The sequence below is a fragment of the Sinohyriopsis cumingii genome, unplaced genomic scaffold (assembly GCF_028554795.1).
Source record: "Sinohyriopsis cumingii isolate HCF-2022 unplaced genomic scaffold, ASM2855479v2 utg000624l, whole genome shotgun sequence".
NCBI lineage: Eukaryota > Metazoa > Mollusca > Bivalvia > Unionida > Unionidae > Sinohyriopsis > Sinohyriopsis cumingii.
This window is the reverse complement of record NW_028315919.1, coordinates 2,180,664-2,699,923: the sequence shown is the minus strand read 5'-3', so window position 1 is coordinate 2,699,923 and position 519,260 is coordinate 2,180,664. Positions and strand designations below refer to the sequence as shown.

The window sequence follows — 519,260 nt, the reverse complement described above, 5'->3', positions numbered from 1 at the left end:
CTAATCAATCAGTATAATTTTAAATTGGCTAATTATTCTATTGTTATTTTAAGATTTTAATTAAGTCACAATATTGATTAGAAATATCTTGTTGGGGTATATATTTAATGAAAATCCTCTTACAGACCCCACCCCACCACTTTTTTGTATAGCTCTGCTGGTGATAGAGCAGAATAGTTTATTTAATGATGAGATGACCTTTTGTCCATTTGTCTGTTAGCACAAGATGTTAGCACTTCTAAACTAGGAGAATTGCAATGAAACATTACATCCATAGTCACCACTCCGGTGGCCTAGTGGTTAGAGCATCCACCTTGGATGTGGGAGGTCTTGGGTTCAATCCCCGGTCGAGTTACACCACTGACAGCTGCCTAGCTTGGTGCTCAGCATTAAGAGGTTAGTGTTAGGACTGGTCGGCCTGGTGTCAGGATAATGTGACTGGGTGGGACAGCATGCTACATGTCTGCGGCATGATGCCACAGCGCTAGACATCACTATAAAACTGTCACACTGTAGATATCATAGCAATATGACTGAAAAATTGTTAAAGCTACATTAAAAATCCAAATCACACACACACATACTTCCATAGTCATCCAAAGTCTAGATGGCCTTAAATGAAAATGGTGCTCAGGCATCCGACAAAACTGTCACAATAGCCATCTGGAAATGTATTGCTAATTTTCCTGAATGGGTGTTCAGCAATATATTGCTTGTAATGTCTAGTTTGCCCTGAATGAAGATGACCATGTTCTGATAAACAGTATGGCAGCCATCTTGAAAATCATGTTATGGCTACTCCTTCAGAATAGAAACTCGTCTCAATATAGGGTTTTCAACAGAAGATTTGTCTAGTTTGTCCTAAATGAAAATGGCATTTATCTAACATCCAATATCTTGAAGATGTTATATTTCTAACTTAAATTTTTGTTGTTGTTGAGTTTAATTATAGTGGCATGTGCCAATTTTTTCTGACTGCACCCCAGCCTGCTAGTTGTTCCTGGGGAAGGGAATGGTGGCACCTCCCCCAGGCTTTTATGGGTTCAAGGAACCCTGATAGTTTGGCCTCAATCTGTGGGTTCATAAAGGTCCCTTACAGTAGAATAGTTGGCTGTCATTAGTGGGAAGGAGAGCTCGGGAACAGTCCTGGTTGCTTCACATCGCTGGTTTCTTGTTGCATTTGCCTGGTGTTTCTTGCGGGGTTTTTTCTTTCAAAATGTTCTAAAAAGGGTGTGTGTTCTATGCTGTTTATAGAGGTTGTTAGTAGAAATCATGTATGAAGAGAGATTTTCAAGGTTATTATGGTATTACTAGTTGAGGTGTTTAGGGTGTGCTTCCTATGTTATGTTATTTATAAGTTTTTAGATATTGCCTCTTTTAGTCATTTATTTATTAATATTTTTAGAGATTGAATGTTATTTATACTTTATTTAGCAAGAGACCGGAGTCCTAGCCAATTACACGGTTCATTAAGGACATCTAGGACTGGAGTCCTAGCTGATTACTGGGTTTGTTAAAGACATCTAGGACATCCGATTTTGCGGTTTCCTTATTTTTTGACAGGTGCTTCATAAGTGAATTATTTATTAATATTTTTATAAAATTGAATGATATGTTATGGGTTTTTATGTGGGGGCTTCTAAATTTATTTAGCTAGTTACTGGGTCTTTTGGTTTTGTGGGGATAGTAATTATATTTTGTTCCTAAGTCCTGCTGAGTCTATGAATTTATTTATATTTTTATATGCTGATTGTTTATTATCCATAAGTAACTCTGGGTATGTGTGTGTGGTGATCCAATCTCTTTTGGTTTTTGATAAATATTTTCCTAGCGGGTTGATATTTTGGGCATATACTGAATATGTGGTGTAGATCTTCGGTGGTGTTAAATGGTAAGTTATATCATCATGGGGTTTAACACAAGTTCTTTTGATGTCTTGTTTGTCCTAACTGAAAATGGCCAGTATTGCAACAATGGCAGCCATTGTGAAAATCTTGTTACTGCTACTCCATCTGAAAGTCGTGTCAAGATGAGGTTTTCAACATAATTGAAAATGGCACTAATCTGACCTCCATTATTTTTAAAATCCCGTAATAAAAATCCTATCGATATGGAGTTTTTACCAGAAGACTTCTTGTGATATCTAGTTGGCTCTAAATGAAAATGGTGACCAGTCTTACAGCTTGAATTGCTGCCATGATGGCTATTGTGAAAGTCATGTTATCACGACTACTATATGGCATCTTAAGAATGTACTCCTACGTCATGGAAACTAAATATTTTTGTAGGTGATAAAGGTACAATATTTCCCATAAACATTGTCATCAAGAGCTGGATATTGCTGATAAGGATGAATGTGATGATATTATTTTCTTGGGATCCGTTAGTAGAACATTAAACGGTTGCTGGTTTCATACCCATCTAGACCAGCCTAGGATGGCTGCATTGGTGTGTGCTTGCAAAGACAAGTAGCTCACATTTCCTCAGCATGATATGGCCAATGTGTTGAAACAAACATTGTCATCCAACATGACATCATAATGTTGTACATCAGTTAAATGTTGTTGTTGTGGGGTTTAACACCATTTTTCAGCACACGATAGGTTATGCATGGCGGCCAATATTCATGGTGGAGGAAGAACCACCGACCCACGAAAAGCTACTGGCAAGCTTTCTCACGTACCCACATTGGCCGAATCCTAGACTCGAACCCACGCAGAGGTGAGATGGCAGTGATCCGTAACAGAGAGCGCTTTAGACCACTCTGCCACTCAGGGCCCCATCAGTTAAATTAATGTCAGTTAAATGAATGAAATGATAAAAGACGGCATATTCAGATTTGTTTGTGTGGGTCTAAAATTTTATCGGGGATTTGCCATGAGCCAGGAGTAGAGATTCCCCTGCCCCTTTTTGGTCAACCTTTCTTAGCAGTGTTAGTGATGTAACGAGTAATTATATTGCAAAAGCTTAAATTTGACAAATCAAAAATATCCCAAATTTTACAAAAGCAAGATCTGCTCATAAAAAGTAGAAAAAAGAGGACACATATGCCAGTTTTGACACCTTCTCATTTCAAGCATACACTTTGTAACCCCTTCCCTTGCATATGTACACTAACTTTGAAAGATGACATTTAATACATTTATTAAAAATGAGAAGTTCTAAGTTTTAAAGCTATCTAATGAAACTTAACGAAAATGATTTTTAATGCTTGAAAAGAAGCAAGGAACTGATGAATATTGACCCCCTGATGATGCAGAACGTTCATACTTATTAACGGTCACTCCTTCCCCATAGGTGTACAGTTTTGTCAAGCCATTCCCATCCCCTCCATGTGTACATAATTGATGGACATCCCTAAAATATTCTGTACTCTTGGCTGTCCAGTCACAATGGTATTAAGGATGATGAAAGTGTTGACAAAGCAGCCTTAAAGTCACCCATATCAAAATGGAAGATTACTTCAAATATTATCTAAATTTTCATGTTCTGTATATTTTGCAGTAGAAATGACAACACCACCAATAGGATTCAAATCAGGCCCTTCATTTGAGAGTGGCAACCCACTTTTCAAGACAACCACATAGATGAGATGACATTGTACCAATCTTGTGTAGGATAACCATATCCAAATATACACACAAACCAATGACCACTTCCAAAGGGTCCATTTTGAAAATCATCCTTCTGAATTGGTCATTTTGACATGGAGTTTTCACAACAAAACTTGTGAGGTCTGTTTAGTGAAAACTGACAACTGAACTCCAACACAGCTGCCAAATCTTGTTATTACCACTCATCCTTAATGGATGGCCATATCAACATAGGATTTCCACTTATTATTGTCTAGCTGATTATAATGCTGATCTTGCATACAATATGGCCAACAAGGCAGCCATTTTCAAAACTAGTTCTCCAAACTGAAACGTGGATTTTCACCAAAAGACTTCTCATTTCTGGTTTGTTCTAAATGAAAATGGTGTCAATCTGTCATCCAGTGTAGCCACTATCTAAAAAATCTTCCTGTTACTACTTCTCCAAACTGGCTGTCATATGGACGTGGGGTTTTCGCTTTAAGACTTCTTATGACATGAAGTTGATATATAAAAAAATGGCATGTCAGACATTCAAATGGCTTCATCTACTATCCATCTATTCCATTCAAATAAGAGAGCAGAGGTCAAATAATTTGTACAGCAAGAATGTGAAGGAATGCAGGGTCCACTTGGTGAATTTGACAAGGAAGTTTATTAGTGGTCACATTTAGCCTCTTCTGGCAACCTTGATTATGGTAAGTGCTTATTGAGAGAAACTATTTAATGTTCACCTCTTTAGAGGGGAACATAGGAATCCTTGTTTTTAATCTTCTGTCTGGCACACAAGTTTTATTCATAGTGATAGTCCTGTAGTTTTTGATGGACTGAGAGGAAACTTTGTAAATATGATCTGAAGGCAGCATATGGCAAACTCGCATGAAAGCAACTATTATTACATTTTGTAATGGATTGCCATAAAACGGTAAGTGTTATTGTTACGGTCTTAAGATACATCTATGACTTTTTATTCAAGTGCCATTTCTGTCTTCAGGCTTAATTAACAATCTCATTAGTACAGTTTGTCATGCATTGCCTTGAAAGTTTGTATTATTAAGAGAGATTATTGTAATTGAAAACTCGGTCAAGCTTCAAATTTAACTAATTCCCATTTTGGTATGCAAATAAGGTTGCCAGTGGTCTGCTTTACCTTAGATCAAAGGAACATAAAAGGTTACCATCCCCTTGCACTGTAAGCTCCAGATAAACTTAACAAGGTTAAAGGTTATAGTTAGCTGTACCAGCTCAAATCAAAGAAACCCCTTACCATCCCCTTGCACTGTAACTTCCAGATAAACTTAAGGTTAAAGGTTATAGTTAGCTGTACCAGCTCAAATCAAAGAAACCCATACCATGTGCAACTAAATTAAAATCTTAAATATGAATTAAATTCATACCAAAAGAAAAACATTTCTCTTCTCCATTCTAATGTATTTTTCATTATGTATAAAGTCAGTACTGATCTAATGCAAATTTTGTAAGATTTACAACTTATTACTGATCTCATCAAAATGCTTCTCAAAATGTTCAAATAAATTCTACAACCTCATTCCTGCATCTTTTGCAAATGTGGTACTTTTATCTTCTGTCACTGATGAAACAGTGAAGCGTATGGTTTACAAAACACAGCAAATCGCATTTTGAATGAATCACCATGAAACTTGGTAAATATTGTGAACACAGCTATTCACATTTTGAATGGATCACCATAAAACTTGGTAATTATTGTGAACACAGCTGTGGCATGTGTAGTACGGCTGGGGTGGGGTGCTTCCAATAGCCCCCACAGTGGCATGTCTAGGGTCGTTACGCCGACACTGGTAGGTGCGGGGTGGGGTGCTTCCAATATTTATTTAAATTGTTATAGTTGTTCCACACAGGCTCAAATTTGGTTGGAAGTTAAATTAGTGAAAGATAGATGTAAAGCTCCGAGCCCCCAGTCAGCAATGCCGACGGTTAAATGATTGAATATAAAAAAGTGAAATTCAACTAATAACAATTTAACGACAATTCAATATTCAAATGATTAAAATTTCTCAAGTACTCTCCTTCCGCTCTACCCTGTGATGTCCAATTGCATCATTTGATTTGTAGTGTGAGATAGCTTTCTGCCTGTCCTTGTATTCTACTCATCTGTGTATTCTTCTCTCCATTCTGCCACACCATCTGTCTGAATTCCAATTGGATGTCTCTTTGATCTGATCAGATCAAACTTGGTGGACAAATCCTTCTCACTTTGTCCACATGAGGACGGATTTAGAACACGCCCTGGTCTTTGCAGGTTCCTCTGGTCTTTGTAACACATAGGTGGGAAGTCACTCGATCTAACGCTTGTGCCGATTCAAGATGCCGGGTCATCTCTCTGGTCACAGTAACCTTGCTTAAGAGATTAAATCTAGCCTGCAGCATGTTTGGACAGCAACCATGGCTTGTACTAATACTTTAGTTTATACACGACTTAGAAACTGGCATTGACCAAATGTGACAACAGCTAATTACATTTAGCATGGATCACCGTGAAACTTGGTAAATATTGTGATCACAGCTAATCTCATTTTGAATGGGTCACCAGGAAACTTGGTAAATACTGTGATCACAGCTAATCTCATTTTGAATGGGTCACCAGGAAACTTGGTAAATACTGTGATCACAGCTAATCTCATTTTGAATGATCACCAGGAAACTTGGTAAACACTGTGATCAACTTGAGATGGGTATATTCATGCACCATTGTGCTCTTGAAAGTTGTACAAGAGTTTTTGGCCTATTTTCACTTCTAGCTGAATTCAGTGACAGAATTTTGTGAACTCTTAGATTTCAGTGTAATGCCATGAAATGAGGTAAATGTTACATATCTGAAGATATGTTCATGAAAAATTGTCTTTGCAACAGCTGTTGTTAGTCATTATCCTTCTTGAAGGTGAATTAAATGTTTGACAGAATCTTGTGAACACAGCTAGTACTGCGGTTTTTCAGAGGTCAGTGTGCATCATGGTATATTATGGTTCTAGTATACAAAAAATATGAATCTCTGTGCTCTTGTGATTTTTGCAAAAGTTATTTGCTTTTTTCCAACCTGGCTGGCTGTATGATGGACTTCCTGGAAAGAAACTATTTTTTCCAAGTTTTCATTGGCTTGCCGTTTTATTCTGTACTTGCTATGGCCATTTTGATGATGCGCATGGCAACAAATCAGTTCACTCACAATTTTTGTTTGCTGCTGCCCTTTTTGAGATTCACCTAAATTCAATGTAACACACCTTGTAAATGAAGCCTGTCTTGCAGACTGATGAACAAAGGTCATCATTAAACATGCACATATTAACCAATCTTTGTGCTCATAAGATTTATTTTAGGTGCAAATTGCTCACCATTCCTCTAGTCTTAATATAACAGACAATTTGTATCATTTGAAAAAATGTTGCAGCCTTGATGCCAGGACATTTCCTGTAAAATTGGGTACAAACTGATCCAGTCGTTTTTAAGAAACTAACAATAGGAAAGTGAAGAGGGGCAGAAAAACACAGGATGCATGGCCACACCATTATCTCACCATTACAGCCTTGTGTACTAAATTGAACTATTTGCTGTACACATTTTTTTTATTCAGAGTAACTGATAATGCACTTACATTCAAGCATACACATCATGCAAAGAATGGATCAGTTTACTGCCATAAAAACAATGCACATGCTAAAATAACATTTTGTACTGAAATTTGTTCAAAACCATTTATACAAAAATTTCATTCCTTTCATTTATAACAAAAAAGCAGCAATTATTCTTCTGCTTTTCCATGTAAAACAAGACATATGGTAAAACCACATGGATTAATACTAAAGATTTTTTCCTCATACAGAGATTATTTGTCTACCTATCTATGGGATACAAATGTAAAGCATTGTATTTAAAAAAGTTAGCTTCATGACAAAAACAAATTGTAAATTCTACATAGAAATAAAATGGATCTCAACTTGTTTTGATCCGATATACACAAAATTCAGATGTAATTTCCTCAGTAATGGTTACAAGCAAATGGGAAATGAATTCAAAAGTAGAATGTCAAATACAAGTATCATAACTGAACGCAAGTCAAATATTGTGCAAGACAACTATTGAACAAGTAAATAAGTATGAACTTGTCTCTTAGGCAGACAAGAGTCAGAGTGACTAATTTTTAAAAATATGAATCACATGGGCTATTTGATCATAGCTGTCACTGTTTTCTAAATATTATGGAAGGAACATGCCAGCCGCAATATTTTTTGTAAAACTGCTCAAACTGACTGGTTGATTAATTGACTTGTGTTTAAGAGCACATCAACATAAATGCTATACTTTGGCAAGGCAATCATCTTACCTGGGAAAACACCATTGCAGTAGACTTTGCCTCGTCTGGGCAGGAGCTGAACTTACACTTTTTATCATGAAACAAACACACAAACCACAATGCCACTGCTACTCCTGCAACTCTACTAAGACACTGTCCCATCCTGTAACTCTACTTAGACATTGTCCTCTTCAGTTAGGGAACACTATAAAATCCTCAAATAATGAACTTAGCATGGATTGTATTTATTAAATAATCTGGTACCATTTTTATTAGACCCTCTCACAAGAAGGCACCCCTGCATAAGTAACAGCACCCTGCATCGATGCTGCTTTACCATTTTTTTTTCTCCCTCTTATAAAGCCATTGTATCAGAGAAACTAGTGTATGTGAGCAGTACATCTGTATCATGCCTGCAAAAAAGACTACACAGTAACTCTGTATACAGTCCAATCATTTTGTAATGTAACAAAGCTGTCATCATACAGATAATGCCTTTAACCTGTGAGAGTTAATTCCCTTGTTTTATCATTGTCAAACAATCATTATAAGCCTACAAGTGTAAGAAAAATATAAATCTATTCTTTGCATCATTATTTGTAAAATTTCAAGCACATTTTCCTGCATGAAGAACTAATTTTTCTAGAAATACAATTTTTATATACTATCTGGTGACATTCTATGTAAAGGCAAAATACTAAAAGGTGAAAATGTCATCGTGAGGAAAAATACATAGCAGATCTGCCAACCCTGACGAGTCAGTCTCAGTAAGGTAATTGATTTTTTCCATAAAATTTACCAGTTTTCAGTAAGGTGTAACAAAATATCAATAACTGCTATGATAATGCTGGAAAACGTAATTAAAAGTTTGATGCATCAATGATAAACATTATGCTCAAATGAAAAGTTTGTAAAGTATGCATAGACTTTATTTACCACTAGTAAAATTGCACAAAACTCTAGTTTCAAACCCTATGCAGCATATTGGCTCATTGCTATGTCTCAGCTTGACATAATTCTTGGAAATGACGACAGCAATCATATCTCCTGCCACGAGACATACACAAATTGACATGTGATGTCCAATAAATTAATTGTATCTTTTTAAGCTTTTATTCACAAGAATCTGAATACTTCTTTTATTCTTCTGAGTTGATTATTAACACTTTTCTAGAAGATTATTTACCGTTTCGTCTTAAACATTCATCACCTTCTGAATGCCATTTTTAAAAATTTTATATCAACAGTTTGATCATGCAGATGCTTCGCATGAACAAATAGGTGCAGTTTAAAGCATCCGAGGTGCTGCAGTAAAGTTAGTCTGGTTCCCTGACTAATTTCACTAATTCTAAGATAAAACTTGGATTCAGAAGATTATTTACCGTTTCGTCTTAAACATTCATCACCTTCTGAATGCCATTTTTAAAAATTTTATATCAACAGTTTGATCATGAAGATGCTTCGCATGAATAAATAGGTGCAGTTTAAAGCATCCGAGGTGCTGCAGTAAAGTTAGTCTGGTTCCCTGACTAATTTCACTAATTCTAAGATAAAACTTGGATTCAAATAAAACATGGATGAACCAATTATCTGAATTTTTCAGCAATGATCATTTTCCCGTAAGTTTTGCTAGCAAGCCATAAGTCTGTATTTTATAGGTAATTTTCATAAGACTTACGGCAAAATCGTAGGAGTTGGCAGGCTCTGACATAGTGCAAATATGCATGTTTCTTACTAGAAAAGTTGCTGTTTAAACTAGAAGTAAAATATTCCTTTAAGAAAATAAATTTTACCACTGAACATATTTGTCGAAACCAAATTATTCCATTATAATGAGAGTTGACAACAAGATCAAACTTTTGAATATTCTGTACAATGCAAGATCAGGGCAATCAAAGATTGGCTGAACAATGAGAAGGTTTTATGATGCTGTGCATTTGTTTTTTTGCATACAATTTTACAAATCTCTGGACAGACACGTATATGTAACAACCTTTTTATGTAACTAATGGTGATGTTTCAAAAGCTGAAAATCATTTTTTTTAAATCATGATGTTATGTAAATAATAAAGTACAAGACAAAAATTAAACCTGAAGTCAGTAAATGTTTAATATTAAATAATTCCAGTACAAAAAAAGCTTTGGTTATTTAGAAACAATTTAAAAGAGATCATGATACTGTGTTACTAAATTATATCTTCATTTGGAATTGGATGATACTCAAAAGCTACCCCGAAAAAGTTTTCAATTCGAGGTGATAGATATATAAAACTTTAAGCAATAGGTATTTAGTTTGCAGAAAGCTGTACAGTAAAGGGTACCAGTGAATATTATTGTCGACTTAAAGGCAAAGAATGAGCAGGAGTAAGAAATCCATGATATTTACTCTTTTATCTCCTAATGTCAGATGCTGTGTGGGCCATTGATACAAATGTGCCTAAACCACTCAGTGTAGTTTGCTATAAATAGAACTGTTACCTAGATGATCCCATACCAATGAACCAGTCTGAGAAATTTTACCAGTGTCTTATATGCTCAGCTCAACTTAAGTCTGGACCATTTTACTCTTCATATTTGTTACCTGTATAAAGGTTTTAGAGCTAAATCTGTTCTTTATAGCAGCATAATTATTTTTCAAAGAATAAATTTTGATCTGCTTTCAAAACCCGAGAGAAAGCCTTCTAAGATGGACTGTGTGCAACATTTTGCTCAACCTTACCATGATTTGATTTTTTAAGGCTTTTTATTCTGCATGTTTCTGTTTTATTATTATAATAAGTTACAGCAAAATATATAACAATATGATATGCATATTAATATCCGAGTTTATCATGTTTCTGGACCTGCAGTATAGAAAATTTATGATGATAGCAAGACACAACTAAAAGTATAAAATAGAAGAGACGATCAGCAGAGAAAATGAAGAGGTAAGATAATTTAAAGTCAAAGTTTTAACTGGTTAGTTAGCTTTTCATAATTATTGCATTTGATTCATTCAGTGTCATGTCACCCAACAGTGATCTCGAATGACCTCTAAATGTACTTGCTCATTGTCCACATCAATATCACCCACATCATCTAAATGTGATAATCTATCAAATCAATGCTGCCTTGATCAATATCAGAACCATTATCAGACTCAGTGACTCCTTCTAAGTTGTAATTCTCATCATATGAACTCTCTAGAAACTGCTAACAAATTCTGCTACCTCCACATCTGGCTAGGATACAGTTGATCCCATCACTATTTGTGTTGTTGTCATTGTTATTGTTGTAGGGTTTAATGCCATTTTTCATCACAAGATAGGCTATACATGGAGACCAGTACAAATGGTGGAGGAAGAACTCCATTTTTAATTAGCATATTAGAACTTCATCTTAAATAGCACCCAGGTGATGAGACATCATAATTAAATTCCTTGCCGGCTATAGTTTCAATAGGGGTATTTCCGAAAGCTGGTGATACAAAGAACACCGGCTGTAGTTTCAATAGGGATATTTCCCAAAGCTGGTGCTACAAAGAGCAGCTTAAAAGTTGTCATGGGCACTGAAATGCACTTTTTGCAGGTGGTACACATCATGACATGCATCCAGTTATGCATATATAGAATATCAGAATGTGGTAGAGACATCCAAAAGTGCCTATGTGAGGTGAAGGGTTAACTTTATTTTTCTGGTGAGTTTGGAGTGAAAAATGGTGACTTTGATGTCAATGGTGAATATAAAGTTACATATTAATATTAAAATCAATCAAAAACACTTTTAAAAAAGAAAAAGAAAAACTATAGTTTTTTTAACAACCCTATAAGCAGATCTAAAATTACCACAAAGTTTTTCAACACTATAAACAGATCTAAAATTACCGCATATTTTTTTTGTACAAGAGAGTAATTGACATATCCATGAGTTTTAACATCTTTGTATCATCATATGGCTAAATAAGATTATGAAAATACAAACAATTTGTGCTGGATATAAATTTGCAATTATACAAAGTCTGTACATTTGGTTCTATACAAATAAATAGCAATATTTTGATAAAATTGTGTTACATCATACAAATAAAGCATACACAAAGCACATTATTCTACAATATGAAAATATATTACATAACTTTTATGGTATTGCACATTAGCTAGTATGTATCAATAATATGAATATAATGGTAAGCATATCATGCTATTTAACACACAAACACATAATGCTCAGTATATAATAGTTAAATAAGGAATAAAAATTATCCAACACAACATAAATCAAGTTTCACATCAGTAAAAAAGGGGAAAAAAATCAACATTCAAAAAAGCATAATAAGAATCAATGTGTATGTGATCCCTGACATCTTGTACAAGTTATTTATCTTTTTAAGATTTTGAATGAAGACTACAAAAGATTGAACACAGGCCTAACATTAATAATATATCAGATGCCACAATAATTTAATTTTTGTTAATCATTATATTCTAGTATAATGAATAACAAAAAAAAATTTACAGGAAGCAACTGCAAATAAAAAAAGCATAGAAACATATTTTTTCTGTAAATGAACTTTTTAAATACAAAACAATCAATAATGCAAGAATGAACAAAGCATAATGTCGAATATAATCTGGAACAACATATTTTAAAATCAACCTTCAAGGTTCAGTTTTTAGAACTAATACAGAATCTTTAGGCTCCTTAAGAATTAAAAAGAAAAGAAGAAAAATCAGCCATATTAGCAATGGGCTAATGTTAGGAAGCCAATGTAGAAATGGACACTTTCATGTAAAAACTTAATGCCTGTGTATCTATCATGTAGTAATAAAAAATTTGTGTAAATCAAAACAAACGATCTAAATCCTTCTAATCAATGTCTCAAAAAAAGATTTTCTATATAGGCAATTATCATGACTGCAGAAAAGGTCAGATCTGAACTCAAAATGTCTCAAAGTAAACAAAAAGCAATACATAACATTTTGAATACAACAATTTTTTAAAATAATGAGTAAAATACATGTTTACACTACACAGTGTAATGTCAAAATTCTATTACTGACATAGACATTTGCATAGCTGTTCTCAGTCTGAATCTCATAACTTATTTTGTGATAAAATAAACTTATTTTTTCATAAATAATTTGACAAGAGACTCAATATGATCTGAAATCACTCACCTGCCTAACAGATTTATACATATAGCCAAATGTAACAGCAGTTGGCCAAGAAATCTCCACTGATAAAATGCTTTCAGAAAGAATATGTCTTTATTTTGATTGGTCTTGAGAAAAGGTTTATTGAATTTTTTTTCCTCTTCAGTCTCTTCAGCTATATCTTAGGTAGATCAGTATCTTTCTATAAAATTCAAAGGCCTTTCGATGAAAATGCACTCTGTAAAATTTGGTTAAATTCTGTTTAGCAGATTTATGAGAAAAGGATTTAACTGGAAAAGGGTTGTTTAAATTTTTTATATAACAGTAGTCGGCTGAAAGCTTTCATTTAAGTGAGGATGCTTTATCAAATTTGGTTAAATTCTGTATTGGTGATCTACATCAATGTATAAATAAATACATGAAAGACATTGATACCAGCATTATGTCAAATTTGGTCAAATTCTGTCCCACTCCATTTGAGAGATGTGTTTTAAAGGTAATTTGTTAGTAACTATGGTCATTTTGGAAGGTGGATTGGTATGACATATATGCATCTGAAGGCCTTAAAGACCATTACCAAATATGGTTATGAAGAACCTGAAAACAGTAAATTCTAATGGACCCAGGACCTTACCTTATGCTCACATACTTTAAGGCCAAGTGAATTAACTCAATTATTAGAGACCAAGACAATGAAATGGTCACTTCACCAAGATCTAAGCAAAAAATCTTTTTCTTCTTTAGTACAGTCAGTGAAATGGATATGGTTACCAAATCTGCATTTCATTTTTGTTTCACTTGCATTTTATACACAGCTGCATTTCATTTACCTTCTCATCAATTTGTTTATAGTCTTAGAAGTGCATTCTAATTTTGTGTTTATGCATCACATAGTTCTATTTTCTGTTTAATTGGAATGCATTACCAAAAGTCTAGATTTCTGTTTTAGGATTTATCTGAAAGAATTATTACTTTCAAACACTGTCTTATTAAAAGTGTGTTCAAAACAAAAAGAGAATGCATAAAATAGATAAAGATGTATTTTAATAAGTGTTTACTATCTATACCTGCTTATAAGTCAATGTTTTCTTTTATACTAAATATTTTATTCATGCAGAGTAGGGATCATTTTATGAGCACAAAAATATTTGGTAACTCTTGAGGCAATGTTAAAAACTCTAGATGTCTGCCATGCACAAAAATACTGTCCAAACATTTTTATGTTTTCATGACACTGTTCCCATTTCAGAAATATGTATGTGTTAAGAATTGTATTTATCCATTTCATGATGGTATTCACTGCACAATACAGTTATTAGTATTTTAATAATTTGAAAAATATTACAGGTAAATTCAATTTACTACACACCAAAAAGTGAAGTACCTGTCAATGTTGTTTTCAATTGGTGCTTAGTAGCAAGCATACTGCTTCCATCTTAGTACAAGTCCAACAACCTGTATTTACATCACGTGTTTTGCTGTTTAAACACCATGTTTCATTAAATTCAAGTTTTGATTTAGTTAGCATTTTTCTTTACCATAAGTTATATTTAATTCCTCTTTACCATAAGTTATATTTAATTCCCAAGTGATATTTCTCAAGTTTAAGTTTTCTGCCATTGCATATGACCCAACAAGTCCCTTGCTTGTAAAGCTTGTCATGCTGACCACTTTTTTAATCAAGCCATGAATTTAATACATGTACTTGCTCAGTGCCAAGTAGAGTTTCACAACTGCCTGTGAATGTCTCCATAAACTTGTAAAGGCAGGACACTCTGTTTTTCCATGAGAAAACCCTTTGATTCAGCCACGAACTTAATATATGTACTCTGAGTTCCACAATTACCTGTGAATGTCTGACCTTAATCATTTAGCTTGTAAAGACAGCACCCTCTGATTTCCCATGTGAAAACCCTTTGATCAAGCTACAAGTCTGATATTGCTCAGAGCCAAATAACAGAAGGTGGTTGTTTGAACTCCATGATCTTGCCACACAATTCACGTGTTCAGTTGCAGCCTTTAATAGATTCTACAGACTGCATAATCAAAGTCACTTACAGAGCTCAGTCTCTACATAAGTACCCACATACACCACTGCCAACCCTCACAATTTTGGCGTGAATTTCACATCTTTTTCAGCGATTCAAGCTGCATGCATAAAAATCACGAATTCCCCAATTTTCAATCTTTAATAAAAATAACCTATTTCCCATTAAGTGCTAGTCGTGATATCGGCAGGTGCCAAAACAGTCCTGTACTGCTAGTCACGATATAAGTGGAACTATACTGGTTTAGTTGGCCTGGTGGCAGGCATTTTAGCGTATTTTAAGCAATATTTATAAGAGTAGTTTTACAAATGCTTTTGAGAGAAACTGAGGCCTAACCAGAATTTTGCTCTGCGCATGTGCCACAAACACTGATTTGAATTACTATTTGGCACCGCATCCTGAAAATGTCTTCACCAACAAGGAAAAAGAAATGTATTGCACAAAAAGTGAAGCTGAGTTTGGAATATACCAAAAATTGACCGTGCATTCTGCCAACAAACACTGACATATATCATGCTTTTTGTACGCAGTGTGCCACAGATGTTAGCATTAGGCATGGTGGCAGAGACTTTGTGAGGAAGCACATAGGTAGTAAAAAGCACATAGAGGATGGGAAAATTAAGAACTCGCAGCAGATTTCAGCTCTTGACGGAAGACCTGCAAGCTACCAACGCTGAAGCATTGTTTGTGAGTTTTCCTGTTGAACACTATCTACTACCTTTATCAGCTGGAAACCATGCTAAACATTTGTTCCAACAAATATTCCCGGACTCAAAGACTGCTTCACGAATTCATGTCAAAATCACTAATTTGTATCCCTATTTTCACTAATTGCGAGACTGGAGGGTTGGCAGCTATGCACATACAACAGTGAAGCGAAGTAAATAGAATTGGATGATATTTACGATGACTAGATGATAATGGAGGATTTCAAAACTTTATCAATTATGAATTCATGGATTCTGTAAAAGATGACATTAGAAATTGATATTTCATACAAATGTGGATTTAACTTATTTATTTGTAAGACGCATGGAATTAACACATGGGATATAGTGAACACGATCATTCTCAACTATTTTTATACAACTATGTGTCTTATAATTGAATTAATGGATATAAAATGTCAAGCATTATGAGTTAACTAGGATTTAATTAGAACAAACTGTAAGTTGCCAATTTCGTTGTGACATGTTCACTCAATAATATAAACGTACATTACACTGGTGTTGTCATTATTTTTCCTATCCATCTATCCAGTTTGGCCCATTTATTTTTCCAAAGAGAAACTATGACTTATAATGACAAGTCAACCCTTCAGATGAAGGACGGTCAATGAGAAATTGGCTCTTTTTTAACCTTAAAAAAAAAGGGGGGGGGCGGATTGACTTATAAGTAAATATATACAGTAACAATAACTGCAATAAATGTAAATTTCAGTTTTAGAAATATTTGTCAGCAAATTTTATTTCTTATTTAATTTCACTGAAATAAAAATTGTAAAGACACAACTACATCACATCAATGGTAATTTTTAGACCATGACTTGTAAGTAGTGAAAATTGTCAGGGTAAAGAAGACCGAAAATGATCCTGGGCTTTCAATGGTGGCTATTAAGCAACAGTTTGAAATACAGTTACAAATAATTTCGTACCGCTCTGGTGGCCTTGCAGTTAGAGCATCCGCCTCAGATGCAGGAGGTCATGGGGTCAATCCCCAGCCAAGTCTTACCAAAAACTTACAAAAATTGTACTAACAGCTGCCTCGCTTGGCACTCAGCATTATGAGGTTAGTGTTAGGACTTGTCGGCCTGGTGTCAAGATAGTGTAACTGGGGGGAACAACACACTACATGTCTGTGGCATGAGCCCCCAGTGCTAGACATCACTATAAACGGCCACAATGCAGACATCGTAGCGATATGACTGAAAAATTGTTAAAGCTACATTAAAAATCCAAATCCCATACACACAAATATTTTCATGTTTCCTTTATCATCTATCATTTACATGTCCACTCCTTCATATCACACTCATTTTATTTGTACACTTTCTGCATTTAATTTTCATCATTAATTCTGCATTCCAATTTTGTTTCCTTGGTATCGTGACCCATTTCAAAGTCTGTAAAAATATGTCATAAATGGCTTCTTAAGTTGATAAATTACAGGAATATGTAATACTTGCTGAAATATAGCATTTAAGCAATATAAAACTGCATAACACATGAATCTGTTGTAACTGCAAGTCGAGTTTTCTAAAAATATTTAACAACTGTCCATAAATACAACTATAAATGAGGATTAAAAAGGTATCAGCTTCGATAAAGAAGGCACTTTAAGTAGATAATCTAATATTTCTAAATTCTATGAACTATCAAAAGAACAGGGCAATCTCAAAACACTTTTCAAAAATATTTCTAAACTACCAGTAGTAATAAGTTGCCTACAAAAATAAACTCCACACAGTGACACACACTCTTGCCATGCATTTCATCACTGCATCGTAACCAATTACTTGAGCCCTTTGTTATCATATTTAAGTCATTTGACTGTGGCAATGGAAGACAACTTTTTACAATATTCCCTATATTATGTAGCTGTAGATGTAAATAAGCCCCTCCCCTATATCCAGTTATGGAGATGACACCTTTAGGATTCAAGTAAGTTAATGCTTACACAAGTTCTCTTTTAGCATCCATGGCCTTCTTTGACCTTTGATGCTCATAATCACCCAGAAGCATTATGAAACACACATGATGGTTCAGAATTTACCTTTTTATTAATAAAGACACCCTGAAAGTTGTACAAATAAATACACTATGATAAAAAGATATAAATTAACTCACATGCAGGTAAATTTGTCTCAGTTCAGTGAGTGTTTTAAGTCTAATTTAAGCAGTATCATACAAATACATTTAGAAATATTTCAGTAGAAGTGCAAATGGTGTTGACAGTGGTGTTAAGCATGGCAAAAGTGTTCATATGAGTGTGGAAGTAAAACCTGGTTTGCAACAGAAAAACATGTTCAATTGAGATTAAATAATATCAACCCACTGTGCCACTAATAGCAGTAATACCTACAGCTCACTTCCTTGAGCAGGCAAGACACAAATTGACTCTCATCAGTAACAAAGTAATTTCCATCCATGAATGACATGATGTTAACAACCACCATCTGATTATACAATTCAACACTTGTACAATGGTACTTCTGGCACAGAAAGTTTTTGAGTCAATATGAAAAATAAACTCATACTTTTTAATTTAGCAGAAACTGGAAGACTCTGTAAAGGGCTATAAGAGTGAGCGGCAAAACAATAACATGTTGGACTGATGCTGCACCATTAGCATCTACTGTCCAGGTTGGGATGAAGTACTCATCTCTCAGCACTGCACTGAAATATAAAAAAATACACTTATCATTAACTAATGCAATTAAATGTGGACCAACTGAACTCAAAGAATAGACTGGTTTATATTCTGTTACAAAAATAAATAATACTACTAATACATACATGCCAACCCCTGATGAGGAAAAAGTGTAATCCAAGTGGACAAAAAGAGGAATCCAAATAATAACATGCTAAAAATTCAATAAACAATGATTTATTTGCCCCTCTCGTCTTTTAACATCCTTTACTGCTTCAAGTTTTCATATGTAGCACTTTTAGCTTTAGAAAGCAACATATTTTCATGTTGTATTTTAAAACACTTTGTGCCAGCTGAGACCATGAATGTTTTGCACACCAACAGAGCACAAAGTACTGGGTTACTGAGCCTGGATCTGAATTCACTTTTATTTTTGTTAACAATACTGAACAATCTCTCAGTCAGCATTAGAATGGTAAAGAACCAATATTCCTTCCATAACCTGACAAAGAAGAGGAAATTTATATCTGATTGTGTCTTTTAGCTGGGAAATAAGGTGCCACTGCACATCAACTCTATCTGCATTAAGTATATTGTCAGGTAAAAAATCCCAACTTTATACTTCAAGAATTCTCCTTCAGATGATCCAAGGTAGACAAGGACGGTAATAGAAAGGGATTTCTCTTTACAAAGAATCTAACACTTTTGAAGCTTTTTGACTGTCTCTCATTTAAATCAGCAACGGAATTTAAAAGCACTTCATCTCCATGGGGGAATTTCCGGAGCATGTAATCACAGGCTGTAGCCTAATAATCTCTAACATTATCATAAGACACCTTCACAGCTAGAGTTGTTTCTATGAATTCTCCTGCTTCTATACCAATAGCAAGAATTCATTATCTTTCCATTACGAACTCAGAAAATAACACCTCTGCATTTATAACATTCATGTCCGCACTTTAGTTCTGCTGTAGATAAGAAGTTACCTTAGTATTGGAGTTTGTAACACGAGCTAATTCGATGTTTCTTTGTTTTCAAGTGTTTCTCCACATAAAATGTACCACCATGCCCAATATTAAAGTCATTTCCGCACAGACTGCAATGAGCATGATGCTGCCCTAGAATACAGGGACTTGTATCATTGCTTAAAACTGACCTGTCATACATGTACTATATAGTACATGTATGACAGGTCAATTTTAAGCAACGATACGAGCCCCTGTGCCTGAGAATGGAACGCTATATTATGCCATTCATGTAATCATCTTTGAAGGATTCGTAAGGTGTAATTTAATGAAAAAAAGCGTAATGGTTGGTATGTATGCTAATATTATAAATAATACATAATTTTTAATTGACTTTTTTTCTCCAGTTTATCTCATAAGCATTTCTTATGTATTGAACAAAACATTATGCAAACATCTAGAAAAAGGGATTTTCCTTTAACAGACTGATGGATGAAGGAAAACAGGCCACACAGAAAATTCTTCTGGTCTATGACTAGTAGAACTAAATATAAAAAATATAAAGCTGTTCTATAACATATATGATTAGGAAGGACATATTTGTCCATTTCAAATTAAAGTGTAAACACAAAAGGGAGCTGCTGTTTTGGTGTTTTACACCAGTTTTCAGCACATGATAGGCTATACATGGTGGCCAGTATAACTGTGCAGGAAGAATATGTGAAAACCCTGGGAAGAACCACCAACCCATGGAAAGCTACTTGCAAGCTTTCTCACATATTCACATTGACTCAAACCCACTCAGAGGTGATAAAAGACCCCAAGTTTGAGGTGTTAAAATTACAGTTTCATGAACAATTACCATCAACAGAATTTTCAGTATACAATATTTGGCTGCAACTCCAAGTATTGACATAACAAGAAATGTTTCCATATGATAAAGATTCCCCCAGCCAATATGATCCAAATTAACAGCACAGCTCTTAGTCAAGTATGGATTATACACTCATTGCATTTTGCCAGAAATGGTAAAATGACATCTAGCCCAGATCTTTTTAATTTAAAGTGGGAGCTATTAAGTGTGCAAAAACAGGCTCTCAAAGGAACTGATGCCCTTATGGCCAAAAATAATTTACAGAAATCCATGATAGGCCTGTTACAGAAATCCATGACAGGTCTGTTACAGAAATCCATGACAGGTCTGTTACAGAAATCCACAATAGGCCTGTTACAGAAATCCATGATAGGTCTGTTACAGAAATCCATGACTTCTATGATAGGCCTGTTACACAAATCCATGATAGGCCTGTTACAGAAATCCATGACAGGTCTGTTACAGAAATCCATGACAGGTCTGTTACAGAAATCCATGACAGGTCTGTTACAGAAATCCACAATAGGCCTGTTACAGAAATCCATGATAGGCCTGTTACAGAAATCCAGAATAGGCCTGTTACAGAAATCCATGATAGACCTGTTACAGAAATTGATGATAGGTCTGTTACAAAAATCCATGATAGGTCTGTTTCTTCTGGTTTTATTTTATTGACTGTTACTGCTGAGTATTAAAACCATCTCAGATGTACTTGAGAAACTCCATTATACTAAATTTGGCAACAAAAATATTTCCATACATGTTTGAGTTCAAACATTCACAAGATGCATGAGAATACAGTACAAAATCCTCAGACATGTCCTTTGACCTTTAACCTGAATAATAGGGACAGAAAGGCAATAAACTTTACTGTCTCAGGCAACATCTGTATACCCACAATCTAAGTCTGATTAAATCTAAAATTAATTTTTTTTTGGGGGGGGGGGGTAATTAAGTTATTAAAATGGCATCATTCAAGGCATTCTTGATATCTTTCTAACAACTATTTTTGACTAAAAAACAAAAACAAATCCATTCATACTTGTTTGTGTTATCATGCTCACAAGCCAGTACAGCTATAAGCCGGAGTCTTGAGCTTTCACCTTCAAATCAAAATACACCTAAATACAAAAATGAAGATCAATGACATTTGATTTGACCACAAGGTTAATTAGGTTTGCTTTTCAAATTCCTTCACAAATGTTTAGATATGGTGTTGGTCAGATCAGTGCCATTTTTTTTATTCTGATCAAATTATTTATTGCAAGAAGAAATTTATTCAAAACACCATGGCAATAACACCAATTGTTTAGGAGCAGTGTTATCAAGAGCCTCAAAAAGGCCAATATGTTGCCAAAAATCAGATGAGCACTATTTTCATTTAGAACCAGCTACATATTGCTTTAGCATTTTAGTATAAAAAAATGCACTGACAGAAAGTGATATTAAAAAAATTCAAGTGGTAATCAAGACAAACATTTTTGAGGCTGGATCATAAACCCTTTAATTTCATTGCTTTTGTTTTTTGTTAAACTGTCAGTGTGACCATTCATTCAATGGAAGTAGATGTAAAAATGACCTCTGTGGCTGCCATGCCATTTTGGGAAGTTGGCTCAGCATCAGTTTCATTTAGGACCAACTATAATACATGGTGATGAATGTTTAAGTGAAAACCTCATGTGATAGAACATTCCTCCAAGAGGAATAAAAATAAAATTTTCAAGTGGGACATCAGCAACATGTGCAATTAAGACCAAACTAGATATCTTAATAAGTCTTTCTGTGATAACCCCATGTCAATACAACCATCTGTTTAAGAGAAGTCGTGATAAGATTTTCAAGACAACAAGGTGGCCAAATTGAAAGTCCGATGTGCACCCTTTCATTATGATAACCTAGACATAAAAATAAGTATTTCAGTGACAAGACCATGTCACTACAACCCTACATTCATTATGATAACCTAGACATAAAAATAAGTATTTCAGTGACATGTCACTACAACCCTACATTCATTATGATAACCTAGACATAAAAATAAGTATTTCAGTGACATGTCACTACAACCCTACATTCATTATGATAACCTAGACATAAAAATAAGTATTTCAGTGACAAGACCATGTCACTACAACCCTACATTCAGGAGAAGTAGTGTTAGGCACATTTCAAAAATGGATGATATGGTTGCCATATTAGAGATCTGATCGGCACAATTTTCCTGCAATACCAGTATAATATCATATAAACATAATATAGCCATTTCATGAAAATCCCTTTTTGATACGACCATCTGTTCAAGATGAACACCAAGACAGATGCTGGATTTCAGATGGACACAATTTCAATTTAGGACTAATCTGCATCATAAGCAATCATTTTTCAAAGCCCAATGTAATAATATGATCCATTTTGGAGGAAGAATGATATAAATTTTTTGAAGATGCCCAACACAGTGGCATATTAAATGTTCAAAGGACGCCATTTTCCTTTAGGACCAACTAGACTCTGGAATAAATATGTATGAAAGGTTTCATGATCACCTTCTCAGTACTTTAAGAGTAGTGATACCAATTTTATGCTAATAAATATACATGCCTACTGTGTAACATATCCAATAATGTTTTCTTTAAATAAAATTGATATTAACACACAAAATAATGTTCCATTACCTACTGCTTTGTCTATGGGACAAAAATACAATATATAATAAAATCAATCATTGTTAACCTGATGAAAAATCTAATCCTTAAAAATAGCAGATTAATGAGTGAACAATATCATCATTTTGTAAAGGTAGGCAAGACAGGAACTTGTAACATATCAAGGTACAAACTAGTGAAATAAATTAATACTCCACTAAAGCTGCAGTTGAATACAGCCACTAATGACTAAAAAGGAAAACCTATGTCTTCCCACTTCATAGCTGGACAATAAATGAATCAAAGTGTGAAAGAATTTCAAGAAATTATTTATGACATCATATTGCAACCAGAAGTGGATACTAGTTTTTGATGACCATGATCATCTGCCTTTAAAAGCAAGTCCTCACTGAGCCAACTACCGTAATTTTCTATAAAAAGCCTTTCCGTTATTATCATAGCAATTTTATACTTAAAAAGATTTTTCCATTAAGAAGCCTAACTCCTCACTTTTAAGGAAGTTTTTTTGGTAGATTAATATAGAACAGCATAGCTCAAAATGACAGGACCTTTGTATTACGACGTCATATATATGGTGCCATCTGTCACCAAAGTGTATGCTAGTATAATCAACTCTGATGGATGTAAAATGATATGCTGACTGTTCTTCAAAAAATAATAAAAAGAAAAGTCATTTCCAGAACAGATCTTTGATTATTACAGTTGCTACAACAAAGACTGTGGGGTTTCTGTTGCAGAAAACTGATGCAATCATAAAAATTGTGTTATACTAAAAAATTCACCAATCAATATATGCCTTAAGATGAGTTAATAATCTTAAACCTTTGCAAAGTGGATGAATTTTCTAATATTCACAAAGCTATTATTTTATGGACAGTTAGTGACAGGATATTTCTGAGATTTTTCTATTTAATGACTGTTAATGAGTGCTAAATATTCAAATTAGAGTAGCATAACAAAAATGAACAACAACCTAAAATTACGAAGTGCTTTAGGATTGCTTTGCTTGGACTTTACTTCTGTAAAACCGACATCTTCTCAAGATGTTGAATATTTCAGCATTTTACAATTGATCATTCATAAGCAGATTTATAAGGCAGGAAACCCTGGAAGAAATATTGTTTACATAAGAAACTTACATGTAGTTCAAGACCATGGATGCTAACCCATGACCAACATTTCCACCAGGCTGGAAGAAGTGCAGTAGTGCCCCCTGGATTTCACCAGCCTTGGCCAATGACAGCTTTTCTCTAGCTGTGCTGCCTGCCAGTGTGTAAATCTGAAATATCAAATTCATTCCAGCAAAACCGTCAATCATGTTTATATCCAACTATTACTACTGTATAAAAAGATGGCATTTTCACAGATCACACATATCAGTATAATTCAGGATTTTGACAAAATCAACAAAGTATATTCTGTACATTTCTGTTTTAGCAAGAAGCTAGCTAGGGACTGCATGTTGAGCCCACCCTTGAGCTCTGAAATGAAATATTGGTCACATTTTTGTTGGAAAGGTGATTTATCCACAAAAATACATCAACATAAAAATTGTACAGACAAAACTGACCAAAATGCAAAATTAAACTGCCACAGAAGCGTAAAATTGAGGTAAAACTAACCTACTTTGGCGATCTGGTAATTTACCCAACAAAATGGTTCCATCAATTTACATGACTCTCTAACTAACAGTACACAAGAATGTGAGGTAAATGGAAACGTTATCGCTAACTAACAGTACACAAGAATGTAAGGTAAATGGAAACATTATCACTAACAGTACATAAGAATGTGAGATAAATGGAAACATTATTGCAAGTCAGGGAAACATGGAAGTCACACTTACTTTTGGTGAAATTATGACGTATACACCAATGTGTATCTACATAACAAGAAATATAACTCTGTGGCCAACTGTATCTTAGAAAATGGCTATATTGTTGAAGTATAGGCAAAGTTAAAAACCAAAACTTTAAAAAACGCCACCCCCAAGTGAATACGATAAATCAAGATAATACAAGATAAGATAAAGATAAGTGCATATTAATATAATAATGGGCCAACCAAAAAATAAAATGAGCTATCTATTTTACATGTTATCTGCATGAAAAACCAAGTAATCTTTTCTGTAGGATACCCCTCCTTGATGCCTCTGACCATCCTGACAGTGTAAAAAAGTGAACTTGAACATTTTATGCCCCTCCAACAATTTAGTCTTCCATCTTTGAGCATTTTCAGTTTTCAAGTAATTTCTGGAGGATGCAATAAAGTTCTTCTTCTTTTCTTCCACCACTGTGGAACCCAGTTTTTCATTAGAAGTTTCACTGTCATCATGGATTTTGTGGGTTTTACCAGCTTCTTCAATAGTCATTAAATCTAGTAATTTGTATCACTTTCATTATCTGAGTGTGCTATTGGTGGAAAAAAATCTATTATCCATCATTCAGAGGCTACAACCTTTTCTTATAGTTGTTGTTGTTGTTGTAGGGTTTAACGCCATTTTTCAGCACAAGATAGGCTATAGATGGCGGCCAGTATTAATGGTGGAGGAAGAACCCGGAAAACCCCAGAAAGAACCACCGACCCACGAGAGCTACTGGCATGCTTTCTCACATACCCACATTGGCTGAATCTGAGACTTGAACCCACGCAGACAGAGGTGAGATGGCAGTGATCCGTAATGGACAGCGCTTTAGACCACTCGGGGCCCCTTTTCTTATAGTTAAAAACATTTTAAAAAATGTCTGAGTAGAAGTTACCTTGATACATTACTTGAATTTATTCCATGCTTCTTCATTGAGACTACTGCAATTCAGTCACATACTAATCTTATTCTTAACTTCTGAACCAAGAAATATTATGGGAAATACTGTTTAATCACTTTTCCAATATGCTTCAAAGTTATCCAAAAATGACAACGTTGTAAAGTGTTTAGAAACAATTATCTGCAAATAAATTCACAAACTTGGTCATGGTCTAATAAGAAATATGATCTTATTAAAACAGATTTTTTTTCTTCCACATATATAAACATGTAATAAAATTCTGATACTTAGACACATTTATTGGTGTGCATTAGAAATGAATTTAGTTACCAGTCTAAAAGTTACAGTCTGCATTATTAGTAAATTCCCAAAGCTTACAGAAGAGATGCAGAACAACATTTTTCTGGTTTGGTTTGAATAAGCCTGTATTAAGATACTCATATAGTGACTTTAGTACATTTTTCTTGGACAGTGAGAGTAAAGTGTCTTGCCTATGGACAAGACATAGAAGCCAACTTAGCATGGTCTGGGAATCAAACCTACTAGATATGAGTCTAGAGTAACTATTGGTGTTTTACAAACAAGTCTTATAAACATATAAATATATTATCAACTTAGAGGTTTTCTTGTTATTTAGTTATTTCATATTTTTCATCAGTTTAAATTATACATTATTGACTTTAATCTCTAATGTGTTAAAACTTGTTCTATCAAAATGTATTTTTCTTGTATAAATTATTTTTGTTTTAATTATTTTTCTGCAAGGGGAAGAACTCTGCATAATTGCAAACCTGTGTTTGTAAAGTCTTTATCTCAAGATATTTCCCTTGCTTTACTCAACAAGAAAGCTGGGTTGTCAATTGCACAGTATGAAATCAGATGTTTCAAGGTTTCTGAGTCTTTGGTATCTTCATCCATCTTTGTTTGACTGCACATGGACATTGTTTTGTTCAATACTGAAAGGCACTGATGTCAGGACATGGTGTGTCAAAGTTGGTCAAATTCTGTTCAGCAATTGGGGGGAGGGGCAGATAAAATTGTGAAAATGCTTTCTACTGTTAATAAACTCATGTTGGAGTGCAGAAGAATAGCATCATTTCTCTAAATCTGCAAGATATTTAAAACAGACAACTTTCTGTCAAATGCTGTCTAATTCTGCTAAATGGTGTCTTCGAATTTGTTAAAAGTTTTGTTTTTCACCCCAAAAAATCATATCTCACAAGAGAATGGCATCTTTTGTATAAACTTAAAAGCCCTTCATGCACAGTACTTTCTGTAAAATTTGACCAGATTCTGTTAAGTAGTTTTCAAGAAGAAGCTGTTTTCAAAATCTTGCGATTTTAGTAATTTTGGCTGTCTGAGGGCAAATTGGCATCAACAGTATATATTTTCGATAGTCTTAATACCAGAATGTTTCTATCAAGTTTTGGTCAAATCAGCTTGCAGTCATTTAAATGTCTTTCTATTCTCTTAGTAATGAAAGACTTTTTTAATTTTTAATAAAGTCATTTAAAAGAATTTTTCTAGTTTTAGTAATGACAGTCATATCTGAAGGTATATTAGCATCAGTTAAACAAATCTGAGAGACCTTCATCATGCCAGTTCACTCTCAGTCAAACTTGGTCAGATTCTGTTCAAGTGGTTTTGAAAAGAAGTTTAAAAGATTTTCCATTAGTAATAGTGGCCATATCTGAAGGCAGATGATTGGAACAAACTTTAAAAAGCTACATGCCAGGATTCTTCTGTTCAATGAGTGGTTTTGAAGAAGTTGTAAATAGTAGGGCATAACCGATTAGCATTTTTCTACTGATTTCCGATTCCGGATTTTGGGCATGAAATTTTTCCGATTCCGGATACGATTCAATTAATCGGAAATGCTAAATTAAAAGGTTTTTCAAATTAACTTTTTAAACCGTGTTACACACGTTTTGCATATCACACCGATGTCACAAGGGGAAGGATATGGCAGGACTATAGCAAAATGCAACGAAGTTCAAAGCCACAAAGAATCCATGAAATTTTTTATTTTTGTAAAATGCACTGAAACATTATAAACGTTTTTTCTACGATCACATTATTATACATAATAATTATAAAAACTTACGATTTTACGAATAAAACTCGCAAACTGAAATCCACGTGTTATGGCGCCCTAAGTATTTATTTTCCTGTGATATTGTTCTTGTTTTTTGGCAAAGATATTATAATATAATAAATTTAGAAATGCGAGTTAAAGAGTCTTGAATATTGATATATTTATGTAGCGCATAATATAATATAATATAATATAATATAATATAATATAACATAACATTAAAGTTAAGCAGTTTATTTCTGCCATGTTTCATCTACCTAAGTAAAAACACGCAGTTTAATAGATAATAAAGAAATTTAATAATCAAAATTTATAACTTCCAAGTTCTTTGCAAGAAATAGTAGCATCTCCGTTTTTTCAGCGGACATGCTCGATCATTTGTCGCTGCAAATAGCACCTGTGGTGCTAAAACTTCTTTCACTATCGACGCTAGAGGGCGGTATTGAACAAAAACGTTTAGCGACAGCTGCCAGAAGCTGGAACGTTTTTTCCCGGGATTTCCAGTATATAACTGGGTCCGTTGGTGGTGAAGTCCTCGGCTGATTTTTCTCAGCTAGATACGAATCCAATTCGCGCTGGCACGTGAATTCAGATGACAGGGATGCAGAGGCGAGATTTTGGTCGGATGTGCTAGAGGCAAATAACTCCTGGTAGTATGAATCTAGGCCAGTCGAAGTTGAAGGTCCTGGATCCACTTCTGTTGAGGCTGGAATGTTGACAGCGGTGATTGTTTTTTCATACTTGATCTGTAGTTCGTCCATTAACATGCACTTTACAGCGTCATGCCCATGCGCATTAAAAACCAACAATTTGTAAGTGGGATCCAAAACCGTTGCAAGTGCACACAACTTGTTTGTCTCCACTTCCTCATAACGTGTACGCAAATCTTTCAGCGTGTCCGCCCGCATGGTCTGTATTCCGATGTCATCTCCGACTCTTGCAGGTTTTGTTAAAGTTGCCATGAGAACGCGAACACTGGGGATGATCATGCTTGCTGTTGCAGTAGACATACTGGCATTCCTGGTTTCCTGTTCGAATGGTCGAAGCGTAATCAAAACCCGTTCCATCAAATTCCACTCATGTGCCGTTAGATTTGTAACCCCATCATTTTCCTGACAGTAGAGGGCAATAGCTTTCTTTTGTTCTATGAGGCACTCGAGCATGTAGAACGTAGAATTCCAGCGGGTTGTAACATCCTGGATAAGACGGTGTGTCGGGTATGGCGTGCCGTCCTCGCATGTCAAAGACTTCTGGATTCTGAGCAATTGTTCTGTGGCTTGAGTTGAATGCCGAAAACGCCCAACGATTGCATGAGCAGTGACAATAGCATCCATAACGGATCTTTGACTTAAAAGTCCAACCTTGACAACTAGCTGGATCGTGTGGGTGAAACATCCCAAGTGATCCAATCCAGATAACTCCGCCGCTTTTTTCATGCTCGCACCATTATCCCGCACGAGAACTCCACGTTTTTCATCTGGAATAGACCATGCTGCCAACATTGCAAGGATGTTATCCGAAATAACTTGGCCTGTGTGTCGGTCTTCAAGATTTCGTAGTGACAGAACAATGGACATCCTGTTCCACTTGCTGTCAATCCAATGAGCGGTAAGCGAAATGAAAGCATTCAAATTATTTGTGCTCGTCCACACGTCACTTGTAAAACTTATGTAGGCTGCTTGTTCTAGTAAAATAACAATTTTACTCTTCACGGCAGAATATAAGTCCGGAATAAGCGTTCTTGACAAATGGACTTCGGCTGGAATAACGTAACGAGGTTCAAGTTCATTCAGAAAGCGAGTGAAGCCTACGTTGTTAATCATGCTGAAAGGCATAGCATCAGCCGCAATCATTTCAATGATCTTCTTAGTTATGATTAACTGGCGTGGGTTGTTAGCCTCAAACGGTTTTTTCTTTTCTAGCAGGAACTCTGTTGTCTGTACTCTGTGTTTCTTTCCAGGCTGCATTACTTCTTCGGCTTTTCGTTTCTTTTCGATGTCACAGATTCCGGTATACTTTTTATATTCATCCGGATGTTTTGCACGCAGGTGATTGATAAGTCCACTGGTTCCATATGAACGTGGATCATTACCTCCTCGTTTTAATTTATCCTTGCACTGTGGAACCAAACAATCTGCCTTTGACTCATCTATGGCATTTATCTCAAAATAATCCCATATTTTGCTTCGTTGTTTTTGCGACATTTTAAAATAAAATTATTTTTTTTACTTTTATCAGATTTTCATTTAATTTTATTGTCTGTAAAGGCTTAGAAATATTTTGTTATTGTGGCCAATACAACAGATTCTGTATCTAAATAGTGCATGAGAGGGATGTATGTCTAGAAACAAAGTGACAGTTTATGGAAAGTCGTATATCAAAACTCAAGATTATCTACAACATAGCATTGCAGTATCTGTCAGAACTGTAATGTGAGATTAATGATGGATGCAGCCACAGAGTCTCAACAGTTCAGCACAATTTTTTCACACTGTATGCTAATATAAATTTCATTTACATTATCATACAGTTCCAATGCATCCACGCAGCATATACGCTTTAATTTTCCCGCCTAATCATTTATGTCGACCAGCTGCCAGTTCCGACCCATTCTTTGTTCAACAGTTAGTTGATCTTGCCGCCAGGCTTTAATTTTCCCGCCTTAATCATTTATGTCGGCAAGTGGCCAGTTCCATCCTGTACTTTATTCAACAATTAGTTGATCTTGCCGCCATGCTTTAATGTCGCGGTCAAAAAAAAATAAAACAGGCTTTTGTTTGGTCCTATAAAGTTGGCCTCTTGCGGCGACTTAAATAAAAGCAATGAAATCTGATCGATTCTTGCATTTTCCAAAGTGATCGGTGATTGAAACAAGTTTATTGTGCTGTGAAAGTTTCCTTATTAACTTTATTTATATTTACGATTGTAAGAATCATTTTCTTTTAATACCTCATTAGCATGTGTCAATGTATTCAATATTATGCCTTCATTATTGAGGATGTTGACATAAACGGGTAGGACTGTATTATATATTTTAATAAATTTAAATCTTTCGGTCTAACTCAAGTATTATCGTTTCACCCCGTTGTGTTGACCATATTGGACTTTTCTGACTTCTTATTTAACTTTATTAACGCACTATCGAATGACACGCAGTGTTAGACACGGTGCTGTAGAAATTCAACTTTATTATTTTTATTATCCGAATCGGTCGTTCCTGCCTTATCCGACTCCGATTAATCGGAAGTTCATACTATCCGGTGGAATCCGATTTCCGGATCAAAAGTCGGTTATGCCCTAGTAAATAGTAATTGTGATGACAGACAAAGGACCACACCTTAAGCTGACTTGGTTATATAGCCAGGTGAGATAAAAACAGAGTTAATAGTACTGTAAATCACAAAATCTTTACAGGCATAACATTTTTGAAGTATTTAGCATAAAGGCTAAATATTATCTTTATTAAGTTAATGATTTACAAAATTTTATGTTGCAAATAAAATGCATATACTGAATTTATGATTGTTATTATGAAGATTTTAATCAAGCCCCAATCATGCTCCATGACATGTGTCCTTGTTGCACTATTGGTCTATTGTCCTTGTTGTACTATTGGTCTATTGTCCTTGTTGTGCTATTGGTATATTGTCCTTGTTGCACTATTGGTCTATTGTCCTTGTTGCACTATTGGTCTATTGTCCTTGTTGTACTATTAGTATATTGTCCATGTTGTACTATAGGCCTATTGTCCTTGTTGTACTACTTGTCTATTGTCCTTGTTGTACTATTGGTCTATTGTCCTTGTTGTACTATTGGTCTGTATTATTTTTTCTATGATATAAACTTTGCTATAAAAAAATGGTTTAATAATTGTGATAAGCATGTCCTACCTTGGAAATTCTTCTACATTTTGAAATGTCTGTGATGTTCATTCTTTTGTGTTCCATTGTCCAGAAAATAAAAGTAGACAGTCTTGACAGATTTAAATTTAAACACACTAGGAGTATAGGAGATACCTATTTCAAATTTGACCAGTACAGAACGAAGTAGATATCTTCCATAAAGCGATCATTTTGTCATCTTCAACATTGCCAGTGATATGTATGAAATTAAAAATGCTGTAAAACTCCCCTAAACTGCCAAACATTTTGAGCCATTATACAGATGTTATCCAGAATTTTAAGATTTTTGGGGTAGCAGAAAAGTCCTTTTCTGGGACCATTATATATAAAATTACAAATTACTGATTGGGCAGTTTAGGGAAATTTCAATATAAATCATTTCTTGACATTTCTTTTTTCAAATTTTGCTCACCATGCCATCAAGTTCTGAGTAGAGAATAATTATGTCATTCTCACAGCTGCCGAAATCCCACCTCCGACTCTCCAGACCATAAGCAAAGTTGAAGGCCAAATCCTTTTTGTCATCAAAGCTGTTGGAACAAAATTAAAATTGAAGAATATTTATCCTTGTGTACTGTTAAAAAGGTATAGATCTTGATCTGCCAACATATCAGGGCTTGTACTAGTGGAGCAAAACAGCGCTGACTTGACCTTCTGATGCATTATGATATATTATACAAATAATGTTATTTTGACCAAAGACTCCACCCCAGAGTAACATGACAGGAGTGGAAATTTAATCATTTAATCATTGTTTTATTGCACTTAAGAAAAATGAAACTGCCAGACTTAAGAAAGGAATGGCAGAATATATCAGTTTTTTATAGTAGCAAACACCTTTTTGAATTACATGATGAGTGAGTTTTGAAAATATGTAGTTTATAGGTATTTTCTATTTTTGCCAATGGTGGCCATATGTGAATGTTGATTGGTACCATTTGTAGGCATTTGAAAGCTATCTTTCAGTCAAATTTGGTCAAATTCTATTGATGCTTTTTAAGAAGTCACTTCAAGGTTTTTGTTTATCTGAAGGTGGTTCAGCATCAATTCAACAAATCGGAAAGACATTCTGCTGATCCATTCTTGAGAAGTTGTTTATAGGTTGTTCTAGTTTTAGTAATGGTGACCATATTTGATGGAAAACCATCACCATTTCAAGAAATTTCAAAGAGCTTCATGCCAGAATGCCTTTGGTCAAATCTGGTTAATTTTGCTGAGTCCTTCATAAGAAGCTATTTCAAGATTTATCTATCATAGTAATGGTGACAGGTCATTATTTAAGATCTTAATGACAGGATGCTTTCTGTCAAATTCTGCTGAGGTCTTAAATAAAATTAGCAACCATGAACAGACAAATAATGATGGACCATGCAATAGCTTCCTGTGTCTTATCACCAGAATGAACAAAAAACTAGATTAGTGTTTTCAGAAAACGTAAGCCCAGAATACAGACAAAAATGTGCAAGTCCTAGCAGACTAAAAAACCAAAAATGCTCAAAAAAGCACCACAATGGTACAGAAATGAATCAAGTCATCAACAAATGCATATAAATAAACATATCTCATTTACCTAGGTCAAGCAGTTTCTAATGCTGGTACAGTGGAACCCCCGCTATAACATGATAATTGGGGTAAAAAATGATCGCATTAATAGATAGGGTTGCATTAATGCAAGGTTTAACAGTATTTTACTTTCTTCATAGAACAACACATTGGCACATATATGTGAATTCATGTCTAATATATATCATGAATAGGATATCAACACCATTTACTACTGTGCCACTGTGGCATGCAATTCATCCATAATACATGTAATTCCATTGAAAAATTGCACACAGATTTACAATACTCAATAATTTTGTCACTGATCATTGTGTCTGAATTCAATGTCTAATAGAACAGAACATGAATGGAGTATTAACACTATACTTACCGTCTGATATCTTACCGTCGTGGAATGCAGTTAATCCATAATAATGTAATTCCATTGCAAAAATTGCATAAATATTTAAACTATTCAGTAATTTTGTCACAGATCATTATGTGTCTGAATTCAATAGGAAAAATTAACAGAAAAATTAGATTAAGAAGATGAAGCACATGTATGGTTCATTATGTTCCAGGGTCTATGAACAGCAACTGTACAAATTTCATGCTACTAAAATTTTCTCATATGCGTTTCTATGTACCCTTATCCACTGTAAATTCCCGATAAATAACGCTTGTACGCCTATTCATTTGAATGACTACAGCAAGAATAATTAACAAACAATTGCTTTCAAAGTGCATATAACTTTTACTTCAGATTCTGTGAATATCGAAAGAAACATGTGAATAATACTGGTATAAAGATTTTTAACGCATGTACAATTTTATACCCTTTCAATTTCCAGCTAATAAAGCAGACATTATTTACTGGTCAACTGATTGCATCTAATAACATTGCCAAGCCCAGCAAACATGTTGGCAGCTTACTTTTTTTAATTTATGTTTATTAAATTGTGAGAATCTTTCATCAACCACTGCACTGTCTGCTGCCTGCTTGTGTATGCAGTTAATGAAGAAACACATATTGGCTATTGTTTAAGCAACAATTGCATAGAGAATTAACTGAAGAGAATAACAAAGACGACTTACTGGCTTTACTCATGCATCAGTAATAAGTAAGATTTCCAATGTTTATTTTGGCATAACACTTCAAGAACCTGGTGAAATTGTTAAATTTCTGAAGCCACACCATGATCATATTATACTCAAATGCAAACTCTCCCCCCAAACGAAAACAATCATTTTACACACTATTTCTTGTACTTTAAAAAATATTTTTCTGGGTATGAGAAAAATACAAGTAGATGTTTTTAAAATTTCAGGAACCATGCCACAATCGTATTATATATGAATTTATACATGAACTCTTTCCATAAAATGATAATACATTTTTTATACATTATTTCATGTACTTTGAATTTTTTTTAAAACTTTCATCTGAAAATGAATATATGAAACTTTGGGAGCCATGCCACAACCGTGTTATATATGAATTCGCATTATAGTGGGGTCGCACTGTGCTAACATGGTCTCACACAAACCAGTGTCAGTCCCAATTTAAAAAAATCCAAAATACCACTCAAAGGGTGTACAAACCAAATCTGTGAGTAAAATAAGTTTCTTCAATAATGCTTATCTTACCATGTTACACTATTTTGCAAATTCAGCCTTCCCTACCTTGTTTATCAGTAAATTTGTCTGCTTTGCAACATACAAGTCAGACAAGAGTGGTCTCCCTCTACATAGCAGGATTGGTGTAAAATCAAATCAAATCAATTGTCATTTACTACTGAAGCACAAGTGTCTGTTCTTCCAAGAATGTATCTAAATAGAGGGTTTAATTGAGAGTACCCACATTATGAATAGGTAAGTATAATCAAAGAAACATACTTTACCTGAATAATATAATAGTTAAGAGGTGGAGAAAGATACATCCCTTTTCCATAGAGATGGTCCTTGTTCTGATCTCCCAATGTATGTGAAGCAGCTACAAGTTGAATGTGAGATATAGGCTACAGGAATGTGAGATATGGGCTATAAGTCTAATGTGAGATATGGACTGTTATTAACGTACAGCAGTGAATGGATGCAATCTTGATAAATGAATATCACATTGGCAAATCATGTATGTATGTTGCGCACAGATGCATCATGTCAGACATATAGCATGATGTCCCACCCATTATCCTTACACCAGGCTGACCAGTCCTCACACTAACCTCCTAATGCTGAGAGCCGAGCGAGGCAGCTGTTAGTACCATTTTTTTAAGACTTTGGTAACACTTGGCCAAGGTTGAAACATGCAACCTCCTGCATCCAAGGAAGACACTCTAACCACAAGGCCACTGGAGAGTGGTCCAACGTTTGTGCCTATCAGTGGATATCTCAACAGTTTGATCTACACTATGCTCAGCATGCTGAAAATTTGTCATGATCATGCATGAAGCTATAAAAAAAAAACTAGATAATTTGTATTGAGCAAAGGTTTCCAGTCCATACATAAAGCTTCAACATTCTAAGGCCTACAATATCTGTCAACAGCTGGGACTTTGGTATGGAAGACCAGAGTACATTTTGTAGAAGGTATGTTTCAAAATTAACCAGAAGTGTTAATAAGAGAAGTTAACACTTGGGTCATGAAGTTTCCATTCAAAGCAGTGTAGCAGGTCAGTGACTTGACTAGAACGTGATTAAAAGATTGATGGATGTGGGAACCATTAATGGTGCAAGAGCAAAAGAGAAAAACTGTAGAGGCAGATGATAGATGACTTATTCAATGCATGAACAGATGGCCAAGTATTTCATGAACACTGTTGGATTAAGATGAGAAAAAAGGGTGCCAGTTTGTGAGGTGTATTTGTCACAGAGCTGAAGCTGGAGATAGTGTTGACCAGGTGCTGGATTCTGTCTGCATCTCATATCTGGGACTATATGCCAGGAACAAATCATTTGATACTGCTTACTAGTTTTCAAGGGACTGATCAACTATATACAAATAATAAAATACATTAACTTGTCATTTTCTCCAATGGATACAACCTGTTGATATGCTAGTCAAGCTCTTTTGGCAGCTTTGGCAAAGATATTGTTAGCCTTCCTTTTTGTCACTACTGACTTTTCTTGGCTCAATGTGCAATCGTTTCTTTTCCTTCTCAATGAGTCTTTATCCTTTCAAGCTGGAGCTTGTATTGGCGACATGCAGTGTACATATTCTGACAGAGAGCTACATTTGTTCTCTCATGCAAGAAATCTTTCTTACAGTAATTAAATGTACTTTTTACAGATACCTTCTGAGGTTCAATTTTTGCATATGCAGCTTCTTTTGTAGGTGCTGTTCCAAACTCTTCCAACCACGATTACCACAATTCAGATCTTTCTTGCAAAGGTCACAAAAGGCCAGTCCTCTAGCATTCAGTTTTCTTATAACTGAACAACTAAATTTCCATAAACTTTTCGCTCCAGCCATTCCCATTTCCATATGATTTTTAAACCTTTATGTAAACTTTTTGTGTCATGGTGTCTCTCAACAACTCAGGGCTTCGTGTTTTGCAAGCATGCTTCTTCTTTCCATTGCCCTCAGTTTGCATTAAACAAAGATTCATTGGATGAATTTAAACCTTTGAACAATCAGAATACTCTTTCAAGAGTCATGTGCTAATATATGGAATGAATAATTTACAAGGGTTGTTGCAGAATGGGACTGGACACCCCGTTTTTAAAAAACTGGATTAGAGATGATATGAAAAATGGACTATATCAAGAAAAATCTGATTCAAGACAGGAGAAAAGCGGAATTCCACTTTAAAACAGAGAAAAATCATGTCTGATCAAGCAAGGATATCTCTTCTCTAAAATGCATGTCATGTGGGAACTTGGTATATCATTTCAAGAGTTAACATTCAAACATCAATTTCTGACATTAAAGGTTTTGCTTACCTTTCTCCACAACATATTTCCCATTTTGGTGTTGTGCTGTAACCATATGTGCTAAAGCATCCAAGATTTCTGAAACTTTGCATTAAAATCTGGTTTCTTCGTACACCTAATCCTATAGTTTATTCATTCTACCATTTGCTTTGCACTCAATTGAAGTTGAAAAGAATCAGTGGATAATTTTCTGTCCAGCCATGCTTGACTACCATCAAACCTTCCAGAAATGGACCAAAGGTCACGCAGGTGCAAATGTGAGGAAACAGCATTAACTGCAGAACCTACAGTACACACATTTTTATATTATGAATAATTAGCAGGATTTCAAAGAATCCTTTTATATTAACCTACATCTGCATACTTTTGAATGGACAGAGGTATCTTGATCAAATAAGTTTCCTTACTTTTTCATTTTTTTTAGATTCATCTTTATTCAGTTTATTCTTGCAGAGTGCCTTTTTTATATGCATAACTTTGAACTGAACTAATTTTTGGGAGTTCCCATGCATCATTAAATTCCAATGCAAAAATTCTTATCATTTCTGTGTTATTTGTACAAACCCTAGCAGCACCTCTGAATTACTGAGAATAAATGATCATTTACAATTAAAGAAAATTCAAAGACTAAAGAGATATATAGTGAGTTCTACTCTGACCTTTGTAAATAATTAAGATGATTCTGATAAGTTTACAGTTGATGAAACTAAAGTGCAAAATATTCACTTACGATGAAGAAAGAGCAAAACTCAGTCAGAAAATAGGTTATACACTTCTGTGATGAAACACTCCTAAGGATTGCTCAAACACGTGAAATGGTGCAAAATGGAAGGTTTTTATGAGGCCGGGTAAGCAGAGGTAGTATCTAGACAGAATCTGACACAATTACACTATTCAATGGGAGACCACTCTCATCTAATTTTAATCTAGACAAGCAGACATTTTAGCACTTTTATTGTGAAAATGAACTAAATGTGGTTTACATCTTTATTTTCCATTTGGGAGGGCTGGATTTAGAGGGTAATAAATGTATGTATTATGATTGGGTAATGTATCTGAAGAAGAAATATAAAAAGGTCATCTATATATGGATGGTAACATTCCTATCAAACTTTTTTCTTTAAGTCAAAAAGTTAATTCATTACCATACTAAAATGTTTTGCTAATGAAATGCTAAAAACGTTTGCAATGAAAAACATTTAGCTAAAAAAGTAAAAAACAAAATAAAAAATTTAATTATTCAAAAAGTAAGAAAATCTAAAATAGTCATCTACATTTGCTAACAATGTTTTCACTTTTTTAAAAACTCAAATTTAAAAAATAACAAAAAGTGTTTCAAATTGCAAAAATCATTCAAATGCTGTGAAAATCTAATCAGGCAATCAACAAATCAATAGAAATAAAAACCTGTCTAATTTCACTGGTCTGTATCAGTCGATTTTAGTATCACCATGCTTAACAAGCTTCCTGCAACAGACAGACATACAGATGGATGTACATACATCATGATCCCCATCAAGATGACCCCAATGCAAGCAATAAAGGTATTAAAAATACAAAAGCTCCAGCAGTAATTTAACACAGATGAAAGATGCCAAATTTTACTGACTCATAATCATTCTTCATCTTGGTCATGACAGCTATGGCTATCTTGTAGCCCTCAGGCTTTATGGTGTGTTCACAGTGCCATGTGCTGCAGGGGCAACTAGTTACATTTGGGACCCGATTCAGATGGTACTCAATGAAGTCCGCTGAAATTAAATAAGGATACGTTAGTGTGCATTTTTAGTAGACATAAAATGTCATAGTGAATTTAACTTCAACTTGACCTCTACAAAATAAATTTAACATAAATAACAAAAAATAAAACTTGTCATTTATGGTAATGCTATTATTTTTGGGGGAAATTATCATTATTATCTAAATTTAATTCATGCATAAGAAATAATTTATTTTTTACTTTATTACTAAAATGTATGTTATCTTTGAAACCGATAGAAACCAAGCTTTCTACCAGTTTACAAGCTTGTAGTGCTTTGACACAATTTAATAAACATGTAAATGACTTAACTTGAAAATTCCCAGTCATCAACAAACTTCATTTGGTTTAATATAAATTTGGGGGGAGGGGGATGAAACTGGAGTAACATATAACAACTCCGGGGGGAGGGTAGAATGAAATTGGACTAACAGAGAAAAAATAAATAGGGAGGAGTAAAACAGGAGTAAGATGTAACTAATACATGCGGGGGAGGGGAGGTTGAAATTGGAGTAACTTATAACCAATATAAATCAAATATATAGTGTACAATTGGTTTCATGTTGCAAATTGTGTCAGTAACAAAAGAAAAACTTTCTCCTTTCAAAATGTGCTGCTTTAAATAAATGTATAAATGCATTTTCAATAAAAAATCAAATAATTTGGTGGTTACAAATGATCTTTCATGTTAAACAGGTGCTTAAAAATAGCAATTTCCTGGAAAACATACACAGCATTTTAATAACAGTGTTGAGACTGTCTCTTTTAATTAATTTATCTTGTACAGTTATCTGCAGTATACCTAACTTGACATATATGGGATTTTTTTTTACTATAAACTTTTGTTGCTCACTATCTCTTGATTAGCTTTTCTTATAGTGTCATTGCTTTTAAGTATTACATATATATATTTCAAAATTACTTTACAAAGATAAAACCTTCCAAACATATAGATAAGGGGTCTAGCAAGATAAATGAAAAAAGTATCAAGAAGAAACTGAAATACCTACTAAACAGAACATGATCAACACATCATACTGGTGTCCATCTGATCAACACAACAAACTGGTGTCCATCTGATCAACACAACATATTGGTGTCCATCTGATCAACACAACATACTGGTGTCCGTCTAATCAACACAACATATTGGTGTCCATCTGATCAACACAACATATTGGTGTCCTTCTGATCAACACAACATATTGGTGTCCATCTGATCAATACAACATATTGGTGTCCATCTGATCAAAACAACATACTGGTGTCCATTTGATCTACTTATTGATAAGTGAAATACCTATTAAACAGAACATGACAACATATTGGTGTCCATCAGATTTACACACAACATATTGGTGTTCATTAGATTTACACACAACATATTTGTGTCCATCAGACCTACACAACATATTGGTGTCCATCAGACCTACACAACATATTGGTGTCCATCAGATCTACACAACATATTGGTGTCCATCAGATTTACACACCATATTGGTGTCCATCATATTTACACACAACACATTGGTGTCCATTAGATTTACCATATTGGTGTCCATCAGATATACACAACATATTGGTGTCCATTAGATCTACGTAATGACAACTAAATCTTGAGTTTAATCAAAATGATTGCTACCTATGCCTGGACAAGACATTTGGCAATTGTTTAAAAAAATCACCCCAATTGTAGAAAAGCATCCATCTTACTGTCTCTCTCTAAACAATTTCAAGCAGAAACAATTTACAAAGCCTGCAATATTTGCATGATTTTTGATTACTGTACCAGGGCAAAGACATCTGAACATGCTTTTTTAAAAATTCTTTTATCTAACTTCTAAGTGTTATAAAATTACAAGTGAACGATTTTATCATGAATGCTGAATGATCATATACAACGATTTCTTTACTCATGGTTATAATGTTTATCTTTAACACATGTTTCAATAATGCTCAATGCATCAGTGATTCTCAATTTTTGAATTAATGTTAATACTTGTCAAAAAAACAATTGGTAAAAGCACAAATGGATCACAAAAAATATATGCATCCATACATTTCACATCCTCATTTAAAATCCATATTTTTAAGAACAATTTTTAAAACAAACATGGAGACATTGAGGAATGTTTGCATTTGTAATGCTACATAAACAAGCATGTGTCTAAAATATGTAGGCATACATGTATTTGTCCCTGACCTACATTTAATGAGGTCAGATTACATTTTCTCAACTAGAAATGTGTTTCCTTACAAATGTCCTTTAACTGCAAAATGGAGTTGTGGAATATTACTTAAAACTGCACCAAAATCAAGATATTTCCCTCACATTTTGTAAAAGGTTCTGTGCAAATGACTAAAATGTTTACTTGCAAAGCAAAATATTCAACCTGTCCCAAGCTCCACCAAACTAGATTTTTCCTGTCCATTCCCTCTGCAAATGCATTCCTGAGCTATGAGAATGGTCAACATTTGATTATTTTGGTCATAAAACTGCAAAATGTCATGATCATACCATTATCAAAGTAATGGCAACACTGACATGTACTCAATAACCAAAACCGGAGTTAACAGGACATGTGTGTGTGTGTGTGTGTGTGTGTGTGTGTGTGTCTTTGAGTGAGAGAGTTAATTACAGTATTTCCGGGACACAATATTATTGGGATCACAGAGGTATGAGGGTCTGGGCTGACCACACTTGGTGAACTCTGTCCAGGGATTAGGGAACTCTTCAGGTCTCCATTCTGCCTGAGCTCCAAAAGTGATCCCTAACACCATTAGTCCCACCACCAGCTGAATTTCCAGTGCTGTATTCATCTTCTATGTTGCTGAAAATAATCATAATGATACCAGTCAACATCAGACAGAATAGAAAAGAAAGAGAAAAAAAAAAACACATCATAAGTGACACACAAGTCAACAGACAGAATAGAAGAAAAAAAAACAATCATAAGTGACATAAGTCGGCATCAGACAGAACCGAAATAAAATCATAGTAATACCAGTCAGCATTAGACAATTTTCTCTCCCTTTATACCATTTTTACCCCTCAAAATAAAGTTGAAAATTATATATAATATGTAATGTTTCAACGATTTAGCACATGGTTAAACCGTGTGCAGTCTTTACTAAAACCTAATGTGTAATGTTCCTGTGATTTAATTCTAGGTTTAACTGTGTGACAGAGGTCTTGGAGATGCTTAATCACGAGTATTTGGAAGCAATTATTTTTTATCTGAGACACAGAAAATCACGTACATACAGGAGCCCTCTGTATGCATGTATTTGCTGGACGGCAAATTCAAGGGCTTGTCAGACCTGCTTCAACCATCTGCTGAGTGGGAAAATGTGTTGTTCAGTTATCTATGGAACGCCAGAGCTGTCTTAAGATGAGAATATTTATTATATGCTGTGCTTTTGTACTTATATGATGTGCAAACTTCATTATATGCTGTGCATTTGTGCTTATATGATGTGCAAACTTCTTTATATGCTGTGCATTTGTACTTATATGATGTGCAAACTTCATTATATGCTGTGCATTTGTACTTATATGATGTGCAAACTTCTTTATATGCTGTGCATTTGTACTTATATAATGTGCAAACGTCTTTATATGCTGTGCTTTTGTACTTATATGATGTGCAAACTTCATTATATGATGTGGAAACTTCATTATATGATGTGCTTTCTTCCTTCTATGATGTGCAAACTTCTTTATATGAAACTTCATTATAATGAGATGGCCGATAGCTGCCGCCAGAATACAACATCAAAGTAACACGAATCTGTCATCAACTTGTTATTAGCAAGTGTGAATTTCATTCATGTCAAAATTAACTGCTTTTAGACTGCCAGCTAACTGTCCAGTTAGGATGCCCCTATTTCAGTTCCCTGTGTTTGAAAGCTAGCTTTAAATATGGGATTTCAATACTGTATTGTGCATAATAGATTGTAGGTGATATTTTGTACCAAAATAATAGCCGACTGTTATTGTGATGTGTTTAATTGACAGGCACTCCAAATACATTGTCTGAATAGTGTTGTTATTTTTTTTAAATACAAGAATACTTAGCTTTATCTTGACGACACGGAGTTCTGTCTGTGGCGGTTCGAGTCTAAGATTCAGCCAATGTGGGCATATGAGAAAGCTTGCCAGTAGCTTCTCGTGGGTCAGTGGTTCTTTCTGGGTTTTCCGGGTTCTTCCTCCGCCATTAATACTGGCCACCATGTATAGCCTATCGTGCTGAAAAATGGCATTAAACCCCACAACAACAACAACAACAACGACACAGAGTATGTAATATAATCAAGAATTCCAAGAGGAAGAAATGATAAGAATTCTATATTATTTGTATTCAGTATTTTGTAATATCACATATTTAGTGTATCAAATACCTACACATACTATTGTGAGCCTCAGTTTGATATATATATATATATATATATATATATATATATATATATATATATATATATATAGTTCAATAGCAATAAGTTCAATAACAATGCTCTCTTCAAAATCAATTTTGACAATTTGTTTAATTTACATATCATCAATAGGAAAACAAAAATCAAGTTCGTTAATTGGATGGGGAGGTAACATTTAATATCACCATGGTATATTATGTTACACATTTGTATTAGGGACTATATATAGTTCATGAATCAGGCAGTCAGTCACATCATGGTTATTGGTTTGGATGTTTTTTGTGGATTTAACACAAGTTGTCAACACACGATAGGTTATACATGGCGGCTAGTATGGCAATCGTTTTAGACCACTAGGTCTCTCATGTTCCCTGGTTTCGATGTCCCAGCCTTAAGTACTGGATGTTTGTAAATTTTTAGTGTTGTAGTCATTTAAAGTTTCTTTATTGTCAACATATAAGTACAATGTTTCTTGGTATTTGTGATATCCAGGGAGTGATATGAATAGGTAAGAATTTTGGAGTTTAGAATATAATTGATTTGAGTTATTGAGTGAAGAGAGATGTGTTAAGATATAGGCAAGTCCACAAATGTAATAGTTGTATAATCATAAATGGGGTAAGAGTGAGAGGGAATTCTATACAACCGGAAATACTACTAATGTACAGCATATTTATTTTTATTTGCATTACAGAAGGAAATAATGTTTCAAACAAAATTTATTTCAACATCATACTTTTTTTTTACTTGTCATGCGTACACACAAATATATATATTTGCAAAATGAAGAAGTTGACAGGGTTCTTTAATCCACCCTATGTCAGAGTTGGAACTTTAATAGAGGCTCTGGATAACATTATATAATTAAGGTGTTTTTTGGAAGGCATGGTGAAATGGTCAGATTGGCCATTAATCAAAAGAGGCCTGGACAAGCTGAAGAAAACTGAAGAACTTATGAGAAAAGTGATGGAGGAAGAAGTAAAGAAGATCAAAGACAAATGGAGTAAAGAAAGAAAGGATAAGGAAAACTTAAAGAAAAAAGAGGCCTTTGAAAAACTGAATAACAATTCCATCATGATACAGGAGAAGGTTAGGTCCATGGGTAATCCTGACTGGTTACCAGAAAATGAAAAGAGGAAGAAGAAAGGAATTTTGGGAAAGATAAGGGGTGGATGAAGAAGTGGAGGAAGAAGAAGAAGAAGAAACCCAAAGGCCCTTTTTAGGGCCATTCATTGGCCTCGAAAAGAAATAATTGACTTTCATGCATAATTTCTTCTTTTTTTAAAATGTCTGTTGTCTATTGTCTGTGTTATATCCATTTCCCATGTTCAATTTCCATTGTCCCTAGACAGTCCCACCATTACAAATTTCCATTGTCCCTAAACAGTCCCAATCCACTGTCCCCATGTTATATTCCCATTATCTCCAGGTTACAAAGTAAAATTGCCCCATGTTAAACTCCCATTGTCCCCAGGTTACAAACTCCCTAGTTTAACATGAAAGTCCCATTGTCCCTAGATCATCCCACATTACTACTCTTGCCCGATATTGTGTGCAAGCTATCACTGTATCAACCGACTGAAATAACTATGCAAAAGTAAACCCGATTGCAGTTGAAAATTTTGGTTCGTACTCTTACTTGGTGGTATCAGTTTTGTAAAACCAAATTTGATTGGTAGTTTAATCTTTTGGTTGGTTTTCTAACTTGGTGGTATCAGATATGTAAACTCGAATTTGATTGGAAATTGAAACCTGTGGCTAGTTTTATCCTTGAGCTAACTCAAACATACTATATAAGGCTGCATCTGATTGGAGGGTGAATTCTTTGCCTGGTTTTGCAACTTGTAAGGTTTGATATATTAACTCACATTTGATTGGTAGTTTAATACTCTTGTAGAAATTTAACTTGTAATTTGCAACCAAGATTGAATAAATGTAAGTGAGGGCTGAATTCACAATAACTTAATTCTTTTAGCTGGGAATATTTGGTGTTAACTATTATTGGAAATGCTAATTGAATTTAATAAAACGCTCTTATTAGTTGGCAGATTGGAAATTGTTTGTTTGGTGTTGAGGGCCTATGGGGTCGTCCATTAATTGTGTCAACAAAATGGGGTGGGGGCTGAAGAAGTTTGACAATTGCTGACATGGGGGAGAGGGGACTTCAAGATAAATTGACGTCAACAATGTTATTTTTTCTACAATAAATTTAATAAATCAAAAAATAGGAAATTAGTCGGTGCGTTGGTATGGCACACACTCGCTCGCCCGTCAACAGCCCACCAGATTAATCCTAAACCGGTTGAGCTCTTGCCAAGGAAGTCATAGTCTTGCATCATCATATTTTGTTTTTATTCAGTGTAGATTGTAGATTGTAGACAGATTAACCACATATGGTATTAATCTGAAGAAATTAATGAATCAGCCACTATGCCCATTATAACAATTGAGGAACATTTGGTTTCCCCATTGGAAAATGATAGAAGCTAGAATGTAAAGTCTTGATTTTTTCATGAATTCAAAGTGTTGTAGTCAATTTGAAATCTGTTAAACAAGTAAAAAAAAAATGTACTAAAATTTATTTGTAGACCTTTTAATTTCCATAATTCTATTTTTGGCATAAAAGCCAGCCATATAAAATATTGTTAGTTTGGGGTGGGGGGGTTTTTAAAAAAATTTGACATAATTTTATTAGGAAGGTCACTGAAAGTTTGACAGTTGTTGACAAGGGGGGAGAGGGTGGTAAACAATTGCCTAAAAATTGTTGACATAATTAATGGATGTCCCCTATCTTAAATTTCTTTCCACTTTTGCCTTGTCCAGACAGACCAAGAAGTGTGACACTCACACATAAACACGGAACTGTAGTGGTACCATTCATACAGTTCAGAATCTCGACATTTGAAACTTAACCAATCGCAAAAGCATCTGATGCATAGGCGACTTTAATTTTTTTTATCATTTATTCAATTCCGTTAACTGGCAGTAGTAACAAGATTTCAAGATGCCTGCTGTGGTAGCCATATTAAGTGTCGTAGTAACACCATTTTCGTTTACAACCGAGTAGAGCATAGCATGAACGTGTGTGCATAATGTGTCATGATAATCCTCCAAATTAGATTACAATAAGTGGTGATAAGAAATATACTAATGGACAGACAACATGCCATCCCAAAAGCTCATCTTTTCTTTAATAACTTGAAGATAAGAAAGGAAATTATGCACATATAATAAACCTTTTGAAGAAAAACAAATCATTGCTCTCAAGTAAAGGTTTTGAAAATATGCATAAGTAGTATTCATTTACTAGTTTGATTGCAATTCAGCAACAATATGACATTGCACATGATATATATATATATATATATTCACAGGCGTCGAAATTACTGGTAGTCGTCTAGTTCAAGACTAGAACATTTTCTGTCCGACTAGTAATTTACATAATGACAATAGTTCAATGACTAGTTCTCTTGATACCTGTCTGACAGTATGTTGTGTGAAGGACTAGTGAAATACTGAAAGATAAGCAGGACAAGTAAATTTTTTAATCTACTAGTCCTTATGGCTACAAAGAAATTTGTTTCCAATTCTAAGCATGTATGTTGTTCATTTCAAATGAATGTCATGAATCAAATAATTTGAAATGATGAGACTTTTTAAAATGTATTTTCTGATTTTTATTTCCAAGTCTGTTTCAGATGTGTAAAGAATCATTGCTTTATTTCAAATACAAGCTAAAATAATGATGGTCAGTAGCTGAATAGAAGAGAAAGGAGACCCCTGACAGTGTTCTCAGCCAAGTTCTCATAAATGCCTAAGAAATGAGAACAGGTCGAAATGTAAAGTATAGCACTCTACGAACCATGTAATAACTATTTTATGCTACTGCAATATACATGGGTGCATAATCAGTATCTGTTATTTTGTATTGTAATTTATATATACCGGCCCGGATTAAGGCCTTTGGGAGCCCTGGGCACAGCCAACATAGGGGCCCATAGCTATCCTGCCTTGTCCATATATATGGTCATAGTACTATTAACTATACTGCCTGTGAAATCAGACGATACTATACAGGGCCCCTTGAGCGTCAGGAGCTCTACTGTAAAATCAGATGATAATATACAAGGCCCTCTGAGCCTCAGGGGCCCTGCCTGTGAAATTAGATAATATACGGGGCCCCTTGAGCCTCGGGGGCCCTGGCCATGTTGCCCATTTTGCAATATGGATAATCCGGTCCTGTGTGTGTGTGTGTGATATAATGATTTGTGTGTACACATGACAAGTAAAAAAAATGTATGCTGTTGAAATAAATTTTGTTTTGAAACATTATTTCCTTCTGTAATGCAAATAAAAATAAATATGCTGTACATTAGTAGTATTTCCGGTTTGATATACTTCCTTCTCGCGCTCTTACCCCATTTATGATTATACAAATATTACATTTGTGGACTCGCCTATATCTTAACACATCTCTCTTCACTCAATAAGGCAAAACAATTATATTCTAAACTCTAAAATTCTTACCTATTCATATCACTCCCTGGATATCACAAATACCAAGAAACATTGTACTTATATGTTGACAATAAAGAAACTTTAAATGATTATAACACTAAAAATTTACAAACATCCAGTACTTAAGGCTGGGACATCGAAACCAGGGAACACGAGAGACCTAGTGGTCTAAAACGATTGCCATACTAGCCGCCATGTATAGCCTATCGTGTGCTGACAACTTGTGTTAAATCCACAAAAACGTCCAAACCAATAACCATGATGTGACTGACTGCCTGATTCATGAACTATTGTCCCTAATACAAATGTGTAACATAATATACCATGGTGATATTAAATGTTACCTCCCCATCCAATTAACGAACTTGATATTTATTTTCCTATTGATGATATGTAAATAAAACAAATTGTCAAAATTGATTTTGAAGAGAGCATTGTTATTGAACTTACTGCTATTGAACTGTTATTGAACTTTATATATATATATATATATATATATATATATATATATATATATATATATCAAACTGAGGCTCACAATAGTATGTGTAGGTATGTGATACACTGAATATGTGATATTACAAAATACTGAATACAAATAATATAGAATTCTTATCATTTCTTCCTCTTTGAATTCTTGATTATATTACATACTCCATGTCTTCAAGATAAAGCTAAGCATTCTTGTATTACAAAAAATAACAACACTATTCAGACAATGTATTTGGAGTGCCTGTCAATCAAACACATCACAATAACAGTCAGTTAATCTTTTTTTGGTACAAAATATCACCTACAATCTATTATGCACAATACAATATAGAAATCCCATATTTAAAGCTAGCTTTCAAACACAAGAAACTGAAATAGGGGCATGCTAGCTGGACAGTTAGCTGGGAGTCTAAATGCAATTAATTTTGACATGAATGAAATTCACACTTGCTAATAACAAGCTAATGACAGATTCATGTTACTCTGATGTTGTATTCTGGCAGCAACTATGGGACATCTCATTATAATGAAGTTTCATATAAAGAAGTTTGCATATCATATAAGGAAGAAAGCACAGCATATAATGAAGTTTGCACATCATATAAGTACAAAAGCACAGCATATAATGAAGTGTGCACATCATATAAGTACAAAAGCACAGCATATAATGAAGTTTGCACAGCATATAAAGAAGTTTGCACATCATATAGGTACAAAAGCACAGCATATAAAGAAGTGTGCACATCATATAAGTACGAAAGCACAGCATATAATGAAGTTTGCACATCATATAAGTACAAAAGCACAGCATATAATGAAGTTTGCACAGCACATAAGTACAAAAGCACAGCACATAATGAAGTTTGCACAGCATATAATGAAGTTTGCACATCATATAAGTACAAAAGCACAGCATATAAAGAAGTTTGCACAGCATATAAGTACAAAAGCACAGCATATAAAGAAGTTTGCACATCATATAAGTACAAATGCACAGCTTATAATGAAGTTTGCACATCATATAAGTACAAAAGCACAGCATATAATGAAGTTTGCACACCATATAAGCACAAAAGCACAGCATATAATGAAGTTTGCACATCATATAAGTACAAAAGCACATCATATAAAGAAGTTTGCACATCATATAAGTACAAAAGCACAGCATATAATAAATATTCTCATCTTAAGACAGCTCTGGCGTTCCATAGTTATTCATCAATTAAGCTATGCTGATATTTACGAGAAATTCAGTGGCTGAAAGACCAACAGATGTACATGTTGGCACTGTAAGAGTGCATCTGAAGTACATGACCCAATAGCTTGGCGGCAAGTTCAAAGCCTTGACTAGCTGCAGAGTGGTGAGAAAATGTGCTGATATTTACAGTGACTGAATTCAGAGGCAGGAAGGTCCAGTGTTGTACTTGTGTATAAGAGTACCTCAAATGATGAGCTTTAGCTTTCATTATTGTGCTCGTTTCCTAATGTAGCCCAATAAGTAGTGAATGTAACCTTGAAATCGAGACATGTTGAGCATTAGATAAAATGCTGTTTGCAAATCTGGATAGGTATTTTGGGGTTAAAAAGCAAATTGACAAAGATTGGAATGAGATTCAGCAGAGTGCTAGAAGTTGTTATAACTGATATTTCACATGGAACACTATGTCCGATGCATAGCTTAGTGCTTGGAATAAGACTGTTCCTAATCCAATAAATCAATCCCACAAATCTGTGTTGATACTGATGTACAATGTTGTGGGTCTGATGTCACCTGTTTATTAAAATGTGCAATTTTGCTGCATGCAAATCATTCCGGAACAAACCTGTGTACACTTTAGACACATACCGGTAATTGGTAACATCCATATCAAGCGCGAAATTCAATAATGGTCTTATGACAGATGGTTATGCTATTCTAGGTGGATTTAAAAGTCACCAAAAGAACCCTTCAGCCAACGGTAGCTGCACAGCCTTGAGAAATACCAGTAAGTGTATTAACATATACATCAATGTGCGCAGCCAAATTTGGATGCAGATAATTGCAGCTTTTAATGAATAGGTGATATCAGTCCCTCACCCGAAAATCAATATCATCACAGATGAAGGGCTGATTTATCAGCCTAGACCTTTCCTTGGCCTGACATAATTCACTCTTACTCTAGTGGACAAAAAGAGCTATATGTCAATGGTGTGAAGAAGTTAGAAAATTAATCTAATTGGCAACCACTGGTTGTACTAATCTGGCATTTTACCCACTTAAGGTATGCACAATATGCTTTTGCTAAGGGACTGCAACTTTTGCTGATGGGACTCCTGTTTTTCCCAAAATACAAGTCCTGAACTCCTGGTTTCAAAGGTAGTCCATCATGGCTTTTGAGTCATTGATTAAAAATCAGCCATCCTTTGGAGGAGGTGAGATAAATAGGAAAGACCTAACAAAAATTATTTCAGTAGAAACACTCGATTAAGTAATGCAACACTGGTTAAGCAAAAAAAAATCAGCACAGCATCAATGCTGCTTATTCACTGAGCAACAAGGATCAACCGGACAATGACTGACACCAGGACCAAGATTAAAATACTGCAAGACATGAAATATTTTGAGATCTGAATAAACACAATAGTGATAAACTAGGGTCCTTTTGAGCACATGGAATTGGAATCAGGGCTTGCGGAATTTATGTCAGGACTTTAATTTCTTTTTTTAAGTTACAAGCCCTGAACCTGTGTCTGAAAAACTTTCTTTGTGCCAGATTTGGGTTCAATTACAATATAATTGGTGTAACTGAGAAAATTAATTACAATTACACTGTATTTGTAAATATAATTGTAACTGAACATTACCAACATGATTTAATTGTAATTGAAGGTTTAGATTTGTGTAATTGTTCAATTCAATGTCAATTACACAAGCAAATATAAATGTGTATTTTAATTCCAAACAAATTATAAAAAATGAGAAAACATAGATATTTATCATAACTGCCAGGTGTTGTTAGGCTAACAATATAGGAATTTATTTTTAGATAAGAAACTGTATATGAATGATTTTACTTAGTCTACTGTGAAAATCACCAATATGGTGTAACTGAACAGTCATCACTATGAATAAATTAAGTTGTAATTGACATCTGCAACCACACTGTAACTGTACTTGTAACTGATGAAGGTATTTAAACCCATGTCTGCTTTGAGCACTGTTTTTCTCTCTTAAAACATCAGATGCAAGCAAGTTTGGCTGATGCAACTGGTATACAAAACAAGTAACTGTGTGGACATAATTCTTACATACCCTGTGAATTTTATACTGATCACCTGAAATTGAGGGATTTCTTCCTTGCTGAAAATGCTAAATTAAAAGGCCATGAACTGTACTTACGTGCATAAATGAAATAGGGAAACAAATGGACAGAAGTGAAGACATATAAAGGTATATTCAACTGACATTTTGATGTTGGCATATTTATTAGAAGCTTTACAGCCATTAAATTCAACCTGCTCTTCACGTGATGTACGCTGGGTGGACCACAATACAACCAACATTGAATAAGTGGAAAAGTCTCCCTTGCTAGATATAAATTGTTGCCCTCAGGTGATTGTATACATCAAGGAAGTCTTAAGTTGAAATAAGGTTCCTCGGGCAATGACATATGCGTAGGCAGTATTGTGTTGGTGTTGCAGATTACTATGTGATGATAAGGTACAGCTATACTTGTCCATACCTACTAGATTTCACAGGTAGAGGATAAAATCTCATATAATTTTACACCATCTCAGAGTCCAATTTTTCACAATATAATCAATTCGACATGCAAAGAATTTATCTGTGTAATTTGTTTAACATTTCTGTTAAAATGACTTGAAATGGAAAATCTGATTTAGAACCCACACACCATACTTTGCAAGTTGTGGGTTTTAAAAAAAATAAAACAATGCAGTTTTAGTTATTTCAAAATGAAGCACAGTCGGGAATTCATGCAAACTACAACTTAACAGTGCATCTGACTGACCAAAAATGATATGGATGATATCAGACACAATTAGATCTCACAGAACTTTCTCCAATTGCTGAGAACTTTTCTTCAGATCAGTTCCCATATTGATACTCTCAAACCTGAAAGTACTTTGATCTTCTCAAAGCTCACAGACTAGTACTGTGAAATTATCAACCTGTCCCAAGTGATGAAAACTGCAACCAGACACAAGGCTAAAAAGTTCATTATTTATTGCTGACCCTAGCAATCTCACCTCCCACAGAAAACAAATATTCTCAAATTCCAGAAATTGATTTGTGCATCTAACTGAACTGGTTTAGCCCATTACTTGAAGTGCTAAGTACATTGTATATGCATATAATTATAATATATATAATGATTAAAAAACAACAAAAAATGTGACCTATCTATCTAGCATAATTTTAAAACCAGTGCAATAGGAAACACATGCAAAAGAAATTGCCTGATAACATAAAGGAAACTTTTTTCACACAGGATTGAAGCATCATGGTAAAATAAGTACAAATCTTGAAATATTGTGTTTTGAGTGAAGACTCTCAGTTTAAACACTTCTAATATATTCCCCTACTGATAAATACATAATACATGGCAAAGTTAGTACACTAACTTGAAAAACTGCAGTTTAACACCTTCATGTAGCCCTCAATTTCATGACTATATACACTTACAGTTGCACTTTTCAGTAATCTAGGCATCGTCAAATGTGGATGTACAGACTTTTATAAAAACCTGTTGGCAGAAGATGTCTAGATATAGATGCATACAAGTCTGTATCCAGTGCCATGTTTAGAAGGAGAAATCCAGGTTATTTCAGGTGCCAATCAAACTCTGACAATCTATTATCAGCCAGACATGCAACTGTCACTAATTTCTTTTATGTATTACCTATGGCCAAAGCCAATTTTTATTCTAAATCCTCTGTCATGTTTGCAGATAAACAGAAAGGAAAATGCTGAAAGTCTTTTAATATTCTGTGGAAAATAGAACATTCTGGGGCTAACCGTTTGCAGAGGGTATGAGATCCAGAGAATTTCATGTATAATATGCATTGTGAAAGACTGTTGCACCTGAGCATATGCATCCTTTCTTCGTACTCGGCCAGGGTATGAACCCACAACCTCCCACATCAAAGACGGATGCTCTAACGACTTTGGCCACCAAAGTGGTAATGCAATTATGAAAGAAAGGACTATGTATACAAATGCAATCTCTAGAGATACAAACCTTGCCTCTTATTTATCTAAGGGGCAATGTATCAGATGAGTTTTTAACCCACTTTCATCATTTTTAACATATAGTAATCATTCCGTGTTTTCCCCATAATGCTTGCATTAGGTATTTCTAAAGCGCATAAGAGGTGTTGAGGAACAGTGTATTGTGTTGAATAAAACCTGGACATGTAACTGTTCTAACTCACTTATCTATGTTGGTGAAAGATAGCAGTTACCCCTTCAAATGCTCTCTTCTTCCCGATCACGTTCCCAGTGTCCCACTGCATTATCAAATTCAAAATGCTATAAAAGTAGACAGGTAAGTATATACGTAAACACGGTTTTCCTACCTACCCCTAGTCCTACAACGTAAGACACATCACCCGATAGTTTTATTGGGAGGGGGGGAACAACATGTGCTATGTCTTGCATTGTAGGACCATACCTAACCCCTATAACTCGTCACTGGGACTGGTGTTTGGGATACATATTAAATATTAAGCCCTACTGCTAATAGTAATAATGATCAATTATGCAACACCTCTGAAATTAAATTGTTTTGTTTAAAATAACACGCAAGCTAAACAAATAAAAGAAAGAGCGATTTGTTTCTATCAACAATATATGTATTAATCTCGATAAATAAAATGGTAGCAGGTGCTCTTTAAAAAGCTCTCTCTCCCTCTCTCAAGCTCTCTCTTCTTTCTCGGTCACGTTCCGAGTTGCCTACTAGTCTGTAAAAATCTAAGTGCCATATAAGTTAAAACCAAAGTATATAAGTACACATGGTATTCCTACCTAACCCCCATAGATCGACCCCCAAATAACTTACCGATTCGATTTATGTCCCTAGTTTTTCCACAGCAAAGCTTGAAACTTTTTGATGAATTTTCAGTTAGTAAAATTCAAAAACAATAAAGAAAAAAGCATCAAAACAAAAAGGAAAAGTTAATGAACTACTTCCGGCGGTCGCCTACAAGTTCATACCACTTTGCATTCCAAACATGGATTGAGTCTGAATCAACCACCATACCCCAAAAACAACATGAACCACGCCATCTAGTGGAATGTTATAAAGGGAGATAAACCCTATTAGACTCAACAACTTAAACTTAGGAGTTACTTCCATACATACATACAGACATACATGGTTTTGATGTGTTAAAACGTCATTTCATGGAACAGACCCAGCAAGAAATTAATGTCAATACTTCTACCGTGACAATGGAAATTATGTGTGTATGTGTGTGTGGTTTGGATTCTTAACGTAGCTTTAAAAGAATTTCAGTCATATCGCTACGATGTCTGCAGTGTGGCAATTTATAGTAATGTCTATCACTGGGGCATCATGCCACAGACATGTAGCATGATGTCCCACCCAGTCACATTATCCTGACACCAGGCCAACCAGTCGTAACACTAACCTCTTAATGCTGAGCGCCAAGCGAGGCAGCTGTTAGTACCATGTTTGTAAGTCTTTGGTATGACTCGGCCGGGGATCAAACCCACAACCTCCCGCTTCCAAGGCGGACGCTCTAACCACTAGGCCACCGGAGCGGTAGAAATTATATAGTATAGTAAAAGTAATAGATCCATGCACACATACATACATACATACATACATACATAGTTTTGATATGTTAAAACATAATTTCATGGAACAGACCCAGCAGGAAATTAATGTCATTACTTCTACCGTGTCAGTGGAAATTATATAGTATATCCTTCATTACATATCATAAATGGATGGACCATCATATGTTATCTACGGTGAGTGATTGTGTAGTGTTACGTAACACAGGTAAAGTTGTGAAAGCATTTGATGACAAAGTTCCACACTGAAATATAAATGAATACATAGTAACTCTAAATTTCCTTGACGCAGAAATGATTGATTAGAATTTGGTTTAATTCGGGAGCTTTCAAGCACATTTATACTTTAAAACATAAGTTGATACAGTTTTTGTAGTTTTTGCACAATAGGAGAAGATTTTCCTATGCAAATAACTGGGCTTGGCTTAGGGCAAAGAGTGAAAATAAGTAGTGATTAATCGTCCGAACAGCGATAACCACGCTCTCTTATTATCATAAATGTTTCATGTCAATCGTATGCATTTTCCGTAAAGAATTTTACCACCTTATTAGATACATATTTTCGCTTCATAGTGAAATTTTTTTTTTTTTTTAATCGGATAATAAAACACAACAGAAAACAAAGAAAGCATTACAAAATGAAGGTATGTTGGAAATTGTCTAGGTGGCTGAGGTTCCACATATCACTTAAGCAACGCTAGACGGTGGTTCTTCCCGGGGTCCGTCCTGGGTCTGCATCCACCAAAATATATTCGCCGCTACGTATAGTCAGTCTATCATGCGCTGACAAATGGCGTAACTAAACCAAAGAAAACCAAGCCAGCAGGTGTCATCTGTAATGTTCAACACGTTGCCCGGGACATGATTTACTAACGGCCCTCTAGAATTCAAATAAACTACAGCAGTCACAATGTTTTCGGCCTTTTCCGTCCAGTCGATAAAGAAATATTTCTCGACTTGACGGAAATGGCCGAATGATGATCAGATTAAAACTACAACTGAGTGACAGCTGGTTATATGATGGGTGGAGTTTGGGGATTCGACAAATGTAACTTTAATTATTTGACATTTTACGAGTGCTGTTATCATAACATGAAAAACATATTTTAAAAAATATATTTTTTCCGGCCATTCTTTCAGGTAGATTTACATTTAATTTAGTCACCTCTTTCGGAAAGCAGCTAACCAAGTCCCTGAATATATCGGCAAGATTCCATCTATTTCGGATATTAATTAATCAAGACTGTAACATTACCCGATTCCTACACTGTTAAAGCCTTCAAGGCTAACTTTGTTAACGCTGTTAAGGTTATCAGGCTAACGCCTGACAGCCTTAACAATGTTAACAAATTTAGCCTTGAAGGCTTTAGCAAGGTAGGGATCGGGTGGTAATATCTTGTTCAGGATACCAAAATAGCAAGTCGGCTAAGAAGGTTGGGATGTTTCCCTGTAGATGTTGGCCTCAGTGTACTTTTGAAATTATCACACCTATATACGTTACAAATAAGAATTAATGCAAATCTGGGGAATTTCGAACATACCTACTGTTATCAAGCTGATAGCCAGAATCAGATAGGGACAACAGGGTATAATAGTTCTGAATACTAGTGTGAATCACACTCGTTTTGACAACAGTATTTTCATTGGGTTTTGCCATGTCTCTCTTTTGACGGGGTGGGGGAGGAGATTCATGACAGGGTTAAAAAAAAAATCGGTTTTGAATTCACCCCTCTGCCCTGGTGGCATTTGTTGACCGCTAGCTAAATTGTGACCGGAATGGATCTTGCCCAACGTCCAGTTAATGAGGGTGAATAGAAAGAATTTACTAACTATACAAATTCAGCCGTTTATAACTTGGACAAATGTTTGCAATATATTGCCATGTTAGTAGTGAATAGGGTCACTATAGCCTCAATGGGAATTAGCATTACAGACCCCCCTTGGGTCGTTTTAGCCTCAAGGGAAATTTAACATGGAGAAAAATCGTGGGTCACTTTAGCCTCAAGGGGAATTTAACATGGGAAATAGTCTTGGGTCACTTTAGCCTTAAGGGGAATTGAACATGGAGAAAAAGTCTTTGGTCACTTTAGCCTCAAGGGGAATTGAACATGGGGAATAAAGTGTGGGTCTATTTAGGGACAAGGGGGGAATTAAACATGGGATTTTTTTTTTTTTTTTTAAATTTTTTTTAAAAAAAGGGGTAGGCAATTGAAAGTCATTCTCTTTTCGAGAAATATGGGTGGCCCTGAAAAGGGCCTTTGGTTTTTCTTCTTCTTCTTCTTCTTCTTCTTCTTCTAATTTCTTCTTTTTTCCGAGGCCTACTTCTGATGATGATGATTTGGTTGAAATCACTAAGGGTGGTACGGTAGGCTTAGTCACAGGGTTGGCGTGTTTAGCTCGGGAAGGTCGTATTCACTTCGGTCGTGATAAAGAAGTCTGATACATTTGTTTCAGACTTCTTAACTCCGCTAAAATGTCTAACAGTACCGTGACCGTTTGATTTTCACCCTCTTGTTTCTTTGCTGCTGATTCTTGTTGTTGTTGTTGTTTTTTTCTTACCTCTTCTTGCTGTTGTTGCTGTAAAAGAAAAGCTTGTTCCGCTTCCTTTTGTCGTTGTATACATTTCTCCAATTCTTCTTTCTGTCTCTGTCTAAAATTCTCCACGTGTGGTAATGAAGGTGACGAAGGTTCCGGAACAAATTCTTGCGAGGTAAGAAAATCCACAAAATCCCAGTTCACCTCTTCTGAAAGTAAGTCCGGGTTCCCTTGTGTAGTCTCCACTGCTGGTGCACCCCAATGGATCGTTTTCTGAGTTTCCGTCATGTTGAATCACTGTTTCGCATCGATTGACTGCACACAGGCGGTAGCGAATCTATATAGACCACGTGACGTCACAGACTGTTCTCTTCGGATTGGATGCGAGCTGACTGAATTTTGTAACGCGTGTTTGGATTGGTCAATGAACTCAATCCGTTTCAATCCTTCCTCTAACTATAAATAAGCGCAGTTCACTGCATTGATTTACCTGTTCTCGTCGCCTCAGCATGTGGACTGACGTTGAATTTTCCACCCTTGTGTCAACAATGATGTTCAGGACGGACATACCGATGTATGTCCGATCCGAATGGACAGTTGTCCATAGGACCGTCAGCAACCTATGGATACGTAGGATTTACGTGGAGAGGCAAGGATGCCTCAAAAGAGTCCTGATTTACGGTCCTACAGTGAGACGAAGCCTAAGGACAAGAAGAAGTCACAGATGCCCTTCATGTTAAGGGCATATATAAACCCAAAGGCCCTTTTCAGGGCCACCCACATCTCTCGAAAAGAGATCGACTTTCAATTGCCTACCCCATTTTATATTTTTTTATTTTTTAAAAAAACAAAAAAAAAAATCCCATGTTAAATTCCCCTTGTCCCTAGAATTGCTTTTTTTCTCCCCATGTTAAATTTCCCTTGTCGCTCAACAGACCCACGATTTATTCCCCATGTTAATTTCCCTTGTCGCTCAACAGACCCAAAATATATTCCCATGTTAATTTCCCATTGTCGCTAAAGTGACCCAGGGGTTTTCGTAATGTTAAATTTCCCATTGTCGCTAAAGTGATACAGGGTGGTTTTTAATGCTAATTCCCATTGTCGCTAAAGTGCCCCCATTCACTGCTCACTTACTCTCAGTATGACCTTGATAAAAACCTATTATTTTACTCCGAGAATAAAATAAAATCAGAAATTGTTTACTTGTCTCAGTGATTTCTGAATCAAGGTCGGGAACTAAGTCAAAAATTGAAACAGCATTTCTATTATTACTTGTTTATGAAAAGAATCAGGTCCAACTGAATTGTCTGAAAAAATTCCAAATCAAGTAAACAAGATTACATTACTTTGACATGTAATGAAACTTTAAAAAAAAATTAAATCAAATATACATAACATGTACAGCATGATATAAAACGTGCATTTGAATTATTACACTATATTTTCTTAGCTTCCAGTTGAAAAATGACTCCCACTGTTCTCATATCAACATAATGTTTCCGTTCCTTTCAGATTCGATTGCAGTATATTTTTCTACCCTCTAATCCAGGCACACCTTTTATCATTTTACAAATATAGCTGTTTTTTATAATCAGGTTTTCTTTCTTCCACTGGCAGCTTTTCTGCAACCGCGTCGATGTTGGTATCAATACCACCTGATAGATAATATCCTATGCGAGATTCCAAGTTATCTTTGTTAACTGTGATATACTTTCCAAGTCCCATCGATCTCGCACAAATAATCTTGTAATGATCATAATTATCGTAGATGAAGCAATTATCACAAGTTCCTTCAATGTAGCCACCAGCGTAATTGTATCCGTGTCGTCGTTTACAGATGTTACAATAGTGTCCTGGTGCTTTTTCAAAGGTCATTTTGTGTCCAGAAACATTAATTTGTCCGAGAATCTTATTAGGTTCCCCAGTCAGCGCTGTTGATATCACTGCTAGATCCTTGTCAGAAATACTTTGTATTTCAGTGCTTTGCCAAGATGTTTTCACGCTTATTGGTGCTACTCCAGAAACGTTTTCACGACAGCAAATCAACGAATCCAGCACAGAAAGTCCACGTAATGATTGTTTGCAGACACTACCAGGTTTCCATGATTTTGTTCCTTGCAACTTTAGATTGTAAAGACCAGCTTGTTTATCAACCTCGAGAGTTGGATTATCCAATCTAGCCTTAAGTAGTATTTTCTTGTGTTCTTCAAGATCCACATATTTATCAACCGCGGCAGCATGATTTCCCTTGGTTGTTTTCCACAGAACTGTTTCACAATTCCATGTTGCTTTGTAATATTTTCTAATTTCCAAGACATCATTGTGCTTGTCAAAGTCTATCGCGATTCTTCTCTTGCAAAACCAAGGAATAATCTCATTTACACAGGATTTTCCTGCATAATGATTCCCGTCAAATTCTTCATAACTGTTCCAGACATCAAATCCTTCTACGTGTTGAATAATCACCGTTGCATAGAAAACTCTGTTCACGATCCTGGAATTAATTGCCTCATCCTTGGCTGGGTAAACCTTGAAAGGTTTTTTGCACATCATCGTCTCTGACTGATGCATCATTCTTATATTATATTTAGTGGCGTCATATCTCTAACATCTTATATGGTAATATCATTGTAGCTTTTCTGAAATACCCATACTCATCCCCGACAGTCAAAGAAACCCTTCTATGACCCTAAAAAATATGGTCCCTTGTCAAGTAAAAAAATGTGGAAACTTCCATAAATCAATATTTTATAATGTTTACGGAAGTTTCCACATCACTCATGCGGGTCTCATCAGTTCGTTTCAAGTCCAGGACGATCAGTCATTCTCATTCTTGTCTTCATTGCACGATTCCCTCACATTTCCAGAATCATTCCCATTCCAAACCCCGATTCTTGCACTCCGGTTCAGGATCTCACTCACAACGAATCTCACAGAATCACAATCTAAAGTTTCTATAGTTGCTTTTCAGCCCGGTTTTTCTCTCACTTTCCCTGGTATACTGAGCCAGGGTAGAACTACCATATTTCTAATCCTTTCTTACAATTTTTTTATTTCCTGGAAAACACTTGGAAAATGCAAAGCATTTTCAATTCCGAGTTCATTTCCGATCCCAGTTTGTCATCCCAGTCCTGGAATCCCAATTCCGGATCAAGTTATTTTTCTCAATTAAATTTGCCAAATTGGCAGATTCACAGATCATTGATTTTCACTCCCATTTGGTTTTCATTAGTGAGCCAGAACCGCTATTTCACTATACTACTTGATGAATCGTTCAGTTTCGATTTGTTCTTTTTCTCTAATCAAAAAGGTTTGTAGGAAAAACTGGCACTTGCTTCCCCCATAGAAAATATAATGCTATTATAATCTGGCTGAGAGTTATGGCCATAATTATATAAATTAACATTTTAAATACTGATCTTGACTGACTAAAAAACAAAGATGTTACGTAGTTTTGTACAAAAACAAAAACAAACAAACAAAAAACACTTCGTGCAGTCAAATCCAGGACGATGCAAATTAAATAAAAATCAGAACGAGAATTCTAGCATATTGGTCATGGGGAATTCTGGCATATAGATCATGGGGAATTCTGGCATATAGATCATGGGGAATTCTGGCATATAGATCATGGAAAAATCAGGCATATAGGTCCAGGTGAATTCTATCAGGTCTGGGTGAATTTTAGCATATATAGGTCTTGTGGAATTGTAGCATATAGGTCTGTTATGTATATTTGATTTAATTTATATCTGACACTTAATAGTTTGCAAGTTTTAAAATCTTTCTATTTTTTTAATTTCATTATATGTCAAAATATTGTAATTCTGTTTGATCATGACTGATAATTTATGTAAACACATAAGGCTAACCTGGTTCCAGATCTTAATTCAAATTTAGTAACGGTCACGTCAATAAGTTCTTTTTTAAAATTTATTTTCATTGTGTGAATGATAAGTGTGAGATCGAGGCTATATTGAATACGTAACCCAAGGCTTGTAAATAGTTTTAGTGAAGTAAGAAACTTTTTTTTTCTCGGAATAAAATGATTGATTTTTATCAAGGTCATACTGGGGCCGCGTGATTTTTTTTATATATATGCAAACATGATCACGTGATACTAATTCGCAATTCAGGCATTTCCGAAATAGCGCATCAGTTTTAATAAGTGATGACTAGAGAGAATTTAGACAGTATGGGCTTAAAAACGCTTAATGTCAAAGTTGTTTCCTTCTGTTGTAGCCAGTTTTCGAGTCATATGTTAATTTTTCTTCAGATTATTTGGTTTCTAAAAGATAAATCGTTCCTCTAGAAGTATGTTTGTGCTCATACAGAATTTTTGAACAAAGACATTTCTTAAAAAATTTATTTGGATTTCCAAAACCGGAGGATTATTTATTGAACTTCTACAAGGAACTGTAGACAACATTGAACAGGATACAGCATACGTCATCGCCTTCCATCTTTGATTTTTCGCCGGGACTCGAACTTTAATTCATTAGAACATTTTATTATTAGGACATCTAAAATTTTCTTCGTGGATTATTCTAGGATTACTTTTGGATTTGATTCCTAAAACCGTAAGTTCTTATTTTTTTCCATTTTTACAATTTTTTTTCTCTCCAGGGAAATAAATAATTTGTTATTTTTTCAAAGCTTGTTGTTTTCACTCTTTCTTGGGTTGCTGTTTATTCGAGCCTAAACACGTAACATAAGAGGTCCAAGAGAATCCTGTCATACAAGTCCAGGGAATCTTCGCTAGCCAAGGTTTCGATATGAAAACCCTATCAACACCTTGGCGGATTGAACAGATATATTGGTGCTTTGTCCTAGCGACATCGACTGGATTTCATGAATTGCCTGCCTTAACATGTAATCCCAACTAACCAATGGTGTTGTGCTTGTAATTCACCTAAAAGGGATACTTTGTAAGTTTAACATCGAAAGTAAGACTATATAAGAGAGGGAAGCTATTACAGGTCTATTTGAGTGAAATTTATTTGATGAATTTTGGTATATAAGCTTAGGGTAATTCTCGCATATATGTCCAGTGGAACTCTGGCACAGTAGGTTCAGGGGAACTGATTGAAAATACTTGAAGAAAATATACACTAACTCAACTGTATGCACAAAAATGTTTGCATACCTTTGACATTTTGAGGTAATAACGTTATGTCTTATTGAACACACACTGATTATTTAAATTAGTTTGCAACAATCACTTTTTTTACACTGTGGTGTTTTTTTCAAAAAATAAAGAAATAGAGCTGATTATTTTCAGCAAAAATGAAGACTCTAATCCAAAAGAAATCATAAAATTCACACGAGTACCTAAATTGAAATGAAACCTATTTTTTTTTTAGACGCAATCATTTTAAGGCAGTTTCATCGTGATTTTAAATTTAGACACTATACATCGAAAAATTCTTTATGCAAGGAAAAAATTCTTTAAAAACGATTTGTGATTATTTTGATAGAGAAAGACAAGGAGCAACTGACGTCTACAGAATGAAGAATGCTCCTCCTTTTAATGTGCATCTCTATTTCTTTAAATGGGCTTCTTTTTCTCGCTTAAACAAAAACAACCACAAAGATCGAAACATGAGTAGTGAATAGGGTCACTATAGCCTCAATGGGAATTAGCATTACAGACCCCCCTTGGGTCGTTTTAGCCTCAAGGGAAATTTAACATGGAGAAAAATCGTGGGTCACTTTAGCCTCAAGGGGAATTCAAGGGGATCCCCGCATCGACACTCAAACCAAAAAACAAATCATTTTGGACCCTCCTCTTACCAGACACCACCCCGGAAAAAGAAAAGAAGCCCCCAGAAAAAGAAACAGAGAAAAAGTCCCCAGAAAAAGAAAAGTCCACAGAAGAAAACTAGTCGCAAGAGAGGCACTTCTTCTTCGGCCAGGACGCAACCTTACACTCTCAAACCACGACCTGCCACGGCAGTGACTGTGTCTCCGGCAGCCTCACGTTCATCCACTTCTCCATTAATGACACCAAGAACTGAAGAGTACTTGGAGACGTTGATTACACCAAGAACTTCTCCGTTGATGACCCCAAAAAGAACTTCCCCAGTGGCAGGACCCTCCAATTTAGCGGCAGTGGCTGCTGCTCACAAAGTACCTTCTCCCAAAATCAAAGTCCAAGAAAGATCGGGCATGTTACAAAGTTTACTGGATTTGTCCAAGCAAGAACTGGCTCGATTTAGTCCGTTACGTACCCCTGCACGACGTGTCATGCCTGTCCTCAAGTTGATACGACGTAAAGACAATCGGTGGCGACGCGTTCCAGTATAAAAAAGGTGTGTGTATCAGTGTTTTGGTGCTCCTGAAGATGTCACCCTCCAGAAAACATCCCTCTTCTAAACAACCCCAAGGAAAGAAAAGGAAAGGACTGCCTCCACGTTTAGTCAAACATGGGGACATGTTATCTGTCCTGTCCAAAGCTTCTCCACCCCTACGAAAAAAACTCATTTAATCAGCTTCCAAGGAGGTCATCGATACCGTGTGCGAATGTTGTTTGAACGTCTTGAAAGGTACGATCCCCTTGTCCAAACACCAGAAACAATGCTTAGGCAAACATCGTCACGTTCTTCGCCAAATGGTTCAAAAGAAAATCCCCCTTCGTCAAAAGAAGAAGATGATGGTCCAACGTGGAGGCATTTTACCCCTCTTGTTAGGTCCCTTACTGAAAGGAGTCTTGGGAACCATGTTAGGAGGACTGATGGGAGCAAGATAAAAAGGCCCTCTGAAGTCCCAAGATCTCAGAATCGACCCTTGACAACCCCATGGAAGGACGAAAACTAGCTTTAGTGCCTTACAAACGATGGATGGAATACCATCGTTGGCAAGAACAACGCACCCCGCATTTACCTCCTAATCCCCATTTGAGCGAAATGTCCCAGTTACAACACGAATTGCAGTCCTTGATGGATCGCCAAGATTTGTCCGAAACAGAAAAGTTGCAAAAGTACGGTCAACTCTTGCAACGACTACAACTCTTTCACCAGAAAGCTTTAGACGAAACAGCTGTACCCACTCTGAAAGATTTTAAGACCTTGATGAAAAGTTCAGCACCATCACCAGTACCACCACCACCAGTGACCAAGACAGAAAAAGAAGAAGAAGAAGGGTTTCAAACTCCACCAGAAAAAGTACGCAAGTTAACAACACCACCTACCTCCAGAATTGAATGGATTAAAAAGATGATGACCACCCCTTCTTCATCACAAGAGAAAAAGAAAGTGAAGACAGAAGTGAAGACAGAAGTGAAACAAGAACCGATATCCCCTGTTCCGACATCCTCCTCTGCGACACCTATTGCTGGTCGCACACGCAAAGCATTGCAATCCAAGAAAGTACCCCAAGAGAAAAAGAGTAGCATCTTCCAAGAGTGGGTGCCTTATTAACACACAAACACAAAATGGAAAAAGTGTTAGCCAGCATTTACTACGATCCCACCCATCCTGCAGGTTACGCAGGAGTTCAAAAATTGTATCGTGCTGCCAAAACTCGACTGAAAAGTCTCCGTTTACTTCAAGTGCAACGATGGTTACAAGAACAAGCTACCTACACTTTACACAAACCCATTCGACGCAAGTTTTCCAGAAGTCGCACCCGAGTGGAAGGCATCGATCATCAATGGCAAGCCGATTTAGCCGATGTCTCTCATTTGGCCAGCTACAATCGTGGCTACAAATATTTGTTTTGTGTCATCGACGTCTTTTCCAAATTTGCTTGGGTCGTACCCTTGACTTCCAAATCGAGCAGCGAGTTAGTGCGAGCCCTTCAACGGGTGTTGAAACAAAGCGGTCGTCACCCTCTTCGATGGCAAACGGACAAAGGCACCGAATTTCTGAACCAAGCTTTCCAAAAAGAATTAAAGAAACGTGACATTATTTTTTTTACCACCGAGAATCCCGAAACCAAAGCCAGCATCGTGGAACGTTTTCAACGCACTTTGAAAGAACGTATGTGGAAATATTTTACGCATCACCACACTCTAAAATACATCGACATCTTACCGCACCTGGTGCAAGCGTACAACCAATCTTACCATCGAAGCATCGGACGTGCCCCGCAAGAAGTGACTCCCGACAACGAAGTGCTGGTGTTTGAGCGTCTGTTTGGTACGTCCCCGACGAGGGCTGCCCCCAAAGAAAAGTGGAGTGTTGACCGTAGGAGATTGGGTAAACCAAACGCACTTTCGACAAAGGTTATTTACCTAACTGGACGACCGAATTGTTTCGTGTCACTGGACGAGTGCATGGCCGTCATCCTGCCGTCTATAAATTGGAAGACATGAACGGAGAAGTGCTCAAAGGAACGTTTTATTTGCCCGAGTTACAACGTGTCACCAAAAAAGAAGACGACGTGTACGACATCGAAAGCATTCTCGAACGCAGAACCCGTAAAGTGGGTAAACGACGTGTCAAAGAAGTCAAAGTACGTTGGAAAGGATATCCACCCAGTTTTGATTCTTGGATCGACGCTTCGCAAGTCATCGACTATAAAAAGAAGTGACCATCATGCCCTTTCACACAGACACAGCTACGTCGACCACTCCTTCACCTAGTTCTTCTCTGCAAGATTTACAAAAACAACCTTTGTGGGTGTGGCGTGGAGAACGTGTGCCTAAAACGCAGATCGTCTTTTTCTGCCAAATCTTCGTGGTGTATTGTGTCATCGGGGCAGCCGTTGCCAATTTGAGTTTGCAACAAGGAGACAAACAATTGTGGACCATTTTATTGAGCAGTTGCATCGGTTACCTGCTTCCTAATCCCTCCCTGAAATTCTCCTCGAACGGGAACAACGGGAACCTTGTGTCCAGTGCCAGTGTCAGTCACCACTCCAATAACAACAACAACCCTATTTTGGGCGGAGACACGCCTCTGACGTCCAGTAACCCCTCGGACAGCCACAGAACTCTGGAATTATGAGTCACCAAAACCAATTTTACTTAACCTTACCCAGTGACAGTTCCTTGCAGGTGTTTCCCAAGAACACGTTGTGCTGTTACACGGCCAAATTACCTCAGACCATCCAATTAGATCACGAAGCCCATTGGGAAGTGGCTTTAGTAGAAATCATTCACCCGACTCAAGTCCTCAATGTTCTTCCCAATCAAAATTTTTTTGATCTGGAAGTTCATGACGAACAATTGCAACAGTACTTGGATACATATGGCAAATATGACAAGAAAACCCCTGGCACAAAAAATCAAAAGTACACCACCTATCACTTGTTCGTTTCCTCAGGCTATTATTTTAGTGGTCAACATTTGGTGAGCACCATAACCTCCAGGTTTAATGTCGTGTTTCTGAAAGCTTTGGAAAGTGTCAAAACAAGTGTCACCATGGAATACCACAAAGCAGCTCGTCGCTTCTTGATGAAATTTGACGGGAGTAAAATCCTGTCCATTTTATTTTGTCCTGAATTGTTTGACATGTTGGGTGGAGACATGGACATGAGAAAGGCCATGCTCAAGAAAAACGAATTACCAATCATTTACGACAACGAGTCTTTTAGCAAGTTATTTCGTGCCCCGGTAGAACTGAACCAAGGACTGAATTTGATGTTTGTGTACTCCGATGTGGTGGAGTACAACGTGGTGAGACACACCTCTGTGCCGTTACTGCGTGTCATTCCTTTCAAAGTGGATTCTGCCACGACCGCTGACGAGGAAGGTGGAAACACTTACCACGTTCACCGCGATTTTGTACATCCTCACTATTTGCCTGTCAGTAAGTCTTATTTGGACACGGTCAACATTGCTATAAAAGGAGATCTGGGACAAAATATTTCATTCACCAAAGGAAAAGTCACGGTTAAACTCCATTTTCGAAAACGGTTCTCTCACGACTCGTAAGTCATGTATCCAGTGTACCGAGGGGTTGCTCGACAGCGAGGACACGGTTTAGGACATATGCTGAAATCGGCCTTTCGATCGGTGGCCCCGGTGTTCAAACCGATGGTGACACACGGATTGCACGCCTTGAAAGATGCGGCACTGACGCAAGGCAAAGAATTTCTCCAAAATGTCATCATCGACAAACAAAATCCTAAAGAAGCCTTCATGAGGGCAGGTAAAAATGTCTTGCTGCAAACGGGCAAAGACCTTTTAGGCCGACGAGACACACCTATAAATGCCCTACACGCTACCGAGTCAGGCATTTAGCAAGGACAAGGCAGAAAGAGACGACGAAGAAAACACCCTTTCACCAGACTTCGCACTTCTAAAACTAGAAAGGCAAAGAAAAGAAGAACCGTTCGAGACTTAGACGTTTTCGATTATTGAGAAAGAGAAAAAAAAAATGATGCACCGAGAGTCTTGCGCCTGTTCCAAGTCGGAAGTGGATCTGTTTGCCATGCCCCCCACCATGATGACCATGCAAGAATCCCAGTAGGTGGAATTTCATCCCGTCTCCTCTTTGACGGATTCCGCTTCCATCGAGTTTGAAATCAAAGGACAACCCGTAGATTACATCGATCTGAATAGCAGCTACCTGTATTTGAAAGTGAAAATGATCAAAACAGACAACACCAATCCAGGAGGCGATGCTAGAGTAGCTCCTGTCAACAATTTCATGCATTCCTTGTTCAGAGAAGTGGACTTGTACTTGAATAACAAACTGGTCAGCAGCAGCATGGATACTTACCCATATCGTGCCTACCTGGAAAATCTCTTGACGTACGGAAGAGAAGCCAAGAATACTCATCTGGATGCTTGCGTGGTATGGAAACCTGACACGGCAGGTGTAGGCACGTTTAGCGACACAGTCCTGACAGAAGATGACAATCCTCACAATGTGGGGTTTAACGACCGTCGTAAGAAAATTCTGCAAGGGCGAAGTTTAGAACTGATGGATCGTTTGCATTTAAATGTGGTTACAAGAAAAGTATTTGCTGAATGGGGTGGATATCCGTCTGAGACTGAATCGTAGCAGTGCCGCTTTCCATTTGATGGCCCATGCCAATGAATACAAAACTATCATTCAAGAAGCCCGACTTTACGTGCGTCGTGTGGAAGTGTGACCTAAAGTGGGAAACGACGTCAGTCAGACGTTGAGCAGAACGACCGCCAAGTATCCGATACGACGCGTAGAAGTGAAAACCTTCACCATTCCCGCTGGACAGCGATCTATGATCGAAGATCATCTGTTCCAAGGACAGTTACCCAAGCGTTTGATTGTTGGTATCGTCAGGAATTCAGCCTTCAACGGCACCCACGATCAAAATCCTTTTGAGTTTCAACATTACAATGTGTCCAAGATCGAAGTCAGTCGCGACGGCAAGACCTTGTGTAACCGACCCTTTGAGCCCAACTTTGGTGTCGCGAAGAATTATTTGAGATCGTACTTGTCCCTGTACGAAGCCACCGGACAGTTAGGAACCAACACCAGTCACGGTATTTCGTACGAAGATTATGCAGGAGGCTACGCTTTGTGGGGTTTCGATTTCACTCCAGACCAAGGCAGCGACGAGGGACATTTCCACCCTATAAAATCGGGTCAGATTCGTGTGGAACTTCAGTTTGCAAATCCACCTCCAGATCACACAGTGAACGTCCTCCTGTATGCAGAATTTGACAATACCATAGAAATCAACAATTTGAGAGAAGTCATTCTAGACTATTAGAAGCCATGGAAGACTGTTATCCCTCTTTACCTAGTGGAGAAACTTTGAAGATGGAATGTGAGGAGACCGGGCAAGAAGAATCTCAAGACAAAGACGAAGAAGTTATCATGATGAAGTCACGATGGCCAGAACAAGAAGCCCATTTAGTCTCCTGTTTTGCCAAACTCTTGGTCGAAAAAATGACGGAATTGATCAAGAAAGATTGCTATGGATGTCAAAACGATCATCCCAGTCAAATTCAACACGATAAATGCCTAATGCTGAGTCAAGAAGAAAAATTGAACGAGTATTGGACGAAGCTTGGAGTCTCATCTCGGACGAAGTCGTGTTGCATCAGTGGTATAAAGACTTGCGTGAACATTCTTGTCCACTATTAACCACTCAAGAGATCCATCGTATTGAAGCTCTCCTGAATCAGAGTGGGGAGACGAAGCGAAGAAACGGTTATTTGTCAGACATTTTCAAGCAAAATGTCAGGATCGAATTGATGACGTATTATTACCTGTGAAGAAGAAAAAAAACACACAAAACATGGATACCTGGGAACTTTATTACCTTTTGAACCACAGTTCGTACACTGCTTCTTGGAATCCTGTCGTCTGTGCTAAAGATGAACTCCCTCATCGCAAACCTCAAGACCATCTAGCTTATGTCATCAACACGGACGACAGTCATCTCCCAGGAACCCACTGGGTAGCCGTCTACTTTCCTCAAGAAGGATGTGTGGAATATTTTGATTCGTATGGATTGCCCCCTTTGGAAGACGATATCATTGACTTTATGAGAAGAAATGCTCAGACCACCCGATTCAATAATGTGAAATTACAAGGCACAGGTTCCTTGGTGTGTGGACAGTACTGTGTGTATTTTCTGCATCATCGCAGTCTGGGTTATTCCTTAGAACATTTAGTGACTCATTTTGATCCTCGTTCTTCTTCTAGAAACGATGTGAAAGTAGATCGACGGTTTTGTGACCATTATGCTTATCTTTTGTCCCAAGCTAGGAAACGTAATGTCCATGAATGGCTTAATGACTTCCAACAGTTGAAATTACAATTCATTCACAACGTTGTCAGCCCTGTCCAAAATAATGCGTTAGTTGGAAAAAAATGTGTGTCATTTGAAACAAAATGTTTGATGTTATATTGTTGGATTATTGTTAAAAATGTTAGAGTTGTTTGTTAGTGTTAAGTGATTTTGAATAAAAAATGTTGTGTTTTGAAAAAAATGCCTTTGTGGTTTGTTTGATTATAGAAATCTTGATTCATGCTCTTTGACTTCTTACTATCCCTCTCATGGCACTCATTGAACGTTCCGGCTCGAAAACCGTGGAGGGATGTTTTCCTTCACGTCCGCGCTTTGACTTTAAAGCCGGGGTAGCCTCCAGTCTAACCATCCATTGTCGACTCATCCTCCTACGAAGATGTGCTCCAAACTAGCTAAGCTAACCGAAGCCTATGCGAATTTGCACAGGGTCAGACACAGTCTGATACCGAAGCCAGAAGAGATAGAGAATGTGAGAATGCTAAAAGTCACTGAAGACCTGATAGAAGAGCTCTTCAGAGAAGAAGTGAACAGGGAGAAAGAAGAATGGACAGAGAAGTACAGACTTCAGAAACAGCAGAGAGAGCAGCAACAGCAGCAACAGCAGCAGCGGCAACCTGAACCTGACAGAGGCTTTGTCGATTGTCGTATCGACACCAAAGAGTTCTTCTTCTCTTTCCGAAGAAGCAGACCTATCGTCAGAAAGTCTATCGTCAGAGGACATCGCATTCTTCGAAACTAAAAGATTGCAATAGCAAACAAAAAAAACACAGCCCTTTTCAGGGCTACCCAATACTCTAGAAAAGAAATAGTAATCCATTTGCCAATGTGTGTAGGTAGAGTAGTGTGAATATAAACACTGACTCTTTTTTTATAGTGTGAGTGTATGTGTTTGTGTATATGAATGTGTGTTTGTAAATGCTCACGTACGTTTGTGTGGATAGTAGATTATGATGATGTTTTTTTTTTTTTGCTGTTTGACGTGTGGGGAGAGTAGGTTTGGGGTTTGATTGGATTGCTTTGCGTATGTGGATAGTATATTATTTGTTTAATAAAATTTTTTAGAATAGTGATCTGTAGTATAAAGAGTGAGTGAGTGTTTCTTTTAGGTCCGCGCGTTTGTTTGGTTATGATCTAGGTAAGATCAATTTTGTTTTAGGGGATGTTTTCCATCACGTCTGCTCTTTCAGTATAAATTAAAACTCTTTCGGCAGTCTAGCTACCCTTGTTGATTGATCAACACTTGAGAATGAGCAGAAGGCTAGCAAAACTGTTGGAACTTCATGTGCACCTGGAATATGCCAGGCACATACTAAATGAACTGGCGGCGGAAGCCACTGTAGAAGAGGGAAGGATGAAAGAGGAGGAGAGAAGAAACAAAGAAGAGGAGGAGAGAAGAAAAAAAGAAGAGGAGGAAAAGGAGAGAGGAATGGCTGTACCACAAGCACAAGAAGAAAATTTCAGAATCCCAGAGACAGAAAATTGGGATTCTGAAGCCACTTATCCCGCCTCTGCTCTCCCCCAAAAAAGAGTGAAAAGAGACTGGGGAAGAAGATGTGTGTGTGGTGCCAGGCCTGGAAGGTGCCATCATTAACCAGGTGCCATGGAGTTAAAAAAAAACAGCCCTTTTCAGGGCTACCAAAACCTTTAGAAAAGAAATAGTAATCGATTTGCCAATGTGTGTAGGTAGAGTAGTGTAAATATAAACACTGACTCTTTTTTTCCTTGTGTGTTTGTGTGTGTGTGTGTGTGTGTGTGTGTGTGTAAACGCTCACGTACGTTTGTATGGATAGTATATTTGGGGTTTGTTTATTGCTGCTACACGTATGTGAATAGTAGATCATATGAAATGAGAAAAGTAGGAGATGTTTTCCTTCACGTCCGCGCGTTTTAAGTGATAATCGAGGTAATATCAATTTTATGTTTTAGGGGGATGTTTTCCATCACGTCCGCGCTTTCACTATAAGAACCCACAGTATTCGTCGTTCAAACCATTCTACAAAGAATAAAAAAGAAGATGGCTTCAAACCAACTTGATAAAATGAAAACATTCCAAGACGTCCTGGACAATTTGGGTATGATGGAGCAAATGTTAGTTAGGTTAAACGAAGATCACTATTCTTATAGTCCACATCGAGTGAAGATGGAGATCAGCAATTTAAGAAAAGTAAAGGAAATGATCAGTGATCTGATGAAAAAAATAAAGGAGGAGAAGGAGGATGAAGAGGAAAGGATAAAGATGAGAGTATGGAACGAAAAAATTGAAAAGGAAGAAGAAAATGAGAAGAGGAAGAAAGAAGAGGAGGAGAAGAAGAAAGAAGAGAAAAAGAAGGAAGAAAAGAAAGAAAAGAAGAAAAAGAGTGTAGGACAGAAAATAAGAAGCTGGTGGAGAAATAGAAGAAATTAAAAGAAGAAGAAACCCAAAGGCCCTTTTCAGGGCCACCCACATCTCTCGAAAAAAGATCGACTTTCAATTGCCTACCCCATTTTATATTTTTTTATTTTTTTATAAAACAAAAAAAAATCCCATGTTAAATTCCCCTTTTACCTAGAATTGCTTTTTTTCTCCCATGTTAAATTTCCCTTGTCGCTCAACAGACCCACGATTTATTCCCCATGTTAATTTCCCTTGTCGCTCAACAGACCCAAAATATATTCCCATGTTAATTTCCCATTGTCGCTAAAGTGACCCAGGGGTTTTCGTAATGTTAAATTTCCCATTGTCGCTAAAGTGACCCAGGATGGTTTTTAACGCTAATTCCCATTGTCGCTAAAATGCCCCCATTCACTACTTACGTGATTTCAGATATGAAAACAGCATCTATTTCGCACTTATGTGCTTTCCGAAATTGCGCAGTAGTTATATTTAATAGTGATGTTTAGAGAGATATTTCTTAGTTTGGGCTTTTACCTCGGACATTGGAAAGTGTTTCGTTGTGACCAGTTTGGAGTTACATTTTAATTCTTATTCAAATTATTTGGATTCTAAAAGGTTAATTATTTTTCCTGGAAATTTTTGAGTGCTCATACAGAATTCTTGGACAAAGACATTTATTTAAATTTTATTCGGAAACTCAAACACCTGAATATTGTTTGTGGATCAACAAAAAACTGTAGACACATATGTAATATAAAGGTTACATTATACGTTATCGCCTTCCATTTGGAATTTTCGTCGGGACTCGAACTCGGATTTCATCATAACATTTCATGACTAGGACTCCTAACATTTATTTCGTGGATTATTCTTGGAGTATTTTCATTTTTTCATTTTTACATTGTTTTTCCAGGAAAATAAATTATTTGTTAAATTTTTCAAAGCTTGATGTTTTCACTCTTTCTTTTGTTACTGTTTATTAGAGCCTAAACACGTAATATAAGAGTACATTATAATGTATAAGGCGTTTGTAATACAAAATGTCCCTTCATGCCTGTTCAAATGATATGATCGGATAATTCTCTGGGTTTTTTCTTTCTTTCATCTTACAGTGAGGAAAAATCTTTGTTTAGAACTATTGTATAAATATGTACTACTTTACAGCTTTGTTATCTTATATAATTAAATAAAATTTTAAAAAAATAAAATAAATTTTAAACATCGTGTACCCATAGATACTCTGGTATACTAAGCTTCGTGAATATCAGAACATTTTTTTATTTGTTGCGCCACAGAGCGACGAGTTAAGTTGGGTACAATGCATGATATAGCAATGCTGTGCTGGGACTATTCCCAGTGCACCACCACGATATCATGTTTCGCTCTATTGCGTGAGGAGCAAGAGAACAAGAAAGCTGTCGTTCCAGCTGTTTCAATCATCCTATTATTCCAGTCCTTTCCAACGTTCCATTCGTTCCAGCTGACTAAACACGGTTTATTGATCGAAAGTTTAAACGACATGTCCCACCCAGTCACGTTATCCTGAAACCAGGCTGACCAGTCCTTAAACTAACTCTTTTTGTTGATCACCACGCGAAACAACTGATAGTACCAGTGTCTTTGGCATAATTTGACCGCATTCGAGGCGGACACGCTAATCACCTACACCCAGGGCCGGCGCTACCATATAGGCAAACTAGGCAGCCGTCTTAGGCGCTGATTTCAGGGGGCGCATTTCTCCAAATCAACAACAGTTTTGAAGAAGAAAAAAAAGTCAGTTTTATTGAGGGTCGTTTATTTATCCTGGTTTATTTCATACAGGGACAAATAATCGGGTAGATTCAGTCTGACCGAAACACCAGGCTGACCGGAACAAGCAAAATTTTGAAATTAATATTTTCGGGGTGGGGGGACGCCAGAATCTAACCTTGCCTAGGGCGCCAGATAGTCTGGCGCTGGCCCTGCTTACACCACCGGAGCGGTCCGCAAGCTAATGAACTTACCAGCTATGGAAATCAGAGAGCAATCAAAAGCTGTGATCTCAAAGGCAACTGCAATAGGGATGGTAATGATTGTTGACAAGATGCTAATCCCCGACTCACTTGTGCTCACAGACAAAGCCGTAAATGTTGTGTCAGCACCTTCACATGCCTTTATTGACTTACTTTTTGTGCAGAATGCGCTGCCATTCAGCCTCAGCCTGTAAAAGCGTTCGAGCCTCGCAGTAGTTTTAACACAAACCGCGTGGTTCTTGGATCTTTGGAGTTCCATTATAAGGAGAGTGACTTGCAAATTTAATTGATCTGAGATGATTGTGGGTTAACTATCCAGCTTGCATGCATCTCAAAGGTGGCTTTTGTATGTACTGGCAAGAGAACAATGTAGTGAAAGAAGATGTAAGCTTCATTAACAGCTTTTAGAACCAGAAATGGCACATTCTTCTATACGCCCAACGGCGCGCTCACAAAGAGGCACAACCAGCGTGTCTTCTATTTGCAAAGTTTGGGATAGTGTGCGTGTGCGTGTGTGTGTGTTTTACCGATCACCATATTGCGACAAAACATATCTTTTACGAAGATCACACATTTTTATTGTTTAGCGAGTCGTGTAATAGAGGCTTTTGTTCAAGGAACTTCACAAAGTACCATGTTGCCATTGTAATAGCAATTGTGACCCCACCCCTATCCCAAGCTTGCGCTCAGTATTTTGGGGTTTTGTTTCTGCTGAAGCAAAGGGCAAGTATCCCAAGCTGATTATGGGTTGGGATGGTCTCAGTGCTCAATGTCTCTAAGCTTTGATTCGTTGCATTATGTGCCACTAAAATTTGTACTTATTCCAATCGATGCCCATGATGCCTTGGAGATTAATAAACGGGATGATGATTGTGTAAATGTCATGTGCTGAGGGTAAAATCGCCAAATTTTTACAGTCTTGCGTCGAATTCCATCGATACAAACTAGATGCATTTATTGCAGTAATCTCACACTAGCTCGTCCAGCATTACATGCTTGGCGATGTCGGCCTTTGTTATGTTAAGAGGGCGTTTTACCTGCAGAGCTGTCACCTCCAAGAAAATACAAGACTGACAGTTGACTCAGGAATATGAACTTGCCCTCCATTTTAAATCTGAAATTAAAAAAAACTTGGAAACATCACTTTTAATTTTTGGACAATAAAAATGATTTAAGATTTTGTGATAAGTGTTATTGACCCCTAAATGACCAGACAAGGAAGTGTGATGGGCTAAAATAAGAAATTCCTGTAAATATCACTTAGGAACGACAACTCGATAGCTCACTGACCACTCGTAAATAGTGGATACCTCAGGTGGAGCAGCAGAGAGGGTGAACAAACCACTTAAGGGAATGGTCACCCTTGTGTTTAGACAAAAAAAATAGTGACCATTCATAGAGGTCAATACCACGTCTACGATTATTGTTTGTCCCAAACAGAATTGTAGACAGGACCCTCTCTGCTGCTATGTTATTCTGAATAATCCTGGGAATCTTCATCTGAATCCTGGGAATTTGTTCTATGTTTCAAGTAATATTCAAGTTCTGATGGTGGTTTTTCTATTTTTGGATTTATGTTCTTTCTTTTTCTGTAATAGTTCATTAAACTTCTGTATCGATCTCCACCGCAATTTTTGCAAATCTGATATAATCCTATAACGCCGTTGTTACATCCAACACAACTTCGTGGACCAGCATGAGGGTTTTTCTTTATAAGATAATTATGTTTTTTGCAATATTCTCCACGACATTTTTTATCACATTTGTTAGTGGTTCCTTGACGCAGCCACGCACAGTTGTTCATTATATTAATGATATCTTTTTAATTCAATTTAATTTTATCATCACCCCTACTATCCAAATATTTTATCAAGACCTACACGATATCTTGTTGTAGGATCGTGCAAATTTATTGTTATAAATCCATGCGGAGTAGCTTGCGCTCGTGAGAAGAAATTTCTGAATTTAATTATATCCATGTCACCGCTGCACCAGGTTTGATGAATATTTCTAAGTGTGTGTGTGTGTCTACGCCATTAAACACAACCAAAATATTACAATTGTCCCTGATCACTTTTGGTATTTGTGTATACCGCTGAGTAACATAGATCACATCGGTATTTTTATGTCAGCCGCGAGAAAATATTCTGGCTGGATTTGATTGTTTATCTAGCATCACATCATCATACACAACTAAATTATTAATAAATCCGTCTAAAACATCAACGGACGGTGCTTCATCAATATCTGTTATAAACTCTATAACATCATTATCTTTGTCCAGTAATCTTGCATTTTCGTTAAAATCTTTTAATACTTCATAACATCGTTGATCTTCAGCGGATGGTGCTACCAAATACAACTTATCCCATTTCAACGATCTCATTATCAGATTAAGTAATAACTGCGTCTTACCCGATCCAGATGGTCCTATGATAATCATTCTGATGGAATTCGGTAGCGCAGGATGATGCGTAACAGGTTCTCGCTGCCGAGTTGCTGAGAAATCAATTATATCCATATATATTATAACATGAATTTATATTGTCTACGCTGTAAAGTTAAAACTCCAACTACTGATTTAGCTACAGTTATAACAAAAAATAAAAAAATAGCGTATGGTGGAAAATGTTCTGTGTGCGGTAAAAAGAAATTTTCGTTTTTACCTAATAAGCGCGGTGGTGATATTGCTAATTTGATGTCAAAGTTTCCAGGTACTCCATGGGCTAAATACTCAGGAGAAAAACATCTACCAGGATATAATTATTGCGGTCCTGGTACTCGACTCGATATTAGACTTGATAATCAATATCAACCAAAGCCAGGCGAGGAACCAATAAACGCTATTGATCGAGCTTGTCATTTCATGATGTAGCTTATAAGAGTAAAAATCTACAAGACAGGCATATTGCAGATGTGAAATTAATTCATGCATTAAATTCTATAAAAAATAAAAATATTAGAGAATCAGTAGCTAATTGGTTAGTAAGATCTGCGATGAAAGGTAAATTAGCGTTTGGGTCTGGTAATATATAATGGAATCAATTTATTATTCACCAAGAGGATACTGGAAAGGCAAAGCAGCAATTGGTAAACTTGCTGATGCAGCAGCGGTTAAACATTCTACTGCTAAAGCGTGGTTATCCAAACAGGCAATATGGCAAATTTATCTACCACCACCGAAACGAATTCAGTACGCGTATTTCGATGTTAGTGTTCCTAATGAAGTTCATCAAGCTGATATTTTATTTTTACCACATGATACTGTGCGTGGAAAAACATACAAATACGCGTTAACTGTAGCTGATGTTGTAAGTAGATATAAAGAGGCAGAGCCGCTATCAACGAAAACAGCATCTGAAGTAGCCGATGCGTTTGAACGAATTTATCAACAAGGTGGTCTGCGATGGCCACAGCTACTACAGGTTGATCCTGGTAAGGAATTTCTTGGTCCAGTATCATCGTTGATGGAGCAACATAATACCAAAATACGACGAGGTCATGCTGCAATTCACCGTGATCAGGCAATTGTTGAGCAATTTAATCGAACACTTGCTGAGCGGTTATTTGGATATCAATACGCGAGGAAATTTATTCAAGATAAAAGATCTCGCGAATGGGTTGCAAGATTACCAAGCGTGATAGCTGCATTAAATAATGAGATTACACGAACAACCAACATGAAACCCATTAGCGCAGTCACAAAAAAAATATACCAACACAACGAAAAGATATTGAAAAACAAAAAATATTGGGTGATGTTACAGTTAGATATTCATATGAACCGGGTGAACTTGAAGGTGGTAGCGCGAGAGCGACTGATCCTATTTGGAGTGTTACCACGCATAAAATATCCACCGTGACAAGATCCTCAGGTAGACCTGCAATCTACAGACTAGATTCGGCTGCTCCTCAACGTGGATTTACACGTGAACAGCTATAAATAATCCCCACGGATACACAACTACCACCGCGATCACTTAACTAGCTCCGTTACGTCGATTACACTCAAGACAGGTCAACATGGTATTTTCTCGTGTATGACCGCGACTAGTATCTTTTCTGTCTACGGTAAATTGTCTTGAATCATTACTCGAATACCTCCACAGCATGTAACTAACGATCGTACCCAATTTTGTTCCGTCGGATAAATAAACACTTTCTCGATTTACAAATATATCTTTCGCTGTTGTATCAGCGATTATAAAATCGTACTCGGCATCATCTAGAATTAATCGTGCGTGATGTCTTTTATGATCATATGCACCACCTTGAGTAAATTTACCTATAATTTTTCTACCTAGATCTTTTGCGGTTTTGAGTTTAATCTCGAGAATTTTAGGAGCTTCTTTGATAATATCATCTTCGGAAACACCAGGACATTTTTCCTTAAACTCGCTAATAACTTCATCAGCACTGACAGAATCTGACATGGGCAACCAAACTTCGGTCTGCGCGTGATATGATATAATCGCCTCACTGACAACCAACAATGTCAGTACCGCACAATCTAGCATATATCGTGATAAAACTATAGGCGCCCAACGTTTTTCACAAAAATGTCTGCCAAACCAAACATAACAAATCTTGTGGAGATTTTCGTTGAGCTCGAATGATTCAACACAAGCGAATCCAGTCAGATCAAAATCAGGTAATGGTCCATTAATTGCCACTCGCGTCATCTCGTTTGTAGGGTGACCAAATCTTTTAAAGTACACAGAACAATCTCCGTATCCTAGAAAACTTCCCGGATAACATGCAACCATATCAACCGAAATAACATCATTGTAATTATATTTGGTATTCCATAATCCACCGTGTCCGTATTCGACGCAACTTGCGCGTACATCTTCAAGTAAATCAAATCGTGTTCGTTTCCATGAATTTCTTTCTCTAGCGAAATGAGCCGCAACAGATGGAACAGTAAAGCAATTAGTTAGTAATTTGTCAGTATTTTCCGCGTGCTTGTACTTGGAAAACTTCTCCGCAAGATTTTTCATCTCGTCGTGGAGATATTCTGTTCGATATATTTCACCGTTTGGTCTAACAAACTGATCAAATCCACCTTCCTCATTACTTTTAAATAACCATACTGATACAGGATCGTTTTTACTTATTTTGTTGATAAAATCAAGCATATTCATATCTGAGGGGTAAAATCTAACAGTTCGATCACGTGGAAATATTGTTACTGCGCTGGTCCATGCGTGCACGTTATGATCAATAATATTTATTGTAGCTCCTTTCGATTTATATTTCGATTCATACAGTATTTCTCCCGTTATTGTCGCTACGGTTATTGGAAATTTTAATATTGTTCCTAACTCAGCAACATTTTTTATTGTAGCACCGGTATCCTTAACTGAATCAGCCCACGAGTTTATTTTTTCACGTCTTAAATCAGTTAATCCGTTTCCACGCATCGCGTTTGTAAAGTGTTCTATTACTCGTTCGGCTACACAATTTAACCTTGAAAATTTCATGGGTGTCAGTTTATCAACGTTGGGTTTTTTATTTATCTCATAGATTCCATAAATAACCGCTGTTACAGGATACGCTCGCTCATAATACGGTTTGTCAATACCTGTCAACAGACTCGGTCTGGAATTTTTACTTAATATGGCGATTTTATTATTACCAAGGACAGGATCATATTTGTCACGGATAATCCAACTACCTGTTTCTGTTAATACAATAAATTTTACTCTGAAGAAATATTTTTGATTACCCTCATACTCAGCGATGTAGTTAATGATAGTTGCCGCTCGCTTGTCATTCATTGTAGCGTCGTTGACAGTATTGCGTATAATCTTGAACGTTGACCATGTATGAGATGCACCATCAGTGTAAAATTCTTTCTTGGCGTCGTGAATTTTATTGATCAAACTTTTATTTTTCGGATCAACCAGATCTTGTACTGGTAAGTCTGGAGATAATCTGTCGAGGTTGAATTGATATTTAACAGGCCTAGTTTTGGATAATCTCTCAAACTCGTTCATATAATTAAAACAAATATTTAAATAAAGAATATTACATATACAATGTCTCAATGCAGATGGCTCATGATCGGTTCAGTAAATCGATGCAACAAATCCTGTAGAGGTGAATTTTGTTGGATGCACTTACAAGGCATACGGCGGGGGGGGGGGGGGTCTAGGACCAATACCGTGTATGCGATGTGGTATTGGAGTGCGAGGAAAAACAGAATTATGTGGAAAGTGCGGTGGAAAACGGTTCAGAGAACTTGAAAGATATTATGACAAAAAAGATAATAATGGTGAAAACGCTATAAAATCCGTGGAGGATTATATATCAAGATTTCAGACAAACAATGATTTAAACAAATAATAGTATTGTATATATGGAGCAAAATATATTTGTCCCACATCCTGTCATAACAAACTATGAATCAGATCGTAATGGTGTCATTAGACACTGCAGGTTAAAAAAAACCGGTTGGTCATATTAATAATCATGGTTATCTAGCATTCACATTCACATACGAGGGGGGAGAGAAGGGTTATCTCTGTCATAGATTTGTGCATGAGTGTCATAATGGGATGATCAAAGATTATCTTGTTATTGATCATGTTGACGGGGATCCTCAAAATAATAGTTTATCCAATTTACAAGCTATCTCACAGAGTGAGAATAATACACGTGGTAATACTGGAAGATGTAAGACAGTTGCTGGAAGGGTGATCAAGGCTACAAATACAGAGACCAGAGAAGAAATAATATTTAAATCAATGAACGCTGCTGCAAAATATTTTGATATTAACTCGCGTGTGGTAAAATACGTCGCAGAAAATATAACCAGATCAACTTTCTCAAAAAAAATATAAGCAGAAAATCACCTTTCAGTATTGTTAACTATCATCACCACCTCGAATTAATTTTTTTAATTTATGTCACATTATTTCCCCCATACATTACTTATTTTTTTGACTCACGAAAGGGAGGTAACTTTATGATTCTCGGTATATGGTCATAATTATCTACGGTTTCTATCTTACAAAAATATGCAGTTCGTGTATTTTCTGTTCTATTCGTGAAATATTTAGAACAGCGCAACACATAGACAGCATATACATTACATCTAAACTACAGAAAACCGACATGTATATTCCAGCTTACTGAGTGCAGAATCCAGCGTCTAGTCTGTATCGATCGTGGCGGGTTAATTTTAGATCTACAGTACAGCACAGGGATCCTGCATGTATTTGCTCGATTACAGAAATACATGTATACAGTGTTTGGAATTAAAAATCAGTTGCATTTTCCTTGTTCAGTGCAGAAATATAATGCGAGATTGTGTACGTATGTGTGATCATGTATTTATGTACGTATGTGTGGTTATTTATTTATCGAGTAATATTAACAACTAAATACTCCCTTGACCCATGGAATACAGATTTACGAGTGTGAAATCTCGTAATAGTTATAGGAAGGATGAAAAAATCTCGTAATAGTCATAGGAAGGATGAAAAAATCTCGTAATAGTCATAGGAAGGATGAAAAAATCTAGCAATAGTCATAGGAAGGATGAAAAAATCTAGCAGTTAGATGATCTGGACCGGATGTTCTATCATAGATGGCGTGGTATAGTAAATAGGAAATTCCTTAATTCAGCTTTGTTTGGTGAGAATATATTGTATAAACGTATTTCTTGAATTCAGAATTGTATTTTGAGTAAATATATTTGAAATTAGTTCCTTTTCAATGATTATTAGCTATATATTAACTTCCGAAGCATATGTTTGTAACAAGCTTCGATGGTTCAATCGGTATCGTATTGGACTGTGACACTCGCGGTTCAGGATCGAATCCCCATGGCTGACAACATGTTGGTGGTTTGCGCATAATTGCGATTTTTATAATAATTGGGGGATTTATTATTGTGGGTGGGGTTTTGCTGAGCGTATATGTTTGTACTGTCCTTCATTCATTCATTTCATTGAATTATTTCATTCATTCATTGTATATATTTCATTTCATACTTAATGAACTTGCTAAAAAACTCGAATAGAAGTTCATTTCATAATATGAGCTCGCTAAGGTGGCGCTCACCAGATAATATGTACTTTTGAGAGAGTGACGTATGTAAGATGAAGTAGTTCGCATTTAAAACATGCACAGTGGAGAGAATGTTTGCATACCTCTATGCTACATTAATGTAATGTGGATGATATTTCTTTTGGATATTGTACTTTTCGAAATTTTACATGATTTAAGCACACTGCTAACTAAAATGACTGCTCCCTTGTGTTAAAAAATCAGTCTGAATTAGTCTAAAGTACACTATACATAGCAGCTATTAAAATAGGGAAAATGAATTTTGCCAGACTAGACAATACCAGCTTCTGAAAGTGCAATGAATGAATTACCAAATATATAAAATGTAAAAAAAGTTATCGGCTCTTTTTTATACAATTGACCTCTGAAGTTCAGGAAGTGAAAATGACCAAGTAGAGCTAGCACTTTTTTGAAAGGTGCACATTTGAAGTAAGGCCAAGCTGTATACTCTATAACCCATAGTACACCCATCAATCATACACCAAAATAAAGGGAATTAAAGGTTCTTTGCATTATACCTAAGATATACAAGGTCTTTTTTAAATAGCCAGTATAACCAGTGAGGAAAGCCGGGGACATTCTTTTTCTTTAAATTCCTAACCCTATGCAAAATGCGAAACTGTATAGCGCCACCTAAGACACTCGAATAAGGGCTCGTCATCCATAATCATTCATAATCTGAGCTCGCTAAGACACTCGAATAGGAGCTCTTCATTGTATATGTTGTGCTGTCCTTGAAACATCCCGACGGACTCGATAGGGGTTCTATAGGGATAAATTTTTTTTATTTTAAAGATTTATATATTATATAATGAACCATGAAAATATCAAAGACATTATTTCTGCTATTAAATGAACTAAATCCTGAAAAATAATATCTGATTTTGAAACGTTAGAAGAAATTAAAAATGAAAATAAGTATGTTCTATCATCTCAATATAAGTTCATAAAGCGGATTCAGGCAGCTATGTTTCAGTCACTGGCTATGGTGAACGATGATCAAGTAAATGAATTTATTCCTCTTTCTGTTGCAATAGAAAAGGTCAGATCGGAATTATCCAGCGAGTACGAAACGAAAAAAACAATCAGTAGCCGCATAAGATACTTAAGAAAAATTATGGCAGCTGGTAACGACCAATGCAACCCTGAGTAGTAATATAATTTTCCTCATCATGTATATCACATCAGAATTCATTTACATAAAAAATAAAATATTTCAGAATAATAATAAAATATTTCAGAATAATAATAAAATATTTTTTTGTAGTATTTTTGGGAAAACTGATTAATTTGCATAATTTTTAGTACCAATTACCCCATCAGAATTAGCAAACTGACTGATTTGCATAATTTTCAGTACCAATTACCCCATTAGAATTAGCAAACTGATTGATTTGTATAATTTTCAGTATCAATTACCCCATCAGAATTAACAGACTGACTGATTTGTATAATTTTCAGTACCAATTACCCCCATCAGATTGATTCATTTCAGAATAATAATAAATTATTTCAGATTATACAAAATTGATTAATTTGTGTAATTTATCCCATCAGTGATTATATTTATTTACTTAAAAATATGTTTTTAAGTTGATCGACTTTAATACAGGAGTGTGCATAATTTAGAATCTGATCTCTGCTACAAATGATCTCAATAATATGTTTTTGACGGAGTTCATCTAACTGTTTTTGTGTTAATAAGAAATCCTCGCTTCCGTGTTCATCAATAACTAAATTAACGTTAAATTGCTCTGTTTCGTGAAAACACTGTTCTGATGGCATTTTCAAGTGCTTCTTTGTCATGTATAAAAACACTCACGTGCTGGTACATTATATAATATTTACTGAATTAATTAAGATTTCACATACAGATTTATCACAAGCTCTTCTCCACGTATGTCAATTAAGCGATTAAGATGATCTGTGAACTTAAAATTTATTCGTGTTAACATATTATTGTGACATCGCAGATACACAGGATTAGTTGGTTCTTGCACGATTAAACTTCCGGGGGAAACTTGTGGTGTAAATGTATATAAAATATATCCTTGTTGAGCCTGATTTGATTTTCCGAGATCTATTTGATAGCTACCATCGACTACGTCACAAACCAGATTGACCACGATCGTGCTGGTTATATTAACGATTCCAGGAGATAAGTGTCTGCCGCCGCCATGTGGATCATTATTATATGTTAGAACAGTTGGAGGTGGTGCTAGTTTTCTCCATGCATCAAGTATTTTAGGAAAGTTTTCGTTGATAATATCGTTGAGATTTTTCTTTATTTGATCGGTTGCAAGTGCTGGTATCACGAATGTCAGTAATTGTTGCTCGGTTATTTTAAAATAATCAAGAAATATATAATACGACGATTCTCTTCTTCCATGGGATTTATAAAACCTTTCATTAATTACCGAGTCACGAATTTCTCGATTAATATGTTCGATATCGTCCACAATTTGATTCATATGCTGAATTGTTTCGATAATTTGTTGTTTTAGGTCATCAGAATAATACTGTGTACTACCTGCAAATAAATTTCTTAATTTATCAAATGCGCGTGTAAGTTCAGGAGTAATTATACCTGAAAGAAAATTAAAATATTCTTCCTGGACAACCAGATCAGTTGGTGGTGTTGTGAACTTAAATAGTTTATAAAAAAAATCTTAATGATGTGCCATATTCAGTCAAAAAATAATCATTGGAAAGGTTTTCTCGATATTTTGGAGTTGTTATAAACTTAGCTTCGTCAGTGAGAAATTCAATTAATTTTGGTTCTTGTGGTCCTTCATACACCGGGTAAACATCGGGCCAACCTAGTACGGATCTTATCGTGGATTGATAAATATCAACGACGTAATCAGGAGAATGTATCTCAACCGCCGAGGACAGCGTCGGTTCATGAACGTTAATTGATATTTTTGTTTCTTTTCCGGTTATTGATTTTATTCTACGTTGAAATTCCTCATTGATTTGTTCGATCTCATAACTACCAGTGGGTATTCCAACATTTATCCAGTCAGGAGTACCTTCTATTTTGTTCTTGTTAGCAAATACAAGCAAATTATTTGCTGGTGTACCATTAAATGATTTTGATCTGATATTTGACCAGCTGTAATATACCCGTAATTGAGCTAATGCTATTTCTTTTACTGGAATTGCAGTAGGAAAGTTAATACTAAATTCAGGATTAGTTGAACTTACCGAGATCATCGTTATCTTTGACGGAGTTGTGTTAGTCACGATCTGCTGGAGTAATTCCGTCATTATTAGTACTTGTATCTTTAATACCGATACTTTCGTGATATATTTTAGTCATCATTGAAAACTCGAAATCAGATATAATTCCATCACTGAGACTCGCTAATAACAACGAGGAGAATTTCGAGTATGCTACCGTCGTTGTGTGTAATCTTATCATGTAATCGGATAAATTTTCATTCATGCAAGTACATATTTTTTTTTGTGATGATATTGAGCACACCTGCAATCGTTGTTGCTGCTGAAATACAAATAGTTACGGCTACTGGTGCCATCATTGTCACCGCTGATAATATAACACCGGTTCCAGCAACAACAACGGATACTGAATAAACAACCACATCAACGATAACTAATCGTCGTCGATATTTATTTACTTTTACTGTATATTGTTCGACTTGATCTTTTAGCGCCGCCTGACATTCACGCGCTTGATTGTATCTGTATTGTGCACCGTCCATATATTTTTATGCAGTAACCAATTGAGGTGTTTCAGCTACAAATTCCAAACACCACCAGTAAGATGTTGCGGTTAATTTCTTATCATCCGCTTCCAGGATAAAAATTTCTTCGGTTCCGCTATTTAATATAACAGATACAACCCCGGAAACCCTATCTGTTGAATGACGCCATAGATACGTTTTATATATTTCAAATTTTGCAGCACTAAACACAGACATCCTGTACACGCCAGTGACTGTTGCGGTATATTTGATAGTTTTATTTTGCTGCGACCATGTTGCGAATCCAGATGATACTGTGTATACGATGTTTGTGATATGCCCAGGAGTTATTCCGGCTGGAATTTTAATCAAATTGGTTTTATTAACGATCTCAGGAATCCCCGCTACGATGTCTTGCTGTGTTCGTTTGATCGTGTCTAGGTTAGTTTTGATATCAGAAAGTTTTATGTCAACGGAGTGCGGAGTGCCGAAGAATTTATCCATAGATTCATCGGTTTTTTGATGATTTCTTCGAAATCTTGTAAACGCGCCTACGTGAACGTCATACTCAGCCCTCAACGTGGATAGTTTACTATCTACGGTGTCGACGTATAGTTTGTTTGCGACGTCGTTGTCAGATTTTGGAGTTGTTACAGCTACTATTTTGTTCCCGTTCATGCTAAGTTCACCTGTCATTGTGTCACCGGTATTTTTCACGCGATTAGCAACACTTGCTGTAATTTGATCTCTGATGGTTGTAAATGATACACTTGAATCTCTGATTTTGCCGCTGTCAGTAAACACAGGAATATTATCTGTAGCTGCGCCGAGTACTCGTCGAACTATGTAATTCCATCTGATATTGCTCGTTTTTAGTTTACCATATCGATCTTGAAAAATAACAACCTCATCTGGATCAACTCCAGCCAGGTTCATAATATCATCAAGTTCATCTTTAGTCGCATACTTCAACAGATCAACGTCGCCGGATTTTCTCTTAACGCGGGAAGATCTTCTTCCGTAAATATCAACCATTATATTTTAAGATCCAAGATCTGTTTAAAACGCTTTATGCGCAACGAATCGGTTGCTTGTATAATCATGCACGACTTTATGTGTGGTTTGGATGATTTTGATATAGCGTCGAGTACATTAATTACCTCACGCCGCATATTGGCGGATCTGTCATTGTTTGTGTGGGTAGCGTTGAATACCAAACTTTGGAACCAGAGGTTCTTGCGTGAAGTGGTGCGACATACTTGATAAATTCAACAGGTGGAGCTAACCCGTACGAATCAAAATAAACGATTCCACGTGGATCAACCGCGTATGATACCCAATGAGAACCAGGTCCTCAATTCGAGTCGAGATTAATAATACCTGTTTCAAGTTTATTCGGTTGTTTTGGTAATTGATCTCGCATAAAAACACCTCTAAATGCTTTTATTTTTAATTGTTTAGCAGCATCAAGTAAATCAAAATTTGATGCTGGAACATCTAACGTGGAAGCCTTAGACCTTTTCCCCAGCGAGATCCCGGCAATCTTAGGCCGCGTCCCTTTTTTGTACCCCTTTCCTACTGCTTTCTTTACAGCCATTCCAGCAGCTGTTCCAACAGCACCTAACGCGGCTGCTTTTGCTACGGCTGGAGCAGCAGCAGCTATTAATGCTGGAATAGCCGCGAGAAGTGGAAATATACCACCTGTTTTTACCATGTCCTTGATGGCACTCGGAGAAAGATGGAACTGAACTCCAGTTTTTGATTCTAGGGCTTTATTGAAATGTTTAATCTGATTATTTGTCAACGATAATTTGTTTGGACCACCACCAATCTGATCTCGTTTTAGTGATATTTTAGTTCCGCATTTGCTGGTGGTTTTTGATTGAAGTTTTTTGACCTGACCAGGAGTCAGAGTAACATTAACATGACCATACGACATTTTTATATAAAATATATTTTTCTGAATAATTAGAGATTTTCCACTGGTGCATCAACGACTCTCATTCGACCACTACCACCTTCAAGTAACATGGCTTTATCGTTGAGTATAACCGCGATTGCTCTATAATTAACACCACCTGTATTTAATTTTGCTTTAAGATGTATATCAACGACAGATTGCTTGGATAAATCAAGATGTTCCAATGAAAAATAATAAATCGGATACAGTTTGTAAAAATCATATTGTGATTTCTGCAACCCAGTATCAACATTTTGGTCACGTCCCATAAATGACATTAAACGATGATATACACGCGATAAGTGATTTTGTTCATAATCTAGTTGTATATTCTCTGTTGGTTCTTGTTGTCCGTTTTTTCGTAAAGAAATATCTGTGATACTTAGTTTGTCAAATATCATATGAGTACGTTTCTTGATTACCTAATCGATTGATGGCCTGAAACGCAATAAAAATATGTCGCAGTGCAGAAACACCCTGTTGTGATGCTATATGCCATGTAAACTGACCGTTAACGTTAGTTTGCATACTATCTGTGTTTGTTGTTAACCATGACAATAAGGATTTACCACCAGTGTCCATGAAAAAAATTAATTTCTGTTCTTCTGCGATCGTTGGAGTCATTACCGGCATCCACAGTGAAAGTTTCGATAATATTACTTTACCAGCATCACCAGCAGGTCTCCACAGAGCATCGTTATCATCACCTTTTCGCACAAGAACAACCGTGTGTCTAGCTCCAAAAATGACCTTTCTAACATTTCTACAAAATCCAAAAATATGCGATAGTGGAATTGCACATGAGAATTTTCTATTGTCAGGATACAACATATTTTTGCGTGCTGTAAATCCTAAGTTGAAATTTTCAGTAATATTCATTATCACCGGACCCATATCAGCATCTTGAGCAGCATTACTAGTTTTCTTTGGTGTTCCTATTATATATTGATCGCTTTCAGGGGTATTAGAATTATCTTTCACAAACATCATTGTAGGACCTGCTGATCTTGTATAATCATCAGAATATCTTGCTAATCCTATTATTGTTGTAGCAACGTCGACATCTTTCTGAATTGATTCAATATTTTTTCCATCGATCATATAAGTGGCGCTATCAAACAGTGCCATGATCCCGTTGTTGACAAAACCAACTTTTACTGCATTTCCGTAATTAGTGTTATCCGTTTTTACAATTGTACCTTCTACCTCAATAAACGTCTCAGCGGGTAAAAAGTATCTACTTGTGTCATGAACTTGTAGTTCAATTCTTCCACGTTGATCTGGTATTCGTGCTTCATAAGAGTAAAACTGATAATCACGTACCGATTCATCTTTAAGGACAGGTGCCTCCATATCAAATGCTTCATCGGATACGCGTTTGAACATTTTATTATAATTATTTTCGTTTAACATGTTGATTATCGCGTTCCGGAAGTTCCACTTCGGGAAGTTCCACTTCCTGATATCAAACTTGAAATATTATTCCTTGGTTCACCAAGTCCTTGATCTGCTATCAAATTTGATGTTATATTTCTTTCTGCCTCTTCAGATAATTCCGCTGGTTTTTTATTTGCAGCCTGATTTATTATTTTACTTACGTCTGCTGGCATAATTTCAGTACTTGCCAGTTTCACTGGTGGTTGTTGTTTTCGTCGCAATAATCGTGCTAGTCTTTCTTTGATCGCCGAGAACGCCTTACCAGCAACATTGACAATTGCTCCAGGAACTTTATCACGAACAATATCAATAGCTTTCATCGATAATTGTTTTGCAACAGGTGCTACTTTTGGAGCCATCCTTGTGAATAATCCCTGAATAGCATCACCAAGTCCATCTCCGTAGGTAGCTTTATAGATTGGTAATCGTGAGTTCACCGCTCTGACCTGTATGGGTTTACGATGATTATTATGTATGATCATCTTTTTTAATTTACCATTTATTTAACAACTAGTCATCAACAAGTTCATCGATAAGGTCTCGGTAAACTCCGATATCCATGATACCACCTTGAAATAATCGCCGACAAATATCAGCTGCTTCATTAATTATTTCTGGTGAATTATTTCCGGCACGTTTTCCTCCTACGAGAACTTCTAACCGTGACACATCATTAATGATATTATCAGGACATAAACCAGATCCTGTTTTAGGTTCATCTTGAGGTGTTTTAAATACTATCACCGGATAAAGTACTTCAGTGATGACCGGGGATATGTCAGGTGAGTCACTTCTTCGAAATCCATGTGGTGAATCTACCGATGAATATGTCATTGCCGGCGCAGAAATTTTTTTACGTTGTAAAGGTGGAGGAAGTTGATACTGGGAGAGTTGTTCTTGTTGTTTCAGTCTCTCTCTATAAAGTCTTTTTACTTCTCCTTTAATAATTTTGTATTCTTGACCTCTAGCTTGTTTTTTGTTGTAATATACGCGATATATATATTTAATAAGATTATCATCATTTACTTTTTCATGATGGGGTTTTAAAATACTAGATTTATTAAATATAATGTTTAATATTGCTTCGGGTAATTGTTCTCTTTTAGTATTTCTAATTTCTTCAACAACCCCTTTCCTAAATTTTGCAATCAATTCTAACTTTTTTTCTACTAGTTCGGGTTCAGGTGTATGTTCTTTTCTCACGTCAGCGACTTCAGCACGAAGTCTTCCAATATCTTCAAGTATTTCCTCACCAACAGGTGAAGGTTGAGCCGCAGCTATTTCCCTGGCTATGCCAGGTGGAAGATCTCGTAAAATCTTTGTTTGTTTAGTTCTTCTTGCTATTTTTTCGGTTTGTTCTGCTGTTTGTTTTGATACCGGAAGAAGATCTTCTTTGATGACAGCTGTAACTTGTTCAGTAGCTGCAGTGACGGGTTTAAACAGTTTTTTAGTTTCTTCTTCGTACTCAACTTGTGCTTCTTGCTGCGCTTGTAGATTTTTTCTAAATGAATCTCGCACGGGAAGAAAGTTTTTGATTCCTTCTAATCGTTCTCGTGCTATTCTTGCAGTATGAGATTCTGGATGTACCATTATTTTTAATATAACAATTTTTTAATTAACAGCAACAGAAGGGGTGATGATAAAATTAAATTGAATTAAACAGATATCATTAATATAATGAACAACTGTGCGTGGCTGCGTCAAGGAACCACTAACAAATGTGATAAAAAATGTCGTGGAGAATATTGTAAAAAACATAATTATCTTATAAAGAAAAACCCTCATGCTGGTCCACGAAGTTGTTTTGGATGTAACAACGGCGTTAGAGGATTATATCAGATTTGCAAAAATTGCGGTGGAGATCGATACAGAAGTTTAATGAACTATTACAGAAAAAGAAAGAACATAAATCCAAAAATAGAAAAACCACCACCAGAACTTGAATATTGCTTGAAACATAGAACAAATTCCCAGGATTCAGATGAAGATTCCCAGGATTATTCAGAATAACATAGCAGCAGAGAGGGTCTTGTCTACAATTCTGTTTGGGACAAACAATAATCGTAGACGTGGTATTGACCTCTATGAAGGGTCACTATTTTTTTTGTCTAAACACAAGGGTGACCATTCCCCTAAGTGGTCTGTCAACCCTCTCTGCTGCTGCTGGTCTCTTTTTTCTCATAAACACCTCATTTTGTAAACAATAACAACTAGGTACTTCTGGATGGTTTCTTTTACACACCACACCCCCACAAAAAAAGCTGAGAGAAAGACTTACTGAAAAATTAAAATTTGTGACTCGAAAAATATTCATCAGCTGTACAAGCAGCAGTTTCTAAATTTTCGAGCTTTTGCTTATCAAGGGAGGTTACTACGGATGGAATTCTTTAACTCGTCAAATGATATGATTTGTCTGAGGTTTCATAATCTGTTTCAAACTTCTCGGCTGATCACTACCTATCAAATAGTCGTTATTTGCCGATGCGAATTTGACATGGGTTTTTGTCCACTTTCTTTTACTTACAATTCCTGACATGTCTAGTGTACCAACTCATAAACGTTTAAGATACATACCTAAAGCACCGCATTATTAGTACTTTGCTGTATCGGCAGTGAAATGCCAATACGTACAACTTGTTATAACAACGTCAAATGATCTCGTGGACATTTCTACCTTAGCATTTTTCTCAGAATGAGGGAAATTTGGATCTGGTTCTTTTTCTCTAAAAGGGGGTACTCACCTAATATTTCTGGTAACTTCAAAACCTGAACGTTTGTATAAAGGGGTGGGGGGTGCTTTCATTTTTCATGAGCTGCATTTTACTTTCTTCATTTTTCTATTTACATTTGTTTCTCTCTCTCTCTCTCCAATTGTATTTCTTTTTCCTCGTTCTGATTTAGAATCTCCATCATATCTTTTTGAAACTGAAGCTTTCTTAACTCTCTTTCCATCTAGCTTCTTAATTTAAATTCTTTTAATTTCATTTCAGAACCAGATTGAGATGTACTAATCAAACACAAAGTACTTTTATCCTAAAGAGTCTTTTCCACCAAGTATTGGACCAAAAATGTTTTTATTTCTTGATTTGCTAAAGAAGCGTTTGCTTCGAAAAGATCATATTTCTGGCAAGTTGAGGCGATTCGTACATTTTCAAGGACTCTTACCTTCCTGGGTAGGATTTAAAACAAAGTGCTCCACTTAAGGTGACATTGTGAAGGCTTGTTGCTCTCATTAACGAATTTTCAAATATGTGAAAGTAAAATACCAGAGACAAGACATATTTATAAACAAAGTGAATTCCGATTTAAAAAATAAATTGAGTTTGTTTTGATAGTTTAAAGAAACTCGTTTTCCAGACGAGCCTCCACATTTCCGTTACGACTCTATAGTCTTAAGGTAAGTAACAGAAAAGAGTCAAAACCAAGTTTTGTAAAATTCAACAAACATTTTATTTACAAATGAAATTTTAATCACATGTCCAAAAGTATAGAGTATTCCGACTGAATTCAAGTGGTGTTCATAATGAATTCCAATCTCGAATGTGCTGATGTACCAATAACCTGGAATAGTATTGATGTTATGAGGGACAAAAGTTCATTTCTAGATCATTCCATGTTGCCAACAAGGTCAAGTATTTAACTTAACTTTTAATAAAGAACATGACCAACAACAGGTAGACCAGGAATTCCCTAGGAGAAAACCAATGTTCTGCGCACAAATCCAAGTAAATCTGTTTACTTGAAAATAGCAACAATCTTAATATATAGTCTACAGTCATAGAAAATGATAGCTGTGTAATATGTTGTTTACGTATAAAAAACATTAGTCAGGTAGGCTCAAACTCCCACCCTCAATTATGGGCAAAGGTCAATCACACAACACAAACTAATATACATAATAATAAAGCAATTAGATGTCAACGATTTAAGACTATTTTGCAAGGCTGATCAAATCCGGACGAGAAATGTATTTTCTAGATATGGTAAAAACTCAGCCAGCCACATGCAAGATAATCTTATTAGCATGTTTATGTCACGCTCATAATCGAACACGTGCAAAAATTTGCTCATACAAGCCTGTTGTTGAAGCTTTGATATCAAACTGGTTCCAGATTGGTAGCAAGTTCTGTCATTCAGATACGAGAACACCCGATTAGTATGCATTACTGAAATTATCCCAATCTTTATGATACAAACTAATATTTCAAGTTCGATCGGATTCCAGAGTTGCAAAATGCTTTCCATTTGTCAGTTCTAATTCATTTAATTTGGATTGCATTTTTCTTTCTTCACTTTTCTGTTTACATTTGGTTCTCTCTCTCCAATTGTATCCGCCAAAATAATGCAAGAATAACTGATCAGCAAGCATGGATCTCGTTCTTCATCGAACACATCCAAAATTGTGATGACACAAGCTCAAATTTCAAGTGTGATCAAAGTCAAATCAGAATCATAGGTATGTATGCATGGATATCGCTCATTATTGAACTTGTCCAATATCTGAATTGTATGAAACCAAGTTTGATGAAATCTGATAAAAACGTATACCTTCCAAAGCACAAGCAAGGTTTACCAATCAGAAGTATTATCACTTCATTAGTATTCATTGATTTCGCTCATTATCGAGCTCTTCTATGATTTAAATTATATAAACCCATATTCTAAGCTTGATTAAAACCAGGTCTGAAATATGGACTCCAAAGTTTTAACTAGCAATTATAATTGGCGGACAGACGACTTAAGATAAACGTGGGGCCATACCAGAATTCACTTGACCTCACTGCCAGGTGGATTAACAGAAATTTAAAAAATTATGCATAACTCCAGCAATGACTTATTTAGACATTCAGATTGAATATATGGCCAATCTGGGGACAGCAAACAAACAAATTAACGATTTCGGTCATTAAACTCTATTGAAATTGAAGACTGCATGAAATGTAGAGAGCAGAATTGTGTTTGGAATTATAGATTTACTGAATGCTCCTACTGTACTCCCGAATCAACGATGAATCGAGCATACACGACGACCTGGAATTCAAGATGTGTTATAATAGCTGGTTAAGTAGTTTTACAATATTAAGGTTGCTCCCAAGATTAGTATTACCCCATTTATATATATCACCATGTGACATATTTACCTTTAACGCTTTGAATGCCATTTTAAATTAAAACTAACATAGAACAAATTTGTTATTTTAGATTCAGGATAAAGATGTGGCTATTTTTCACCAATGGTTTCTCTTTCTGTATGTTTTTTTGAACAACATGAAGACCATACCATGCCGGGGCAAGTAAAATGCGTTATCCAGAGACGCACAATGACAACAGACGTTTAAATCCGCATCCTTCTATTTGCGAGTCTAAGGTGCTCCCTTTTACAGATCATTGACCTCTCACATCTGTCTGCGTACGTTCGAGTCTAGACTCGGCCAACGTGGGTATGTGAGAAGGGTTGCTAGTAGCATCCCGGGCATACATTGATCTTCTGTCGCCTTAGGTCTCACTGGACAGTTTATCTGGTGAATTTTCATCCGACAATGACCAATTACAGAAAAATGAGAATAATTTTGCACTGAAGATACAAATAAAAACAAACTAATGATTTTTGTAGAAAGCTATACATGTGAGATTTTGACTGCAGTAATCAGGTTAATTCCTGATGCAACTGGTGGTTTTTATACTGAACCAACACTGCCACCGACCCCTAAATTTTACATTCATTTTTGACAAGAAATAGCTATTTTGAATATTTTTCTGTGACAAGGCAGCTAAAAGATCCAGTATGTGCCTTATGCATGAATAACGTTCACTAGTACTATAACAAATTAGCATACTTTTCATCACCCCTCAACCATCTAGATTTTTAGATATTTACCTTTGTAGCAGACACACATAAATACGTAAGCCAAGTCGGCAGCTCATTTGCAGCCCAAGTTACGCATTTGATCTCCAATGCTCATCTAACTGTGACAGGCAGTCACCAACAAGCCAACCTATTTCCAAGCCTAACTCAAAGTAAATCTAAACCACATTATAGATTTAGCTTATGTGTGAATTTATAAATGCTAGACTTGTGATAATTAGGCTCATGCCTTCTACCTTAAAAATGGGGGGGGGGTCAAAATACGAAACTATCCAGTTAGACCTTATCCGAGTTTTTCATCCGCTAGATATACTGGCCGCCATGCATAGCCTATCGTGTGCTCACAAATAGCCTATCATGTGATGACAAATGGCGTTTAACACAAAACTACTGACATGCCAACCAATGAACTACGGCAGATCTTTGTGCCAAAAACAGAATCAACAGAGATTTAAAGATAAATCTTTACCACTGTACTATTTCGTGACTAGAGTAATCAGCCCTGCTCTGTATCTCGTCTTGATGCCTCTTAGGTTCCCAAAATGCCATGCACGTGTCTCTAATGCACGAGTCTTGGTATCTTATATGTAATTTGTCAGTTCCTAACATTCATGAGCCTTAGCATGTGATATGCATTTAAATGTTTACATGCATTGTTTGCACTTAAATTTCCAGGGTGTTTGTATACGAAATCTATAAATAATGTCAGTATAAAAGCGAAATAGAGTTTACGTTTATGGTGTGAATTTCGATTAGAGATAAATTTGACTTTACTTGACCTAGGCATAGAATAAATAAGGAAATTGAAAAGAAGAATGGGTAACATGTTAAACCTTCACTGTGTTCAGTTAATTGCCGTGAGGTACTCACTTTACGGATTAAGCAACTAAAGACTTATTGTATTCAATTGTATTACTCTTTTAATCACTGCCTGAATGGATTTACAGCATCATCCCCTGGAATAATGTCAAAAGTTTTGATGATACAGATTATATTTTAAGAACTTGGTCGTATCTCTTTCTGCAATTTGTTAATAAGCATGCACATTTGAAGACATGTAGAGTGAAGTATGATGATCAATCTGACTGCGTCACTGCACATATTTTAGATAACATAAAAAGAAAAGACCGTTTGAAAATTCTGGGTAATGAACGTTAATACAAATTCTAGAGAAACAAAGTAAGGAAAAGTATTAAACAAACACAGGGAAACCATTATACAAATTATTGATTGACATAAGCACAATTCCAAACTAATTTGATTTTAAAGGAAATATATAAATCGTTGACCATCCAGATGACATTGCAAATATGCTAAATGAATTCTTTGTAAACATTGCCTCTGAAATTACAGAACATAAGTTAGACTTTGATCATTCGGAGCTAAAATGTTTTCATTTTACAAAACTTTAAAATGATAATAAAATATACAGGTATTGACATAATATATCCAACCCTTGTTAAGGCAACCACATCTGCTATTGTTGATGGTACAATAATATGTAATCAAAATTAGAGAGCAAGTATATTTTCCCAATCTTGGAAAGCTGCAAGGAAACATCACTACATAATGCTGAATCAAACGAGGGTGTAAACGACTATAGAACAATAACAATGCATCTTTTTCTTTCAAATTACTAGAAAAGCATATGTACAGTTCTTTTATGAACTACCTCAACAATCTCAACAATCACAATCAAGTTCATAGAAACCAGTATGGCCATCGAGAATATCATTCTTGTGAAACTGCATTATTTATATTACTGACAAGTGGAGGAAAGGCTTAGATGAAGAAAAGTTAATTTGTACTGTGATGATTGATTTTTAGAAGGCCTAGCAAGACATGAAATTCTTCTTGAAAAGTTAAAAATCTATCAATGTGAAGATACTCTTGAGCGATGGGTCTCAGCAGGTAATTTTAAATGGACACCTTTCTGAAAATAAAGCGATAAGTTCTGCCCTTGGGCCATTGTTACTGGCACTGTTCATGAATGAAACTCCTTGGATGCAGCCTCACTGACTGACTGTATGCCGATGACACTACCATGTCTGATGCTAAAGCAATCAAGATGAAGTTTTAAAAAAAACTGCAATTAAGAAACTTTAAATATGCTACATGGAAAATGTATGATCCTTAATACAGACAAAATAAAACTCTTGCTGATAAATACAAGACAGTGAAGAGCAAGACTGCAAACTGATTTGATGCATGTTTCTCTATGATAACATTGATCTTAAAATGACCTATTTTGATAAAATTCTTAGAATATTTGTAGACAATAATTTGCAATAGTCTTACTCATAGAAATTATGTTTCAAAGAAAAAAGTATTTTTATCTCTGGTTCCTAAAGAAAACCAAGGCCTTCATTCAATTACAGTATTTAGTTATATTTACAAAAGTTTCGTTCAGCCACATCTTTACTACCGCAATATGATTTGTGGAAATACGTCTTAAACAAAAATGAGAAAAATTTCCAGTTTCCAGGAAAGGGCAGGTAAATGTTAATGAGCGAATGAATAATGTTCAAAATGCAGTGCTTACAAGCAAAGTATTACCAACGCATGAAAAAAATATTTTTGAGAAAGACCAAAACTCGTGTAAAGGTGTCCACGAAATCTGCCCATGATTTACACGAATACGATTGTCCAGCAAAGAGTGTCTACTGGTACCCCTTATCTAAGATAAGTAAAAGGTGACAATTTCAAAGTACCCAGATCAAAAAGGAGCATTTAAAAAAAAAACATCTTTTAATTTTCAGGTGTACTTGATTGAAATAACATTCCACATGCTATTCAATCAGCTCCAAGTATCACTTCCTTCCACAATAGATGAATTAGAAATCATGAAAAATGAAAAATGCGGTGTACTTATTTAAGCACAACACACCCCTCCGTTTTCTTTCGTTTCATTTGATTTCTGCAGCAATATCATTTATGTAAATAGTTGTTTATTTAATCTGTATGTATGTATGCACGTATGTATGTATGCATGCATGCATGTATGTATGTATGTATGTATGTATGTATGTATTACTTTCGAATACCTATCAGTACAAACAATCATACATACACATAAATGGAGTGGGGAGAGAGGAAGCGTCAGTGACATATTATAATAACTTGTCTCATACATGTTAGCCAATAATCTCTTAGTGTTTTGGCTCTGGAAAACTGGTTATAATGGTGTTTAATCGTATTGTCTTCATACTCCTGATCTCTCAAACTGATTTACTGTTTCATGAAACGACTGAAGGATGGGCATATCGAGTTTGTACAGTTTTCTCTGCTACAATATAGTACCATTAATATTTATAATGTATTGTTTTGGTTGATATTTGATTGGTTCGGGATAAATTAAATTGTAATGGCATACAATAAAGGCACATTTTATTCACGCGTAGCTTCATTCAGATTTAGTTGGTTTTCATATCTATTTGCAACTTGTTCATCCGGTGTTTCATTTCAGTTTATTACCTTATCGGCTTGAGGGTTGGGGGTTGGTGCTCTTTTACACGCTGACCATTTGTTGGGGGTCAGGGTGCAGAATGAGGCTGGACTTTTCCTTCGAAACAGATCATTGGTTTTTATATCTATTAGAAACAGACATTTGTTGTAAGAAAAATACTATACCGAATGTTTTCGTATATTTTTTCTTCTATAAAAACAAAACAAACAACAATAGCGTTGTAAAATTATTTTAAAAGAATATGAAATAATAAAATAAAATAGAATCACCCCAACCGAATATCGGATAGAATGGATGGCGTCTAATTTCATCACACACCACTTGCTCTAGGATAAATAAGGTTTCTTTGTAACTTATATATGATAAAGACATTTGTTCCACTGTACATCGCTATGTCTTGACATCGCGTGCTCAGTATTACTCCACTGAGTATAACTTCCTGGTGTTTTGTCATATAGTGGGAGACAAGATCCGTATTTCAGAGGCATTCAATGTGGGTTTTTTTTTTTTCATGTTGTGGTTTAGATGCAGAAAGGAAGGGGGAAATACCAATAGCCAAACAGCAGTTATGACATAAAGATTTTGATGAATTTGTCGAGAATTTATTGTCTTATAAATTAGCATTGGATTTAGCATAGACCACAGCGATGGACAAGAGAAGACGAAAAGGAAATTTGCTTTTTATAGGTGAGTATATCTTGTGAATTAACCAATATACACACAAGAAAGCTATCGGGATATTTTAGGAGGTTATAAAGTAAGAAAATTACTTCAAAATTTAGTTTAATAAACAAAATGACACATGCGTTAATGACTATTGCTTAGCATATGATCTCTGATTTCCGATCTCTCTCACTATGCGGGAGGTCGTGGGATCGATCCACGGCCGAGTCATGCCAAAGACTTACAAAAATGGTACTAACAGCTGCCTCGCTTGGCGCTCAGTTTTAAGAGGTTAGTGTTAGGACTGGTCGGCCTGGTGTCAGGATAATGTGTCTGGGTGGGACATCATGATATATGTCTGCGGCATGATGCCCCAGTGCTAGTAATCACTATAAACTATCACACTGCAGACATCGTAGCGATATGACTGAAACATTGTTAAAGCTACGTTAAAAATCCATCTCTCTCTCTCTCTCCTTAGCTAAAGTAGACAGTGAATGCTATTAGTGCCATATGCCCTGCAAGCTTTATAGCTAGCTAAACCAATAAACACTAGCAAAATTGTCAGAGGAAAGAATACACTATACAAGTTAACTTGTATGTATGTATGTATGTATGTATGTATGTAATCTATCTATCCAGTAGTCTGATGTACTCGAAAGAAAAACTGCAAATGTATCTCAATTTAACCATTTAGTTTTATCATTTTAATTCTGTAAATTGATACGGAAGAAAACAATTCGTATTTACTGAGACTTTACAAGTATGAAAGCCTCTGGAAATTGATACGGAAGAAATCAATTCGTATTTACTGAGACGTTACAGGTATGAAAGCCATGTAAATTCCAGCTCTCTTTTTATACTCTCTGTCCTGGGAAACATTAACTTTAATATACTGATGGTCTTTATATAGAAGGTCATCTGCACATGCAATCCGAGAAGCAAAGTATGGGACTGGGCAACATAGGAAACTAAAGATGTAACGTCAACAAGAATTTGAATAAACCGGAGAAAACAGGCTACAAGTGACGCTTGATGTTGCTACCCAAGCAAATAAAAACTAATCTTTCAATACATGATGATGTTCCGCCCATTTGCGAACACACACATGTATGAAAATTATGCCAACCTGACCATTACCATCTGCACAAAAAAGTACCAAATCAGCCCTTGGCATATTTACCTAGACGAAACCGTATCTGCTACTCCGCTGTATGATTGGATGAAGCTGAAATACTCTGATCCAATTATATCACTTGTTACATTTAAACTGGAAGATTGTTATGAATAATCATGCGGTCTCAAGTTCACAAAGACACATGTCGCAAGTACGTTTCTTCAAAATTAAAATTTTAACAAGTTTTAAATCCGAGTCAATGCTGTGGAAATCGCCTTTTTAAACATCTAACAGGTTACATAACGAACTCTCACTGGTTAGTTGATTTCGCTTGCGATGGGCAGGGATTTTTCTACACACTAGAGAGTTCTTGTTCAAAACATCGTTTCAGCAAGCTAATTATGCCAAGGACTGATGTGGAACGAAATGGCACACTAAGGGTAAATGGACCCCGAACTACGATGATGGCCCCGCCAACGATTTTCCTGTAATTTAATTTTTATCATTTGTTTTGGCGCCCCAAAACCTCTGGGGCCCGGATCAACCGTCCCGTCAGCCCCCTTCCCCGTAAATGGAACGAAGTGGATCAGCCCGAAGGACCATTGCATACAGAATCTATATTTGTGAGGGACCATTTTCGGTAATCAGTGACAGCACTGAGTAGATAACCTTATGCAGAAAAAATGGGATGGGACTGAAAAGAACTAATCGTTATGAACAGTTGGTCAATTTATGGAGGTGACCGCTTGTACATATTTAACTGTTCATAATAATACAAAACTATCGTTATGTCGCGTGTTAAAATCTGTCTCTGTCGTCTTTCCTCTTTTTCTATTTCTCAGCGTCTGTTTTAATTTATATGACTCTTTGTTAATCGAAATGATATACTTTAACTAATCACTATTCATGCTGTAATTTTAGAACAATGTACTATTTATAGGTTACTGCATTTGTATGGGAAAATATGAACGAATTTTGGGATGGAATACTGCACGACCTTGGGAGTGAAGTATTTCCTTCTGACAAAACGAGTTCATATTCTCCCATACAATTCAACAACCTTTTTATTATATGCTCATTTTTTTTATATTCTACCTAAGGTTTAATTATATAAACACAATACACTACAAGAAACAACGTAAATGAATGTATGCCGCATTCCAAACTAAATACACAAGCGCATAATCATCATTACACAAATGAACATTATTACTGCGCACATAACTCCGCCCAGATAAATTTGAAATTAGTCGCGCGCTCGACATAAATTTCGAAAGAAAATGGCGTGTCTAGTTAAAATTGAAATTTGGAGTCATATTGTGAATGAATGTGCATTGGAACAACTTTTCCAATTAATCTGGAATGAATAGATTTTGGTATTTTTTTCGATTCTAGGAAATTTCGTGATTATTGACTGGATTTGTATGTGACGATTCCACATGAAATACATGAGATTTAATAAGCTAGGGAGAAGCGTGTTGACATCTGCAAATGTATTTCCGTTTCTGTCATTGAATGTTTGAAATCATAATGTGGGAAAAATATGAAGTCTTTCAACTGCAGTTATCAAAAATACGCTATTTAATTTAATGCTTATTTCATTTTGAGTGATGTAAGGAGGATGCAGTTGCACTTATCATCGAAATACAGCACAGTTTCGAAATGTGTAATCCAGATTGAAAACCTATGACATGGCTCATGTAATTTGGATTTGCAGAATTAAGAAAATACATTTTGAGGAAATTCAGGATGTAAAACTGTATTTTATTTGCCATTCTTATCACCAGCTAAAGAAGAGAGTATATGACTTGTCACTTGTATGTTATTTGTAAGGACCTTATCTTGCGTCTGTTATATAATGTAGTTAGCCTAAATCCGTAACATTGTATCAACGCGGAATGTGCCAAAGCAGCTGGTATGTGGCAGTCCACGAAACATCTGTTTTAGTTCGTTCAGAAACAAACTTAAACAACCACAACGTAAAGAGTCTCTTACGCGAGTGTACATGATTTTTGTATAAAATCAAAAGTGCTGGCGTCTGTGTCCATTGTTTGTGTACAATAGAAAGTAGTTCTTTTACGCACATGAATGCTATATGTACATTGTCGCGCGAGTTCTGTATCGGGTAATACTGAACGTTTCTGACAATGTAAAGTTAACGGGGGAAAAAATAAGCATATAATAATTTCCTATATTGAATGTAGACGAGGTCATATTAAAGCCGATCTTTTATACATATCTTTTACGTAATCTACAAAAAATGCTTTATTAGTAAATAATGCATCCCCTCATGCACTTCTACATACTTTCTCAGTTTGATAAGCCAAGTTATTAAAAGCCGGTTTTGTATTCACGTTTTGGTATATTGTGCATACATCGCAAAACTGCACTTCAAAGTACAGGACAGATTTCAAATTGGATTGAACCAAAACTTACTTGGACATAAATCAGGTTGTATGGAGGATGTGGCAAAGTTTGGATACAGTGCTGTTTCTGTCACGATGTCAGATTTATGCGCCAGTGCGTTGTACTAAAGTAGATGGATACATGGTACCAGATCAGACGGGAGGACATGGCGGTGTTCCACGGCTTTTGGCAACACCCTTGAGGCATACAAATCTCAAGTGATACTAGGTGAGTTAGGCACGGGTACCTGGACAATCGGACCTTTTGCATCGAAAAATAATAAATATAAAACTATTCTTGACAATCCAACGACATCGAGCGATTTTGTGGTTTCAGTTCGTTTTCTTCTAAGCAAACTTGATTGGTAATTCTGAGTCGGGTTCCAAACGTTAATGAATGTTTGATAACCTGTGACAATCTCACCCAAACGTATCTAGTCACTCTTTTAATATCTGGAGTGTAGCTGTTCGGCGATTTAAACCCGGGTTTACTTTTGTGCAGCACACTTAAAGTGATTCTTCAATATATTAAAAACAGCTAATGACTGTGATAACATAAATAGCTTCCACTGTACGTGGGATTGCCGGTATACCGGTTTACTGCGTTTTTTCTTCTTCATTCTACCGGTATTTTGGTAGTTTCCATCAGTAAGGAATGTACGGAAATTGCTGAGTAATTAAGTTACGAATTTAATAATGTTAACATCACGTTTTCATTGTCATGTCAAAATATTTCAGACAACTATTATTATGATTTTACAAAACAGTTGTATTTGTAACAAATTAATTTGAACAAATTCTATTATAATTATGATCGTTAAACGAAATATTTGACAGGTATGAAAATATGGTGGACAAATTGGATAATATGAAAGATATTCAGGCTAAATCCATCTTTTGGAAACATGTCGAAATTTAAAAATAAAATTTTTTTATTAGCGCATTTTAATGTGCTAAGAAGGTGTATTTATTTTTTAAGACTGCGAATCATATTAAAGGTCACCGGCCATACTCCAACATTTTCCTATTTATATCAGATTTGCATTATATGATTAAAAATAGTTATACTCGCACACAAAAACAAAAAAAAAAATTTCAAGTGTAAAGAAGAAATAATTTAAATACTCGAAATAGAAGTATACAACGCTGTTACTTCCCCTTAGTTACTATTTCCCACCTATAGAGGACGCAACCGAAAATGACGTACATTTATCCCTACAAGACGAAGTACATGCTTCTACTTGTCGAAAAATAAAACACTATAAATTATGGATAGGGAATATTTTAGATGAAACTAACGAAAATTTATTGTTCAGCCTTATATCGGTATGCGTGCACGACGCACTAGATTGTGTCGCTTTCAAAGATATTCCATTGTTTCAAATTTTTTGAAAATTCCCGTTAATACGGGTAAAAAGAATCAATGCTGGCTTCCCTGTGTCGGCTGACTTTATAAAAATAAAAAAAAGATTAAAGAAATCGGCACACTTAAAGAATCCAAAGGAACCAAAACTTGACATCTTTTTGTCGGCCGACTTCAGAAGAAAAAATCGGCACACTAAAACGATTCCAAAGTCAAGTTTCCGGGGTTGGTTTGCATTGTAATAAAATAACCTATATATTTGATATCCTGTCGGTAAGTTTAAACAATGAGTTTATTGCTCCATGCCAGTTGTGTTTATCACCCGGGCTTCTATTTGTTTGCCATATGTAATCATAATTGATGTTTGCAGGGCAAATAGTACACACAGTAATAACTTGATTTAATAATACTTTTGTAACCCATGCTAGCAAATGATTATCATTTGCACTCACATTGAATATATTTTAAAATAATGATTTTTTTTTTATTTGCGAGAAACCGGCTTATAGTTAACCTGGATACAATACAATCTGGGTCAGTTTGCAATAAGTAACTTATCATGCGTAAATGGCAGGTGCCTTCAAACAATCGGGTGATACTTTCGTCTCATTAGCGATTTTGTTATTTGACATAAGCGATACACACTACACTAAGGATGCATACGCAAGCCGGCATCAGCTACATATACGGAGTTCGTGGATATATATTTTTTAAAAATAATTTTCGCATGATGAAAAAAGAAGGAATCTATGATAACAATGCAAGGTTAATTTCTTACATTTGATTTTCAAACAAGTGTATATTTATCAATTTATTTTGTACCGTGTGTGTGTGTGTGTGTGTGTGTGTGTGGGCACAAATTAAACACAAAATTATTTATTTTCTAATTTGTACGGAATAATGGAGCAAATGATTGACGATATTGACCAGTAATGACAAGCTTTCAATTTACGCGCGCAAACACTAAGACAATTTGAAAAATAGAAACAAACAATAAAATTAACTGGTAAGAGCTTCATATTGCAACAACTAAATACTGACAAAATGCTCAACATTATTCTCTCTCTCTCTCTCTCTCTCTCTCTCTCTCTCTCATGTGTAATCTGGTATGTATTGTATGCAGCTGTGTTATAACGTGAAGCCTAAAATTAAGTATATTTGTTATAATATCTCATGTACACTACCCTTAGCAAAATGTATACGTATTATGTACAAAAGTATCTGTCACGTATTTTTGTTTTATAAATGATTGTTGATAATTTGACAGGAAGACTTAAATTCCGAATGTCGTTGTGCAGATGCATATATTTGTTAGCATAAAAAATGTATATAAATATTTTAATTAGAGCAAGCAAGATATGTCAGTTTGTGTTTTCTCATAAATATGTACGTTACGAAGTATGATTATTTTCTTTCAAAGAATATCAAAATAGTTTGTTTAAATTGAGTTTTTTTCCCCAAAACCTATCTTACATAGTATATACTTTTTTGTTGAAGAAAAAGAACGTACGAACTATTGTTAAGTTTGACAGAATTGTATTTCGAGTTCGGCCGAATTGTCTTCGGGCCAATTCACTATAATCCGGCATAGCTGATACAATTTTCCCATCCCTCCCCTATTCAATCCAACAGATTAAATACACTTTTTTTCTGGTAAACATGGTTTTTCGGAAGAAAAAAAAGAACGCTTTTTCCCATCATCACTCTTTTGGTTACATCCGTATGCAACACAGTGCACCATATTTGCTGTACAAAAGCACGATCGTAAGCTATATCGCATAGACATTTACGTGGGGAAATTAAGCACTTGAATGGCTAGGTTGAACAGAAGGGATAAATGTACGTCATATCCGATTTTGGCACGCGGAAACTACCGATTGTTTACAAGATTGCCGAATAACTTTTTCATTAATTATATAAAGCAGAGTTTTAAATCTAATTAAACATTTTTATGGTGTGCATACATAACCAATGCGTTTTGATTACAACTATAATAATATCACATGTTTGTACAATATAGGTGACAGGTGACCTACTTTGCAGGAGATTAGCTGTTGTCTTTTTTTATTTCATTTCTCAAGTCCGCTAAATGTTTGTTCAAGTTTGTGGATGAAGTGTATATTATGTTTACCGACCCTCTTTTATGAATATCTTGCCTGGGTGTTGGCATCTCACTTAATGTTTTCCTGCCTATTATGTCAATAGTGTAGCTAGCAGACTGTAGGTTTAAGCTTCGACACTTCTATCAACAAGCTCTCTAATGTCACCATAATGACCTTCACAGGGCGTGAGCTATAGAGCAAGCTTAATCATCCCACTTTAGTTACAATTTCAGATAACAACGTATACAATAATTAAGGCACACGTATCAAATTTATCTCCTATAATGCACTGACCATTTAATTACAGAAGGGCTAAGATTATCTTTTATTTTTATTGCAAGAAAATCAAATTGATTTCAGATATTATAATGGATATGTTATGGTTTTATTTTGCTATAAATCAGAGCTAGATATTTTTTCCATCGATTGACAGACGTAAATTCAAAACGTGTCAAGCGCCTGTCCCATAACATCAAATTGTTGGTCCCTGATATAACTCCGGTAAGAATCTAGATATGCTCGGAAATAACGCAGGGCAAAATGTTTTGTTGTTTCCAGCTCTATCCAATGTATATAGAGCATCAACTGTCCATTCATAGCAACAACTTCCTGCAAAACAATGGCAGAAAATGTTTTTCCAAAACGTGGATAATCTTTCATGGATATACGATAATCTTTAAACAGATGAAACCACCTCAGAATTGTAGAACAGGACATATAATTGCATCCGCATAGTTCTTCGAATGGCCTTGATATCAGTCAGAGAGTAACCTGAGAGCACCCGGATTTTTTGTTATTGTCATTCACCTATGTTACGTCACATGCAGAAGACTGCAAGAGCCTTGTGTGATGTACCTGTTACTGCTCACCGTTTTATAGAACGTTATTGTGCCTACCTATCGGCATTATATTTATTAACAGGTTCAAAGAAACATAAAGTTCCAAAAAGATATTCAGAACTATTCACCTACTCGTAGCTCTTCGTATATAGATAGATAGATACATACATACATACATACATACGTACGTACGTACATACGTGCATGCACGCGCATATAAACACTTTGATGTACACGATCACATTTTCCCTGTACCACTAGCGCATACAAAAGAGGATAATGTCTGAACCTTTGTAATATGTAATTTGGATCGTTATATTTAAAAACTAATATTTGATCGACTAGAAATTTTTGACATTATACGTTAGGCTATAAACCTATCCATACGTTTTTATATCTAGTTCTCAATCCATACTTCATATATTGTTTTCACAAATATGCATATGTCTTCCCGTAATTTGATCTTTATATTCTTTTCCCCATGCAATACTTCCGTCTAATATCTTTGACTTTTCTAAGTCAAGCTTGATTTGTCACTTTTTCTTGAGTACTAATCCCAAAAATTACTTATCTCTTTGCATACTGTTCTATGTCTAATAGTTTCTGCTTTCGGCAATGCAGAATTATATATATATATACATACATACATACATATATATATACATATATATATATATATATATATATATATATATATATATATATATATATATATATATATATATATATATATTAAAATATTCTGTTATTTCATACTGAAAAGACTACTGGTGTATTAGTAATTAATTTCCTTTAAAGGTTTTTGCAGAAATACACAGAAATAATTTCCGCATACAACTTTAGTTTTCATATGGTAAAATATAATCTCAAAAGATATTTTTGATTTATTAACACGTCACGGGTTCGTCAGCATTTGAGGAATTTTTTTTGTTGGTATGAAATGGTGAAATATATGCCCATTCTTATTCATCATGTCATATAAAAGAATGGTCTTCTCTCTCTCTCTCTCTCTCTCTCTCATATCAAATAAACAAACAAATAAATAAATATATTCAGTACAATCAAAGGTCCCTATCTAAATTCTGCAAAATGGAACTAAAATAACAATTTTGAAAAAATACAAAAAAAATAATATATTCGTATTCAGATTGAGCGGAAAGTCTGGCTAAAGTTGTTCTATGTTCAAATCCTTTTGCAGCCTGCTTCTTCTATTTTTTTATGTATCAAAAATTTTGATGGAAGGTTTTTAAACTGTGTAAAAGAAGGATTGACATCGAAAAACATTTTCCAGCCGATTTATTTTTTTAAAGTTTGTAAAACTTTATTAAGATAATCGTGGAGACCCATGTAAAAATCTTTGCTTTGGAAAATAATTAGAACTTGATTGATTAATCGATTATTTGATTGATTAATCGATTATTTGATTGACTAATCCATTATTTGATTCTTTAGTTGACATGCTAGCACATGCCTATTCAGTGTGTCCTGCCAAGAGACACGCAACGACAGCCGAACAGGACTTGTTTTGAGGAAATTCGAACCCTTGACCCACTGATTATGATTCCTGTACGCTAACCGCTTAACCGCTGGGATGGACAACCTCTGACCTTTCAGAAATGGCACTTGGGATCGCAGGGTTGTAAAATGACTGTTAAACTACTATTCTATGCATTCTCTTTAACAACCCTTCGCCCCCACCCCTTATTGTCTTAAAAGAAAATAAACCCAAAACAAATAAGATTAGGATTACAGAACATTAATATAATTCATCTTCGTGCAAATTATAGAATTGTCTATGGACGAAGAGAATGATTTTCTAGTCTTTATTATATAATTTGATTTTGTTTGTGTGCTCAGTTTGCTATTTGTGTCTAACGAGCGGTAAAGGAAACAATGATACAAGCACGTCAACCTCATCGCAGATGACTACGTCTGTTGATGAGGGTACAAGCGAGTTCACAACGACTACAACAGCGTCCAACACAACAAACGACACTACCACGCAGACTGCAACGATTACTACAGGTGCTGATTTGAATGAATCATCAATGAGAAACATGGGTTATTTATTATTTCAAATCATCTTTATTCACACACACACACACACACACACACACACACACACACACACATAGGCACGCAACAATTGTTTGGTACGCTCAATAATTGTTTTTTTTTGTATATATATATATATATATATATATATATATATATATATATATATATATATATATATATATATACTTTTAGCGTTTAGACACCGATGCTGCACTACACTTTTAGCAGTATACGTAATAGCAATGTATAGATTCTGATGTAATGTTTTAAAGTCATATGGCCCTAATAAACAGTGAATGCCAAACGTGTTACGATAACACTGAAATGTTTATGGTCCCATTTTGGTCATTATATAATATATTTGGGTCAAACGACATAAAAAAAAAACATCATAACCTATGCATTGACCTTAATTGCAAATGATAGGTGAACCTAGATTATATTATGGTAATTGCTAATTGGTACAAATATTTCATAAATTGCAACAGAGAACAGAGAAGTTTAGTTTTGTTAGTTTCTCAAACTTCACCAATAAATAACCAAGTCCACAACATTTTAAGTCTAGTTTGAAAATATGACTATAAATGTAAACATATTTCCGTTACAAGTAGACTCACACAGTTGTGAGAGACATGCTAAAAGATCATTGAATAAAATATATGATTTCTGCTTTCCATAAGGGAATGGATGCATATACGTATGTATGTATGCATGTATGTATGTATGTATGTATGTATGTATGTATGTATGTATGTTTGCATGTATGTCTCTTGTTTACTTGTTTGACCATACCGATAAATGTACAGGAGCATACATGCACAGATTCCTTCACAAAACTCTAAATTTTCAACTTATTAAGCGTATGAGCTAATACAAGTTTATGAGACAAATTCTTCTCCAACGTGATTGGTCTTTAAAGTTTACTTTATATTTTCAATTTTCCATGCTAAAAGATCAAACAGGTGACACTACAGCAACAACAGCAATAACTGGCGTCAACACAGAACGTACCACAATGTCTAGCAGCGTGATCTCGGCACCCAATAGCAACACAGATACACCCAGTACAGGTATGCTTATAGAAAGCGAATGGAATTAAACGTCCATTCCGATTTTTCATATCACACACACACACAAACACACTCATTTTTGAATTAATTGTAATATGACCCATATAGTGGGGTCAATGATCAAAGTGTTATGTTAATGCCGAAAGGTTTATGTTCCCATTTTGGCCGTTGCATCATTATTTGGGTAATACAACCTGAAATGAGCACAGCAGGAATTAATTACACATTGTAATTAATTCGAATTAATCAGAGTATATAGATTGTATTACGGTAAATTCTATTAGGTAAGACAATTTCCTCAAAGGCCGGTAGAATAACAAATGCATGTTTTGTAAGTTTCGTAAACTTCGCTAAAATCCAGAATATTTGAAATCCTTTTGCACAATCCTATAAATGTACACGACCACACATGCACATAATTCTTCAAAAATATCAAACTTAGCAACGTAATACACGTTTTGGGTTAATGCAAGTTTATTAGACAATCTTTTTGGAAAACAAATTTTCTCAAACGTGATTGCTCATATGAGTTTACATCATATTTTAAATTGTCCATGCTAACAGATAACCATGATAATATTACAGTAACCACTGCAACAACTAACGCCACAATGACTAGCAGCGCGATCTTTCCATCCGGTACCAGCACAACCTCTACAAGCGGCACAGGTAGGGTTATATAAAGGGTGTTGTATTATTATACGTCCTTTCTGATTTCCTTAGGGTCATGTTTTTATGCATTGCTCTCTCTCTCTCTCATCAAGTCTAGTCGGTTGGATCATTACTGCCGTATGCTGCACGTGTCTCAACTGGACCAATAAACATTAGTACCAAAACAAACAAAATACTCTCAACTTTAAAAATGTTATGATGTGGGACACACACACACACACACACACACACACACACACACTCTTAACTGTAGAATTAATTACTGGGCATTATTTCTGATATGATCAATTAAAGCCATACGCCCAAAATGCATAGTGTAATGACCAAAGTGTTACGATAACCATGAAATGTTTATGTTCCCATTTTGTTCATAACAACGATGTATATGGCTCAAAGAAAGAGTACAGCGTAATGTATGATTTCTGCTTTCCGTAGCGTCATCTCTCTCTCTCTCTCTCTCTCTGCTTTTATCAAACTGAGACAGTCGGGTAATTACAGATAAGTGGAATGAATTTCATCTATCCATCTATCTATCCAGTATTCAGATGTGCTCGAAGGAAAACGTGTCATGCAAACGTCTTTCAATAAAACAAATTCTCTTAACCCTTAAATTATCGAAATTAATACAGAAGAAAATAATTGTTAATTACTGCCATGCTACACCTGTCAAAGTTTCATTAATAGTGTTAACCGTAGGGGACATTGACTTTAATAAATAGTTTGTCTTTAAACAGAGTTATGTGGGCCGGCAAGTCACTAAGTAAACTATGCAACCGGATAGCCCCTCAAAATTAACGAGGATACAAGAACAAGAACATTAAACAAATACAGAAAATAGGCAGTAAATTGGCATGTTATATTGCTACAAACACATACACACCCATCTCAACTTTAAACATGTGACAGTATGGTACTCGCACACTCACGCACGCACACACACAAGGACAATTGAATGCAAAATTAATTACATAGTTTCTGCTGTGACGAATTTAATTCATGTGTCCAAGGTTTGTGTTCCCATTTTGGTCATTACAACATGTATTTTGAGTCATATGACCTCACATAAACAAGTAGAAACTACTCATTCTATTCATTTCTAACTGATAGGAGTACATATATTACATTACGGTAATTGGTATAAATATTCCATATGTTGCCACTAGGATAGCGAAGTTTTTTTTGTTACCCACATACTTTATTAATAAATAACAAATTGCAACACTTTTCAAAGCTATTTTGAAACAATCACTATAAATGTATAGGTGAGCACATGCTACTAATCGGTGTGGATTTAGGTTCATGCAAATTATAGTACTTGCGTAGAGATTTCAAGTTTCTTACAAAGGACATTTTAGGTCACCAAAAACAACCCTTCACTGGAAAGTACTTGTAGACAAAAAGTAGACCTGTACAGCACATTTCTGATTACACATTTTTCTTAACTATTTTATTGAAGATGTATACCGTATGCTTTGCAAGTGTAAGGAGTAGACCAATGGCTATTTGTAGGCACTTCGGAACTTTGTTTTCCTATAAGGTCATTGGCACAAGTACAACATTATACAATGAAAAAAAATATGTTTGGGTGGACACACGTTTGGTATTTTCTAGATCTACAGTATGGTGGTAAGTCATAAAATCACATAAATATGACAAAATATACGTTACACAATCTGTCAAGCATTTTTCCTTAGCTTCAACGAAAAAATATATTAACTAAACTGATTTAATGATCATATCTTTAGATTTATTAGCAAGTTAATTGCCAAAAGTTCATAAGATGGGTATTCGCAATAAACTTTGGAAGAAACTTAAAGTAGTGTGTCTCTCTTTGCAATTCTAAAACAGTATGATCAAAACTACACAAGTCATTAGTATAAAAAAGCATATTCGCATTTTAGAATTCATAGTGGGAATGCATCAGAAATCACGTTATTTTTTCTTCTAATATCAATGTTGTATTCTTGCAACACCAAACTATATCTTAACAATATCTGATTTTTGCTTTTAATTTTGTTAATGAAAGTAAGGGGAAGTAGTCACTGAATATAATAGTCGGAGAAGGACCTGAACTAATATACACTTTCAATTGTTGCAAAATGGATACTAAAGCCAAACATTCCTTCTCGATTATGGAATAATTTCCCTGGTGATTGTGTAGTTATTCATATAAAAAAATCGGTGGATGATCCACATCATTTTTATCTTTATGAATCAATACTCCACAGACCGCTACATCACATGCATCAACAGAATTTAAATATCGGACAAAACGTTTGTGTTGAATGAACTGGTGATATTTAAGAATGGTCTTCATTTTGTCAAAAGATTCCTGATATTTGACAGTAACTGGATCTATTACTCAAATGACTCAGCTTTTATGGAGACATTTAAAAAAATTTCCGGTAATATCCAGTCATACCCAAAAATCACATTAGTTACTTTTTAGTAATAGGAACTGGGAATTGAGAAATAGCCTTGACATTTTCTAGAGGTTTCTCTTGACATTTTTACCACAATATATCCTAAAAATGTGACACAAGCATGGCAAAACTTAAATTAATCGTCAGATTTGATCAATGAGTCTATCAAAGAAATTCGGGATTGTTTCCAAATGATCTTTCCAGATCACGTTGTCGTCTATTTGCGCATCAAAAATAAAAAGGCCAAATGTTATGCATTGTCACTAAACTCTTGAATGTTGCAGAAGGATTTTTCATTCCAAACTGCATTCTGTACTTATCAAGTCCATTGGGAGTTGCAAATGCCGAATTTTTGTTTGTTTTTCCGGTGAGTGGAATTTGTCAAAATCTTTTTAAAATGTCAAACTTGGTGACATAATTTGCATTCCAATTCGTCTTTGCAATCATGTATTATTGGCATCGGAATTGAATCCATTTTGGTGATACGGTTTAATTTCTAAAGTCAGTACTGTACAAGCTGGGAATATATCAGGACTTCCGTTTCAATAGGATCAACCTTTTCATCCAAACAAGACTTGTCAGTTACAACTGAATTAACCACAACCTTATCTCCAGTAAGGTCATTACCTAGTAATAAAACAATACCCTCAATGAGCAAAGGAGTTGCCGTTCCAATACACACTGGTCCTGAGACCTTATGACAAATTAACACAATAGAGAGGAACATTAACAAAGCCGCAGTCAACTTTCTTAGTAAGAACAATTTCACTAGAAGAAAACTTCTCAGAAAATTATTATTGAGACTGTGTTGCAAGTGAGTCGGGGACCGTCAAAGTAGTAAAGCTGTTGTCTGTTGATATAAATACTACCACATTTAACTATAGAAGAATGGACAATGAGCTCTATTCGTTTTGTCACGAACAAAAATATACCACTTAACGTGTTTTTTTAATGTTAATTTTTTATATAAAAAAAAAACAATTCGTGTGTAGAAGTTTTGATAAGTAAGTAGGTCCTCTATTTTATTTTAGCCATGGTGAATTTTATCGATTTTTTCTTCTTCAGTATCGATACCACAATGGATTCTAACCATCGTAATACCAGTCATTTGCGGCCTTTTGCTCCTAATGATCATGACTGTGATTGTCTGCCACAGGTAAACCGCTATATTCACATTCATATTTTTGGGGGTGGGGAGGGTGGTTGTGTTGGAGTGGTTTATAACAAACTTATTAAGGGTAATGTTTTCTGTAGTCATATTATAGGGCTAAATTAAGTTATTTCAGGTGCTATGGTATTTATATAAGTTTTCGAAGAGAAGATATATTTGTGTATAAATTTTCTAAATTCTCTCTATAAATTTAATAATAATATGTCTAGGGTAGAGGGGTAACTCTACAGTCACTGTTCATGTAGAGGCTGAGATTTGGGGGAATACAGTATTTATCAGCAGCTATTCAAATGCTATGGTGTCAGGTTACAGTCCTGAAAAATTGAAACAAAAGAGTCAGTAGGACAGTTGGAAGATGTGTTTGTAAAGCTAATTAAAATCAATTATAGCAAGTTTGCCTTAATACTTAAACATTAAAATTAGGGACAGTTGAAGGGAAATTTGAATCTCTTTTAGTAGGTATAAAGTGCTTAAAATAGAGTTGGGTAGTTATAGTATAATTTTGAATTAATTTGCTCAAAAAGATAAAGCTGCAAGTAATTTCCTACTCAAAATAATATTTTGGAAATTCTAGCACACAGTATCGGTGGGAAAAGAGTGTGTATGGAGAGTACATATATGGCTTTATTTTTGATTACATAATTTAGATTCTTTTTATTTTGATATGTAGATTAGAGTTAGATAAAGGGTCTGCACCTAACACAATCAGACCAGAAGTTTAACTTTAGAATAGGTTTTCAGGGAATGTTCTCTCTAAACAGACCTCAGACAGGTGCTAGGCAAAATGTTCTTGCAAAACCTGGGTGAAATCCTTATAAACAAAAACAACAAGCCAGTGTTGTTATAAGATTTTTCACCAAAACTCTATACATAACAAAAGACAGCAACATAACAAAATTAAAACAAATTTTTTCACAATATTATAAGAAACATTTTACAACATAGACTAATAACTAATCCGTCTGACAATTATAACAACTAATACTTTCTATTAACATTAATTATAATTATTTGACAAAATTTAACTCAACATTTATTACTATAACACAAGCAATAAAACAGGTAAATATGTCACAAGGTACCAGCAATAAAATTTCTTTCCTAAACAAAAACAGGAAAGACGTGACAAAACATAACAAACTGAAACAAAAATTGTAAATAACCAACCAAGCACAAAGCAACCAGAAAACGGATGTAATTACAACAACACAGAAAGAATCCCCCACGGAAACACTAGTGGGAACTTATCTCACCTCTCCAGCAACCAAAGAAATAACAAAACGAAAACTAACAATCCAACAACCATATGTCAACTGTAAAGGAAAACACACTCCTTACTCTAAAGAGTGTCAATACACCATAATGGAGACAAAAACTACAGAAATGGAAGTCCAACAAATCTCGTACAACCAGGCCAAAAAACTCAGCAAAAACACCAATACATCACAAACAGCATATCCAAAAAAAACTACAATTACTTATATAATGAACAACAACCCTTCGAAAGGAAACCAAGCCAAAAGCAACATACCCCGAACAACCAACAGAAACTACACGACACCAAAAAACACTCCTAAGGAATACCAAAACCAACAAACAGTAAATCAGGTAAATAGTAAACAAAATAAAGATAACACACTACAACAAAAACCCTAAACAAACAGGGACTAACCAGACCATAAACAGGAATAATAACGCACAAAGTAGTACTAAAGGGGACAAACATACAAATGAGGAATTCCTCAGCCCTACCCAAATAACACAATACTTTAATGAATTAAGAGAAGGAATCAAATAAAAAATTAAAAAAAAACAAAACAAAATCAGATTAAAAAGCAGGATTTCTTCCTACTACTATTTAAGCTATTATAATTTTTTTTTCCAAAGGATAACTAGCACCTACCTTACACTACACCACTCTAACACAAAAACAACAACTAATACCAATGGATAACGAAAGAACTTATACAAATCAAATCACCATATGGCAATGGAATTGCAGAGGCCTAATACCAAATCATGGTGAGTTGATAGCGGCCATAAACACTGCCACCACCAAGCCACAAATCCTGTGTTTACAAGAAACGCACTTATCTGACGTAAGTAAAACCATACCAAAAATAACAAATTATGACACAAAATTTCTCAAACACAGAAATGATGGGAAAAAGGGAGAAGACTCGCTATCTTCATCCACAACACCATCTCAGAGGTGATGGAAGTAAACCCAAACATTGATTTAAAAGGAAGCCATATAGAATATCAAATAATCACTGTCAATATAGGGCACAAAAAAACTAAACATCTACAACATTTATGACCCAGGGGTTAATAAGGCTAATCCTTCTCAAAGTTATATTGATATATTCAAAGAAAATGGCATAAATAGCATTATATGCGGGGACTTCAATGCACACAACACAGAATGGGGTGGGGACTATGTAGATACAAGAGGGAAAAACATTAAAAAATATGCTAGGGAGCATCAGCTCATAATATTAAATACAGGCACACCCACCAGAATTGACCCCAACAGTGGAAAACTATCTACAATAGACCTCACACTTGCAACATCAAACATTGCATTGGTTACGGACCGGGAAGTCCTACAACAAAGCACATTGGGCAGTGACCACTTCCCAATATGTATAACAATACACTAACAAAATCTCAAAGAACAACAACAAAATATACCAAGATGGAAAACAGAAAAAGCTGACTTGGAAACGTTCCAACAACACTTGAGGAAAATACATCTAGAAGACATGTATAATGACGGCACCGACCAATATTACAGCAATAAATGAAGCAGCACAAAATAGCATACCCAAAAAATGGGAAACCAAGCAAAACCAGTATACCACGGTAGACCGAAAACCGCAGGCCAAAAAGTACATACCCTCTGCAAAGAAATGGAACTCACAGCCATTCAAGCAGAACAATACAAAATATGCGATCCCACCCCATGGAAAAACAACACCCCCAAAATCAACCTTATTGCCCAAACATTTGGATCCAAACTATAAAACCCGACAGGAATATTATCATAAGTATACAAGACCATCGAGGAAACATACTCTAAACATCTTAAAATCTATACAGATGGATCCAAATCCCAAGAACTGAAAAGAACAACAGCTGCAATAATACTACCCGAAAGCAGGATAACGCTCGGAGACAGACTCCCGGATGCTTGTTCCATCTGTACAGCATAATTCTGGGCAATAAATGAGGCACTTAAATGGATAAAAACCGAAACACACAAGCAGTACGTTATCATAACAGACCCTCTAAGCGTGCTAAAATCCCTAGAGACTGGTACAACAAAAGACAGAGGTAACATGCTAGAAGAAACACGGATGTCCATTAAAGAGATTGAAAAAAAAAACAACAACATAGTGTTGAATTTTTATGGGTGCTTTCGCATATTCATCTAACAGAAAACGACAAATAGGATCAACAAGAAATACTAAACCTCATGAACATCTCACTAACACATCTTGATTACAGTGTACAAGAGGTATACAGTCAAATAAGAATTAAAATAAACAAGAAATGGCAACAACTCTAGGAAAATACCAACAAGGGCAGACAACTATTCCAACTGCAAAAGGAAGTCAACAGAACCATCATGACACCTAAAGACATAAAAACCACTGACCTTCGTGTTATAAATAGGCTAACAACTTGGGAAAACTTTATTACAAAGCAATTTTGGAAAACACCTCACCAAAGAAACAAACCAAAACATAAACTGTCCTTATTGTCCAACAATAGAAACATTGGACCATGTTTTCAACACCTGCCCCAAATATCATAAGCAATGAACTAACTTCCACACAAAAAACAACAGAAATTAGGATCACGTACAACGTTCCCAAGAATATTAAACAAGGTACATAACAAAAATATCGAAACCACATACAAAAATATAATATGGTGTCTTAAGCAAATTGATAAATATGACAAAATTTAATAAATATACGAAAACAAAACATAAAATACTGGACATATAAATGCACAAAGCAAATAAATTCAGACCTATCATAACTAGGAAACAGGCTAACAAACTTAAATTTAGAGAATAAAAAAGGCTAGATGTCCTTGAAAAGTCCTAACAACCCGAGCATTCGACAAAGACATCTGTCTTATCAAAATAGATTTAGCCTGGAAAGCTAACATCATATAAATAACTCAAACAAAAATTAGAAACAACTGAAGCAGGCTAACAAACTTAAATTTAGGGAATAAAAAAGACTAGATGTCCTTGAAAAATCCTTGCGACCCGAGTATTCGGCAAAGACATCTGTCTAATCAAAATAGGTTTAGCATGGAAAACTAACATCATATAAATAACTCAATCAAACGTTACAAATAACCTAAATAACTTAATCTAAATTAGAAATAAACAGATTAAAACAAAAATAGATCTAATCTGAAAATAACACCACAACATTAACTACATCCACACACCAGACTGGACTAAAGAGGTAGGGTAAGATCTCCAGCCAAAACGTAAGTCCATATCACTCGAATTTTACTTTTAAAAAAATAAAATAAATAAAATAAAACAAATAGTACAAAAAATATATAACAATTCTTAATTATAACTACAGGTGTATGTACGTATGTACGGATGTGTGTGTGTGTGTGTGTGTGTGTGTGTGTGTAATAATAATTCTCTTTTACTGCATGTCTGTATGTGTATTGGAAACTAACACAATAATAACCACACAGGTCTGAAAGAACCTCACAAATAACTCTACAACTCCACTCTACAAGAAATAATAATATATATATATATATATAAGGTGGCTAACCCCGCCATCAGGCCCGGTTGCACAAGGTGACAAGGATTGGCAATATGTAAACAAAAACACCATTTAGCCATAGGTCCCAATAAGAAATCAGAATATAAGGTGACATGAGCCCAGTCATCAGGCGCATCGCACAAAGCGGAAATAAAGTACATAGTAACAGATATACAGACCTCAAACTATTGAAAACACAACATTTTAAACCCAACATTACCCACAAGACCAACATATTTACAAATAACAACATTTAGAGGCACAATGTAATTCCAAAATACCATCAAGTAAATACGAACAATTGCCTGCGAACCAGATGGACCAGTCGCAAACATCATAAAGGACTACACCATTGAAAGTCGAGTCGGAACCAAAACACCCCACCTCAACACCAGAATAACAGAAAGAAGTCAGAGAAGAAAGAAAATGAAGACTGACATCGACTTTTCAATTGCCTTCTTCAATGAGGTTCTGCCTTTGGTTTATGAAGTCCTCTTTTGACAAAAGCTCTATCCACAAAAACCTAATCTGATCCTTTGATTACCACCATCAAAATTCAAAACCAAAGAAATCAAACAGGACACAAAAGTACATAGGATACCTGATACCCAGCTGATTGGCACCATTTAGAAATTTAAACTTACACTATGTAAACAAAATTCCAGTCTTTCGTTAAAATAGTAAAGGAAATTATACAACTTGAGAAACTGAAAAATTGCACAGGTGGCTCACACATTATTGGGAAAGTAAGTGTCCAATAGCAAAACTGGACTAAAATTTGATCATACGAGTCTCAGCGTTCCAGGGCGTACCGACATCCAATGGCACCATACCCACAACCCCGACTAATTAAGAATCCTGACCTTCAGGACTTACCGTATCGTATCGTAGTGCAGGGAGTCAGCATGAAGAACTAGAGGTAACAGAATTCCATTAAATGTAGAAAAAAAGAAACCCTCTTGCTTGTGACTAATTCCCCATAGCGCGGTTACATCAAAAAGGCACTACAACAGTACAACAAATCTGACTTTATTTATTTTGCAGTGCATATGACCCCACTCTTGCTAACTTTCTCATTAGAATTAATTTACTTCCAGATCATTGTATTCCAACTGTATTGAATCTTGTTCAACAAGTTTGTCTTTCATGCTTTCACTTTTTCTTGCCTTAAAAGCAACCGTGTGAATAGAGAAACCCCTGATATTTTGTATCTGACCAGTAATATGCATACCCTTTATTTTAGAAATAAAATAGAGTCAATGAAACTATTGACGTGTTCAATTTTGTGTGTATGCGTGTAAGAGAGAGAGAGAGAGAGAGAGAGAGAGAGAGAGAGAGAGAGATTATTTGGTTCAGTTTCATATTGCAATTATTTCGCCTGGAAATCACATATTATTTTTTATTTTTATCTTCTTTCTGAAGGTGCCACAGGAAGCATGGTGATCAGCCTATGATCACGAAACAAGAAATGAATGGAAGGATGGACAGAAGTGATGTAGAATTAGTCAGGTTTGAAAATGAATGCGTTGACAAGAACGATTTACATCAGCCACGTGAAGATGAAAACAAAGTGCTGAACAAAGAATGTAGCAAACGAGGAGATTATGATGAAGTTTCATTGGATGGTCCCCCTAGAAGTGAATGTGAATCAGCAAGTAAAAATGATAGAATAAGTAATGGAATAAATCGGAATCTCGACGAATACAAAATTTCGGCCAAATCCAAAGATGCACTTAAAGAGGATGCAGATTATTCTGACATAGAAGTTAACGAAGGTTCAGCGAAAGAAATAACGCGTCTGCAAATTTCAAGAAGTAGTGATAATGATAATCACCATTCTGAGGTAACTGTACACAGTGGGAAGGACTCATCTGAACAAACAGAAAATCCCGTGTATATGCAACCGATAAAGCATGTATATTCAAGTCTGTCTGCCAACTGGAACCTGAAAAGAAACGCCGAAAATTCGGATAAGTCTGAAAAAAATCAAGCTACTGATGAAAATAACCACACAGACAGTAGTTATTATGACTATGCTGATGTCAACGTGAGCAAAAACACAAATATGGACAATGAGACTTTTGATGCGACTTATGACCATTTAGACTTAGATAGAGTACCTCAGCGTAATTTTACAAACCGGCCGGTCTTATATGAAAATATGCTACTTGAAGACGAGTACGAAAACCACATTATCTCATGCAGAGAAGACAAAAATACAGTGGGTGCAAAGGATCTTTATTCAACAGTCTCTTCCAGACCCAAACATGATCAACAGGTTGACACAGACATATCTGGTGGTGCGCATGAAAGAGATGACTCAAATCGTAAAATGGCTGAACAAGAGAAAGTATTGGTCGAAGCAGACACAAATGTGTATGATAACATTGACAAATCAACTGATAGTTTAAAGTCACAGGATAGCGAACGCACTGCAGAAACCGAAAATAAAACAACAGAGCTGCAGATGTTGACGGGTTTTACTATTTCGCCACAAAAGCAAGCTACTGATGCACGAAGTAAATGTAAGGAACCAAACCCGGAACCAGCAAAGTCCAACTTTGACAACATAAACAATGAGAATAAGCAAAATGAAGGTAGCACCTCTCCAAACGGTTCTAGGAAGAATTATGGTATACAACCAAAGGGTGGTGAAATACTAAAGGCAGGGCTAAAGTTTAAACCAAAGGGCGGTGAAATACTAAAGGCAGGGCCAAAGTTAAGAATAAAGGAGACAAACTACAAAGAAGCAAACCCAACCGACTATCAAGAGCCAACAAAGCCTCAGAAAAGTATCAGATCAGACTATGAAGAAGTTGAAACTGTTCTAGGATGACTCAGCAATACGTATCATATGATGCTGTACAAAACACCGTCGGAACGAAATTTCATTGTATTAATTACTTTATCGGTGAAATCTTATTGTGCCAGTCTAGATTAAAAAATACAGCACTACGAGTGCACATGTAGAGTCTATAAATATATAATAATATGGACTGACACAATTTAATTTCTTGCTGTTTTAGTTTGTGCAAATTATGTAAACTGCTAATGGATACATGCTGATAATATATTCGCATGGTCACATTTTCTTGCTATATAGGCTGGACATTTGTATTTTATAGATTTGCTTGTATCTGTTTTCTATTATAATCTTAGGATAACAATGACAGTGACATACATGGAAAACAAATTCTTCGTTATGAATAAGGTTAATGTACCCACTTATTTTAGTCATCGACTACAAACAATTGTAATGTAATTGCGATGATATAAACAAAAATCTGTGCCTGGAACAAAATTAAATAGTTACTTATTGTCAGCACTGCAATCACAGAGCGGTCATATGATCAGGATTAGATATTCCCAAAAATATTGGCCAAATATCGAAACTCTGTGGTTTTGGGACACTGCTAGCACACACAGACACACACACACACACACACACACACATTAATATATATATATATATATATATATATATATATATATATATATATATATATATATATATATATATATATATATATATATATATATATATATATATATATATATATATATTGGACCGTGGAATCCACTTGATTCACAACTTGATGAAAATGGCAATCCGTTACCGGGACAAGAATCTTACAGTGCAGTTGATGCAATTGCGATGGGTCATGATATTTGTTATCGCGATGACGTTGACGATAAACTTGGTTGTGATCGGCTAATGCTTTACGAATTATGAGAGATGAAACCTAGCGGGATGCGAGCATGAGTTGTTTGAAAACTATTACAAGGTATTATTGGAACAAAATATAAACTTGGAACCGGTGTGTAAGCACAACCAGTGCCTGGTAAGCTTGCAATGGATACGCTAGAACTTGAGCTTCACAAACCTATAAAAAGGTTTGTTCGACGAAAGGTCGTCGCAAACGCTGTCGATGATATATGGGCGATAGATCTCGCAGATATGCAAAACATTGCACAGTACAACGATAACAATCGGTACCTGTTTTACGTCATTGATATCTTTAGCAAATATGCGTTTAGTGTTCCTGTTCCTGATAAAACTGGATTTACTGTAACCAATGCGTTACTAGATATTATAGCTGTTTCAACGCGAAAACCAAATAAAATCTTGACTAACTATGGATTACAGTTTCTTAATAAGCGATTTGAGTAGTTTTTAAGACAAAGCAACATAAAAAAAATATGTTACTGGCAACGGAGGAAAAAGTGTTTTCGTCGAAAGTGTTAATCGTACTCTTAAAAAAACGATTTACAAATATCTTACAGCAAAAAACACTATCAAATATATTGTTGATCTGCCGGCGATAATAATAGATTACAATAGTACCAAGCATAAAATCAACTGGAATCTCACCAGACGAAGCTATACAAAATCCGCTTCTTGCAAACTCGAACATGTATCGCAGACACAAGTTTAACGTTCGTGATCACGTCAGAATTTAATTTACGAAGAAAACAATTGAAAATGGTAGTACCCCGAACTGGTCTGAAGAAATGTTTGTCATAGACAAGAGCTTAACAACAATACCGGTAACGCATAAGCTAAAAGATCTTGCAAAGAATGATAATACAGGAAGTTTCTATGTGCAAGAACTTCAAATAACAACACAAGATATATTTGTTATCGAACGAGTGATAAAAAATACTGTAATAAACGTTTGGTTAAATAGAGCGGTTCCGGTGACTGTTTTAACAGTTGGATACCAACTTGTGAAATCAAAGATCTTGGACTGCTAGGAGCTTGATTAGATCACGTGATGCATAGCATCTTAGCGATCCGATTAAATCGCTGAAGATCTTCTCGTATTTTAGCATATCAGACTTGCATTGGATAGGTCTACACAATGATATCAAATGCTGTTTTAATACTACTTTTAAATCGGACATTAAATTCAAAATTTTTATCAACATGAAATCATATTTTATATTTTTTGGACCACCATAAACTTCAATTTGTCCAATACGCATAAACGGCTTAAGCATCTCCCAAAATATCTGATGTTCTTTGACAGTAAACTCAAATTTTTAAAATCTTTTTGGCAAGATGATATTTGACATTATATCTTGATTACGCTGCGGTATAAACTTTCTCCTGATGATGTATAATATCGGGTGCATTGGCAAGTTGATCATCATTTACAGGAAACAAATATGGTTTAAGACCGAACTTGTGAATCTTCGAATCCTGACTGCAAGCAGTTCTGTGATGTTCTGCAATATAGTGTAAACAGTGTTATTAATCACTGAACCACTAGCGGTCTTAGTGATATTTTGTTTCACATTTAACTCACGATCGAAATTATCTCGAAGATCAGCAAGTCGTTGAAACATATTATGTTTTATCAGCGGCATTATATATAAACATTTTATCTAATTGGAGTAATAAAAGTCAAGACGAAATAAAGAGTGTTGTCAGAGCTAAAATCTTAAATATGAATTTGCTATTTGATGCGATTAAAGTTTTTATAAGCAACAAAAAATATTTTTAAAAAACAGAACAAAATATATTAATCTTATCATTGGATATGATCCTTATTCAGTATTTGAAGTGTTGTTGACAGATTCTGGGGTATCAGAACTAGAGAAAGATAAAGAAATATTTGTCAGATATGACAGGTACACTGTCAGGAAATGGGTCCACTGTTGCCTAACGCGATAAAATCTTAGAGATATCTTAAAGATCGATCTTTGAAAAAAGTTGAATATTGTTTTAAATAGTTAAAAACATGTAACGGTTTGCTACTCGAGCTAATGTTGTAAACATATATCAGTTTGAAGAGGCTATAAGAAATATGTTTCATGGAGTTGCTAATGGGATGGCCCACTTCGAAGTAGAACGAGAAACAAATAATCTTTTTTCGCTTACCAATATTGAAGTCGATCACATGCTAAAATACGGTAAGATTTGGATCGAATATGATAGAGAAGCGTTAAACAAATATGTTAACTGCTGCTTGATCAACAGCGATGTTGCTGCTATACTAAACAACAAGATTCTTACATCAAATTGATTTGAGAAAGCTGATTATGTTGTACCATCAGCCGTATATTTTATTGATGCCGAATGAATATTAAAATATTTTGAAGCTGCTATTACTGAAGAAAATAATATATCTTCACCTGTGATATAGTTTGTGATATAACAGATTTTTTTTTTAGGATTTTCGAAATTAATACCACCTTTCTTCTGCGTCACGTATTTTCCTCTTGTGTAACAATGTCAAGATTTTCGAGGCTATTATTAACTTTATTTCCATTAATATGATCTATTACAAGACCTTCGGGAATAGGTCCATTAAATACCTTATAGATAAAACGATGCGAGAGGCAGCTAACATTAATTGTATTAGTACCTCGTACTTTCACACATAAATATCCCGTATTGATGATATTACCAACAACTTTATTGTTCTGATTGTACATCTTCTGTAACCTCGTATAAATCATAGATCGGATATTGTTTATATTCTTCTCTCAAAGACAAATTTGCAATGTTATAATCAGTTACCTGATCATTGATATGATAAACTTTCATTCCCGCTTGAGTATCATCATTAAACAGCGTATAAATAAAGTGTAAAAACATATCGGTGTACTTCGCATCATCTTTAGACTTTTCTTTAATCTTATAACCAGCTGGCGATATAATCCAGAACGAAGTTCTGGTTTTAAGGTGAACAAGTTATAGCTTGGATGAGACGAGAAAATCTCCTGGCACCTTCCAAGACTATTGACTATGATACGTCGTTGGTATAAATTTTACATGATATACTATAGTGTTTTTCGAATCTCTAATTAACAATTTCATATCGTACTATTAGAGAAATATAATACATAATATTATAATGTTGGAACTTGCTGATATCGCAAAGCGAAGTTTGTTCGCGACAAAATATCAGCCAAAAAATAAAAAAATTGCGACATCATTTGCCGGATTTGACAATAGCTGGTGATTTGATCATCAACTTTAACTAAACAAATTTCTCATCTCCAAATCTGTTTTATTTACTTCAACCAACAGTAAAATGTGAACTTGCCAAGCATAGCGAGTTGAAGACTACAAAAAAGAAAATAAATAGTTCTGCGTCAGATGTTTGCACGCCTGCAAGTCCCAGCTGGCATTAGATCGTCAGCTCAGATATCGTTCTAACGTACAGCGAATGTCAATACCAGGTGAAGATGAAAAAATATTACAGTTTACGAATTACAGACATGAGATGAAAGTTCTTTTTACAATCTACTACGATGTGCTGTTGTTAAAAGTTTATCCAAACCTGTTAGACTTCTCATGGAGAGAATTCCGCTTTGTGGTTGCTAAGAAATCTGATCAACGAGGTTGATGCTATTATGATGTTGCTAGGTAGGACAACGAAAATTAAACCACTTACAAGAAAAGAGGAAACAGAATTTGCTACAGCAAAGATATATCAAATCTGTAAGCAGGCGCTTGCGCCTCAAGATTGAGTAAAAGATCACTGTCATATTACAGCTATGTATCGTAGTCCAGCTCATGATAACGCAATTTAAAGTATACCACACCAGATTTCATTCCTGTTGTAGCACATAACTTCCGGGGATATAATTCTCATATCATCGTAGAAGCATTAGGTAACTTAGGATATTATTAACCGTCTGAAAATTAATAACAACGATAATATAAAATGCATTTCGAATGACGCAGAAAAGTATATATCAATGATGCTAGGCAAGTTGAGATTCATCGACAGCTTACAGTTTATGGCAGAATCGTTAGACGTGCTTGTAAAAGGATGTGAAAAGTTTGATAATTTGACTGATCATTTCAGTTCCCGGGAAAAGTTGCTGACAAGAAAAAGTTTAGATTTAATGAAACAAGTTTACCTGACCGTGATAAGTTTTATTCTCGGTTAAATCTCGAAAGTGTCGACGATGACGACTACGCTGGCGCTAAACAAATTTGGAATGAATTTGACTGTAAATTCATGGGTGATTATCATGACCTGTATCTGATCATATATTTATTGTTGCTTGTAGATATATTTAAAAATTTCAGAAACGTCAGCGCTGATAACTACGGACTTGACCCTGCTTGGTATTATTCAGTACCAGGACTATCGTGGGACGCATTACTCAAGCACAGCAAAATAAAATTGGAACTGTTAATAGACCCTGATATGTTCTGTTTCATTGAGCGTGGAATCCAAGGTGGAATAAGTGCAATAACAAAAAAAATATGCTGAAGCTAATACTATCTATATGAGTGACTCTAATAAGACATTGACATACATTTTTATAGTCTATCTTAACGCAAATAATCTTTGCGGTTATGCAATGTCTGAGCCGATTGCCGTTGGCGGTTTCAGATGGATAAGTGAAAAACATTTTTTTTCTTCAAAGAAACGGATTAAATTGTACCTGATGATATTGATTACTTTGTTGAAGTTGATCTTGACTATACCGTAAAGTTTTGTGCTGTTCATAATGACTATCCACCATTTTGTCCAGAATCGATGTTAACCGACTACAGCTTATTATCAGAGCAGCAACGTGATTATTTGCAAAGTTGATCTATTACGAACAAATCCGTTGTGAACTAGTTGCTAATCTGCTTGCCTAAAGGAGGTAAATTTTACACTATACAAATCTTAAGCAGTCGACGCTAGTGTGATATTAAGAAAAGTTCATCGTGTGTTAAAATTCAATCAATCACAGTGGATGAAAGATTATACTGACTCTAATAATATCCGAAGAGCAGCTGCCAAAATAAAATTCGAACAAACCTTTTACAAGCTCATAAAGAACAGTGTCTTTGGCAAAGCTACGGAATATATACGAAAGCGATTAAATATTGAGATTGTTAATAGCGTTGAACGTTGTAATAAGCTTGCTGCATCTGATGATTTTGCTAGTATAATTTTTTTAATTGAAAATCTTGTCCCGATAGAACGAAGAAAGACAAACCTGAAGTTAAATAAACCAGTTTGTGTTGGTATGGCAGTACTTGTGATATCAAAGACTCTGATGTACAAATTTCATTATGATTTTGTTAAGGTCAAGTGACCCGATGCGGAATTGCTGTTCACGACACCGATTCGCTAATGTACAAGATAAAAAATCTGATATATTTATAAAGAATGTTACGAACACCGGGAGTTGTTTGATCTTTCAGATTATCATCGAGACAGACTTCTGGTGTGAAGTGATAATAAAAAGTAATAGGAAAGTTTACGGGTGAATTGGCCATAAATTTTTTAAAGAGTTTGTTGGACTGCGCAGCAAAATGTATGCTTATCAGCTAGACGATACCAAGAAAAATAAAATTCAAAAAGTATATATAAAAAATATAGTTGGCAAAGTAATCGGAATTGATACTTACAAGTCGGCGTTCGATGGGTTTAGTGGCCATGTTGAAATGATGGCAATAAGATCAAATTGTCATAAGATTGAGACGGATGTTATGAAAAAATCTGGTCTGTGTAATTTTGATGATAAAATATACTGCTCTGATGGAATCAATACATTTGCGTTGGGATATTTAAAAAAAATTGATCTTATTGAATTTAGCAAAGTAGATTGTTTAGATTGGTTATTACAGTGAACCTCTAGCAATATCATATAAATTTTATGTAAAATATAATTTTAAAAAATTGCTAGTAATTTCAAGTAAAATTTTGTGTGAAATGCATAGTAGTAGCGTATAAAGGGGCGTTTCTGGGTCAAAACCTATTTTGTTTGACGACGATGACGATCAATAACATGTCCTCGACGGGTAATCAGCAATATAAATATACGCAGTTGCCTCAACAAAGTTGTTTTCATAGTTGTTCAGACTACTTGAGGATGTATTTCGGAGTAAGAATCATATTGTCGTCAGATTCAAAAAGGGATTTGGGCCAGAAACCCTTTATAAACTACTATTATGGTTTCCCCACTTGTTTCTCATTTTTGTGTGAAATCTTTTAAGATATTTCTGAACCCAATGTATCTGTTTTCCTGTGACTAAAGTCTTTCTAGGTTACATTTATCATTAGCTATTTCTGATCGTCTGTCAAGTTCCTACAAAGAGGCACAATGTTCTATTTACACCAACAGAGAGGTCTACAAACAGCAATTGCTACAATTAGACACTTTCGGACAGTCATCAATATGTTCATCGGTGAACAAAAGATAAAAAGAAAGAATTACAGATTAATTCTTAACCATCTGAAATTATACTTTGCTAAATGAATTATTTTTTTCTTCTAACTCATGTGCAGGGGCGCCCGCATAATTATTATTATTATTATTATTATTATTATTATTTATTTTTTTATTTTTTATTTTATTTTATTTTTTTTTTTTTGGTGGGGGGACGGACAAGTAGTTGTTAGCAATTCAGTTTTACTTATGTAGGCCAAGACATGCTTATATGTGAAATGGCGGGGGGGGGGGGTCACACACAGTTTAACTGATACAGTAGGTATTTAATAGCAGAGCCTGTAAACGGGATATTTGCATCCTAAAATCCACAAATGCAAGTCTAGTATCCTCATTGTAGAAAGCATTGGAATATTATGTAAATGAATATCTTACACTATAGGGCTCTCTAGCACAGTGTCACCGAGTCAGTAGATCACAATGGCATTAGAGTTTTGTTGGAATATAGGAGTTTCAACTGCTGGAGAATTGATTGCTGACAAAAATGAGCAAGACCCCACATTTGGGCCTCAGATCACTCACGTGACCGACTTTTGCCTAATAGTCAAATGCAACAGCACTTGGCCAAAACAGATTAAGGTAAAGTTGTATAAATATTTTTCTATATTTAGTATAGATAGCAAATTTGATTGTGGATTGGCTCACTTTTTAAACATATTAAAGACATTCAGGCTAGAACAGTTCCTGTCAAATATAGTCAAACTAAACAAAATAATTTCATTTGTTAAATATAAATATTGATTGAAACAGATAGTAAACATATCCTCGGCTCTTTTCGCAGAAGGTAAGTCATCTTCGCGAAAAGGAGTCCTGGTCGCACTTTACACCCATCCCTTATCAAGAGCGGTCGCTCGGCATTGTATTCATTACTTTCGGTTTCAGTGTTTTGATGTGATTTCCATGAAAACTGCCAGATGTATACTTGGCACTTTCCGCCCTTGACAGCGTTCCAGTTTTAACTTTAATGTAAGTTGAACAATTGGAATATAATATATCATATTCCATTCGTAGAACATCTTATTTCGTCGGTATAAGTTTTGGTGGCATTTCCCATCAACTCGGAATTTGTGGTTCACAAAATGGCGACTGGTTTGTAACCTTTTAGTTTTGCGGATATGGATAATCGTTTTTATCTGTAAAAGCTATACAGTTGTAGGTATATAGGCTAAGTTTCCTGATACTTGTACCACCTCATTTTAGATATTTTGACATTTGTATGGTGGTGTGAGGTTGGAGCGCTTTGCCTATCGAAAAATTGGAAATTCGTCTAGACCTGTCATGTACAACATCCACCCACGTTTTCAAGAATATCTCACACGCTTGGCAACCCAGGTTGACACTTGCTTCGATTAAAGTCAAATTGCTTTAGTCGGGCTATACTTGTCTTTTTCGAGAGGAATCAAATCCTGCCGCAGGCTGGTGGATGCGTTTCATTGACATGTATTCAGTTGGTTGAAATGCACTGGTAGCAGACGAATTCTGAAGTTGAAGTAGGGATATTGTTGTTGTTGTTGTGGGGCTTAACGCCATTCTTCAGCACACGATAGGCTATACATGGCAGACAGTATTAATGGTGAAGGAAGAACCCGGGTAAACCTTGGAAAGAACCACCGACCCACGAGAAGCTACTGGCAAGCTTTCTCACATACCCACATTGGCTGAATCCAAGACTCGAACCGGCGCAGACAGAGGTGATCCGTAACGGAGAGCACTTTAGACAACTCAGGGCCCCGAAGTAGGGATAAGTTAGGCCGATAAATCGTCCCCTCAACTGTTTTCATATTGAACGGCGGTTTAGAGGCTGATATTGTCAATTCATTGAAACCTGCACAAAGTGGGCAGATAATTTTGTCTGCATACATTGGTGTGCATTTTTTACGCTTTCTTGTATTTCTCTGGCTGTGGCGCTACCATCGACTGAAGGGTTATTTTGGTGACATATTCATTATATCTCTGGAGTAATTTCCATGCCATGTTTGGTGACTTGTAAATCCACATAGAATAGCACAGCTCATTGTCATTTGGCCATTTTGAATTTTGTGCTAATTTATGTTACCAAATACGGATAAGTGTCTAAAGTGTATGCAAATGTGTTCCAGACAGATTTTCATGCAACATAATTGCACATTTTAATGAACAGGTAACATTAGACCCACATATCATCCTTCAGTATCAACACATATTGTTTTATTGCGCTAGGGGTAAGTTTGTTTAAGAAAATGAAATGGATCACTATAAGCAGCATTAGTGTACATTGCTTCATTTCTGTCATAAACTTACCCCTACTTGAGCGATTTGATCTGAAAATCGAAGGAGATGACATTGTTAGAAACCCCATGGTGGTAAATAGGTTATAAATTATAAATGAAAGAATCAATGACATGATTTTGTGCATTCTTTTTGTATCATTGAGATTTTAGTTTTATAAATTCGAAAGTCATGTTTACACTACTGGATGTGGAGGGTCCATAAACAAAATAAAATAAAAATTTGGTAGGCCCAAGTACACAGACTTTTGATTTATCCACCACTGAACTTTGGCAATAATAGCACTTGCTCACTGTGCCTTTGTCGTCATGCCACCCAGGGGCCAGGTCAAAGTATGGGTAAGCTATTGACCATGTTGTGTGAAAGGGTTAATATGAAATGAAGTAAGTAAGGCTGCAAAGTTTACTGGAATTTCGAAATGTGTTCATGATATACTGAAACTATGTCATTCAGTTAAAATAATTTGAAACTTTCCCCCAGATCAGTTCATTTGGCTTACAGTTGATGGCAATTCATATGTAAATGACGATCAGCAGGCATGCTGGACCTTACTCAACTTGTGAGCATTTAATTTGCTATATGCCTTTTTTCTTTTTCTTATGAGAGGATTAAAATTTTAAGATATTAATAAGAAATTTGTCTTTGTTGAATATATTTGAAAGTTTAGGTAAACATCCTCAGGATTATGATGCTGTTTTGTTCTGCTACAGATTTGTTGAAAAATTCACTAAGAAACAAAATGAGGCAAAAAATCTTTGTAGACATTCATCATAGGTAGGGATGAGGAAATTTAGCTGAAATTTTTATTTCCTGATAGTCCATGTTAAATTACATTGTCACCAGTTTGGTAAACTTTTACAGGCAGTAAATTGAAGTAAGTTTTTTTTACAGTGGGAAATAATTTTAAAACTGATCCTGTTGCATTAGTCATCATGATGAGTATTGACTTTGAAACTTGCTGTCCTTACACTGTACGGAGCTCTCTGTAAGCACTTCCATTACATCCTAGACCCACAGTTGTTTGTTCTGGACCATTGGTCTTCTAAAGTTGTGCTTATTGTGGATGTTTAGTAACTAGCCCTGGACATAACAGTTTGAAGACGATGAATCCTCTTGATGTATATTGCCCTCAGCAGGTTATAATAAAAAGTCCTAGTTTGGAGGAAAGGTTAACTGAATAAAAATGAAGCACTTTCATATTAAAATTTAAGCTAAGACGTAAAATGAACTCGGAAGATAGTGAATATTTTCTTTAGAGTAAATCTGTTTTGAGTAAATCTTTAAATTGGGTAATGTTAATAACTTTGAATGTAATGATTTTAGATCCACTATTGGACTCTCTCCTTGCTCAGTTGGATCTCAAGTTTGTCCTTTGGGAAAAGACTAATGGTCAAGAACTTCCAGTATGGAAGAGCTACAGAAGGCTATAAAGTCTGCATTTGTCCCAAGGTCTATTCTAAAACTGAAAAAGATTGGGAAATTCCACCCTCCGTTTTAAAATATAAGTCTGATTTGATAAGTATGGGAGATATTTAATGAAAACATTAGTTGGTTGGTTTTTAACTCTTTTTTTCAACACATATTGTGCTGAGGAAATGAGTTGTGTGTGCCTTTTTCAAGGACACACAAATTACTGACCCAGGGTGATATTGTATGCATAATCAATGGATTACAAATTGGACGCCATTCTAACTGGTAATCCCTTGACTCCCTGGATTTGACCAAACAAATAAAGATAGTACTTGCAAATGTGGGACATTATTTTCACAGTATGGTTGATCAGTGTGAATAATAGACAAACTTGCTCTTTATTCCACAAATTCCTGCTACATTTGGCTCTTTAGGGTTGGGTTTCACTTTAAAATTTATTTTGTCCATTATATTTCAACAGGTTGTGCACTATGAAACTCTACATATTTTTCAATCTTTTTTTCCCTAGGCATGATGTACTCATATGACTTGACAGAAATTTAACCTGATGATGCTTGACAATAATCAGTCATGAAGTGTAGGACTTGTAAGGCAGATCTAAGTGAAGATGACAAGTTTTGTTTTGAATGTGGAACCACTGTCTCAGACAGTGCTATTGTTGTTCTTTGTGGGGGGAGACAGAAAGATGGGACACCATGTGGTGCAGAGTTGAAGGAGAGCTACAAATTTTGTAGACAGTGTGGAAAGAAGGTGGACAAGTCATTGTTCCAAAAGAAACAGACACCTTGTCAGGGTACAAAGGAGGATGGTTCAGTCTGTGACAATCTTCTGGAAGAAGACGACAAATTTTGTATGGAATGTGGAACCTATCGATTAACAGCACCAGTATCACCTGAAGGTTACATACAACATAAATTTATTTAATTGTCTTAGTGATAGTACATTGTATTTTGTCCATTGTCCAAAATTAATACATACATAAATTTATGATATCTTTGAGTACAGGTAATCCCATTTTTCCAGGATTGTGCCAAAGGGTAATTACAGTGAAATATTTGACTTATGATGATTCTTTCTTCCCATCACTTTCTATAACTGAATTGAAATTATGTCCGAAATTGTTGTGGGTTTTATTTTTAAAAACTTTTGTTTATATGTGTTTCTGAATCTGATCGTTACTGTTGCCTTCAGAGATTTGCTTAGGATATTTTTATTGCTAATTATACAGTGCAAAGCTCTAGCAGGCTTCCCACCAGCCTCTAAAATCTTAGAGCCAGTATATCTGTCAACGGTATATCCAATTAATTTTGTTATTGCCATAGCCAGGGTTCTTAGTAACCAGAGATCCTACTTGAAATAAGCATGAGATTTTCAGTGCATGCTAAATTTTTTTGTTTGTAGCTTGACCATGACACATCCTTTATGATCATTGTATTTGCAAATACAGTCTAGTGTAGTAAATGAATGTGCAGATAATGTAACTTGATCCTCACTGTCTATCTTGAATGGTCAGTTAAATTTGCAGTTTTAATGTTTGAGATCTTTTGGGGACACATGCTTGGTTTGGCATCACTTCCATTACATCATTTACATGGAGACTCATGTTCATATTTTTCCTTTATACATGTTCCCCAAATCACAATAACTTTAGTGATAATGGTCTGTTACATTCCAAATTCAGCCCTACTTAAAACAACATAAAGTTGTCCTTTCTGTCAATCATATAGACAAAGGGCAATAACTATTGTCCATTACTTCCCCTTGTCAGCACTACCAGAGTTGTTGTTGTTCTTGTTATTTAATAATCATCATAATAATGATAATTATTATTGTATATTAAGGGCTGATCCTCTAGAGGCAGAGAAACTCATTGGAGGTCTCATTCCTTTTCTGGCTTCTCAGGATCTTGGGGATGACATGGTCATTCATATACACTTTAGGCCCAGCCCATTGACTCTGGCCAGGAAGCATGGTAACCCTGATTGCCCCCAGAGGCCATCAGCTAAGTTCTTCAAGGCCATAACAATTGGCCCAAGCAGATACCATCTTACAGTAGTGGACACTTCTACCATAGATGTAAGAATTTCCTTGTTTTCTTTTCCTCTTTTGGGTGTGTGGCACCAGCATCCACTGAACTGGCAAATTCAGCTATACAATAACAACAGGTAGTTTTTTGGGTGGTGGGATGGTTAAAACTAATTTAAATAGTGCAATACTTACCTGTTGCTATTGCCAGATTCCCTTTTCCCACCCCACAATGAAGTTCCACTGATGGTCTTCCTTGGAAAGATGGTTACTAATGGGCATGCACAGGATAATAGGGCAAGCTGCTGAAATCTTCCCATAAAATCACACTATGGGAGGATGAATTCTCATCTTATGGACAAGAGTAATTTACACCATTTAAAGGTTAGATATTCAATAGTAACAGGTAGTATTGCACCATTAAAATTAGTTTTACTTCCCACCCCACTACATTGTTTGCTGCAATGTATAAAATACTAAATAGGTTGCTTCCTCTGCCTGAGTGCCAGAGGTAACAGTTTATTTTTCTTTCTGTGCTTTGGAGTTTTATGACATGGCAACACTTTGAAGGTTATAGTATGTGGAGGCAAATAAAATACCTTGGCTAAGGAGACACTGGTTGCTTGTATGTGCTGATTCAGTGGTTGGAATTGAATCAATACCTTTATGGTCACAAGTCCAATTCCTTAATCACTGAGTCATACATCTTCATTTCGACTCCAAAAGGAGAGTACCCTGACTCCCAGAAATGTGTAAAAGCCATGTTGTGACTGTCGTTTTTGTTTTAGAGTTGGTATATGATTAGAACTTGGACTCTTAGGACAAAAAGCTTGAGGAAAACTTCTTGTTAGTCAGAAATTGATAAAAATGCTTAAAACTCCATAAATGTTTCAGATTATAAATGTATATCTGATTTAGGAAGAAAAAGAATGGACCATTGATAAAACCCTGTTGCTTCAGGTGAGATGCTCATACTCTGTGATAATTATTCTGTTACATATAGACTTTTGCCACCATGGTTTCCTGATTTCATTCTGGTATGTATTGATGCTAGTGTCAACCTCTTTCAAGCACATTTGTGCCCATTTTATTTATCCAGTGTTATAGCTTCAGTTAAGAAGAAAAACTCATAGCAGAAAGCATCATTTTCACATGTAAGGACATGTGATATATTTTCAAATGTTATTAAATGGATTTTGAAAACCGCTTCCACTTTTGTTCCAGTTTAAAAGAAATGGTTATGTTTAAAAATGAATTGCCTCAATTTACAATCATTATTTGTCTTTTATGTGACTAAATATGATGATACTTTGTAGTTAAAAATAATCAGCATAGTAAGTCATTGTCTGTTTTTCACAGAGGCTGGTGATTCCAGCAGCCATAAAGATGTTGCCAGTAACCTATTATCTACTGTTACCACTGATCTGGCACCAGGAAGTACTCAGGTGTTTGGCTCAAGTGCGAAGCTTGATGGAGAAATTGTTCAAGCAGTTAACACAGAAAAGGCCTCTGCACCAGGATTTCCATCTTCGTCAACAACAATACCTTCAGGAAACGTATCAGTGCCTAACCTTAATGAATCACAGGAAGGAGATGCGAGCAAGGAAGAAAATGCAGGGCAGTCTCACTTGCCAGGTTATTCTTTTCCACAAAGTAGCTCTGTTGCAGGAGGATTTAGTGTTTTTAATATGGAATCCCAGCTGGATGAGGAAAGTACTGGACAATCACCATCGTCTGGTTCATCTGATTCTGTCACCATTCATGAGAATGACCTTGATAATGACCACGAGGAAGAGAAAGTAAATTTGTCTCCTAATGATGATTCTGCATCCAGGAGTAGTGCAGAACTGGAGAACCAACTAAGTAATGTGAATTTGACAGAAGAAAAAGATGATGACCCTGACATTTTATCAGGAGATAACATTGATGATGAAAATGAAAGTTATGAAGGAGATAACAAGTGTAGTGATGACTCAAGTCCTGACAGGTCTGACACAGAATTTGCAGAAGACGAAGTTACAAAGATGAAACTACCACATGAACAGAGAACAGAAAGATCAAAACGTAAGAAGAAACCAATGAAATATAAGAAGAAGTGGGAGAAGAAGAAAAAGATGATGGAGATTAAAAAGAATGTATCATCTTCAGAATCTTCTGAGCAGCTTCAAGAACCACAAAAGACATCTGTGATGGAGAGTGATAGAAATAGAAATGTTAAGCATCCTGCTGAAGGCCAAGAGTCAGTTTTACAACATATTGAGGTTGATGATCCTTTTATAGTAGATGTAGGCTCATCAATGGATTCAACAAATCAGATGGAGACAAATGAGAGCAAAACACCATGTCAGAGTGAACAGAATGTTGAGAGTGACAGTGCCATTGCTGTGGAAGAAAGGTACAAAGAAAATACAAACATGGACCAAATTCAAGATAAAAATGCTAATCATGACAGGGTACCAATTCAGGAGAGTGGAAATAAACAAGACTCACAGATGGAAAAGGTCACAAAGGATGTTAAAGAATCAAAATCATGGGCAAAGGTTGTACAGGAAGGAAACAATCAGCACAATGCTAAAAAAAATGCTGAGCAGTTGAACAAAACGGAAGATGTGGAGTCAATGGAAACTGATGCAAATGTTTCTGCTGATATGAACAACAAGACATCTACAGGGAAACCATACAGTGAGCATAATAATTCAGATGAAAGTAAAACTAGGAGTGATACGGAAAGCACTGAGCCAAAGCTAGCAGAAAATGACAAAAAGATGGGAAAAGTCACTGGAGACTCTGAAGGGGCTAAAGTGTCCAAGGATGAAAAAAACCAAAAAACTTCAAAGGATGCCAAAAATGATTCTTCACAGAATGCCAGTTCCAAGGTAACTTGTTTTTTTTATTTAGTCAGCCTCATTTTATTAAAGATAAGATATTTAAATAAATACATTGTTTTATTTAATTTTTTTGATACTAGAAGATGATCATGTGTAAGAAGAGGAGATATATAGTTTGACAAAACCTTGATGGTATTCGTAACGGAACCATAAATAACATAAGATTTCTTGTGCAATTTTTATGTCAGTGCTCATGAAATAGGAGTTGGGATTATCTCTAAATAGATATTCCCAAACCTTTACAGACTTGTACATTTTTTTTTAATCTCTTGAATATGCGTAAACATGCAAACTCTAGAAATGTTCGTAAATGTAATTTGATTAAATTTTTTAAAATAAATTTGGTATTTTGGCTTCAGGTTTTTGGAAGCAGACTTGAAAATAGCTTGTATCCATATTAAGATTCAAAGCCTTAAATTTCATGTAGATTTGTTCAGAAGTTTTCAGTATATATTTATATTTGTATGGTAGTTTATGCCATAGTTAGACACTTTGTCAAATATAACTGTATGGCAACAACAACACCTCCCCCCCAAAATATCATGGCATGCAGATGATTTCATGCCAGGGTTTCAGCCAATCATTAACACCCAAAGTGAAGCGATCCAATGAAGTACTTGGCCCATTTTACCTTTTTGGTATGACCATCTCATAGTGTCATAAACCTAATCCTCAGTTGTTTGTGACCTTTGACCTCTTTTCATGGGCCTGTGTGAACTAGAGATAAAGGCCTCAAGGTAACGAGGTTCAGAAGGATCTGACATTCTTTCATATTAGAAGAGAGATGGAGAGCGTGAAATGTGCTGAATGCAACCAAAATGTAACTAGGTAGTTAAAAGAAATCGAAAAAAACATTGCATTAGAAAATAAATGATGGTAATGTCATAATGCCATAAAAATGATGTAGTACACAACAACAATAATAATACTAACACTTTTAATGATAGGTTTAAATGGCAGATCATTATTTGCAAGACTATGATGATAATTTTCAGTGAAGAAATCCTTTCTCTGTGGTATTGTTGAACAAAATGTTCTCTCTTTATATTGCATTACTACCAAGAAACTAAAATACCATTTAATGTCTCCTAATGTAAATCAAATGTATATTTTCAACTCATTAAATTCATTATTAAATTTGTATGGCGAGCAGTCATGGATGAAACCAGGGATTCCATTGGTCAAATCAGTAAAGACTGATTTTGTATCACAGGTGGGGGTCTGTATAGTTCTTTTTTACCTGTGGCTGATACGAGGTATGAGAATTAAGCTGATGCTGGTACAATAATGTATCAGCACTGGCAAAATTTAATCTTTGATCCTAATTAGTTACCCTATTTTCCATATAATAAATTTCCAGAATTTGAATTTTGCATATGTGAGAGAGAAAGAGCAAAGAGTTGCATGGAAGCTAAAGTGAAAAGTACTTTTTTCAGGGTTCTGCATCTGGTGAAAAGAATGCTGGAAAGAACACAAATCTAAGGTAATATTTTATCACCATCAGCATTAATTTTCTAAACTTACAAATTATAACAAGTAATTACAGTCAACTAATTTTCATAATATCATTAAAACTATACATCTGCTTCACATGTTTATAATGCGATTCATATCCCATGACCAAAATTTGACCATTGTTCTAAAATTGGTCTATCAACTATAAAACAGTATAGGTTGAAAAAATACTATTTGATGCTTACTATTGCCATTTACTGTACTATGACAGCTTTATTTCATTTTTAAAACTTTGTTTCCCCTCTCCCCCCAAACTCTTACACACAGGCATCAAAGTTTTCATTATTCTGGTTCTCGCTATGCCGTAGGTCAATACCTACCATGGATGGGTACATAGTGCATTTGGCAGCTATGGACTCCAGTTACCTTATTAAAACAAGGAGGGTCTGTGTCAGGAATCAGTTGACATTTGCATTTAGAAGAAAAGGTTGAGCTTTTGTTACCTTGCCGTCCCAATTTGTGTGTGTGTAGTGTCACACAATAACTCCAGGGGTCATTGCACCAGGCAAAGTTGGCGACTAAGTCGCCAAAAATATGTAAACTTGTCCATCTTTGGTTATGTCAGAGAAAATGACTTTGTCTTATGACATTTAGATGTACATTGTAGTTTATGGCTTTTGAGATGCTCCCTCACCTTAGACTGATAGTTCTGACAGTGTTGTGTTGTTGCCCAAGGCAAAATCTGATGTGTGCGGTGTTGATAATATTTGTGCTATCTCTTGGGTATTCATGTGTTTTAATAGTTGATTCACCATTAACCCTTTCCCAGCAAGTTATGACTACCTTATTTCCACAACTTTGGCCCACCATTTGATGATGAAAACAATACTAACTTCACTTTTGAAACTTAACCATCAATATGTAAATAGTAATTTGTGTTTTAAGAATAGAACCAGTGAAGAGCAATTTTTAATTTTAACCCCAAAAAATCAAGATTTTAACTGCCATGTTTGTGTTATTTTTTTATATAAAATCCGTATAAATCTTTAAGTGAAGCTGTGGTGGTGGATATCACTCTCTCTTGGAAATATCATTTCATTAGATGTCTGTTTTAATAAATCATTGGGCAGATAGAATTAGGAAAATCATAGAAAGCAAAGTTTATATATTATGTGGTAGAAGATTAAACGTAATCATGTATGTAGGTCAGAAACATAAGGGACATTGCTGTGTTGTATCTTCGCTAGCCATAGTTCTGATGTGTTAACTCTATCTACACCTTGGCGTATTTGAGTGCTTTGATGACATCTATTGGATTTAATCAGTTGTCTCCCTTAGAATGTAATGCCAGCTAACCAGTATCATGTAACAGTGGTGCATTGTTACTTTGTATATCTGCGGAAAATGGTGTAGGAAATTGACTTCAGTAGGCTACTTTGTAAGTTTAACATGGAAATTATGACTGCGCACAGGAGGGAAGCCATTTGTATTTGAGGGAAATGATATATTTGTACAAATACAGATTGGTTGTAGAAAATTGCTTATTTAACAAATCCATTCTAGTTGTGTGCTTTCCATGTATTGATCATGTAGGAACAGTGTTCAAATTTGAAAACTTGATTTTGATTGGATGCAGTGATCTCCCAGGCTGTATATAGGGTTCACAAATCAAAACCTTGGCTAGTGAATATGGCTATGTTGTGGAATTCAAAATGCACAGTAAGGTCAAGGTTGTTTTCAGGCTTTCATTTTTGTGAAAATATGAACAAAGCATTGGAGCAAATACTATTGTACCACTGCATGATGTCACTACAATTATGTAGGCAAATAAGAAAACCATAAATGTGCAATTATATCAATGGATTATTGTAACAAAGTTAGAAAGTGACTAGTTATATTAAGAAAATCCCACTTCCTAAAAACAGATACTCACATGTTATGCAGGGCACCATACTTGTTTGTGGCTGAGTTGATTTGGCTCATGAAAGAAATGTCTAGTTCATTCATGTATCAGTTTTATTGCTTCATTGTGTTGTATATGAATTATTACAATAATGTTTATCATCAATAATTCATTTAAGATGGACATGGTAAGAAGACACCTGTGCATTTGCTTTCATGCATATGTTACATGGGCTGATTCAAAGTAGTCTCTTTACTATTTACTGTGATCTTTAAGAAAGTGAAAAAATATTGTTTAAGACTGGTAGTTGATTTAGCATTTTTAATAACTTGCAATTACAAAACTGTAATCTTGTTACTCTGATCAGTTAAAATTAGTTACAATGTGTAGTTTCTGCTGTACTCTTTCAAAGTCATATGGCCAGAATACTCTGCATGTATCTTTCCGTCCAAACACACACTTTCAAGTATAAAAGCAATGGGTATGAATATGATAATTTTCATATGCATACTAAATTTGTAATAAACATATAACACAGAATTTTCAACTTGAAAATAAAGTATTGCTTAAAACCAATGTTAAATGCATACTTTGAAATAGGGAACATAATTATAATGAAAACACACACATACATTTTGCCCTGTTCAGTGCTCACTTCTCCCCACTCTGTCAAAAAAGGAGAAGTCATTTCTTCCAAAAATTAAAGTCTTGCTTGACTCCTTCTATATCATTCCAGACTTGTAACCTGGGAACATGATTGGGATAATAATAATAATAATAATAATAATAATAATAATAATAATAATAATGTCAGTTGTAGCTACATGTTTAATGTTCTTTATAATGATTCATAAATAGAATATTTATGTCTGTTTGTACGATACAAAACTATACAAGCCTCCAATGTTACATTTTTAATTAGTTTTAGAAGGCTGAAAAAATAGGTACTGCCTTAGAACAAGTGCTGTGAAAACGATAGTCAAAACAGCAAAGTTAAAATTGGATTATGTGATCAGAAAAGTGAAGGTTAAACCACATGAAACTCTGGTGTCTATAGATTATTTAATAACACTTGTTTTGTCTCACCATGCCATAACTTATAGTATGGCCATATATATGTCATAAATTGTTTGTCAACAATGCTTGTTACCACTCTGGATTCCATTTTTTGTAAAAATCTGATGGTGATAAGACTTGAAATACAGGCTTATATCATGAATATCTTAAATGTGTTTAAAGGTGAACCTGGAAAATGATTTGATAGATGATCATGCATCTGAGTGACTGAGGTTGTTACCTCCAGGATGCCATATTTCTCATCTGATTTGATTAAACTTGGAATGTGTGCTTGTACATGTATCATTATTATCATGGAGAAGTTCAGTAATGAGCAAGATTCATAAGTGTTAATTAGGTTATCTTGGATCTCATTGGCTGAGCTTGCTACCACTCTGGATGCTACATTTCTATAAAATAAAAAATTTGATTCAACTTGCATATTTTTATGATTATAGTCTTAAAGTAAGTAACAAAAAAAAGAGTGAAAACCAACAAGTTTTGTAAAATTGAAAATTTAATTATTTCTCTAATAAACAAAAGTAAAAATTAAAAATACCTTACAGTATGATGAATGAAATCCTAAATACTCCTAAATGTTTTATTAATTCCAGAAGTCACAAGTAATCCAAATGAGTTCCAGTATTATTCTGAATAATGTTCACTATCATACTGATGTACGAATAGTGCTAATAAATAATGACATTATAATCAAAACACACCTTTAAATGAATTTTCAGTAATTCCAAACATTTTTGATATAAAGTAATCCAAGGACTTTATAATTCCAATGATTGATTTGATTAAATAAATGACTCCCCTCAAGCAAACACAACTAAATGTCTTCCAAGGCTGATATTACAATAATACCATAAATACCTAATTCTTAAAATAAACATCTCTTATTTAGATAACTAAGTCATATTACAATTGAGAACTGCATATTCATTCTAGAATGATTCAAACTCATAAGCAAGGTTAGGTGCTTTATACAAACCAATCAGGAATTAGGTCAGCTTGGCCTTTCAAGAACTCGTGTGCTGAAGTCAGATCACATATTTGTTTGGATAATGGTACAACTCAACCTTGAATCAGTGAATGAATCTATGCAATATGATTACAAGAATGATGACTTCTTTAATATGCAAATTTACAATCACAAAGAACATTAGTATTAAACAAAATTCATCAACTTAAATAATCCTTACAAACTTTTATGATAAAAATAAAACACATAAGGTAAATATACCAACAATATATATTTATAACATCAATATTTCGTACAAGTTGAATAATGAGTGTGATTTACACACATTAATGACATTATGACATTTCATTATATCCATTACCATTAATAGCAAATTATTCTTAAATGTATATATTTTTCTTTTAAGGTTTTTAAAAAACATAAACCTACACTGATGATTTTCTTCTGAAACACTTCCAGATTTAAATACTATTAGTAAGAAAACCCGTGGTCTTAAAAACAAAGATCTGAATAATAATTTTATTTTCCGTAAAAGACATAACTTTGTAGACCTCATATTAAAACTTCATCTGTGAACTCTAAACTTTCAAGGCTCTTGGATGACTTTGATTTTGGGCAAGAGGCTATGCATTATACTTTTATCTTTAGAAAATTTTGTTTTCAGGCTATAATAAAATATATAAAATTAAGATCATTGAATCCCATACTTGAAATTCAGAAATGAGCACAATTAGATATATTTTTGTTGTAATTTTATTTGCCTTTTATTTTAACAGGAAGAGTGCAGATGTTGTCAGAGTTCATTTCCATTCACTTGTGTCTGCCGAGTTTGGCCTGACATCTACAGATGTAGTCATAATTCGATTTGGAGATGATGAGCTCGGAGGATGGAAGTCAAGTACAAATAGACCTGAATTAGTTAGGTACTGGAATCACCTTTTTTGTTTCAGCTTACGTGTTTTTAACAAATTTGCTCTTTGAGGCAGCCAGATGATTTCGGAAAACAATACAGAAAGAGTGTGTTATTGCTTCGTTGTGTGTATGTTTGTGTGGTGACCCAACAATTAAGTGCAATAAAGTGTAGTTTCTTTTCAAAGTTTTGAGTAGAAGTTAATTATTGAGCTAAGAATCAATGATGTCATTTTGCATATATAGTGAAAAGTGTAATACAAACTTTATTTGTAAAAAGTTTATTAATAAAGAAACATGGATAAGATCAAATCACAGAAAGGAAAGATTATGTTATTGGTCGATGGCTACAGATGTCGTAAAGACAAAGAAAATGCTGATGGAAGTATGTCATGGAGATGCTGCAGGAAAGATGGTTGCCGTGGAAGGATGAAAGTGTTAAACGATAGCGTTCTTTCATCATTGGGACACAATCACGCTCAGGATCCAGCTAGAAACGAAGCAGCGAAGGTTGTGTCTGTTTTATGTAGACGAACAGTGGAAGGGGTGGAAAAACCGAGGCAGATTTTATGCAACAAACTAGAGTAGGAATTTCGACGGAAGTTGCATCTCATTTACCATCATATACCACATCGCAACATACAATAGAAAGGCAAAGGAAATGCAAACAGCTGCCATACCCTAATCCACAGACTGTTTTAATATTATATTATTTGTATAACCTTTGCTATTGTGTCTGGCGCTATTTTGTTGGGTAATTTGGCGCTCTTTTGTTGGCAATTAAAGGCACTCTTTTGTCGTCGCCCTTATGTCGGAGCTTTATTGTCTGTGCTCTTTTGTCTTGCTCTCTTTTGTCGGGTGCTGTTTGTGTATGTTTCTCTAATCTAATAAATCAGTATATCAATACATTAGAAAACAGTTCTTTGAGCTGGTGTCTGACTAGTGAACAGCATTTTGATGACATATCTTTCTGTTGCACTTGACAATGATTGCATTAAATATATAGTCCTTAGTTACATTACATTTAAAGTAGATGTGTGGTTTATTGCTCATTGGTTTGGTCTCAGTGAGATGTTATGACTGAGTCTCAGAATAGAAAGAGCTTTCAGTTTTTTAATGGACATTTTTGATGCCAGAGTGCTGTTGATTCCATTTAGAAAGGGTCTTAAAAAAGACTTGTAAATTTTTGTTTCACAAATTGTGGGAGCCCTGTATAAAATTCATATTGATAATTCAGTTTGAGTTGATTTTTTTTTGCTGAATATTTTATGTGTTCCATCCAATTGAAAAGGGGAAAAAATGTCATAGTTCTTTGAATGAAATAAATATATATTCTTCGAATTACTTATCTGACTTAAAATTATTTAAAAAGTGTTAACCCTTTACCTCATATAGCATAGTGACAAAGTGCAGCATGCTATAAATAAAACACCTGTTACCTAGCCGACCGCATATGCATAGGCCTGCCTGTGAATTGTTAAGCAATGTAGTGATGTTAGGTTTAACAGCAGTGTTAACCATTTTACGTTTTTGGTACACATCTATTATATGTGGAAAAATTTAAGAGTAAAGTCCAATTGTTATAGCTGTGTAATTCTTTTTCATGGAAGAATATTTTATGTGCTTTAAAATCGAGAGAGAACACGTTCCCGTCATGTCAGTGAGGCCGTGTGACCAACTGTAGTTGCCATTTCCCATACTTGAAATTTACATGTTTTTCGTCTGCGTCTACATCACTAAGTCATCTGAATTTGATAATCAATAAAAACTAATTGCTGCCTACATAAATATCAGAGCCTTTACCTAAGTTACTGAATCTTTCGTGGTTGTGATTCTAATTGTGAAAACTTTGTAAGTACTGAATGAAATATTGCCTGTGAACTGTTAAGCAATGTAGTGTATGTTACATTTAACAGCAATTTTAACCATTTTACATTTTTGGTACACATATATTGTATGTGGAAAAATTTAAGGGTAAAGTCCGTTTGTTATAGCTGTGTAATTATTTTTCATGGAAGAATTTTTTATGTGCTTTAAAATCGAGAGAGAACACGTTCCCGTCATGTCAGTGAGGCCGTGTGACCAACTGTAGTTGCCATTTCCCATACTTGAAATTTACATGTTTTTCGTCTGCGTCTACATCACTAAGTCATCTGAATTTGATAATCAATAAAAACTAATTGCTGCCTACATAAATATCAGGGCCTTTACCTAAGTTACTGAATCTTTCGTGGTTGTTATTCTAATCGTGAAAACTTCGTGCGTACTGAATGAAATCTGCGGCTGCCATTTTGGAGAGTGGAGATTACGACCCAGTTACTTTAAATAGCAGATATCGACCAGTGCATGAATAACGACCACATGATCTGACGTAATTGTCATTCAGAGAAATGAATGTAGTATCTAATAGGGGGGTTTTCCCCCAAGGTGGCGCTACGAAAACTAGCTCAAAATGGCTGATGTTTACAGCAGGCGTCAAAAGGCGCTTCCATGCAAATCTTGTAGACGTGTCAAAAGGCGCTTCTATGCAAATGGAGTAGGAGCGTCCAAAGACACTTGCATGAGGTAAAGGGTTAATAAAGAATCTAGGGGAAATAGAAGCTGCCAAAAGATAGAATATCAAGGAAAATAAGCAGAATTATGGTTTTATAATAACACACCAAAGTCAACAGAAAAAACAAACAATTTTAAGAAGGGGCTGCATTTTGGTGTGGGCCAAGACCATGGAAGAAGATACTATAGGAATAGAACAACAAGTTTGTACGTGTTACATTTAAGTAAAAGTAAATAATTTCTTGAAATATAATTTTTATCAGACGAAACAAAATGCATCAACAATACAAGCCATATAAACTTAATTATAGGGGTATTAAGATAGATTGTGTAAAATGAATCTGTGTTTTAATAGCAGTGTAACATTACTAGCTGCAGTTGAATTGCTTTCCTTTCAGGGTCTGAAAGTGCCATGACCAGGCTGTAAAATTCTCTGCTTCAGTTAGTTTTGGAACATGGAATGTTCTTGAACTGAAAAAACAAGACCCAGTCTGACTCAAGCATCACATCACTTATTTGAAATTTTACCCTATTTTCCTTGCATGTACATAAGCATTAGACATGCTCAGGACTTGGAGAAAATTGCCCTTGTTTTTGTACCAAAGCATATTTGTTTGCATCCAAATTTTCTCTTTAGTTCTTTTGAGCAATGATTTTCCCCGTCCTAACTTTTGTCCAGTGGTGATAGAACTCTTTTCATATTTTTCAAAGGTTTTTCATGCATTGCTTTGAAAGTGGTAAGTATTGATATTACCCTTTCCCTGTTTTGTTGCTAGGGTAAATATATCCTTCCCAATTGCTTTTACTGTAAAAACTTTTTTTTTCCATGCCTATTTTGTTGTATTTCAAACATCATTGCCACACAGTTTTGGAAAATGGGAACACATGAATGTCCATCGGACACTCACACCATGTGTTTACTGTGCACTTGGTATTTACACACAGATGGTTGTTCTGTTTGCTGTTTGTGGTCCGATGAAGTGTTGGCCTTGACTGAAGTTGCAGCACTTTTAAGGGGAAGAAGATAAGCCCTTCCTCCCCTTTGTCCATGGAGAGGTCTGAATCTTTCAAACAAAAGTTGGATCATCTGTTCACTTAACTTTCCCACCCTTCAGATTGATTATACTTGTGCTCCAACAAGTCAGGTCTTCACTGTTCGGTTCATCCTAATAAACCCCTATAGCTCCAACACTTGTGGTCCAGCAACTTTCTTGAGCACTGGGGGTCTCTCCTCCACAACAGCCCCCAGTTTCTCCATCTTCGTGCTTGACTCATCTTGAGCGATCGGTCCACCAGGAACAATTTTCAATCATGGTGACCATCCACTTCTTAGATTGACAATGCTAAATGGAAAATCTTTTGTCATTGGGGAAGTAGGAAATGCACTAATCCTAGCTGTCCCACTTTCAGTGCAATTGCAAACTTTCTATTCCTTCTTTTCAAAGAATGTTCAGTGTCCACTGTTAAAGGATATAGAGCAGTTCTTTCTAACACGCAAGTTCTAAAGGGGTCCTGCCATTGGATCAGACCCTGATCTTTTTGAATTTTCATCGGGTATTTTGAGCCTTGGAGGTCCATTTCCCAGCTAATTTGAGGCTTGTGAATCATTGAGTGAATCCTCCTTTGAAACCTTACTCTTGAGACTGTTTTCCCATTCTCCATAACATTGGCTAGGAAATGGAATGAGTTTCATGCATTGTCTATTGAAAAGGTTGTTTAAGGTTTAAAGGTAATTACAATTCAGTCTACTTTTTATTAGCCTGGCTTTTGGCTAAGAATCGGCTACCTTTAGTAGGTCAAGTTCCTATTGAGATCCCCAGTATAGGTCCTATCTTTCTAGAGATGACCAGTATAGGTTCCTTTGTCCAGTTAGAGTCTTACATTTTTATTTGGTTCCTTTTACAAGGAGAAGGAAATATTGGAAGCATCTGTAATAGCCTATTAAAATTTTCTGAGATATTTTGGCATCCACTATTTCTAGGTGGATTTACCTCATTATCAAGAGAGCTTATTTGTCCTTCACTGAGAGGGACCTGTCACTGTCATTTATGAGAATGATGGATCAACCTTAAACTAGCTTAAATTAGAGATTTCTTATACTGTAAGGGATAAGTACAGTATTTTATGATTGACTGTTTAGCCTTTCAGTGTCCCTTTTACCTGGCAAACTCAGCAATGCATTTGTAGCAGATATCGGACTATTGGTGTTTAAACATAGATTTGGGCATGGTGTAAAACGAACTTTAATTAGGTTATTACTATCTGCTATTATTGCAAAGACCCTCTTCTCCCACCCCACTCAGATGTTTTGCATATTCATGTCTAAGTCAGAGAATGACATTCTGAATAAGGAATATGATGAGTCAGACTGGTTCTTCTTCTTTCAGTCCTAGAACATTCCAATATTCCAGTACTATTTTGAAAAAGAAAATGTATAGCTTGTATGGGGGACTTACAGTCCTGGAAATGAAAGCAATGCAGTTGTAGCAGGTAAGTTTTCAATGATTAAAATTTGTTTACCCTTCAAAACAACCAGCATTTACAGGACATTTGATAATAATATTTTGCAGAAAATATGAGGATGAGTATACTGAATTTAAGCTGGTGTTAGACATCCCAAAAAGGCTCTTCGTTGGAAGCAGATATATTCATTACAAGTATGTGGTAGCTACAGACAAGGTTCAAAAGGACAAAGGTACCAAACATGTGTGGGAACACTATGGTTCTTATGACTTGTCAAACAGAACCCTGAAGCTTCCAGAAAATAGAAAGAATATAGGTATGTGAAAGGAAGGTATAAATGTTGTTTTTACATAGGATTATTGAAGCATTCCATATTTAAACATGAGAAGGTTTTGATACAAGTATATTAACTGTAAAATTGACACATTTTCCAAAGAAATATTTTGTTAGAAACTCATTTTGGTGGACATCATGTTGATGTCAGTGGTCATGAAAAAAATTTGCTTACGGTAAACATATTTTTCAGATGGCAATTAAATTCAGTTAAAAGTACAAATTTGATAGTTGAAAATTCAAATGTCCATGCTGTCTTCAGCCAATTGTTATCTAATGTATGCTAGTGATTTTTAAGGTTTGTAAATGATGCATAATTGTGAAGATTCGGTACATTATGGAAAGAACTTCTAGAAATGCATATAGCTTTGAATCAGATAATTATTAGTTTGGACAAAATGTATAAAAATGCTTTGTAACCAATGCTAATTGAGGGTCCATACAGTTGCATGGCTGTATTTGAGTGAGTTTTCTTACAGATAAGTACTGTCAGATATTTCAGATGTGCATAAAATATTGGGGTCTGCTTTAGCCCTTATTTTTGGAAACCACCCTACAAAGTTCACTTTCCAGAAAAATGCATTAACTTTTCAGCTGAAATAAGGGCAATAGACCTTGCCCTGAAATATACTGAAACCAAACATTTTAAGCTCTGTCATCTTCTCTGATTCACTATCAGTGCTTCATTCACTACACAGTACAAAGTTGGACCAATCAGAGCTCAAAGAATTTTGTTTTTAGACACAGGCTCAGGGTTGGTGACTTAAAAAATAACACAAGCACCTACTCAAACTCTACAGGCCTGACTCCAATTTCCATATACCCAAACTTAAAAACAAAATCGAATTAAATTGACTTGTGATTATTTCTCCTTGTCCCAAGGTCAGCCATTGTCTAATTGCTCTAATTGTCTAATTCTTACTCAGCAGATCACTGTGTTCATTGGAAGCATTGATTTTTATAGTTTCTTATTACACTTTTAACGTTGTTCATTGGTGCCGCTTAATTTGCTGAATCGTTATTTCATTACAATAGAGTAAGCTTGAGCTAAATTGTTATTCACGAAACTTGAATTTCCAACACCTGGAACAACGCAATAGCAATTAAACAAGACCATTAAAATAAATCAAAGATCAGCCAGTTTTTATAATCAAAGACAGAAGAGCCAACACAACCACATTTGATCCCATTATTGCTTATAATATCTCAAACAAAATATCCTGCATATGGCATAAACTCTCCAGATTACAACAATAAAGCAATCATTTAACAGCTTCATGTATACACACTAGCCGTAAACTCCATTATGCAGCCATGTGTCATTACACTCGTTGCAGCAATTGATGGGACAGTTCCTGTGTCAGCTAAACTGGTTGAGGCTATTTTCTGGTGAATACATATCCAAAACACTATTTAGAATCACATGCTTATGTATGTTAAAGCCATTTGAAAACTAGTTATTAGTAACCCAGGCAATTTTTCCCCATTCATAGGTCACATGCTTCACTTTGTTCACAAAGTTTAGAGCTTTTGATAGAAGTATGGTAAGTAGAGATCTCTTCATAAGGGTAATGGGCATACATGAGTTATGGGGCATACATGGGGATAATTAGTAATAATTTACTAGCCTTAAAACATCTTGAAAATAAATTTTAGCATTTTATTAACTTGTTCAAAGATTTCTCAGGCAAACTGGAACTTACCTGTTTGCTCAGCCACAGTACACAGTGCAGAATGCTTTTTTACTGTAAGTGGTACACAATGCCATTAAATATGTTAAAACTAAAATGCACTGAGATGTGCATTGTGTCTTGTGAGTGATGAAAGGTAACTTTCTAAGCAAAGAATCCTGAGACAATGTAGGTGCTTAACAAAATATACAAAGTTTAATGATTGTAATTTGTTATTAAGGGAGAGAGATTCTGCTTTGAAACAAACAAAAGGAAAAAAGAAATCACATGTATTGGCAGGTTTAATTCAACTAAAAAGTATATGTTTGGCCCCTATATAGCATGCATCGTTGTAACACGAATTTGGATATAACGTGATTGTGGCATTGCTCCCGAAATTTCATATGTATCAATTTCTCCTGTGCACCAAATAATTCTTTCTTAAAAGTATGAAAAATAACTTGTGGGAAGTTTATTATCATTTTGGAGAAGAGATCACATATGAATTCTAATATAAGATGATGGTAGCATGGCTTCTGAAATTTCATATACATGTATTTTTCTAATACACAAAAATATATTTTTTTCTTCTAAAAGTAAGAACAATAACATGTAAAAAGTGTATTCATGGATCACACTGGGATTGCCAAATTGCAATGTTTTTCCTTATTGGCGACAAAATATACCATCTGGCAATTTTTTATGACATTGATGGCTGTTTAAACTTGTATATACAATCTTGGGTTTGGAGTGGAGAAATTCAGAGGCACCATGAAAGGTTTGTATAAAATGCACTGGAATTTATCTGTTGTTACATAAACAAATTCTTTGTTCATATTGACACACCATCTTAACAGTGCATTGTTATATCATAATCCTCTTAATGCTGATATCTGGCCTGAGTACTGTATGATGTGATACATTTAACAGTCATGCTACCCAGACTAACTAAAACTGACCAACCTTTGAAGGCATGAACAGTAACTACCGCAATCGACCACATGACATCTAATTCCTTTTCTGTAAATGTATCTGCAGCAAATAGTTTTGCTGAAATTTCAATTTTGAAGCACTGGTCATTCTGTATAAATACTAAGCAAATGAAAAAAAATTCAGTCTTAATCAATGTTCTACAATTATTTGATGTTGTTGCCACAATAAGAAATGGGCATTTGTTTGGTCCTCCAAATCTGTGACTTAAATAACACATGCACCCTTCATCAAAGAAAGCCGACTACAGTCTTCAATAAAAACAAAGAACTTTTCATCCAAGGAAGTAAGCACCAAACTTAAATAAAAGCAATGGAATCAGATGGATTGTTGCATTTTCCAATGTGACTGGAACAAGTTTCCATTTTGCAGGAGAAAAGTTTATGCTTACGATAGCTACCAATGGTGGCATAAAATACAAATTAAATTTTCAATCTTTTGAAACCATAAGTATCTGGCCATCAAAATGATTGCATGTGGGGCATCTCACAAAGATTTTTGTTAAACTTTTTCATTTGTTCATGTTTTCATTTCTGTCTGAACAGCCTCAGCTATTGGGTAGCCTCAGCAAAATGATAGCTGTCTCCAGCTGACCAAAATCTAGGCCAATTTTAGTACATGTACATGTAGCATGTAAACAACTATATCTGTCTGCTCCAAGCAACAGTATCATAGTAGATTGTTTAGTGACAATCAGATATAGATCAAACGAGAACTACCATTTTTTTGTATGTGTTATTGGTGTTTTCTAACAGGATATATCTAATGCATGAATTTTATAACAAGTGATCTATACTTGAATTTATAGATTGTACTACATAAATGTAAGTTGTCAATATACATGTGTATTTCAGATTAATTTGTTTTCATTTAATCAAATCACATATTTCTGTGCCCGCTTTTTCTATACTCCCTTTCCCCCCTCCCCCCAGTCATTTTTGGGGTGCATCATTTTCTTCAGCTAATTGACTCAGTTTTGTATATCATGGTATGGTCTATAACACAGTTGGATTCTATGGACCGCAACTACCGTGTTATGGCAGGGTCGCATTGTATATCAGAAAAATTATGATTTATTTTTGCATTCACCTGGATACTTTTAAATTATTTGCTTAACATGATTCCACATGATGAAATGTGCACATTACTATCCATAGTACAACCTTTGCTAGCGACCCAAATATACATGTCCATGCCACCCATTTTCTTAGGAACTAGACATGTATTTTCTTTTACTACAGACCTCCTTTTTTTCTCAGACTCTATGAAGCACATGATTCTGCACAGCTTAAAATTATACTAAGGGTTGCTGGTTTGGTCATCTGATGAGTTTAGTATTACCAGATGGATGGGTGAAAGTGATGGAAAAATGTAATCACTTCAATATTTTCAGTAGGATAAAATTGTATGTATTATTTTCAGTTAATGTAGAAAGAATATATTGTTACAGTACATCTTTCAAACTACATGACAATACTGCAAACTGTGTCCAAGTGTTATGCGAATAATTTCTTCAGTTTAGTTACTGTTGTCTTACATTTTGCTCAGTTGTCATCTTTAAGAAGTTAATGTGAATACAAATAAAACATTTTGTTGCCAAGGAACACGTACCAAATGTGTATTTATGCAGGGATTTAACAATTAGGCCAACAATCTGAAATTACTGAATGTATGATCTTAATCACCGAAACTGCACTGTATCTTTGGGAACCAAAACTAAGCTTAAAATCACACAAACAAATTTTGGAATAATACAGTTCATAGCAATAATAATTCATAACATCATATATATGCCCTGTTTATCACCTAAAAATATTAATCCACATGTTTGCCAAGGCTATTAGATCTTTATTTGCACTGATTGCTGATGGCAGCCCATTTAAAATATGCATACTCTTTAATTATCAATGCCTATTTCCAAGTTAGCAATAAAATCTATGGGTGATGTCAGTTGAAAGGTATGGTGCATAATCTCTCTCATGTTTGCATATAATAAAGATATTTTATTAAAAAGAAAGATGCATTTTTTCATTGAGACATTAATATTTCTTTTGAAACATTGGTACTAAAAATAGCTTTGAAACTCAACACCTTCTAGACTGATCATTGTTAACAAGAGTAGTAACTGACTTCAAAGTTAAGCTGTCACTCCACAGCTGGTCTTGAAGATATATTTACAAGAATGGTACAGTAATCTCTTACATGAAAATTACTTTGTTTATGCCATGAAAAGCCACTGATAGAGAGCATTTAAAAATCATCATTCTCTTTAATTTAATCATTTATTTTCAGAGTCTTTGGATATAACACGGTTGTGGTGTTGCTCCCAAAATTTCACATGTATTTTTCTTGTACACAGAAATTCTTTCTTAAAAGTACGAAAAAATGTAAAATCTTTATTATCATTTTGGAGAAGAGATCGCGTATGAATAATACAAGACGATTGTGGTGTGGCTTCTGGAATTTTTTTATTTATTTTTCTCATACACAAAAAAGTAGTTTTTTCTTCTTAAAAGTACAAAAAATAATGCATAAAAAGTTCATTCTGTGATCGCGTAGGTCTTCGCCAGTGCCGCAAAGTTGGATTGTTTTTCCTCATTGGCAGCAAAACATACCACGTGGTGATTTTTTTGATTGGTGACGTTGGCTGTTTAAACTTTTATATACAACCATTGGTTTGGAGTGCAGAAATTCAGAGGCCCCATGAAAGGAAGCCGCAAACTGGATATAAAATTTACTGAAATTTATCTGTTGTTACATAAACAAATTCTTTGTCCATATTAACCAACTGTCTAAACAGTGAATTGTTATATTATAATCCACTTATCATGACATCTAGCATGAATACTGTATGTTGTGAAATATCCAGTATTTTGTTATTGACATTACTGGTAACGGAGATCAACCGGATGAGGTATTATCTCGTAATCTATCTTTCATCGGATTTTCGGCCGCTTGCTAGTAATTAATATATTTACAAAGACTGATATTTGTATGTGGATGGTAAGTAAAATTCCTCTTCTTTTCATTCAGAATTAAGTCCTTCAGAACACTTACATTTTCTGTAATAATCCCTGTCATCAAACCAGAACACCTGTGTCTCTATCATCTGTTGACCCTTTGTTAATTTTCAGATGCATGCATGAAAGGCAGCATCACGCTGCATCCACAAATGTAAAAAAAATTAATAAAAACTAAAAAATAACACTACATCTTACTTATTGGTTTATTCAGTAGGCATGGAGTGACAGTAACTAGAATAGTCCAAACGATGGCAAATTCCTTTTTTTCCCTTTAAAGCACCGATTGTTATGAAAACATACTCAGCAAATGGAGAAAAAAATCGGTCTCAATCATGCAATACAATTATTTGATGTTGCCCTGCTGCAATAAGAAATGGGCATTTGTTTGGTTCTCCAAGGCTGTCCTTTAGTGGTGATTTCAATAACGCATGCACCCTTCATCAAAGAAAGCAGACCACAATCTTGCAATAAAACAAAGAACTTTTCATCATAGGAAGTCAGTACCAGACTTAAATGAAAGTGATGAAATGTGATGGATTTTTGCATTTTCCAGTGTGACTGGAACACGTTAACTGTGCCGTGAAAGTTTTCGTTTTCTTGGGAAAAAGTTAATGCATACAAATGCTACCAACGGCGGCTTAAAACGCAAACTAGGCCTAACTTTTACCGACTTGGGATGCACTGAAAAGTAAATGTGCTTCGTCATTCATTACGTTATTGTGCTACATTTTCCCCACTGAATTTAGACCAATATGAACTGTGACAAAATTATTGAATATTTTAAAGCTGTGTGTGTGCATATTTTTGATGGAATCACTTGTATTGTGGATTCAGTGTATGTGATGAGGTTTGCGGGTGAGTACACGGTGTTGATACTATTCATGCTATACATTAGACATGTATATATAAACAGTATTCACGTATATGTACCAATTCGTGGTTCTCTAAAATAAAGTAAACTATTATATATGTCTTCTCTGTTTTCACTACAGGTGTATTTCTCATTTAATATGCATCGATTTTAGATGGTAACTGTGCCAATGAAGCATGTATTTTGCTGACCGCATTTATTACCTACACCCCCTCCCTGCATTTTTTTTTGTTGGTACATGCATAATTTTCTTCAGCTAACTGACCTGGTTGTTTATAACACGGTTCGGTCTATAATGCGGTCGGGTTCTATGGCTCCCAACTACCATGTTATAGTGGGGTCACACTGTACTGATATTGGGTGAACTCTTGGTTTTTATAGTTCACAATAGATAAATTCTTCTGAACCCTAACCATCACCTAGTGCATTTTCTTAAGAAACCAACATCATAGCAATATGACTAAAAAATTGTTAAAGCTACATTAAAAATCCTAATCACATAGGATTTGTTGCAAACAGGAAACTTTCATGGCACAATAAATATGTTCCAATCACTATGAAAATTGAAAAAATGCTTTTATTTAAGTTTGTTGCTGACTTCCTTTGATCAACAATTGTTGGCTTGCTTTGATGAAGTTGCATGTGTAATTGAAGGTGCTACTAAAGGCCCTCTTTGAAGGATCAAACAAATGCCTGTTTCTTATTGCTGCAGCAACATCAAATAATTGTAGAACATTGAGACAGATTTTTTTTTGTTTCCTTTGGATATATATAGAATGATCAGTGCTTCAAAGATAATCTTTGAAGTTTAAGCAAAAGTATTTTTTCTGGTACAATTTTCAAAAAATGTATTGCCGTCATCTGGTGGGTTGCAGTTGTTCCCATTCCTGCCTTCAGAGGTAGTCTATTGTAGTTATTCTGGTAGCATGACTATTTGAAATATATTACAGCAGAGAGTACTAATGCCAGACAGCATAAGTGGATTATGATATAACAGTGCACTGTTAGGGTGGTTTGTCAATTTGAAAAAGGATTTGTTTATGTAACAGCAGCTTCCAGTGCATTTTATACCCAAATTTGCAGCTTCTTGTCATGGTGCCTTTGAATTTCTCTACTCCAAACCCAAGATTATATATAAACAATTTTTAACAGCCAAAAATATCGCCATTTGGTGTATTTTGTTGCCAAGTTTGGTTTTGGTTTTCTCAGTTTGGAAGATGTTCCTGTTTTGGTGTCTGCATCTGCTTTTGATGTGCATGGTTCCTCACTAGATACTTTTTTATAAAAGTTAATGGCTTTTTAAAAAAAATGTTCTGTTGTATTTGTTAACCATTTCTCCCAAAATTATCTTTTTGTTATAACTGCTGGAATTCTGCAAGTTATCATTTGTTATCATTTCAAAACTTAAAACATCAGTGTGTTAATACTACTTTGTATTTTAAGAATAGAATTGATAGAAGGCACTTTCAGAATATTTTTGTTTAAGATTTTAACTGCCATGTGTATGTAATTTTATTTATAAAATCATTGTGTAACCAAAAGTGAACCCGTCATGGGGTAATAATGGCAGACATCACTTTGTCCAGGAAGTATCTCAGCTCATGCTTTTGGATATGAAAAGTATATGATTGATTTATGTGCCAGTCAGGCTTACAAACCATATTCATCTGAAGCTAACAGCATTTTATCCTAGTTTTACTAACTGTACCTTGAATGTTCCAATGGCCTAATTGGTTAGAGCATCTGCCTCAGATGCAGGAAGTTGCAGGTTTTAACCTGGCCTAGTCACTCAGAAGGCTTATAAAAATGGTACTAGCAGTTGCCTTGCATGGCACTTAGCATTAAGAGGTTGGTGTTATGACTGGTTGATGTGATGTCAGAATAATTTGACTTGATGGGACATGATACTGCATGTCTGGAGCATTATTTCCTAGAGCTAGACATCACTATAAACTGTCACACTGCAGACATTGTAGCAATATGACTAAAATTGTTAAAGTCGCATTAAAATCTGAAACACACACACAAAAACTAATTCTACCTAACAGTAAGTGTGATGTTGGGATGATTATAAATGGTTGCCTATACATCAATTCCCATGATTCAGATTCACATGGATTAGAATATTACCAAACTGTAGTAATCAAAAGAAGGGCATCTCATTATGCATAAATTGTTCACATTTTGTTGATTATTTAGTGCGATATTTTAGAAATCAGCATGTACATGTATCCAGAAATTATGCATAGTGGAGTAGACCTATACACTGATTTTGTAAATGTTTTGTGATTTATGAAAGCTGAGAGTAATTCTATATTTATTTTTGGTCAATTCAGTACAGCAGGGCAGAACTTTTTGAGGTCATTGAAAATGTGCATGATTATTAAATTCTTCTGGGGCCCCGAGTGGCCGAGTGGTCTAAAGCGCTCTCCGTTACGGATCACTGCCATCTCACCTCTGTCTGCGTGGGTTCGAGTCTTGGATTCGGCTAATGTTGGTATGTGAGAAAGCTTGCCAGTAGCTTCTCACGGGTCGGTGGTTCTTTCCGGGGTTTTTCCGGGTTCTTCCTCCACCATTAATACTGGCCGCCATGTATAGTCTATCGTGTGCTGAAAAATGGCATTAAACCCTACAACAACAACAACAACAACAATTAAATTCTGATCAGTAAATATCCAGTATTCATTATGTTTCTGTTAGATAGCATGATGTAACAGTATACATTTCTCAGTACTTTAAAAATACCATTGGTATTACAATATCCAAACAAAGGATTGATGATTTGTGAAGGTAAATGATGAGGAGGGTGGTGGTGGTGGAAGTTCTTTGAACATCAGCTTGATTCATATTATGTTGTGACTTTATAGTTGTGATCTACCTTGAAAATTGGAACCCAACCGATTGAACTGATTCACAGTATCATACGTCAAGTAGTAGGGTTCACTGTACTGAAGGTTTCAATTGTAGTGACTTAATGCTTACCGGTATGTTAATATTGGCAGTGTAATGTGAGAATGAGGAAAGTGAATGATAGTTAAAAATTTTGATTGTCTTAATGCATTCATCAACAGGTTTTCTGTCTTGAATGTTTAAAACTACTGCACTAACATTTTGAATACCAAATCTTGGTCAGTTACAGTAGAGAGTGTCACCTTGAAGTGAATTTTTTCTTCTTTCCCCAAAATAGAATATTTTTAAATTAAAAGCAATAAAAGTAACAGGTGTTGCAGTGTTACTTGGTCATGATTGTTTGCCTTGAGGTTGGGGTAGAGGTGGGTGCATATGAATTTTTTTATATTATTAAATCATGACAGTATTTGTTTTTATATCTATGCCTAATTTGTCCTATAATTCTAGTTTGAAACATGCATGTTTATGGAACTTATCGTTAAGATATTTAGCTAGGCTCCATTATTACTTTTCTGAAATTGAAAGAACTGTAAGAAGTTAAAATAATCATTACACAGTTGTTTGAGATGTTTTTGTAATGCATATTTTCTCTTTGACATGAGTATTTCATTTAGATTGGTCTTTCATAATACAAATATTGGGATGGTTACTCTGTTCTGTCTATTCCACCATGCAGTTTATATAAATAATTTGTTTTCCTTCTTTTTACTGTTTTATTAACAGTTGAATGGCATCAGTATGATGGGATTATCTTCCCCAAACCAGGAGAAGGTTTGTGGAACAAAGTGAAGAACTTTTTCAAAGGGGATGTCAAGGAGAGAGTGAAAAGAGATCTAGTCCAGACTATAGAATACTTCCTACCAAAATTTTTCCAAGATCTGTCCAAAGGACAGCTTCCAGAAGTGTCCGTAGATGAGGCATTGATCCAGCTTGAGGAACTTTTGTATTCATTGAAAAAAGTTTACTTTGTGGACTTTGACTGTTACTCTAAGTTGTCAGAGTATGAGAGAAAGGTTAGTATCATGAAAACATAATAATCTTATTAAGCTCTGACATGAATATGGAAGTGGCATACAGTGTTACCTTGTCCATTTTTCCTTCCATCTACCCTTTCTTCCAACCACTTAACCTTAAGTCCATTGTAAAGTTTGCAAATAAGGCAGTTTCTCATGCACTTTGTGCTGCAGAGTAATATAACTTCGAATGTGGATATCTCTTTGTGAGTACAACAGCTTTTTACAAAAAATACATCAGAGTGATTTAGTTAAATTCTTGTTTTTGATTTTTGTGCATAAAAAAAATCAAATGCCAATATCATAACTGAAAAAATTTTGCATGACAAACTATGCGCTTTGTAAATACTCACTATATGACTGGGTTTCAAGATTTAACTCATTAACCCCCGGAAATTCTTGTCAATTTTGTCTGAAAATAAGAAATGCATTTTGTGGTTAGTTCTAAATACATCCAATAACACCTGCTTCTGAGAGATTTTCGTGTAGCTAGATGTGTAGGCTTTTTAAAGATGTTGTTTTGGATTGGCTATTTTGCTTGCACATGTGCATAAGGGGAAAAATTGGTTTCCTTTTATTTTTGCCTATTAAACCCATCATTTTCATGTCCTTGCCACATTTTAGTCCAAATCTCAAACTTATCCTACCTTTTGCAGAGTTCAGCTCTCCATGTAGAGTTCAGAATGATTTGCTTAAGATCTCAGGCCAAAAAGTTTGAAATCAGACACAAACTCTGGTTCCAAAACCGGTAATATTTTACCTAAAAAATCAAGTCACCAAAATTAGGTTTTTCCCACTGTTGTTTGTAATGCAAGTAGAATGTGTACATTATTTGGTATCACTGTAGAGCTACATTTGTCTGTTTTGTGTAATACCACCCATTTCTGTGCATCTTAAATGATATTGACATTACTGAACTCAGAAGTAGGGTACAACCTCATGATATGTAAAAAACATGGCATGCAGAGTTAATGAGTAAATTTTTTGTGCTTTTACTACAGTCATGAAATTAAAGAGCCAGTATATTATTACCTTCTGAGTAAATAAAGGAGCTTTTATCGAGATGCATAATACAGACTTATGAAAGAAATATGTGATTATCCTTTTTACATCACAGGTATGAATAAATGCCCTTGTGTATTTTAATAGCACATGAAAATTATAAATACACTCAAATATCACATCCTTTCCCGTATGCCAAAATACCCAGACATAGTCTCATTCACGTGTAGATGAAGGCTAGAACATATCAAAGCAGTGACCTATCAGTCCAAATGATGCTGTTTTTGGTCAAAGGCTTTCATGCAGCAAACTCAGCTGCTGGTTACACAGCCATCATTTTTTTGTCCAAGTGCCTTCATTCCATTGAACTATACTGTATTTGTCTGGAATCATTTAGTGCTATTCCAGGAGAAAAGCGCCCCCCTACCCCTGCAGGAACACACCTGTCATTTATAATACTGACACCACCAAAACTCAAAAACTTTAATTATTCCTGAGGCTCTGCCGCAGAAATTAAAACTCCTCCCCCCATGACAAATTAAACTATGGAAATAGTGTTGCATAACAAAAATCACAAACAGAGTTTATATCTGAATAATTGATAAATATTGGAGCGAGATGGATGTTAAAAATATCATGAAATTACTTTGTGAAATAAAGTTTAAAGTTCATATTTTTCACGTACACATCTGAGTATTAAATGGTTTTTCAGTTTGCTAACAAGAAAGAAAATCAGCAATTTGTCTAGCACTGAATCAGCACTTTGTCTAGCATTGAATCAGCATTTTGTTTAGCATTGAATCAGCAATTTTTCTTGCATTGAATCAGCAATTTGTCTAGCATTGAATCAGCATTTTGTCTAGCATTGAATCAGCAATTTGTCTAGCACTGAATCAGCATTTTATGTAGCATTGAATCAGCAATTTGTCTAGCATTGAATCAGCATTTCGTCTAGCATTGAATCAGCAATTTATAGAGCATTGAATCGGCAATTTGTCTAGCATTGAATCAGCAATATGTCTAGCATTAAATGTCCAGCATAATGATGTATGACATGGCATTCATGAAATATTTACAGCAGAAATGGATATTATTTGTTGATAATATCCTTTTTATATTGAGATTTAAAGTCAGTTTATACATATAAGATCATATAGGGCCTGGTGACCACTAAATGTATTGATGTAAGAAATTTTGGAGCACTGAACTGAACTGTTTGGGATTAAACTCAAATCCCAGAGCTGTTTTTATGTACAGCAGAATCAGCTTAGCCCAGCAGCCATACAGGCACTAGTATGCCTCTAAGCTTGAATTTGTTGGTTATGCATATATTAATTAACACCAAAGTCAGGCAATGTATACTTTTCCCCACAAGTTACCCCACATGGTATATTTTCTTAAATTGTGTTGAATCAGTGACAAAAACAGACAGTCTAATGAAGCGATACTCCTAGACAGTTCAATTCCTGTCCTTATTAACACTTGACAGTTTCCAACTGATAACACAATTAAGGCAGGTAAATCTTCAAAATATATGTTTAGAAAGGTCTTTCACCAATTGTATTATTAAAACAAATTGTTATTAACATATTATGGTCATTGTTACTGAAAGAAAAAAAAATGGTTTTGTCCAAATGACTTGTTTTGTACATTGTCTATAGTTATCAAACTTTGTGGATGGCTTAAACATGGAATAATTGAAAAGAATGTTAATTTTGGGGTCCAAAAATCAAGGCTAAAGATCAATGACTGAAAGAAGAAAAGTGGTTTCTGCATAATTATTTCAGTTACATAGAGAACAATTAAACATCAGGTGGGTTTGTAATATGCCATTCATGGTACTCTTGTTTAAGGGTGAAAGATCCAACACTACTAGATTTTGAGGCATATAAATAGTTGTATGTTTGATGATGCACTACTTCAGGATTCAGGAACCTTATAGTAATAACCTTTCTGTATTTCCCCTGTCCATCTATTCACATGTCTTATAACCACCAAAGGTTTGTACCTCTAACATTGAACTGATTGCTATTGGCACCATTTATAGTCAGTTATAAGTTGACTCAGCTATAAGTTTACCCCTCCCTCCATTTAGGGCTGCAAAAATTTATTTAGTTTTTTATTCTCCTTTAAGTCCAGGTGTAATTTACAAATCAAATCCTTCTGTAAGCTAGGAGCCCCAGGTGGCTGAGTGGTCTTAGGCACTTTCCCTTACAGATCTCCTCTCTATGTTGGTTCAAGGCACAGCATGGATGCGTGAGAATGTTTGCCAGTTGCTTATTGATGGTAGGTGGTTCTTCCCAGGGTCATCCAGGGATTTTCCTCCACCAAATATACAGGCCATTATGTATCATGTGCTGAAAAATGTCATTAAACCCACAAAACAAAAACAAACTATCTATAAGGGGTGACATTCACAAGTCAGATGCACATTGGTAAGGTAAACAAGCTGATCTAGATACTAGATTGATACTGTTACAAATCTATGGTCTTAAAATAAGTAACAAAAAGGAGCAAAAACCAACAAGTTTTGCAAAATTGAAAATATAATTTATTTCCCTAAAATACACATTGAAAAGGTAAAATAACTTACAGTATGGTGAATGAAATCCTAAACAGTCCTAAATAGTTCTTTCAGTTCCAGAAGTATCAAGTAATCCAAATGAGTTCCATTTGTATTCTGAATGATCTTCACTGTTTTATTGGTGTTCCAATAGTAATTAATAAATCACTGTCGTATTTACCCACAAATCCACTTTCTAAGTGCAGATCTGTGTAGTTGTGTAAATTTTATGTACCATCCAGATGAAGCTTTAAATAATTGGCTTTGGCAGTGGAATTGGCCTTCAATCTAATGGCATCTCTAATGGCTGCATGCCATTTTAATGATTGGCTTTGGCAGTGGAATTGGCCTTCAATCTAATGGCATCTCTAATGGCTGCATGCCATTTTAATGATTGGCTTTGGCAGTGGAATTGGCCTTCAATCTAATGGCATCTCTAATGGCTGCATGCCATTTTAATGATTGGCTTTGGCAGTAAAATTGGCCATCAGTCTAATGGCATCTCTAATGGCTGCATGCCATTTTAATGATTGGCTTTGGCAGTGGAATTGGCCTTCAGTCTAATGGCATCTCTAATGGCTGCATGCCATTTTAATGGTTGGCTTTGGCAGTGGAATTGGCCTTCAATCTAATGGCATCTCTAATGGCTGCATGCTATTTTAATGATTGGCTTTGGCAGTAAAATTGGCCATCAGTCTAATGGCATCTCTAATGGCTGCATGCCATTTTAATGATTGGCTTTGGCAGTGGAATTGGCCTTCAATCTAATGGCATCTGTAATGGCTGCATGCCATTTTAATGATTGGCTTTGGCAGTGGAATTGGCCTTCAATCTAATGGCATCTCTAATGGCTGCATGCCATTTTAATGATTGGCTTTGGCAGTAAAATTGGCCATCAGTCTAATGGCATCTCTAATGGCTGCATGCCATTTTAATGATTGGCTTTGGCAGTGGAATTGGCCTTCAGTCTAATGGCATCTCTAATGGCTGCATGCCATTTTAATGGTTGGCTTTGGCAGTGGAATTGGCCTTCAATCTAATGGCATCTCTAATGGCTGCATGCTATTTTAATGATTGGCTTTGGCAGTAAAATTGGCCATCAGTCTAATGGCATCTCTAATGGCTGCATGCCATTTTAATGATTGGCTTTGGCAGTGGAATTGGCCTTCAATCTAATGGCATCTCTAATGGCTGCATGCCATTTTAATGATTGGCTTTGGCAGTGGAATTGGCCTTCAATCTAATGGCATCTCTAATGGCTGCATGCCATTTTAATGATTGGCTTTGGCAGTAAAATTGGCCTTCAATCTAATGGCATCTCTAATGGCTGCATGCCATTTTAATGATTGGCTTTGGCAGTGGAATTGGCCTTCAATCTAATGGCATCTCTAATGGCTGCATGCCATTTTAATGATTGGCTTTGGCAGTAAAATTGGCCATCAGTCTAATGGCATCTCTAATGGCTGCATGCCATTTTAATGATTGGCTTTGGCAGTGGAATTGGCCTTCAATCTAATGGCATCTCTAATGGCTGCATGCCATTTTAATGGTTGGCTTTGGCAGCGGAATTGGCCTTCAATCTAATGGCATCTCTAATGGCTGCATGCTATTTTAATGATTGGCTTTGGCAGTAAAATTGGCCATCAGTCTAATGGCATCTCTAATGGCTGCATGCCATTTTAATGATTGGCTTTGGCAGTGGAATTGGCCTTCAATCTAATGGCATCTCTAATGGCTGCATGCCATTTTAATGATTGGCTTTGGCAGTGGAATTGGCCTTCAATCTAATGGCATCTCTAATGGCTGCATGCCATTTTAATGGTTGGCTTTGGCAGTAAAATTGGCCTTCAATCTAATGGCATCTCTAATGGCTGCATGCCATTTTAATGATTGGCTTTGGCAGTGGAATTGGCCTTCAATCTAATGGCATCTCTAATGGCTGCATGCCATTTTAATGATTGGCTTTGGCAGTGGAATTGGCCTTCAATCTAATGGCATCTCTAATGGCTGCATGCCATTTTGATGATTGGCTTTGGCAGTAAAATTGGCCTTCAATCTAATGGCATCTCTAATGGCTACATGCCATTTTAATGATGCTACTCATTGAAAATAAACTCCTCTTTTGCATTTGGACTTTCAGTAACTTGATTTTTCTTCAGATGCTTGGCACTCTCACCTGTGACAGAATTTTTCTTGTGCCAGTCATAAATCTTTTTTCTTTGACATAACCAAATTCACATTTGTCTCAAATCTTTCCCTCATCTACTGCATTTTGAACAGAATTTATTGCTCTTGTAAGTCAGATTTAATATCTCTTAATCAGATAATGTGTGTAACCAGTAAAGTTTGATATTGGGGTCAAAGGACATTTTCACATTTGCTATTAAATACAGAAAAAGGATTGATTTCTAGGTAATAGCATAACTTTAAACTTAATTGCCTTCACCAAATTTAATAATGATATGATTTTTGGAGGATTGTTCAGGTGGTAGAAAAGAATCGTCTCAAAAACAGGCTCCAGATGTCAAATGCCAAGATGGTAATTGTCAAAAGGTTACATTTATAATGAAATTCCACTCTTTTGTCTGCAATACTTCTGTTTGCAATTTTTCCAGTATTGATATAGTTTTCCATGTGTGGGCAATGTGAAAATGATGGATTCTTCTGATAGATTTCAGAAATAATTCTACAACCACTGTTAAAGTCCTTTGAGGAAGTACCTGTGTGCAATTGGAAAGAGAGTCCAGCTGATTCAAAAAGAAGAATGCTCCATGCTGCTTCAGTTGTTTCTGTATTAGCATGTTTTAAACTGAAGTTGAACAGAGATGAAGAGGAGCTGTTGGCAAGAGGACTGCTAGTACGCCCAAACCATGAAACTAAAATGTGTCATGACGTGGATTGTATCGAAAAGTACTTTCCTAAGGGGAAGAAAAAGTAAGGAAGAATGAATATTATTTACTATAAATATGATAATTTTGAAAGGAAATTTTAAAAAAGGACAGAAATGTTTAAACTGTTTTAATTGTAATAAAATGTGGTCATCTATTTGATTGAGGTTCACCATCTGTTATGCTAAAGTATATATAAATATATCCTTGTCAGTGAGGTTTATCAGTATTTATTTGCTTGATGCCAAATTACTGGGGAAGAAGGAAAAATTGCAGAGTACCTTTTTGAAAGTTTTTACTGAGTTGTGCATCTACTGAGGCAATGTAGCCAGGAACTGCAAGTTGCATCATTCTAAGTATGCATCTGTAAGTGCAGACAATGTAGAACCTATAGACAATCTCAAATGGACAATGATTTAATAATAAATTAGCTCATACACCAGTTGGCGTTCATATGGCTAAAGTAATTTAATGTTTTTATTACTGAATATTTGCATTATTTGATTTGGAGGAATGCTTTTGTTGCATAACTTTTTGTCAGTTGAGGGAGCAGCATTTATCAATGTTTTTTCACAAGAGATATGAATTTTTGGACTCCTTTGACTTGATATTTAAATCATGCTTGTCATGGTGTACAGGTGAAAGATCAGTACTGCATGGTGGTAGCAATGTAAATGAGACTGTCTGCATTATGTTAGGCTGCCATGTACTTCTTTGCATAGATTCAGGGTGTTTGTTCTTTGACAATGATTTTTTTTTCTTGGTTCTTCCACATTTTTGGTCCAGTGGGTTTACACATGTTCTAGTTTTAAGTTTGGCATTTTTGAAGGGTAAATGGGCCATGTTCTTATATTACTGACTGCTGCTGTGCATTATTTTGATAGTTTCCTGCTTTTTCCCAGTGTCCATTTGGCTACTGTTTGGAAATATGGCCATCATATTGCTAACAGTAATAGCAAAATCAAGTGGTTCCAGAAGGCAGGCAAGGACAATTGCCCTGGTCACAGCCAATCAATATAACGAGTATACTGTGCAGGGATTTCATGGGTTTATTGAATTGTACAAATCAGAGTTATGAGAATAATTATTAACTTGAAAGAGTTATGTTGAAAGAATTTGTTTACAAAGTTTACAGTTTGATTGGGTTTAATATGCTTAATTTGCATAATTCAAAATTTGTGTCATTTTTTTCATTCAATGAATGGATTTTCTTTCCCATTTGATGATAGAAAGCACACACTGTCTCATTATGTCATCTCTCTAATACAGTTAATGTAAGCTGGGTCATTTTGATTGATTTTTTGCTATTCTTTACAGGTAAGTCATTGCCATTCAAAATTCTTTAGAAGAAATTTGATATATATCACACTTGCACTTTATCACATCAAGGATTGGGTTGAGTGAGTACATGTTACATATTGGCTATATAATACGCCCTAGGTTAATGAAATGGTTTTATTCACATTGCTTGCTCATGACAGATGTCTTCTTTTTTTCTGAATGAATTACTTTACGAGGACAATTGACTATCAAAAAGTGTTATTTAAACTAGAAATCTAATGAACGTGGAACACTAGATAAAAAAAAGCAGAAACATATATCCAGCACAAACAGAATCCTTTAAATCTAAAGTTCTTCAAAATCAGTTGATTTAAGAAAATTCCATACAAACTGAAATTGTTCACCAATTGAAATTTTTTATATTATTTTCCATGTTAACTGAGCAATAATGGTTGTTTATAGAGTTTTCAACTGGTGATGAGAAAGTACACACATGTTTGAATGTGCCCTTGTACTTTCTTTAAAACATATTTCCTTTTCAGATTTGTTGCTTGACAACTTGTAAATTCAAGTGAAGTAACATAACCCTAGCTCTTGTTGCTATTTCAGACTACTGATACACATTGGTGATTAATCAGCTGTTTCATTAGTACTGAGGAGTGATTAGATATGGCTGATGGCTGATTCAGAATGTTTTTTATACTCATTTGATTTGACTATTTATGGATTTGTCATGTGACTTTCATGTGATTAATATCTCATCATGTAACTACTATGATCGTTCGGCATGTCAGATTACTAAATGAACAGATTAATGACAGATATCACAGCAATTTGTGTCACAATGTTAAATTTTTTAATCTGTCCATTTTTTAAATTGATACTGATGAAATTGCTAGTTTTCTGCTAATGTAGCCAAGTAATTTGAAAATGGGAACCGCAGGTAGGATTTGTGATATTCCATGTGGATTTGCAAATTGTCAGACAATAATTACAATTTGTATGAATTGAATGCATGTTCTACAATTTGATTGGATGTAAATGGTCATGTGATAATGATCATTAATTTGTTTACACCAATAAATTCTGCTGACTACTTTTGGTTCCTGTTTCCAGGTCATTTGAAGAAAAGTTTTAAATATATCAGTGCCTTATACCCTGATAATAATAACAACAACAAGCCCCCTCTCACCCACTCCTGTGATTTCCAATCACAATTTACAAATTCCATGTTAAAATCAACTATCAGAAGTTAAAACAATGTAATTGCACAGACCTTCCTGCACTCCAACTCTCACTCCTTTTGCCGAAGAAGGCATATGGCATGCTTTACATGCCAGTCTTAGGAAACTATTTCATTTTCGTTTGACAACATGTTCCATCAGTTGTTATTAAAGATCAGGATCATATGACAAGCAACAAATGGACACGATGGAAAGATCGAAATGTGTAAAAGGTAACAACAATGGATGCTATAACAACATGTGCCATACGCAAGCATAATTTTAGACAAAAAATGAAAAACCTGATTTAAATATCATCCATTTTGTTATATATTACAATAACGATCATAGCAGTATATCATTGGCAGGACCTGCTATGACACTCTACCCTATATTACTGTATAAAGAATCGCTGACTCTTGATTAGTGATGAACAGGATGTGTATTCTGTCGCAGTTAAGAGGCTAATGAAAGAAAACTTTAACCTACATAAAAGTGAATGTATTGCTGATGAAATCTCTGATCTGATAGAAAGAATTAAATTGGAATCGTAATGATTAAATGGTCATGGTTGGGTATTTATCTATGTAAATTTTACTTTGTGAGTGATTAGGTAAAATTTACTCATCAGTAAATACCCAACCATGATCATTTTATCCTATATTGGATTTGATATGGAAAATATGTTGTACATATTGCTTTAACTGAATGTAACTTGAGAGTCATGAGAAAAGTGGCATTTAATAATGGCATCTAAAAACAATTTGCACTCTCTTCATTGTGGACCAATAATTGTAGAGTTTTGCAAGATCAGATCCCAAACCATCAAGCATACCAATACAGGTTTGGGTGCTGTTTTATTGGATTAGTGATACTGTCATGCCATGTAATATGGATGAAGATAAAAATAAAAAAGAAATAAAGAAACCCTGAAACAGTCATTTCTTTAATATAAATTCAGAACTGTTATATTATATACAGCTTGTAGTCAAACCAGAATGTTTGAACAATAGATGTAATTCAATATTTATTTGCCCTGTCCTAGTCCTGACAAATCTATTTTCCTGCACCTATACTTGTGCAGAGTTAAACTGTTTTCTTGTGCATTTCCAAAGATTTGAAGGAAATATGACCTGTTTCATCTTAAAAGTTTAATATCTAGTTTTGTCTCTGTAAGCAGAGATTTAATTTTCAGTGCAAAATTGCATTTCTACCCACTCTTAATCATACTGAGCAAAGTATCTACATCATTTGAGTGCTTAAATACAACTGTTTCATGCCAGTGTAAGCATTCTGGCATTGTTCTTGAAAAATGCATAGAGACTGTCATACATCTGGATTTGCCTATAGTTGAAATTACTCCAGTGTAGAACATGAATCAAGGCTGAACCAACATTAGACTAATTTTCTTTCCAACCTGCTTTAGAAAGCTGTTAATGTATATCAATAACTTTGGCTCCATCCATCCATGTACAATGTGTCCTCTATCAAATCAGACATAAAAAATGTAATCTGCTTGTGGTTGCAGCTTTCCAGGTGATGGACAGAGTTTTTACCATTAAACATTGGTTTGTAATTTCAGACAGCTGAATGACTTTCTTATCAGTTTCATTGAAAGCATGGCCACAACAGCAGAAAGTCCAATGATTTTTTTCTGTATGCCACTCCACCATTTCCTTTCTGGTGCACTGAAGCCATTTGACCAAGTCTCAGAAGATTGCTCTCATGATGACAAAGTTCCAAAATGGTGGGGGACTGACTATGTATCAAAGGCTGTTGACATCTTCAAGAAAGGTTCCCATTCCAAATGGACAGTGTAAGTAATGTCCAAGCTAATCATGTTAATTTTTAAAAAAATAATACAAACAAAACAGGTTGTCTGCTATAACCATCTATCTAATACCACTCCATTCTCTGAAAGTGGTTGCATAATTATATTCTGAGGGTACTTTGGAATGAGTATGTCTGTTAGAGTTGTGTGTTAAAACATTTTATTTTGTCTTTGTAATTTGTATATGCATGTAAGTTGGACATATTATCTTGTTTTGTGTCTGTCTACCTGCCCATCCTGTAACATTTAGTTTTGCTGCCCACAATATTGCAAAGGATGGATAGTCCACATCTTTGCAAAGGATGGAGAGCTCACATCTTTGCAAAGGATGGAGAGCCCACAACTTTGCAAAGGATGGAGAGATATCATGAAACTTTACCTATGTATATAAAAACAATTGATGGTGTGTGAATAGCATAGCTATATCCACTGCATGAAATTATATGACTTATATCTTTGTTCGGGGTATAATGTTTACACCATTTGCCCAAGTATGGATCATAACTAGACTGCATGTCATGTACTACAGCCATGCCTCTTGCATCGAGGTCAGTGTCACACTAAAGGAAAATATAACTCTTTGACTTGTATTTTAAATATTGTTAAATACTTTAATGACTCTTTAGCCAGTTGCATGTCATGAATAGCATTGTCATTTCTCTTGCCTCAAGGTCACAGTAAGGACAAACTTGTATCTTGACTGGAGTACAACTTTTGATCTACTCAAGGTATTTTAATGAATCTTTAACCAATAATATATCACTCAAGAGTGTGTCACATGTAGCCATGCCTACTGCCATAAGAGGAATGGAAAATATAAATCATAGACCTTTATCCATGTAGAGTTGTAACTTTTCAGCCAATGAGATATTTTACTGAAACTTCAGCCTGTTAATATTGAAGGTATAATTTAAATTAATTACCTGTTTTCTTGCTTACCATGCCCCCATACATATATTTTACTGAAACTTCAGCCTGTTAATGTTGAAGGTATAATTTAAATTAATTACCTGTTTTCTTGCTTACTATGTCCCCTATTTTGATGAAACTTTGCAAGGTCTGTGCTTTATCATTCAGTAGTTAGTGAGGAAAAGACCACATATGGTTTCTTGGTCACATCCAGACTTGGTTGGAGAGGTAATGAGTGTAAAAATACTTAGCTTGGATCGATTGCTTGTAGAGAGTTGTTGCAAAAGCACACTGTAATGATCAGCATTGCTCAGTTGTTGTTTTTTTTTTGGGGGGGGTGAATGCCATTTCACAATGTGAGTAAGGCTATATGTGGCAGCCAGTATAACTTGGTGGACGAAGAAGCTTTGAAAACACAGTATTAAAGCAATACTGACCTATGTGAAGTTACTGGCAGCTTTCTTACATATCCACATTGGTCAAGCCTGAGACATGAACCCAGCAGATAGAGGAGAGATGGCAGTGATTGGCATGCATGCTAACCATTACACTTTTTGCATAATCATTACCTTGTTTTTCACTAAAATATGCCTTTTTTGTGCCCGTACATGGATTATGCTTGTTTGGTATATCCCCCTCCGAAGAAATAAATAATTTGTTTTCTCATTTTTATTAACATCCCACTAATCCCACAGATCATATTATAGAAAAGACTACTTCTGCTTAACTACGACATAAGAGTACATGTGTCTGATGACTTGCATGCATTTTCCTTGCAGTATTAATATGTTCTATTTATAACAGCTGTCCTATTTCCAAAAAACATGCTGGTTTCTACTTTCAAATCTTTGATCTTGGATTCATGGATTCATTGTTATGATTCTAGTTTGCTAGAGAACCAATCTATAGTGCACTATAGGTAGTGTCTAATGGCTTTTGTAGAAGAGTACCTGGATGTACATTCCTCACACTATCATTACATCAGGGTTCATAGGGGACTTTGTAAATCTTGAAAAGCCCTGAAAATTGATTTTGTCCCTCAAGGCCTTGAAAACATCTTGAAAGTTCAAAATATTGTATGGGTACCTTGAAAAGCCTTGATTTTCTTTTAATAGAAAGGAATTATTAAATAGTTTTTATTTTACAGGTTTAAATTTATAAAAAAACTATATAAAAAATCTCTTGCTAAACTTGTGCCAGATGGAAAAATTCTGCAACTGGTCACTGCACAGTTGTACATTTTGAACACCCAATTGCACGAAGCCCAGATGTGGTCATGGTTTAAATTTTGATCATTTGTTTGCTTTGGAATGGCTGGCTGCTGATTCCAGCCTCGGTTGCTAGATGAAGAAAAATATAAAGTTTGGATTATGAGATCTTTTTCAGAGAGTTTTGCAAAATGCCAATTATGCCAGAAGGATATTGATTTGCATGCAATGGGAGAGAGTGCTCTACGGTCACATGCAGCTGGAAAAACTCATAATGGTGGTTAATATGGCAAAACAAGAAGCCTTCAATACGAAATCATTTTTAATGAAAGAAGTATGTGAACTCAGAGATTCAAGTTTTAAAATAGTAACTGTATATAGCCTTAATTGTGAAATTAGTTCGATCCGGTTCTGTATTTCGATTGAGTGGAAATAGGAAATGAAAACGATGAATCTAAAAATATAGACTACAGCTAAGCTGAGAGAAATATTGATATATCTAATATGAAAATATAGTTTAAAATATCCATGCACTGTTTTTAAATAAGTGATAATACAAAAAAACAAATACTTTGTTACTTTTTTTTGTTTTATGGGGTGGTGTTATCCTCCAATGTAAGACACATCACCCGATATTTTTGTTCTGGGAGGTGATGGGTCTTACTGCCTTTGTAGCATGTTTTGATGTTGACTAACATCATTATGAAAGTAAAGTTTTCAGGAATATCTCACACATAACCATAATACAATAGAATTGTGTAGGTCTAAGTCTTGTGCTTATAAACATGAGTCAGTAGCTATTTACCTTCAGGTGACCTTTCTGAGATGTTAGTAATAGAGTTATTCTTAATAATTTCACAAACTTCAGCCTTTCAAGCAATACTGTTGGTATTAGCTGCCCTTTTAATACATTATTGGCTGTACCATGCTGAGGAAATGGGGGGGGGGGGTAAATACTTTTCTCAAGGAGATGCAGAGGCAGCCAGTCTGGGTTGGCAATGATGCATATTGATGAATATTGAATCTGTAACACTTGGACTATGAGTCTTATGCACTGAATATTGAATCTGTATCCCTTGGACTATCAGTCTTATGCACTGAATATTGAATCTGTATCCCTTGGACTATCAGTCTTATGCACTGAATATTGAATCTGTAACCCTTGGACTATGAGTCGTATGCAGTACTATCTGATTTGTGGAGGTTTCCCTCAACAAATATTTCACAAAATAAATGTCCTTAGTTTTTGGAGATAAAGTAATCTTATTTGGTTGTGAATCAGCAACAAAATGCAATGAAGTAGCAGTGTTTACACATGCACAAGGTGGTTGTTGAAACCAGTTGGAATAATTAGATATGGTAATTTATGCAGAAAAGTAAACAAATTTGTTCTGAAAAGAACTTTATTATCAAATACTGCCAGTGCAATTATAAAGTGAGCATTTAGCCATGAGTTCAGGGAGAGGTGTATGTAATCAAGGTATCATATAGGTGTTATTATGAGCAAGATCTGAGCATATTATTGAGGTGATCTTGCATCTTATTGGCTGAGCTTCTTATCTGAGCATATTAATGAGGTGATTTTGCATCTTATTGGCTGAGCTTCTTATCTGAGCATAATAATGAGGTGATTTTGCACCTTATTGGCTGAGCTTCTTATTATTTGAGAGATGGTGCTTCTGAACTGATTTAATAAAATGTAAGACTAAAAGGCAAATGTTGTCAAGGTGTTGATGAATCTTATGTACGAGAGGTGCATATTTATGAGGTGATTGGATGAGGGTTTTTTTACTTTCCTGGAGACAGGATTTTGATAAAACTTGGTAAATATGCTGATGTCATCATTATCTCTTGTGACTATGATTATGACTGAGATCCACACATTAAAGATGTGATCTTATTTATTGTTTGAGCTTGTCAGCCTTCTAGCTATGATACTTTTATATGAATGTGATTAAATTTGTGAAATTGGGTTATATTACCAAGATGATGAATCCAATATGAGCAAATTATACACACATTTATGAGGCAATCCTGTATATGATTAGCTGAGCTTGGAGACAACCTCAAGCTGGTAAATATTCCTATTGTCATTATCTTGGATTTTATAATATTTGAGATATACACAGATTTATACACAATTCAGCACCAGAATTTCTTGCTTTCTTTCTCTCTGTCTCTTCTTTAAATATGTTACCCAGACTTAATGCCTACGAGAACTACCCCTACCTCGCAAATCCAGCCCTCCCACATAATGCTTTTAAGAAGCTAAGTTATCTGCCCACCCACCTAGGTGGTGGTCAGGCAGAGTGATCTCCTCTTGGTAAGGGATTGTTGCCAAATCCCATGAATATACCAGTTACTACTTCTGCTCATGCCAAGTAGTGCATTTTCACTGAGATGGACCTTGCAGATTTAGACCATGGACGAGACCTGCCTGACAGTGACTGCATATCATTCCTGCAATCAAGTCAGACTTGCCTATTATAGAGAGAAGTCAGTCATAGCTTGAGGGACAAAAACAAAAGGGTTTGCACCATATCATTCCAGGGCATTAAGATGGAGAGCAGCAAAAACCATCATTTATAGGTCTCTCTAATCAGAATTTTTTTGCCAGGCATGTGGATCAAACATCCTGTAACCCATCCCAACCTCAAGAACTGGACTACTTATATGATATAACTGATCACAATTGATCATACAGTATCAGCCATCAGAAAACAAACCTGTCCAGTTCCATGCCTTTCATAGTGCTGCCAAGCTTGTCCTGAGTATGACGCCCCGTTTAGTGCCTTTATACCAATGAACCCACTTCATGGAACCAGTCATACATGGATTAGTCTAATGCAGTGGTCAGTTCTATGCTTCTTGGAACAACCCTTCTATTAGAATATTCATTCACCAGTCAAGTTTGGTATATGGACAGCTGGCCACTGGCAGGAGAAGAGTCGGCCGCCCCTCACTCCGTTTCAAGGATGTATGCAAGAGGGACATGAAGGCATGCAACATTTCACCTGATGGCTGGGAAGAGCTGGCCGAGGACTGAGGCACCTGGAGACTGACGGTAAACAATGGCATATCAGTCGCTGATGCGAGGAGAGGCCAGTTGGTGGCAGAGAAATGTAAGATAAAGAAGAACGCATCAGCAACCACAGTAACGCAGACTTCCCAGTATGTCTGCACCAACTGCAATAGGGACTGTCACTCACGTATAGGCCTGCACAGCCACAGCAGACAATGCCAACAGAGACAGACGACACCCCAAGGGCGCTATTTGCATGGTCTTTCGAGACTGAGTCGCCAATGATAATGATGATGAGTCAAGTTTTGTTCATTACACAGTGGATGTCTTAATCCTTGGTCATTTAATTGGGCTTTCATAACAATGAATATGTGGTCCTAGTGGAAACTGGACCTTGATGATTGGACCAGCTCTCGCAATCGGCAACCATTCAAGGTTGCATCACTTAGGCACTTTGGTCTTAATTTGTGGTACCTTGCAACATCATGACCATGGGATCAGCCTTGTATCCAATTTTTGGGGATCCTCAGTATGTGGAACACAGATTATATCCTTCCACCACGGAATAATCAATCATGATTATTACGGATGTGAATGCAGCTGTAAGACTTTCAGGAGGGAGCAAGTCTCCTATCTTTACAGACAGATATAGGTGCATGACCCTCTCAGGATCATTATTGATATGTGCACATCATCAAAATGGATGTCACTTTTTTAAATCTGTCATTGGTGGCTGGCAACTCTACGTGGGAATCTAGTTCTCATTCTCCCCAAAATCTCCACTGTGGTGACTGATCTCAAACAGCAAAATGGAACAAGTATTTGCACCTTTGTTTTCTTGTTTGGGATTTTCTAAAGTGGTGTCCTCAAAAACAATCCAGGCTTCAGTTTGATATATCCTAGGCCTGTTAATGTATTGGCAAACTCATTTTTCTGCAAGCAGGAACTTGTACAAATGGAATGGCCTTTTCATCCCTTGGTTCATAGTCACAAGGTGGAATGCCAACAGTCACAATCTTTGTCTCAAGAATCCAGGGTCCAAAGGCCTGGCTAATTGCTGCTTCCTTTACATTGGAATGGTCCAGTGTATACACATCTTAATGTCCTTGATTCTGAACATGATACAAGAACCGAATGTATCTGAGTGTCTCTTCACCCTGATTACTCTACTAAAATAGGGAATATAGGACAAACCAAGTCATTGTAGGAAGGCAATGGAATATAATCTCAGTGGTTCACACCAGAGTACTTTATTCCAGTTGAGACATCCATACTACCAGTGTTTCCCTTTACACACGTTTGTACGTCAGGGACGCATGCTGGAAAAGTTGATGAACACATTTTGTTGCTGAGTGTTTTTTTTACGCAAAGGATTCACATAATGCAATCAGGATTTATTTAATATCCAATGCATTGGACGAGGGATGGCATCATATATACTTCGGGCATAGGCATTGTCTGGTTCCCCACTTTGTTTGCTCCCCGTGTTGCGCTCCTCTATTCGTATAGCAGAGTGCAATGCAGGGAACATACAAAACAAGGAACCAGTCTAGCATAGACAAAGTTATGATAGAGTAGCTTCCCCTGATCTTGCGAGCTCTCATGTGATTTCCATCGAGCTCATCAAGATGTCATCTAGATGTTTAACCTCAATGCTTGTTGCACTTGAAAGTGATTTTCTAGATTAAAACATCATGCACTAAGAATCATAGTGAAGAAAATGAAAGAAGCAGAACACGAAAAGTAACCATGGATCTAACTTTAATGAAAAATGGAGAAAATATATCCCTTGACTGGAATATGGCACATCCATTAGGATTACCAGTGTGACTTCTGATTGTGTGATTGCGAAGACTGCAGAAGTGAATAATCCTTTCATAACATTGTTAAAGAATTTTTAAAAATCTGCCCCCACTTACAGTGGGATCGTTGACTCACCTTTCCTACAAAGACCTGATTCCTCATTTGCATTAATGATGGCAGAAAGAATCATTGAGATACATGCCTTATCAGTTGACCCAACTTTCATGCAATTCCAACAAGACGGGTCAGTTTCACTTATGATGGTACCCTCTTTCATTGCCAAATAGAGGTTCCTTTGGGCATTTCAGATCAAGACCACCAGATCCAGTATCAGCTTTGAAGTGGTATCTTAAAATAACAGAGCCGTTGTGTTGAGGTAGATCATGCTTATTTTCACCTCTAAAATAGGGACAAGATGATATAACAGCACAGACACTTTTGTCTTGGATTAAGTGGATGATTTGCTCTGTGGATCAGTAAATAACTCCAGCTCAGTGAATTTGTTATTCATTTCGGCTCACAGGGTTAGAGCAGTTGCCACTAGTATATCCAATGACCAGAACTGTTTTCTAATTGACATTATCCATTCTATGGGATTGAGATTAGAATCCACATTCTCCAGTTTTTTTCTCTGAGAGCTTTCATTCCAAAGAGCTCAACTTGATCTTGTGGGACCTATAACTGTGGCACAACAGATCACCTTTCCAGGTTGTTTGATAGCTTGAATCATTAGATGTGGCTTTTTTGACTTTGCTTGATTTATTGAAGGGAAAAAATTTCCGCTTTGGAAGACTCTCCTCAACAGATGGAGATTTCTACAGTTGGGTTACCTAGAAGCGGTCTAACAAAACCTTAGGGGACTGGAGATAACATCACTGGGGCAAGAGGAAGTACCTCCCACCACCTTTTACCTATTCCCCTAAGTTATTATGACTGGGTAAAATATTTAAAGAAAAAACAAATTTTTTAGTAAAATGTTTCTTGATAAATACTTACCTAATCATAATACACATCCACCCCCAGCCTTCCAACAGTTTCATCCATATAGAGAGCATGCCTTCTACTTAAGTAGTAACTGAGATATTCTTGGGATCTGGCACCAATCCCTTTACCAAGAGAAGATCACTCTGCTTGACTGTCACTAATGTAGGCAGATATAACTTTTAGCTTCTTTTTAGTTAAAAGTTTTATCGGGGAGGGCTGGATTTGTGAGGTTGAGGTAGTAGTAGTTCTCATTAGGTTTTATTCGTGAAGAAATGTTTTACTAGAAATTTCTTTTCTACAACCAACTGATCTATAATATCATAATTATGAAAGTAACACAAGATTATGAACCATATGTGTCATAGTGGCTCAATCTCAACTTAGGACAACAATTCTCAGAATATATACAGTGTTGCACATAGAGCATAGTCAATTTTACAACAATCTTATGGAGTCAGTGACATTGTATTTCTGAAGTGAAAAGAATGATAAACAGCGAACAAATTAATAACCAAATCACATTCATACCTGACTGAAGTTGAACATAATCACATAAGTTCTGATTGTTAACCCATGTACAAACTCTTATTAACATAATATGCAATTTTTCTGACATCCAATCACAGCATTATAGAGGGGTTTTGAAACTTGAGAAAATTATTGCTACAAAAAGCAATATTAAGATTTTGTATCTTTATTGGACTGGGGATGTGGCATCCTGGAAAAATTTGTTTTACTCCTCTTTTCTATTATATATGCAGTTATGCCATGATAAGGACACTTGCTGTGAGTGATAAATGATACCCAGGAGTTATTTTTATTGTTGTATTTGGTTTTATAGGGTATGTAAGGCAGAAAACATAATTACTGGTAAGTCATAACTGGCAAAAATATTATTATAATAGTTTCTAAAGTGACAAAGAAAACTAGAAGAAATGCATAAAAGGAAAACTTATTGTTTATTTCTTACAGCTTGTCAGTGTTAAAATTATACATATTTTAAATAGTTATAAGAAAATAGCCACTGTTGCATCTTAGCATGAGATTGCAGGATATCCACAAATTTTTGTCCTACTGTATGTTACCCCCCCTCCCCAATCTTGACTGTTCTTCCCAATCCCATTTACCTTTTTTTCAGGAGTAGATTGAAAAATATGTCTACAACATTTCTCTGGTGGATGGCCTTCCATGTTTATGTGGGTGCTAACATGGCCAAAGTCACTAAATAGGATAAAAACTGTATGATGACAACGAATATCTATCTTTAAACAATGCATCTGGCAATGACAACATTCATGGGGTTTGTGGTAGTCATTTGAGGTGCAATGTACAGTCAGTATTGTTACATATTTTTTAGCTTAAAGTCATATCTACATTAGGAAAGATGTAATTTATTTTAAAGTTTAATTAACGGCCAAAGAAACTAAATTAATGGAAATGTACAATTTGTCATCTGATAATTTATCAATTTAAAAAGAAAATTAATTTAGAAAATGTAGGTATTTATTGTATTAAACGTTGGTAGATAAATAGTGAACACTTAAGTAATACGAGAGCAAGATCTTGAACAGAAAATTCCATATATTCAAAGATGTCAATGTTTTTGAGAACATGATAAATTATTTACTACAGTAATGTCAATGTCCAAATAAAATTTGATAGTTCAGTGCAAATGACAAAGTTTTGGTAGCAAAACTGTCAAAGCAAGTAAGATTATTGTATCTTTTAAGCACTAATGCCTTATGTACTATAATTTCCCTCAATCCTTTAAAATGTATGTTCCTTAATTTGGATGGTGAGGGACACAGTGTCCCTGCCATTGGGTTCCTAGGTGCAACATTGAAATAGTTGATACAATTTTTATAGCCTTATTGATTTCTCAAATAATTTATATAAACCTAATTTATAACAGTCCTATTTATTAAATGATGAGACTAGTCCATTTACATCTGATAAACTTGAATGATAAATTTATATGATATTCTGATTGGCTTGGAAAATAAAGTTATCATGTCCCAAAAATGATTTCATGTCCAAACTTGCAAAGCATGAAACAATAATTAATAGTGTTCCAACTTTTACAGTGTTGTAAAACTTACATTCCTTATGGTATTTCTCATCTAAGTTTGACATAACTTGTCAAATAGGTCATTATCATCCTGATTTTGGATATATTCCATTATGAGCAAGAGACGATATATATATTTTCCGTACTTTTAGTCTTTGGTGATAATTTTTATCAGATTATAGTAAGTTTGATAAATGAATATGTTATAATGTTGGGAAATATAGCAGACTCTATTCCAACTCCTATTATCTAAATGCCCTATTTCTCTGGCCCCAGCTAAATTTGTTCTTCGTTTATTACTTTTATATGTCCATTATCCAAATATCATTTATTTCGAGTATACCCACTTAAGTAAAGTAATTTAGCAGTCCAAAATTCTCTAATTCTATTTTAAGTTGTGAAGTATTATTTGAAGTATGAAACCGTCATGAGTGACGTCTTGGATTTCTTGAATTGTGAAACATTTCCGTCCAAACTGTGAGTGCTGACTAATTGAAATCTGGGTTATGTTAATTGTTTGTTGCTAATCCACTAGATGACATGCCATTTGATACCTATGTTATTAATTCAGTTAATGGCAGCAATTTTATGTAAAGTAGGTTTGATGAAAAAGATGTACAAAGTGGATTAAATACCTGAAATGTATAGAAACCAAATACAGTGCCTTCCTCAAAGTAGTTCTGAGTCCAAACAGCTAAGCTGAGATTGCCAAGTAGTACAACATTTCATGTATACTAAAATAAACAGCAGTATGTTGGAAAAGAAATGTTTTCAACTTGATATACACTTGCATCTTCATGACTTCAGTTTTTCGATACCTTTTGTTATCCGAAGTGTTCTTTTGGTCACCCTGACTGAATAATGAGTGTCTATTGTAGTATGCAAAACATTGCCATCTTACACAAGCCTGTTTACTGAAATTATCAACTGTTAAGTTATATTAGCCAGGTGAGTGATCACAGGTCCAGCTGGGCCTCATTTTCACTCTTGCTATTAATATGGAACTGATATATAGTGTTACGCATGAAGGCCTGTCCTTATGTACCTCAATTTATGTTTTATGTTTAGGACAGTTTGATACATTGGTATTTACACATTTCTAGCTTGTCAATTTGTATGATTGCATGATTATGAATATGAATGATTTTATTCCTGTAGGAAATTGGAGCAGGTAGTCATCACCCTGCAGCCTTTGTTTGAGATGGACTACCTTCTTCCCCGTACCTTCATGGCCATGTTGAAATTGGAGGCAGTGGGAGATGCAGTTAAAACAGGAATGATACCCTATGAAGTTTGTGCTGCCACCCTGACTTTTTATGTGAGAACTACCCGAGCAAGAGTGACAAGTACCATTCCTTCAAAAGAAGAAGAGGTTATTCATCTACACTTACATACTGATGCACCATATAATTTATTAACATTCACACTTAAATGCATACCAAGGCACCACATCTTTTATTAGCATTCACACTTAAATGCATACTGAGGCACCATATATTTTATTAGCATTCACACTTAAATGCATACTGAGGCATCATATATTTTATTAGCATTCACACTTAAATAAATACTGAGGCATCATATATTTTATTAGCATTCACACTTAAATAAATACTGAGGCACCATATATTTTATTAGGATTCACACTTAAATACTGAGACACCATATAATTTATTAGCATTCACACTTAAATACTGAGGCACTGTATAATTTATTAACATTCACACCTAAATACTGTGGCACCACATAATTTATTAACATTCACACTTAAATGCATACCAAGGCACCACATCTTTTATTAGCATTCACAGTTAAATGCATACTGAGGCACCATATATTTTATTAGCATTCACACTTAAATAAATACTGAGGCACCATATATTTTATTAGGATTCACACTTAAATACTGAGGCACCATATAATTTATTAACATTCACACTTAAATACTGAGGCACTGTATAATTTATTAACATTCACACTTAAATACTGAGGCACTGTATAATTTATTAACATTCACACCTAAATAATGTGGCACCACATAATTTATTAACATTCACACCTAAATACTGTGGCACCACATAATTTATTAACATTCACACTTGAATACTGAGGCACCACATAATTTATTAACATTCACACTTAAATACTGAGGCACTGTATAATTTATTAACATTCACACTTAAATACTGAGGCACTGTATAATTTATTAACATTCACACTTAAATACAGAGGCACTGTATAATTTATTAACATTCACACTTAAATACAGAGGCACTGTATAATTTATTAACATTCACACTTAAATACAGAGGCACTGTATAATTTATTAACATTCACACTTAAATACAGAGACACTGTATAATTTATTAACATTCACACTTAAATACAGAGGCACTGTATAATTTATTAACATTCACACTTAAATACAGAGACACTGTATAATTTATTAACATTCACACTTAAATACAGAGACACTGTATAATTTATTAACATTCACACTTAAATACAGAGGCACTGTATAATTTATTAACATTCACACTTAAATACAGAGACACTGTATAATTTATTAACATTCACACTTAAATACAGAGACACTGTATAATTTATTAACATTCACACTTAAATACAGAGGCACTGTATAATTTATTAACATTCAAACTTAAATACTGAGGCACCATATATTTTATTAGCATTCAGGCTTAAGTGCAGAATCAAGTACTATTTACTTTTTTAGCATTCACACTTGCGTACTAAGGCATCATATATTTTATTAACATTCAGGCTTAAATACACAGTCATGTACTACTTATTTTTGTAGCATTCACACTTACTTACTAAGGCATTATACATTTTATTAATAAACTAAGAGTTATAATGTTTGTTATTTAAATTTGTGGGCATCAGAATTTGTATTCTGGATAAAAAAGTTACTAGCTGGTACTGAATTTTGTCAATTTGTCATTTTGAAAGTAAAGATATATTGAGTGACATTGTAAATATTTATATAAAAGATTGTATTGTCATTCACTTACATTCTTTTCAAGAAACAGGCATAATTCCTATTACATAAATTAGGTTGATTAGAAATGTTATTCATTGATAAGACTTAGCATAATTACAGAGTCCTCAATCAAATTAGATGCCTGTATCCATTTGCACACAAGTAAATAAGCTCACTGTAATTAAATTAACATTTTTGTCAATTTTCTTATAGACCTCTATACAGACAAATTTTATTTTAATAACAGTTAGTGATTAGGTGTTAAAACAAAACCAGTGACAACAAAATGGTTGAAACAAATATCTTTCATATATATATATATATATATATATATATATATATATATATATATATATATATATATATATATAAACATTTGTGTTGAAATTGAGTTCCACTCTCTCAGCTATCAGAGAAGTGCTAACTCAGTAGTCAAAGAGCAGGATGCTTGAAGAAAGATATCCTACTGTTGTAAAACTGTATGATCTTCTCATCTGTTTCTTTACAAGTATCTGTTATCGTGTGAATGGTGTTACTTGTTGCCAGTTAATGTGATCCAAAGCTGATATTGTGTGAATGGTGTGTGACTTGTTGCCAGTTAATGTGATCCAAAGCTGATATCATGTGAATGGTGTGTGACTTGTTGCCACTTAATGTGATCCAAAGCTGATATTGTGTGAATGGTGTGTGACTTGTTGCCACTTAATGTGATCCAAAGCTGATATTGTGTGAATGGTGTGTGACTTGTTGCCAGTTAATGTGATCCAAAGCTGATATCATGTGAATGGTGTGTGACTTGTTGCCAGTTAATGTGATCCAAAGCTGATATCATGTGAATGGTGTGTGACTTGTTGCCAGTTAATGTGATCCAAAGCTGGTAACACTTTTTGATGTTTCAATGCATAGAGTGGAGAAGGACTGATGTCTTGTTTGTTTGGAATCATAATGTGCAAAAAATATTCATTCTTTTAATTTATATTATCAAAAGACATGAAATATCACATTCATTTAAATTTGAGTGCAATAAGGAGAGCATGATTTCTATTGGAAGTTACAACATTTCTGTTGGAAATCACAGTAAAATTTTGTGGGTGTATTTTTGGAACCCTTGACATGTAATTCAGATTTGTAGAAAGTACATTTTGAGGCAATTCAGGATGCAAAAGTTTAAGTATATTTTATTGCTATTCTTATTGCCAGCTAAAAAAGACATGTTTTTGCCTTGTCAGTTACATGCTTTATGTTGGAGGGACCCCAGCAAAGTACATAACCTGTCTGGCTTCTATCGCTACTCTAAATTCAAACATTGTATTATAAAATCTTAGACAGGGAAATCTCCAAAGCAGCTACTGTGTAACAGCTAGTGGAAATGAGACTTCTTTGTTATCTTGGCTTATTGACTCTGAGGCTTCTAGTTTTCTACCAAAATCTTCAGTTCCATTATTTTCTTGACTTTAGTATTTTCACTGACTTGTAAAATGGTACATGTCTGATCGATATTTGATAGCCCTTGGGCTCAGTATGCTTTTCTATGCAATTGTTATAGACCCTAGAGAGCACTGTTCATAGTCTGAACCATTCTATTTGCAAAAAGTTACGAACATTACTTCTAAATACTGTTTAAATGATCAGAGCAGTATTTTTGACACTTCATCGCAGTTCATTTGTTTGCTTGTTTAAAGTTTCGTTTGTGACCTGGTGAACTCGTTCATATCATTGACTTATCATCTCTATTTTAAAATGGATTAAACAGCTTGTTTAATTCATCCACAGACAAATCGAGGTTAACCATTTTCAAACCTAGTTTTCTAAAACAGAAAATGATACTGTGTTTTTCACCTGATAGGTCTATGGCTACTGTAATAACTCTAAGTTTCATGTAAACATTGTTTATTTTTCAATCAATACCATCGTAAAGCCCCATTGCTGCCATTATGTGCAAAACGTCATTTATGCCAAATCATCTGAATAATGTTGGATCTTGAAAATTACTGGTCCTAAACATTATTGGGTTCCATTAAAACCAAATAACATCAACATTTCATCGCATTATGAGCCATGTAATTTCTTCCTCAAACTGAAAAAACCCTACCATTTTTCACAGGTGTAAGAATTAATCAGATGTTAATTGGTGACATCTGTTGGTAAACTGATGTCATTTGAAAACGAGAACACACAATTTGATGACAACACTATTGTAAACATAAGAAGTGAACACCAGAGTGTGTTGGATTATCTTCTGCCCAGGTTCACGCATCATAGTACCACAGCTGATCACCAATATTCACCCGAGTCTTATTTTTATCTAATGCACACATTTTCTTCACAAATCTCCTTTAAAAGGCGGTCATGTCTCTCTTCAATCCCTAACAAATCACTGTTGTTATTATAAATTAGGGACTAATGGAATTTGTTGAATGTATCACATCACTACTTTTAGAGCACTCCCAAAAAGAATGCATTTATGAGCGACTTCAGGGTGGCATTTTTTAATTCCAAGCTGAATATTTGAATATTTGAATGTCATTTAAACCTAACATCTTCATTATTTCAAAGAACGGTTTATGTCAGATAGCTTTTTTAACATTATTTCCATCCTTCCAACCTTTTGTTAGATTGGAAGAATGGTGAAATTTATTATAAACAGCAGCATTGGGGTTTTAAGTAAGAACATTTTTATTTTCTATGCATAGATTATTGGTGCTGCCATAATTGCCTTGAGAGATGTGTGCAAAGCAGCAGTTCAAAAACCAGATGAGAGGTATTTATTTTAAATTTTCTGTAGATCCCTTCTCAGAGAAGTCACTGGCGCCTCATTATAATCATGTCTATTAGTATGTCCATCTGTCTGTCCATCTATGTCCAGTTTGGTTTTCAGATGATAGCTTTTACAATGGATATTTGAATTTCAAACAAATTAGGTATGCATATTTATACTGGCAAGACCTTAAATTTGTCATGATGTAGCAGCACTCATGGTTGCATGTTCTCTGGTCTTTGGTTTCTAAAGAATAACTTTCCCAACTATAGTTAAATTGAAAATAAAATTGTGAGGCAGCTTTACCTTGATGAGATCTTGAGTGAGATCAATTTCCAGCATTCCATATTTAAATATGAACAAGATTTTTTGCTGAGTAAAAGACCATGGGAATGCAGTTTTATTCACACACAAAAACAAGTTAATATTTTTTCATACAAATACAGTAACCCTTTTATTATTTACTCATTTCATTTTCCTACCTAAGGCTTAATAATAAATACACTACCAAAAACAAAGTAATTGAATTTATGCTGTATATTTAAAAGAGTACACAAAAATACACAACTGTAGATTCATCTGTACACAGTAACAATATTGATGTGCACATAGTACCAGCCAGTGACCTTTGAACTTTGTAACTCACTTGACATTAGTTTTTAAACAATTTCTGATTTCTTTTTATGATGGACAGAATTTATTGGGTCACTTCAGTGCAGTAACGAGAATATGATTTCAGCTGGAAATATAGTCGAAATTACATTACAACTTTGGTGTGTATCAGGTTTTCAAGGTATGGATCATGGCGCTCTGATTTGCAGATTTAACTGAGAAAGTACATTTTGAGGAAATTCATAATGCATCAATGTAAATATGTTTATTACCATTCTTATCGCCAGCTAAAGAAGACGTTTATGCTCTGTCACTTCATACTTTTTAGTGGAGGTACCCCAGCTATGACCTGTATCATACATATGTTTTCTATCACTCGCCTAAAACTGTATAAAAATAAATGGGGAAAATTCCAAAGCAACTGTTGTGTGATGGTCCATTTAGCCAGCAGAAATAATATTTTTTCATCATCTTGGTCTATTGGCATTGAGACATGCACTTAGTTTTCTACCAAAACCTTCGGCTGCATTTTTTTCTTGAGTGACTTCTAAAATGATATGTACCTGATAGATGTGTGATTGCCTTTGGCCTCAGTATGCTTTTCTGTGCTATTTTTATAGACGCTAGAGAGCACAGGTTATAGTCTGAACCATTCTATTTCTTAAAAGTTATAAACATTTCTCCCAAATAACTGTTTAAATGATCAGAATGGTATTTTCAAATACTGCATGTCTCATAATTGTTGTAACATTGTGAATAAGTGAACTGTCCACAACAGTAACTTTATCATCTCTACCTTCAAATGGATGAAACAGAATGTTTAGTTCATCCAAAAACAAATCCAACAAACCAAAAGCTAAAGTGTATACTAAATAAGTGAACATTGTTTGTTTACAAAGTAGTTACTGATACATTATACTGTTTTCAGACATACATGCTGTGCATTATGTAAAAATACTTCATGATTCTGACGATGTCAAGTTAATGGATAAAAAGAATGAACACGTACCGTATATACTCTCATATAAGCCAAATAATTTAGGAAAAAAATAAAGCCTGGAAGAGGGGGGGGAGATCAGCTTATCTGTGGGGGAAAGGTCTATGTTGGAAAATTTTAATGCTCTTTTTCTTGATTACTGGTATTTTTTGTTACTGTTGATCGCCGAAGATAAGATCACATGCCTAATCATGCCACAGGCTCATATGATATGTGCTGTTGTGAAGTGAAACAAGTTTTTTATCTCGCTTAACAGGTAGGATAATGAATGAAAAACATGTTTTACCGTACCTGACATCTATTTGATGGATGTCCATTTACGAGAAAATGCAGCTATACATGTTATTTGAGCCTCGGTGGTACATGTATTTTCCAAAAGAACCACCATATTAGTAATCTCAGTCAAGTATTTAACCCTCAACTAATCAGTAATCATTAAACTCTATGGCACCATACAAATGCACACTAGCTTACTTCATTGTTAATGTGAAAAGAAACTAAATAAAAAGATTTAAGAATTAAGATACTGAAGGTATTTATGACACAGACATTTTGGTAGAAGTACATGTACGACAGTCTTGAAGCAATCATGGCGAGAGGCTCCATAGGTTTTTTTTGCATGCATGCTTAGGAAGGGTAAATAACAGGCAAGTAGCAATATAGTCAGTGTGATTAATTGTAAAAAATACAATTTGCAGGATTTCTTTGACAGGTATTTTAGAAGTAAAAGGCAGCCACAGTTTAACATCTACTGTTGTTTAGTTTGTAAAGCAAAGTGGTTTGTTAGCAGTAGAGTATTGTGCAGTAACTACCAGTATGCCTCAGGAATAATGGGTTTGTTTTGTTGCACAATGTCAATGACTTTATTAATATATCCAGACTCTCAGATGTATTGTTTAATGAGATACAGTAGTGGACACGGTTTCTGCACAAAGTTATAACTGTCACAATACTTGAACAATGTCCATGCTGAAAACCAATCATATTTTGGTCCACTGAATCATGTTACTGGTAGTTTAAAAACCCCTATTAAAAAAAAAAGATAAATAATTATTCAATACAGAATGATAACCAGCCACCAGTGGTAAAAGTTACAGGATAAGGTATAAATAGGATACTACCACTATAAAAAATTATTTCAGTTTAATATTTCCAGAAGTTTATATTCAATCAGATAAAATGAATAGTGTTGGAAGTAAAAGAAAGCATTCCGCTTATGATGCAGCATTCAAACTTAAAGTTATTGAATATGCATAAGAAAATAACAACCGTGCTGCAGCACATGAATTCATGTGAATGAGAAGCAAGTACGGGAATGGTGGAAAAGCAAAGCAGCATTAGAAGAAATGCCAAAATCCAAGAAGGCTCGTCGGACTGGGATTGCCTCTTTCCCTGAATTGGAGAAAGAACTCAGTGATTTTGTAAGTGAACTTCGACAAAATGGATACATTGTCACATGAACTGCAATTCATCTACGTGCTATGCAGATGGCGAAAAATGATAAATATAAGTTGGCAGATTCAAAATTTGTTGCATCAGCCGGTTGGTGTTCTCACTTTATGTACCGGCATGGTTTCTGCCTCAGGCACAATGCTACCAAAAGACTTGGAAGAAAAAGTTGAATCATTTCAAAAGTTGATCATTAAATGCAGAAAGGAGTGCTCATTCGAACTATCACAAATTGGAAATATGGATGAGACGCCTCTGACCTTTGACTTACCAAGCAATAAAGCAATCAATGTTGTTGGTAAGAAAACTATTCTGATAAAAACAATCGGCCATGAAAAAACCCATTTCACGGTTGTTTTGGCCTGTTTAGCTGATGGATGAAAGTTGCCTCCTGTCATCATTTTTAAAAGGAAGACGCTGACGAAAAGCATGAAAGTTCCTGCTGGTGTCATTGTTCATGCACATGAAAAGGGATGGATGGACGAAAGTAGAATGATTGAATGGTTGGAGAAAGTCTGGAACAGGTGCACTTCTTCAGAAAACTTCCATGCTTGTCTCGGACATGTTTCGAGCACACAAGACAGACAAAGCCAAAAGGACTGGAAAGAAAATGAAAACTACATTAGCTGTGATACCAGGAGTTTTAACATCCTCTTGATATCTGCCTTAACAACCTGTTTTATGGACAGGTTACAAAAGATTTGGTCCGAATGGGTTTGTTCAAGCACTGTGAAGATGACAAATGGCAGGAATTTCACAAGGCTAGACATCAACTTGGTCACCAAGTGGATCAAAGATGCATGAAATTCAGTTCCATTGGAAATGATTGCCAGATCATTTTGAAAGCACTGCATCAGCAATGCCATAGATGGAACTGAGGATGTTACCATATTTGAATCAGACAATGACGAGAATGGGAAGCAGAACAACACACTATTGAATGTCCCTAATGACAATGATGTATATGATGACAGCACACCCATAACAGAAGCAGAGTTTTATGAACTGTTCGGCAATTCCAATACTGAGCCAGATTTTGAAGGATTCTAAAAGTGATGTCACTTTTATAATCATGATTTTAGTATGAGTATTTTATTATTTCATTTAAGACGTATTTTGAAGATAAATTGTTTTTATTTCAACATATAAATTAGCTTTCTTACTTTCATTTTTGTTAAGTTTGAAGATAATATTTATTTTAGTAATGTGATATGCCTAAATAAATGTATTTAGAACTCACTTTGTGCATCTTGTGATGTAGTCTAGAACTTATGGGTCGACTTATACATGGGTCATGCACTTTTTAATATTTTTACCTATTCAGTTTGGGGGGGTGGCTTATATGCAAATGGGCTTATACGTGAGTAAATATGGCTATAATAGGCTTTATAGATCTGATTTGAGCTCTGCAAAAACTTTTTGTTTCAATAGGATAAGTTCACAAAGCTTTGGTGGATTTCAGCTTTATGTTGTTACAACTCTATGGTCTTTAACTATGTGACAGAAAGAAACAAAACCAACAAACTTTAACAGACAATTTATTTCCCTAGAATGCAAGTAAAAATTTAAGAGGAACTTACAGTATTGTGAAATAAATCCCAAATAGTCCTAAAAGTTCTATTACAAGTCCAAAATTATAGAATGTTTCGAATAAGTTCCAGTATGCTAATATACCCAGGGATGGTCCTGGCTTTTAAAAAGCTGTCGCCAAAAAAATCGCCAACCCCAATAATTTGTCGCCAATTTTCAAAAAGTGTCGCCAAAACAAGTAGTATACATTTTTCCAAGTGTTAATTTAGTCTATTAATGTAACAGGCAATGAAAATTACAAAAGATGGGTTAGTTAATACTTTAATTACAACAAGCATTAACAAAATGTTACAAAGTGTTACATGAAGATCCGTCGCGATTTTAATGCTGCCTACTTGTTGAATGCAGTTTCAGAGTCTAATTTTTCACATCTGTACATGCTGATTCTCATTAAATTCTTGAGAGATGAGATGCAGAGCTTATTGCTGATGTCAGTTTTTATGAGGTTCATCTTACTGAATCCACGTTTACAGTCTACAGTGCTGACTGGTGACACCAGTAGTCTCTCAGCAGCCCCCCCCCCTTATGGCTAGCTTCACAAAGCTTGTAGCGAATTGCTTCCTAAATCCCAAGAATGATCACTGAATGCTGTGTAAATTTTCTCGACAAGCAAAATAGGATCACCATTCCCACGAATGAAACTTACAGGAGTCAACACCTGGCAATATTGGACCGTATATATAAGCATAAATGCACACCCAATTTAGGGATTCTTTCACGCCTGTATTTTGAGAAATAAATAATTATTATTAATTATGCAAAATCGTTGTTTTTTTTGTTGTTGCTATTTCTTGTTGCGGAGTTTAAATCTCTGCAGCCGTAACACGGAATTGATGGCAAAAGGAAAAGATCAATGAGTAAAATGCTGCACTGGCGACAGATATAATTGTGATTGAGATTTTTTTCCATTTGCTTTGTATTTATACACAGTAGTCGGTACTTCAAAGGTTATCAGTTTTCTATGAAGGTTCAGCAAAATTATTGTATTGGTATATGTAAAAAAAAAAAAAAAAAAAAAAAAACACAGAAGGATTAGCCATACAATTAATTGTATCTGTTCTGTTCGCGTCTTCAGAAGTCAGTCAGTTGTAGGTATAGTGCAGTAGCATGATTGACTGTATCGCAGCATACAGCACTCAGCCCAGATGTCGGCATAAGCAGATTATGACATAACAATGCACTGTAAAGATGGGGTTGTCAATACGAACAAAGGATCGTTTGTGTAACAGATTGATTCCAATGCATTGCTTAGTCAAGTTTGTGGCTTCCTTTCGTTCTCCCTTTTAATTTATCCAGTCCAAATCCATGATTGTATGTACAAATTAAATAACCAAAAAGTATGTCGCCAAAAAATCGCCAGATGGGATATTTTTGTCGCCAATAAGGAAAAAAAAATCGCAATTTGCAACATTGGCGAAGCCCAGGACGATCCCTGATACCAATAGTCTTGAATATGCTCATGTACCTATGGTCTTGATGTATCATAATATAATCCAGAGTGTCTTTGAATGAAGAAAAAAAACAATGAGTACTTTGTAATTCAATGAATAATTAAAACAAAATAATTTCCTCATATTATAACTGATCACAGCTATAAACCATGATCATAGATTCCCAAAAACTGATAATAAAACAGCATCAAGAGTTTGTTTACAACCTTGATATACAAACTGTCACCTAACCTAAATTATAATTGTAAATTATAATGTGCACTCCCCCAGCCTTTGAATGTTAGATACCTGATTACTTTTTTTCTGCACAAATTTCAAGATCAGGCCTGATTCAACCCAGGATGTTCTACAAAGTTGCTGTATCTCTGCTTAATGAGACCCTTGGATCCGGTGTGCATTTTCTGGTAGCTGGTGCAGTGCAGATCCTTCTTCATGCTTTTTCTACATATGATGTAATGCAAAAGAATCTGAGCTCAGATACACCAAACACTCGGAAACAGTCTGAACACCTAAATATTCTTAAAGGGTTGTATGGTGATGTAAGAAAGTGGCATGGATATTACCTCAAATACTGGAAGACTTATCTGGAAAACTATCTAAAGGTAGGTATGAGTGATTTTTAATGTGAATTTGGGTATTGAAGGTAAAAGATTCTATTGGTGGTCAAAATGATTTCGTTAAAATTCTGGTACTTTGTATTCATTTAAAGTTGTGAACTTAAGTTAGACTGTAAATGTTTCTTTTTTCACAGGTTTTTGGACACTACATTAAATATGTGGTATTTTTTGTGTTTTCTTAGTTTTTCTTGAGTATAAAGATAGCAGAATTAGTTTTCTAATATTTTTGACCAAGGTACTGAATATGACTACTTGTAAAACATTCATATGAATGAAATATTCTTGCCCACGTTTTTCTTCTCTCAGGACTTTCATTTTGTTATAAATGACATTTACATGGCTTTGATATGCCTACCATAAGACATGTTGTGTTTTCTTATGATATGTCTGCCCAGCCTGTTACAAATTTGGTTTCTGCACAATAACTTGAGTTCAGGACCATCTGCAGTTACCAAACTTTTATGGATAGCTTGTAGTTAGGATAATAATGAACCCAATTGATTTCAGTGTTAAGAGGAAAAAGGCATAGGTCAGGGTTACTGTGGTCTATAAAAGTAAATTGGTTTCCACACAACAACGTAAATTTTACTTCCACTAACATATCTGAACTACATGTTGTGAATAGCTTGGACCTGGGGCAGTGAAGAAGCTTGTTAATTTTGGGTCCCTGAATGAAAGAAGAAAAATTGTTTCTGAGCAGTAATATTAAGTTCTGCAGAACTGACCTTGACCAAACTATTGAATAGATTGCATGTATGGGGTAAGGAACCAGCTTGTTGACTTGGGGTTCAAAAGTTAAAAAGTCAAGGTAACTGTTAGTGAAAGAAGAAATATGATTTATGTACAGTGGAACCCCGCTATAACGCGCCCCGCCATAACGCGAATTCGGATATAACGCGGTCGTAGCATGGCTCCTGAAATTTCGTATATTCATTCACACATGGAGAAAAAAAATTTGGAGAAAAGTAAAAAAAAACAAAACAAGAAATTAACTTCATTTTGGGCATGAGATTAGTTGTGACTTTTAAAATAATATGATCGTGGCATGGTTCCTGAAATTTGAAATTCATTTATGTGTATTTTTATCGGACCGTGAAAATATTTGTTTAACGTACGAGAAATAGTGTGTAAAACGTTTATTATAATTTGGTGGAAGAATTCGCGTATGACTTTTAATAATAAACGATCGGAACTTAACAATTTATCCAGGTTCTTTAAGTGATTTTGGAGAAGTGATCCTGTATGAATTCTAAAATAATACGATATATATAACGTACGAGAAATAGTGTGTACAACGCTTGGCTTCTGAAATTTATCAATTTGAACAGGTTGTGGTGAAGCTCCGTATTCTACTCTAGAAGAGAAAACTGGTTTAATTAGGTTTTTGAATTGTTAAGCCGAAGTAAACATTATCGGAAGTGTTACTTATTACGGATCCATGAGTAAAGTCAGTAAATCGTCTTTGTGATTGTCTTCCATGAAATCTGTATACAGTCGTTGCTCAAACAATAGCCGACATGGGCTTCTTACTTAACTGCAATCACAGCCAAGCAGCAGACAAAGCTGTGGTTGATACAAGAGTCGCACAATTTAATAAACATCAAAGGACGAAAGCCGCCAACATGTATGCTGTGCTTGGCGGTGTGATCAAACAACAAACAGTTGAAAGTAAATAATATCCACTTTATTATCTGTGAATTAAAAGGGTATGAAATTGTACATCCGTTCAGCTTAATTTTGTTTTATATAAAAAGTGATTCGTAACCATTGCAGGCCTTCATTACTTAGTTATCGAGCTTTATCTGTGTACGTTGTTTGCTTATATAAAAAAATATTTTACTGTTATGGAAAAGCAAGTTCAAAAACGCAAGTCGTTTTCTGCTAAAGAGAAACTGTATGCCCTAGATCAACTAAAGAAGGGCAAACAACAAACTCAGCTTGCCAGAGATCTAGGAATCAGCGAGTCCACTTTGCGAGGGTGGAAAACAGATGAAGGAAAGCTCTGTAGTCTACCCAACATTCTTGAAGAGGAAACTGGTTTACAGCGTAAAAGGGTTAAGTTAGCTAATGACAATGTCCTAGATTCAGCTTTGTACCAATGGTTTGTACAAGCTCGCTCAGAAGGTGTTCCAATTTCTGGCCCAATTCTGAAAGCCCAAGCAGAGAAATTTGATCGCCGTATCAATGGAGATGATTCCAAATTTAAGGCGAGTAAGTTCGCGGCAAAGAAGCAAACGTCATTGGATATATTTTTCAAGAAATGATGAAATTTAAATTTGGAACCACACTGACTTTGCACTTTGCGCAACGATTAATTTAGCAGTTTTCACATGTTTCTTTTGATGTTCACAAAATCTGAAATAAAAGTTATTTGCACGCTGAAATCATGCGTTGATTGTTAATTATTCTTGCAGTTGTCGCATATGATAAAATTTTAGCGGTATGAAATTTGTACAGACACCGTATGTAGACCCGGGAATAGCTGCATGCAATGACCGTACGATATCAGACGGCAAGTAAATGGTTTCAATATTTTGTTCATCCTATATTTTACACGACGAATTCAGACTATTACAAAATTATTGAATATTTTAAATCTGTACGATTTTCAGTTAAATTACATCCATTATGGATGAACTGCATGCCACGACGGCACGGTAGCATACGGTGTTGATACACTTTTCATGATATAGCGATAGTCTGGTATTATCGGTCAATCTGTCAATCTGTATTATCGTTCAAACAAATAAAAATTAGTAAATGTTTTTAATGCACAGTAATAACCTATAAATATATTAGCCATATATTAGCCATCGATTATTTTGAATATATCTTAATTAATGCATTCCAGTTAATATTCATCTGATGATAAGCCGACTTTTGATCATTGTACATGTATACACGTATATGTTCTTGGAAAAAAAGTTAAATATTGTGAAACCCCGCATTAACGTGACCCCGCTTTTAACGCGATCCGATTTTATGGACCCCGATCATCGCGTTATAGCGGGGTTCCACTGTATAATAAGATTGCTACATCAAAGACATGGACTAAACTTTGTGGATGGCTTACACTTGGGGTAATAAAGAAGCCTTTCGATTTTTGGGGCAAAAAGTCAAAGATCAAGGTCACTGATTGAAAGAAGAAATGTGGTTTATGTAAAAAAATGTTCAATTCTTGACCTTATACTTTCACCAAAGTTTATGGATGTCTTAAATGTTGGGTAATGAAGAAACTTGTTGATTTTGGGATCAAAAGTTGAAACAAAAAGGTTACTATCTTTATAAGACTAATATGAAAATAATGTTTCTGCACATTAAATTGAATTGAAAACCACACACCTTGACAAAAGTCTTCATTGAGACTCATTAATCACCACAGTCAGCAGAACTCTTCTAGGGGCATATATAGACAACTATGAAATGTACAATTCATAATACTCTTGTTTCTTGGTTTAGATTTTATTGCCATTGCTGACATCCTTATCTTTAGATTATATTGCTATTGATAACCTCCTTGACTTTAGATTTTATTGCCATTGATGACATCCTTGTCTAAGATTTTATTGCTGTTGATAAACTTCTTTTAGATTTTATTGCCATTGATAATCTCCTTGTCTTTAGATTTTATTGCTTTTGATAACCTCCTTGTCTTTAGATTTTATTGCTGTTGATGACATCCTTGTCTTTAGATTTTATTGCTGTTGATAACCTCCTTCTTTTAGATTTTATTGCTATTGATAACCTCCTTGTCTTTAGATTTTATTGCTGTTGATAACCTCCTTGTGTTTAGATTTTATTGCCATTGATGACATCCATATCTTTAGATTTTATTGCTGTTGATAACCTCCTTCTTGTAGATTTTATTGCTATTGATAACCTCTTTATGTCTAGATTTTATTGCTATTGATAACCTCTTTATGTCTAGATTTTATTGCTATTGATAACCTCCTTATATCTAGATTTTATTGCTATTGATAACCTCCTTATCTTTGGATTTTGTTGCCATTGATAACTTTCTTATCTTTGGATTTTATCTCTTTTGATAACCTCGTATGTTTAAATTTTATTGTGATTGATCACATTCTTATTATTTTGTATAGTGCTGGGACAATATTTTTGCACCCAATGATCTCCAGTCCGAAGCTGTGAAAGAAAACTGGAATTCAGATGCAGAGAAAGATCTTAATCAGATTCTTAGAGGAGAGGTACATTGCATGCATATATACATATATATATATATATATATATATATATATATATATATATATATATATATATATATATACATACATACATACATACATACATACATATATATATATATATATATATATATATATATATATATATATATATATATATATATATATATATATATATATATATATATGGACATAGAGAGGCTCAACACTAGAAAGTGTTCCCTTAGTAAAATTACAATGTTTTCAGAATTTAAATACAGTAAACTTTTTCAAAGATCATGCAGTTTTTTTAATGAAAAGATCTTGAAAGATAATAAAAATACAACATTTAAATGGAAACATAAAACAATGCTATGAATTTTTCATGTTTGTATTATCTGATTGTCCATAATTTACTGGATTACTTTTCTCTCTAAAACTGTTTAATGAACTTGGACCATATTTGATAGAAAACATCTTGGCACGATTGTCTTTTGGATTGCTCAAACAATGCCAAGCTGCAACTGAAATTGATCAAATTTGATAGAAGAATCCTTGCATAATGGTTTTTAAAGTTTGTTCAAGGATGCTGATCTACAATATGGCTAGTGTTCCTAAAAAAGAAAAACATTTAGGGACCCCAGGTGATCGAGTAGTCTAAAGCACTCGCCTTTAATGATCACTGCCATCTCACCAATTTCCACATGGGTTCAAGTCTCAGACATGGCTAATGTAGGAATGTGAAAATGCTTACCAGTAGGTTTTTGTGGGTCACTGGTTCTTCTTGGGGTTTTCGTCTATGAGTTATATTGGCTGCCATATATAGCCTGTCTATAGCTGAAAAATGGCATTAAACCCAAAACAAAAACAACAAAAACATACAAACAACTTTTCAGAAACCGCTCAATATATTTTGACCAAATTTGACAGCATCTGGAAGCTCTTTTAAATTTAATGTGGTGCAGATCCATCATAAATATTGGATGCCATTACTTAAGATCGACAAAACTTTTAATTTTTCCAGAAACAGTTGTTTATAAGTCATCTCATATATTACATATTGTTTTATTTCAGTTCATATATTCAGTGTCATTACTTACAAACAATTTTAATGTATGTTTTGTATTTTTTTGTATTATTAAAACAATAGTGATCCAATATCTTTAAACAATTCCAAAATTGATTACTGTGAGCAAAGAAACCATAAGGCTGAAATAATCTTGAGAAATTTGGTTGTTAGTCCAGGCTGATCAGCATTACCTCAATTGGTAGTGTCTGACTTGTAATCCAAGGGTTGTATGTTTGATACCCATCCAGGCCAGCCTAGATTTGCTGACTCTGTGTAAAGGCACTTGACTGTCATTTCCAAGGTATGATATTGCCAATATATTTTTAAAAGTGCTGTTAATACTAAGAAAAACAAAACTGACATCTGCCAACTGCCTAGGTGAGCAGACATATGCCAACTGCCTAGGTCAGCAATACCAGGCCCGCTTGAGCCTTGTTTAAATTATATCAGTGCTTAGTGAAGATGTACAGTAAATTTGTTCATTATTTCTCTCTTTGTTTTGTAAATGTCTGAAAAAATTCAGACAGAAGATACTGTTATATACATTTGTGTGTTCTTAATTTTTGTTAGTGTTGGAGGGTTTCCAGAAAATAATTATTTTGGCCAGTTTACAGTTCTTTCATCACCTGTATGTTTCAGGTAATTCACAAAACAGATATGTGTGTGTGTGTGTGTGTGTGTGAGAGAGAGAGAGAGAGATATTGTTTAATTGCAGAGTTACATATGTCTCTGATGCCTAGTTATTTTTAAAATGATTTCTTTTGCTTCTTCATTTTCAGATGCTGCAGGACACATATAGCACAAATCTCTTGATTGATCTTTACTGCAGAAAAGTGGAAATGTTTCACCCATGTGTGCAGAATTGTTTGAGCCAGCTTGCTTTTAAGGTAAGACTATATTTAGACTTCTATTCACCAAAATATGCTCAGTGATCTTTCTACATTTCATGCAAATATTGTATACCTCATTTTAATTTACCTCATGGTTAAGTGTGCCAGGTGCCAGGTAGCTATAATAAGACCCATTTTGAGAGACCATGGCTGCAGCCAACAAAATGTGGCTGCTAGAGACTGGAGGTAAAAAAAAATCAGGCCAGTTTTCATTGTTGAAATTCCACTGTCTATATATTGTGTTCATTTTTCATACTTATTATTAGAAGAGTGCATCAGTTCATGTAAACAATTTAAAGAGCACTAAAAATATATATTGATAATAAATATTATGTGTGATGCTACCAGTCAGATACCAGAGGAGGATATGGGTTGGTATGTTGTCCATCATCCAAGATCAATCTGTCTATTAGCACAAGTTTGTTTTTGCTAATCTTCCTAGAATACTTAGAGGATTGCCATAAAACTTCTCACACACATTCATCCCAAGGTATTGTTGGTCCTAAATGAAAATGGTGCTACTCAAATATCCAGTATGGCCACAACAGCAGCTGTTTTGGAAATATTGTTATTGCAACTCCTTAATTGATTGCCAAATGAACATGGGGTCTTTGCTGAATGACTTGTTATAATTTCAAGTTGGTTCTAAACAGAGTTTATGTGGATCTGATGTCCAATATATTCTATATGGCAGCCAAGTCGAAAATTTTGTTACTGCTGCTCATCTTGAACCAAAAGTACCAAAAGTCATATTAGTATGGAATTTTCACCAGAAGGCTTCTTACATTGTCTGGTTTGTCCTCATTGAAAATGGTGCCTCCAATTTGGCCACTACAGCAGCCATCTTGAAAATCTTGTTATTGCTACCACAGCTGAATAAAAAATCATATCATCATTAAGCTTTTCACAGAAGACACATAATGGTGTCTAGTTGATTTCATGTATAAATTGTGCAGATCTGATATCCAGTATGTCTGCTACAGCAGGCATTATTAAAATATTATCACTACTCCTCCTACATGTCAGATCACTGCAGGGTTTGCAGCAGAAGAATTATAATGTCAGTATTTGCTGAATTTAAATGGTGCCAGTCTAACAGCCAGCATGACCACAATGGCTGCCATCTTGGAAATTGTTATTGCTACTCCTAAGTGGAAAGCCATATCAATACTGTGGTTTACCAGAAGGCTAATTATGATACATAGTTCTTCCTAAACGAAATTGGTGCTGATCTGAGCTCAAATATGGCTGCTACTGTGAACTTATTGAAAAACTTGTTACTAAGTCTCCTGAATTATCACAGAAAGTCTTATGATGGTGTATAGTTTTTCCTAAATGAAAATGGTGCTAATCTTTCCGCAGAGATGGTTTCCATGGTGGAAAATTTAAAAATTTGAAAATCCCAGGCTGAAGCGTTTTAGCTAAACATTAATCTGCCCACCAAGTAGGGTCACAGTTGGGTCGAGTGGCCAACATGGAGAGCATAACAGCCATGTGAGTGGTGAAGCAGGATGGGATTCATATTACAATAATTATCCCCATGATATATTTTGAATGTCATCAATATTTGTCTTGAAAAATATATTTTCAATAGTTCATGGTTACAGCGGAATACTGGAAAAGATGCCACACCCTGCCAAAATAGGCTTCATGTTTAAATAAAAGCAACATAAAATCATTAAGCACCTCAGATGCTTTCTTGCACAGTGTGAGTAGGTACCAGTTTTGTAGCTTGCCTCTCCTATAATCCACTCCAGCATAAGGAATTTGACAAGTTTACGGCCCTTTTCGTTTGTGATCAGACTCTACCATCTGTATCAGATATCACCAGGTCAAAACTTAAGATCCTGCCTATAATGTGGAATCATGGGCTTTTTCAGTATTTGATATAGTGCCACAATACACCCAGTTAGCTGCATGGCCAGTTGTGCCACATTACCAAGATAATATGGTTCTTCTCAGGGAACAGTCCTGCAGATCCAATACAAGTTCAAATCCACAGTTCTTGAGAATCATTGTGGATAAAGTCAGAGAGAAGAGGATCCTTCCACCCCAGTTTTTATCAATGCCATCAGATATAGATTGCTCGTGGTCAACACCAAACCCAATCTAGCTTTTAAATAATAATAATAATGAGGACTTTGTATAGTGCCTAATCTTTAGAAGCTCTAAGTGCTTTACAACATTAGACCACACCTATAAGATAAAAAACATATAATAATATTATTACAAAAACAAACACCATGAAATTAGAAAAACATTTAAAAATAAAAAACATGCTGAGAATATTTCAGGTAGGAAACATTATTAGGTCTTTAAGCTTGTTCTTGCAGTCGAAATAAGTGAGTTTTGAGAGTCCTCTTGAATGTGATCACTGTGTCTTTGTGTCTAAGTTCAGTGGGCAATTCATTCCACGTTGCTGGGCCTTGGTATGCAAAAGAACGTAGTCCATATGACTTTGTTTTCATAGTGAGTATACGATTGACTCCAGTGATCTAATATCATATATTCCATCCCCACATTTGTACACAGACCCTCACAAAGGCAAAAGACATCATGTTGGTGGAGACATACCATAACATATCGTTTTCCATTTAATGTCATCACCCTCCAGTGCTGAATGGCTACAAGTTTCTCTGTCATGTTTTATTTCTGGTATGAGCATCAGCATTAGTCAGTCCCTTGCATGAATACAAGGAATGATGGTTACAGATAAGTGCTACGAACCATGCCACAAGAAAGAAACAATGGCTCTGTTTCATCAAGACTGAACTCAGTCATCTGATGGGGATCACAAATGACCATTACATATTATGACACAACCTTTTCTTGTTCCATTAAATGGGATTCTACTCGGTACTCAACCCATATGGCCACTTTATCTAATACTGATCATTTCAAACCTAGCTTCATGTCTTTGCTAGAATAATATTTCAGCCCAACAATTCCTCTTAAACAGAGTATGTCTCCTGCAGGAACATGCAATGAAATCATTTCAATAGGGGCTTCATTTCTTATAAAGAAATGTCTTTCAGTCCATGAATCCTTCATCTACAGGGTTTACTCAATGTGACAGTGGACATCATTGTTCTAGGTCACCCATTTATGAGGCCATTATAATGATACTGTTGTTGCAGTGGCAGCCAAAACTTTGCTCCTCAGAACAAACATTGCTATGCATATGAGGTCCCACCTCAGGAAGTAGAAGAACCTCACTTGTAATATGTCGGGTGGTCCTTGGCAGGTACAGCTTGTGAGATAACAGTTTGTATGGATGAAAGTACAATGGGCTGGGGTGCACATCTTCTGTCATTCCTGGAGGCCAGTGGACAATGTCTCACTCAGGATCATCAATTAGATATCAGTATCCTAGAGATGAAAGCCATATCAAAAGCACTTCATTGGTGGCAGGGGAATGTACATTGAAAGGCATTCATATTCTGTCTGACAGTTCCAGAGTAATGAATGCAAGGGTGAGTGAAGAATGCAAGGGGGAGTGAAGTCCCCAGACTGTTGTGTTCCTCTTTTGGAATTTCTAAACTGGTGTCAACAGTGTCATAAGCATGGACAAGATCATCATGTTCCAGGCAGGCTCCAGGTATTAACTGACTTGCTGTCCCAGAAGAATTGATTAATACAATCAGAATGCTGGCTTCATTCCTCAATGTTCACTTGTATATGTGCCCACTGAGGTAGGCTACTATCAGTTGTATGGATGAAAAGGGGGCTGCAAAACTCCCATCCTTTGTCTCACCAGGCCCAGATCTGAATGCCTCATCAGTGGACACTCTATTAATAGAACAACTTAGCTGCATACAATCATCTTCCAACACACCTGTTTCCAAACATGATACAGAAAGCAAGAGAATCAGAGTGTCACCACATCCAGATTGCTCCACTCAAGTGTGAGAAAAAAATCATGAATCAAAGACTTCGTCAATCTAGCTGTGAAAAATCCCCCAGGAAACAGATTTACTTCCCCATCTGCTCAAGCAACCATGTCCGTAGGTGTTCCATTCCAATTCAGAGTTGTTGACCCTGCATGTCTGGATCATATTAAACAAGCCTACTTGAATAAACCGTTCTCTCATCAAGTGGTGGAGAGAATTGCTTAAGTGAGACAGTCCTTCACTTTCAAAGTCAATAAGGGAAATGGAGAAAGTTTGTAGTATGTGAGCACAAACTCATTGCACTGCTGCATGCATCAATACCTCAAATAGCTAACTTCCTGCTAATATAATAGCTAATGGCTCTTTAATGAGAAACAGTTAGCTCCAAGCACAATCAAAGACTGCCATCTTGGAAGAGAGGATGCTGGATAAAGCAAAGACCTATCAGATCTGCTGTCCAATTTTGAATTCACACATCCAGAAACTCTATCATAGGTGCAGACCTGGCTGAATAAAACATGAACAGTTCTTGAGGGCTTCATTAATTCACCGCTCATATAAGATCCGATTCCAACTCACACTTGCAGCGGTAGTCAGAATCAGAAAAATACATGTCCTATCAGTTGACCTATTTGCAGTTCCAACAGAATGGTCAGTATCACTTATGATGGCTCCTGCTAAGAACAGACTCCCATTCATAGGGAATCAGAGTTTTGTAGTGAAATCCCTGTCTAGTCTGGACACATCATCATGTAGGCCAACTGCAGAAACCAGTGTGAGCTCTGAAGGTACTTGAAAAGGACCAAGCCGATGTGCTGGGACAGATCCTGATATCATTTTACCTTTCAAAGAAAGAAAGGATAACATGTCAGCACAGGCTCTTTTGTTTTTGGATAAAATGGGTTATTTGCTCCATGTGTTTGGAAATAACTCCAGATCAAATGAATTTCCTATACATTTCAGCTCGCAGAGTTAGACAGTTGTTAGTTGCATTTGAGTGAAACTGTTCCCTGGCATTTTCCTTACTGTGGAGTCCACTTTCTCCAGCTTTTAACTCAGAGATCTTTTGTCCCAAAAGGTTTAGCTTAATCTGGTAGGACCTATAGCCATAGCAAAAAAGGCTACCCTCCTGGGTTGTTTGACTGCTTCATAAGGATGCAGCTTATGACTTTTGCTGGATTTGCAGGTTGACAAATCTTCACTTTGAATCCATTCCCCGACACATGGAGTCTATTCTGTGGTCAGGTTATCTAGAAGCCATCTCACATACATTAGAGGACCAGAAATGGTCTCTCTGGAGGTAAGTGGATATTACTCTCTCTACTTTTTACCTATTCTCCTATTGTATTTATGATTGGGTAATGTTTCAAGAAGAAACCAATTTTTCCTAGTAAAATATACTTCTTCAATAATACTTATCCAATTATAACACATGTACGCCCTTCCAGGCTCCTGGCAGTTATGTCCATTTAGAGAGTATGCCTTGTGCACTGGTAGTAACTGAAGTATTCACAGGAGTTTGCACCAATCCCTGTATCAAAGGAATATCACTCTAACTGTGATCTTGGTGGGCAGATAACTTTAGCTTTTAGCTAACAGTTTTTGCCTGAGAGGGCTAGGTAGGTATTAGTAGTTCTCCAAGAGTATTATGATTGAGTAAGTATTATTGAAGAAACCTCCTCGGTGGCCTTAGTGGTTAGAGTATCCACCTTGGATCAGGGAGGTTGTGGGTTCAAATGAACCTTGGCTAAGTCATACCAAAGACTTACATAAATGGTACTTGCAGCTGCCTTGCTTGGCACTCAGCATTAAGAGGCTAGTGTTAGGACTGGTCAGCCTAGTATCAGCATAATGTGACTGGGTGGGACATGATGCCGCATGTCATTGGCATGATGCCTTGGTGCTAGACATCACTATAAACTGTCACACCGCAGATATTGTAGAAATATGAGTAAAATTGTTGAAGCTATGTTAAAACTCTAAATCACACACATTATTGAAGAAACATAATTTGCTAGAAAAAAATGGTTTCTGAAAGTTTGCAGATTGTTCAACCAGTTAATTTATTTTGTAAGTGAATAGTATATTCTACATTTTGTGGTGAGGAAGGTCACATTTGGAAGCTGAACTTGTGGAAATTAACTTGACATTAGAAAAAAGCATGTCACATTGGTACTTTTAGCACATAGCCTTGTTCCAGAGTTTGAAAAAGGTACTCCCATCTGCTTCTGTTGTGTTGGTGGGTCCCCGAGTGTCCGAGTGGTCTAAAGTGCTCTCCGTTACAGATCACTGCCATCTCACCTCTATCTGCGTGGGTTTGAGTCTTGGATTCAGCCAATGTGGATATGTGAGAAAGCTTGCCAGTAGTTTCTTTTGCGTTGGTGGTTCTTTCTGGGGTTTTCCTGGGTTCTTGCTCCACCATTAATACTGGCCACCATGTATAGCCTAACATGTGCTGAAAAATGGTGTTAAACCCTACAACAATAACAACTACAACCATTGTGTTGGAACCTTGATAATAATTTATGGCATTTGTTCAGAGAATGGCACTATTGTCTGTATTGTCAAAATCTTTCAACTGTAACATTAAAATTTAAACATTACTTGATGTTATTACCACTAGATACAAAGCATATGTTGAAGATGGCAGAGATGCTGTTTCATTGAATAGTTGTTTTATATGTGCAATTTGTTTTCACCATTCATATAAGCTTGGAACTTAAACATTATTTAGGTAGTACTGTGTATTTTAATCAATTTGCCATGAAAGGCAAGACACACATTAAAGGACTTAGAATTGAAAGGTATTTGTTGGACACATCAAAATGGGGAAGCAAAAGCCTGCTAGATACAATATGTTTAATGGTTTTTATTTTCATTGTTTCATTACTATAGCAAAGAAATGTATCATATTTTGTAGGCAATAGAGAAAGGGTACAGTGCTGAAATGCATCAGCTTGGAAACCGTGAAAGAGAACGATTCGGCAGGCTGTTATCTACTTTGTATGAAAGAGAGTGGGAGACCGCAATGAAGAGGATGGACATGGAGGAAGACAGAATCATCCTACAGTACTTACTGACCTGGACGCCTTTTTCACACTTCCTAAAAATGTTCTGTAAGCTAATTTCTTTCCTTGGTTTAGTTTATGAAAATTATGTATCCATCTATGATCATAGTGCTTGATGAAATCAATGCATATGCGGTAAATACAAACAGTGTATCTACTGTTGACCCAGAGACTACTGAAGTAAAGTGTGCCGAGAATAATCTCGCTGTTTGTTAAAGTCAGATGATTTGCATAATTTTCACACACAGCTATGAAACAACTAATCCAAACAAAAGAGAAATAAAAATACTGCATTGATTTTGTGACTACACTATAAATAGCCAGAGGGGACATCACAAAAAATCTTTCCAGACATATAAACAATTGGAGGAATGTCAGGAGGCACTCCTGAAAACGTATTAAAACTTTTTAAATTTATTCCTCTTGCCGCCTCCACCCCTATTCCATTTGGGTGGGAGAGGAGGAGGACTGATCTGAAGGCCCAGTTATATTTGTTTTGTTTCTTTCTGCTACTACTGCATATATAAAATTTGGTATGAAAGATTTAAAATATGTCACAGCAATTTACATTTGTATACATTTAACCTTACACCCCTTCCCAGGGTAGCAAGCCAAACACAGTATCCTTCTTATTCAAGGGTACCAGATGAACAAGAAAACTTTAAAGTTTTGTGCATTTTCACCTTGCAGTAGAAGTAATGCAGTTAAGGATATTAGGAGATCTATATGTTGGATGACAATTGCTGCATCATTTTCTGAAATTCAATTAACCGTACTTTGAAACTTAACCCCTTAACCCAAGTCCACGTTCTGCATATGCAGTGTTTATTTTCTGGTGAGCTATTCTGCTGATGACCCATGTTTTATTCCTGGGTTCAATTATGTTGCCTGTATGGTGCTTTTATGGCACAATAAAAGGTCTTCAGAAAGTACAGAGATAATTATTATAGTTGATTTTAAACTGCCTGAATTGAGAACACCCAAAGATGGCTTACTGAATAGAATGCACTTCTTGCCAAAGATGATCAATTTAATTAGCTGGCAGAAATGTACCCTGTGCACTTTCGTGTTTCTCAGAATATTCAGTGCAAACAGTGTAGAACAACACACTTCCCCCTGGTTCATACTTGGCCATTTGTGTTCATTTTTCTAGCATTTCTAGTATTTTCAAAGTGTCTTCAAATGACCATATTTGCAATTGTGCTCACTCTCAGTTATCATCTAATTTTTGCCATGTCAGTTACTTGTAGGTTATTCACTGAGTCTGCAAATGTGACCTTTTCTGAGTGGTTAATATAAGCCTGATACCCAATCCATTTTGCTATTATTAGTAATGAAATCAGTGCTTAGGGACAGTAAACCAGGCTAGTTCCATGTGGGCGAAGACTATTTTGACAGTAAACACACTAATTTACTTGATGAATAGGATGAGTTGTTCAACACCTGTCCATTTTTGCTGGGAGCATTAATTGTACCTCATGAAGCATATTATGTTTGTAGGCACTCAAATAATTAAATAAACAGATCAGTTAACCATTCAAGGGAATGTTGACCCACAACCACTTCTTAATTGTTATTTTAGCAACTGGCAGTATTTCTCACTGCTCCAGTGGATTAGTGATGACTATGTTTTAGTGATCCTTCAGCAAAATCACTAACTTCTGGATAGCAGAGTAGCAATAATTTTGAACCCTAGGAATTGGATGGTCAATCAAGCATATGGAATTTAATTCCAGGTACATACGGCCTTTAGTACCACATCAAAGGAAGCTGATAATGAAATGTATTTAAATATTTTTTAACAAAAACCATGTAGATATGTAGGTGTAACAGGTAAGGATATACATGTAAACCTGTTTGTTGATCTCACATTGGTGAGAAACAAGATATAGCAATCACTTTTCTGAAGATGGTGTGAGTGGTGTCATTATTGTCAACAGTTATTTGTTAATATTTTGATTAAAGTTTATCATTTGCATAGATTTCCTAAACCCCTTGATAGATCTCATTACACTCTACATGATTCATTATGAACCTTAGACAATTTATTCATACTATCATGCCCATTTTACCTAGAGATCAAGGTCACAGTCATATAAACATTATATTGAAGTTTAGGTGCAAGTTTTCTCATTTGCTTATATTTCCAAAACCCTCCGATGGAATTTGTTCTTACTTTAGAAGAGTCATTATAAAACTAAGATCACTTTAGTCTGAGCTGATTTTGTACATGATATTTAAGGCTTACGGTTGTTGCTGGAGTCTAGTACTTTTTTTCTTTCTTTTATGCAAGACATGTAATTATTTATTAGCCAAACACTTGAAGATGATATTCACATTCATCCAAGGCAAGACTAACAACAATTGTTCAAAAATGTTTCCTCTCTTACAGATGGAGATGGTAAGAAATTGTACCTTCTATCCCAGGAATGCATTCAGGAACTTACACAAGCCATATCTGTGATAGATCAAAGAGTGCAAGCTCTTAAAGATGGGACGGTCACCCTCAGAGATTTCAGTGTAATCAAAGATGCAGAAGACAAGTTTCAGGAACTGACAAAGATTATGTTTGAAAAATCTGAGGAAAAAAAGGGGAACACATTTAATGTTTCCAAGGCAGTGGAGATTCGACAAAGAGAGGTGGACATTTACCTCTTGGAGAAGAAATATGTAGTAACTCTGTTGCAGCTGTGTCAGCATATACCCTCTGGTAAGTAAATTCTTTACTTATATACTTTGTGTTGATGATAATGAAAACATGTATACATTCTTATCCAAATATTAATGTTCTTAAACAGAAAAAAAATCACTCCAGTTGCTATTTAGATTCAAGTGACTTTGAGACAAGTAAAGCCACTGTGATGTTTAATTCAAGAACCTTTCTGCCACTCTAGTGATGTTGAATGGTTTTGTTCTCTATTCTACAAGTGTCTTATATAAAGTTAAGAAAACTCATGACATGACATCAGTTCAGTTGTTTTTTTCTTATCATGCAAGTTCAAGAGAGTTTATGATATGGCCATGCATCCATTATTTGTAGTCTATTAAAGAGGCATTTTTTTAACAAAACAATTTATTACGTAAACAACCAGGAATTTAGTAAAATATTGAGATGTATGTGCATGTGTTTGGATTTTTAACATAGCTTTTAGCAATTTGAGTCATATCGCTATGATGTCTGCAGTGTGGCAGTTTATAGTGATGTCTGGCACTGGGGCTTGATGCCCCAGACATGGGGCATCATGTCCCACCCAGTCATTTTAATCTGACACCAGGCTGACCAGTCCTAACACTGACATGTTAATGCTGAGCACCTAGCCAGGCAGCTGCTAGTACCATTTTATAAGTATTGGTATGATTTGGCCGAGGTTTGAACATACAACCTCCCAAATCTGAGGCAGAAAATCTAACCACTTAGGCCTGTTTAGATAAAGAATATGTTTGTTCCTATCTGGAAAAAGCCCTTTAATTTTGCAAAGATTGATCAAAGTCAGGAAAAAACTGAATTTTCAGTTACCACTTGATCACAGAAAGATTTATGTAATTGAGTCATAATTGAACTGATCAAGTGGTAAATTTATTGATTCCTTGCTAGACTTTTCGGAAGTTGCAGAACTCTTCAGCTAGTTGAGGTACAATTGCAATGTGGATCATTTGGATGCTTGCCAAAGCATATTTTTTAATAAGTTCATGTGCTTGGGCCACCAGTGTCTGCTCCAGATTAGCTCTCATTTTATGCGGAAAGTATGAAGACCAGTCATCACAGTGTGCCAACATGTTATCTGCAACATGTGATATCAGTCTGTTTATGAGAAATATAATAAAGCTTATCTTCCCAAGTTCCCCTTTTAAAAGTTAACAAAAATGCATTGCGATAAATGTTAGCTTATTATTTGGTAGTTCAAGCTCGAAACGTGGTTTTAAGTATTATCATCAGTAGTACCACCACTCCCACCATCAACCCACCTTTGTGGTGACTGTTAAAGATATAGAAATATACTGACTGCAGGGGCAGTTTTCATTGCAGAATCCCAAGCTTTGGGTATCTCTGACAATGGCTGCATTAAATATATAGTCCATGTTTGGATTACCTTGAAAGGAGCCTTTAGGGCACCACCTAGACATTTGTGATTTTAAAAAAAATTGTCCTCCTTACTTGTAAACCAAAGGTAGGAACAAACACCTAAAATATATTGGTTGAGGTAGAACAAACACCTAAAAAATATTTTGGTTGAAGTAGGAACAAACACCTAGAATATATTGGTTGAGGTAGGAACAAACACCTAAAAAAATATATTGGTTGAAGTAGGAACAAACACCTAGAATATATTGGTTGAGTATCAGCTTATTTCAGAAAGCTGGCATCTTAAAAGGCAGATAAATGTATCTCAATACAAAAGTTAAAAATTTAAAATATATTTGGAAACAAATAAAAATAAAAATCATATTGCTGAAGTCTGATGAGGCATGACACAAAATCTCATATTTGCAAAAAGAAGAAAGAAAATAAAATATACAATATACTGCTCAAGTATGATAAAGCATGACACAAAACCTTGTGTATGCATGCAAATATAAACAAAAATTAATATTTCTAAAGTTTATTCAAGCATAACACAGAATCTCCTGTATGCAGTAAAGGAGCACAGATAACAGAGAGTAGGAAAAAATATCTGCTAAGAAATGTGGCCACTCTTTTCTTTCCTATATCTGTCCACAAGGGAGAGAAGGCAGTAATGTGGATATTTTACAAAAAAACTTGAATCTTTAATTATGTGGTTAATAAAATTGGGGGATATGTGCTGGATTTTATCTTACATTATTTGTGTGTGAGGTGGCCCTTGAAGCAGTCTTAATAATTAAATATCAACAAGATATAAATTTTAATTGTGAAGAAAAAAATTGCTGGAAAAGTGGCCAATATTTTGTTGTCAAGATCAATTCAGTCTGAATTTATGCTATGGTTGTCAGAAACAATGAATGCTTTGATGAGGTGAGCTGTGTTATTGTTGATTACTCTCTGGTTTACTATATTGTATGTTATCATGCTGACAAATTAAACTAAATGAACAAAATCATTGTAGATTAGGGCCTACTTAAAGAGAATGAAAGGTAAACCATGTATAGCAGCTGCCTAAAAAACCATATACTCTATGAGGTAAAGGGTTAATGTACTGTTGTTTGGCACAGTTGTGTGGTAAAGTTTTCTAAAAGAATTTGTTAAAATGTAAATAAATTGTTCTGAAGAAATCTGAAGAAGAATGGAAGGGTACATCCTTTACCTAAATATCCAGACATTACAAATTATTATTTTATCTTTCTAATCAGTTTGTATACTGATAAAGCTTGTATCTGGGGGAAATAATGAACCTTATCAATTTTTTAGTTAATAAAATCAAAGGTCTAAAGAAAGAAGGAAAATGATTACTGCATAATGACTTGAGTTCTTAGCCATCTACAGTTACCAAAAATTGTGCATGGCTTGCTCTTGGGTAAGAAAAAAAACCTTTCAGGTTTAAAAGGTCAGAGGTCAAGGTCATAATGACTGAAAGAAGAATAATAAGTTTAACAAAAGAACTTTTGTTCTTTAATCATCATCTTTAGTTTTTGTAAGTTACAATATTGATCAAGTCAGTTTGAGTTATCCTCACTAACTTGACAAGCAATTCAGTTTATTATAATACTTGGTCAACAATGTTATAACTACTTAATTCATAACTTCAGTAACACCCCCCTGAAGTTTCAAACATTACTCTTGAGTCATCCTCACTGACGTGACACACTAAATTCTATTTATTATGTCAATGCATATAAATATTGTACAAGTCAATTCAATTCAAGCAAGTACTAAACTGTAGAGATGTGTTAAGTGAAGCCAATGTTGCCTTGCAGACTTTGCAATTTATTGCCATATTATCCTTCCACAGTAAACTTTATTATAATTATATAATTTCTTCTTCAAATAAAAGACTCAGTTATAATACCTTTGAGTATCACCACTACCTTGTGTGCACATGTGCACATAATAATGCAGGCGTACTTGCACATATGTGTATAAATGTTTTAGGTGTAATGTTTCTAGTAGCTTTTAAAGTTTATTTAATACTTTCAGTTGACACCTCAGAGCTGGATAGAACCATCAGACATTTAAAAGAAAAGAAGGATATTTGTATCAGAGATATCTGTCAACCAGCTGATGTGGAGACAACTACTCTTGAAACATTTAGGCCAAAAATCACAGCCTATAAGCTCTCAGCTGAGGTTGTCAGTATGCTTGAACCTATGCATGCATCTTACAAAAGTAACATTTTCTTGAACTTGTGGCAAGGCATTGGACGTACCTCCAAGGCTATAACCCTTGATGAAGTGTATGAACAAGTTTGGAAACCAGCCACTTCCAAAATGAAGGAGATCACTCAAAAGCTTGTTAATGGTGAGATTTTGTTTGCTGAGATGGAAAAATATCTTGGACAAATTTATGGAGAAAACCAAGAAAAAATGGTGGAAGAAATGATGTTGATAAATGTGTCAGATGTAAAAGCCAGAGAAAGGGTAAAGCAGCTGAAGCAGTTTCGACAGTTGGAGGCATGTGTTGATGGGGCAAAGACCATCATGAGTGTTGCCAAAGCTTATGAATTGAGTGGTGATTTTGAAGTGATAAAGACAATTGCATCACAGGTCAGTTTGCAGTCTGTATGCTTCACATCTAATTAAAATATGCAGCATGATGATGATAATGAAGACCATGATAATCAGATGATGATAATGATGATTAGGATGATAGTGACAATGATGAAAACAGTGATCATGATCACAGTGGTGGTGATGATGATGGTTTTTAATTGGTAGAGAATTAGGCTAACATTAGATATATTTCTGCATCCTGTTTAGGACTGTGATGGGAAACTATGGTTAGAGGAGGAAATATTGAAAAGACGAATGTGGTGCATATTTGTGCGTGCTGATTATGATGAATTTGATTCTCTTATTATGTTGTATGAACTTGAAGAAATTTTGAGTTTGATTTGATACTGAGGTTTTATTTATACCCACTTTTGTGATGACAAAACTTCCTTGTGATGGCTGTCTTACATTCATTGAGCAGAAGTTGAATTATGGATGGCTTGTAAATACCCTATTGATTTCAGGCTAAATACCTCAGGTCAAGGTAATTATGGATGGCTTGTAAATACCCTATTGATTTCAGGCTAAATACCTCAGGTCAAGGTAATTATGGATGGCTTGTAAATACCCTATTGATTTCAGGCTAAATACCTCAGGTCAAGGTAATTATGGATGGCTTGTAAATACCCTATTGATTTCAGGCTAAATACCTCAGGTCAAGGTAATTATGACTACAAGATGAAAAATAGTTTCTGCACAATAACTGAAAATGAATATGATATGGGTTTGTGTATAGTGTATGGCAAAATGAATATGATATGGGTTTGTGTACAGTGTACAGGAAAATGAATATGATATGTGTTTGTGTACAATGTACAGCAAAATGAATATGATATGGGTTTGTGTACAGTGTACAGTAAAATGAATATGATATGGGTTTGTGTACAGTTTACGGCAAAATGAATATGATATGGGTTTGTGTACAGTGTACAGCAAAATGAATATGATGTTGGTTTGTGTACAGTATACAGTAAAATGAATATGATATGGGTTTATGTACAGTGTACAGTAAAATGAATATGATATGGGTTTGTGTACAGTGTACAGGAAAATGAATATGATATGGGTTTGTGTACAGTGTACAGCAAAATGAATATGATATGGGTTTGTGTACAGTGTACAGTAAAATGAATATGATATGGGTTTGTGTACAGTGTACAGTAAAATGAATATGATATGGGTTTGTGTACAGTGTAAAGCAAAATTATTTCATAATTTATGTTTTTCTTTTGTAGAGAAGATGTCTTATTAAGTAACATCACTAGTAGAAGTTGTTATTGTTATTGTTGTGTTCTTGATGGGAAAAAATCAACCTTTTTTAATAACAAGTCCTTTATATGAACAAATTTATCTGATATGATTTTTAAACCAATACATGTCATTTTCAGGAAAATACTGCAAACAAGATGATGAAAGAATTTGATGATTCTCTGCTAAAAACCTGTGAATTTCTTGAAGACCTTACCCCAGAAAAAACCAACTGTTTGGAACACTTTATAAATTGCAAGCGTCTTGTACTATGGCTCAGGGAGTCCATGAAAGGTATGTTTGGTATTTTTGTAGGTATGCCTGAATTTATCTACTCTGTGTGTGTGTGTGTGTGTGTGTGTATATATATATATATATATATATATATACATACATACATACATACATACATATAGTTAAAAGCTATCTTTCAGAAAATCTATCATCAGCTACTAATTTATTCCAGAAGTTCAACTGGTTGATAAATGTAGCCACCATTTAAACTGTAGATACATCTAATCTGCTCTCCTTATAAGGTACCCATCTTTCTTTGTATTTATGGATGTCTTCAGATGCATTCAGATATGGATTTTTGTTGAATCAACATAAATGAGAAGCAAGAGAGTGTAGACACTTTTCTGGCATGTCATCATTTTGAATTGTTTTGGTGAGGTATTGGTTAAGGTCTTTTGTTTGCATATATTTCTTAGACCCTCTGATGGATTATCATGATACTTAGTATCCTTACAGGTGGACTGAAGGAACTGAAGGTGTTTGTGGATCTTGCCAGCATCTCAGCTGGGGAGGGGGACATGGAAATAGCCAAGGTTAACTGTCTTCATGCTGCCACTACAGGATATGCTTCCCTCATTTTTGACTTTGATGAGAAATCTGGCTATAAAACACTGTTGGACAAGTGTCAGATTATTTGGAAAGAATTGAAAGCTGATCCAAATTTGCCAAAGAAACTGGTATGTAGAGTCAAGATAGAAGGATCTAAATTAACTTACTTTGACATACTTCTATGGCTCCACCAGCATTCTGCATCATGTACAGTCTGATGTTATTGGACCTTAAACTATTTTATTTTAAAATACTCATGAAAAACTGTTTAATAACAGCATTAGTACATGGTCTGTCTTGGTTATCTTGCTTACATTTTTGGGGATGGAAATTACCCTTGTCCACATAGAAAATTCTTCCTCCCATTAGATATAGTGTACTAGAAGGTTTAGAATGGAAATAACACAGACCCAGTCTAAATTCCCAGACCTGCCAAACCTTATCATTTTACCATAATTCTTACAGAAATGACCCTTACAATACTGACTTGAAATAAAAGCAAAATTGAGGAAATATGTTTGTTGCAGTAAAATTTGGGTATTGGCTTGTCCGTGTTTGATTCAGATCTGGGTTTCATACTAGAGTCATTGGTGTTAGGCAGGAAACCAGACTAACTTTACAGGAGTACCTCAGATGCTTTAAATATCACATATTTTTTCATGCAGAAGGTCTGCATGATCAAGCTGTTGCTTATAGAATTTTCTGAAAATAGCAGCCAACATCACTACAAACTCAAGCCTCTTAAAAACAAAAAGGAATATATGGACCCTTGTGGGAAGAAAGCAGGAAGGTCAACGATTATGTTTATTGCACATCATTTCTTGCTTTTAGTATGTCTCATGGCATGAGAGATGATTGCCATTGAAATTGGAAGAAAATGCAAATGATGATGTGAGATCAGGAGATCCAAGAAGCCACTGAGTTCCATAAGGTTTTCAATGGCAGTTTATGAAATTGTACTGGAGGTAATTAATCTCTAAGCATATTTTGCAAAGATTTTAGTTGAACATGATGTTTACTATCACTGCAGCAGTCTCGAATCACAGGTCTGCTTTTAAAATAAATATTTTCCAACTTGACAATAGCAGTACATGATATTTTATTACATCTTGCTGAAAACAGGCCAGACTTGCAGAAATTTTTTTAATGCATTTTTGAGGTCTTGTTACAGTTGGCAGGTCTGACTCTTATTTGACAGGCATATGAACAGTAGCTGTCTTCTTTGCCTTGGGTGTCATTTTCATTTAATATGTGTTGAAATTACTCTCTGAGAAGTTGTCTGTTTTCATGTCTGAAGTTAACATTTTGACATTCATTGCCTTTTTTCTGTACTTTTGAATGATTACATCCTCTGTCCTTTGTTTATTCAGTATCACACTTGGTGTTTTTGGAGAGTCTCACACCATTTATTATCTGCATTTACATAGGTCTCACAACATTCATAATTAGTAGTGGTTTAACAGAGATTTAGTAGTGATGATCATCAGTACTGTTATTACTGTTTATTTCAGGAGTTTACCTTTGCAGGAATAATATGCCACAGAGTATGGAGATGTATGTTCATTAAAAGTGCCCCAGTGGGGCTCACACCTAACCTTCCTACTACGTCTGATTCAGGCAAAGAGATGGTCCACATTCTACTCTACAATGCAAAGTGGCAAATCGTTTGTGCTATCTCACTTCTGGTGAAGTGGCAGACTTTCTGCTCTTCCTGTCTGATGAGAGAGAGGGAGAGACAGAGAGTATTTTGAGCTGCAGGAATCACATTCACTGATATCTAGATTGGAAACTTGTGTGTTATTTGAGCATTGTCAAAACTCCACAACAGACTGTTGGGTGAAGTTTCTTACCCTTAAAATGGTATACATCCTGTTCTCATTAAAAACGGTATTCTGGTTCTCATTAAAATGGTATTCCTGTTCTCATTAAAAATAGTATTCCTGTTCTCATTAAAAACAGTATCCCTGTTCTCATTAAAAACGGTATTCCTGTTCTCATTAAAATGGTATTCCTGTTCTCATTAAAAATGGTATTCCTGTTCTCATTAAAAACGGTAATCCTGTTCTTATTAAAAATGGTATTCCTGTTCTCATTAAAAACGGTATTCCTGTTCTCATTAAAATGGTATTCCTGTTCTCATTAAAAATGGTATTCCTGTTCTCATTAAAATGGTATTCCTGTTCTCATTAAAATGGTATTCCTGTTCCTGTTCTCATTAAAATGGTATTCCTGTTCTCATTAAAAACAGTATTCCTGTTCTCATTAAAAATGGTATTCCTGTTCTCATTAAAAATGGTATTCCTGTTCTCATTAAAAACGGTATTCCTTTTCTCATTAAAAATGGTTTTCCTGTTCTCATTAAAATGGTATTCCTGTTCTCATTAAAAATGGTATTCCTGTTCTTATTAAAAATGGTATTCCTGTTCTCATTAAAAATGGTATTCCTTTTCTCATTAAAATGGTCAGAAGGAGCAAGTTTCGTGCCTTGTCAATAAAAAAAGTTGATTTGTCTCCTTTGTCAGCCCAGTTTCTGCAAGAAAAAACCCCAACAAATTCCTTTGGTAGCTTCATTCCCTATTAAAATCCCCATTCTCAGTCAAATGCGCTGGGGATGATCAAGATATACATCTCTAGGGATTTATTATTCTATTTGGCTGCTTCATAAGGGGGATAGAAGAGTAGAAAGAGGCTTTTCCTACCTATTAGGGATTTTTTGGCATTTACTATTTATGGGTGGAAGATCTTCACTATTCAGAGTGCTTATTGCTAAAAGGGATTAGAAATTAAAGCCCATGCATTCAGGGCTATTTTGATGGCCCATCTAACTCATTTGTCTTTAGAGGATGTTGGTCACATATTACTTTCCCTTACTTCTAATTTTTGGTATTTGGAACATGAGTGTGAAGTCATTTTTTTCTTGTGCCCAATAGTTATGGCACATGAAGTGGTTTAATTTGTCATGAACTTACAGTGTGGTAGGCTCTCCTACCTTAAAGTTTAGTATATCAGATCTTTATACCAGTTTGTGATGCCATTATACTTGAACTGACAGATTCAACAAGACAGTAGTAATAGGTATTGTGTTACTGTTATTAAAATCTAGTTCTTTGAGTGGGTAAGAATAATTTTAATAATGTCACTATTTGTGTAGTTCTCTCCTCCCATCCTGTTCTGATGTCCCACTTTTAATCTGCATCTTTGTAAAAGAGGATGGCTAGTGCACCTGTACCATGATGTGGGAGTCAGACTGGTCTGTGTTCCTTCTGTTTGAACCCTTCTGGAATATTCTGAAAATGGGAGGAAGAATTTTCTATGTTGATGAAGGTAATTTCCCAGGAAAGTTAAGCAAGACAGTAGTGCTGTAGTGACAGGTAAGTATTACATTATTAAAATTAGTACCTCTCCATGACCAAAGTTCATTTTGATAGTGTTGTGACTGCTGTGTTAGTGTTGTGACTGCTGTGTTAGGGTCCTTCAGATTTAAACATTGATGCAATAGTACTCACAGTTTTTGACTGGGACCTTTAGCTTGACACAAGCTATATTCTGCCTCAGCAACTTTTGTCATTCATATAAATTTTCTTCAGTAATGTTACTAAGTGTGATGGCTAGAGTAAATGTTAAACTCTTCGCTTTTAGTCGTTTTGTGTGTTTCACAAATTTGTGTATATGTTTGACAAATTCATTTCATTAGTTTATTTCAAAATAATTTGTCATCTTTCAGCTTGATACAAATCGTCATCTAGAATGGTTGAAGACCGTAAAACAAGCACATGGTTCAGTAGAAGTTACCTCCCTTGCCCAGGCAGAGGCAATCAACTCAAAGGGAATCTTCTGTGTAGGAGCATTGAATACTGCTAAGAACACCATTTTGGGCATGGTGAGATACTTCTTCCTTGATATCACAGGATTGTTATTGGATCAGTTTGCCTCAAGGATTTCTTAAACTCAGTAATTGCTCTTTAGAACCAGAGATGGCAGACAAATGGCTGCACGTGTGTAAATTGTTATGACCCTTGTATAAAATTACTGTATAAAGTACAATTTCATGATTAAAAGATTAGAAGGAAAACTTATTGACCATGAAATGGGCAATTTGACCAGTAAAACAAATACAGTGCTGTGCTAATGAAGAACAAGCTGGAGCACAATGCTGTAACAAATTCAGAATGGTTACAAATGATGTATGTATTTTGATGACAGGACTCTCAGCAATAAATAATAAGCAAACATGAAATGAAACTTATATGTACTTTATGATTAGATATGAAAGTTAGTGCTAAATATCCAGTCAGAAATCCTTTTGCAAGCTAATTCAGAATTTGATTCTTGCAGAGGTAGGAAAACAAGTACTGTTGATGTGAGGACATCATCAAACAGTTGTCGTAGTTCAGTCTTGATTTGAACAAAATTAAATAAGAAAGAAAATTTGCCAAGAATCACTCTACAATTCTGTTTACAAGTGTTCAAATTGCAGTTTAAATTTGTTTTAAATTCTGTGTTATCTATTGCACTTTATGAATTTATTTTTTCATTCAAACTTTAATGAAAACAGATACAAAAGCTATAGCAATCTTTAAAATTCTTTTTCATTCGAAATTGGCAAAAATAGAAGGAAATGGGTAATGTAATTTGTGAGTGCAAAATCAGAAAGCATTTTTGAGACCACAGATGAAAAATGTTGATGTTCTGATGAATGCAAAGTAAGATAAGATTAGAATTCATTATTTCAGACTGCATGGTCCACACATCCTAATTATAATATAAAATATAAAGTATTTTCAACATAAAATATTATAGGTATCTTATGTATAGATACATTTACAACACTATAGAATTTGTGATTGTTAAGAGCAAACTTATGCCAGATATTTAAAGAGTAATTTTTTTCAATCTATCTATGATCTGAGAATTTAAAATATACTTCCACAAAGATTTCAAGATATAATTCTTACTGTTGGATATTTTCTTACTATAAAAATATTCTTGTAATCATTGATAACACATACTTTCTTCTTAATTCTACAAAACTGAATGCATTATAGTTTACAAACATGCTAGAGGAACTGTTCCATCTTGGAAGGCTTAATAATAAAAAAAAGACTATTAATTTAACCAGTAATAGTTTTCGTTTTATAAATTCACAAAAGATTGTCCACAGAAGAGTGTGGTACATTGTGCAGCAATAAGATTTTATTAATCCAATTTTATATATAAAGAACAATTTCTGAATTTACATAAAAGCATGTTTGTTCAAATAAACAAAAATCTGTAATGTCCTGTTATATCTTCATCATGTGACTGATTGGATTTTAAAATATGGCCCAAATACATATAACTGTTGATGTATGCAAGAGCATGGCCTGTAAGAAGGACAGAGGGAAGATATGGTAATTGGAAAGAAATTAATTGAAAGACCATGCATACTGACCTTTGGATACATGCATGCATGCATCCCTCCATGCATCCATACATACATACATACATACATACATACATATGTACGTACATGCATACGAACATGCATGCATGCATGCATGTGAGTGCGTTTTTTGTGTGATTTTGATTTTTAACGTAGCTTTAACAATTTTGTCAGTCATATCATTACGATGCCAGCAGTGTGGCAGTTTATAGTGATGTCTAGCACTGGTGCATCATGCCACAGATGCGTATCATGATGTCCCACCCAGTCACATTATCCTGACACCAGGCCGACCAGTCCTAACACTAACCTCATGATGCTGAGCACCTAGTTGAGAGAACCAGTTGCTTAAAGGTTTAAGTGTTAGTAAGAGACAAAATCTCTCACTCACCTAGCCATTAGGTCAATTGATCTTACAGTTTTTTTTAATCAGTAAGACATATCAGGGTCTATGGGGATGCTGAAATTCATGTGAAAGTATGCTTACTTGTTACTTTTGGATGCATGAAAATTCCAACAACCAACTCATGGGTATGCAAGCATTTTTGTTGGCAAAATTTTGATTTATTTGATCTGTTCCACAATGCAATTATCAATCATGCAGTATACCAGCTATCAATCATGCAGTATACCAGCTATCAATCATGCAGTATACCAGCTATCAATCATGCAGTATACCAGCTATCAAAGAAAAGCAAAAGAAAGTAGTAGATGCCTTGTTAAAGAAAACGGAACATGAAAGAGACTGAGATTCATGGTGTTAATCATGAAATAGGACATTCCCATGGGCCTAAAAGATGAAAAACAGTGGAACTTTATTAACTGTATGCTTCTTGCTGTCCTTAGTGGCTGTGAGATGGAGGAGCAAGCTTGAAGCTATATTGATAGAACAAGGCTGTGTAAGATTCAGTGGAAATTATGAGTCGATTTCTCTCCTTGACTAATCAGGGCATTTTTAGCAAAAAAAAGACAGCTTCCATTGGTAGCTCCACTTCCAATTGAGAAGCCCAGTCTCAGTCATGTCTGTGCTAGGGGTGATTTGGATAAACTTTTATGGCTTGTTAGGGCTCAGTTTTTGGGGGGTAGCTTGTAAAGGGAGAAGAAAAGGTCAGAAGCATTGTTTCCTTAACTTCAAGGCTCAGCTATTATTTCAGCTTCCACTATTTCAAAGTGGTTAGCAATGACTATCAAGAGAGTCCCTTACTGATAGGGGCCTTTCTTTCATAACATTTAAAAGGCATGAGGTTTGTGGCATTGTCACCTCATGGGCCTTTCTATCTCATTTGTCTCTGAGGACTGATGAAAGCTGCATTCTGATTTTATATCCTACTGATTTCTTTGCCGACTGCTTTTGGATTTTGCTGTTAGATGTCAGTAAGATAAATGATCTCAGTAAGACAAATGGTTTCAGTAATATCTTACATTCAGTATAAATAAACTGAAAACTTTGTTGTTGTTTGTTATTTAGTATGAAATAATTTTGTTGCCATTGTTAATTTTACACACTTGTCATTAGATTTATGTGATAGCCTTTTATTTCGCATAAGTTCGCTATCACTACTCCAGCTATTGGGAAAATTGACATAAAACTTTAAAGAGACTTTCACCCTAGTTGGTTTTAAATTAAGTATGGCTACCATAGCAGCCATTATGAAAATCTTGTTCTCACTACAGCCCTAAATTGAAGATCATATTGATATGGGGTTTTTCACTGAAAGACTTCTTATGATGTGTAATTGATTCTAAATGAAAATGGTGCTGATCTGACATCTGCAGTGACAACCATCATTGAAAATTCTGTTATAGCTACTTTTCCTGGACAGATTGTTGTATTGACATGGGGTTTTCAGTATGAGTTCATGTGATGTAAAAGATGGCTCTGAGTGAAAGTGAATCCAATCGACATCTGTATGGCCATCTTGAAATCTTTTTTTGTCCTAAATAAAAATAATACGATCCTATAATAAAAAAATTGACTGCCAAATAATTCAGCACTTGGCAGTTAATATAAAAAAGGGTCTTCTCTTGATTTGGGGAAATTCATTTTTGGGGTTTCATCCTTTTAAGTTTGAATTATCAGACTTTGAAGTAAAAATCACATTAAGTAGTGTAATTTAATTCGCTTCCATGTTTTTATGTACATGTAGATGACCGTTCGTGTGATTATATCCATTTTTATGTGTCTGACATAATCAGAGATTATTATACCTTTATCTGATTCATGCATTTTTGAATGGAAGATTCCTTATCCTGACTTAAGATGTTATATAAATCAGCATGTTTGTGAGACTTAGCAAAATAGTAATGAAATAATTCCACAAACAAACTTAAGAATGTCAAAAACCAACATTTGGAAAGTGGCATCCCTCAGGTAGAAATGATCACGAAGATGTGGTGAGATCATGATGATTGCATATCAACACACACACCTAACTTGTAAATACCTCCTGAAGGGTGAACATTGAACATATTGTATGACGTATATATAAAAAATAATAACATATTTTAAGGATGTTATATTTATTACCTCTTTTATTTATACATTTTGTTGAATTGTTATTCTTTTTCTATGGAATAAAGACAGCATTTCACTTGTCAAACAACATAGAATGCTTAATGTTAAGGTGACCTAATTTTGGAGCATAGATAATTCTCTTTGGGGTTTTGACTGAAATCAGTTCATATGATTATTTAAATGCAAAATATATATTTATGAATATGAAGGAAGTTCGAAATTGTATTATTTTTATTGTTTTCTCTTTGACAAATCCTTGAGTTAAGCACTGACATTTAAAGTAAAGTATGTTGAGCAAAATGGCATGAAGAAAACTCAACACTATATCTTGTATGAAAGCAAACAAAATAATTTATTTTCATCTAGTAAGTTCCTTATTAAATGGCATAATTTATTTTGACCATGAGACATAACTATAATGGTATGATGTTGGGATACTTAAGTTCATGTTATAGTTACCCATTTTTAAACTTACCTCATGTAATTCTTACACCTGTAGGCAAATTTATGTACCATATTCTTGAGTTTTCATTATTGAGTCCTTTTTTTTAAGTACATGATCAGTTCTCAAAAATAAAAAATATTTTTTTTTTCGTTTTATTTCTCTTTGAAAAAATTAGTTATTTTTTGTGCAAAAATTACATGAAGCAAAGTATTTAATTTACATGGATAAAGCAATTTTTTTTCTTCTGGATTTTATATAATACACAGGGTTGTTATTTATATAGCGCACATATTTTCTTGCAGGATCTTCAGAATACCCTGCAGTTGACAGTGCCTGACCATGACAAGGAGTTCCAAGGTCACAGACAGTACACATTTGAACAACTGCAGGATCTTCAGAGCCGTCTGATGCTGGTGGCTGGGAAGGCAGAGCAAGGGAAGGATGATGTAGATAGGTTTATGTTGGTTAGTAAAGAAATGTTTATTAATTAGTTTCAAAATACCATTTGTTTCATGAAACAATTGGATTTGATGTACAAGACAAGGCTGTATTTTACTTTATTTATTAGAATATGAATAAACATTTGTTGCATTTTCATAGCATGGGATGTGGCAAAAAATAGTTCCAAGGTGGATGATTTAACCCTTTACCTCCTAGAGTATATGGCTTTTTAGCCCTTCTATTGCGCTATAAATAGAACACCTGTTACCTATTTGACTCCATACACATAGGCCTGCCTGTTAACTGGTAAGCAGTGTAGTGTATGTTACGTTTAACAGCATTTTAACCATTTTACATTTTTGTTACACATGTTATTATGGAAAAATTTAAGAGTAAAGTCAATTTGTTATAGCTGTGTAATTATTTTTCACATAAGAATTTTTTATGTGCTTTAAAATCTTGAGAGAACTCATTCACCATCAAGTCAGAGAAGCTGCCATTTCTCATACTAAGTCATCTGAATTTGATAATTTAAAAAACCAAATTGCTGCCTACATCATTATTGGAGCCTTTACCTAAATTATTGAAAATTTCATAGTTGTGATTCTGATCGTGAAAATTGTAAGTACTGAACGAAATCCGTGACCTCCATTTTGGAGAGTGGAGAATACAACCCAGTTACTTTAAATAGCAGATTTTGACCAGAGCATAAACAGTAACCACGTGATCTGACATAATGGTCATTCACAGAAATGAATATAGTATCTAATAGGGGGTTTTCCCCGAAGGTGGTGCTATAAAAACCTGCTCAGAATGGCTGATGTTTACAGCAGGCATCAAAAGGCATTTGTATGCGATTCAGGTAGAGGTGTCCAAAGGCACTAGTATGCAAATAGAATAGAGGCATCCAAAGGCGCTTGTATGCGAATGGAGTAGAGGCATCCAAAGGCGCTTGCATGAGGTAAAGGGTTAAATATGTTGTCATGTTATAAGGTGGTGTGTAATGATTTCTGCAGTCCATTTGTTTGTTACTATTTTCATTACACGTGACAACTTGAATTGTCCATCTTCTACAGGTAAGAGACTTTGTGGATTGCTTTCACTTGGGGTAAAGAATAATGCTATTGATTTCTGGGTGAAAAGCTTAAGGTCAAGGTTGCTTTGACAGAGAAGGTAAAAAGTTTTGGGACAGGTAAATTTGCATGTGAATTATTATGGAAAAGAAACTGATTTTGTGCTATGGATAGCACAATCCAGACGGGCAGGGGAGTGAATTTAATTTATTATTTAGCCATGATATATTTGCTACTTTTTAACAGTTAATATAAATATTGCAGGATGTAAAACCAAGTCCCTAACTGTTATGCTAATGTGCAGTCTGATGACTCATCCATTCATGAACTGTGAGTGTAATTTACCTATGCTGAATATTGAGATATATTGTAGCAGAAGTTTTATATCTTGAGACACAAAATGCCTAAATGACTCGTACCTTGACAACAGTGACTCACTAATTTACAACTGATATGGGAAATGCAATGTCCATATGACTAGTACCTGACAGCAGTGGCGTACTAATTTACAAGTGATATGGGACATGCATTGCCCATATGACTGGTACCTGGCAGCAGTGGCATACTAATTTACATGTGATATGGGGACATGCAATGCCCATATGACTGGTACCTGACAGCAATGGCAAACTAATTTACAAATGATATGGGACATGCAGTGCCCATATGACTGGTACCTGACAGCAATGGCACACTAATTTACAAGTGATATGGGACATGCAATGCCCATATGACTGGTACCTGACAGCAATGGCATACTAATTTCAAGTGATATGGGATATGCAATGCCTATATGACTGGTACCTGACAGCAATGGCACACTAATTTCAAGTGATATGGGATATGCAATGCCTATATGACTGGTACCTGACAGCAATGGTACACTAACTTATAAGTGATATGGGACATGCAATGCCCATATGACTGGTACCTGACAGCAGTGGCACACTAATTTACAAGTGATATGGGGACATGCAATGCCCACATGACTGGTACCTGACAGCAATGGCACACTAATTTATAAGTGATATGGGACATGTGGCACCAAAATGACTGGTACCTTGACAACAATGACTTGCTGATTTGCAAGTGTTATGGGACATACAATGCCTAAATGACTGGTACCTTGATAGCAATGACTCGTTAATTTACAAGTGGTATTGGACACAAAAATGCACAAATGACTGATACCTTGACAGTAATGACTAACAAATTTTCAAAAGTATTATGATATATTAATAATATGGGATCACTGGCAATCATGAAATCTCAGTAGCCCTAAATACTCCAGGAGACATTCCAAAAGGAATATCAGTATGTACATGAAATGTGAGTAATGTACCAAAACATTCTGATGAATGAAAAAGTATATTCTTACCAGTTCTGGCATTATTACATTTCCAATTGGGTGGCCGAGTGGTCTAAAGCGCTCTCCGTTACAGATCACTGCCATCTCACCTCTTTTCGCGTGGGTTCAAGTCTAGGATTCGGCTAACATGGGTATGTGAGAAAGCTCGCCAGTAGCTTCTCATGGGTCAGTGGTTCTTCCTGCGGTTTTCCCGGGTTCTTCCTCCACCATTAATACTGGCCGCCATGCATAGTCTATTGTGTGCTGAAATATGGCGTTAAACCCCACAACAACAACAACAACATTTCCAATACCTTAAACATGGTTTAAAGACCATTATGACAATATCAGTTTTGAAATTCTGGAATATAATCACATAAGAAAAGATCAGTCCAGAAATATGAAATACATAGAAAGGTATGATCAAGGACATGTGGATCCAAATGAATATGGAGAATACAAAACCATTTCTAAAAATATGATGTGAGTAGAAGTCTATATTAATTGATTACATTATATAACTACATCTTTCCCCATGTAGATAATAACCACCTGCTTTAATGTATCGTAAAATATGCTGAAGTTACAGAGTTTGGAAGTAGGGCACACATATTCAAGACCTGTAGCAATGATCTATTCTGTAACATTAATTAATACTTAAAATAGACAGTATGCAGTTCATTTGTTAAAATTGATTAATTTGTTTGGCTTGCTTCTGACAAAGTATTGGTTGTCATTGGGATGAGTGGATGGGGTGTAATGATTGCTGAGAATAACTTTGATAATGGTTGCCTTGCTACAGTCTTCTGTTATTGTATTTCAAGCTCCTTTTTTTACTCAATGTAGGTGTTTGACAGTGTAACAAGACTTGCCAATGTCTTCATTAAACTGAACTCGGCTGGATGTGTCCTTTTCAAACATTGGCAGACAAAGTTTCTATGTGATCCCAAGCGCCCTGTTTGTGCCTTTATCGAATTTGGTCAGGGAGCCAAACCTTTAAAGGGAAGACGGACCAAGAATGACGATGTCACTGCAGTCATACCAAAAATAGCAAGATTTATGGAAAATTGTTTGGATAAATGGATTGGCCATATCAACCAAAAAAGATCAGAATATTTGGAATTGAACTATTTTACAACAGACCAGTTGGTTATTTTACAACAAGAGCTGGTGAAAGTTGGTTCAAGCCAAAATCCAGATATCAGGATCTACCCCCTTTTGTCAGCTGTGAAGGAGAATTGTACATATGAAGATCTGGTAGATGCAATGAGAAAGGCTTCAAAAGATGTGGAGGTAGTGCAGATGGAGGTGGATGAGGAACTTAAGGAGATAGAAGAGTATGAGGAGGTTGCATCAGCTGAAACAAAGGAGAAGGAGGAACAAACTTTTATCGAGGAGATGATCCAGGCAGGATATTCAGAGAAGCTTGCAGAAGCAGCTCTTTTGCATGTGAAACCAGATGAGATTACAGAGGGTAAGTCTTGTCAGTCTGTTGAAACAAATGGCAAAACATGTTACAGAACAAAATTCTGTCTCTCTCTCTTGACCGCTCCGGTGGCCTAGTGGTTAAAGTGTCCGCCTTGGATGTGGGAGGTCGTGGGTTGGATGCCTGGCCGAGTCATACCAAAGACTTATGAAAATGGTACTAACAGCTGCCTCGCTTGGCACTCAGCATTAAGAGGTTAGGGTTAGGATAATGAGACTCGGTGAGACATCATCCTAAATGTCTGCGGCATGATGCCCCAGTGCTAGACATCACTATAAACTGCCACACTGCAGACATCATAGCGATATGACTGAATTTTGTTTAAAGCTACGTTAAAAATCCAAATCACACACATACACACATTCTCTCTCTCTCTCTCTCTCTCTCTCTCTCTCTTCTTTAATATTAGTTAATTACTTAAAATAGTATGCAGTTTATTTGTTAAAATTGATTAATTTGTTTGGCTTGCTTCTGACAAAGTATTGGAGGTCATTGGGATGAGTGGATGGGGTGTAATGATAGCTGAGAATAACTTTGATAATGGTTGCCTTGTATATAAAGCATACAAATCATATGGTGAATAACAGTCCTTTCAAGTGCACTGGATCCAGCAAGGGATCACGTGTGTCAGGGAATGATTAAGATAAATGCAATAAACTGACAATGAACAGTGCAAAATTAGTATCTAATTAGTCTTTGACTAATAGTTTTGCACTGTTCATTGTAGTTTATTGCATATATTTATATGGGGTGTGTGAATTTTTTCTTATAATTTAATGTTTTAAGAATGTTTAAAGATTGCGTTTCTGAATGGGAATCCAGTTTTTTCTTTTCAAATATATTCTAATCTTTTCTTTATACTCCAACTACTAATGGCAGGATAATGTAAAATTCTTTCCATCTCCTAATCAAGAGGTAACTAATGGTGTGCACCTTCATCCTGTCAATATTTTTGTTTGTATGTGAGACATGGATCCTGACAGTAGAACTAGAATGAAAAATTCATGCCTTAGAGATGAGATGTTTTCAAAGGATCCTGAAAATCTCATATTTTAAGACCACGTCTCTAATGAAGAGGTGCAAATTAAAATCCAGGGTACAATTGGACCTTATGAAGATCTGTTCATCACCGTAAAGAAACGCCAGCTAAGATGGTAAGGCCATATCTCACTTATCTGGCCTGTCCAAGACAATCCTACAGGGCATGTGAGGGGAAAGAGAAAACAAGGCATCCAGAAGAAGAGATGATGGACCTTGAAATGAAAATGATGCCAGTCATACATCCATTATGGCCACCAATATGGCTATCTTAAAAATCATTTTATCACTTCTTCTTCTTCTGAATAGTCTGATTGATCTGGGGTTTTCACCAAGAGATTTATCATGACATCTTGTTGGTCCTAAATGAAAATTGTGCCTATCCTTTATCCAATATGTCTACTATGACAGCTGTCTTGATAATATTATCATTACTCCTTCAGAAAGGATGGTTATATGGGTTGGTCAAAAATGAAAATGGTCCTGATCTTTATTCCATTATGGCTACCATGATGACCATATTGAAAATCTTTTTATAGCTTAAAAACATCTGAGATACTGCACATATTGTTTTATTGTTGAAATCTACTGTTTTTGAAAATTACAGATTGGAAAAGAAAATGGCACACTCCCCCTTTAATTTATTTTGGCAGTTTTACACAGTCATTCAACACATTACCAAAACCAGTTGGACTACTGAGGACTACAGCAGTACATTGATCAATGCAATAATGCATGGTTGCGTACAGCTATCCTCCATTATAATATGGTAGTCGGGGTTCATAACTGCCGATCATGCTATGTACTGGACAGCGGTATAGTGAAAATGATCATAAATGTTGAATATATTGGGGTTGGGGGTAACGAAAATGCCAGTCAGATGTTTAAAAATACTGTTTATCTAAATTATGTTTTTTTTTCACTGCATGGTATTTATACATTTGATTATGCCCAATAATAATATTTTAAAATAAAGAAACGAAGCTTTAAATTGCTTTCTTTCAACCCAAATTGCCATAGATATGATTATAAACAATGATATAAAGACCTCATTTTAATAAATATACTTGCCAGTTATCTGTCTAGAGCTGCATCAAGTTGAAAGTGATCTAAAATGTTATAATCACTTGCAAAATTAGAAGATCATAATCACATGCTTCTTCACCCATTTTTCAATTAAAAAAATGAACATCTGTAACGAATGCACTGAGTAATGTCATTTTTTGAATCAATAAAATATCTCATTTTCAGTTAAAATGTCAGTTACATATGATGATTAGTGACTGAATGACTTCACGTTATGTGCTGCACGCTTTTAGCAATTCCAGAACAAAGAATAACAGAAAAAATGACAAACCTACATATATCTGTTGTAATCCATTTAAAATTCACTGTCTGAAAAAAACATTTTTTCACAAACTGTACTAATCCACATAGAATAAACAGCAGTTACTCACATGATGTGCATTTTCTACTGTAAGTATTCTGTGATTTTAGTTTGATTTTTTTTATAGACCAGATCGTTCTTGTTTAGTTTTTTTGTGTGTGTTTTTTCAAGCAGAGTCTATGATATTTATCAGTCCTTTCTTTAGTGCAAATGAAGCTTTGCAACAGCATCTAGTGTTTCTGGTGGGTTATTTGGTCACTGTTATTAGTAGATCCTACTGATCGTTGAGTAAATTTTCTTTTTTGGCACCAAGGAAGAACTGAATGATGTCAGCAGCAGTCTTGCATTCACTGATGTGGACTGTCCTTATAAATCTTATCGGTGCTGAACATCATTGAGCTAAAACTGTCCCATAGCACAGTTTTAGCATTTCAACATCCTCCATAGGAAATCCCTTAAAATCACAATCCTATTTCCATATTAAGCTCTCCTTTTATGGATGTGTCTATTGGCAGTTTAAATGTCTTAATTCACTCAAAAATACTAATTAGACTAAACTCTCTTTTAAATCTGATTTCTCTGGAAAGTGACACTTGTTTGATTAGACCTTATTTGTACTGTAGCTACATTATGCAAATGAATATCTGTCTCTTCTGGACTGCACTACAACAGATTAAAGAAACCAGTCTCAAGGCAAAAGACATGCCACTGCTAACCCTTTCTTTGATTTGTTGCCATACAGGTGTCAATAAACAATGGTTGACACTATGAAGGCATGGCCCAGAGTACCCGAGTGGTCTAAAGTGCTCTCCATTACGGATCACTGCCATCTTACCTCTGTCTGCATAGGTTTGATTCTCGGATTTGGCCAGTGTGGGTATGTCAGAAAGCTTGCCAGTAGCTTCTTTCAGGTCGGTGTTTCTTTCCAGGGATTTCCCGGGTTCTTCCTCCACCATTAATACTGGTCACCATGTATAGCCTATCATATGCTGAAAAATGGCGTTAAACCCCACAACAACAACAACAATATAAGGGCTGTTCATTGAGCTGTGTTTACAGAGATAAAGTCACTGATCTGCTGAGGTGGCTTTATTGCTAAAGGCAAATTAAACAGTCATGTGTACTTGAGCCAAATATAATACAGACCAGTGAGAGTTATGGCTTATTAGAGGGATGGATAACTTTGGGTGTTGAATAGCCTGGTAGGACTACAATATCTTACCTTATCTTGGCTGAATACAGCAGTGGCTAATCAGATTTGAATCATGACCATAAAAAAACACTCTGGTAATGTCCAAATTAAGTACAATAGTTTTTTATGTAAAAGTGTTGCGACTGATGTTCAGTATTATTTTTCAATTTAAAAACAAAAATATAATTCTAATAATTTTGATTTTAGGGTCCTATTTTTCATTTTTTTTTTAAATGTAATTTTTATAATTGTGATGTTCAATCGATAGCACTACCATGGTTTGTAACACAGATTCTGATTCCTTGTCATATGTACTTGTGGTACAAGCTGGTGGCTCACATTAAAGAGAAATCAGCTGTAATGTCATTTTAATATATACGATGAAGATGACTGTTCATCTTTAACATCTCTTACAGGTATAATTTGGTGCTCTGAGCATCTGGATAATGAGGATATATATGCAGAAGAAGACACAGAGATGGGGGATGGAGACCAACCAGCCCAGGAGGCCATACCATATGAAGGCTGGAATAGATCAGATCAGTCTGTAATGTCCATCACTGCATCCATCTTAAACAGACTTGAGGTGGCAAAGGGGTATGGAAACCTTTTACCTTTTTCTGCGATTTAATAAAACCATTCTTGATTTTATCATGAGGTGACTAGATTTTGATAATGCTTTAGATATAATCCATCTATTTACGAAAACCAATAGCAGGTTTGTCATTAACATTTGGAGTAAGAGTGGAGTTGAAGAAAAGGAACCTGGTAACCTGGCTGAAAACTGTTAGTGAAGAGAAAGCACAGAAATATGAAATCATTACATTAGAGACTTGTCGTTTTTCTTGATATGGCTAGTTAATACCTATTCTCCTTTGTGAAATATTTTTAAATATTTTTTTTTTATAAATGTGGCAAAAGTCATAATAACATGCAGTATCTCACTGGGTTACCTTAATGTAGCATACAGTATGCCCAAGACCCAGTATTCTGTTTGCCCATGAGAACTGGATGCAAGATTATTGGACACTGATATCACAAAATTACCAGTGATTCTAATAATAACACAGTTTCTCATGGGAACTGGACACCAGAATATTGGACACTGATGTGGTTTAAGTTACCGGTGATGTCTCTAATAGCAGGTCCAGTAAAAACAAGAATGGTCCAATTTATCTAAAATAGCAAAAGTGATTAAGGAAAATTGTAACAGATTTTTTTATTGTTACATAATACATAACATTATGAAATTACCTTTTCTCATACTGCTTTAATTGGTGAGGACTTTAATAATATCCTCATAGTACTGCACTTTTTAAAAATTATCACATCCTTAGTTGTAAGGTGACCAATCAAACAGCATGTAATTTTGCCATTTTTAAATAGTTACAAACAATAATGGAGGTGTAGTAATCAGTCTTAGTAGGCAAAATAAAATGTGTGTTTCCTATTGCACTGCTTTTAAAATTACGATAGTTAGGTAGTTAGGTGGGGTTTTCCTTTTTAAAAAAAATTTATATATAAAATATAATGATTAGTATATATAATTTACTAAGTGCTTCAACTACAGGGCTAAACCAGCTCAGTTAGATACACAAGTACAGCGCTAAACCAGCTCAGTTAGATGCATAAGTCAGTTTTGATTAAAAAAATAAATTTTTTTGTTAATTTTTGTTTTATAGACATCATATATATTATAATAATTAGTATGTATAATGTACTAAATACTTCAAGTACTAGACAAAACTGGCTGAGTTAGATGCACACATTAATTTTCCTTGGAGAAAAAGGTATTAGGGCTAGCAACAAAAAACAGGAACAGTCAGCTGACTGGAAACACATTTTGTGTTTTCCTTATTGTACAAGTCAATCGTGGCCTAGTGGTTAGAGCGTCTGCCTCAGATGTGGTAGGTTGTGGGTTCAGTCCCCGGCCAAGTCATACCAAAGACTTACAAAAATGGTACTAACAGCTGCCTCGCTAGGCACTCAGCATTAAGAGGTTAGTGTTAGGACTGGTCGGCCTGGTGTCAGGATAATGTGACATCACTATGCTAGACATCACTATAAACTGTCACACTGCAGACATCATAGTGAAAAATTGTTAAAGCTTCGTTAAAAATCCAGATCACACACACACACATACAAATCAATTTGTGGATCACATATGTAATGTTAAAAAGTATTAATCAAATCAGTTAACTGGCACAGCACTTAAGTCATATAAGATAAGAGATATTTTGGTTTCTTCAATCAGAAGGTCTTACTTACATAAAGATGTTTTCAAATATTACACAGAGACATGGATGTAGATCCATTGATTGAAGACTTGGAAAAACTTTGGGAAGAGTTTCTGACTTCAGTCTCCTCCAGTGTGACTGACTATCTGAGTGTTGAACATCTTGGACTCATTGTTAGAAGACTGGCTGAAAAAGGTAAGAATACTGTAAATGCATTGCTTAATATTTGATTTTTCTCCAGTTTAAAGTGGAATTCCACTTTTTTCCTGACTTTAATCAGATTTTTTTTTATATTGTCCATTTTTTATATCATCTCTGATCCAGTTTTTAAAAAATGGTCTGTCCGGTCCCATTCCGCAACGACCCTTATAAATTATTCTTTCCATATATTAGTACATGACTCCTGTAAAGAGTATTCTGATTGGTCAATAGTTTACATTCATCCAATGAATCTTCATGTAATGGAAACTGATGGCAGTGGAAAGAAGAAGCATCCTTGCAAAACATGGCATCCTGAGTTGTTACGAGAGACAATGACTCAAAAAATTTATGTAAAGGTTTAAAAAACGTATGGAAATGGGAATGGCTGGAGCAAAAAGTTGAGGTAAATTTAGTTGTTCAGTTTATGAAAAAACTGAATGCTAGAGGACTGGCATTTTGTGACCTCTGCAATAAAGATCTGAATTACAGTACTTGCAGATGGAAGAGTTTGGAACAGCACCTACAATTAATTACTATAAGAAGAAAGATTTCTCGCATGAGAGAACAGATGTAGACCTCTATCAGAATATGCACACTCCATGCTGCCAATAAAAGCACTAGCTTGAAAGGAAAAAGGCTCTCATTGAGAAGGAAAAGAAACAATTGCACATTGAGCAAAAAAATGTCTTAGGTGACAAAAAGGAAGGCTAAAGAAATCTTTGCCAAAGCCGCAAAAAGATTCGACTGGCATATTAACAGATTGTGTCCAGTGGAGAAAAAGACCAGTGAATGTGTTGGATTATTTGTATATAGTTGATGTACTTAGGTGTTAATTTTACAGATTTGTTATGAAAAGAAAGAAGTATAATATATTTGCTGCAAAAGTTGACAAATTATTGTGACTTAACTACGATGTAAACACTTGCATACACATGAAAGAACTTCAGCATCAATAGTATTGGAGAACAAATTCATGTGACAATAAATATTGCAAAATTATTGAAGTCAAGTTGAACATTTTTGGTAAGTTTATTAGTTTTTCAGATGATTATTTTGGTTTATTTTATCATCATAAGTTGTACCAGGAGCATTTTTATATGAGTGTAAAATGCATTTTTGGACCTCCAATATTGGAAGTGCTGCCCCTTGAGACCCCATGGGGAGAGGACCCCCAAACCTCCCATAAAAAAATTTTCAGCTTTTTTTTATGGAAGATTAAAATCATGTCTGTATATGAAATAAAACAAGAGAAGGAATGGCCTTTGTAATGATAGAGAACATGGCAGCTCACTGAGTACGAGACAGCAGTACCCCATTTAATATCGCAAACAAACTCTGATTTTTCTATAATGCATTATTCACAAATGATTTAGCTTCAATTTTACCACATTCATTGCTTCATTACTGTATCCTAAACCTCAGTTTCCGAATCAATTCTATTTAATATTTGTCTGGCTGTGCATGAAACAGATTTATATGAAGTGCACAGAACAATCAGGTATATTGCCTTTAAAAAACTGAAGAGTGTATTGGATGATTTGTTGCCCTTTCGTCGGATTTTGTGGGATATGCAATCTTCATCTGTCCATTAGCACATGGTTTTTTTTTATGGTTTTGTTGCCACTAAGCCATCTAATATTCTAGGAGCATTGCCATGAAACTTTACACTCAGTTTCACCCCATGGTCTAGATGAAAATGGTACTGCTCACACATCCAATATGGCCTCCACAGTGGTCTTAAAAATCTTGTTATCTCAACTTCTCCTAAATAGAGAGTCAGATCGATATAGGGTTTTCACTTCTTACGATGTCAAGTTGGTCTTCAATGAAAATGGTGCCAATCTGACATCCAACATGGGAACCATGCCATTTATTATGAAAATCTTTTTATCAATTGATGGTCATATCAACATGGATTTTTCACTAAGAGACCTTTTTATGAGGACTTGTTAGTCCTTAATGAAAATGGTGCTGATCTGGTGTCTAATTTTGCTGCCACAATGGCCATCTTAACAACCCTGTTATTATTACTCAATATTGATGGTCATATGAACATGGGGCTTTCACTAAAAGACTTCTTATGATGTCTAGGTGTCCCTAAATAAAATTGTGCTGATCTGAAGTCCATTATGGCCACCATAGTAGTCATCTTGAAAATCTTATAACAACTCAACCTGAACAGAAAGTTCTATTGATGTGGTTTTTTTTTTACCAGAGACTTCTTTTAATGTCCATTTGATCTGACAACCAGTATGACCACCACACATCTTGTTATCATTATTCCTTTGGAATGGATGGGCATATCAACATGAGGTTTTTATTAAAACATTGCTTATCATGTCTACTTGGTCCTAAATGAAAGTGGTGCTGATCTGACATCTAATATGATCACCATGGCAGCCATCTTGAAAATGATTTTATCACTACTCCCCCCCCCCACCCGTACTGTAAGCCATATTGATATGGAGTTTTCACCAAAAGACATCTTGTGATGTCTGCTTGGTCCAGAATTAAAATGTTTTTGATATGGGGTCTAAATAACTGCCACAGTGGCCACGTTGAAAATCTTGTTATCGCTACATCTCCTGAATGAATGGTCATATCATCATAATGTTTTCACTCTTGTTTTATCTACTCCAGTTTAAGGGAGTTGTTTTGATGTGGGTTTTTCATCAGAAGAGTTCTTTTGGTGTCTGCTTGGTCCTAAATGAAAATGACTAACCCTTAATATAGTAACCATTGTGGCTGTCTTGAAAATATTGTTATCTTTACTCCCAAATGGATGGCTACCTCAAGCATGGGGTTTTCATCAGTAGACATCTTATGGTACCTAGTTGGTCCTAATTGAAAATGCTTGGGGTTCTTATCAGTAGACATCTTATGGTACCTAGTTGGTCCTAACTGAAAATGCATGGGTTTCTTATCAATAGACATCTTATGGTACCTAGTTGGTCCTAATTGAAAATGCATGGGTTTCTTATCAGTAGACATCTTATGGTACCTAGTTGGTCCTAATTGAAAAAGCATGGGGTTCTCATCAGTAGACATCTTATGGTATCTAGTTGGTCCTAATTGAAAAAGTATGGGGTTCTTATCAGTAGACATCTTATGGTACCTAGTTGGTCCTAATTGAAAAAGCATGGGGTTCTCATCAGTAGACATCTTATGGTACCTAGTTGGTCCTAATTGAAAAAGCATGGGGTTCTTATCAGTAGACATCTTATGGTACCTAGTTGGTCCTAATTGAAAAAGCATGGGGTTCTCATCAGTAGACATCTTATGGTACCTAGTTGGCCCTAATTGAAAAAGCATGGGGTTCTCATCAGTAGACATCTTATGGTACCTAGTTGGTCCTAATTGAAAAAGCTGCCAGCTGTAGATCCAGTATGGCTGCCAATGTGGCTGTAATAATAATTCTTGTTGCAACTACTTTCCCTGGAAGGGCACCTGGTGGCTGAGTGGTCTAAAGCGCTCACTGTTACAGATCACTACCATCTCACCTCTGTCTGTCTGCCGCCTCAGATGAGGGAGGTCATGGGTTCGATTCCCGGCCGAGTCATACCAGAGACTTAAAAAATGGTACTAACAGCTGCCTCACTTGGCATTCAGCATTAATAGGTTAGTGTTAGAACTGGTCGGCCTGGTGTCAGGATAATGTGACTGGGTGGGATATCATGCTACATGTCTGCGGCATTATGCCCCAGTGCTAGACATCACTATAAACTGCCACATTGCAGACATCGTAGCGGTATGACTGAAAAATTGTTAAAGCTACGTTAAAAATAAAAATCACATCACATCACTGTCTGTCTGCATGGGTTGGAGTCTCAGGTTCAACCAATTTGGGTACATGAGAAAGCTCACCAGTATCTTCCCTTGGGTCAGTGGTTGTTCTTATTCTTTTTTCTTTCTGGGTTCTTCCTCCATGTGTAGCCTATTGTGTGCTGAAAAATGGTATTCAACTCCACAACAACAGCTCCCAATGGATGGATAATCATAATGACACAGAGTTTTCACCAAAAGACTTCAAATAATGTCTACTTTGTCCTAAATGAAAATGGTGCCAATCTGACATACAGTATGTCCACCATAGCAGCTAATTTGGAAATCTTGTTATCAGTGACGGATATCATAGATGGTTTCAGCACTCAGTAGTTAAAATGAAGGAGCGGTCTTGTCTTAAATACCTGGAAAATCTTTTACTGCATGGAGCATCAGTCTCTTGAAGTGACTCATGTTTCATTTTGCCATGACTCGAATCCAGAAATATAGAAATCTTTTATATTTAAATGTATCCTTTAATGAGTTATTATTATTGTTATTATTTTTATTGTTATTATTATTATTGATAGTCTATTATTATAAGCCTTGAAGTTAGAGAGTTTCTTTGTGATACTTAATCTGAATGAAGGTTCCTCTTTAATGTGCTTAGTGAACAACCTTGCCTCTGTATTAGCTGAAAGGTCTTTCTTTCTTTCACTGGTTTATATAATACACATAATGTTGTTGATGTTTTGTTTTTATTGTACATTTTATGATTCTATGGTCTTAAACTAAGCAACAGAAAGAAATAAAACCAAAACATTTAGTAAAATCAGCAAATAAATTTATTTCTCCGAGTTGCAAAGTGAAAATTTAATAGGAACTTGCATTATTGTGAATTGAATTCAAATAATGCTAACAGCTCTGTGAGATGTCCAAAAGTATAGTGTGTTCCAAATGAGTTCCAATATTGACTCTAATGTAATGTTGTACCAATGGTCTTGAATAAGTTGATGTACTGATGTATTGATGAAACACAATGATATAATTCAGAATGTCTTTGAATGAATTCACAATAATCCCCAAATATTGTTTTAGTCCAAAAAGCTAATAAGCACTTTATAATTACAATGATTAATTTTTAGATAAATGACTCTGCTTAAGTTATATCTGAACACAACTGAAAATAATTTTACAAACTGTTCTTAAGTTAGGAATGAATAGATTTGTTTATCACAACCTAAGAAACAATAAAATTACCAGGATGTGGGTCATACATTTGCTTATAGAACCAATGTAATGTTTAAATAAAGCTGGTCTTTGAACTCAAATATCAGTAACTTTTTTAAAAATTATATGAGTCAGCTAGTCCATGACTATGCTTTCCTCAATCATGGCCAAGAGTCAAGCACATAAAATAAATTAAATAATGTTTATAACAATATTCAGTGTTGTTTTTTTAAAAGAATTTGCATTTCGTTAAAACACTTTTAATAAGATAAGATGTGAAAGTTATACAATAACAGTTTTGAAAATGGAAAACCTAACTGCCATAAATACATTTCCATTACTTTCCAATATTGAAAGGTAACAATGGAGTAAAGCAAGATTTGAATGCATTTCTAAGACCATAAATGAAAAATGATGAGATTTTAGATGAAATGCAGACATAAACTTAATTCAGACAGAACACAAATAGAATGAAAATGTTATTGTTGTTGTTGTTGTTGTAGGGTTTAACGCCATTTTTCAGCACACGATAGGCTATACATGGCGGCCAGTATTAATGGTGGAGGAAGAACCCAGGAAAACCCTGGAAAGAACCACCGACCCATGAGAAGCTACTGGCAAGCTTTCTCCCATACCCACCTTGGCTGAATCCGAGACTCGAACCCACACAGACAGGGGTGAGATGGCAGTGAACCGTAACAGACAGCGCTTTAGACCACTTGGCCACTCGGGGCCCCTAGAATGAAAATGAAGTACAGATTTGGTAAAATTACCCGTTTCGGGCTCTGTAGAGCCAGCTGATTCATGCATTGGAGCATCCACTATTGTGCTTGATTCATGCATTGGAGCATTCACTATTGTATTCTATTCATACATTTAAGGATCCACTATTGTACTTCATTCATGCATTTAAGGATCCACTATTGTACTCAATTCATGCATTGGAGGATCCACTATTGTACTCGATTCATGCATTGGAGGATCCACTATTGTGATGTGATGTGATTTTGATTTTTAACATAGCTTTAACAATTTTTCAGTCATATTGCTACGATGTCTGCAATGTGGCAGTTTATAGTGATGTCTAGCACTGGGGCATCATGCCGCAGACATGTAGCATGATGTCCCACCCAGTCACATTATCCTGACACCAGGTCGACCAGTCCTAACACTAACCTCTTAATGCAGAACGCCAAGCGAGGCAGCTGTTAGTACCATTTTTGTAAGTCTCTGGTATGACTTGGCCGGGGATCGAACCCACGACCTCCCGCATCCAAGGCGGATGCTCTGACCACTAGGCTGCACTATTGTACTTGATTCATACATTGGAGGATCCACTATTGTACTCGATTCATGCATTGGAGCATCCACTATTGTACTCGATTCATGCATTGGAGGATCCACTATTGTACTCAATTCATGCATTGGAGCATCCACTATTGTATTCAATTCATGCATTGGAGCATCCACTATTGTACTTAATTCATGAATTGGAGCATCCACTATTGTACTTGATTCATGCATTGGAGCACATACTATTGTACTTGCTTCATGCACTCTCTGTCTCATCATTTTGAGCTATTTTATCAAGTATTAAAATTTGCACAATATTTCCAATTTATTAACATCTAAAAACAATATTATATTTGATATTTAAAAATGTGTGTGATGTATTAGATCCAATAACACTTATTGGTTCTTTATGGCATGAATTGGTTAAAGATAGGTCTTGTTGAGCTGTGTTGGAAACAATGAAAGGGTCAGAATAATTTTGACAATGTTGTTTCAGCTTAGTTTAATTAAGTTAGTACCTCATGCAACCAAGCAGAAAAGACTTGATCTGTACTGCATATTGGTAGCTAGGGTAAAGCATATTTTACAATAATTAATTAATTTCTCAACATTTTTTAAAGATGAAAATTAATATTGTGCACGTACTCCATGTTTTAAAAACCCCGTAACAACTGAATTATCCATATCCTACAACATTAAGTGGCCAAATATGGCCAAAGCCTTAAAGTATTTTTATCATATTTGTCTGAGTACTAAGAAATTGCACAGAAAACAAGTGAATACATAATATTTTTGAGATTAAATTTTGATCCACATTTGCCAAATTTTCAGATAGCAGACAAATCAACCGACCTTTCCCATCAAGTTTTGTGCCAGGAACACCCAACCTGATCCTCTGTCCAAAAGGTAAACATTGTTTAAAAGAGATTTTGTTGTCAGTATTGATGAAAAAACATGATATACATGTCTTATGGAAGTAGGTATTTCATTTTAGCAATATAAACGTTGGACAAAATATTGGTCCTTGGTTTTCACTAAAGACTCTTTACGATATGTAGATGGTCTTGTGTGGAATGGTATCAATCAAATGTTCAGCAAATCATATCAAGTTGGGGTTTTCTTTTATAGATTTAATTATGTTTAGTAAATTTTAAATGAAGGTGGTGCCAGTCTAATTACCAGCATGTCTGCCATTATGGACATCTTTGAAATCTTCTTACAGTATTAGTTGGTAATAAATAAAAATGATGCCAATCCGATGTTCAAAACATGGGGTGCTTTTGCAGCCATCTTGAAAATCATTACTTCTCCCTGTGAATGGATGGTAATATCAGAATGGAGTTTTCACTGTCAATCATCTTTGAATAATCAATTGGTCCTTTTAAAATGGTACAGATCTGACAACAGAATTTGCACCAATGATGGCCATCTTGAAAATCCTGTTATTGCTTTTCCTGTCATGTCTTCAAAGGGATTTCTCATGTCTTACTATGTTTGGTTGGTCCTGTTTGAAAATGTGCCAGTCTGTCATCATGGATGGGTACAATAGAAGCCTTCTTAAAAATTATTGTATCTATACAGTTACTACTCTTGAACAAATCATTGTATTTTCACTGAAACATTTTGTATGGTTTTTGTAGTGATCAAACTGAAAATGGCCATTATAATGGATTCCTTTAAATTTTTGTTCCAAAACATGAGTTCCTCACCAGATGCCATTATCAGACTTTGTAGATGGCTTACATCTGGAGTAAGAAAGAAGCCTATAAATTTTGGGGTAAAAGTTCATGGTCACTGGACTGAAGGAAGTAAAATTATTTCTGCAGAATATTATTGGTTCTTTGTGATGCACTTAGGGTAATGAAGAAACCTTTGGTAAAAGGAACAAAAAAAAACAAGATCACTGTGACTTAAAGAATAATTATTTTTCATAATAACTTTGTTCAAGTCAATGTACCTTGACCAGGCTTTGTGGAGGGCATGCACTTAAGGTATGGTAGAAGCTAGGTGATTTGGTGGTTAAAAGGTCAAAGGTTATGGTCTTTGTGACTGGAAGGAGAAATATTTTGTAGAAAGGTTTTCACTTGGTGTAGGAAGAAGCCTTTTGGTGGGTGGGTGACAGTTGTCAAAGATAAGTATGTGACTGATGTGACTGGAAGAAGACATGATTGCGCATGCAAATTTCAGCCAGTGGTCAGTAATCTCCTGAGTCAACCATGTCCTGCTATTGTCTGCAATAAACACAGGGTGGGCATATATTGTGACATTCACAATATTTCTGTTTTACATGCAATGGCTTGTGTGCATGATGCCATAAACAAGTATGAATATATTTGTATCAGTACCAGTTTGGTGGATATATGTGAAGTATTCCATGAACTACACAGTCAAATAACTTATGTTCAGTGATCTTCTCACAAAGAAATTGGTTTTGATTTACACAGGCTTTTATTGTCACCATGTTAACTGAGAGATATAAGAAAAAAATATTTTTTCCCAAAACCTGGGGTGTTAGAGTTTTTAATAAATAACTGAGTGGCATAAATACTCATCAGTGAAAAGAAAATACAACAAATTCCTGAAGAAAAAAGTTTAGCCTGTAGAGCACCAGTTCCTTCAAAAGACTAGTTTGTCTTCCTTTTATGTCCTCTTGTATATTTCTTACTGGTCACTGTTATTTGTAGCTGATGTTCTCTCCACTGTCCTGTCAGTTTACATGATGGATCAAAATCAACCCCTCCCCCAGGCAGATGAGTTTCTGGTGTGTACACCACAGACAACACTGGATCAGGTAAGTAATGAAAAATAATTACAAATTCAAATTTTTTTAAAACTTCAGGTTTTACCTGACTTAGTTACATAAGTTTTTTTTTTCTTCTGTGATAATGACTTGAAAAATAGAAATGATGCATTTATTATATTTGAAGTAAGCATGCAATCATTGCTGTGAATGATATGTTACCTTTCACAGAGACCCATATTTAAAGGGTATTTTGGTCACACGGTAGAGTCAGTATGTTTGTAATAATACCTTGAAATTATATCCATCATTATGTGATAGATATTTTTATATCGTGTGAAATATTATTAATGTTTTGCAGCCATGCTGTCAGAATTAATTATCCAACTGCAAATTATTATTTGGTTAGGATTATAATCACTTGCCCAATGGAACCAGAGACTATTTAATTTATTAGATTTTTTTTGAGGTGGGGTCTGGTGGATTCATATACACTGCTTGGAGCAACAGCATCCATTTAGGCTGATTGCCTTGTCTGTATATTACTTGAAAAATCTTCTTCATTCTCTGTCTTACTCTTTATTTTACATACTGTATATAAGTTCTTCCTGTCCTCTGACATGTGGATGCATACAGTACATGCCCAGTATTGATCCATTTTTATGTAGCTGGATGTATTCTGGAGACGGACTGTAGCTGACACAACTGGTAAGATACACTGCATGGTCAACAGTGACCTTTTGGACTTTGATGTCAGTGACCGTGGGGAACGACGATTAGAGCAGTACATGCAGCAAAGAAAACACCTGGGTAAGAATCATTTTAAGTAAAGTTGACTTTTAAATGCTTTGAAACATTTCTTGAATGGCGAACCTCGACCAGAGTTCATATCATGCCAGTATCTTCTGACAGTGGAACATACTCTTGTCAAGTGTTCTTCTTCCACCATGTGAGACAAATATTTTGATCTGAACTGCATGAAGAAACTGTATGATGATGCACCGCACTTGAAACTCTTGAGGTTTTGAGGGAATGTGGTTTATATAATAAATGTTGACCATGTGTTTTAAGGATTTTGTATGTTAACTTTATTCCAAATATATTTTGGGGTTTTTACATCTTTTTGTTTTTAATTTATCTTGTTCTTCGTGTTTCATTTATTTGAAAGGACTTGTCTTAAATTTTTGGGCATTTTATTTATACGTTTACTTTACCTTTATATTCTTTTGTAAAACACTATTACATACATTCATACATACTTTGAAAACACTTCTGTTCATTATGTACCAATTTTTGTATATGTTATGGTTGCCACAAACAAGAAATTTAAAGTCAAAATGAATGACTCATCTGTGAAAATAATGGACCTTCTTTCTCATTAGAACATATAAATGAATTGATAAGCATAAAAATGTCATTTGATACTCCCGTCTTAAAACAGGTGATATTAATCATCTGTTTGTCCCTTAACACGTGCCTGTTCTCCCATAACTTTGTAATGGTTTGAGATATTTTCATAAAACTATGCTCAAGCGTATATCTTGTCTTGATGTTGAATCTTGTACCATAACCATGCCCTTTGCCTCATAGTCAAGATTGCAGAAAGGCAATCTGCATTTTTGTGACTTGTACCTTTGAGGCACAATTTTTCAACAAATAAAAATATCTTAATAAACTCTTGCCATAATGTGTATCATGACTATATTATGTATTTAATACTACAGACATGTCTCCTGCCATAATGTGTATCATGACTATATGATGTATTGAATACTACAGACATGTCTCCTGCCATAATGTGTATCATGACTATATGATGTATTGAATACTACAGTCATGCCTCCTGCCATAATGTGTATCATGACTATATGATGTATTGAATACTACAGACATGTCTCCTGCCATAATGTGTATCATGACTATATGATGTATTGAATACTACGGTCATGCCTCCTGCCATAATGTGTATCATGACTATATGATGTATTGAATACTATAGACATGTCTCCTGCCATAATGTGTATCATGACTATATGATGTATTGAATGCTATAGACATGTCTCCTGCCATAATGTGTATCATGACTATATGATGTATTGAATGCTATAGACATGTCTCCTGCCATAATGTGTATCATGACTATATGATGTATTGAATACTACAGACATGTCTCCTGCCATAATGTGTATCATGACTATATGATGTATTGAATACTACAGTCATGCCTCCTGCCATAATGTGTATCATGACTATATGATGTATTGAATACTATAGACATGTCTCCTGCCATAATGTGTATCATGACTATATGATGTATTGAATGCTATAGACATGTCTCCTGCCATAATGTGTATCATGACTATATGATGTATTGAAAACTACAGACATGTCTCCTGCCATAATGTGTATCATGACTATATGATGTATTGAATACTACAGTCATGCCTCCTGCCATAATGTGTATCATGACTATATGATGTATTGAATACTATAGACATGTCTCCTGCCATAATGTGTATCATGACTATATGATGTATTGAATACTATAGACATGTCTCCTGCCATAATGTGTATCATGACTATATGATGTATTGAATACTATAGACATGTCTCCTGCCATAATGTGTATCATGACTATATGATGTATTGAATACTACAGTCATGCCTCCTGCCATAATGTGTATCATGACTATATGATGTATTGAATACTATAGACATGTCTCCTGCCATAATGTGTATCATGACTATATGATGTATTGAATACTATAGACATGTCTCCTGCCATAATGTGTATCATGACTATATGATGTATTGAATACTACAGACATGTCTCCTGCCATAATGTGTATCATGACTATATGATGTATTGAAAACTACAGACATGTCTCCTGCCATAATGTGTATCATGACTATATGATGTATTGAAAACTGCAGACATGTCTCCTGCCATAATGTGTATCATGACTATATGATGTATTGAATACTATAGACATGTCTCCTGCCATAATGTGTATCATGACTATATGATGTATTGAATACTATAGACATGTCTCCTGCCTTGAGGTCCAAGTCAGAGCAAGGGTAGATGTAATTCTCTGACTTGTATCCTAGCAGTGGTAAAAAAATTTAAAAGCCTTTATTGAAGAAGATAACTTATAAGTAATATACAACATATACCATTAGAAATATAAATGTTTCAACAATTAGAAAAATATGATTGTGGAAATTTGACTTATTTCATTGACTGTTTAATAAACCTAGGGTCCACACTAAATATTCAAAGCAAAAATTCCTCAGGCCTGTCACTCCACTACCTGAACTTGTCCAAAAGTAAGTTAACTTTGACTTGCGCCAGTTTTAGGACATTTCCCACATACACCATTTGTTTCAATACAGCGCAATATAAGAAAGTAAAATGTTGACTTTTATGTAAATTTTCCCATAAGGTGGAATGCGAAAAAAGATGTTTAATGCTCTAGATTCAGTTTTGAACAAAATGACATGTCAACAAGGGGTTTCAAGAAAATACTTTTTGTATGATGTCTTGTTGTTCATAATTGATGTGTGGAAAAATCACTCAGATTTATTGCCCTTGGCATTCTTTAACTAAATACAGTGTGAGATTTCATGTGTGGAAGTAACTTGTCTGCATTTCTTTATGGATCACCTTTTGTACATATTATGATAAATTTCTAAAGATGCACTCATTGAAAAAATTGTGTATTCATGATACATTCGCAAGTATTATGCACTTATTTTTACTAGATTCATCTCCATCATGGCATAGTGGTGTGATGCAATAGAGGTAGGATGTATTTATATGTGTCAGTTGATCATCATTCCTTTTGTTTCCTCCTTCCTAATAAACAGAGATTAGTGCAAATTGTCATGTATTTATATCTTTACACTGAGACAGTTGTGTTCATTGACCTACTCACCATGATATCAGGTTCAAGGTCAGAGACAATGACAAAGAATTTTGTATTACACAGGTACCATCAAGGCTGAACATTAAGACAATTGAATCTGTCCATTTAATGTATGCATTATGTAAAATATCTGGAGATAGTTGGAAATTGGATTATATGTTCTTCTGTGCATAGGTTATATTTTTATTAAAGCTTGGACAGTCGCTTTTATTGATTTTCAGTATTTCATGAACAATTTAAAGTTCTTTTGAACATACCTTTTTTTTTTCTCTGTTTAGATGACAGGTTCTTGTAATAGCAATATTTGATTGCCACCAGATTTTGTACATAAATTTAGTAGGGAAACTGAAGATCTTTAGCAGTTTATTAATGTTGTCAAAGTTCAAGGTCATGTTGAGAATTGGGATGGCGACAATATTTGTTACTTAGGAGACCATAAACTGAGACTCTGTTAGACCTATCTTTTAGAATTAAAAAACATTAATTTATTTCAGACCTTCAGTATAGACTAGTTGTGGTCTGCAGTACTGAGAATGAGTACAAATCTAGAATCATCACAGCTCTGGACAAGTTCAGGCGGCCCCCACTACCAATTCCAGACATTCATCATATTGCTGACTATGTCAGGAGAAAACTTCAAGTGAAGGAAGGAAATTCAGCTGCTGCTGTAGACTTTGACAAGTATGTGTGTTTGCATGTATGTGCATGCATGCATGCAGATAATCTCCATCAAACCCTATTTTTTCATAAAACTATTAAAGATTCTATATGCTTTTCTTGTGTTCATAAGATAAAAGTAACTCAGAGCAGCCTTGATTAATTTGTTAGGTTCACTTCTTGTCACCTTGACAATGAAGTTTGCATGATATGTGTTTTGCACATTTGCTTGTGTCTTAGTTTGTTGTTCCTTCACTTTTTCGTTAGTTAACCCTCTCAGTATTTTTTTTACCACCTTATTATCTTTGATACTATTTCCCATATGCTTAGAAATTAGTATGATGCATCTTGAGAGGAACAACCCTGCTATACTCAAACTTGATCATTGTGACCTAATTTGCACACATGGGTGACTTTTATTTTCTTCTCAACGATGCTGGGCTTGCTTGATAAAGAAAAATGGTAGGAGAGTAAATACACTACAAATAAAGCAGTTAGATTCTAAGCTGTGTAAGAGCATCAATATGGGCTGCCAGCTGTAATATTCTTGAAAATTTGACCTCTAGTTTTCTTGTCAGTGCTGCTGGAATAGAGCCCCACCGCACTGATTATTACATTAAGACATGGCCATCCCACCTCCACCCCTCCCCATACCCATCTTACACAACAGAGTTGACATCTTGTTTTGTTGAATCACAATCATATACCACACCAGCAGATATTAATCTATGCCATTTTGTTTTATTGAATTGAATGTTCACTAAAGACACTAGAAATAGTAATGCCAGTACATGTGTACATAAATTTACTTTCCATACATTCAGAGAATAATTGTGTACTGGTGATGTTTTTGGAGATTCTTCATTTCAGTTTCATGTGACAGGAAAGTTTAAAAACTGAGTGCTGTTTTTAGAACTTAAGGATGGACATATAAGTGATTAACTGTATGGTGGAAATGCATCTGGCTACGCATTTTTTAAAGAAAAAATTGAAATATTAATTAAATAAAGAGAATATGGATTTCCCTTATCATATTTTAATGGTTATAAAGTGGATACATTATAACACTCCTGCTTTCAAGCTGGTTAATTTTGTATGCCGAGTTGAGAGGTTTCCATTGCTATCTCAATCACTTGCATATGCAGCAGTTGATGTATATGGACACCATTGCTTAAAAGTTATTCAGAATTATACCAAATTAGAAATTTTGTGAAATTATATAATTTTTTCTCTCGCTTCACTGTTCAGTATTATATATCATATGTTTTAGAGAAATTTTGATCTTAATTTCTTATTCAAAAACATAAATATAGGATTTGACCAGTTTATATATGGACACCATTGCTTAAAAGTTATTCAGAATTATACCAAATTAGAAATTTTGTGAAATTATATCATTTTTTCTCTAGCTTCACTGTTCAGTATTATATATCATATATTTTATAGAAATTTTGATCTTAATTTCTTATTCAAAAACATAAATATAGGATTTGACCAGTTTTTCATGTATTTCTTGCAATTTTAGTTTTTTTTGTTTTGTTAAAGACTGTCTCAGTGGGAGCAAAATTGTAATCTTCATATTTCAGATCCAGTGTTCGTGTTGTTAAGTCCTGGCGAGCAGGGGTTGGAAAATCCCTCTATGTTAAGAGAAGTAATGAAAAGTTGACACAACAATATCCCCGCCATAAAATGACAGATCTTGTGAGTATCCCCCTCCAGGACAAAGAGATAAGTGTCTCCCAGGTGACCCAGACTCTTCTAACTCATATACTGCCACCAGGGGCCACAACACCACGCATATTTCACCTGGACATTGCACATGAGGTAATGAATACTTAGGAGCCTCTTCTTTAATAATGTTATAGGTTTGTGAAACCAGTCTAACATACCATGTCTTTTTATGCCCCTACCATAAAGCACAGCATTTCATGCTTTGAGGTTCATCTCACTTTCTGCCTGTCTTTTCTATGTGTTCTACACAGTGACTTTAATTTTAGAATACATACCTTGATCAAACCTTACGGATTGCTTACACATAGGTAGGAGTGAAACATATTGATTTTAGGGTCAGAGGTCAAGTTCAAGGTTTATCTGACTTCATGAAGAAAATTGGCTTGCTCACAAAAACTTCAGTTCTGGGACTCATACTTTGGCTAAATTTTTGGAGATAGCTTGCATTTGGATACTTAGAAAAAGGTAATGATTAGAGTCAAAATATAAAGAATTCAAATTATTGTGCTTTGGAGGAAAAGAAATTGTTTGTCAAAAAAAACTTTAGTTTCATACCGCATACTGTTCCTGGATTTTTATTTCGGTTTCAGATCACATACCATAATAAAAAATTTATGATCTCTAGATTTAAAATTAGGATGAAGCTTGTCACTTTTGTGTTAAAAGAATGAAAGTCAATGTTAGTGTGCCTTTAAAAATGAAAATAGTATATTTTCATTCCAGACTAACTACATTAACCAAAATTAGGATGGCTCACATTTTGTGTTTTGATTTTGGGATCAAAAGGTCCAAAGTCAGCATCAGTGTGACTCAATAAAGAAAAATATTTTTTCAACACAATAATTTTAGTCTTTTACTGCTTGCCTTTACCAAACTTTATGCATGGTTTGCACATGTGGTAAAAAATTATTGATTTAAGAGTTGCAACTTAAAAGTTCACAGCCACAGTGAGAACAAAAAGAAGGTATTGACTATATAAGTTCGTTTTACACTAAGTACCTTGAACAAGATTTATTGATGGCTTGTATTTAATGTAAAAAAGAAACATTTTGATTTTTTGATGAAAAAGTCAAGGTAACTCACATAAAGGCAAAAAAGTGACTGTAAAAAAATCTTTATTACAAACCTTATAATGGCACCAAACTTTGAGAACAGCTTGCTGATGTAGGGAGGAAAGAAGCCTAGTGTTTCTCCAGGATGATTAAAGATAAGGATTCCTTTGACTCACTTAAAATACAGTAGGTACATCTTTATTGTTTTTATATAAAAAAATCATAAATGATTTTTATTGTTTTTAGAGAAAATTCACAAATGATTCTCCTTAAGGAATCTTATCCTCATGGGGTTAAATGTCAAAGTCAAGGTCACTTGGACTTATCGGTCATTGCTATCTAGAGTTAGACATGCCCTGCTTGCAGCTACACAGAGAACTATTAAATATATGGTTGGAATAGAAACACCTTTTAAAGTAATTGTGTTGCACAAAGTGGTGACATTAAATTGATACTTCCATTTGTCCATCTATGCATTACACTGTTATTTCCATTCTTTTACTTTTCAGCCATATACTTATATATTGTATTTCAGGTCCAGGAAGGAGTTGACTACTTACTGTTCAATCTTCTGATCCTGGGATGCTTGACAGACAAGTCTGGATATGTATGGAGACATTCGCCTAGAGATTTGTACCTTGTGGAGACAATGCCGATAGTTGAATCAATTCAAGCAAGAAAGGTATATTTTAATTAAATTTTAGTAATTTTGATGGGTGGTGCCTGTAAAATAAGACTTGTGTCAACAGTAATGAAACTTTATCATAATGAAATGCCTGTGCCACCATTGTGATCTTTTGGTTTTATTTATATTTACAGGAAAGTCAGTACAAGTATAGCAGTATGTATTTTGTTGACTAGCTTCAGAAACATTGTAACTGAGAGTTTAATGCAAAACTTGACAAGATTTGCAGATATGCTGCTAGGGCATACAAGTGTGTCATTAACACACAATCATTATGAATTGCACACTTTGTGAGCAGTGATGTGTGTTGACTCCTACAAATCAATTTGAAGTTGTGCATATAAAAATGTACTCTGCACAGTATACAGATTTTATTTAACTGTTCACCCTTAAAGTGCTTGTTGTAACAGTCACTAGAGGTCTCATAACACTGCCATCACATGTCATTTTTAATTTAGGCAACTATTTACACATCTGGGTACTTGGACTTGACACAAATGGTTAATCAAAATTTGATTAGCACATTGGGCCCTGGAACAAATTTTCTGTTATAGTTTAAACCTTGCATTCATCTTCAAGGAAGTTTGACATATGCTGTTTAAAATATAAGCTATTTAGACATCCCAAAACGGCTTACTTCTAAAATGGTTCATCTTAGATGATGATTTAATTTGGCAAATACTGCTTATGGTAGATGATAACAATGAATTTTTAAGTTTTTTAGTATATCAGGCATTTGCAGCTGGGAAGTGTTACTGGAAATGCCAGTGACTGTTGCTGGATGGACGAAATGAGATGGCATGTTGGTCAACCTTTTATTCATCAGTAGTTTGAAATTAATTGTAGAAAAGGCAGAATACCAAGCTGAATTACAAACAGGCAGTTTAAAAGTAGAGTGCAACTGTCATTTCTTTTCTCCAAGAATTAAACCTAGAGGACTCGTGTTCTTCACAAGTATATAGCAATTCAAGGATTAAGATAAATGGAATAAATAAGAATCTAAAAATATAAAGTAAGGATATTTTATCAAAAGACCTGTCTAAACAAGCAGACTATGGTATTGATGGACTTAAAACCCTAATACAGCATTATGGAACAGATAATAATATTGGCATAGTAGTCAGCAAAGCACTGATTCCAGAAAGTGAAACATTGGCAGAGCTTATTTTAGTGAAAAATCTTTTGGTAGAGTATGGATTTTCAAGTGACAATACCTTTGAGCTGCAGAAAATTGTACATAACCATAAAGTACAGTTTCCCAACTTGTGAAACTGGCTAAGCTGTGTATATGCCCTTTCAAACAGCAAACTGTGAAAGGGAGTTCTCAGCACAGAATAATATTCATACACAGATAATGGACAGATTAAGCTCAGAAACATTCAGCAGATTAATGTGTATACAACTGAGAGAGATCTCTTTAGAGGATTTTAATTTCATGAGAGTTCAAACCAGTGGAGCAGGAAGAGAGACAGATATTTAAGTGTAAGGTAAATATTGAACTGTGGCTGATTTCTCTCATTATTCCCTGCCCTTTTTATTTTACTCCCTTATTTTTGGTAACAAGTGGGGAACTCCCCCATTTATATAAAATTCTGGAGGCATCTTTGGATGAGGAAGAAGCCTATCATTTTGGAGCTAAACAGGTCAAGGTCACTGTTACATCACATTCCAGGATAAAACTTTGCGAATGGTTTGCATTGTTGGTAAGGGCTGTTTCATTAATGGGACCCAGGGAAGGTACTTTTAAAGTAGGGTACTCACCCATAGATGCAATTTAATATTGTCATTTTAATACAAACTCTGTGAAATCAGTGTACCCTGGAATATGTGTTTAAAAACTGCCTTCCCTGGGTACCATGTATATTTAAATGGAACAGCCCTAAGGAAGAAATCTGGTAATTTTGAGGTCAAAAGATCAGTCACTGTGACGGAAAGAAGAAAAATGGTTTTTGTGCAGGTATAATAATTGTAGGCGACATAATTTTACACTTAGTGTGAGGAAAAAGACTATCAATTTTGAATTCAAAAGGTCAGATGTCAAGGTTATGGTGCTCTTGTTTTTAAAAATAATCTCCATTAAAAAGGTCATTTGTTTTTAAAGTCTCCATTTTGAAAGTGTTCATCAGTGGCATGATGATTTTTGAGAAGCAGAAGTTTATTTTTCATTTTTTTCAGCATGACTGACATGTCCATATTTTACACAGCTTTTGAGTAAAGGAAAATAAATGAACTTCCCATGAAACAAAAGTCACTGTCTGCTCTAGATGGTCATTAGCCCAAGACATTTTTATATAGGATGGATGAGGCTTATTGTAAAGTGTGTTCTATTTATGTTACATCTGTGATGATGATGACAACAGTGCTGTTAGTACTGTATATTTTGCACTGCAGGAAGGGCAAATGTTTCATGCCAGATAAGGATACCAGGTACAACAAGAATAACTGAGGACTATGTATATGTTTCTTCCTGTTACAAAAGGTGAGAATCATTCTGACTGATTTAGCTGCTGGATCAGTAGAAAGAAATTAATGTTAGGAAAAATCTGTTTTCAGGTTACTCACCTAGAGTAAACATTTTCCTGCAAAGACTAAAAAAAATTATAATGAATATGCAAGAAAATTTATATGCAAAGCATATTTTGGGAAATCACAAATCCTGGTAAGTGGAAATGCATTATTTCCTGATATTGTTGTTATGCGGTCCTGGGGATAGTAGGATCCTACTGATCTTGTAGTCATGGAGAGAATTTTTAGGTCAAGTATGTATGTATTGACTACTGGCACATCAGCACATTCCAGGCTGTATAGTTCAAATTAAAGTTCTGAAAATACCATGTAATAGAATTTTGATATCAGTCAGTGTTCATTAACTATCCCCCCCACTTTAATATTTCCAGATGCCAATCAGTATATGAAAGAAAATAATTATTCCATTTGTATAAACAGGGAGGAAATGCAAGTTATGTCCATCATGTTTTTGACTTCCTACCATTCCTGACCTGCCGGTCCCCTCAAGAAAGTTTGGATATACTTACCAACAAACCAAAGCCAAGAGGTGAGAACATTGCTTAATACTTTCATAAAGTATCTTACTTTTACCATAGTCTAGTACCAATAAAGTTTGAGATATATTTTACATATTCAAAGACAGTTGAAAATTATGTTTTTTTGTTAGTATTACAATACCTACCATTAATGATTTGCTATCTTTGTTACTAGTTTCCAAGTCCAAAGTGAATATTTCCTCTGCCAGTTGGAGATCTAGAATAGAGAACAATATTTATCTCATTAAAATTCCATAGTTATTTCTGTCTTTTGGAATATTGTCCTCCTTCCCCTTGGACTTCATGTAGTTATCATGTGGTCTGTGTTCTTGATTAATTTTATCAATCACAGTGAGATCATTCAGAGGTGAATCATTGGAAATGTTGGACAGTATGTGAATTTGGATTGCATGCTATTGCAGTGCTAGTGGGAAGACAGTTCTTGCACATTCATGATAACAGTGGTTTGTTGGTTGGTTAACATACTGAATGCTGATCTGACCTCAAATATGGCTGCCACAATGAATATGCTTCTCCTGAATGGATGGTCTTGGCAGCATAGGGCATTCACCGAAGTCTTCTGATACTGTCCAGGTTTTCCTTACATCCAGTATGGCTGCCACAAATACTAATTTGAAAATCCAATAGCTCAAGAATATCAAGAGATGGTTTCAGCGCAGTTAAAATTAAGATATGGTCTCAAATTCCTGGAAATTCTTTTCAGACAGTTGAGTGCAAGTCTATTTGAGGGATTTATTTTATTTACAGGCCAGTCACTCTGTACACAGCTATGGGAGTCTTACTGTAATCACCATGTCTGTCCCACTATCTGTCCGTTCACCAGTATTTGGTTTCTGCATGATAGTTTCATCATGGATTATTTGATTTCAACCAGAGCAGGCATGTGGCTTAATGTTGGTGTGACCTTGGATGACCTTGATAGTCAGTAATCTATGAATATTTTATGAATGTGTGGTGTACCCTTCTTGTTCATTCTTTTATACTCTTTTATACTCTGGTTTTCACAGCATAGCTTTTCATTGATAGAGTATAGAAATTTAACTTAATATCTTGCTCATTTTATGATGTTGGATGACATTGTTAGCATTTTACAGCATCATTTGAGAGAGTTATGGCCCCTGATTTTCAATCTTGCACACTTTGGTTTCAGTAACATAAATTTACCTGGGATTATTTGATTTCAACCTTTTGGTGTATATTGCTTGATAAGACCTTGTATGAAACTAGATTATCAGATGGTGTTATGGGCCTTGTTTGGAAATCTTCCCAAAATACTGGCTATTATCTAAGATACAGTTCTATTGTCTTTTTCATGCATGGGAGTTGTCTCCAGAGGTTTGATCAAATCTGCTCTATGTTTGTCATTATGCTAGACCACCAAATGGAGGTGTTTATGTGAATATGAGTGAATACATTTAAAGTTGTTTAGGTTAAGTCTACAACATAGATAATAACCTTGCAGAAATTGTTGGGGTGTTAGTTGTTGAGACATTAAAAGTATTTTCTGGTCCCAAGGGGAGTCTGAAAATGTAACCCAAGTAAGCAGCATTATACAGTTATGAAGTTACCTACTCACATAAGCATATAAAATTACTGGAAGTTCATACTTGAATTAAAGAAAATAAAATATATATTTAATACATTTAGAAAAATTGAATTGTCATTTATCATAACCACACATGCATAAACACATACACACTCAGAGAAACAGTGCTATAAAAACTATAAATTACACAAATTTTTTGTTCTCATAATCGACTGGATATTGGAAATAAGTTTTAACTTGTTGCTGATTTTTAGCTTTTAAAAGTCGGTTGGATGGTTTAAAGGTGATGCAGGACTTGGTTTTGTTGCCATTCATCATTGCACTCATTGGGAACTGGATAATATTGTTGTTGCCATGCATATTTGCACTCATTAGAGACTGGATGATGACATTGTTGCCATTCATCTTTGCACTCATTAGAGACTGGATGATGCCATTGTTGCCATTCATCTTTGCACTCATTAGAGACTGGATGATGCCATTGTTGCCATTCATCTTTGCACTCATTAGAGACTGGATGATGCCATTGTTGCCATTCATCTTTGCACTCATTAGGGACTGGATGATACTGTTATTCAAACTACCTTGAAGATCTTCCTTAATTTTTTCTGAGCATTGGAAGTGCATTTTCTGTATCTGATGGGTGACACACTCCAGAATGACCTATGTCTATATGGTATTTTCTGTATATGAAAAGTGTAATATACTTCCCCTTGCTGCTGAGCCATACAGTGTCAAACTATGTCAACCAGCTGTTCTGAAATTTAGCTTCACTAACTGGTTACATGTATACTTTTGCAGGTAGTGCACAGCTGTTAAATTTTAAATTTTAGACCAGCTATTAGGGTTTTGGCTCTATGTTATAAATCATAAATAGATCTCCCATCTTTTGCTTTTTTTTTATTGAACTGGCTACAAAAGGATTGGGATAGGCAATCACCTGCTTTATTGTGCATGTTCCAATATTGTAATTTTAATTACAGATTTCAAAGAGGAAGATCCACAGTTTGATCCAAAGGAGTTTACAGGACAAACCTTTCAAAGGCCCTACCAGTATTTAAGTCGACTTGAGCAAGGACGAGGAATCAGTGATGTAGATCCCACTGTCCCCTCGGGGACACCAGCAGACTGCTTGAAGGTTCTTCTGAGGTAAGTTAGAGAAATATCAATTAGCAATAGCCTGTAAGTGTGTAATATTTTGTAGGCTATTAGGGCAGGTTATAAATTGGGCAACGCATAATGACCTCATGCTTAAATTTAGCCTGCATCTGCAGTGTCTTAAATTCTACAGATAAACATTGTAACTTGGCAACTGTCAAGTTAACTGAAGATGATATTCTCAGGGTCACCCTGTTATACAATAGAAGGGGTGGTTATAATATTTATTTCCGTTCTGTAGGCTGCTGTTCTGTAATATATCCAAAAATGGTCCCTATATTGGAACACAGTGCATTTATAGTTTTCATGCCTAACAAAATTTCAGTGGTATGTTTCATAATTACAGGTAAGCTGTCAGTTATTAATTTTATTTGAGAGCCGTTTCTACTGATAAAAGTGTTTGTGTGTATGTGTGTGTGTGAGCAAGAGAGAGATAAATGAGTGTACGTACTCAGTTTTAGAGTAAGAGAGAGGAAATAAGAGATAAATAAGTGCATGTACACAGTAATAGTTTTCTTGATTGTTGGTAAATAGCTAAACAAAATTCATGTATTTGGGTAGCATATTCCTACTGCAAGTAATAATACACATGAAATAATGATAATGATAAAACTACTAATAATAATGCAAGAGCTATTTGGTTTATAATACATAAATTTGTTTTGAACCAAGTTTGAGAGCTGTACCTGCCTTCAGAGGTCACTTGTCTACAGTCTAGAAAGGACACTTTTGCCTTTTTCCATGAGTGACTGCTTTTGACAGGTTTGACAGTATATAACAATAAAATCTCATCTGAAGAGGTTATAAAAATAAGTCAGTCAATCAGTTGATTATTTTCTTTATCTTAACTAGGCACTGTGGAGTCCCTGATCCTTCGTGGGCAGAGCTTCATCATTTTGTCTGGTTCCTCAATACCCAGCTGAGAGACTTTGAAAGGTCTAGTTTTTGCAGTGCTGCTGTGGCAGAAGATCTTCCAGGTTTCTCCAAGTTTGTGCTGAGGTTCCTGATCCAGATGTCACGGGTATGATCAGTTTTACAGATCTAGAGTTTGCCAACCTTTTAATTGCTCTCTATTGATTAATATGCTTTATCTTAATGTACAGTATTTGTACTTGGTTGTTATGGGTCTTAATCAGATAGTGCTTGGTTGATATGGGTCTTAATGAGATAGTACTTGGTTGATATGTGTCTTAATCAGATAGTACTTGGTTGATATGGGTCTTAATCAGATAGTACTTGGTTGATATGGGTCTTAAGCAGATAGTACTTGGTTGATATGGGTCTTAAGCAGATAGTACTTGGTTGATATGGGTCTTAAGCAGATAGTACTTGGTTGATATGGGTCTTAAGCAGATAGTACTTGGTTGATATGGATGGATACATCACTTAGGGCCCCACTTGCTACAGTGTAAACTATTAGTGATGGATACATCACTAAGGGCCCCATGTGCTACAGTGTAAACTATTAATGATAGATACATCACTTAAGGCCCCACTTGCTACAGTGTAAACTATTAGTGATGGATACATCACTTAGGGCCCCACTTGCTACAGTGTATTTGGTAGGCCCTTAAACAGAAGAACTTAAATGTGGAGATACAAAATCTGGACATGGTGGATTTTTAGAAGCCATATCGTATCTAAATGATGACATGGAATGCTTGAAATCCCACTCATTTTAGACCACCATATTAAAGGTATGTCATAAATTGGCTTGAAAATTAACGTTTCTTAGTCAAGTTATTCTGCACAAACCAATGTTACGAGTACATTCAGGGGCCATAACTCTTTTAAATTATATTTTCAAGTGCTGGAAATTAAAATAACTCGGGGTTTCATCATTCAACAGCTGTATTTGGTTGAAATCCAATTTCCTTGGTAAAATTATTCTGCAGAAACCATCATCCTGAGAACAGGCACAGGGACGTAACTTCTCTAACTGATGACATATTATGCTGAAAATAAGACTTATTGAGCTCTCATCAGGGTATAGCTAAATCCAGCAATTCCCAGTAAAGTTGTCTTTCCAAGACCACATTTTTGACAGATTGATGGACTGATAGTACAGTGGACAAATTAATGACTGTAGGGCTACACCAAATTGATGACAGAAATCCTAGTGACATTTGGTTACTGCATTCTTCACTGTCTTAAGTTACTAGTTTAAACCTATGCAGTCATTCTCAGTTATACCATTTTAGTAATAAAGTGGAAATGAACAGTCAGCTATTATTGAAACCATTCATAGGCATTAGGTATTTCACTAAAGATGAAGTGATAATTTAAAACTTTTGAAAACATTGTACAGAGAAGGAAACCAGTTTAATCTGCACTCACTATGGGTGCAGTTTTCTCAAGGTACAATGTATGTTTTAGAATTTCATTGCAGTTTTTCAAATTATATTATTTTTTGCAATTAAAAGGACTTCTCAACAAGGTCACTACAAATGAGTGAAGAGTCTCCAACTACCATGATGGAGATAGATAAAAAGATGCAGGAGGAGGAGGAGGACAATGGTGAGGCAGGAGAGGAAGGTCTGGCACAGTACCAGATGAGGAGAACATGGGAGAGCAGGTTAGTCATGTCCGAGTGAAAGACAATGTAAATCTTGGTCAGTAAAAATAGTGAATTTGTAAAAGGTTGAAATGTTAATTTTAAACTTAGATTGTAAAATGGTGACCTTGAAGTTTAAATTGTGAGGTAAAATGTTATCTTAATTGTTAAAATGTGATACTAGTCAAAGAACATGATTGGTAGGATTGACAGTAAAATTGTCATAAATTTTATATTTTGAAATTTCAGCTCATCACTTTTCTCCCATAATCAATGTTTTCTGGCTGTTACATGTAATATATTTATCTTCTATAGAATTTTCACATTTTTACATTTTGTTTTTATTTTTTGTACTTTAAGTCTGCATTTTTTAAGAATTGTTTCTCTTCCTAAAGTTTTTGTGCAATTCTGCATTTTAACATTTGTACAAACTTTACTTGCCACCATATATCCATGTACTGTGCTTGAGGTGCCATAAAATGCTACTACATACATAGCTCATCCTGCACTGCTTGCAGGATTTTATTAAAACTAAGTAGCCTAGAATATGGTTGGTGTAGATTAGCAATAAAGAGTAAACATTTTTTCTCTGGTCCATTTTGAGGGAAATTTCTTGAAAAGTTTTCAAGAAGGGGTAATTTTAGAATTTGTTTTATCATTGCTTCTCCTCCCTTTCTCCTCTCACACTTGTTTGAAAATTGTATTGAAATGTTATAGGCTAACTATAAGGGCAATGTAGATGTTCAATACAGTTTTTGATTTCATTCCTGTGGACAATATTTTGCCCAAATTTCTTGATTATTGTTATGAAGAGTTGAATTTATCATTGCTTCTCTGCTCACATTGCTTGGAGGATTTCGGTGAAACTTTTCAAGGCTAGATATGTAGTTGTTGCCCTATTTCCTTCTCCCAATTTTGGAGAAATGTTTAGAAAAATTAACAAAAAGTGGAGATTTTGTGAGTTTGGCTTATCATCACTTGTAAATAGCTTGAAGATTTTACTGAGTATGTCAACTGTAAATATGCTACAAGATGTTGTTTTTTCTTATTCTGCCTTACTCTCAAGTCATTTTATTGAACAATTTGCAAAAATAAAAGAAGTTGATATTTGAATTTCGTATTTTGAGATAAAACATGTTTGAAGGCTTAATAAGTGTTTGGTGTTGTTTTGTCTTGCAATGTTTCTTATGCCACATATTTGTGTAATTTTCATTAAAATAAAGTATTAAAAAGAGGTTTATTTTAATAACTCGGGTTTTGCAAATAAGCTTGTTATCATTTCTGCATCCAAGCTGCTTGACAGAAAACATGCCTGAAGTGTAGGATATTTCTGTGACTGCATGGAAATTTAGTTCATTAATTAGGTGCAAGTTTCCATTTCCATTCCATTTATAATAATAAATGAAGTTGCTTCAGAACGTTAAGGCATATTAAAGTTTATATCTGTGGGATACTTATTAGATTTCATGGTAAAATAGCAATTGCTGACCAGAAATGTTCATTCTTGAGGCCTGGATAGTACAGTGTTGAGAAACCTTGTCTCATGCTTTGAAGACTTCTGGTGCTTCAGAGAGGATATCTGGTCAAAGTAAGGAGTAAATATGTCAGCTTCTTTATAATCAGGTATTGGAGTAATGAATGTTTAGCTCATAGACGATAAGAACTGATGTAATGGCCTTTTGTCAAACATCTGATGTGCATTAGACACGTCATCCCAAAATTTTGTTGGTCTTCTTCTTACCTTTACCAATCACTGCCATCTCAGCTCTGTCCATGTGGGTTCAAGTAGCAGGTTCAGCCAGTGTGGATATGTGAGAAAGCTTGCCAGTAGCTTTTTTTGTCAGTTGGTGGTTCTTACTGGGGTTCTTCTGAGTTTACTCCACCAGTTATACTGGCTGCCATATATGGCCTATTGTGTGCAGAAAAAATGGTGTTAAAACATAACAACAACAACTGCTTTGGTAGACTCTTCTGTTGAAGAAGTCTCTTGGATGAAATGCCTTCATTAGTCATTGATATATTGATAAGTGTAACCTTCAAGCCATTGATGTATTGATAATTGTAACCTTCAAGCCATTGATATATTGATAATTGTAACCTTCAAGCCATTGATGTATTGATAATTGTAACCTTCAAGCCATTGATATATTGATAATTGTAACCTTCAAGCCATTTATATGTTAATAATTGTAACCTTCAAGCAATTGATGTATTGATAATTGTAACCTTCAAGCCATTTATATGTTAATAATTGTAACCTTCAAGCCATTGATGTATTGCTAATTGTAACCTTCAAGCCATTGATATATTGATAATTGTAACCTTCAAGCCATTGATGTATTGATAATTGTAACCTTCAAGCCACTGATATATTGATAATTGTAACCTTCAAGCCATTGATGTATTGCTAATTGCAACCGTCAAGCCATTGATGTATTGCTAATTGTAACCTTCAAGCCATTGATATATTGATAATTGTAACCTTCAAGCCACTGATATATTGATAATTGTAACCTTCAAACCATTGATGTATTGCTAATTGTAACTGACAAGCCATTGATGTATTGCTAATTGTAACCTTCAAGCCATTGATATATTGATAATTGTAACCTTCAAGCCATTGATGTATTGCTAATTGTAACCTTCAAGCCATTGATATATTGATAATTGTAACCTTCAAGCCATGTTTACTTTCTAGCATTGGTGCCTTGCTTCTGATGATTTTCTTATGTTTTCCTTCACAGCCCTCATCCATATCTCTTTTTTAATCCTGATGGACACACTATCACATTCCTTGGATTTAACATTGAACGACAAACAGGAAACCTGATAGATCAACAAACCAGGAAAGTGCTTGAGACAGCCATCATGCCTCAAAATCTGTATGACAGTCTGCTTCGCAACAGAGTGCCCATTCAAGAAGATTTTGATTCCCTCCCAAGGTTTCTAAGATTGTTATTTTTTTACTTTATATATTTGTTTAGATTGTCTTCTCATGCTTATTTAATCTCTCTCATGTGCAGTTCCTTATGCTTATGTAGATATTGTTTTTCAGAGAATTTAGCATATAATCATTTCAAGGACATTTGTAAGTGAAAATGTTATGTGTTTAGGCTCGAATAAACAGTAACGCAGAAAGGGTGAAAACAACAAGCTTTTTAAAATTTTATAAATAATTTATTTTCCTGAAAAATTTTGTAAAAATGAAGAACTTACGGTTTCAAGAATCAAATCCAAAAATAATCTAAGAATAATCCACAAATTAAATTGCAAAAATCCTAGTAATAAATGTTCTAATAATTTAAAATTCGAATCCTGATGTAAAATCCAGGATGGATGACGATGACGTATGCTGTAGTCAGTACTGTGCTTATCTACAGTTCCTTGTAGAAATACAAATAATGGCACTCCAGTATTGGAAATCCAAATTAAACTTGTAAACAATGTCTTTCCAAAATCTGTATAAGCACTCTTCAAATATTTCCAGAGAATAAAGAATTAATCCTTTTGAAATCCAGATGATCTGAACATAATTAACTCAAAATCTGGCAACAACAAAGAAAACAACTTGATACCAAGTGTAAAAGCCCGAAAACTGAGAAATCTCTCTCTACACATCACTATTATAACTAACAAATGCGTAATTATGGAAAAATCAGAATTGCAAAATCAGAGTGTGGGGGGGAATCAGCTGATCATGTTTATATCACATACACAGAATATGGCCTTGATTAGACCAATGATTTTATTCCCAGAATAAAAAATTTAAAAAGTGTTTACTTCTTAACTCACGTAGTCCCATCATGACCTTGACAACACCAATTATTTCAAAATAATTAGAATTTTGTTTACTAATTCTGAATCCAGGTCAGAATTTAGATCAGCACCTGTTGTTTATAAACTAACAGTCATGGTCCAACAATTTTCTGAAAAAATATCATCTCTAGTGAATAAATTTATATTACAATAGCATGTTAGAAAAATTAAAATTTAAAACTGACAAAAAACAATTTAATATATATATATATATATATATATATATATATATATATATATATATATATATATATATATATATATATATATATTAAATCGGATATACGTAACACCTTCCCCCATAAAAAAAAAGATTTATATGATAAAGTTTCTTTTTACCATAGATTAATACATAAGTTTTAAGAAAAACATAAGTACTCTTATAAATTATTAACAGTGTACATGAATTAATACATTTCTATGCACGAGAAATTTAGAGATAGCCTCAACCTTAACATCTATAGGTTTAACATGCCCATGTCTCACAATATGTCATAGAAAAGTTACACTAGCATGGCAGAGCTCACTTTTAGATAAATTAATTGTCAAACATGCATCTGCGAGTCTGTCAAAGAATTTCCGAATTGTTGCTTTCCAGGTGTCATATATGATGACATCATCGATGTAAGCATCAATTGTCTAGACCAGAGGTGACCATATTCATGAGGCATTGATTTGTACTCGGTGACCTTTTCATCCCAAACGGCATTACTTTATATTGGTAAAGTCCATTTGGAGTCACGAATGCCAAAATTTCCTTTGCTCTTTCCAATAATGGAATCTGCCAAAATCCTTTCAGAAGGTCAAATTTGGTGACATACTTGGCATTCCCAATCTTATCAATACAGTCATCGATTCTTGGTAATGGGAATGAATCTGTTTTTGTCACACTATTCACCTTCCTATAATCAGCACACATACAGAAAGTTTTATCCGGTTTTAGAACAAGTTTGCATGGTGAACTCCAGTCACTTTTACTGGGCTCTATAAAATCATTCTCCAGCAAATATTGAATTTCCTTTTTCAAGTATTCCTGTTTGAGAGGGTTCATCCTGTTCGGGTGTTGTTTGACAAAATGTGTATGGAATGCAATTTTATTTAGTTAATTCAGCTTTTAAGTTCTGTAAGTCATGTCTATCCTGCATTTGTTGTGCATTAGCACTTACATTTTTTTACTGCTGCTTATTTTAATCTCAGTGGAGGATTGCCATGAAATTTCACAAACACGTTCATCCCAAGGTGTAGTTCTTCTAAATGATTATGGTAATTGTCAGATTCCCATGGTGACCATGACAACCATTTTGAAAATCTTGTCATCACTACTCCTGGACACATATTAGCATGGCAAGTTTCATTGAAAGATCTAATTTGATAATTGGTTGGTCCAAAATGAACATGGTACTTTTCACCATGGCAGTGATCTTGAAAATCTTACTGCTACTCCTCCAGAATGGATAGTTATATTGACACAAGTTTTTCACTAGAAGACTTTTTGGGATGTCTTATTAGTCCAATATGTAAGCAGTGCTGGTCTTACATCCAACAGGGCCACCATGGCAGCAATGATGAACATTTTATTACTATTCATCCTGAATGGATTTTCATACTGATATATTCGTAAAAGACGTCTTATGATATATGGTGATCCCAAATGAAAATGTCGCTGATCTTATATCCAGTATGATCACCACAGCACCATTTTGAAAATCTTGTCATTACTAATTCTTAACAAATATTGACATGGGTTTTCTCCAGAAATACTTGTGTAGTTGGTCTTAAAGGAAAATGGTGCAGATTTGACATCCCTATGGCAACCACATGGTGACCATCTTAATTTTCTTATTGTGACTCCTTCTGAAGGGAACTTTATATCAGTATGGGGTTTTCACTCAATGACATCTCATGATATCTATTTAGACGTAAATGAAAATGGTGCAAATCTCTTATCTGATATTTCTGCCACAGCAGCCATCTTTTAAAGTTTGGATGAGTACAATTATCTGTACATATTAGTGAATATCTGATTTGCTGTAAGCACTTTAACCACTAAGATTATGATCCTATTTTTTTATCAAATTTGGTAGACCAGCATATATCATTGTGGTATATAATGTGTATTATTATTAGCAAGATTTGTGCATATTAATGAGGTGTTCTTGCGCATCATTGACAAAATTTTGTAACCACTGTAAGACTATTTCTAACCCAGTTTTAATCAGACTTGGTAAATAACCTAATATCATCAAGTTGTTGGATGAATTTTTGCTTAATTTTTGGAATGGTCTTTCATCTGTTGTCCATCCATCCATTAGCACAAGTTACTTTGAAGATTGCCATGAAATTTTTCATACACATTCATCCCATGGTTTAGACCTAAATGAAAATGGTGTTGCTTGGACATCCAATATGGCCACCACAGCAGCCATCTCGAAAATCTTGTTATGGCTACTCTTCCTGAATGGATGGTCACATGAACATGGGGTTTACTTATAAGACTTCTTATGATGACTAAATGAAATTGATGCTGATCTGTAATCATGACTTAAACTGTGGCAATCTTATTGTTACTACTTCAGCTAATCAAAAAGCCATACTGATATGAGGTTTTCATCATTCTTCCTGTCAGTACTCCACCTGAATGGATGATCAAATTAACATGGTGTTTTAATTAAACAGGGTTCCCACGCTACCAGGAAATTGGGAAAAAGTTAGGATAAATGATATTTTTTTTCCATACTGAAAAATCCCTGAATTTTGCAAATATTGAGGAAAGTCGGGAAAAACCCTGGAATTTTCCGCCACCATTTGATGCCTGAAACAATTGCATAATTGAGTCATAACTAAATTAATCGTGAGTTCATTTTACCAAGTTCTAACCAGAATATTCCGAAGGTGCAGTATGGATCATTTGGTTGCTTGCAATAAACATATATGCTGAATCAATCCAAACGTACAGGGAATTTGATTCAGCTAGTAGACTTTTATTTTGAAAGTCAGCTCAGTATCATTATCTTTCTTTACATGGAAGGTACGAAAACCAGTCTAGCATCACAAGAGGCCAACATGGTGGTGGCAAAGCATAGCTACTTACTGGATGGCCTAGCAAACTTTAAATGTTAGATCGAGTGAGATATGCATGATATCGATAAGAAAATTACTTATTTTCTCAGAAATTGTGAGTATTAAAATCGTTATGTCCTTAATCTGCTGAAAGACAAGATAAAACTAGTAGTTGATGAAATGTGACCTGGTACTTGCTATTTGCATTGCTAGGGACATGAATACACAAATCTAACACCCCACATTTTCAAATGTTGTAGAAAAAAGAAAAAGAAAATTAAATGAAATTGTTGTAATAAAAATAAAAAAACAAAAAAACACAGAATTCTCCATATTTTGAAATATTACAAGTTCTGGAGTGCTCTCTGCTTGATAAATCAGACTGGCCAGATTGCTGGATTTACAAAAAGTATCTGACTTTCATTTAATATAATTGATTTTCTATACAGCAACATTATAAAGGAGTTTATTGTTGATATAACATGACTCTTGGACAACCAATGTTGTCATTTGAGATTTGTGAAGTCATGTGACTAGTAATGCAAATGGCGAGTACTGGGTCAGTTTTCATCTACGCCGTAGTTTCCTATTCTCTGTCAGTGGATTAACGACATAACGGTTATAATATTTGCCGTTTCGAAGAAAATAAGTCATTTTCCAATTGATTTTATGTAGGTATGAATCACTATAACACAAGTTAAAATTTTCTAGGTCCACTGGTAAGCGACTACCACATGTCACTAACGCACAGTGGTGGCAGATTCCAAATTTTCAATATGCAGTTGCAGTGGCTCCATACTCTAACATAAATGTCCAAATGTGAAAAATGAGGTGGGAATAATTGGAGGAAACTCGGATTAGAAAATGAACTGCTATTTGTTTTAAGCCAAATTTGTAGTCCACATTGTTGAATCTCAAAGCTGAAATGAGAAATTTTTATTCCTTGTACTATATATTAAAAAACGATATGAGCCCCTGTATAAATTTCGGTTTGGGGACTGGTTTAACGACTTTACAAGAAGACCAGTTGATTTTACAGAAAATTCAGTCTTTGTTTATTCAACAAATAGGTCTTTTGTCAAAATTTAAATCAACAATTTCGAAAATGTTTTTAAAATGATGGATTTTTTACCGGATCGTCTTAAGGAGGTTAGGTGTTGTTTGAAAAATCATGTTTGGGATTTTATTGGCACAGATAAATTCAGGGTTAAACCCTTTTAGTTACAAGACAAGATTCTAATTATTTGCGTTCATTGTTTTATATATATATATATATATATATATATATATATATATATATATATATATATATATATATATATATATATATATATTGTAATAGAAAATCTTACTTTCTATGAGATGCATATATATATTTCTATAGAATTCTTTAGAATTAAAGGTTTGAAAGGAAACATAACATAATTTATGTTCATTATGTTGTTCATAACATAATGCAGCAAAATAAAGTCAGAATTTTTACTCTGTACATTGAAATGACTTTACATACCATTTTGTTGGAATGTAATCAAACTTGTTTCGTGTGATACATTTTGGGAATTTGTTGTTGTTGTTGTTGTAGGGTTTAACGCCCATTTTTCAGCACAAGATAGGCTATACATGGCGGCCAGTATTAATGGTGGAGGAAGAACCCGGGAAAACCCCAGAAAGAACCACCGACACACGAGAAGCTACTGGCAAGCTTTCTCACATACCCACATTGGCCGAATCCGAGACTCGAACCCACGCAGACAGAGGTGAGATGGCAGTGATCCGCAACGGAGAGCGCTTTAGACCACTCGGCCACTCGGGGCCCCATTGGGAATTTGTACATGATCATCTTTTCTGACTTCGATGTTTTTGGAAAGCCTTCAAGGAGAAACATCTTTAGATTTAGAAAATGTATGTTTTGTAATATAAAATGTTCCTTCATTCATTCAGTAATAGTCATATGTAAACTTTAAAAAAAGTAATTTCATCCTGGAAAAACCCTGGAAATGACCTGGACATTTATCTTTAGAAAAGCGTGGGAACCATGATTAAAGGACATCTGTTTGGTCCTAAGTGAAAATGGCACCAATATGATGGCAAAGATGTCCACAGCTACTGCAGCTAATTTTAAAATCTTGTTATTGCTGAAGAACATTGGAGATAATTTCAACACTGAGTAGTTAAAAGAAAAATAATGGTCTTACTTGAAATTCTTCTTGCCAGGTAGAGTTCATTAAAGGAACACTTGTTATGCATATTTTGTGATCTTGCATCAGATGGAGATGTTTTTGTTACCACTCTATTGACTGTATTTTTAAAGAGGCTTTAAATTAGATTGGTAAATAATCTTGTCATTATCTTCTTGTTTGAACGTGATTTGGAGTGAAATTCATGCATATTAATGTTGTGATCTACTATCCGATTAGTTGAACTTGTCAGTGTTAGATTTTTAACATAGCTTTAACAATTTTCCAGTCATATCGCTATGATGTCTACAGTGTGGCAGTTTAAAGTGATGTCTAGCACTAGGGCATCATGCCACAGACATGTAGCATGATGTTCCACCCAGTCACATTATCCTGATACCAGGCCGACCAGTCATAACACTAGCCTCTTAATGCTGCTTGCCTAGCAAGGCAGCTGTTAGTACCATTATTAGAAGTCTTTAGTATGACTTGGCTAGGTTTTGAACCCATGACCTCTTACATCAGGGGCAGATGCTCTAACCTCTTGTCAGCAGTGTAACATTATTTCTGATCAGATTTTGATAAATCTTATGTACCTGTCATGTATTGTGGATTTGTATGATTATGAGTAAGATCTATGCATAATAATGGATAAATTCAATTGGCTTGGCTTGTTATCTCTCTGGGGAGTTATTTTGGATTTTTCTCCACCATAAAGTTATATCATAATTGTGGTAATAAGTAAGATTGGTGCTTGTTATTGAGAACCTTGTGTAGTTTTTACCTCTTTCAATCTAGAGATTATATTTTTATACAGTTTGTTAAATGGCTTTATGTGATGATGATCTTGGATGGCTTTGATGTTGAAGAGACTGTGGATGTTAATTATGTCTTCATCATTTTAATTGAATTTTAATCAGAATTTAGTATAATAGGTAATATCAAAATGATATAAAGTTTGGGAGGTAATTTGCAAAGAATATATTTTTTATAGTACTTAGTGTTGTTTAGTTGCTTAGTGTAATGGTCAACTCTTAGTTTTTTTTTAAAGCCAGGTAAGTGATACGACTCCTACTTGGGCCTCTTGGTAACTGTTCTGGTTTGTAAGAGTGATAATGCCAAACAAGTATGAATGGAGTTTGTGGGCATATCTGATGAATTCCTTAAAGTATCTTGTTTTTTTGCTGAATTTTGTTTTGTTCTAAAGAATATTGATTATAGATATAATAAAAGATAGGATGTAGGTAGTGGGTATATCTTAACATTGTCTGAAACAGGTTCATTGATTTTCCATCCATGATGTCAGGTTCAAGGTGAATGGCCGTGACAAAGAATTTTGTCCTGCACCTTAAAGTTTGTCATAAGAACACATTAATTCTTGCGTGCAAGATACTATTTTAGATACTAAGTTTGGTGAGTTGGAGTACCTCAAGAATATCAGAGGCTTCATTACTTAGCAGTTAAAAGAACAAAAGGACAAAAGAAACAGTCTTATCTTTGATTCCCACAAATTCTGTTCAACTAGCAGAGAATTTGTTGTTTGAGGGAAACTTTATTTTCTTGTTTATTTTAGATTTCTAAATACAGATTTTTTAATTAAATTTGTACTGGAAGCATCTTGTTTTCAAGAAATTTTAAAATTTTACTATCCCTGTGATTGTTGTTTTGTGCAAAATAAATCAAGAAAGATTTGACTGAGATAATCTTAAAAACTAAAAAATTGTAGCCAAATTTACACAGAGCATCCAGCCAAATAAAATTGTTCAGAATTACCTTAAAGGACCTGTCAAATTTCAGACCAACTACTTTCAACATAAAATAGCAACATTTCTTAAAAAAGTGACTGATCTGCTCTGAAACTTTCTCGAAAAAGGCCACTTAGACAGGAAGCATTCTTGAACAATTGAAAAAATGCCACAGCTGGAAGCATCCTGTCAGAATGGCCTTTGTGTGATCTGTTTTTGTTTAAACTAATGCATATATACTGCTGAGTATTTTCTCTTGTAAAAATATGAACGGCAGTTCTAGAATAGTCTGCAGATGCTGCAGGTGATTTCTTGGAGTTAAATTAGCATAACAGTAAAGGGTAAACATTCACTGGAAATCTGAGTGATCCCAAATACTTAGCCAGGTGCTACTTCTTTTAACTTGTAGCGCAGTATAACTCTTTGGTATCTTGTTTCAGGGAGAGAAAAATAGAAAGACTATGTCTTGTGATGGGAAATGAGATGCCTCATGACCCGGATGACACCTACGAATTGACGACTGACAATGTCAAGAAGATTCTGGCCATCTACATGAGGTTCAGGTGAGACTGATATTCAAGACTGTGTTATGGTTGGCACCAGGACATGTAAATCCCTGTCAAGGGATTGCACTGTTTCTCTTCTTTGAGGTTCTGCTGAAATAATGTAACTCTCTGTAATGTAAATGCTGCCCATTGATATTCAGTGATGGAGATATGCATGTCCATGTCTTGTGTTCTTCTAAGGTCCACAGCAATCCACTGAAAAGTGCAAGAGTAGTCGCATTCAGAATATATATATATATATATATATATATATATATATATATATATATATATATATATATATATATATATATATATATATATAAAAGGCAGTTACTCTGACACAAAAAATCAAAGATTTATCAAAACACATACATGTATGTGCATCTTTAGGTGATGACCATAATATTTACCATTTTCACAGCTGTCCATAAATTACGTGACCAGTTACATTTACAAGATTATGTCATTCATTGCATGCAGCTGCAAGTCAAAAGGGGCAACAACTCTAACAAAAAGTTGGGAGGATGGTAATTTGTTGAGATGTGCATCTTCAAATGATGTCCATAGCATCAGAATTAATCCTCCATACCATTTGAGTATTATAGTGTCAGTCTGTCCAGATGAGGATGAAAACAATTCTTATTGTTCTGGTTGAGACTGAAAAGTAATTCAGAGTATTTTTGGCACATAGCTGGGACTGAAAACTAATTCAGAGTATTTTAGCACATAGATGAGGCTGGAAACTGATTCTTATTGTTCTAAAGTATTTTGTTCACAGATGAGACTGAAAACAAATTCATGTTGTTCTAGAGTATTTTTGTTACACAGATGAGACTGAAAACCAGTTCTTATTGTTCTAGAGTATTTTTGTTACACAGATGAGACTGAAAACAATTCTTATTGTTCTAGAGTATTTTTATTACACAGATGAGACTGAAAACAATTCTTATTGTTCTAGAGAATTTGTATTACACAGATGAGACTGAAAACCAGTTCTTATTGTTCTAGAGTATTTTTGTTACACAGATGAGACTGAAAACAATTCTTATTGTTCTTGAGTATTTTTATTACACAGATGAGACTGAAAACCAATTCTTATTGTTCCATAGAATTTGTATTACACAGATGAGACTGAAAACAATTCTTATTGTTCTGGATGAGACTGAAAAGTAATTCAGAGTATTTTTGGCACATAGCTGGGACAGAAAACTAATTCAGAGTATTTTAGCACATAGATGAGGCTGGAAACTGATTCTTATTGTTCTAAAGTATTTTGTTCACAGATGAGACTGAAAACAAATTCATATTGTTCTAGAGTATTTTTGTTACACAGATGAGACTGAAAACCAATTCTTATTGTTCTAGAGAATTTGTATTACACAGATGAGACTGAAAACCAATTCTTATTGTTCTAGAGTATTTTTATTACACAGATGAGACTGAAAACAATTCTTATTGTTCTAGAGAATTTGTATTACACAGATGAGACTGAAAACCAATTCTTATTGTTCTAGAGTATTTTTATTACACAGATGAGACTGAAAACAATTCTTGTTCTGGAGTATTGTTTGTCCTTCAGTATAAGACCATTTATTAATTGACTTTAGATAAATAGGTTACCGAAACCTAGTTACCATGAGACTTTTGATTTCATATGTCTACAGCTATATTTTGTGACGAATTAGCAATTATTACCTAATTGAAAATACATGTAGAATAGTTGTTGAACAGTGCATAATATTAAAAATATGTATCTAATTGTTTCAGCAGAATTAAATCAAAATAAATACCTGAATAATAGCATGTTCATAATAAAATATAAATTACTTAAGTGTGGGCATCAGAATTAATGTACAAACTATAATGTTCCAGCTTTGAATAATTTTTGGTACTTATATTTTTAACCTTTCTTTGTGGTTGGCAAAAAGTATTAAACTTTTTAATGTCCCAAAAATTTGAAGAGAAAATAATTTCCAGCAAAAGTATTTGAAATCTTAGAATTTGGTGGATATAGGCCAAGGAATAAAAAATTTATGCAGATTGGTTCTGTCAGTTTGTTAGTGAATGTTGTACCTTACATGGAAATTATTAATTTTGCACAAGAATTTTGTACAACATTCGATATACAGTTTCTTTTATCATATCTATCAATCAGTGGTCCCATGAATGTAATGAAAGTACATGATATAAAAATTATGACATCATAATTTTTCCACATATACATATAAATATCGATTGTTGATAAAATAGCAGCTTGTTACTATTATTGATTTTGTTGGTAGCTTAGTATTTGCGTCATCATGGCTTTTTTTTCCTGAGGAACATGTGTTGTATTAAATTCAAATCACGTTTTTGTTTCAGATCATGAAAACTAACTGGTTTTATTTAACATGCTTGAAAATTGGGATCAAGATTAAAAGTTACTGAACAGTACTGTTTTGAAAACATCTAGTGCAAACAATATTTGAGGGAAAAATGTAGGGTACTGATAATGTAAGATATTGCAAGAGTTAAGTTGTAGATGATATTTTGTCATCTTTTTCAACTAGGTGTGACATTCCAGTGATCATCATGGGAGAGACAGGGTGTGGTAAAACCAGACTAGTCAAGTTTTTGTGTGCACTACAAACCCCACCTGGAACTGACGTGAAGAATATGATTCTCATGAAGGTAAGTGAAAATGTTTCATGCATCCTCAGTTAAAGTTGATTTTTATCATTATATTAAATCAACATGGTGTGTCACATAAAACACAAGTCTGGTTTAAACATTGCCTTAAAATTATTATATTAAGTCAGTATGTTGTGTCACATAAAACACATGTCTGGTTTAAACATTGCCTTAAAATTATTATATTAAGTCAGTATGGTGTGCCACATAAAACACAAGTCTGGTTTAAACATTGGCTTAAAATTATTATATTAAGTCAGTATGGTGTGCCACATAAAAGATAAGTTTGTGTTTAATAATTTACAGTTCCAAATAAACAGCATATTTGCTTATTGTACATAAACACATTGACCCAAAATGCACAGTTTATTTTAAATGCATTACAGTTATGCAGAACAATTTCATTTTTATCATTTAGTCAAAGTTGCCAGTGTTCTTTTGCTGTCATAAGCACAGTCATGTTTTTGGTGTGTTTAACCAATATAAACCATGCTATCAAGAATCAGATTATTGTTGAAGGATCTAGTAGGTGTATAAAAAATGGGATAAATTCAATAATATTTCCTGTTATTGTTTAATCAGTGATGTGGCATCTTTTGTTACTACTTATTTTCAACTTCTATTTATTAATTTAAGCTTCAGCTTTTCAAGGCAAAGTTTACAGTGTTTTTTCTGTCCCACCATGATAGTAGTAGGGCATAGAGTATCACTCTTGTCTATCCGTTGGTCTCAACTTTCATAGTGCGAGACAGAAGTTATTTTGTGAACACAGTTAAAGAACTTAAGATCATATGTAGCACCAGAGAAAATCTTGGGCCTTTTGAGGTTCATATATCAAATTTTGGTGCTGTAGTTTGAGCATTTTATAAGTTTTTTATTTTTTTACAAAATATTAATGACTGTACCTTCATCTTATAGTACTTTAGATTTACATTGTTAGAACTGTATATCCAGCCAGTGTTGTGCTGACATACTGTTTTATTCTGATACATAAATAATAGATGTGCATCAAATTAGGAATTTCATTTCTACTTTACATAGATTAAAAGGTGTAAACCAGTATTTAAAAGCTTGGTAAGAATTTTAAATCAACTCTTCATTTTTCTGAATCATGCTAATTAACAGATCTCCCTTGGGATTGAACTTTTCTCATATTATCTTGGCACTCGGTAATTTAGACCTTTATATTGTCATTTAAAAAAAAATTAATTATTCTTTTTCCCTCAACAGGTGCATGGTGGCACAACAAGTGCAGACATAAAGAGGAAAGTAGAGGAAGCAAGGAATATTGCTCAGCAGAATGCAGCCCAGTATGGACCTCACATGTACACAGTGCTTTTCTTTGATGAAGCAAACACTACAGAGGCTATAGGAATGATCAAGGAGATCATGTGTGACAGGTCCATGGAAGGAAACCATTTAGACCAATGCCGGAACCTCAAGTTTGTGGCTGCTTGCAACCCATACAAAAAGTGAGTAATTGGTATAAAAAAATGCCCAAACAGTCGATTGTTACTAGGCAGTAATATTTCTGAAATGTAATACTTTATGGTGGGAGTATAAAAAGATAGAAGATTTGAATAAACTCCTATAAAATGCACTAGCTATCTTTAATTTTTTTAAATCTACAATTTCCTTGAATCTATTATTGTTCCATTCATTAACATACTGATTTTCAACTCGTGTTTTTTGCCAGGGCATTATTTTTCTAGAAGCAACAACAATGGTATCGGTGATATGGGCATTGCTTTACTGTCAGTGGTTACAGTGGTGTTAACAGTGTGGAAGTTTTGCATGAAAGTTTTGCATTCAGGTTGTTTCAGATCAAATGCATGTGAGACACTTTGCTCAGTGGAAGACTTCTTAGCTTGGCTGATTGACAACCAGGAGAACATTTGTGATGGTCTGGCATCTATCATCAATTAGCAATCACTACACTGCCTAAAGTCATTAAATGATGCACAGTTTCCCTCAGAGGTCTAGCTGGTCCTGAATAAAAGTGGGACATCTACTCTGGCTTTCTTGAAATAATTGTTATTGCTGCCTTTTGGAAACGAATGATCATAAAAGTGGGACATCTACTCTGGCTTTCTTGAAATAATTGTTATTGCTGCCTTTTGGAAATGAATGATCATATTGACATATGGTTTGTTACTGCAACTGTGTGTGTTATGATGTTGGTTCAAGTTAACATGGCTGCCACTGCATCCATCTTGAAAGTCCTCTTACTGCTATATTAGTCAGTTGTTGTTGTTGTTGTTGTAGGGTATAACGCCATTTTTCAGTACACGATAGGCTATACATGGCGGCCAGTATTAATGGTGGAGGAAGAACTCTGAAAAACCCCGGAAAGAACCACCGACCCACAAGAAGCTACTGGCAAGCTCTCTCACATACCCACATCAGCCAAATCTGAGACTCGAACTTACACAGACAGGTGAGATGGCAGTGATCCGTAACGAAGAGCACTTTAGACCACTCGGGGCCCCTATATTAGTCAGAATGGATGGTCTAGTTGACTTGGTAGTTTTCACTAATACTTTAGTTACTGCGTGTAATTTATCATAAATGCATATGGTGCCTATATGACCCCAAGTATGGCATCCACAAATGACCATCTTTGGAAATCCTTCTACTACTGCATTTACTTGTAAAGAAGAGATTGTTTTATCAACATTGGGTTTTTGCAGTGGCACCTGGTGGCCATATTGAAAATCTTGTTATACTGATTTTCACTGAAACACTTCAGGCAATATGTAGTTGATCCCAAATGAAAAAGCTATTAATCAAAAGGTATGGTGATTTTGGTGTAAAAGGTCAAAGGGCAGAGTCACATCTAGAATGTATGCTTATGAAAATTCTGCTAAAATTTAATATTTTGCATAAATGTTTTGATCTCTACGGGCATACTATAATAATGATAAGGATTTTCATGCATCATGTGAACTTTATTTACAAGAAGTCCAGAAAGTATCCATTTTGCTCCTGTAGTGTTGCTATTGTGGACCACCATTTCAGTTGGTTCAGGAGTATGGGTAGCAGAGGAGTGGTTGAACTACCAGTTAAGTCTCTCTAACAAAATGTTTTGTTGAAGAATTTGTGACCCTAGATAAATCAATTCTTTCATACTTTGGGTACCATCACTCTTCAAAGAACTGAAATGGCAGTCAACAGAGTTTGAAAAAGGCAACCACTAGATTGTGCTTGGATTCAGAGTAACTATAGTACAGATAAAGTACTTTGACTATGAGCTGTGCAACAGTGTCCATATAGGTTGCCAACTGTGTGAGATATTCTTGAAAATTTGGCTGCAATGTTCCTGTTGGTGCTGTCAGAACATATCTCCTTAGCACAATTTCTTTGACAGTATGATGTTGACTTCCCCACCTCCAGTTGTACATATCAGGGTTAATGCCTTAAATTGTACCTTACTGAGAGGCCACAACTACGACCAGATTGGTCTCCATTTTTACTTTTTTGGAGATTGGCTCCCCTTACTTCAGTTTAGGGTGGGGGCAAGGGTGGCAGTGCCAACATTTACTGAATGCTAGATGCAGCCCTGACTGATGATAAGAGTGTTGGACCCATAATCAAAGAAAAGGGATCAGATTGTATTTTTCAATTTGTTTTGGAGGAAGACCATGTTACATTCCAAAGATAGGAGTTAGTTTATGATTAAAACATTGAGAATTCAATCCCCCACATGGTTTCCTCATATAAAAAGTGTCTGAGATGCCCTTCTTTTAGCACCAGCTGCTCCAGCAAGGAGGTAGGATCTATATCATTTTATACAGTGACTCAAATAATGTTAGAAAACAATATTTCAAATACTTATTGATAACTTGTTTACTTCTGGCTTTAAAAGAGAGTGGTTTGGGTTTTAAAAAATCTCTGACAGTCTTTCAAAGAATTTGTTTCTGTGTTTAAGAATTTATTCGACAGTTACATGGTGTCCTGTTGTTGATTGATTTAGAATAACTGACATGCAGTTTTGTTCATACTCCAGCATTTTCAAACAATCTTTTATATATATGATCAGCAACAGGAAACGTCATGAAATATTAAAAATATTTTTGTCCTGCCTATGATGCGGATTTGTGTAATCTACCATTCCGACTGTCCTTGTATGCACATGTTTCTCTCATAACCACAGACACCCTGAAGCCTTGATAAAGCGTCTGGAGCAGGCTGGACTGGGATACCATGTGGATGCTGACAAAACTACAGATAGACTGGGTAATTATAGAAAGATTCTGATTTATCTTGAATGTTTTCTATCATGTGTAGAATTAATTTTTTAATCTACAATTGGATATGATCTGATCTGTTTTTAGATCATGAACTGTTAACTTTTATTTGATACCTCAAGAAAGTTCCCCAAAACATGTCCAGTTGTTTGTATGCTTGAAGGTTTCTAGTTGTTTTTCATGTTTTCCTTTATAATTATAAACAATCTACTTCTTTATTCTTGAGTGAGGCGTTTGCACACTTTTAAGTTCTTTCATATTTTGGAATTCGATCAGTATGTAATTTTAACTAGATTCACAATTTTTTGTGTGACATATATATGTATTTACACCTGTATCTTTCAAACAAATGAATAATTAAGATTTCAGTTAAGTGAATGATCAGCAGTACTGCAGCTTGTATGATGCAAAATCTGATATACTATGAGGCCAGAAAATGTTCAAAACTTTGCTACAGTTTTCATCCAACTTTACAAAATTTTCAAAATGCTGTGAGTGACATATAGTATAAATGTACATAGCACTATGTTAAAAGATAATTAATATATTATTTAGAACATATTTTTTTTAAATTCAACTGGCCACTAAGCATGGATCTGTGTCTCTTGTGTGTCATCAGTGTCCATCATTATCTGTGTGTTACCATTGTGGAGGCCATGTTTATGTTGTGATATTGATCAAGCTTGGAATGTAAGCTTGTATCATCAGATCTTGAACTAGAATAGTTCAGATCCATGAATAATAATGAGAACTGTACACCCAATTGGCTGAGCATGATATCACACTGATGGCTATGTTTCATACATATTTTGATCAGATTTCAAATTTACACTGGTTTCAAGATCATGGACAAGTTGAAAAATAAGGAAGATCCATTACCATTAAAGTGATTGGCATTTCTTACCACTATTGAAATCTCAGATCTGATTTTTGTTAGACTTGGTAAATAGACTTCTTATTAACAAGATCTACTAATACACAAGTAGATAGTGAGATGGACTGCTCTAGTGGCCCAGGTGGTTAGAGTGTCTGCCTTGGATGTGGGAGGTTGCAGGTTCAAACCTTGACCAAGTCATACCAAAGGCTTATAAAAATGGTACTAGCTGCTGCCTTACTTAGTGCTGAGCATTAAGACATTAGTATTAGGACTGGTCGGCCTGGTGTCAGGATAATGTGTCTGGGTGGGGACATCATGCTTCATTTCTGCTGCATGCCCCAGCCCTAGACATCACTATAAACTGTCATACTGCAGACATTGTAGTGATGTGACTAAAAAATTGTTCAAGCTAAGTTTAATATCCAAATCAAACACATACACATAGTGAGGTTATCTTGCATCTGATAAAGTAAGCTTTTTACCACTCAAGATACAAAATTTCTGACCTGATTTGTTGCTAAATAAATTAATGACATCAAGATGTTGAATGAATTTTATTTTAAGAGTAAGATCTCTGCATATGTAATGAGGTGAATCTTGCTTGTAATTGAACTTCTTACCACTCTGTTTTGATTTGGACCCAACTTTGTAATTATTTTATTATCAGGATTTTGGATGAGTTTTATGCAAGACTTGTGTAAATTCAAGAGGAAATCTTGAATCCGATTGTTTGCTTATTACCACTCAGATTTCTGATCAGAATTTATTCCAACATTTTAAATGTTTGTATATTATCAAGCTGTTGGATGATTTGGATGGTAGGCATGATGTAAACATATGTATGATGTAATATTGTATTTGATTGGCTGAGCTTTGACATAGATTTGGTAATAAGTAGATCTGCACGCATTATTGATAAATTGTGGTAAATAGGTTTATATCATTAAGAGCTTTCTGAGTTGAAGTATGTATGAGATTTATGCATATTATTTATGCCTTTGTCTTTGAAAATAATTTTATCAGACTATATAGTTTAAGAGGTAACTGTATAAATGTGTTCTTAAAAACTAGATAAGCAGATTTAGTGACATGGTCTGGTCAGATGAAAATTATAAGGTTCATTTGGGCCTCTTGTTTTTTTATTTAATTTCTTTTTAAGTACAGGACAGTCTGGTTTATCCAAACCTCAGTTATCAGGATGATTGGTTTATTTGCAACATTAATTTCTCCTCTCATACATATTTGGTATCACCTAATCTCATTCATCAGAACTCATGCTCATCCTAAAGCTTTTCAGTGAGTTTGCATTTTATTTTGTTCTCTTTTAGCATGTTTAGTTCTATGATGCTGCCATAAGAGTTTCTGTTTAATATTCACAGGTCGGGTTCCTATGAGAAGATTGGTATACAGGGTACAGCCACTACCACAGAGTTTGTTGCCCCTTGTATGGGACTTCGGACAGTTGAACACACAGATTGAAGACCTCTACATCAGACAGATGGTCAGGAGATACGTAAGTACAAAGTAGAACTACCATAAACAGATATGTTCTAGGCTTATAAGCTCGTGTTATACCATTTGTCAACAGAACACATAGAATATGGCTGTCATAGAGACGGTTTAGAGATGTGTAAGTATATTGTAGCAGTTGACTTAACTGGTTTCATCTCATTTATGAAATTACATAATATCTGACGGTTTATGTCAGACAGGTACTTTATCTTGGATCTAAACAATATTTGTTCATAATATGTAGAAAAGGACTCTGTACTGTTAGCCTCCTTATCACATTGATGTTAAGGGTAATGAAAGAGCACTTAAAGAAGACAGAGCTACCCAGCATTTGCCCAGTTCTGATTTTAAGATTGCATGTGGTGATGTAAAGGTTATATAAATCAGCATTTTCTATTTACTTAGCAAATTATGTGGGATGAAACATAATTTTTGTAAAAATTTGCTTTTTCCATAAAGGACAACATTTTTTTATACCATAGTTTTACTCTATTGATGTCATCCTATCAACAGTAAATAATGTATAAATAAATATCATCCTGTATTCTCTTGACAGTATTATGACTTGAGGTCTTAAAAAAATATAACAAAAAGAAGTTAAGCTAACAATTTAATTATAACTTAAACAAACGATTTATTTTCCTAAAATACAAAGTGAAAATTCAAAAGACACTTACATTATTGTGAATTAAATCCCAGATAATCCTAAATGTCCTATCACAATGTCCAAGAATGAAGAAAATTCCAAGTGGTTTGAATGTCATTGTATGCCAGTAGTCTTGAATGTCAAAAGCCAAGCACACAATAAAAATAAAAAAAACCATAACAACAATCAGAAAGTAAATACTGTTTAAATATTGTCCAATATTCTCTCAACAGTCTGAAAGCAAATATTATATTAATATCTTCCAGTGTTCTCTCAATAGTCTGAATGCAGGTACTGTATTAATATCATCCAGTGTTCTCTCAGTAGTCTGAAATTAATACTGTATAGATATCATACAGTATTTTTTCATCAGTCTGAAAGTAATACTGTATAAATATCCAGTATTCTCCCAACAGTCTGAAAGTAATACTATATAAATATTATCCAGTATTCTCTCAACCATCTGAATGTAATACTGTATAAATATCATATTATCTGAACAGTCTGAAAGCAAATACTGTATTAATATCATACTGTATTCTCTCATTAGTCTGAAAGTAAATACTGGATAAATATCTTGTATTCTCTCAATAGTCTGAAAGTAAAACTAAAAATATTATACAGTATTCTCCTAACCATCTTAAAGTAATACTGTGTAAATACCATCCATTATTCTGTCAACATTCTGAATGTAATAATGTATTAACATCGTCCAGTATAATGATAACCATGTGAAAGTAAATACTGAAATAAAAATTTCAGCCTGAAATGTCTTACTTAAAATCTTTATTTTTATATCAGATTCGAAATGGCAAACTTCCTGCCATACAAGGATTGATTGAGGTGATCAGTGGAGTTCTCACTGCCTCCCAGGATTTCATGAGACAACAACAGGTAGATATTTTACTGGATCAGCATTTGCTGGCCTGCTCATAGGGACGGGGTTTAAAATATAGATGCTAGCCTTAATTTCTGTCAGAGGCTTTTATCAATTTGATTAAGATTGAGATCTGACAGGCACCAATCATGGATCATGTCCTACCAACCTTTGGAATTCCTCATCCACAAGTAGATCTGACAGGCACCAATCATGGATCATGTCCTACCAACCTTTGGAATTCCTCATCCACAAGTATTAGTAACCTATGAGGAAAAATAATGCATTTCATGTAAGGGAGAATTTATATTATAGATGATATGTTCCCAAGGAAACACTTTCATTTTTGTGAACATGAAAGATGTAATTTGATTGGTGAATCAGTATGTGACAGAACAAGACCTTGCAAATGTGTCTGTCTGATCTCTGTTATGTTGGAGATCTCGACTTCAGTCAGATCAAGGTTTTTATCAAGCACTCGTCTTTATTGTTTAAACAGTGCCATCTGAATTAAAAGATCTTCTGAACAATTTCCATACAAAAATGTAACTGAAATAGAGTATTAGTGTTTGTTAGCTTGCTTTGGTGGAAGCTCAGCATGGCCATCAAAATGTGCATAAACAGAATTCAGTCTTATTTTACAACAGGATGCTTTCATGAAGACCTTTCACAGAGATTAAAAAATGTACCAATAGGCCATCAAATATGTCTGATCTTACAAAAATGAGAAAAACGTTTCAGCATTTTCTTTTCCATAATGCTAAATAGAATTTGACCAAACTGGGCATAAAGCATCATGGCATGCAGTAAATTTCAGATGTTACAAGAGATGCCTATCCATCATCAAATTTGGTCACTAATAGTGGAAAAAAAGAAAAACCTGTAAACAAATTCTCAAAAATGGCTTAGGGCTGTTCCAGTAAAACATGTATCCCCCCCCCCCCCCGGGGACGGCACTTCAAAAAAACTTCTGTAGGAGGTTGTGTTTCGAACTATTTTAATTCTGACAGTGGAAGGTTGGTTAGGAAAATCACTTCTGTTGTGGGTTGTGCTAACAAAATGAGAAATCGCTGGTGGGTCTGTCAGAAAGAAGAAAGAAAAAAAATCGAATATATATTTAAAATCGCATCTACCCCCCTCCTAGCGGTCTAACGTGAATAAAACATTGGGTCAGAAAATGATACCAGTACACGCGAGTGCATGTACTTTGTACGAATTCGTGTACTTTAAAAGCAGTGATACATTTTCGGCAAATTACGTCAACGCCGCAGATATAAAAAATGTTCTTTGCGCAGTATGCAATTTTTATTAAACTTTTAACTTTAACTTTAAAAGTGCATTTTGCAACATAATTCGCGCTGCCACAGCTGTCTCACAACACTTGATGCGACATCCAGATATATGGATACTTCGGTTCGACATGAATGGCTGTTAAACGAAATTTGATTCGTTCATTGGCCGTGGAACAGGCATTTTATGGAGTTTTAGCCTTACTTTCATCGTGGAAGTTTTACAAATGCATGTTTCCAATAAGGGCCACACAGGAAACCCAAATGGTTGAATCACAACACGGTTTGTCTTCAGACGACGTTTTTTCATTCGGCAAATACTGGCTGGTGATAGCTATGATGACAATGAATTTCATGTATATCGGTCTGTTGGACATTGGAAAAATGTCACTGAAAATACCAGTGTGTGATTTTGAGCCCAAAATTGATGTTGAGCGCGAGTCCGATGTACGTGTTGGATGGACAATATGCCGGCTATATTTATTAAATATACCCATGTCTAAACAAGCTGACTATGGGAATGTTGGACTTAAAACCCTAATACAGCATTATGGAAGAGAAAAATCTGGCATAAGAGGCAGCAAAACACTGATTCAAGGAAGTGAATCTTTGGCAGGGTTCATGTTAGTGAAATCTGACAGAGGTCTCAGAAATGCTTATAATCACGCGTATTTGGACGCCAATTTTTTTTATTTAGGCGGGCAGTAAAATTCAAATACTTGCCAGTCCTGCTTCAGTCACCTGCATAGTGGGGAAATGTGTTGATCAGTTAGCTGTGATGATATTCGCATGACAGAATGTAGTGGTTGAAAGCCCCCCTCCCGTCGTCACCATTATAAGAGTACATCAAAAGAACATGCTGCAATAGCTAAGCGGCGAGATCAAAGGCTTTGACTGGGTGGGAAAATCTAACTGATATTTACAGTGCTTGAATGTAGAGGCAGAAATAACCAGAGATGTACATGTGTACATTTATAGCAGTACATCAAATAAACAACTTTAGCTTGCATTCTTGTGTTCATTACCGAGTGTAACGGAATAAGCAGTGCACGTGACCTCGGAATCATGACATGTTAAGACATAGACTTGAATGAGCATTTTGGGGCTCAACGGCAAACTGATGAAAATTGAGAGATTCAGGAGAGGGCTAAAGTTGCTAGAACTGATAATTTGAAAGGGACATTAGCCAAGTGTATGAAAGTGTGATGCCTAGCTTACTGCTTTGAATAAGACCTTCATTGGATCAAAAAAATTCAGACTCACTCTGATGGACAAGCAAGAGCTATGTCAGTGTTATAAAGAATGAAGAAATTAAACTCTATGGCAACCAGTAGTTACTATAATTGGCATAGTTTTCTGAGAGGGGACTGCTACTTTTCCTGATGGGACTCATATTTTTACCAAAATGGGAGCCATGGACTCTTAGTTTAAAAATCCTAACGAGACCTCTGGTTCAAAACTTTTCTTTCTGGGACAGAGATATCCAAGAGAGAATACCCATGGGGCCTTACATGTGAGATGTTGAAAACTGCACAACAATAAAAAACTAACTTGTTCAAGCTAGTTATTCATATGCGTTTCAGACAGCAGGCAGTGAAAGGAGTTCACAGCACAGAATAATATTTGTACATCGAGGAGGAGGATCATATTAAATTCAGAAACAATTAACAGATAATGCTCATAAGGAACATCAGAGAATCCCCATACAACATAATTAAGTGTGTGTAGATCTCAGGTTGGCAACACCACTGAGCAACAAAAGAATAAAAAGAAAAACTTTTGTATCATATGCAGATGTATGACCAAATAATTATGTACATGCTCTCTATGTGCAAAAATTAAATGACATTAAATATAAGAGACTGACTCATCTGTGTAAACTCAAAGCAAGATGGATCAAATTTGACCTGTTTATGTCCGGTTCTTCCATATATATAGATCATGGTGGTATTTTCTGCAGACCTTTTGGCACTTAGTTCCAAGCCATCATTTGGTATTTGTATTGCAAAATGAATAACTAAAAAAGTATATTATCTAATACAATACATTTTTAAGTGGTATCATTAACTGATGATGAAATTGATGAAAAAATACTTGATGTCATTCTGATATATGGATTCTTTAATACACTACTAAAAAACTACTAATCTCTTCATCCTGATTCTTTTTTCTTTTTTTTTACCATCTCCTTTAGTCTTACTGGTACCAGTGCTTTTAATAAAATTGTAACTTCTATTTTCTTGCAATCTAAATATTTATAATGATGTGTTATTGTCAAAAGGTAAAATGTGCTTAGTGTTGTAAAATCTAAAACTATTAATTAGCAAGGGACTAAAATAAAAAGTGACAGAAATTATTGCCATATTACAGTGCTGTTAGAAACAACAGAATAGTTGTACAAGATGTATTTTGCACAAAGTTGTAGAACTAGCGCTCATATTGTCACCACATATTCTACTTAAATAATTATATCATTATTTCAGTATATTCCTATCAGTATTTTCCCAGTGGTAGTAATTTTCTGTTCTGATGTTCATTTCTTGTGCAATTTTTACACATCAAGAATTCTCACCGTATCATTAAAAAACAATGTAATCTGCACCAAATTGAGTTGTTTGAGAAGAAATTAATTTTTTTTAACCCAAAAATCACTGAAGCTACGAGTTCTTGCATTATAGTCTCACATTAAATAACATCTGAAGTAGCCACGATAGTAGTTTAGGATGCAACTGTACCAATTTCACCTTTGGTATATCCAAATCTTGAATGTGATGGAGGAACATAGCTCCAAAATAAACACATCAATATTAGAACCTGTTCATTGACTATGAATCAAGTATCTGAGTCCAACTGAATTGCTAGAAATTTTTTAACTCTTTTGACAACATCATAATTAGCTGTCAAATATGGAGTAAGCCTATAGTCTTTATGCCATCCCAACCAAGACCCCACCACAACCACATGACCATGCCCAATGACCTCACAGTAATAATCGCTATATAACTAGAGATGACATCTCTTCGAGAATTTTGATTTCAGTAGAGCTGTAACAGAGTGGAACAGTAAGAAAGAGTGACAGATATTTAAGTGTTAAGGAGATATTTAACAATGGCTATTCCCACCACCACCACTTCCTCATTGGAGATCACACACACACAAAACTTAGAGTACATCCTGAAATCCTGGCAGCATCCTTGCAGAGGAGATAACTTGACTATTCAATTTTATTGGTCTCTGATTATCCCATGGTATTTCTGCTACTTGAACATTATCTTACAGTGTGTCCATTCAGCATGGTCGAAAAAGGCTTACAACCATTGAGTTGTTCAAGGACTCCCATTACTACAGATGTGAAAGAATGAGAACCATACTATAAATCAGTGAAGATAAAATATAGTATATATGTGATTGATTGTCCCTGATTGGTTGATAATGAAAGTAAGATTTTAGTAAAAACAATCTTTTGAGAGCTTGTCCTCCTTGTAACTGAAAAAAGTGAGGGACATTGTTTTATTAACATAATTTCCAGACCCATGTTTGGACGACTCATTACTGAAATCAGCAGCTGACTCTTTGGTGCAGTATTGAAAGCACACATTTCAAATTTGTACAGATCCAGAAAATGGTGCGGCTGTTATGGGTTTTTTTCTTCACAAAAGCTGTCATCATAGATGTGTCTATACTGATATAAATTTGAGCATGAGCACTCAAAATTTTAAGTTACTAAATTTTAAAAATCGTGGTGTTTGCACAAATTTACAGTGGGAATTGAATTAGTGCAGAGTTCTGAACTCTTGAGTTTTGTGCAGAAATATGGAATCCAAGCAGAATATATCCAGAAATGTAGAGGTTTTTAATCTTGGATTTAGTCTCCCCATTGTGTTTCACACTGATATGCATATTCACAGAACATTTGTAATAGTAGTAGGAAAAGCAAGTGAGAAATTTAGATACATATCATAAACAAGACAAACAGTATGTGGGGGGAGAAGATCATTAGAACAGGCTGGAATGGAGAAGTATAATAAAAGCAATAATTAGTAGAAGTGTGCCTCCTTTTTTTTATGTGTGCAACATTATTTTCTTAGCTTCAGTAAGAAATTTCATCAAAAGGAAGACAATAAAGGGTGTACAGTTAACTAAACCAATATGAATTTATCTACTTAAAAGCTGTATCAAATTGATTTTAACCTTCTGGTCTGTTTCTGTCCATTCTGGTGATATGTCCACTGAATCAGTATGGTTGGAAAAAATATTTAAAAAATTAAAAATATTTTGGCAGATTATGATTATACCCAACTTCTGCCTGAGAGATATGAATAATTTAATTTCTTGGTTTGTTGATTGTGGTTGTTGTTCAATTCAAATGCATCATTGAAAAACATTGATACATTCTCATACTTTGTTACAAATATTTATTAGATGCATATCATCAGATATTAGTAAATATAGCTTGAATAAATTGTAAGAGTTCTAGTTGGAACAATGAACATTGTTAAGAGAAAATTAAGTGAGCTAAAATGTAAACTTTTCGGCAGTGTGTGATGCAGGATTGCTCAAGATTTTTCCATCTCATATGCTCACCATGAAAAATCCATTTGCACCAACTGATGATGGCTTTTAGGTAACTGTCAGAAAGGCATAACTGACGATATTCTATAGTCTACAAAAATTACTTGAGTCAAAAGTTGTAAACTCGTACAGCTGTGGCAAAAATAATTGACTAGTAACTTTTCTGCTGTTGCTACAGTTGATTAGTTGGTTGATTCAGTGTGGTTTGATTTTGGGTTTTTTGGTGATTTTTTTTACAAGATATTAGGTGGAGGAAGGACTGCGAAAGACCACCAACCTAAATTGGTTGATCTGTGACACAAACTCACTCTGTGAGATGTTTAAGTGATGTAAAAGCAAGCACTTTAGTACACTTGGGCATATGGAGCCTCTGTTGATTTGACGTTTATCTCCAACAACTGAAGTCATTTAGACATGAGCTCTCGGGGTTTCAGTAGATCAGTATGGCCTTTACACCATTTTCAGATGAAGAGAATCTATTTATGGCAGCCAGTTTTACTGCTGAATAGAATCCAAGTCCTTTTAAGACACCAAACACCACTTATGTAGAACCACTGACCTTCCACAAGTAACTGGCAACATTCTCATTTGCACATTGGAGGCAAGTAATCACATGACAAGCATCTTGTACCACTGCCATGGAGGCCCCTCAGATCTGTATCACAAGAAAAGCATCTCATACCACTCTGCCATGAAAGCCCCTCAGGCCATAGGTATAAGTCTCATATGAAAGACTAGAAGTGTGAGATAGAACCTGTGACAACTGGATTGAAAGTGCATAATGTTACTGCTAGGCCATCAGTGATGATGATGCTGTTGACAATGCAGTTAACTGCAATGACATTAATTTTATGAGTGCTCTGGGAAAAATGATTCCTAGACTTTCATCCATTTTTTAAAATCTGATATAAAAATGTTGCTATATTTTGTTATAACTTTATATTAGTCTTGCAACAAGGCATAAAAATAAGACATTAGTAACTGAAAAAGATGTTCTTACAAGAAATGAAAAGTAGACAAATGATGCAACATCACTTCAACAGGCATCATTGTTTTTTTTCTCTGACAAATCATAAAAGTTTGCCAAAACATTTATTGGAAAAAATAATAACAATGAATCATAGAATCTGACCACACATTTAAAGCAATACAAGATTTAACTATTATTCTAATCAAAAGCAGCATGCCTGAGAACAAAGAAAAATAGCAAGACATATTGATCACTTTAGGAAACACAGAGTTTAGTAAGGATACAAATTCATGATTTCTGTATTAGAATGAAAATATCTATTATAAAATCTGTATTCATGGATGTTAAATTAGTAGGTTTTAAGGGACTGATCAATGACATCTACAAATAATAAGCCACCATGAAAATCTGGAATTTCACAGTATCAGAGACATACTTGGCTGCCACAAAAACAAAAGGACAAAAGACTGATTATAATGAATGAATATAAATAAAAATATGCAGTAGATTATATGATGTATATGAATTCAGTAGATTACCTCCAGCCAGCTGTCATTTAAATCGCTTCTGTCCCCAACCCAATATTAAAATTGCTTCTACCGCCCACTAACCCATAGCCAGAAATTATGTTAAAAAATATACTTCTGTAGGGGACAGTGTTTCTCGATTAAAACACATCTGACAGTGGATTATAATTTTTTTAAATTGCTTCTGTTGTGGGGTGGTTAAATTTGAAAGTGCCTTCCCCCTGGGGGGTATATGTTTTACTGGAACAGCCCTTAACAGAAAGGGATAAGTTTTGATAGAAGGCATTCTGGCATTGAATGTGTGCAGTTTTTACAACTTCTAAATGAGTTCTCCAAAACTGCTTACAAAACTTTACTAAACTTGATATTAAGCATCCTGGCATGAAAACCATTCAAATTTAAACAAATGATGTCAATCGACCTTCAAAAATAACCACTATTACTAAAAATGGAAGAAAAAATAAACAGTTGAGAGAGTTTTCTTTTTCTAAAAATTGCTTATGTGAATTTGAACAAATTTGACACAGCATCCTGGCTCAGGGGCTTTTTATATTGGTACAGCAGATGCTGATTGGTCATAAAATATAGCCACTGTTACCAAAATTAGAAGAACCTGACGAACAGAATATGACCAGACTTAACAGAAAGCATCCTGATATAAAGGGCTTTTAATTTTCGCAGAAGATGCCCAATCCACCGTCCACTATGACTGCCATTTTACATGACTTCTCTTCAACTGCTGAGCAGAAATTGACCAAATTGTATTGTATTCTGGTAATAATTAAAGGCTTTTCAGATTTGTTGCAATGATGCTGATTTACCATTAATATGGCCACTTGGATTTAAAATGGCAAGTCCTTTTAACAACTTGCTTTGGTGGTCTAGTGGTGAAAGCATCTGCCTTGGATGCTGGAGGTCATGGGTTCGAACCCTAGCCAAGTCATGCTAAAGACTTATAAAAATGGTTCTAAGAGCTGTCTTGCTAGGCACTCGGCATTAAGAGATTAGTGTTAGGACTGGTTAGCCTGGTGTCAGGATAATGTAACTGGGTGGGACATATTGCTATATGTCTGTGGCTTGATGCCCCAGTGCTAGACATCCCTATAAACTGTCACACTGCATACATTGTAGCGATATGACTGAATGTTTTTAAAGCTATGTTAAAAATCCAAATCACATATACACACATTTCATTTTCAAAGGCCACTGAGTTACTGAAATAGGTCAACTTTTCATAACTTCTTTTGAAACTGTTGATTAGTTTTATTGGTACATGTTATTGGCTGTATATTGCCAAAGAAATGGGAGCCAGTGTTTCTTCTTTTTAGTTCACACAGATGTAGCTGACCTGGGTAGGCCTGGCATTTAACAAATCCACAACAACTGGGTTTTAATAATTTTACCAGTAATAGTCATTTATATAGGAATAGTTGATCACTGATCAGTGTGTTTCAATGACCTGGACCTTTAGTCAAGGTGTGCATTCCTAAACTGAAGCCTAATATGTAGAAACCATAATTTTCATATTAGAGTTTGACCTCTGACATTTAGAACCCAGAAAACAATAGGCTTTTTTATATTACTGTAAGTGCAGCCAATCACAAAGTTGATCAAAGAACTGACTCGACAGCAAAAGTTGTTTTGCAAGACCCAGATCTCCAGGCTGGGGCCATGGATGAGGACCACCTTGGAAGGCCCAATGTGGCAAAGACCCCTTTAGAAGATGGATCTCAACAAATTTAAATTTTCAAATCGAACTTTTCCATCTCTTGCTCCATGATAAATAAGACCATTGAAGAAAATGCATAAAACTTTCCATCAAATGTTCACTTTTTTAGTGCACTGACTGTGACAGGACACTACAACCTATTTGATTCTTCATAACATATTTGCTCAAATAAGTCCAATCTAAACTTATTTTTTGCATCCTGTTTTATTTATTTCAGTCAAAAATCATTCCAACCTTTTGAGTATTTTTGCCATCTCCATCAAGTCCCAATCTACTCTTTTGTGTCACTTTTCACAAACACTATGTCACATGATATTAGACATGTGTTTGAATCAATTAATGGATATTTTCCAATCAGATGAGCAATTTGGAGGAAAACCTGTTACTATGATTAGACCATTTTGAGTGTCTCATCCAGTACAGAAAACTTTGTGATGCATGCTGGGTGTATAATACAACAAAAAATGTCTTCAATACAAGTGCTTAATGACAATGACTAAAAACTGACCTCAACACAAGTGCTCAATGACAATGACTAAAAACTGACCTCAGCACAATTGGATATTTGGATGGACAGATAGAGATGCGTAACACTGTATATACATGCCTCTTTTATGGTGGGAAAAGGTTTATGCAATAAATTTACGGATGACCTAGTTGAGTTTGCTTGTGTCTGGTGAAAATAATGACTTGTGCTGTGAAAAGAATCTGTTAAAAGTGATTTGACTTTGACTGTTCATATAATAGTCATTTGTTGTTTCATGTCACACACAAACACACACACACACACACACACACACACATATATATACATATATATATATATATATATATATATATATATATATATATATATATATATATATATATATATATATATATATATATATATTCATATCAGATATACCTGTTTGTTCATGTCACATATCTGTTTATTCATAACACATACGGGGCCCCGAGTGGCCGAGTGGTCTAAAGCGCTCTCCGTTACGGATCACTGCCATCTCACCTTTGTCTGCGTGGGTTCGAGTCTCGGATTCGGCTAATGTGGATATGTGAGAAAGCTTGCCAGTAGCTTCTCGTGGGTCGGTGGTTCTTTCTGGGCTTTTCTGGGTTCTTCCTCCACCATTAATACTGGCCGCTATGTATAGCCTATCGTGTGCTGAAAAATGGCGTTAAACCATACAACAACAACAACAACATAACACATACACCAGCTTATTCATGTCAATTACTCTTGTTTATTCATGTAACAGATAATATGTTTATCTATATTACATATATTGGTATATTCATGTTGCATTTACGTTACACACACACACAGCCAAACCTTTTCTAATGGTCACATGAGTTCCGGAGACACCTGGTCACAATAACCATTCTAATTTCTCCCCAGGCAAATTTCCTATATATGATTGTCATGTAATCAACACTAACTTGTCTTCTGTGGCATTTCTAAAACAAACAGTGGTTTCACCCTGTCTTCTGCGTTCACTGGAGAATATCATTAGTGGCAAATTAATCAAGTATGCAAATTAAACTTGTTTTGTTTGATGAACAGAGGTACGCTGTACTGGTGATGTCCCTTATGGTTAGGCGCTACTAACAACAGCCTCATTAAGTTTCTTTCATTCCCTAACCATCAGAGGTCACAAACAAAAGCCGACTGTCATTTGATTTTGGTGAGTTTGAGCAACTGCTTAATCCAACAGTTGTTTAAAGTGTGAACAACTGTTTTTATGCCTAATTATTCCAGCTGCCCTAACATAGTGTGTGTCACAACTAGAGTTAAGTGGTCAAGTTGCAATTTTATTTGTTTCTACTGAGGATGTGATAAAAGTGTTTGCATGAGAGAGAGAAAATTGTATGTACGCAGTTGAAGTTTTCTTAGTTTGATGGGGGTATATTGATTTTATATGACATTAAATGACAAGCATAGTCTGGTACTGATAAATGCACACAATGTTATTTCTCTGCGGGAAAGAAGATAACACCTCTTGTCATTGGCATGTCAAAACAAATAAAGCTCAAAGACCTTTTAGACTTAGTTATGATTTAATGTACATGAGTGATTAAGTAAGGATTCTGTATCCTTGTGTGGAATTTATTTTATTAATTTTTTTATTTTTATTTTTGCCAAATAGCTACACTAAATAGATGTATCATACTTCTACTGCTAATAATAATACATGTGAATCAATAATGATAATACTGCTACTAATAATAATAATAATAATACTATTAATAATGCTAGAAATAATAATAATACTATTAATAATGCTAGAGCTATTCTGTTCATAGTACATAAATTTATCTTGAACCAAGTTGGAGAGCTGAACCTGCCTTCAGAGGACATGTGTCTACAAAGGCCACCTTTGCCTTTTCCTATGGGTGGTTGCTCTAGACGGGTTTGATTGTGCTTGTATAGTCATATTACATGTACCTGTGTATTCAGTTGCATATTCATATGTATTTATGCTTCTTATACCAGCATATTACATGTATACTCATGTTACATTTACCTGTGTATTCAGTTGCATGTTCATATATATCTATGTTGCATATACCAGTATATTATATTACATGTATACTCATGTTACATTTACCTGTGTATTCAGTTGCATGTTCATATATATCTATGTTGCATATACCAGCATATTATATTACATGTACACTCATGTTACATTTACCTGTGTATTCAGTTGCATGTTCATATATATCTATGTTGCATATACCAGTATATTATATTACATGTACTTGTATATTCATATTACATGTACCTGTGTATTCATTTGCATGTTCATATAATATTTATGTTGCATATACCAGTATATTATATTACATGTACTTTTATATTGCTTGTTCAAGACAACAGTATGTTAGAGATAAATATTTCAGTTTTTTAGGATGTTAAAACCTTTGTGCAAATTTTGTATGAATATTTCTTGATGTTGTCTTAACATTAATATTGATTGATGTATATCCAGGCATTTTACTTACTTTCATTTTTTCAGGATGAGTGCAGCTTTGTGTCCTTACGAGATGTGGAACGTGTTCTGAATGTAATGAGCTGGTTCTATGCACAGAGTCAAGATGGGAGAACTCTGTTTGACAGAATGGATCAAATCATGCCTTATGCTGGGGATGGAGAGGACATGGAGTATGATGATGATGAAGATGAGGAGGATGAGCTAGAAGATGAGACTCAAGAAAGAGTAAGAATTTATACAGATGTGGACACTGGTTTAATCTTAATCTTTAAAATGTCATCATAGACTTGAGACCTCATCATATACTAAATAAAAACACCGCTCCAGTGGCCTAGTGGATAGAGCATCCGCCTCAGATGTGGTAGGTCGTGGGTTCAATCCCTGGCCAAGTCATACCAAAGACTTACAAAAATGGTACTAACAGATGCCTCGCTTGGCACACATCAGTAAGTGGTTAGTGTTAGGACTGGTCGGCATGGTGTCAGGACTGGGTGGGACATCATGCTACATGTCTGCAGCATGATGCCCCAGTGCTAGACATCACTATAAACTGCCACACTGCATACATTGTAGCGATATGACTGAAAAATTGTTAAAGCTATGTTAAAATCCAAATCACACACACACACTAAATAAAACATACTGTTGAATCAGTTCAAGTACTTGATGTGAAATAGGTCTTTGATACTTCATCATCCTTTTTCAACATCATCATCAGGAAATCTGCATACCGAACAACAAAAGTTCAGGGTGCCTGTGCATTTCTGTCTGTATCTTGTAGTCTGATTTAGTTGTGTTTTGATGTGAAATAGGCCTTTGATGTACCACCACCACCACCATCATCATCATCACTCTCTACATACAAAACACCAGAAATTCAAGGTGGCTGTGCATTTCTGTATTGTAGTCTGTTTTGCTTTGTTTTCTAATGGATGTACATTCTTTGTGAAGTCTTTGCATTTAGCTCATGTGCTTTGTATCCAATATACATATTGTTACATCTGGAATCATGAAACTTGTTGAGACAACACATATTGATGAGTAGTGTACCCTCTTCGTAAAAGAAGGTCAGTGAGCCAGTATTTCATGGGTTTTTTTTTAATTTTGTTTCATTTTATGTTTCATGTTTATTCTCAGACTTTTCTTATAAATCATCAAATTAAAATTACATACATGAAATCATGAAACTTTTTGCAGGAATGCTTCTTGATGAGTGTTTCAAATTCATCATAAAAGTAGGTCACTTCAAGTCGTATTTCACTGAACCTTTCATACCCTAAGTAATCACATGAGATGACACATAGGTCATGTGAATGGTCAATATGCAAGTCCTAAGTGATTGTCAGTTTGTTGTTATATCTGCTAAGGAAGTTTTTTTTAGAGTTTTCATGAGTTCAAGTTGTTCCCTTCTTGCAAATGACAGTGGGACTAAGGTTGGCACTGTTTATTATATAGTGAACTAAGTGTACAGTGATTCCTTCCTACAACAAAGTTTCAGTGCACTGGTCATTGCTGCTACCATAATAGCAGATGATGCACTGCATCCAAGACTAAGAACCAGCTTCCCATTTCACATGGATTTTATTCAAGAAACTGATTGACCATGCAAGATAAACAGTAGGACATAAATTGGGTTTAAAAAAAAAATTCATTTTATGAAAAGCTGATTTTTATATCAAGGAATCAGATTATATAAACCTAATGTTATATATTTACACTAAATTTATTTCAAAATTGTGGTACAATTTTTTATTTATTTTTTAGGCTGGACTATAAAAAGTACTGTTGTATTATCACAGTCAGAACATTTACTTTAGGGAAGATTCTCATGTAGTGACACTTGGTATTCAAATTAAAATTTTCATATTGAGTATAGGCAAACAAGAGGTCAAAATGAAACCAGTTTACAGAATTTGGAAATAATCCAATTCAGGCCATTTTTAGGGTAAAGATCAGTCTGAATATTGTCATTATGAAGAACAGAAAATTGATCTATAGTGTTTATCAATTTAAAAACATAATTATAAATATTTATTGAAAATGAACAATGTGTTAATTCCGCCTATCTCTGGTTCCACATTTTAACAATTGCTGTTACTTCATAGACTATTTTGTATTGCTCAGAATAAGAATTCTTTCTTATTTTATTTTATATTAAAAATGTGAACGTTGACCAAAAATATCTATCGTAACTAACTTTTAAAATTGTGATTTTAAATCAATGTATATGTTTACAAAACCATTAATGAATTTGCACTTTCGGTTTGCAGAGCAACATATATTTCAAACTGTGTATGACTCAGGAATATGGTATTTTATTTAAAAATGTACTTGATAAAAAGCCATAGAATGGCATCAGAAGTACCCAGGCCCTAAGTGAGTGTTTAACAAGATATTGTGTTAAAATACTTACAATGCTTTCATTTCACTGGCTTGTAAATTTCCTTTGAGGTGTCCCTCCTGCACAGTGGTTTTGTTTCTGGCATCACTTTCTAGCCAAAGAAGGCAAACCCTTGATTTTTTATATCAATGAACTGTAGTACTTTTATGGATCACATGCCCACTCACCCATTCCCCATCTCTCATCTTATTTTCTGTGACCTCTGTAACGACTGACCAGTCACATGACCTATGCATCATCTTGAATGATCCCTAAGAGTATCAGGATTAGTAAGTAGTTACCTGCATCTTCCTTAGAACCGATTTGTTAATAGGCAGTACTTTTCAGTTTTCCATATTTTGGTGACAGATGTGGTTGCAATACTTAAATTGATTGTGAATGTTATACTTTCAGAAAAAATTGAAATGGATATTTTCATGAAACATTGACCAATATGAACAAGTTTTGTTGCTTTTTCAGTATCATGTTCAGTTAAACTTTTTTGAATAGTAGTTTCATTTACCAGATATGTGTTAGATTTTAAACTCATTGAGTTTATTGAAAACTTTCCAAATAGAATTAGAGTTGTTCTTTTTGTTTTCAGCCGTTGATTGATAATAAGATTTTAGCTTTTTCAGTCATACTTGCTATTTTTTCTCCATACTTTATAGTATGCATTGTTGCCCATGTCCTTCAATTGGTGTCATGTTTTCAGGGCATCTGTCATTTCAAATGTAAGCCAGTTGACCTGGATTGCATACTTTAACCTGTGTATTTTCAGTGGTGCATATTTAGAGATGACATTTGTAAATAAGTCAGTCCACACCCACAAAGGTTCATTGACATCATATAAATTTGGATTATGTTCCATAGAAATTTGTTTAGGTGATTCAGAAAATGTTCTTGAAATATTTGTATGGTCTGTAAGTGACACATTTTTTCTGTATTTGTTCTTATTTGTAAGATAGTGATCACTAAGACCAATATTTTGTGCATTGACATTTGCCACATTGTCTGATAGGTTGGCATGAATGTGACCAATTAAAGTGCTTGATATTTCTATTACCCTTGTGGGTTAATTTTTTTTACAAGCTGGACTTAATGATTTTTAAATTATTCTACTATATTGTTTCTTGTCTAAGTATTGAGTAAGTCCTTGGTTACATCACCTAGTATATACATTTATTTCTCCTACGTAAGAATATTTCCTGTTTATTTCTAAAAATTACCATTCCAAATTCTCTGGATAAAGGTTGCTTGTAAATGAAATCTAGGAATTACTTTGCATTATTTTGAGAAATGTCCACCAGAATATTTTCAGTTTCTTGTGTCTGCAAGTCACTTTGCCTTTCTGCATTATGTCTTCTGCAATGTATACAGCAGGACCTCTCCATGTTGTAACTCTGTCACTGCATAATGCTTTATGCGAAGCCTTGACAATGAAATAGATTATCACTGTAGTTATAATTTAATTTGGCTTCAGTGAGTCCTAAAGCATTTATATATAATTCTCCTTGGAAAACAGCGTGAACTTGTTTCTGTCTGTTTTTCCCACTATACCTTGTACATTTAAGTGACCTATGTTAAACATGTTTCTTTTATTTTCATATTAATTATATTTATATCATCATGCAAAGAGCCCTCATTGAGATTGTCTCCATACAACATCATGTATATGGGCTGTCAGTGAGATTGTCTCCATACTACATGCATAGGGCCCCTCAATGAGATTGTATCCATACTACATACATAGAGCCCCTCAATGAGATTTTCTCCATACTACATCATGTAAAGGGGCCCCTCATTGAGATTATCTCCATACTACATCATGCATAAGGGCCCTAAGTGAGATTGTCTCCATACTACATCATATGGGCCATCAATGAGATTGTCTCCATACAACATCATGCATAAGGGCCCTCATTGAGATTGTCTCCATACTACATCATGCATAAGGGTCATCAGTGAGATTGTCTCCATACTACATCATAGGGGCCATCAATGAGATTGTCTCCATACAGCATCATGCATAAGGGCCCTCATTGAGATTGTCTCCATACAACATCATGCATAAGGGCCCTCAATGAGATTGTCTCCATACTACATCATGCATAAGGGCCCTCAATGAGATTGTCTCCATACTACATCATTTTTAGGGGCCCTCATTGAGATTGTCTCCATACTACATCATGCATAAGGGCCCTCAGTGAGATTGTCTCCATACAACATCATGCATAAGGGCCCTCATTGAGATTGTCTCCAAACAACATCATGCATAAGGGCCCTAAATGAGATTGTCTCCATACAACATCATGCATAAGGGCCCTCATTGAGATTGTCTCCATACTACATCATAGGGGCCCTCAATGAGATTGTCTCCATACTACATCATGCATAAGGGCTCTCAATGAGATTGTCTCCATACAACATCATGCATAAGGGCCCTCATTGAGATTGTCTCCATACTACATCATAGGGGCCATCAATGAGATTATCTCCATGCAACATCATGCATAAGGGCCCTCATTGAGATTGTCTCCATACTACATCATGCATAAGGGCCCTCATTAAGAATGTCTCCATACTACATCATAGGGGCCATCAATGAGATTGTCTCCATACAACATCATGCATAAGGGCACTCATTGAGATTGTCTCCATGCTACATCATACAAAGGGGCCCTCAATGAGATTGCCTCCATACTACATCATGCATAAGGGCCCTCGGTGAGGTTGTCTCCATACTACATTTATCATCATTACATCCTGTTTTCATATTTGCATGTTCATATATATTCAATCTGCAAAGTCAAATGTTGAATCATATTTCATTGAACTGTTGCATTTACAGTAGTGTCCGCTAAATTAGTATAGATTGTTAGTTGAATGTGATAGTCTTTTTGTGTGTTGCACTAAGACATACTATGATATTTTGTTTTGTTGATGCACACTAATACATCAGTTATTAAATCAAGACCTTCACTTGATAAAATAATAAATGTTCCCTTATTTTTTTGTGTAGAATGATATGCTTGATGATGTAACTCGGTCCTTGGTCCTAGCTCTTGGTGTTTGTTACCATGCCTGCCTGAAGAACAGAGAAGATTACAGAAAACATGTTGCGCCATTTTTCAGGGCTCCTTGTCATCTCCCACGTGGGCATGATCAGATAGAACAGAATATTTCTGTGTAAGTTTACTTTGTTTGTTATTTTACTTTCTTAGAAACATACCAAGCAGCCAACCTGATCTGGTTTGGGCAGAATGTTTTTGGTGCACAATAAGATTTTACTTTGCTTTACTCAGGCTCATTTTTTTTGTATTTCTTATTTGTTTTTTGGAAAATGCCCGTCATTAGTATTTTCCCTATACTATTTGCAGGATTTTGTTGAAATGTTTTAGAATAGATATGTAGCTGGTGGAGATGTATAATCAAGTTTTCTTTTTTTTTTCTTTCTCCTGTGGACCATTTTTGAGGAATTTATTGAAAAATTGTCACATAAGTGATTTTTGAGAACTCAGCTCAGCTGCTTTATTTAGTGTTATGCTGTATTTTACAATATTACTGTAGGATTTATACAGATGAATAAACAAGATTCTGAACCTTTAATGCTCCAAAGGTATTGAGATAAGCGGAACATATATGATTTGAAATATATATGTATAGATAAACATTTAGAAGAACATGCCAGATATGCTTGGATATGCATGTTTATTCATATAAGCAATATTGCAATATATGTTGTATTGAATACCATTATCATGATATGTATTGTTATACAACATGGCATTATCATGATATGTATTGTTATACAACATGGCTAGTGATACCCATCTGTAATTGAAATACATTTTAGTGTTGGCTGCATTATTATTTATTTCAGAAAATATAGGAAAGATAATTTTTTAGTTGATTTGTAATTGAAATACTAGAAAAAATATTTAGTCAGTATAAATTATGTGCAGGCATGCACTTGGATTGGTACATTCTAATAGCCACTTCATTTTCTTTAACAGGGCACTAACAAATAATGCATATTACTAGAAACTGGGACATTTTACTGAATGCTTAGTGATGTACAATTTTAACTGTTCCCAGGGAACAATGTCAGATGCTCCATTATAATGTGTAGTATCAGTGCAGTTCATGAGTGAGTTTTTCTCTTAATATGTTCAGGTTGTACCTGCAGCATATTTTGGTCATTTGTGTACACATTGTAATTCACAGATGCCAGGATGTGTTCTTAGAAAACGTTCCACTGGAGAAGAACATTGCCAGGAACACGGCTCTTAAGGAGAATGTGTTCATGATGGTGACTAGTGTTGAGCTGCGAATCCCTCTGTTCCTTGTCGGAAAACCAGGAAGCTCCAAATCCCTGGCCAAGACCATTGTGGCAGATGCCATGCAAGGGAATGCAGCCCATAAAGATCTCTTCAAAGAATTTAAACAGGTCTATCATTGAATTATCACATCTTTTTTTTTATATCTGCCACTCCCATGTACCTGTAAGACATGTACAGATATTCAGACATGATACAAAACAAGTCAGTAAAATAACTATGCATCCAACTTGTTAATACAAAGTACAATTTATGCACTAATATTGTTATGTTTTATGAGAAATAAAATTTTTTTTTTTTTAAATTGTAGGCACCTTACAAAATATATTGAAAAGTTATTATTCTTCATTGTTGACTCAAAAATATGACAGAAATGTCTAAGAAATAACGCAGATTTGTAATATTATTTACATTGTAGCATCACACTTTATATTCCTAATTCCAGGTCCAGATGGTATCTTTCCAGTGCAGCCCTCTATCAACACCAGATGGAATTGTGGGAACTTTCCGTCAGTGTGCACAGTTTCAGAAGGACAAGGACCTAAATAGATTTGTGTCCGTGGTTGTTCTGGATGAAATTGGGCTTGCAGAGGACAGTCCCAGAATGCCTCTGAAGACGCTGCATCCTCTCCTAGAGGATGGTTGCCAAGGAGATGAGGAACCACTGCCACACAAAAAGGCAGGCCAGATTTATTTCTCCCAGTGGTAACATTTATTTTACACACACCTACTACTCACCCAGCTGTGGGGCTCCAGGTGCCTGAGTGGTCTAAGGTTCCTGCCATTACAGATCACACATATCTCGCTTCTGTCTTCATGAGTTCAAGTCTCGGTTCAAACACATATTTCCATATTTTTGCAGAGAACTCCTGATTATTACATTATGTCTTCGATTTTCATTTATCCTTAAAAAGAAAAGACCTACACAAATAGATATATTGTATGCAATCCATGGAAGCCATGTTTTGTTGTATCACTTGTGAATATTGTTGTGACAAAGTGACAAAATAGTTACTTTACTACAAAGAATTCACTTCTTTAGCAAATAGAATGTTAAGTTTAAACACGTACAATTTACGATTTTTTTAAACCTTTAATAGAATACAAATATCATAAAATAAACCAGAGCAAAAAATAAACCAGAACAATAAAACTGTCGACAAATAATTTAAATCCCAAGAATGATCACTAAGAATGCTTAACTCCATATGCTATAGCACCATTCCCACGAAAGAAACTTACACGAGTGAACACCTGGCATTTTTATACCGTATATACGAATGTTAATTACCATTGTTAAATTAAAAGAAGGAATGAAAATACATAACATGCAGCATATGTGTCCTCAAAAGACTAATTCAGACTACATATGTTCATAGTAAACAATACTAAATGCCTTACTAGTTGACACTAAGGAAATAAGGTCAGATATACGAGGGGAAAATAGTTGTCACATGTATGGTAACTAGAGGCTGCCTATTTAGGTCCCTTTTGGTTCACCAAAATTGGGAATCCTTTCCTTGCCAATCAATTGCTGATGGTTGCATAACACTCAGTAGTGTAGAACATGTTTTTTTAAAATTATGACGGAAGACCAATCGGTTTCACAAAATAGTTGCATCGATAAGCAGGATTAACTTTTAATTAGTTGCACTGGCTTTGATGCTTGTTTATTTAAGACTAACCTTTATCTATTGTGCTCTTTGGCCACAGCTGACCTGAATATGAAAATAGGGCATGTCTTGGGGGAAAATAAGGAGCGTTACAGGGAAAAGCTGTGCATATTGGAACCCTAAGATTGGTCAATATTTAGTGAAAACAAGGTTTTAAAAACGCCACAAAAACCTCCCGATTTTAGGTCCCAATCTTCCTATTTTTTATTCAGTCTCCCTGCTTGGAATTTGAAATACTTACAGGTATGCCTTACACCTCGTTTTACAAATCTATGGTAATTGTGCTAATATTATGGAATGAAAGGCAATTCAACATCAATGTACTGGTATAGTTGCCAGTCAAAATTCCCTCTTAACACAAACCAGCTTCAGGGTTTTAATGATTAACTGGCCAGTATTACTGTCGGAAAACGAAAGACAAATTAGGCAAACTATCAACAAAGGAAATGCTGAAACATCAAGCTTTCCATTGTGCGGAAAGTTTTGATATTGTTCAGCCAAAAACACAGAACTAAAGTTGATTGATGATGATTGGTTGAGTATAATGAGAATTTTAGCCTTTATTATTACCACTCTTTATGAACATGTAAGTTATGCTGGTTATGTGCCTTGTACAATTAAACATGCATGCATTTTCATAAATATTACCTCAGTTTGTAGGATCACTTATATCATTGAAAATGAGTAACTTGTGAGTGTTATTCTTCATAATTGAAACAGCTATTAAAGACTAGCTGAAATGTTATCTGAAAGAATGCAGTTTGGTTGAAACAATGAAAAAAACAAAATCTACATCTAATATGTTTGCAAAAATAATAGCAAAATCAATCATAGTACTTTATGGCAGTTTAAAAATGTTGGGACACAGAAAATGATTTTTTTTTTTACATGGATATGTCTTAGGACTCAGAAATTTTTTTATTTTTTTGTGTCCCAGGATTTACAGCCATTACAGTAGTCAACAAAAAGACTTAAAATCTGTCAAGTTTAGACATTGGCCTGCGAATACGCTGATACCTCTTCTTCCGGCGCTTTATTTTTTTGCTAAATTATTTGGCTTATACGTGAGTATATACATTAATTATTCCCAACAATGGTTTTGCACATGAGGATCATACAGCATATGAAGCTGAGTTTATGGGTAGTTGTAAATTGTTGAACTCTAGCCTGAATTCAATTGCTAGCATTTAACATTATCATTTTGTACAGTTATGGCCCATTGCTGCTGGATACACTCCCTTTTTTCCATAACAATCATCTGTTTAAGGCCCTGCTGTGCAGATGTATAAATTGGCCTCTTTGTGAGGCAATCATCTCTGATAGCTCAAGTTTCTTTTTATGTCTTATTCCACACATTTATCTTTGTATTATTGTATCATTTTGTATAAGAAATATTTATTTCCACAGGTTGCATTTATTGGGATCTCCAACTGGGCTTTGGACCCTGCTAAGATGAATCGTGGAATTCTGGTGCAGAGGGAGGTACCCGACTTGGAAGAACTGATGAACACTGCAGAGTTAGTTTGATTCTTTTGATAAATTTCATACCATCATTTCAAGCCCAATAATTTCAACCTGTCTAGACATCCGAAACTAATAAAACTTGCCTCATGAAGCATTACAGTCGTCTCCCTCTGATAAGGCCACACCTATTGCAGCAGGGAAGTGGCCTTATAATGTGGGTGGCCATTCTAGAGGGGGATGACAAATGCGAATAGTAAATACGTATGAAGAAAGTCACAAGTACATTTATTCTAAAACATTTAATATTTTCATTAAAAAATGCATGCATGTTGTGAAATAAATGTAAAACAAACTGTTTCATCATTTTTAAAAGAATGTTATGAATAACCATCGATATAGTTTTAAAGCTGTCTTTATAATTATATTACAGATCACATCATCTGTCACTCTGTTGGTAACAGACTAAAAAACAAACCAGTCTCGTCACAATTAAAAATATCCTTACTGTCATATCCCCTGCATATATCATTTAGTCTTTTGTTCTAATCTTTGACAACTTCATTATTAACATCAGCTGATTCTCCACTAAGGACAGAACACTTAATATTGTGTCAGGCTTGAAATCTGTGCAGCCATCCCTTACTTGCGGTAAAGTTGTCATATCCGATTTCAACTGACAAAATAATTGCTTTTTTTTGGATCATTCGACCAATGAGTGGAATTTTCTTAGCATGCGCAGTGCAAAACCATTCAAAAACATTGTCATTCAAATCAGGATACAAACATCTCTTGGCTCAAACAATCTTCCTTTCTCTTTCCATTTCACCTTCCCACTTCTGCAGAATTGTTTCACGATATTGTTTATCGGAGTCTTTCCGACATCAGTTTTCTGCAAGAATCCTTGCCTCCCCCCCATTTGCCAGTTGAATTACTTTCACTTCCTCTTCTAAACTGAGAATTATTCGTTTCCTTGATGAGATGTTGATCTTTTTGCAGTAAGTTATTCATGTTGCCAACTAAAATACTGGTAAAACAATTTTTTATGCAACTAAACAAATTGCCGTTTGTTTTTAAAGGAAGTGATCTTGTCACATGATTCGTTAGTTGTAGTCTGGTTCCCTATTGTTTTTATACATTTCTTTACACTAAGTGAGAGAAGCCAAAATGGCTTCAATATGTACAATTATTGTCAGTTGAGTAATAGCCACTAATTATCAAAGTGAACAAGCTCAACATCTTACTAAGGGAAGCCATGAAGGCTATCAAACCATTTTCCTGCTGACTTGTGTATTGTACATCGATACTGCCACTTCTCAGCTGTTACTATTATTCAGTAATTGTAATTTTAACAATTAGCAGAGTGACTAAACCGGACATATTATGATAACACAGCAGTAATTCTAATTGGATTACATGTACTTACCCTTTTGTATGGATTAACATTTGAGTCTTTCTCTGCTTTATGGAATAAATGTGGCTTCTCGTGAGGCATAAATGATGCAATATTAACCTTAGTGGTACATGTACTTTAGTCAACACTTCTTTCAGTAATGAAATCCTGACATCGGGAAATAGAAATCGGATTATTTAATACATGTTATGAATAAAATACTGGTTCTGGATACATATTAAACTAAAATGCGGCTGTTTGTGAGGGGTAAATTTTATATTATTGCACTAATATGCTGGTTGCATTAGCCGGGTGGCCTTTCGTGAGGGGTACTTTTGAACACAAACTCGTCAGTGCCAACAGATTCTGGCTGTAAGGAGCGGGTGGCCACTGGTCATGGGGGCCATTCAAAAGGGGGACTACTGTATATCTAACTGCTTGTATTGCTTAATGTCAGTTTGATAGAGACACTCTAGAGAAGTGTTAGCTTCAAACTTTTTAGTATCTGGACCCCTTCTTAACCTCAGGAAATTTTACAGACCCATTTGTGTTAATTGTTATAATTGTGTGCTTTATTAATTGAGGAAATGCAAAATAACAAAAACTATTATGAACTCAGTACCAGTTGTAAATGAATTCACATTTTATTCTTCACCGCAACAAGTAGATGCATTTGAAAAACATTATTATATGTGTGAGATGAGTGCCGTTTTGCAACTTTCAGAGATTGGTTGTCTGTTGAAGCAATGATAGATTCAACCTTAAATTTGGTTCCACTAAAAGCTTGTTTCAGTCTTCGATTTAAATGCAGCAAGGGGAGAAAATCTACTTTCACAAACATATGTTGTGTTAAAAGGCATCAGGTACTTCACAACCTTAACCAGACAGTTCTGGGTACTCAGAACATGCACGTAACCAGAAGTCAGCCAGGTGCTTTTGTTGAAGAGTAGCTTTAAGGAGTTGTCTCATGAAAGTTCTATTAGGCTGTCTTGTTCTTTTAATGTCAGAGGACAGCATTATTAGTACTCACAAAGGGGTTTCTGATTTATCATAGCTTGATTCAGGAATAGGAAAGTACTCACACAGCTGTACTTAGATGCTTTGCAGGTGTTCGCTTATGTCACAATTTACTTTGTCCAAAATGTGATGTGATTAAAAAATCGGAAAGATATGGAAATGATTCATACTTTGATTGGTACAATCAATGAGACCACAGACCTAATTTCTTGATTATAGCTTCTATTTTGTTCTGCACTTTGAACACATTTATGGCTTTTCCCAGAAGACTTAGGTTGAGTCCGTTTAAGTGGCTGAAAACATTAGCTGGTTATGCCAACTTAGCTAACCAAGAAAGGTCATTGAAGCATTGTGAAAACTGAAAATTGGATTGAAGCAAAAGAATCCTCACTTCATCTCACAACTTGAATAGGTGAGTGAGAACCTTCCCTCAATAAAGCAATAAAGCCACAAAAATTCTTGAAATTTAAATTGTGGTGTTAATATTATTACCAGATTTCATGGATTCCTCCAAAACCGTCTTTAGCTCTGGGGGCAGTCTCTTAATTGATAATTCCCTGTGGATGCAGTAGTGAATTAATTTTGCTTCTGGTGACACAGCTTTCACGTGAGCAACAACACCACTGCATCAGCCTGTCATGGCATGAATCCACTCAGTGCTAAGGTCTGAAAGCTACATTTGCTTTGACTAACTCAAAGGTCACCAGAACGTGACCCATAAGCTGATGCTTTCAGATCTGATTTTACTTTGTAATAGTTTTCATTTCAGTAAAGGAAGAAGAATCATTTAATTTTGGGGTCGGAAAGCTAAAGGTCAAGATTATTGTGGCTGAAAAATGGTTTCTGCACATAATGTCTTGTCTCAGCCACATGTTATGTATATTTGATTTAATTTATATTTGATTTAATTATTTGTTTGTTAGTTTTAATTTTTTTAAATTCCATTACATGTTATAGTAATGTAATTTTGTTTACTGGAATTTGACATTTTCCAGAAATTCGTTTGACCTGACTATTTATTTCATAAACACCTATTATTAGAACTTTGTATATTAATGCTGACCTAGTTCCTGACCTTGATACAGAATTAGTAAGAGTTAAAGTAAGCAACTTTTTTAAAAAATTTTTAAGTCATTCTTCATGTGTGATTATTAGAGTGATATCAAGGCTGTACTGGGAGTACATGATGTAAAACTTCTGTCTGGTTTAGAAAGTGATCACATGACCCTCATATGTGAATCTGTTTTGCATCTTAACCCTTTACCTTATGCAAGCATCTTTGGATGCCTCTACACCAGTTGCATGGAAGCGCCTTTTGACACTTCTACTCAATTTGCATGGAAGTGCCTTTTGACGTCAGCTGTAAACATCAGCCATTTTAAGCCAGTTGTAATAGCACCACCTTCAGGGAAAAACCCCTATTAGATACTACATTCATTTCTGCGAATGACAATTACATCAGATTCTGTGGTCGCTGTTTATGCACTGGTTGATATCTGCTATTTAAAGTAACTGGGTCATAATCTCCACTCTCCAAATGGCGGTCGCGGATTTCATTCAGTACTTAGGAAGTATTCACAATTAGAATCACAATTATGAAAGATTCAGTAACCTAAGTAAAGGCTCTGATATTAATGTAGGCAGCAATTTGTTTTTATAAATTATCAAATTCAGATGACTTAGTGATGTAGACGCAGCTAAAAAACTTGTAAATTTCGTGTATGAGAAATGGCAGCTACGTTTGGTCATGCAGCCTCACTGACGTGACGGTGAACGAGCTCTCTCAAGATTTTAAAGCACATAAAAAATTCTTCCGTGATAAATAATTACACAGCTATAACAATCGGACTTTACTCTTAAATTTTTCCACATATAATAGATGTGTACCGAAAATGTAAAATGGTTAAAATTGCTGTTAAACATAACATACACTACATTGCTTAACAGTTCACAGGCAGGCCTATGTATATGGGATCAACTAGGTAACAGGTGTTCTATTTATAGCTCGCTGCACTTTGTAACTATGCTCTATGAGGTAAAGGGTTAAATTAGTGTATAACCTTTTTCTATAGAGAATTTAGTCAGTTGGGCTTTTAAACACTTTGACATCAAGGTGGTGTTTTTTCTGTTGTGACTAGTTGGAGTTTAATACTTCAGTATTTCTTCAAATATTTGGATTCTAAGAGATTAATTCTTTTCCTGGGAATATTTAAGTCCTCATACAGAATTCTTGGACAAAGACATTTATTGAAATTTTATTTGGAATTCAAATCTGGAATCTTATTTCACATGGTTTAACAAAGAATTGTAGACACATCTGTACTACATTGACTATAGTATACGTCATCACCTTCCATCTTAGATTTTAGTTGGGACTTAAACATTTTAATACTAGGACTTCTCCTTTTTAATTCTTGGATTATTTTTGGATTTGATTCTTAAAACCGCCAGACAGTATATTGTTTGTTGGCTTGAGTGACCCTGAACCAAAAATTTAAGGTAAATTTTTTTTAACAAAGAATGTCACCATATATGCCACATCAAAGGTCTCTGATATATCACTTTAGCATGGAATGCATTTTATTTTTTGAAAACTTACAAAGGGTCAAATGTAAGACTGTTGAAGATATTAAGAATTTTTATGGTGCTATATCTACTAATAGTGACATTTTAGATTTTTTATTTACTAAATTTTGTATATGAAGTGATAGCAGGAAGATCTAATTTATGTGTAATGAATTCTTATGTCTGGTCCCCATGTAACTGGAAAGATAAGGCTGAAGTTGGTGGCAGGGTGTAGATAAGAGATTTGTAATAGTCAGCCATTGAAGTAGCACTATTTCAGACACCATTTTGAAAAAATAATGTTTTGCAGGGCATGTCAATAATTAGTCATCTAGATCCTGGAACACAAGTTTTAATTAGGCATAGATAAAAACTTGACTTCATTGTGTTCAGTGCTAGCCATTTGTGACCCATGCTTTTGACCACAGACACATTTTTAAAAGAAGACATTTTTACCCTTATTAAAGTTATGGGCTTTTACTTGGGTCTCTCATACTATATTTTTTAATCATACACTTGGCTAGTTTCTAGTTGGTTAGAAACTTTGCTAATTCCTGATTTTTAGAAACTTGAATAATTCCTTGCCTATTAGAAACTTGGCAAATTGCTTGGTTTCTAGTTTCACCTGCTTTGCTTGCAAGTTCATCAGAGGATAAGAGCAAGTTTTACTGATCATTTTGTTGTAAGTCAAGGATAATTTTCTTTTTAAGTGATGCCGTAACTTGCAGTTCTTATATGCTTACTGTTTGGCACAAATGTTAATGGTCATATAGATCCATCTGTCTACCTCACCATCTGCCTGGCTTGCTGTTAACAAATTGTTTTTCATGCAGTAATTAGGTTGTGCATTGGAAAACATTTATGTAAAGAAAGCTTAAAAGGGTTGTTTGAATTTAATAATACATATATATATATATATATATATATATATATATATATAATTTTGTTACTTACTGTGCTTGACAGAATTATCAATGTTTATTATGGTTATTTGTTTCAGAGGGATCTGTGTCACCAAGAATCATGTCTACAAGCACGTGAAACCGTTCATTGAACCCCTGGCCACATCCTACCTGGCTCTGTTTGGAAAAGCTTCAGCCAAACTTCGGGAATTCTTTGGTCTCAGAGATTTCTATAGGTTTGTACCTCTTTAAATAAAAATATAGTCTCTTTATTTACACATTCAGAATAATCAAGGTAGTCCTACATTACTTACCTAAGCACTTTTTTGATTAGGTAAGATTGGATAAGGAAGAGTTGTGAGGAAAACAGTCGGGGAAGAAATAATGGGTTTTCCCAAGTAAAATATTATTATGTTGTGTCTAGTGATAAATAAGCTGTTTTGAAAGTAACAAAATTGTTATGACTTTGTAACAAACATTCTTCAATATGCACTTAAAGTAAAGAGATATTTAAGCTTTCCAAGATCAGAGGAAATAAATGCTACATTGGGCAGGGTAAATTAAAGTTTAAGTCAGGTTTGAAAAATAACAAAAAATATATATTTTCATAAAGATAATTCACAATAAGCACATAAGGTATCACCTATTTGGTAATTGCTTTTTATCATCAGTGGAAGACTGTCAGATTTTGTTGCTGTATCATCCAAGTTCTAGTGGACATCCATTATGGCCACCATGAAAGCCATCTTGAAAATCTTGTTATTTCTCCTGAAATCATACTAAATTGTGGCTTTCACTGAAGCACTTTTCTGTAACATATAGTTGGATCTCAATAACAATCACGCTGATCTGAACTCTAACATGGCCACCATTACTGGCCATCTTGAAATCTTTTTTCGCCACTCCTCATTAGATTAGATTATTTCCTGATTGCTGAGATCATATTTTCATATTTCACAGATTCAGGTTACAAGACAGACCACTCTGCAACAACATTAACTTTGTCTTTTTCTACAGTCTAGAGTTAATGGTTATTGGAAATTCATTGCAAAAGTGTTATGGCAAAAGGACAACACTAACTCTGTCTGCATGGGTTTGAGTCTTTGGCTAGGCCAATGTGGGTATGATAAAGCTTGCCAGTAGCTTCTCATGTGTCAGTGGTTCTTTGCTGGGTTTTCCCAGGGTCTTCCTCCACCATTTATACTGCATATGTAGCCTATCTTGTGCTGAGAAATAGTGTTAAACCCTACAACAACAAAATATAAACCTACAAACAAATGAACACTTAAACCATGAAAAAAGCTGACCTTTTTCAAAGTGTGGTTTAGTTCTAAGAAGTCATGAAAATAAAACCAGTCTTTGTTCTGATTGATTTACTGTTTAATGTTATAACAATTTGGAAAGTTTGGGTGCGAGTATATATAGATCTCTAAATTTCAGATATGGAAATAAAACTTTTAGTTTTATTCTCAGGAATTATTACATGTGTTCCAGAAGAATTAAAAAAATTGAGATCAATTTCATTACTACATGTGTTTGATAAAATAGCATCAGCTTCAATAGCAAATAGTCTTATGAAGGTACTTCTCTCCATTACAAGTGATACTAAGAAAGGTTTTATTAAAGGGAGAGTTATTAGTGAAATATGGCTTGGTTAATTACCTATATGAAACATATCAGTCTACCTTCAAAATAATTGATTTTGGGAAGCATTTGACTTTGTTGACATTTTGGAAAATGATATCAAATGTTTTAATTTTGGTGATTTTATTTCTTGATGGTTCAAAGTATTTTGCAGCAATTTGCAAAAGAACAACATCAACAGTATTTGCTTGTCTCCTTGTTCTTTCATCTAGAGAGAGAATGTCAAGGAGATCCATTAGCTCCATACTTATTTATCATAGGAATAAAATTTCTTTCCATTTAAGCTGGGGTAGGAAGCTAGTGATGCATTTTTGCTATTCAATGTCTCTCTAGTCTTTTAGATCTACCAATGGAACTCTTAAGGACTTTTGCATCAGTTTCTGGTTTACATTGTAATGCATCAAAATCTAAAGCCATCTGGATATAAAGGAACAAATTTTCAAAAGAAAGTATATGCCCAGCCATTGAAATATTATGGTGTACTTCCAAATTTGAACTATTAAGAATAGTTTTCTTTGAACTTAGTTGATATGTTAGAGTTGAATTATGTAAAGAAGTTAAAAGAAACCCAAACACTTCTGGTTTGTTGGAATATGACCCATATTTGAAAATAACTTTTAGCAAATTATTGATTTTGCCAGCACTTATTCATTTGTTCTCGACATTGCTTAATCCTCCATTATATATGAATAAATTAATCGAAAAAAATATTTAAAACATTTATTCAAGGCTGTAAAAAAAGGGTGAAAATATATATGGTTAAAAAAGACTAATTTTAGGAAATTGGTGGCATCCAGATAGTAAAATAAGGGGAGATAAAATTAACAGAGATTTGTAAATGTATTAGTTGGTGCTGTAAATTTTGTATTTTGCATAAGATAAGAATTTTAATGAAAATGAATTTCTATTTTAAAATAAAACTTGTATATCTTTGGTATTGTTCAAAGAACTTTTAATTCCTTTTATTTTGGTGCATGATTGATTGGTGTAATTTAGGTTGGTCTTAGTTCAAATGTGCACGTTTGTATAAACTTCTAGTTCCATTTGGACATTTTCAGTTCCTGGACTTCAAAGGTAAATTGTTAATAAAAACAGGCTGATAACATTTAACATTCTACTTTGTATATGTTTTGTAATTCATTCATTGGATTTTCAGAAGCTGGTATTGTCTAGTCTGGCAAAATTTGTTTTCCTTATATTAATAACTGCTAAAGATAATGTACTTTAGACTAATTAAGTCTGACTTTTTTAGCACATGGGAGCTGCCATTTTGGTTAGCTGTGTGCCTAGATCATGTATAGTTTCCACAACTAAAATACCCAAAGAAATTTCAGCCACATTTCATGAAAGTAGCATAGAGGTATGCCAACATTATAGCTGTTATGCATTTTGCAAGTACGAACAACTTCACCTTACACCTGTCACTCCCTCAGAAGTACATAATATCTGTAGTGCCCCATTAGAAATAAATTATGGCCTATAATGTATTAAATGTGCTCTTAAAACAACCAGCCTAATTGAAAATATCAGACTGTTTTCCACCATGGTCTCCATTAGAAAGTCTTTCTATTTCTACTCTTCTGAACTATTGGTATTATCAGCATAGGGTTTTCACTTTTAAATAAATATACCATTGATCTGACTACACAAAATGACAGCAATGGTAGCTAGGTTGATATATTGTTATTAGTACTTCATAATAATAATAATAATAATAATAATGACCTTATTTAAAGAGGTTAACATAATTAGCTAAGAACTAATCTACCTTTAGGCCCTCATACAAAGGAATTTATTTATTTTAGCTGCATTTCTGAAGCCCTGTGAGTTAGGAATGTGGTGTATTGTGTGTTGATTAGCTATTAATGCACTACAGCCAAGAAGTGCATTGTATGATTAAGAAATAAAGAGCAGTTTTCTAGCTGCTTATTGGTATATGATATCTGCATCTGGGTAAAGACTGACCTTTCATGATATCACCTGCCTCGAGAGACCACAAAAAATGAGTTGATACTTTAGATGCTCTGACACTCTCTTAAAGATTTGTCTGTCATCAGAGACCACTTCGGGTTTTCCATGGGTGGTCTCTTTAGACAGTTTCACCTGTTTTATAAAGTCTACTAATATGATTGAACCAGTTACATTATTTGTCAGTATTTGTCATTATTTGTCATTACGTATGTTTCAGCCTCATGAAGATGATCTACTCCTTTGTCGAGCGAACCAACAAACCCCCAACATGGTGGCAGCTTCTTCACTGTATAAAGAGGAATTTTGGGGGACTGGACACCATCAACCCCATAGAAACGTTTGCCATGAAACTTACCATGGTGGACCGCAATGTAGAGGTTTGTGATGACACACATGTCTTTATTCTTTAAACAAAGTTCAGTTGGGTCTTTTGACACTTTGTAGAGATAGTTCTGACTGCTTTTACATATAATGGGAAAGACACACAAAAATTATTCGATGTTAAGAAATTTGGAAAATAGTGTATCAAATATTTGGCCAGTGTGTATTAGGCAGTTACTCTACAGATATGGATTTAGCTTTGTATGGGAGTGACATGATATTGATGATAGTGATACATTTAAATAGAGTATTATATACATAAATTTACAAGAATGGGTTGGGGCCCCGAGTGGCCGAGTGGTCTAAAGCGTTCTCCGTTATGGATCACTGCCATCTCACCTCTGTCTGCGTAGGTTCGAGTCTCGGATTCGGCCAATGTGGGTATGTGAGAAAGCTTGCCAGTAGCTTCTCGTGGGTCGGTGGTTCTTTCCGGGGTTTTCCCGGGTTCTTCCTCCACCATTAATACTGGCAGCCATGTATAGCCTATCGTGTGCTGAAAAAATGGCGTTAAACCCTACAACAACAACAACAAGAATGGGTTGGTGAATTAAATTATTCAGCTCAGTTAGAAAATTATGATAGTTACAAGTTTATATTAGAATGTAAGACCTATTTGTATGTTATAGATAATCATGAAATTAGACTATTATATACACTGTATTGACTCAGAACTATAGTCTGAATATATATAGATATTGTTATAGTGATCTTGCGTTTCATTGGTCAAGCTTTTAACCACTCCAGTGTGACCCCGCTATAGCACTCCATTATAACATGAATTGACCCTATGTTAAATTTCTGATGCATACATGGAAAGCAGCATCACTCTGCTACCACATCTGTAAAAAAAATAAAATAAACATCTTACTTGTTGGTCTATTCAATAGGCATGGAGAACAGTAACTACGATCGACCAAATGATGGCTAATTCCTTTTTTTTAAATGAAAAATGTATCCAAATAAAATGGTTTGCTGAAATTTCAAAGAAAACATTACTTTTGAAGCACCAACTGTTATGAAAACATACTAAGCAAATGGAAAGAAAGTCAGTCTCAATTATGCAATACAATTATTTGATGTTGCCACTGCAATATGAAAGTAGCATTTCTTTAGTTCTTTAAAGCTGTCTGTTAGTGGTGACTTCAATAACACATGCACCTTTCATCAAAGAAAGCCAACTACAATCTTAAATAAAAACAAAGAACTTTTCTTCAAAGGAAGTCAGTACCAAACTTTAAAAAAAAACAATAGAATCAAATGGATTGTTTCATTTCCAACGTGACCGGAACATGTTTAATGTTTTGTGAAAGTTTCCTTTTCGCAGGGAAAAAGTTAATGCTTATGAATGCTACCAACAGCAGCTTAAAATACAAACTAACTTTTATAGACTTGGAACACACTAAAAAGTAAATGTGCTTCATCATTTGTTTCATGACTGTGCTATGTTTATCCACTGAATTCAGACCTATATGACCTGTGACAACATTATTGACTATTTTAAATCTCTGTGTGTGCATTTTTTTTTGTAATTACTCGTATTGTGGATTCATTGTATGTGATGAGATTTGCAAATGAGTACATGGTGTTGATACTCTATTCATGCTATATATATATGTACCAATCCGTGGTTCTCTAAATGAAGTAAAATATTATATATGCCTTTGCTGTTTTCACTACAGGTGTATTTCCCATTTAATATGCATCGATTTAAGATGGTAACTGTGCCAATGAGGTTCGTATTTTACCACCTGCATTTTCTTCTGCTAATGATTCAGTCTTTAACTAGGTCGGGTTCTATGGCTCCCAACTACCATGTTATAGTGGGGTCACACTGTATATTTTGAGTCCAATTTTGATGAGACTTGAATGTAGGCATTTATCAACAAGATCTTGCACAAGCTTGCTAATGAGTAACATCCATATATACTAATGAGGTGTTCTCATATCTCATTGGCTGAGCTTGCTGTTACTCAGGAGACTGTATTTCAGGTTCGACTTTGATTAAAGCATGGAATATGAGGTTAGAATCTAAGATGAGTTAGAAACTGAGATCCATGAATATTTAATAGGCAGTCTTAACACAGATTGACAGAGCTTACCACTTTGGTATCCATATTTCTGTGCTTTATCATCCTGTTGTCAGAAGAGGTAATGATCATGATTATTGCATATTAATGGGATGATGTTGCATCAGATTTGCAAAGATTTTTTTTCCATTTGGGAGATCATATTTCATATTTGATTTTGAAATGATGGACTATATCAAGTTCTTGCAGGTATTTCATTCTGAGTGGGATTCATGCATATATTATCTTTTATCTGATTGGCTGAGGTAATTACCACTCTTGAGGCCATAATACTGATATGAATTTAATGAAATATTGAATATGATCAGGATCTTGCATTTGTTTGATAATGAGTCAGATCCATGAATTTTATCAGATGACCTTGCTTCTGAGTGGCTGAACTTGTCAACACTTTACTGACTTGTTCTGATCAGAGTTTTTGTATATATCAACTTAGTCAAACTATATCCAGCTTACATCATCAAGATATCCAATGAGTTTTATTATGGGCAAGAGCTATACTTAGGGTTATGTTATTAAAATTATAGAACAAACTCTTGCTTAAAGAAATGGTCATAATCCATGATATTTAATTACTACTTTATTACACTTTTTGTATGACTTTCCTATTAGTGGCATTGTTATGTTTTCATGACTTTTTCACCAGTATGAGTTTAACAAATAATGCTGAAATGCTTATTAATGTTAACGAAAGTTTACTTTTTTGATGCTTGAAATTTTTAGGTAATCTTCTGAATTAAAATTTTACAAAATTTACCAATTATAAATTTACACTTGTAGAGGCTGAAATCTGGAAATGTTCTTAAGTGGTAAGAGAAGTAATGCCATACTAAGAAAGAAATTTTCCTCCCAATGGTGCATTGAACACAAACTCACAACTTCATGCTTGAAAGTTAAATGAGTATGGGTGTATGCATGTGGTATGTCTAGAGTCACACACATTATCCACTCAGCTGCAGTAAATATAGCTGTAAAGCAACATACCACATACAGAAAACATGCCAAACGTGACTTAAAGAAATTAGTTTACATATTTTGTTGTTTCAATAACCAACCGTTCCAGCAGTCACAAAGAGGAAACTCCATACTGGAATATCTGTGTTGAAATAATTGTAAGAAATAGATCAGTATTATGACTGGGTTATTGATACATCATTTCCATTATGATTTTTTTCTATGGACATACAAATATTTGGTTGTATATGATCTCCTTAACAAAAATGAGCATATAATTGGATACATGTGGAGACAAGACATGCAGAATGCCCTGTTTGTTGGAAATTAAAATCTCTGAACATCTGAGATTTGACAATGTTCCACATTATTATTCATTTCAGTATTAAGTTGAGTTCAGCTTTGTTATGAATGAACAATTATCAGACTTACATTGTTAACGGTGGGACCATAATTGGGACTGTTATAATGTACCAAGTCAGATGACTTTGTTCAATACAAACAAATGTTGCCCAAGCTGAAATTGACCTCATCTTTTGATGCCAATTCTCGTAAATATTTTGTAACAGTGCTGACAATGGTAACTGCTATGATTTCTGTAAACATCTGTTCCAGACAAGTATTTATACAAGGGAGACCAATTAATTTTCTAAAGTTGGGGGGTTAAAGCTTGAAAACAACTTCTTTGTTCTGATTTGTAGCATAAAACATCTAATTTCATTCCTTATTTTTCTTGAATTTTTTTTTATATCTTGTGATGAAAGGACAAAACATATCCCAGTTAGAAAGAACACTCTAGCCCCATACAATAAATGGTCATTCCATTGCTGAACACATGCAGTTAGAATTTAAATAGTGCGTAGTTGTGTATATTCAGCCTTGTGACTGTGTGATTACTGATTATGGACTATGTACATGGTTTGCAATTCAATGTTAATTCTGTATTTATGTTTGTTTATGGTTTTTTAAGCAGAAGTGGTTCTAATTTGGAATTTAACTGGCCATATGTTAGAGGATTACTTATCTTTGTAACAGTAGAATAAATTTATGCTGTTCTGAGGAAGGTCAGCAGAGTGAGTCTCTCATGTATTCAGTGTATAAGTTGGTTCAGATTTCTTTGAACAAAGTAAAGGCATAACATTTTTGAAAGAGAAATCAATCAACATAATCTAAATATACATGTTCTGAATATATGAAATTTTTGAAATTATTTTTTTGGTCAAAATATATGATTGAATTAAAGATGAATGATTTTTGCAAGTCACTCTTGGCATCTCAGTGTTTCCATTGGTAATCTTCATTCATTGGCTGTTCAAACGTCAATTCATAATGTCAGCCAGCCACTCCAAGTGTAGTTGTTGTGACCATGCCTGCCGAGTCACATGGTGTTGATTTGTAGGTATTTATCCCTACACCATGAAGTGAGAGTGGAGGGGATTAAGTCCCCCCACTGCAAAGCATGGGGTTTGGAAAAATCACATGAGCTGTACTGTATATCGGTGGCTCTTCAAGCAACATTATAACCTCCATTGCAATCATGTGAAAAACCTCTTTTCTAGAATGGCCTTGGTAATTTTGCTTAAAATCAGTAGGATCAATTTATGTAATATGTCAACCACATTTAATAATTTGATCCCAGAGTGACCGCCTAGCAATAGAGTGGCTTCCATTGCAGGTACTGCTGGGTGGAAAACCAATTTTTAACTTGATCGTGCTTGTTTGGAATTTTGTCCTAGTACTAGTTCTACCAAAATTATGATTTGGGATGGATCCCCAGCAGCAGTTTTGTCCCTGTAGCTAACACCTGGGAAAAGCTGTTTGATTTCTTCTACAGCATTAACGACAGTTTTGATCAAATTTGGTGGCAGCAATTTTTAAGGATATGCTTTTGCAGTGTTTGCCCAAAGTGGAACTATTAGCAACTTTGTTGTTTCCATAGCAACCAGGTGGATATGTGTTTTTGACTTCTATTTGATAGTGAACCAGCCAGTTTTGATTAAACTTGGTAGGAATGTTCCATAGGACATGCTGTGCTAGAGTTTCGTTCAGAGTGGCTACCCTATTGACTGTGTGACATCCATAGCAACCAGGTGGAAAATCTGCGAATGATGCTTAGCTCTCATCAAGTACAGCAATATTACTAGTGATGAAATATATTAAAAATTCACAGAATGACTTTCCCTCCCAAACTGCCTGACCATATTAGACCAAATTTGATAGGTCAAGTCCTGGCATGAACACCTTTCACATTCAAAAGAAAGATGCCAGTATAACATCAAGCACAGATGAAGTTATGTAATCATAATAAAATGAAATATTCATCAGATCAGAACTGAAGACTCCTTAGATCAGCAGATTGTAAAGGTCAGGCTACATTTATATTTTGTTTTATTACAATATAGGCAATTAGTTTTTGGACAAAATTACTGGAAAGCCTCAATACCTCTGTTTTCTGAATATTCTGATTCTGCAGTAACAGAAGACTTTGAATATATTTTGATAATAAAAATTGTAAAATTCCACTTAATGTATTTTAAAAAACTTAGAACTCACAGTCAGTTACTGTGGTGACAGGTAGGATGATATGATATTACTCACAAGTCATATGATTGTGAATTTCTTACTTTCAACAGTATAATTTTTTTTTTCAGCACAGAGAAGGGGATCCAGACTGTACCACGAAAGGTCTGATCAGGGCCTGTCTGCATAATACAAACGATGCACAAAAGTTAGTATTCACTTCATATATACTGTGGATGAATAAGTAATTGTGTTCTATAATGTTGCAAATATTTAAAATATTGGGTATGCTTGATTTTAGTTGTTTTCTTTAATGGTCATAAAGATTGCAGAATAACATCATGCTACTATTATTGGTATACCATCTTACCTCTGTATTTATTTCTGGTGGTACTTTTCCACTGTGCCAGTACTTTGATTGTTTCTGTCATTAAGGAATGTATGTAAATTCCCATGTAATCTTGTTATGGAATTAATGATATTAAGAGCATGTTATCATTTTTCATGACAAAATAGTTTGAAAAATTATTGCTAATTTCTTTGTAAAGTAGTTGTAGTTGTCACAAATTAATTTAGAATATTAGAAAAATATTAATCACTTAAGACACATGTCATATATGCCAAAATGGTTAAATGGGATGTTGTGAAAGATATTCAGGCCAAATGCAACTGTAGGAAAAATTTCATATTAAGAAAAGAAACGAAATGTTATTTTTTGGTTATTTACTTGCATTATGTTAACTACATGTATTCATTTCTAGGATTAAAACTCATCCTAGGATTTTCAGTTGAGCAGTTGTTTTCTGTTTTTAAACATGATGTAATTTCTCTAGTCCACTAAATATTTTCTACTTTGTTGAGTCATTGTGGTTTATGCTTACTGGCTTTTTCTGATAAACATCTTATCCCAGGTGTTAACATCCCACTTAAAGTTTCCCTGTGTATTATATCAAGAGTGTAGATAGTAAATTGTAGCCATGAGTGTCAATGCCTCCTGTATAATCAACAAGCTTTGTAATGTCTTTTACAGGTTGTCAGCTCAGTGTAAGCTTAATCACCCCATTTTTGCCATTTTTAGTGCATTTATTAGATTGCAACTTATACAACAGTTAACATACATGTAACAAATTCATGAACTGTAAGTGTAAGGTACTGACCATTTAATTTTCAAGTTGAGGGGAGGGCTGATCTGCAAAATACTTTTTTCTTTTATCTCAAGATAATTAATTTATAAAATTAATATAATGGATATAATATGGTGTTTCAATAAGAGCAAGATGTTTTTGTCCAGCGTTTTGAGAGCTGGAAATGTAATTAAAAAAACCACATGCCCCAGCTCCAGAAAATTAAATTGTTGGTCCAATAGATATATATGTGATATACTGTGGTACATATTGCAGCATGTTAAAAAATAAGCAGTATACTGCAGTTCAGAATTATTCATGGTAACCAGCTCTACAGCTATATAAATTTTTCTGACAGAAATTTCATTGCAGTTTGTTTTCAGTTGGTTTCTACAATATATGTTGATGTTAAATTTCTCAAAGTAAGAAAACCTTTCAAACAGAAAAATACATAATTATTAGCCATGGGTGACAATCCACTATGCTCATGTATCACCTTTGGCTTCCTGTGCTAAAAATGTCCTTGTTTTTCATGACTATGCATAACAAAAAAATATGTCAGCAACAAACAATACAACATCCTTCTACACATCAGCACTAGTGCTTACTTTATTGATCAGTCTGTGACTGTTTGGAAGAGACACGTTGGCTTATTCAGACAGCATGAAAGGTCTTGTTGGGTCACAGTGGTAAAAATAAATTTCCAATGCTTGCAATGATGGGTTGAGAAGGTTTATATATATTCATGAGAAACGAGGAAGCCTCATCACAGGTAATCAAGGGTGATAAAGGATTGAAGTAGATTGATGCCCTTGGCTTTTGACTATGAGAAAAATGGCAATACTAAGGTAGGTAGAACAATAATGAAACTAGAAAATCATGGGGATATGTTCTGTATTGAAGAAAGTTTATCTTGTGAAGTGAGTATTGTTTCCTGAACAAAATGAAAAAGAAAACAAAAAAATTTCATGAAGTAATACAGTGGTATAAATAATCAACCTGATAAGAAAAATGAGTTTTGGGGGAATTGTGTCTTTATCCACCAGATTTTAAATCTCAAATAGAATGCTTTTCAGTAATATGTTCATTTTATGCCTGATTGCAAATAAACTTGGATCCTAAGTAATGATGATTTGTGTCCATGTTCCTGTCATCTGACCCATATATAGATTTTTGATGAAGTATGTTACATATTTGAAACAGTAGTAAGTCAAAGTGGTCTGTATTTTAAGCTACAGTGATTTAATTTCTATATTTCCACATGGTTTTGATTAAAATACATTTTTTTCACAGCCATTAAAATTTACTTTTAGGTGTTTCATCAAGAAACGATTCAGACATTTACATCCCTGTAGCCTGTGTCAAGCATCAATTAACTGTATTTGATTTTGCATTTAGTTTAATTTTATGGACACTTGACTTCAGAGGCATGTTCCTTGATGTGTATAGACCTTATGATCAGTACAACATTGTTCAGACAAACTATGCTTTGGAATCAAGTTAGACATCATTTGGCAGCTGTTTTATTCTTTTATATCTTTGAACTTGTGTCTGGGTTAATGATAAATTTTGTCACGCATAAAATTTAAAATTTTTATCAGATATTTATAGAAGTGAGCTAATTGTGCAAAATCAAAAATGGAAAATGGGTAAGAAAATTTTGAGTTTAGTTGGAATTGATATAATGCTATATATCCACAGTTATTTGCTTCACATTCATAAAGCCAGCTGAGTAGAAAAATCAATATGCATGATTGTAAATAAATCAAAGAAAACTGGTGTTGAAAATTAACTTGCTTAGCTTGAAATATTTTCCATCAAAATCAAGCAAATTTTGAGCCTCACAAGCAAAATAATTGTTTTAATGTAAGACTGATTTTAAGGTTTATTCCAAATGAAAAGGTAGTTCTGACTAGACATTTACAAATTTCATTTACTTCAAATCATAAGAAATGAAGGGTTCTATTGTCAAGCAGATGTAAATCTAGGGTCTATAAGTAAATCTAGGGTCTTTATTAAGCAAATCTAGGGTCTATAAGCAAAGTCCTTTTATATTAGAATAACCAAAAACTTGGTGAGTAGCTTAAGAGTTGAAACTGGGCAACCTAAAATTTTAGTATTTGCTCAACTGGACATTTTAGATTTTGGATTTTTAAAGGTTTATAACACCTTCAGGATTACGCTGGATTGATTTACATGACTTTTGAATCATGATGAAATTTTATGTATGAAATGTATCAAGTTGATGGAGTTCAGCTTCAGCTTAAACAAATTTGTAAGCATTTCCTTTTTATTTATTTTTAGTGAGAGTCGGTATTTGTTGCTGCTGACTGAGAATTATGGGGCTCTTACCATTATGCAGCAACTGATTCCTACCAGTAACATCATTACCATATTTGGGAGTAGTTTTCCTAGTGATCAGGAATACACCCAGGTAAGTTGATAATGCCTCTGTGTCAGAGAGAGATGGCCTATTCATTAATGACACCCTGAGTATCTTGGACCCTATTTCACCTACACTTGTCTTATGAAAATTGGTATAGACGTGCATCCAAACAGTTACAGTCATATATGAACTAGGTAACTGTGACCTAGTTTTATGTTTGAGTAACTTCTACATATGTAGCAATTCATTCACTACAACCATAATGTCTAGGTCCCTATTTCACCGAAACTCCTGAAAAATGTCAAAAGTAGCTCAATGTTACCAAAGCTAGGTTACTGTGATCCAATTTTTATGCTTTATTAACATATACTTATAGCTATCCATTCATACAACTTTAATATCTTGGACCTATTTCACATACACCATGAAAATTGGTATGTGGGTGCATCTCATAGAGAGTATTTCAACCATACAAAAACTAGGTCACTATACCTTTGACCCTATTTCACCTACATCCATAAAAATTTGTATGTGAAAATATCTTAAGAAAGTAACCCAGCCATACCAAAAGTATGCTACTGTGTCCCAATTTCCTTGCTTGTGTGGCTTTTGTATTTGAAGTTGTCCTTTGTTTGCATTACTCTTGAAAACATGGGCAAAATTTCACCTACAGTCAAGAAATTGAAATGTGAATGCAGCTCAGGGAGAGTAATTCAGTTATTATGAAGCTAGGATAGGACAGAGTGACTTAATCTTTATGCTCAAGTGACATTTGTATTTTTATCCCATTGTTCCTTACATCATCTATTACATCTAAACTAATCAGAATGTTTTATTGCTTGCTAATGAATAGTGTATTCCAGTAATATGTCCTTTCTCATGACCCAGCTGTAGCCAGGAGATAATTGGTTTTAACTCTGTCAAGACCAGCCTGCATTGACTGTCAGGGTGCATCTGTATGTAAAGCACTTTATTCCCACTGCATCAACATCAATCCTCCATACCAATCTGTATATTGTTGGCTTTTTTACAGATAACCCGTATGAAATTTTCTATACATACTTTTACAGAAATATCCATATGGACATTTTTATTCTATAGCTGAACCACTCTTATGGATTTCAGTGTATCCATATGGAAATGTTATGGATTCCTTACGTGCTCCTTATGGAAAATCCCATGGAATATGCATATTATTTCATGAAATCTGTAGGTTGACCATATGGAATAAAATTAAAATTCCATATGGAATTTGGCAATAATCCATATGGAATTTGTAAATTGTCCATGTGGAATTTGTGAATAGTCCATATGGAGTTTGTGAATAGTCCATATGGAATTTGGCAATAGTCCATATAGAATTTGTAAATAGCCCATATGGAATTTAGCAATAGTCCATATGGAATTTGTGAACAGTCCATATGGAATTGGGAAATATACCATATAGAATTTGTAAATGGTCCATATGGAATTTGTAAATAGTTTATATGGAATTTTGTAATAGTCCATCCCATTCAAAATTTTCCAGGCATACTTAAGGCGGATTTCAGATGGGTTTTTTTAAGCGCTTTCTGCCTAAACCATAAAAAATCTGCTTCAGATTTCTATTAAACTGCCTAATGCTTCTTAGACATTATTGGGAATCAATGATAAATATTCACAACAATTTTTAAAATGGGTCATACATTTTATTTTGACAGACATTATCAAACATGATTTAGGTTTTTCTTGTCCTCATTTTCTTTGTTACATACAAAACCTAATCCATGATGGCATCACTTAAGTCTTTTTCATTTCACTGAAAAGTTTGGTGAGATCTCACTAAAATTTCACTGAAATATTTGTGAGGTTTGACAAAATATTTGACTAAAATTTTTGTTGTTATTGTTGTGTTTAACGCCATTTTTCAGCACACGATAGGCTATACATAGCAGCCAGTATTAATGGTGGAGGAAGAACCCGGGAAAATCCCAGAAAGAACCACCAACCCACAAGAAGCTACTGGCATGCTTTCTCACATACCCACATTGGCTGAATCCGAGACTCGAAACGGCGCAGAGGTGAGATGGTAGTGATCCGTAACAGCGAGTGCTTTAGACCACTCGGCCACTCAGGGTCCCTGTTGGACATCTTGAAAATAAATATTATTTATGCAGAATAACGAACAACTTCGTTAGAAAAAGTGAGTTATTAACAATTATTATCAACATGATTGTAAAATGAAGATTCAGTCATCAAACAGCCCAGTTCCCTGATCCCCCTCCACCCCATGGTTTTCTCGATGTATAAGCAGATTTGTTTAAATTTTTGGAGGTCCCTCTGTAACTTGCTCCCTCACGTGAAGTGCGGCCTATGTTTGTGGACCCCGTTGTGTGCAAGTTATCAAGGGAGAGGGGTAGGTTTTGCAGGTTCTAGATATTTTGATCACAGTAGAAGGTCATGTGATGAAAGGCTACAGTCACATGATGAAAAAAGAGATATTCCCCTTTTTTATTCTTCACTGGAAAACGGGATCCAACACAAATAGGAATGTTGAAAATTACTATTGTTACATGATTGTCTTGGTTATGGTTAGTTTGATACTTGCACATTTGTGACAGGAGCTGTACTCAAACATTGGAATTTCATGTGCTGTGTGAGTACATGGCTTTTTTTGTTTAAGACTGCCTTTTTGTATCTAGTTATTGATTATGTAAGAGTCACAACAATATATGGTTTTCTGTGTGCAGATGATTGCCAGAGTACTTAGACTTTGGACTCACTGGCTCAAATGCTTTTTTATGTGCTTCAGAAAATGTTTGCATGCATCAGACTGTGTATTATCTGTATATCTATATTTTAATTTACTTATTTGAAAGCATTTATTTTTATTTCAGGTTTGTCGTAACATCAACCGCATCAAGGTGTGCATGGAGACAGGTAACACAGTGGTGTTGCTGAACCTGGAAAATTTGTATGAAAGTCTCTATGATGCTCTCAACCAGGTGAGAGGAAAATTAAATTATCTTGTGAAATGTTATTGAAAGATAAACTTTGCAATTAAATTATATATATATATATATATATATATATATATATATATATATACACACACACACACATATACATACATATGGTTTTTCCCAGGTTCTTCCATCACCAGTTATCCCTTTACCTCTTAGAGTGTATTGCTTTTTAGCCCTTTGATGCACATGTAACAAAGTTACCAAGTGCAGTGTGCTGTAAATAGAACACCTGTTACCTATTCAACTCCATATACAGAGACCTGTTTGTTAACTGTTAAGCAGTGTAGTGTATGTTAGGTTTAACAGCAGTTTTAACCATTTTACATTTTTGGTATACATCTATTATGTATGGAAAAATCTGAGAGTAAAGTCTGATCGTTATAGCTGTGTAATTATTTTTCATGGAAGAATTCTTTTGTGCTTTAAAATCTTGAGAGAACTCATTCACCATCAAGTCAGTGAAGCAGTGTGACCAGCCATAGCTGCCATTTCTCATACTAGAAATTTACACGTTCTTTGCGTCTACATCACTAAGTCATCCGAATTTGATCATTTATAAAAACTAAATTCCTGCCTACATCAATATCAGTGCCTTTACCTAAGTTATTGAAGCTTTCATAGTTGTGATTCTAATTGTGATTTCTCCATAAGTACTGAAAAAATCTGCGACCTCCATTTTTGAGAGAGGAGAATATGACCAGAACATAAAAAGCAACCATGTGTTCTGACGTAATGGTCATTCACAGCAGTGAATGTAGTATCTAATAGTGGGTTTTCCCCAAAGGTGGCTCTATGAGAACCTGCTCAAAATGGCTGCTGTTTATAGCAGGCGTCAAAAGGCGATTGTATGTGAATTGGGTTGAGGCATCCAAAGGCATTTGTATGCGAATTGGGTAGAGGCGTCTGTTGGTGCTTCCATGAGGTAAAGGGTTATACTAGCCATCACACATAGCCTGTTGTGTGCTGAAAAATAGTGTTAAACCCATCACTACAACTTTCTACAATTTATTATATAATTTGGAAGATGGGCTTGACACAAATACAGCAAAATATGTTGCAGAAGTCAACTTTAGAAGTGGGTAGGTTAATTTTGGATTATAAAGTTGGTATGTTTGAGTTTCATTAGTATTGGGGAGAACAGAAGTGATGAACTCATTCTTGATCCCCTAAAAATGTTTTCTCTTACAGCAGAGCATCAGTTCCAATGAAGGACTCTTGCTCCTAAATTATGGTTTGAAATTTCATTGACTGATAAATTGCAAAGTTCTATCCATGGTGTCATAGATTTGTGATCTTTCATTTAGTTTTGTTCTTTTTCAGTACTATGTTTATTTTGGAGGAGAGAGATATGTGGATCTTGGCCTGGGAACTCACAGAGTCAAGTGCAGAGTGCACAAGAATTTCAGGTACCACCATTCAGAAATTGCTATAAAAGCTTTGTTTTCAGTACATTTTTTTCAATTTATACACATAAAATGTACTCTGTTTAAACTGATTATAGGGACAGGAAAACTATCAGATCTGAGATTTTAAAGTTGTTTCAGGGACATGGCATGTAAATACAAAAGAAAAGTGATAATCATATCTTAACTGTTCATCATTTATTTTGTGCCCACTTTTCTAGTAATCAACATAATTCAGCGACCACTGAATACATTTTAATGCCATTTTACATGTAAAATATCTAATGGATGCAAATATTATTTTTTAAGTTCATTCCCTCTCTCATTTAAAGAGTAGCTCTTTGACCTTCAGTAGCTGATTTCTTCATTGTAATTTCATGGTTGGTTTTTCCGTTGTAATTTCTTGTTTCACAATCATGTACATGTGGTCGAAATGTGATATTCAAGGCTCAATATTTGGGGGGAGGGGGTCAAGTGGCTACTTGACTGGCTAGCCAAGTATATATTGATGCACTATTTCACTGACTAGCCAGCAGAAAAGTAACAGTTATATAAGCTATGTGTCTGGCTAACAAACCACAGTTTCATCAGAGTTATTTAATTATTTATCCTAGCTGTAGTATGAATGATATGGTCAACAATTGAAACTTGTGACAGAATAAAAACAGAATTTATATACACTGACCTATGTTATTGTGGCATAACCCAGATTTTTTAGATTTTGAATTGTACAGGCTAAATAGGTTTTTAGTGCATTTATAATTCCCTTTACCAGTAAAATTGGGAGGGAAGCTAGCATTTTGCCCAGTCAGTCATGTGTATGCATGTTCATTCTTTACCCTAATCTGCACTCAAGTGTTTTTATAATTTCAGCAATCTTTACAGACTTTATATCTTGGACTCTATTTTATCTTTTCTTGCACCTTTGATGCAGGAGTTCTTGGGTTCAAACCCAAACCTAGTCATACAAAGACTTATAAAAATGGTACTAACAGTTGCGTCAGTTGGCACTCAGTATTAAGAGGTTATTGTTAGGACTGGTCAGCCTGGTGTCAGAATAAATATAACTGGGTGGGACATAATGCTGCATGTCTGCAATATGATGTGCCAGTGCTATACATCACTGTGAACTGTCACACTGCAAACATCATAGTGATATGACTGAAAAATTGTTAAAATCTGCAAATCACATGCACGCTTCTTTTCTAGTGAAAGCTAACATTTTGATACATCTCAAAGAACTAACTCAGCCATATAAAAACTATGTACATTTTCACACTTGTGCCGTTAAAAAAGCAATTTAAAAACCAATTTAATATTCCCTTATCAATGTAATACAGAAACATACAAAGTCCCACACCTAAGATTAACCTGTGAGCAATTACAGATATTTTCCAAATTTTCTCATTAAGTATTCATGAATACATTGGATATATTGAAGTCCGTTAGCACTGATGTTTTGCAAGAATAACATGTTTGGGCTTACTTTTTTGTCACCAGTTTGGTCACTTGTTGGGCTTTTCTTCCTCCTAGAGGAATCATCTCTAAGGTTGCTCCATAGTATGACAGTTTTCAAGTATAAGCAGATTGTGCAGATCTGGCATTGTGTTTCAGAAATAGTATTGTATATTTAACTTTTATATTCATGATATGCAAGATAGAATAAGAGCTCTGGTTATTGCCACAAGGCCCATTTAACCTAAATAACAACAAAATCATTAAGTAACATTATTGTCAGTAGGAAATGCTTCCTCATTGTGTCAAGTTTCTAGTCTCTAGTCTAAAACAGATGTAACCAGTTTGTACCTGGTGCTGGAGTACATTTAGCAGCACTAACAAGTAGGTTATACATTGAGGGTCCTTTATCATGGGTACTAGCATATTAAGTAATATATAAATTGCAAGTATTGGACCATAGGGTACTTTTTACAGAGTATAATAGTAAGTGGACCAGGAAATATGTCTTCTCTTGAGAGAAGACTCTTGTATTTTCTAATTCCCATGATGGAGTTTGTTCATATTTAGGATGAATCATAATGAAAGTAAGGCAAGCCATTTTGCAACATGATCACTCATCCTTTGGACCTTGGGGTCAGGGTCACATTTTATGGCAATGCATTAACTGGGTTTGCACAATCTTGGAATGTGCTTGAATATTGATGGTTACCTTGAAAAATGTCAGAATTCAATGATGGCTCCAAAAAGTACTGGAACAATGCTTGAATTCAATGATGGCTCCAGAAAGTAATGGAAAAGTACTTGAATTCAGTGATGGCTCCAAAAAGTACTGGAAAAGTGCTTGAATTCAGTGATGGCTCCAAAAAGTACTGGAAAAGTGCTTGAATTAGTGATGGCTCTAAAATGTACTGGGAAAGTGTTTGAATTCGATGATGGCTTCAAAAAGTACTGGAAAAGTGCTTGAATTCAGTGATGGCTCCAAAAAGTACTGGAAAAGAGCTTGAATTCAATAATAGCTCCAAAAAGTATGGAAAAGTGCTTGAATTCAATGATGGCTCCAAAAAGTAATGGAAACATGCTTGAATTCAATGATGGCTTCAAAAAGTACTGAAAAGGGCTTGAATTCAATGATGACTCCAAAAAGTACTGGAAAAGTGTTTGACTTCAAAGATTGATACAAAAAGTACTGGAGACGTGCTTGAAATGGCTCAGTAGTCATTAAAAAGTGCTTGAATTTGAAAACAACTTTATTTAATTGGTATACACTAATTTAGTCTATAAATAGCAAGAAAATAAAAGATCTATAATGAAAAGGTAGAAACTCAATCATCCTGAAACTTTATTTCCCTGGCAGGTCACTAACATATTCAGTCATACTTTGGTTGGATCCCCTGCATGCTCATTACTACTCAGCCTCATTTGGGATTGTAAGCACTGATTGGTTTAAATGAATGGATGTTGTGATGGCTGGGTCATTAATGGCAATGAAAAAGTCTGTTATGTGCTCTGTGATGAGAGCCATATTTTAAATCTGTTAAGTGCTCTGTGATGAGAGCCATATTTTAAATCTGTTAAGTGCTTTGTGATGAGAGCCATATTTTAAATCTGTTAAGTGCTCTGTGATGAGAGCCATATTTTAAATCTGTTAAGTGCTCTGTGATGAGAGCCATATTTTAAATCTGTTAAGTGCTCTTTGATGAGAGCCATATTTTAAATCTGTTAAGTGCTCTGTGATGAGAGCCATGTTTTAAATCTGTTAAGTGCTTTGTGATGAGAGCCATATTTTAAATCTGTTAAGTGCTTTGTGAGGAGAGCCATATTTTAAATCTGTTAAGTGCTCTGTGATGAGAGCCATGTTTTAAATCTGTTAAGTGCTCTGTGATGAGAACTGTCACTATACATACTCTGTATATGGGTAAGACCAAGCAGTAAACAAAGAGCTAAGAACATCACTCCCTCGATAACTCGCACATATCTGGGTAAAAAAAAAGACTGCATTATAAGCGAGGGTGCAAATTACAGAGGGACCTCCAAAAAATACGCTAAACATCCTGAGAACCACTGGATATGGGGAGGAACTGGGCCATTTAATGACTGAATTATCTTTTTATAATCATGTTGAGAAAAATTGTCAATAATACACTTTTTGTGATGGAGTTGTTTGTTATTCTCTATAATTTTATATATTTTCAAAAGTGTCCAACATCTGAAAGATCGATAATATGATTCCAGCTGGTTTCAGTAACCAATATGGTATATGAAAACATTCATGTATTATGTCATGGCTTTTTGTTTTGTTGATTAGTTGGTTCCTGGAGTGATGTAAAATAGTATTTTGTGAAACAAGGAGTCGACGAAGCAGGGAACCAGATGATGATACACTATCAAACAAGATTCATTTGATCAAAAACGCACACTTATTTTGTGAGACAATTGTCTCTGCATAAACTCAATTTTGTATTAATCAATTAGTAAAATATTGATGCTGTGATTTCACTGCAAGTAATAGTGAAACTTCTTATCATCCCCAAGGATATCTCTGCGTGTGAATTCAGAAATTCTCTGAAACTCATTTTACCCACAATGGTCCATGAAACAAACCACTTATTTTACGAAGTACTCATTTTGCTTGGTTGCCTTGCTATCCCTAATCACAGTTTAGATAGAGTAGGTTAATTTAAGGTAGTTTAATTAGATTACTTACACAATAACATTTATAACAGTGTTTAATTGATCAACTGAAATGAGTTACGCAGCTTACAGCCGAGGCCACTGGTTCTTAATCATGTAGGATTTGTATGCCTTTTAACTTATTTTCATTCCACCTTCTTTATTTGATTCAAAAGACATAATTAACATGATAATAGAAAAGAAGGCCCACTTTTTATTTAGTGCAACAATACAACAAATGCTTCCGCTAGTCAAATGAAAATGTAACAAATTATATGACTTCTTATTAAAAGTTGATATTTCATAATGTTGATTATAATTCCAGGTCCTATCTACTGTTTTTGATGATATAACAAGTGATTTTGATCAAAATTTTCTTCAAGTTCAACAAATAGCATTTAAAAAAAATTGTATTTTCCAGTTTAAAAAAGGGGATTCACTCCTGACCCTGCATTATAAGCGGGTTTGTGAGTTAGCAGGGTGTGATTAACAAGGGAGTGGTGTAGTGTGTTTGTCGAAAGAGATTAGATCAACAGTAGGTGATATCACTTTATGTAATGGAAAGAACATTACTGTCTACTTGAGAACTAATCATGGTAATTGAAAATTAAGTCTCAAAGTGGGATGTTTCTGTACCTGTTGCACCTTAAATTTTTGAAACAGTAGAAATTTACATGCTGGATAAAGTATTAGTTTTATTTAGTTAAAATTCATGAAAAAGATATCATATAACTAGCACAAACTGCAATATCACTGGGATCTGGTAACTGCTGATTGTTTTTGTTGTTGTGGGGTTTAACGCCATTTTTCAGCACATGATAGGCTATGCATGGTGGCCAGTATTAATGGTGGAGGAAAAACCCAGGAAAACTCCGGGAAGAACCACCAACCCACGAGAAGCTACTGGCAAGCTTTCTCACATACCCACATTGGCCGAATCCTAGACTCGAACCCACGCAGACAGAGGTGAGATGGCAGTGATCCGTAACTGCTGAAAATGTCTATGCATTTGACCTTAAAGTCCAAACCATTCTCATAACTTTTGTCGCTAAAATAAAACCTTAGTTTATTGAGTAAAAGAATTAAAGCGTGGCAGCAAGTTAAAGTGTGGCAGCAAGTGTGAAAAGCATACAAAATATGTATTGGGAAAATCAAAGGAACCTAAAGTTTGTCTTTTGAGAAGGGTCCCATAATATAACTCTGAGCATAAATTAGCTTAATCCTGCATTTGCAATTTTAAATTGAATTCATTTATGTTAGGACCATGATAACTTCTCTTTAACAACTGCCATTCTTTTGAAAAGGATAATGTGTTACAATTTTGGGATTTTGTGTTTCTTCCATTGTCCAAAATATATCATTGACTAGAAATACGTTTACTATAGATCAGTAGCACAGAATGTCACAAACAATTTTCATTAAATTGCTGTTTTTCTAGATTGATTGTGGTAGCAGAGAAGGATGTGGTCTATAAGAAATTCCCCATTCCCCTGATCAACAGATTGGAGAAACATTATCTAACAGCCAATACTGTCTTGACTAGAGAACAAAGTGAACTAGCAGAGGAACTTGAGAAATGGGCAGAAAATTTCTCCACAGAAACCACACCTATGTACATCCAAAGGTAAATGTAACCACTGTGAATATTTTGTAACATTGTAACATTTTGATTGATTTTATTAACTTTATTAAAAGCTCTCAAATTCCTAGGAAGATTTCTTTTGCTTCAATTTCAGCTATCAGCCTGAGATATCAGCTCATATCTAACATTGAGTTTTAGCCAATCAGAAGCCTCAGAGTAAGTTTTCTGACTTGTGAAAAAAAAAATTGTCTTATTGCTGATGATTTTATGATCAATAGGATATCTTGGACACATTTATTTGTCTGAAAACACAAGTCTAAAATGGACAAGGAAGGAGTTATCAACAGTGTTCTAAGCAAACACAACACTGCTTTGATAGCAAGGACAAATCGATAAATAAAAGTCACAACCTTTGTCTCAAGTCTTAAGTTTGTCTTTGGAAATCCTAAGTTTTCAGATACCCTTAATGTTATTTCTCAGCATAATTCATGCACCCTATATTTTCAGACAATCATTGTCCATAATTTTAATTTTGATCAGTTAACAGTTTGCATTAAGAAACAGAAAAGGTAATTTAACATGGTACTCTTTATTTTAAAAATGAAAATTCATGTTGCTCTAATCCACCTATAAAAGACTGTAATTTAAGATTATCAAGTATTATTTAATGTACATTCTGGCAAAATGACAGAAAAATGGTCATTTTATATATAGTTATTATTTGCAAGTAGCATCGATTGATAGGCATGATAAAAGAAATTGAGTTGTCTGAACTAATGAGGATCATTTTGCTGGAGAGTTGATCTTTTCAGAAGTGAAAGGCATTGATGACAGCCTTCATTTCTAGGATGTTAATGTGTAGGGGCTGTTCACCTGGTACCCTTGTGCCACTAATAGTAGTGAAGTCTGGCAACAGGTGGGCACCCAAACCATGCAAACTTGCATTGGTCCCTGTTGTTATTTCTGCTTGGAGCTTCTTCAGTGGCATTCCCATGGTCAGCCAAGCTGAGTTACATCACTGATGTAGGAATGATCAAATCTCAGGCATGATCATATCTGTTTGATCAAGTGGACTTGAAAAGGGATGCCATTTTGCTCGCAGTGTCATTTGTAAGTGGTGCATAAATTGTGGCAGGATCAAGTCTGCTTCCCCATTAAATAAACCAAAAACTCTCTTGATGAAATCCATGTCCTGTTGGAAACAGACTTGATGAGTTTGACAATTCTGATTACGCGAACACAAAGAAGATGCACCTGATTCCATTTGGTTACAAATTCTATACCCTGATGGACAAAATTATGGGATAGACTTGGGTCTTATTTTTTTTCCAGTTCTCTAGAAAGCCTACATAATCTAAAAGAGAGAGGAGGTCATTCCTGCCCTGGGTTTAATAGAATTTATTATATGTTTCTGAAAAATGATGTCCAGGTAATCTGCTATCATTGTAGATTACATTGATTGGAACACAGTGATGTTGCAATCCATAATCTCTGTAAAAGTCCAAGGGGCTGTTGTTGGGGCCAAAGGGGAGAACTTTGAATTGATAAGCTGTTCTGGTAAGAAAAACGGATACATTTTCATGATATAAGTTGGATAGGGACATGAAGACTGATGGTATACTCATCCATTTGAATTGTGAGGCAGACTGATCTCACCATCACCATCTTGAATTTTGGAGGCACAATGAACATTTTGAAGCAACTCAGGTTTGATTATTGATGTCAGCTTGCTGTTCGCTTTCCAGATAAGAAACAGCCTTGAATAAAAGCCCAGAGATTGTGGTCTTTTTTATGAGTGATCATATCGATAGTATGAAGCATAATTCTAGTAAAAGATAACTCTTGAACTTCTGTCCGTTCTGTGGTCGGATCTGAGTATGATGTGAAGTATGCTTGATTTGAAGGAGTTTTGTTGCATTCACTGTACATTGAGACCCAGTCTGTGTCTACTTGTCACTCTCGAGAAGGCATACCAGGTAGCACTGAAGACTCAATTCTTTCCCTATGAAAACATCACTGACTCTCCCTCGTAGACAAGCAGTGAATATATGGAAGTCTGGCACTGCTGGGATTGCTTGCTGGTTTGCCCAGTGACTGGTCAGCCTGGAAACTGTCAGGATAGAAAATGGCCTGGCCACTCCAAGAGCCTGGCTGGACAGACAGATTTCTCACTTTAATCTGTGTCACAGTAAGGATATGTTACTGATTAGAGATGGATCTGTCACTAAGATCCCCATAAATCATAGTTGGCTTGATTTATTCAGCGAAAAAGGGACATGTTGGAATGGCTCGATGGATGGCAACGGTGCAGTTTTATTATGCATTGTATCTGATGGATTCAGTATAAATCATGTATCTTGACTGATAGGCCCAAAGACCATGCTCAGCCATGTAGGGAGACTTGTGCTAACTGGGCTGCCTAAAACTGGGCAAACGCTCCCCCAATGAGTCGGAAATGCAAGTGCTGAAATAGTTGGCTGACTAATACTGTAGCTTAGACTACCTCTGACCACGTATTACACTCGCTGCATGTCATAGATGATGTACACATAGTACATGTATATACAAAACAAGAATCATAGTAGACTTCCATGCTTTGAAGTTGCATTATAGCATGTAGATGATATTCTACTGAAATGACACAAGAAGAGAAAGCAAAGCATAAATTAGTATTTCCTCAGGTTACTAACTTGCTAATATAAATATTCTCAGTTACTAATGGAGTAATTGAGAAAGTCGGTAATTGAGAAAGTCAGTAATTGAGAAAGTCAGTATCACATTCAAAACTTATAGAATATGCTTTGAACTTATGCATTCATATGTTAGCTGACCTTTCTACTGAAATGTCACAGCGAAGGACAAAAACAGCATAAATTAGCAATGCAGCATGAAATAACTTGCTGAAACCTACTCCATTACAAACACAGCAAGCAAAAAATTACAGGTCATGCTAACTTGTAATGACCTTGTAGAGGTCAGTGATATCATAGTGTGATGTGGTCTTAAAAGGACAAAGTCCCTAATGGGGTAAAAATCACTCAGATTTGGCAGAAATTGTAAAAAAGAATGTATACAACCAGCAGCAGAATGATTAATCCACACAATAAATCCAAAAGGATTGAGTCAGCTAGAACACAAAAATGGCATAGATTATCAAAGTATACACTGTACGATGATACCAGCGAAGCTTAAAACTAGCAACACCTTGCAGTGGCAAATGGAAGTAATGGGCAAGAGTTATTGCCCTTGTTTATATGAGATAGACAAGGAAAGTTTTTGTCTTGTTAGTAGATCTGGATTCGCAAGGTAGCAGGCAAATAATTGCAATGGCAGTAGCTGGTACAGGAAAGTAACATTTCCATTGGTCAGAATGTTACCACGTGATCAAAATGAATTGCGTTCATTTCTGTATGAACTGTAAGGAGAACTACTTTTCCACTTCTATAAATAGAGTCACGTGTACTGCATAAGATAAACACTGCCAGTGAAGGCAGACACGAAATAAGCATTAAAGGAAAACAACATTCTTACATTTTTTTAATATAAAAAAAATTGAATAAATTTGGCTTCCATTGTTTGAAGGACTGGTATTATGATGACTTATTACGATCAAGCAGGACAATCCCAAGTGCTATATAGCTAAGTAACAGAAAAACACCAAACATGTATTACTACGCTCAATTAAGATTTCTGTTTTTTTATGATGCAAACAAAATAACATAATGAATAAATGAAATTTCAATTATAAGAGTTTAACGTTTTTTCTGTGTTTATTGTGGTATAAACTGTCAGTTGCCGACTCACACAGCTTACATAACTCTTACATATTCCGAACATAAAGTAATTGGGGAATGTATTAAAGGAGAATGAGAGTGGTGGGGATATTTGGATACTCAAACATATGGATATGTATACCTCTTGAATGGTGAATCTTGATTGGATTACATACCCTGCCAGTGTTCACTGAGAGTGGAACATTATTGTCGAGTTTGCTGACTTCAGCCCACCAAGATAGAGGTCTGTTTTTAAAATAAACTTGATTAAGAAACATTATGAAGACACATCAAAGTAATGACACAGATGCCATACAAAAAATCCCCTCTTTACCCAAGCCAGTTTCAGGGTTTTTTGTTCTTGTTGTTCTAGGGTTAACGCCATTTTTCAGCACAAGATAGGCTATACATGGCGGCCAGTATAACTGGTGGAGGAAGAACCCTGGAAAACCCAGGGAAGAACCACCGACCCACGAGAAGCTACTGGCAGGCTTTCCCACGTACCCACACTAGCCGAGCCTTGGACTCGAACTCACACAGACAGAGGTGAGATGGCAGTGATCCGGAACGGTGAGCGCTTTAGACCACTCGGACACTCGGGGCCCCGTTTCAGGGTTTAAATGGATAACTGGCCTAGATTGCTGTAAGAAAATAAAAGACAGATCTGCCAATTATACTTGAAAGAGATGCCCAATCAACCAGCTTGCCAATGTGAGGAAAGTTATGATTAGTGCAACTGAAATAACTTTGAATATTTTTAGTAAAAAAATTTCTTCAGAAAGATATTAATTATTGATTTCACTCACAACTTAGCATATGGATTTATTGTTACATTGTCTGAGACAAGTTAAAAGATTTTCTGTGCATTGATGTCACGTTCCATTGCCATGACAAGTATCTTGTTACCAGGTTAATTCTGACATGTATGAAAATATTGTTCTTTTGTATGAAAACCCTTTTAAGCTTGATAAACTAAACACATACGAGGCTGAAATTTGCTATATGTATATGTGTGTATATATATATATATATATATATATATATATATATATATATATATATATATATATATATATATATGGGGTGAAACGATTCATTGATATATCGATGCATCAATACTTTTTGCTGGAATGATACACATATTGATAATATCAATACAAGAGAAGGACAATGCTTACAAGTTACCTTAGTCTTAAGCAGTTATGAATAATTATTATTAGTTCGCCGCCTTGTTCTTTTAATATAAAATTCATCTGAAACAGCATTTGCAGTCCTATTTTTATTAGTAAAAACAAAAAGACTATAATTGAGAATACTCGCTTGCCATCTGCAAATTCAAACAAAGTGATATAATTAGTAATCTGCCCCCACCCCCTATTCCATGCAATTATCTTAACCCAGCAGCATGTTCAGCATAAAGGATACATTTCAAATATGTTCCACATGAATAATGAATATAATGATATACTCGCCATTTAATAACCAATTTTATGCAAAGTTTCTACATTCAATTTGATCTTGTCTGCTTTGGTTGGTTTGAAAGCTACACTACCAGTGTGTCACATGGTGAAATATGTTACGTTCCAATCTTATCGGTGGTTACTGCTTGTTCTGGTCAAGGTTAAATAATAACTACCAATCAGGAATCAGTGCAGCTTATTCAGTGTGTGACAGACAGAAAGTACTAGCAAAGCAACAGAAAAACTTCGCTCTAAAGTCATTGATATAAGTACTTAAACAGAGATGCTATCAGGGTGTGCGATTGTGTGAATCAAATTTGCACACTTGGAGAGCAGTGATGCATGAGAACTTACACAAATTACTTGAAAATCCCGCATATGAAAATGTGCTTGGCGAAATATACAGTTTTTATTTAACTGCTCTTGTCATGACATATTTTTTGGGTAGGGAACAGTTTACACATCTGGGGTCTTCAAGGATGACAAAAATGGTTGTTAAACTAAATTTGATTGGCATTATGGCGTAGTTTGAACCCTCCATGAAGGAAGTTTTACAAATGCATTTATAAAATACAGGCCACCTAGAAAACTCAAAATTCCGATTCCCAGTGTGGTTAATTATGTTTTCATTACCGAATACTGGCTGGTGATAGTGATGGTGATAATAATTTTTAAAGCTATGAAGTATATTGGAATATTGGAGCTGGAAAATTGTTAATGGAGATACCACTGAGTGGTTTTGAGCCTGAAAATGATGTTAAATACAAGTCAGATGTACATGTTGCATGGACCAAAATAGAGGGCATGACTGTCAGTCTCCCTTTCAGCAGTATTTGGAAATTAAATATAGAAAGGGCAGAATACAGAGTCTAATTAAATTTCAGACAATTTAAAAGTAGAATGCAATTTTTATTTTTCTATCAATCAGTTTGGCCCTGCGAATCACTTGCTACAAAACCATATATCCATATTTGGGTTAAGATAAACTGAATAAGTAAGGATGAAAACAAGTGAAATTAAGAAGTAAAGATATTTATTTAAATCCCTCTGTCTATGCAAGCAGACTATGGCATTGACTGACTAAAAACCCTAATAGAGTATCATGGAGCAGATAAGAAATCTGGCATAGTAGTCAGCAAGCTACTGATTCAAGAAGTTTGTGTTGGTTAAAAATCCTATTTTGGAGCAGATGTATCCAAAAGGTAATATCTGTGAGCTCTGGAAAATTCTCAATAACAGAAACAAAGATCAGTCCAACATCTAGCTGACAAAGCTAGCTGTGCATATGCCCTTTCAGAAGTAAGCACAAAAATATTCACAAATAAGGAACAGAGTATGCTCTGAAATAATTAACAGATTAATACCTATATTACTATAGGTGACGTCTTTCAAAGATTTTAATTTCAGTAGAGCTTTAAAAAAGGGGGGGTATTTAAGGGTTAGGTAAATATTGAACCATAACTGTTTCCTCCTCACCCTCCTTTTTTTTCTTCTCTCCCCTTCTTTCAGTGACAAAGGGTGAAAGTCCCCCCAAGATAAAATCCTGGCAGCATCGCTACTTAAATTGTACATGGGGAACAAATTTGGAATTTCTCTTTTTGCGCAAAGATATTTAAGCATTGAATGAAGGTGCTGATGGAATAAATAAAATTACTACAGAATCAGCAAGGGGGTAGATTTCAAACAACTGAAGTTTATCACCTTGTGTAAATAAAATTGAAAGAATTATAGAATAGGACTGGGTTTTGTCAATAGTTTTCCTTCTTCACTAACAAATACAAGTACCTATTTCCACATCAGCCTTTTATATCTGCAGGAAGTACAGTGTGATAGATTTTGTTGTTATTCATCCTCATTCCCATTCCCAAACCCAGATTTTTTCTAGATAAGATCTTCTTTGCACAAGGAAACAGCTTTATTTGCTCTGTTTTGAAGATTAAACATCGTAATGTCTTCCAGGTTTAAGTTAGACATGAAATTGGTAATAAGATGTTTTCAAAGCATTCATGCTGTGAAAGAAATAGGGCCTGGTGGCTAAAGTGAGTTAAATAGAGCCACCATTAAATGGCCTAAAACAATGAATAAAACTCACTAATAGGCAGTATATTTGAAAGTATTTTTTTCTTCTTGTCATCGATGAGAATTCCATATAAATATATGATAACTGTATGTCTACCTGTAATCTGCATACTGGAAATACAACCATTATGTCAACATACATAAAAGAGCACCATCTACCTTTCAGAGATGGAAAGACCATCAAGTGTATTGATATGTATTGTATTGCAGGCTGTGTGTCATGAATCATATTGATACATGGCACAAGTGTATTGTTTCACCCCTTATATATATATATACATATATACATATATATATATATATATATATATATATATATATATATATATATATATATATATATATATATATATATATATATATATATGAAATAATCTACACTGGAAACAAGGTGTAAAATAACCCCTAGAAATAGGCCTATTGCAAATTTTTTTTAAATACTAATTTTGAATATGCAGGAGATTTCACTGACAGATGACACCCCTCATCTTGAGATGATATGCATATTGAGGTAACTGAAGATATGTATAAAAGAGTAGAGTTGTTGATGTTTTGATTTTATAATTCCATTTTTTTTATAGAAATGAGAAGAATAAAGCAGCACGCTCTGTTGGAGAGGTATTCATGGGTTACCATGCTGACACCTGCTCCTCCATTATCCTGGTTGTCTGGCAGAGACATGAAGAAGAGAGTTACAGACTCTCAATTCAAAAGGTAGTCACTAGCTCTGAACTAAAGCGTTTCCTATTTTTAATCACTGATATGTCCCACCAAAAAACATGGATGGAACAAATTGTGTTTCACTTTAGTTTAAGATTTTTCAGGCATTTTTAACAACAGATTTTTGCCACTTTATGTAAGGATATGTTTGATGAGTATAATGCCATTCTAATAAAACTTAATTAATGTATGTACACAGACATACACACTTTTCTGTGTTTGTAATTTTTTAGAAGATTTATATTTACCCAATCATAATACCTTTGGTTTACAAACACTACCTTGCAAATCCAGCCTAGTCCACACAAGCAATACATTTTAGCTACACTTTTTTGTGACCTTGCAAAAATACAAGTTACTTGTACTTAATACAGAGCAAGTTGGAGGAGTTTCCCACATAAAGGAAGTATAGTCCATATTTTGTCAAACTAATTCTTGTTCTTTTCTGTCTGAGACAAAGTTAGAACAACAACTTTGACATATGTTATATTTGTTGGCACCTTTTTGTGTTGCTTGTATGTGCATTCAGTATTGTGTACTTGACTTTTTGTACTCCTTTGTCAGTCACCATGTAAATAAATGACTTTTAGGTCATGCAGGATATTTTTGATACAAAACAAATAGAGTTTCTGTAATGTCCACTGAGAGTGAAGTATTAGTGACACTCCACAGAATTAACCTATATAAGATATCAAATATGCCATCTGTATTTGCAGGTAATCTTTCTCTAATACTTCTATAATAGTCTGTTAGCATACTCTTCATTATTTATAAAGCATTGGTTGATGGGATTTAGTGCCAATCCATACATATAAGTGAGTGTAAGATCATGCTAGCAAAATTAGGTGATTTTAACCAACATTTCACACTTTGGTGACTTTGGTCAAATTTTAGTTTTTGAAAAGCTGGGGTGGGTTTATTGTTGAAAGCAGAATAAAAATTTACCAGATTTTATTGAAATGAAGGATTGTTTTTTCATCGAGCATGTTTGTATCAGGGAAGAATGGTGGTAGGCTTTTCTAATATTCTGTAATCTTTTCTTGACCCCATTTTATAGATTCTTGAGGAAGCCAAAAAACTGTTGTTGTGGTGTGCAACCCCAGATTCTGTTGTGCGACTTGAAAGATGCAATCTGGCACAGCAGGAAAAGATGATGCTCACACAGGTGTATATGAGGGAGCAGTGTCATGAGAATTTGGCTCAGTATCTGCAGTTCAAGCTAGTCTCAGAGCAAACACAGGAGCTATTTGCACAGGTAATGCTGAAAATATAAATATTTGTATATTTTGCATCAAATTATTACTTTAATCAATGAATTGTACATAATTGGATCAGTTCCAGAGGTTAATAAAACCTTTCAGCACAAGTTTATACTTGTAATCACTATTTATACTATATTTTCAATTTGTTTGATAATTTGTAAAAACTCATTGTTGCCTACATCAATATCAGAACCTTTATCTAAGTTATTGAAGCTTTCATAGTATTGATTTTAATCATGCAAACTCAAGAAAGTACAGAATGAATTCAGCAGCCTCCATTTAGGAGAGTGGAGATAATGACCCAATTACTTTAAATAGATTATGACTAGAGTTTAAACAGTAAACATGATCTGACATAATGGTCATTCACATCAATGAATGTAGTATCTAGTAGGGGTTTTTCCCACAAAGGTGGTGCTTAATGGTTGATGTTTACAGCAGGCTTTGAAATGCACTTGCATGAGAATGGTGTAGAGGCATCCAAAGGTACTTACTTGAGATAAAGGATTAAACAAAGTTACTTTAGGTAGAAAATTACAGTTGGTATTTATTCAGTAAAGCAATCATGACTCTTTAAATCCCCACACTTTATTTAGGGTAACTTAACCCCCTCTGCTTTCATTCTCCTATAATGCTCAATAGTGGAGTGATAAATACCTACAAATCGACATCATGCCTCAGCAGGAACATTGATGGCAGCTTTACCATGGAGGGGCTGGTCAACATTACTGATTGACATTTGAACAGTATATGAATGTAGACCATTGTCCTCATGGAAAGACTGAGATGTCAGGAGTGATTTACAACCAGATACCATTTGAAGAATTAATCATCTTTATTTTGATTATATATTTGGACAATAAAAAGTAATTTCAGAAGTCTTGTGTATTCAGTAAACATATATTTAGAAAAGGTTGATTGACTTCTTTTGCAATAGTTTAGACTTTTACTTCATTCAAAGAAATCTGAGCAAACATATACACTGACTTGATGAGAGGCAAATCTTGTTGAACTTCTACTGTTACAAAGCAAAAGTAATCCTTTGAGATATGGACGATTAAATTCCAAATTGACAACTGTTACTGTTTGAAATAAAAACAACCAATCAGAAAGAAAACGCTGAATTTACACTGTAATGCATATCAAGTGCTTAGTCCTTAAGCAGTAATGGCACAGTCATGAGGCTGAATGTATTAAACTTTGAACAAGTTCATTTCTGACTGCATGTATACTGACCATTTAATGTATGGGGCTTTTTTTCAACTGGTATATGATTTTTTCCCTTTTATCACAAGATAAATTTGTTCAAGAAAAATGAAGAATAAAATAATGTATTTTTTTATACTGCAACTCAGAACTAAGCAATTGTTTTCAAGTATTTGACTCCTGACCCCTTTCAAAAATTATATGGTCTCTTCCTAATAAAGACTTGAGCATTGAGTGTAGTCAATGACAACACTGTTAAAAGTATTGTGTGTAAAAAATATGTAATAGATAATATAGGCTAAAGTAGAATCCCATATTTTTCAGATAACAACCCACTCCAAGCTTTTATCAACAGCAGACAAGTCAGATATATATCAGGCAGTGGGAATTCCTCCTGAGAAGATTGCTCTGGAAACTCTTCAGTCCTTTGACACTGAGCAACAGTTCAGTCGAAAAATCAGGTTAAAGAAAATACAAGTCTTTCATACTGAGTACATAATCAGTTGAGAAGTGAGACATACTGGAAATTAATCTATTTTGAGGAGTATCACTTTTTATAATTTTGTGAAAAATTATACTTTTGTTAGTATTTTTATTCATGGATTGGGGAAGTGTTTTATTATAATCCACAATAGCATCCTAGTTTAATCGTTAAATTTGTGGCTCTTTAGCAACCACAAAACCTTTGAAAATTAGTATCCCATTAAATTCATAATATATCTAGTTGACTGTGCTTAATTTCATAGCTTGATTTTGGTGTATTTAGTCTGGCCATAAACTTGAAGTACCTAATATTCACATCAATTTTTAACTGATTTGGTTAAAGGCCATGTGAGCTTATGGTGGCATGGCACTGTATCAATTTACTGTCCATCTTAGATCGATCAGCTTCTTCACCAGGGCATCTGAGCCAGCATTTTGATAAAACTTGTAAGAAACATTACTTGAAACAGCATTTTAAAACAGATTGTGTCACAAGTGGCTTCCCTTGCAGTTGTATGGCTTCAATATCAGCCAAGTGAAAAACTGCTCTTAGAAAGATGAAACAATAATTTTACTACTGATTGACAGCTTACATATGACTATAAAACAGAGGAATGGCTCGTTGGACAGCCAACCTGTACAAGTTATGCCTGGAACACTTGTTTCCAAGCATGATAACTTGTACAAGTTGGTTGATCAAAGAATAAGTCCACTGTTTTATAGTCAAATGTAACCTATTAATCAGCAGTTTAAAGATAATATCTGAATTATCAAGTTGTTCAACTAGCTGAACAGGAAATCAAAGGATGACTATTATGGCTATTCTTTGTGGCCCATGAATTGAAACTTTGGCTGGCTTTCCAATACCAGTTTTAAGTATTAAAAAACCACTGACCCTAATGAAAAGGGATGTAACTTTTATCTCTTCTCAAAGACAAAATTTTGTCTTCAGAGATAGCTTTAATTCACAAGAATATAGATGAAGATAATGACTTTTTCACAATTGCACAAAAGGTGAATTCCATTTCTGCTGTGATTTAACACAACTACTATTCCCACACCCAAGCAAATGAATTGTTTTGACTCTCTAACCTAATAATAGCCTTACTTTCAAATTTTACATAATTGACTCCTTTGAATTGTAGTAACAGTGTGACTAAATACAGAGGACAAGCAAGATAAGAAATGTTTGCATATTGATTCACCTGATATTCATTATCTAAACAATGTCTTCTCCATGTATCAAACATTCCATTTGCATATACAGAGGTTACTGTAGATATGCGCCAGTGACAGCTTAAGGCAAGGAGAAACCATAGTTTGGATAAGAAACACCTGTCCACTAACTGCTGAAGGCAGTTGAATATTTCATACAGGACATTTGTATAGGAAATTTGCTGGAGGGCCAATGTGAACAGGTGACCACTGTGTAAAGGTGACCATTAGGATGGGTTTGACAAAGTTAACTTTTTTATTTCTGATGTTTTTAATGGTTACTTATTTTCACTAAATAATGAATAAGAAAATAAGATAATAAATGGAATAAAATTGAGGTACTATTTACTTATATTTGGTTGTTTTTGTTCCAGTTTTGGATATGTTGATGCTGTGATATAGAGAAAGTTCAGTTTCTATTAAAAAAGTAGTTCTCAAAAATGTTTGTAAGCCCTTGAAAATTCTTTGAAATGTTTTGAGAAAACAACTTTCTCAAATGCCACTCACGCATGTGAGAAACTAATCCATAAGAAGATGGTTCTGATAATGTTGGACAATTTGGTTATAGTGAACTATCTCCTGAAAAAAGGGGGTGGAAATCACTGGACTTTTGTGTTATGGCATGGAGTACCTCCATTGGTGTGCCCAATATCATATAAATATACAAGTCCGATATCCCGTGCAGGCCCAGTGGCGTGGCTGACTTGGTATCAAGGAGAGGTCAGCGGAGTAGTCATTCTATCCATCCATCTTCCATTTAGTCTGCCGCCTATGTCAACCAGTGCTGACCTATTTGCCACAAGGTGGAACAACAAACTGCCCACCTTTGTCTCTCTACTCATGGACCCAAAGACAGTGGTTGTCAACACTCGTTCAATCAGCTGGGAGGCAGTACAGCCATAAGCCTTCCCTCCAGCAGTTCTAATATTGAAACTAATCCGACCTGAAACTTATTCTGAAAATGAGGGGCATGGCTTGCAAAAAAAGTTCTATCACCCCTCACTGATGGGACAGATCCTAGATTAATGATCTAATTGATTTGTTGACAGATGTACCTAGGAGAATCATAGTGACCCAACATACTGCTCAAGAAGCCTAGGTCACCATTATTCAATCCTTGTCTGGGGAAACTCATTCATGCCTGTCTCTTGTCAGGGATGCCCTGCATAAAAAGGAGCTATTTCTGTGTTTTGATTGTGGGGTGGGGTGAATAATGACAGCAAGACTGCCCTCCACTTTGAATATGAGGGGAATTAACACAGTTTCAAAAACTGGTGTCACATTAATGACAGCGCTCCACTCTCCTCAGCCTCCATCTTCACACAAGCTAACTACCATTTTATCTGCTTTGAAGATAGTAATCTAGCTCCTATCACTATCAGGGGATACCATTCCATGATAGCAAAACAGACTCATGAAGAGGCAATATTTGCTGCAACAAGGACCTTTCCAATATGGTGTCCGATTTCTACATATCATGCTTACTCATCTTGTTCCCTAAGTGAATCCTGTACTGGATCATGATATGACCCATCAGGTTCGAGCAATGTCTTCCAACTCACTGAAGTGGTAATTGTACAAGACTTGCTTCCACATGGCACTAGTTTCAGCGTGTGGGGTGAGGGAACTGCTTGTGCTGTCCATGGATCTGAACTACATGCAGTCACATTTTGATGGCACAGTCACACAAATGACACAACCAGTAGTTTAATTTCTTAAACAAGTTAACTATTAATAGGCAGCTAGAAAAGAACTACCTGCTCTCTCTCTCTCTCTCTCTCTCTCTCTCTCTCTCTCTCTCTCTCTCTCTCATTGATTGATCCATTGGGAGAGACAAAGCTGCAGGACCCAGTATGCACCCTTAGATGCTGACTGAGGTACCGGAGTCATCAGAGACTCTTCATACCATTTAAGGCATGAAAGCAAGGCATAACATCACAAAGGCTGGCTGCTTTAGCAGTTTCTGAACTCTAACAGAATCATGTACTACTGATGAAGATTTTGGGTATATTTTAAGAAATATGGAGGGAAAAACATATTTTTTTAGACTGAATTGTTTTACACCAAAAATTTGCCCATTGTTGGAATTAGATTTTTTGTTTGGATTTTAGACTTTTTGGCCTGAGATCTAAGGTAGACTGGTTTGAACTGCATACAGACAGGTGAACATTTGCAAAAAGTAGGAAGTTGTTGATTTGGAGTAAAAAGTGAAAAGTGGCATGAAAATGATGGGTCAAATAAGCAAGAAAATAAGAGAAGTAAAAGGACTCCAACTTTTACCCTTCTGCACATGCACGAGCAAAATAGCCAATGAAAAGCAATGTTTCTAACATAACTAGGTATCGGGCTGAATGAAAATCTCTTGGAAGCATATGAATTTGGATGAATTCAGAAGTAACCCCTAAAATGCGTTTCCTACTCCCATTTCAGGCAAAAATGACGAACATATCTAGGGGTTAATGGACATGTTCAGTATTTCAAAATTAGTTACCCCTCTCATACTTTATATGTAATTATTACTCACATCTGTGTTATCCTTCTATAGCAAAGGCCACTTTTCCTGCTGCAGGAGGGATGACTTTATATGAGGGGAATTACTGCATTCATCTCTCTTTCTCTTTCTCTCTCTTTCTCTCATGCATTGGAGTTTCTCAGATAAACAACAGTAGATTACCCATTTTCATGGCAAAATTAAAAGAGGGTTCTAATTGGAGTTTGCTTAAAGGTCAAAGAGCTGAGTCAAAGAAGATAACGTAATGATCAATGCAGATGATAAATTTCTACTTTCTCTACTTTCAGGTATTTCTTGGAGTCAAACCCTGATGAGCAATTACTTCTTGTGGTTCAGTGTGATTCAGGTGACACTAATGCCAGCTTGGTGGCCTGTGCTAGATACTGTATCCTGGATGAACACCAGCATATGAAGGACAGACGGATAGCTCCCTGCCATGTTATCTTCATCATACAGCTACCCAGAATAGCAGGGGGATGCTTTACTGGATTCCAAGTTGGTTTTTTATGAAGTTTTCTTACAATTTAAATTTTCCATGGTTTCATTTGAATAAGAAACTTATGCTTAAGCACTGAACACGTATTTACATGTGTGAAATTCAGTTGGCTGGTAGAACACATATTTACATCGGTGAAATTCAGTTGGCTGGTAGAACACATATTTACATCAGTGAAATTCAGTTGGCTGGTAGAACACGTATTTACATCAGTGAAATTCAGTTGGCTGGTAGCAGAGCTAAAAGGACGAAACATGCTTAAATTTAAATGATTCTAATTTCTTTTCTAACCACAGTTGCTATTCCCCCCACCTTATAACATTGACACTGTTAAAGTGATAAAAAGGAGTACATAGATGGTGAGGTTGGTGGACAAGCCAGTAAAATCCACACAAGTTGAGACAGATGTTAAACAAAAGTGAGAAAGAATTGGAATGCAGAATAATGAAATCCAAGAGGAAAAACATTGACACTCAAGAAATTGCTTGAAGGCTGAAAATTTGCAAAGACTGATGATGTTAAGTTTGGAGTGGTATGAAATTAATGCAAATAGCAGATAACATAGACTGTGAAAATGATATTACAGTTTGGTTTGATGTTGGCCAGTTATGATCAAACCATTATACGACTTTTTTAAATAAAAGACAACCCACCTTTGGCTTTTATTCTTATGCATTGTGTGGGCTGATTGAATTTGCTTTAGTCTCATCTCACCTATATTTATTTTTTTAGGGCATGAGATGACACATTGCCCTCCCCTCATATATGATGGGTTAACAAGGAGCACATTCAGTGACATAATGTCTACATCATGCATTAATGAACATAATGCACACAGTTGCTAAATGTTTCATCTCATTTCAGTGTGGTCTCTGGCACTCTGCCCATATTGATGACCTCAGAGCACAAGATGAAGAGATGCCCTCCATAATAGAGATGCTTGGCAAGTCAGTGGGCACTCTGATGGAGAGGGCAGTGGGCACTAAGCCTGTAGACACAGCTGACATGGAGGTGGAAGAAATGTTCAAGGCCAACAGAATTGGTGAAAGTACTGTTGCCATGGATACTGATGAAATGGAAACTGAAAGGAATGATACAGAAATACCAAGGCATGGTATTTCTTTACAAATATGATGACATTATATTTGTTATCTTTATACATTTTGTTTTCAAATTCCAGGAATGTTTATGTACCCTCCTTCAGTCTATTCATCCATTCATTTAACTGCTGGATAGCAGGTTAGCACTCTTGTTAGTTGTTTTCTTGCTATGGCATTCATGTACAGGAATGTGTGGATTGTTTTCCTGTCTTGTGAGAGAATGAAAATATAAGTATTATTGAAATTTCAATTACAGCTAAAATATTTCAAATATTTGTTGGGTTTTTCTTGTAATCTCTGTACATGTGGTATTAAAATATATTTTTGGTTCCAATCTTTGGGTCAGAATTGATGCAAGTGGGGAGAAGAGTCTTGCAAGTGAAATTGTTTTAAACTGACAATATGTACAGAACATGGGGACACAATTAGAAAATAATATGTATTATGCATGTGTGCGATTCTTCTGGTGATGGGGGGGGGGAACTTCTCCATACTTAGTTTTATACTTGATATTCACTGCTTTTGAATAAAAGCAAAATCTTAAAGGCATTTTATGTGTTCAATCCACTCATTATAGAAACCAATCACAACCAGTTTGCTGTGACCAAAAATGTTCCACCATTGGAACAATTGGCACAATGACGTGTGCTGAGTAGTTAGATTATAGCAATGGTTAACATGTGTACACAACAGGCTTAAAATTGATTACCTTATTGATGTCATTTTGAGAATTAAAGCCTATGTTAAGATGTTTTTTGAGGTGTCATAAGTAATAACGGAATCAAATGTGGTCCATGATGGCTTTTGAATCTATGATTAAAAGTCAGTAACTCATAGTATACTTGAGATAAAAATAAGAGACCACTTTTTCCCACAAAAAAAACCCCACACCATCAGCTAAGAAATGTTGCATCAAATCCAGCAATGCTTGGAAATTTGAGTTTACATGTGTGCAGATGATTAACGAAGGTTTTGAGACTGGAATCTAAGTGGCAATTGCAATTTTTTTAGCAGAGCACAATTTACTACTTCTCATTGCTGATCATTTTACTAATCTGGTTAAAGACCCAGACTCCAATATTGCACAGAAATGTACTTTAAATGCCAGCATCCAAAGACAACACACATTGTTGCTTGGGTCTTGGCTCCCATTCCATCCCCCTTCCCAATAAAATGTTGACAATATGTGTGGAAATCAGAAGTTCATTGTAATGATCGAGAACACATGGCATAATTTTGTATTTTTTGTGCAGTTCATTTGACATATTTTGACTTATGTAGCCACTTTTGTGCTGAGGTATTGTAAAACACTACTACCTTCATACATATTTCATGAAAATAATTGGCGCACCGATGGCTTTGTATTACCACCTAAAATTTCTTTCTTTTAACAGTCAAATCCAAACTGAAAGAATGGACTGGGATGGAGAGGAAAGAGGTGAGCCATCAAGTAACCGTGATCATGATCAGGTTCGTGAGCTGCAGGATATAATTCATGAAAGAGTTGACCACAAGCTGAACATCCGCAGTCTGATACTCTCCTGTGTCCAGCCAGCTTTGGCCATGGTTAAGGACAAAGAAGAAACCACTGACAGGTCAACACGGAGAATTGAGCTGATGCTTTATTTACTACATCAAAACCCTATTGAAGGTAGATATTTGAATAGATTCTTGCTTTCATAATATGTATAAGGAACTATTTTGTTAACTGAGCTTGATTTTTACTTGATGGGATTCATTTACATTGAACCTGTTACATTCTTAAGCTTCAGAAATACTTACATCAAAAGCCACCAGTAATTGCCATTTAACAGACAATGCAGACATGGTGTCAATACTTTCCTTGGGAATATAGAAAACTAGATACTGAGGTTATCTCTATGACTTTGCTATTTTTGATTGGTTATCAGCTTGGGGAAATTTTGTGGTTACTGCAGACGAAAAGTATCCGCATTTCATTGTCAGTACAATATGTATCTGAAATAAGCAGCTTTGATATGCGATATGTATCGACAATACACATTTAATGCTGGTCTAGTATGTTTAATGTAAATTGCTGTTGTGTTTGTCTAACGCGGCCATATTAACCTGAAATGTTTTATTTACCAAGAATATGGGAACACTATTAACCTGAAATGTTTTATTTACCAAGAATATGGGAACACTATTACACTGAAATGTTTTATTTACCAAGAATATGGGAACACTATTACAATGAAATGTTTTATTTACCAAGAATATGGGAACACTATTACCCTGAAATGTGTTATTTACCAAGACTATGGGAACACTATTACCCTGAAATGTTTTATTTACCAAGACTATGGAAACACTATTACCCTGAAATGTTTTATTTACCAAGACTATGGGAACACTATTACACTGAAATGTTCCATTTACCAAGAATGTGGGAACACTATTACACTGAAATGTTCCATTTACCAAGAATGTGGGAACACTATTACACTGAAATGTTCTTTTTGATTCAATAAACATCACTTGTATTGTGAAATTCCTGAAAGAAATAAACATTTATTCAGAGCTATAACTTTTATGCCATCACCTAGAGCATTTCTATGTAATGTATATACCATCCCTTTTTTTTCAATACCTTTTCATCTTCATTTTCATACACCATTTACATCCCCCGTTGATTGGGAAGCTTTATTTTTTACCATTACCATCTTACCATTTTAATTTCAACAATTTGGTTTTGATATCGCTGGTCAATATGAAACCTTTTATAATTTTTAAACGATCATACGTAGAACCTTTTGTATGGCGCTAAATAGCCTAACAGTGCTGGTGCACCATTAAAATGCAATCAACCAACCAACCTGAAATGTTCCATTTACCAAGACTATGTGAACACTGTTACACTGAAATGTTCCATTTTTCAAGAATATGTGAACACTGTTACACTGAAATGTTCCATTTTCCAAGAATATGTGAATAATGTTACCCTGAAATGTTCCAGTTTCCAATGATATGGGAACACTTACACTGAAATGTTCCACATACCAATGATATGGAAACACTATTACACTGAAATGTTCCATTTATCATGGGAACACACTAGCTGCACTATTAGTTCTGCAGTCAGATGTAGAACTGTTACTTAAAACTAAACAGTTGATTTTGTGTACTTTGATTAAATATGAACACAGAAAATTTGAGACATTTTGAGGGAAAGAAATTTAAATAGCAAATTTTGACTCACTAATTTTAGGATTTTGTTCATTATTTTTATCTTTTATTTCATGTTTACATTTATTTATAAGGTTTTATCTTCTTTGAGCTTTTTGGAATTCTTTTTATTTCTGTTTGTAAAACTTCAGTAATTGGCACCATAAGGCCAGTATTGTACTGATGTTCCATTATAATCTTATAAACCCTAATACGTACATACCATGTAACTTGTTTTAGCAGACACCTTCACATAACAAGCACTTGTTCCAGGGTTCCATATAGGTGGCAGCTTCATGCTTTAAATTTCTTAATATAATCCTCATTTCCAGTTTTCCATAATTTATACAGTTCTCACTTGATACAGGGGCACATGGTCTGAATTTGTAAAACCCTAGATGCAGTCCTGCAGTTCAAAACAGACACTTTCTGAAAATCCATCTAGAAATGTCCTTTATGTGGCAGACAGCTGTCAAACATAGACTGATTTGGTATTTAACTGACATCAGGACCAAACACATGCCTGGATTTGCCTCCCTCCACTTGCTTTGTGTATCAATATATATGTGCCCTGTCAGTTGACCCAAACTATCTACAACTCCATCAGGATGATTTTCATTTCATTTGTGATATCCCCTGCCAAGAACAGACTCCCACTCATTGGCATTCACTCATTTGTGTGAACCTAATGCCATGTTGGACGCTTCACCTCAGGGCTGTCTGCATTACCTGGTGAGGGGCATTTACAGTGGTACCTAAAACAAACCAAGTCAGTACCAATAGGAAGACCTTATTACCTTTGAGAGATGGCAATGTTGTTAGCTCAGGCTGCAGCATATTGGATAAGATGGGTCATTCTCTCAACAGAGAATTAACTCGAGGTCAAATGCAGTTATTTAACAGTTTGGCTCATGAGGTTATGGTAGTTGCCACCCAGATTGCATTCAAGTGCAACTGTTCTCTAACAGATATTATACAAGCCTTGTGATGGAGGCCAGAGATAACTTTCTCTAACTTCAAGCTCCAAGAACTTTCATCTGTAGCAGCAACACAATAGGCTACCTTCCCAGGTTGTTTGGCAGCTTCTTATTGACACAATGTTTGCTGTATATGCAGGGAAAACAATTGCATTGAGGTATAGTGGCTCACTACTCCAGCCTGGTCATATCTTGATTTGAACTTCCTTCACATGCCTTCAGGGACCGGAGATGGGTTTTAAATGTGGTAAGGGATGTAACTCTCTCCACCTCTTACCTCTTCTCTGAAGGTATATAATCAGGTAACATATTTGAAGAAGAAACCAAGTTGTAAGTAAAAGATATATCTTCAATAATGTTTGCGTGCAATTACATCCTGTTGGCAGAGTTTGCATTCCCATTCAGGAGCAACATAAGTATGAATGAGTTTAGGTACTAATCTCCTGATCCAATGGGAGATTACTGTCTCGTATGTCAACAGACAACTTTATTTTGTTTTTTTTTAAACTAAAATTTAAATTGAGAGGGATTTTTAGCACTACGTAAGTAAATAGCACTTTACGGGTTAAGTTTCATGGCGACATGATTCTGACATTTTTAGTGCAGGATTCTCATCCATATTGAATGTAGCATTGCAGTAAATTGTTTTTATTAAACCTTAGAATCGATAATTCATTGCATTTTATGCAGCATTCATAGTCATGACTGGAAGTGTTGTAAATTGAGAGTATTGGCCCTGTATATAAATGACACCACTATAATGGACAGTTTTATAATGTCCTTGGACTTTCCGTTATATACAGGTTTCGCTGCACGTACTTTGTGTTGTGTGTGATTGATTAATGTGGAAAACAGCTGTTTTTTTAAAAAATTTATTCCATTTATTAAGTATAATTTTAGACGATAACTCAAGTGTTCATTGGAATTTTTATAGTTCTAATTGAAACAGTGCAGTTAAGAATTATAATAGGTTATGATAGTGGCATATAATATTTATTTCAACTGATCAGTTGCCAGTCAAGGCTTACTGCAAACAATGATCCTTTTATGGAAGCAATAAGATGCCTCCCAGGTCAACAAATTTAAGTACTGATTTTCACAAAGCCACACATATTGACATCATAGAGATCCACAGTAAGCAAAGCTTTTGGACAAAACATTGCTTTCCAGTTTCAAAATCAGTGTACTAAACAAATGAATCTATTGGATGGGTCAGTCCTATATTCAGGGGACATACAGCAAGCTCATCCAGTTTTGCATTCTTCATACCCTGAACATTTTACATCTTTCTGGTAAATTTGGTGAAATCTGTGTAATCTCTCCATAGGCTTACCCACATTCCTGCAAGGTCTGAGCTGCCATATTGCTACTCTTCTGAAAGAGAAGGAGAAAACTGCCTTCAGAGCAGATAATTGGTTGTCAAGTGAGGCTGCCAAACCAGAAAACATCAACAAGGCTGGTACTTTCAGGTAAAAAGTTTATATTAGTCATGAAGTTAACTTGTTACACTGGAGTCAAGCAGCTTGGTGATCTCCAGCATACAGGTAGAGGGATCACCTGGGGTTGTTGAAGCCTTATCAGTGCCTCTGCCCAAGACTCACTGATGGTATTTGACAGATTTTTCATGGGATTACATAACAGAATTTGGTTATTTTTTTGTTTTGTATTACTTAAGTGAAACTGACATGTACATAATGTATAAAATTCAGGTGACAAGCAGAAGTAAAAGATTATACTGAGTGATATGGAAGTTATATAATAATAAAAATACATTATACATTAATGTATAATTATATGAAGTACACAGAATAAAATACAGCTTTCAATAGAGTTGATAAAAAAATTACTGTAAATTCATTCATTTTCATTTGGGCTTAAATATCTTTCGACTAAATTAAGGGTCTTTGCACTGTAAGTTCTTTGCACAGTAAGTTTGGTTCTACATCACAGACTAAAATAAAGGTTTCTGCATGGGAAGTTTAGTTTAAGACTACATAACTTGACTAAAGGTTAAGGTCATTGAAACTGGTTGGTCAAGAAACTGCAGAGCTGTTCTCAAACCAGAATTATTTTTCTTCTTTTTCTTGCATAAGCAGTGTGCCACTTTTACTGACTGACCTTTGTCACTTTTTGCCACACCCTAATTTTGCAAATCCAGTAACGACCCATATGAAATTTTTCACATGGACTCAGGATATGGAATCCATATGTACTTTCACAGAAATATCCATATGGTCATTTTTATTCTATAGCTGAACCATTCTTATGGATTTCAGTGTATCCATATGGAAATGTTATGGATCCCTTATGTATGGAAAATCCCATGGAATATGCAAATTAGTCTATGAGATCTGTAGATTGTCCACATGGAATAAAATTAAAATTCCATATGGAATTTGTGAATAATCCATATGGAATTTGGCAATAGTCCATATGGAATTTATGGAATTTGTGAATAGTCCATTTGGAATTGGAAATATACGATATGAAAATTGTAAAAGGTCCAGATGGAATTTGTAAATAGTTCATATGGAATTTGTAAATAGTCAATCTGGTACGAAATTTTCCAGGCAGACTTAAGGCAGATTCAGAAGGGTTTTTAAGCAATTTCTGTCTAAACCATAAAAAAGGGTCCAAATAGTCCATATGGAATTTGTGAATAGTCCATATGGAATTGGGAAATATATTGCCTTTTATTTTACTTGCTGCCTTTAGTGTGTAACAGAATCTTGTGAATTAAAAAATTTCCATTATTGCTCTTTCTTACATTGCACTGGGTGTTGTGTATAGTAGAAACTTGTGAACTCAAATATTTTTCAGTTTTAAAGAAGACATCATACAACTTTTGTTATGGTTGACATCTGTGTATATTGTCAAACAATTTTATTTGTGCAATTTTTTTTCAAGTTATTATTTCTTGCAGCTGATTGTATTAGCGAATCCTGTGAATGATTGACTGAAATTTCAGTAAAATATTATATTAGATCAAAATTTTAGTGAAATCTCACAAAATGTTTAGTAAATTCACAAAACTTTTAATTATCACAAGCCAATACTTCACATCTGATTTTGATAAAGTAGGCATCAGGAACTAATGGATGTGTTTGATAATGACCTGGAGTTAATTATATTATATTGGGAAAGGCTGACCTGGCCTGAGTGAAATTTATGCATGATAATGACATGATCTTAATCTTTCCAATTGGTTGATCATGTCAACAATGTAGCAACAATATTTCTAATCAGGGGGCCCCGAGTGGCAGAGTGGTCTAAAGCTCTCACCATTCCAGATCACTGCCATTTCACCTCTGACTGCATGGGTTCAAGTCTCAGGCTTGGCTAACGTGGGCATGTGAGAAAGCCTGCCAGTAGCTTCTCATGGGTCAGAGGTTCTTCCCAGAGTTTTCCAGGGTTCTTCCTCCACCAGTTATACAGACCACCATGTATAGCCTATCTTATGCTGAAAAATGGCGATAAACCCTACAACAACAACAACATTTCTAATCAGAGTTTGATCAAACTTGTTATTAATCATATTTTATCAAGATGCTTGATAAGTTTGATTTTGAGCAAGATCTGCATATTAATGAGGTAATCTTGTATCTGATTGGCCATGCATACATTAACACTCTACAGAATGAATTCTGATAGGATGTTGCTCTACCTTAATCTTATTGTCATAGGTTCCATATTACATTAGATATGTGTATAATAATGAAGTACTTTGCATCTAATTGACCTTGCTGCCACTCCAAAAATTTTTCTTTTGTTTTTAAAGTGTATTAAATGGGTTATTAGCATCAGTATTATGGACTGCTCTGATTATGAGAAGGGAAACAATGATTAGTACCATTTGTTACTAGGTTAAACTAAAACAGGTAAAATCAGCATGACCTAGGTTAGATTAAAATAGGTAAAATCAACATGATCTAGGTTAAACTAAAATAGGTAAAATCAACAAGATCTAGGTTAAACTAAAATAGGTAAAATCAACATGATCTAGGTTAAACTAAAATAGGTAAAATCAACATTGATCTAGGTTAAACTAAAATAGGTAAAATCAACATGATCTAGGTTAAACTAAAATAGGTAAAATCAACATGATCTAGGTTAAACTAAAATAGGTAAAATCAACATGATCTAGGTTAAACTAAAATAGGTAAAATCAACATTGATCTAGGTTAAACTAAAATAGGTAAAATCAACATGATCTAAAGTTTAGGTGATTGTTTACACAGGCTGTGTTCTTACAATACTACATAAGCCAGCTCAGTGAAATTATCAATAATGTTAAGTGTACTTAAGCAGTTGAGCAGTACCAGGCCCATATGGACCTCTTGTTCAGACTGTTATAAAATAAGTACAATCTACATGATATAATAGTTGGGAGATAGTTAATGTTGGCATTTTTGTTCTTACAGTATTACATAAACCTGCAAACTGCTCTGGTGGCCTATGGACTAGGTTAGAATGTCTGCCTCAGATGCAGAAGGTCATGGGTTCGATCCCAGGCCAAGTCATACCAAAGACTTACAAAAATGGTACTAACAGCTGCCTCGCTTGGCGCTCAGCATTAAGAGTTAGTGTTAGGACTGGTTGGGCTGGTGTCAGGATAATGGAACTGGGTTGGACATCATGTTAAATGTCAACGGCATGATGCCCCAGTGCTAGGCATCACTATAAACTGTCACGCTGCAGACATCGTAAGGATATGACTGAAAAATTGTTAAAGCTACGTTAAAAATCCAAATCACACACACACAGAGGCCTAGATAATGGATTGCTATGAAACCTCTTTAGCCATAATCTGAAGATTCACATAGTGATAAATCACTTTGCCCCCACAATTCTTCTAAAAGTTATTGCTGTATGCTAAACTTTTATGATTGCAACTGAGCTAAAAGTTTTCAGTGCATTGCTGTGAAACTTAGTACATATTATGGTCATCATTAGAAGATGTGTATATTAATTTGCACAATTTCTTTTTTTTTTCTCAGTTTGATTTACCGATGCTTTCAGGAAAAACTTTTCAATGTTTTATTTCTTAAAAAAGCAGAATTTGATCAAATTGGACAGAAAGTATATTGACTTAAAGGGAGTTGAAATTTATACAGATAATGATGATCCACTATCAGATATGGCTGCAGTTACTAAAAATAGAAAAAACTTGAACCGATTGATCTTCAAAACTGCTCAGCAAACAGCTTGACCAAATTTGACATAAACATTTTGGCATGATGCACTTTCAGACTTGTACAGTTAATACCAGTTCACCATCAGATTTGGCCACCATTAGAAAAACAGACCACTTTTCAAACACCTTTCATCAGCATTTTACCCAGTTTGAAAGTACATGTAATTATCTTTCCATGCAAGTTTGCCACCAGCCAGTGGTTCAATGCCAGACAATTTTATGGCAGACTGGGACAAAAATGAGCAGCCAATCCATCAGGCCAGTTGGATATTTAGGCATACTGAGTAAATTTAATCTACATATTTTATATTTTTATGATATTAAAAAAAAATAAACTAAGTGAAAATAAAATAATGGTGACTTATTTCTGATGAATCTGGATTAGATGAAAAAATAAATAACTTACATTTAATCTGTCTTCATATAATGGTTTTAACTCCAAATAAAGACTATTCTGCATCTAAGCGATGTCTGATGACACGTGCTTCTGCTGATTATCAGTGTCTGCATGTGGAACATTTTGGACTCAGTCTCAATGCATTCACCATTCACTGTGTGGATAGTCTTTTGTTGTTTGTTGTAGGCACAAGTTAGCCATGTGAATAGTCTTTTTGAATAGTTGGTACATGGTGGCCATGCAAATAGACATTTCCATATAAATAACCTTACTAAGAGCTAGTACAGATGACTATCTGAATTTACTATTTCTCTTCTTGTATGATAAAATGTAGTGCCAGTTTGTTATGCACAAGACCAGTAGCATTTTCTGGTTATTTGTCCTGTGGGCTTGCAGGATTTTTTGGTGATTTTTATACGCTGCTTGAATTCCTTTTACAATTTTCACAAAAAACGCCGAATTTCCATCAAATAATGCCCACGCTGCTAAAAGTTATTAAAAAAAAAAATTCAAAGAACTTTATTTTAAAAATCACATACACAGCAGAAGTTGAGCAATTTTGACTGAAAGCATCATGGCATAAAGGCCTTTCAGTATTGGACAAATGATGTTAATGAGCCATCAATTTGGAAAGAGATACAAAAACAGGAACCTTAAATCTGTGGTTTTATTACATATACAATCAATAGCATCTGTTGAAATTTCAACAGAAAGCATCCTGCTGTCCCAGATTTCTTGGCCAGCTATTCATGTGTTTGGGTGCTGGGCAAATGTGAAAAATCTCAAGTGGGCATGTTCTTATAAACTTTTGAATAGAAGAATTGTGGCATTAGCCTGTAGACACATCTGGGGGAGGCAACATGTATTAGATTTTTCAGTTGCCCTTGTTTTGTTTATTGTCCAGTCACCATATATATGGTAGCTGATATATCCTGTATGTGACTGTATGGATTGTTTGTTTATTTCCATTTAATGTCACTTTTCAGCATGTAATAAATGGTAGCCAATATATATGGTGGAGGAAAACCCTGGGAAGAAACACTAACCTGCAGGAAGGTCCAGACAAGCTTTCTCACATAACTACATTGGTGGAGCCAAAACTTGAACCCACTCAGACATAAGTAAGATGTAAGTGATCTGCAAAGGCAAGCACCTTAGACCACTTGGTCACCTGGGGCACATTGGCCATATGGAGCTTGACCACAATGGCTACATAAAGAGATACATGCCAGTTTGTAACTTTATATTTTTGGGATACTTTTGATAAATTGGAATTCTCAGTTTGGCTTTATTTTCATATCATTTTGTATCACCACTCTATTTTGTCCTTTTCTTTCCAGACGAGCTTGCGTCCAATATCTTGAATCCAAGATCTCACCAATACTTGCTGGAATTATTGCCCACATCGATACAAACCATAATCTGGACATTATACATGGTCATATCACTTCTGGTGACTGGAAAGCCCAGTTATGGCTTCAGATTCTCAACACCCCAGGTGCCATTCAACTACAGTACTCTGACCTTCAGTCTCCTACCAGGCAGCAGGAGCTGAATGAGGTTGTTGTCAAGACAACAGGGTGTGAAGGTCAAATGTTTACTGGAGTGATGCCCTTCTCCTGGTTGATTTATGAGCAGATAGATAGCATCTGGAGAACTGCCCAAGAAAGTCAAGAAGAAAATGAAGGTAAGAAAATTGTATGATATTACTATATTTAAAAGCAATATGTGTTCATTATCATGCCTTCACTGCATTTGCTGTGGGGTCATATTAATTGGCTCAGGTCTCAACTATTTGTGTATTGACTTGTCTGTCCATTTCATCTCTTCATATATTTATCCTTGGCTACCTTGCACAATTTCATATAAAGTGCCTACCTTAGATAGATGAAATTTTATAGGCATGTTTATCAAAATGACCTTGACCTGATTAAACTTTCAAATGTCTTTGGAGTAAAGGGCCTTTTCAAACCAGTTTTTAAGTTGCTCTACACAATAAGTTCTTGATGTTGATAAATGAAATACTAAAGACTTCTTTTCCATGTTTTATAAACTGTAAATAAAACTCATCACGCATGTTTGTCTTATATTTATAGCTGTGACATTTTCATGTTAAATTTATTGAAATCCCAATGCTGCAGTAAAAGCATAAATACTTATTATAAAGAATACAATTTCAGCTGGTGTTCATTCTTGTTAAGTAAAAATTAGATGAAATGTGTATTAATTATTATGACATTCGTTTTCATTATGCATTCCCAATTGATTAAATGTAGCAAAATGTTTATACATAATGCTTATGTTGTGTTAGCTTTGATGTCATAACCTCCACCATCTGATCCTATACTACAATGGACAAATAAAACTATTATCAAAGACAAAAAGATGACTGCATTTAAAATCTACTACCAAAGTAGAGTTGTGTTTTTCAGGAAGTTTGACTTATGATAATGTTATTAAATCTATATCTGGTAAATTATATTGGAATGTTTACGCTAACTGTACCTTGTCCACCATGACAGACAACACAAGATTCACGAGGTTATTCATTTTCCAAAAAAGGCTTGCTATGCCATATTTGGATATTCTGTGATACATTCTCAATGCATACCTTATTTACTTATGATCTGTCTATGTTTCCAAATAAGGCAGCAATGTCATTATATGGTATTGAACCTGCAACCCTTGTATTGCAAATCCAATATTCTATGAACTGGGCTACCCTGGCTTCTTTGTCTGATTGTGATGTTTATTGTGAAGTGATGGAATTTAGTATTACCTTTCTTCCTATCAAAATTTAGAATCTTACATGTGTATATTTTCTTAACTATATTATAAGTTGTAAATGTGGTAAATTACATTAGCTTTCCTATATGGCATTTATAGCCTGATAAATCAGCCTGAAACCTGTACTCTTATTGATGTGGTAAATTACATTAGCTTTCCTATATGGCATTTATAGCCTGATAAATCAGCTCTGAAACCTGTACTGATTTTGATGGAGAGTTTGGGTCATTCAACTAACCAGTGGAAATTGTAGACACTGGTATTTCTCATAACTCTTGAATTAAAGTTGTTCAAAGAGTTCTTTTGTTGATACATACAGAATATTTCTAGATCATATCCTGTTTGATGACTTGTAACTCCATATGGAAAAACACAACCCTACCTCCTGTGGCAGTTTGAAATTTCATGGCTTTACCAAGCAGTTCCATTAGATAACCAACCAATCAAATGTATCTTTGTTCATTCACTCAAATGAAAGTTTCATTTGTTTTGGGCATATGACTTACCCAGTCCTCCATGGATTAGCACTCAGGTCAACACCACAAAATGAATAAATATTATCTGCCATTTTCTGATTAAATTTTGCTTTTGTCTAATCATGTGTTAAATGAACTGGGTAGAAATCCACTATATTGGGTAATTTGAGATAATCATATATGTACCAATTCATCATTCCAACATGCATGTGACAATCACTTGACAAGATCCATGAAGGCTTGATGTATTGACATAACCAAAGCATTCAAAACTTGTATATAAACAAATGAGTGACGGTCACATCTGATTAGTTGCTGTATCTGATGGAACAGCCAAATGAATCCATGAAATTCAAAATGGCCAAAAGAGGTAGGGTTGTGTTATATCACATAGATTTACAAGTTGTCAAACATAGAATTTGATACAGAAGTATTCTTTTTATATTGCGAAAAATAGTGGTGAGTAAAATGTACACTGATGTCTTGCAGACAGATTTGTCTGCACCAACTGCATGATGAAATGAATGGGTGAGATCATACCTAAACCATCCATTGGTATCAGAACAGTTTCGGGGACTGATTTTACTGAAATATGGTTTATTCAGTACAGTGATAAGCTTGCTATATTAAATCTACTTTTGTTACATTGTCTGAATTACGAATTTCATGATAAAATTTTAAAACTTTTGTATGATGTCCCTCATTATCTAAATCAAGAATGTCATCCATTATCATTTCTTCTTCTAGAAACTTTTTAATTTTGTAAATAAAATAAGTTCAGTTAAAAAAATTCTTTTAGCACAGTTGTTGTGTTCTTTTTCCAGTGCACTTGAATATGGAGAAAATTGTAAGTCTGGTAAAGGAGACCAAACTAGGACAACAGCTTGAGATGCTGGATAGTGTTTCTTCAGAAGACATTGGTTACCTGTATGCTCAAGATTTTACCTACATTGTCTATCATGCCCAGTCACCTGTGGAACATGAAGTGAGTGTTCATAGAGGTCTGCAGTAATGCAGGTTATCATTTTGAAACGATATGGCAGAAGGCAGTCACCTGCCATTAAACACATTCTGTTTAGGATTATGTAACTCAGAGAAAAAACTTTGTATTCTCTGCTGTCGGCTACCTGTCTCGTCTGTTTTTGTTGTTTTTCCTGTAAATTAATAACCTGTCTGGTAGAGCAAGTGAATGAATGTGCAGATTTCTCCATATTATGTATACCTAATTAAATGCAGCCCAGTTGTTTTTGACAGACACTGATTGAAAAATAAATGCGGTATTATGCAGTTCTTTTGGTTGCTTCATACGATTTATGAAAATAAATTTTTCGTTTGAGTATGATCATTCAGACTGAATGCTTATTTCTTAGAAATATTACATTTACAATTGAATTGAAATCAAGCTTGTTGTAAGAATGTCTGATAAGCATCCATACAAGGTCGTGCAATGTTGACTTGTGATTCTAAAATAAACTTAAAGCATTAATATTTCTGAAAGTGAAAGGCAATGTTCATACTTAGTGCAAATATCATATGTTAAAATTCAGGCAACCCAATGAAATGTAACATTAATTGGATATATAAAGAAGTGGAATGAAAATTGTATAGGTCACTAAATTAAAACTATTTAATAGTACATGTCTAATCACAGGATTGTTCAGTGGTAAATTGATGGTTCAGCTACCAAATTGTTTTCTATATTTTTTACTATTGTTTCTGCACTTTCTAAAATTCTCACCAATCATTTACAAATTATCTTTTTTGTTTATTTATGAACATTTTCATAAACTGGTGCCTGTACCACAAATTTTGCTTAATATATCACTTCCAGTCATTTGTGTCTAAGGTACTTGCAGGCATCCTATAATTTAAAAAAGAAAATAATGATCCAGTCATATCAAACTCAATTTTTAGCTGGTGCACAATGCTATCATGAAGACATCTGTCATGCTGCTGGAGGATAACACCCCTAACATCTTAACTAGGCTTGTCTCGATCCATGAGAGTCACAGCAAGATTGTTCAACACCTTCGGTATTTCCGGAGCATAAATCAAGTGTGGCCTGAGTGTGCTGCAGCCATCAGGAGAATGCAGAAGGAAAATCCAGATCATTTTCTACTAGTGTCAGATCAATTTGTAAGTGTTGAATTGGTGCAAACGTACAATTATGCCTAAATCATAGTGCTTTTTAGTGCACAATATGGCACAATGCAGTGCAGTATAGTGAACAAGGCATTGTTCTGCAGTAAGGTAGTGCACAATGGTGAATGATTTAGTGCACTTTTGTAAGTAGCTTCATTTAATATTTACTCACTTATAAGTTGGGTCAAGCTGCAAACAACTAAGATTCTGATCTGCTGTTGCATAATGTGCCTGCAGATCAGGGTCTATGTTCTTTGTTTTACTGATTTCTGCTAACAAACTGCACAGACCCAGATCTGTTGGCACATTATGCAAGGACAGATCTGGGTCCGTGAATTTTGCGGTTGGATTTCACATGTAAGTGAGAATATATGGTAATAAAAAAAGTAGTGCACATTGATCAGTAATGTTGTTGTTGTTGTAGGGTTCAACGCCATTTTTCAGGACATGATAGGCTATACATGGCGGCCAGCATTAACGGTGTAGGAAGAACTCGGGGCGAAAACCCCAGAAAGAACCACCGCCCCACAGGAAGCTACTGGCAAGCTTTCTCACATACCCACATTAGCTGAATCTGAGACTCAAACCCACGCAGACAGAGGTGAGATGGCAGTGATCGGTAACGGAGAGCGCTTTAGACCACTCGGCCACTCGGGGCCCTGATCAGTAATGAATGGATTCACTGCACTTCATTGATAGGAGCATACCTGCCAGTGACCCAGGCAGTGGTGGCAGGTTGTTGAGACTTGACACATTTTGATTTTATGGTCTGTGTTTGGGATTAAAGTAAGCAACAGTATACAGTTGAGAATAACTTTTCGAGAGCAACAAGCCTGTAGTAGATGACTGGTAATTAAATTTTGAATCAATTTGTACAAAATGTACCAGTATTCTTTGATGAATTGAATGGACTTCAAACAAAACTAGCTCCTGAACATAGTATTTTCAAATATCGTCACCACACACAACCACACACACACACCAAGTAGACATAACAAACTTGAAATATTTTTATAAATGCAATGCCCCTCAACATTGTTTGAAATGGTATAAATGCAAAACTCAGTTCTGGTTTTAAGGACAGGCAAGGGTAACACCATATGCTCTTACAACTGTCATAGTGGGACATACAAATATACTTTCAATCTTTTTAATCAGTTATTAAACAAAATCCAAATTCAGTTTGTATTCAGCTTGCTTTATTTATGATTGTCATGAATTACTCTTAATTATTACAGTGCACTGGATTGGATAATTTCTGTCTACTGAAATAATCACAATTTGCATTTCCTTGATTATATTTTTGGAATAAAATCTTTTTATTTTACCCATCCTAAATGGATAGTTATATTGATATGGGGGGTCACAGAAAGATTTTTTATGATGTCTAGTTCACTCTAACTGAAAATGGTATAGGCCATTAAGGTTCTGCTGACATTATATTTATTGGTCCTAAATCTTGAAAATCATGTTTAGCGCTACCTCAACTGAACGGATGTTTGTATCTAAATAGGGTTTTCACTAGAAGACTTGCAGTGAAAACCGAAGTTACTCGTGATATCTTTCAAGGTATTCTTTAGATATATCCAAAAACTGTGTTAAAATATAAAAGTCTAGTAAATAGTGATAACAAGGTTAGCAGCATTTTCATTAATTCCATGTATAATTTTTGTTTCCTAGACGCTTGCCATCCTTGGATTATGCCTGCTTATTGAGCAGCTCAGTCCTCCAGACAGAAACTACCTGAACAATGCCGGCAGTCGTCTTGAATGGCTGCAGAAGATTTGCAACTATCGCCCTGTTGTAGAAAAAGGACTTGATCTTAACTCCACATTCAGTGGAACTAGAGTGGATCAAGCTGTTTTACAAGCAAAGTAAGTATACGTGTCTTGAATATTTTTTTATAGCTAGACTTCTTTGGTGCAAGTTTACAGTTATTGTATGAATTATGACAAGACCAGTTTAATTTCATGCCAGACTAGTTTTTGATGCACAGAATAGTTTTGTTTGTAGTCACTTACTTAAACTTTTTTATCTTATACGGTATAACTTGTCTTTACCAGTCACCTGTGCTCTGAAAAATTCTGGTTTTTGTTAGGAAAGTCACTTTTGAAGGGCAGTCAGCTATCTCTTTTTCTATATTTTGCATTTGTCTAACTTTGTTATACAACAATCTAATCAGTTCCATCTTGACTGCCCTAGGAGTGAGGTCTACAGTACTGAATATTCATTTCATTATACAACCATATTAGCTCACCTTAAAAGCTGTAAGGTCAAGTGAGCTTGTGGTATGACCCAGCAGTTATGCATTATCCTTCCGTTCATCAGTCCATCAGCAGATTGACTGTTGCCGCTCTGTAGACCATATATATTATGACTTTAATCAGATTTGGAATATAACTTATCAGTGCCTTGGAAAAGATTAAAAATGTACCAGGGATCCCTATATAGTAAGGAGGTCATTTGCATCTGATTGGCTGAACTTGTTTCTAATTTTGGAGGCCATAGTTCTCATTAAATTTTTATAAAACTTGGAAAAGAAACTTAAATCATCATAATCTCAGACAAATTCAACAATGAACAAGATTTCTGCATATTAATACAGTGATCATCCATCTGAATAGCTGAGTTTGTTACCACTGTGGAGACCCCATTTATCATCCCATTTTGATTTAACAGGAAATACAAGATTTATCATCATCAGAGTCTAAGACTAGTTTTTGACACACCAAAATAGTGTTGTTTATAGTCACTTAAACATTTTTATATGATACTGTACAGCCTGTTTTCATCAGTCACCCATGGTCTGACAAATTCTGGATATTTTAGGAAAGTTTCTTTTGAAAGTAGTTTTGATATTTCTTTTTCTATATTTTACAATTTTCTTTGTTACACAGTAATCTTGTCAGTGCAGTCTTAATCTGTGTCTACAGTACTGACAATTCATTTCATTATACAGCCTTTTTTAGCTCACCTAGCAGTAAGGCCAAATGAGCTTGTAGTAAGACCCAGCATTGGTTGTGTATTGTCCATCCATCCATCAGCAACTGATTATTGTCTCTATGAAGACCATGACTATAATCTGACTTAATATAACTTATCCGTATCTTGGAAGGGAGTAATAATGTATGGGATCCAGCTAATGTAAGGTCATTAAGGAGGTCATTGTGCATCTGATTGGCTGAACTTGTTCCTAATCATGCAGGCCATAGTTCTGGTTATATGTTGAGTGATCATGCCAACTTGCATATTAATGAGCTGATCTTGAATCCCATTGGCTGGGCTTGGCACTAGTTTTAGATTTGTTTGATAGTTATATATGTTATCCAGATGTTGGATGGAGTTGATTTGAAGTAAAATCTAATCTAATGTCTGAGTTAATCTTTAATCTGATTTGCTGAATTTCAGTCAGGTTTTACTCAAACCTTTAAGTAACCACATCATGGTCTTTGGTTCTGTAATGAGTGAAATTGACTGAGCTCAGACTAGTTTGTGATTGTGGTTTTTGTTTTAGTTTTTAATGACACTTTTGGCACTTTATTTGGGCTATATCTTGTGGAGCAAATGGCGGCTGTGATGAACAAGCGAGATCTACACTAATAAAGAGATGATCTTGCCTCAGATTTGCTCATGTTCTGAACACACTAATCTAACTAATCAGTCTAGTTGTTGAATAGTCCTATATCATTAAGTTCTTGGAATAGTTTGATTATGAGCAAGATTTATACATATTTATACAGTATATATATTTATGACAAAACTCTGCATGAGACCAAGATTTGAGATGGTTAGCTGTTGGAATATTTAGGCTATGACAGCGATATCAGGCTCGACACTTGAACCTCTTCTTCTTATGCATTAGTTTGATTAGTAAAATCGTCAATGGTTAGGTTATTTAGGCCAGTTAGGTGATATCAAGCCCACTCAAGCTAATTTTACCTATATATTGCCATTTTGCCTATATGTTGCCATTGTTCTGATACAGTTTCGAGTATCTACAACAGTGGGCAAAATTAAATATGGGGTTTGTGAGAAATTTAAAGTGAAGATTGATGTTTGCCCTCACTAGTCTTAAAAAAGATGGGCAATAATCACAGCCACACAGTTGACCCAGGCTAATCAGAGAGCTTATAAATACTCTGGCATGGATGTGGATGCTATCAGCATTGCTGCCCATGAGCAAGTCACTTGAGGCAGAGAGATTGCCATATCAGGATATGGTTGTGCAGTTCATGCCATCATGGACCTACCAGACTATTAAAATCCCACTGTTACACACAGTATCACAAACCCATACTGCACACAGTACCGGGCCTGTATTGCCATTTTATTACATAACCATTTAATCTTACTTGGCTGATTTTATTACATAACCATTTAATCTTACATGGCTGATTTTATTACATAACCATTTAATCTTACATGGCTGATTTTATTACATAACCATTTAATCTTACATGGCTGATTTTATTACATAACCATTTAATCTTACTTGGCTGATTTTATTACATAACCATTTAATCTTACATGGCTGATTTTATTACATAACCATTTAATCTTACTTGGCTGATTTTATTACATAACCATTTAATCTTACATGGCTGATTTTATTACATAACCATTTAATCTTACATGGCTGATTTTATTACATAACCATTTATTCTTACATGGCTCATTTTATTACGTAACCATTTAATATTACATGGCTGATCAGGCATTTTAAACACATATTCAGTCTGTAATTCTTTATTGCACACCTGAAATTTGCTTGGAAGTGAGTGTCTCTACAGTAAGAAAAGGGGTTACTTAGTGGTTCAGAACCAATGTTTCATTTCAGAAGAAAGGAAAAAATTCACTTGCTAGTGACTGCAGAATAAATCCCATACAACATCTTCATATATCCCATACAACATCTTCATAAATCCCATACAACATCTTCATAAATCCCATACAACATCTTCATATATCCCATACAACATATTCATATATCCCATACAACATCTTTATAAATTCCATACAACATCTTCATATATCCCATACAACATCTTCATATATCCCATACAACATCTTCATAAATCCCATACAACATCTTCATATATCCCATACAACATCTTAAAAGAGTCCAAGCTAAATAGTAAATACATATCTGTAATGCAGACAGGCTGATGCTGCGACTGCCACAGTACATGTACAGGCTTATCATGGCTGGATATGTGTACATGTTGAGGGCTGTACAATATCTTTAATGAAACACCAAATACCTAATTTATTTACTTAAAAGTATACATTAAAAACTTCTAAAAATAATGTGTGAATAAAAAGGGGATATGTAATAAATATCAATCCACATTGATATTGGTGTAGGAGCATATTCTTAGCCTGACAGCCTTGACATTCCTACATCGTATCAAACTTGTTCTTTCCACCCACTCGGAACAAAACTAGTATTTAGCTTTGTCTATGTACGGTGGCTCACCTAAACTGGTCCTGGATGTTTCATCACCATATGCTTAACACAGCTATAGTAATCCATATCTACAGTATTCGGTGTGGGAACCCAGCCCCAGACTCTAGATGCAGTGTTGGGCACTAGGTGGCACCATTTCTAACCCAGGTTCTGTTACAGATTACCATCATCTCCACATGACATGCATTCCTATCCTGAATTACACCAACAGAAGATGCTCATTTTTATTTCACAACTGTTATTTTTGAGTCTTTCCATGATTATACAGAGGAGGTTTAGGAACAGGTTGCCAAAGAAATAAACATTGCAGAAGGCCTGCATTCCAGAGCTCACTCCTGGTTTCCTGTGTAAATTCAGCAAGGAATGGGAGAAACTGCAACCCATGGGTCTTGCAAATTGTCTCACATGGCCTCCAGTTCAGGTTCAATACCCTCCCTCACCCCCACCCAGTGTCAAGAGTCTTCCTTCATATGCCCTCTGAGAGACCCATACAAAGTCAAATCACTCTGTAGTGAGAAAAAAATACTCTCTTTATGAAAAGCACATTAGGGATTGTTTGCAATGGAAACTTGATGAGATTTTACTATGAACACCAACCAACTTATTGAGGTATCCAAGATCAGAATAGAGACATCATCGTGGGTTCACAACACCATTTACTAAGTGGATGGACTGTGGGTGACCTTCTATCAGGAAGTGAGTAAGTTTTGGCCATTTTTGGAGCATGACATGCATACAGATTTCATAAGCCATAGTGGAGGCCTTTCAGTTGTAATAGATGTTGTATGGAAAAAGTGTCTCATTGTGTCTGACAACTCAACTGTCATAAGTTAATCAGAGGGTAAAGCAGAACCATGTTCCCTGACCTGTGCAACCCTTTTTCTCTTTCTCAGGTGGTATCATTGTTGTTAAATCACATTCAAATCTGCCACATTCCAGGCAGCTTCAGCATCCTAACAGAGACATTATCCCAGCAGAATTGACAAGTTCACATAGAATGGCCAGTTCAAGCTTTGATTTTCAGTGATATTTGACCATCTGGAGTTGACCTTCTGTGGACCTCTTTGTGACAAAACAGAACACCGAGTTCTAACCTTGATCAAGCCAGTCCCAGATATGTAAGCCTGGGCAGTGAATGCCTATTTCCAGAACTAGAATGGTTTTAAGAATACACCTTTCCCCAAACTCTTTAATACTCAAAGTCTTGAAGAAAGTGAGAGAATTTGAGTGCCAGCTAAATTCCTACTTGTTCCCCTCAAGTATGGAAAATATTGATTAACAACCTTCTGAATCAGGCAAAGAGATTCCATAGAAAATCCTATGTTTTCCTTGCCTGCTCTTTTGACTGTATGTGCAATATTTCCATTGGGACCCAGAGGTATTGAACCTGCTTGACTGGCTTGTGCCAAGCAAACCCTTGAAAAGAAACTGTTCTCCAAACAAGTCATGAGCAGAACTGCTTGGACAAGAGGACCCACCACTGAGAAAGCTTTGAGGCAGGAGTTTTCTCCAAGTGGTGGAAGCACAGACATATCCAATCCTGTACAGTTTCAGTACCACAAATATCTAACTTCCTCTGGCTTCTCAAGTTAGATCTGATTACAGTAAATGTCTGCAATTTCATAAAGGAATTGGCTTAGCACAGAACAAAGACCTTGCCAACCTTCAAGTCAATATTGATTTTTCTTGACCGAAGGCCTTGACCCTTCATTCAAAATGAAACTTACTATGGGTTTTGATGTAGCAGTACAAGGTCCCCTTTGTGCCAGTATCTAAACCTCACAGACTCTTTCACACAAGACTAGCTGTGGCAGGCCAATTCAGTGAAATTCACACCGTATTGGTTGATCTCATCCATCATCATTTCTGCAACAAGGTTCTGTTTTTCTCAGGATAGAACTGGCATTTATTACTAAGAACAGGCTCCCTCTCACAAGAAATCAGTGTTTTGTCTTGTAATCACACACTTTGGACCCATCTTCCTTGAGACATCTGCATGATTCCAATTAATAGCACTAAAGTTTTACCTGAGACAGACTGAGCTGAACAGAAGACAGAGATCTCAAAGACATACAAGATATTTCTGCACACAAGCCTCATAATTCTTGATCAGATAATCTATCTACAAAGAACTAACCAACAACCAAATGAATTTATTATCCATTTTGATTCACAAGGTTTGGGCATTCTTTGTTTGCATAGCATTCAAGCACATCTATTTGCTAATTAATATCTCTAAAATTGTGGGAATGGAAGTCAGAGATGACTTTCTCCAGTTTTAACCTCAGATACCTTGCATCCCAAAGGGCTCAATTCAGCCTGAACAATACAACAGGCTACCTTGAAGTCCCAGGTTGTTCAGGTTATTCGGTTTCTTCTAGATTTGCAGGAGTAAAATTTGTCATTAAACCCTGTCCAAGCATTGACCATGTGCTGCTAACCCCTGGTCCATACCTGACATAAGGCTTCATGTAGATTAGTAGACTAGAGCCAGGACCATCTCTGGTGAAAGGGATTTATCTCCTTAAAACTCATTTACTGTGCTTTGTGACTCATCCCCATTTGGATTGCAAGACTTAAAGGACCCTTCCCCCACTGTCTAGAAAGTTGTCATATATGTTATAAGGCAACATTGCAGTTCTTTGACTTACCTATATTATGATCGGAAATGATCTTTGTGTAGTTTTAAAAACCCCAGCAACTGTAAACCATCTGAATTATTTTGTTCAAATGTTCCTAATAAGAAACCATAAGTACTGTATATTATATTGACTCTAAGATTTTTTAGCATTCAGAAAATATTATCTTTACTTTTAGTTTTCTGTGTTAAATTGTTTTATACCAATTATACCTTTTTTAATGTTACTTAGTTAAAATTTTAGTGACACTGAAAATAATTCCAAAAACAAAACTGCTTGAGAAGAAAGGTTTTGGTAATTTTTTTGGGTCATATAATTTTAAATGTGCAAAGCAAAAACTATACATTGTCAGGTGTACATAGATTACATTAGCTTTTACTTATGAATTGGTGCATGTATTTAATCAACTGCCAGTAGAATAATCAATTAAATTCTTTTTTAGTTTCTACTTCAATTTAGACTAAAGATAGTATGTGAGTAAAAGCATCCAATTGTTCAAGTTTAGGAGGGCAAGTAGAGTAAAGGTTTTATTTTTTTGTCATTGAGCCAAGATGGCTTCAGTTATAGCCTATTAGTTGGGGCATCTGTGTCCTTGGGCCACATTCATAGTTTCAGTGCATTTATGATTTCTTTGCATTTACAGACAAATGTGGACACGAATAACAGTGGTGAAGCTGTTTATTGAACATGTGGTGACATCAGAAAAGGAAGCAGAGAAACATGGACCTAAACACATCATGCCTCTCTGGGTGGTGAGTAATACAGCACATGAAACTTCTTGACTACAGTTTGCTATATGTTAGTACCACAATAGAGAAGAAATCCATTGTTTAATGGTTGTTTTCCTTTATTAAAAATGGTCCTGGATAAAAATGAAATATTTAAGGAACAGAGAGGGGCATCTTTTATCGGTATAAAGTTCATCTGGATCAGGTTCTTACAGTACCTACCCCTTTACTTGTCCTCTTAAATCTTCACTGGTCCTTCCAACAAAACAATGTTTTAGACACCTATGTAGATTAACATTTTCTGTTTCTTCAATGTCATCATCATTCATAATTCAGAAATTTGCTTTAGAAAACCATCAAGGTTACTTGCAATATTTCTCTTCAAGTTAACAAGAAAATCAATGGCTGAGTAAACATTTTTAATCCTCAATATCTGGAAAAGAAGAACATGACAAAGACTTCATTCACCCAGTCATTTTGTATTGTAGCTCCACAGACAAACGATTTAAAACAGTACACTTGATGCTACAGTGAAAGCATGGGGAGAAAATCTCTCATTTTTACAGTATTGTCATTGTGCAGGTTTTCACAACAGATGTACAAGCAATAATAATGTGAATAGGATAAGTGTCACGATGATTTCTAATCCTTTAAGATAGAATGGTTAATCATAATGGGCGATTTTGATGACCATGGCACTTCAATAGCAGTTTGGCAAGTACAAAAGTCATGTTTACAGGCTTTGACATACAACTTGACTTTATAACTCAAACATGTAAAATATGTAGAGCCTCATTTTGAAATGTGAAAAGTCAAATCATACTTGTTCTAATCCTCTACACAAGCAACTGAATTTCAGTTAGAGAACTTGGACTTTATCTGATCATTCAGATTTTTAAAAATTATATATGAAAGTGTAAAAATACTCTGACTGGTAACAAGTGAAACTACTAGCCATTGGAATATTAAAATTGTGCAAACTACTAGACTAGTCCAACAGGTAATTTACTAGCAGACGACTGCTAATTTCAAGCCCAAACAGTGTGATCATAGAGTCAATCTTTAATTATTCAGTTGTCTGTTCATTACTTCTTCAAGATCACTTACATTCATAAAAATTGCGTTGTTGATGCATATCAAGGTGAGAAGTAGAGATGTCAAGATTTTAGAAAACTTCTACCAGGTACACGTTGATTCTAACAATTGTTTTATCTGGATCTGGATACCCGATCAAACTGAAATTGTATTAAATGTGAACCTGAACGTCCTTGTTGTAGGTTTATACATGTCAACCCCCAAGAGAGGTTTAAGTGTAAATATTACTAATATAATTGGCAAAAAGTGCAATCTGAGCATTAAAAGAGCAATTCATTTATTATATGTTATAATTACAGAAACCTGTATGAAAAATGTACATTTATGTTTGCTACTTACCTGGATCTGCAGTTAAAATTCTCATCACAAATCAGCTAAATCCATATGGATTAGTATTTAGTATGAGAGTACAGATACAAAGCAAATGTATACATTTTTTTTGCATGACACTCACTTTAACTAGTCTACATGTCTAATTTGCGAATGGTCATGAAGTCCATAAATGATGAATGCTGTATTACATCACTGTTGAATTCCTCTTTCAGAATTTGTTGTTGTTGTTGTTGTTGTTGTGGGGTTTAACGCCATTTTTCAGCATGATAGGCTATACATGGCGGCCAGTATTAATGGTGGAGGAAGAACCCGGAAAACCCCGGAAAGAACCACCGACCCACGAGAAGCTACTGGCAAGCTTTCTCACATGCCCACATTGGCTGAATCTTAGACTCAAACCGCCGCAGACAGAGGTGAGATGGCAGTGATCCATAACAAAGAGCGCTTTAGACCACTCGGCCACTCGGGGCCCCTTCTTTCAGAATTTGTAAAGTGCTATTGATTTGTCCTTTTCCAGATGCAGTGTGTTTTTCAGTTTAACAAAATCCTTCTCTAACATTTTTCAGTCATAAAACATCTGTGAGTCATATCAATACAGCCTGTTTCTCTTAATATATGGCACCATTTTCTTTTTCAAAATTTAGACTGGTCCACTATGTTTGTTTGTATCCAAATACAATGAATTTGTGACTTGGTTTTATGTTGTTGTATCGTTTAATGCCATTTTTCAGCACACAATAAGCTATACATGGCTGCCAGTATTAATGGTGGAGGAAGAACCCGGGAAATCCCCGAAAAGAACCACTGACCCTTGAGAAGCTACTGGCAAGCTTTCTCACATACCCACATTGGCAGAATCCAAGACTCAATCCCACGCAGACAGAGGTGAGATAGCAGTGATCCATAACGGAGAGCGTTTTAGACCACTTGGCCACTCGGGGCCCCGTGACTTGGTTTTACATTCAAGAAACCCATGTGTTTTCTTGGAACTGTTTTATGTACAGTTACTGTATTTACCGCATTTGTTGGGACACAATAAAATAATTATTTTTTTTCCTGTCCCAGAACTTAGGGTGAAACATTTTTTCACTTTGGTCATATGTCCCAAGACTTAAGATACGAAATAAAATTGTATTGCATTTGTGCTTCCCCCCACCCCACTGCACATTGCAATAAAATAGATAAATAAAACATTGAATTGATAATAAAAAGAAAGAAACTAACCTTGTGTTGTTATCATTTATTCCTTTTTTCAACATGAGCATTTAAGAATAAAATATTTCCACGAAATCCGTAAGCGTAGGATTCCATACTGTAGCGTGTATCAATTATGTCCAATACCACACACCACGTTGTTCACATGAACATTGAGAAGCAATTGTGTGTGGTTGTGCTCCAAAGTTTGAACATGTTATCCGACTGAAAACTGGAGCCAACAAAATCGCAAACAAGAGGGAAATAGTCAACCGATATCTTGAAGACGCCATTCACGCATGATACGGTGCTGGGTGCAAAATGATCAAGATTGAATAATATCCAGGTCTACTGTATGACAGTATGTCGCAAATAAAAATGATCATTTGAAAACACATTCACTTAAGTGTAACTGACAATCTTTACACCATCTTGGGTTACAAAATTAGCCTTACTATTTACCCGCAGACGTCAATGATACTTTGTATTAATTGTAACCATAGATGCCAAACACATAGAACATAGAAGCCCTGGTGGTGAATAAACACGACTGGCAGCAGTCAGTTAACTCCTTCTTTGAACCTACCGACAGGACGTCAAAGACAAAAGGTGATTTTTATTACAAAGCAAGCTAATCTCAGAAGCCGACTTTGATTACTTTTTTTTTTGTGGTAAAGGATATCAATACAAAGGTTATTTTATTGCAAAGCAAGTCAACTTCAGAAGCTGACTGGATTTTGTGAAGTCAGCCGATTTTTTAATATTTTTGTTTTGTTTGTTTAATATACAAAGACGGCTGAGATATGGAAGCAAACTTGGGTTCCTTTTCAATTATATTCACGGGAATTTTGAAAATAAATTGAAACTATGGAACAAATTTTGACGCAATATAGTGCTTTGTGCACAGATGTCGATGAATTCACAAGCGAGAGGGAAATAATCAACCGATATATTGAAGACAACTGCCATTCACACATGGTACGATGTTAGGTTCAAAATAGCCAAGAATAATTTTTATCCAGGTCTACTGTATGACAGTATCTCACCAAAAAAACCCCCCAAAAAACATTACTTAAAATCACATTCACTTGAGTGCAAGTGAAAATCTTTTCGCCGGCGCAGGTTACAAAAGTATCATCACTATTTATCCGCAGACATCAGTGCACCTTTGTAATAATTGCTACAAAAAATGCCAAGCACATAGAAGCCCTGGTGGTAAATAAACACAGCTGGCAGCCAACAGTAAACTTCTTCTTTGAACTTACCGACAGGACATCAAAGACAAAGGTTATTTTTATTATAAAGCAAGCTGACGTCGGAAGCCGACTTTGGACTCAGAACCGAATTTTTTTTAAAGGATATCAATACAAAGATTATTTTATTGCAAAGCAAGCTGACCTCAGAAGCTGACTTGGATTCTTTTACATGTGCCAATTTTTTATATTTTAGTTTTGAATAAACAAAGACGGCCAAGATATGGAAGCTAACTTGGTTTCTTTTCACCATCATGACATTTTTTAAAATAAAGTGAAACAATGGAACAGTTTTTAAAGTTTACAATATAATGCTTCGTGCGTGAACGTCGATGACCCAGCATCATCCAGAAGATTTGGAGCAAAATAAAATCACATGATGAATAGATCATTTCGCCGACAATATGATCATTAACATGGATAAAACTCATTTGTACTTTGATCGCATTCCTGGATGGACTGACTATAAGATTGGCGTCAAAAGTGTGAGAATTAGCAAGACTAGTGCAGATTTGAAAACATCTGACTTTTGTCCTTGCAGTTTCCGCTTCAGGTGATGTGTTGTCTCTAACATTTTTTCACAGTATGAGAAAGCTAAACATATATTCATGTACCAAAATAATAGATCGTACGTGTGCAGGAGAAGGGTTGTGTTGATGAGATGCTGCTGCAGTGGATTGAAGAGTTTTATGTCAAGTATACAGTTTTATATTTTTTTAAAATAAAATTTAAGTTGGAGTGCAATTTCTGACATGTAATTTTTGAATGATTTAAATGGTGTCCCACAACTTACGACTCGAAAAAAACGATGTGTCCCAGAACATACAGTGCACAAAAAAATTACTTTTAAAATTAATTTATGGTGTCCCAACAAATACGGTGTCCCAACATATACGGTAAATATGGTACTATAAATAGAAAATAAGGAAACTAGAAGGAAGTCTAATGATGAATAAATGCACAGCAGCCTGTACTCACGATACAAGCCTCAAACTGTAATCGCTATTGTGTGTCTTGCTCACTTCTGATGTCTTTGATTTGAACTTGAAAACATGTTGTTTTTTAATAATTGTTAACTGGTACACAGTTGCCCATTTTATTGCATGCGTTATTATCAACGGGCAGGTACCCGAGTACCCTGGTACCTTTTGACATCTTTTGTGAGAAGCACTACCATATAAAAGTTAGGACAGATTACCAACTTTTAAGACTGGAGTGAATTTCATATTATTTGCATCTCTTTTGTTATCCTTAGTATTTTCGTCTGGTTTCATGTGTATTTATGAAACTTGGAATTAGATGGTTCTCAGAGAGAGTAATTCAGTCATACCAAACTAGGTCACATCCATGAGGCACTTTTGCATGTACATATATCGGTTCACTATGCCATCTGTTTTGTACTTTATTTCACCTGCACTCATGAAAATTGGTAGTAGATACATTGCAAGGAGAGTAATTACACCATACCAGAAATAAATCACTGAGATACTTTGATATTTTCTTATATGCTCATCCTTTACTCCATTTATGCACAACAATAAATTCCAAATTGTACAAGGAAAGATGTAATACATCCATTTTAACAAAATATAGAATACATGAGTATATGCATTCATTTGATATCTCATTTTTTCTACAGTCAAACCCGGTTATCTCGATTACGTCGGGGGTGTAAAAAAATCGTCGACATAACCGGGTCCCGAGATATCCGGGTTCATAAAAACCGGTAATTTTAAAAATGTCCTTGAGCATTACTCCTGTCTCTTGCTGGTGTTTACTGGAATCCCTCCCACTGCATGTTACAATAAAATAAACAAAACGCTTAATTGATAATAAAATGAAATGAACTAACCTGGTGTTGTTATCATTTATTCCTTTTTTATCATCATAAGTAATTTATTAAAGAAAAAATATATCTATGAACTCCTTATATCACATGTAGCGTATGCATCCATTACTGTAGTGTGCATCACTTATGTCAGATAACACACGACGCATTTTTATAATTGATGTGAATATTGAAAAACAAATCATGTTTGGTTGTACTCAGAGGTTTGAATATGTTATCAGATTGAAAAATGGATCAAAGAAAATCACAAACGAGAGAGTGAGAGAGAAACATCCACCGATTGCTTTCAGGCACCCGCCATTCACGCATAACGCGGTGTTAGGTGCAAAATAACCAAGATTGTATTATATCCAGGTTAATATATGACAGTATCTCGCAGATAAAGATCAATAAATGTTTTTGAAAATACATGTACATGTACATGTACATTGACTGTGAGTGCAAATGAGGAAAAGCGATCCTATAAACCAACTCTGCTAGACGCCATCATGTATGCCCGTGCAGCTTGGAACAGTGTATCGCCGAAAACCATTCAAAACTGCTGGTTCCATTGTATTTTTCCGGAAATTTCTGATGAAGAATTTCACCAGCAGTGTTTAATTGCACAAGAAATTAAAGAGCCTCAATCAGAAATAGGTCTTGAAGCGATGGCTGATGAGATTGCGGACTCCATAGGCATTGCTCGGGATGAATTTTCTAATTATGTTCACGTGGATGATGATGCCAATGCCTATGGTGAACTTACTGATGAGGAAATAATCCAATCGGTGACAACGAAGCAGATACAATCATGCAAGCAAGATGATGATGATGATGATGATGATCAGCCTATCACTATCCCAAGCTACAGTGAAATGGCTGAATGCATTAAAAAAATGAAATTGTTTGTGGCAAGTGTCGACGGTGCCGAGCATATGTATGAAAACGTAAGTGCTTTTGAATCGTTCGTTACAGATCAGCACCGGAGTAAACAAAAGCAGACTAATATTGCTTCATATTTTCTACAAATCGATCGCTTTTGCTGACTATTTCTTGTACAATTTCTGTGAGATTGACGTTAAAAAGTTGCATTTCGTCGAATTAAGCGGGTCCACATGTTACTTCGGACCGAAACTTATGCCCGACATAACCGGGTTATCGACTTAACAGAGGTCGAGATAAGCGGGTAAAAAATAGCATAACAAAGAAGAATTTTTTCGGGACCGGACCAAAACGCTCGACATAAGCGGGTTGTCGAGATAACCGAGGTCGAGATAAGTGGGTTTGACTGTATTATAAAAAGCCACTGTTCATTATTACTAATATTCTACAACACCAAAATCATAACTAAAATAAGATTAATACTTAATTAAAATATTTCAAAGTATTTGGCTCTTTCTGTGGGGGGCTACTAATCGGCTAGAATCTGAATGTACAAGACTATGCTAGGCTGACCCCAACATTACAGTTCATTCTTGGCTGATCCCACTTCAAGTAGAATCGGTGTCAGGCTGATCCTAGCTCAGGTAAAATTTGTGCTGGGCTGATCCCAGCATTCAGGTGTATTATGGGCTGATCCCAGCTTAAGGAACACTATGCACTAAGCTTATCCAGTATAATAGTCTATTTTGGTGAGCTGCTCCCATCTTCAAGTAAATCTATGCTAGGCTGATCCCAGCATTATAGTGTACTCTGTGCTGATACCAGCTAAAGTATAATTGGTGCTAGGCTGATCCCAGCATTAAAGTCTATTCCGATCCCAGCATTATAGTGTACTCTGCTGATACCAGCTCAAGTGTAATTGTTGCTAGGTTGAACCCAGTATTAAAGTCTAGTCTTGGCTTATCCCTGCTTCTACAGACTGCTAGGCTGATCCCAGTATTAAAGTCTATTCTGGGTTGATCCCAACTTCTACAGACTGCGCTAGGCTGATCCAAGCATTCAAGTGTATTCTGGGCCAAGGTACATGTACAACACCCCTATACAAGTGTTGGCCAATAACTAAACCTTATAATTCGACATTACATCATCTTACCACACCCCTAATTCATCCCTTACTGATCATTATCAGATAAATCCATTGCAAAACTGGCAAGATGTACCTAAAATAACTCAAGATCATCAAGTTGTGCATAAACTAAAATTAATTATCATAATGTGCTTCTGTTGGCAAGGTGATTTGTATTTATTAGCAAACACTTTTGGGGCTTTGTTGTGGTAGGGGTGGCTAGTAAATATGGTTGTATTGCTCTTTATGTTATTAGCAAGACTTCATTCTCTTTTTTCAATGGAATTTTTGCAGGAGATTTGGTTTATGTAGGAGCTGATAGTTGGAGACATATTCAAATGAGTTAACACAATTTTACAATCTCAATGTTTCTGAAATTGTGCTGCAACACAGTGCTATTTTTCTTTAAATGTTACATCATATTGACTCAACAGTGTATGCATATATATATTTATCTCTTTTGTAGCTTCAATGCAGTTTCTGCAGTAGCAACAGCATAAAGATTGTTTTCATAAAGACGTTATTTTGAAATCAATTGGCCTGCAGCTTTAGGTTCAAAACCTGACTATCAAAACAAACAAGTGCCTATTCAGAATTTTATTTACTGCAACAGCCAGAAATAAATAGACAAGTTAATCTTGTTTTTATTCCATAGGGATGCCTGTAAAGTTTATTGTTTTAAACTGCTAAAAGTTAGATACAGTAGGCATACATGATCGTATAGGTTGTGGTTGTGTGGAACACTTGTTTCTTAAATTGTATGAATTTTTCTTTCAGCTGCTTGGTGACAATGCAGACTTAAAGCAGGTGCATTCTGTTGAAAATGTGGAAAAGTTCCTCAAAATGTGCAACAGAACTGCCATCAAGGATCTTTTAGGGTAATTCAGATGCATTTTCTTATACATAGCTACATGATTTCAGAAATAACGATATCTAAGTAAATTGATCCAAGTAAGGTCACACAAATGAGAGGGGAGAAATTTGTCAGGTAATGTTAAACTAACATTTATACTACTGTGTAAAAGAATTGGTCATATGTCATTCACATAGATGAATATGGCTGTGTTTGAAATGTTATGTTGTTGTCTCTCTTTTGAATTGGATGAAATACATACTCAGCAGAAATGCCAGACTTTTGTTGAGCCCATTTTGGCAGAAGTTTGATTTAGTCGTGTGCATGTCCATCTTTCTATGACTCTTCTGTCTGTATGTCTTTCCACAGCCTAGATTAAATATCGTTGTTAAATATTTTTAAAATCTCATCTAGCTAATTAAATGAAGCTCAGTGACAGGATTGACATTCAGGCCGTGACCAACTCCAAACTGTCTCATAACAGTTTTTTGATGAAATATCAGTTTTCTGATTGCAGTTTACTTGAAGTGTGACTGCATCAGTCAATTACATGAGTAATTAAAGCTGCATTCTCTGCCAAAAGTTATGACAAAATGAATTTGTAGTTCTTAAATCGTTCAGAATGGTTTTTGTACCTCAGAAATTCAACTGGAGTGTCCATTTTACCTGGTTGTACATTCGAGAAATCCTGAGTTGATGACTAAAATTAGTTTTCATTGCATTCATTGACAAGGGTCACTTTCATGCACTGTTATTTTTTATAACTTCACTGGTTATTGACTAGAAGAGCTTATGGTATGACCTTTTTGTCCATCATTCTACATCCATCTATCTGTTTGCACAAGTTTGTTATCCTAAACTACTCAGAGGGTTGCTGTGAAACTTAAAATGTGAAAAATGAAACAAATTTTCCTATTGCTTTGAAAATTGACATTCATCTCAAGGTCTAAGAGGACCTAAATGAAAATGGTGGGTGTCCTTTATGGCAAACACAGTGACTATCTTGTAAATCTTGTTTTTGTTACCAATCCTGAATTAATGGTCATATCAACATGGAATTTTCACCAAAAGACTTCATATGATGTCTGTTTGGTCTCAAATGAAAATGGTGCCAATCTGACATTTACTATAGCTGCCATCTTGTTGTAGCTATTTCTCTAGAACAAAAATTCATATCAGCATAAGATTTACTTGAGGAGATTTATTGTCATGTCTTGTTGGAATTGAATGAAAATGTTACCAATCTTGTGTACATTGTGACCACCAGGGCAGCCATCTTGAAAATTTTGTTATTGCAACTGCAAAAAAATCATATTCACTAGAAGACTTCTTATGACATTTGGCTGGTCCTAAATGAAAATAGTATGGCTGACACAGTGGTCATCTTAAAATTTTGTTTATCGTTACTTCTTCTGAATGAATGGTCATATCAGCATGCAGTTTTCACAAAAATACTTTTTATGATGTGTTGTTCAGCTCAAATGAAAATAGTGTGAGACTGATGTCCAGTATTGCCACCATGGTAGCCATCTTGATAGTCATGTTATGGCTACTCATTCTGAACAGAAGGCCATATTAACATAGACGACTATTTGTGATGTATAGATGGTCCTGAATAAATGTGGTACTGCTTGGACATATAGTATTGCCAACACAGAGGCCAGCTGTAAAAATTGCATTGTTTCTTTTCGGAATGGGTATTCAAATCTTAGGATGCCTAGTTAGTCTTAAATGAAAATACTTCTTATGATATCAGTTTAGTCCTGAACAAAACTGGTGCTAATATGACAGCAGCAGTCTTGAAATCTTGTTGTTAATATCTTGACTCCTCCTGAACAGAAAGTCACCACTTTCCACCCCAACCCACCCAATCCTTTAATTTCTTGAATCTAGTGTTAATGTTTACATATTTGGATGTGGGGGTGGGTAGACATAATCCTTTAATAGTACAGCCATAAAGGAATCTCATGCCATTATCTCAATTTACATGTTTGCATTGGAATGCCTATTTAATGGGTCCATATTATAATTGCACTTGGATAATAAGGCAAGAGATTAGAAATCTCAAATTTATGTGATCTTTGGTGGATTCTGTTGGACACATCACGATGGTCACCAAGTGATGGATCATGTAAAATATGAAGTTGATTCTTCTCCTGCATTGTCTTGGTTCCAGCCATGAAACTGGCTATTGGTAATGAATACTAAAAATATGATGTATAGATGACACTGTAACTTACTGGCAGCAAGGCATTTAGCACATGCACAATTTGCTGCTTTGATTATGCAACATCCAGGAGTCATCTGCATGACACTGAAATTGGCTTAAATTGTTCAAAGTAAGTGATAGAAATTGCATCATAATAAATGGTTATTGAAAAAGAAAAATACAGGCAAGATCAAGCAAGAAATGTTCTCATGTAATGGAATGACCCATATGTTAAATAAACAGATTTAATTAAATTCCTTCAGGATATTGTTCCAATTTAATACAAATAATGTGGTTGAAGAGGCATCAGATTGAGTCTCTTTTACTATCACTTTTGTCTTATCACAGGATTTTTCTAGGTTGATGATATATTAGGAAACTGTCGTTTTCTCATGGATCATTAGATTGTAGTACATATTAATGTCTTGCATTAATTTTTCCCAGGGAAGAGCAGACATGCAGCCATTGTGAAGACAAAATAGAGGGCACTCCAGTTGTACTGCCATGTAAAGATGCAATATGCATCAGATGTTTCCGTGAGATAGAGGCCCTACGCACCAAAAAATGTCCAAAGTGCTCAAGAAACATCCCGGATAAATTTAATCCAGAAGCAACAGGAAAAGACAGGTCTGTTATGCAAATACATTTGTTTGACTTGTATACCTTTTTCTGTTCCTGGTATTTGGGCATCTAATAAATATGAACAAGTATGACAAATTCTTTTGACAGTAACATTACACCCTTGATGCCTTACTTTCAGTGACTCTTAACGAAAAACTATTTGGTTCAGAAAATCATATAGGTTTGTGTCTGTTAAGGAATCAGCTTATCATCTTTAATAATTTGGATAGCATTCCCAAAATAGGCCATAGAGCATTTTGCATGTTCACACCTTCATTTGTTTCTTTGTGTTATCATTTATTTGCTTGTTCATTTGTTTTATTTTGCTCTCCATGTCTTTGACATTTTATGACCCACACTTATCAGACTTTATATTTGGATTATGAAAGTCAACAGTTATATTAACCATGCCAAAAGTGAGATACTGAGACCTATTATAAGTTACATTAAACATGCCAAAAGTAACATACTGGGACCTATTATAAGTTACATTAAACATGCCAAAAGTAACATACTGGGACCTATGGTAACAGTTACATTAAACATGCCAAAAGTAACATACTGGGACCTATGGTAACAGTTACATTAAACATGCCAAAAGTAACATACTGGGACCTATGGTAACAGTTACATTAAACATGCCAAAAGTAACATACTGGGACCTATGGTAACAGTTACATTAAACATAACAATAGTAACATACTGGGACCTATGGTAACAGTTATATTAAACATAACAATAGTAACATACTGGGACCTATGGTAACAGTTACATTAAACATAACAGTAGTAACATACTGGGACCTATGGTAACAGTTACATTAAACATGCCAAAAGTAACATACTGGGACCTATGGTAACAGTTATATTAAACATAACAATAGTAACATACTGGGACCTATGGTAACAGTTACATTAAACATGCCAAAAGTAACATACTGGGACCTATGGTAACAGTTATATTAAACATAACAGTAGTAACATACTGGGACCTATGGTAACAGTTATATTAAACATAACAATAGTAACATACTGGGACCTATGGTAACAGTTATATTAACCAACCCAAAAGTGGGATGCTGGGACCTATTGTAACAGTTATATTAACCATTTCAAAAGTGGGTTACTGGGACCTTTTGTAATAGCAGATCCTTCTATCTGTACAACCTGTTTCTGTTCCATTTATTGGCCACTATTAAAAGTACAAGTGGCCTATGTATGTGATTGATCTGAAGCTGATGTCTCTATTGATTTGTCTATAGTAAAATATAAAGTACATACCTCTTATTAAAATAGTGAGTAAAATGACTGGTTCACAATCATATCTGATAATGATGTCTTTATAGATTTATCTATAGTAAAATATAAAGTACATACCTCTTATTAAAATAGTGAGTAAAATGACTGGTCCACAATCATATCTGATGGTCTGTCTTTATAGATTTGTCTGTAGTAAAATATAAAGTACATACCTCTTATTAAAATAGTGAGTAAAATGACTGGTCCACAGTCATATCTGATGATGATGTCTTTATAGATTTATCTATAGAACATATAAAGTACATACCTCTTTAAAATGACTGGTCCACAATCATATCTGATAATGATGAACATAATACAGTTAAGTTACAAAGCAGTCCACTTAAACCTGCAAGGGTTGCTGCATTCACAAAATTCTGTTATAGTCATGGTAATGCAGAGTTAAAAATAGCAATAACTCTTTCACGGCTCATGAGGGATGAAGATTTGTCAATATGTGACCTTAATATGTACCAAGTTTCATAGTGGTCCATAAAAGAAAACTAAACTGCAAAATACATTCACAACATTCTGTCTTGTACTCCATTCAGCTGCAAAACATGAAGAACAAAAATTATGAGAGCAAAATGATCTGTTGATCTGTCTGTATGTACCTTTCAAATCACCATTTATAAAGTTTCAAGGTCATCCATTGGAAACTGAGACTAGTCATGTAGCAGCAGGGAGGGCGAACAGACCGAAACTAAAAGTAGAATAAATAGATAAAAACAGTTTCACAAATACAGGAGGGCCAAACACACAAAAACAGTTTCCCTGGCGATGCTAGCATCGCTCGCGGGGTCCGTCATTGAAAAATCCATGATCGGCCCCCCCCGCTGTGAGAAATCTTCGAGTTTCCAAGGAAACATTTTTATGTTAGCGGAATTAAATCATTGACAAATAAATAATGGCAAATATCGGAGAAGCACTTACTACTAGATTAGCTCGAGAACGTCTCGAAGCAATTCAGAAATTTCTTCCTGTCCGTGATAGTGTCAGACAAAAATTACAACTAAGACAGCAAGCACGGGAAGTCTTTGCAGAATCCGCGGAGGAATTATTTAAACCCGTGACCAAAGCTACTGAGAAAGTTACAACTGTCATCAAAGAAGATCTTCTTCCGGTATCAAAACAAACTGCGACGCAGGCTGAAAAAATAGCAAGAAGAACTAAACAGACAAGGAAGATTTTACGAACACTTCCAGCTGATATCGCTGCAGCTCAACCTCCACCTGAAGGTACTGACGTCGCCGCCGGGGAAGAAAAACCAAAATCAGTAAAAGAAACCGCAGAATTGATTAAAAGATTTAAGGAAGATTTTATCGAAGAAATTAAAAATACTAAAAGGGAAGAATTACCTAAAAAAGTATTACACGGTTTATATAATAAAACTAAAATTTTAACCCCCCCTCATGAAAAAGCATCTGATGCTAATATTATCAAATGGATATATCGAATATATACAAACAAAAAGCAAGCTAGAGATGATGATCCAGATTTTATAAATTTTCATGAAGATTTAACAAATCTTCATAAGATACTAGTAAAACAAGCAAGAGAAGAAGAAGCAAAACAAAAACAAGTAGAACAAAAACAACCCGCCGGGTATCAACTTCCTCCACCTCTGCAACAACAGCAACAACAGCAACCTTCTTCTCGGCAGCAGAAACAAACTCGGCAGCAGAAAAAACAACCTTCATCATCTCAGCCACAACTTCGGCCGCAATCTCCAGAGGAAGAATTTCACGACGCACCAACCGCTACTGGTAGTGGTCTTGGAAATAATTTTATTTGTCCTGATAATATCATCAATGACGTATCACGGTTGGAAGTTCTCATCGGAGGAAGACGTGCCGGAAACAACTCTCCGGAAATTATAAATGAAGCCGCAGATATCTGTCAGAGACTATTTCAGCGTGGCATTATGGATATCGGCATCTACCGGGGGCTCATTGATGAACTCGCGGATGGTTACTACAGCGACTAGCAAATTTAGTTAGAGAAACAATAATTAAATAAAATGATCGTGCACAATTCTCAACCTAGACACGCTAGCGTGTTACCAGTCCGCGTAGTGAACTCGCGATTACCAGTCTACAGAGCAACCTACGGAGATGGTCTCGGTGATACAATTACTGGTTTGTTTTCAAGAATAGCCCCTAAAGCGATTCCAATTGCAAAACAATTGTCGATGAAAGCTATTGATGTTGTCAAGGATAAAGCCCTTGGATCTGTTGGTGATCTCGCCGGGAAAGCATTCGCGTCAATCAAGGACAGACTGTCACGGTTAATTCGCAGATCAAAAAAACCACCACCGGTGAAACTGGCCAGTACTGAAATCATGCCCGCGGATGTCGGTAAAATAATAAATCAGGCTGCCAATCAAAAACTTGCAGAGCTTGTAACCCAAACACCCGAACAAATAAATACAAGCCTGATATCAGGAAGCGGATTTCGTTTTAGAAGACAATAATTTTATATAAAATGTTTAAACGTATATCTGATCCAGCGTTCGACATGGATGCACCAACACTCAAGGATGAGTCAGTGCGTGATTATCAGTATTATTCTTACGAAGCAACAGTACCTAATCAGTCGGGGCGAATTGAATTGCGAGTTCAGGATACAAGTAGATATTTCTTGCCCGCTGAAGCATTTCTTGAAGTCACGGGTGAAATTGTAACAAATGTTCCCGCTAATACGCCATACGATGCTGATGTTCGAGTTGGTTTTGTTAATAATGGCATCATGGCGCTGTTCAAAAGTGCTTCATACAGCATTGACGGGAGAGAGATTGAAACGATTCAGGATAATGTTGGCGTTGCTACAACAATCTTGGGATTAGCACGATACTCAGATGATTACACCAGATCAGCTGGTCCGACTATGATGTTTGCTAAGGACAATTCTGATCATCCGGATCATAGATCTAGCATTGTAAGACGACCAAGAAACTTTGCCGATAACGCTGATGCTGATGTGTGGCCGATAGTTCATCACAACCCTAATTACAATCTGGGGTTTGCTACGCGTAAATTAATGTTATCAGGCAATAACAGAAGATTCTCATGTGTAATTCCGCTGTCTCACATCTTTGGATTCTGCAGAAATGTCAGAAAGATTATTTTTGGATCTAATCATTCAGTTGTACTTGTTAGACACGGTACCAGCAATGACGCTATCTGGTGTGAAGCCGGTGCTGCTGAAGGTAAAGTAGTATTATCCAAGCTTGCGTTGTGGATGCCAGTGATGTCTCCATCGATCACTGAAGAGCAACGGCTACTCTCTTTCATGGATACAGGCGGTAAATCACTGTTATCATGGTTAACAACAACAACAGATAGTTTTCAGAGTAACATTCTTGGAAATTTTACGTGGCATATAGCATCACAACAGGGAGTATCAGCACCGCGACATATTTTCGTTGCACTTCAGGGAATGGATCGATTAAACAATCGAGAAGAAAATTCAATGGTATTTGATAATTGTGACGTCACTGAGGTTTCGCTGCGAATAAACGGACATCAAGAACCATCTGAAGACATTCATATAAATTTTGAAGAAAATCAGGTCGCACGTGCGTATCACCGTCTGATGACGTTTATGGGGCGTGATCAAAATATTGATACCGGTCTACAGATATCACAGTTGGATTTCAAAACGTTATATCCGGTTTATTACTTTTCGCTGGAACATCTTGATCTAACCAAACAATCTGTCGTTGATATACACTTTAAGGCTAGGGTGGGTGTAGTTCCTGCTGGTGGTTACAGAGCGATTGCTGTCATACTCTCCGACAAAACAATGCTTTTGGAAGGTGTTGGCGGACGAATGAGAGTCATTGACGCTCCAGTCGAGAATATGTAACCTAATTAAATTCAGTCTTTGAAATATAATGTCATACAATCATGTTAATGTCACCTTGACTTCCGGTCAAACGAAGAAATTGCAATCAAAGAACGCAAGCACGTGCGGGACATCAATAACACTAAAACGAGATCAACTTGTTGGTGGTCCAGACAAGCTGTCGTTGACTAATACTCAGATTAAACATTTTAATAAGGCACTAACAGCAAAAACCGGTGTCCGACTTAATTTCTCTGCTGCAGCTATCAAGGACATGACTAAAACCGGTGGAATATTTCCTCTTCTCGCAGCAATACCGGCGTTGATTGCCGCGGCAGCACCAGCCGTAGCAAAAGCCGCAGCACTCGGTGCAGTTGGAACAGCGGCCGGAATGGCACTTAAAAAGGCAACCGGAAATGGATACAAAAAAAAGGGACGCGGTCTAAGACTACCAGGAACTCCGGCATCATGGTACCCAAAACGGGTTTAAAAACGCTTCGTGAAACGCAGTCTCCAATGAGCAATTTTGATTTATTAGATGCTGTTAAAAAATTGCGTATAAAACATTTCAGAGGTGTATTCATGCGAGATCAATTACCGCAACGACCAAATAATCCAGAAACTGGCATTATCAATCTCGACAACAAAGACGGTCCTGGAACTCACTGGGTTGCTTACGCGATCGATCCACGTGGAATTATCTATTTTGATTCGTACGGTTTAGCACCGCCAGTTGAGTTTCTCAGGTATGTCCGCGGAGTGCCTCGCACTCTCAACAGCAGATTTTATAATGTTCCAGTGTGGCAGTCGACGCTACCAACACAAACATTAGTTGATCCGCCCATTTGTGGGAACGAGGTTTTAAATGTTCTTGATGCAATCTCAAGAAATCCAGCAACTCCTCCTCATAAAGTAGTGCATGAATATACCGCATCGAGAAATGCTTAGCATTTTCATGCTCGCATTTGAAAAACAGCAATAAGAATAATGGTGGATATTTACGGAAGACCTTTCACACGAAGAGGTAAACCAAGCACAGATGCTGATCTCTCAAAATATGCGACCCGAGATGAAGTCGAAAATCTTTTGAATCTAGCCGGAGTTGACCCAGATGAAGTTGCTATTTTCCAAGACAAGCAAGGAAAACTAAGAACGAGCAACATTAAGTGGAATGATATAATTCGCAGAGTTCTTGGAGCTACCAAGGATAACTTCGTTGCATTTAGTGACCACGGCCGGATCAAGGACTCGAATATATCAATCGCAAGCATCAAAGACAGTATTGATAAAGGTGTTGATAAATGTGTGAAAAAAGCCGGCGACGTAATGACCGGCGAACTCAGCATGAACGGCAACAAAATAACCGTTCTAAAAAATCCGGAAGGTCTCGAAGATGCCGCAAATAAACAATACGTCGACGCGCAGTACCAACACGTTGCTGGCCTAATCATCGACAGAGTAACAAAATCCGGCGACGTAATGACCGGCGAACTCAGCATGAGCGGCAACAAAATAACCGCGTTAGCGAATCCCGAATCCGACCAGGATGCGTCAAACAAACAATATGTGGACATCATCAACGGTAAACTAAATACGCTGCGGTCAGAGTATGATGTTCACGTGAACGGGTTTAAAAGACTCCAAAGAAACTTCGCAAAAACTGATGAGTCCGTGGATAAGTTCTTTGGGTCTCCTCCAGTCGTCGGTGTAAACCTCGCTGATATCAAGACCAACATTAACACGATCAAACAAACACAGCAGGATATCGTATCGGGTATTCCTGATATCGTTAACAAAACCAGTTTGATTAAAGTTCCCACTGGAGTTACTCCCGGGCATATCACCAACATCGTATTCACGGTATCATCGGGATTCGCAACATGGTCACAACAAAATAACACTATCAAATATACAGCAACAGCCACCGGTGTTTACAGGTTGTCTGTGTTTTCAGCCGCTAAATTTGAAATCTTCACAACATATCCTTGGAGACCCTCCACCGATAGGTATTCCCCGGTTTGCACTGTAATACTAAACAGCGGAACCGAAGAAATATTTATGCTTGTAGCCGACGACAAGGAATTAACATCAACATCTTACTGGTGGTGTTTGGAATTCGTCGCTGCAACGCCTCAATTGGTTACGTAATTGAAAATTACCAGTAATTGAAATCGCCAGCGATTTTTAAATAAATGTCAACGTTGAAATTCGAAGGATTTCCAGATGCTCAACAATATCGATATAATCAAGTCCGTGAGTGGCAATCTGAGTTAAAAACTGTCATCGAAGTAACCAGTCAAAAAGTAAAAAAATACCGCAGACGCATAACAGTGCTGGATATTATGGTTTATTCAGTATCTGCCGTTGTTGCATCCGCGGGGGTAATACTATCAGCGGTCACTCCGGTAATTGCAGTCGCGGCCACGATCTCTGTTTGTACGGCCACTACCGCGGGGGGAGTTTTCAACATCATAGCAAAAAAAATATCCTCGTGCGCTAACACAAAATTACACGATTACACGACAAAATTAAATACAGCCACGACCGCATATCAGAAATTATCATCGCTGATATCATCATCGTTAGACGTGCAAGGTAGCGACGCCGCGTCGATATCAGATTCTGAATTCAAACTAATGTCAGATGCGTACAATGACTATTTGAAAACTAAACAAATAAATAATGTCAGCGGAACTGCTTCAACAAATAGTCACAAACACAACACCGGTAAGGACCACAATGATCTCAGTGTCCTCGACGACACCACAATTCGGTATTAATTTTCGAACTCCAATTCGGGTGAACGAAATCGCGTTGGCAAAGCTCAGTGTGTATCACAGCTGGCCCAATATCAGGTCGGCATCATTTGGTGATCTGCAGCCGAATAATTCGTTAGTGTTCGGGAGACCCAGCGCGGACCCACAACGTGAACTTGAATGGGATACAATTACGCTACCCACTGGGAGTTATCAGATCGAAGAAATCAACAATGAGATACAACGCCAAATAAAACGAATCACCGGCAAGGAAGCCAAAATATCTGTGACCGCGCACGAGCCAACGCTGTCTGCGGTCATTGAAATCTCAACACCCGGATACGCCGTGGATATTTATAGCAGCTCTCTTCGAACAGTATTAGGATGGCCACGAGAACGACCCGAACCTGAACCGGGCCCACCACCACCCCAAAAATCAGATTTCGAGACCGTTAAGCAAGACCCACACGACCTCGTCGGGGATTATTTATTATTTGCAGATAAATTAATATCCGGAGAAGCCTGGTTTTCAACATCACCTAGAATTCCCGTAGATATAATAGAGGCAGCTTTCACGGGCGGGGAATACCGTCAATACCAGCCAGAAGATATAGAAGCTCATTTTTTTAATCCGATCAAACAAGCACATAAACAACAGCTAGAACTGTTGCGAGTATATTTTCAAGATTATATTTCTGATTTAACAAGTTCACGCGATAAAATTATCACAGCCATAGAAAAACTAAACAAACTCGCATCCGCGATGGAAATTATAAATCAAAAAATAATTCAGAATCTACTGAATCTCAAGGGCGATTACGGAAACAAAAAAAGATCGAATTTTGCATCCCAATTTGGTATTCCCGTGGAGAAGATTTCAGAATTTACACTTCCTGGATATAACGCGCACACGCTGAGAAAATCGGTCTCTGATCTTGTCGCGAAATCTTTCGAAGATATTCTTGCCGCGTACACGCGAACAAAACCACAACCTGTTATTCTCAAGCACGACAACAGTACATCCGCCGATGGCAGACACATCTCACCGGGGATCGTAAATATCACAGATGTTATCGCGGTCAATCTTGTATGTGACGTCATCGACGGTAGCTACAGCGCATCAGATAATACTACACCCCAACAGGGGTTTATCCTGTATACGTTCACACCAAAAGACCCCCCTGGTTTTCTGATTGTGCAAGAACCAATCAATGTGGTCTATCTACGGTGTCATAATCCGTGGTTGTCAACGATAAATTTCAAACTCACCGACCAACGGGGAAATTTGTTGGACCTGCGTGGCGAGACTGTCTCCGTGAACTTACTGGTGAAATCCTGAAAATGCGCAAAGCACATTTTGGAAATGCTCTCCCCGAGCGATGCTAGCATCGCCAGGTGGTTCATAAGTTATCGTTGGAAACTCAAAGAGTTTCTCCTCGAAGAGTTTCTCGTGCTAGCGTTTCTCACGCATTTAAAAAAAAACGGTTGTATATAATGTGTGAATACATTCACGCACGAGTTCATATTCATGATAAGCAAATTCTTTACGAGGCAATAAAAACCGCATTTGGAAACTCAAAGAGTTTCTCGGGACAGTATTTCCCCGTTAAAATAATCGTTGACGTGTATGGCAACGAAGACTTCTTGTTAACTCCGTCACAATTGACGCAGTTACAGCAAAATCATATGATCACAGCTTGGTGTCAACGAGAACAGATTATGAACTATTCTCATTGTTGTATTGATGCGCCCGCGCTCGAGCAAATTCTGAAAATGTAAAACATTTCCAAAATCTGAAATTGGAAACGCTAGCATTTCTCGCGCAAAAAAAAATGTATTATTTTTTTTTACCGTGAAAATGTACAAAGCGTGAGACACTTTCAGTGTGTGAAACTCAAAGAGTTTTTGGCGATGCTAGCATCGCTCACGCATAGCGTTTCCACGCACTTATACTTCGGAATCACAAACACTAGTACCCATTTCCGTGTCAGAACTCGAAGAGTTTTCGAAACTCGAAGAGTTTTCGGAAGTGTTAGCGTTTCCAAGATTCTTTATGTGACCTTGTAGCCGTCGTACCCTGGTGTTGATTAATTTTCGAGTCTCATATTGTTGTGACAATCCAAGCCTGATCTTCTCAACTGCGCCGCACAGTGGAACGAATTCAGATACCTGATCGTCAGTTATCGACGCAAGTGACCCGTAAACGTAATTCTGTATATTTTTAATGAACCTATAACACGCGGCGAGATTGTTCTTGCCGGCGCGCTCATTCAACGATTCAAAATCTGACATAATTGTTTCAGCGTTTAGTAAAATATTAAAACCACGCTGTTGCAATTTTTCGAGTTCAACAATTATGACATTTATGTTTTCGTGATTCATATTATTATATTTTTTATATTTTTAAATTGCATGAGAGTGTTTACGAGTTATCGTCGAGGATAAGCTGTATGTAGGAAAATGAAATATATTGTTTAAGCTTTTTTGAAAATGCTGTTTTGTAGATCCCATTTGCGACTCGTTGTACCGAAGGTTGACAAATACCGAAATATTTGCCAGCTGCGGCCATTGATTGAAATATCATTTCTTGGCCCGTCTCTGTATTTCGAGACTTAACAGCCCGTTTTCCAACTGTTTTACAATGACCTGTGTTACCCAGTAAGCAGTTCTTGCGTTGCGTGACCATCCGAAGATTGTTTATGGCATTATTGGTCGGATTCCCGTCAACGTGGTCAACGACAAGACCCTTAGGGATCAATCCATGGAAACATTCATAGACGAAACGATGACAGAGATAATCTTTTCCTCCAGCATGGAATTTTAGATAACCGGTATTGGATACAACACCGATTGGTTTCCGTCGCCGGCAGTGTCTGATTGTACCATCGTGTGACGCTTCATAATTTGGAATAGTTGGATGTGGAACAAATTCTTGTTCGGGAACAAATTCTTGATTCATTATACTATAAGCAAATCATTTGTCTAATTCATAATTTGTCTGAAAACTTATTTATGTAATCACGCTCCGAGAGAGTGTTATCACAGTTTGGATATTTTTTATCATAATACCGTTTTAGTTCTCGATAGCGTTTTCCACCACACGCTGAACATAATTGCGTTTTTCCTCGTACTCCAATGCCGCATCTGATACACGGTATCGGTCCTAAACTACCGCCGCGGACCTGTTGAGCATGTTGTCCACAGTATTCGTGTCTGCATGGTTTGCTACACGGCGCTGATGAATTTAGTTTGATCCACTTGCATGAGAAACTCTTTGAGTTTCCGTTCATTATATATAATATATTTGTCTATTTAAATACTTGTCTTAATTATAATATGGAGGAATTTGAAAGACTATCCAGAATAAAACCCGCAGGTTCTCGATTCGATCTTGACCGGTTAACCGCTGATCCACGACGAAGAAGGTTAAAGGAACTGCTTGGTGTTATCAAGAATGCCAAGGAAGAGTTTCGTCGTGATGGTGCCGCACACACGTGGTCTTCGTATAAAATTATCCCGGAAATGCAAAGCATTTCTCCTCGAAGAGTTTCCCGTGAAAACTCCTTGAGTTTCATCATTGATGGTACCATCAACGATACAATCGCGCGTAATATAATTGAGTATCTCGACGCGAGAAGATATTTCGTGCAGATAAAATTTATTGTTGGAGTCGACGACGAGGGAACCCGAAAGTGGATTATCAGAGACAAACTAGACCCTGTTCTTGATGCCAGGCGGGGGAAAACCGTTCTGTTAAGTAAAGACTCAAACCCGGGAGTACTTGTTGGGATTGATAAACCGTATTATGCCAGAGCGTATCCTGTGACCGCGGTCGTTTATGGAATTTATCCGATAAAGAAACCACGCGTTGATAAACTCGCCCCGATGAGGGTGTCGCTGACAGAGTCAAGGATGAATTGTGTAGCTGAGCGAGTAATGGAACATTTTAAAAATGCAATGCGAGGAAACGGCCTAACACCGCTAAGACAAACTAAAATAACAGCGTGGGCGACACGAGTAGCGGATAAAGGAGCGTCAATAAATGATGTTGCTGAGCTAGAGCGATCACTAAAATTTCCTATAACGGTTTCATCGTTAACCGGTGAGGTATTGTATGCGTGTAAATATGATTCCCGTGGAGCACCAATAACTATTATCGATCATAACAGTCACGCCTGGTCTGTCTCGGTTAGGATATTCCCGCGAGACCGTGTTGTGAAGTATTATCCGGAATTGCCGAGCGGAACCGCTAACGGGGAGAGTGCGAGGCACTCCATGTTTGATTTTATTTATCAGATAAGTAAAACCGATCCGGTGTCTGTGTGGTTATTCAGAAGTAGCGAAGATGGAGAATATGATCAGTTTGTGAGACCCGACGGGGAAATATACAGAACAATGGCGTTACAGCACGAAATGAAAAAACTCGCAGAAAAATATCATGCGACGGACATTGATACGTTACTGACACACTGTTTTACTGTCCCCGGTGTTGCCGCACATGTAGCCCGGGAACGAAATTCATGGAGACCAACTCCGAAAAGTTTTCTTGCGGATATCCAACAGAGCTGTGTTGAATACGGACACGGCGGTTTGTGGAATACTCGATATGATCACCGCGGTATGATATCCGTCGACATGACGGCGTGTTATCCAGGAAGTTTCCTTGGGCGTGGAGAATGCAGCGAATATTTTAAACGGTTTGGCCACGTTACAAACTCGATGACAAGAGTTGCTGTAAACGGACCATTACCTGATTTTGACCTGACAGGATTTGCTTGTGTGTCGTCGTTTAAATTCGCTAAGGATTTACATGTTGTGTGTTATGTTTGGTTTGGCAGACATTTCGTTGAGAAGCGATGGGCACCGATAGTGTTATTGCGATACATGCTTGACAGTCGAATACTGTTGTCGCTGACGGTCAGCGAAGCGATTATATGTTATTGTCGTGAAACCGAAGTTTGGTTGCCAACTCCAACGCGGGTTACGTTAGAAGAAGTCATCGAAGATTGGTCACGAGAACATCCAGAAACTTCTATCGACGCTATCATCAAGAAAGCTCCTGAAGTACTTAAAAGCAAACTCAGAAATGATGAAAGCACAGCAAAAGATCTAGGACGAAGAATAATAGGGAAATTCACTCAAGGTGGAGCGTATGATCATAAACAACATCACAGTCGATTAATCATGGACAAGACTGAATTGGATCTTGTTGTCGCTGATGCAGCCGCGAACAACATGTTATGTAACCGCGAAGATGTGTTTCTGTCAAACGGGGAAAAACTAGGAACTGTTTTTAGTTATATCGACGGAGAATCATCTCAGTACACACATTTGAGATCTTCGATGCTAGCTTATGTATCCATAAATTTGTTGTCGATGATTAATAGATTCCCTGTTATCGCAGTGAGAGTTGCAACGGATTCATTTTATATCGATAAAAAACACTTAGCGGTGTTGAATAATGTTATATCGGATGATCCATCGTGGGGCTCGTGGAGAATAAAGAATGAAATGTTACAAGGATATTGTGAATCAGCTGACGTTGAAATCAAGGATGAGTATCGCAGCGCAGAAATGTCTTCGTCGGGGACAACTTCGTTGTTAGCGCCGGTGCACGATCCTGTTACAAGACACAAAACAGTTTATCTGAACGGGCCTGGTGGTTCTGGTAAGACAACTCGGGCGATTGAATTATTTCGCGGTTCTGACTTGGTCGTGCTGACTCCCACACACAGACTTGCCAGGGAGATGAGGCAACGGGATGTTAACGCGTGCACGTATCACAGTTTTTTCAAATACAGCGGCGGCACGTGGACACCTGAACGAATGGGTACGAAATATATTCCCGAGAAAATAATCTGGGATGAGATAGACACTGTGCCGTTAGATATATTAAAACAGTTTCTGGATTGGTTGCTAAAGAAAAATACCGCAGTGGTGATGTGCGGCGATCATGGTCAACCACCGCCATTTACAGGTGAATCTCCACACACGTGGCTGAAAACTTTTGTAGATTATTATGAGGAAATAACTAACGATCACAGAGCACTCGATGAAACGCTGAAAGAGTTTAAGGCGTTGATCAGGCTACAAACCAATAAAGTCCAGTGTGAGATAATGCGTGAAATAATTCCAGAGACTTCGCTGAGCGACTTTTGGGAAACGTGGAAACCAGATGATTTAATTGTTGCAAGTAGAAAGATAGTCAGGGACACGCTTCAGCAGCAGTTATTTCAGTTACATCAGAAGAAATTTCCCATGTTGCCAGTGCCGTTGTGTTATAGACCAGCTGATACGCGATTGCAGAATATTGATGTTGATATTCCAGGAAAATCGGAAAAACAAAATTTAGTATTAAATGATATTGTTATCGTTGATGTTGATGCTGTTGAACAGGCACTGAAAATGAGCAAATCCCCGTGGACGCTAGGATACGCTATGACCATCCACAGTTCGCAGGGACTAACTATTTCAGATACAACAGTTTGGATTGTTGATGATCGCATCGAGTGGTCAAATTTAGTTTATTTAGCCGTGTCAAGAGTAAGAAGGATAGCTCAGTTACAAAGAATTGTATTAGATGATGTTATCAACGACAGCATCAACAGATCAATCGCTGATGATACAATAAGAAAGAAATTAGCCGGTTACAAACAGAGCGACAAAAAAAATGGCAGAGAGTTTGATCTCGACGAAACATTTATTATACAATTACAACAACAGCAGAATAATCACTGCGCGAGTTGTAATTGTTTATTGCTGTGGCAGTATTCGAAAAATAATCCAAAGCAATTTACCGTAGATAGAATAGATAGTAATCGCGGTCATACGCGTGAAAATGTAATGCTGACCTGTCTTGAGTGTAATCGACGCAGAGGTGTTGCTGCAGTTGTTTAAGTGATCGAGGTGGTAATTGTGTATCCGTGGGAATCACCTGAAGTTGCTCGCGTGTGAATCCACGCTGAGGAGCAGTTGAATCTAATCTGTAGATTGCGTTTCTCCCAGTTGATCTGGTTATGCTGGATATCTTATGTGTAGTAACACTCCATGTTGGATCGGTTGCTCTCTTTTTTCCTCCTTCTAATTCGCCTGGTTCGTATAAATACCTAACGGTGACATTACCCAGCAGTGGGGACGCTAGCGTCCGTGGCTGCGTTGAAACATATCTGCGTGTACTGACGGGGGGTATATATTTTTTTGTGATTGCATTTACAGGTCTCATGTTTGTTGTTCTGGTAATTTCATTATTCAGCGCGGCTATCACGTTTGGCAGTCTTGCAACCCATTCACGAGATCTCGTATCGTAAATGAATTCCCTCGCGTACTGGTATCCGAATAATCTCTCAGCGAGTGTTCTATTAAATCGCTCAACAATTGCCTGATCCCGATGAATTTCAGTATGCCCTCGTCGTATAACAACGTTATGCTGCTTTGTCAGTGATGATACCGCGCCCTGAAATTCTTTACCAGGATCAACTTGTAATAATCGGGGCCAGCTTAGAGGTCCTCGCTGATAAATTCGTTTAAACGCAGAGGCAACTTCAGCGGCTGTTTTAGTCGCTAACGGTTCTGCTTCTTTGTATCTACTAGCAACATCAACTACTGTTAGCGCATATTTGTATGTTTTTCTACGGACAGTATCATGAGGCAGGAATAGTATGTCAGCCTGATGAACTTCATTGGGCACACTAACATCAAAATGTGCAAAATTGATTTGTCGAGGTGGTGGTAGGTAGATTTGCCATATTGCTTGTTTTGACAGCCATTTTTTGGCAACCTTGCGTGTTACTTTTGCTGCGCTGGCGAGTTTATTAATTGCTGAGTTACCTCTCCAGTATCCGGCCGGGGAATAATAAATCGCTTCCATTGTTATTAATTATCCAGCGCCTAATACTAATTTAGATTTCATCGCTGATCTTACTAACCAATTAGCGAGTGACTCCTTAAATGATTTATTTTTTATGGCGCTTAGTGCATGAATTAATTTCACATCCGCGATATGCCTGTCTTGTAGATCTTTACTTCGATAAGCAACATCATGTATGTGACACGCTGCGTCGATAGCGTTTATCGGATACTCTCCCGGTTTTGGTTTAGATTGTTCATCAAGTCTGATATCTAGTCGGGTCCCTGGACCGCAGTAATTGTATCCCGGAAGATGTTTTTCTCCGGGATATTTAGCCCAAGGGGTACCTGGAAGTCGTCCGAGGGTGGCTGCGATGTCACCTCCGCTGACTTTGTCAGGCTTTTTTTTTGAAATCTAAATTTTTTTGTGCCACATCGCGTACACATACCAGAAAGTGCTTGTCTGTTATTTTTTGTTGTAATGGTTGTTATGTCGTTTGTAGGGGTTCGTGCCTTACACTTCACACAATATAGATCCATAATTATTATTCCTTATATACAAATGGAAATTACAGATTTTTCTGCAACGCGAAGAAAGGAGCCAATCAAGCATAATTCAGTGCTACCAAACTCTATCAGAATGATCATCATAGGACCGTCAGGATCGGGTAAAACGCAACTGCTGTTGAACATGATAATGAAGTGGATGAAGTGGGATAAGCTGTATTTGGTAGCACCATCTGTAGATGATCAGCGATGCTATAATGTTATAAAAGATTTTAATGAGAGTGCAAAAGCGCTGAGTGAAGACGGCGAGGAAGTAGTTGAATTTATCACTGATATCGAAGAAGCTCCCAGCGTTGAAGACCTTAACGGGGAAATAAATAACCTAGTAGTGTATGATGATGTGATGCTGGACAAGCAAAAAAATCCTGCAAGAATATTTTCCCGGGGTCGTCATAAAAACACCGATGTCATTTATGTTACTCAACGTTACACACAAATACCAAAAGTAATCAGGGATAACTGTAATCTTCTTGCGATATTCAATGGAGTTGATGTTCATACGCTGAGAAATATTCATCAAACCTGGTGTAGCGGCGATATGGATATTAATAAGTTTAAGAATTTCTTTAGTCGCGCTCAAAGAAACCCGCACGGATTTGTGACAATAAATTTACACGACCCGCGGACACGATACCGTATCGGACTTGATACATTGTATGGTTAACATAAAAATGTTTCCTTGGAAACTCGAAGATTTCTCACAGCGGGGGGGGGCCGATCATGGATTTTTCAATGACGGACCCCGCGAGCGATGCTAGCATCGCCAGGGAAACTGTTTTTGTGTGTTTGGCCCTCCTGTATTTGTGAAACTGTTTTTATCTATTTATTCTACTTTTAGTTTCGGTCTGTTCGCCCTCCCTGCTGCTCATGTTCATAAGATTCTGTCATATATTGCATTCACCTGCTAATCAGAAAGAGGACAAAAACTTATAAAAATTTGTGTGAACAGTGATTTAGCAGTATGTACACCTTCAGGTAATGACCATAATATATATCAAGTTCCATGATAATCCATTAAAAACTGACTTCATACTCTAACAAGATTGTGGCATAAAAGGGGCAGTAACTTACATGAGCAAAGTGATGTGTGGTTATCTGCATCATCAGGTGAGGACTATACTATTTATTAAGTTTAATGGCAGACCATCAAGTACTGGGAGTAGTTGATGGTGCCAGATGGAATGACAGACAGATGGACACATGGATTACTGTATGATTTATTACATACCTTGACTAAACATTTTTGATGATTTACACATGGGAAAGAAACAGACCTCTTGATTTGGAGCTTGAGAAGTCAAAGGTCAAGGTCACTAATACAAACAAGGAAACAGTGGTTGTAAAATAATATGTATATACCTGATAACAGCTTGTTGATCTAATAATAAAATCAGCTAAATCTTAATTTAGACAGCTTGAAAGTCAGGGTCACAGTGTGTTTTTTGTTGTTTTTTAACTATAGCAGTTTTTTCTTCAGAGGGAAGACTAGTACCCCTTCTTATTCAGGGATTAAAATTAGTGGCAGTGTGCTAGCTGGAGGCTAGTAAATTTCCTGTTGGACCAGTAGCTTTCATAATTTCAGTAGTCTGAGAGCTTGTAAAGTTACACATGTGTCTGACATAGTTTTGTCTTCTGGCTACATAGAAATTGCTTATAAAGTAAAGTTGTTATCAATCACTTTGTAGCAAAGGTGTGATTGTCATATGGACACTTTCGTCAAATTAGTATCAACAGTGTTATCAAATAGCATGTTATTCAATATGAACAGAAGCAGGTCAAGATCTTAAAATAATAAGGGGATTGGAGAGGGTGCTTTCTCAGTTGGAGTATGAGAACCCACAAAAAAGTAACAGACACTCAGGCAGATTTGAGGATGTAAATTGGTTGTCACAGCAGCTTTTAACTTTTAATAAATCCTTTTACCTTTCAGGAAAGCTGTTCAAAAGTTCAAAGAATACCAAAGCAAATGTAACAGTTTCTTCATGGATGTTGTGTCACAACTATGCTTTGTTGACAACACTGCTCCATCAGACCAAGTGGTTGATAAGTTGCTAGGATACATCACCATGACAACAACACCAGGGAGACAAGGAAAAATGGAGACTCGTCAACTGACGAAGGAACTGACCATTTTTAATGACTGCGTTGATCCTAATCCAGTCTTTAGATCTTTCCTGCTCCAGTTACTGCTCAGAACAAGGTCAGAATGTGAACTTTGTTTTTGTTTTAATGTTACATTAAATATTTACAATTAATCCTCAGGTTACTTTCTTAAGTGTAGGTAATAAATAATGAGCTTTGGATTCTGCCTACTTCTGAAATGTAGATAATAAAGAGTGATCTTTGGATCTTACTTTCTGGGTATAGATAATAAAGAATGGTCTTTAAAATGTAGGAGTATGGTGCACCAAGAAAAAAATAAAATAAAATTATGTACATGTGGCAGAACCGGGATTTTAAACAAAGATTTACAAATTTGACAATAGATTGGCTTTAAAAACCAATAGCTTTTTTATCAGCATACATTTTGTTCTTCAATGGGACTGAAAACAAGTGCAATTTTATTTTACCATAATGTTTATTATATTGTTACTAAGAGATAAAACAGCAAGTTTTGAACATCAGTCAGATTCCAATTCTGATGGAAATCTTACAGTAATAATTAATTAATATGAGTCAATATTTTTTCAAGTAATGAAACAAGAAGAGTTATTTATCTTGTAGTTCACTGCAAAGACTTTTTTAATAACATCCAATAGCAATTTTTGTTTCCTTCACAAGATTACTGTCTGATTACCATTGATGACATTCACTATGATTATTAAGCTTCACACTTAACAGCCTCCCAATAGTTCTCTGATTCAGATTGTCCCCTGAATTATTCTGTATTTTGTAAAGAATGGATAATATTCTCTTTATCAGCATTAGAATGTTGTAAGGACAGGACGACTAAGCCTTCTGAGAACATCCAGCTTTAGTTTCCTGTTGCTGGTATTGTAAGGTTGCTGACAATTCTCCTTCAGTCCTCCAAGTTATGTTTACCCCATGGAGGAAGTTCCTGACTTGGATACATTTCTGAGTCTTATCCTCAAGGACTACTTTGTCTTCATGTCTTAGATCAAGAATTATGTTGGCACAGATTTCATCATTGTAAAAAAAAAGTGGATTTAGACTTGAAAAAAACAGTGAAAAAATACATGATGTATTTATGTTTTAATAAATAACTTGTCCCAACTTGAAAAATTAATATATATATATATATATATATATATATATATATATATATATATATATATATATATATATATATATATATATATATTGATTGGTAATTGGTATTGCCCAGGATCTATCATCCATCAATAAATGCTTTTTTTTCCACTCAGGAAGCCATATTTGTTTAGCTGATTTTGATGTGCTTGAAATAAGGGGCTTGTATGAGGCCAATGATGATTGCAATCTAAGTGTATCAATGAGATCTGGTTAGCTGAGCTTGTTACCACTCTGCATATCATATTTCTATGACGAGTTTGTTACCACTCTGCATACCATATTTCTATGATGAGTTTGTTACCACTCTGCATACCATATTTCTATGATGAGTTTGATACCACTCTGCATACCATATTTCTGTGATGAGTTTGTTACCACTCTGCATACCATATTTCTATGATTTTGATACCACTCTGCATACCATATTTCTGTGATGAGTTTGTTACTACTCCGCATACCATATTTCTATGATTTTGATACCTCTCTGCATACCACATTTCTGTGATGAGTTTGTTACCACTCTCCTTACCATATTTCTATGATGAGTTTGTTACCACTCTGCATACCATATTTCTATGATGAGTTTGTTACCACTCTGCATACCATATTTCTAGGATGAGTTTGTTACCACTCTGTATACCATATTTCTATGATGAGTTTGTTACCACTCTGCATACCATATTTCTATGAGTTTGATACCACTCTGCATACCATATTTCTAGGATGAGTTTGTTACCACTCCACATACCATATTCCTAGGATGAGTTTGTTACCTCTCTGCATGACGTCTGTATAAACAGTAAACAGTCATTCTTTGAGACCATGTAAAACTATCCTCATGGCGGTTTATACAATGTATTATCAAAGAGGTAGTTAAAAGGTAAGATGGTCATACACAAGTAACCACCAGTTCACATTTTTACTTAATTGGATAAAAATAGTGATAGGGTGAAGACTTATTAAATCCTTGGAAGACTGCTTTGGGAAAATCCATTTGGCTAAATTTACATAGGTAAAGTGGAACAACCCATTTTGTTTGAAGTTAGGTACAATTGAATAGATGCATGTTGTAGACAAGTTATTTGACATCATTGTCTTGAATGAAAATGTTCAAGCCATCTGTTATGGTTATTGGATATTTTGTGATAAGAGATAACGTTTCTCTGAACTCAGGATTTTCTTCAATGTATAAAATGCAAAATACTATTATTTTGATACCTGGAATCGTGTACAAGCGTGACTGCAAAGAGGGCAAATTCCAGCAAAACTAAATTTTAGAAGTCTTGGAGAGACTTGGACTTTGTAAACTGCTGCCACAAGGGAAAGTGTTTTATTTTTTGCATATACTGCAAACACTATTTTTGATGTCAGCCATTCTGGAGTGTATGACATCCATTGACATTGGAACACCACTTGGCCTATTTGACACAACCTCACAACAGTGCAGATGCAGAAAGAAAATGTTCTGTGCTGAGAAAAATTCAACAGGATCCTTGGGGAAGTTTGAACAACATTGAATGTACCATCCAGTCTTCAAAGAGTGTGAAGACAAACTCAAATGACACCTGTTTTACCTTCAAACACCCACCCACTGAACTATTGAGAGCAGCAAATATTGCATATAATTGAAGAAATATTCATTAACCAATGGATTTTAAAGAAAGAAGCTTGGTACATTTTTTTAATTTATTTAATGTTGGTCTGGTTGTGATTATTTGAGTGTTGGCATATATATGTGCTGGTGATATTAGACGATGCTAAATCTACCAGATATTTTTGGGGGGTAAGTGTATTTAATGCTTCAAAGAAAACAAATGTCTTTTTTTTTTTTTTATCATATTTGAATTCAGTAATTTTCTATAAGCTTATTAGAAAAGATAATTCATTTTCAATATTTGATGACATTTGTTGGAGGGTCATGCATAGTGACCCCTCTGGGGACATCAAAGCACTTTTTGAGTCTCCACTCCACCCCACTCCCACTCTCTGGTAATATGGTAGGTATGTGTGTTCCTTTTGAAATGGACCTAAGACCTGAAAATTGAATGGAAGTGTTGTTTAATTTAATATGAAAGTAAAATTATTTTGGCCCTATCCATGTAAAGAATTCTTGACCAGAAATTGTGTACGCAAGATGACAGAATGGCATGAATATGATGATACTGTGGGGAAATAGAAATGTTTAAATGTGGTTACTGGACTCTGGGTCTACCAGACAGTAGAAAAATAAATAAAGCCAGAGGAACCAGAGGAAGTGAAGCTATAATTTGGATAATCATAATCAAAACAGTTTCATAGTATCACATTCAGTATTGGGTAAAAAAAAAAAATATTTCATGGTTTACATTCCAGCTTCATTTTTTCTACTTTAAAATGACCAAACTTGTCCTCTTGAACTTTTATGGACAATTTAACATTACTACATATTTTGAAAACATGGTGTTTGGTAGATGCAGATAATGAGAATAATTACAGACTGTGTATATTAATTTTATTGATCTTACAGATTTTCAATACAGTTGCTTCTTATGTTTATATGATTTTTTTTTCTTCAAATGTAAAGCCATGGTCAAATAAAGGAATATGACTTTATTTTACAGTGAGGAGAGGGTGCATCATATCCTGGATAAGTACTTCAACAAAGCACAAGCTGTGATTGGTGAAGATAATATAGACATAGAAACACACATGGTACAACTATGTCAGCTGGTAATACAGTGCCTTGAGGTAATACATATATATATATATATATATATATATATATATATATATATATATATATATACCATATTTACCGTATATGTTGGGACAACTATGTCAGCTTCTAATACAGTGCCTTGAGGTTATATATATATATATATATATATATATATATATATATATATATATATATATATATATATATATATATATATATATTGGGACACCGTATTTATTGGGACACCATAAATTAATTTTAAAAGTAATTTTTTTTTGCATTGTATGTTTTGGGACACGTCGGTTTTTTTAGTAGTAAGTTGTGGGACACCTTTAAATCATTCAAAAATTACATGTCGGAAATTGCACTCCAACTGAAATTTTATTTAAAAAATATAAAACTGTGTACTTGAGATAAAACTCTTTAATCCACTGCATCAACACAATACTTCTCCTGCACATGTACGATCTATTCTTGTGGTACATGAATATTTGTTTAGCTTTCTCATACCGTGAAAAATTGTTAGAGGCAACACACCACCTGAAGTGGAAACTGCAAGGACAAAAGTTGGATTTTTTCAAATCTGCACTAGTCTTGGTAATTCTCACACTTTTGACGCCCATCTTACCGTCAGTCCATCCAAAAATGCGATCAAAGTACACTAGAGTTTCATCCATTTTGATGATCATATTGTTGGCAAAATGATCTGTTTCTCTTCTGGCCTTCACAAATTCATCACGTGATTTTATTTTCTCCAAATCTTATGGATGATGCTGGGTCATCGATGTTCGCGCATGAAGCACTATATTGTGTAACTTTAAAAACTGTTCCATTGTTTCACTATATTTTCAAAATTTTCGTGAATTCTGGTGAAAAGGAACCAAAGTTAGCTTCAATATCTCGGCCGTCTTTGTATATTCACAGCTAAAAAAAAAAAATTGGCACACTTAAAAGAATCCATAGTCGGCTTTCGATGTCAGCTTGCTTTGCAATAAAATAACCCTTGTATTGATATCATTTAAGAAAATTTGGCTTCCAAGTCCAAAGTCGGCTTGCTTTGTAATAAAAATAACCTTTGTCTTTGATGTCCTGTCAGTAAGTTCAATAAGAAGTTTACTGCTGGCTGCCAGTTTTGTTTATTTACCACTAGGGCTTCTATGTGCTTGGCATCTGTAGTAATAATTAACACAAAGATGCACTGATGTCTATGGGTAAATAGTAATGATACTTTTGTAACCCACGCTGGCGAAAAGATTGTCACTTACACTCAAGCGAACTTGTTTTCAAATAATGATTTATTGTTTGCGAGATGCTGTCATACAGTAGACCTGGATATAAATAATTTTTTGGGCTATTTTGCACCTAACACCATGTCATGCGTGAATGGTAGTTGTCTTCAGTATATTGGTTGATTATTTCCCTCTCGTTTGTGAAATCATTTGCTTCTCTTCTGGCCTTCACGAATTCATCACATGATTTTATTTTCTCCAAATATTCTGGGTGACGCTGGGTCATCGACATCTGTGCACAAAGCACTATATTGTGTCACTTTAAAATTAGTTCCATTGTTTCAATTTATTTTCAAATATCCGTGAATACAGTTGAAAAGGAACCTAAGTTTGCTTCCATATCTCGGCCGTCTTTGTATATTCAAAAAAAAAAAATGAGCTCACATCACAGAATCCATAGTCAGCTTCTGATGTCAGCTTGCTTTGCAATAAAATAACCTTTGTATTGATATCCTTTACAAAAAAGTAACCAAAGTCGGCTTCTGAGATCGGCCTGCTTTGTAATATTAAAAAAACTTTTGTCTTTGTTGTCCTGTCGGTAGGTTCAAAGAAGGAGTTAACTGCTTGCTGCAAGTCATGTTTATCCACCACCAGGACTATATGTGCTTGGCATCTATGGTTACAATTAACACAAAGGAGCATAGATGTCAGCGGGTAAATAGTAAGGATAATTTTGTAACCCGAGCTGGTGAAAATATTGTCACTTGCCCTTAAGTGAATGTGTATTCAAAAGATTTTTATCTGCAAGATACTTTCATACAGTAGACCTGGATATAATTCAATCTTGATTATTTTGCACCCAATACCATGTCATGCGTGAATGGCGTCTTCAAGATATCGTTTGACTATTTCCCTCTTGTTTGCGATTTTGTTGCCTCCAGTTTTCAGTCGGATAACATGTTCAAACCTCTGAGCACAACCACACAGTTGTTTCTCAATGTTCATGTCAATGAACAACGTGGTGTGTGGTATCAGACATAATTGATACACACTACAGTATGGAATCCTATGCTACTTAAACAGATTTTGTGGAAATATTTTTTTCTTTAATGCTCATGTTGAGAAAAGGAATAAATTATAACAACACAAGGTTAGTTTCATTCTTTTTATTATCAATTAAGCGTTTTATTTATCTATTTTATTGCAGTATGCAGGGGGGAGGCAAGCACAAATGCAATACAAATTTATTTCATTTCTTAAGTCTTAGGACATATGACCAAAGTGAAAATATGTTTCAACATACGTTCTGGGACAGGAAAAAGAATAATTATTTTATCTTGTCCCAACATTTGCGGTAAATACGGCACATACACACACGCATACCATACACATTTTGGTAGAAGTTTTTAATTTGCATATATTTCTTAAACCCCTTGATACATGCAAATTGTATTTGGCATTCATAAGTATATAGGTAAGACAGTTTATTGGGACATGCTTGCTTGCCACTTTTACATTGGGGTGTATGTCCCAGTCATATTTTAATTAAACTCGATAGATTTTCAATATACTTAGTATTAATCATAATAAAATTGAGATGATTTATTTATCCCAATACTTGCTAACGCCTTTGATCTTTGAGTCAAGATCACAGAGAAAACTTGTGGTTTTGGTCAAAGTTTGTTTAATTTGCATATATTTTGGAAACTCTTTTGTGAGTTTTGGGGCCATCCATTTAGTACGTATGCAAAAATCTGGCAAAGCTTGACCCATTCCTGTACACATGCATACTTGTTTACACCCCCCCACCTGCGTATGTATGCTTGACTCACCACCACCACCACCACCACCCCCAAATTCTATAGAACAGTCTATATTTAATCCATGCACAAACCATAAAGGATTAATAATATTAATGTGTTCAATAAAACAGATAGTCCACTGATGGTGAATGTCTGGCTGCATTAAAGTATTAAGCTGTGTAACTTTAAACAGTTTTTCTAGTGTCTGCTAAAAATTCTAACGCCAACTGAACCCAGTCAAACAGGTTATGTATTAGACAAATTATTATCAAGGTTTCACCCCCACCCACCACGTTTCCTATGCGTATGTTCATTATAAGTTGACCCCCCCATACGAAAGCATATACATTGGGGTTACCCCCCTTCCCCCTCCATGCATACATACTAAATGGATGGCCCCTTTCTTCATACTTGAGATAAATTATTATGAGGCTAAGACAGTTCATTCTGTGACATGCACACTTATCCATTACACCTTGGGTTCAAGGTCATTCTTTGAAAATTTGCATTTAGATTTTGGTTATAGCATTTTTATTTGTTGATGTTTCAAAAACCCACTTTGCAGTTTTGTAATACTTCAGGTAAATCAGTCAGAATATAAGAAAATTTATTGGGTGACATGCTCTTTTGACCATGGGCCAAGATCAAAGTCACAGGAATTTGTGATAAGGTTTTGGTTTAAAGAGTTTTAATTTGCTTATATTTCCTAAACCCCTGTATGGATATTCTTCTTACTTGAGGTAAATGATTATTAAGGCAACATAGCTCATTCTGCAACATTCATTCTTACCAGTTTGATTCTAGGGGGTGAAGTCACAGGCGTAGCAATTTGCATCAAGATTTTGGTGTCAGTTTTTTATTTATTTGTTTATATATCCAAAATGGCTCAATGGATTTTGTTTGTACATTGGATGAATCATTCTGAAAAATGTTTGCTCATTCTTTTTACTTTTGAGTTAAGGACACAGCAATGCTTTATCATGGACTGACCATGCAGACATTGCCATTTTGTATTGTTTAGGTTCCAAAATGAGGCTTACATTCAGGGTAAATTGAACCTAAATATTTTGTGACTGTGGTGTGATATTTTTTTCATAAAAAATTTCAGGATTCATTTTACTTGGAATGTCTTAAAGAGGATGAGGTTACCATTGCAACCAACCATTTGACTGATGCTGTGCATGACCTAAAAACAAGTCCACGCATGTTAGACAGACTGTATGGAATTGCCAAAGCCAGATTTGGCCTGGCTGTAACAGCAAAGCACATCCAGGAAACTGTGCTGAGTAAAGGACAGATGGTTGCTCCTGAACTACGACGGCTTATTGACAGAGCTGCCACTTTGTGTGAAGGAGATTGCAAATGGCTGAAGTGAGTAAATCCAGATGATGTTATTATTTGCATAGGTTCATTTGAACATTTTGTTTTCATTAAGCAGAGCTCTTCCCTAACAGTAGGAACATTTTCATGACAATAGCAAGGCAGAGAAATCTTCGTAATTATTTTAAAAGAAATGCTTTTTTGACTGATTCAGTCACCCCAGTTTTAATTCCATTATTACAGGTGATAAATACAGGTCAGTTTGTAAAGCTGTACTTTATATGTAACCAATTTCAGTAACACGTACAACTTGATGAAATAGTATTTTTTAGCCAATGATTGACAAATCCAATTTATGCAGCCATCTTAGGCACAGAATGCATTTTATTTTAAATTAAAATCTGCACTGGTCATCAGAGCTGAAGCAGTATTCATCATAGACACTTCTTTCAACATTTTTTATGTAAAGTTATTTGTCTAAAAAAGCATCCTTATTAAACTGAAGAGTAAATATTAACAGGATATTGACATTTTTTAAATCCCAAACTAATTTATTCAGTCTTGGACAGTGATAATACCAATTGCCTACAGAAGAACTGAGGATTTTCTTTAATACAAACCTTGCAAAATATGTTTAAAAAAGGAAATTTCTTGGGTTTTTGCATGTTTTATTGGAGAGCTTTCTATGTTATAATGTTGTTCATCTGTTACCAATTTTATTTCCCCACATTAATTCAAGTTCCCTGCCAGCCATAGTTTCCAAACTTTTCAAATGGCTTGCACCTGGGATAAGGAAGAAGCCTATCTATCGATTTTGGATCAGAAGATCACAGAATAAGGTCACTGTGTCAGAAACAAAAGAAAATTGGTTTCCACACAATATCTTTAGTTCTGTGACATAAACCAGGATTAAACTTTGTGGATGGATTGGACTTGGAGTAAAAGAAAAGCTTATTGGTTTCAGTTCTAAAAGTCACAGGATATATTCACTATGACTGGAAGAAAAAAACTGGTTTAGGCATAAGAATATTAGTGGTAGACCACAATTTGTGGAGGGCTTGAATTTAATGGATGAAATAGACCTATTGATTTTTATCAAAAGTTCAAAGGCTGTAGTCATTATGATTGAAAGAAAAAATGGGATTTTATGGATTAACGTCTGTTGTGTGCACTATGCACAATATATAATTTTTATTTGGCTGTAAAGACAACTTAATAAGTAAAAATCTATTAAAAAATGAAGAATACCTATTTGATTTTAATACCATTGTCCTTAAAAAATTATGCTGTAGGTTAATACAAATGGGTGTTTGGAAATTCCATCAACTATTTATAACAGAAAAATGTGTACGCTTGGGGGTAGGTTGTCAATTTATGCCATCTTCTCTAATTTGTGCGTAGTACTCAAACATTTTGTCTGTTTCTGAAGATTATAACTAAAACATGACTGGGCAGAAGATTACTGATTCTTTTTAACTTCAAAAGGGGGGTGGTGTGAATGTGCAAAGCAAGCAACAGAAAGAAGAAAGTGAAGAATGAAGTGAGTTTCTAGTCAAATGGATGACGATAATTCTAAAACAAGGTTAGATGAACTGCTGAAGAAGAAACAGAAGTTTCAGAAATTGTATGTGTTTTAAATGGTTACAATACAACACCAAAACTGTAGGTATATTGTGTAATATTTGCAAAAGTTGTGGGAAAAATAACCCTTGGAAAATGATGTTTGAATTTTAATACATCAGCTCTTTCATGACACACCAAGATCACATGCATTATGGATGTCCCTTAAGATGGCAGTTCTGTGAAATGGGTTTCTCAAAATTGAATACAAAGATTAATAATGGATTAAACTTAGAAACAGTCACCAGATTAATCCTTATTAATCCTAATACAACTAGATTGGGATGATCTCACTATAGCCTTAACAGATTGGAGCAGGAAGAAAGAGATACAGATATTTAAGTGTTTGGTAAATATTGCACTATGGCAATCCCTCCCCCATTTTTTCTTTATAATCTATATGTTTTTGTGATGAGGGAGATACCCACTTTGGACAAAATTCTGGCAGCATCACGGATACTCTTCCTGCAGGCTTCTTAAATTTAAAAAATAATGACAGTTGACACTGTTAGATCCTGCTTGATCAAGCTATACAGAAAGCTGTGCCACTGATGATTTGGACTTGACAGTTGTCAAAAATGGTGCTTATATCTGTATACTATATAAAGGCCTTTTTTGATTGTCATTGAAGAATACATTTTAATATTACAAACACAATGAAAATGCCTTGAACCTTGATTGCAGAAGTAAATAGTTATTTGATCTTCTATATTTCACAGGATCTTCTTTATCAAGTATCTGTGTCGTTGTTATGGAGTTGACAGCTACCAAGCAGTATGCAGGAAGACAGATGTCAGATACCTTTCATGGATTAAATATCAGGCTGCAGAAGAAAAGGTCAGGGTATCACACACTTGTATATGACTAATATTATTATATATACCTATAATATAATATGTAACTCCACCTTGCTAATACTTAATATTTGCTTATACTGCCAAGTAAGTCTGTTGGCCTTCATCTATCATCTGTCCTTCATTGGAGCCCCTCATGGCTAAGTGGTTTAAGGCACTTGACTTTACTGATCATTGCCATTTCACCTCTGTCTCCATGAGTTCAATTCTCAGTGGATATGTGAGAAAGCTTGCCATTAGTTTTCCATGGGCTGGGGCTTTCCTATGTTCTTCCTTCACCAAATATACTTGCCACAATGGATATACTGAAAAATTGTGTTAAACCCACAAAAGCCAAACCAACTCAATCTATCCTTCATTATCAGTCACAGTTGCTATCTGCAACTTCATAAGAACTGTTTATCCAATTTACACATAATTTTACAGCAAGCATTCAGGTATCAAAGTCTGTTGACTTGATTCATTGGAGGATGATTTGTGATCCAATTTGGCCACCATTACTAAACTTAGAAAAAACATTCTAAAGGTTTTGAACAGAATTTTGACAAAATTTAACAAAAAGCATCCCTGTATGAAGATCTGTCAAATTTATTGAAATGATGCATGTATGCTATCAAATATAAAACCACAATTACCAAAAAGAAACAACAAACCTTTAATCAGGTTCTTTTAAAAATTGCTTAACAGAGTTTAACCAGATTGGACAGAAAGCATTTTAGCATATAGATGGCTATCAGGTTTGTAGGCATGTTGTCAGACCTGCAACTAGTATGGCAGCTATCACTAAAAATAGAAAAGCCTCTCTTTAGCTTCTTCTCAAACACTGCAAAATAGAATTGTACCAGTTTTGAAAGCATGTACCCAATCATAAAGGCTTTTTTCAATATTTTTCTTCTTCTCACTTTGCCAAAGGCTCAGGAAACATAGTATTGCCTTTTGCCCAGTTTTCCAGCTTTTATCTTTGTTTGTTCAGTTTGTCATATGACAGCAAGTTGAACAAGAAGCTTTGAGAGGAAAATTATCTATCACTATGGACTTTTACAATGGTGGCCATCTACTAAACTTGGGTCAGAATAAGAGCATCAAGTGGAATCATCACAATTGAGGGTAGTACAAATTTGTTTATCAGTATACATAATTTTTATTGTGACATCACAGCATGCGACATTCAATCCGGATTGTACTGGATCACACCTTTAGGTTCATTTTGTCTAAAAATGCCTACATACTTTAACATCGATTTTGCTGTATGCACCTCTCATGGTGTCTAAATAATGACCTTCCAAAGGAATATGGATGTATACGAATCCAAATGACATGAATACTTGCCACTTAAAGATATGTATAATCAAATTCTGAAAAATGACACCCATTACTGAAATAATCAGTGTGACATGTACTATAGATGCTGTTGCATTGGAGCAATGAGTCACTTAAAAGGTCTTGATTGAGATTGGATGAAAATTGGATAAGGTAGCACATGCAGAGACTTTGTTTGCAGTTTTGTGGAAGAGGACTATTCATCAGTCCTTTTTGCAGAGCAATTTAATGAACTGGTTAAAGTTACATAAAACTTGTTGATAACAGTAAATGTCATAATGGACACCAGACAGTAAACTTGAGAAGGAAACAAAAAATGCTTGTGGAAGATTTGGATCAGATTTCATGTGCAAGTTTATACCATCAAGAACTGTTTGAATATGTGTGACATTCACGTATATTAATGAGGTAATTTTGCATCTGATTAGCTGAACCTGTGAACGCTCTGGAGACAGAATTCAATCAAATTTGACTAAAAGCGTTTTGGCATGATGGGTTTTTATGTTTGTTCTAATGATGCCAATCTGTTATTAAATATGGCTGCTGCTTCTTTAAAAAGAAAAACTTAAAAGAATGCTACTTAATAGAATTTGACCGTCCTATCATAAAAGCCTTTACATTTATAGGAATGATGCTAATCCGCCATCAAATATGGCTGCCTTTTCTAAAAGTGAAAACAATAGTTACACAGTTTTAGTTTTTAAAACTACTGAACAGAATATGACCAGCTTTGACACAGAGTATTCTGGCTTAAAGACACACTATTGGACAGATGATGTTGATGTGCCATTGAATATGTATGAGGCTCAGAAACTATTGAAACCTGGAAACAGTTGTTTTAATACCATATGCGGTCAACAGCATTGCAAGAAGAAATCAACATACTGACCCACTTGAGTTTCTTGTTTTGTGGCAGGACAGTGGTATGAATTTTCATGATGTGGTGGTAGTAGCAGTGGTTTTGGCATCAGTATTCAACTTTTTTAAAATCACATTTGTTTAAAGTCATACATCTTCTACATCAGATGCTGTATTCTGATAAAATTTGGGTACAATGTTGGTTGTACAACAGGGTTTTCTGTCTCTCATGCTAAAGCAGAAAAGTATGACAGTGATGCCATTCATAAGTGAATCCTTATTTTAAAAGTCATATCTTCTACATCAGTTGCTCTATTATACTAAGGATTGAATTCTAGTTTTAAAAGTCGTATCTTCTACATCAGTTGCTCTATTATACTATGGATTGAATTCTAGTTTTAATAGTCGTTTCTTCTACATCAGTTGCTGTATTATACTATGGATTGAATTCTAGTTTTAAAAGTCGTATCTTCTACATCAGTTGCTCAATTATTCTAAGGATTGAATTCTAGTTTTAAAAGTTTTATCTTCTACATCAGTTGCTCTATTATTCTAAGGATTGAATTCTAGTTTTAATAGTCATATCTTCTACATCAGTTGCTCTATTATTCTAAGGATCGAATCCTAGTTTTAAAAGTCATATTTTCTACATCAGTTGCTCTATTATTCTAAGGACTGAATTCTAGTTTTAATAGTCGTTTTTTCTACATCAGTTGCTGTATTATACTATTTATTGAATTCTAGTTTTAAAAGTCGTATCTTCTACATCAGTTGCTCTATTATACTATGGATTGACACCTAGTTTTAAAAGTCGTATCTTCTACATCAGTTGCTGTATTATACTATGGATTGAATTCTAGTTTTAATAGTCGTTTCTTCTACATCAGTTGTTGTATTATTCAAAGAATTGGCTATATCACAAATGGGTCTCTGAAGTTTGTATCCTTGTAAACTAGGTTTTTCTGAGCAGAAAACTGTCATGGTAATGCCATTCACAAGTGAGATGCAGAGTCTGCAGAATCCTAGGGTCTTTGTTTTTGCTTTTTATGCAGTATTATACAACCGTGTGCAGCCAGACATCATTAGATAAGTCAGTCGTAATCAGTGAAAATAATAATGAAGTTCATGACTCAGAAATGATATAGTAAACATTCTTTGTCTTATCCTGCAAAATATTCTGATATCCTCATAAAAGCAGTACAATTTTCAATATTAAATATCATAATTTTTATGAAGGTGAGAGAGGTGTCAGACAGGTACATTGTTTGTGGACCCCACTACATTAACATCAGAGAGGCTGTGACCAAAGTGGTGCTTGGAGAGGGTACTGAACAGCTGGATAAGGCAGTCAAGGTAAAAAAATTATATTACCTTAAAACTGACATGTAGTTACAGTTAACTGTAATCACTGTACATAGTGATGCTTTTATTCATTGTTACCTCTTCCTTTGCCAAATATAAAAATGAGTCAAGCTAAAATTGGTGTCCTTGGGAAAGGCATGAATTCCTCAGTATGATATAGCCAGTGTATCTTTTAGTGCCATTAAAACCAGCAAACCAAAAAGAACTATCTGTCATAATTCTGAGCATATGTGCCATGTAAGAAATATTGCTGAAAATAAAACAGGATTCATTTCTTATTGTCATTCAACATTGCTGGATTGATGGTATACACAACTGACAGGATTCTGAAGTGTGTCTGCACTTTGGCCCAACTTTGCAGCATTGGTTATTCCAATATTCTGATAAGACACAACAAGACTTGCCTCTCCTACTCCCATCACCCATCACCAACTATAACATTATATTCTTTTATATTTTTGCCCACAGGATACTAAGATGCCAGAAAACAGGATGGAAATTCTGCTATGCCTTGCCCTACATAGAGAAATTACAATGTCCAGATTATATGAAAGGGACAAAAGTAAAGTTACACCAAAGGTACACCTTTAAAAAAATGTATTAACTTTAACATTATATTTTGAGCCTTTTTTTTCTAAACTTTTAAAGTTTTTCTGAATATATGTTTTAATTTTGTATGCATTCAGTACTTTGCATATTTCACAGCACATTGTACCTTCATCAGCACACCTTTAATAGTTTAATGATATCTGATGTGTGTATTTATTTTGATCAAAGGCAAATTTGATTATATTTTTTTGACAAAATTTGTATATAGTATCGTCTTTACATAATTACAAAACAGATCTGATCAATAAATTCATTATAATAAAGAGAATTGATTTGTATTAGAAGTAGAATTGATTTGTATTAGAAGTAGAATTGATTTTGTATTAGAATTGATTTGTATTAGAAGTAGAATTGATTTGTATTAGAAGTATTAGAAGTAGAATTGATTTGTATTAGAAGTAGAAAATAATGTTATGGACAACATGACTACTTTGTATGATGTCATAAGATGGTTATCCATGCCATAGCTCTATCTGTAGCCATGAAATCATGTTAGAAGTTCAACACCTTAATGGAATTAAGCAATTCAGTAATTTCAGATACATGGTGAAGATTTGAAGTTACATAAAAACTTGATAACGCATTTTTATCTTTCAGGCCATTGAAATGCTGCATAAATTCTGTTCAGAAGCCATGTTTGTGAAGAGCAAGGTAATTTATGTCAGCTTTGGGTTGACACACTATTAAGAATATCAAATTTTATTGTTGTTTGTTTTTGTGAAAAATTGAACTGTTAGCCAGAGTTCACTAGTGAGCTTAAAACAGGTAGGTTTGTCATAGGGCTTTTTGATTTGTTGTCCTTGTAAGTACATTCATTTCTATCTATCTATTTATCTATCTGTCTATCTATCTATCTATCTATCTATCTGGGGGCACTCACCAGTTATTATGTACTTTTGAGAGAGTGACATATATAAGGTGAAGTTGTTTGCATTTAAAACATGCACATTGGAGAGAATGTTGGCATACCTCTATGCTACATTAATGTAATGTGGATGATATTTCTTTGGATATTGTACTTTTGGAAATTGTACATAATTTAAACACACTGCTAACTAAAATGACTGCTCTTGTGCTAAAAAATCAGCATGAATTAGTCTAAAGTACACTATCCATAGCAGCTATTAAAATAGGGAAAATGAATTTTGCCAGACTAGACAATACCAGCTTCTGAAAGTGCAATGAATGAATTACCAAATATATAAAATGTAAAAAAAAAAGTGATTGGCTCTTTTTTTATACAATTTACCTCTTAAGTTCAGGAAGTGAAAATGACCAAGTGGAGCTAGCACTTTTTTGAAAGGTGCACATCTGGAGTAAGGCCAAGCTGTATACTCTATAACCCATATTACACCCATCAATCATACACCAAAATAAAGGGAATTAAAGGTTCTTTGAATTATACCAAAGATATACAAGGTCTTTTTTAAATAGCCAGTATAACCAGTGAGGAAAGCCAGGGTAATTCTTTTTCTTTAAAATCCTAACCCTTATGCAAAATACGAAACTGGAGAGCGCCACCTATTTATATTTGTCTATATGTCTGTCTGTATGACTATCTGTCTATCTATCTGTCAATCGGTCTGTTTATCTATCTGTCTGTATGTCTATCTATCTATATATTTATCTGTCTATCTTTATATCTATTTATATATCTGTCTGTCTATCTATCTATATATCTTTCTGTCTGTCTGTCTATCTATCTATTTATCTCTCTCTCTCTCTTGAATATAAGTATTTAAAAGTTAACACATTTTAATAGACATTACTAAAATACATACTGAAAGGAGGAGGCTTTGGCTTCTTTAATAAATTTTTGTTTCATCTCTTTAATAACTGTTTTTTTAAATGAATTTTAGCAAAATATTTAAGTATACATTGTACTTGATCATGACTTCTGCTCATAAATATTATTAGCCTTTTCTGCAGGAAAGTTTAATTACAAAAGCAGAGAAAGCACTTTGATTTGTAGTAAAGACATTTTTCTTCATAGTTTGTTAATGTGTAGATTTAGAATATTGCATGCATATTTTTGTTTAGAATTTAATTCAGTCAGCAGATAAAAAGTGAGCAGGAAGTGAGTTCCATATTTTGTAGTATTTCAGGTTTACATTTTTTTAAAAATTTATTTTCCATGAGTATATGTACAATTACTCATTTTTACCTTTTCATAATTTTTATTTTGATTGTGACCATGTAGTTTTTGTTTTTTGAAGTTCTGCTAAATGCTAATACATATAATATATTAATAAAGAAATCATAAACATTCTCATTCAAGGCAATTAAGTGTGAGAGATTTTTTATTTACTTAACTTCAGAGAAATTTGGATGTTCCAGTTCTGACATATACTTTACCTATTCATATTAGTCTAATGAGTTTTTCCACAGCAATGGTGAAAAGATTCACAACACAAATATACTATTGTTATTATCAGTCAGCTAAGTAATTTGTGCTAAAGTAGTTAAGTATCTCTAATTGCCTTTATGTTTTAATTAACTGTATCAAATCCCCCATGGTGACAGTTTTGCATCAGCATTAAGCAGGGCTGTTTATACAGGCTACAGTTTAAGGCATGTATGATGATGTAAAGGAAAGTCTCCTTTTTCCTTCAGAACATTTACTGGTAGTTGTTTTTTTTATAAGATAAGATAAGATTTGTATAAGGTTGGCATGATTTAAAACAACAATTCAATATAAGCTGTAATGAGCTTTTTTGACATCATAGAACAGATGAATCATTAAAACAAGCATGATTTGCAAGATGTTCAAACACAGCATAATACATAGGTACGGTTGGACAAAACTGCAGAAAATGAAACATGAGTAAGCAAAGCATTTTAAAGGCAGTGATTAAAAGTAAATTCAGGATCCGGATAAATTAAAACCACATTGTAATATTTGTATCAAACAAATAATTATTGGTAAACACATGGATATGGATGATGCATCATGTTCTGGTAGGTATTCTTTCAGTGCTTTTCAAGAGCTTGTTTTGTTTGATGGAATGATATATTGTTTTCTTAAGTTTGATATTTAAATGAAAATGATAAGATTGAAGTGTGTCTGTACTTGATTGGAATGATAAAGATTAATAAATAAATAAAACTGATTTTCATTTTCTGGTCTTATTCAGGTACATTAATTCTGCCCAAACACTTAAAATGCACAGAGTGAACAAAAATAAACCATGACAGTAACATGCTAGTTTGTATAGCTTCAGTCCCAAACTTATTTGGATCCAACCACTTTGAGCCATCCAATCCAAATTTTTTACCTCCAAGACCCAGGCGTAAAAAAAATGTTAAGCTCCAGTAGATCTGGGGATTATTTATAAGTTCAATTTCCCTTTCCAAGATATTAGCACCATATATTTTAAGGATTTTATACGTTTAACTTCTATTTTTCTTTTATATGCCATTTACAGACCTTTAATGTCTTTACCTTTTTATCTTTTTCTTGGTAGTATTTTCTGCTTATATTTATTTTGAAGGGTTTATCTTTGTAAAGTTTTTGTGCAATTCTTTTACAATTTTCAATCTTTACATTCAAATGACACCATATAGCCATTATTGTGTTGATGTGATGTTAAACACTATTATATACATACTTACAATTCCAGGACATAGCACAAAAGATTCTTCAGAATACATATGGAGTCCAGTCTCTCTTCCTGAATGTGATGCCAGGTTTTGACCTTAAACAGCAGGGAGTATTGTGTCTACTAATGCACTGTGACCTTGTCCTCAGAAACCTCCATGGAGACCATACTCTTGTACAACCATTGGTCAGATTGGCCACACAGCCTCAAACCATGACAGTAAGAGTCTTGTTACTTTAGGAGTTGTTTCATAACCATTGCACCTCTTTCCCTCAACCAACAGACCAGTACCAACACTAATTCTGTCTGCATCATTATTAACCTGTATTAAAGTAACTTCTTGTTTTTCCATATATTATCTAGCTCTAACTAATTTCTAATTTATTTGATATGCCCACCACAAAGCAGAACATATTAAATTATGATGTCCATTGGTCAGTTTGTTCGTCCATTTGTCTCTGCCAATTTTATTTTCAAACAATAACAAGTCATCCACCATCTTTAGTTACCAGACTTGTGGATGGCTTGGACATGGTGTATGGAAGAATTTCATCTATTTTAGTACCAAAAGCTGAAAGTTCAAAGTCACTGTGATGGTAAGAAATAGAAATGGTTTCTGCACAATAACATTAATTCCACATCACTTACTTCACCAAACTTTGTTGATGGTTTGCACTTGTGGTAATGGAGAAAAGTATAGAATTGTGATCAGAAGGTCAAAAGTCAAGGTCACTGTAACATAAGAACAAAATTGGGTTAAGTACAGTAACATTATTTCTACATTAAAAGACCTAAAATAAAGTTTGTGAATATACAGTTGGGGTAGGGAATATTTCCATCAGTTCAGTGGTCATGATTACTGTGACTGAAAGAAGAAAAATAGTTTCTGCACAAAACTTATATGCATAGAGGATTATTAAGTATGGAGCAGGCAAATAACGCGTGGTTCATAGCACACTTGTTTCTTTTTGTTATGCCCTACCACACAGTATAGTGTTACCAATGTCCATCCGTTGTCCCAACTGTCAATCACACCTTGGTTACATCTTGCATTAGTTTACATAGTTTCAGTTTCTTGAGTGTCCTTTGCCCAAGGATACATATTACTGAACAGAAAGGTCAGCTTAGGACAGATCAGGATGTAAGCCAAAGTCATGTAATTTTTATTTCGAATTGGGAGAATTTTCATTACCTCAATTTTTAGCATGCAGACAGACAAAAATGACAATTGTTATATCTCTCGCTAAATTTTAAATATTGAAACTAAAGCAACCTGTTTTGTGCCACCTGAGCAATTTAGTAATGACTAATCTAACCATAATCCTTTTTATGTCTCCTTTCTGAATTACCATTGATCACGCATTATAATCCAGTGAGTAATTTTAGGTTATTAGCAGTTCATGGTCACATGATCACAAGAAGTCTTTAATGTAAATAATAATTGTAAAAATGTTCATTCTGGATTTTTGTAATAGTAAAAATTTTGAGTATCCAGATAATATCATTGAGGGACAGAAGATACCTCTCATCTTGGGAGGAGAACTTTTCCTACTAGAAGGTTCATATGTATGCCACAGACTAGTGCAACTTGGTACATGGATGCATTTTGGTGAGTGTACCCAAAGGAGGTCACTGCGATGTAAATGTCTTATTCCAATCACTTCAGTAAAGTTTTGCGTTTAGGTTTCTTGGATATTTTTGGTAACAAAAGAATATGTTTTGATGTGAAGATGCCGCTTGTTGAAAACAATACTGTCTTCCAAAAGCAGGTTACTTTGACTTGGGTACATAAAAACACCCAAGAAAATAAAGATAAAAAGATTGTTTTGGTTGAATTTAGACTGGACTGATCACAACCCAAAAGCATAATGAATAGATTACAAAACAATAAGTTTCATTGTCTGGTAGAAATTTCTTGCTGGTTTGGATTAGCTTGGGTACCAACTGATAGAACCTGGTTGATCATTAACAGTAAATGGATAGAAGAGGGAATCAGCAGTAAAAAGTATTACTTCATATATCTCCTGAGTAGTGTACAAGGAGGAAAAAATATAGACTCGTATCTTCAAAATAAAATCTAGCGGAGATTCATTACTTGTTCATAGGAATCAAATCCCAGTATGGAAGGCTAGTGACAGGACAGGCTGGTATTGATCACAAGCACTCGGGCAATGGATTTATTTTTGCAATGAATATTCACTTAACCAGTATTATATGCTTTGAATAGGTCATTCTTTTTGAGACTATTGCACATATTTCTACATTTTCTATTTCCTTTAAAATAACTGTCATAGTGGACAGAAAATTGTATCCCACAGTGCTGTAGTGTGACTCAACAATGACTAATTCAGAGTATAAAATTCTGGAAAAGTGAATATTTATTGTAAAAATTAATAAATTCATGTTGCAAGGGCCTGTGATAATATGTGTTTGAATTTTTTAATAATGACACATCTTGACTTTAGTAGGGGTCATTGGACCCCACTTCTTCCATTTCTGAAAAGAACACTGCACAAAATGACTCAGTAGAAACATATGTGCCTATCTTTATGACTTGAGTAATTTACACATGTCAGAGAAACTAGTCATATTGTGTGCCTTATCCCCAGCAGTCAGTGGAATGTGTAAAATATACTCAGTACTCCCAACTGCAGGTTATATTGGAAAGGGGTCTCAAACATGATGCCTGCTGAACCATAATATTGGACAGGGGTCTCAAACATGCGGCCTGCCGAACCATATCCTATTAGCCACAATATGATTGGTTCACAATGTGTCATGAGAGATAACAAAGGTGGTGCCACCCTTGGGCCATTGAAAATACCCTCATGCAGCCCCCAGGATGGTTTGAGTTTGAGACCCCTGTTCTATGAAGTGATTAAAGGAGGCAAACTTTTCAACATTGGTTGAATCTCATATCATTGGAAAATGGGTTCTCCTGTTAGTTGTAGAGAAGTTAAGTCAGATTGTTGCCACTCTGATGCAACAGAATTTTTTCACCTCATATTAATCTAAATACCTCATCAGATGGTTCTGGTCTGATCAGTTGACAGATTACCAAATTCATAATGATGCATGTTAGCAGAGTTACTTTATAACTCCCTGATTTATTATTTTATTTCAAGCAAATTTTAATTATTAATCAGCTTGATATTGATGAGACTTTAACATAGTTTGATTATCAGTGTTGCTGAATTAGTTTTTCACCATGCTGTATCAACTTTAAGTGGAGTTGTGACCCCTGATTTGCAGACTTGCCTCCCTTTCTTTCATTACGATAACTGCCATAAATGTTATTGGATTTCAACCAAGTTTGGTATACAACTTTATAGTGATGACACAAAGAGTTTGATTATCAGCTTTCTGCATTATTACTGAGATCTCTCATGGTCTCTGATTGTTGGACCCACCTTTTCTTTCTTGAAAGTATAAATTGGCTTCCGATTTATAAATGGCCCATACAAAATTTTCCAGGCAGACTTGAGGCAGATTTCAGACGGGTTTCTTAAGTGTTTTCTGCCTAACCATAAACTTAGAGAAGCTAAGGTGAATTTCAAGCAGACTTCAGGTGGATTTCTGGTGGAATTTTAGGCGAATAATGCAGATTAGTTGTCCTAAGCTTCCACTTAAACCCAAAAATCCATCCCAAGATTTCCACCTGAAATAAAATTCTACCTGAAAAAGATCTCACCTGAAATTTCCACCAGAAAATAAAAAGCCACATAAGGTTTCCATAAAAAAAAAAGGCTGCCTAAAATGTCTACATTAAATCATCCAATACAGAATCTGCTTCAGATTTCTGTTAAACTGCCTGATGATGCTTAGACATTATTGGGAATTAGTGATAAATATTCACAATAATTTTTCAAATGGATCATACATTTTATTTTGACAGGCATTATTAAATATTAGGTTTTTCTTGTCCTCATTTTCTTTTTTGCATACAAAACCTAATCCATGATGGCATCATTTAAGTCATTCATTTCACTGAAAATTTGGTGAGATTTCACAAATATTTTTGACCAAATCTATCATTGAAATTTTGGCGAGATCTCACTAAAAATATCACTGACATATTTGTGAGATTTCACAAAAATTCTGACCAAAACTGTCACAAAAATTTTGGTGAGATTTCAAAACAATTTTGGCCAAAACTTTCACTGAAGTTTTGGCAAGATCTCTAACATATCATTGAAAGTTTTGTGAGATTTCACTAAAATTGTGACCATTATATAGTATTTTACTGAAGTTTCAGTATTTTTCAAAGACATTTCAAAAGGTTTCATATAAATAATGGATAGGAACTAAATAGGACTTTATTAACCAAGGGAATATTTCAGTGTACGTGAAACAAAATTATGCAGATGTAGTAGTTATATGACATCCAAAGCAAGAGATATGGGAGTTGTACTGCAGACTTGATTTTTTTTATAAATATACAAAACTATGATGCTGTTGTGGTCTCTTGAATTAGTCCTTGTTCCGTACACAGCCGTGACAAACATTTATCGTGATATAATTACTCTTATTTTATGCTGAATTCTAACACAACTAGAATATTTTGATAATATTAAGAATAATACCACTCATGATTATTGAAGGATGATTCTACTTGTGTGCCAAGAAAACTTCGCAAAGATATGACTATCTTTGATAGATATGGGTATCTGGCAACAATATCAACAATTCCCACCAGTGATGTTGTCCCATCTTAAATCCTGGAAGTTAATCAGTTTGGAGTTATGTAACTTCAAAATCATCCTGGTTTAATTCCTTGTCATATTTAGCATGTTAGCTGCTATTATAAAGCTCTCTGTGGCACAAATAACAAAATGCAAGTCCTGGCAACCAGTTTTCATAAAGATTGACCAATTATGTTCCCATCGACTTTGCATTCAAGCTATTCTCATTGCCACACCTTTTTCAAATGGTTATTCAACTTTGTATCCAGCTCGAAAATTCAGGTCACCATATTTGACAAGCATTCTCATTCCCATCAGTTTCCGTTATGCAACAATTCATTGGGCAAGTACAAACTTTTGACCAATCAGAATGCTCTTTACAGTGATCATTTGTTTAATAATATATGGAACAAATACTTATTAGAAACCTAATTGTGTTAGAAAGCTCACTGTGGAATGGGAGCATTATTGAAAGAAAGAAAAAACAGTTTTTGGAGATAATTTTAAAAAAGGGTCCATATCAAGGAAATTCAGATACAGGTCAAGATAAAAGCGAACTGATGTTTTAAAATGGAAAACAAGAAAACAATCTTGTTTGAGGGAAAAACAAAAATACAAAAGCAAAAAAATATTGATAAAGAAATATAACAAGGAAAGATATAGAAAGAAGTTATTGTTCCCAAAATGAGCAATAAAATTATAGCTATCAGAAACAGGAAATATAAATGTTGATGAAATATATTCAGATTGTACATAAAACAAAATATAAATTTTACTATATCTTATTGATATTTTTTTATTGAAATGTCAGTGATATTACAACAGAAAATATCACTATTTTCAGAATTTTTGGCAAACTCTCAGTGAAATTTCAGTTACAAATTCTCACTGATACTTTCAGAAATTTTGGTGAAATCTCTGAAATTTGGCGAAATACCATAATTTTTTGTGAAAAAAGACATTTGAGTGAATCTATAAAAAAATTGTCACTTGGTTTCACTAAAATTTCAGTCACATTTTCACAATGTTATGACTTCTGGGGAGCATATTTTAATAGGAAGCAAAAGAACTTATTTTTCAGAGTAAATATCAGCTCAAGCCCAAAATACACTTTGCACCAAATTTTCTAAGTCCAAAGATTCATCTATGCATGTGGTTCTTTTGATAAAGTTCAAAATTATGCCTAACATTTTTGCTAAAATCAGTCTAAGTCCAAAATCCATCTTAAAGTAGGAAAATGAAATGGACAATCAGAACTTTTCTGTCTAACAGTTATCCTTTAGGAGGAATATGAGAAATAGTATATTATTAGATTCAGTCAGTCACCTTAGCTGTATTCCCAGTCCACCCAAGTCTGTCTGAAATTTGTTTTTTTTTAGACAGAATACACACTGAATCTACTAAATTCATTCAGAATCTGCCTAAAAATTTCATTCAGGGGGTTGCATTCATTAGTCATACTTACATTTCTGGGGCTTAACTTAAAAACCGTTAATCGTACATTTTTTGTGAAACCTGACACAGATTAGTGGTCCACATGTGCCTTTTGCCTTCCTTTAATTTACAATATTGTAATTGTGTTTGTCTGAACATCCATCCGTCCATTATCAACACTTTCTTTTTTGGGGAAATATTTAATATTATTCCATATATCTGAATGAAAATTATATATATAGTTTGTTCTATAGGTCAATATTTGTCTCTTGGAACTTTTTAATTTCATATTCATTTTTCATTATTGAAATTTTATCTGATCATTTCCATTCACACTTTATTTTCACTCCCAAACTATATAACATATTCTTTATCAGACTTGGTATGTGTGTGTGTATGTGTGTGTGTGTGTGTATGTATATATATATATATATATATATATATATATATATATATATATATATATATATATATATATATATAAAACCAGGAATCTAGATTTCCTGTTAGCTATCAATAAATCATCAGCTTCATTTGTAAAAAGAAAAATTCAGCTGTCATTTAATCCATCCATGAAACTTGTCAGATTCCCAGTCAGGATACAAGCCTTTTACTTTAATTCATGATTTTGAATCTTTTCAATGTTTTTATCTATTTTTGTTTCCTTACAGACATTTTGGCAGCATGAGGGTTAAAGATGAAGCTTGCTGTAGTATTATTTATTAGAGTTATGGCCCATGAATTTCAGACCACCAACATTAATTTTTTCTCTTACATATTTTTGGATTTTAACCACCTGTTGAATCCATCTTTATATTGATGGTACATTTCACTGTCATTATTCTAAATAATTTAATGGTGTTATGGCCATAATTGTTGATCCCAATGAAAAGCAGGGTACATCAGTTCCTGGAATTTTGCCTGTTATAACCAGATTGCCCTGATTTTAAACGATAGTAAAAAATCATACATAATTGACTATTCCAGTATTATAAATGTATTCCAGAATGCCTTCCTACCCACTATGCCTCAGGATGAAGTTGAAGAAATTAGACAGGTGCTTCTGGCGAACAGAGAGGGGGGCAACCCAGTCTTCTATCGTAAGTTGTCTGTGTTATTTATGAAACAGTAATTATTGACTTTTGTGTAAAAGCAGTTTTAAAACTAGTGAAGTCTGCCCCAAAACAACCTGTGAAATTCTTCCATACAGTTTTATATTCTTGTATTTCATACAAATTAATATTTAAAGGTAGCTTCTGAGAAAATGTACTTGTATACCAACAAGGTGTACAACTTTCGCAAACGAATGAAAGATTTGTAGGTTCATACAGCCTTCTTTTTGTGATAAATAATGGATTTATAGGAAGCAAAAAAAGTCTTTCTCTGCTCATTTCCTACTTAATGCACTCAAGTTTTCTCTGATAAAAAAGCCAAATCATGTATGTAGATCAAATTGCACAGTGACTGTTGTAAAGGCCTATAGTGTTACATTTGTGACTGATCTCCATCCACTTAACCTGTTCACATCATCTTGGTTAGGTTCTTCATTAGATCAGTTTGTGAGTCTTGTGGTGGGCAGGCCATCTGTGTTCCAGGAATATCTTCATCAATTTACCTGCACATGTTGTTCTAAAAAATGCATACTATGCCAAGATTTTCAGTAGTTAATGGATTGCACCAATATCAGAGAGTAAAATTGATTATAGCAAGCCAACAAAAAAATTGAACTAGACATATCTTGCTTGTGATAGTGTGTATTCATTTTCAAAATTATTCAATGTAAATAACATTATCCAACATCAGTTATGGTACAGCAGCAATATTCATCAATAAAATATGATAACATGCTGGGAATGTTTCAGTTTTTATTTTAAAATATGACGTGCTAGTGGACATTGAAAATAGTGATTTATTGAAATTATTAAGCTATGTACAGTTCTACTAGTACTGGGAAAAAAGTTAATTTCTGGCTGTTAATATACTAATTGTTACTATTTGGTTTGAGGGGCCCCGACTGGTCTAAAGCGCTGACCATTACGGATTACTGCCATCTCACCTCTGTCTGTGTGGGTTCGAGTCTCGGAATCGGCTAATGTGCTTATGTGAGAAAGCTTGCCGGTAGCTTCTCGTGGGTCGATGGTTCTTTCTGGGGTTTTCCTGAGTTCTTCCTCCACCATTAATACTGGCTGCCATGTATAGCCTTTCTTGTGCTGAAAAATGGTGTTAAACCCTGTAACAACAACAACAACTATTTGGTTTGACTATTTAACTAAACATTTAGTGTTCTCTTTTCAGGTTGTCCAAATGGCCACCCATATGTAATTGGAGATGTAAGTATTCAGGCTTGAGTGTTCTTGATTATTATGTGGGGCTGAGAGATCAACAATTAGTCTCTTTTTCCTTGAGTATTTACCCTCAACGATGCCTATTGGATTGACGTGGTAAATGGGGTAAGGTGAAGAATCAAAAAGTCCTATGAGAAATCCCTTTAGTTTCTCCTGTTCTATAATATCTTGAACTATGTGTGGCTGAGTTCTAGCAGACGTTAAATTTTTACATTCAAAGGTTGCTGAAGGTTCTCTTCGAATACCAGTATGAAAACCCTCACGCAAGCCATTTATTAAATTGTTACAAAATCAACATCAGGGTGAGCTCAGAGCTCTTGAAGAAGCACATCTACATTTATAGGGGTAGTGGCAGTTGTAGGCATGGAAGAAACATAATTTCCTTGTATCTTATCTAGCACCACACCAGGAACAGAAAAGAGTCAGTCCTTCTTATTATTTTCTTTAGCATGACTTAAAGTTTTAATAGGGTTCTCATTCTTGATTCTCTGATTACATGTGGCCTGAGGGTGGTATTTCTTGCACAGTTTACATACATGTACTAAACTGCAGTTAGACTTGCTACAAAAGGTCTCATTAAAATTGTTACATATTTGTTTCCCATTGAACAGAATTATGGGACAGCCACGCCAGTCCATTGGAGTATGACTAGCTGAGTTGAAATTCAAATATTTGCTAGTTCTCTTAGATTGTTCAGTATTCAAAGGCATTGTGAGGTTAGCCGGACAGAATCCACTTGAATGCAGAGTACTGTTGCAATGAATGCAAACCTCAGTCTTTCTACCAGAGAAAATAGCTAGAAACAACTCGGTATCCCTGGAAGACCAATCTACAACAACATTGTGTTGCAGTAAATACTGGGCAGCCTTGCATGAAAATGCATTATGATACTCATAAAAACCGGTTTCATTATATTTCTGATGCAGTTCATCAATAAAGTCAACATAAGAATCTAATTCCGGCCTCCTAAATGGATAAACATAGGACGTTTTTGTATTTAGAGAAGGCCTTACAAAATTCAGAAATAGTTAATGTGCCTGCCAAACTTGGGTCATTCCCTTTCACTTCAATTTGATTGCCTCCCTGGTCAATAATTTTCTGAGAAAGAGTTCATTCCCGGTATCAGCAATAGGGCAGGATTAATGTGCTTACCACTGAGTATGTCTTTACATACATTGCTGGGCACAATGTCCACCAGTGGGAGGTTGTCAACAGGTCCAGCATAATGCAATGTTTGGGAGAATCTCATGTTGTCATCCCCGCGCCTAGCAAGGGCCGATTGGAGGTTAAAGTCACTATGTGATTGACATGTATCTTCGGCAGCCGGACCCCAGGAAGAATGTGAAGCTGTTGTACTTCGCAGTGATATGGTAGACGCTGTAGAGAATTGTGTCATTATGGCAATAGTTGCTTGTAATGTGGCTAACTGTTGCTTTACAGCTGCCATGTCGGACATGTTGTGATCATGTGGTGTATCAGCTACTGGCAGGTCACGTGACGATGCTGGTGAAGACACATATGAAACATCCGTCTGGTCACGTGATAATGCTCTTGAACATGAAAGAAAAATCACCCGTTTGCTGTACATTGTCTCTGTACAGTTGAAGAAGATGCTTCTTTCCAATTGAAACAGAGACCTTGATGTTCTTATCAGCTAACTTTTTAACCAATCTTGATGTAGGAATGTCTGCCCAAGTTGAATTTGTCACAGTGATGGTGCTCTGGTTAAGTTCTGTATTGCGAACGCTGGTCAAACGATTAACAGTTCGTCTTGATCTACAAGAAGCCATTGTGAGTTAAATAAACATATGATCCCCAAAAGACGGAAAGTAACATGTAGCATAGGTAAACAAAATAAGGATTGTATCTTCTTTCCGCAGATAATTTTTTAAGTTAAATGCAGCGTCGACACTGAAAAGTGCACATCTCCACAGGCATCCCAGTTGCCGACTAAATGCCTCATACAACAGACAGTGTTTCTTCACGTGCTCCAGCTCGGTCGTCTGATTGGTTCTACATGAAAATATCTAAATTTAGTTCCTAGCTTATTAACATATTGGCTGCACTGACCTTATGTCTGGCAGAGTAACCACAGTATACAAAGAGGGGCCCAACAAGGGGCCAGAGAATGATGCAATGTGTGTTACTCAAACTTTATTCAATCAATTAAATTACAAAAAAGAACTTGAAGTAATTCTTATTAAAAACCAGTTAACAAAAAGGATCCTAGAACTGATGAAGCAGCTCTGCCATTCCTGATGACTGCTTTTACTAAAAATGTGAAACCTTAGAATAACTTTTCTAAAATCATTCAGTAGAAATTTACATAATGTTGCATAAAGCATCCTTTGACAAAAGTCTTTTAAACTTGAATTGTTTATCTGTGATCCAGTGTGACCATTGTTACAAAAAAATAGAAGAAAAAGCCCATTTAACTGACTCCTTGAACACTATTGGTATTTTTGACTGATTCTAACAGAAAGCAAATTGGTTCAAAAGGCCTTTCAGTTTTATATCAATGATTCCAATCTATCAAATTCAGCTGAGGATACTATGATAGTGAAACCTTCAAACAGCTTTCTTTAAAGTTGATAAAAATAATTGCAAGAAGTTTTGAGAGACAAAACTATAATCTTCAAAACCCAGATTAACTGGAAAGTTGCGCTTGCATTTGGCTGTTAGGTGATGACCATGTGAAGGATCTGTGTGAAGGATCCATGTGAAGGATCCATGTGAAAGATCCATGTGACGGATCCATGTGAAGGATCCATGTGACGGATCCATCTGAAGGATCTTTCATCTACTTTCAAAGAAGCTGATCCTGATTGAAATATTAGATGAGTAACAATAAGTCAGAAAGATTCAGTGCTAGAAACAATTGGAAAAAAATGTGTAAAACCTTTCTTGCATGGAATGAGAGCTTCAATAATTACATTATCCAAGAGAATAATTAGTATATTTGCTGTATAATTACAGTGTGGTCGTCCTGCGACAGAAGGGGTATGCAAGGCTTGTGGTGCAGCAATTGGTGGTCGTAACTACCAACTGAATCAGGGGAACATTCTGGACCAAGGAGGGTAAATTTTCATTAATCATCTTATTTGTTTTTACAGTGTGGCCGCCCAGCTACTGTAGGTAAATGTCCAAAGTGTGGTGTGGAGATTGGAGGTCAGTCACATGTGCCACGCCCAGGAAATGTTCCTGATCCAGGGTAAAGCAAGATGAAATAATGCACATATACCCAATCTTTTGATCTTTACTTAAGTGCCATGTTAGTTACCTATTCTTACCTTCCTGCCTTAATCAGAAACATACTTAAAAGTAAGTATTAAAGTATCCGAAGAACATATTTATAGGAGTTACTGCCCATTATAATTAACAAGTGTTGTGCTTCAGATGCATGAGGATGAGACTTGGTAATATTCTGGGCATAATGGGAAAATAAATGCAGGTCTAGTATCTATTTCAATTTAGAACATATTGTGTGTTTAATTTCAGAACAAAGTTATTGATGCATTTTAGCTAATGTTATACACCCTACCATGGCAGACAAGCATTGATGGTATTTACTGATTTCCTGTCTTGCTACCAAGCACAAATCTAGATGTAAACACATTTAGTATGAACAAGAATATAATGAACAAAGTGACTTGACTGAATAAGCATATAATGAATTGATGGTTATTACAAAGTGACTTGACTGAACAAGCAAGTTACTGTACACCCTAGCTCTTAAGTAAAAAGTCTATGATCGTGGATTGCAATTGTCAGCTACTGGGATCAGTAAAAAGCCTATGATCATGGATTGCAATTGTCAGCTAATGGGATCAGTAAAAAGCCTATGATGATAGATTGCAATTGTCAGCTACTGGGATCAGTAAAAAGCCTATTATCATGGATCACAGTTGTTAGCTACTGGGATCAGTAAAAAGTCTATGATCATGGATTGCAATTGTCAGCTACTGGGATCAGTAAAAAGTTTATGATCATGGATTGCAGTTGTCTGCTACTGGGATCAGTAAAAAATCTATAATTGTGGATTGCAATTGTCAGCTACTGGGATCAGTAAAAAGCCAATGATCATGGATTGCAATTGTCAGCTACTGGGATCAGTAAAAAACCAATGATCATAAATTGTCAGTTCAGCTCTAGTTCAGCCAGTTAATCCCAGTCAATGACCAATCCATGATCTTAGGCATTTTACTGATCCCAGTAGCTGACAATTGCAGAATACTGTTGTGGGTAATTAGAAACAAACACTGATTTCCAGCTTAAATGAATTCATTATATAGATCTCAAAAATGGTAAAAGAAAAATATTACATTTTTTCTTCTTCTTCTTTTCATTGAGTCCATAGCATTAGCTTAGTCAAGTTTTTTCTCGTATCAGGCTATAATGAACTAAACTGATATAGTAAAGTAGAGCTGTATGAGTATGTATCTTATGTGGGTCACTGTGACCTACATCTACTACCTGGTTTGTGTTCATCACCATTGTCTTGTGTATAGCATGCTCATTTGGCATTGATTCTTTACAAATAAATTGGCACATAATTAAAGACCACCAGAAATTATTATATTTATTTATTATTTACCAACAATTTGTAGATTGTGGAAAAATGTTTGTTCCAGATATTCAGTACTAAAAATTGCTCCTAATTTTTCTCCTTTTTTTACATATTTGCAGTGTGGACCGTACAGAAACTGGACACATTCTGGGCCGTGCTGAGAACAGGACACAGATTGGTCCAGAGAGAAGTCTTACTCCTGCTTACTGTGGTATCATTCGTCTTCTGACCCATCTCACCATGATGCTAGGAGCCAACATCAATTCCGTGGTCAGTTTTTAGCTCAGCAGGCTGTAAGGCCAGTTGCGTTTACAGTCTGGCCCTGCATACATAATTCATCATCCATCATCCATCAAGTGTCCATCACAAAAATTGGTATTTCCAGTTTCAAAACTTGTAAGCCAGTTTTATTAAAATTTAAAGCATTCTGCTTTGAATGTACGGTGATACCAGTCTGTAATAAATAATTGCCATAATTAAAAAGGTTAGAAAAATATCCAATAACAATAATAATAATAGTCTTTAAATGGCTTTTAAAAAACAGTTCAACAGAATGTTGACCAAATTTGACCAAAACATCTTGACATTGAAGAATTTAAAGATTTTACAAATAGACCCAATGTGCTAGCAAATGTGGCAACCATTACTAAAAGTTTAACAAATTTCCAAGAACTTTGCAGAAATGAATCAGTGGACAGTAACCTTCATGCCATATAGGGCTGTTAGATTTGTACAAAGGATCATGATATGCCATCTGATTGTTGTGAAAATTATAAAACTTCCTACAATTTCTTTTACCAAAGTTGACAAAAAGCATCCAACAAAAAACCTTCAGATTTGTGCAAATGATACCAGTTAACCATGAGATATGACCATCATTACTGTAGATAGAAAAACCTTTAAACAGCTTTTTTTCAGAAGCTGCTTTGTTTTGATAGAAAGCATTCTGTCATGAAGGCCTTACAAGTCTGTACAAATGATTCAAACCAACAGTCAAACATATTCATCATTACTAATAATGGATCAAACATACTTCAAAGATCATTTTCTCAAAAAACACTGAACAGAATCTGAACATATTTGACAGCATTCTTGCATAAAGGTTTTTAAAGCTAACACAAATGATGTTGATCAACCATCAGATATGGCTGATGTTACTAAAAATAGAAAAACCTTTCATAGCTTCTCAAAAACTGGTCATCAGAATTGACCTGATTTGACCTTTTCTATCTTGATATCCTTTCAGACTTATACAGATGATACCAAATCCATCATTGAATATGGCTGCCTTTACTAGAAATAGTATAGAATATTAACAACTTTATCTCATAAACCTACTTAACATTATTTCACCAACTTTGATGGAAACTATCTGGAGACTTTCAGTATTAGGGAGATGATCCTTATGTGCCATTGAGTATGCATTATGATGCCAAAAATAGAGAGACTGGGAAGCAGTTGTTTCTTAAAATATGCAGTCATCATCATTAGAAGAAATTTCTGCATTAGAAGATATTTATCTTTTTTCATAAAGTGCTTTTTCGTGCACAGTTTAAAAATGTAAAGTACATTAATTTCATGAACATCTACCTTGGTTTTTTTAATGTATGTCTGAATGGTCTACTTTTCTTGTTTTTAGTGACCAGTATGTTTCTGTCTGTGTATATGTTTTCAGTGTTGTAGTGAAAAGAGTTATACAAATGTTGGCACCATTCTCATCACATCAGGTAAACAGACCATACTGATAAGGAATTGCTTTAAAAAACCAACTGACTCAGGCTATTGATTAATATGCACTCAGGAAATTGAGTTAACATTTTTTTATTGCATTTATAAACTTCCAACACGTTAGCTCATCAATTTAGGAGAAATCAGACATTAATTTCAAAATATTTTCCAACAAAGGAGGTTTGACATTTTCTTGCATAGAGCACTGGTGTTGTTGTGTAACTAGCACTTCTTGTTATTAATTTTATTACTGCTGCCAGGTTTTGTTTTTGTGTGTGAGACAGACACCATGTGTGTATACTAATATTGGCACATTAAGGTCTACTAGATTGATCTGATTGTATTGTATGTGAGAGAGACAGCATGTATGTATACTAATATTGGCACATCAGTGTATACTAGCTTGATCTGATTGTATTGTATGTGAGAGAGACAGCATGTATGTATACTAATATTGGCACATCAGTGTATACTAGCTTGATCTGATTGTATTGTATGTGAGAGAGACAGCATGTGTGTATACTAATATTGGCACATTAAGGTATACTAGCTTGATCTGATTGTATTGTGTGTGAGAGGGACAGACAGCATGTGTGTATACTGATATTGGCACATCAAGGTCTACTAGATTGATCTGATTGTATTGTGTGTGAGACAGACAACTTGTTTGTATACTAATATTGGCACATTAAGGTCTACTAGATTGATCTGATTGTATTGTGTGTGAGAGAGACAGACAACGTGTGTATACTAATATTGGCACATTAAGGTCTACTAGATTGATCTGATTGTATTGTGTGTGAGAGAGACAGACAGCAAGTGTGTATACTAATATTGGCACATTAAGGTCTACTAGCGTAATCCGATTGTATTGTGTGTGAGAGAGACAGACAGCATGTGTGTATACTAATATTGGTACATCAAGGTCTACTAGATTGATCTGATTGTATTGTGTGTGAGACAGACAACTTGTTTGTATACTAATATTGGCACATTAAGGTCTACTAGATTGATCTGATTGTATTGTGTGTGAGAGAGACAGACAATGTGTGTGTGTACTGATATTGGCACATCAAGGTCTACTAGATTGATCTGATCGTATTATGTGTGACAGAGACAGATAGCATGTGTGTATGCTAATATTGGCACATTGAGGTATACTGATATTGGCACATAAAGGTATACTAGATTTATCTGATTGTATTGTGTGTGAGAGAGACAGTATGTGTGTATACTAATATTGGCACATTAAGGTCTACTAGATTGATCTGATTGTATTGTGTGTGAGAGAGACAGCATGTGAGTATACTAATATTGGCACATTAAGGTCTACTAGATTGATCTGATTGTATTGTGTGTGAGAGAGACAGCATGTGAGTATACTAATATTGGCACATTAAGGTCTACTAGATTGATCTGATTGTATTGTGTGTGAGAGAGACAGACAGCATGTGTGTATGCTAATATTGGCACATTAAGGTCTACTAGATTGATCTGATTGTATTGTGTGTGAGAGAGACAGACAGCATGTGTGTATGCTAATATTGGCACATTAAGGTATACTGATATTGGCACATTAAGGTCTACTAGATTGATCTGATTGTATTGTGTGTGAGAGAGACAGCATGTGAGTATACTAATATTGGCACATTAAGGTCTACTAGATTGATCTGATTGTATTGTGTGTGAGAGAGACAGCATGTGAGTATACTAATATTGGCACATTAAGGTCTACTAGATTGATCTGATTGTATTGTGTGTGAGAGAGACAGCATGTGAGTATACTAATATTGGCACATTAAGGTCTACTAGATTGATCTGATTGTATTGTGTGTGAGAGAGACAGCATGTGAGTATACTAATATTGGCACATTAAGGTCTACTAGATTGATCTGATTGTATTGTGTGTGAGAGAGACAGACAGCATGTGTGTATGCTAATATTGGCACATTAAGGTCTACTAGATTGATCTGATTGTATTGTGTGTGAGAGAGACAGACAATGTGTGTATACTAATATTGGCACATTAAGGTCTACTAGATTGATCTGATTGTATTGTGTGTGAGAGAGACAGACAGCATGTGTGTATGCTAATATTGGCACATTAAGGTCTACTAGATTGATCTGATTGTATTGTGTGTGAGAGAGACAGCATGTGAGTATACTAATATTGGCACATTAAGGTCTACTAGATTGATCTGATTGTATTGTGTGTGAGAGAGACAGACAGCAAGTGTGTATACTAATATTGGCACATTAAGGTCTACTAGATTGATCTGATTGTATTGTGTGTGAGAGAGACAGCATGTGAGTATACTAATATTGGCACATTAAGGTCTACTAGATTGATCTGATTGTATTGTGTGTGAGAGAGACAGCATGTGAGTATACTAATATTGGCACATTAAGGTCTACTAGATTGATCTGATTGTATTGTGTGTGAGAGAGACAGCATGTGAGTATACTAATATTGGCACATTAAGGTCTACTAGATTGATCTGATTGTATTGTGTGTGAGAGAGACAGACAGCATGTGTGTATGCTAATATTGGCACATTAAGGTCTACTAGATTGATCTGATTGTATTGTGTGTGAGAGAGACAGACAACGTGTGTATACTAATATTGGCACATTAAGGTCTACTAGATTGATCTGATTGTATTGTGTGTGAGAGAGACAGACAGCATGTGTGTATGCTAATATTGGCACATTAAGGTCTACTAGATTGATCTGATTGTATTGTGTGTGAGAGAGACAGCATGTGAGTATACTAATATTGGCACATTAAGGTCTACTAGATTGATCTGATTGTATTGTGTGTGAGAGAGACAGACAGCAAGTGTGTATACTAATATTGGCACATTAAGGTCTACTAGATTGATCTGATTGTATTGTGTGTGAGAGAGACAGACAGCATGTGTGTATGCTAATATTGGCACATTAAGGTCTACTAGATTGATCTGATTGTATTGTGTGTGAGAGAGACAGCATGTGAGTATACTAATATTGGCACATTAAGGTCTACTAGATTGATCTGATTGTATTGTGTGTGAGAGAGACAGCATGTGAGTATACTAATATTGGCACATTAAGGTCTACTAGATTGATCTGATTGTATTGTGTGTGAGAGAGACAGCATGTGAGTATACTAATATTGGCACATTAAGGTCTACTAGATTGATCTGATTGTATTGTGTGTGAGAGAGACAGCATGTGAGTATACTAATATTGGCACATTAAGGTCTACTAGATTGATCTGATTGTATTGTGTGTGAGAGAGACAGACAGCATGTGTGTATGCTAATATTGGCACATTAAGGTCTACTAGATTGATCTGATTGTATTGTGTGTGAGAGAGACAGACAATGTGTGTATACTAATATTGGCACATTAAGGTCTACTAGATTGATCTGATTGTATTGTGTGTGAGAGAGACAGACAGCATGTGTGTATGCTAATATTGGCACATTAAGGTCTACTAGATTGATCTGATTGTATTGTGTGTGAGAGAGACAGCATGTGAGTATACTAATATTGGCACATTAAGGTCTACTAGATTGATCTGATTGTATTGTGTGTGAGAGAGACAGACAGCAAGTGTGTATACTAATATTGGCACATTAAGGTCTACTAGATTGATCTGATTGTATTGTGTGTGAGAGAGACAGCATGTGAGTATACTAATATTGGCACATTAAGGTCTACTAGATTGATCTGATTGTATTGTGTGTGAGAGAGACAGCATGTGAGTATACTAATATTGGCACATTAAGGTCTACTAGATTGATCTGATTGTATTGTGTGTGAGAGAGACAGACAGCATGTGTGTATGCTAATATTGGCACATTAAGGTCTACTAGATTGATCTGATTGTATTGTGTGTGAGAGAGACAGACAACGTGTGTATACTAATATTGGCACATTAAGGTCTACTAGATTGATCTGATTGTATTGTGTGTGAGAGAGACAGACAGCATGTGTGTATGCTAATATTGGCACATTAAGGTCTACTAGATTGATCTGATTGTATTGTGTGTGAGAGAGACAGCATGTGAGTATACTAATATTGGCACATTAAGGTCTACTAGATTGATCTGATTGTATTGTGTGTGAGAGAGACAGACAGCAAGTGTGTATACTAATATTGGCACATTAAGGTCTACTAGATTGATCTGATTGTATTGTGTGTGAGAGAGACAGACAGCATGTGTGTATGCTAATATTGGCACATTAAGGTCTACTAGATTGATCTGATTGTATTGTGTGTGAGAGAGACAGCATGTGAGTATACTAATATTGGCACATTAAGGTCTACTAGATTGATCTGATTGTATTGTGTGTGAGAGAGACAGACAGCAAGTGTGTATACTAATATTGGCACATTAAGGTCTACTAGATTGATCTGATTGTATTGTGTGTGAGAGAGACAGACAGCATGTGTGTATGCTAATATTGGCACATTAAGGTCTACTAGATTGATCTGATTGTATTGTGTGTGAGAGAGACAGCATGTGAGTATACTAATATTGGCACATTAAGGTCTACTAGATTGATCTGATTGTATTGTGTGTGAGAGAGACAGACAACGTGTGTATACTAATATTGGCACATTAAGGTCTACTAGATTGATCTGATTGTATTGTGTGTGAGAGAGACAGACAGCATGTGTGTATGCTAATATTGGCACATTAAGGTCTACTAGATTGATCTGATTGTATTGTGTGTGAGAGAGACAGCATGTGAGTATACTAATATTGGCACATTAAGGTCTACTAGATTGATCTGATTGTATTGTGTGTGAGAGAGACAGACAGCAAGTGTGTATACTAATATTGGCACATTAAGGTCTACTAGATTGATCTGATTGTATTGTGTGTGAGAGAGACAGACAACGTGTGTATACTGATATTGGCACATTAAGGTCTACTAGATTGATCTGATTGTATTGTGTGTGAGAGAGACAGACAACGTGTGTATACTAATATTGGCACATTAAGGTATACTAGCGTAATCCGATTGTATTGTGTGTGAGAGAGACAGACAGCATGTGTGTATACTAATATTGGTACATCAAGGTCTACTAGATTGATCTGATTGTATTGTGTGTGAGAGAGACAGACAGCAAGTGTGTATATTAATATTGGCACATTAAGGTCTACTAGATTGATCTGATTGTATTGTGTGTGAGAGAGACAGACAGCATGTGTGTATGCTAATATTGGCACATTAAGGTCTACTAGCGTAATCCGATTGTATTGTGTGTGAGAGAGACAGACAGCATGTGTGTATACTAATATTGGTACATCAAGGTCTACTAGATTGATCTGATTGTATTGTGTGTGAGACAGACAACTTGTTTGTATACTAATATTGGCACATTAAGGTCTACTAGATTGATCTGATTGTATTGTGTGTGAGAGAGACAGACAATGTGTGTGTGTACTGATATTGGCACATCAAGGTCTACTAGATTGATCTGATCGTATTATGTGTGACAGAGACAGATAGCATGTGTGTATGCTAATATTGGCACATTGAGGTATACTGATATTGGCACATAAAGGTCTACTAGATTGATCTGATTGTATTGTGTGTGAGAGAGACAGCATGTGAGTATACTAATATTGGCACATTAAGGTCTACTAGATTGATCTGATTGTATTGTGTGTGAGAGAGACAGCATGTGAGTATACTAATATTGGCACATTAAGGTCTACTAGATTGATCTGATTGTATTGTGTGTGAGAGAGACAGCATGTGAGTATACTAATATTGGCACATTAAGGTCTACTAGATTGATCTGATTGTATTGTGTGTGAGAGAGACAGCATGTGAGTATACTAATATTGGCACATTAAGGTCTACTAGATTGATCTGATTGTATTGTGTGTGAGAGAGACAGACAGCATGTGTGTATGCTAATATTGGCACATTAAGGTCTACTAGATTGATCTGATTGTATTGTGTGTGAGAGAGACAGCATGTGAGTATACTAATATTGGCACATTAAGGTCTACTAGATTGATCTGATTGTATTGTGTGTGAGAGAGACAGCATGTGAGTATACTAATATTGGCACATTAAGGTCTACTAGATTGATCTGATTGTATTGTGTGTGAGAGAGACAGCATGTGAGTATACTAATATTGGCACATTAAGGTCTACTAGATTGATCTGATTGTATTGTGTGTGAGAGAGACAGCATGTGAGTATACTAATATTGGCACATTAAGGTCTACTAGATTGATCTGATTGTATTGTGTGTGAGAGAGACAGACAGCATGTGTGTATGCTAATATTGGCACATTAAGGTCTACTAGATTGATCTGATTGTATTGTGTGTGAGAGAGACAGCATGTGAGTATACTAATATTGGCACATTAAGGTCTACTAGATTGATCTGATTGTATTGTGTGTGAGAGAGACAGCATGTGAGTATACTAATATTGGCACATTAAGGTCTACTAGATTGATCTGATTGTATTGTGTGTGAGAGAGACAGCATGTGAGTATACTAATATTGGCACATTAAGGTCTACTAGATTGATCTGATTGTATTGTGTGTGAGAGAGACAGCATGTGAGTATACTAATATTGGCACATTAAGGTCTACTAGATTGATCTGATTGTATTGTGTGTGAGAGAGACAGACAGCATGTGTGTATGCTAATATTGGCACATCAAGGTCTACTAGATTGATCCGATTGTATTGTGTGTGAGAGGGACAGACAGCATTGGTGTGTACTAATACTGGCACATTAAGGTCTACTAGATTGATCTGTTTGTATTGTGTGTGAGAGAGACAGATAGCATATGTGTATACTAATATTGGCACATTAAGGTCTACTAGATTGATCTGATTGTATTGTGTGTGAGAGAGACAGACAGCAAGTGTGTATACTAATATTGGCACATTAAGGTCTACTAGATTGATCTGTTTGTATTGTGTGTGAGAGAGACAGATAGCATATGTGTATACTAATATTGGCACATTAAGGTCTACTAGATTGATCTGTTTGTATTGTGTGTGAGAGAGACAGATAGCATATGTGTATACTAATATTGGCACATTAAGGGCTATTAGCTTGATCTGATTGTATTGTGTGTGAGAGAGACAGACAGCATGTGTGTATAGTAATACAGGGTGTATAGTTGTTTGTATGTTACATGTGTATCTACTTAAATTGGCCTCAGTTTTGGTCAGTCAGAGACAACTACCATGATGTCAAGGCTACCAAAGGGATGAGGCTGTTCATAAGGAAATGAAAACATGTGACCAAATTAAAAAGTTTCACATTTTTGCAAGATGTCCCACTTTCATTTAACTCGACAGCCAGATATATATTGTTTCAAAATATTGAAACTTTAATTGGGGTTTTGAACTTCCATTGTTGCAAATATGAAACTTTCATGGCACAATAAATATGTTCCGATCACTATAAAAATGAAACAATGCTTTTATTCAAGTTTGTTGCTGACTTTCTTTGATGAAAGTTCTTCGGCGTGCTTTGATGAAACTTCATGTGTTATTGAAGGCATTGCTAAAGGAAGGCTCTTTTTGAAGGACCAAACAAATGCCCATTGTTATTGCTGTGGCGAAATCAAATGTAGAACATTGAGAGACATACTTTTTTTTCTCATTTACTTAGTATATTATATACAAAACGATCAATGCTTCAGAGGTAATCAATTTTCTTTGAAGTTTCATCAAAACTATTTTGACTGGTACATTTTTCAAACGGGAAAACATTGCCATCCTCTGTTAGATTGTAGTTATTCCCATTCCCTATTTCAGAGGTGGTCGATTGTAGCTAGTCAGGTAGCATGACTATTTGGGTTATATTACAGCAGAAAGTATATAGGCCAGACATCAGCATAAGTGGATTATGATATAACAATGCCATGTTAGGGTGATTTGTCAATATGAAACAAAGGATTTGTTTATGTGACAATAGATTCCAATGCAATTTTTTATCCAGGTTTGCAGCTTCCTGTCATGGTGCCTTTGAATTTCTCGACCCCAAACCCAAGACTGTATATACAGTTTTTAACAGCCAAAAATGTTGTCACCAAAAAGTTTGCCAGATTGTATATTTTGTCACCAAAAAGTTAAAAATATTGCAATTTGTGACAGTGGCGAAGCCTAGCATGATCCCTGCTTACACTGGGGTTTTCTATTTTAGGGTTTTGCAGAAATTGTAGTAATGTGACTGAAAAATTGTTAAAGCTATGTTAAAAATCCAAATGACACACACACACATGCATGTTACAACAGTGTACCAGACTATTCAAGATCAGTATCAAGATATGTTGGAATTATTCAGAATCAGTTGAAAATTGTTTTAGATGAGATGTTTTAATTTCTTTCCACTGCTGAATTTATACCATTATCCAATAAGTCACTAATGGTCTAATATAACTTGAAGAATATAACTCCTTCCTAAAATTTCCAAATGCCATTACTTTCTCATTTAGCACATGCATTAGCACTTCATATAACATAAATATTTCTTCCAGTTACCATATTAATGCAATAATAGGCCCATGCTTGATGATCAGCCCACCTTTTCAGTTTGATTATTAAGAATTTTGGCAAATACTTATTATTAAAGGACATTTTTTGGCTAATAATATGCCCACCCACCCCTAGTTTTAACAAATTGATGAGACTGGCTGCATAGTTTTAACAATCTGGAATAGTCGTATCATGTTTGCACTGACTTCATGATTCATACATGATTAACCTGAGTACCTACATCTTTCTTTTCCAGGCTGTGAGTCAGTTTATCAAGCCAAACATAGCTAATAACGTAGTTCCCCAGTTTCTATGGCAACATATTGAACAGGACCTTGGTGACCTTCACAGAGCTCTTGGCAAAAGCTTGGATGATGTCTTCATTACTTTGCACAGTATTTTGTCTGGCATGATGGAAGGACATAATGAGAGTAAGTCAGTCATTGGTAATTCAATATAAGCTGTAATTAAATAGTCAGATACATATATGCATTGTATTTTGTCAGGCATCATGGAAGGACATAGAGATAGTAAGTCAGTCATTGGTAATTCTATATATGCTGTAATTGATTGGATATGTACGTACATATACACAGTATTTTGTCTGGTATGATGGAAGGGCATAGAGATAGTAAGTCAGTCATTGGTAATTCTATATATGCTGTAATTGATTAGATATGTACATACATAATACACAGTATTTTGTCAGGCATGATGGAAGGGCATAGAGATAGTAAGTCAGTCATTGGTAATTCTATATATGCTGTAATTGATTAGATATGTATGTACATATACACAGTATTTTGTCTGGTATGATGGAAGGGCATAGAGATAGCATGACATTGGTAATTCTGTATGTGCTGTAATTAAGTAGATAATAAGTTACATATGCACAATATTTTTTCTGGCATGATGGAAGGGCATAGAGGTAACAAGGCAGTCATCAGTAATTATGTATTCACTTGAATATGTGATTTATTTGAAATCATACTACCAGATTTTAATACACTTGTCTCAGTTCGTGTTTGTCAGTTATAGATTCTTTATCAGGTGTTTTATTAAAGCTAGAAAATCTTGCAAGACCAACAGTTCCATTAGTAGGCCATGTGAACATTGCTTCTTTTGTCATTTCTACATATACATGACACTGTATTGCAGATTTGAAATGCAGTCAAATCTGCCTTGCTGGTCATCTGTTAAATAATTACAAATCATCAACAGTCAAAACTAAGTTACTTTTGTTGGTAAGGTGACTGCCTAAAACAAGTTGGACTGTATGGTGAGGATGGGGGATGCAGTGTTACACATGCCTATCCCTCCCATGTGGGTTCAGATTTTACCATTGTTGAAGCTTGGATTGGCTATCATCATTGGGCAAGGCCTTTCATTCCAATTGCTTTGGCACTAAATAGCCTATTTGTATTGATATGCCATAAAATTCCATTTTAAACCAAAGTCTCAATATGTAACATCCATCACATTAATTTCCACTTAATAACTTTTACCAGACTTAATGGAGTGAAACACATTTCATTCAAGGCTTTAGATTAAAAAGACCAAAGTCAGGTTCCAGTTTTCTATTTTTTCAAACAAAGTTATACGGAGTTGTGGTCCCTTGTTTGACTTGGAACATTACCCTTAAATTTCCACTCAGTAACTTTTGAAGAACTGTGTGGATTGAATTCACGTGCAGTAGGAAGACAAATTAGGTCAAGTTTGATTTTCACTGTTTTTCAATAAAATTGATGGAATTATGGCTTTTACTAATTTTTTTGTCCTTTAACTGCATCATATCATTTAATACATCCCAGTGATATGGATACATTTAAGCCAAAACAATGGGTGTGCATTTATTAGGCATGTACGAATATTGTGTTCAGTGCAGTAGTTGGTTATACATAGCTCAAGGAAAATTGTAGTTCTGAATTAAGGCATTTTTTGTATTACATAGATACATTTTTATAAAATATTGCCTTTTTAACATTTTCTTTTTTACTGAGTATTGAAGCAAAGCAAAAATTATCAGATATCTTCTGTTTAGTTCAAAGCTTTAATTGAAAAGTAAAAATCCTTCCAATTTCTTTGTAAAAAAAAAACAAGAAGGTAAATGCAACTCTTATTTTATATTTAAAAAATCCTGTTTTTAGAGGAGACACTTGTCGATGAACTCTGTGGATTGACAACTAAAAAAGGCAGACAGGAGTGGGAAAAGAAGTTTTCCGAAAGATTTGTGGCTCCAACATTACAGGTATGAAGTGTATGTGTTTATGCCAAATTAGATGGAATTATAGTTCATTCTGCACAGCAACGTGAATAATATTCACATCGGTTTCTCACTGAATTTTCATGTCAGCATTTTGAAATGTAGTTAAAATAACCAAATTCATTTCATGCACAAATAATTTAAATATAATTCATATTGACATACAGAACAACACGATTCATTTGATACATGTTGTAATAGACTGGTCTATCTACATGAAATCCACAATGTTTGTCATGAGTTCTGGAAGAGTCCATTTTTGATACAGCACTGAGCCTTATGGGAACCATTGTGCACCACTTGTAAACATCATCTGCATTGTCTATAATTTGCATTCTACTTTCGTTTAAGCAGAGCCATGGTGGCTAAGTGGTTAGCATGCTGGACGTGTGCATGAAATAGTGCAGGTTTGAATCCTACCACTGGACCAGAATAGGTTAGCTGCCATGGTGTGTCCTTGTGCAAGGCAATATACTCTGATTGCCTCGGTACTAAATAACCTACATGTGTTGCTGTGCTGTAAAGCAATAAACATTTAATATTATTTGTTATTGAAGAATAACTGCAGAGGTGTTCTACACTATTTATTAAATACAAGACATCAATACAGCTAGGAAGGGGAATAAAGACTGCCCTGAGAGTATATTTCCCATGGAACTTAAACCCTAGTAAATGTATAACATAAACCAGCTGTTGGTGTGTATCAGTTCTAGTCCAGTGTGGGATATCTGATTACTTTTACTGTCAAGTGATATTTCAAAGCTAATTAGATTAAGGCTTACACTACATGTATCAACAACAACAACAAAATCTAAAGACAAATGTGCTAAAAATGAATGTAATCAGTACTTGAATATAAAGAAATGCACAGTAAGCAGCTTTGAAAAATGATAATAATAGTTACAATAATGGAAATTTTCCAACTGATCTATTTCACTTGCTCCAGGTTTTATCTTGAACACTACTTTAAATAATTGCTGAATAAATTTGTCTTCAATTTTTATTTGTGATTTTGTAAAATATGCCCTGAAACAAAAATTGCTTTTTTGTTTTAAAAATGATAAACTATTAAAAGTGTCTGTTAAATCTGAGTTTTTGCTGTGATTTGTCTGATGAAGAATACAATCTTTTTTTTTCAAATCAAATAGCAAGATTTTCTGCCAGAAGTATATTGTCTGACATAATTTCAGTGCATGTACATGTATCTTACATATCTGCATGCAGCTACAAAGAAATCAAAGGGAGGCAATTACATTATGGCCAAAGTAAGCGGCATAGGAAAGATGATCATTCCTTAATAAACAGATCAACTCTTCCACAGATCATGGTGGTATAGAGCATGTTTGAGCATGTATTTAATGAGATGTGTTATGTTGTATGTCGATTCAAGTGGTGTTGAAATATGTCGTGCATGAAATGAATTAGGTCCTTTTAGCTACATTTAATGATGCTGACCTGAGCTATAGGCACAGATGTCATTCATGATCCTATGTGGAATAAACTGTAGTAACTATAATGGTCCTGCAAATTTTATGATTTGTGCTAGAAGTTTTATTAAAATGACTTGTAAAATTTTAAGGACTTAAGTAATAATGGCCACAGAAACAAATATTACAGTTGTTGCAGTCAGGTCTGGATATTGGCTTGTCAGGGTTTTGATTCAGATCCAGATTTTCATATTAGATTCACTGGAGATAATCAGTGAACCAGACTAACTTTATAGGAGTACCTTGGATGCTTTAATCATGTAGATCATCTACATTGTCAAGCTTTTGCTTTCACATTAAAGCATGATCAAGAAAAGTTGTCCAACTAACAAATACACATTGAAGACAAAAAAGACAATCAGATTCTTAACAAATTAACAAAATCAGCACAAAAATATAAAATGGAATATTTAGAGTCTGGTCTATGATTGGAGAAATAAGGCAGGAAAAGCAACACTTTCATTTGTTGGCCATGTGATATACTTTCAAATGAATGTTTTCCAAGTTGAATATAGCAGTACATGATATTTTAATTACCTTACTTATAATTGGTCTGACTTAATGGACAAAAATCAGCTGACTTGCTGAAAAGTTCTTGTTAGGGTTGGCATGTCTGCTATAGTATATGAGTATCACGGTGTAAACTTGTAAATGGACTTTCACAAAAGGGAGTCATTTTCTGCCACTGAGATCTTTTTAGGGTCTAGCATTATTTGAGTAACTACCATATACACTCACTTATAAGTTGGCATGTTTTACTGAAAATTCTATTCATGCCAAGTAAAAGTCATCTTATAAGTGTGACAGTCAAAACAATTTGTTTAATCTAGGGATAACTTCCTGTGCATGTTTGACCTTAATCCCATAGCTTATAAAGACAGAACCCTCTTTGTTTTCAACCCTTTGATCAAGCCAAGTAACAGAAGGTGGTTATTTTAACTGTTTGTGATCTTGCAACATAACTGGCAAAAGTTCAGTTGCATCATTAATAGGTTTCGTATACTGTATGGTCAAAATGTTGCTTACAGAGCCCAAGTTCAGTCTGTATATAAGTACCAGCATGTGACAGTAAAACTGAGAAAACAAAGTTGGATGATATGTGCGATGATTAGATGATTTACAATGAGGAGAGCAATGTTTTGATTAATATGGTAAATGAAGACACAAGAACAATACCCATACTATCAAACCTTAGGCATTAGTTTCAATAGAAACTTTTGAATGGCAGAGTTCATTATGGTATTTATATTTAACTTCAAAACATTTAGTCCAGTAGTGATATTCTAATTTTGTGTTAGGTGGATCAGTTTATACACAATAACAGACTGTGCAGATTTAGTAGTACATATTTATTGAGATCAGTGACGCTACTGCATGATAGCCCATGTAAATGTGTCCCAGGTTTGAGCCTCATTTATGCTACTTGCCTTTCTCAACTAGTATTTCAAATAAGGATAAATGGCAGTTATAGATCAGTATTTGTATACTCTGCTAATGAAAGGTGTGTGGCATTATACTTTACAGGTGTCCATGTTTGTAGGTGTGCATTTTAGTTTCCAAATGATCATATAAGTTCTAGTGAACATAATTCAACACGATTTGGTAGACATCTTTCCATTAGTTGATGGGAGAACCTTATTGATTTAAGGGTCACTAGCTTTAACTTAAACAATGCCAATGCTAAAAAATAGATTTTGCCTATATATTTAATTTGTAAAATGTTCAGCCAGGAAAATCACAAACTGGTGTAGGTTGACTTTGGGATTCAGTTGGAATCATATCCATACATGTCTTTTCATGTGTATTCAAAGTAAACTGCTGAAAATACATTGAAATAATTAACCTTATACCTTATCTTGGTATCATTTGCTTTTAGGACTCTGTTTTTACTGAAAAAGATGGCAAGCAGGTTTTAATCATAGTAGAAATCTAGATTGATTTTTGTTCAAGCAAGCTTCTGGCATTGTGGGAGAGCAGGTACTTGACAACTCTTAAGTTACTCTTTAATTAATCATATTTTCATTGTCTGCATATTTTAATTCAGGGAGGAAATTTTTTCTGAAACTTTACTTGTTCAGTTGGGGTGTTTTTGTTTACAAATATATGTTGAAGAATTACTAATCTTTTTTCTTGTTTTATTTTACAGAACATGGAAAATATATTGAAAGAATGCAACCAACAACTAGCCCAGGACAAAAGACTTGGTAAATAATGTGTTTGATTTGTTTCCTTTTCTTCATATCTGCCTCCCTTCCATGGTCAAACAACTGTGAAATTTCATGAAAATTCTGAAGTTTGTATTTGCCCATTGGTCTTGTTGATTTTTACATGAAGAAAGGAATTCTTCTATTTTGCCAGTACATTAAAGTCTTTCCTTAGATTATATTCATTTTGCATTGCTTTACATGTACGGTAGAGAATGCATGTAATACAAAGATGATGCCAGGGTATGCGAGTGTGCAAATTGCACATAATTTTTACAAATTCACACACTTGGAATGCAGTGATACATGAGAATGGCTTCAAATTAGTTCAGAGTTACAGATATAAAAATGTACTCTGTTCAATATACATTTTTTATTTAACCCTTAAAGTGCATGTTTTGAAACAGATATAAGTCACACTGCTGGTAGTGGTGTTGTAGTGCTTGTCACATATCATTTTTCAGGTTGCAGCTGTTAAACATCTTAATGCTTCAGAGTGACATGAATGGTTAATTGTTAAACTAAATTTAATTGGTATAATTAGGCTCTGGAACAAGCATTTTCTCATAGTTTTCACTTTGCATTCATCTAAGAAGTTTTACACTGCGTTAGAAATGGGCTACATAGAAAACTCCAGATGGATGACTCTCTAGATGGTTCATGTTCACATGATGATTTCATTCAACAAATATTGGATGATGATAGTGATAATGGCAGTTGTTGTTGTTGTTGTTGTAGGGTTTTAACGCCATTTTTCAGCACACGATAGGCTATACATGGCGGCCAGTATTAATGGTGGAGGGATAATGACAGTGATTTATATATCAGATTAGCAGGGCAGGGAAAGTGTTACTGGAAATACCAATAAGTAATTTTGAACCTAAACATGATGTTGAATACAAGCCTGATGTACGTGCAGGATGGACAAGAACAGACATCATGCCAGTTAACAGCGTATTTTGAAATTAAGTGTTGAATACCAAGCCTAATTAAAATACAGGCATTATAAAAGTAGAGTGCAGTTTTCATTTCTATTCTCAAACTTAGAGGGATGTTGTGTTACAAAACTATATAGCACTTTAATGGTTAAGATAACTTGAATAAATAACATTCTACAAGGAAATTAAACTGTAAGGTTATTTATTTGATCAAAATTGTTCTTATTGAACAAGCAGACTAAAGCATTGATGGACTTAAAACTCTAATACAGCATTATGGAACTGGTCTGAAATCTGGCATAGTAATCCACAAATCATCAATTCACAAAAGTGAAACTTTGGTAGAGATTATGTCATGGAATTTTTTTATTTTGGAGCAGAGATATCCAGGAAACATTCAACCTGTGGAAAATTGTACATAACAACAATTAAGAACAGTTTCCCAACTTGTTCAAGATGACTAAGCTAGGCCCCATTAAATAACAGACTGGAAAAAGGGTTCTCTAAGCACAGAACAATGTTCATAGATAAGGAACACATTAAGCTCAGACACAATCAACAGATTATTGCTTATTCAGCTAGAAGCTCGGACACAATCAACAGATTATTGCTTATTCAGCTAGAGGGGACATCTTTTAAGAATTTAGAGCTCTAAAAGAGTGAACAGGGAGAATGAGATATGGATATTTAAGTGCATGGTAAATAATGAATTACCGGTAATGATGTTTCCTCTCTTCCCACTCTTTTTCTATACCCCCCTTATTTTGGTAGCATGGAGAAAATCCTCCCTTTAGATAAATTTCTGGCAGCATCTCTGCATTTAGTTTTTGAGTTGTTTTGTGACTTAAGATATGCTTAATAATAGAACACCAGAATTTTTGTATGATTCACTATTCAGTGGGACTCTAATTGTACAAACTTGTATTTTGGAATGCAGAAAAAAGAGCAATTTTTCCAAAACACCATTACGTTTTTAATCATGATTAAAGATCTGAATTTCCCATGAAATCTGGGAATTATGACATTTATAATAAGAGTGAAAGGTTGTAAAGTTGATCCTCATATCATAAGTTTATAATTCCATGTTCTTTAATACAGACAGCAAGATATCTTTTCTTAAGATACGTATTGAAATTTGTGCATGTATTAGTGCCATGAGAAATACTTAAGTAGTATTAGATTCAGTTGTCAAACTAAACTGGAAATAATTTGATCCTGTCCCATTTAGATATTTTGCATGAGGCACTGTATGTACACCTCTCCCTTGATAACTCACGCACAATGGGGTCCACAAACATAGACTGCACTATAAGCAAGGCGCAAATTACCAAGGGACCTTTGACATCAAGAAAACCATCGGGGGGGAGTGGTGTTAGGGAACTTGGCTGTTTATTGACTGAATCCTCATTTAGCAATCACATCGATAATAATTTTTAATAACATGCTTTTTCTAATGAAGTTGTTCGTTATTCAAGTGGCCGGGTGGTCTAAAGCGCTCTCCATTACAGACCACTGCCATCTCACCTCTGTCTGCGTGGGTTCGAGTCTCAGATTCGGCCAGTGTGGGTATGCGAGAAAGCTTGCCAGTAGCTTCTCGTGGGTCGGTGGTTCTTTCCAGGGTTTTCCTGGGTTCTTCCTCCACCATTAATACTGGCTGCCATGTATAGCCTATCGTGTGCTGAAAAATGGCGTTAAACCCTACAACAACAACAACAACAACATTAAATAACATTTATTTTCAAAATGTCTAACATATGAAAGATTGTTCCAACTGGTTTCAACAACCATCATGTGTATGTGAAAAAATCTGTGCATTATATCACTGCTTTTTGTTTTCTTGATGAGTCTGGTTCCCATAATGGTGTTTAATATTATCCTGCCAAATCAAGAGTCCTAAGAGCAGGGAACTAAACTAACTGTTGATACACCACCAAACAAGATTCCTTTTGTTTCAAAAACACACGACCTTTATTTCATGAGACAATAATGAAACTTCTTATCATCCTTGAGGATATCTGTAAGTGTCAGTTCAAGAATTCTCTGAAACTCACTTGCCCACAGTGGTCCGTATCTGTGAAATCAAGCTTTTTATTTTACGAAGTATTCATTTCGCTGGCTGCCTTGTTATTTTTGATCACAGTTATGAAAGAGTCAGTTAATTTAAGGTAGTTTATGTTACATACACAATAACATTTATAAATGTTCAATTGATCATATGAAGTCAGTTCACCCAACATACGACCAAGGCCGTTAGATTTTAAGTTAGTAGGATTTTTGTGCCTTTTATATTTTCTGCGATTCCACCTCCTTTATTTGATTCAAAATACATAATTAACTTGATAATACAAAGGAGGCCAGCTTTTAATTCAATCCAACAATACAACAAATACTTCCAGAGGTCAGTTATCAAAACATGGTCAGCACTTAATTAGGTTCTCAGAGAAATGCTCACGGACATAGCTGTTATGGTAGATTGATGCATTTTACATTTAATTACATGAGGACACATTGCATTTTTGATGATTACACTTAAAAGGAACTTAAAGATAGAAATAGAACACCAATTTCAATTGATAAAAAAATTATTTCATTTGTATTTATTTATTAAAGTACTTCCTCCACTCGGTGTGACATTTTCATTGACAAAAATTTCCTTACATATCGTTAAATGCGGTGTACTATGAATGTCAGCAGGAAAGAAAATGTAAAAAATTCATGACCTTTTTTTAAATTTGATATTTCATAGTGTTAAATAAAATTTCCAGGTCCTATCTACCGTTTTCGATGATATAACGAGCGATACATCAAAGTTTCAGTAACCAATTTTGATCGCAATTATCTTCAAGTTCAACATATAGGGATCGATTTTTGGGGTATTTTCTGGTTTAAAAAATGGGATCCACGCCTGACCCCACATTAAGTGGGTTCGCGAGTTATCAGGGTGTGAATTGTCGAGGGAGTGGTGTAATTGAATAATTTTATGTCTAGCACAGTGTAGAAACTCCATACATTGATAAGATTTTAATTGTATGTTTAACTTGATCACAAATTCTTGTAGGGAGAAAACTGAGATTAAAAGTTGTAAATGTGAAAAAGTATTTCCATTTACTGCATATTTTCAGCAGTATTCATCATTTTATCCGGTCTTAATTTGTATGTTATCATGATTCTAATGCAATAAATTACAGGTTCGGATCCACTCCTATGCCTTCAGTATGAGATTGCCCAACAGAAGTCAAACATCATTTTATCCGGTCTTAATGTGTATGTTATCATGATTCCAATACAATAAATTACAGGTTCAGATCCACTCCTATGCCTTCTGTATGAGAAACCCCAACAGAAGTCAAACATCATTTTATCCGGTCTTAATTTGTATGTTATCATGATTCTAATGCAATAAATTACAGGTTCAGATCCACTCCTATGCCTTCTGTATGAGATTGCCCAACAGAAGTCAAACATCATTTTATCCGATCTTAATTTGTATGTTATCATGATTCCAATACAATAAATTACAGGTTCAGATCCACTCCTATGCCTTCTGTATGAGAAACCCCAACACAAGTCAAACATCATTTTATCCAGTCTTAATGTGTATGTTATCATGATTCCAATACAATAAATTACAGGTTCGGATCCACTCCTATGCCTTCTGTATGAGATTGCCCAACAGAAGTCAAACATCATTTTATCCAGTCTTAATGTGTATGTTATCATGATTCCAATACAATAAATTACAGGTTCAGATCCACTCCTATGCCTTCTGTATGAGAAACCCCAACAGAAGTCAAACATCATTTTATCCAGTCTTAATGTGTATGTTATCATGATTCTAATGCAATAAATTACAGGTTCGGATCCACTCCTATGCCTTCTGTATGAGATTGCCCAACAGAAGTCAAACATCATTTTATCCGGTCTTAATTTGTATGTTATCATGATTCCAATAAAATAAATTACAGGTTCGGATCCACTCCTATGCCTTCTGTATGAGAAACCCCAACAGAAGTCAAACATCATTTTATCCGGTCTTAATGTGTATGTTATCATGATTCTAATGCAATAAATTACAGGTTCAGATCCACTCCTATGCCTTCTGTATGAGATTGCCCAACAGAAGTCAAACATCATTTTATCCGGTCTTAATTTGTATGTTATCATGATTCTAATGCAATAAATTACAGGTTCGGATCCACTCCTATGCCTTCTGTATGAGATAGCCCAACCACAGGAAAACATTCCTCTTGAAATGCTGCAGGAAATTCCCTCCATGTGGCGCTTCAGATCACGGATCACCATGGACCACCTACGTTATGAATTTGAAGTTCAGATGATGGCCAAAAAGAAATATCAGGGACAACACAAGGTTTTACAGCTTTTCCTAAAAGAGGTATTTAATTTTCTTGGCAAATTACAAAAATTTCATATCAGTTAAAAAAGTGAAAAGTTACTTGTGATGTTGGAATCATTATAAAATTGTACAGATGTATGAGCAAAGGTTTAAGAAATTGATTTTATCTGCAAAAAGTCTTTTTCTGCAAATATGCAGCACACTAGGATTCTATTAATTTATTAGATTGTTCAGCTCTAACAATGAAGTGCCTGAGAATGCTCTTTTAGACTGTATTCAAGCGTCTGTAAGATTAAGCCCACAAATTTAATATAAATGAGATCTGTCACATTTGTCCCTCTCTTGAATGTCACCCCATCCATCTGCCACCCACACTTTATGGACAGAATTTCATGGCTCCAACAAGTTTGTGTTCAAAAGTACCTCTCAAGGATGGCCACCCCTCTCATGTGACCAGTGTCCAGTATATTAGTGGGAAAAAATGTAAAATTTATAACTCACATGTGGCCTCATTTTTTCCAACATGCTGATAAAAGAATCAAATTTTATTATATACAAAGTGGTAAGTAATCAAATTATCCTTACTGCCATGTGATCCTCACTTTGATAATTGCTGGCTATTACAGTGTGACCCCGCTATAACACAGTAGTTGGGAGTCATAGAACCCGACTGTGTTATAGACCAAACCGTGTTATAAGCAACCAGGTCAGTTAGCTGAAGAAAATGATGCATGTACCCCAAACAGTTTGGGTGGGAGTGGGGTAGGTAATAAACGTGGACAATAAAATACGTGTTTCATTGGCACAGTTACCATCTTAAATCGATGCATATTAAATGGGAAATACACCTGTAGTGAAAATGGAGAAGGCATATATAATATTTCACTTTATTTAGAGAACCACGGATTGGTAAATATACTGTTTATATATACATGTCTTATGTAGAGTATTAACATCATGTAATCACCAGTGAATCGCATCACATACATTAAATCCACAATACAAGTAATTCCATAAAAAAAATGCACACACAGAGTTTTAAAATATTCAATAATTTTGTCACAGGTCTTATAAGTCTGAATTCACTGGATAAACATAACACAGTCATGTAACGAATGAGGAAGCACATTTACTTTTCAGTACATCCCAAGTCAGTAAAAGTTAGTTTGCATTTTAAGCTGCTGTTGGTCGTTTTCATAAGTGTATCATTTTCCCTGCAAAAAGGAAATTTTCATGGCTCAGTAATCATGTTCCAGTCACATTGAAAAATGAAAAAATGCATCTAATTCCATAGCTTTTATTTAAGTTTGGTACTGACTTCTTTGAAGAAGAGTTCTTTGTTTTTATTAAAGATTATAGTCCGATTTCTTTGATGAAAGGTGCATGCATTATTGAAGTCACCGCTAAAGGCCAGCTTTGGAGAACCAAACAAATGCCTGTTTGCATGATTAAGACTGATTTTTTTTTTTCCATTGCTTATAACGTTTTCATAACAGTCGGTGCTTCATAGGTAATGTTTTCTTTGAAATTTCAGCAAACTATTTTATCTGGTAACATTATTTTTTTTAAATTAATTGGCCGTCATTTGGTCGATTGTAGTTACAGTTCCTCCTGTCTATTAAATAAACTAACAAGTAAGATTTTTTTAAAATATTTTTTTTTAACATTTGTGGTAGCAGAGTGATGCTGCCTTCCACTCATGCATCAGAAATTTAACAAAGGGTCAACAGACAATAGACACAGGTGTTCTGGTCTGATGACAAGGATTAATACAGAAAATGTGGGTGTTGTGAAGGAATTAATTCTGAATGGAAAAAAGAGGAATTTTACTTGCCATCCACATACAAATGTCAGTCTATGTAAATATATTAATTACTAGCAAGCAGCTGAAAAATCCGACAAAAGATAGGTTACAAGACAATGCCTTGTCCGGTTGATCTCCGCTACCAGAAATATCAACAAAATTAGCGGATATCTCACAGCATACGGTACTGATGCTCGATGTCAACATAAGCAGATTATGATATAACAATGCACTGTTTTAAGATGGTTTGTCAATATGGGCAAAGAAATTGTTTATGTAACAATAGATAAATTTCAGTGCATTTTATATCAAATTTGTGGCTTCCTTTCATGGTTCCTCTGAATTTTTCCACTCTAAACCAATGGTTGTATATACAAGTTTAAACAGCCAACAATGTCAGCAATAAAAAATCGCCAGATGGTATATTTTGCTACCAATAAGGAAAATAAAAATAATATCACAGTTTTTGACATTAGTGAAGCCCTGTGCGATCCTAGAATAAACGTTTTACACTTTATTGTTTGTACTTTTAAAAAGAAAAACTATTTTTTCGTGTACAAGAAAATTACATATAAAATTTCATGAGCAAAACCACAATTGTCTTGTATTATTTATGTGTGATCTCTTCCCCAAAATGATAATAAACTTTTTATGGGTTTTTTTTCATACTTTTAAGAAAGATTTTTTTTTCTCATGCTTTAGAAAAATAAATATGTAAAATTTAGGAAGCCATGCCATGATCATGTTATATCCAAATTTGTGTTATAACGGAGCGTGCTATAGTGGGGTCACACTATATTACTGCTGATAATTGTTAAAATTACAATAGCTAACAAATGTCATGTGCAGTATTGACAAACACAAGTAAGCACGAAAATGGTGTGACATCCTTTTTTGGCATCCCTTAGATATTGATAATTTCTCTTTGATGTTTATTGGCTGGTATTACTGATGATATTTATCATGATTACAATAACTAACAGCCGTTATGAACCATATGGTTCGTCACAAAATCTGCATGACATTAAAGTTGTATGATAGCTTTGTAATGGCTTCTCCCACATAGAAATGTAAACTCAGCAGGGTACCAGACTGTGACCAGTGAATCATGCCAAAATCACTTCCTTTATAAACACATGGCATTTCATTTAAATGCTACAGATTATTTTAACAGTGATATAGTTGGAAACATAGGAACAAATTTTTGCAAAACATTCAGCATGTTGGCAAGGGAAATAAAACCTACTCAGGTTCAAAGAAAATGTCAGAATAATTTGACTTGATGAAAAGGAGGATAGTTTGAGTATCCATGCTGAAAAATGTCAGAAAGACTTGAATAAACATAGTAAAAGAGAAGAAAAACATTCTGCAGAAATGGGAAGATATAATTAATGGAGAAAGATTGTTAGGGCAAGGATATGCTTGTACCCTGATTTAAACAACAAGGTGTTCTAATGGTTTTGCATTGCATGTGCCATTTCACTTACAGGTCATATGATTCAATAAATGGAAATGGTATTAAGACAGTTGTACGAACAATGTCATTATCTTTTTTAAAACTACAGTAGCAGTTTTTCTCTAACTTACTTGATTTCACAACTGTATGATTTTTAAATGAACAAAGTAAATGTTTCAGAATTTGTTGTGACTTTCTTACTTCATATGTAAATTACTACAATGTGACCCCACTATAGCGTGCTCCGTTATAACACAAATTCGGATATAACGTGGTCGTGGCGTGGCTCCCGAAATTTCATATACATGTATTTTTCTTGTGCACAAAAAAAATTTCTTAAGTATTACGAAAATAAAAAAAGTAAAACGTTGCTTATCATTTTGGGGAAGAGATCGTGTATGAACAATACAAGACGATCGTGGCTTGACTCCTGAAATTTATGTGTATTTTTCTCGTACACGAAAAAGTATTTTTCTCGTACACGAAAAAGTATTTTTCTCATACACGAAAAAATATTTTTCTCGTACATGAAAAAGTATTTTTCTCGTACACGAAAATATTTTTTTTTTCCTCTTAAAAGTAAAAAGAAGAAAAAACGCATAAAAATTTTATTCTGGGATCATGTAGGTCTTCGCCAATGTCGCAAATTTGGATTGTTTTTCTCTTATTAGCTGCAAAACATACCATGTGGCTTTTTTATTTGTTGGTGACATTGTTGGCTATTTAAACTTTTATATATAACCATTGGTTTGGAGTGCAGAAATTCAGAGGCCCCATGAAAGGAAGCCGCAAACTTGCTATAAATTGCACTGAAATTTATCTATTGTTACATAAACAAATTCTTTGTCCATACTGACAAACCATCTAAACAGTGCATTGTTATATCATAATCCGCTTATCCTGAAATCTAGCGTGAGTTCTGTATGTTGTGAAATATCTGCTTTTTTGTTGTTGACATTTCTGGTAACGGAGATCAGCCGGGCGAGGCATTGTCTCATAATCTATCTTTCATCGGATTTTTGGCCGATCGCTAGTAATTAATATATTTACAAAGACTGACATTTGTATATGGATGGTAAGTAAAATTCCTCTTCGTTTCACTCAAAATTAAGTTCTTCAGAATGCTCATGTTTTCTGTAATAATCCCTATCATCAGAACACCTGCATCTCTATCGTCTGTTGACCCTTTGTTAATTTTCAGACGCATGCGTGGAAGGCAGCATGATGCTGCAACCACAAATGGAAGAAAAAAAATACATCTTACTTATTGGTTTATTCAGAAGGCAAGGAGGAACAGTGACTAGAATAGTCTAAACGACGGCCAATTCCTTTTTAAAAATGTACCCAGATAAAATAGATTGCTGAAATTTCAAAGGAAACATTACCTTTGAAGCACTGACTGTTATGAAAACGTGCTCAGCAAATGAAAAAAAAAAACAGTCTCTATCATGCAATACAATTATTTGATGTTGCCGCCACAATAAGAAATGGGCATTCGTTTGGTTCTCCAAAGCTGTCCTTTAGCGGTGACTTAAATAGCGCATGCACCCTTCATCAAAGAAAGCCGACTACAATCTTTCAATAACAGCAAAGAACTTTAGTTCAAAGGAAGTCAGTACCAAACTTAAAAAAAAGTGATGGAATATGATGGATTTTTGCATTTTCCAACATGACTGGAACACATTAACTGTGCTGTGAAAGTTTCCTTTTTGTAGGAGAAAGTTTATGCTTATGAACGCTACCAACGGCGGCTTAAAACGCAAACTAACTTTTACCGACTTGGAATGTACTCTAAAGTAAATGTGTTTCGTCATTCTTTACATGATTGTGCTGTGTTTTTCCACTGAACTCAGACCAATATGACCTGTTACAAAATCATTTAATATTTTAACGCTGTGTGTGTGCATATTTTCGATGGAATCACTTGTATTATGGATTCAATGTATATGATGAGGTTCGCAGGTGAGTACACGGTGTTGATACTCTATTCATGCTATACATTAGACATTTATATATAAACAGGATTCACGTATATGTACCAATTCATGGTTCTCTAAATAAAGTAAACTATTATATTATGTCTTCTGTTTTCACTACAGGTGTATTTCTCATTTAATATGCATCAGTTCAAGATGGCAACTGTGCCGACAAAGCACGTATTTTACCGCCCGCATTTATTACCCACCCACCACCCCCAATTTTCTTTGGTGTTTTTGTTTTGTTGGGGGGGTACATTTTCTTCAGCTAACTGACTTGGTTGCTTATAACACGGTTTGGTTCATAACATTCTATGGCTCCCAACTACCATGTTATAGCGGGGTCACACTGTACTCATCTTTGATCCAAAGTAAAGACACCAGTGTTATGAGGCCACTTTCCTGCTGCAAAATGGGTGGCCTTGTAAGGGCAACCATCATAATAAAAATTAGTGTGCACCAAGAATTGTAATTTTATGAGTCAATTTATGTAGAATTTGGTTGTGGCAGCAAATTAGAGGATCAGATAGATATAAATAGCCATATTCATACTTGTGACTTTCTTTAGAAGTGTTATCTTAGACAGTCTAACAATGTTAGGATGAGTCTGAAGACAGGTAGCTAAAATTGCAGACAGGACATCAAGTAGAACCCTGCTATAACATGATGGTTGGGTCAGCACAAGTTTTCAAAGGGCATTTAATACAGCAAAATTCTACTACATCATGATGGTCTGGGTCCTCTGGAGTTCTGCAGAATTTCTGTTCCTGTCTTGAGGTCAAAAACATCGACAACTGAGAACTATAAACTACAGTGAACAAATGTTCTAGATTTATGCTGGTGGTAAATGGGTCTTAGGCTACACAATTTATCCTGGTTCCATGACCATTAAACATGTTCAGCAAAATATCAAACCATCAAAAAATGTAAAAACTTGATTTTCAGTATCTTGACCTGAGACACAGAATATCAATATCTTCACTTGTGCAAGTTTATTTTCAAACCTAAGCATGGTTCTTACAGCTTTAATAAAAACCTTGAAGTTGAGGGGTTGCCTTGAAAAGTCTTGAATTGCCAAAAAACTTCTAGCAATCACTCTTTGAATATATTTATTCGCAAAAGTACAAAATTCTCAAAAATTTATATGCATCACTTTTTGCATTCAGAAATTTTGTTATTTGCAAATTTTTCAATACTATTACAAAAATACAATGGGGTAAAATTAAATGTCTTAAATGATACACAAATAAACTTGAGTAGTTTCTGGATGGAGTAGCATCCTTTTGCTGGTTTGGAGTGCTTATTATTTGTGGGTATTTTCTACAATATTGGTATCAGTCCATGCAGTGATAAACAAAGCAACATATGGAGATAATTTAAATTTATGTAGGAAATAAATACTTGCTGAAAAACTTGTACAAGTCCTTAAAAACCAAATCTATGAAAAGTCTTTATAAAAACTTGGGACTGTGCAGCCATGATCTCTGACTTTGACAGCAAATGTCGCTACACCATTCATTTAACTCCTGTAAGGTCTTTAGATCCAATTTGGAATGCCGTCATATGTAAGGGTTATAAATAACAGCTTTAAATGTATGGTACTTTAGTTTTCTGCAGATAAAGCTCAGAATGTTTAGAACAAGTTATTAAATAAAGCTTGTCAGACAATTGAAATAAATATTAGAACTTTAATTCCAACAGAAAGGCCACTGTCCATGGTAATACTTTGTGTTTACCATGTATTTATTGGAACACAGGCAGCAGGCAGGTTGCTCTCTAATTCCAGCAAATACTTTAATGTAAATATTATAAGTTCATATCTAACAGAACCCAATTAAAGGTCCGTGGTAATAAATTTGTTTTTAACATGTATTATAGGAACACCATCTGCGGGCAATTCGCTTCCTTCCCAACATCTTGAAGTTGCAGAGAATTCTGTTCCAGAAATATCAAAGGAAGCTGGATCGTGCTGAAGCCTCCACCATTACAGTAGAGATGCTCAGAAATCAGTCCAATGGAGGTTTGTACCATGTAGTGAAAATACAAAAATTCATGCTACCACCTGTATGATTGTCTCCCTTTTAGGGAGATAAACACTGGATTTTGTGTCTGTGATCTGATCTAGTGGCTACTGCAGCATCAAATCAGTGTTTAAGTTGTCTTGTGAACCCATTACTATAAAGAGTCCAAGTGCAGTATTCTGCACAATTCTTGTTATTTAGAGAACAGTAAAATACCAGTTGTAGGTGATGAGAACTAGTTGCATTGCCCTCATCATCATCCAGCAGCTGTGGCAGTGTCAACTCAATGTTGAAATTATTTTGCAACAGAATCCTTGTTATTTTAGAGTATACTAAAATTCTGATTATAACATATCTGCTGTATATCATGCCTTATGTATGTATACCATACCTGATATATGTATACCATAACTGATATATATATATATATATATATATATATATATATATATATATATATATATATATATATATATATATATGCCATACCTGCCGTATGTATGTGGTCTAAAGCGCTCTCCATTACAGACCAAATGCCATCTCACCTCTTTCTGCATGGGTTCGAGTCTCGGATTCGGCCAATGTGGGTATGTGAGAAAGCTTGCCAGTAGCTTCTTGTGGGTCGGTGGTTCTTTCCAGTGTTTTCCTGGGTTCTTCCTCCACCATTAATACAGGCCACCATGTATAGCCTATATTGTGCTGAAAAATGACATTAAACCCAACAAAACAACAAACATATATGCATAGTCTCTGGATTGGACCCAAGCTATGCATATAAACAGAGTATGCATCTAAGCCAAATTCATGTATATTGACAATATACATGTACTCATAAAAATGGAAAATCATACAAACAAAGCTCATGTGCTATATAATTGTGTTTCTGTGTATTAAACATCTATGTATACATTTAAGTCCATAATACATGTAAATTCAGATAAACACTATAAACTGTTCCTGCCAGAATTATTATTGATAGTGTGTATCACTCTTTGGTAGCAAAATAGTATACAGGTCGCTACTAAAATTAGTTCCCAGTAAAATAATAAGTTTACATAAAAAGAAAGACATTAAAGTTGTTGCAAAAAGTTTGCAAGTTACTTGGTGAAAATGTCCATAATTGATTTTTTAACACAGTTGGGGCAGCCAGTCTGATGGACAATAGCCTGCAAGTTATAAAAACGTCATACGATTCACACCCATTTGCTTCCAAAAACACTCTAATAGTCTCCAGACTTTTAATGGCAGTGCAAAGTTTGGCGGTAGGACAGACAAATCGTTGGTAGACTCCTCCACATCCTCTGGATCTGAATCCTTTTCTTCTTGCTGGACGTGTGAACAGATATCGGCATCTGTTTTTTCTTCATCAGTATGAAGGTGTTCATCCACGCCACATAGCGATTGAACTCATCCAATGCCATTGTGGGTGGGATAAAAACCTCAGTGTTGTTGTCATCGGTAACGTCTTCAGTGGACATGATGTTCTTGACAAAACTTGCATGTTGATAATAGTTGGCAATGGTTGCTCCTGAAATTTGATTCCACATGCCTCCCTGTAGATGCAAGGCATCCAGTAAACTCAGTTTTTTACGTAATTCTGCAGCACGCCCTTCACTTCCATTGTCGATGATGTTAACAACTTGACACAACACTAGTGATCGGTATTACTTCTTGAAGTTAACAATGATGCCTTGATCCATCGGTTGAATCAATGATGTAGTGTTGGGGGTAGAATGAATAGTTTAGCATTTGTCAAGTGAAGATTATCACTGTGAGCAGCACAATTGTCACACAACATGAGAATCTTTGTTTTCTGCTTCGCATCTGTTTATCAGCTTTTTTAAGCCATTATTGCCATATGTATCCTGTCATCCACACGTTTTTGTTTGCTTTGTATGGAACCGGTAATGTCTTAACATTCTTAAAACAATGCAGATTTTTACTTTTGCCGATCACTAGTGGCTCTAGTTTTTCGCTCCCATGCATGTTAGCTGCAAGCAACAGTCACCCAATCTTTCGCAACTTTAGCCCTGGATACATTAGCTCCTTTAAATGAAAGTGTTCCATCTGGGATAGCTCTCCAAAAAAGCCCATATTAATGAAGGAAAAATGGCACCATACTTTCGCTATGCACTTAAGCGATCTATGCAGTTAATCAATATGCATTTAAGTGGAGCTGACTATATATATATATATATATATATATATATATATATATATATATATATATATATACCATATCTTCTGTATGCTGTATGTATACTATACATGCTCTGTGTGTGTGTGTGTATATATATGTCATGCCTTAAATATCTATACCATGCCTTATATAAATGTCAGCTGGTTCATAACCTTTGATCAAGTCCGGCAGAACGTCAGGTATTGCATATTAAAGTTAGCAATGATGGCAATAATTTCGACCTCTAGAGCCAGTGCATCAGCATTTATAATGCTTAGCTGATGAGCACAGAGGCTGCATGAGGCACCAGTCTATAATTTTCTGCGATCTTTGGGATAGCATTCGACACGTATACAGCCTTGACCACCACTTTACATGTCTGGACCATGTTTATGCAATTAAGCGGTGTCAAACATGTATAAAGTCAATGGTTGAGACCAGCAAATTGTATGCAATTAAATGATTTATGCATTTAACCGATATGCATTTATCCGATATTGATTACTATGCATATTAATGAAGGAAAAATGGCACCATACTTTCGCTATGCACTTAAGCGATCTATGCAATTAATCAATATGCATTTAAGTGGAGCTGACTATATATATATATATATATATATATATATATATATATATATATATATATATATATATATACCATATCTTCTGTATGCTGTATGTATACTATATATGCTCTGTGTGGGTGTGTGTATATATATATCATGCCTTAAATATCTATACCATAGATGCTGTATGTTTAGTAGGGCCACATAGTGCTAGTTATTGTGTATCATGAAGCATATCACAATAATTTTCTCGATATGACATGTATTATGAATAAGAATTCTTTATTTCAGACTACAAAATCCATACCTCTAAATTAAAATATAAAGTAAAAACATAAAAGTATGAAAAACATACAAGTCAGTCTATGTTTGTACAAGTATTATATCATTGCATAAATCTATTGTAGAATATGCCAGATTCTTACAACAAACAAAAGTTTTCCTTTTCTTTCTGTTATTCTTTTAAATATTCAAGGAATGTAGGTACACTAAAGTGTTCTAAAAACATGTTTATTATTGCATTCTTTTCAAATACACACATGTAGCATGTAACAGAAAGTAGAGTGCATGTGTTTAGGACTTTAACAGCTAAAGTGCTTTGTTCACTGATAGGGTAATTTTAGGTACCTGTAGTTTATAGTTCTCAGTTGTCGATGTTTTTGACCTCAAGACAGAAATAGAAGTTCTGCAGAACTCCAGAGGACCCAGACCATCATGATGTAATAGAATTTTACTGTATTAAATGCCTTTTGAAAACTTGTGGGGACCCAACCATCATGTTATAGCAGGGTTCTGCTGTATGGAGTGCCTTTTGAGAATTCATATGTATGATATTATAGCTGGGTTTCACTGTATTAACTGCCTTTTGAGAATTCATATGTATGATATTATAGCTGGGTTTCACTGTATTAACTGCCTTTTGAGATATCATGAAGAAAATACTTTATAGGATATTATTCCAATTCTTTTTTTCAGATGAACTGCCAAGATTGTTGGACGAGTATGCAGAGGTTTGGGACCTTATCAGGGAACATTTGGGTAAAATGGAAATGGTTATTCCATATCTAAATTCTGAAAATTACAGTCACCTTATATTATGGAACTATAGGGTTTATGTACTGCAGATTTTTGTTTTAGTTAATCTGCATAGAATGATATTGGCAGAGATATATAAATGGGTTCCATCCATCTATCCATTTTTTCCACCACATTTTTTTTGTTTCCAGAGTATGACACCCAAAAAAACTCAAGCTCCAACAAAACCTGTCCTGAATCACCTTTATATAGTGGTCACCTGGTCTCAACAGCTATTCCCATTTCCTTCATGAGAGATGTGCTCATTAAACCCTGAGCAAAACATCTAGGTATTTCCCAACAGTATACTTGCAGAGAGATCACCTAGAGCAGTGGTAGCCTTACCAGTATCTAAATCCCTGAGACTCACTGACAGTGCTTCACTTGCTGAATTTTAAAGCACTTTGCTACTTGCAATAAATAGTTATTTTTTGCTTGTATGCCTTCAGTTTTAAGCTGACCACTCAGGTGGCCTAGTGATTAGAGCATCTGCCTCGGATGCGGGAGGTCGTAAGTTAGATCCCTGGCAGAATCATAGCAAAGATTCATAAAAATGATACTAATTGGTGCCTCATTTGGTGCTCAGCATTAAGAGGTTAGTGTTAGGACTGGTCAGCCTGGTGTTAGGATAATGTGACTGGGCAGGACATCATTCTACATGTCTGCGGCATGATGCCACAATTCTAGACATCACTATAAACTGCCACGCTGCAGACATCGTAGCGATATGACTGAAAAATTGTTAAAGCTACATTATAAATCCAAATCACACACTCACACTCAATTTTAAGCTGAAATTTGGTACATCTGTTCTAAATAAATTATGTACATAATGGTATAAAGTTCATGCAACAAATCAAACTCTTGTGCATAAAGGTAAATTGAATGATTTACTTTGCTTCTCTTGTCAGTAAAGATCCATAAAATCACACTGAATAATTGAATGATTCACACATGAAATATTTTATTTTAGATGACAGAGACTCCATTTGTCATTTTCTTGTAAACTTTAGCCTTATGGGAAAACTGCAATCAGTAACAATAGGCACATTTTCCTTACACTTACCTTTTTCCTAAGAATTTTTCAAAGAACATTTAAACATTGTTTATAATGCAGAATGTCAAATTCAAACATTATAAGATCTTTGGATTGTATTTACCATCATGATGGTAAGTCTAAACACACCATTAATTATTTAGAAAAATTATTTTGTATGACCTATAAAAGTTTGGACATAAAATTGTTGCAGTTTTTTCACAAAAACTGGGACACAATAGACATTTTGTTTTAGTGGTTGCTTTCTTCACCTTTTTGTGTCTGTAAGTGTTGGGACACTGCAAATGTTATTTTGTTATATGCTTATAAGTCTTTGGACCTAAAAATAATAATCGTTTATTTCTTACAATAGTATGGAAAAGTCTGTATGAATTTGTATGCTCAAAATACAAAGATAGTCAATGTGTACATACCAGAACTACATTAAATATCCATCCATATTTGAGAAACATTGTAATAGGCATATAACTGTAATGTTCAGAATTTTCAGGAAATTGTTTAGTTTGCATATTTCTGCAAGAATACAGAACTGAGAATGAAAAATCATGCACATTTGATAGTAAATACATGAGAACAGTGATACAGCTTAAAAGATATTGCAAGTGATTGAACAAGGTGACCTGTCATGTGACTTTCTATATTTGGCCTAGGTCTGTTACTATGGATATAGCTGACTCTAGGTGCAAAAGGAAAAATAGGCCACATGAAAAATAGACAGAGGGAAAATTGAATAAATCTCTGAATGAAACTCTTTTCCACCAGAATTTAGGAATATCCAATTTAAACAGTGAATTATTTTCATAGGAACTTAAGCCAGTTGCCTGAAATAATAATAATATTAATACATTTAATAATAATAAATATAAATGGTATTTGGTGTGTAGTTTTTGTGCGGAAAACAAGTTTGAAAGGTGAACCTACATTCAGTGGTCACCTGTGTACAAAGGCTAGTCTGATCTTTTCCCATGGATGGCTGCTGTTGACAGGTTTGACTCTGTCACTGTGAAATGTGGTATACTTATTATGGTTCATATGTGCCATTTGCTATTCACAGCTCCTGTTAATTATTTCTTATATATATTTTTCTGTTTGTCTGCCATCCATCCATTTCGACATGCTGGCATTTCGGGACAAAATCCCAACCAGCCAACTACCACCAACACTACCATTCAGATATTTGTGATAGCTTTATGCACCCTCTTGCATGTTGTAATAAATGGCTAATAGGTGCAACCTGTTGTAATAAATGGCTAATTGGTGCAACATGTTGTAATAAATGGCTAATTGGTGCAACATGTTGTAATAAATGGCTAATTGGTGCAACATGTTGTAATAAATGGCTAATTGGTGCAACTTGTTGTAATAAATGGCTAATTGGTGCAACCTGTTGTAATAAATGGCTAATTGGTGCAACATGTTGTAATAAATAGCTAATTGGTGCAACCTGTTGTAATAAATGGCTAATTGGTGCAACCTGTTGTAATAAATGGCTAATTGGTGCAACATGTTGTAATAAATGGCTAATTGGTGCAACATGTTTGTCATGGATTGCATCCAGGTAGCTGAGATGAGGAGATATTGGGTTTAAACCACTACAGTGCAGCACACAACTTTGACCTCAACTTGATTCTTGACAGGTGGTCAGATGGACCTGTTTGATTTATCAGCTGATCATGCTGAGCCCATAGGATCAATACCTATAAAATCTACTTCTACTGCACACTACCCTCGTACACACCCTTCATCAAAACCTTTTTTTTCTTTCTTCTGTCTTAGCTATTTCTGATTATGCAGAAGTGGTCTTAGAAAGCAGTGGGTCAGTCTAGCAGAGAATGAGGATACACTATTTGAGACTCTGCTTGAGTATACCACCCATGTAGACCTGATTACCACACCTGTATAATGTCACCTTGTAGGCCTGATTACCACACCTGTATAATGTTAACTTGTTGTGCTCTGTGGTTTTGAAATTTTGTGGTACCTTTACAATGCATTATCAATCAACTTAAAAACAACTTCATAGATTTTGACACTAACAGACAAGTGAACTCTAAAGAACAATGGCCTATGGTGTTTTCACCAGTAGACATGATTTTGACACTAACAGACAAGTGAACTCTAAAGAACAATGGCCTATGGTGTTTTCACCAGTAGACATGATTTTGACACTAACAGACAAGTGAACTCTAAAGAACAATGGCCTATGGTGTTTTCACCAGTAGACATGATTTTGACACTAACAGACAAGTGAACTCTAAAGAACAATGGTCTATGGTGTTTTCACCAGTAGACATGATTTTGACACTAACAGACAAGTGAACTCTAAAGAACAATGGTCTATGGTGTTTTCACCAGTAGACATGATATTTAGATGGTCCTCATTGAAAATGGTGTCAATCATACATCGTGCTGACACTGTTTCTTAGGAGACCCTTTTTACCCATTAAATAGAATGGTCTATTACCAAACTTTGTTGAGGCAAGGAACTATAAGATTTAGATTTTTCCCAGGTAGAGGTTATTTATTACATTATACTATTTAAGAAAGTTTCAAGGCAATTTCACACCTGATAAGACTAGCTCAAGTGTCCATGTACTAATTTCAGTGAAACATTTTTTTTTATCAAGTCAATTTTCATCGCAAAAACTCCTAATTGTCAATTTGTGTATTTTGTCATTTTGAATATTTCTAGCATATATGAAAAATTCTTAAGTCATGGTTTCAGCATAAGAACTTGTGGACCTTACCTTTTAACATTGCTGCTAATTTCATCATGCCTAAATACCATGAAAAAACTAACAACTTAGCTACTTTTCCAATCTTTATAGTATTTGTACCCAAGGAATACCGTAGACGCCGTATTGATGACTCCACACCAGTGTCTCAGCTTCTGCCTACAGCAAGTGATGCAGGCCAGTGTGCTTACTCTGTACTGGAGTTCCTGTTCCGCACACAAAACGAGTTCATGGATAACTACTACAGAGAGGTCAAAAGAAGGTAACAAACACAAGTCATTCATCACAATTTGCACATTTATCTACAAGAGTTGGTTTATCAAGTTATAGATATATTCATTAGCATGTCTAAGGGGGCTTGTTTATTACACAGTAGAAGAACCTTCCTTTTACCTCTGTGGTTACAAGTGTTATGCACGAGTCAGATGCACGGTCTTTTGATAACTCTTTTGCACTTTGGTGATCCCAAACTCTGAGGCTACAAGATGCATACATTCTCATCACTGAAAATGTTTAATTTGACCTCCTAAATTACCTATATAAGAATGTGGGGGCAAAGTTTGATCATATCCCTAATATGATGAAGTCATTTTTATCTGCCCATCTTCAGTCTAGCATATTATGTTATGGCATTATCCATCCATTTGTATTTTAACATTTACACTTCTGTCCCATAACTCTGTATTGGTTAAACAGGTTCTCATGACACAGTGCACAAGTATATATCTCAACTAAATGGTTTATCAAATACCATATTCATGCTCACTTCATTTAGGTTATGGCAGGGGGAAATGGAATTTGGTGCTGTGTATCCCTATCTGGATTATAACTTACTTAAATGAAAGGTCATTTAGTAGGAAAAAGTGCATGAGATGGCAGTATCACCTGCTGTTTGCAGTAAATACGTACTTTGTTGTTTTTGTTTTATCTATGAAGCTAGTGAATTGACCTAAAATGAATGTTTATTTAATCAAAGGTGAATGAGACATTCATACTCTATGTCCTTAACGGGTCATTTCTGAACTAAGACAAACCATTTTTTACCTGCTGTTTGCAGTAAATATGTACTTTGTTGTTTTTGTTTTATCTGTGAAGCTAGTGAATTGACCTAAAATGAATGTTTATTTAATCAAAGGTGAATGAGACATTCATACTCTATGTCCTTAACGGGTCATTTCTGAACTAAGACAAACCATTTTTTACCTGCTGTTTGCAGTAAATATGTACTTTGTTGTTTTTGTTTTATCTGTGAAGCTAGTGAATGGACCTAAAATGAATGTTTATTTAATCAAAGGTGAATGAGACATTCATACTCTATGTCCTTAACGGGTCATTTCTGAACTAAGACAAACCATTTTTTACCTGCTGTTTGCAGTAAATATGTACTTTGTTGTTTTTGTTTTATCTGTGAAGTTAGTGAATTGACCTAAAATGAATGTTTATTTAATCAAAGGTGAATGAGACATTCATACTCTATGTCCTTAAAGGGTCATTTCTGAACTAAGACAAGCCATTTTTGATTCATATTCAACGACATGAACACTGGTTGTTTCGGCCATTAGTAAAATTAGAAAGACAATTTACTTTTTTTAAAGCCTGCCATAAGACATACAATGTTATGATGTTTGTCCCTCTCACTGTGATTGATTTCTGCACAGTAACTCAAGTTGTCGACCATCTATAGTTATCAAACTTTGTGAAAGACTTGCACTTGGGGTAAGGAAGTACTAAATTAATTTTGAGACAAAAAGGTCAGCGGTCACTGACTGAAAGATAAAAGTAATATGCACAATAACTTTCATTCTTCATCATCAAAAGTTCGATTTCTTGCATTTTGGGATAAGGAAGAACCCTGTCAATTATGTCAGTAGGGCATAGGTCAAGATCACTGACAGAAAGAAGAAAATTTGTTGCTGCACCAAATTTCAGTAATCTGCATAAGGGACTATTCAACATAGTATAGGCATGTAATGTGCCATTCATGGCACTCCATTTGTATTAAATTTAATGATGTGAAGAGCCACAGTTTTATGAGACTTTTTTATGTTGGAAACTAAAAAAATAAAAATTCATCTTGCAACATTTCATTTATACAAACCTATCATCAGAATCAGAATTGAAAATGCCCCAAATATCTGTACAATTGTATGAGAGATTTATTTGTATTTATTAAAGAATTTGCATAATTTCTATAAATTCTCCTCATTTCAGAGTTGTTGAGATACCACACGTGAAAGTAAGGGACATAACTCCAGCTCACCTGATCAGCTACCACCCAGAGCAGGATATTCTGCCCTTGGTTTTGGCCAACTGTAACTATTCCTTTGAGGTTGGGAAAGGAACAACTATTGAGTACAACTTCACCAACCTAGAGAGACAGATTATGGATAGATTTCTCTTTGGAAAGTCTAGGATAGACATGGAGGTAAAGGTTTTCTTGAAATGTGAAACACTTAAGACAGTTTTAGTTATGGTAGAGGATTAATGTGTCTTTAGCTAATTAGAGATGTATATGGGTAGGTGTTTGTTAGATAAAGAGTTGAGGCTAAAATGCTTCATGTAGAAATTGACTAAAGCTTAGGATAGACAGATAGATGAGATGACAAAATTACGTCTAAAATTTTTATAATAATTATTAGAAATTCTTCTACAGATAACATTATTCTAATCATCTGGCATTCAGTTATTCATTGATGCTTTTGTTGATTTTGATATTAGAGGTTGATAAAATTGTTATTTCCAAGGTAAAAGAGAAAAGAGATAAAAATTGAATACAGTCATTAACTTAATCAGAAGTTTATGTTTTGATGCAAAATACCAAACTGCAACAGTAGATGATGTAATTAGATATACTATGAAAATAAAACATAAATTGATGAATGGGTGTTATACAATTTTCTGAGTATTAGTGTGCTGTATAACAAAGTTCTTTATTAGTGACTAGTGTGTCAGTACTCAATGCTCCCCATGTACAAACTACTCCATCTGATTATCCAGTTATTAAATGCCCTATTGTGAATAATTTTTCTGATATGTTGTTCATACACTGGAAAACTGACCTCCAACCACATGGCAATGCTCAAACCAGATGTTTTGCATCATAAAATCTACTTATAAAACTCTCAAAAGTTTGAGTACATCTCAGTTTAGAAACAAAAATAAATTTTTCGTCATCTCTAAAAATCTTATTTGAATGTCTCTGGTCATATATGGCAAGTAGTTTGTATGGTAGGGGCCCTGAATGGCCGAGTGGTCTAAATCGTTCTCCGTTACGGATCACTGCCATCTCACCTCTGTCTGCGTCGGTTCGAGTCTCAGATTCGGCCAATGTGGGTATGTGAGAAAGCTTGCCAGTAGCTTCTCGTGGGTCGGTGGTTCTTTCCGGGGTTTTCCCGGGTTCTTCCTCCACCTTTAATACTGGCCACCATGTATAGCCTATCGTGTGCTGAAAAATGGCATTAAACCCTACAACAACAAGAAAGTTTGTATGGCGACTTCAATCAAAGTCAGTCTTTGGTCTGCCATCAACAAATGCAGAACCCATCTTATACAGAACTTTTGAGCCTCAAGTGATACTTCAGTATGTTAAAAACATTAAATTAATGTCCATGGTAATAAAACTATTTTATACTATGTACTGAGTCTTTTGCCCAATTCACAGCAACCATTTCCAGCTCATCAGTGACAAACCAGTCTTCCAGAACATATTTCATCTTCCATGGCTTCATGACCATTTTTACAATGATGATGAATCCACCCCAAAATTGTAGAATATGATAGAGAATTGTATCCACAAAATTTATTGAAGTCAACCTTTATAGGTGTTAGAGAGTACCCTAAGAGTGACTTGATTTTAATGTATGTTTTTCCCACAGTAGCAGAAGATTTTTATGTCATTTATGTGTGTTACGTTACATGTATAAATCTCCAAGTGTCTGGTATACACCTACAGATCATGCTATTTTTCTCAATCAATATGCGTTAAATTTATTGACAGGTTCAAGGAAACAAAAGAATTATAATAAAATATTTGGAACTATTTAGATACTCCTTGTGTGTTAAACTATGCCATTTGCAGTGAAGCATGTTTATGAAGAAACTTCAGGGACCTGGTATGGCAAGGTGTCCTGTATAATGAAAAGGAGAGCAACACTTTTTTGTTGCCCTTTATGAGCTGCTGTATTTATGTAATGGTAAAAATTAAAAATAAGGAAGAGTGAACCTTAATCATTATCATTTTGGCAGGTATATTTTATGTAAATGTTAAAATATGAAATGGAGAATTGCCCTTAATTGTTGTCCTTATGATTAGGTGTACTTTATGAACAGTGAAAAGATAATGAAAAAGAAAGTGACTCTTAATTTTTGGCACTTTTTTCAGGTGTACTTTATTTTAAGGTTAAAATAATGATGAAAAGGAGTGACTTTGATTTGTCCTCAATGGACAGGTGTCCTTTATATACTGATTAAAATGAGGAAACAGAAAGTGACTTTTATTTCTTGTCCTTTATAAAGGAGTTCTTTATGTAAAGGCTAAAATAATAATTGAAACAAGATTGGCCTTTAATTGTTGTCTATTATGGACAGGTGTATGTAAAGGTTTATCCTATATGAGGAGGTGTCCTTTATGTAAAGTTTTAAATGATAATGAAAAGGTCAGTAACCCATGATTATTGTCTTTAGTGGTTGGATGCATTTTACACAGAGCTGTCCAGTAAGACAAGTTGCACTGTATTTCAATTCTTATGTATTGCATCTTGTAAATTATATTGTGCATTCTAGTGGAATGTGTGCATGCTCTATCTTAGGTCAAGATTTATGTTTCAGTCATTTTCTTTAACACTATTTCAAATCTCACAGTCATGAAAATTTATATTTAGCTGTGTTATTTTGAATGCTACATCTACAGTAATAATTAGGTTACTGCAACACACATTTGACATTTCATAGATATTATTTCACCTTTGCATTTGGTTCAGTTGGTCAAAATTACAGTTTGCATAAATGTTAGTTTCATGTACACTGCTGCTTGTACAGTTCCATAAGTTGGTATTTAGATGTGTCATCTGGAGCAGTACACCTTTACAGACCTTCCACTTATCCTGATTTACTTGGAATCATCCCATATTTTTGTTTAAAAATCCAAAACTCCTGATTCCCTGATTTTGTTCTCAAAAAATCCTCATTTTTAAAAGTACCAAATTTTTAAAAAAATATACCTTTTGATTCATGATGACTGTGCAAAGAGAGCAAAAATTCCACTACAGTCACACCATGAAAATCTTTTGAGTGGCTTAACTGAATTTACAATAAATATCAGCATAAAAGATGAAAATGGAAAAATGATTTTCACAGCATGAATGTAGCATAAATTTTTTATAAGTAAATAGCATAACACAGTGGAGATGTCAATTTCTTTGTAAAGTTTTTGTAAATATATGTTCGCAAACACTATTCCTGAAATTGTTTTCCAAATTCTGAGGGTTTTTTTTTCTTCCTTTGGCATCCTGATTTTAATTCCACTCAAAGTGGCAGATCTGCTTTCAATTCAGAAATTTAGGTTAACCTTTGTACATAGTTCATTTTGTCAGACACTGTTGTCCTTAAGTAATATAACATATGTTATTGCATCTTGAGGAGTACTGCAGCCATCAATGAAAACTTGTTCTCTGTGATCCATGTTTCACAGTCCAGTGATTTTGGTTAATCTTTGCATTTAGCTTGGTTTTGCTTGGTTAAGATTTGTGGTTAAGTCATTTTCTTGGACACTACTACTTGTAGAGTCATGTTGTTGTTGTTGTTATTGTAGGGTTTAATGCCACTTTTCAGCACATGATAGGCTATACATGGCAGCCAGTATTAATAGTGGAGGAAGAACCCAGGAAAACCCAGGAAAGAATCACCAACCCACAAGAAGCTACTGGCAAGCTTTCTCACATACCCACATTAGCCAAATCCAAGATTTGAACCCATGCAGACAGAGATGTAATGGCAGTGATCTGTAATGGAGAGTGCTTTAGACTACTCGGCCACTCGGGGCCCCATAGAGTCATGCAAGTTGATATTAAGATGCCTCATATACAGGGATATACCTTTCAGTGAAAATTGGGTCACCAAGACCTATTTTTCTGATTCAGTTGATTTTGGTTAACCTTTATATTTTCTCAGGATGTGTTTCATGTTAAGTTGCATTATTTGGTATGTTTTAGTGTAAAAAGGACAACTGCAGCCATCAGTGAAAAGGGAGTAACTATGACCTGTATTTAATGTTCCTGTGATTTGTGCTTTCTATGCATTAGACTCCTTTTCTCTTTGTTAGACTCTATTGTTTATTGACTCACACAAGTTGATATTTCAATGGTGGTTGTTGTTGTTGTTGTGGGGTTTAACACAATTTTTCAGCAGATGATAGGTTATGCATGGCAGCCAGTATTAATGGCGGAGGAAGAACCCAGGAAAAAACCCAGGAATAACCACCTACCCATGAGAAGCTACTGGCAAGCTTTCTCATACCCAAATTGGCCGATTTCAAAGATACCACAAAAAATATCAAAGACTATCACCCCTTGAAGAAAAATGAATTTAGTGCATTTATCCTGTGATACCTCCATTGATGGTTTTCAGGTTATTTATTGTAATGATCTCAGTAGTGTGTGTGTATGTATATATATATATATATATATATATATATATATATATATATATATATATATATATATATATATTAAAAATTGTATACCTTAAATTGTGATATTAAAACTATTTTGTTTTAGAATAATCTTATTCTCTTTTTATGCTTTGTAGATTGAGCTGATGGTGTACAGAGCTGAATACACTAATGCCACAGTTTTCAGAAAGCTGCAAGAGAAAATTCCACAGGTGAAAGCAAATCTCCCAGAGTAATGTGGAACTGTAAAATTCTGATCACATGAGTGCCATTTTCTTAAGTATCAAGTGTTACAGCATCTTCCTTTGAGAAAAGAAAAAATTTACCCAGAAAAAAAAACAGGGCTGTCCATAAAGGACAGATTAGTTTTGTCATTATAGATAGTTCCCAAATGACATTATCCACATCCATATTTGTGGTACACCACTCCCTCGATAACTCATGTCCTGATAACTCACGAACCTGCTTATAACATGGGGTCAGGCATGCTCCCATTTTGTAAACCAGAAAATACCCTAAAAATGAATCCCTATTTGTGGAACTTGGAGAAAATAGCGATCAAAATTGGTAACGGAAACTTTAATGTATTGCTCGTTTTATCATCGAAAACAATATATAGGACCTTGAAATTTAAATCAACACTTTGAAATATCAAATTTAAAAATAGGTCACTCAATTTTTTACATTTTCTTTCCAAACAACATTCTTAGTACATCACTATTAACGATATGTAAGGAAATTTTTTTGATCAATAAATGTCACGCCAATTGGAGGCAGTACTGTAATAAATATATATAAAATAATTTTTTTATCAATTGAAATTTGTGTTCTAGTTCTATTCTTTAGTTCCTTTTAAGTGTAATCATCATAAATCCAATGTGTCCTCTTGTAATTAAACATAAAATGCGTAAATCTACCATAACGGCTATGTCCATGAGCGTTTCTCTGTAAACCTAATTAAGTGCCAACCATTGTTGATAACTGGCTTCTGTAAGTATTTGTTGTATTGTTGCACTGAATTAATAGCTGGCCTCTTTTGTATCACTACGTTAATTATGTCTTTTGAATCAAATAAGGGAGGTGGAATAAAAGAAAAGTTAAAAGGCACGAAAATCCTACAAACTTAAAATCTAGTTGCCCCGGTTATATAACGGGTGAACTCAGTTCATTTGATCAATCAAACAGTTATAAATGTTATTGTGTATGTAACATAAACTGCCGTAAATTAACCGACTCTTTCATAACCGTGATCAAATATAATGAGGCAGCCAAGTGAAATGAATACTTCATAAAATAAAGTGCTTGATTTCACAGATACAATCATTGTGGGCAAGTGAGTTTCCGAGAAGTCTTGAACTGGCACTTACAGATATCCTCAAGGATGATAAGTTTCATTATCACTTCCAGTTAAATCACGACATCAATATTGTGCTAATTGAACAATACAAAAATTGAGTTTCAGTGTAGATGATTGTCTTAAAATAAAATAAATGTTGTGTGTTTTTGAAAAAAAGGAATCATGTTTGGTGGTGTATGAACAGTAAGTCGAGTTCATTGCTCTTGGGACTTCCGATTTGGCAGGATAATATAACACACCACTATGGGAACCAGACTCATCAAGAAAACAAAAAGAAGTGACGTAATACACAGATTATTGCGTGTACACATGATGGTTGTTCAAACCAGTTGGAACAATCTTTGATATGTTGGACATTATGATTATAAATTTTATTAAGCAGAATAACAAACAACTTTATTATAAAAAGCACGTTATTAAATATTATTATCAATGTTATTGTAAAATGAAGATTCAGTCAATAAACAGCCCAGTTCCCTAACGCCGCCCCCCCCCCCATGATTTTCTCAATGTCAAAGCAATTTTTTTCTCTCAAGTTTTGGAGGTTCATCGGTAACTCATGCCTCGCTTATAGTACAGTCTGTTTGTGGACCAAGCTGTGCACAAGTTATCAAGGGAGAGGTGTATGTGGGCAGCTGTACCATTAAGTTTATATAATGTTTGGAAGTTGAAATTGTTACAAAACATGCATAAACAGAACACAAATCAGGATTTATGTTAGTATCTATAATTGGGATTTATAAGTTGATTCTGCTTCAGTATGACTTGTCCAGAATGGTCAACTTCTGTCATCACTTATAGGAGAAACTGCTTGGTTGCCCATCGCCCAGGTCAAATGGGCAGAATATCATCTGCTAGTGAACTTATCTGGAAGCTTCAGTTGTCAGCTATTTTGGTTTAATTTCAGTCATTAACTGAGCTCTGCTTTAACTACATTCCAAGTTTACATACTCTTTTTTTCCTTTACTGGTCACAAACCAGAAAAACTTGTGAGATGGTCTGTTTTCCATTGCTTGTAATCCATCTGTCCTTAGTCAATCTGTTAGCACCAGTTTGTTATCACTACTCCACCTAAACTACTTTGAAGAATGCCATGAAACTTGGTACACACAATCATTTCAGTCTAGTTGGTCCTAAATGAAATTGGTACTGATCTAACATCTAGCGCTATGACAACTCAGAGCAGGACAATATGGAGTGGATGATTTAAGAGTGGACAATATGGAGTGGATGATTTAAGAGTGGACAGTTTGGAGTGGATGATTCAGAGCAGGACAATATGGAGTGGATGATTTAAGAGTGGACAATATGGAGTAGACAGCTCGGTGTAGACGGTTCACAATAGACAGGTTTGGGCCAAATAAATTAACTAATTTGATAAAATGTATTAAGTTTAATTAAAAAGGTTAACAGAAATTAAATGTTTTATTGCTGAAAAAAATGATATGCAATGCAACATTGTAATTATATATTACTGTTTGTTTTTCAATAATTCAAATTAAAGAAACATTCTACCTCTAAATATTGGTAAATAGTTAAATTATAAAATGTCACATAACAAGCAGGTATTGTTCAAGTTAAGAAACTAAATGTTGAATCCATTAAGTTTATGTGGTGACTGCATACTCATGAGTAGTCCAATAATGAACTATTTTCATAATCCATGATGACCACATGAAGTTGACAGTTGAGATCCCTGTATTTCTTTTTTAGCTGAGGAGCTTCATCTGCAAGTGCTCTTTCTTCATGAATTTTGGTTCTGTTCTGTTTTTTCTGTTGCTTAACTACTAATCTTGGTAGTTGTGAATAAACAGTTAAGGCGGATCTTACAAATGTTTTGCCATCATTCCACATTAGTGGCAAACAGTCCATTTCAAACTGTCGAGTTTTGGTAGAGTTGCAAGCGCTGCTTGGTTCAAGTTGGCGTTCATTGCTTGAACTATAATGCATGCCAGTTCTTCTGATTCCTGTACTCGTTATTTCAAATTTGTACCAACTCACAAACTTTACACTTTTCCAATTTTAGATGAGTGTGAGTGTTCAGATAATCCTTTTATGATCTCACCATTTGCCATAAGAAAGTGAACTTTACATGCATTATTACAGCATCTCTAGGTTTTTCCCCCCGCCATTGTTGGCTTGTTCAAGTGTATACATAAATCCTTCTTGCATAAGTACAGTATATACTCGCGTACAAGCCCCTTCGTGTACAAGCCGACCCCCCAAACTGAATAGGTATAAACACTAAAAAGTGAATGACCTGCATATAAGCTGACCCACAACTCCGTGACATCACACAGTAAATTCTAAATGCATTTATTTAGGCAAACTTATATCAACATAACTTTTTAAAATGAGATGGTATAAGCTTGTTTGAAAAGTAATTTATTTAATTTTCTGTTTTCTTTTTGTTTCTGCCTAATTTAGATTTGTGTATAACTTGATCAAACGATGACAAGAATTGAGCATTCACGAGTTGCTGTATTGCATTGGACATTTTATATCAGTGGTTCAGTAATTACATTTTTATTTTGCCTTGAAAATGTAAATACCTAACTCTTTCAAATGTGATCCCAGTATGACAACACAACGAACAACAATACAGTTTGATTCAATGCTCGCAATTAGGCAATAGAACATATTTACATAATGGTGCCACCACATGTACATTATAGGTTTAAACATGCGCTGAATGAAGTACATCCCTTGGAGTCAAATCATGGGGACCACTGCACTTAACTTTAACAATATCTCCAAAATACAATAAAGAAGTATCAGAAACAATGCTTTGAAAATTATTCTAATGCCATAAAAGCTGAGTTATAGTTTGCTTTGATGTAAGCAACCTTACACCATACCTGTCAACTCTCATGCGGGGAGGAAAAAAACTCCTAATTTTTAGGGTCATTCAATGCCTACCTCCCGATTTCATAATATTTCGCGATTTTTGCAGAGAACTTTCGATTATTACATTACATTATGTCTTTGATTTTCATTTATCCTTAAAAAGAAGAGTCCTACATAAATAGATATATCATATTCAATCCATGGAAGCCATGTTTTGTTGTATCACCTGTGAATATTGTTGTGATGAAATAATTACTAGAAAGAATTCACTTCTTCAGTAAATAGAATGTTAAGTTTAAACATTACTCACTTTAATTTCTGATTTTTCTTTACTCTACAAGAATACAAAAGTCAGAAATCAAACCAGAAGAAAAAATAAACCACAACAATAAAACTGTCGACAATTAATTTCAATCCCAAGAATGATCACTATGAATACTGTTACTCCATATGCTATAGCACCATTCCCACCAAAGAAACTTACACGAGCGAACACCTGGCATTTTTATACCATACATACAAACGTTAATTACCATCATTAAATTAAAAGAAGGAATGAAAATACATAACACCAGCATATGTGTCCTCGAATGACTAATTCAGACTACATATATTTATAGTAAATAATACTAAATGTCTTATGAGTTGACAAAAAGGAAATAAGATCAGATATACAACAAGGGGAAAATAGTTGCCACATGTACAGTACCATGAGACTGCCTATTTAGGTGCATTTAGTTCAACGAAATTAGAAATTGGGAATCCTTTATTTACCAATCAAATACTGGTGCTTGCATAACACACAATAGTGCAGAACATGCTTCCTTTGAATTATGACAGAGGGCCAGTTGTTTTCACAAAGTAGTTAAATCGATAAGCAGGATTGACTTTTAAGTAGTCAATCTGGCTTTGTTGCTTGTTTCTTTAAGACTAACCTTTAGCTATTGTGCACTTTGGCCACAGCTGACCTGAATATGAAAATCGGGCATGTCCTGGGGAAAATAAGGGTGTCACAGGGAAAAACGGCACATCCTATGCATGCAAATTGGACCCATAAGATCAGTCAATATTTATTGAAAACAAGGTTTTAAAAATGCCACAAAAATACTCCCGATTTTAGGTCCCAATCTCCCTATTTTTTTATTCAGTCTCCCAACTTGGATTTTGAAAAGTTTGCAGTATGCCTTAAACCCATTTTACAAAACTACGGTAATCGTGCTAATGTTATGGAATGAAAGGTAATTACTCATCAATGTACTGGTATAGTTGCCAGTCAAATATCCCTCTTAACACAAAACAGTTTCAGGGTTTTAATGATTAACTGGCCTGTATTGCTGTCAGAAAACGAAAGACAAATCAGGCCAACTATCAACAAAGGAGACGCTGAAACATCAAGCTTTCCACTGTGTGGAAAATTTTGATGTTCAGTCAAAACACAAAACTAAAGTAATGATTAGTTGATTGTGATGAGAATTTTAGCCTTTATTATTACCACTCTTCGTGTAAGTTATGCTGGTTGTGTGCCTTGTACAATTAAACATGCGTACTACCTCAGTTTGTAGGATCACTTGTATCATTGAAAATGAGTAACTTGTGAGCGCATGATTCAACGTAAATGAAACAGCTATTAAGGACTAGCTGAAATGTTATCTGGAAGAATACAGTTTGGTTGAAACAATGAATAAAGCAAAATCTGCATCTAATATGTTTGGGAATAAATAAGGATTAAGTGACACTATACATGCTTTGCACTGTGTAAGTACTGTACATTATAGTTCAGCCTGGTCTCCAAGGTAAACTCAACCAGCCCGTAAATTATGAAGTCTGTATTTACTTTTATTTAATTTCGTGTTGGAGAAATTAAAAAAAATGTGCACATGCAAAATAATAACAAAATCAATCACTATACTTTATAGCAGTTTAATAAGTATCAGGACACCAAAAATGATTTCTTTTTACATACTAAGACATGGAAAAAATTATTTTTTCGTGTCCCAAGATTTACAGCCATTACAGTAGTCAACAAAAAGACTCGAAAGCTGTCAAGTTTAGACTCTGGCCTGTAAGCCAACCCCTCTTCTTCCTGGGCTTTATTTTTGCCTAAATTATTCGGCTTAGAAGCGAGTATTTATGGTATTCTCTTTCCTTTCTCTATCAGTATAAATTCTAGTGGCATAATTCTTGATATAGAAATATTATAAAAATTTATGGACAAAACCTGCTATAATATAAAGCAGTCTGCTTATTATGTGTTTTTATACAAGAAGAAAATGATCTTATTGCCTTATATACCATAATGGTTAATGAAAATTTTGTTGGAAATGATTCTGATTGTTTGATTTTCATAATAGATTAGTACCTGACTGAGTAGTTGTGTTGATGCAGCCATATTTGATCAGTCAATGAGAACAATGAAATATGAGTACTGGAAAATACTTTGAAAGAATATAATGTAGGTACAGATTATTATTATGAAGTAATAGTGAAACCTTCATAATGACAAAAATTATAGACAATTGTGAGCAGAATGTTTATTCAAGCAGTAAGAGCAGAAAACATGCTTGAGTGAAAACTGGTTAGATATGCTTAAAAAGGTTTTAAGAAGAATTAGATAACTGCTAGGAAGTTGGACAGAATGTGTAACCATCTAAATGAAAATTAAAACTCGAAAGATATATTCATAAATCTTGAAACTAACATTATAACGTAATGAGTAGTGTAAAGATCAATCTGATATTAAGTCATTTAATGATAAATTGCAATGGTTTTTATTGCTTTAAATTGCTCAGAATTGCCTTGATCTCGATTGTCATGCTCCAAATTGTCTTGCTCTGAATTATCCAATTTGCTTGCTCCCAATCGTCCTCTCTGAATTGTCCACTCCAAATTGTTACTCCAGATTGTGCTGCTCTGAATTGCCCTGTCACCTAACAGCCTATATGGCCACTACTGTCATTATCTTTATATTTTTATAACCACTTCTGGGGGCCCCGAGTAGCCGAGTGGTCTAAAGCGCTTTCCGTTATGGATCACTGCCATCTCACCTCGGTCTGCTTGGGTTCGAGTCTCGGATTTAGCCAATGTGGGTATGTGAGAAAGCTTGCAGTAGCTTCTCATGGGTCAGTGGTTCTTTCTGGGGTTTTCCTGTGTTCTTCCTCCACCATTAATACTGACCGCCATGTATAGTCTATTGTGTGCTGAAAAATGGCGTTAAACCCTACAACAACAACAGCAACTATAACCAGTCCTGAATAGATAGATGGTCATATCTACATGGCGGGGTTACCAGCAAAAGACTTCATATGATGTCTAGTTGGTCCTATATAAAAAAAATTGTGATCTAACATTTTTTGTGTGGCTGCCACAGCAGCCATCTTGAAAATATTGTTATCACTACTTCTAAACAGGAAGTCATATTGAGATGAGATTTTCAACAGAATGCTTCTTACGGTGACTGGTTGATAAGTGAAAATAGTGTCAATCTTACATTCAGTATGGTCACCATAACAGTCATCTTGAACATCTTATTATTTCTACTCCTCCTGAATGGATGGTCATATCAACATAGGTTATTCATGAAAGACTTCTTGCACTATTTTGATGGTCCCAAATGAATATAGTCCCAATTTTCATTGTATATAACTGCTATGATGGCCGTCTTGAAAATCTTACTCCTCCTGAATGATTGGCCATATCAACATGGATTTCACAAAAAGACTTCATATGATGTCCAGTGGGTCCTAAATAAAAATGATTTGGATCTTGCAATTCCAATATAGCCATTGTGGTGGTTATCTTGAAAATCATATCTTGCAAGAATATTTGAGATGGGTTCAACATTTCAGCATTGCAACAGAAGATATGGTTTAGCTTGGATTTCTGGAAATTCCTCATGGTCAGTGGTATTGGTTGTTTCAAAGAACTCCTGTTTTGTGTAGACCACAATTTATCTATGTTCATTCTAAATTTCTAAATGTTTTTATGGATAATTTGCCCTTATTATGTTTTATCAGTGGCAATCCCTATTTTGTTCATGAACTCTTTCACTCATGAATGTGAGGATAATAATCCTTCACCATGGTGTTGGATGTGAAAATCACAGTCTAAATTAAAATTTCTCCATCCTACATTATTGAAATGTAAAATGAAAATTCTCTTTGGTTCTATGTACTAAGATGTACTCAGTATGAAAGTGTCTCTAACATTGTGCCACCTGAATTTACACAAATCTATGTATTTCTATGTACAGTATCTGTCTCTAACAATTAATGGACTGTGACATTAGGATGAACGGTTTAACAATGCCTATCCTTTAACACATTAAGTGAATTCCTAAAACAGTTCCAATAAATGTGAATAGATGCACAAGAAAAGTCTGAACATTCATGATGATATTTCTCAATATACAATGACAGGTTGAATTGGTGACAGAAGCAAGTTTTGCAAGCCCATATTAATGTTGGGAGTAATACAATTTCATGATCATTAGTGGTGTTTGCAAACTGATTGATGATTAATCAATAATCGATTATTGTTCTCACAATATTCCTTGCCAAACTAAATTTATTTTCAGATAGCCGGAAACAACTGACCTTCATACAGGCCATTGTTTTAACATCTATATCTATCATATACAGCAATACACAGGTATTTAAAATTACAAGGATCATTAATATGTGACCTTAAAAGAATAGTCCAAAATGTATGACAGGGATTCTTTTCGGATATTACATCTGGGCCAAGTTGAAATTATGCTATAATTATTAAAAAGACTTTTCTCTCATTTGCAGTCCAGTAACTATTGTTTTAATTATTTTCAATATTTCATCCCCTCAGGAACCCCTGAGCATTGGAGCCAAACACAAAATAAGTGAGGAGTTCCGCAGTTTGCCTGATCTGTGTCAGGCCCTGGATAACCTTGACATCGCTATCAGTTTTCTGAAATCCATTGGTGGTGATCCGGTCAACAACCTTGACACATTTATGGTGGAGACACTTAAGATGGAACAGTCATTGTACAGTCCCAAGGTAGATTGTTAAATTTGCATACTTACACCTAGATTAATATCAACATGAATATATTCAGGCATGTTTAAGTGAGAAATGATCACTGAAAGTGCATTTTCCATCCATTAACAATTCTTGTATACGACATTTGAAAGGCACTTTAGGTACACTTCTCACTGGATAATTCGTGCACATTAGGGTCCAAAAACACAGACTGCACAATATGAGGGCATACATCACTGAGAGGCCTCCCCAAAAAAGGATGCCATCCCCACTGGACATTGATAAGAAGGTGGGGAGGATGGATCTGTTTTATGTATTTCAATGCTGATACATTAAGAGAAGATTTATGTTTTATAATAATGTTCTGGATAATTGTCATTAAAGAACTTTTTTCTAATGAGGTTCAATTTCTGGTATAATTACCTTTATTTTCAAGATACCCCACCTCTGAAAGATCATTTGCAACATTCCTCAAAATGGTTTTAACAACCATCATATGTACATTAAAACATTGTGCATTACATCACTACTTTTTGTTGTTATTAATTCACAACAAAACAAAATTTCCTTTTTTTTAAAACTAGGGATATTTCTTTCAATAAAGAACCATCAACGTCAAAATTCAAACTTTTTTTGTTTCTATCTGTGAAGCATTGATGCCGTGATTTCAGAAACTTCTTCTGATCCTTGATGAAATCTCGGAGTACCAATTCAGGAATTTTGAGTTCACAACAAACTCTAAAACTCACTTCACCACAATGAACCGATGATTATACTTAAACTAAATTAAACATATAACTAAAGCACATATTTCACTTGACAAAACTTATTTAATGATGTTTATTCTTAAAGTTTTGCCACCAGTAGAAGTTAATGATGTTTTGATTGATCAAATTTTTTTCAAATATTGTTATTTACAATGTTCTGAGAAGGTTGTTTGGAAATAAAATTTAACAAAATTGACTTCTTTATTAAAGGTTGATAATTTCATAATGTAGATTCAAATTTCCAGGTACTGTTAATTGTTTTCGAGGATTAAAAAAGCAATAGATCAAGGATTTAATTAAAAAGATTCTTTTACACTGGGGTCCAGTTTTAGTGGTATTTTCTAGTTTTAAAAATGGATCCATGCCTGACCCAACATTTTAAGAAGGTTTGTGAGTTATCAGTTTGCAAGTTATCATCTAGGAACTGTTGTATGTCTAAATGATGGTACTCTGCAGAAAATGTTAAAATTTGAAAGATAAAGCAAACAATCAATTTGAACAAGGTAAACCTGTGATCTCTTTCAGAATCTGGTAGAATTTTGGGCCATCTCACTGTTCATTTACTTGAGTTCTTGATCAGGTTTTAGAATTATGATGCTAAAATGTTTTTTGTTGCTGTGATATTTGTATTGAACTCATTGAATAAAGCTGAAGTATTTTTGCAGCTGGTGTCAGACAAGGTGACCTTAGAAAAGGTGGGTCTCTCTTTAGTGGCCTCTCAGGAGGAGACCTCTGATGAAATGGAATAAGACTCATTTCATTCATTATTTGCCTGTATTCTGTACTCTGAAACTAAAGTCAGCCTAAATAAGTTTCTTAATATTTAGCATCAATGTACATATACCTGAGAAAAAGATCGGATCTCAATGGATTTATTCAGTTTTCACAATATTTTGTCAGATCTGACAGCTTGGTACTCTGACGACATTACGGGTATGTGCATGTAGCATCCAGTACAAAGGCCTGACAATCTATACCATCCAGGTGACTGCTATATCTATAAAAAGAAGCTTTTCAGTAACAGGCTCTTTGAATGAAATTGAACTGTAAAACTTGTTGTTATAACCCATTTATCATATTGAAGTCATATGATTTATATTCCCACAATATATGTTTAAATATTGCTTAGTATTGCCCAGGTAAATATAAATTGGATCATTGAAATATCATTATACTTGAGATTCTAATAAATATATCTATAAATTATTTATAGGAGACTTAAAGACTTTCTTTTATCTTGATTGTTTGGCCTTTCACAGATACTACCCTCTTTTATGCAAATGCAGGCCAGGTGAGTCTCAGTCATCTCAGGATCTATTTGGATGCGTTTACTAACCTTACTGGAAAAAGAAAATTGGAATAATTTTACAAGTCTTATACTCTGTAATATGTTGAATTTTATTTTTCTTCTACAGGCCAGGCAGATATGTCAGTATCGACATGCACAGTCACTCTGGTTACTTTTGTCCTTGGAAAAGAACAAACAGCTTGCACTCCATAATCAGGTATTTAGTACTCCCTTGATTTTTAAAAATTCTTTATTCCCCACCCCAAATCCATCTGTCCAAAGAAGATGTTTTCCATCTGTCCAAAGAAGCTTATTAGCAAGATTGCACAAGAAGCACTTATTGTTAACAAAATAAATTTTACTAGCTTTTTTGTATCCATGTGTAGATGACCTGATTAGATGCTCAAGTCATTACTGCAATTTGATAACAGTTTTAGCACATTTTTTAATCCCTAGATAAAAACCTAGTTAGCACATTTAAGCTAATCTCACCTGAGTTCATTAGATGAAATTTAATAGGATTATTTGTGGTTTTATTTATTTATATATATATATATATATATATATATATATATATATATATATATATATATATATATATATATATATATATATATATATATATACACATACATAATACACCACTCCCTCGATAACTCATGCCATGATAAATTGCAAATCCGCTTATAATGCAGGTTTACATGTGGATCTCATTTTTTAAACCAGAAAATACCCTAAATATTGATCCGTTTTCGTTAAACTTGAAGAAAATTGCAATTAAGATTGGTAACGGAAACTTTGATATATCGCTTGTTTTATTGTTGAAAATGGTAGTAGGACCTGGACATTTTAATCAGCACTGTGAAATATCAAATTTATAAATAGGTCATACGATTATTTACATTTTCTTTCCGAACAACATCCCTAGTACACCGCAATTAACAATATGTAAGGAAATTTTTATCAAAGAAAATATCACTCACTCTAAGTGGAGGCAGTACTTTAATAAATAAATACAAATTAAATCATCTTTTTATCAGTTGAAATTTGTGTTCTAGTTCTATCTTTTAGTTCCTTTTAAGTGTAATTGTCATAAACGCAATGTGTCCTCTTGTAATTAAACATAAAATGCGTCAATCTACCGTAACAGTTATGTCCACAAGCATTTCTCTGAGAACCTAATTAAGTGCCGACCCTGTTTTGATAACTGATCTCTAGAAGTATTTGTTGTATTGTTCCACTGAATTAAAAGCTGGCCTCCTTTGTATTATCAAGTTAATTATGTCTTCTGAATCAAATAAAGGAGGTGGAGTAAAAGAAGAGTTAAAAGGCACTAAAATCCTACAAACTTAAAATCGAGCAGCCCAAGTCATATGTCGGGTGAACTCACTTCATTTGATCAATTGAACACTTATAAATGTTATTGTGTATGTAACATAAACTACCTTAAATTAACCGACTGTTTCATAACTGTGATCAAAGATAACAAGGCATCCAAGCAAAACGAATACTTTATAAAATAAAGAGCTTGATTTCACAGACATGAACCATTGAGGGCAAGCAAGTTTCAGAGAATTCTTGAACTGGCACATAGGGATATCCTCAAGGATGATAAAAGGTTTCATTATTAATTCTAGTATATTAATTCACAACATCAGTATTGTACTAATTGAGCAATACGTAAATTAAGTTTCAACATAGACGATTGTCTCATGAAATAAATGTTACTTGTTTTTGAAAAAAGGAATCTTGTTTTGTGGTGTATCAACAATTAGTCTAGTTCCCTGCTCTGGGGACTTCCGATTTGGCAGGATAATATTAGACACCACTTCAGGAACCAGACTCATCAAGACAACAAAAAGCAGTGACGTAATGCACAGATTTTTTTGTGTATATGTGATGGTTGTTGAAACATTTTGAAAATAAATGTTATTTAAACAGAATAATGAACAACTTCATTAGAAAAAGCATGTTATTAAAAATTATTATCGATGTGATTGTAAAATGAGTATTTAGTCAACGAAAAGCCCAGTTCCCTAACCCCAAACCCCCCCCCACCCCCCCCGATAATTTTCTCAATATCAAAGCGATTTTTGTCAATTTTTGGAGGTTCCTCGGTAATTTGCGCCTCGCTTATAGTGTGGTATATGTTTGTGGACCCTGTTGTGTGCGAGTTATCATGGGAGAGGAATATATATATATATATATATATATATATATATATATATATATATATACACACACACACACAGTGTGACCCTGTTATTACACACTCTATTATAACACAAATTCAGATATTACACAGTTGTGGTATGGCTCCCGAAATTTCATATACATGTATTTTTCTCGTACATGAATAAAATCTTTCATTATAGTAGGAAAAAAACTAAAAGGTTTATTATCATTTTGGGGAAGAGATCGCATTTCAATACTACTAGACGATTATGGTGTGGCTCCTGAAATGCTATATGTATTTTACTCCTTCATGAAAAAGTAGTTTTTTCTTCTTAAAACTACTAGAGAAAAAAGCATGTAAAAAGTTTATTCTGGGATCAAATAGGGCTTCGCCAGTGTCACAAACTTGGATTTCTTTTCCTTACTGGCAGCAAAATATACCATCTGGCAATTTTTTTTGTATTGGTGACATTGTTGGCTGTTTAAACTTGTATATACAACTATTGGTTTGCAGTGGAGAAATTCTGAGGCCTTATGAAAGGAAGCCGCAAACTGGATAAAAAATGCACCAGATTTATCTATTGTTACATAAACAAATTCTTTGTCCTTATTGACGAACCATCTAAACAGTGCATTGTTGCATCATAATATGCTTATCCTGACATCTAGCATGAATCATGTATGTTGTGAGATATCTGCTTTTTTGTTCTTGACATTTCTGGTAACAGAGATCAACCGGACGAGGCATTATCTCGTAATCTATCTTTCGTTGATTTTTGGCTGCTCACTAGTAATTAATATATTTACAAAGACTGACATTTGTGTGTGGATGATAAGTAAAATTCCTCTTCTTTCACTCAGAATTACCTCCTTCAGAACACATTTTCTGTAATAATCCCTGTCATCAGATCAGAACACCTGTGTCTCTATCGTCCGTTCAACCTTTGTTAAATTTCTGATGCATGCGTGGAATGCAGCATCACAATGCTACCAAATTCTTTTTTAAAAATGTACCCAGATAAAATAGTTTGCTGAAATTTCACAGATTACATTTAAAGCACCAATTGTTATGAAAGCATACTCAGCAAACGGAAAAAAGTCAGTCTCAATCTTGTAGTACAATTATTTGATGTTGCTGCCACAATAAGAAATTGGCATTTGTTTGATTCTCCAAAACTGTCCATTAGCATTGACTTCAATAACGCATGCACCTTTCATCAAAGAAAGTCGACTACAATCTTCAATAAAAACAAAAACTTTTCTTCAAAACAAATCAGTACCAAACTTAAATAAAAGTAATGGAATCTGATGGGTTTTTGCATTATCCAACATGACTGGAACACGTTAACTGTGCTGTGGAAGTTTCCTTTTTGCAGGGAATAAGTTTGTGCTTACGAATGCTACCAATGGCAGCTTAAAACACAAACTAACTTTTACTGACTTGGGATATACTGAGAAGTAATTGTGCTTCGTCATTCGTTACATTATTGTGCTATGTTTTTCCACTGAATTCAGACCAATATAACCTGTGACAAAATTATTGAATATATTAAATCTGTGTGCATATTTTTGATGGAATCACTTGTATTGTGGATTCAATGTATATGACAAGATTCGCAGGTGAGTACACAATATTAATACTCTGTTCATACTATACATTAGACATGTATATATAAACAGTATTCATGTATATGTACCAATTCGTGGTTCTCTTAATAAAGTAAACTATTATATATGATGTTTTCACTACAGGTGTATTTCTCATTTAATATGCATCGATTTAAGATGGTAACTGTGCCAATGAAGCACATATTTTACTGCCCGCATTTATTACACACACACCCCACCCACCCCCGCAAACTGCACAATGCTTTAAAAAAAATCCATTTTGTATTTTTTATGACTTAATTTTATATCTGGGTAACACAGTTTACAAATACATGTCTATTTGTTTCTTCCTTTCATTCTTTCCCATTCATTCTTTGTCATTCTTTCTCTCACAAAATAATTGTATATAACATATAAGCATAATTATTGAGGAAAATGAACCCTGTCCTAAGAGAATTTGATTGCATCTCATAGGACATTTGATATGGACATCAAGCTTTTACATTATGGTCTATGGTCAGTATAATTCAGCATTCTCAGTGCTGATCATTTTGAAACTGAAATTAATAGCATTACAGTCCAAGAATTCCTCCTGAACAGAGTACGTCTCCAACAGGAATGTGCTTTGAAATCATCTTGGAAGGTGGGGGGGGGGGTTTTCAATTTTTATAATGAAGTGTCTCTCAACCCAAGAATTCCTGTGCCTTCTGGGTTTTCTTAATGTAGCAGTTGACCTTATTGCCTTGGGTTGCCTATTTATGAGACCATTATAATTTATAATGCCATCCCAATGGTTGCCAATTTATGAGACCATTATAATTTATAATGCCGTCCCAATGGTTGCCTATTTATGAGACCATTATAATTTATAATGCCATCCCAATGGTTGCTTATCCCAATGGTTGCCTATTTATGAGACCATTATAATTTATAATGCCATCTCAATGGTTGCCTAATTATGAGACCATTATAATTTATAATGCCATCCCAATGGTTGCCTATTTATGAGACCATTATAATTTATAATGCCATCCCAATGGTTGCTTATCCCAGTGGTTGCCTATTATGAGACCATTATAATTTATAATGCCATCCCAATGGTTGCCAATTTATGAGACCATTATAATTTATAATGCCGTCCCAATGGTTGCCTATTTATGAGACCATTATAATTTATAATGCCATCCCAATGGTTGCTTATCCCAATGGTTGCCTATTTATGAGACCATTATAATTTATAATGCCATCTCAATGGTTGCCTAATTATGAGACCATTATAATTTATAATGCCATCCCAATGGTTGCCTATTTATGAGACCATTATAATTTATAATGCCATCCCAATGGTTGCTTATCCCAATGGTTGCCTATTATGAGACCATTATAATTTATAATGCCATCCCAATGGTTGCCAATTTATGAGACCATTATAATTTATAATGCCATCTCAATGGTTGCCTATTTATGAGACCATTATAATTTATAATGCCATCCCAATGGTTGCCTATTTATGAGACCATTATAATTTATAATGCCATCCCAATGGTTGCTTATCCCAATGATTGCCTATTTATGAGGCCATTATAATTTATAATGCCATCTCAATGGTTGCCTATTTATGAGACCATTATAATTTATAATGCCATCCCAATGGTTGCTTATCCCAGTGGTTGCCTATTATGAGACCATTATAATTTATAATGCCATCCCAATGGTTGCCAATTTATGAGACCATTATAATTTATAATGCCATCTCAATGGTTGCCTATTTATGAGACCATTATAATTTATAATGCCATCCCAATGGTTGCCTATTTATGAGACCATTATAATTTATAATGCCATCCCAATGGTTGCCTATTTATGAGACCATTATCATTTATAATGCAATCCCAATGGTTGCCTATTTATGAGACCATTATAATTTATAATGCAATCCCAATGGTTGCTTATTTATAAGACCATTATAATTTATAATATCATCCCAATGAAGGCTAAAACTTTCCACTCAGAACAAATAATACCAGTTGCCATTCATACAAGTTTCCGTCTTAGAAAATGGAAGATTCTCACTTGACTTCTGTCAGGTGTTCCTTTCCATGTACAAGCTCTGAAGTCAAAGGTTTGTTTGCATGCAAGCACAGTAAGCTGGGGTACACATCTCCTTCTGTCATTCCAGGAGGCCTGTTGAGTGTGGCCCACTCAGGATTATCTTTTACATATCAGTATCCTAAAGGTGAAAGCCATTGTATATCATTGGTTACTGGAGAAGCTACATGGAAAGGGTGTTGTCATTCAGTCCAACAACTCCAATGCAGTAAAGTATATCGGTAGGGAAGAGGGAACCAGAACCCCAGGCCTATGCATTCTTATTTAGAATTTTCTTAGGTAACGTTGTGTCATCAGTTACAAATCCACATCCAATACTTTGTCATATTCTTTGTGGACTAAATGTATTAGTGGACTTGCCATCCTGAAAGAATCAACTAATGCAAACAAGATGCATTGCTACATCATTCGTTTTCAGTCACATCTGTACTTGATGTGACTGAACACTGGTGGATCTATTTGTGACAAGTCGAACACAAAACTTTCAATCTTTGTCTCACCAGTCCAGGATCCAAAGGCATGGACAGTGAACACTCTTTCCATGGATTAGAATGGCTTGGATGCATACGCTTACCATTCAACACCACAGATTCCAAAGGTGCTACCAAAAGTGCAAGAATTGAAGTGTTGTATCATCCTGATTGCTTCCCTCAAGTGGAAGATATTGCTGATAAATGACTTGATAAATCAAGCAGGCTGTGCCAGAAATCACACGGAGATGGAGATATTTCATCATCTGCTCAAGCAACACAACAGCGGATGTTTCACCTGAATCCAGAGTTGTTGAACTTCCATCTTGGGGTCATACCCAGAGAGGCATCAAGAACAAATGATCTCACAAAAAGTGGAGAGAATTAGTTACATTACAGGAAGTGGAGAAATTTTGCACAGTAGTGTAAGCATAAAGACATTTCTCCACTTAAGGCATCATTGCCTCAGATTAAGAACTCTCTGCCTGGACTCTTTAAAGAGAAACAGGTAGTGCTGCCATATCACAATATAACACGGATTGCCTTCATTAGTAACTGAAGTACACATGGGATTTAATTATGATTGGGTAAGTATTATCAAAGAAAGATATTTTAAAAATTGGTTTGAAGTTGGATTTTATTATGTATATTTTTTTGGTGGTTGGAATTGTTTGGAAGTGTGTTGCAGGGAAGGATGAGCCATCAATGATGCAAGCAATTCACAGCAAAACTAAATGTTAGGACTCTTGGTTGATTGAGTGTGACTTTGAAAAGAGCAGATACACTGGGGAGCATTTGATTCTTTGTACATACTGCAAGACACCATCATAATATTTGGGCTAACTGTTTTCATTTATGTGTGGTGATGAAGATTTTCTTTTGAACCAGGATATTTTTTTCTTTTGCCAGTTAATTTAATTTTTTAAAATTAATTTATGGATATAATTAATGTTTCTACTAATCAGAACAAGAATATTTTTTCAAGCTGTTTTAGAGATGGAATTTTAAAAAAAAATCCAAGTCACCTTCTCTCCTTGACAGAAGTTAAATAATTAGTCCTTTAGTTGGAAACTTTTGTATTTTTTATTTATTTAACGTCTGAGTGGTTGTGATTTTGTCATAATGGGGGGGGGGGTAGATTAAGGCTCTGGAATGGAGCTGTTAGAATCTGGGACAAGGGGAGCAGTAAGGGCTGTGGACTGGAGCTCACAGAACCTGGAACAAGGGGGAAAGGGGCTGCAGAATGGGGCTGTCAGAACCAGGTACAAGAGGGCACAATAAGGGCTGTGGGATGGGGCTTTCAGAACCAAGGACAAGGACGAGGGCTTTGTTGTTGTTGTGGGGTTTAACGCCATTTTTCATCACACAATAGGCTATGCATGGTGGCCAGTATTAATGGTGGAGGAAGAACCCGGAAAAACCCTGGGAAGAACCACCGACCCATGAGAAGCTACTGGCAAGCTTTCTCACATACCAACATTGGCCGAATCCTGGACTCGAACCCACGCAGACAGAGGTGAGATGGCAGTGATCCGTAACGGAGAGTGCTTTAGACCACTCGGCCACTCGGGGCCCCTAAGGACAAGGGCAGTGAATAACTTAGATAAGTGTTGTAACAGGTTGCTGGCCACAGCTTTCTTTATGCATTGTACATGTACTTATGAAATGACTTTTTCAGATGATATTTGATGGACTACCAGAGCAGTTCCATCAACAACTGAGTGCTGAACTCATTGAAGAAGTGATGACCTTCCTTCAGCCACTGTCTTTGGAGAGATTGGGACTTCTTCTGGAGTTGATGTTTGAGTGTATTATCCTGGTCATCTCAGTACCCCAGAAAACTGATGATGAAGATTATGTGGATGTAAAGGAGAAAAAGTGAGATAATTTTTATCTTTAATCGATTGCTGTAAGGGCATCTTGATTTCATCCTGATTATAAATCCATCCATCTTTAGCATTTTGTTAGTTCAATTGAAGAAAAACCACACTACTTAACTTAAATTTTTTTTACTAGACCTGTTTGTAAGGATATGTATGGCTGAATTAGATTTTAATACTATTGCAGACATTTTTACATTTGTTATACATTACTTTTTTACTTTTTGAAATATACTTTTTTCTGATGAAAATCTTTTTTTTTATTTATTTTCGAAAAATATAAGCAAATGGTGTCAGGCTAAAGGTTTCCAAAAATATAAGCAAATTATGTCAGGCTAGAGGTTTTAATAAGGTCTTTCCCCAAATAATGAAAAAGATCTACAGGTATGGTAGTATAGTTACATTTTGAAGATCGATGAATGGACATTATTAAGGAAATAGAGACGAAATGGGTGGATACTAGAATGTAACATGACTCCTGTTTAATAAAAAAAGCTTAGTTAAAAAGAAAGAAGACAAACTCTATCCTTTTTGGTAGGAAAAACCCATCAGTTATCGAAAACATGTTGTTTCTTTCATATATATTTGAAAAATATTAAATAAATAGATATTAAGATCCTTTGTAAATTCAGATGACTGATCAAATAAGATATTTATACTCGCATGTATTAATAATTAAGACTTTTGAGCCAGTACCCTACATTGGTCGAGGTAATAATAACAAACAAAAATATTTGATGATGATGTACATTTTATGCATTATCTATGTCTTCAGCACAACCACATAAAGGATTATCTCTTTCTGTCTTCAAGACAACCACATAAAGGATTATCTCTTTCTGTCTTCAAGACAATCTCAAAAAGGATGATCTGTCTCTGTCTTTAAGACAACCACATAAAGGATTACCTCTGTCTTTCTTCAAAACAACCACATAAAGTATTATCTTTGCTAGACAACCACATAAAGAATTATCTCTCTCTCTGTCTTAAAGACAAATACATGAAGGATTATTGATCTGTGTCTTCAAGGCAACCGTGTAAAGGATTATCTCTCAAATGATTTCTGTATTACCATCTATACATGCTTATAAGTCATCTTGACTGGAAGTCAAACCCTGCCATATTTGGGCTAAAAAGAAACCAGATCTCACTTTGACCTTCCAAGTAGTTGGGGTGTATTTTGCAAGATAGGAAGAATAAAGACTAAACCAATGGTAAATAGAATTAAATTATTGAGTGGAATATGTTCAAATAAATTGACAAGTTACAATTTGTCCATCTTTGTGTAATAAAATCCATTAAAATCTATAATTGTTGACATTGCATTCCATTTATATGATAAATCCATGAATTACATTAAAGGTTACATGCTGGTATGGAAATTGTAGTTCAGAATGCAAGCCATCTCCTTATTATAAGCTTTTAGAGTATAAGCCAAGTAACCATCACAGTACATGATCTGAACTGGTTTTCAAGACATCATTTTTGTGGAAGACTAAAATATATTGTCAACTTGTTTAATCCAGTTGACCAAAACTACTAAACATTAAACCTAGGTGTTTTAATAGTCAGCAGAGAAAAAAAACTCAATTTCAACTTTTATTTTGGGAACAACAGGTTGTGATGTACATGTAAATAACAAACATTCAGTTTTATTAGAATTTGTATCAACCAACTGCTTCTGTGACCAATCACTGATAGTTTCTAAATCTGTATTCAGTCTCATTAATATCATTTGATGAACAAACCACCTTGAACTTAATAACAAAAATCTTCATTGCACTTAAGAGATCATTGCCTATATCATTAAAAGCTCATCAGGATCAGATTTTAAAAAATAATAATAATAATGATATAATAATAATTATAATAATATTAATATAATAACAATAATATTTTATGCAAATTATGCTTCATTTCAGGTTCAAAGACTATCTGCTTGCCCTGATGATTGAGAAGGAGGTAGAGCTTCCTTTTGGACTTGATGATTTCCCTGATGATGTTCTGTCCAAATTCTGTGTTGCCACCTGGACATTTACTTATCACTGTCTACAGGAGAAAAAGAGACAACGATATTGATATTAGTGTCCATTTAGTTGCAGGGGAAGAGTTTATTAGTTGTAAGAACTTGTATCCCAGTCCCCATTTGCTTTGCCATTGACAAAAAATTACATAAAACCAATAAACTTTTTGATGTAAATACTTGATGTTACATAATTGATTGGTTCTCTTTCCACATACAGGTTTCTTTTTATCTTGATGCAAGATACTAATTTTATGGTTGATTTAACATGGAAAGTGAGTGAAGTTCAAATACAGAAAAGGACATATTCTCATTCCCCCTTTTTTTCAGGATAATGTGCATTGGTATGAATGCAATGTTCTTTTCAAATGTAGTTAATGCAGATGTTTTAAGTTCATATGAAATTAATGAAAGTTAGGGATTTTCACTGAGTTTCTATTTCATTTGAGATTTAGGTGCAGAGAGTATTTGAACCTGTTAGATAAACATAAAGATAATGAATATTTGTGAAAATGTTGATATCTCCAAATTTTTTATTCAGTATTATGTATTCATTTAGATGATAATGTGTATATGCTAAAAAAAAGAGTGTACTTTATATGTATTACATATATATTTAGAATTTTTGTTCATGCAAATGAAAACATGTAATTGCAAAAAAGATGCTGTCTGATTAATTATGAGCAATTGCTGACAAATTATCTGTATCTATACAATGAATAAAGAGGATAGGTTTACCTGCAGGCAATTTTGGTCAAGTATGTAGCACAGTTCATACAAGTAATACATGTGTATGCCTTCTTGTCTTTTTCCTAACCATATAAAGTAATTTGTACTATTGACAATTTTTTTTTAAATTTTACATATCATTTACTTAAAAGTAATGGATCATCATTTTGATTCCTGTCGTCCAGTACTTCAAGTTTAACTCACTTAATTGTAGTTTTACCAATAACATTTGCAATGTGATAATTAACATATTTTGATTATGTTTACATTTTTTAGAAAATAGTTCCTCAATCAATACAATATAATTTATTTAATTTCTTCTTATAACATCATTTGTGTAGTATGCATAGTTTGAATTTGTTAGAACTTATTTCTGATTTTATTGCCTTTATAATTATCAGTTTAGAGATCAGAAGTAGTTCTTGATGTAAGAGTGATGTTTCCTTAGAAGTTATTTATATTAGCTTGCAAATTAAATATTTACGTTCATTATTTTACATAAATATTTCTGGTATCTCATGTAATTTAGATTTCACTGGTGATTGAGACCACCCTAAGTGAAACTATGGTATATTCTCACTTCTAATGGAACAACCTGAAAAACAAACAAAGCTCCTCTCCCACTTCATTGCTCACAGAAACTCAGATCTTGCTTTGAATAACAAAATTTATTAAACAATCATGAAATAAACTACATGTGCTTAAACAACATTTTCATCTCAATAGATTTTAGAGTTTGAAGCTTAATCATGTAAACTCATTCTGCTTTTAACAAGCATTGAAAAATTAAGTTTCAGTGTACACAGAATGTGTTTTGTGAATATGTTGTGTCAGTCATTGTTCATATGACTAGTTTTTATATAACAGAAGTTTTGTGAATATGTTTTGTCAATCATCTTTTCATATGACTATTTATGTATAACACAAGATTCAATCAATATTCCGTTACATTTTCTTTGCACAGGTTGTTTTATTAGTGTTAGAGTGTAAATCTTTTTTCATGTTTTGGTTGGGTTTGCATTTCTGCTTATTGGTAAGATAAAATTATATAATGGATTATATTGTGCTTACACTGAAATATATTTTTTTAATTTACAAATTTTTGTATCAACACAAAAGTATGTTACCATAAAGTATAGTTACCATTTAAATGTTAGTAGATTCATCTCCTTTCTTTTTTGCTAATGTGTGGTGGCAGAGTCAGGATTTTGTTTTCAATGGAGATTCAGTGTTGAGAAAATATAGTCTTCTTCTGTTTATCTCAGAAAAAGTGTTTACATGAAAATCGGAGTTCAGCTAACTATCACTACCATCTTGATCAAGTACCATGTGTGAAATGCTTGTTTCAGAGATGGAGTCATTGAATGTACAATTAGTTTGGAGTCATTGAATGTACAATTAGTTTTGGAGTCATTGAATGTACAATTAGTTTGGAGTCATTGAATATACAGTTAGTTTTGGAGTCATTGAATGTACAATTAGTTTGGAGTCATTGAATGTACAGTTAGTTTGGAGTCATTTTGTACTTAATGAATGTACAATTAATTTGGAGTCATTGAATGTACAATTAGTTTGGAGTCATTGAATGTACAATTAGTTCATAATGCTTGTGCATATCAAGCGTCGTGTATTTCATGAGTGTGTTGTACAAGTGTTTTAAATGAAAATACAAGATTATGCAAATTAAGTGTCCCAGATGGTATTACATATCAATATGACATAAACAGCTCCTTTATAGAGTGTATGCCATGCATTGTTGGATTTTGTCTAGTCTGCTTGAGTTGAGATAAACATTAGGAATCATTTTACAGGAGTTTCATCCATATCAAGATTCTACATTAAACTGTTCAAGATTTTTCAAGTCATTGTGAGTTGTCAGAACAAAGGGTATAGGCAAGGTGCCACATCTACGCAACCACATTAAATTTAATGTTTACAATGCTTAAGTGCTTAAATGAACTTTTTTCACATGTATTCTTTTTTTCTTCTTCATTTTGAGGGCCAATGATCAGTAACATTACCTCCATTTGGTGCATTTTCAGTCATGCATAATCAATAACAACACATAGGACAAAGATTTATTGATTATTTGGTAATTTAATGTACATGCTTGTGAAATCAAAATATGTTGATTATACTTACATAAACTTTTTATTTAATACTGTCTTGTCTTTTATCTTGGGCATTGATCAGTGATGTATCTCCCATGTGATCCAAGTTCAATCAGGCATGATCAATCAGTATCATCATATAGGAGGACAGCTATTGATTGTGACAATAATAATGGTTTAATATCAAAATAAATGTGGGTGAGTGGGTGGGGAATAGTATGTTGATTTGTATAAGTCAGATTGGCACAATTAATGAAGAAATAATTATTTGGAAAATGAGCTAGTTGACTAGTAAATGTATTTTTAAACTAAATTTGCTAAACCTTTGTGTTTAATGTTCAAAGAGAAATAAATGCATATCTGTAAAATCAACATGTGAGAATTAATTATTAGCAGTTGTGGTTCAAATGGCACTTTTGAAGATGCTAAATTTCTCGCCAGATTTTTATCCAAATAAAACTTAGTAAAACTTCGTAAATAGGCATGTGCTGCTCTTCCTTTCATTATAACATGATTCTGGATATAACACATTTACATCATGGACCTCAAATAAAATATTTAAAATAAACCAATAAATATATATATTTTCTACTATTTATTTAACTGAAAATTTTACATGATTTCATTTAATTTCAGAATCAAAAGGAATTACTACAATATGCATTTTTCTTTTGTTATGTCTACAGACTTAAACTTTAGTAACAGGACAAGGTAAAACCAACAAACATTCAATTTTACAAAATATAAATTTATTTAAAGAGACTATAAGATCAAAACAAAGTGAAAGAATAAAAAAAACCTAAAGTGTATGAATTCCTAGAATATCCTAAATTGTACTATCAATTTCACTCTAATCTGGAAACTGTCCAAGGTATTCCAAATGAAGGTTCTAATGTGTGCTAAAGTGCTATAGTCTGATAATACAAACCTGTTTGTTTGTAACCCCCTACCGATTTAAATAATGGAAACCTTTAATGTGATAAAAAGTGCAAGGAACTTAGTCAATTCATTCATTGATTTATAGTTTCTAACCTGACTCTGAGTAGAGTGGCCCTAATACCATCATCTTATGGGTGTTTCATGCTTAATGTAAGTTTTCGGTGCAATAGATGGACATGCTTGGATCCATTTCTACTTTCTGGACAAGTCCATTTTCAGCAAAGAGGTGTATCACGACTACAGATGTACATACATAAGTCGTCGGCTTCCGATATTTTCAACGTCGAATCAAACAAAGGAAAATGACAACTACGCTTTTCATGTGGAATTAACAAGCAGTTTAATTTCTATGTTCATGTATGCAGAGGGATATAATTCCAAACTCTCAACGTTATGTAATTTCCGCAATTATTCAGCATTTGCCGAAAAGGATGAACAACATCATTATGTCGTCTGATGGAAATAAACTAGCCTATAGTGTCTGCAATATGGCGCTGTGTTAGTATGGAAAGTCCGTTAAGCATGAAATGGTGCAGGGGATGCCAGCATTAGTGCCATTCTGGTCACAGTCAGGTTAGAAATTATAAATCAATGATTCAATTGACTTAGTTCTGTGCACTTTTTATCACATTAAACATTCTCGTTTTTGAAATCGGTAGGGGGGTACAAACGGGGATGTAGAGTCAGACTATAGTACCACTGAATAATCACAGTTATAAATCCAAATATTTTTACTTCAAGGTAATCCCATGAAAGTAGAATATCACTGAAGTCCTTGAAAGTTTCACATAATCTTACAGAATTACCAGACTTTATGTCCTCAAATCCTTGAATAAATTCACATAATCCATAAGGCATTGACTATTTAAATTAAGGAGTTTCAACTCTGCTAAATCAAATGAACAAATATTATAAATAAATCACTATTTCTTCTGAATGACTCTTACAGAACTGTCATAGACTGAAAAATAGAATACATAGTGTGTGTATTCTCATTATATTGTTTTTATACACACCAAAATGTGAATCAATAAAAGATTTTTTAACAAATGAATCATATTATTTTGAAATAAAGAGTTGTAATATGACCATTGCAGACTATTGAACCAGTCAACATTAGGGTGTGCATGATAGCTCTACAAGACAAATGCACTCCTAGTTTCATGTGATGTTTCCTGACCTCCATTCCAATTAATTTGTGGCATATTTGACCAGAGTAACTGCTAACTTGACCTTAGTGATCAGCCTTGGTATATGAATAGTTTTAGTTGTATATCTGCCATAAGACATTTCATGTTATATTCTAATGTTGTCCAATAGTCCATCTGAGCCATTCACTGTCTACAATTACGAGACTTGGTGGAGGGCTTTTACATAGTGTAAGAAAGAAGCCAATTGATTTTGGTTTCAAAATTTAAGGTCACTGACTGAAAGGAAAAAAGGTTTACACAAAATTATCTACACTACTTACTGGATCTTAGTGTGACATCATAAACCTGAACAGCTTTGAGTTTAATGGCAAAAATTACCTCCAGATAAGTGGAATAGCCGTGGGGACTAAGATTCCCCTCTATATGCAGATATCTTCGTGGGCTAATTAGAACACCAACTTCTCAACTCTGTAAGCCTTAAACCATACCAGTTGGTATGTTTCATTGATGACGTGGAAATTAAATGAAACTACAGGATATAAAGCTAGACGAATTTATCATGCAGATCAAATTCACTGCCGAAATTTTGAACACAGACCGTTACTTTTGATACAAAAGCAAAAACTACCAATAACACACTTCATACAGATGTTTTGATGGAATTTTTAGGAATCTTATGTCACTGTTTAGGCTGAAATAAACAGTAACACAAGAAAGTGTGAAAACGACGAGCTTTTAAAAATACAGTAATTTAATTCCCTGGAAAAATTCTGTAAAAATTAAAAAAATATGAACTTAGTTTTGTAGAATCAAATCCAAAAATAATCAGAGAATAAAATTTTAGTAGTCCTAATAACAAAATGTTCTACTGATTTCAGAGTTGAATCCCGACGAAGAATCCAAGATGGAAGATGATGATATATGCTACAATCTGTAGTGTTTAAGTTTACAGTTCCTTGGAGAAATAAGAATTATCACTCCGGTTTCTGATAGCTGAATATTTTTTTTGTAAAAAAAAAACTGTCCTTGTTCCACAATATTACATGAGAGCACATATTTTCCAGAAAAATAACAGAATTAATCCTTTTGAATCCAAGTAATTTGAAATAACTCCAAACCTAGTAATTTGAAATAACTCCAAACAGCACAACATACAATGAACAGTTTAACAGCCCAACTTCTAATGAGATTAATTCTCCAAAACATGGATAATATGGGCTTTCTAAAACATAAACAAGGGTCACGTGATCATCTTCTGCTAGTTTATAGAAGCAAGTACTTGTTACAGATCATGTTTACCCAGTATGACCCTGACGAAAACCTATCATTTTAACTTGAAGAAATAAAAAAAATTAAAAAATTTGTTTATATCTTAGAGACAAGGTCCCATCATGACCTATGAAACAACCAATCATTTTAAAATAAAACAGAACTTGTTTATGAAGGTTGCTACAGATTCTGAAACTAGGTCAGGATTTAGAGCAACACCTGGTGTTTATAAACTAACAGTCAAGGTCAAACTATTTTCTAAAACTAAATATCTCTAGTGAATACATTTACAATATCATGTAATGAAAAATAAAAAATTTAAAACTGACGAACAATTAAATTGAAATAAATACAGTATATATTAAATCAGATATAATTAAATCAAATATACATAACATGAATGTTTATAAAGTGCAATTTTTGAGATAGTATTTTAATTTGCATAATTTAAAAAAGAAAGGTGATGATTGTTAGAATTGTTGTATTGTGTAATTCAAGCCTGTATCCCTATAATTAAGCATATCATTGTTAGAGTTGTATTATTGTAAATCAGATCTTCAGTAGAGATTACTATTGTTCTTATGAACTAAAGCACTCTTGTATAATCTAATAAAGAAAAGTAGCAAATACACTACATGCATAAGGAAAATGATTCATGCCAAGAACATTCCCACCTGCTCACGTAAAGAAAGGCATCATGACAGAAATTACTTTAGTAAGAGTCTTAAGTTTTGGGCTGTACACAATTTTTGACGAGGCAAATTAAGCTTGGAAGGTAAAAATGGAGGGCTCTTCATGATGTTTCGGAAGCACGAGCATTCCAAGTACTCGTAAGTTAAAGCTGGTTGTTATAATAATAATAATAATGATAATGAGGACTTTGTATAGCACCTAATCTTTAGAAGCTGTAAGCGCTTTACAACATTAGACAACAACTATAAGATTAAAAAGAAAAACATATATGATTAGAAAAACAAACACCATGAAATTAGAAAACATTAAAAACAAAAAACATGCTGAGAATATTTAAGGTAGGAAACATTATTAGGTCTTTCAGTTTGTTCTTGCAGTTGAAATAAGTGAGTTTTGAGACCCCTTTTGAATGTGATCACTGTGTCTTTGTGTCTAAGTTCAGTGGGCAATTCATTCCATGTTGCTGGGCCCTGGTATGCAAAAGAACGCTGTCCATATGAGTTTGTTTTCATAGTGGGAATAATGAGTATACGATTGTCAGAAGAGGAACGTAAGTATCTTGCTGGTGTGTACACATGGGTGAGGTCGGATAGGTATGTTGAACTAGAGTCCGACAGTGAAACGTAGCACAGAGAACAAATTCTGTGTTTGATTCTGGATCAAATTTATAGCCAGTGTAGGGTACATAGCAGCGGGGAGGTGTGCTCTGATCGTGGTACTCTAAGTATGATCCGAGCAGCTGTGTTTTGAACTTTTTGAAGTTTCTGGAGCAGATATTGAGATGAACCAGACAGAATTGAGTTACAATAATCCAGTCTTGAAAGTGCTAATGAACACACAAGTGTTTTAATGACATCAACTGAAAGATATTTGCGAATAGAGCTGATGCGTCTCAGCTCAAGATATGCAGCCTTGCATATATTCATGACATGATGGTGCAATGTGAGAGTACTGTCCAGAATAACACCTAGGTTACATACTGATTGTGTGAATTTAATGTTTTTGTTGCTGATATTTATTGTTTGAGGTAAAGGATGTGAATGAGAAAGTCTTTGTGTTGTGATCAGAATGGCCTTAGTTTTATCATCATTCATCTGCAGCTTGTTACATGTCATCCATGATTTCACATCAGAAATGCACCTCTCTACACCTTGGATGGTAGCATCAACTTCAGTTGGGTGGCTAGATTTGTATATTTGGGTGTCATCAGCGTACAATTGGTGAGACACTGGATGATAATCTATGACGCTTGAGAACCATGTCCTATTAAGTACAAAGTAAATGTCTGTCATTATAGGAAAAACTACATACACTCATCTCTCAACAGCCTTGTCAGAATTGCTGCGTTGCAGACATCAGATTCTGACTTCCTTTTTCTAGGTAAGATAAAAATGATATATTCTGAATTTAGAGAGTTCTCCTAGGTGTCTAAATACATCGAGAATATACATATTTAGAAATTATTTCACTTTTAAAACGTCAGTAGTCTGTTATTATGATTATTATATAATATTAATTATTAATTAAAGTGTGTCATAGATTGTGTAAATTATATTAAAATTTATAATTATAGGATTGACTATAGTAAAAATGGTTTGCTACTAACTTCATGCTACAAAATAATTAATTTAGAAACATAATACTTTTTAAATTACAGAAAATAATATTTTAGTTTTTAGAAGAAATATTCAATGAGATACATTGATTTCAACAAATTTTGGTAATGGTTTGTAATGTTTAATTCTTAAGCATTCTTGGATTATTTGAAATTTAATCGACGTTTAATTCCAAAATACAGAAAATACAAAATGTATGAAGTTGGTTAGCTTTAAATAAATCTAACACTTTTATTATATACCTTAAATGTATAATTTGATTTGTGTGTGTGACGAACTATATGGTTGGGGTGCTCCCAATATTTTATTTAAACTATTATAGAAGTCCCACCCAGGCTCTATTTGGTTGGAAGATAAATTTAGTGAAAGGTAGATGTAAAGCTCAGGGCCCCCAGTTAGCAACGCCGACGATTACATGACTAAATATACCAAAAAAAAAAAAGGTTTGAAATTCAATGAATAACAATTTAATAACAATTCAATAATCAAATTACTCAAATTTCCAATTACACTCCATCCGCTCGACCCTTTAATACGTCTATTGTATCACTTGATTAGCACTGTGAGATTATTTCCATCTGTCCTTGTATTTCTACTCGTCTGTTGCATCCTTTCTCTCTCTTGTTTCTCCCAATTCCTTTTCTTCTTCCTCCCAAACCTTTTTCCAAATTCCTTTTCCTCCTCCTCCTCGACTTTCTCTAAACTCCTCCTCCTCCTCCTCCCCTTTCACCCCCACGACTACATTTTTGTCGACTTCGACCGTCTCGGCTACAGTTTCAATTCCGTCTCCACCTCTTGAAGACATAAGACCCAATGGAACCGGAAGTTCTGTCCCTTAAAATGTTTCCTGTAAATACGCAAGGACGGTACAATCTCTTTTCCTTAGCCCTCTTATCTCACACTACACACAACCTATCATCAGATATCGACTATTAAATTTCTTCGGTCACGCATTCGTTCACATCGAGATACCCACAAGTTCTTGTATGATAAAACAAACGTCCTGATACAGCACTGTATACATTACATACATCAATAAATCCTGTCGCATCAGTACATATTCCTACTCCCATTATACTAAACAATATCACAATAATCAGACGCATTTCTTTACCTTACAACTCATACAAAGTACGCAAATATTCAAATATCCATACTCTGATATATGCATAAGTCCATAGTAACTAATATTACATACCTCAACCATGCTTCCAAATTTACAATTCAAGCATGTGTAAATTCTAACCTAACGTATTAATAAATGCATTGGTTTACTACGAAGTAACTTAATAGCGAATTACAAAATTAATTCTGACCACAAGCTAACAATCTACATAATTCCGTCTCACATCTAATAATTTTCTACATAAGGCTCAAGCCCACTTCTCAAATACGCATGTAAATGCAACACCACAAGGGTAATTCTACATACTAAATGATCAAAAATATGAAGTGTACATACTACGAATAATTATAATTATGGTCCGTAATATTCTACAAAAATCGAGCAAATAAGTTACTGACCCTTCGAAGCTTTGTCATTCCTTAGAATCTACCTCTAAGTTCTGCCGCCAGATTACGAGTGGATTCTATCTCAGAGTAAACCCTATTGATCTGCAATCCTTTTAGAAAAATACTAAATTACTCTTTACGATTTCGGAAGGTATCATTCGGGTCTGAATTGTAATAACCCCCTCTATCGCAATTATTTTTATATATATAATTTTCTTTTTGGATATTGCTGTGGATTGATCCAATCGAACTTAGCGGACAATGTACCTCTCGCTGTCTGTCAACATGGGGATGGATAATAATACGCCCCGTTCGCCCCATGGACTTTCCTTTTGATACTTGTACTAACCTTTAACATATAGGTGTAATAACGGCAAGCCTTTGTTAAGTGACGCGACCGGTTACCTTTGCCGACTCAAGTTTCAAGTCTCTGGCTGGTCATAGTAACCTTGCGTAAGAGTTCAACACTAACCCCGCGGCAATCCTTAGAGATTAAACACAAGGCCGCGGTAATATTCCCAAGACATGTAGATTATAGCTTATACATGATTCTATAGCTTGGGCTTAGCGAACGTGACATACTCCAATGCTTCATTTTAGATTTATGATTGAAGATTGTAACGGTCACTTAGTAAAAACCAGAAACATGCTGAATCATTAGTTTTGTCCCATGTGGGTTCTTACTATAAGATCAGGTTATTTTGTTTGGTAAACATGTTTACGTGACCTTTTGATCTTGATGACGAATTTGATGGGATTTGAGTTCAAGTCATTGGTTTTCCTCTAAAAATATAGGGTCACCTATCTTTGATTGGTTAGCTGCTAAAGGACCTGACCTTTCTGACAAGTTAGAGTCAATATGTGACCTTCACTCTGGTTCTGAAAAATTTTATCTTATTTTTTATATAAGGGTTGTTTACTTGAGAATTAATCATTCTTATCTTAAAGATCAGTCTTAGTAGAATCAGCCAGTTATGTTCAGTTATTATTTGGAAGGATTTTTTTTTAATTTCGATTATTCCTTAGAATACAAAGTGCTCTAAGACGAAGAAAATATTTTGAATTACTGTGAATTCATTTGATGACATTTTGGATTATATCATTGTGATATATCAAGACTGTTAGACCATCCAACTATTCCAGATTATTGGCTCATCGGGACAATAGATTGAACTTTATTCGGATAAGCGCTGGAACTCATTTGGAATACTCGATACATTTAGACTTGTGACAGAACTTTTAGGACTATTTTGAATTTCATTCACCATACTATACGTTATTTTTAAAACGTTCCCTTTGTATTTTAGGTAAATAAATTATTTGTTGAATTTTACAAAACGTTTTGGCTTTCGTTGCTTTCTGTTACTTAGTTTAGGACCATACAGTCGCAACAACTGTCATTACTGCTTTCCTAACGTTGCCAGTTTAGACGGAGGCTAAGTAGTGACAGACTGGGCGATATTTTTTGCCATAACTATTGGGCCCAAAGAAAAAATGTCTTTGGTCTGGTGCGCCAAAGACCGAATGTAAAAAGAGAATAAAGTAGCATGCGACCGCCAGTGACGAATGATTAAGAAAGGCCTAAGCAGTAGCAATAGCCTTAACTTTGTGGGTTTTGATTTGCATTAAAGAAAAATCGATCTCAGTGAGGGACTGATAAGCTATCTTGATTGTGGTGGCGCTCACCAGTTTCGTATCTTGCTTAGATGGTTAGAATTTTAAAGAAAAGGAATTTCCCCCTGGTTTCTTCACTGGTTATGCTGGCTATTTCAAAAGGACCTCGTATATCTTAGATATTGTTCAAAGAACCTTTTATTTCCTTTATTTTGATGTAAGATTGATTGGTGTAATATGGGCTATAGATTATACAGCTTGGCTTCAGATGTGCTCCGCTAAAAAAATTGCTAGCTCCGCTTGGTCATTTTCACTTCCTAGACTTCAGAGGAAAATTGTAAAATAGGAGCCTATAGCATTTTTACACTTGATATATTTGGTAATTCATTCATTGCACTGTCAGAAGCTATTATTTGTCTAGTATGGCAAAATTCATTTGCCCTATTTTAACAACTGCTAAAGACAGTGTACTTTTGACTAATTCAGGATGATTTATTCAGCACAAGGGAGCAGTAATTTTGGTTAACTGTGTGCTTAAATCGCTTACAATTTCCACAAGCACAATATTCAATGAAATTTCAACCACAGTACATCAAAGTAAAATAAAGGTATACCAAAAGTCTCTCCACTGTGCATGTTGCAAATGTTAACAACTTCCTCTTACACCCACCACTCTCTCAGAAGTTCATAATATATGTAGAGCGCCCCTTGTAAGGACAATCCACCTGGACGTGATTGATGCCGAGAGATCTGCGGAGTACACAGAAGGTAGGAAAATAAGCTTCTGACGCTTTCTTATTTTTTCTGAAGCGACCTAAAAGAACCACAAAGACCCTAACTGTGTAGAGAAGTCTATCTTGATCACTCCCAGCACTGCTACGTGTGCGACTGTGGGTCTCCATAGGAAGTGAAGCTACAGGAACAGGTTGGCAAAGAAGAGGAACATATTCACAATTACTGTTGAACCTTATATGAACCTTGCTCCTTCGCCTCGTAAACACTAAGGAGAGCATGAAACAGTTTTACTATAAATGTTCTCCTTCTTCGAACAGAAAGAGAGGACAGTCTGCAATTATATTCATAGAAGACGGTTAGGGACAACTTTTTTCCTACTGCACCAATCACAAAACTTAAACATTCTCCACTTTGTTTCGTGGACATTAGAAGTGGACCGTCTCCTAGCCTAAACGATGCAGCTGGCAACCATGCTAAAAAGACTCGTCCTGTTCTAGTGATCGCTTAAGATGAATCAAGCCTGAAGCTGTAAAGGCTGTGAGCTGCATGTGGAGAAGAGACCCCTTGTGATGCGACAGCAAGTCTCTTTTCTGAGATATTGTGACGGGTTGTACTACTAACAGTACTGGTAGATCGTTGAACAACGATGGCTGTGCCAAAGGGAATATCAAAATGAGCTGAGCAGTGGAAGTCCTGATATTGTGGGGCACTTGTGGAATCATTCTGAAAGTAGGGAGGCGTACGTGAATAAACGATCCCACTTTAGACTGAAGGCATCCCTGCTCATGTCATCTGATTTTGGAGTGGAGAGACATAATGGGATGCTTGTTGTTCAGCCTCATCTCGAAAACGTCCACCAAGAGCCTCTACCAACAGGTAGAGTAGTAGATCGTTGAACCACGAACGTTGGGGTCACAGTAGTATGTATTGGAACTTCGGTCAGAAACCGGTCCCGATCGGCCTACCAACTTAAGTAGTGATGAAAATCTGACCTCAAAGAAATCCGAGCTGACAGAAGATCATTGCGCGCTCTCCAATTTTAAAAGAAGAGAAACTGAAGAAGGCGCAAGTAAATTCTGCCTTTGGGTAATCATGTCGACTCGACTGCAGAGCTCAAGGTTCCCATGATAGATCATTATAGGCGAGCCGACAACAATATCTGGGCATGAAGAGCTCCGCCAAAAGATCGTTTCTCCTCTCTAGTGGAACATGAACTGGTTATGCTGGCTATTCAGGTTGTTGAGGAATTTCATTTCCACGTAAAAGAAATCATGAGAAGGGATTAGCTCTAATTTCTTCATGTTCGGAATAATTCCTAGCTGGAGAACCATGGACCATCAATGAGACACATCTTGCAAGATGGGCTATTTGTGGCTCTATTGCATCGACCAGTCGTGGAAATACATGTAGATGGGGATTCTCAACACCCATCATCTGGTAACAGCTCCAATAGTGAAGGCATGGACAAAAGGGAGATCTTTAACTTGGAAAACATTCTGAGCCAGGGTATGTTGATATTTATACTCATCTAGCACTATGGTCTTCCATCATAATTACCTTCCCTTTAGCGGCAAATTTAGTTAGTTCACGCTCTGATTATATACACTGATTATTAATGTAGTTTGAGACAGCCAGTGGGAAACATACGTGAAAAACAAAATAAACAAAATCTCCCTACTCAGTTTGATCCAAGAGGTAAAGTATTTGCATGTGTATACCTGTTATACTTTATAACGATCGTACTTTAAATAAGAAAAGTGATATTCATAGTGTACAAAAAATATCCCACATTTCGACTCGAAATGCATCTGAAAATGTGATATCTAAATGTCAACATGAAGACCCACTCCATGACCTTCTTAAACCTGTAACCAAGAAAATCCTATTCACGATGTATCTTTAAAATCATACAAATAAATACATTATATACAAGATGGAAATGTATACCTTAAAAAAATCTGCATCTTAATCCAATTTTCCAATTTAGCAAGAAGTTGTTCCACACGTACAAAACTTTCTACCCAATGGTATCAACTAACCGCTAGAACAAGATTATCAGGAAATTTCCCTGCGTATAGTCTGTTTCTAAATGCTTTAGTAATTTTGCCCTATAAACAAGACGTTGTAAACACATTACATCCTATTCATTGGTGTTTCTCTTCCACATAATAGCTTATTTCATTTTTTTTAAAAAACGTTGAACTTGACTAGTTTTGTTTACAAGATCGGTTTAGTTTGCTTAATATCTCTTGCCATTTATTGGCAGTGTTACTTTGAATTTTGTAAAACTAGCTATAAACCTGACCTAATTACTCGACTGACCTGCTAAACAGTCCAATATAACGTATTTCATTTCTATAGCGGATAAACATTACACCTTTTCAAAGCTGTGCGCAGAATAGGCCTACATGTCGCGAGTCATGAAAACACGGGGATGGTATCCCTTGTGTCCAAAATTAATATTATTTTGAACAGAATATTTTGGTGACAATTGCCTCTTTTCAAATGGTAAGCATTGCAGTATTTTATTTTCGTCAATTGGTTGAATTCGGTATGCGTTTTGTTTCAATATTGGAGACGGAAACCTTACTTGCGCAGAAATGCCCGACAGCATTGTATATATCTTTGTAGCAAGCTTGTTCAGTGTTAAAGAAAAAAATTAGAGTTTTCAGAAGAGTGCATAGACAAAACACAATGCTAATGACATCACGAATTAATACGTTTGCAACTTAATTTCATTGTGTACATTGTTTTTTTGTTGTTTTTTTTGCCTTATAAACGTATTTTGTGTACATTGTTTTGTTTTTTTTTTTGTTTTTTTTTTTTGCATTATAAACGAATTTTGTGTACATTGGTTTTAGCATTATAAAAGTATTTTGTGTACAGTGGTTTTTAGCATTATAAACGTATTCTGTGTACATTGGTTTTTAGCATTATAAACGTATTTTGTGACATCCCTTGAGTATCAGGAGTATGTGATTTCTCTTGCTCATAAAATCTAGGTAACACATATGGTTCATCTAAAATTGACATTCTAACCCGTTTCCAGTCGATGGGTGCAAAACTCTGGTACATACTCCACAATCCAAACGATCTAATGTGTTATGTCATTACATTTTCTTATTGCATAAAATGCAAAACGTATCATATTAGCAATAACATTGTCATCTGAAGATCAAATTATTCAGATGTCTTTCTTTCTGCCATAGAGAAGGGAACCATCTTTGAGTAGCTTAACTTTTCACTAATAATCAAACACATTTGTTAGATTCTTCGCACATTGTCTGGTTCTAAGTGACAAGTGGTACTGAATAATTATCACGATTGAAGAGCTCAATATCATTAAAATTAGGCTATCCTTATTTCTTTGTTCCTTATATGTGATGCTTACAGATCCTTTTTTCATGCCAGTGAACTGCACGAACTATCGATATTTTAATATTAGTTCTTTACAACTGATATGTTACTTTTCTGTATTGCTTCTGCACCACTGATAATTTCCAACCTAGGTTCTGAGTATGCAGGAACGCCTGCAGCAGCACTGTTTGAGCAATACAATTCTCTCACTCTCTTTGCCTACCGTCTAATATGGTTCTCGTGGTTGCGGTGAGTTACAGGGTCTCAGGTCCAATACATCTATTATAAATACTTTCCCATTCGATTTCATTTTATTACAGCTTAATATATCCACGACAATCCTTGTCTCTTCTTCTTAGGGACTGACATCGCTTTAAAATGATTTCTGTACATTTACGCCACTTCGTATTGTCACCTGTATGTGTAGTGTTATTACAGATTTACTGGTAATATGTTTTACATGTTTAAGCTGTACATTTACGCCACTTCGTATTTTCACCTGTATGTGTAGTGTTATTACAGATTTACTGGTAATATGTTTTACATGTTTAAGCTGTAATTAGTTTACTCCATAAACCGTCATTTGCTGGAACCAATATAATGACCTTGACCTTTACTCACGATTCCCATCCTGCGAATGGCTTATAACTATTTTAACAGCCACCTCATGACATGTTCAAAGAGAATACTCATCCAGATCTGTATGGACAGTGTGATATCTATAAAGATATATGATATTACACTGATTTTAGGGCCTTATATTTGATCTCGATATATGACAATGATCTTAGAGATAGCAATAGTAACATTATCTTTTTTTTTTTTAATGGGGGGGGGGGTTACTTAATATAAGTTTTGAAATTATTTATGTTTTATCTTTCTCAGGAGTCCGCCAACCGAGCCAACTTTACCAGTCTCTTTGACATCTTGACATAATAAGGCATGAATTAAGCAATCGTCGTTCTGTATTTTCTTCAATTTGTTATATTATATTCTTTCTTATATTAAGATATTAAGAAGTACGAACAACTGCTGTTAATGATATTTATAATTCACTTAGTAATGTTAATAAGTAGTTACTTTGTATTTAACTTTCTTCCTCTGATATCTACAAATTCATGATATACCCTAACCATAAATAAAGTATTTGATGGTGATACAATATAGTATATGGTCACCCCGTATTGCGATACGCAAAATAGCACAACACTTAAAAAGTAATTACACGAGGATGTGAAATCTGTATCACTTGTATTACATTTTTAATTTTTTGTTCGAGATGTTATCAAGCTGTGTCAGTTTTGGGCAGTGAAATATAATGGAAGAAAATGTCAGGCGAGCAACAGCTAAGAAAGTAATATTTTCTGACGAAGTCATGCTAACTAAAAGGTGTTCATACAAAAATCAGCGCAAGGTATGCATTACAATAAAAATCGTATTGCGACGTGTGATACACCGTATCGTGATATTAGAGGAGATACACAGCCCTATTCAAAGGCCTGCAGTGAATTTCCGAAGAGAGAAAAGAACCCGTAAAAGAAGTACATTCCAATTACTTCTTGTACCAAAGGAGGAAAAATCATAGTATTTCCGATTGTTTTGGAGTAAAAGCCTGTATACTTACGTAAGTGCCAAGAACGACTCTGGAATACCAGAACATATTTGAAAATAAGCGTTGAAAGGATTAGTGGAAATAAATCACATATATTGATAATATTGTATCTCCCGATGTATAAATCACATATATTGATACATTTCTATCTCTCCATACACATGTAACCTATCAATTTGACATGGTTTGGACATGGTATGAGAGTGCTTAGTTTGCGTCATATGGCTTTGAATGAAATAGGAGTTTGATTAAACAGTTCTGAGTAATTTGTATTCTGGATGAATGAATGTACATAGATTGTAGCTGCGCATTTTGAATTTGGTGATGAGAGTCCAGTGAAATGGAATCACAGCATTAAGTTCGGCATATTTGTATGTGATGAGAGTCCAGTGAAATGGACTGCAGCTTTATTAACTTCAGCATATTTGCATATGCTGAGAGTCCAGTGAAATGGAATCACAGCATTATTAACTTCGGCATATTTGCATATGATGAGAGTCCAGCGAAATGGAATTGCAGCATTATTAAGTTTGGCATATTTGTATGTAATGAGAGTATAGTGAAATGGAATCACAGTGTTATTAACTTCGGCATAATTGCATATAATGAGAGTCCAGTGAAATGGAATTGCAGCATTATTAAGTTTGGCATATTTGTATGTGATGAAAGTCCAGTAAAATGGATTACAGCATTAATAATTTTGTCATATTTATATGTGGTGAGAGTCAAGTGAAATGGAATCACAGCATTATTAACTTCGGCATATTTGTATGTGATGAGAGTCCAGTGAAATGGAATTGCAGCATTATTAGCTTCGGCATATTTGTATGTGATGAGAGTCCAGTGAAGTGGATTGCAGCTTTATTAGCTTCGGCATATTTGTATGTGATGAGAGTCCAGTGAAATGGATTGCAGCTTTATTAACTTCGGCGTATTTGCATATGATGAGAGTCCAGTGAAATGGAACCACAGCATTATTAACTTCGGCATATTTGCATGTGATAAGAGTCCAGTGAAATGGAATTGCAGCATTATTACCTTCGGCATAATTGCATATGATGAGAGTCCAGTGAAATGGAATTGCAGCATTATTAAGTTTGGTATATTTGTATGTGATGAAAGTCCAGTAAAATGGATTACAGCATTATTAAGTTTGTCATATTTATATGTGGTGAGAGTCAAGTGAAATGGAATCACAGCATTATTAACTTCAGCATATTTGTATGTGATGAGAGTCCAGTGAAATGGATTGCAGCTTTATTAACTTCGGCATATTTGCATATGATGAGAGTCCAGTGAAATGGAACCACAGCATTATTAACTTCGGCATATTTGTATGTGATGAGAGTCCAGTGAAATGGAATCACAGCATTATTAACTTCAGCATATTTGTATGTGATGAGAGTCCAGTGAAATGGATTGCAGCTTTATTAACTTCGGCATATTTACATATGATGAGAGTCCAGTGAAATGGATTGCAGCTTTGTTAACTTCGGTATATTTACATATGATGAGAGTCCAGTGAAATGGAGTTGCATCATTTTTAACTTCGGCATATTTGTATGTAATGAGAATCCAGTGAAATGGAATTGCAGCATGATTAAGTTTGTCATATTTGTATGTGATGAGAGTCCAGTGAATTGGATTGCAGCATTATTAAGTTTGGCATATTTGTATGTAATGAGAATCCAGTGAAATGGAATTGCAGCATGATTAAGTTTGTCATATTTGCATGTGATGAGAATCCAGTGAAATGGATTACAGCATTATTAAGTTTGGCATATTTGTATGTGATGAGAGTCCAGTGAAATGGAATTGCAGCATTATTAAGTTTGGCATATTTGCATGTGATGAGAATCGAGTGAAATGGAATGGCAGCATTATTAAGTCTGGTATATTTGCGTATGTCTGCCAAACATAAACCAAAAATGGCATTCGAATTTTAAGCATTGCATTTTCTTCCTGGTCTCAAAAAGTTGAAGTAAATGTAATTTCACTATATTTTGGAAAGAATGCAGAGATAAAAATCAATAAGGTAGTTACGAATCCAGGTGTGTGTGTGTGTGTGTGTGTGTGTGTGTGTGTGTGAGAGAGAGAGAGAGAGAGAGAGAGAGAGAGAGAGAATTTTGTGTCTCTTTCTATTCTGCAATTGGTTTGAAATATATACAAATAAGTAAACGAACAAACACTTACAATAAGATACCAATTAATAAATAAATAGTACATAACAACAACGACAACACTACTAAATTAATTAATTAATTAATTAATAAATGAACAATATACAATAATGC

General features: G+C 35.1%; 3 protein-coding genes across 5 annotated transcripts; 2 read left to right on the top strand and 1 right to left on the bottom strand.

Moving 5' to 3' along the window:
* Positions 1 to 7,176: 7,176 nt before the first annotated feature.
* LOC149773609 (uncharacterized) lies at positions 7,177 to 54,688 on the bottom strand. Its single transcript, XM_089946343.1, has 6 exons — positions 54,477 to 54,688; positions 41,613 to 41,804; positions 38,824 to 38,965; positions 32,149 to 32,266; positions 24,114 to 24,253; positions 7,177 to 18,498 (listed from the first exon to the last, which is right to left on the bottom strand). The coding sequence occupies exons 2-6, from the start codon at positions 41,791 to 41,793 to the stop codon at positions 18,363 to 18,365; spliced, it is 717 nt and encodes a 238-aa protein (XP_089802469.1). The 5' UTR covers positions 41,794 to 41,804; positions 54,477 to 54,688; the 3' UTR covers positions 7,177 to 18,362.
* Positions 54,689 to 99,791: 45,103 nt separating this feature from the next.
* On the top strand, positions 99,792 to 123,366 carry LOC149773608 (uncharacterized). 2 transcript variants are annotated; one of them, XM_089946290.1, is made up of 7 exons: positions 99,792 to 100,053; positions 109,713 to 109,880; positions 110,867 to 110,983; positions 111,569 to 111,652; positions 115,144 to 115,234; positions 121,483 to 122,725; positions 122,768 to 123,366. In XM_089946290.1, exons 1-7 carry the CDS (start codon positions 100,014 to 100,016, stop codon positions 122,894 to 122,896), a joined length of 1,872 nt encoding a protein of 623 aa, XP_089802416.1. In that variant the 5' UTR covers positions 99,792 to 100,013; the 3' UTR covers positions 122,897 to 123,366. The 2 variants fall into 2 exon arrangements, with proteins under 2 accessions (XP_089802416.1, XP_089802415.1); XM_089946289.1 differs by having other exon boundaries at positions 99,794 to 100,053; positions 121,483 to 123,366.
* Positions 123,367 to 131,089: 7,723 nt separating this feature from the next.
* On the top strand, positions 131,090 to 502,516 carry LOC149773607 (E3 ubiquitin-protein ligase rnf213-alpha-like). Of its 2 annotated transcripts, none has more exons than XM_089946359.1 (92): positions 131,090 to 131,220; positions 134,462 to 134,851; positions 137,338 to 138,854; positions 140,303 to 140,349; positions 145,045 to 145,191; positions 150,301 to 150,509; positions 160,714 to 161,003; positions 167,240 to 167,502; positions 171,543 to 171,776; positions 182,944 to 183,157; positions 187,480 to 187,547; positions 193,963 to 194,245; positions 198,364 to 198,468; positions 200,293 to 200,400; positions 207,214 to 207,409; positions 209,754 to 210,071; positions 213,474 to 214,039; positions 215,434 to 215,587; positions 216,044 to 216,264; positions 219,861 to 220,016; positions 224,821 to 224,982; positions 228,227 to 228,854; positions 232,900 to 233,080; positions 234,779 to 234,915; positions 242,038 to 242,112; positions 243,891 to 243,997; positions 244,615 to 244,756; positions 248,370 to 248,556; positions 250,119 to 250,356; positions 251,851 to 251,997; positions 254,947 to 255,055; positions 257,595 to 257,760; positions 258,622 to 258,790; positions 260,193 to 260,344; positions 263,068 to 263,265; positions 271,562 to 271,684; positions 274,219 to 274,339; positions 275,570 to 275,811; positions 278,493 to 278,575; positions 280,843 to 280,976; positions 282,423 to 282,515; positions 294,600 to 294,800; positions 299,978 to 300,144; positions 301,183 to 301,405; positions 301,741 to 301,974; positions 304,376 to 304,485; positions 310,405 to 310,542; positions 314,139 to 314,298; positions 319,995 to 320,071; positions 323,292 to 323,421; positions 326,250 to 326,357; positions 327,699 to 327,784; positions 333,348 to 333,533; positions 341,385 to 341,517; positions 342,581 to 342,778; positions 344,316 to 344,452; positions 348,489 to 348,696; positions 349,562 to 349,806; positions 351,192 to 351,448; positions 355,288 to 355,429; positions 360,892 to 361,238; positions 363,639 to 363,799; positions 364,729 to 364,950; positions 366,637 to 366,830; positions 373,706 to 373,814; positions 382,279 to 382,379; positions 385,008 to 385,190; positions 403,427 to 403,696; positions 407,370 to 407,496; positions 411,607 to 411,869; positions 414,158 to 414,275; positions 417,707 to 417,823; positions 418,301 to 418,411; positions 419,039 to 419,092; positions 422,062 to 422,259; positions 429,163 to 429,256; positions 430,452 to 430,486; positions 433,615 to 433,712; positions 435,188 to 435,338; positions 445,568 to 445,742; positions 447,459 to 447,559; positions 451,208 to 451,265; positions 456,391 to 456,596; positions 463,672 to 463,813; positions 467,537 to 467,599; positions 471,521 to 471,689; positions 473,639 to 473,852; positions 478,232 to 478,306; positions 487,135 to 487,326; positions 489,491 to 489,580; positions 497,404 to 497,603; positions 499,528 to 502,516. In XM_089946359.1, exons 2-92 carry the CDS (start codon positions 134,524 to 134,526, stop codon positions 499,682 to 499,684), a joined length of 16,953 nt encoding a protein of 5,650 aa, XP_089802485.1. In that variant the 5' UTR covers positions 131,090 to 131,220; positions 134,462 to 134,523; the 3' UTR covers positions 499,685 to 502,516. The 2 variants fall into 2 exon arrangements, with proteins under 2 accessions (XP_089802485.1, XP_089802484.1); XM_089946358.1 differs by lacking the exon at positions 433,615 to 433,712 and adding an exon at positions 433,478 to 433,578.
* The last annotated feature ends 16,744 nt before the right edge of the window (positions 502,517 to 519,260 follow it).

What these genes read in the sequence shown, in the direction of transcription:
- LOC149773609 (XM_089946343.1), bottom strand. Translation starts at nt 41,793, where the DNA reads ATGAATACAGCACTGGAAATTCAGCTGGTGGTGGGACTAATGGTGTTA. An exon ending in TATTGTGTCCCGGAAATACT is followed by an intron (nt 38,966 to 41,612) that starts GTAATTAACTCT and finishes ATTTAATTTCAG; the next exon opens with CGGACTTCATTGAGTACCAT. An exon ending in TCCATGGTCTTGAACTACAT is followed by an intron (nt 18,499 to 24,113) that starts GTAAGTTTCTTA and finishes TTTATATTTCAG; the next exon opens with TGCAGTGCTGAGAGATGAGT.
- LOC149773608 (XM_089946289.1), top strand. Translation starts at nt 100,014, where the DNA reads ATGGACAAGAGAAGACGAAAAGGAAATTTGCTTTTTATAG. An exon ending in AGGAAATTTGCTTTTTATAG is followed by an intron (nt 100,054 to 109,712) that starts GTGAGTATATCT and finishes TTGTGTGCTCAG; the next exon opens with TTTGCTATTTGTGTCTAACG. An exon ending in AACCTCTACAAGCGGCACAG is followed by an intron (nt 111,653 to 115,143) that starts GTAGGGTTATAT and finishes TTTCTTCTTCAG; the next exon opens with TATCGATACCACAATGGATT.
- LOC149773607 (XM_089946358.1), top strand. Translation starts at nt 134,524, where the DNA reads ATGAAGTGTAGGACTTGTAAGGCAGATCTAAGTGAAGATGACAAGTTT. An exon ending in TGGTGGACCGCAATGTAGAG is followed by an intron (nt 314,299 to 319,994) that starts GTTTGTGATGAC and finishes TTTTTTTTTCAG; the next exon opens with CACAGAGAAGGGGATCCAGA. An exon ending in AGAGTGCACAAGAATTTCAG is followed by an intron (nt 327,785 to 333,347) that starts GTACCACCATTC and finishes CTGTTTTTCTAG; the next exon opens with ATTGATTGTGGTAGCAGAGA.